Raw genomic sequence first — 472381 nt, 5'->3', positions numbered from 1 at the left:
TTGAATCCAGGAAGGGACCAACGTTCACATTCTGTACTTTATGTAGGTGTGATTTTTGAGTTGTGTATGGCGGGAAGTGCAATATATTCAAACATGTGCAAAAAAAAAAAAAAGACGCAAAGGGAATGTCCAGTGTGTCGAAAGAAACCAGAAACTGAAATATTCATGTAAAAACTAAGGAACATTTAGATAAAGAAACTGGTTTTCTGCATTCCCAGTTCTGTAACTTTCAGCTCAAAGAAACAGACATGGCAAACGGAAGTATTGATGTTCAGTGGGCATTGGTAGGTCAGATGAAATCAGCTGATTGTGTACTTAAAACCACCTGAGTGCCATGCACCGATCAGATCGGCTTTCACTCCTCGCGCAAAAAGTGCTAGATCAACAACATTAAAGGTGTTTTAATTTAATCCACCTATTCAATACTTTCATTTCCACTTATAGTGGTTACATAAACAGACTCACAGTTAAATGGGACATGTTTCGCCCTCATTTAAGGGCATCTTCAGCCTAAAAACAATCATCAAGGGTACAACTAATATTAAAATTGGAAGCTAAAAGTTTAGCCAGTTATTAAAATTTGGGACATAAAAATGTGAAAAATGATACAATACAGTAGAACCTCGATAATTCGAAATCGGTTAATTCAAAATCCCACGTAATTCGAAGAAGCTCTCGTTCCCGGAAACATGAGATACAGTTTTGCATGTTATTTAAATTGTTTAATTCGAAATACGGATAATTCGTAATTCGAAGTACAATGTCGGCCCCATTACCGAAATTCAGACTTTTAATTCGAAACTGCCTTTACATTTTAAAACAATAGTATGTTACAGAGTAATTTCAACTCGAAATTTGTCTGCGTCATAATAGAACGCGTATTCCGGAACTTGGAGGGGTAGCTTTCCGCACTTACACTCACTTCGGTGGGTCTACAGTGCGCTTCATGATTGCCAAGTTGAATGAAATCGGAATTATTTTGTATTCAACCTTTTCAGGAACGCTGTAATATCACGCAACAGGCAGTGTGCGGGAAAACAGAATGCGCGAACGCTGGCGATGCCGACAGTTGACGAAAAAGCGTGGCTCCTATAATAAATTCGTAGGCACCGAACAATACTGTCATTGCCGATGAAACTGCATTGCTTTATTTTAATGCGAGCCCAAACGGTCTTATGGTTTTAAAGGAGAAAGTGCCAGCCGGAGAATCGTACAAGGGTCGGGGATGGGGTCATTGTAGTGCGTTGCAATTGCAATGCACATGGAAGCGAGAAACTTTATCCCCTCGTCATAGAAAAGTTCGATAAGCTACATTTTAAGGGCGTCGGGCATTTTCCATCCCAGTACAAAGCATCTAAAAATGCAAACAGTACAGATATCCAAAAAATAATGCATTTGCACAGGGGAACCAGCATTATTTATCGTCTTTGAATTGTGTGATTTTTTTTCTTTCGTTGCGTGAGGTTATGTTCGTCAGTGATTTATCCAAGTGCATTATTTGAACATTGTAAATGCACCTTGCTGGATACATTTCGGAAATAGTTTTTCTATGGCATTGGAAAGGTTTAAACTGTGAATCGAGGTGACTGCATGTATTAATGGGTCTTAGAATACTTCATGACGCGGCAAGTGTTTATATTTCTGAAGTACGAGAAAAGTGCCATGGCGGGAAATCGTACAAGGATAGAGTCATAGGAAAGTTTGATTTTAAGGGCATCAGGTACCTTCTGTGTAAATACAAGGCATCTAAAATGCATACAGTATAGTACTCCAATGAATAAAGCACTTGCACATGGGAGCCAGCATAGATTTCTCCACGTCTTTGAATTGTGCTTTTTTTTTTTTTTTCTTTCTTTCGTTGCGTGAGGTTATATTTGCCAGTGAGATTTGGAAGTGCATTATTTGAATACTGTAAATGCATCTTTTTGGATACATTTTGGAAATAGTTCTTTTTTCATGGCATTTGAAAGGTATAAACTGTGAATCAAGGTTAACTGCATGCAGTAACGGGCTTAGAATATTACGTAACGCGGCAAGGGTTGGTACTTCTGAATTGCGAATTGGCGGTTAATTCGAAATCACGTAATTCGAAGTCCGATTTTTGAGTCCCAACGACTTCGAATTAACGAGGTTTTACTGTATATTGAACCCATGACCTTTCTGCCCTTAGAACATTATGCATAAATCGACAATCATTTAAAAGTTGGATTCTTGATAGCATGGATTTGACACGTGACGAGGGGGTGATTACCTTCGGTCCCACGCTCTGGGGTACGTGACGTCAGCCACACGTGTCGACGGCGGAAGAATCTCGAGTCATTTTTGTTAACTATTTCAAAGCGTGTGTACATGGCGTGATCCAAGCCAAGTCAAAAAAATATAGTGCCTATCAAAGGAGGTCAATCATCTCGCAAATCGAACCCGTATACATTTTAAATGTCCATGAACACTACCGCCAGAAATGTAGCAAGCATGTAGTCACTTTCGAAACTCTTGAAATTACAGTTTAGTTAAGTCAGAAAATTTATAGAAATTTTCTTGGCGGCAAAGGGAGATATCCGAAGAGAGGGGGTAACTGCTATAAATATGAAGGGACGCCATGACGAAGTCTCCTTCTCCGGCATTTGTGATACAAAGCGGACGAAAAATTGTTAAGCTGCTCTGCGAAATCAAACCAACGAAAGTAGACTGAGTTCAACTGCAGATTTTAGCCATTGTGGCTAGGTCTTGTCTCCATGAGGAGATAGTTTTCTTGAGTGAAATAATTGTACCAGATAGGACGGTCAAACTACTGAATAAATTCTAATGTGATTATGTAATTTGTGTGCGGAAATAATTATAGTCCATCGTGTGCGCTCAGCAAACAAGTGAAGGGTTTGTTTTTTATTATTCCAGGAAACCTGAAGAAACATTATGATCTGTACGGCCATGAATGTAAAAATGGCTAAATAAAATGCCAGGGTCGCAGGTGAGCCCTATTACATAAAATCAGCTTCATGGTCCGTATCGCACTTCAATAGATTCACAATTAAGTATTTATTTATTTTCCACCTAGTCTATACAATGATTGCTTAAGGCAATTTTTAATGGTCAAAAGTGGTACATGTTTCGTATATTATGAACATCTTCAGCCACATAACACTGTTTAGATGAAAAAAATATATAAAATTGACAAAGTAATGCTTTAGAGGAAGTGCCCTATGACGAACAATGGTGTGACTACATGAGGTAGGTGACTTTCCATCTTACTACCTCTTATATCTTGTCTCATGATCTCTAAAAGTGTATTTGAATGGGGATATACGATGCAGTGGTCACCCCTACTAAGTTTTGTAAATGTGAGAGTACGACTAAAAGAGTCATTTGTTTTATTTCCCACTTGGATAAATTTTTGAAGTCTTGCGAGTGCCGTATAATGTTGTAAAAGTTATTGAATAGGGTTTCGAAGTGATATCACGTCCAATGTAGATCGTCATCCGTGTGAGTGTACTGCCTATATTTTGTGATGTCAAATTAAGATGTTCATTCGACGTAAAATTTGTCTGTCTTCAATTTGACGTTAATAATAATAATCCATGGTTACTCATTTTCAATCGAGTGGAAGCGCGCTGTCGGGTGAGAACCTAGGGTGATGAATTTGGTCACGGAGAGAAACGTTTTTCTAGGCCCATTTTTAAACTGTGTCTGTCTGACAATAAAAAGATCTAGTAGAATGTTTCAGTCATTTTGTTCGTAAAAATCAAGTTAATAAATACGATATCATTTATGCGAAGTTATTCATGATTAATGCATTGTGCGATATTAGACGTCGAGATTTCTAGTAAGGATTTTATTCCAGTTCTTTGTCGATGATAATTGTGGAGCTGGGAAACAGAGGTTAGTTTTGTTGATATGAGATGTGCGAATCAGGTTAGAGTCCTGTCATTGAAGCCGGGACGCGATAGCCCGAGGTATATTTTATAATGTTGGGAATGGAAAGAAATACATAGAAATCCATAGCAGTATTAATTGGCGACGCGTATAATTAGTGTGGGCATCTTGAAGCTTAATCTGTGCCTTTTGTTGGTTAGAATATCGTATTTAATTATGTCGGTAGAGTTTAAAGGAGAGCATTTTGAGAAGCCAATCAACTGGAATAAACCAGGTGTTTCATGTAACTGCCAAGCGAACTTGGGGACGAGAGGCCTCAGCTGTGATAACGGGACAGGCGTGGAATTGAGATTGTACTGTATTCTCGGCCGGGGAAAACGTTAAAATGCTGGATTTAGTTGAAATTCATAGCCGGTAATGATCTGAGTATTGTGAAATACTCTAATTGGGGACGTAATGAACATTTGAAATCACGAACTTTGAGTATAAGGAACAGAGTAACCAAATTCAGGGTTGTCCAAAATATAGAGCGATGGTTGTGATGATCGGTTTGTCTGTGAGGGGTGTGCAAAATTCATAATGGTATGACGAGATATGACATCGTAATTATATGGCGTGTTGTTTGGTTTGTACGTAGATTCTTAGGATATCGAAGTGTTAATAACGGTTAGGACTAGATTAGATTTTACAGTGTGAAATCATGAGACAAGATATATAACTGGACATGAATTATGTAACAGTTCTTTTCCAGCCAGACAAACATCAGATCAAAAATTAGATGTATGGCTTTTCCGGCGTTTGCTCTATTAACCAGCGTTTCGTCTTAGGTCTGACACTAGACTCTTCAGAGTGGGATGTGTCAGACCTTACCCACTGACGCTGGGGTGTATGCAGGTGAACTTATCAGAAGCTTATTTATGAAGCACAGTCTGATAACTGCATACGGGAGATAAAACTCCACAATGGAACCAATGCCCGCCTAACAATTCCAAATGGAAATTCTAAGTTCCCATGAAGGGAATTAGATTCTTTTCCACCAATAGAGCATATCAAAGAATCTAATTCCCTTCATGGGAACTTAGAATTTCCATTTGGAATTGTTAGGCGGGCATTGGTTCCATTGTGGAGTTTTATCTCCCGTATGCAGTTATCAGACTGTGCTTCATAAATAAGCTTCTGATAAGTTCACCTGCATACACCCCAGCGTCAGTGGGTAAGGTCTGACACATCCCACTCTGAAGAGTCTAGTGTCAGACCTAAGACGAAACGCTGGTTAATAGAGCAAACGCCGGAAAAGCCATACATCTAATTTTTGATCTGATTTTTGATATGCTCTATTGGTGGAAAAGAATCTAATTCCCTTCATGGGAACTTAGAATTTCCAGCCAGACAAACATCACAAGATTGAATTCACATCACAGCTGCGTAGAAATTTGTGAAGAAACCAGAGTCCGCGGAGATAAAATTTGTTGTTCTTTAACATTTCGTTAAATCATTTAAATTTATTTAATTATTAAATTCAGTGAAACCGCATTTGAAATAACTTTAATCAAGCGAATAACTTGGAGATGCATTCTGGAAATTTTAGTTTGTTTTTCTGGGGGAATATTTAAATATAAAGTAACGATTAAGGAGACATATCCGAAGGAAATGGATTTTACTGCCACAAAGTTTGTGAGCATTGCTATTGTTGTAATTATTGAACTTTGATTGATTGAGCAGTGAATGTGCTGGGGATAATAAAGTGGAAACTTTGGTCATCAACCGATGTAACTTAATTGTGTTTAGCCTTCAGCCTAGAAACTTGGATGGTCAGGGGTCATCAACCTCAGTGACTTGGATTAGGGCCATATGCCATTGTAGCATCATTTCCTTGCGGTCATCATCCACAGTGACTTTAAAGTAACTTAGAAGATTAGATGTCGGTCCATGACATAGACGCAGGTCACATCGATTCAATTAAGGGTCCATGCCGTAGAACCACTGTGTGGCACACATCAATTGGACGGCCTTAATTATACCCAGAGTTCGTGTTACGAGGGCTGGACCATAACGAATTACTATGATGGTACATGTGGTCTCACATGGAAGCCGAATTTAAGGATTTCCAGACTTTCCTTTCTTAAATGATTAATAATTGAGACAATGGTTTCTAGTATGAATGCCCGTCAGGCAGTTACGTTAAAGTCTCACACCAATGTTCTGACGTTTATGTAAAAATTATTGTGGTGTCCAGTGGACACAATTGACTTCTACGATACCGTTGACATATCAGATTGCTTCAGAATTTTCCTGAATAAATAGGAATCTTTTAAACAGACCTTTCATTCCAGTAGATAGATTAGAATTACTGAACCCTACCTTTACCCCAGCAAGTGACGAAGAACCCGATGCGACCCAAGAGACAGATCTCATGAACTTTGCTGATAGGTAAGAGAGGTAGGTATCCCTCAATATGGACCAAAGGGTTCAATATAAAGGTGCTAATGGAAACATTGTCAATGTTTAAACTATAATCTTGTCGGAGACTAAAACTTCTTCCATTAAAATTCCAATTAAAACAGTTCATTTAAAATGTTAGTGGAAAACCAAAGTGGTAATAATATAAAGCTTCCATGGAGTGGTAGTGGTGTGTAATATATCCTTGTAAGGTTTGTCCACTGCCATATTTATCTTATTAATAGATATTTACGGAAATTAATACGTGATTGATTGAAATAACGCAGTTATTGCTGCACGTTCAAATGTATGCTCATTGCTGGTGAAAGTATCTGTTGAAATCGGTGAAAAGTTACAGTAAATCGAAAACATTATTTCAGTATCTACTGACATTTCCTGGCAAGGTTTCAGCCAATAGTATTACCTACCGGTGCTAAGGGCCACTTACAATTTTTCAATTGATGCTTCTGTCTCACTTCATGCTGACGAATTTCATCGGCGGCCTTGGACATATCGTATTTATGACAATCATGTTTATGCTTGTGTTCACGCCCTCATGTCGTTGGCTTTATATTATTACCACTTTGGTTTTCCACTAACATTTTAAATGAACTGTTTTAATGGAAGAAGTTTTAATCTCCAACAAGATTATAGTTTAATCATTGACAGTGTTTCCAATAGAATCTTTATATATTGTATCATTTGTCACATTTTTATGTCCCGAATTTTAATAACTGGCTAAACGTTTAGCTTCCACTCTTAATATTAGTTGTACTCTTGATGATTGTTTTTAGGCTGAAGATGCCCTTAATTGAGGGCGAAACATGTCCCATTTAACTGTGAGTCTATTTATGTAATCACTATAAGTGGAAATAAAAGTATTGAATAGGTGGATTAAATTAAAACCTTCATTGTTGTTGAACCGTAAATTTTCAATACGGACCAAAAATGAGATTTATAACATGTAAAAAGTGCTAGAGCCGACTGAATCAGCGCAATGATTTCCTAGTGTTTTAATGGCTTATGCTAACAGATGTCGCTGGGTGCTTTGTTCCATTAGAAAGCTGAGGATTCGAGCTTTCACAAGAGTGGCATGGTTCTGGCCTTGGAGATCTTTGACACGAATGGAGGGAGTTAATAATCTGCTATGTTGACAAGCTCTGAGTTGTTTACACCATGGCGAGCTGTAGTAGAGATAGTTTTGTTACCGGCGTGGATGACGATAAGCTAATAGTCTATTTAGAGGAAAATGACATAATGGCGGATGAATTAAAATCGGAAAGTGGTTTTGATAGTGACGTTATACCAGGAACACCACCGTTATCACCAGTACCGAAAAGGAAGTGCTATTTTGGCCCCAGTACATCGGGTGTTCAGGTTAGTACTCAATTGCAATCTGCAGAACAGACTAAAAATTCACTGCCAGTTCTGAGTGATTCAGAAAGAGACAGTAGTGACGGAGGTATTGAAGATGCGAGTGATCATGACAATAATAATGACGGCAATTTGAATGCTAATGTTTGTATCCGAGAAAAGTTTTTCCGAACGTGTCCAATAGGCCTACCACTCCCGTCATTTACATGGAACTCGCTGGGCCTAAACAGGCGCCTCCGCGTAATGCCCCTTCAATAGATTAGTTTCAGTTCTTCTGTTTCATTGCTAAATTTGGTGGTAAATGAAACAAATAGGTATGCCCAACAATTCATGTCAACATATACCTTTTCACCCCAATCAAAGGTTAAAGTTTTTTTTTTTTTGCTAGTTGCTTTACGTCGCACCGACACAGCTAGGTCTTATGGCAGGTTAAAGTTTGGCGGGCTACTTCTGTATTGGAAATAAAAGCATTTCTGAATGTAATTTTTAACATGGGGCTTATCAGAAAGCTTTCCATATTTTCATATTGGTCCGTAACTGATAATCTTTCTACACCCTGGTTTGGGAAAACGTTTTCACGAAACAGATTTCAATTGATACTACAATTTTTTTCGCTTGACAGATAATAGTTTCTGATCCTGGTACTGAAAATTATGATCCATGTGCTAGGTTTGATCCCCTATTGCAGCATGCTAACAGTTTATTTTGACATCACTACACACCACATAAACAGTTATCCATCAATGAAAGCCTCGTAGGAACAAAATGCCACACACAGTTACTTCAGTACATGCCCAACAAGCACCACCATAAATAGGGCGTCAAGTTTTGGATGCTGTGTGATTCTGTCATGAAGTACTGTGGGATTTTTCACTTACAGATTTGAAAAATCTGTTGAAGAAAAGACAGCTATCAAGGCCTGGCCTTCAGTGGTTACAAAGTTACTTTCTATAGGAAATTATGTCAGTGAAGGTTTTCATGTATATGTAGGCAATTTCTTTACATCTATTCCTCTGGCCATGCATTTGTATAATGCTGGCACATATATTACTGGCACCGTCAGAAAGCATAGAAAAGGTTTACCAGATTTATTGAGGAAGAAATTCAGTGAAATTGCCAATAAGTATTTCAGGAAAGGGCCTATGCTCTTGGTAGGATCAAAGCAGAAGAAATCTCAGAAGAACCACGTAATACTTCTCAGTACAAATGGTAGGGCAGCAAAAAGAGTAATCCCTCCTCCTCCAAAGAATCGTCAGGAAGCTGTAGTAAAACCTGGGGCCTGTTCCACCAACGAACTTTGCAACTTTTCACTTTGCAGTTTTCAGTTCAGATTTTGTTCCACCATCACTTTTCAGATTTAGCTTGCTAAGTGAAAAGTAGGAATGGTTTCACTTTTCAAGCCTGTTATGTTCCTCCATTGTTACAGAAATGCAAAGTAATGAAGTGAAAAGTTTTCAGAAATTTTGCAAAGAGATGATTCTCTTTTCAGTTGTTAATTAACAAGTATGTACACTAGTTTCTTGGCCTAGAATTTGCTTTTAGTGATATAAACATGTTACGACGAGAGCTTTTGTTATCATCAAGTGAGGACAGTGATGAAGAATCCAACAAGAGAACATACAAAGACAGGATTAATTTTCATAACCTTATTTCGACGGAATTTTGCAAGTGTTTCCGTGGTACCCCAATACAGACTGACTATATTCTTGAAATGAGTGGTCATTTATTGAAACCTGCCACAAAAAGAAGTCAATCCCTTTCCAAAAAAGAACAAATTCTGACATGCTTACATTGGTTGGGAAATGGTGCCCAGCTGCACGGTGTAGCAGCAATGCATGGGACATCAAGATCAACTATTTGCAGAACTGTTACTTAAGTCGTAGATGCTATAGTAAATGTAATATTTCCTAACAGTACGTTGAACTGATAATCCACATAATATAGCGACAGAATTTCTAATGAAGGGTGGCTTTCCTTCTGTGTGTGGGTGTGTTGACGGTACTCTCATTAATATTGATGCTCCTACTGAGCACAAGGTGGTTTATGTTGATAGACATGGGCATCATTCTCTCAATATTATGGTGATTAGTGGTGTAGACTTGACCTTCTACAGTGCTAATGCTAGTTGGCCGAGTAGTGTGCGCGATTCTAGGGTCCTAAGAAACACTGCTGTAAGTAGACGTTTTGACTCGGGTTGGAGGCCATTCCCAAGAGTAGTTATATTAAGTGACGGTGCCTATGGACTAAAAGAGTGACTAATACCCCCTCGTAATAGAAATCCTGATGATGCTGTTGAGCAACAATTTAACAAGGCACATAAATCAACACGGCATATTGTTGAGAACAGTATTGTAATTTTAAAGGAACGTTTTCCCTGCTTAAACCAATTACGATTATGTCCAGCAAACGGAACTGAGCAGTAATATCTGTTTTTATATTAATAACATTCATTTTATTTACTATACTATATTTCTAGTGATCTACATACAATAAACATGTTAACATGAAATTTAAGTTCAAATCAATCACTCAATACTTTCGTTAGCTATGTATTGTATGCATTTGTCTGTAGTGTATACAAAATCCTGCGAAGCAGAAGCTGCAATGCCACTTGTAAATTCTGAAGATGGTATCCCCAATTCCCTTTGCAACTTCCTATGGTAAATGTCCACACGAAGTTCCTGCCTCCGTTTTTTTGTCATCGTATCTTCTTCACTATTAGCAATAGGACATGCGGAATTCGACAGCTTTCTTTTCTTTCTCCTCGGTGTATTTTGGAGGTTTTTTGCCATTGGGAAGTTCAGCAGGAGTCGGTATTGGCTCTACGGTCGATTGATCTTCCATGTAGCTTTCAGAAGACGGCTGAATCTTTCTGTAGGATGTCAAAGATAGCAGCATCCACTTCATCCAATTGCTTAGCCTTCCCTCCTTCACTTCCAGTTTTTTGGCATTATCTCTTTTTGCCTAAAAGAAGAATTTAATGCTTCAGGCGTGATATATAGGTAAGATGAAATCATTACATATACAAAGGGCACTAGGAAATTTTTGCATTACACAAAAATGGTTGGCTGGACACCCCTGTTATGGTGACGGATAAAAAGAGGGCTGAAAACTGGTCTAGAAGACAGCAAGGCGCGACCTTCACACCAGTTATTACCAAGCAGTGGGATTGAAAGCAAGTTAAGATGTCACTGTGGTCTAAAGGTGAATATAGCACAATTATCCGTTACAATTTTGCTCATGGATTAACTGTTGAGCAGTGCCTGGAGGAAATTACTCCTGTGCTGGGGAAAGACTTTCCACGTCGGAAAACAATTTTCCGCTGGTACAAAGAGTTCCAGAGGGGAAATTTTGGGGTTGAAGACGGTCCTCGTTCTGGGTGACTGTCTGAATCAGTGACTGAGAAAAACATTGAAGCTGTGAGGAAAATGTTGCAGCAAGAGAGGCGGTTGACATATCGGCAGGTAGAAGAGACCCTTCACATCCCTGCACCAGCTATTCATTGAATTCTACACGACCATCTCCATGTTAGAAAGGTTTGTTCCCTTTGGGTGCCCTATTCACTTTCAGAGGAACAAAGGGCACATCGAGTGAAATGGTGCAGAAAAATGCTAAAACAGTTTGAAAACGGGACTTCGCATAACGTCGATAGCATCGTTACAGGTGACGAAACTTGGCTTTATTATTACGATGTCCCAACAAAATCCCAGAACAAAGTGTGGCTGTTTGGAGGTGAGGGTACTCCTGTGACTAGGCGAAAGTCAAGGTCAGTGAAGAAAAGAATGATTGCAGTATCCTTAACTAAACGGATCCTGTCTCGGGTTGTGCTAGAAACACAAAGGACAGTTACTGCGAAGTGGTACAGTGAGACTTGTTTGCCTCAGGTCATCCAGGCTTCCAAGCAGCTATATCCAAGGTCACAGCTCAATACTTGGCTCTTGCATCACGACAATGCTCCAGCACATTGTGCTAATGTAACAATGGATTTTCTTGCCAGATCAGTGTTGACTGTGTTTGATCACCCTCCATACAGTCCTGATCTTGCCCCATGTGACTTTCACAGTCTTCTCAGAAGTGAAGATGAAACTGAAAGGTCGGCGTTTTGCTTCTGGCAGCATGGGATCAAGAGTGTGAAAATATAACCGAAGAAAAGTGGCAGAGTAGGTTCAGTGACTGGTTTTGATGTATTGAGTGTGGTGGAAATGATTTTGAAGAAGTCTAAAGCATTCACTCACATTGAAAAACTTTCCTAGTGCCCTTTGTATTCTTCAATCACTACAACACCACAATTTCATGTAACATGCTGCATTGACATATGTACAACCGGAAATTGATTTAAGCGATATATTCTCGATTAATGAATTTAATGGAAACGTAAATATTTACTTACCAGTGCACAACATTTCCATAATCCAAATAGATTACCCATCGCGTACGTCCAAGATTTTTCGGATCGCTTGTCATCATGTGTTAGGTTATTTTTGAAGTTGCCAAAAAGGATGACCTGTTTCTCCTTGACAACTTCTAACACCGCTAGCTTCTTGTAATTTTCTTTCTTTCTTTCTTTCATTCTTTCTTTCTTTCTTTCCCATGTTCAAAACTTCCGGTACCACAATTATCTTGTTGCTTGCTTGCTTGATGATGCTTATGGGCTGTGTCTACGACATTTCACCCAGTCAATACTCACTTACGCATGTAAACACACTAGTATAAATGAAAACACTTCAATTCAATAATTGATGCTTGAACTTGCAAGTAGAAAAACACAAAACACGAAACTTCACTATATCACATAACTACCCCAATTTGCTAGTATAGACTGTTGTCATACGGGAAACTTCCAATCTTGCAATCACACTACGTCTAAAGTTTCACCCACACGAAGAATCCAAAATAGCACTCACAAGTAATACACTAATGATATGAGGAATCACTCAAATGGAACCTAAGAAAGCATGAGTAATTCTCACTGGATGTTATAGACAAAATTATAACACGATCTTGGCTTCATCTAGAAACAAATTTAGCACTCTAATAATCTCTTCTGTAGGATTACAGAGCAAACAAGAAACACTGGTAGGAAAAACCTGCTTAAGTCGCTTGAGGTTAGCCAGAAGTTTTTTACGGGGGTTAGCATACAAAGAACATTCAAAGAAGATGTGGTTAGAATCGCCATTACGGATATCTGTACCACACAAACAGTTGGTATCTTGCGTTAAATGGAACCGTGATCGATATTGTGGTGTAAGGGCATGATTAAACCGTAACCGAATGATGTTAATAATATGTCGTCTAGTATAAGATCCTCGTATAAACCAAGGTTTAACTAAAAGTCCTGGTTGTAAATGATAATAAAATTTACCTTTGACTTGTGCAGTTTGTCGGAAGAAATTCTGCCATTCTGAACGCCCCTCCTGTCGAAAAACAACTACATAATCAGAAGCTGGAACTATATTGTTAGTGTGAGGAACAGGAAGACGAGAAGCTTGTTTTGCAAAACAGTCTGCTTTTTCATTACCGGCGATACCCACGTGACCTGGTACCCAGACTAAAGTTATGGAAATACCGACATTGTCAAGCATATAAAGGATACTCTTGACATTGTAAATATACCAATTATAGGATAACTCATAAGAAACCAAAGATTGTAATGCACTCAGCGAATCCGTATAGATTGTAGCTCGCGTATATCCCTTTCGCTGAACAAAAAGTAAAGCTTGCTGTATGGCAAATAGCTCCGCCGTAAAAATCGAACAGTCACTAGGCAAACCATATTGTTCACTAAAATTTAGAGAAGGTATATAATAAGCGGAACCGACTCCATTGATGTTCTTTGCCCCATCTGTAAAAATGTGTATGCTTCGTGGAATATGAGAAAATTTCACCCGTTTAACAGGACATATCTCGATCCCCTGCAGACAAGGAACGGTAGTAGAGCCATTACGCATAGGCCAAATGATTTGAGGCTTAAAATAAGAAACCGGATAGGGTAAGGTATAGGGTAGTAAAGTAGCACTGTGTATTAATGTACACTGCTTCGACTTCAATGTATTAAATGCATGAAACAATGCAGGCAATCTGCTTAAACCCTGTCGCCTAACTGAATAATACTCCGAGAGTAACTGTAACTTCGGAATCAGAGGATGACTTGTGAAGGAAAACTTTTTAAGTAAATATTTCGCCGCAAGTATTTTTCTACGTACTTGTAAGGGAGCTTCGCAGGCTTCAACTAAGAGGGCATTGGTAGGTGTGGATTTTAAAGCTCCAATACAGGATCGTATTGCCTGATATTGACAAGTGTTAAGAATATGCAAGTTAGTAGAAGATGCTACGTCGAAAATATGTGATCCGTAATCCAATATCGTCCTAATAGTGGTTTTGTACAGAGATAGCACCACAACGGGATCTGCCCCCCATTGCCTACGGGTTACGGCCTGTATGACCTGAATATACCGTTCACTCTTCGAACGCAAATATAAAAAATGATGTTTCCATGTAAGTTTTTGATCGATAAATAACCCAAGATATTTATGGTGGCTAACCACTGGTATTTCATACTGGTCAAAAGCAAGTGGCGATCGGTCATAGGTTCTGCGATGTGTAAATATCATTGCTCGACATTTCGCTATGGACAGATTTAACCCATGGGCCTCTAACCATGTTCTAGCTTCATGAAGCGTGAGACTAATTTGTTGTCTACAGAGCTGTAAATCTTCGTGTGTACAATAAATCAAAAAATCATCAGCATACGCCTGTATTCGAGCATGACGTAAAATGACCGTTTCAAAATCTTTCATAAAAAGAGCGAAAAGAATACCACTCAGAATATCGCCCTGTGGCAACCCATTACTTACCTGCCGGGGCTGGAGTGTACAAGGCGTCGATTTAAATGGTAGTGTTCGATAAGTCAGAAGTTGTCGGAGAATGCTAATAAATCCCTCAGGAATCTTAAGAGTTGCAAGTTTTTCCCATAAGATGTTCAAAGGTACGGAATCATAAGCCCGTTGAATATCAAGAAAAACCGCTATGGTACTATGTTTTCTATGACGAGCTAATAGTAAATCGATAACAAAACTATTAAATGCATCAGATGTACTGCGTCCCTTAAAAAAGGCATATTGATATCGAGGCGTCAAGTTATAGTATTCTAATACCCATAGGATTCTTCGAAGTAAGATCTTTAGAAAAACTTTACGGATGCACGAACCGAGAACTATACCGCGATAATTACTTACCTCTGTGGGTAACTGCTTGTTTTTAAGAATGGGGATTAGGAAAAATTCATTCCAACTAACAGGTGTACTGTGATTGCGAAAAATATCATTATACCTATTTAGTAATACCTTCTTTGCGCGAATAGGTAGTAATTGGAGCATTTGATAGGATACATTATCTGGACCTGGGGAAGAATTTGAGCATGAGTGGAGTACTGCTTCTAATTCCTGACAGTCGCAGGGTTGTAGCAATACGGAAAAACGTGCGTCTAGTGGGTCTTGGGAAGGCACATACTGTGGCACTACAAAATCTGGCGTCTCTCTAACAAGAAAATCTGATAATACTTGACCTGGGATGGTCCTGGCAGGGGAGTGCTGCGTCACTCTTGTGATTGCCCTAATGGCATTCCACAAGTCTGCAATTGGAACCTGGCGCGTGAAGGACGATATAAACTCCCTCCAAGCGTCACGCCGTTTTTGATGGAAAAGTCGGCGGGTTTGTGCCATGTGTCGTTTGAGCCGGAAGTAATGCTCAGGTGTTGCGTTCTGCCTATATTGTCGAAACAGTACTTTACGAGTTTGAATCAGCAAATGACATTCGTCATCCCACCACTTAACATGCACAGGTTTTCTAGAAGATAAAGGAGGTGAAGCGCTGATGGGGTGATGAAGGTTAATATAAGCTGTTAAAATCTGCAGTAAAGTTTGATATGAAAAGGTATTTTCCGGTATTTTTTGTAACGCGTCCTCAATGTAAGCGGTATATATTTGTGGTTTAAAACTCCTTAAAGATCGAATCATGTTATGTGAAACAGTGTGGGGGGTGGAGAAAAAGGTCTGCCTACTCCATAAGAAATAACAATAGGGAAATGATCACTGGAATAAGTATCACTCAAAGTATGCCATGTAGCGATAGACACCATGTTTCGCTTACACAATGTTAAATCTACTGCGCTAGGAGGGGCAGAAGGCGCAGTCAAACGCGTAGGAGAGCCATCATTCAAAATAGCAAAAGCATGGTTATTTACTTCATTAAGGAACTGTGTACCTTGAGGGGTATCCAAATGTCCTCCCCACAGGGTGTGATGAAGATTAAATTCCCCAAAGATAAAAACATATTGTTCGGTAGTAAATTGTTGAAAGAATTGGTTCCATTGTCTCTCAGTAATGGAAAATTCAGGAGGACAGTAGATATTCACAAGTAAAAAATGCATATAATATAATCCTATAACATATGTATGGGGTATGGCCTGAATGTTCGAATGGATGCGATATGTCACGGATGAGTGGACCAAAAAGGCAACCCCACCGTAACCGGGTCCATCATTACGTAAAACTGTGTAATTTGGATACTTGATGCGAGTCTCTAGATGAAACCAAGTTTCTTGTATAGCTACAAAGTGAGGTACTGTTTCCTGTATTAATTTATATAGCTCATGACGCTTGTTCATGAGACTTCTAGCATTCCATTGAGTGATTCTGATCATAGAATTGAATAAAATTACAAATCCTGTCCCTTAACTGGAATACATTATGAGCTAACGCGGGGTGATCACCCAATAATTGTACTAATTGCTGAATAGATTGATAAAGACCACTTTGAAGATGTTCTCTTTGCCTATGAAATGACGAAAGTGGTTGCGCCATGGATGCGCTACTCGTGGCAACAGGATCGTCCAAAGGTGCCTCCATCCGACGGTTTGCGCCGCCGTAAACAGGCGTAAGTCTTGAAGCTGCCATCTCCATGCGGGGAATCTCTCGAACCAAATTTTGGTAACCTTCCTTATCATATCCTGGGGCTGGTACTGGTCTCGGGGATTTTAAAATTACTTGAGTGAATTTTCTCTTACGGGGATTCGACTGTGTAGGAGTCTGCCCCTCCCCATTTAACGGGGGAAAATTTTGAGAAGTGTCCACTAGATTATATTCCCTAGGTTGGACTTTTTGAACAGCGTCCTTGAAAGATAAATTCTGGTGGCTCATTATCTTTTTAATGTGGACCTGCTGTTGGTGCGTTGGACAATCAACATTGCCAGTTGAATGGGAACCGCGACAATGCACACATTGTAAGAAAGTTTCCGTACAGTTCGCCGTAGTATGGTGCAATGCACATTTCCCACACCTGGGACTTGTTGCTCTGCAATGCTTATCAACGTGCCCGTACCGCTGGCATTTTTTGCAGATGATGGGAGCAAAAACATATGGCTCCACCTCTAAATGCACTTGATATAATGACACGTACTGTGGAAGTTTCTGTGCACGAAAAACCACTTTGATAGATCCAGTAGGTACATACTGTGTGCCTTCTTCGTTAACAACTCGACGGTTCAAACGTTTTACAGATTTTATTGTAGCAGGAGACTTTAAGTGCTTTAATATGGCATCCTCAGTCAAGGTCTTCTCTACTCCCCTGATGACTCCTACCCGCAATACATTAGAGCTAGGTATGTATGCCCGTAACTGAAGCTCAACTAATATAGGGTGTTTCAAAAATGAATTTGCCTGTACAGCATAGACAAATTCTATTTGTACCCTATTTCGTCCCTTGCGGGCCACTGATTTTATGCCTGGAATATTGTTCTCATAGAAAGTCCTACCGAGAGTCATAGGATGCATGTTACCGACATTGCCTGTTGCTGTGGACTCCACAAAAATAATGAAAGGTCCATAATGAGTACTAGGATAAAGTTCCTGCGACTCAGTCTTCGAATTCGAAGTAGCAGTCTCTTTATTCACTACCGCATTGGGTGTATTAGGTGTACTCACTGTACTACTACTCTCACTTAGACTATCATCCTCATCCTGTTCCATTTGAACTGTCTCTTCCCGAGCAACTTTGAGGGTTGAAGGATCAGGTGACTCCTCACCACCACTTTGCTCCCCCATAACTTACGTATTACACTCGCAAAAGCACTACTCTATACCGTCCACGCTACCTCTTCACAGCAACTGCCCACTCAACTGCACACGAGCACTGCTAAGAGGGAACTGTAATTATCTTGTTAAATTCACCGCAAAAAAAATAAAGTATTAAAATCATGGAGTATTATACAGTTTGTCCATGGAATAAACATGATTGGATCACTCGTATGCAAAGAATTTCCACTTTGCAAAGAAATTGAAAAGTAAAACCTAGATCATGGTGGAACAGAAAGACTTTGCACTTTGCAAGAAGTGAAAAGTCCAAAGTTGCAAAGTGTGTTCGTGAAACAGGCCCCTGATCTTATTTTGGAGTACAATAATATCATGAGAGGTATTGATGGGAATGACATGATGTTATACTTTTACTTGGATGAACGAAGAACAGTGTTTTGGAAGAAAGTGGCATTTAATATTATTGCAAGAATGATGCTAAATGTTCTATAATGTGAGAATAACGATACCAAGCCGATTAAAAGACTTCAGTTTTACTCGTCCATTATTGAGCCAGTGAGTACAGAAAAGGGAGGAAGCTCTTCAGGTTTTGACAACAAAGCAGAAAAATCAGTGTTTGGCATCAAAAGTCTGCCAGAAAAGAAGGAAAAACAGTGTGTAGTTTGTTCTAATCAACAACGTAGAAGGTCCCGTACCATATGTGTAAATTGCATGAAAAGGTTTCACCCAAGCTCTGGGGAAGAACGTGAGTGTAAATAATGGACAAAGTAATCTGGTGCCCTTGAATATTTTTTATCTTCAGCAGTATAAGGAAACTACAAGATGTACCTATATTGTTGTACTCATTGTCTTGTAGTTTTAATCATTTATAGGCTACATTGTTGTATTTATTGCATTGTAGTTGAAAATTTTGAATGTTAACATCATGACTGCAAAATATAGAGGACATAGTCTGGTGGCATTGACAATTTGTTTTCATCAACTATAGAAAGGGTTTTAAGGGTGTATATTGTTGAAATATATGTTCATTGTTACAGTTTTTACTAATAGTTATTGTGTACTACAAAAGGGTTGTGCATTAAATTACTGTTCAATGCCAGGTACGATTGACAGTGGAACAAAAATTTCAGTGAGGAAAATGGAGAGTGCAGATTTTAAAAAAATACTTTTTGGGGTGGTTGAAGTTAAATTGATCAAATTTTTAATGTTGTTGTTTTGTTTAGAATTGAGTGTGTATTTTACCGGTGTTCTTGGATTTAGGCAATGTCACAAACTATTTCCGAAATTAGACTTAAACTTGAAAATAAAAATTAACAATTGTTAAATTGTTGCCAATTTAAAAATAAGGTGATGTTTTTCTCCTTTATAAGCATTTCTTGGTATAGTTAGAAGTATATTTTATATAATACTGCTAGAATAATGCATATATCTTTCAAAATCAATTTTTAATGAATATTTTTCTGAAAGTCTGAAGAACCACGAAAAATAACTTGGCATTCTTAGCCAGAATTTCAGAAAATGGCTTGGCATTAAGAGGATTAAATATGACAGACTCTGTAAGGTGATCCTTGCTATTTTATCAATTCCACATAGCAATGTAGAATGTGGAAGGATTTTTAGCAGAGTCACAAAGACAAAAACACAGTTCAGATCCTTGCTGTCTGAACAAACTTTGGAGAAGCTTTTAACCTTAAAATCAGTTTAGCAAGGCAAGTGCTCTAAACAAAAGGTTCTGAAGAGGGCTAAATCAACTACGGGTGTTGAACATTAGTCTTAATGTGATCAGCATGTTGAACGATGAGAAATCACATGTTCCTACAGTTCAGGTATGTCCATTATTTAGTATTCACATATAAATAATTAAAAATGTACATACAGTATGTAGACCAAATAGAGTTAATGTATTGAATTATAATGAATTAGTACATGTTTTGCCATCAGTGATGTGTTGTAATACATCGCGATTCACTGCCAAATTTCTCCCGATTTTTTACTTGAAAGTTGTCATGTCTACTATTATGAGGCCAGTGACCTGCATTTTGGACCACTTAGGACAAGCATCATCTCAGAAAAGAAGGCATTGTAAATTGGATCCACTGTTTTTTATTCATGGTCATTTTTTCATCGTTCATTTTAGTCTAGTCAGTGTTGCATCTCGTACCATTAGGGGCCGATGACCTAGCTGTTAGGCCCTTTTATCATCATTTCTTGCCATTACAGTCCTAATATTGTTACATATGTTCAGAAAATGCATTATTTATGCCCTATTTCATGGCATCAAGAGAACCCTAAAATATCTAACCACGTGTGAAGAAGTGAGGCCAAACTAAGTACTCCCGCTCGGTTTAAAATACAAACAAATCACAGATATCCATAATTCCACCTTTAGTCATGACTAGCGCCCGGAAGTTCATGCCCTAAAAATTCTGGAAATATGCATGCACATATGCTCTTCAAAAACATGAAAATATGCACCATTAACCCTATGAGTGCCACGCTCACCTATACACGGGCTGACGCGGCTGGTCCATCACTGCTACGTCCCTCTATATACGGTGCACGAGAACTTTAATTTGTTGTGTTTCCCGGTTCAATCTCGAGCGCCCATTCGATCTCTGGCACCTTCCTCAATCTGCTGGGCATTATGTAGAACTGATTGATCACGCCTTATAGCTTCGGGAAGCAACTTCCAGAGCCTTTTGTAAACGTCTCTGGAACTCATCTGTGATGTAAACAAGCATGGCGGAATAACAAGCTAGTTGCTCTCACACGTATGCTCTATTGGTGGAAAAATATCTAATTCCCTCCATGGGAACTTGGAATTTCCACACTTATGTTATTTCGGATAAAAGAATATTTCAGTTACTAACCACAGAACAAAGTGATGATCTATATATTTTTAAAAAATTAAAACTAAAGTCCGGCCATTCTATCCGGTCAATTTCCTTCATTTTTTAACCGAAAAGTATTCGTGCACAGATTTTGTCATCAAGTACTATAAATCACTTAACTTCCGCCTTCCTCAAATTATTTTTTTGTTTTGTTTTTTCAATTTTTTGTCTCTTTGAAGCAATCATATCTTTGGTTCTAATTGAGGTATGGAGTTTGTTTTGGCCTAAGAACACTCAGTGGATCAAGCTCTTTCATTTCAGCTCTTAACTATACAAATTGGTTGATTCTGAGGAAAATTATGAGTGCACATTCAATTTGACGTCTCATTTCTTCAACATTTTTTCTCATTGAAGCAATCATATCGTTCATTCTAATTGATGTACGCAGTTCGTTTTGGTCTAAAAACACTCAGTGGATCAAGCACTTTCTTTTTGGGTAATAACTACTTAAATTGGTATAATCTGAGAAAATTTATGAGTACATTTGTCTCCATGACGAAGATCTGTGAATGACTTTTAAACAGTTCGGCGCGTAGTGTTGTTCCAAGGAACGTTTAATTCAATTACTTTTGTGTGGTGTATTTTCAAGTGTTTTGTTGACATAATAGCACGTTCTATTACCACAGCAGATCGTGTTTTATTTCATTAACTCGAAACTTTGCAAATACATCCGTGAGGATAGTAACGAACAATGCCATACTTTGTATATTGCGGGCGGAGTCAGCGGGAAACTGCTAGTTTTAATGAATTGTTAAGTGATTTTGAAGTTGAGTGATACAGAGTGCTGAAAATATTGCAACTGAGAAAGAAACAGAGCCTCCTAATCAAGGAAGAAAAACACGATGAGTTCAAAAGCTTTCTCATCACTATTTTCCTGGCGGACGAAAGACTCAAGGAACTGTGACAGACTCTGGGAGCCAAGAAGTGTTTGATGACAACCCCAAAATCATTGATTTTTTAAAACTATTCTGCCGGTGAAGTTGGTGCAACAGGTTGTTGTTAAAACAAATCGGTATCATATTCCAGGTTTAGAAAGTACGGTACTTTAAAATATCAACTTATGTACTTGTAAGCCTTTACATGTATTAGTTGCCTCCAGATTTTAGGAAATAATTTTCTTTGGGCTCTACTTTGTATGCCGGCCCCGTGGTGTAGGGTTAGTATGCCTGCCTCTTACCCGGAGGCCCTGGGTTCGATTCCCAGCCAGGTCAGGGATTTTAACCTCGACCTGAGGGCTGGTTTGAGGTCCGCTCAGCCTACGTGGTTAAAATTGAGGAGCTATCTGACGGTGAGATAGCAGTCCCGGTCTAGAAAGCCAAGAATAACAGCAAGGAAATTCGTCGTGCTGACCACACGACACCTCGTAATCTGCAGACCTTCAGGCTGACCAGCAGTCGCTTGGTAGGCCAAGGCCCTTCAAGGGCTGTAGTGCTATGGGGTTTGGTTTGGCTCTTTACTTTGTGTACAGATGATGTATGTGTGGGCACAAAAAATGTAATTTTGTTTTCTCACAAAATAGTATTGAACATTAGTGTAAGACATTTGCATTTAGATTAATAAAGAACCAACATTTAAAAACATTTTAAGCTAATCATCCCACTGGTAGGTCAAAAATTGAGGCTCCTACAATTTTTTTACATACAAATGAACTCAGCACTGAGGTACTTAACCAAACAAACAGTCAACTGGTAACTCAGCACTTTAAAAGGTTGAATTGAAAGAATGTTTGTCCCTTGGCAGTAGAAAAGACAAAACTGTCTTGAATTAATAAAGCAAAAATGGTTCCGTTCCCAGTATTGGCTTATGAACTGCAGGTCACAATCATCACTTTTGCACAATTGAAGCATACCACCAAACAACGCTGTATGACACTTTTACCACAATGTACAGGAACATGGAAAAAGGTTTATTCATTGCATATATATTCATTTTCAACTTTAAAACAATTAAATGCAATTATTGGTGAAAACAAATGTTCAACTACCAGATGCCATAATACTCCTCCAAGGACTGTGCAACACCTGTTTGAAATCTCAGTATAGTGGAACAATGCTGTATAAGACTGCCCGTACAGCGCTGTTCCATAACAAGCACAACATACATGAACATATCAGAAATCATTTTCTGATGTACTTCATTACTGGGAAAATAAATGTACTACTTTAACATAACACACATTGCACTATATTTATCGGTTAATATTAAATATATCTGGTATAATTATTGACATTACTTTGAAAATAATTGAACATACGACCTGTGACAATAAAGTTAGGTGAATAGTTCTGTACTATCAACATGGATGAACAATGCACGACAGTGACCTTACTGTCTTTCGAAATAGTCCCCTCCCATAACTATGCACTGCTGAGATCGGCGAAACATGTCCTGGAAACTTTGCAAGAAGGCCTCCTTTGGGATGGTGTTCAAAAGCCTCGTCACGTTTCGTTGTATGTCAGGAATATCGTCAAATCTCTCTTCTTTCAAAGCGAGTTTGAGTCATGGAAATAGGAAGAAGTCTGGAGGATTGAGATCTGCCAAGTATGGCGATGTTCAAGTTGCACAACCCTCTTTTTTTCCAATGAACTTTTTGACGATATTGGCTGTGTGTGAGCGAGCATTGTCATGGACAAAAAACCATGAACCTTGTTGTGCGTACTGGGGTTGTACCCTGCGTAGACGTTTCATGAAACAGGTCAAAATTTCAGTGTACCGTGCAGCATTCAACGTCGTTCCCTCAGGTAGAAATTCCTTGTGGATAACGCCTTGACTGTAGAAAAAAGGTGATGAACGTCGTTTTAATGCGTGACTTTTCGGCCCTGACGTTTTTCCGACGAGGGAATCCCGGAGAACGCCATTCTATGCTTTGCCGTTTCGTTTCAGTGTCGTACCTGAGACACCTGGTTTCATCCTCAATGACGATACAGTTCAAGAAATTTGGGGTCGCATTCTCAAGAGATGGCACAAAACGAGAACACGTTTTCCTCTTCCGTAACTTCTGGGTAACAAATTGTCGCACGAATTCACGGTTAATCTGCAGTTCATCCGCTATCATGCGCACAGATTATCTCCGATCATTCGAGATTAATGTCCTCACCTGTTAAGTGTTTTCGTCACTGACAGCGGTCACCGGTCTTCCGCTACGGGGGTTGTCAGAAACACTTTCCCGGCCTCCTCGAAAACGGGTGAACCACTCGTACACACAATTCAAGGACAGTGCTTGAGCTTCATAAACGCCTACCAGCATCGCAGCATCTTTCGGTGTCTTGTCAAGCTTAAAACAAAACTGTACATTGATCTTTTGGTCGTTCCTGTTCGCAGTTCAGAACCCACGCACTGTGTCAAACAGGTCTCACACGGCACACACACGATGCTCAACTGAACAACGTTGGGAGCAGGTGGTCAAAACCTGCTGCACCTGCGTTGCGTGTCGCCAGTGTTAACCGGATCGACCGTTCGGACTTTATTGTCACAGGTTGTATCATCATACTTCAACCAGAGTGTCTGACTAAAATGGAAAAATCAAATAGAGTATTAAAAATTGAAGAAATTGAAAACCAAATAAAAGAATGCAACCATGTTAAGGTAGGTATACAATACTCCACAAAGTCAAAACAGCAATACCATATTTCACCGCATAATCGTTGCATTTTTTACTCCAAAATTGTAAGGTGCGACCATTATGCGAAAAATTCTTATCGATATTTGTATTACTAAGAATGTATAACTAAATTGTATTTTATATAAGTGAAGTGTAAAGTGCACTTAATATGTATATACATCAAAATAATTAAAATAGTCCAGATCAAACATATATAGTGTACCAGTAAAAGAGCCCGACTTTCAGATTAAATTTTAAAGTAGCATCAATATAGTTCTCAGGGCGAAAAACTGGATTAATTGTAGCTAGGGCTCGGTACAGGAGGTAGGGTCCTATCTACAGAAAACTTTGACTCTGATTGCACAAGAGTTTATTCAAATAAGTCATGAATTTGCACATCACCTCTAAGTAGAAATGGATTGTCTTCCTCGTATTCCAATAGTATGGCTCGGGTTCTCCAGCTCACCAAGCCAAGCTGGTTAAAGCACGTTCCAGAAGACTCCAGGGATTCCAGGGAGTCCAGATACTCCAGACAGAGGCAGCTGAACTGTCTGGATTGACGGCAAGTAGAGATGTCTCGAACTCTGAGGCCCGGGTTGAACCCCGGTGATCCAGGCGATGTTGTAGATAGTCATGTACAACCTCAGCCCAATGAGACTGAGAGGATTGATGTACCCAAGGTCACTAGTAGCACTGAGTCCATGAAAACCTTGGATGATCAACTTATAAGCAGAGTTCTTGATAATTGTACATCAAGACTTCCAACACTCCTAAAACGATGTGAGTGGTATTAATAATTTTAGAGTTCATAACTAGGAAAATCCTCGTCCCTGAATAACTTTTGGCAACGAAAAATACAAGTCCCTTCTTGTGAAATTATAGTTAAACTCAAAGTTCATTACTGGCGAAGGTGCAAGTCTTTGCCTAAACTCGAATGAAAAACACAAGTCCATTCACTAGGAAGTTTGAATATATTTAAAGTTAATCACTGGTGAAATTCATGAAGTCTTTGAGTGACCACTGACGAAAACACAAGTCCTTCCACATAAATAAATTCACTGACGAAATTTATAAGTCTTTTAAACCAACACTGGCAAATGTACTAGTCTTTGAGTAAATGCAAGTGAAATCCTAACTTTGTTTAAAGCCGTTGGAAAGATAAAGTTCATCACTAGCAATGTTAATCATTCACTGTTTATTAGAAGGATGAGTTCCTCAACAGTCGCAAATATTCCACGTAAATAATACAAGTCCATTTCACGAACACTTAGAAAAATTCCAATCTCGAATACTCGTAAAAATACAAGTCCATTCAATGATCACGTAGAAAAGTTCTGGTCTCGAACACATGAAAATAATACAAGTCCATTCAGTGAACACTTAGAAAAATTCCAGCTTCGAAGACGCGTAAATAATACAAGTCCATTTAGTGAACACTTAGAAAAGTTTCAGTCTCGAAGGCATGTAAATAATACAAGTCCATTTAATTAACACTTGTAAATATTCTAAGTTCAATTACGAAGACTTAGAAAATTTTCTACAACACTCGAAGTCTTATGAGTCCACTTTATAGTCTTCACACACTTGTAGAATGACAGAGTTTCACGATGATAGTAGCAGCAAGAGTGTCCCCGCTGACTACTCAGCTGAGACTGTGTGAATAGGCTACAGTAGGTCCTCCTTTTATTCAATCCGGGATGTCTACGTCATAATACGGTTTGATTGAATATCACCCGAATCCCTCGATGGATTTGCTTGAAACTCGAGCATTGGGACGTTTAGGTGATCCCAAACAAGATGACATATCGCTCAATTCGCTAGCATCATTATTATAGAAATTTCGAAATTTTCTCCATCGAACTCTCTAGAACAAGTGACGTGGAATCCAGAAAATACCAGTCAAGGCTGGTAACACGTGTTGAGACGAGCGGGCGGTCTAGCTAGCCCCTGTGGCTACGTCACAGCTCACAGTCGTCATACACTCGCTAGCTGGTCCTCGCTGCTGGTAAACAAACCAGGCGCGCTCGGAACATTACGCGTGGTAAATAAACGTAACTTATGCTCAAAAAAAACTTATTTACAGGTCGTAACCGGTACAATGGATAAATTAATAATACCGTTATACGCATGACAATTATATTATTATGGTTCCAGTGTAGGGGACCCTCACCATGATTACTTGATTTGAGAACTGGATAAAAGTCCCAAAATAAAAAAGCAACACGATTTGTTTGACTACATGGTCGTGAGACAATGTACAATTTATTCACCAGTGATATTATAAATTCCCATTTGAAATATGTAAGGATATGTTATTGCTTGTCGCCAACGTCGCTGGCAAATATCGGCACCGCACGCAATTGTCTACTATAGTCCAGCCGCTGGCTGTCCGGCCCTGACAGATTGTGATGAAAAGAAAAAATAAGAGTAGAGAAGAGTATTACCAAACTGCGGCGATTTGAAACTATACATATAACCTTGAAAACACTATTATAAATTTAAATTGTGCCGTTTTATTTTAATTTTAAATCATTGAAACCTACACCCCTCGTCGATTTGATATTATTGTTTTAATTAATGTTACCACAACGAATACTAAGAGTTCTGCTAATGGCAGAATAATAGTCATGGTTTGCAATGACTGACGTCACTGGTGCGCCAGATTTATGATTTAACAGCAATCACCAATCACCGCTCATGTCGCCATGACTCTCTTGTACTGCTAGTGCGGTGATGCCACTTCTTTGAAGAGAAACACGTGGCCTCAGTTGCTCGCTAGCCTGCATGAAGTGTATGCGTTCACTGTGTGTGTAAGCCGTTTGTTTTTGTTATTGTGACATGGCCAGCGGATCATCGAAAACGAGTAAAAAAATCAGTTGTTATAAAAGCCAAAGCCGTGAATTTATATACCGGCTACGTGAATATTTTGAGAAAGCATGATAACGTTGGGCCTCTTCTTCCTGTTACAAAAGTGGTGGATCGAGTTTGTGACGCTTTAAAAGTAGGTAGGACAACCGTGAAAAGTGTTACGAAAGAAAAGTGTCCAGTGGACCTTCTGAAGTGCTGCGTACTCCTGAAAAACGAAGACCAAGACATCACTAGATGCATTTCAAAAGGATGCGATAAGGCAACATATTTATAGTTATTACAAGAGGAGGGAATTTCCCACGCGTGATAAATTACTTGACTCTTTGAAAGAATCTCGCTTACTCAGTGGAGGAAAGACCAGCTTAAGTAAAATACTGAGAGAACTTGGCTTTCGTTGGAAGAAATTTTCAGGGAGAAAAGCTGCGATGGAGAGAAGTGAAATTGTAGCATGGCGAGGTAGATTTTTGAGGGAAATTCTGAAGATTAGTCCTGATAGAGTGGTGTGGTTAGATGAAACGTGGGTAAATGCCGGACATTCTAAAACGGTGGCCTGGACAGATGAAACTGTAGCAGGGACTTTCAAAGCACCTATTGGGAATGGAAGTAGGCTTATTTTGCTTCATGCAGGTGGCATTAATGGATTTGTTCCGGGAGCTATGCTTCTTTTCAGATCAAAGAGCACTCGTGATTATCACGAAGAAATGAATGGGATAACTTTCACAACGTGATTTAAAAATTCTTTGCTACCAAACATGAGTCCCAATTCCGTAATTGTTATGGACAATGCCCCCTATCACTCTGTGCAACTAAACAAAGCACCGACAATGAAAGACAGAAAAGATATCTTTCTTCAGTGGTTGGTGGGAAGTAATGTACCGGGGATATCTGCAGAAATGACAAAGGCGGAGCTGCTACAAAGTGTAAAACTCCGTAAGCCTCAGTAGCGTGCATTGTGGGTATGCAGGCTAAGCCGGGCTTACCCGTTTGACTTGAGAAGCAAAATAAGCAGTAATGCAACTGTAAAGTGCAACAATTAGTTTTATCTTGTCAGTTGGCAATACTTTTTTTTAAATGATACAGTTGCTGTAGTATGGTTTTCTGCAGAATGCACTTGCTGCCATACGAATTTCTGCATTAGCGAGGGTACGCGACATACCTACCGCTTGGCTCGCCCAGCGTTGAGCTCAAGGTGACGCATGCGTAGTAACCGCGCCAGTAAGTGAGCTTGGTAAGCCGACAAAGCAACGCTGCCCGGCTTGATCGCATGGTGTAGCAGGGTGCAGCAACTTTGTGCGGGTTTATGATACGTTTATATATTGTGATTTGGCTTATTGCTGAAACAGCTCTTGCGAGTGATAACTGACAGCAGTGAAGAACGTTTTAAAAGTACGGATATCCAGTTCATTTTAGAATTGAAAATTAGCTTTTTCTTAAATGTAACGGTGTGAGAAAAACTTGCCTACTAGTAGGTATCAGCGTTGTTGTGGAGCATGTGGAGTGTTTGCAGGGGCGTACTTTCTAATCATTTTCATAATAATAACATGCAACGTGGACAGTGCTTTGTCGAGAGTGCGTAATTATGTGTTTACGTAGAAGTATTTAGTGAAATATACGGCAATTTCTTATTAGTTTCAACTATCGTAATATTTGCGATGGCTGACTCTATTTGTGTGATTGAACAACTGTTGGACAAATCGTTTCGTTTTAGGAGGTTATGTGAGAAGCTAGAAATTATTCAATCTGGAAAACCTTCTCCAGATATGCCCAACCTTAAACGGACGCATAAAAACAAACGTCAAGGGTACGTTCGTCATTTCCAAATTTCACAGTACAGTAAAACAATGGATTGCTGGAGGTTCCAAATTTAATAAACTGTTTTGCTGGCCATGTTTACTCTTTGCAAGAGACCGAACTGTTTGGTCTGACTCTGGTTATGATAATCTGAGTAACTTGCACAATGCCATTCAAAAGCATGAGAAATCGCAGTCACACATTTCTGCACTATTACAGCTGAGAACGTTTGGAAAATCTAGAATTGATATTCAGCTTGATGCTCAATTGCTTGCAAGCACTGTACAATATAATGAGACCGTTTGAAAAAACAGAGATGTGCTCAAGCGATTGATTGATGTTGTGTGTTTTTTAGCTACCGCTACTCACGAATTACCATTCCGAGGATATTCTGAGGGTGAAGATTCTTTGAACAGGGGTGCTTATTTGGGTGCATTGAACTTACTCGCCACTTACAATGCGACGTTAAGTACACGCCTAGAAACATCGACCGTGTTTCGCGGAACTTCGAACAGGATAGAAAATGACTTAATAAGGGATGTCAGTGATGTAGTTTTGTGAAAAGTGAAGTCAGAAATAAAACACGCTATTTTTGTTGCCCTTCTTCTTGATGAGACTTCAGACATTATGAATTTGTCTCAACTATCAACCACTTTGAGATACGTTGATTCTGAATGTGGTAAAGTTCACGAAAGGTTCATTTCCTTTTTACTGATGTTAACGCAGATCGAACAGCCAGTGGTTTGTTTGAATATGTGAAAAACATCGTTACTGAGTTTGACTTAAACTACAGGTTTGTTGCACAAACGTTCGACGGAGCAACTGTGATGGCCGGCCACACAAGTGGACTAAGAACCAAAGTACAAGAACTCTTTCTGAAGGCCATATTTATCCATTGCTTTAGTCACAAGCTTAATCTGATTTTTTCACAGTCAGTTTCCTGTATCAAGGAATGTAGAATATTTTTTCAGACCTTAACGGGATTAGGATCATTTTTTCACAAGTCCTCTAAACGATCTCATGGACTGAAAGAATTTACCGCAAAAGGGATGACTAGAAATGCTCCAACACGGTGGAATTTTTCATCTCGTCTTGTTCACACAGTGAAAGAACATCGCACTTCATTCCTTGAATTCTTTCGGAACGTTTTAGATGAAAGCTCAAACTGGGACAGTGAAACAGTAATAGCGGCACAAGGTTTCATGAAACTTCCATTTTGTTACTGATTTTTAGCAACATTTTTACCTTTACTGATATCCTTTTCAATATCCTTCAATCCAAGCATTTAGACGTCCTATATTGCTCCCAGAAAGTTCAGCAAACCAAAAGAGAGATAATAAACCTCAGGAATTAATGCGACGTAATTTGGGCCGAGACTCTGATCTATCATGGTGTCGAAGACTCTCTACCAACTAAACGACAATGTCGGGAAGAAGATACAATAATATCAAGGAAATGCCTTTACCACTCTATTTTTGACAACATTATTGTACAATTAGGCGAACGATTTGGGTCATTAAACCAATTACAGTTTACTTCCTTGTTGGATCCTCTGAAGTATGAAGCGTACAAAGCTACTTTTCCTCAGTCCGCTTTTGGAAATCTTAATCAAATAGTATGAACCAGCATATGGCGTAATAAAAGCGTGAGGTTTGATTTCAAGACACGTAGGTGATACAAAATTTGATTACATCGTCATAATCGAATTCCTAAGCACCAATCACTACAATCTTTGGACATATGTTCCAACACTTCAATTAGGGGAAAGAGAAAAAGAAAGGGGGAGGGGCAACCCATAGATTCTGAAAACAGTTTCTTTGCATTAAATTACACAATACGCTAGAAGGGAGGTACATCAAATAAAGTTTCAGGCTCGTGCCAGTAGAATACAAAGTTAGTAGTGTCATACACTTGCTAGATAAGCTCACAAATTGATGCAATGTTTACAATAGGACATTGTAATGTAACCTCATGCCAAACAATTCAAGAGATTCAGAATTGAAATAAACCAATCTCCATTCCAGGGAGTGATCCTTTTGGTAGATTAGAAAAAAATAGGAATTCTAACAAATGATCCCAGAAGGGATTAAAACACACACGCATGCGCAGAAGCGATAATAAAATTGAAGCTAACCGATGAACATACAAATTAAATTAGCAGACCACATCTTTTTGAGCAAGCACCATTTTTACGCAAAATGAACAGATAGATGGGATAAGAAAAGAAATAAAGATAGGTAGAAGATAAAGGATAGAACAAGGAAATAAGAAACGGAGGAATGGGATAGGATAAGGATCAAGCCGCCAAGTCTCCAGCACTACAGACGCGATGCAAAAGTTCATCTCAGAAGGTAGGAATGTTTATGGACTAGAATTTTAGATCAGCTGTCCAGTACACCATTTACACAACATTTTAGGAATATAAATGTCCAAAAGGCAGAACATTTGCGCTGCACGAATACTCAGATGTGTCCTGAAGGGACCAAAGTTCAATTTTCGTTACTACGGCGAAGCCCAAGTATAGCAAGGTAGGGCACATTAAATGATAGAAAGAAACAGTGTCTGCTCAACCTTGATAGAAGTCCAGCACGAAGTTCACAAGTAAAATGGACACGGTCCAGCCGTGTGCAGAGTACCAGCTCCCACTGTCTTTAACAAGGTTATACCACAACTGACCTGCCGAATGAACGACACAAGGCCATATATATATGCGAGCGGGGTAGATCGAGAATATACTATAGGCGTGACGTCAGAGTGGATGTGCCATGCAGGCGAGCAGTGACAGCAGTAGTACAAGCAGCCGGGAAGCCGACAGTTCGTAACAGCAGACGGAGAAAAGAGCATCAATTCGAAGGGGAGAATTTTATTACGTAAGGTAAGCACAAACAGCTCGCAACACCTGAAAAGCAAACGATTAGACACAGCCCTGCCTGAAGTGTATAAATTGGGTGTACTTATAGTAACTGTTCCAAGCACAACAGCGTCAGTTGAAAGATCGTTTTCAGCTCTCAGGAGGATTAAGACTTAGCAGAGGTCAACACAGAGTCAAGAGCGGCTTTCAAGCTTCGCATTTCTGTCCATAGAAAATGAAGTTTTGCAACAACTGAAAAGCACAGACACATTTTATGATAATGTCATCACAACATTCACAAAACAAGAGAGACGACTAGATTTCACCTTCAAGTAGATTCAAAGCAACCAAAAATCTTGTGGAGGGACTTAATGCCTAGTTTTATTAGTAGTAGAGCATACAGTGGACAATAGAAGAACTTCTCACAAAAACGTAGCAAATAAGTTACTATCATTTTTGATAGGCCTATGTGTACAATGTAATATGCGTGATACTGTTGCAATAGTGTCAGAGGTATTTCAAGTTGGCTTGTATGCTGAAGGGTGAAAAGTGTAACAGGACAGAGAGTTTTCTGATACATACATAAGAGATCAAAAAGTTTTTTAACCGAATGGTGACGGATGATACATGAAATAGAAGTGATTTTTACTAATCTATGCACTTTGATGTAGGAAACTGATTAAAATAAAAAATTTTAGACAAAAACGCAACAATGACACGTTTGTCTTCCTTTTTTTACGGATTATGCACTGTCATTGGGAATAAATAAATTATTTCTATAACTTACATCTCAATAAGTTAATTGCAGCTTTAAAAATTATATCGATTTTTTAAATCTATAGATGTGATGTCACTAGTTATTTTGTGTTTCCTGAAAAGCAAATGATTTGACATGATCCGTACGCTCTGTTTAGAAGTCCTTCAATTTTCATGAGATTACACAGGTAAGTCTATATGGTTACAGCTTAATGTACGTTAAATTGTACTTCCTACGTCCAGACAGCATACCCACTTTTCAAAACCACCGCACGCCTAGATTTTGCACCTACGAAGTGGACTCCATCGCTACGGCTCAGGGTCATAGGGTAAATAGGCTTCCTCCTTACCACTGCCACTTTAATCCAATCGAGTTAATTTAGGCACAAGTTAAAGGATATCTTTCCGTCTGACTGATGTTGAACGCTTAGTGCACGAGGCAGTCAAACTTGTTACAGCGGATAAGTGGAAAAGTGTTGTGAGTCACACCTGGGAAGATTTACACAAGGGAAAAGAAGCTGATGGAATTGTTGAATGTCGAGTGGAAGACATTATTTCCCTGGATGAGGATGATAGCAGTGACTCCAGTAATATTAGTGACAAGGCCGATCACCTTCGATGTTAGACTCCTTAAAACAACAAGCACAAGCAAGACACCGATATTTTCGGAGAGTAGCGTATTCCCTTTGGATTAGTCCCTGTGAGGACATAATTTGTTTCATTTCATTACAATATTTTATTATTTCGACACTACTATTCTATGAGCATGTTGAAGTTTTATTGTAACAGCGACGTTTTTATTGCCACGTTGATACTATTTTCAGGTTTTTAATTCTGACTTATTAAAATTACGGTGATACTATTCACACAGTTCGGTTTTAATGCTGTTATTTTATATTACGTCTATAGCCTACTGTTTTTGAGTTACGGTTATTCTATTCTCTTAGTGTGCTTAATTTTGACTGCAGTGTTTTGTTATTATCTTTACACTGTTCTTGGAATGTGCATAACTTCGACTGGAATGTTTTGTTATATTTACGCTGTTTTGGAGTGCAGTTAATTTTAATTGGATCGTTTTATTATTATGATTACACTAGTGTTGGTTTTAAATATATTAGAGGTAATTTTCGCACATTTCCGTACGCATTTCCGTCGCATTAACACAATCTGATCTACGTATACGTGAAATATTTTTGGTGTGTGTGTTTGTTTATATCGTATGGTTCAAAATCGGCAACACTGTCTGGGAAACGTCAGGGCCGGACAGCCAGCGGCTCGACTGTAGTACGGGATTCAAAGCCTCACAGCCAGGGGTACACTGATATCAGAACGCGCAGGCAAACAGCGACGAAATGAGTCGCTGGTAATTTATTTCACGCAAAAAAAGTGAATAGGGCCTATTCGTTCTTGTCACTGGTAATGAAAATACACCGCCTGTTTCCAGTCATTCAACCTGGTCAGGAATGAAATGAATGAAGCCCCATCTAGCGGCGAGGATAGGAATTGTGCCGGCTGCCGAAGCCTGTCGCACTCTCCCGGGGCAATGATTGATGAAATTAAATGATACTGGAGAGTGTTGCTAGAATGAATTAAGACCGGGAGGACCCGGAGAAAAACCTGTCTCGCCTCCGCTTTGTCCAGCACAAATCTCACATGGAGTGACCGTGATTTGAACCATGGAATCCAGCCGCGAGAGGGTGGTGCGCTGCCGCCTGAGCCACGGAGGCTCTGTCATTGGTAATATCGAAATCCATGTCTTTTTTTTTGCATTAACACTGTCATGTATTCAGCCGCCATAGGCCACATTCTTGTGGTCTGCTGTAGTACATAATCGAACGCTCCAGTACCGTATTGGGAAATTTACGAGTGGGCACACCCCTGCTTGCAACTCTTGTAGTTCACCACAAGTGGGCCTCTCCCTGTCCTGGGAGTATAATGTAGGTTTTCCCCATTAGGTACTCTAGCGGAAGTATCAACTAATCTGGAATGTTCAGGTGCATGTATTTATGAGTGACATGATAACTGTCCTCTATGTGTGTGTGTGTGTGTGTGTGTGTGTGTGTGTGTGTGTGAATTTAAGTTGGTTTTTTTTGGTGTTTTGATACAATCATATTAAACAGTTACCAGTAGTAATTCACACAGAAACACATCAACGTGTGAAGCATGTATTTGTGACCGTGGGTAATTACAGCAAATATAGTAGAGTAGTGATGGGTAGTTCACGAACGAACTAGTTCTCAGGAACTACTTCACTCCCACGAACTGTGAAGTGTTTACTCGTCTCTCGAGAACTACTTCGCGATCTGTTGGACTTCACGAGTGTGGAGGAATGGGAAGGAACTTGTTCGCGAACGAACTACTTCAGCGGTTGCAGAGCGCTCTGGCGGGAAAATTACACATTTTGAAGTAGTTCGTAGTGTAAATTCTTTCTTGGGAACGAGAGTGTTGGAGTCTGACGTTTAGCGCTACCGGCGAGAAAAAGTTCACATTTAGATGTTATAAATTTATGTTTCAGTCAGGAGATGAAATCACCGCCAAGAAAAGGGTTCTCTTGCATTAACAGATCAGTGTTTAAAACATCTCATTTTCAAGTCGACAGTATTTAACAGAAATTGTGATTATCTTTGAAAAGAAATCGATTTTTCCTACACTTAGATTCCTGTGGGTTTGGGGCGGGGGGGGGGGGGGAAGAGTGTGAACTGAACTGACATTACCGGTAATAGGAACGTTCATCTCTGTAGCATCTACGAATGTTATAGAGAAGTGCACCTGCGTACTCTGTTGTCCACATTGTGTACTTCCACGTTCTGGAAAGCTCGCGAAGCGATGAAGCCTTGTGTGAAGGGAATGAGAAGGAACTTGTTCGCGGACCCACTACTTCAGCGGTTGCAGAGTGCTCTGGCGGGAAAGTTGCACATTTTGAAGTAGTTATTTCTTGGGAGTGAGAGCGAATGAACTAGTTCCCAGATATGAACTGCTTCTTCCCATTACTACAGTAGAGACAATACGCAACACTTCCGGACTTAGCCTTGTTAAAATGTGGGAGACAATTCGTAAGTGGCGTGATCTGGAAATTCGCACTAAATTCAAATATCAATGGAAATGCATGTATGGAAATGGAAAAATAAATTACGTCTAGAAAGAGTTATTAAGATAATAACTTCATTGTTGGTCAAGACATTCTGATAAACGAATGAAGAATTATTTAACAGGTTATTATTTAAAGAATGAAATTAGACTTATAATAAAGATGTGAAATGGACTGCTGTGAAGGGCTTGATCATTCACTTATGCATTACTGTTTTTAGCTTTAGCATTCCTGTCTGAACTTTTACGGCTCAATTTGTCTTTTTTTCTCAAGCAGGTGTGTGCCTACTCGTAAATTTCCCAATACGGTACTGGAACGTTCGATTATGTACTATAGCAGACCACTCGTCAATAAAAACACCGGCACATTCCTTACACACATGATTCAATGAATTAACATTTAAGAGCTGGACAATTTTCCTCTTAACATGAAGCCTACTATCAGAAAGAAAATCTATAAATATAGCCTCGAAAACATTCAAAAATTTCCCTATAAGCAATACTTGCCATTACACTAGGGTAAAGCAAATTTTCATCCTCATTTTGTTTCAACAAAGTATGTACATTTTTGAAGTCACCCATATTTTCTTCAGTGCTTGACAATGCATTACGGAATTCCAAATGGGGTAACTTGGAACACAAGCAGCCACACACATATGCGTATGTATTTTCCTGAATTAAATCAAAACCCACAGATCGCACCTACAACAACATATCGGTACTTAATGCACTCCCCACTGAGAACGACGAGGTAACTTCTTTTTTTTTAAATACCGGTACGTTACTTCGAAGGTAAAATGCTATTCACCTGAAACGAGGAGAGGTGTTCAACAGGCCATATTTGCTATTTTGATGAAGGCAGATAGAGGCTTGTATGAGTGGGCACCTGAAAATGCTTTTCAGGGCTACCGAGAGCCAAGGTCATCATATGGTGCAAAAAAAGACCCAGTATTAAAAAGTTGGTGATAAGCAGCAACCCTGTCTTAACACCTTTCCCCATTCTGATTTCTTCTGTTAATTCTCCTCTTATTCTCACTCTTGCTGTTTGGTTGTAATATAATTCCTTGATCAGTCTTCTCTCTCTCCATTCCACTCCATGTTTAAGTATCTCCAAGAGCTTATCCCACCTCACTTTGCCAAATGCCTTCTCTAAGTCTACAAAGACTGTGTATACTTTTCTATTCTTCTCTAATATTTCTCCTATGACTTTCAGCAAACCAATGGCATCCCTTGTGCCTACTCGATCCCTAAATCCATATTGTTCTCACCAATATAATTCTCCATTCTTCTGTGAATCCTTCTGTTTATCGCTCTTAATAGTATTTTAGCTGCATGAGGAATTTAACTTAGTGTCCTGTGTTCTTCACATTTCATACTGTTTTTCCTTTTTCTATTGGTATTATTATATTTTCCAGGGAATCTTCTAGCCGTTTCCCTTTTAACAATATTTCTAGGCAAAATTTTACAAATATATACTTTCCTTTCCCCTACAGTACTTTGAGTAGTTCAACTGGTATTTCATCTACACCAACTGCCTTACCATTCTTCATTTCCCTAATAGTTGCCTCTATTTCCCCTTCTAATATACGTACCGGTACCTGAACCCAATCTTATCTTCATTTGTTTCATTTTCCTTCTCCAAATTTATACTACTGATCTGGTCTGCTGTTCCAATCATATAAACATTCTATGTACTCTTTCCATCGTTCCTTAACTATTTCAGGCTCACTAACTGTCCATCCAATGTTTTAATATCAGTCATTCCTCTTCCATTCCATTTATTCTTGAATGTTAACTCCATGGCTTCTTTGTAAATCATGTCATATTTACCTTCATTTTCCAACCGTTTTCTTCTGCTGCAGGTTTCTCTGATCTCCTTTTCTTTAGCATGTTCAGTCTCCCTTCTTAATACATTATTTAATTTTCTGTACATCTTTCTTCCTTCTTGAGTGTTAACGTTTTTCCATTTTCTCCTTCCATTTTATCCAACATTTCTTCGGTTACAAATTGAAAACATGGATGGAAGAAGGGCTTAAGTCAGGTTGTGGCGTTATTCGGTAAATTGCATATATACGTTCCTTGGAGGCTGTTGTAGATTCTACCTAAATGGCTTATCGGTAGTGTCAAAATATTGCGTGTGATGTGCTATATTGACGTCCGAAACGGGGGAGGAGCTTACCGTCAGCTGGTCCCAATATGGCGGCGAGATAGTGACGGGATGTAAACACGACAGTGATCGGGTGTGTGCGTCTGTAGGATTTATTAAGTGTTCAAAATGTCTTTGGTGTCGTATGCGCGACTGTTGAGAGTTGTCGGAGATTTCATGCGTCCATTAGTGGAAGGGGAAGAAATATTCAAGCGTAATTACTTGATATGTGTAGGTAAAAAGTTTGAAACAGAAGATGAAACTGGTTGTGTTTACAATCATCCCACATCGATTCAAAACAGCACAAGGTTGATGTTGTCTTGAACAAGGGGGTGAAAATGTGAAGTGCAACTGTATATGTAAAGCGGGTTTGTCAGAGAAATGTTACCGCTGACACGCTAATTCACCTTAACAGTTAAGCTACTGTAATTTTCCACTTTTAGAGGTTATGGAGTAATTTCTTAGCCAGGTGACGGGGGAGTTACCTGTTTCGTAAACTGTAATCTTGGGGAAGAAAGAAAATAATAATTGTACTAAGTAAATGTTGTAAAGCAAATAAATCTAGGCTTTATACAGGCTTGTGTTGGAACAGCCCACATAAACTTAAATGTTCTTCCATTTTTACCATCAGCACAAAAGTTAGAACTTAGAACCGACAATAATAAGTATAAAAAAATTATAAGTACCTACAGAACATGCAGAGCAAAGTTGGAAAATTATAATTTAAGAGTACTATAACCTCTACAGTCACAGCTGTTTGGGGTTGAAGAATACTTGCTTTGTCCAATTCTACCAAATAATTAGGTTATGGCTTCTAATTTATGATGACCGGGCGAGTTGGCCGTGCGGTTAGGAGCGTGCAGCTGTGAGCTCGCATCCGGGAGATAGTGGGTTCGAATCCCACTGTCGGCAGCCCTGAAGATGGTTTTCCGTGGTATCCCATTTTCTCACCAGGCAAATGCTGGGGCTGTACCTTAATTAAGGCCACGGCCGCTTCCTTCCCATTCCTAGACCTTTCCCGTCACATCGTCGCCATAAGACCTCTCTGTGTCGGTGTAACGTAAAACAAATAGCAAAAAAAGCTAATTTATGACGGCAAAATACTACATATTTTCTTTCATTGATAGAAGTATTATATAGGCAATTTAAATTCAGTGCTTAATTACTATCAGTTAAAGATATTACTCACATGTAGATAGTTAATTTACTGTCTGCTGTTACACATATGAAGAAGTTTACAAAGAGCGGATAACATTCTATGTGCGGCACAGAAGTATTAGGCTACAAGTTTATCAGTATTTTTGATGTAGCTAAATCTTTGTGAATACAAATTAGAGATAATAACTACCAATGAGTACAATAAACAGTACCGGTACCTACGCTGTGGAAAGAAGTCGTCTTCACGAGAATGCAGACTGCGCACTGTCATGTATCGCGCAACGCGTTTTCCAATTGACAGCGCGGAAACCCATCTTTCTCTCTGAACTTTTTGTACAGGAAAGTAGTGACCAGATTTCGCATCCGTTTTATACGATTTGCAACCTTATACAGAGCAGTACCTCCTCAAATTTGACAATTTTCTTTCTGTTTCCATCACGACGTCAATGCTTCGCCATGTAAATATACCTCACCAGTCACTATGTTGCAGCTTCAACATTCTACCGCGTGGCTGCGCCATCCAACTTTTCTAACGTCAATTGAGTTGCACCGTTGTTACAAATATTGCTCGTGCCCGACTTAAAATACACTCCAATGCTGACTTACGGCGAGCCAGCAATCGTCACTCATCAGAAGCGAAACGGCTGACGCAGGAGTAATGTCGGGAGGAGAAACATCTGATATTTCAACAGATGACAGTGAATATATACCAAGTGAAACCTCAGATGATTCGGATACTAAATCCTTACTATCAGAATGTTCTGCCGTTCTCAGCCCAGTGTCATTTGCAACACCACAAACAAAAGGACTTAAGTTTTCAATTCCACAGTATGTCATATTATGTCACTCTCCTGAAGAAACTGTATAAGGAGGCCAGACATATAATATTACGTTTCATGACAAGTTTCAGTTAATGAAGGATATAAGGTCTGTAGATACTTCGGGTAGCTTTCTAGTCCCTCATGTAGGTACTGATCCCAGGCAATTACAAGATGTTAATGATTTAGTAAGCTTTCTATGCGCAGGTGAACGTGCATGGTTTGAAAATATTTTCCGGGGAGCTGAATGTGTGGGAGTAGGAAGTTCTCGATATAGTGACTCCCCTAATAATACGTTGTGACCTGTCAAATGTTCTAACCTGTAAAATTTGTCTACATGCTTCCAACAATGTACATAACGTTAATTTTCAATTAAAATGTTTCTTGAAAATGGAATAAGGGCGTAACTCCAAAATACAAAATTGACAACAAATCACAAAATTAATAAATATTTTTGATGTACATATTATGAAATAATCAAGAATGTAGTTAAGTATAATATACCAAAATTCTGTATTTCTGAGAAAAGTATTTGATGTTGTAATTCTCTAAACTCACTTATCTCAAAAGAATGTTTTTGGAGTTACGCCCTTCTTCCATCCATGTCTTCAATTCCTTCATTTTGTTCCTAGAACTTTTTTTGCTGTCTCTAAGATTGTTTATAAATCTCTCCCACTGGGCGAGTTGGCCGTGCGGTTAAAGGCGCGTGGCTGTGAGCTTGCATCCGGGAGAAAGTGAATTCGAATCCATTGTCGGCAACCCTGAAGATGGTTTTCCGCACTTTCCCATTTTCACACCAGGCAAATGCTGGGGCTGTACCTTAAGGCCACGGCCGCTTCATTCCAACTCCTAGACATTTCCTATCCCATCGTCGCCATAAGACCTATCTGTGTCGGTGCGACGTAAAGCCACTAGCAATACATACATACATACATACATACATACATACATACATACATACATACATACATACATACATACATACATACATACATACATACATACATACGTTATCATTATAGACTGTTATGCCTTTCAGCGTTCAGTCTGCAAGCCTCAGTGAATTTACTAAACGTCGCCACAATCCTCGATTTGCAACTAGTGTTGTGGCCTCATTTAGTTCTATACCTCTTATCTTTAAATCGTTAGAAACCGAGTCTAACCATCGTCGTATTGGTCTACCTCTACTTCTCTTACCCTCCATAGCAGAGTCCATTATTCTCCTAGGTAACCTATCCTCCTCCATTCGTCTCACATGACCCCACCACCGAAGCCGGTTTATGCGTACAGCTTCATCCATCGGGTTCATTCCTAAATTAGCCTTTATCTCCTCATTCCGAGTACCCTCCTGCCATTGTTCCCACCTGATTGTACCAGCAATCATTCTTGCTACTTTCATGTCTGTTACTTCTAACTTATGAATAAGATATCCTGAGTCCACCCAGCTTTCGCTCCCGTAAACAAAGTTGGTCTGAAAACAGACCGATGTAAAGATAGTTTCGTCTGGGAGCTGACTTCCTTCTTACAGAATACAGTCGATCGCAGCTGCGAGCTCACTGCATTAGCTTTACGGCACCTTGATTCAATCTCACTTACTATATTACCATCCTGGGAGAACACACAACCTAAATACTTGAAATTATCGACCTGTTCTAGCTTTGTATCACCAATCTGACATTCAATTCTGTTGAATTTCTTACCTACTGACATCAATTTAGTCTTCGAGAGGCTAATTTTCATACCATACTCATTGCACCTATTTTCAAGTTCCAAGATGTTAGACTGTAGGCTTTCGGCACAATCTGCCATTAAGACCAAGTCGTCAGCATAGGCCAGACTGCTTACTACATTTCCACCTAATTGAATCCCTCCCTGCCATTTTATACCTTTCAGCAGATGATCCATGTAAACTACAAACAGCAAAGGTGAAAGATTACAGCCTTGTCTAACCCCTGTAAGTACCCTGAACCAAGAACTCATTCTGCCATCAATTCTCACTGAAGCCCAATTGTCAACATAAATGCCTTTGATTGCTTTTAATAATCTGCCTTTAATTCCATAGTCCCCCAGTATGGCGAACATCTTTTCCCTCGGTACCCTGTCATATGCTTTCTCTAGATCTACGAAACATAAACACAACTGCCTATTCCTCTCGTAGCATTTTTCATTTACCTGGCGCATACTGAAAATCTGATCCTGACAGCCTCTCTATGGTCTGAAACCACACTGGTTTTCATCCAACTTCCTCTCAACGACTGATCGCACCCTCCCTTCCAAGATGCCAGTGAATACTTTGCCTGGTATACTAATCAGTGAGATACCTCGATAGTTGTTGCAATCCTTCCTGTTCCCTTGCTTATAGATAGGTGCAATTACTGCTTTTGCCCAATCTGAAGGTACCCTACCAACACTCCATGCTAATTTTACTACTCTACGAAGCCATTTCATCCCTGCCTTCCCACTATACTTCACCATTTCAGGTCTAATTTCATCTATTCCTGCTGCCTTATGACAATGGAGTTTATTTACCATCCTTTCCACTTCCTCAAGCATAATTCCACCAACATCATTTTCCTCCTCCCCTTGAGCTTCGCTGTTCACAACACTACCAGGATGATTTCCTTTTACATTGAGAAGATGTTCAAAATATTCCCTCCACCTCTCCAGTGATTCCCTGGGATCTATTATGAGTTCACCTGAATTACTCAAAACACTGTTCATTTCCTTTTTCCCTCCCTTCCTAAGATTCTTTATTACTGTCCAGAAAGGTTTCCCTGCTGCTTGACCTAGCCTTTCCAGGTTGTTACCAAAATCTTCCCACGACTTCTTTTTGGATTCAACAATTATTTGTTTCGCTCTGTTTCTTTCATCTACATACAACTCCCTATCTGCCTCGGCCCTTGTTTGGAGCCATTTCTTATAAGCCTTCTTTTTACGTTTACAAGCTGCTCTCACTTCATCATTCCACCAAGATGTTCGCCTTTTCCCATCTTTACACACAGTTGTTCCAAGGCATTCCCTGGCTGTTTCTACTACAGCATCCCTGTATGCTACCCATTCACTTTCTATATCCTGAACCTGCTTAATGTCTACTGTTCGAAACTTCTCACTAATCATTTCCATGTAAAAAGTAAATATCTCCCTTTTTCGTTAACACAGACAGCCTGGTGTGAAAATGGGAAACCACGAAAAACCATTTTCAAGGCTGCTGACAGTGGGGTTCGAACCTACTATCTCCCGGATGCAAGCTCACAGCTGCGCGCCCCTCACTGCACGGCCAACTCACTCGGTTTCTCAGTTCGTAATCTTTCAACAAGCCTCTCTTCCAACTCTATAACATTTTCTTTCAAATTTTCGAGGCACATCACTTTTTGCTCTTACTTTTCCTTACTCTTTTTAATTTAATGCACAGTTCTGCAACAACTAGATTGTGATCAGAATATATGTCTGCTCCTGGATAACATTTTGCATTGTTTAAGCCATTCCTATATTATCATAATACAGTCTATTTGGTACCTTTCATTATTAATACTAGGTGCCCAAGTATACTGCCGCCTTTTACGGTTTTCAAACAATGTTGTTTCTTTTACATGAGTCAACTAACACCTGACCTCTTGTCATTTCTAACTCCCAAGCCCATATTTCCCAACTATTTTGTCTTCGTGTCCTCCAACAACGGCATTCCAATCTCCCATGATCACCACACATGCATTCTTCATTTCTCTTGCACTCTATTTGCTCGTAACATTCTTCTACCTCCTCTCCTGGATGTTAACTGGTTGGCATATAAACTTGAATTATAAATCTTTCTGATCGCCTTTCATTCTTAGCATAATAATTCTCATATGTACATATTCTATCTTCAACACTTTAGGCTTTATATCTTTCTTAATTAGTATTCCTACTCCATGTTGTCCACTGCGCTCAGTACCTGAGTAATATAGTGTATATCCTCCACTATCTCTCCATCTTACTTCATTCATGCCTAGAAAGTCAAGGTTGTTTTTAACCATTTTTTGTTTGGCATTTTCTAAAATCCTTGCTGTTATAAAGTTAGTACATTCCATGTACCTACCTCAAAATCTATTTACATTTTCATTTGAATTATCGTCTTGTGCCGCCAACTTCCCTGCTACTGGCATGTCGTCATTCCAAATGACATCTTCACTGCCATTTCGTCAGCCATGCATCGAGAGCATTCAAGATCCCGTCTTTTTTAAACTTTAAAATATAGTTTCGTTCCCGACTATATAGGCCAAACAGTGAGAATCTATTCCCAAATGGTTTCTGAAGATGGTCTCTGATATTCCCAATTGGTGTATTTGTAGCAGAAGCCACTCCTTCCGAATAAAGCCATGCTGTAGAAAGCGTGCCAAACCACCAGTTGATAACTAGCGTACCTATGTTACGAGTTGTACTATCGAATGTAAAACATAGTAACTGGAAGCGTTCTATGGATAACTACGGCTGTAGAAAGCCAAACCCTTATTTTTAAATATATTTCATGCTTGTTCTCCACATTTATAACAGCTGTAAATGAGATAAGAGAGACCGCATTGTTCAGGGACAAATATTTCAGGTTCCCTACGGGAATCAACATCTATATTGTACCAGGAAATGGTTATGGGGCCAGAGCATGGGAAGGATCTCAGGTAGTGTTCGGTTACTTACTGGAGCAGGTACAGAGATGGATAGTGTCGCAGGGCGAATAATAGATGGTAAAATCTTTCTGACAATATATATTAAAAATATTCATGAAAATCACCCTGCAGTTGAATCGTCAAACTCAAATTTTCAGTCAAGATTTCCAAAAATACAAAATAAAATATCGATGCTGTTGTATTCAGAGACATCCACTTGATTAAAAATGTCCAAAATAAATATCATTTTTAGAGATCGTAAACAACCTACAGTTCATCTCAGATCTTTGAAATGGATTTAAGTACCAAAATAACACTTTGCACATAAAATTTCAATAAGTCCATCACTTGTGATGCAAGCCTACAGTTTTTCTAATATTTTTGAATATAATATTAGCACACACTTCCATGAATATGTTGATAGTTCAAATAAAAAGATTTGATCACTTGCTGTATACCCCTACAGTTCATCTACGTGGCCTTAATTAAGGTACAGCCCCAGCATTTTCCTGGTGTGAAAACGGGAAACCACGGAAAACCATCTTCAGGTCTGCCAACAGTGGGGTTCGAACCCACTATCTCCCGGATGCGAGCTCACAGCTGCACGCTCCTAACCGCACGGCCAACTCGCCCGCTATTTTCAAATTTAACTGACTGCTCGACATGAAGATGAGCTTTGCATAGTGATAATATTTATGTGATTTTCCTGTCGTTATTTGGTCGCTACTTCCATTTCTGGTTCTTCTGATCATTGGATATATCATTTGAATAACATATTTTTCAGTTTTATTATAGTGCTGAAATGAAATGTCGTATGGCTTTTAGTGCCGGGATATTCCAGGACGGGTTCGGCTCGCCAGGTGCAGGTCTTTCTATTTGAATCCCGTAGGCGACCTGCGCGTCGTGATGAGGATGACATGATGACGAAGACAACACATAAACCCACCCCCGTGCCTTTGGAATTAACCAATTAAGATTAAAATCCCCGACCCGGCCGGGAATCGAACCCGGGACCCTCTGAACCGAAGGCCAGTACGCTGACCGTTCAGCTAACGAGTCGGACATTATAGTGATATAATACCGGTACTATTTCCAATGGGCGTAGACATGTTTACATACAATACACCATTGGTATGACGGGACCTTCGATATTTAATTTCTATCCATTCAATTTATAATTATTTTGCTGCCGTATATGCTAATTAGGAATAGGGTAAGGAAGGAGAATAGTAATAATAACAAGACAATTTTAACAGAACTGAAGTCCTGAGTCCGATAGGATATAACTGAACTTACAGAATTTTTTAAATTACATCTCAATTCTAGTGGATTAGGCATTAATCATTCAATATATTTCGATATAAACTTAGTTTATTACCACGAACATGCGGTATTTGACATCAAAGAGGAAAGAAGATTGCCACGCAACTGATTTAGTGCAAGGAAATCACTCACAGATGGGGGGTCGTACTCCTGCTCGAGTACTGCTCGACCTACATCGAGCAGTGACGTCATCAGCTCGAGCTGCGCTCAAGCCCATCCCTAGTGTGCATCCAAGGCACGAGCTCTGCACCGGTAGCGTGACAAGTCTGTTCAGTGAAGATACCACCTTAATAACCCTCGTCGACGTCCCTCGATGTGTGCCATGATCGAAGAAACCACGTTAATCCCACGCTGGAAGCGACGTTCGATGCAGCAGAATCTAACAACACTTTGCCAAGATTTCTGATGTTCTTTTAGAAATAATGTTGGAACACGGGAAGTTCAATTGGCACAGTTCGTATTCTCGCGTTTGTTTTACGGTGTTGAATACGTGACTTAAAATGTCACAGTCTATGCTACAGTATGATTTGTAAGTCAGGTTAATGAAGTAAGGACTTACAATCGTTTTCAAGACAGAAAACACAGTTTTTGCACACACACAGTTTATAGAATTAGGATTTATCACTGTTACAGTTCATAATATTTACTGATTATGTCTGAGGTTCGACCGTAGAATAATCATCACAGTCCATAAAACACTTCAAAAATGCCATTATCAACAGTCTCTGGAATAATACTGTTCATAGATTAAGAAAATGTTATGACTGAATTTACATGAGTCCGTACGACTTAATATTGCCATAAAGTTCTTAATATTAATTTATTTTCTTGTAGCGGTAATCGAAAGTTCGAGAGAATACACGAAAAAAGTCACATTTAGCCTTGTTATTGCTTGAATGTTTAGTGGATAAGTATCTCACACAGTTCACAATTGTACTAGTGTAGGAGAAATGTGTCTCAGAATCATTCAAATGGTCACAAATTAGAAGTTAATTTATCACACGCAATATCTTAGAATACTGTCACAGTTCATAATAAAGTTCAGAATTACGTGAAAATGACATACCCATAATATCGTTTACTGATAAATGAAATACTTAAATCTCCAATTATACTTCGACTCACAATTTCTATTGTAACTTCACTCGGTTAACACACTTCTAAATATTATACAATGACGAGTTAGTCGGAGAAAATTTTATAACACTTCATTCGTCACGACGCGGTAGAAACTTTACTTGCGACGTCTTCGCACAATTTCAAAGTGTTCGAGTGTGACTTCTACGTCCTCGCGCATCGCGACGGAGCATAATGTCGTTCTGTCATAATCGTGGAACACACTGGACTGCACACTGGCTATAACCTCAGTTCATTGACCTATTTATACCCGTCTGCGAGCAGCGCTCGAAATCAGGTGATAACACTTCCCAGAATTTAACTTGTTATATCTTTGAAACCACTGGACGGGTTGATCTCAAATTTGCAGGGATGTACTTTTGAAATATGGGCTACAATGTAGTGTTGTCTCATGTTAATTGATCCAGGCGTTGAGAAGTTCAAAAATGGTTGCGGAAGAATTCTAAGGGGAGGGAAGCTACAGGCAGTGCTGACGTCACTTGACCTTGCTCCACTCATGCGGCCTCCCTCACGCAGTGCAGTGAGAACAAGAACCCTCTCTCGCACAGCTGTTCGTGCATCGCAACTTAGCCGTACGCTCATGAATAAAGATATATAACTCGTATGTGCCAGGGCCTATGCCTTCCTGGTACAATATCAATCGTTTAGGTTAGGTATGCTATCAAGTGCCCGCATATTGCCAGAAGTTCCACGACGGGAAGATCAAAAATAAATAACGGGAAAGTTTGCCGCATTTACAGATATCTACAGGTGTGGCGATAATGCGTTTTATTATTGTTACGGAAATATCGTGGAACAGAGAGGTGTAAGAAGGTGCTGGTGTGAATGGGTGGACAGGGAAATGACCAGAGCATAAGTAGAAGCACTCAATTTTGAAATTTTATTTATTTCCTTTTTTATTTTAAAATTGGATAGATAATCTGAATGAACAACAACAATATAAGGATGAGCTTGTCAGCTTCCACAACAACGACAAAAAACAGGTACAAAATTAGAGAGAATTATCCATGTAATAATATACAAGGGATGAACATAATCGCTCTGAATCAGTACACTTCTACAAGAGCAGGTTTGCTCCACTCATTTTCATTCTAGGAGACTTCGCTCCGAAAGGTTACTGTAGTCCAGCCTCTAAGAGGCACAAGCTTCTTACAATATTACATCTTACAAACCCCATTACCATGAGTAGTTGGGCCTTCCGAACTACGGCGGACAGCCCCTACCTCCTAATAACACGCCGCACTCACTAGACCGGAGTGATGAAGATGACAAAACGGGCCTAAAGCGCCCAGCTGTTATAGCATCTCAGAGGGGAAAGTTCCTGAACTCTTGATAGATAGGCTGGATGCCTGCACACCCCCCCAATTTTAATTGGATAGTGAAATATATATATAAAATTTCGGATTGGTTAATAATTAAGGAAGAAGGAAACCGTAGGAGTGTTGACAACTTGACAAATAAAAGAACTACGTTTAACAAATTTTGAAAGGAGAAATTTCTTCAAGAATTAATTTTCTTCAATCCCGCCAGAGGGGGCACATAGGTCGATGGTGGAGACATCTAATGGTTGAAGGTCCATGTATCTTGTATTAAGTTAGTTCAAGATTTATAGCACAGATGGCCTTCTGTAAGGCGCACAGTTCAACGGGACGGGGAAGGTGTACCCCCAGTACAATTATCATAATGTTGAATTTCATACATTTGTTGTCTATGTGTTTTTTAATTAACGCATAGCAAGTTTTGTTTGGTGTCTCTGAAAATCGTTAAGTGGGGACGTAAAATTATTATTATTTGTGAGGTTCGTTGGTGAGTAAAACAATCATTATGATTGGATTTAAACCTGCATTGGCCAGAGTTACGAGATATTAAACAATATATTTGTTAACCCCTTAAGCGGGGAGCTCGGTTCACACTAGCTCACTCCCAGGTGGGGAACGATTTCTCTGCTTGAAGAAAATATTTAATTACTTCATAAAAACAATCTTAGACTAAAATGAACTATTGAAGGGCCAAAAAAGAAATATTTACTTGAATATAATGTATTTAATTGTTAAAAATTCTATTATTTTAATTTTTCAATACTTTGTGCAAAAACTTACTCAGTGCTTTCACATTGTGAAATCGAGATTGCTTCTGCCTAACAGCAAAACTCTGGTTTTTGTTTATACAGTAACTTTCACTTGAAAATTTTAGGCAGTTTACTATCAATCTCTGCCTGTAAATAAATGTTTCTGCATATGTATATTGTACATTTACAAAGTTTACATGTACTTAAAAGATGTACAATGGAATAAATTATAATACTCACGAATTTTTCTGTGATGTTAGTTAGCGCTTTCGAGGGATCAAGTTTATATCGCCTCCCTACAATTCATAGGTGACATAAACGGACTATATTACACTACAATACAGGTAATATTTACAGTATTTACAGTCTTCACAGTGTTATGTCTTTTACAGCTGTTCATTATGATACACACGGAAGCCGGTCGTGTTATATAACCTTTCTCGCCTTCGCATAATTTATATAATTCCATTCCAAAACGCGATCGTTTTCTTGTTATGTAAACTTTCCACCCTAGCCACCCTTTCCATAGCAAGAGGTTCGCATCAATTGACATTTTGCCACCAGGGATATAAGCTTCCGAAAATGATGCTAACAGGTGGTCAAATACTGGATTTAACTCGTATATTTTGGGAGGAAGATGTGCATTATTCACCTCATTGTCAGAGATATGTAAAAAGCTGTGGAGGAAAATCTAATAATAATAATAATAATAATAATAATGTTATTGGCTTCACGTCCCACTAACTACTTTTACGGTTTTCGGAGACACTGAGGTGCCGGAATTTAGTCCCGCAAGAGTTCTGTTGCATGCCAGGAAATCTACTGACAAGAGGTCGACGTATTTGAGCACCTTCAAATACCACCGGTCTGAGCCAGAATCGAACCTGCCAAGTTGGGGTCAGGAGGCTGGCCAGGCCACTCAATCTGGCGAGGAAAAAGTCTCTTCTGTGCCATCAGTTCATAGAAAGTAGGCGTAGTGAACAAGCGATTGAGAGAAATAGTTTCCTAATTTAGGTTTCTCTACAATCCCCTGCGGCAACAGTATGGCCATAAGAAGCTTTATTTCGTCCTTATTTGTCCGGACACGGTCTTGATCTCGATTCCTTCCTTTTGTCTTACTAAACTGGGATTTATGGAATTACAATATTTCGCTCAGTTTTGTTTTCCCTAAAAACACTCTTTTTACACCACGATGGAAATTTGGATCAAAGCGGGAATTTCTTTGTCAATTTTCAGTATAAGGTGACGAAGAACTTGCAATGGTTGGATTGTAATCAGTTTTATCGTCACAACTGTCACTGTCATGATCGCTACTTGAACTAGAATCGAACACGTGTTATCTCTTTTGCGACTGCAGAACATTCGCATCAACTACGCCCAAATCCTGTATATTCGAGCTTGCAGTGCTTTTTCCAGGTAAATTCCTGTCACTTACGAATTCCCCTTCGGCAGAACTTACTTCATAATATCACAGTTCTCCCCACTAAATTCCAACATTTTGTTTATCATGACCCGTAAATCGTCTTCCTTTAACAGTGGGGGCCGGTAATTCATTATAGATACTTTAGCGGAAAAAATGTAAGAAAAAGGATCGAATAGAACCCTGGTCTCAGCAGTTTGGTTGGAAATAATGAAATATGACTGTATTACGTATGCGTACGATAATAAAATGCCGTGTAACTCGCGATAAACACACTCCAGTCGTGAAGGATGAACTCAAGACTGGGGATAATAAATCAGGTCACAGTTCTAAAATGTCATCAGAGAAGTCTGTTCAGTGTCATAATCTCTAGAAATACCTTCTACAGCAATATTATTACATCCAAGGGACGATTAGGCGATGAGCTAAAGCTTCAGCGCGGAGCTATTAGGCCTTAGGTCGTTCTTGCCGGGACACAGCTGCGTTCTTTATGTTGCAACTCGTGGATGACACATTTGTATTGGGAGAACATAATTGAAAAAATTCACATCAGAGGACAGACCCATCCCGAATACGCTGCTAAAAAGGAAATAAACCTCTGCAGGCAGGCAACTGAGAAAAAAATTCGAATCGGCGGATATATCCGCGTTCCCCACCAAACAAGCGACTTGTAGCCGCGGATCTCGCCGCTTCGCCCACCGAAGGGGTTAAAATGGTTCACGACCAAAGAAATAACCAAATAAGGTAAATACAGGCTCAAAATTACACGAGTACTTTAAGCAATAATCACTGAGCGTGTCTCATCAAGCAGACTAATGCCAGCTTCTCAGCGCTCCAAGCGCCTGAACTGGTAACTACGCCGTGTTCGCTCGTTTACATGTGTGATCGGGCGAATGAGAAGGCGTATTAGGGCAGTCGTAGTAGAGGGCGATGCTAAAGATAATGCCAAAATCGTAAGTACAGCTCAGGAGAAAATTTACAGCAAGCTTACCTTTGATCAGCCATCCTTATCAAGTTAGGAAAATGAATAAATAGTTCCTTTCACCAGTTCAAAAATGAATGATACTCATCACTTCTGTGGGTATATTGTTAAACATGCAAGCAAAGTGACAGACTGTACAGCATGTATTGGGTCTCCGCAAAACAATACCGAGGAGGCAAAAGGTAGCCCCTTTCAGCCTTAACAAGTCTACAGGAATATTGTAACTCATCCAACTATCTCATTTCCCCATCAAGTGAATTATTATTGATATTTTCTCATGTAGAGGAAGTTGTTGTGAGAAATATTAGTGTACAAGGAGCATTGTCGGGCGAAATATTTCAAGAATGCCTGGATAGTTTACCTTCAATTACTGTTTCTCATAGACTTGGGTGCTGTACTGAACATGCTCGAGACTTGGTACCAAAATTAATTTTTCATTACATACGATGCCGATTTTATTTCCGAATAAAAGAAGTATCAGCACCGCCTGCTACATTCACTCCTGGAAGCAACAGAACGTGAGGAAACCATCACGAACTTCCTCAAACAGGTAGCCATGAAGGACGTAATGTATTGGACGAACTTCGTATCGACCGAGGGATTGTAGGTTTCGCTCCCGCTCCCCGCGTTGGTGTGTGTGCAGAAAGACGAACTTCGCAGCGAAAGCGGGATTGTAGGTTTCGCACACGTTCCCGCGTTGGTGTGTGCAGAGCTTATAGTTCGCGACGGGATTGTTCCCGCTCCCGCGTTGGTGTGTGCAGACCTTTGTATCTTCACATTCTGCAGCTCCGCACATCGAGTTATGGAGCCGCGCCTGAGCGCGATGTTCATACACTACATAATAGAGATCAGAAAAATCATTTTTTACTTAACATCGCGGTTATTTGAGATACTATTTTGGACTCAGTGTATTTTGAACCATTCACACTGACTTTTTAAATTATTTTGTACAAAAAATAAAAATATTTCCATTACACTTTATTTGAAAATTTCAATGCAATGCCATGAAATCGATCTTTCGAGCTATTTTAAACAAATTTACGTTCCAAGTTTTTCATTTGTCACGTCTATTCTGAAAGTGAAAAAGTTTATTTTATCAAAGTGTAAATTATTTGCAATTAAAATTACACATTAGAAGTTGAAGTTTAGATTTATATGAACCTAGAATTCAGTTTTGTTTTATAAATTTTAAACCATACCAACTTCTTGTTCCAAAGAGTTGCATTATATGTCGTTTCCATTGTTGAATCCTGGCTTTTCATCTAAGACTAACACAGATTTGCAGCTGAGCTTCACTTCTCCAATTATCCCCAAATCTCTTCTTTAGTAAACTGTCAATATCTGCTTTCTTTGCATCATTGACCCTACTTTCCAAGGGTAAGGACTGGATCTCCGCTAAGCTTTCAAACTTATACTCCCCCTTTTTCAAATGAGACAAACATTTCTGAAGGATCATCAAAATTGCAAGTTGGTTTCATTTTAATACCGACAATAGACCTGCTTGTTTTCGTGGCTTTTCTCAAAAAGATAAGTTTCATTTCACTTATACCTGTAACTTTTAGCCAATTACCCAACTGTCTGACGTCTTTCAGATGCCATATAACTCGTACATCACCCACTTGTCTGTACATGATGATGATGCTTGTTGTTTTAAGGGGCCTAACATCAAAGGTCATCGGCCCCTAATGGTACGAAATGAAAGAACAAAAATTGCAAAGGCATCCACTGACCAAATTAAAAATAAAATATGGCATGAAGAATGAATGGATGGACAGGAACTCAACTAAACAAACAAAAACCAGTGGATCGGACTCAATACAGATCGAAAATAACATTATTACCGACCAAGGAACCACTTATAAAGCACAATGATGCTTGGTGTCTAAAGGGGGTGCAAAATCTACGTCTAAGGCCCCACAGAATGGTACATGTCGCGAGTAAAATAGAACCTTGGTATGTGTCATGTTGGGGTATTAATCAGAAGTAGCGAAGACTCACGGTGTTCCACAAAAGATGGTACTACTCACAAGTATTGCAATACGTACAAGTAACGCAGACGTATGGTGTGTCTCATGCAATGGCCCAACTCAGAGTCAACGCAACCCGAGAAGGTTCCTCACCTAGGTGTACTAAACACGGGCGCCGGTATTCCCGTGGTGTTCCTCACATAGTGGGTACTAATCACAGGCAACGCAGACCCACGGTGCTGCTCATATAGTGGTACAACTCACAGGCTACGCCCAGACCCGCAATGTTGCACACATGGGTACGACGCACGGGTACTGGAATCCACCAGGCCAGGCTTTTACTGCTACTAATCACAAACCTATTTCGTACCGAATTTAGTGGTACTACTCGTAAGTACAGGCAACCTATGGTGTTCCCCGCGTGATGGTACGATTCAAAATTAGTTTCATGGTTCTAATTCAGTCATCCCTTGGTCGCCCCTTTTAGTCGCCTCTTACGACAGACAGGGGATACCGCGGGTGTATTCTACATGTGCGTCCCCCACCCGCAGGGGGAAGTGTGTTTGGTCCGCGAGAGGTACTTGTCTGTACATTTCAGCATAAATTAGTGATGGGCAGTCTGAGACGAGGTCTCGAGATTTCCGCAGGCACTATTTCTCGCGAGAAATTTCGAGCGCGTTGTCCCCGCATTGTGCGGCGAGCACCGTGACGTTAGCCTACAGGTAGTCGGAGCTGAATGTTGTGCCGAGTATGTGAATAGCCAACCACGGGCCTTCTCCATTTCATAAATACGTGTCAACAAGCGACTAGGGCGTTCATTTCTACCGAGGTCTCTTTTGACACAGTATAATATAATTATAAAGGATGCACATTCTGGCACTGTATGCACCGGTAGGTACACGAATGAGTGGTTTAAGCACAGAAACTGACGGCTACGGTAGGTACACGTACCTGGATACTAGAGGCGTGCATTATTCGAACTCGAGGCTAGGCAAGATGCGCCTTGCTGCATATGCAACCACCATTACGCCTGAATGCAATGTGCAATCTAAAATGCTTGAGTTTGCTCCAATTCTTTTGATAGGTGGGTGTACATTGTTATCAGACCCCACATTCAGTATCATATTATGACCACTGCTTGTTATCCATATTTTGGTTACGAAAGAAATAATTCCTTACAATGCTATAGAGTATTCGCGTCATATGTCAAGTTAGCATAATTACCCAAGTACAACAAGCAATTCAAGGAAATATTACAAGAAGTACTACTAACTTAACAATCTAAATCCAGCATCATCATACACAAATTCAGTATTTCCAGTGCTTAACACTACCGCTTACAATACTATAGGTTGAGCTTTCTACTAGCTTAACGTTACAAATGATAATGAAGTGAAGTTAAACCATCATTACCTTACAACAATAACGGCAACAGCAATGACAACGAAAGGAAATATGACAAGAAATACTACTGAACATTCCAAATCCAGAAAAAAAAAAAATAGTGTCCGTCGTTTACAGCTTTTACTTTTCACTAGCACTAATCACCTTCTTAAACTATTTGATACCGGAAGAGAATCTATCAAAGACTGCTGCAGGTAATTTATTCCAATCCCTTATGATCCTGTTTACGAAGGAAAACTTGCCCACGTTAGTATGCTGGTTATTGTCACACTACTGTAAGTGACCATTGCGACCGGGATATTTTCCATTTGCGATTTATTTGTTAATAATAATAATAATAATAATAATAATTACAGAGGAATATCATTGCCACCAAACCAAACCAAACCAAACCAAACCCCATGGCACTACAGCCCTTGAAGGGCCTTGGCCCACCAAGCGACCGCTGCTCAGCCCGAAGGCCTGCAGATTACGAGGTGTCGTGTGGTCAGCACGACGAATCCTCTCGGCCGTTATTCTTGGCTTCCTAGACCAGGGCCGCCATCTCACTGTCAGATAGCTCCTCAATTCTAATCACGTAGGCTGAGTGGACCTCGAACCAGCCCTCAGGTCCAGGTAAAAATCCCTGACCTGGCCGGGAATCGAACCCGGGGCCTCCGGGTAAGAGGCAGGCACGCTACCCCTACACTACGGGGCCGGCATCATTGCCACCAGTTGCCTCTAAAATTCTATCCAAGGCACTACAAAACAGGACTGAAGGGATAATAGAAAAAGAACTTGGTGAATACCAGGCAGGATTCCGGAAAGGGAGATCATGCAGCGAGCAAATTTTCAACCTAATCTCCATAATACAACTATGTGCACTCACAGCCAAAAATCTAGTGATTGTATTTGTGGATTTTAAGAAAGCCTATGATTCAGTCGACAGAGCAATCTTGATAAGCACGTTAGAAGAGTTTGGGACAGATAAAAAAAAAACTAGAAATTTAATCAAAGAAACCATCACTGACACTACATCACAGGTTAAGTTTATGGGTATGTTGTCAAAACCATTCAAGATCGAAAGAGGTGTCCGACAAGGGGACGGGATGTCACCACTCCTGTTTAATGTTATACTTGAAAAAGTGGTCAGAGTGTGGAGGAAGAGACTGACGGAATTAGGGGTGGAAAACGGAATATCACTGGGAAGATCTGGAGTCAAAATTGACTGTCTAGCATTCGCAGATGATATGGCAATACTGGCAAAAGACACTGAAACAGCCAAGGTACAAATTGAAACACTTCAAGAGACTGCTGTAAAGACGGGACTTCAGATATCCTTCGAAAAGACGGAACTAATGATTCAGGACAAAAAGGATCCGACACAAAATATTGTCACCAAATATGGAACAATTAAAAGAGTACAGAAGTTTAAATATCTAGGGGAATGGATAACCCCAACAGGACTACCAGTAATAGCATTACAGGAAAGGGCAAGAAAGATGGAAGCAGCTTACCAGTTATGTCGAAATGTCTACAATAAAAAATCAGTTGCATTCACTGCAAAAATCAGACATTACAACACTGTCATCAAACCAGAAAGTTTATATGCGATCGAATGTATTCCACTGAACAGGAAGGGCTTACTAGAAAACATTGAAAAGACAGAAAGGAAGATCTTGAGGAAGATACTAGGGCCCAGGAAAGTGGGTCAAGAATTTAGACTGAGACCAAACGAGGAACTATACAAAAGGACCGAAAAAATCACAGCATCCTTCAAGAAGAGAAGACTCTGCGTCTACGGACACATTAAAAGAATGCCACCAGAGAGAACAGCCAAGCGAATTCTGGAATACATGGAGAACAGGAAGACACAAACTAGCTGGCTTAAAGGGGTCAAGGAGGATATGGAGGAAAATAATATATCACAGCAGGTAGTACACAATAGACAGGAATATAGAAAAATCATCAACAAAATTAAGGGATTCCAAGATCAAAGTAGCAAAAAACGGACCGGCAACAACTGGTCACGAGAACGTAAAGAAGCCCACTCCGAAAGGATGAAGAAGTACTGGGCCGGTCGAAAGAGGAAGAACCGTAAATGAATGATGCTTAACGTGGTCCATAGTAGACCCATTCGAAAACAAGAAAAATTAGGTACTCCGGTATACGACAGTGCAATGCGTTATTGTGTCTAGTTGTACACGAAAACTTGAAGTTGATGTCTGAAACGCAACGTAAATCGTGGATGTCAGTTATTTTTAAGAGATGCGGTGCCACATAGCACAGCCCGCTGTGTTGTTTTTTCAAAAGAAGTAAAATACGTCAGCCGAAATACTCCTGGGATGATCCGACACTTAAAAACACATAATATAAATGAAGAGCAACAGTCACAGAACACCTCCTGCCCGGTCTAAATCACAAGGAGCTACCCTGCCGACAACGATTGAGAGGCATCCCGGTAGGTTTACATCCTAATAACGGTTATTAACAAATTATACGGGTTATTCAGCTAAGAAGTCCACCTGAAATAACTCCTGACAAAATTTATCGTCATACACGTTTACATATGAGAACTGCTGATAACTATCAAGTTTACGCTCGTAGTTACTGGGACATCGCACAGCTTGCAGCACACGAGAATCTGTCTCGAGAGCGTCGCCCATCACCCCTGCTGAAAGAACTGGAGCAAATTCGGGAATTTTAGATTACACGTTCCACTAACGTACAATGGTGGTTGCATATGTAGCAAAGCACGTCTTTCCCAGCCTCAAGTTGGAATAATGCACACCTCTAGTATCCAGGTAGGTGAACATCGTATCTACAGTTTTTCACAAATTATGCAGGGTTAGTCAGCTATGTCCACCCCAAATAAGTCGTAAACAGTTTAAGATACTGACATTCTGTTTTCACTTTCGTTAATGGTATTAAGGGGTTCATTGTGAATATGCAGTAGTTTTCCAGGCTTTTGACAAAATTTATTGGCTCACAAGTTTCCATATGAGAACGTTATTTCACACAATAACTGCTGATATACCATCAGTTTACACTCGCAGTTACTGGGAGGTCGCACAGCTCGCAATGCAGGAGAATCGGTCTCGAGATCTGTGACGTCAGTCTCGAGAGACAGCGTTGCCCATCACTAGCATAAATTTCAGGATTAATAATCTCAGAATGTTTCTGCAAAAGATTCTTCTGGACTCCAAAACATCCTATCAGCAAGGAGGCGAGAATGTCCTCTCACTGGAAACATAATTCAAATGTTCTTGAGAGTTTCTATTTTGGCCTCCCACATCCACCAGAAAAGAACCTAATGATGCAGCCTGTGGAAGCATCAAACTGGTATTTCTTTAAAATTATCTGTAAGAGCAGATGCCACTTCTACAGACCCTCTGCCTGCTTGATTTTCTGTCCAGATGTTAAGAACCAGGAGACTATCTCCCACAATGTGTAGTAAGAAATCATCCTTCACATGTTTATGAAAGGCATGTGCTCTTGTTTGATGAGCAGGAATTTCAGCATTTAACTTGATTTTTTCCCCCTCTCAAAGAAAAATAAATAGCAATTTTTATTTTTTCAGGCATGCTATTTTAAATGAATCAAACAGATTTAGATTAACTTACCTCATTTGTACCTTTTTACGGCTGTTTCTTTCAATTTTAATCTTTTCCTCGCCCCACTACTGATGCCTGCAATAGGTACTTTATTTTCCATACTGTATTAATCTAGTTATCAGTCTAGCAACTCCTCTTCTGTCACACTACGTATAAAATCTCTAACTGAACAGACCGTTTTCAATTCATTCTTGACTGTTGCCTAATGGCTGATAGTAAAACCGTGCAATAATAACAGATGTCGATCCCACCAACTGCAACAAGCTCTCAAGTTTGTATTGTTATCAACATCCAGCTGTCAAAACATGCAAGGCAAAAACTTAATAAATTAGTGGATTTTTATGTTATGTGACAAAGTGCATTTTGTTCCAGTTGTCTTTGTGGACTCAGCTTTTTCTGAATCAAACAATGCACTTCAAAGTTACTTTAAGCTAGGAACGAATGCTTTTTGAAAGAAACCAATTGCATAAATCGATTCAGCGCTACCTAAATTGGGAGAATCATTATCAAACAGCATTTCGTCCAAGGATGGACAGTGTGTTTTGATTCAATGATCCTCAGATGAAGTAGCCACAGAAATAATCAAGGCTGCAGCCCAACGGGACTCCTATGGACTAATAGAATACTCAAATGTGTATGGAGAGAAAAAAAATTTGCCCGAGGGCTGGGAAGAGGGGGTTATCACCAATATTCAAGAAAGGAGGCAAGATGTGCCGGAACTACCGAGGAATCACCATCTCCCATGTTGCCAAGATAATGGAAAGGATATTGGAAAGAAGTATTATAGAAAAGGTGGAAAGCCAGTTACAAGAGAAACAATTTAAATTTAAATTCAGAAGTGGAAGGTCAACAGTGGAACCCATTTTCATTCTGAGACAGATTATAGAAAAGAGCTGGGAATGTAGTAATGACTTTTATAGACTTAAAAAAAGGCATACAACAGCATCCCCAGAACAAAAGTTTGGGAAAGCCTGACACACAGGGGCATTGGCAAGGAGCTAATAACAATGATAAAAGCAATATATGATAACTGTTGTACTGTGTGAGGACAAGAGTGGGTTAATAAGAATGGTTTGGAATTGACAATGGGTTAAAACAAGGGAGTGTGCTGTCGCCTTTATGATTCATAATGGTGATAGATGACATTGTAAAGGTAGCACGGAAAGATTATAGAGGGGAAAGAATGAATGTAGCGATGTTTGCATGGATGATTGTGTGTGATCTGGGGAGATGAGGAGGTAAAAAAGCTGAATGTACTGAATAGAAGGATTGAACAATGAGGATTGAGGATTAACAAGGAAAAGGGCAAGACAATGGTGATGAGTAGATGAAGTAAAAAAAGGAAAAGACTATCAAAATTGGAGACAAGGAACTCAAAATAGTAGAACACTTCAAATACCAGGGAAGTGAACTGACAGAAAATGGAAGGCTGGATATAGAAATTAGTAGGATACAACTAGGGAGTGTCTTTTACCACCAGGTACAAAATGGAATAAAGATGTACCAATGAAGGCTAAAGTAGTAATGTACAAGGGATATTACTTACCTATAATGACATATGCAGCAGAAACTTGGACAATGACTCTGAGGATAGAATAGTTGAAATTAAATTCTTGATGAGTATGATACAGGAGACAAGGAGGGATAGAATGAGAAATGAAGACATACAAAAAGAGCTAAATGTGAAAAACTTAAATGATGAAATGGAACAGAACAGATAGAGATGGTCTGGACATGTCAAGCGAATGAAAGAAAAAAAAGACTACCAAGACAAGTACTGGAAAGATAGGACGCTGAAGACCAAGATTATGGGGGATGGACTCTGAAAAACAGCATAGGACAACGGAATCTGGACTAGAACACAGTGTTGGATGAGGAGTGGTGGAGAGGAACCATATTTGCGCCCACCTGGTGTCAGCTGGAAAAGGGGATTATGATGATGATGGACATGAAATAGATTATGGTGTATTGACTGAAATATGCTAACTACAATCTTTATAGAACACAAAGGAACTTAAAAAGGAGGGTTTTATGGCAAGCCATGGATGAATAAAGGACTTTTATACGAAATGTCCCAAGACAATATCGTTCACATTAAGAGCTCTAAAAGCGTTGCATCAGAACAGGTGATAATGAGAAGTAATTCTGGTTGGTAAAGTTATGCACGTTAGCTGACAGAACCGATCACTATTTGTGGTTCTGAATAGAAAAACACTTCCATAAGGTAACTTATCTTATTTTTCTTCTTCTTGCTTTCGAATTTGGCCAACTGTGGACCGTGTGAAACTTAATGCTTTCTGGACAGCCTTCTTTTCTCTTCCCAGAACTACTTCATTCGTTCACTTCTTATTTTTCTCTGCTCCTCAGATATTACAAATTTGGGCCTGTTCTTCCGCTGCTCTTCATGGAATTTGTGGTCATCTACTCGAGTTCTGAACTTCTTTCTGTTGAGGATCAATTCTGATATTTTAATTTCTTCTGCATCCTTCTTAACCTCCTCCACCCATTTCGTTGTCCTCCTCAATCCAATTATATATTTAAATATCCCTTTAGTCAGGCGGTTGTCATTCGTTCAAACAAAAAATCCATCTGGAAGACCAACAAGCTATTTGAGGACTGGGTGACGTGTGCCTGGAAGCATCACCTAGGAGTTTTATTACAGAACAAGAGCATGCATGTGTTGGAGAGTTATTGTGGGCACACTGCAAAACCTGTAAAGGAAAAAGATTTTGCCATAATTCCAGGAGTGTCCTTGGAGGGTGGATGGTGTTTGCCGGTGATCATGCACTTACACCAACCAGCGGAGTGAAAACGACAAAGAGGAACTTCTATGCAACGAGATAAAGACTACATGGGCTTGCATCTCCAACAGCTCAGTGAGGAAAAAATTTCAATAACTCTGGAATTTCGAATTCGATAGACCATAGTAAAGGAGGTATTGATGGAAGTTCCCAATGACAGTAGCACTGAGGACGTTTAATTGCGACTGATTTGTACATTAAACTAATTTTATTTCTGATTTATGTGGTGTTTTCATAATTTGCAATAGGTCTGAAATTAGCAATTTTGTGAAATTTGAAAAATTGTTATTTTCAAAATTTAACAAAATTTGTAAATAAATCTGCAATTTTTTTTTGAATTTTGCAATCAGAAAACAGGGAGCGAGTATCAGTTGGTGGCAGGTGGTATTTGTGATTATACGGTAAATATCTTAAAGATACGATTTTAGCAGGCATTTAAAACTTGATAACCATCTTTGATAAACTGTACGCATTTTTTTTTTGCTAGTTGCTTTACGTTGCACCGACACAGACAGGTCTTACAATGATGATGGGATAGGAAACGGCAAGGAGTGGGAAGGAAGCGTTCGTGCCCTTAAGGTACAGCCCCAGCATTTGCCTGGTGTGAAAATGGGAAACCATGGAAAACCATCTTCAGGGCTACTGACAGTGGGGTTCGAACCCACTATCTCCCGGATGCAAGCTCACAGCTGCGCGCCCCTAACCATACGGCCAACTCGCCCGGTCTGTGCACATCAATCAATACTCTTAACTTACATTACATTCTCCACATTTCGTGATATAAATAACTTGGCAAGATTTCTTAGTTACAATAATTGGAATTACAACATTTCAACCCTCCTGAACTCCTATATTTGAAACAATTTCTTACACTTTGACAGTATCCTAAATAGCACTTCAGCTGCCAATGTGCAACGTAACAGATTTATTTCAACAGACAGATGCATTCATACACTACTGGACCAATCATCCAGTTCCACAGAATCTTGATACAACAGTAATAAATGTAATGTTCTTTCTCTACTACGATTCCACAGTATCCACATTACTAATAATAATATATTATTCAGTGTGCTGCTTGTTCCTTATCCTTTTCATAACCAAGTTGTTCTTCAGGAGTATGAGGCCAGAAGGTTGGACGATTAATTGGGTCCAGAGCCTGAAACAAACATAATACAGTTTCAGAAAATTATAAAAAATTTACTGAAAATTACCTTTATATGCAAGACCACTATTGGTGCTATCAAGCCGAGGAAATCTGTCCCTATACTTCTATTGCAGGAAATCAATGAAATATCCAATATAGGCTACTCTCAGAGTACTGTTTTGACTGGAATCATGTGGGGCTTCAGGTTAGAATTATAGAGGGTATCCATTAAATATTTCTGGGATTTTGAAGTTAAATATTTTAATGAAATAAAAAATTAACGGTAATGTGTTATACATGAGATGAAAAGTAATATTGTCAATTTTTTAAAAACAATTTCTGAAGATCAATATGTGTATTGAATAGGTGGTTGTAAATAAAAGAAAGTTATGATTTTAATATATCATCTTCAACACGGTTCCATTATGAGATTGATTACATGTAACAGTACTACGCTGCTGATCTAACAGTCCAAGGTTCCAGAGCTGGAATGACTAGGCCACAGACAGCCGTGATCCGTGAACACTCTTAGTCTTTTTCGGGGGGGAGTCGAATAGTAGAGAGTCCCAGGGCAAAAACTATGCCCTTTTACTAACCTGTTTCCTAGGAGTACCCGATGAGTCGGAAAATCTCAATTCACTACACTTTTTTGCTCCAAGCCAGAGGAGAAACCCCCTGTTCACCGCTAATTTTGAATAAAATGATTGTAGAATTAAATAAAAGTGAAGAGGAAGAAGCTCTTTTTAAGAAACGGCTCTTTTCACAGTTGAATTTTGAGTTTAGTGAACTGTGGTGCTATAATTTGGAATATGCCTAAATTGCAATTCTAGACCAGATCATACTACTACTACTAAGTGAGCCTTTGCCTTAAGAATGCACACCATCTTTCTGAGGATGTAAAAAGGCAGGCGGAGAGTGAGTGGCTGCCATTATTATGGAAATTCTCCAACCTGATTGTGAATGATGGTAGGCAAGCGGGCCTACCATTACAATGAAAATTTCCTAACGCAGTCTTCATATGAGAAAAGACGTTTGGCGATTTCTCCATCGCGTTTCTAGAGTAATGTTAAGAGCTATACAATTTAGTACAATCTTGCTCACAGCGTGTACTCTACCTAACCTACAATTCTGTATACAATGTAGAATTCCGTAGCAAAGCACAGGTACATTAGCTAGTACTGGTATATGACAAAATCTAACATTCCTGCTTCATGCAATAACAGCGTATAAAATAACCTTTTAAATAAGTCTGTCTTTCTTATTAGGTAAGTGATGAATCAAATTCTTTGAGAAATGAATTTCCTGACCCCGTTTATATGCCTTACTGTTAACTTGGAATATTTATAAAATTCATGCTTCTATTTCTCAAAATAACAAATCTACTTACACTGTTATTGCATCCAACTCCTCAATTGTTACTGAAAGCATGAGTGAATTCACCGACTCTGTTAATAATTCATATTGTGCCATTCCACTATGTAGGAAATGAAAGTCAGTCCAGTTGGAGTAAACGCGATTACCCACAACGAAATTAAACATAGTGAATAACTTTATAGAATATCACAGAGAAGCTCAGGATAACACAATGTCGAAATATATATAATCATGATAGCAGTGAAAAAGACAAAACAGGGATTCGAATTGTTAAAAAACCAATACTAAAAAAACCCCCACAAATGACTAACTAGCTTAGTGAGCAGATGTATCGCAATTAGGAAGCAAGATGAACCGTAAAAAAAATATCAAGAAAAGAAGATAATTTGAGAAAAGATATCAACAGTGATAAAACGTCGATATAATGCGGAGCATATCAGAATATCATCACAAAGTGTGTTATTTTCATTTAAAATAAAAAACAAGATTTGGAGACCAGCCATATTAAAGACGGTAAGAAGATAGTATTGACCAGAGAAGCAAATAATCAAAATAGTGCGATATATATACAGACACTTTAGAGGTCTCATTGAGATTGGAAATCACACAAAGAAACCTCAAAAGAAACGTAATTGTACAGTATATTAGAAGGCTTTGATATGATTAACAAGCAACAGCTGATTTCACATTTATATTTTATTTTTGTATCTGAGCAAGACAAGATGACAATGGCTTTCTAAAGATGCAAAGCAGGCTACCTGGATAAACACAAGCTGAACCAACATTCCAGATGAAGTCTACATAGCCAGCTATGCAGCAGGACAATCACCCACGATAGCGGATTCCAGAAGCGAAAGGAAAAGAAATGTTTCTTAAATAAAAATATGTAGATTCATAGATATTAATATGAGTTGACAATTTGTAGCTAGAATTTTGATGTGTCGTTATAGCCTTCAAAATAACCTAATTTATGTCAGATTCACGCAAGTGATTTTGTTATTATATCGATATAAAGGACATAGGTAGTCTTCATAAAGAAATGTAACCCAACTCCAGTTAGGAACATGCGACATTCTATCCAAAGAGGTTATGACGTAGCAGATGTAAAGTTCTTACGAGTAGCATACTTTATGATGTTAATAGGAATCCAAGTGATATGTAGATGATACATATGGGTGTTACGTTGTCATAATAAGATAGGGTAACATGAGATATGGAAACGGCAGCACACAGAAGAGATGTTGATATGATGTAAGAAGATATTGGTCCAATGGTTTAAGAATGTACAAGGATAAAATTACTTGTGGATCAAGAGAGATTAATATGTGAAGAGTTTAGAGTAATAAGAAGAGATGCGAGTTAAAGTGAGTAATGAAGGTGTAATGCTGTTATATGTGCTACGATGAAATAAAAGATGGAAATGAAAAATGAGAAGATTGACGCAAATTAGGATTATATATATTCACGATTAAATAACATATGTTGTCGAGAATCCATATACTACGGTAAAGGTGACGTATTTTAAACTTCGTGGAATAGTATGGTAGGATTGAGTCATTAAAAGATATCCTTAAGAGTATTGATTCACTTGGACATGTTAACTTAGGATTTCTTCTGAAAAGTTGCATTCTAATGCAGTAATTATGGCATACTTAGATTAATATGGATGATCATTGCTACTTTATGTAGGAACATAGATCAGTTGATATCACAAAATGTCTAAGAATGGTGTTTCCCAAATGATTTCAACTGATTCGCGCGGTCACATATTCATATTTAAGATCACTTAAGGATCTGATTACCTTGTGAGACTTAATGATTAATTCAGATTATATAGGGAAGTTCATTTTAGACATGACTGAGTAATATGGTAACTTCAATGCTAATGAAAAAAAAAAAAAAAAAAAAAAAAAACCCCACATCACTTTTTCCGGATGCTTATATTGAGATATGTTATATATATCCTGAGATAATTCTACTTAAAATTAATAAACCTTATTTTAACAAAGTGTCTTAAGAACAATGACATGGATAAAATGGATATCTACAAACAAGTGTAATACCTTAACCATACCTGCCAACTTTACAAAACCAAATATCAGGAGATTTTTATATGAAAATCAGGAGATACAATTGGTCAAAACTGCTTATTCTTCATGTCTTGCGCAACACAAGAGTAAAATTCGCCAGAACTGTCTCCAAATGGCTCCTAAAATCTCTAGAAAAGTCTCTAGTCACTACCTTTGAAATTCTGTCACTATATTACTAAAATAGACTCCAAATCTAGCAATTACAGTCTCTAGAATCGACTAGACTGATGTGAATGAACACAAAGACAGCATACAAGAACGAGAGATTTACAATCGATTCACGCGTATATAGCGTACAGGCAGGACGAATAGAAATTAATAGTGTGACGACTCCCTCTGAATCACATGTTAACAGACACAGTGTACATGTTCTGCCACCTGCAGGGCTTCTGTTGATAAAAAGTCCAAGTACGCGCGCCTTTTGTCAGCTTAATGCGGAAGGGCGGAAACAATTTTGGGTCTTTTTCGGTAGTTTTATACGTTCTCCAGTTTTATATGCGCAAAATATCTGGTGTTAACTTTTCGTGAACTAAAAAGTGAAGAAGATTAAGCATTAGGGAAGTAGGACGTACAGTATACTTTAACATATGCTTAAATTTACTACCGCATGTTCATATGCCTACAGCTTGCTATGTCTTGGGTTGCAAGTCAGGTGGCGATAAACAATATTTTCTCCATATTGTGAAACAGATTGTTTTAATTTAATAAATGCACTTCCTTTAACTTTGGGCATCTTACAGTTCTATTAGTCAACAAAAGTCACTGGACTCTTAGAGTGCAGGCGACTGACTTCCTTATTCTTATTTCTTGTAACGTTTTGTCATAGCACCTTCTAACGTAGGTTCCTCTTAACGTTCTGGAATCTGATACAGATTTTACAATCTCCTCTTCTAATAATGTACGCAGAATAATGAAAAACGGCATTTTTTATCCCAAAAGATCCCACGCTGTTCATAATGTGGTCGAAGGCTATCCCATGTCAAGATCTGCCTTTAAGTGAGGGCACCCTTAACATCATTTTTCAGTCAGATTAGAACCATGGCAAAAGCTGTAAGTACAGCTCAGAAAAAAATTTACGGCAAGCTTACCTTTGATCAGCTTTGATCAAGTTGGCAAGACGAACAAATAGCTCCTTTCATCAGTTCAAAAATGAAAGGGTGGGTATATTGTTAAACATTCAAGCAAAGTGACAGACTGAACAGCATGTATTGGTTCTCTACAAAACAATACAGAGGAGGCAAAAGGCAGGCTGTTTTGAGCCCTAACAAGTCTACAAGAAAATAGTAACTCATCCAACTATCTCATTCACCCATCGAATGAATTATTATTTATGTTTTCTCATGTACAGGAAGTTGTTGTGAGAACTCTTGGTGTACAAGAAGCATTATGGGGAGAAATATTTCAAAAATGCCTGGAGAGTTTACCTCCAATTATTGCTTCTCATTGACTTCGGTGCTATACTGAACAAGCTCAGGACTTGGTACCAAAATTAATTTTCCATTACATACGATGTCGATTTTATTTCTGAATAAAAGAAGTAAGGAAAGATATACAAGCTAGTACGACCACAAAACATACCCAGAAAATGTCCAAGGTGTCCAGTTAACTGACTGACGGGATGAAGTGCTAGTAAGATTCCTTAAGCTGTTAACATATAAATTAAGTAGTTATGTAGGAATTACCATATAATCTTGAATACCACCCGCACGTTTTTTTCGAAAAGATCGCTTCCAAAATTGGGGGCGGGTCTTATTTAAAATTTTGGGAAATTTACCTATCCGAATGCGCGTAAATCGGGCATCACAGCCGGCGCGGCTTGGCAACAATGCCCTCTCTGCTCTCAGTATATGGTACTTCCGTGCTTGGCGCAAAGTGTTTGCGATATTTTACTGTGAGTGAGAAACTGAAAGCAGTTCGGGAAGCCGAACTTATTGGAAATCGTGCCGCTGGTAGGAAATATGATATTGACGAGTCGTGTATTCGCGATTGGATTTTGACGGCATGGAATCGTATCCCTGGAGATCTCATACGGAAGAGCTTCAGGAAATGTAGCATGTCTAATGCTATGGATGGCAGCGATGACGACATTTTGTGGGAAGGTGATGGTGATGAAAGTTCCGAAGTTGGTACTGATGGCATACCTGCCAGTATTCCGGTTTTTCCATAAAATGTACGGATGTTGAGTGTGTTTTACGGTTGTACGGATAAACGCTATTGTACGGATTTTGAATATCTGCGCTTGGTTTCGCTTTCTACGGTCAAATCGGATTTGTTTGACTTTCGATAGTAGCTGGTAATACGAGATGCAGTGTTTGAAATTCGACCGATAAATGTATCGATAATCACATTATTGATTATCACCGTGGTTTTGTCACCTGTTCGACTTCAACTGCTACTTCATTCAATGAGATGTTCCCAAACAAGTAGCAGGCTGTGATTTTGAAGAAAAGATATCCGTGAAAAGTAGCAGGCTGTGAATTTATACATAACAACTTTAGTACCTGTGTCATGCTTCGTAGCAGCTGTGAAAATCTTTGTCTGTGTGTGGATGTAAGCAACATTGGCGGCAGTTCTGAAACTTGTGGAATTGCGTGACGAATTTGTAAGCGATTTAGTATTTTTAGTGGTGTTCGTAATGAGTTCAACTAAGAAACTATATGATCAGTCTTTTAGGAAGGCATATTCTGCTTAACCCATTAGTGCATAGTTATTTTTTTTCTTTTATTTCAATTTATCTACACATTTCTACTCTTAATAATTGCAGAAACACATTCCAACAATCATAAAGTTCATACAAGGGATAGTTTTATTCACACAGGCCGTCCGATATATCGGACGCTATGCATTCAGGTCAGTACAACAACACTAGTTATGCAGCATTATATTGAACAATAATGTTGCAAGCTAGGTAGTGTTAGAGAGTTGGATTACCTTATCCAATTTACACTGCAAAGTAGATCTACAATTTCCACTAAAGTATCTATACGCTATTTACGGTTATGTATTTACTGATTATGATATCCACAGGAGCATTTCGGATAAACTCCAAACTGGTCAAGCTTATCCACTCATCAGATGCCACTATAGGACTAACATCTTTCAGTACAGACACTTTGCATTTTTTTTTTACTCTGGACCAACTTGATGCACCAGAAATGACAAAACTGTTGTCATTCCAGTTCACCAGCAACGCACCACCAAAACTTCTGCAGTTGTATGATCTCGTTCTTCTTTTTCCTGTCTGCCTTTCTTTGAAGGGGGCATTTCTCTGTCTGGTTTCCTTGAAATAATAAATTATATAGGATACTTTTGTAACTGTTAATAAATAACAATTATTCCCTTTGAAGCCAGATGTCTCAGCAATTTCAGGAATGTAAAGTAGTTTTAAAAGAATATTGTATGCCCCCTGTCTGATTCAGTTCCACCTGCATCAATGAGAGGTAAAACTACACTTCCTCCAAGTCCAAAATCTTTCAGCCTTCATTTTACATTGCTATATACACTGGAAAGGTATCCTATAGCCACTGGCCCAGTCTTATGTATGACACTCTTTATTTTCGTACGGCACCTTCCTTTTGCATGTTTTTTTTTTCAGTTCCATCTTTATATTTTCAGTAATATTTTGACTACCACTGGGCAAAGCCTCCCCTTTTTCATATTTGGTTGAAGAAGTTTGCCCTTCACATTTACTCAGAAGTAGGTTTCTACCAAGGTAATTTAGATTACCCTCATACTCATCTGTCATTACCATCAACCATTTCACACCCTTCATCAGGATTTTAGGAGGTTTGATGTGCTGCTCCTCTCCAAATGTCGGTTCTTCCGCCACAACTTCCAATATTTCACTCACCATCAAACTAGTAAGGGAATACAAATGTCTGAGACAGTAGGACTTCCTGTGCATAGTATCAGATTTTCAGGACAGCTAACTTTACAATCCTCTGTCATGTCAATAATAAGACAATTGACATATTTGTGTGTCAGTACATTCATAGGAGTCCCAACAATATGGTCCATACCAAAGTTTACAATTATCAGAAATATCTGTTAATTCATAAATAAAAATCTCGACTGTTGCACACAACTCTGTACTATCTTGCCGCCATGCTCGCAATAAGTGTGATTTGACAATGAATAGTAAGGACAAAGAATGATGTATTCTTGGTTATTGTTAGCTACAGCCTTTCTGAAGCACATGCATAAATATCACACAATTTTATTTTTTATCACGTCCGATTTTTCAGACGCTATGCACTTGGAAGATGTATTCAAAACCCTCATTGGGATAATAAAGGAATAAAAATCAACGGGTTGTATTTGAACCACCTGCGTTTTGCCGATGACATTGTGCTCATAAGTGAAAATCTAGATGAGCTAGAAAGCATAATCCAAGAATTAAAAACTGCCTCTGCTAAGATTGGTTTGGAAATGAACATTAATAAAACAAAAATACTAAGTCCAGACAGTCAACCACTTAAAATGGGAAACCAATATATAGAAGCTGTCGATGAGTACATCTATCTTGGACACAAGATAAAACTTGGAAAAGACAACCAACGTGCAGAAATTCCTTGCAGAATAGGTATGAGTTGGACAGCATTCCAAAAACTAAGATTCATTCTCACCAACAAGGATGTTCCAATTAACCTGAAGACCAAGGTTTATAATACGTGCGTGCTGCCAGTTACTACTTACGGTCTGGAAACAAAGACTCTGACGAAGGAAAGTGTTCGCAAGCTTCAGCGAACACAACGAGCCATGGCGCGACAGATGCTAGGGATCAGATCCGTTCAGAGGACATAAGGAGAAGAACTAATTTAACAGACATCCTAGAGAGAGTAGCAAGACTAAAATGGCAATGGGTATGACACGTAGCTCGACAAGACTACAACAGGTGGACCTCTAGGATTGTTCACTGGAGACCATGGGAACATAAGAGAGGCAATGGAAGACCCCAGAAGAGATGGCTCGACGACATATAGCTGCTGGCTGGAACACGCTGGTTGCAAGTGCCTCAAGACCGAAGACGATGGAAGCATATGGAAGAGGCCTATATCCAGCAGTGGACTGAAATAGGCTAGAAAAGAAGAAGAAGGTGCACTAATGGATTAATTTCCTTGTGTTATACGATCACGGAAAGTGTTCCCAGTGTTAAGTGGAAACAGACTAGCACTCGTGAAGATGTAACCTTGTGTAAGTATTTCATTTCAGGGGCGATCATAACATATATTTGACTTGTATTAGTACCGTTTCTAATCTCTCCCCTTGCCGTCCTTTTTCATTATGACTCAAGACTTTGCGACGCACGGGTCTGTTAAAAATTTTCTGCTTTAGGATCTTCCGGATTTCTCTTTTTGAAAGTTGGCAGGTATATGATGATGAATGAACTCGTTGATTATCGTTTTGGAAATGTTTGTTTACTTTTATTTGTATTTTCTAATCATTTGATGTGTGTTAGTAAAGATTGTAAATAATTTTGACTTCACTTTTTTTTTTTTTAATTCTTTCAAAATAAGGGTGCGGATGGTATTCAAGATTATACAGTAAATTACATACCGGTACATAACAATAATGTCGGTGCCTGCAGAGTTTTAATATGTTTATATCACGTAGCGTGTACATAAACAGTTGAACATGTGTTTTTAAGGTTATAATTGACAATTGCAACCGAGTTTGATTTCGTGGTGAATTAATGAAAGATTTCTTAGCTCTATAAACAAATACATGTTTGAGATATTCGTTAAGATACTGACGAACCAATTTCAGAAGTAATGTCATTAAATCATTACCAAATGTAAAACATTTCCTATGTATTTTTCACATATTACTTTCAAAACAAGGAACACAATCACATTAATGAACACATGGTTTCATATCATTTATTTAAACGACAAATTCCGAATTAAGACACATCAGATCTCATTTAGAATCACATGTTCGGAGACAGCTGATCACTACCTACACCAGCGCCACGTAGTGTAGGAACACATCAACCAGCAGAAGTCGTCACACTATGCATTTCTATTCATTCTGGTACAGGTTTCAATAGACATCGCACGTTCGTGTGCATTTCTCGTATTAATAAACATCGATATTTCATTTGAAAGTAGCCAATGAGCGAAGGACTTCCAGCCACTGGCGTACAATGCTGAAATGGCGGGATTTGAAAACACATGTTTGAAGTACACCAAAAAATAATCTAAAATCAGGAGAAATAACAGAATAATCGGGAGGCGGGAAAAACTGTCGAAAATCGGGATCTCCCGCCTAAATCGGGAAAGTTGGCAGGTATGCTTAATGAACCCATAATTTTCCCATGCTGATTTTACATATGTTATAAATTTTATCTATGAATGTTGTAATACGATGAACTATTAGCACATTTCAATTGTGATTAAAAGATGAGAATAAAGACTATGATCACTAACAGATATTTTAAGTGGCCAAATGTTAACTATTCATTTAACTTTGAATTTTAATTTCACAACTGAATTAAAAAAAAAAAAAGATGTCCAATTCTCAACTATTATTTATTAAGATTTCATATGAGGTCTTATTTATGATTTTCTGTAATGATGTAAGGCAACTTAGAGTTATTGTGATAAATTTTGGAGTATACATGCGGTCAACTGGTATGTCGGATGGAGATGTCCACCGAGTTAGCTGGTAAATAAAATATTACTCGACGTATCGGCATTCCCTCCGATCCCATGTAAAACAATTATACATATATATTCAAGAACCCCGAGAGACTAGTTGGGATTTCTTTTACGTGACCCATCCTGGACGCGGGAAGGGCGTAGTATGATCTTGATAATTCTTACAGCTCGGCCATTTCTTAAGCCCTAGCAAAAATGCATTTGGTATTCAGTTAAAACAAGATGAAATTTTAAATAAGATGTGTGGTCTTGTTAACAGTTTGACCAACAAGGGGGGGGGGAGGAGAATTAAGTGTTCCAGAAAGCTATTCTTACTATTTCCTTCTTGAAATATCTGATCTCAAAAGTTCAGAGGTGTCTCCAAAAACTGTATAGTAGTTAATGGGACATAAAACCAAGAAACAATATTATTATTATTATTATAGAAGTTCAGAATCTAGGAACGAAGTACATTTTAACCCACAGACTGAATCAAGATTCTCTCGAGAATTTGTTTTCCCAGATCTGTTCTCAAGGAGGATTTATATCACAAACCTAGCCTGCTAAACACTATCATTTTCAGGTAATTATTTTCTGAAATAATGCCTGTAAAAACAAGAACATGCAGGCGATCCTGTATTGAAAGTCTGTCGTACCATGGTGGTCTTGCAGAGTAACCATCTCAGTAGTCAAAAACTGTACCGAGATATGAAAAAATGTTTCAGTCCTTATCACAAATTTACAGTCCGAAGATGGTTGGGAGTAATGTGGAACCTGATTTCTTTAATATGTGGAAGTGATCCTAATTTAAGTAATGATCTAGAGTCTAAGTTTGTGAAAATGAAGACATAAGCTTGTACAAAATTTTAAAATTAAACAAACATGAGGGAAAAGTAGAAGCAAACATGTCTACATTAATGGGAATAAAGTCAAGAAGATAAATAAACTTAAGGTTACGATTAAATATCATAAAAGAATAGTTTGTTTATTGATTGGACTTTGTTTTATTCAGAATGTCTTATTGAGTTTCATTAGCGCAGTCTCTCTACTAACATCATATTAGCAATAACTACGCCCTTATTACTTGATTAGCTATATTGTTTTGTTCATTGTATTATACATTATTATGAATGTTAACCACTACTTCCAAAGTTTGAGCAGGTACAGGAGACATACAAGCTACGGTATCACCCATGGCAAGCTGTTCCCATTGCATGTATACTGTGACCTTTAATATCGCACAAGTTCTTGACTTGTGTTCTGAGCCAATTTACTACATAGGGTTTACAATTACAGCTAAACCTCATGATGTTTCTGTAGGGAACAAGGAAGGAGAATGTGTTGAGAGAAAAATATACTACTTCTTCTTCTATGACCACATAGGATCACTTTAGTCAGTCCATCGGCAGGTCTCTTTGAAGGGATTGTTCATATATTGTTTGTATATACTAATGTATATACAAATGAAAACTATACAAAAGGGTTATGTTAACACTTGATATGTTTCTTTTCGACATGCATTTTACGTCGTGTATGTACGGTTACAGTGAAAGATACAGATGAGATATGAGAGTATTTAAAGGCGTGAAAAAGACAAAAGAACAAATATAAAAACCTTATTAAAAAACAGCAGTGTACTAAAAAGTGTGTTAAACACCAGACAACATATATGAAAAGCACTGGTGCTCATATAAGTATCAACGTATAATTGCACTTTCCAAAACAAATGTTAGCTGAAGCCTTATATTTCGGACCAGCAGAGGTGCAAACCTTTGATGTGGGTTATCTGTAATCCCTATCTCCAGAAAATGTTAAAAGTCAAATCAAAAGCATGCTCCTTCCTTCTCGATAATGACACCTACTTTGCCCTTCCGGAGAGAAACCTATTCTATATTATATCATACTACATAATCAAATTTGCGCATTACTTGTTAGTTATGTGATCAAACATTCTTTGTAGCTTGTTTCGTACCCAGCAGCTGCTTTTCAGTGTAGGTTTTCTTGAAGCATCATTCCCCCTGTGATGATATTTTAGTCTTCTGAAACATAACGATTCTAACGTACATATGTTTAATGTAGGGCTGATTCGTCGAATTTTTCCTATCAACATTGAAAACTCTTCCTGTCGGAGGGTTACTGTCAGGTTGCAGTGGAGGAGACCAAGCAAGAGGCTGCGTGGTTTGGGTCACGTGGCTGTCAGCTTGCATTCGAGACATAGTGGGTTCGAACCCCACTATTAGCAGCCTTGAAAATGATTTCCTGTGATTTCTCATTTTCACACTGGCCCTTTCCTGTCACTTCGTTGCCGTACCACTAGCGATGTGGGCCGAGTAAATACCCAGTGGTCATTTAAATACCCAAAATGAGGGTATTTTCAGTTTTTGAGCTTTGTACAATACTTTTTGATATATTGATGAAGTGTTGGACAAGCAAGGACTGAAACACAGGTATTTGATGCCTTAAATTGAAATCAGGAACAATATTGATCCTTCAAAACTAAAAAGGAAAATGGACCTCCGGGTATTTTTGGGTATTTATGTTTTGGCACTGTAACCTTGTCTTTCTGTTCTTAAAGTGTGTTTTTTCCTTAAACTAAAGTAAAATATTGGATAAAACCTTTTGGTTGTTTTGTGTTTTAAATTTTTAATAAATACCAAGACATTGAGAAGGTCGAGTTTTATTACGGTACTGGAAATGAGCAACAAAGATGTGGGAGGGAAAAGCTACTTTTGAAGTAAGAGTAGGCTATATACATATTAACTGAAATATGTGTATGCCAAAACTCAAAAGGTAACAAAATATATTCAATAGTGTACCTGTCCAAATGGTATTTTATTGGATTTAGAGAAGTTGGATTAATTTTCGTAATGCAATACAGGTCTACGCATGAGCAAGCACCAGCTGATTACAGTGCCGTTCCGCTGCGGATGAGAAAGAACTGGGTCAGGCGATCAAGGTCACCGCACGTCACAGGGTTTACGTCACCTAGAGAGCCGGAAGCCAAGGGAAGTGACATTCCAGAAAGATCTGCTCCAAATTTGAAGAACGAATCATGTCGCAGAATAGCTGACCAATGAAAATTAATGAAGAGGTTGGATGGTCGGAGAATCATTCTCGAAAGACGTCGAACAGTCCAGGAGAGACAGCGAACAGTAGAGTTTTAGAGGAGATGACGAACAGTACATTTCCAGTGGAGAAAGCGAACAGTGTGGTTTTAACTGACTACAATCTAGTACTGCACGACGACTATGATATTTAAGAGTGCTAATTTAATTTTCCGTGTAGACGATTCAGTCTAGTGCGATATATTATTGCCGCACATTTTCCTGGGTGGAACTTTCCAAACCACGGACAATCAGAACACACATTACGCCAAGAGTTACAGCAGAAATTTGTGGAAAGTTCTAGTATGAATTACGAGGGAAGATTATCACTGAAATAGAATCTTCGAGAAAAAACCTGGCCGAGGAACATTGTTTCTCAGTAATACAGTGGATTATTCGAGATTCTGACAACTCAACGATGTGCTGTTAACTTATAAATGAGCTCAAGATTTGAAGCTTTCTATAGGGTTGAACCAAAGTGTTAAGTACGGTAAGACAAACTGTTAATTTACAACAAGTGTGAATCAAATTTTAATAATAAATTTTAGTTTCAGCAACACCTACGAAGACCAGCTGTCATCATGGACCGACCAAGAAGGAAATCCTGGGGAACCCTAAAACACCGATGGAGTGATTCTACGCTATTTGACTTCACAAGAATCGTGATATGTTAAGCAGACGTGTGTGAGCCAGCACGATGAATTTGTTTCATCTACAATCCACCATAATCCAGGAGGAGGAACCGACATCTACAGCTACATTCAAGACACCGGAGATTTACGTCTGAATAATAAGTACTCTTGTTACAGTTTCTTCTCTTTCAGTAGATTGCTAGTTGGATTGTATTCTTATTTAATGAAATTTAGATTAGTTAGAGATGTAGTATTTAAGTGGTGGTGATGGTATAGTCGTCATGGATTCATTAGTTTCATTTTGTGCATTTTCTTGGAATATTGCTGTGTTGATTCAGTGATTGATAACCCCAGTTGTTAGTGAATTTCACAAGGTTACGAGTAATTATGGTCTTCGAAATGAATTACGGGGGAATGAAGCTTAATAATAATAAGAATAATAATGTGTGACTTCATAAAAATCATGATGATAAGGATGTAATTAATTGGATTATGTTAAAATAATAAATAAATCGAAGTTCTGATAAAGAAATGACTTGTGAAGTAAGACTGATCTTAGAAGGGAAGGTGATAGCTGTGGACAGTAGGCAGCTCATCAAGAAGATGCTTTTAGGAGTAATAATCAGGGATATAATAATGAGTCGGAACAATTTAAAATGGTTGTTGAGAATTAAATGTCAGCAACGATTGTGATGATAAATTTCTATGATGATATTAAACGACATGGGACCGCTAGGGTACATGTCAGTCGTGAGGATATTGTGATTTATGGTGATATAATTAATTATTCAGGGAATAATAATAAACTTTTGCTCAACAACTTATATTATGTAAAAGTATGACTCGATAATTATTTTTCTCTTTCCCTGAGGTTATGAGTGCATTCTTTGATGTATCCCTAACTGATGGTGGTGATGATTAGTTCTTCGATTTTTTTTATTCATCCTATTTTTGTCATTCATCACAGGTCATGGTGAGTCTTTACTATTATATGCCAATAATGCGAGGGTCTTGAACCTAATTCTGAAGGGAGACATAATAATAAAAATAATAATGATAACCTTGGTAATATGATATAATCTGCTGGTAAATAATTGGGGGAGATTGTGTTATTGTGTGACAGCTTATCCATGTGTTTCCAATAAGTGTCAATTATTTTAGTGATTTTTCTTACGTGGTTTATTGTCTAATGGAATTTTAGTTTACGTTGATTGCGTGTTTCGCTACGTGACACTATCTATCCACAGAGTATTAGTCAGTGAAAAATTGTTTAATGTGGTTTATAAAAGGAATACAGTCGAACGTAATCTATGAAGGAGGGGAAATTTGCCAAAGAATTTCCAAAGAAATTTGTCAAAGAATTTCAAATGGTATTGTAAAGAAATTTTCCATGTAAGATCAAGAGGTTTTTCTTACGATAATGTTCAGAGATTTTCCGAGTATTTTGTAAGTGGATTTTCTGAGTATTGGAAAAAAAATTTAAAGGTAAAAATATTACTGAATTCTCTAAAATAAGAAAAGGAAATTTCTAGAAAAATATAAATTATTATTTTCAGAGAAAGGACATGGTAATTTAATGAGAATTAATTGATGAGAATTTACCCAAACTTTTATGAGGAGGTAGAAGTAATTTGTCCAAATTTATCCCACAAGGGAATATTGTAATTTCATGATCTAATGTAGCACTATTGGTCATAACGACATTGTCGCTAACATTATGATTGGTCCAATGTTACAGTTCCATAAAGGGAGGATTTGACCTAGAGTATAACTTCGGATGGTGTTTAATTGAAGATAGGTTGAATCAAAATGGAACCCATGAGCAGGCTGTGAACTTATATTCATGTTGCAAACCAGAATCAATCGATTTGAGTTATATTTATGTAAATAGTTTTTTTCTTTTCCTTATGCACTGTCCAGGCTGTTTTATATTTTAATAAATGTTATCATTATTCTGTTCCGATTTTTTTTTTCATGTTATGTCACCTATGGCCCTGTAAATATAAATTTTCTGAAGGTCTGTCCCGAAACAGTAAAGTTGGCCCTGCGAACGTTCCACCCTTTGGGACTCACGCTCCGCCGACTAAGCGACCCCGGAAAAGGGGGCAATAGAAAGGACATTTTAAAAAAAATGCTTAGTAGAAGTGCTTTATTTTTCATTCAATTTTAAATATATAAAAAATATTAATTTTTAAAATCATACTCTAAATAATATAAATGCATGTCAGGATTTTTTTTTTGTAGTATGTGGGCTCTATAATGGGTGAAGATGTATGCCAGCAAGCATGTGGGTTGGCAACACTGCTCAGCTCATCCTACCCAGAATTCAAACTGACACTGTACTTCCCTCACATTTTCTATTCTTTGTTTGATGCCTACTGTACTTAACCTTTTTCAGTGTAGTGGAGTTGTTAGTTTATAGTGGCAACAGATTTTCATTTCAGTCTTTTATCTGAACTTGTACGAAGAGATCTTCAGCTTAAGTTGATGTTTTATGTCAAAACACTTGATAACATCATTTTTGTGAACTATTAGTGTGAGAAAAATGGGCAAAAACAGGTCCAGTTTGGCAGTTATTTAAAGAATAACAAAGGTGGTGTTGTCTGCAAGTAATGTAATGTTGTTTGCAAACATGCTAATGTTAATAAAATGACCAATCATATCAGAAAATGCTTTAAATGTCCTGAAGAAATGAAGACAATTCTTGTTCAGCCAAACACTGTAAATATAAAAGTAGGCCATTCCATTCATAAATCCAGCACAAAGCAAATGCCTGAATATCTTCAACAACAAGAGGAATTGGAAGCAGATGTGTCTTTGAACCAGAAGAATCAAAATCCATGGTCAAGTTCAAGTAGCAGCCAAATTTTTAATTTAACATCCCTGGGCAATGTGAGTACCCTATCTGGAAGGAGTGACCATTCCTCCTTTAGTCGACCTCGACCATCATCAAGTGCCACCGGAGGAGACTTATTGACCTTTTTGGACCACATGGACAGTCAATTAAATGGAAGTAAAATACATTTTTTTGTTTATACTATATACTGCAGTTCAGTTTCAGTATAAACATTAGATCCGGTGACCGGTAGCCATTTAACTGCAGTATCTTCTTGAACATAATCAATTTGCCTAAGTAACAAATGTGGGTAATTGTTTACAATTACTGTATCACCTTCGATTTTTCATACTTTTATATTTACTTTCTGTAATGAAAATAAGCAAAAACAGCAAAATTAGGTGTCGCAAATGATGCTAACTGCCTGTGGAGGCAGTTGTTTCTGCAAGCGCTACACAACGCTGTAGCAGTTTAGCGATGGACAGTTCAGCGATCAAGGCTCGCGGACAATAACTTCCTTATCGGACTTTCGGGCATGTCAATACACATTTGGGACACCTAATTTTGCTGTTTTTGCTTCTCTTGTTATATCAGAAAGTAAATAGTAACTAGTCTTGTAAAGGGATTGTTTACTCAAGAACATTTGTTTTGTTGTAGGCATGCCTAATATTTTTTGTTTCTTTGCTTCTTCTACGCAACAATTTTTATGTACTGAGTTAGGTGGACTAAAATTATAATAAAAGTTGTAATCTTGGTTCAATACGGACAAACAATGAAGTTTTAACTAGCGGTCTTCATAAGTGGAGCTCAGTTATCTATGGTTGAACATCCACTGTGGTTAGAAATCTTGAAAAAACTTCGTCCATCTTACAAACCACCATCCAGGTATCGTCTAACTTCTTCATATCTCAAAGCTCAGTATGCAGAAATGCAAAATGAAGTCACAAGCCAGCTACACGACTTGAAACACATTTACAGTGTGACGGTTGGAGTAATATCAGAAACGAGTCAATAGTAAACTTTGTCATCTCAAAACCAGAACTGCTTTTTGTGGAGTTTGTAGCAAGATAGGGAAACAGACACAATGCACCTTACTTAGCTGAGTTGATGATCAATGTAACTGAAAGATATGGTTCTGAGAAGTTTCTGGTAGTAATTGGAGATAACTCTTCCAACATGAGAGCTGCTTTGGCCTTGGTTAAGGAGAAATATCCATCAATCATACCACTTGGTTGCCTTGCTCACCTCTTGCATCTTTTATGCAAAGATATTTTTAAATGCAACACCGTAAAATCTTTCATGGCAACTGTTATTAGCATAGTGAAAAGTATCAAGAATAGCCACATCCTGAAAGCATTATTTAACCGACTTCAACTGGACAAAAAGTTTGAAGACAGAATATCTTTGAAACTTCCTGGGCAGACTAGGTGGGGAAGCAACTTCTTTTGTTTACAAAGTTTACTAGCAAATAAATCTGTGCTTCAAAAGCTTGCTGTTAGTGAAGAAGCTGAAATCACACCAAAAATGAAAAGGCAGCTACTTGATGATCGGAGTGCTTTGGGTTAGAGTTCAAAAGCTGGTGAACATTTTTGATCCAATCATTGAACTTATTACTGCCTTTGAGTCCAACACCCCCATAATCCACAATGTTTTCACAAAGTTTCACAAACTACACAACACTCTCAAGCAAGAAATTCCAGAATCCCCTCTTCAAAAATCTGAAGAGAAAACTGTGCTAGCCAAACTGGAGAAACGTGTGAAATTTGGTGTCGGCCAAATTCATCTGGCTGCCGACTTATTGAACCCTTCATCTGAAGGTTGCAATTTGAAACCTGTTGAACTGCTTGATGTTCTTGAGTTTGTATGTGAAGTCTACAGTAGCATGGAAACAAAAGTAGGTGAACTTCGGCAAAACATTGTGGACTACAGAGACAAAGAGGGGCTGTGGCAGCAGCCCTTTCTTTGGGAAAGATTAAAGATACTGAAAAAGAGAAAGCAATTAGCCCTATGTTATGGTGGAGGGGCTTGAAAGGAACGTGTGTGCTAGCTGATGTTGCTGTGAGAATTTTAGGCACTCCAGTAACATCTGCTGCTATTGAAAGGACGTTTAGCACATTCAGCTGGATCCACTGTAAGAAAAGAAACCGACTTACAACTGAAAGGGCTGGAGAGATAGCTTACTTGTCACACAACTGGAATCTGCTAAACAAAACTCCAAAACCAAGAAAAGCGTCCAAGGAAACAAGGCGGGTGCAGCGAAAAAGAAGTTGAAAACACCAATAATGATCAAATGCAAGTTTCCATTTAGCGAAGATAGCGATGATGGCCACATTTAGCTCTCAGATGAAGAGTACATCTCTGAGACTGAGCGTGATGAAAACTCAAGATTAGTTGTACTTGTACTACTCAACTGATATTTTTCATTGTAAATTGGAATATAGGCCCAAGCCTAAAGAGGAAGAGTACATCTCTGAGACTGAGCGTGATGAAAACTCAGATTAGTTGTACTTGTACTACTCAACTGATATTTTTCATTGTAAATTGGAATATAGGCCCAAGCCTAAAGAGATTCAAAATGTATGATTATGAAGTGCCTAACACATTTGTTAAGCTTCATTAAACCTAAATTAAGTAAGGCCTCTATTTTTTTAGAACTTTTTTAGTGTAACTGTTAATCTTCTATTTACTAGTCTTTTTGGTTATTTGATTATTTATTTCATATATGAATTATATTACCAACTGTTCTGAAAAACATTACAGTGTATTGAAAACTGTATATTACAGCTTTTGTAGAACTTGGCCAATGCTATGAATAAATTTCCCCCAACTTTTATCTCAATGTTTGCAAAAGGCCTAGTTCAGAATTCAGGTTATAACTAATGAATTTTATCTCCTGATCTAATTCCCAATTCTAATTCTGTTAAGTCCCAACTCTAATTAAATTTACATTTCTAAAAAGTTAATGCAGAATAGTTTGCATACTGGTACCCTTTTTTTAAGGTTCAACTTACCATGACACAAGATTTTTAATGAAAAATCTAAAATACTCAGGTATTTACCCAAATTTATAAATACCTGAGTATTTTACATCACTGCGTACCACTCAACACAGAATTAATTTTTTACTTCTGAATGAAATGGGAAATACAAGCTGAAACAGGCTTACTGGATTATGCAGTAATATCACTGAAAACCGACAAGTAGAACTGAACTTTCGTAAGGCTAACAGCTTGCTCCTTGAATGTGTAATTTATCCTGTAAATTTTGAGAATTTAAGGCCTTTTCCAGTTTTCACGCAACTTTCCCCGACCTGCCTCCTGTGGCAAGGACTCTGTGTTAGAAACCACATTCCTTCCATAAGGGACGACAATGAACATTTTGATGATGACGTTTGTTGTTGAAAAGGGCCTAACAGCTAGTTCATCGGCTCCTAATAATACGAGGTGCAATGAAACGATAATTAAAACTTCAAAATATATCCACTGGCTAGAATCTTAAATGATGAAAAAATGACCATGAATCCAAAAGAATCAGTGGATCCAATTCACAATGCCGTATTTGCTGGAATGATGCTTGTCAAAAGGGGTCCAAAATCCAGTCACCAGCCTCTCATAACAGTACTAATCACTGGTACAGCAGCGCTGTGATGTTTCTCCTATAGTAGTACTAATCACAGATAATGAAGAATCAAGGTGTTCCTCACATGGTAGTACTAATCACAGGCAATATGTCACACATAAGGGCACTACTCACTGGCAACACAGACCCATGGTGTTCCTTACAAGAAACGCTGACCCATGAGGTTGCTCATGTAAGGGAAGTTACAAGCAACGGAGACCCATAGTGTTCCTCACATAGAGATACTAATTACAGGCACCGGCTAGATCCCTGGAGTAGTACAAATCACAGGCCACGCATACTCATGGTGTTGCTCACATAGTGTTACTAATCATAGGCAATGTAGACCCACTGTGTATCACACATTAACCACCCACAGGCAATACAGACCCATCCTCACATAGTGAAACTCTCTCTCTCTCTCTCTCTCTCTCTTAGTCCAACCCTTCGTAAGGGTGTAGTGGCATCACGCGACAATCCTTTTGGTGATCTTCCTCCAGGAGTCTCTGCTTTGGGCATGGTGACTTGCTTGCTGTAAGCTCATCCTGGTTAAGTTCTTGATCTGGTCCATCCATCGTAATGGCGCACGTCCTCTAATTCTTCGGCCTTCGACTTTTCCCTCTATGATAAGTATTTCCATTGCCTCCTGCCTTCTGGCAATATGACCAAAATATCCGAGTTGTTTTTGGTTGATAAGGGTCGACAGTCTTGTTCTGATGCCGAGCTGTTGCAGGATTGATTCATTAGTACGGTAATACAGACCCATTCTGAACACACTGGAACCAAACCATTCGAGCGCAGGAATTGGCACCTATTCCCGTTAGAAGCTAGTCTCTACAGCCGAGCGCCCGCTTCCCCACCTTGGTGGAATGCACAAGATAGTACGTATCACAGGCAATGCCTACAACTGCTTTGTTCCTCACATAATGGTACTCCTCCTAGGTAACGCAGACCCAGGGTGTTCCTCATGTTATGGAACTAATCACAAGTAGTCTTATGGTTCTAATTTCATCATCCCTTGGTCGCCCCTTATAACAGACAGGGGATACCGTGGGTGTATTCTTCGTCTGCACCCCCACCCACAGGGCAATGAACATTTTCAGGGCTAGGAAAGATGTGATTGTACTAAGAGGTAATAGTGAAAATTTGTGACATGATAAGCGAGGTATTTTTATATAGATTTAATTTAATGTGAAGTGGGACTTCGAATTTACGACGTGCTAAGCAAGAAAAACGTCTTAATGAGGAACGCACTAATGAGGTCTCACTGTATAATACTGACATACCCTAATCGACGGGTTCCGTCTTTAGGTTCAGTATTCTGGAGTAACTCTGTTCTCTTAATTTCCTTGACCACGATCGCTTCGTCACAATATACAGGCGCACACACTGCAGTCGTTGGCCAGAAACTACGATACCAGAGTATATTAATTTCACTAAACAACAGCGCGTGCATGGCTCTATGTGAATGTTATGTAATGCTTCTTTGAAGTAATGTAGATGGTGGAATGAGAGTAGGACGCTATCTTCCTAAACACTTATTAATATATCCTACTGATAAAAAATGCTTATTACAGTATATATTATGGAATGCAACTTAATTCTCTTGATTACTTTCTGATTCATCATCCTAAGATCTTCCGAAGATTTGTCCATACATTTTGGTGTTTGATGAACCAGTAAAAATCTGTAATCTCTTATTGAGAATTATCTACTGAAGATTAACATAATATGCTGCTGGAGACATTTTTTGTACATTTCATTAAGAGCAACAAATGTTGGCAAGAGTTCAGAACAGCTTACATTTTCCAGCGCCCTGCATCCAGGCGCGATTGCACTATCATTTGTTTCTCTCTCGCTCGGTTCTTGCGAAGTACTTGATCGTGCGGTGGACAGAGCTGCCAAGTGTTCATATAAAGAACTAGTCCTAGTGCAGCGGCGCTACTTTTATTTACGAATCTTGTTAACACAGCGGCGCTACTTTTATTTACGAATCTCGTTACAGTAGGTTAGTGACAAAGCCATTGGTCTGGATTGGTTAGGCCATTGGTCTACGATCAAGCCTAGGGGGAATTCCCGAGTTCCCCAAAGCCATTGGTCTGAATTGGTTTGGCCACTGGTCTACGATGAAGCATAGGGGGAATTCCCCAATGGTGACATCTGCCCGCCAATGACTCAATTATTTTGTCATTAACTCCGTAGTTATTGATGTGGCTTAGCGCGGTGGGTGTGTCATTAGTATTCGTGCTTTTGCGTGCAATTATTACGAGAAATTTAGTGATTTACTGGAATTTTATCAGCAGCACGACTTGCTTTCTAGGGAGAGTGTGTGTGAGAAGTGTGGTCATGACGTTAAATTGACTGTACTTAAGAAAAACAATCAGATAGTTTCCAGCTGTCATCAGAAAAACGAAGAAGGTGCCAAGTGCCCTTGGCACGTGAGTGCGCGTAAAAATACGCACTTTGCTGGGTCTAAGTTATCCCTGTTTGAAATAGGTTACTTTTGTGTTCAATGGTGCATATTGCCTAAACCTCTGGGCCCGACTATCAAGGTGGAGTTTTCCCAAGCAAGTTTCGTTGATTGGTGAAACTTCTGTAGAAGTTTGTGTGGCGTGGGTGGACACCAATAAAAAAGAAAAAAAAAGAAAAAAAAAGAAAAGAAAAGGTGGTCCTGACGTTATAGAAATAGACAAAAGCAAATTTGGGAAATTGAAGTACAACAGAGGAAGGCGTACGGAAGGACAGTGGTTATTTGGAGGGGTAGAGAGAGAGAAACACAAAAACTTTTTCGTTGCTCCTGTCGAGAGAAGGGATAAGGAGACATTGCTTGCAGTAATTAAAGAGTGGGTGTTGTCAGGTACTATAATCATTTCGGACTGTTGGAAGTCCTACGATTGTCTGGAACACGAAGGATTCGTGTACCTTCGTGTCAACCATTCAATTCAATTCATTGATAGCAGGAGGAGTGGTCATGTGAACAGGGGTAATAAGAGGGTGATGCCAAGGAATAGACTGCCGGTACACACGCAAAATATCGAGAACAGGTGGAGGCACCTCAAGCACGGGTCGTACTCCATTCCTGGCTTCGGGAGAAGGAAAGCCCACTTTGCCGGCTACTTGGCAGAGTTCCTGTTTAAGACGAACTTTCCTGCTGACACGAGGGTGCACGATTTTTTTAAAGCTGCAAGCGTGCTGTACCCTCCCCTACATTAAGGCGAGTTAAATAGAATTCTTTCTTTACAGATTGCATTCACCTGTGCATTTATTGTGCAGTTGTGTATTTCTTGTGTGCGGGTTGGTAACGGAATTCACTTACTTCATTGCTAGGAGTGACGTCATATCCCATAGTGTTTCACCCAATGGAAATGCTGGTACGTACTTAGGCGATGGACTATGGCGCGTGATAACTTCTATTAGGTTATAAAAGCAAAATTACTTCTGGGGGATGGTGGGTGGGTTCTTAACTGTCGCAGTGAACACATCGCTCCTCCACAAGGTATTCCACTTAAGATTTCCAACATATTACATCCTTATAATGCTATAAAAGTAATGTAAGTCTTACTGAATTTCTACCCAAATGTTAATTTTGATACACCTAGATAGCACATTCACTTCTAACTGTTCCAGGTATGCAATTTTGTCTACTTGCTCCAAATTATTTAAAATTTATTTTAAAATTGCTTGCTCCTCAGAGAGTTAAGCCAAATTATATACAGAAATAATTTTTCTAATGGTGAAAGTATTACTGAAATGAATTGAGTGGTTCTCAAGATTACCTTCCATATACAAACTAACCGACTTTCCCACATAATATAGATTTAATAAGCTGTTTTCTTGTTAATGAAAATTGGGAGAAAATAGCTGAACAGATTTTAATGAGCAACCTCCTATTTTTAAGTGTGCAATCTTAAGGCCCTCCACTACGCAATGCATGGCATCTGGTTTCATTGCTATTAGCACTATAGAGGCAGGGTCATCCCTTTCAAACAGTAGCATGTTGGGATATAGTGATTCCGGGAGAGATGGCGCAGGGTAGGCCAGTGCGGCAATCGCCCGCTAGATTGCTCGACCACGGCTTCTTGTGTGTACGTTAGAACAAAAGCTATCTGATGGATGTCACATGGTGCGAGTGATTTTGCCTGAAAGCCTGGATATTTCAGGCAAGTAGGCCTTCTCTACCTTCAAAGTTTTGCTATGGCATGATATAAAAGCCTACTGACTGAATTGTTCAAGCTAAATTAACTATATGTATTAGCATAGGCGGGTGACTAGGTTAGTCAACGACTATGCTGGTGTGATATACGCCATGTTGGGCCAACGCAGTTCCCGGGGTAGGGGTGCGCCATCTCTCCCCAAATGTCGGGTAAGATGGCGCGGTATTCTTTGAATTTCCATTTAGGTGTAAAATGTGTTTCCATTCTCCGATCAGCTTCTTAATAAAATATATTATATAGCCTATTTGTATTTTGTTTAATTGTGTCAAATTATACTAATTATGGAAAAGAGGAAGCAGCTACAGCCTAATCGAAGTTTGTGGTACATGCCTTTAATGCAACTTTAAAGCTTAATATCTCTAACAAAAGAGAAATTTCAGTGAACGAAAAGAACAAAGTGCAAAGAAAAATTGCAACCACTGCCACAACGGGAAAGAGTAGGAAAGGAGAAAAACCTCACTCCAATGAAGCAGCCAAAATGATTCAAGATGGGCAAAATAATGCAATATCTGATGATTGCAACCAGTGTGTGGAGTGCTGGGAGAAGTATTATTTGACAAAAAAGGAGGACGATTGGATTAAGTGCACCGCCTGCATGAATAGTGTTCAGTGTATAAGAACTTGTGTAATGATTGTGGATGAGAGAGAGTAAGCAAAAACATATCCTAAAAGGGCTGAGGGATAAATATTGAAGTTTAAATAATTGATTTATTAATGACCAAGGAATAATAGACAAGTCAATGTAAATAAGGTAAATAAATGTATTAAACCTGTAATCATAGTTTACTACTTAATTTCTTCCCTCCTTAGCATATCAAGTACATAACACCATCTCACCCAGACACTACGGGAGAGATGGCACAGGTGACACACTTTCAAATAAACTATCTCTTTCTGAAATCTACTTACATTAAGACCATTTCCTTCAAAAGGCAGTGAGGAGAGATATTAGGAATGACGTCTAGCATAAAAATAAGCTAATCGAAATGTTGGCGAAGACTTGCTGGACGATCATTACAAAATGTGCGCCATGTCTCACCGACTTACTCTACTTTTACTACAGTTTTTGCATATTTTAGATTTTGACTCTATATTCGAGTGCTGCAGACTGGTAGAGAAATTGTAAATTAACGAATAGCCAATCCCAAGACAAGCATTCGCGTGTGCAGAGGAGTTCCTTGATCCTAAGTTATGGTGTCACCAGCTGTTGTTTTTATTCACCAACTGTTACTAACTGTATTTATTGTGTTTTTATTGTTGTTTAGTGTACCATAGTATAAGTGCTCAATTTAAATACATGATGCATAGCTTTAAATTAGTATTTATTTCAATGTCTTTAGGCTTTTTTGTGCAATTATAATATTTATTTGATCATGCCAACATCTGATGCTAATAGTGGAATTGACAAGAAAGAAGGCCGCCTGTTGCGGGACTCTTCTCAGGAGCCAAAGACACGAAATACTGTGCAATGCAAGGGAGTGATCTGAGAGGGGAAAGAGATAAAGCAGTGCCCCTCTTACCTTAAGACTTTTCAGTATTATGTACAATTTTAACCACTTAAAATAGTGGATTGAACAGCTGGTTTAATTAATATTGTTGTAAAATTTTGTGATATAAGTGGTATGTTCCGAGCTGTCAGTGAAGAGATGGCATGGAATGACATTAGTAGACAAATACGTTTGAGTGGTGTCTTTAAAAGTAGGAAATATCACAATATGAAGATAAAAGTTGAAATTCAAGAGGACAAATTGGGGCAAATATTTATTTATAAGAAGGGGTGTTAGGAAATGGTATAACTTATTATCGGCATACTTTTTAGCGATAGATTTGTGTAAGGGGTTGAGGAGCAAGGAGAGAGCTCTCCCGGTTCTGGTAGTACTGCCAACTGAAATCTGAACTGAATCGATAATATGATCAATCGATATGAATTTTCTAAACCTTTACTAGCCAATAACTGTGTCATACACATATAACATTTCTCGATGCAAATCTTTTTCCTAGCATGAATTCTAGCAGTTTGACTTTGCTGTGTAAACAACAAAAGTACTAGTACATAAAGTGTGCACCAGATGTCGCACAGCGATGCATAAGCGACTCATAGTTTGCGTTCAAAGGTTGCCAATACAAATCTTGAAGATTGTCGAGGTCTACCGATTCAGCACTAGGGTGTAAATCTATCACTAAACAGTGTGCCGATAATACCAAGGAAGATGTTCAATAGATTTCCAATTTCTTTGCTATCATTTAAGAAAGGGCTAGGAAAATGACAGAATATGCCACCTGAGCAACTGCCCTAAATGCAGATCAGTAGTGAATGATTTGACTGTACACTGCTTATTTTTAGAATTGCAATTATTATGTTGTCTCCTTCGTGTGGTATTTATTCAGTAATAGCAATATTCAGAACTGTAGAATGCTTAATTTTAGTATTAATATCATTCCTACTCTCTCTTGTGTATTTAGTAAGTTAACTGTGATTACAGTAATAAACCTACAATAGTAATTTCACTACTACATTGTACTGATAAAAAATTTCAACAATAGTTGTGCTAGTTTTGCAGTAACAAATTTTCACAAAATACAAGATCATTCCTGGAGCAGATCAGTGCCAAAATTCAGCAAAACCTGAAATATAAGTTGTTTTTATACATGTGTGTGTGTGTGTGTGTGTGTGTGTAATTTATTTACATCAAATTACTATTGTCTGAAATTAACTCTTCGCCCTTGGCCATAATACATTGCCGCCTCTGAAGGATTAACCTTTCAAACTACTGTAATTTATGCTATGGTGCAAATAATGAAGTCTTTACATGTTAGTTCACACAGGAGAGGTTAGAATGCAACATGGCATAGCTCGCACGTCACAGACTGCTACACAGGGGTGCAAACTTAGGAACTTAGGTCTGGTTAGTGACAACACTTTTGGCTAGCGACAAGAAGATGACAGAATACGAGATACATCTGGGTATTGACCATACCATTGGTCTGGATTGGTTAGGTCCGCCTAGTCACAAGACCATCAGTCTGGACTGGTTAGGCCCGGTTAGTGAGAAGACAACTGGGCTGGAGGTAAGTAAAGTACTTGCCCACAGGTTAGAACCTCAAAACAGCCCATACGCCTCTAGTATCTCCTGCGACAGGATATAGGGGGCAGTTTACGTGGTAGTGACAAGACCATTTGTTAGTGTCAAGACAACTGATTCATGACAAGAACATGAGGGAATGTGATGCAACGGTACATCACTTTCACACTCTTGGTTTCATTATTTTTGCAGAATGTGGTAGCAGTGGGCCACAAAATGAGAGCTCCATTGAAGACAATAAGAACACAGGCAATGGCTGCATCTCAGAAACTGACATTGTGTCTGTTTTAATTTTTTCTATATGAGTAAGAATACTTCTAGGGGTGAGTTTGAAGGGGGGGGAGACCCCTGGCAAGCTTAAATGAATAATTTCTGCACGATTTTCACCTTCCTGAAATTGTGGATTACCTAGTAAAGTGTAAGTTCTACCTTCTTTAATTCTAAGGGTATAAGTCCAGGATCCGCCGGCACGGGCAAGCACGGGCTCCGCGGCTGCTGCTCGTGCGTCTATATGACGTCATGTATGACGTGTTTAGCAAACATGGCGGATAATTCGAAGGAACGTGTAGTAGCCGCTAAATGTATGAATTAATGGTCTGGTATATTTAGCTGTTTGAGACTGCGTAACACAATTCACAGCCACTAGATTGGCACTAGATTGGGTTAAAAATTGGCCAGTTGGATAGTGAAATAGATATTAACGGCGCGATATGATGGGGCTGACTTGATTTCGCGAAAACTTTACGAATATTAAATACGTCCGGCAAGTAGGAAAAGCACTGATCTGGTTTGGTTACGTCCGGCTAGTGGCAAAACCATTGGTCTAGAGACAAGCAAAAGGGGGTCGGTGGGCATAAGCCCCCATGTTAGGGCCGCGAAGCGGCCAACAGCCCCTAGCATCCTTTACGAAAGCAATTATGATTCACCGAAAAACACGTAATCGCACTGACACAGATAGGTGGGAATGGGAAGGAAGTGGCCGTGGCCTTAATTAAGGTACAGCCCCAGCATTTGCCGGGTGTGAAAATGGGAAACCACGGAAAACCATCTTCAGGGCTGCCGACAGCATTACTAATTTAGCGCGGTGATCCACCGAAAACCACTGGTAGTGACACGTTAGGTTAGGTTTGGTTAGGTGCGACAGCATTACTAATTTAGCGCGGTGATCCACCAAAATCCACTGATAGTGACAGGTTAGGTTGTGATCCACCGAAAACCACTGACAGTGACAGGTTAGGTTGTGATCCACCAAAAACCACGGGTAGTGACACGTTAGGTTAGGTTTGGTTAGGTGCGACAGCATTACTAATTTAGCGGGGTGATCCACCGAAAACCACTGATAGTGACAGATTAGGTTGTGATCCACTGAAAACCACTGATAGTGACAGGTTAGGTTGCGATCCACCGAAAACCACTGATAGTGACAGGTTAGGTTGTGATCCACCGAAAACCACTGGTAGTGACGTTAGGTTAGGTGCGACAGCATTACTAATTTAGCGGGGTGATCCACCGAAAACCACTGATAGTGACAGGTTAGGTTGTGATCCACCGAAAAGCACTGGTAGTGACACGTAAGGTTAGGTTTGGTTAGGTACGACAGCATTAATAATTTAGCGGGGTGATCCACCGAAAACCAAAGCTAGTGACAGATTAGGTTAGGTTTGGTTAGGTGCGACAGCATTACTAATTTAGCGGGGTGATCCACCGAAAACCACTGATAGTGTCAGGTTAGGTTGTGATTCACCGAAAACCACTGATAGTGACAGGTTAGGTTGTGATCCACCGAAAACCACTGGTAGTGACACGTTAGGTTAGGTTTGGTCAGGTGCGACAGCATTACTAATTTAGCGGGGTGATCCACCGAAAACCACTGATAGTGTCAGGTTAGGTTGTGATCCACCGAAAACCAAAGCTAGTGACAGGTTAGGTTAGGTGCGACAGCATTACTAATTTAGCGGGGTGATCCACCGAAAACCACTGGTAGTGTCAGGTTAGATTGTGATCCACCGAAAACCACTGATAGTGACAGGTTAGGTTGTGATCCACCGAAAACCACTGATAGTGACAGGTTAGGTTGTGATCCACCGAAAACCACTGGTAGTGACACGTTAGGTTAGGTTTGGTTAGGTGCGACAGCATTGCTAATTGAGCGACTGTTGTTGGAAGTACACTTTTGGTGATGACATCACGAATAGGAAAGCAACACTATACACACCAGTATATTGCAACCACTGAAACAGGATATGAATTTATGGGTACTCACCAAAAGTTGGCACAACAGGAGTAGACAGAAGATGGACTTCTTGTGTTTGCGTAGATGTACTCCCTCTTAAAATAATTACTAGTATGGATGCAGCACTGAACGGGAGTTTTAATTGTTTTGGCTAGTTCTACTTCGTCTTAAAACAATCACCACGACTATCACAGAACTGAACACACGACTCGACTGTTTATCTCTAGTTATACTTCCTCTTAAAACTATAATCACGACTATGACAGAGCTGGACACACAACTCAATTGTTTTCGTCTAGTTGTAGGCCTACTTCCTCTTAAGATAGCAATCAAGACTATAACATAGCTGGACACACGACTGGTTTGTTTTCGTCTACTTGTACTCCCTCTTCAAACAATAATCACACTGCTGGTAATGAAACTCGTGATTTGAGTTTGATGTATTTTTGTTCCTCGTAAAAGTTAAGTTGGCGACAGTTCAGAGAGGGACGACAGAGTCATCTTTTGGGGTAAATATTAATTACATTGCAATGCCATCTCTATTACTGGTAATGTACTATATGTATCTATATATACATCGTTTACGCTTCAAATTATCAAGTAACATGTTAGCTGAGTGGATAAGCTGATGGACTACGGAGTTGAAGATCGCTGGTTCAAGACGGCCTGTCGCCAGGAATTTGTAACAGGTAAGTAAAATTAGATTAGTATGCGAATATATAAGTGAAATAACTACGTATAAAATAGGTTAAATGGATGCCGGTGAAATACAGGCGGGGGCTGAAAGAAAGTGAAGGGAGAGGAAATACAAGGTGAAGGTTCTTCAGTATCTTTTAAGTTCTCCCCACCCGAAACCCCTCCTACCCAGGAGGTCCCGTAAGTATGTCGTCATAGCTGTGCCGGCGAATTCTGGCCTTGTTCCATTCTAAGAATTTAATACAGTAGTAAATTATTGTTACCTTCATCAACAATGTGATGAAATTTATGAATTTAGTAGGTAAATATTAATTTAACTTCTTATCATTCTTTACATAAGCAACCGTATGAGATGCAAAGGTGCAACCAAAAAGTCAACATAATTTCACTACTAGAGCATCAAGGAGTAAGTAAGCAGACATTTTATTTGTCCAACAAATTGGAGGTGCATTGCAAAGAATCATACTGGGGAGTGAAGTACTGTATGTAGCATTAGCATGATTCTCAGATTTTGTTTATGGCTTAAACAATTGTCAGTATTTTATTTATAGTAACTGCGTCCAGATGTATTATATGCTGATTCTTTTCATTCCATATTCTAGTTGAAGTGTAGGCCTACTCCTATGGAGTGAACATTCTTTCCATTTGTAAATGGTTACATCACCTCTAAGAACTATGAGTCAACGCTCCATAACATCAGCTGAAGGAAGAATAATAAGAATTTGACACTTTAAAGAACTATATAATCAGACATAGTAAGAAAAGGTCGATAAACGGTATGAAAACACATAAATCACGCTCCCAATTTTACCATAATACAATTCCAGATGTCTTACATCCTCAGAAAGTAAAAGTCGTCCTATATGCTGATGATATGGTCTTGACCTCAAAATCAAAAGAGGATCTTCAAGAAAACTTGAATCAATTAGCAATATGGGTCCAAAACAACAATCTTGAAATAAACCTTAAGAAAACAATGACCTTTAGTAAGGGCGGAAGAACAGCCAAGGATGACATTCTTTATCTCCGAGATGATCCATTCATTGAAGCCTGTCACTTCAAATACTTAGGAATTACTCTTCACACGCAAGGGATAATATTCACATGCTACATGAAAGATAAGGTGATATGTCCTGTCAGGTCAATGAATGACATTAGCCATCTCTGGGACATGTCTCTGAAATAGGCAATGAGACTTTAAAGTGAAAATTACACCTATCGCAACGTATGGGTTGGATATAATATGGGATAATTTAAGCAAAAGTAATCTGAAAGACTTAAAGAGAAAGTGAAAGCTATATTTTTAAAGAAAATGCTTTGCCTATCGAAATACACCCCTTCGAGGTTGACATATGAGCTAGCAGGAGAACTTTTCTTTATCGAAGAACTTTGAATGGATCGCAAACTACCGTCCACAAGACAGTACAATGAGGTACTACAAGAACTACTAGAAAAATAGGAGATCCCAATTGATTTCTACTCCACAACAGCCATTATGTCAACAGAATGGAAGAGCACTGCCTAAGAATTAAGACACACAGTGACCCGTTTTGCAGTGCACGGTTTTCACCTGAGGATTTGTGAAACGGAGGTGTGCCCACACCAGAGTGCATTTGTAAATTATGTAAGAAAGACATGTGATAGATATCACGCTCTTGTGTGTTCTAAGAGGTTGTCATCGACAAAACAATTATGTAAATAGTTTTATGTAATGAATAACGTGCGTACTTATTCCTTAGTAATACAATTCCAGAACCATTACCTGATCTGGGAAAGCATCCCTGAAGTCTTCCATGGTCATCTGTTCGAAAGGTATTAAAGATCTCAGTTTCTTCACTTCTGCCTCAAAGTTAGCAATCCGAAGATTAGATTCCTTGATGAAGTCTGCAATTTCTTTGGCCTTCAACACAGAAGAGTAAATAAATACGCACATCGGTATTAATTAGAACATAATGAACTACGTAACCACAAAACTCACAGTTTGTTTTTCTTGGGCTTCGATCTCAGGAGTAACCTTGTCGGCCGGATATGGGATCTTCAGAGCATCATACTGCTTTTGGAAATCTTCCACCATACCTTTGACGGCAATACGAGATTTGTAGTACTCCCAATCAATTTTTGGGGGAACTTCTGGATTAGCCATCATTCTACAAAGTAACACCATGTAGATGTGAAATATATAACCTTCAAATGTTAATCCAAGATACAGGTAGACCTGCTTACCTTCGTAAGTAAAGATCCGATTTCGTTTTAAATGCTACAAACATAGCCTTTTGACTAGGTGGTACTCTTTCTGCTAGTGCAGCCCAATCAATTGTAACCTGGGTAATTCGTTTCGCTGCCATAATTAATTTAATACTCAGCCGACTCAGCCGTTTTTACTTGCCTATTACAATGCTCCAAAACGGAAAGATAGGATGAGATGGCGCTGCAGGAGCTTCCCGAGTTCCCGAGTGTACGATTTTAGATGTTGAACCATGTGATCCGAGTTAGTCCGATTCCTTCGACCCGGGCTTTTCGATATGCTGCTCGAATACAGCCGATCATACACGATTTTCGAATTTCGCGGTGCTCCCGATGTTAATAGAATCGTCTGCTGCTTGTCGCCCATTCGCCATGTTGCGGATCGATACGTTTAGAGGGCTGGGCATAAAGAGGATAGTATGTTATAGCAAACAGATTCTAAAGTTTTTGTGCAAAATTGGATACATTAGGATGTAGTGATGCCCAAAAAAAGTACTAGAAACAGCAAGGTTATACGAAGAACAAGTTGGAAAACAAATTCAATCGCACGTACCTCGGATGATAAAAGAATTGTGAATAATATCTATATTGGTGCGGGTAACGCTCGGAGATGGATTATTTTGAAGAAGAAACTGCAATACCAGAGTGATATAGATTTTGTTGCGTATTTATTAGATCTCGCCGAGCCACTCTCAGGGTAAAGACACTTTATCAAACACTATAGAATGTAGTATTTGCCTTGTAGTGGTAGTATTAGCTAAAAGTGAATAGTGAAAGTGACGGATCTGTCAGCGCAAATAAGAGGGACGGGGGTGTGGTTGCGAATGGGAGCAGTTGGGATGCTGTGTGTTTCCAACGATCAATAGATTTCCCGCCATTTTATCCAGCGCAACAGTTGCTGTCGACTCCTAGCATAATTTTTCATGAACTTCGGTACTTTCCCCTTTAGTGAGAAAAGTATCTCATGTTTATCTTAAGTTTATGTTTTCATTCTTGTCTGAATAAAAGTTCATTTGAATTATTTCTTATTTCAGGAAAAATAAATCAGTTGTAAGACCAAATGATCAAGATAAAAAAGATGACGACGACGAAGTCTTACCGACGGGAGGTTTTGGGGAAGAAACTAATGACAGGTAATAGTTATTAAAAATGAAGGTCGCGGGTAATTCTCATTTCTGTCAAGACGAAAAAAAAGGGGGAAAAAAAGAAACAAGTTTCATTCGAGTCCTTATTCCCATTCGGAATTCTCGATAAGGAAATCCTTTTGAAATATTTGTCAGATCTTATATTTAGTCAGGTAATCAAGTGAAAATGAATTTTAAAAAATTGCAGTGAATATCTCCAACTCAACTTTTCTCTTTCATTATTATGTACCGGTAGTTTATTTCACGTTTTTGCCTTCATATTTTTTTTTTGCTGTAATAGTAAAACTTTTCCTTTTGGAAATTTATTTCTACTGCAGTTTGGCTATGTGTCTTGTGTGGACCCGTGGACCCGTGGACCCAGTGCGAAGTCCATATTTTTCACACCATTCCTGTCTTGGCTAGACTGTGTTTGCATAGTTATGTCAGATGTTACTTTTATAGGGCCTATCCCACCTCATAGTTGTATCTACTTCATGGGTTTCCATCCCATCCACTAAGTTAGTTCCTTTCATTGTATTTTTCTTTAGCTCTGATGGTCTCAAATTTGTCCTCTCCATTTAGTGATGGGACTACATCACATTTATGGGTATAATTCTTGGTTTCCATTCCTATGCTTTCTTTATATAGGCCTATCTTAAGATACAAAAAATTATTTGGTTCCTGACATACCTGAAAGAGGCTGTTGTTACATCATGAAGTGAGTTTAGAGTAACTCAGTCTTCATAGACAGCCAGTTAAACATCAGAAAACAAAGTGTGATTTCCTGATGAAACTGATATTGTTATTTTAGGGTAAAACTTTGGTTGCCATTTCGCAAAATATAGGTTACAGATATACCGTGGATATTTTTACCTAACGTGGCAGTGGCTCCAATGACTTCATAATGCACTGAACAAGCTTGTCAACATCAGCGCATTATATTTTGGGCTGTGACATACACGTGAGAGCAGTGTGCGCCGTGGCCAGAGTCTCTCGAAAGGAGTGTGTTTCGAGGCAGAGATTGGCCTGTGACAAACATGAAGGATAGATTAGGAGCTACTAAATGACTTTTTTTCTTGTCTTGTGGACAGTATGCGCATTTTGAGACGGAAATTGACCTGGACACTGGACAAATGTGAATGATAAATGACTTATCTTTATTAATGCAGGGGATTCATTATGCTGGCTGTGAGTACAAACAGGTGGAGCCACCATGTCTGTTTCAAACTTGGTACTTTTCTTATTTTCACCGAAGGTGGTAACCTTGTAGTCACATCATGCAAGCTCTACAGGAGACATTATCAACATTGTCTTCATATCAGCTTTTCTCTGGTGACCAATAGGAACAAAGATAATGGTCACATTTTGATCTTTCAGGCTGTTCAGTTTTGATTCTTCTATGTACGTAAGTGGATACTTTTTTTGGGCGGGTTGTCGGGTCCATGTCAATCATCGAAGAAGGATTTCTTATCTCTGCTGCTTCAAGTATTGTAAAACATTATTTTTCTATAATTCCAAGATGCAAACCACTTCCTGAAGTACGACTCATTTCATAAGCAAGGATTCAACATTCTAAATAGAGAATATTGACAATGAAATAAAAGGAAGAGATAGGGAGCATGTAGAAGAAAAACTACTAGCTATTCATTTCAATATTACACATACAAATAAATAAAGGAGACCCTTCTGTAAAACTGTGCACCAATAGCTAAGCCCTGGCAGACCAGAAGTTTGCCACATCCAGTTTACTTGGCAGGACCTGGGATGATATCTGTGTAGTTTTACATTTACATGTCACTAAATCCACTGGGAAACACCACTTCTACAGGTTGGACCAGCTCCTCGTAACACTTAGGCATAGCATGTTCAGTGATTTCAAAGTTGGCCATCCTTCTGTATAATTACTTTCATAATTATCAACATAAAGAATATATTGAAATCCATATTCCTTGAAGAAGAATACGTGAACAAATGACATAAATTCTATTTTCTTGAAATAAATATGACGAATCTCCCAAAACATTTCTCTGTAAACATAATGAAAATACAGTTGAAACTGTTTGTTGCGACATCACTTTTAACGACATATTGGATGTAACGGCCAAATCTAATGATCCCATCTAAATCCTATATTAACACTATATTAAAAAAAAATAGCTTAGTACGACTTCACTTATAACATATCGTATAAAATGATGTATGTCGCCATAAGACCTATCTGTGTCGGTGCGACGTAAAGCCCGTAGCAAAAGAAAAAAAGATGTATGGTATTTTAATCACATTTTCGGAGAAAAGTATCGGCTATGACATCCAGTGTTGATTTTTATTTCGTACCTATTTGGGGGTTGCTTACAACAATGTAATGCTTAATATTGTAGATTTCACATCAGTCTGCCTGAGTGACAGAGTTTCAGTACGTTATCATATTACCAGATAGTCTCTTGAGATACCGTGGTTAAAACTGTTTCAAAAGAAAAGTGATGAACTCTGTGCCATTCAAACAAAATTTGTATCTCGTGTAAGACAGATAACAAGAAAGCACTGAAAGCATTGTATTTAATTAGTCATGACCTGGCTCTTGTTGGTAAACCTCACACCCTTCCTGAAACTCGTATAAAACCTCTAATAGTGAAGGTAGTGAAATACATAGTGAATGAAAAAACTGCAAACTTGATTCTCAATGTGCCCTTATCAGATACCACTGGACTTAATCAAATCCAGGATCTGTGACATGATATTAAAGAAAGTTTTAAAAAACTGCACAAGTAGTCATCGTGTACTACACAGACAGTCCCTTGCAACAAAATAAAATTGCAGAGTTACTAAAGCAGGCACTTGACAGTGCCGTCAAAATTATAAACTTCATTAATGCATGACCTTTGCAGTGTGGGCTGCTTAAAATACTGTGGGAACATATGGGATGTATACACAGTTCATTATTATTACTAGACCTCGGATTTATATGCAAATGTATATTTTGTTTGCCGATATGTAGATCTGTAGAAGCGACAAGGAAGTGCATTGAAGGTGAAATTGGATGACTTATTAAGTTTAATAATGCATATATAATCATATATTGATGCATACATTTCATATTTAGGATTTATTGTGCACGTTTTCAACTTCTATGATGCATATTGTGACATGTTTTACAAGCAGTCTTCCAAAGAATGTAAAGTAATAAATGCCATGAACTCTTCCGTAATGAGTGGCCTTGTTCTAAGTGAACATTACAACTGTGATAAGATTTCAAGGAAAAATCAAGAAGCTAGAAACACGTGGGTTGCATCTTAGTGATTTGCTCGGGATTATGGAGCAGGTGAAGTGGGAACTGGAAGGTATCCGAGGAAATCTTCGACTCCGTCTGCATACAAAATATCGTGCTGTCCTCAAACAAAATCATGGTAACTGTAAACAAATATTTAGCTGGTACTGATAATGTGGATCTACCAGAATATTTAACACCTACACTCACTTCGGAATTCAAGTACTGTCCTGTCACGTCCGTAGATGTGGAGAGATCATTCGTTCTCCGCAATGAAGCTCATTTTTATAGACGAATGCCACAGATTTATACCAGAAAACTTAAAGAAGATTGTTGTAGTGTGCTGCAAAGCAAATTATGGACAGGAAAAGTAAGGTGTGCAGTGTAAAATGAAAGAGGAATGTGTATTTAAGTGTTTCTTCATGTTTTTCCTTTTCCACAATTTTGTCATGTGTATTAATTAACACACTGTGTCTTATCTAGGAGATGTGTGCATGTTGTTTTAACAGAGAACAGTGATAGATTGATAAGTCTTGCAAACTATGCACTATGCGCTAGTTGTTTATTTACGATCATGATTTTATGTATTGGTGTGGGTGAACGGCGAGGGTTTAGTAAAGGAATCTTACATCTGAATTACATAAAAGTGTTTATGCTCGACTATGCGGACATATAAATATTATATGCCAGAAAACTGAATGTTATTGAGGCTCATTATAGTTAAAGTTTCATTGTGATACAGGTTCTCCACCAATCAGAGTTTACATTTTCATTATGATACAACTGTTGACCAATTGGGTAAAAATAGCATCGCACCTGCGCTTAACGTACTAGCTTCGCACTTGTTTCCAAAATCAAACATGTTGGACACACATATTAACATCAATGCACCTTCTACTTCCAATATTCCACAACCACACGGCACATTCCCGCAAATTCACTTCAACTGTACAACAAACAATTTGTATTTGAAATAAAGCTCGGTTATGATAACCTTCTATCAAAGCTTTGAAAACATAGGACATTGTCAAGGTCTTTGATCCACTCACGGAAAATCAATAACCCAGAGCATGCACTCTGTTTAGTAAACTCCACTCTCAAGCGACACCTCGACAGAAATGTATGAATATTTAAAAAATAGAGTTATAATTATCATCGATCATAAACAGTCATATGCAACTCACCTATAACGGTAATTAAGAAACTTGTATGAAAATTATAAAACTATCTTCACTCGTTTTATAAACATACTCGTGTCTTAAAATTATTGCCATTATTGGCTTGTTGCATAATGTACTATTAATAGCATGAAAATTAAGTGCGTACTTAGGTGCATATTTCACCACTTTTTGCAACATACTTGCATGCTTACATTGGTGATTTATACAGCATATAAATCCGATGTCTAGTTATTACACACAGAAGTTGTTACGAGGTAAAGCATTGTCCTGTTTACTTGAACTTCAAAATAAAGTTTCTTCACCTTTGAATGGCAAAAGCAGTTTGCTAGCAGATTTGAATGATGAGGAATAGTTGTACAAATTATGTTACTTGGCAGACAAGTTTTTTTTGAAAAATGAATGAATTCAGCACATTCAAAGAAGGGAAACAGAAGACAATATTCAGTGCTAATAACAAAATTGCTGCACTGAAGAAAAATATAGTGTTCTACATGGAAAGTGTTTCTCATTGACTTCAAACCCTTTAGAAGAAAATAACATAACAATGAATTAATCCAGCAATCATTGCCTGCAATAATAAAAAGATACTTTAACAATTTGCTTCAAAATTTGAATTAATACTTTCCAAGGGACACTCAGGAATTGATCGGATAGAATTCTGAGTTGATTATAGATCCATTTTCGGTAATCTCAAAACCAGCAGCCCTCACTACGGCAGATTATAAGATCATTATAGACGTGGTTTAGGACAGCCACTGCAGGTATCATTTAAAAGCAAACCATTTTTCAAATTTCTACATGCCTGTAAAATGCCCCCTTTGATGTACATGGCTACAAAAAAGTAAATATTGAGCTTGTTCGGATGCAGAAGACGATATGCGTTTTCAACTGACTTCAGTGACACCAGACATTGACAAACTCTGCTGCAAGAAGCAGGCACGTTGTTTACATTAACTTTGGGTGTGTCCAGCCCCGCAGTGTAGGGGGCAACGCATCTGCTTGTCACCCGGCGGCTCTGGGTTTGATTCCCGGCCGGTTCAGGTGTTTTTAATTGTAAATGATTAATATCCCTGGCCTGGGGACTGGGTGTTTGTGTCATCCTTAATGTTCCTTTCCTCACATTCAACACTTTACACTTCTGCTATTTCCAAATACACGCAGGTTCATAACATATGGTGCAAAGTAGGGGCAAAAGATCTTCTTAGGTCGACGCCCCGAATAAATAGCATTTAAAAAAATCTTTGGGTGTACAAGCAACATTGTAACACTTTTCAAATTGTTATATAATTTTGTGGATTTAATTAGTGAATAATAGTCTCTGGTTCATTTTTTACGATTGTTTCCTTTATATATGTACCTTATTGTTTGTACTTCCATATATACGAGAAATGTTTGCTTCAAAAAGGGGTCCATGGCTGAAAAAGTTTGGGAACCTCTGCTCCAGAGGCATTATTTTGCAATAGGTCTTGTTAAGTTCCACGTCCACTTTCTTGGTGTGGCTGGAATTATGTTACACTCGTCGTGTGCACTCAGCTGCAAACTAGCATGTTACAAGGATAGAGGTCCTCGCCTGGCTGTGCTCCCAATGTTCCTGTCAACTTGAAAAACGTTATTCCTATTGGTCACTTTATGCTTGGGGGTTCAGGTTATATGTAAGAATGCAGTCCAGAGGTCACTGCCATATCCTACAGATTTGTAGTGGCTTCCTTGTTTCTGAGGTGGAATGCTAAAGTATGAACTTTTGTTGGATTCGGTTTCTGATGTTTGTCCCTGCAATGGAGGTATATTTTTTCATAGTTTTGGACAACTTAAGTTCTACCTGGTCCTGATCAAAACTGTTGGCTTGTGCAGTGATTGCACAATTGTCTGCATGAATTGGACTGTGGATCCCTTCGGCTAGTCGCTGCTCATTAGTGTAGATGTTGACTAAGGTGGTGGAAGTGCTCTATCCAGGAATAAAACCATTTTTAAAAAATTTCACTTCTTTGTACCTGAAATTCTTTGAAGAATCTCATATTTTAGAGGAAATTTATGTTTAAGTATATGCACTTCTAGCTGATTATATTAGACATGGTTGCAAAATTATTAACTGGTTTGAAAGAAGGCAATTTATGTTTAGGAAAGGTTATTCCACTGAAGCTCAACTTGTAGGATTCCAGGAAGATATAACAGATATCCTGGATTCAGGAGGTCAAATGGACTGCATTGCGATGGACCTGTCTAAGACATTTGATAGGATAGATCATGAGAGACTACTGGCAAAAATAAGTGCAATTGGACTTGACAAAAGAGTGACTATATGGGTGGCTTTCTAGAAAATAGAACTCAGAAAATTAGAGTAGGCGAAGCTTTATCTGTCCCTGTAATAATTAAGAGGGGAATTCCTCAAGGCAGTATTATTGGACCTTTATGTTTTCTTTTATATATATCAGTGATATGTGTAAAGAAGTGGAATCAGAGGTAAGGCTTTTTGCAGATGATGTTATTCTGTACAGAGTAATAAATAAGTTACAAGATTGTGAGGGACTGCAAAATGGCCTTGATAATGTTGTGAGATGGACAGTAGACAATGGTATGATGATAAATGGGGTTAAAAGTCAGGTTGTGAGTTTCACAAATGGGATAAGTCCTCTCAGTTCTAATTACTGCGTTGATGGGGTGAAAGTTCCTTTTGGGATCATTGTAGGTACCTAGGTGTTAATATAAGGAAAGATCTTCATTGGAGTAATCACACAAATATGATTGTAAATAAAGGGAAGAGATCTTTGCACATGGTTATGAGGGTATTTAGGGGTTGTAGTAAGGATGTAAAGGAGAGGGCATATAAGCCTCTGGTAAGACACCAACTAGAGTATGGTTCCAGTGTATGGGACCCTCGCCAGGATTACTTGATTCAAGAACTGGAAAAAATCCAAAGAAAAGCAGCTCGATTTGTTCTGGGTGATTTCCGACAAAAGAGTAGCGTTACAAAAATGTTGCAATGTTTGGGCTGGGAAGACATGGGAGGAAGGAGACGAGCTGCTCGACTAAGTGGTATGTTTGCAAGTAATCAGCTTTATTTTCCGTTTCAAAATCTAATCACAGAGATTTACAATAATTGAAAATCTTCCACCTTTTTGATACTAGACACACCATTACTATACTAGACATAAAGCAGCATCAAACGTTCCCCCTCCAGGGTTACAGTAGAATTGGAGTCTAACAACAGCAAGAAATTGAGACGAAGCTCCCTTCCCAAAAATTGACCAGCAATCAGCTTCAAAGTTCTGCATTAGACTCAATTTAGGGCGCTTTAAGCAAGCTCATAATAAATAACAGCTTACCTGGAAGGAGGAAAGAAATAACATTCAACAACAATTTGAACAGTGTCATGAAATTCACAATTAAGTATTTATTTTCCACCTAGTCGATACAATGATTGCTTAAGGCAATTTTTAATGGTCAAAAGTGGTACATGATTTTATGTAATCAGTGTCATGAAGTCAATCATTTTTAAAACCTTTTAATCGGAAGACAATCAGACATTTTTAAGTAACAAAATGACTTTTAACAACTATTCCAATGAATAGATATAGTTTTTAAGCTGACCAACTATGTAATCATCCAGTCTCATTTCATTAACCCATGAACCCCACATTGTTTTAACATCATTTTAATTTAATTTGTATTCTAGTAGTCTTTAAGAGAATCATTGTACTTGCAAATAACGAGTTCAAAAACTTAGCGATTCACCTAAGCTTAACAACAGCTGAAGATGTTCCCAAGTGAGAACGAAACATGTACTGTTTACGAATAAAAATTTGCTAAAAGGCAAATAAAAAGTATCAATAAGGTGGAAGATTTTCAATTATTGTAACTCTCTGTAAGTGGTATGTTCCGAGCTGTCAGTGGAGAGATGGCGTGGAATGACATCAGTAGGCGAATAAGTTTGAGTGGTGTCTTTAAAAGTAGGAAAGATCACAACATGAAGATAAAGTTGGAATTCAAGAGGACAAATTGGGGCAAATATTCGTTTATAGGAAGGGGAGTTAGGGATTGGAATAACTTACCAAGGGAGATGTTCAATAATTTCCAGTTTCTTTGCTATCATTTAAAAAGGTTAGGATAACAACAGATAGGGAATCTGCCACCTGGGCGACTGCCCTAAATGGAGATCAGTAGTGATTAATTAATTGATTGATTGATTGATTGATTGATTGATTCATTGATTCAGTGATTGACTGACTGAGCTAGAAGTCTGTAGTGATATTTAAAACTTTTGCCTCAAGATGTTTATGGTTGACAATATCGTAAGCTGCCTAGAGGTCTATAAACACAGTTCTTGTGATTGCCAACTTTTGAAACTTTCTTCAATATGCTCCTTCAGTTTCAAAACTTACACAAGTAATAAAAGTGCACCCCAAAATGCATTCAGTTTGAAATTTCATTTTTTTAAAGTCACTAATTGATTTAGTTCTCTTTGTGCGTACTCTTTCTTTTTATGATAAAAGCTGCAATTCTGTTTATATAAGGAGCAAATGTATACATTGTCTGGTTTGTGGTATTTGTTTCTGCAAACCTTGTGGTGGAATCATTTTACTGCTAACTTGTTCATGACTGATCTTTGCTCCTGACACTCTCTAGTCCATTTTCTTTCATGGCACTAGAGTAGAACGCAGCCCGGAAGGCGGTTTCGTTGCGCAGAGAGAGACAGAAGTATGAGGTGCCATGATGCCAATTTGGCTACTCATAACAGCATGAATGTGTAAACATTTTTTCATCCAGTTATATCTTGAATTCCAAAGCGATGACCTATATTTTTCATGGGCTTAAATGTTTCCTGAAAGTCTAAATTAATTTTTAACTTCAAACCCCAAGAAATTGTTGAGGAAAATTTTCGAGATATTAAGGAAGGTAAATGGATGGGACAGTTTCAATGCCGTAGGATATTCGCCGTTTTTATACATATCAAATTTTGTAGTACGCAGAACATTTTTATTGAAATCACCGAGGTCCGTCACTGGCTTAGGGTTCATCCGTGGCGACCTGAACACTGCATTATTTTTATTTCCGAAGCTTGTTTTATCCTCTGTACTGTTTGCAGGCCGATACCACACGCAAGTGCTGTCTTCTTTTGAAGCGTGGCAACATGGCGTTCCTCACCTTCTCCGCCTATGAACGCCTGCTGCTGCATGCTTACCAAGTACAAATACACTTTAAATACTTTTTCCCTCACCTGTCGATGGAATACTTGTCATTTTGCTCTTCCTGGATCTATCGTACACACGCAAATAGTTCCCTAAATTCGTTGATTATGATATTTACAAATAAAACTCGAAACATTCACTCGTGACCCACACAAACAGGCACCTCTTACTGAAATGATTCTATTGGCTCAGCGAAAAACACGTCACACTACAAAGCGCGGGAATGTTACTGCGCAACCCTCTTGAAACTGCCTTGTGTTCTACTCTAGTACCTTGGAAATCAATGTGTATTTCATCCTGCTTCTTACTTCTTCTTACCGAGCAAGTGGCCATGTACTTTAGATCACGTGGCTATCAGCTTGCATTTGCAGCTTGTGTCAGTGCGACGTAAAGCAAAATTTTAAAAAACAAAATCGCCTTCTTTGAGATGGCTTCTTGGTAAGGGCTGGTAGATTGGTAGTAATGTTTTGATCTGATGATGTCTTTGAAAAACAACTTCTTTGTGAGCTTGTAGGCCAGCCTGGAGAGGGTGGTTTTCCCTACTCCCATTACTATTTTTTAAGAAGCTTTGCATTGACTTCTTCTATCCTGTGAGGTTTTCTCATATGCTGTCAATTCAAGTTTCTATCGGTGCAGTTGTGGTGTGAAGTATGGACATAGCCATTCTAGTAGAGATGAGAGTTATGTGCTTGGCTGCTGCTGATATTTCTTGGACATGTATACTGAAAGATGTTGAAGTTGTTTGTAGTGTGATGCCTAAGTATTTCCTTACAGTTTTCAGTGGTTTCCCAGCTAGTTCTGTTATGTCCTCTGAAGCTGATCTCCTCGCTTTCCGAAGAGTCATCTACACAGCCTTGTCTTGATTTATCAACAGTTGTTTTCTGCTGCCCATTTTTCTACTTTCTTTACTGCCATGTTTTGAGATACTGTCTCCATGTCATTGGCATACATTTTTATGGCCATATCTGTGTCTTTGATGACTTTTTTTTCTAGTGTTTTTTACGTCGCACCGACACAGATAGGTCTTACTGTGACGATGGGACAGGAAAGGGCTAGGAGTGGGAACAAGCGGCCGTGGTCTTAATTAAGGTGCAGCCCCAGTGGGGTTCGAACTTACTATCTCCCGAATACTGGATACTGGCCGCACTTAAGCGACTGCTGCTATCGAGCTCGGTTCTTTGATGACTGTGGTGATATCCGCTGTTAGTACCTTGAAGAGTGTAGAGCTGATGGCGTCGCTTCGAAGCACTCCATTGGTTTGCTAGATTTTCATGAGTGTTGATATGTTGTTGTCTGCCTGGATGTAGTTATACTGTAGGCCGATTTTATTACCTTTGTAGTGGGTGGTTCTCTCATATGATTAGCGTGAGTTTATTGATCAGAAGTTCTCTGTTCACTAGATCAAAAGCTTTTTTAAAATGGACAAATATCGTGAAGTATTTCCCTCTGGGATATCCGAGTGCCTCTTCTGTCACGTGGAGTATGCATGATCTCTCTTGAAGGGTACTCCTTTCTTTCCAAAATCGGTTTTGAGGTGAGGTAAACTGTTGTACTGTAGTGACAGTTTTTTCTATCGGTATTCTAGTTAACAGTTCGATGGTAGTGTTCCCCAGTACTACTCTGTATGAATCTTTGTTCTTGGTCTCCTTTTCCTTTGAACAAAATTCACAGGGCTGCATTCCATATGTCCTCTCATTATATATATTTATTCTTTTAGCTGTTCTGTGTCTGCAATATTCAGCTTTTCTCCTCTCTGAAACCAGCTTTCTGTGGAATAATAACTGATTTGCTCTTGTCTAGAAAAGTAATCTTAGACTTCACAAAGATGCTGCAGGAGGAATGTAGGTCTATAGATTTTGGATTTAATATTATGATCTTTACACATTTTGAGAATAACTGTTAACTCTGTGACTGTGGAAGGAAGAATTTTAATGGAAGTGGTTAACCCCTTAAACAGGGAGCTCGGTACACTCCGGCTCATCCAGGTTGGGAGTGATTTCCATGATTGAAGAAAATATTTAAATACTTGCTTAAATTGTAGAAGGACCCTAAGGGTCGATTGAATAAACCGTTTGACCTTAGATCATAGATGAAATTGATCTCAGTTCATGCTAAACTCGGATTTTTTGGTTGTATAAACGTTAATCTGAGATCAGTTTGCACTGAACTAGGATTAACTTTGACTGGTGAAATTTCTCCGATCAAACTCTTTGATCCCAGTTCAAGGAGTTGTTTTCTGTCCGAGATACAAGAACAGCTGATTGTGAACATAATATTACCTGTGTTGTTACGATAAATCATCAGAAAATACACAAAAGACTCGCCTAATACATTTTTTAGCTATAGCTGTTGTCCGTATATAAGCAATATTACGCTTCTAATAATTCAGTGAAACATAATTCTACAACATAACCTCTATTCGTGCTACATATGAAACATGAGCTAGCCATTGACATGCAGATTTGCTATACCTTCTTTTCCTGAAAGCTACGTATTCGCTCTGCTGTGCTCATAAAAGCACTATAACCAAATTTATGGTGCAAAACTTCTTTAATATTGCCGTAGGTAATGAGTACCGTAAAGGAAAAATGGACATGCGACCGGCTGTATGTGATATTTTCATCCTGAGGTGATATTAAACCACACAAGACCGAATGAGCCTAGTGCAACTGGGCAATTACCCCTTCTTAACACTAATCGATTCTTCAGAAAATTAAGAGAAAGAATGGCCACGAAGGTCGTGAAAATAAAAAGACTCACTAGGCTTCGTAAACCTAATACCGTGGGGGATAAACAACAACAAGAAGGGTTGACTGTCTGTCTTTGTCTCTTAACATTCCCTGTCTTTACCTGGTTTTCTTCTTATCCTACACTTCCCACGTCAACACTCTTGATGAATCTGGGAAGCAGAAACAAGCTTGCGGCGGGCTAAGAACTATTGGATGTAGAACGAAGGAGTGAGCTTGTCTATCTGAAGATGTGGAGATTCTCCTCGTCTCCTCTTTTTGTTGCTCCCAGTGTTTATGCTCCCCGTCTAGAAAGCCAAGAATAATGGCTGAGAGGATTCGTTGTGCTGACCACACGACACGTAATCTGCAGGCTTTAGGGCAGGGCAGCGGTTGCTTGGTAGGCCAAGGCCCTTCAAGGGCTGTAGTGCCATGGGGTTAGGTTAGGTTAGTGTTTATTCTATTAATGTCTTTTTCTATGCATACGTGGTGGCCGGATGCAACGTGAACCGAGTATATGAGCATTAGTGCATTGGTTATACTGATAAGTAATTTGAAAAAAAAAATTAGGTCAGTATCTCACCCCGTTGTCATTTTATCAGCTGCTGAAGTTAGCCAATGAGATTGCTTCGTGGATGACTTCAGATGGGCTTTGTGAGCCAGTGTTCCTAAATCTGGACTGGCTTATGAGCTGTTTGCGAGCACCAATAGAAGAAATAAATTTTTCCAGGGGAGGGACTTGAACAAGGACCTCCCTGCTGGTAGGCTCGGCTCTCCCCTGTGAATGCGGGCGGTAGAATAACACCCGCGGTATCCTCTGCCTGTTGCAAGAGGTGATTAAAAAGGGGCCCCAGGGGCTCTAAAATTAAGGAGCGTGGGTTGGTGACCACGGGACCCTTAGCTGAGTCCTGGCATTGCTTCCACTTACTTGTGTCAGGCTCCTCACTTTCATGTATTCTGTGCGACCTCCCTTGATCAATCCTTGTTCTTTTCCGACCCCAACGGTATTAGGGTTGCGAATCTTGGGGAGTCTTTCATTTACACACCGTTTGTGGCCCTTTTTTTTCTTTGGCTGACATCTTCATTTTTTGAAGTGCCGCATCCCTTCCATTTTTTTCTCTCTGGTTAGTGTTATATTGAGGATGGTTGCCTAGTTGTACTTCCTCTTAAGACAATAATCGCTACCACTCGGCCCATAGTAAACACGCTACGGCACTACGGTGACATTGGCTAAAACCCACGGTGTGTTAAGGTTTGACGCTAATTTTTCGGTATGGCTCTCAAACCCCACCAAGCCACGTTCAGATTTAGCAACACCGCCTCGTATAGCCCATTTGAATTCCCCCGCATGGTAATCTGATTGGCTAACTTGAGCAGCAGACAAAATGAAAATTGCATGAGATATCGACATAATTTTTTCACTTTACTGATCAATATGACCAACGCTCTTGGTCACGCTCACGTTTGGTTCATGTTGCTTCTGACCTCCTGTACATATCTTGATTTGTTGCTTGTTCATTCTAGCAGTTCATTACAAAATGTAATTTGATTCACCAGGCAGGTACAAGGTCAAAAGAAGTATGAAATAACTGCTGCTGGTTTTGAGATATATTCATACTTAATATGTGGGTAGATTACACTTTGTTACAAAACAACTCAACATCAAAATGTAAACTTATCATTACATTCACGTAAACCAATCATCTAGAGCACACAACATGCACAGCTAGACTATTGCACACAGAACACACATTACATCCATATTTTTTATGTCAGCGAGAAACAAACAGAGCTTTCGTCACTGATTGTAATATTTAGGAGGAAGGATTGTTTGAATCAGCACATCATAAGGAAATAACTTGTGAGACAGAGATTTTAAATGAAGGACAACAACATAAATTGATGTTTTGTAGATCTGTCTTTTGACTATTCCCCACCCCAATCGAGTATAGCATGTCAGCAATGTTTTTCTCCCTAAATAATTGAACTTCAAATGCTTGCAGTTTATGTGTTTGCTTCATTAAACATCGTAACAGTATCTGGTAAAAAAATACTACACTCCCTACATCTTATGGAAGCTTGCTAGAGTTTTAGTTTTTATAGTTATCTTATAGTATCTAAATCTTCTTTTCAATTTTTTTTTTTTTTTTTACAGTTCAAAAAATATTCATCATCGGTGAATAACATACAGCATCTATACGATACATAAAAAATTACCATACACCACTCATCTAGCTACGAGAGCACTAGCGCAAAGAGGTTTTGCACACAAGCCATGTTACAAATGTATTGTCATTCCTTAGTATAACAAGGGTCAGGTACCGACAGTAAGACAGGCCCATTGAGCAATACAGAACTGAGAATGACAGTGTGGTTTTTCTCTTTCACCCTCTAATTTTTCTCCTCACATCCAGTGAGAAGTGGCAGTACGGAATGAAAGGATTAAGGTAGTGAATTATTATTAAATAATAATAATGAATGCTATGAAAGGACAATCTTGTTGGTATGTTCGCATTGCACTCTTGTATAATATTTTCACATTGAAATAATTCGTAATACTGTAGATTAGTGCAATTAAAAAATTTTTGTAAGCATATTACATTTCAAAACATGATAGCTGCAGTCGCTTAAGTGCGGCCAGTATCCAGTATTCGGGAGATAGTGGGTTCGAATCCCACTGTTGGCAGCCCTGAAGATGGTTTTCTGTAGTTTCCCATTTTCACACCTTAATTTTTTTATTTTTATTTGCTAGTGCTTTTACGTCGCACCGACTCAGATAGGTCTTATGGCGATGATGGAATAGGAAAGGCCTAGGAGTTGGAAGGAAGCGGCTGTGGCCTTAATTAAGGTACAGCCCCAGCATTTGCCTGGTGTGAAAATGGGAAATCACGGAAAACCATCTTCAGGGCTGCCGACAGTGGGATTCAAACCCACTATCTCCCGGATGCAATGTACCTTAATTAAGGCCACAGACACTTCCTTTCCATTCCTAGCCCTTTCTTATCCCATCGTCGCCATAAGACCCATCTGTGTTGATGCAACATAAAGCAGCTTGCTAGGCTTTCTTCGGTTTAACCGTTCAGTGTTCTCCCCAGAAATTTTCGTCAGCCGGGTAGCAAGAGTGAGTAGCCAGACGGGTAATACTACGTAAAAAGCAAATGTGGTAAAATTGTATTTTATTTCCTGTAGATCATTAATATCAGACAGGTAAACATTAACTGCAAAATTGAACTATTTTACTGTTATCACGAACAAGACATAAGAGTATTTTGAACTTCGTGTTCTACTGCTCATTCGTAACCATTTAACTCCGGAGCGTACCACTCGGTTGCTGTGGAGTAGCATACAGGTTTGTTATATCATGTGAAATAGTGTTCGCATGTGATTTCACACTAATCCAAATGCAATTATGCTGACAATGATGATTTATCATTTAAATAAACAGGTTTACAGTATTTACGTTTTAATTTGGAGCGCAAATAATTCAAAAATGCATTAATGTTTTGTAACTATCACATAATATCTACATTATGTTAGTATTTCTTAATATGTAAAACAACAGGTTGTCCAGCAGATTATAGACATAGTAGATATTTTGTACGTGTTGAGGGTGCAAGGATTAAGGTGTGTCAACCACATTCTCATGCTACAAGGGCAACACTAATTCTTACTTTAATTAGAAACATGGAAGATACAGGATTGATTGTTATTTACATATTATCTCTAATATATTCTGTACAATTTTTCAGGTTTGGTACATTGATGACAGCACTCGTTAACACTAGTGACATAAAACTCTGTTTCTACGTATGCACATGTTTAACAAACCATTCCTAATTGTTCCAGTACAGTTTGATACTGAGCTGAGAAGGACTTCAACTGTGCCACAAAAAGTAATGTTTATAGGAGAATCAGTACTTCTCATATATAAAATATGCACTTACATGCGATGAGGTCAATAATTATTAAAATATAGTACTCACGTGTATAGTACTTGATATTCAGTCATATACACAGTAGTTAAAAATAAATAAAAATAGTTATTTACAGAATATAACTTACTTTCTCAGACAGGCTTATTTTGTCTCATATACTGCTAACCACTCTTTCTTTCATTATCCTTCCATTGATGTGTAATACAAGGACATTTATTTTTGTTTGCTCCAACCTAATGAAATTACTGCGTGTCTTAAGCCCACTCCCTCATCCACGTTGTGGGAGGTGGGCGATGGCAGGAAGTAGGGGATTGCCTGTTGGGGTGTTGTACAGCGCAATCTGTGTGTGCCCCATGACCATTATGGTAGCTGTGAAGGCCCTACAGGAACTCTGAAAAGTGAAGGCTAACGGCGCTCTGGTGAAGTTCTCAATGACAGATGCGGCAGAAAAGGACACCTTTGGAATGGCAAAGCTGGAAGATGAGGCAACCCTCTTCCCGTGGGGTTTAAAGAAACAAGGGGAACCTCTGCCTTGTGGTGAAGAGGGATCTTCAGAGGCTAAGGGAGACAACCCCTACAGAAAACAACAAGCTTGGAAGCTCAGGTGGCAGCCCCATCACCAAGCTCGGGTTGCTGCGGCCTAATAACTTGCACAGCCTTAAATATAAATTATTAAAGAAACTGAAGTGAAACACAACCAGGAAGTTACCTCCAAGATGTATGAATATACCTGCTAAAGCTATTTGTTCTCAGCTACGTCAAACCATCTTTCCATCCTGGGAATCGGAGAAGCTAGCTATCCAAACTCCCCAAAAGCTGAGAGCAAAATAAAAAAAAAATAAAAAAAACAAGGGCTGACTGAGGGAAGTCGGATCAGCTGAACACATACTTTTCGAATGTGAGGTGCTGAGTAGAATCAGACTGTCCACCTAGGACTATCAGGTAAAGAGAGAGAAGAAATCCAAGAAGAACCATTAAGAACAGCCTGCAGCTTTGTGAAGGGAGCAGGTATATCTAGGTGGGAATGAAGGAAAAACATGGTAGCTAAAGATCTTAGAGGTCGACGCTAATTAGGAAATAATATTTAGAGGCCCATGAAGAAAAGAAGGAGAAGAGGAAAGTCGGATATCAGTTTTTCCTTAATTTGTGTTCGCTGCAAGAAAAGCATATGAAGAAATTCCAGTACATTCTGCAAACAACGTTCATGAAAGAGAGAACAATGCTTTTAGGATAACAACTATTAATAATGTAATATCTTCCAACAGTATGAAATATTCCCTCTCCTGCACTGCAATAGCTTGTGACTCATCTGAGATAGTGACGGAAATAAAGTCATTGCCACCGTGCAGCTCGGAAACAAAACAGCAAACGACTATATACACACACCTCGTCAACAGGAACTTTCTTTGAAGTGTAACAGCAAAATTATTTCGGTTTAAAAGGCAGGCGATACAATTATTTAGGTCTCTAAGATAGCATCTTACACATTAAAATGCAGCTCACCTGACATAACCTCAGGATGAAAATTGGTGGCGTCATATAGATTGGCTAGGGGGAAAATTGGGCCTGCAGGGCAGCAATCAATTTCTGCCCCGTCTCATCCACGTTTGGTTTATTAAAATTACCACCTCCTGTCTTGTTCAGTTGCATCTTAAAAAATAAAAAACCAAACCCTATGGCACTACAGCCCTTGAAGGGCCCTCTCCTACTAAGCGACCGCTGCTCAGCCCGAAGGTCTGCAGGTCTCGGCCGTTATTCTTGACTTTCTAGACCGGGGCCGCTATCTCACCGTCAGATAGCTCCTCAATTCTAATCACGTAGGCTGAGTGGACCTCGAATCAGTCCTCAGGTCCTTGTAAAAATCCCTGACCTTGCCGGGAATCGAACCCGGGGCCTCCGTATAAGAGGCAAGCACGCTACCCCTACACCACGGGGCCGGCATCTTAAAAAATGCATTAGGTCAATATTTGCGTTGTTTTTGATAACAAAATAACATTGCCATAATATATTTTATATCTTACCTTATCATGGGCAAATGCCTCCTTCATTCTCTTTTTTATATTCTCGTAGCACAACTTTAATGTTTGCCAAGACCGATTAGGCCGATGTTTGTTACAAGAATTGAAATCTGTAGCAACATTTTTCCACGCATTCTGCTTTTGCGTGGATGTTATCGCATCCATCATTTTTGACTCTATAATATCTTCGTATTTCCCCAAAACTATATCAGCTAGGAAGTCCTTATCCTCCTTGGAAAAATTAGGAGAACTGTCCTTTTTCTGCTTAATTTCAGACATTATTTTTCTTCTTTTCACCACAGCACACGTGAATACGAAGGAAAACAGCCTCAAAATGCGCACGGCGACCAGCGATACTCAGCTGTTTCTGCGCTGTTGCCAAGCGCTCACATATGAACTGGGATCAAAATTGAACTTCGATTCATTGATCTTAGATCAGTGTTATACAACACGACACCAGTCTGATCTTAGATCATTTTCTGAACTTAGATTAAAACTGATGTTTATACAATCGGCCCTAAGAGAAATACAGTATTTACTTGAATAAGTTGTATTTAATTGTTGAATAATCCTACTTTAATTTTACAATGCTTTGTACAAGAATGTTCTAAGTGCTTTTGCATTGGATACTGAGCTTCTTTCTTCCTAATAGCAAAATCTGGTTTTTGTTTACACAGTATCTTATACCTAAATATTTTAAGCAGTTTGCTAAAAATCTCTATGTGGAGATAAATATTTTGTACATGTAAATTATAGATTTACAAATTTTGCATGAGCTTAAAAGAATCAGAGTGGAATAAATTATAATACAAAATTTTCTGTTATGTTGACACACACAGACTATATTACACTACACTACAGGTAACATTTAGTCTTCAGTGTTATGTCTTTTACAACTGTTGAGTATGATACACATGGAAGCAGCGAGCAGGACATAGGGGTACTATGCAATCTGGACACACAAAGATTGTGTCTTACCTTTTCTTTTGGGAAGCACACACCACACACCTCTTGCTTTTGTGCCTCTTTTTCCCTGACTTGGAAGGGGGATTCATTTCAGGGAAATGTTTATCCGTGAATCTCACGGCCGGATCTGAAGGATGTATGTGTACGGTTCGCATAAGAAGTGTCTTCTAGTTGATACTTTATAATTGTCCAGAATCTCTTGGATAAGGTGCATTCTGAACTGCAGATTACTGTACTTCCATTCATCCTGTGTGTTATGAAGGAGTTGAGTGCCATGAGATACAGTAAATGGATGGGGATGTGAGTGTAGGTTAGTTTAGGTAGCATTATGCTGCTCCTATCCTAAACCTCAGAAGTCCACACTTACAAAATGGCACTGTTACAGTGGAACTGTAACGGTTATGATAGGCATCTTGCTGAGCTGCGCCGGCACATTAGCGAGTATTCGGCGAGTATAGTCTGTATTCAGAAAACAAATTTCCGACCAGGTCATCATACGGTATTGAGAAATTTTCGACTATACTCGGCAGAACGATGTTATGCTCACCGGGCTTCCGGTGGCGTTGGCATTTTTGTCCGTTCTGATACGTACAGCGAGCAGGTTCCAATAAGAACCACACTGGAGGCAGTAGCTGTTCACGTTCTGCTGCCTGTCATAACAACAGTGTGTAATGTTTATCTTCCACCAGGCCAGGTTCTTAACATCAATGATGTCACTGATCTTATAGATCAGCTTCCACCTCCCTTCTTCTTGTCGGGCGACTTTAACGTCCATCACCCCATTTGGGGCTCTGAGACACCTTGCCCCCGGGGAAGAGAGCTGGAAACATTAGTAACAGAGCTAGATTTGTGTACTTTTAAACACAGGGGAACCAACACACTTCAGTGTACGTTACGGCACATATTCTTGCATAGATGTAAGTCTATGCAGTCGAACGTTGGTTCCGCTGTTTCGGTGGAACACACACAACGATCTTCGTGACAGTGACGATTTTCCCATCATTCTTACTTTGCTGAACCAAAAATCCGTCGAGGCTCCTCCTCGATGGATTTTTAAACATGCTGATTGGCCAAAGTATACATCACTAGCTGTCCTTAACGACGATATCAGGCAGACCGTCGGCGAGGAAATAACTTACATCACCCAAGTTATTCTTGTTGCTGCTGAGGAGTCTATTCCGTTCTTCTCGGGGACTCCTCGCCGAAAACTCGTTCCTTGGTGGAACAAAGAAATAGCAGCAGCTATCAAAGAACGCCGTCGCGCTCACAAACGTTACCATAGACAGCCTAGTGCGGCCAACTTGGTAACATTTAAGAAACTACGCGCTAAGGCACGAGTTCTTATTCGCCAAAGTAAGAAGGCGTCATGGGAGAGATATGTGTCGTCTATGATGTTACATACTCCGTCATCTCAAGTGTGGACTAAGCTTCGACGGATTTCGGGTATTCAAGGATCATCTCCTGTACTGGGAATTTCCATTGCAGGCAGTGTCGCCACTGACCCTCTCACGATAGCTAACCATCTAGCTGGTCATTTCGCGTATGTATCTGGCTCCGGGAATTACCATCCTGATTTCCTCGCTTGAAGCGGGAGGCAGAACGTCATCGCCTTAGTTTTGCCACCCAAGCTTCAGAGGACTACAACGTGCCCTTTACGGAGTGGGAACTCCGCAGCGCCGTAGCGCTTTGCAAGGACACGTCTCCTGGACCGGACAACATCCATAACCAGATGTTGAAACACCTTAGTGATGATAGTCTACTATATCTCCTTCGTGTGTTCAACCGAATCTGGATAGAGGGTGATTTTCCGTCTCAGTGGCGAGAGGGCATAGTCATTCCTGTCCTCAAGCCTGACAAAGATCCTAAGTATGCAGGAAGTTACAGACCGATTTGTCTTACAAACTGTCTGTGTAAGCTATTTGAGAGGATGGTACATCGCCGACTCGTGTGGTGTCTGGAGAAACAAGGACTCTTGTCCGAGTACCAATGTGGTTTTCGAGCCGCTCGCTCAACCACTGACCACTTGGTACGCCTGGAGAGCTCTATCTAGAATGCATTTCTCCGCAAACAGCACTTGGTAGCCTTCTTTAACTTAGAGAAGGCCTACGACACCACATGGTGATATGGTATCCTTTCAGTCCTGCGTATTTGGAGATTCAGAGGTAACTTGCCGGTATTTATTGCGAATTTTTTGTCCCTCCGTCTATTCTGTGTCCGAGTAGGGAGGACATATTTGCGATTCCACGTTCAAGAAAATGGAGTCCCAGAGGGATCGGTCCTTAGTGTCACTCTGTTCGCGATTGCCATAAACTGTATTGTTGCTGCTGCTGGTCCAGCAGTAATACCGTCCCTGTATGTGGACGATTTTGCTCTGCACTATAGCTCGTGCAGTATGGCAGTCACAGAGGGACAATTACAGCAAGCTATTAGGAGGGTGGAGCAGTGGACCTTAAAACATGGCTTTTGGTTTTCTGCTGCAAAGACCTCTGTTGTCCACTTTTGTCATCAACGTACTCTTCACCCCCATCCTGAGCTTTATTTAGGAAATGTCGTTCTTCCAGTTGTTGACACTTACCGATTTCTTGGGCTCCTTTTCGATAGTAAATTATCGTGGGAGCCACACATGCGGCAGCTAAAAGTGTAATGCACCAAGAGGCTTAATCTCTTGAAGTTTCTCAGCAGCACAACTTGGGGAGCTGACCGCACGGTGCTCCTACGATTTTACAGGGCACACATTTTATCCAGGTTAGACTACGGCAGTGCAGCATATGGCTCAGCAAGACCAAGTGTTCTTGCGAAGCTGAACAGCATCCACCACGGTGGGGTTAGGTTGGCGACGGGAGCTTTTCGTACAAGCCCAATCGCCAGCCTGCTTGCTGAGTCTGGTGTGCTGCCTTTACACCTGAGGCGCCAGCAAATGCTGTTTTCGTATGCTGCAAATTTGCGACAGATGCCACTTCATCCAAGCTATCCTTGTGTGTTCAACAATGGCAACCGTTTGCTGTACGCTGCTTGTCCGCGAGCAACGCGGCCGGTTGGAATACGCTTGGATAGCAGTTAGAGATTGTTTGATGTACCTTCAGTTCCTTGCCTTGTCAGACAACCAAGTGGGGTACCTCCGTGGGTCGTACGACGACCTGAAATAATCCTGGATCTGCACACTGGCCCGAAGGAAAACATGGACCCTTCGATTTATCGGATCTTCTTCCTGTCCGTTGTTGACCGCTATCCAGGTTCAGTCGTTGTCTACACGGATGGTTCAAGGACAGATACGAAGGTGGGCTGTGCGTACGTTGTCTGCTGATAGGTCCCTTTTTTCTCTCCCAGGAACCTGTAGTGTGTACACCGCAGAGCTCCATGCTATCTGTGCACTGTACAATGAGCGCCGACACTTTCTTGTGTGTACTGACTCCTTGAGTTCGCTCCAGTCTATTGATACCTGTTTCCCTCGGCTCCCTGTGGTTCAGCGGATCCAGGACTTGCTGGCCGGGTGTTCGGATGCCGGCACCAGAATCACGTTCCTGTGGCTCGCAACCCACATGGTTATAGAGGGAAATGAGTTTGCAAATCAGGCTGCCAAGGAGGCAGTTACACTGCCCCCGTTGCCTTTCAAGGTTCCAGCAAGTGATATTCGCACTCAGCTGAGACATCTGGTTATGTCCCATTGGGAGATGGAGTGGCAGGCCATTTCACTTCCCAATAAGCTGAGAGCGATAAAAGGAAAAACGAAGGTATGGAGGACTTCCCTTCGGGCTTCACGGAGGGAAGCCGTGGTATTATGTCGTCTTCCGATCGGCCATGGTATCTTGACTCACTCGCATCTTTTGAAAGGAGAACCCCCTCCGGTGTGTACCTGCGGCGACCATCTTACCGTGGTACACATCCTTACGGAGTGTGTGGACCTGGTCGATCTGCGCCGTAGTCTTAACCTTCCGAGTACAATCTCCCTTATCTTGCGAGATGGCGAGCAGTCAGCAGACCTCGTCATCCGCTTTATGAGGGATAGTGGTCTGTTTTATCGTGTGTGATGATGTCCTTGTCCTTGTGTTTTTGTGTCAATTGCGCTTCTATCCCATTGACTTCATTTTAGTTTGTGTTGCGTATTTTAATGTGTTATTTTAACGTCTGACGTAAATTATGTGTATATATCTGTACTAGCAAGCAATGCCTTATTTCTTTGTTTCCCGTATTTTCTCTTATTTTATTAGAAAGTAAGGCATTGCGTATTAGGTCAACTGATTGTTTTAATCTCACCCTCATTTTCCTTCATCACCATTTTTTTAAAACTCTAGTCAGTGGATACGTTCTAAAATTTTAACTTCGTATCTCATGTCGTTCATCTTGTTCCATTAGGGGCCGATGACTTTCGATGTTAGACCCCTTAAAACAACAATCATCATCATCAAGATACAGTAAATGTCCAAATATTTTTTGGTAATATTTCTTCAGCCTTTTCCTTGTAGTGGCATATGTAACAATGAAATTAAATGGCGTATGACTTTTAGTGCCGGGAGTGTCTGAGAACAAGTTCGGCTCTCCAGATGCAGGTCTTTTGATTTGATGCCCGTAGGCGACCTGCAGGTCATGATGAGAATGAAATGATGATGAAGACGACACATACACTCAGTCCCCGTGTCAACGAAATGAACCAGTTATGGTTAAAATTCCCGACCCTGCCAGGAAACGAACCCGGGACTCCTGTGACCAAAGGCCAGCACGCTAACCATTTAGCCATGGAGCTGGCATATGTAACAATATATTGATCGGATAGATCGGCACTCCCCCCCCCAATCATTGTAATCAGTGCATACAAGGGAATTTGTTCAGAAAATTGGAGTTCTAGACTGCTATATTAATTGTCCATGCTGCTAAGATACCGCTGATTCAAACTGTTTTCAGACATTGTAACCACAGTTTTTCAGTGCGTGCTGAAGTAGGGTTGTTCTTGCTTGACATGTAACTTAAGTGCGAGAGATGCAGAATGCCGATGGTAGTGATGAGTGATTTTCTTACATTATACTTACATCATTATAGACTGTTGCTCCTTTCATTGTTCAGTCTGCAAGCCTCTGTGAATTTACTATATGCCTCCATAAGCCTACATTTGTAAATAGCTCTGTAGCCTCATTTGCTTCTCTTTGTTGGCGAGGCCTGATGTTTACAGTGCGCTTTGTCTTCTGGTATGGGCTAGAACAATTTTGTTACTTTCATTGATCTATCACAGTCTTATCCTTGGCTTTGACAATATGAAAGTGACTGAGGTACGAGTGATGCTAGTAATGCCATTCCTTATGCAGCCAGTCCCTACTATAAATGGTGTGAAAATGTTGCTCGTAGGGTCTGTTGGTGCGTGCATTTCAGTGGGCTTGGCAAACTGTTATGTAATAGCAAATTCTGGCTCAGTGAGGAAAGCGGCAGAAAACTTCCTCATTTCCCTAGTACACCTCTTCACTGATGCCTAGACCAGGCGAGTTGGCCATGTTCTTAGGGGTGCGCTGCTATGAGCTTGCATCTGGGAGATAGTGGGTTCAAACCCCACTGTTGGCAGTCCTGAAGACTTTTTCCTGTGGTTTCCCATTTTCACACCAGGAAAATGCTGGGGCTGTACCTCAATTAAGCCCACGGCCACTTCCTTTCCACTCCTAGGCCTTTCCTATCCCATCGTCACCATAAGACCTATCTCTGTCGGTGCAACATAAAACAAATTGTAAAAGAAATAATGATCATAATTTGATGCCTAGGCTATCTGTAACAGCTAATGGTGGTGCTGTTGAGGATCCAACCAGCCTTTGGTCTGACGTCTGAACATACATACCTGTCATCTTTAAATCATTAGAAACTGAGCGTAATAATCATCATCATCATCACTAGTCTCCCTCTACTTATCTTACCCTTCATGATTGAGCTATTCTCCTAGGTAACCTATTCTCCTCCATTCAGCTCACATGACCCCACAACTGATACTAGTTTATGTACAGCTTCATTCATCAAGTTTATTTTTAACTTCGCCCACACCTTCTTGTTCCAAGTACCTTCCTGTCATTGTTCCCACCTGTTTGCATCAGCGATCATTCTCACTATTTTCAAATCTGTTACTTCTAGCTTATAAATAAAATTTCCTGTCTTTCACTTTCAAACAGCAAAGTCGATGTGAAAACAGACTGAAGTAAAATCAGTTTCATCCAGGAGAGGACTTCTCTATTAGAGAATACCGTTGATTACAATTGTTAGCTCACTGCATTAGCTTTACTGCTTCTTGATTCAGTTTCACTTACTATACTACCTTAGTATCCACTACCACATATTTAATTTTTAAACTCTTTGTGTAATTATAAATATTTAATAAATAATAATGTTATTGGCTTCACAACCCACTAACTACTTTCATGGTTTTCGGAGGTGCCGGGGTGCTGGAATTTAGTCCCACAAGAGTTCTTTTATGCGCCAGTAAATCTACCAACACGAGGTTGACGTATTTCAGCACCTTCAAATACCACCAGACTGAGCCAGGATCAAACCTGCTAAGTTGGAGTCAGAAAACCAGCGCCTCAACCGTATGAGCCACTATGCCCAGCTATAAATATTTGTAACTTACTAGGGTTCACCTTTGTCTTCATGACAAGCGACTCCTAAGATGGAACCATGACTGTTTACTGAGGCGATATTGCGCAATGCCAAAGTACCAAGGCGATGTACCGACTGCAGTAATATCGTGTTCTCAGGAATCTCACACCATATGGGGGTGGGCTTACATTTACCGCAGCATAATTAGATGTTGACCAAAACTGAATATCATGTCTGTGTATGGGAGCCTTTAGTCTCAAACATTGATTGCATCCTCTTTCAGTAACACCATTTAACACCTTGTCTGTTATACTGGTCAATGAAACACTTCGATAGTTGTTGCAGTCCTTCCTGTTCCCATGCTTATTGATAGATGCAGTTGCTATTTTTGTCCAGTCAGAAAGAACTTGACTGACAATCCACGCTAATTTTATTACTCTTTGAAGCCATTTCATTACTGCCTTACTTTGCCATTTTTGGGTCTAATTTTATCTATTCCTACCACTCTATGACAGTGTAGTTTGTTTACCTCTGTAAACCATGCAAGTAGTTAGTGGAACGTAAAACAAATAACATTATTAGTTTGTTTACCATCGTTTTTATTTTCTCAAGCATAATTTTGCTGCCAGCATTGTTCTCCTCTCCAAGAATTCAGTTGTTTGCAACTTCCACAAAAAAATTACCTTTTACTTTAAGAAGATTTTCAGAATATTCCGTCCATCTGTCCAGTGATTCTCAGGGATCTACTGTGAGTTCACCTGATATACCCAAAACACTATTTATTTCCTTTTTTCCTCTCGTTGTAACATTCTCTGCCACTTGACCAAGACTCATCAGGTTATTACCAAAATCTTTCCATGACTACTGCTTGGATTCAACAATTATTTGTTTCACTGTGCTTTTTTTTTTTTTTCTGTGTGCAACTCCCTGTCTTCATTGGCCCTTATTGGACCCATTTCTGATGCACCTTTGTTTTACATTCACAAGCTGTCTTGACTTCATCTTTTAACCAAGAATTATAATCATTATAAAATATCAAAGCCATTTTGACAGTGCTGATATAATTATTTTATTATTATTATTATTGATATATACAGTCGTATCATCACACATAAAATTGAAAATTTTAACCATCAATGAGGACATTAAGTTCAATCACGAATGCTTAAAGCAAAGCTTAACACCGAATTTTGTTAATCTGAAAAGCAATAACACATCAATATCTTGCCAACGAGCTGTCAAAATAGCACGGACAACATGGTTAAAAAGTGAAATCAAGAGTCTACATGCAAAGAAGGACCAGTTAAATGAAGAAGCGTTTCAACTTCAACTTATGAACACATTCAATAAACTGGAATGGACATGTCTCGCAACACACATTCACGAATACATAAGAATTAGACTTGAGAAAAAACGAAAAACAATTCAGAATAAATTAAATAAACTTAAGAACAAATATACACGTGATGATTCCAATAATTTAACTGAACACGAATTTTGTGAACCTGTTGTCAACATTTCGGACACACCTTTAACCCAAAATGAAACCAACCTATTAAAACTAGGTTACAAACACAGTTTTAAACAAAACATTAACAATGCCGCATTAAAACAACTAATAACAGAAACTGAATCAGCTATCCAAAAAGTCCCTGACAATAAAAAAGAAACTGTAAGACACTTAGTAGCAAATCAAATTGAAAACATCAAAAACAAACCTATTACAGAAAATAAAGAAAGTAGTACACAACAAAAAGTAATAACTAATCTAAAAACTAAAATAAAAAATAATAACTTGATTGTAACTAAAGCAGATAAGGGTAACGTCACAGTTATCATAAATAAAGACGACTACATCCAAAAAACAATTGATTTCATAGAAACAAATGGCATAAAGGAAATAAAGAAGGACCCCACCAAGAACTTAAACACAAAAATAAAAGAAACTCTAAAGGACACACAGTTCATAATAAATGAAAAAGAGAAACAAAAATTAGTCCTGATGAACCCAAGATGCCCAACTTTAAAGTCTCTCCCAAAAATTCACAAAGAGAATTACCCTGTTAGACCTATAATTAATTGTCGTAACAGCCCCACATTTCAATTATCAAAATATTTACTTAAACACTTACAAAACCACATTACACTAGAAAATAGTAATTCAATATCGAATTCTTTGGAAGCTATTTCCAAAATACAATCAACAGAAATAAACGAAGAAACTGTAATGGTATCATATGACGTGACCAACATGTATTCCAATATTCCTATTAAAGAGACCATAAACTTAATAGAAGAAAACTTAAAGAATCAAGATAGACTAAGTCACATAGAAATTAATGAAACGATAAACTTATTAACTCTAATATTAGAAAATAATTACTTTACATTCAACGGGAAGTGCTACCAGCAAAACACAGGTTTACCAATGGGCAGCCCACTATCAGGTTTCTTAGCCAATATTTATTTAAATAATCTTGAGAAAACCATTTTGAACACATATCAGAAAGAAATAAAATTATGGGTCCGTTTTGTTGACGACACGGTAGTATTTTAAAATGGAGACCTCATTACTCCCGAAACATTTCTGGGTTGTTTGAATTTGCTTGACAGCAACATTAAATTCACTATGGAGAAAGAAATCGATAAAAAGTTAAATTTCTTGGACCTCACATTAACAAAAACCAACAATAGGATAGATTTCGATATTTTTAGGAAACCCACACAGGCCATCACTACCATCAATAAAGACTCCAACCATCCAGGAACCCACAAACAATCAGCTTACAACAGCTACATTAGTAGATTACTAAAACTTCCCTTGAGTAATGAAAACAAACTGAAAGAAATTAGAATAATAAAACAAATTGCTAAAGCAAATGGCTACAACCCAGAAATGATAGACAATATTATACGTAAGAAAGAAAATGGAGAAAAAAAGAAAAACCATGTGAAAAGAAAGAAAATCCATGAACAAAATAAATTTGTGACATTTACATATTTTGGAAGTCAAGTTTTTAAAATCGCGAATATATTTAAGAAATTTCAACTAAAAACAGCTTTCCGAACCAGAAATAAAATATCAGAACATATATATAATGCACACAGTGTCAATAAAAAAGATATATATACTAATTCGGGAGTATACAGGCTCACTTGTAACGACTGTAAAAAGTTTTATATAGGTAGAACCGGGCGAACCTTAAATCAAAGATATCAAGAACATTTTAAGGCAATAAAGTACAACAAGTATTCAGCTTTTGCGGAACACATTTATAACAATAACCATAGCTTTTTAGGGATCGAAAAGGACATGAAGTTAATTTTTAAAGGTAATTATGGATTTGAATTAAATACACGTGAAAACATTGAGATATTTTTAGCGCAGACTAGGGAACCAGATAAAATTTTAAATGAAACAGCCGCAAGCAACATCTTGTTTACAATCTTGAGTTGACGTAAACATCAGGTGCTCACTACGTAACCTTGAGGTGACGTAACATCATGTGCTTGCAGTGCGGTTCCGTAGTTAAAGCTGAACGCTCGTTAGTACTCGACCAACAGCCTGAGCACGAAGGAAAGCCAGCCTTAACATGGTATGTCCATAATTTTTACAACAACATTGTAAGTTTACATGTATTGATTTCATAATTTTAACACTTGGTTCCTTTTTTTCTCATTTTACAGTTGATGTCAACAGGGCTACAAATTTAAACTCACTTTTAACTCATTTTGACGACACACTTATGTGAAATTAAATTTAAATATTAACACTGATGATGGACCTTAGTGTCCGAAAACCGGTTATGTTTTAAAAACGGGTGTGCTGATACGACTGTATATATCAATAATAATAATAAAATATTTTAACCAAGATGTTACTTTTTTCCCCTTGTTATACAGAGTTGTTCTTAGGCATCCTTGTATGCCATCCGTTCTCTTTCTATGTCCTGAAACTGCTGACTGTCTATTCTTTGGACCTTTTCCCTGATCATATCCATGTACTTACGTCTAATTTCCTCATTCTGGAGATTCTCTACCCGTATTCACATGCAGACGGATTTCTCTATCCTAGGCTTATAGATACTTGGTTCACTACAGATCAGATAGTGGTCTGTATCATTGAAAAATCCCTAAAATACTTGTACATTCCTAACAGATTTTCTGAATTCAAAGTTGGTTGTGATATAGTCTGTTATGAATCTGGTGCACTTGCCCTTTCATGTGTAATGCTGAGAAATCCTTATGCTCGAAGAATGTATTCATAACTGCTAATCCTATACAAACACAGAAGTCCAAGAAATGCTTCCCATTCCTATTAGTTTCCATATCTTTCCCACATTTACCCATCACCTTCTCATGTCCGTAAGTTCTACAGTATTTCCAATTCTTCCATTGAAATTGCCTATTAACCTATCCTTGTTGTTGACCCTGATTATGGTGTCACTCAGTACTTCATAAAACTTATCAACATCCTCCTCATTTTTGCCGTCACATGGTGAATACCTGAGATGATTTTCATCTTAATTCCCTTCAACTGTTGAATTTACTCACATCATTCACTCATTTAAGGGAAATGGGTAGTGCAAACGTTAGTTCCCAATAAATCTTGAATATCTCCGAAACTACTTGATCTATATTTATGAGATTTTTAATAATTGTTGCAATAACTTAAGGGTATACATCAGTTGAATTTCGTGATGATTGAAAAAACTATGAGCAGTGGCATAAGGTTAAATTTTAAAAAGGGGCTGCTTTGTTTTTGTACCATTTTCTTGTAATCTAGAAGACTCAGAACCTTGAGTATTGGAGTATGTACTTGAAAATGTGTGGTTAATAGCCTGTAGCAGATTTATATTGATCGGCTTGATGGTTTATTTTTAAACAAAAATCAAATTGAACAAACTTTTTGAGCATTTTGTAATGGTTTTTTTTGGTTATACTTCATAACTTATCTCAATAACTACTAATGGTTTCAAAGCAATTCTGCTACAGGCTATGTACTCTTACTTGCACAGTATGTGGTAGAAATTTCAGGATTGTACAGTTTTTAGTTCCCGAGAAAAAGATACATAACTGATCAACAATTGTGTGTTGAGAAAAATGAGGTTGAAGTTTGAATACGAGCACAATCACAATGTAAACATCAGGTTAACATAAACATTAGAAAGGCGGTAAAACGACTGACAATCGTTAATGCATGCTCAGGCTAGCCAATGCGATGAACAGAAGAATCTCCCAAGATAACAAACTTTCCCGATTTCAGTTACACGATGTAGAACAAGAAATATTCCTGGAAAACAAACACGTAATTGACGCATGCATGGTTACATTAAAATATTAATAATGACCTCAAATATGGTTTCTATACCCATGTATTATATATTGTTGTAATTGGGAAATTATGGAGAATATTTTGAACCTAAAAACAAAAAATGCTATTTTTGGTCATTCCACACTACCTGGTTCCCTTCAGTGCCTAACAAGAACTCTTGTGTGTTACAGTGTTCCTGATGAACAGTCCAACACCACACTCTGCTCTTCTTTTTAACACCCGTGAAGAACACCTAATAATCTCCTATCTCTTTCTCGTTACCTCACCTTTTCAGAATATTATTAAATCTTAATACTTCCAGACCCATCCTTTTCTGCTTTCTTCCTTCCATAAGCCCCTGTAATATTGACAGCTCTCATTGAATTCCATTTTGTTTGCCAAGTTGTTTCCAAGAACCAACTCGCCTGTCAAATGGAAGTGGGACTCGTTTACTCCCATCAGTACAAGGCTACAATGTTTTGATTTCAGTAAATTCTGTAAAGCAGGATGCTAACCTAGTTACAAATAGTCCCAGTGAGAATCTCTCCTGTGGAGACCATGAGTCCTAGCCGCCTGAGTCCAAGGAGGGCTACGACTCAGAATATGTGAAAAAAGCCCTCTCCTATTCCATAGCAGCTACTGTAGTATGCCAATTCTCAGGACCAGTTACTAGGCTCTTCAGCTGTCGCTCATTGTTCACAAAATAGGACGTAACTACAGTAACCCACAATATGCACCAGTGACTTTTTTTCCCTACTGACGCTATGTCGACAGTGTAAAAAAAAAAAAGAGAGAGAGACTTCAGTAGGTTGTCACTATGGCTGATGACATTAGTTTTTCATCTCTGTACCCTTCCTTCACCAAAAATGATGTTAATAAATCACTTTCTCTACGTTCTTCTAGTGACACATCAGATTGTGCAAAAGAAACTAATTTAGAATGAGAATTGCGTTATTTGAGAAGCTAGACATACATCAGTGAATATTTAATTTGCATAACTGCATTGTAGTCAACATAAACTTTCAACTTATCCGGTCATGTCCAGTACATGTAGTACATATCCAAGACATGTTAAGTTCAGAACAAAATTGGCCATATTTGTTCTGTTGTAGATGTCCCTGAAAGGGATGAAACATGTACTACAGTTTTAATGTTTTATGTTAACTTAGTGATCTAATGTATTATGAATTGTGATGAATAAGGTGGTTTAATTCATCTCTCAATAAGTGAATAGTTAACGTCAATACAGAATTTAACATGAAATGTGATCATATGCACTTAAAATATCTACATGGCCTAATTGAGGCAGTAATCCCATCTGTGCATAGGAGTGGCAGAACACCTCAACTAACAATAGGCAGTAATGTAATGTTATAGTTGATAAGTTTTACCGGACTTAGGACATTGTAGGCCGTCACATTTTGTTTAGAGCTGTCGAGGTTTAGGCTTCCAACCACATTTATTTATTTATTTACTGGCAAATGTACACGTGCTTCGCTATGGTATTCTATGTTGTATATGGATATCAAAGTAAATTATTGTACACGCAGTTAATAAGATTTTTTTCAAATTACAGGGATCTTAATGTTATCCAAGAAAAAGCACTGGGAGGTCCACGTACGTTGTTTCCAATGTAAACTACAATTTGTGGAGTTGTGATGATAACAGTCTCACTTGCCTACTGCCATTCACAATCGAGTTGGGATGTTTTCATTATAATAGAAGTCCCCCTTGTCTACTGTGTGGTCACAATCAGTTTGGGGAGTTTTTGTTAATGACAGGCCCCTTTCCTACTTCCAGACACAATCGGGTTGGGAAGTTTTGAAGAAAATTGCATGCTCCCTTGCCTTGTGCAGGTCAAATCGTGAATGGAATCATTAATTACAATGGTAGGCCCCCTCCCCTTACTAATGCCAGTTACACAGGAGTTGAAGTACCCCATTCCTACTGCCAATCAAGGTCAATGTGCAGAGTATTTATTATAATAGTAGACGTCCCCCTGCTGACAATCACTATCAATTTGTAAAGTATTAATTAGTATACACACCCTTTCTAGATCGCTACAGATAGATTTAAATGAATATACAGCATATAGCCTATAGATTGGCATACGAAAGTATAATCAACGGCTTGCAATACGAAAGTATATGCATGTTTACAATATTGCAGACCTTCATTTACAGATTAAATGGTGCTAAATGGGACATTATATAAACAAACAGATTGCATCAGGAGACGCCTCTTTTAGTGGTCTAAATGGTTGATCCTATTACATTTTCTCGTATCTTCTCTATTTTTGGTTTAGATTGAGTTAGAAACGTTGAATAGGGCGAAATTTGGGTAAGGTTTTCACACACTGCATTACTTCTCAGATACTTATGTGACAGACAGAAACAGTATTTGGCTCACATATGGCTACTGGGTGGGCCAATACACATGCCGAATTTTATGATTCTGTCTTTCCTATAAGTGTGTCGAACTATGAATTATACGTGTAAAATTGGCAAAATTTACCTACTATTGAGAAATGCAGCCAGATGTAATGCATAAGGAATAGAGATGCGACAAAAGTCGTAGAACTTAGGCTTCGATCACATTGGAGGCACGCTTGTGCAAGTAATTTGGTGGCGCGCGCGTGCGCAAGCTGGCGTGAACAGCCATGTGCTCACACTAAATGCAAGCAGGTGCAAGTTAATTATTATGAACAGGTCAGTTGAAATGGAGATGTCAGACGATGAGGACATTGTTTTGGAAAATGGTGTTTTAAAGTTTTTAATTTTTGGATGAGCAGGAAATCGGGGAAGAGTGGGTGAACGAGTATTTTTTGGACAGAGAGGAAGATGGAGAGTATGCACGAATATTCAACGATTTGCTTAGACAGCCTGATAAGTTTTTTGAATGCTTCAGAATGACACCAGACACTTTCTACTACATACTGGACAAAATCGAACCTAGTATAAGGAGGCAATCTAATTTCCAAAAGTGTGTATCACCTGAAGAGCTCCAAAACACTACTGTGTCACTGCTTCGATGGTCAGAAATCAACTGAGGTCACGCACGCCTGCAACTACAAAACAAATATTTTTTGTTTCGAAGTTGGGTCGGATCAAGCTTGCGCAAGCGTGCAGTTGCTTGTGGCGGACAGTGTGAGCGGCAATGGACAAGTCACCACTTGTTTCTGTCCCTCTCCTGCAGATTTTGTTTATATGTGCACGCTCGCTCCACCAAATTACTTGCATAAGCGTGCCTCCAATGTGATCGAAGCCTTAAGTTGTAGAATGCTCCAAAATGAACTGAGATTGTGCCATGTGTTTTATGATATGACTTACCGTTTAGCCACCAAATACCTCAAAACGAAGGTCTGCACTATCATTACAATTGCCTCCATATTTCAATATTTTCTGGGGGTAAAAAGTGAAAAATGTAAACATCTTGGAATTTTTCCATTGGTTTAAAGATAAAACCTGTACTTTCGCAATAATACCAATTTTCATGGCTGGAACATGTTAAGTTTTTAAGATATTCTGTAGATATGCTCATTTTAACAATTTACCCCGTTTTTCACTTTCCCTTAAGTGGATATTCCAAAAACAAATTATGCATGTTTCTTTACTTTTACAGGAGATTCCAGATACCAGTTTTCACGTTTGTAACATGTTTCATTTTGTAGATATACTCTTGATATACTCTTTTTAAAAATTCACCCCTTTTTCACTCACGTTCACCCCCCTCCCCTGCCCCCATTAAGTAGATTTTCTGAAAACAAATAAATTGTTTATTTTTAAAGGAGATTCCAAGTACTAATTTTCATGTCTATGATATTTTCAGTTTTTGAGGTATTAAGTATCCTCACAAAAGGTATTCAACCCCTTTTTCATAATTTTTCATTCCCCTTATGGGAATTTTCCAAAAACAAAAATATGTGTTTCTTTATTTTTAACGTAGATTCCAAATACCAAGTTTTACGTCTGTAAACCATTAAGTTTTTCTGATATAGATGTACTCATTTGATCAATTCACCCCCCCCCCCCCCTTTTCATCCCCTCAGTGACTGAATATAAAAAAATCTTCCTGGGTATTTATTTATTTATTTATTTATTTATTTATTTATTTATTTATTTATTTATTTATTTATTTATTAGATACAGCCGATGAAGGGCCATTTTACACTAGTAACAAATTTAAATAAATATAATGAGATAAATCCCTTTGCTGGTGGGATGTAATTTATACAGTGCACTATGTCTTCTGGTTTGGGCTAGAATAAATTTGTTCCTTTCATTGACTTCTCTTAGTCTCACCCTTGGCTTTGACAATATGAAAGTGACCGAGGTATGAGCAATGTCCTTCCTTATGCAGCCAGTCCCTGTTATGAATGGTGTGAAAATAATGCTCATGGGGTCAGATGGTGCATGCATTTCAGTGGACTTGGCAGACTGATATATAATAGCAACTTCTGGCTCGGTGAGGAAAGCAATAGGAAACTACCTCGCTACTCGTTTCCTAAGTATGCCACTTGAGTGACACCTAACCTATCTATGACAGCTGTTACCAGAGCTGTGGAAGATCAGAGATCAGCCTTCGGGCTGAATACCCAACATACAATAAGGTAACAGTCGGTATAAACAACAATATTAAGTATCAACAGTAAATTAACAACAATAAAAATGTAACAAGAGTGATAACAATAACTGACAGGGTTAGTTACAGAGTCAGAAAGAACAAAGGTCATGGATTGGGTGGACGGAAGAAAATGGAAACCTGGAGGGGACTTCAAAGGAATCTTCAATTTTGTGTTGATATCAGGTAGTCAGATGCCACGTATAGGGAGACGATGGAAGATAGAGCATTGTTGTAAGGTTAGGTGTGGACGGGGCAATTGATGAATATGCCGGTTGCGTATGGGGGGGAGGGGGGGTGGGCATGTATTGGGAAGTACGTTGGAAGAGTGTTGCATTTGGTATAGCCATTGCTTATTTTATGTAGGTAACAAAGGTCGGGGAACTGTAAACTGCTTCTCAGGTCAAGTATACCCAGGTAGTTCAGGATGTTAGATTTAGGTGTGTTCATAAAAACAGTGAAACAATGAAAGTTTTAAAAATACTGTTTAGTTGAGATATGTTTGTGATAACAGATGAGTACCAAATAGGGAAACAAAAGTCAATAATAGGGAGAACAAAGGAGACAAAGTAAAATTTTAAAGCATTAATATAATTAATTTCAGTGAACCTGTAACAAATGCCTAGGCTACTCATAGTTCGGGATTTTATTGACTCAATATGAGCAGAGAAGATCAGTTTACAGTCAATGATAACACCTAGGTCTCTTACCTGAGAAGCAGATTGCAGTGTATTTCCCTGAATGGTATAGGCAGTGTTCATTCCTTGCCTTAGCAATGAAAAAAGTATTGTGTTACACTTCTTGATATTGGGAGAAAGATTCCATTTCTTAAACCAGTCACTACACTAATTGAGAACTGTCTGCAATTCACAATGATCATGAGATGTAGACACTTGCCTTAAGATTTTCAGGTCGTCAGTGTACAGGAGGAGGGAGTATGACAGTTTCGGGTGCAAAGAATTATGTCATCGATATAGAGAACATGAGTAGGGGTCCAAGGATTCTGCCCTGTGATACACCTGATAACACAGATAACCACGGTGAGGCACATTCAGAGAGTACCACTCTGTGTTTTCTGCTGGAGAGGGATAGTCATCAGTGGCAAGATGGGACCATGGATATTAAATCTCGTAGTGAGCTTATGAAAAAGAAGTGCGTGATCCACAGAGTCAAATGCTTTGGCCAGATCTATATAGATTACATCTACCCAAGATTTATTTTCTATTGTTGAAATGATTTGGTGATTAAGAACTATGAGGTTACTGAGGCATGATTTTCCGGGAATGAATCCATGTTGTTCTTCAGAGAGGTATGGCTGTGTGAAAAAGAGGAGTAGACGGTGGATTATTATTTTATGGACAGAGGATAGTATTGGGATAATAGATATTGGGTGGTATGACTGACTCACACGCAGCAGTAAGTCAGTTACTATCAAACCTCAGTAAACAACCAAGGGACCAATCCACACACGGGATACACCCGATTTAAATTTCACCTACTAGATCAGTAGTTCTCCATTAGGAGACCAATGTCAACACATTACTGCACAAAATAACGTCTGAAGCACAGCGCAAGGAATCCCATAAAGGCTAATTTACGCCGATCTAGACGACGTTTTATCATCAGTGAACTTCGTTTTTCAACCATCATATGTGATTTCAGCATTCCTCATTATGATTACTCTTAAAAAATAGCATCATAGTTTATAATAAGAGCTCACCCTGATATGAAAAACTGTTTTTATCATAAACAGTCTAATGCAATCGAGCTTAGATCTAATGGACAACAATTTTTAAGAACATCTAATCACTACATACTATCTTAACATTTTAAGTCATCCATTCCATTTTACATTTTAAGCAATTTTAATGATCAATTTTTGTTTTAAATGACACACATAATCTTATTGATTATTTTTAAAGTGTTAAATTCATATATTTTTATCAATGTATATTAGACATTCTTTTGTGATATACACCAGGATCAGGGCCCTGACCCACCAATGATTTATGTGATCTATGGCTGATGATGCTCACTAAGATTGAGCGAAACATGTCCAATTTGTAATTAAATGGTTTCATCCTAAATATAAGGATTTTGTGTATTGAAAAGGTGGTTTTTTAAATATAATAATTTAGTAGGACTATACAATTCACCGGTGGTCCATAACCCGTTAGAGGAGAGATCCTCACTTGGACTATATGCAAGTAGGGTAGCATCCTGCTTCATGAATTTACCAAGCTCAGAACATTTTAAGCAAACCTTGGACCTATGGGAGTAATGGCGTCCCACTCCCATTTGACTCCTTGGAAACAACTTGGCGAACGAAGTGGAATTCGATGGGGAGCTATCAATATTAATGGGGCTTATGGAAGAAAGAAGGTAGAACTGGCTGAGTCAGCAAAGAGGATGCATCTGGATGTGCTAGGAGTAAGTTATATTCGGGTAAGGGGAGATAATGAGGAAGAGATAGGAGATTATAAAGTGTACTTGACGGGTGTTAGAAAGGGAAGGGCAGAGTCTGGGGTAGGGCTCTTTATCAGGAATACCATTGCACGCAACATAGTTTCTGTTAGGCACGTAAATGAGCGAATGATGTGGGTAGATTTGTCAGTTGGAGGAATTAGAACAAGAATTGTGTCCGTGTATTCACCATGTGAGGGTGCAGATGAGGATGAAGTTGACAAGTTTTATGAAGCATTGAGTGACATAGTGGTCAGGGTCAACAGCAAGGATAGAATAGTGCTAATGGGCGATTTCAATGCAAGAGTTGGGAATAGAACTGAAGGATACGAAAGGGTGATTGGTAAATGTGGGGAAGATATGGAAGCTAATGGGAATGGGAAGCGTTTGGTGGACTTCTGTGCTAGTATGGGTTCAGCTGTTACGAATACATTCTTCAAGCATAAGGCTATTTACCGCTACACATGGGAGGCTAGAGGTACCAGATCCATAATAGACTATATCTTAACAGGCTTTGAATTCAGGAAATCTGTTAGGAATGTACGAGTTTTTCGCGGATTTTTCGATGATACAGACCACTATCTGATCTGTAGTGAACTAAGTATCTCTAGGCCTAAGGTAGAGAAAGTGAAATCTGTCTGCAAACGAATAAGGGTAGACAATCTCCAGGACGAGGAAATTAGACGGAAGTACATGGATATGATTAGTGAGAATTTTCGAACAGTAGACATTAAGCAGGTTCAGGATATAGAAAGAGAATGGGTGGCATACAGGGGTGCTGTAGTAGAAACAGCAAGGGAATGCCTAGGAACAACTGTGTGTAAAGATGGGAAAAGGCGAACATCTTGGTGGAATGATGAAGTGAGAGCAGCTTGTAAACGTAAAAAGAAGGCTTATCAGAAATGGCTCCAAACAAGGGCCGAGGCAGACAGGGATTGGTACGTAGATGAAAGAAACAGAGCGAAACAAATAGTTGTTGAATCCAAAAAGAAGTCGTGGGAAGATTTTGGTAATAACCTGGAAAGGCTAGGTCAAGCAGCAGGGAAACCTTTCTGGACAGTAATAAAGAATCTTAGGAAGGGAGGGAAAAACGAAATGAACAGTGTTTTGAGTAATTCAGGTGAACTCATAATAGATCACAGGGAATCACTGGAGAGGTGGAGGGAATATTTTGAACATCTTCTCAATGTAAAAAAAAATCATCCTGGTGGTGTTGCAAACAGCCAAGCTCATGGGGAGGAGGAAAATGATGTTGGTGAAATTATGCTTGAGGAAGTGGAAAGGATGGTAAATAAACTCCGTTGTCATAAGGCAGCAGGAATAGATGAAGTTAGACCTGAAATGGTGAAGTATAGTGGGAAGGCAGGGATGAAATGGCTTCATAGAGTAGTAAAATTAGCGTGGAGTGTTAATAAGGTACCTTCAGATTGGACAAAAGCAGTAATTGCACCTATCTATAAACAAGGGAACAGGAAGGATTGCAACAACTATTGAGGTATCTCATTGATTAGTATACCAGGCAAAGTATTCACTGGCATCTTGGAAGGGAGGGTGCAATCAGACGTTGAGAGGAAGTTGGATGAAAACCAGTGTGGTTTCAGACCACAGAGAGGCTGTCAGGATCAGATTTTCAGTATGTGCCAGGTAATTGAAAAATGCTACGAGAAGAATAGGCAGTTGTGTTGTTTCGTAGATCTAGAGAAAGCATATGACAGGGTACCGAGGGAATAGATGTTCGCCATGCTGAGGGTATGAAATTAAAGGTAGATTATTAAAATCAATCAAGGGCATTTATGTTGACAATTGGGCTTCAGTGAGAATTGATGGTAGAATGAGTTCTTGGTTCAGGGTGCTTACAGGGGTTAGACAAGGCTGTAATCTTTCACCTTTGCTGTTCGTAGTTTACATGGATCATCCGCTGAAAGGTATAAAATGGCAGGGAGGGATTCAGTTAGGTGGAAATGTAGTAAGCAGTTTGGCCTATGCTGACGACTTGGTCTTAATGGCAGACTGTGCCGAAAACCTGCAGTCTAATATCTTGGAACTTGAAGATAGGTGCAATGAGTATGGCATGAAAATCAGCCTCTCGAAAACTAAATTGATGTCAGTAGGTAAGAAATTCAACAGAACTGAATGTCAGATTGGTGATACAAAGCTAGAACAGGTTGATAATTTCAAGTATTTAGGTTGTGTGTTCTCCCAGGGTGGTAATATAGTAAGTGAGATTGAATCAAGGTGTAGTAAAGCTAGTGCAGTGAGCTCGCAGTTGCGATCAGCAGTATTCTGTAAGAAGGAAGTCAGCTCCCATTCAAAACTATCTTTACATCGGTCTGTTTTCAGACCAACTTTGCTTTACGGGAGCGAAAGTTGGGTGGACTCAGGATATCTTATTCATAAGTTAGAAGTAACAGACGTAAAAGTAGCATGAATGATTGCTGGTACAAACAGGTGGGAACAATGGCAGGAGGGTACTCGGAATGAGGAGATAAAGGCTAATTTAGGAATGAACTCGATGGATGAAGCAGTACGCGTAAACCGGCTTCGGTGATGGGGTTATGTGAGGCAAATGGAGGAGGATAGGTTACCTAGGAGAATAATGGACTCTGTTATGGAGGGTAAGAGAAGTAGAGGTAGACCAAGACGACAGTGGTTAGACTCGGTTTCTAACGATTTAAAGATAAGAGGTATAGAACTAAATGAGACCACAGCACTAGTTGCAAATCGAGGATTGTGGCGACGTTTAGTAAATTCTCAGAGTCTTGCAGACTGAACGCTGAAAGGCATAACAGTATAAAATTTAAATGTATGTATGTATGTTTAAAAGTATTCTACGTGTGTGGATTGGGAATAGACTTCCAGAGTGACCATGCTCGGGTTTTGTTCTTAAGTAGCAGTCAGGGAAGGATGTTTGTCTGTTCTGGGTTTGAAGAAAAATACATGTTTAATTGTGGTAAATATTAAATCCTCAAAAAGGGAAACCGCACTGTTGATGTCACACTCAGCTGATAACCAGCCCTAAGGGAGAATTGACAAGTTGTGATTGACTGCTAGCCAGTCTACTTTACTTTGCCTCACAGTGGGTGGGGAGCCTTTATGTTGATATGCAGGTAGGCTGAGAGTAGCTTCAATTGAATCATGGTCAGCACTAAGAATATTTCTGCTAACAGACACACTAATACTAGTTACTGTAGGGCTTGGGTTCTCAAACCTTTTTCGTTCACGGCAACCTAACGTACAAGTAACTATGCCTGCTTTAGAGGAATTTTGATTGCTATAGAGCAGTCCTGAGGGATTGAGAAACCTTAGCTGAGGATACACGATCCACTGAAATGTTAGTAGTGGATCATATCTATCATTCTGAACCCTAGTGGAGCATATATAAACCAATCAACGGTCACCTGCAGTCAGTTCAGTACTTCAGTTGGAAACGGAGAGATGTTTAAATGTAGTACACAACTTAGTGCAGTTGATTGTTGAATGTCTCAGTATTTAGTGTTATAGAAAGGAAGTAAATATACAGAAATTGTGTTGTAATATGGAGAATTTTTAATTAAACACCAATGATTAAATAGCAGTGAAGATCACCACAGTGAAAAATAGAATAAGTACCTGGATCAAGTCGGTGAGAAGCTACTTCCGCAGCAGAGCAGTTCATTGTCTGGTGCTGTGTGCAAGTATCAGGATTCTTATTTAAGCTTTGGATTTACTGAATCTGGAAATCATGAACTTGCTAAGTGTATTGTAAAAGTGAGTTACAACCATCAATACTGGCAAAAAATGAAAATTATTGCTTATACTGTGTTGTATGTGGCAAAAAATGGTTCCAAGCAAGAAAAAGAGACACTTGAAAATGAAACAGTCACTTGAAAAATAGAGATAAAGCTTATTTCAGTTATTTACTCTCTTCTCAAAATAAAGGAGGCAAGGCAATGAATAAAATAATTATAACTCAGAAAAAGCAGAAACTTTGATTTTACCTGCTTGTAAAGAAATAGTTAAATCCATGTTAAGAGAGGCTACCAAGAGGGAGATATCCAAAGTACCTTTGTCAAACGATACAATCGCTCGCTGCATCGCAATGTCAGCTTATATTAAAAAACAAGTAGTGGAGAAATTACATGATGGTAAAAAAATTGCACTTCAGTTAAACATAAGTGAAAAAATGTCAATGAGCTACACAATATTTTTAAACAAAGAATCACTTACTGAACAGTTCCTATCCTGCAAAGAATTACCTCTGACGTCAACAGGATCAGACATATATTAATTCTATGACAGCAGTATTGGAAGAAAATGGATTGAGTTGGAACAATTGTATTTTAGTGTGCCCTGATGGAGCCCCAGGAATGACTGGTCGAATGAGAGGTTTTACTTCAAGGTTGAAGCAAGATTTTCCACACATTGTGTTTTACATTGGGAAGCTTTGATGACAAAATCCATTCCTTCAGATCTAAGAAGCGTAATAAACTCGGTTGTTGAAATGATTAAGAGGCGGCCGGAGCTGGAACGGCCGGCCACCAGCTCAATAGTTGTAACATGGGGTCAAAGTTTGTAAGAGTTTTTATAAGGAAACAGAACAAGGTAAAATTATTTTGTTTTTATAGCGCACGGTAGTCTGTGATACACTTTTCATTAGTGTAAAAGCATTTCAAAAAGAAATGCAAATGTAGTTATAAAATGGTAGTTAAGATAAAGAATCTCCATATGAAATTGAGCTCTGAACCGACGTTTTCCTAAACTTGTTTTAAGTCAAGATGGTGTTCAAATTAGAAGCAAACTATACCGTAGGGAAGTTTATTTCTTTCTCTAAGGGGCTACTTTAACACACTTCAAAATTAGGGATTCTTCATATATTTAATCGTGATTTTAATAAAGCTCTGCTTATTGATTTATGAGTGTCGGCCGAATTCTAGTGCTGGTAGTTCAACCAGTTTTTGTCAGATGCCGCAGCGTCACAAAACCTTGTCCTTGAGGAGGGATGATGGCGAATTAGCTCTTACCCATGCAGGGATGTGATGAGCAGATCTTCAGCTGCTATCAGTCGCTTCCTCACCCTTGCTTCATAACAAGCGGCAGTCGACACGCTGGCAATATTTTGTTACTCGCTAGTTGTGGTATGACCTTTCAATAGCACGTTATATTTTGTCGTGTTTTATTATACCGTATCTTTTTACCAAGTGCATTGGAATGGCAAAATGCTTGATTTGTAATAAGACATTAAACTTTATTAAAAATTTTAACACTGGGCGAGTTGGGCATGCGGTTAGAGGCGCGCGGCTATGAGCTTGCATCCGGGAGATAGTGGGTTCGAATCCCACTGTCGGCAGCCCTGAAGATGGTTTTACGTGGTTTCCCATTTTCACACCAGGCAAATGCTGGGGCTGTACCTTAATTAAGGCCACGGCCGCTTCCTTCCAACTCCTAGGCCTTTCCCATCGTCGCCATAAGACCTATCTGTGTCGGTGCGACATAAAAGCACTAGCAAAAAAAAAATTAACATTCATCGACGTTATTCTTTAAAACATGCCGAAGAATATGACAAATGCGTTGGTGAAGAACACCATGAAATTGCGAATGAACTTAAAACAGCTGCCTTATCTGAGGTAGGTGTTATCCAACTTTATTGAATTGTTTTTGTTATATTAGTGACGCAATGATGCTTACTATTCAAACTAGGACAATTAACTTATTTTTATTGGTAATTGTAGGTCGGAGGTGAATCGTCAGTTCGAATAAGCTACAACATATCTCACTAAAAGAATGGCTAAATGGCGTAATGTTACAGAAAGAGATGCAGTAATGGTTGAGAATCCGCATACTGAATAGTAGTTGCTACTAATGTTTCTGTATTATCTCTGTGTGTATACATTTATAAAATTATTTTAAGGTTTAGTAGAATAAGAATAAATTGCTATAAATATATGTTGTTCCTCTTTCAGTTGTAGCCTATTACAATATGGGCAGTGGCGGGTCTAGATACTTAAAAACCAAGCTTGATAGCTGCAGTCGCTTAAGTGCGGCCATTATCCAGTATTCGGGAGATAGTAGGTTCGAACCCCACTGTCGGCAGCCCTGAAGATGGTTTTCCGTGGTTTCCCATTTTCACACCAGGCAAATGCCGAGGCTATACCTTAATTAAGGCCACGGCCGCTTCCTTCCCACTCCTAGCCCTTCCCTGTCCCATCGTTGCCATAAGACCTATCTGTGTCGGTGCGACGTAAAGCAACTAGCAAAAAAAACCACGATACTTAAAATGGGGGGGGGGTAAATAATTATTTCACTATAACTGAGCCCCCCCCCCCGGCCAGGGCTAGAATCGCCTCTGGATATGGGTTTAAATCTACGTTTGTTACCAGTGTGCACGGAAACTCACCGCTGCACTTCTTACCTTGCTCCCGATATGAGGCTTGCAGGCGGACCTCCCCTGTTTCTGCATTACAACCCTCTTTGAGGCTCCGTGAATGTGTCACTGTTTGTAATACCCATTACAGCTGGGACAGATAGAAGGCAACCGTTTCGGGAACACAACCGTTGTTGAATGAAACAGTTACAAGAATACAACCGTTTTTTAGTTGCAGTGCGGTGGTGGTGATTTTTTTTTCTAGGGGCTTTACGTCGCGATTATTGTTTTAAGAGGAAGTACAACTAGGCAACCACCCACTATATAACTCTAATCAGAGAGAAAAAATGGAAGGGATCCAACACTTCGAAAAATGAAGGTATCAGCCAAGGAAAGACAAGGGCCACGAAGGGTGTGAAAATGAAAGACTCCGTAGGCTTCCTTACATAATACCATCGGGGTCGGAAAAGAACAAGAGTTGATAAATTTGTGTTCGGATAGGTTAGATGAGAGAAGAGAATATCGTCTACTGCAGCTGGTTATTCAAGGGAAGATACAAGGCAAAAGAAGACCAGGAAGAAGGCGCATTCCTTGGATTGATAATTTGAAAACTTGGTTCAACTGTTCCACTACTGAGCAACATCCAAAGCAAGAATCTCTATGATGGTAGCTGATCTTCTGAAAGGGGATGAACCGAGCTCGATAGCTGCAGTCGCTTAAGTGCGGCCAGTATCCAGTATTCGGTAGATAGTAGGTTCGAACCCCACTGTCGCCCCCCTGTGGGTGGGGGTGGTAGAATATCACCCACGGTATCCCCTGCCTGTCGTAAGAGGCGACTAAAAGGGGCCCCAGGGGCTCTGTACTTTGGAGCATGGGCTGGCGAACATGGGGCCCTTAGCTAAATCCTGGCATTGCTTCCACTTACTTGTGCCACGCTCCTCACGTTCATCTATCTTATCCGACCTCCCTTGGTCTACTCTTGTTCTCTTCTGACCCCAACGCTATTAGGTTTGCGAGGGCTAGGGAGTCTTTCATTTTCACGCCTTTCGTGGCCCTTGTTTTCCTTTGACCAATATCTTCATTTTACGAAGTGTCGGATCCCTTCAATTTTTTTCTCTGATTAGTGTTAATAGAGGATGGTTGCCTAGTTGTACTTCCTCTTAAAACAATAATCACCACCACCCCACTGTCGGCAGCCCTGAAAATGGTTTTCCGTGCTTTCCCATTTTCACACCAGGCAAATGCTGGGGCTGTACCTTAACTGAATAGATTATTTCAGAAACCAGTCAAGCGCCAAGTCAAAATGTTATGGTAGGGGTTTTAATATTTTAGCTTGAAAGTATTATATCTCTTAATAATTTCTATCCAAGGAAAAATAGTTTGTGCTTATTAACCCATTCCAGTCTGGGCCTTAATATCCCTAACAAACGTTCTGGACTGGACATTTTTAAGAATCTTTAAAACATTATATCTCTGTACCTGTAGTAGATATTGGCATGATTCTTTTTTCTTTGTGCTTGTTTGAGAATCTAATTTTCAAAAGCGCTCTTTCTATCATGTCAACTATCACTTGAGATTTTAAAATTGTTTATATATTAGAGCATGTTTTGCGAATGGAAGAAAAGTTTGACGGATAACTAAGCAAGTACAGTTTTCTGAAATACAGTTATATTTACCCTATTTCGCTAATATAAAATGTGCATTGCAATTACAAAACAACAACAATAATGAGTATGATATAAAAACAATAATTTTTCAATAATAATAATAATTACAATAACGAAAATGGGAGCTCTTACAAAATTTTATTTTAATTGACAAATTTTGTTAAAACTTACTCAAATGTAAAATTATTGTTCCATTTACCACAAAATACTTCTGAGAAGGAGAAAATAGGTCTTCTAAACAGACAACTTTACGAATATGTAGACAATCTTATGTATTCACGCAAATATGAAATACGCGGGAACATGCGCTAGGCCGTAAAACGATCACCAATCATAATGAAATGCAACAAGTTTCGAATTCATATGTCAGTATGTTCATTTGCGCATAAACTTATAATATATCATAAAATATTGAAAATATCACTTTCGTCAAGCACATGTTCGCCGCGAGAAACCATGTCTTACAGCTCACTGAGTGACAACATCTACTGATGCATGCAGTTCAAAAATATCGTAAATTCTCTGACTTTGACATATAGTACTGCCATCTGCTTAAATACTCTCGTAACTAATACATGAAGAAACACGATGTAACCACCAGAATGCGTGCATAGCTCGTTCTAGATTTTTAGCGAATTGTCAAACCTTACAACGGGCTATGCTCGCAGCGCGTCCTGAACGTAATTTCGGCCGCTGCGAGCTACGCTCGCAGTTAGACCGAAAAGAGTTAACTATGTAAAAAAAATCTTAAAAAATTTCTACTTGACTGGTTTCTGAAATAAACGTGTGTTGCAAACATATTTTTATGGGATAATTCTTGAATTTTGAAGGGATTTTGTCATAAACCCCATATTTGTTAAAGAAATAGATATTTTAATAGGTTTAGACTGTATTGCTGATACAAAAGGATGAAATCAGCAATGCCTGCTCTTCATATCAACAGGTAATCAGTCCTCATAAACATACTCCACAGCACATTCTGTCTCTGTAGTAGGCCATTTTAAAATGCCGTCATAAAAGTGTTCATATTCCATCAGGTAATATTTTAAGGCATTTAGTTCACGTATCTTCTTGATATTGATGGGCGTCTAAAACAGACAGTAACAAAGAATAATGTAGGGCTCAGACCAGGTACTTCCTTGTCTGAGTAAGAAATGTAACCTTCTCCTTTTACCCTTGCATTCCGAATAATATTATGCATGTGAGTTTGTCTACCACGCCTCGTTTCCTTTTTAGATACAGGTTCCTCTTCTGATTTTTTTTTTTGCTAGTGGCTTAACGTTGCACCGACACAGATAGTTCTTATGGCGACGATGGGATAGGAAAGGCCTAGGAGTTGGAAGGAAGCGTCCGTGGCCTCAATTAAGTTACAGCCCCAGCATTTGCCTGGTGTGAAAATGGGAAACCACGGAAAACCATCTTCAGGCCTGCCGACAGTGGGATTCGAACCTGCTTCTGAATTTTCAGACATATCACTAAGAATATAAAAAACACTGCACTAAACAAAAGAAACACTTTTTGAATCAGTTGTTCACAAAACTAGGAACATGTGATTCCAGAAACACAACAATGACAACAAAAACAGATGAACAGCTGGTTATTCTGGATTCAGAACAGCAGCGCCAACCGGAAAGGTACCAGTAGTTTACCGCAGAAACCAACCAAGCGGTGTCACTTAAACTGGTTTCTGAACTAAATACAAAATTCAGCGTAATGCCTGACCATTATAGGACGACGTTTCTTGACTGGTTTCAGCACCAAAATGTGCGTATACTCTCTTAGTAACATATTCTGCCATGAACTCATCTTTCCATTTTTTGGCACTTGACTGCTTTCTGAAATAATCGATTCAATTAAGGCCACGGCCGCTTCCTTCCCACTCGTAGCCCTTTCCTTTCCCATCGTCGCCATAAGACCTATCTGTCTCGGTGCAACGTAAAGGAACTAGCAAAAAAAAAAAAAGAAAAAAAAAAAAGAGATGACACTTGAAGAGGGATATATGAAAGTGAGGAGCCCTGCACAAGTAAGTGGAAATAAAGCTTGGACTCAGCTAAGGGCTCCGTGGTCGCCAACCCAGACTCCCAAGTTCAGAGCCCATGGGGCCTGCTTTAGTTGCCTCTTACGACAGGTGTTATTCTATTACCTCCTACCTACAGAGGGAAGTTGCAGTGCCCCGCAGCTGTTGCGTTCTTTACCAGCACCGTTTCAGAGTTCATAACGGGTAGGTATACAAAACCGTCGTTTACAATCCTTGTGTTTCTTGGGAATGGGGTTTTCCACTGTCACTAGAATAACTCGCAAGTCAGATAGGTCATTCCGGTGAGCAGTGTTGCTATTGGCTAAAGTGCCTGACGACACCGAGAGCAAGAATGAACTGGTATTTTTTTTAGCTTTGTAGTTACTCTAATTACACTCCACTCAAGTCATGAAATACAGAACTAATGGATATTTAGATGCTGTAACATTTATTATTTAAAACTTATACGAAAACATACGAAATCTGTCTTTGTAAAGACAAAGAGACTCTCACAATGGCTCGAAGGTTGGAACGCATGCCTTCTGCCCCTTGGTAGGTTCGATCCTGGCTCAGTGCGGTGGTATTGGAAGGTCGACACGTTAAAGAACTTTTGCGGGACAACATTCTGGCACCTCTGCGTCTCCAAAAACAAGTTATTTGATCAAATTCAAATTTTAACACAATATGCAATGGGATGTTTTATACATTGTTTATATATTTCAGAACTGTTTGTTTCCAAGGGGAAAAAAACTGTTATAAATTTGTAAGGCTTTTTTTTTACTCACGGTTGTTGGAAAATTCCGTTCTTGGTCGCATTACAATCTTTATGGTATGTCCAAAGTATCACTGTGTGACTATATATTATGTATCACTGACTGGCCGGTACAGGGAAAGACGTGAGGTGGGGACAGGATTAATGCACTACTTCATTCCAACATCGAGAACAGTGTCTGGCGTGCTGGCCTTAGGTCACAGGGGTGCCGGGTTCAATTCTCAGCAGGGTCGGGAATTTCTGGGTGTATGTGTCGTCTCCATCATCATTTCATCCTCATCACGACGCGCAGGTCACCTACGGGAGTCAAATCAAAAGATTTTCATCTGGCGAGCCGAACTTGTCTTCGGACACTCTCGCTACTAAAAGCAATATGCCATTTCATTTATTTTTGTCGTAAACAGTACCTTATTTTGACTGTTTTGCTCAGCACTAACCCATGCTCAATAATTTCCTGGAATGTTTCACATTCCGTACAAATGCCAACACCATCAGCTCCGTGCAAGTACTGTATCACAACTTCCTGGTGACAGACTGTGTGACGCTGGAGGGTGAGAGGGGAATCGCTTGCTTGGCCTTGGCCTTTCTTACTGACATCTATGTACCCGCAATGTAACTATCAGTGGAGTTAGCTGTCAGCAGCAACGAGACTAGTGGCGATATTTTGAAATAAAATGTGGATTTAGAACTGACTCCGGCCGCCTCTTAATTACATTAAAAGTAAAGCTCTAAACACTAGACTTCTCAAAGTTATGTGTCAGGAAGCAGGAGCTGTTCATGAAACTCTGGTCCTTCACACGGAATTCACTGGTTGTCTAAAGGAAGTGTACTTTCCAGATTTTATGAACTTAGAAATGAGTTATTACAAATATATGCTACAGAAAAACCTGAGTTTGCTGACCTCATTAGTGATGAAACTTGGTGTTTCAAAGTTGCCTATCTAGCTGATATTTTTTGAGATCTGAATAATATCAGTGGCAGTCTGCAGGGAAAGAAAGAGAATATTCTTACATCAACTGACAAGCTGAAAGTGTTCTTCAGAAAAAATTCAACTTTGGAAGTCAAAAGTTAAAAAAGTGATCTTGAAATGTTTCCTCTCACAGCTGATATCAATATCTGTTCCAGTCTGATTTTAAAACGTCTTTCTGTTTTGGAGAATAAACTGCAAGAATATTTTCCTTCCCTCAATGTGAACAAATTTGACTGGGTTCGCAATCCCTTTGCCCTTACTTCTGAGGACACAAAACATCTACCATTAGAAGAGGCAGAAAAATTGTATGAACTTCAAGCTGATTGAACTTTGAAGCTGAAATTTAGGGAAGAAACACTACTTCAATTCTGGATTTCAGTGAAAAGAGAGTTCTCAGTGTTATCAGAGCATGCCATATCTATGTTAAGAGTTTACAACAACATATCTGTGCGAACAGGGTTTTCAGCACTGGGACATGCATTAAAAATAAAAAATGTGAGCGACTTCTTTCTATAGACCAAGAATTACAGGTGTGTTTGTCTGCGATTCCTCCCCGCATCGAACAGTTGTGCAAAAGTAAACAAGCCCACATTTCCCTCTAAACTGCAACAATAGTGTAATATTATTGACAGAGCATCTTATTTTTTGAGTTCTTATTACATGTAGGCTTATGCTGTTCTGTAATATTAATAAATAGTATTACTAAAATATTGAATACACAAGCAGTTTTTTTCTCAGCACATTCCAACAGTTTCACGGCACATCCTTTGAGAACCCCAGTTGTTGAGAGGAGGAGGTCCAACATTGCCAGATTTCAGGTGGGTTTAAGCAAAACTGATGTAGATGAAGACCGTTTATGAAGTTTGTCAAAATAAATTCACTGGGTCAGTTACTGTTCCAGCTGTCATAGATTGCCACATATGTGTGAATTGAAATCACCGATTAGCACTATATCGTTGGATTTATTCCGAGGCAAAACCGTAGAATTAAAGCAATCTTCTAATGCTTTAATATTGCCTGAGGGTGAACAGTAGAAGCAGCCAACTAACAAGGTTTTTCCACTGGAGATTGTAATCTCAACCCAGGTTAACTCACATTCAGTTTCTAGGTCAGGTTTGTAACAGGCTTTTAGTTTATTACTAACTGCAATCATTACACCACCCCCACATGTACCGGTACCTCTGTTTTTACAAAACGCTGAGAAGTTAGGTGAGAATGGAAGTTCACCGTCTGAAACAAAATCAGTTAACTAAGTTTCAATGAAACATAAGATATCAAACGTGCTAAATTCAGGTTCACTTGAGTATACAGTCAGTTAATTTGTTTTTCAGACTCTGGGTATACTGATAATAAATAAAGAGCAGCCCTGGATTTAAGTGAATGTCGCCAGAAAGAAGTAAGAAAACATACACAGCACTTGAGGAAGCATGACAAACTTTTGTCCTTTTACTGGAAGAGACAGGAGTATGGCAAAGCACAGGGAGATCAGACACACACACAAAGCGAAGAAAATAAAACGCCGTTCAGCGCAGCACCATTGTAGTACTGAATCACATGAAACTTTATTTGCTTCAAGGATGGTTGCAGATACAAAAGCACAGCACGTCTGTTGCCAGTTGCAGCCATCTGGCCAATAATAATCCCTTATTCTTTGAGTGATCATGTTTTCCGTTTTCCTTCTCGTTTTGATGGGCATTGTCATTATCTTCCTGAATAACAGTGGCTAATGGCTGAGTGGATTCACAGCTTATTTCAACAATCTTTACAACCATAACCATCATTATTAGCTCGTTCAACACACTGACGACTGAACAGTAGATTCTAACTTCCTCTTAAAAGAATAATCACCACCACCACAACCAATAGATGCTATCCCCATTGGTAATGCTTGCCGTTGGTGGACTTGACAATAGATTCTTCAGTTCGTGAATATCTCCATTAATATAGCTTGTATGGTAAAAATGTATGTGACAAAAAATATATATAACAGATTATAAAATATATCTCAAGAAAATCCTTTAAAAAATATGTCATGTGGAAATTGTTTTGTGTTGTAATAAGCTGAAGAGAGAATTGGGGATAGGTGAGGTTCGAAGGAAAACTTGAGAAAGAGGTGAAGGAAAAAGAGAAACAAAAGGAAAGGAAACGGAAGGAGAAAAGGTGGGGGGAGGGAAGGGGAAAGGGAGAAAGAGGTTATTAAGGCGGGGCTGAGGGATGTGAACAAGAAAAAACTAAATTTATTAGCATTAATCCAAGCCTTCCGACCACTAAAGCCCTTCCTAAGATACACAAACCCGGCATCTCAATTCATTTAAAAGTTTCTAAGAAGATATCATTTTTATCTAAAAAATCTATTAAAATAGTGCAGAATTGATTGAGAATCTAAATAATTTTCATATCCAACCTAATCATTCCCTTCACTCATTCGACATTGTTAATATGTATCCTAGTATTCAAACCTCTAAATTATATCCTATCATTGAAAACAATTTAAGTAAATACAGCCACCTAAGTGCTTTGGAAATACAAGATTTTATGTCTATCCTGAAATTAGTTTTAAATACTAACTATTTCACTTTTGACTGTATTGTTTATCAGCAGTAAGGTTTGACCATGGGATTGCCGGTTTTGGGTATCTTAGCTGAAATTTATTTGGATTTTTTAGAACATACTAAAATTGATGATGATAATAATAATAATAATAATAATAATAATAATAATAACAATAATATTCTTTTTTGGGCTAGATATGTGGATGATACTTTAGTAATCCTAGATTAAAGCATAACAGATGCTGCTTCCACTTTTGTCAACCTTAACAATATTGACCCGCACATAACATTTACGCTCGAATCTGAATATGAACAAAGAATACATTTTTTAGACTTGACCATCATTAGGCAACCAAATTCCTTAAAATTCAATATTTTCAGAAAGCCTACCCAAACATCTTCCACTATTCGTCAAGATTCCTCTCTTCCACAAATCCATAAGAGAGCAGCTTATAATAGTATGGTTCATCGAGCCTTTACTGTCCCAGTGACCAAAAGTGATCTTAAAAAAGAATTGAACAATACCTGTATGATTGCTAAACTCAATGGATACAATAGTTCTTTCATTTAAGATATTATCAATAAACACAACCATCATCCTGTAACCACTCTGAAAAAAGAAAACCAAAAATTTCTTTTATTTTCTACCTTTACGTTCAATAAAGATATTTATAAGGTCACTAGCGTTTTTTAAAAACATGTTAAAATTTCCTTCAGAACCAACAATAATAATACTACAGTCTTACACAACTCATCATCTATTAATAGAACTGATTGCTTTTCAAAATCCGGTGTATATAGGGTAAAATGCAACAGCTGCAATTTTTCTTATATTGGGCAAATAGGAAGAAGCTTTAAAATACGATACTTGGAACATGTCAGTGCCCTAAAACACAATAAATTTTCAGCAGTTGGTCAACACATGAACGATTATAATCGTATATTTTACAGACATTAAACATGACATGGAAATTCTCAAAATTATGAATAAAGGACCCCCTCCTTAACATATCAGAGAACTGTTTTATACATCTAGACCAATATTTTAATCCAAACTTCAATCTTAATGACATTTCCGAAAAAAACAAACATTCTCTTTGACCTGCTCATTCAGCTTTTCAGACAATCAAAATCAAATATTAAAGGTCCGATTTTTCATTCTATTTACAGTACTTTGCTTAAACAATCTTCCATATTTCCACATCCCTCAGCCCAGCCTTAATAACCCCTTTCCCCTCTTCCCCCCCTCCCTTCTCCTCCGTTTCCTTTCATTTCTCTTTTCCCTTCACCTCTTTCTCAAGTTTTCCTTTGAACCTCACCTACCCCCAGTTCTCTCTTCAACTTATTACAACACTAAATCATTCCCATATGACATATTTTTTAAGTATTTTCTTCCACCTGACTTAATTCTTTCTTTCTTTCTTTGCTGTCATTTATTCAGAGTCAAACGTATGGTCGCATTGAACTGCAAATTTTTATCCACCTTTATTTAACTCCATATATGTTAATCCTCCTCACATAACATCCATCGTCCTTCAAGATTCTAGAAACAGAAGAATTTTCTTCTAGCATCATACTTCGCATCCGCATATATGTCAAATTTATAAATATCTTGTGAGGACAAGGTTACTACAATTTCAATTGATCTCTCAATGAACAGCAGCATCGCTTGGAAGCTATGACATATTTTTTAATGCTGTACGGATTAATTTTACAATTTTTTACTTTTATGCAGCGCACTGGACTTGTTTTATGGATTTCTGGATTCTTAAGCCTCCGCGCGCAACAATCACCTTCTTTCAAGTTCCAAAAAACAGAAGAGCCTTTCTAGCACCCATGTGTTTTTACGTCTATGAATATCTTGAAAAACGACGTAACTTCGTCCCAGTTGTTCTTCGTATGTACAACAGCACATTTAATGAGCAAGCCTATATTGAATTCCTTGACCTACAACTGAAAGATTTCCATCCCTAACAACCTTTTTTAATCCTGTACGGCGCACTGGACTTTAATCGTAAATAAACGACGTGACTTCGGCTCAGTTGTTCTTCAGTTGGATAACATCATCGTAAAGGAGCCAGCATATACTAATCTCCTTATCCAGCAACTCAAGGATTCCTATCTTTAACATATTTTTAATGCGCACTGGACTTTTTATGAATCTCTGTCATGGAGTTATTTTTTAACATAGTGCTGCACGTCTCTATAATTCTTTTCTCAATATCTCACATGGTATGTACAGTTACGAGATCTTGTGCGTCTTTACATTGTTTGATTTCTTCAGTATTTATGTTATAATTTTGCTTTAGGCTGATGATGACTTAATATTAGGTCGAAACTAGTCCCTAATCATTTATGTAATTTAAACTCTGTATATTTTGTATTGAAATGTATGTTCAGTCTTCATCCCTAAGGCTGGTTGGATCCTCAACAGCTCTGCCATCAGCTGTCATAGATGGCCTAGGCATCACTGAATAGGCGTACTGGGGAAATGAGGAGTGAGGTAGTTTCCCGTTGCTTTCCTCACTGAGCCAGACGTTGCTATTACATATCAGTCTACCAAACCCACTGAAATGCAAGCACCGACCAACCCTATGAGCGACATTTTCGTACCATTCATAGCAGGGAATGGCTGCAGAAGGAATGGCATTACTAGCATCGCTCAAACCTCAGTCACTTTCATACTGTCAGAGCCAAGGATAAGACAGAGACAGATCAATGAAAGTAACAAAATTGCTCTTGCCCATACCAGAAGACATAGTGCACTGTAAACACTAGGTCCTGCCAGCAAAGGCAGGTGGACCTTAATAATACATTAGAGTAACTCTATTGTAATCACAGTTCAATACGGATTTATCATAATGAAACTTATTTCATTTAATGTACAAGTGAAGGAAAAGACCTTCACCATGTTGCGAGTGTGGCACTGTGACAGACTGTTAGTCACTTATGTCAGCGTTTTCCGGGCTTGTAGGCCGTGGACCAGGAGCGAGTGAATGTCCCGACGTTTCACCGAAGACTGCGTTTGGCATTGTCAAGGGTTCCGACTGACTTCGATAGCAGTGAAGCTCTCAGTGGAATGAAGTGCTGTTGTAATTCCACCGACTTATATAGTGCAGGATACGGTACGCTGCTCGCCTATTGGCTGCTATGGTGGGGGGCGGTCGCTACAGCTGTTTCTACAGCATCTGAATAGTATTAACACCAGTATTCAGTTCACTATGGAGACAGAAAACGAGGGAAAGCTCCCTTTCCTCGATGTTCTGGTAATGAAGACTGCCGATTTAAACTTGGGACACACAGTATACCGCAAGCCGACCCACACAGACCACTATCTTCAGAAGACGTCCAACCACCACCCACGACAAAAATACGGAGTGATTAAGACGCTAGCCGACCATGCTAAGAGAATTTGTCAACCTCAGCGCTTAAACAAAGAACTCAGCCACCTCAATAGGGCCCTACTCACTAACGGTACAGCCCTAAAGATATTCAGCGAGCACTCCATCCGAGACGTCCAACAACCAAGAAAAAGAAGAGGAGTGGACGGCAGCTAAAGCCTTTCTGCCGTATATCGAGAAAGTAACTGACAGAATAGGGAGGCTACTGGAGTCCTTTGGGGTTAAAACCATATATAGGCCGACGAAGAAAATCCAGGAACTGCTGAGGTCTGCCAAAGACAAGCGCCATCCTCTCTCCACAGCAGGTGTCTACAAGATCCCGTGCAGTTGCGGCCAGGTATACATAGGGACTATCAAATGCAGCATCGCCACACGACTGAAGGAGCATAACAGACATAGCTGGCTGGGACAGACAGATAGATCATCAGTCGCTGAACACTCTCTGCTAGCAGGCCATGACATACAGTACAGCAACACCGAAGTACTGTCAACTACTGTGTCTTATCACACCCGGCTACAGAGGGAAGCCATTGAAATCCTAAAGCATCCCAACAGCTTCAACCGTAAGGAGGAATCTGAATGGGTAAACAAAGCCTGGTTTCCAGTCTTGAAAGCTCTAACCCTGAAGGACACAATAGCCACGGCAGACGAGAAGAAAGCAACGGGTGATCAGCTGCCTGTCTCCGCCAAGGCAGGTTAGTGTACACCGGGCTCCCTAACGCTTCAACCATTGGCCGAAGAACAGCCAATCAGCGACCGCCCCTCACCATAGCGGCCAATAGGCGAACAGCGTACCGTATCCTGCACTATATAAGTAGGTGGAATTACAACAGCACTTCATTCCACTGAGAGCTTCACTGCTATTGAAGTCAGTTGGAACCCTTGACAATGCCGAACGCAGTCTTCGGTGAAACGTCAGGACATTCACTCGCTCCTGGACCACGGCCTACAAGCCCGGAAATCGCTGACATGATTTGTAACGCCGGCCGTGAAAGCCTCAATTGCTACATGTTAGTCACTTGGATCAAGAATGCCCACAAACATCTTACATCTTCCTAGGGACACCACAGGCACTTCAATACATTCATAATCTTGATGTATAATTATAAATATTTTTCATTTATGCCATACACCAAATAACTTATTATTATTATTATTATTATTATTATTATTATTATTATTATTATTATTATTATTACCCTCCCCCCCCCCCCCGGTGGCCATGCTCGTTAAGGCATTGAAGTTTAAACGGTCTGACACCGTGGTTAGCCGGTTCGAGTCCCGTTTGTCGAAAAAGTTTTACCATCAGAATGTTGGCTGGCAGGGTAGGGGAGGTGGTGGTATAAATTTCTAATCACTAGATTGCGTGCCAAAAGCCTGGATTAAATTCCAAACCTCTCCACAGTGTTCAAATTGAACAAGAGTGTATGATGCTGTTGATGGTGATTTGTATACAAAAGAACATCGATGGATTCGCATTCTTTTACAGAACACAAAAAGAAAAGTCCAAATAGAGGCAAAAACAAAGTGAGAACAGTCCTTCAGGGTGGATTTTTATGATAGTTGAAGAGTTTCAGTATGGTGAATGTCCTCCACAAGCATTTATCACAGCTTGGCACCTACGTGGCATGCTCCGTATAAATCGACGGAGGTCACATTGCGGTATCAGGTCCTATTCTTCAAAGAGAGCCTGTTTGAGGTCTTGAAAAGTCTGTGGTGGAACACGACGCCCATGAACACTTCTGTCAAGCCTATCCCACACATGCTTGATGGGATTAAGGCCGGGAGTCATTGCTGGTCATTCCATCTCTTGAATGTCCTGTTCTCGCAAGACAGCTCTGGGGGTGTGTGTGCTACATGAGCCCTGGTATTGTCGTGCGTGAATTTGAATTCAGGGCCAACACCGTATGCAGCAACCAGCACACGCTGTAGCAGTATCTGCTCGATGTACTCCTCAACGGTAAGATTGCCACGGACGACAACAAGATCCGTATGGCCATCGATACTGACGCCACCCCACACTATCACAGAACCTTGTCCGAATTGATTGCCTTCCTGGACAACATTTGGTATGTACTGCTCACCATGGCGTCTCCATACACATTGTCGTCCATCATGCTGTGTCAGGGGAAATCTGGACTTGTCTGTGAACAACACAGGTCTCCATTGGCGAAGCTGCCAGTTGACGTGGGTACGGGCAAACAGAAGGCGAGTTGCGCGATGTTGCTGTATTAAACGGGGCCCTCGAACAGGACGTCTGGGTCATAAGGACACTTCTTAACCTATTCCTTACTGTCTAGTCAGACAGCGTGACTCCAGTGACCCTCCTAAGGTCTTGTTGCAGTTCTTTGGTAGTTGCTGAACAATGCCACAACACACAGATGGTCAGATATCAGTCATCCTGTGGGATTGTCATGCGTCCACAAACTTGTCCAACTCTCCTTGTGAACTGGCCTGTCTCATTGTAGAGATTCTACAAGTGTTGAATAACTGAATGGAGAGACATTGAGATCCACAGCAACACAACGAAAAGTCCATCCTTCCTGGATCAAAGTGACGGCCCTTGCGACTTGAAGCTCGTTAAGATATCTCATGCGATATGCTGGTTTACGTACAACGTGCTCAAATGACCACAGTAGTCTGTGTACCTCACGACGACACACGGACGCACCACTATTCACTTCGTTTCGAGGGGTCACCTGACAGTTTAATGTATGGCTACGCCTACAGATGGAGTATAACTTCGCTTTGACATACCCTGAGTAGCTAATGTCTCAAGGTATGATGTACGACCATTGGAACCCCATCTACCAAATTAACGTTCACACAACAGATGGTACAAAACATGTTCCCCTATAGACATGATATAGGTTTTTGTTCTTATGCTGTACGTCTGTTATGCTATGTGACCCTCTCAGACTGACACTAGCGCTGTACCGGGTCCGTGAGCCATCTGGTGATGAATGAATGTACCATCTCCACTTCTATTGGGTAATGTCTAAATTCAAAGCTCATTGTTTTAGAAGCCTTTCTCCAGGACAGTCGAGATTTTCTTCTGATGACGTAGAGCCTAGTTCTCTGAGAAACGTAAAGAATTTCACCTTATTTTCTTTACACGGCATAAGCCCAAAAACCTATATCATGTCTATAAGTATGGGCCATGAAAGCATCAATGGCAACATGTTCCCCTAATTTTTTTGAACTGTGTATTATTATTATTATTATTATTATTATTATTATTATTATTATTATTATTATTATTATTATTAAACTGAAAAGGGTTTTTGTATTTCTTTTGTATTCACTAACTTTGAATATTAGGGATCATTGTTCATGTAGTAGTGAATGAACTGTCTCCGCTCCCATGCAGAAACACCACTGCTCGGCTGTGAACATGGTGCACAGAACAAAACTACCGGCAAGTGGATGATGCCTTGACTCTATTATTGCAGCAGTAATGCTATCTGGTAGCTGCCTCTGTGGATCAATGGTAGACTGTCGGCCTCCGGATCCCAAGATAGCGGGTTCAAACCCGCCAGAGGTAGTCGGATTTTGGAAGGGCATAAAAAAAGTCCATTTGATACTCCATGTCATACGATATCGGCATGTAAAAGATCTCTGGTGACACATTTGGTATTTACTAGACAAAATTAATAAAATTAAATCTCAGCCATAGACGCCCAAGAGAGTTTCGGTTTACTCGGTCTGCCATCTAGTGGGCCTAGAGTAAAACGGAATGTCAATATTGACGAGCAGACAGCCAGATGGCGTCAACTTGAAATGTCTGCAGACGGTAGCTGAGGCCGTACGATTATTATTATTATTATTATTATTATTATTATTATTATTATTATTATTATTATTATTATTCTATCTGATGGGGATGAGTGGCAACATAGTCAGTCGGTGTAATATTATTCTTGATAAAGGTTTTAGGACATTGTTTATCATTGCATTTTTCCTTCTGGGTTATCACTCCATCAATCAATCAATCAATCAATCAATCAGTCACCATTGTTGATTGTTGGACTTGAGGTTATTTTTGAATTTCTGGTTAAGAAGAAGGTGGATACTGCGCGTGGAGATATTAATTCTCAGTTCTTAGCGGAAACCAAATTGAACCTGTTAAAATGGAGAAAAGCCGGTAAAAAACAAAAAGCACGGAGAGAGGAAAAGGTTACCATAAAGTGAAAGGACGCTTACCTCGCACTGCGGTGTGTGTAGTTTAGCTGATGGTGTGCGACTGGTGGCGGGAAGAGAAATGTGGTCCAGACTTTGTACATACTTGTATATATTTTTATATTCTTATATGTGGCATTTTACATTGTATTCTTTAGTAGGAGGACTACTGATATCCATGAGTGTATAATTTTTACAACACTAAGCACCCCATTTATACTTTGTTCCAAACTTCTTAGTATGTATATTCCTCGTATAATTATTAATTATTACTCACCTGTACCATACTAACATTTTTCATTTCTTTACCACACTTCACTTTATAAATTATAAATCCATAAGATTCTTGCCGTTAAAATATCATGTTTTAGGATTCGACAAGAGTTGTTTATGTCTCAAGTATTATTACAATATTATAAGTCCACCTGTTCAATACAATACAATATGATCCACTATTTCATATGGTCAAATATTTTTTTATACATAATACATAAAAGTCAAAGGTTTCACCCTCCTTACGGGCATCATCAGCCTATATCAATCTTAAAAATAATACATATAGAGACATTCTAATCTTATAAATTATAGGTTAAAATATTGAAAAATGATTTCGTAAAACATTATACAATAACATCTAAAACAACGATAATGCACCAAAGTATGTTAAAAGAGAGTGAATTAACAGTTTTGAAGATTAAAACGTGATTAAACAAGAAATTTTGTGAGTTTAAAACTAAAATGGATCCATTTTTTTATAATATCATTAAGACTGTGATGGCCTTGAGTGTAAACACAATAATCAAAGGGGGATGTTTCTTCAATTCCCAAGTTTGAATCCAAGATGGTAAAATCACTGTCAGTTATATAAAACGGAAGTGTGAACGTAATAAACATGTTAAAATGTATATGGTTGGGATATCTGAAAGTCGAAAAGAAAATGGAACTTCTTGTAGAGGCGTTGCTAATGATAAAACGTATGTCAAAGCTAGCGGAGTTCGGAAATTATGTGGTAGTCGAATGGATCTAAAAGATAGTCAAGTTGATGTTATAATTCCGTTGAAACATTTGTTGGAAGAAATGATCAGGATTTTTCGTACGGTGCGTATTAAGTACGTCAGGTTGTTACAGCAACGCTAGCTTGACCCGTCAATCGTTGTTTTAGATGTTATTGTATAATGTTTTACGAAATCATTTTTCAACATTTTAACCTATAATTTATAAGATTAGAATGTCTCTATATGTATTATTTTCAAGATTGATATAGGCTGATAATGCCCGTAAGGAGGGTGAAACATGTACCTTTGACTTTTATGTATTATGTATAAAAAAATATTTGACCATATGAAATAGTGGATCATATTGTATTGTATTGAACAGGTGGACTTATAATATTGTAATAATACTTGAGACATACGTCAACTTCAATACGGAACCAAAATGAAAATAGTTACTTGTAAGAGTTGTTTATGCGTTAATATGGCTGATGATGACCCTTAGGTGGGTCGAAACTAGTTCCATGTAATTTAAAATATTGTAAATACATATTAGTATTGAATAGGTGGAAATCTTTACTGTGTTATTATTCATATGTTATTCTCAGTTCAATACGGACCAACAACATGAAATTCATAACCCTTAATGTCTTTGTTATCATAGATAAAGTTCAATTCTTTGTTAGTCTTCCTGGACATTATGCTTATATCCAATAATCTTTACATACTGCCGACTGAATAAATCTGCCTTCTGTAAATCCTCACCTTTACAATCATTAATGATTCCTGGAATGTCTTCGGAACCTGTTTCTGCCTTAAATTACCTATACACGCCCTTCCATTTTTCAATAACATTATATGACTGCCAATTATGCATGTTATCATGTTATCCTTTTTAGTACATTTCTTCAACTTCTCCTTAATTCCACAACCATTCCTAACTTTATTTCTCTTCAGCCTGCATCTCCTTAAGCCTCTTTTATAATATATTGGGGTCTCTACCATTCCTCACCACCTTTAAAGGTTCATACCTCAACAGTTACTTTAAACCCATCCCATGGGTTGTTTACATTTTTATTTACCATTTTCCACCAATCATAATTACTTTCGAAAATTCCTCATTCCTGTCTTATTAACTATATGGTACTGCCTAATAATCCTACTTTTACAGCCTTCCTTTCTATCACATTAATTTTTAACTACGGCAATAACAGCTTTGTGATCACTTACTCCAATTATTATCACTTCAGTTTTTCTGTAGGGCTCATCTGGTGTTGTGAACATTACATCCAGTATATTCTTCCCTTTAGTTGGTTCCATCACTTCTGATTTGACTGTCGTCTTCAGTTGAATTTTTTTAACCATTTATTGGTCATGTCTCTTGTCATTCGCCTTTTCTTCCCAATTGACTTTTGGTAAATTGAGATTACCCGCTACACACTCCTTCATTTTTGTGTCGTTTTTCACAATGATGAGTATCTTACCAAGTAATTGTGCACCAGCATAAGCGCCACCATTTCCAGCTCTGTACATTCCAAAAACATTAAGCTACTACACCCTTCGTGCATCCAAGATAGGTGATGTAAAGAAACCCCGACCATATCTCAGGGTTCATTATTTCAATCTTCATGAATATTTTTAACGTGAGATCCAGAAATTGCTGATACGCTAAATATTTCTATCTCTCATCATGATTGATGGACGTCTCCATCTGACGTATCATTAAAATCTAAGAGAACCAATAATTCATCAACTTAAATCCAAGTTGACTTTCGTTATACCAAAAAACTTCAAATAACACACATTCTATAAATCTTAATTATTAACATTTATTCAAGAAATAATTACGTAGATTAAAAAAAATAGTGAAACTAGGTTTGGAAATTAATTGATATTTGTTCTTCTGGAATGTACTAATCATCTAGGTTCATATTATTTTGCATTGATCATGTTGTTGTCACAGTTGAAATGAGTTACCGTTCATATTTAATTAAACATTCATAAAGAAAATGATAAAATGCATTGTAGCATGGGAAATTACTGGTTAAATTGATTTGAAAGATCATTCTATACATCAGTTCTCGTTGATTATTGCCTAGGACAAGATTGTTCGTAGAACATTAATATTTTTGGTTTGTTGTCATTTCAAGATAAGCTTCCGGAAAATGATGTGTTTCTTAACCAACAGCACAAATCTGCTTCTATTTAAATTACATTATTACATTAACCATTATCATATTTGATATTAATTCATCTTTAAAATCAAATCATCATTGTATGTAAATAACAAGGTAATAGTATTCTCAAATATGCCCAATTATATCAATAAATGATCTAATGTGCGAGTTATTCTAAGTGTTTACCTAGGGAAGATCATCTTTGAAGACACTTTGTAATATCTACTCTCAATTATATTTGTTATACAATCAAGTATTAATTATCCATGTTAACCTACGTATGTTATAATTGTTATTTTGGGAAAATGTGATTTCAGAGTAGAATTATCAAGTTAAAATATCCAGTGAGTAATCAAATCAACCTTACAATGGATTCCTTTTGATGATCTTAATCTATATAACATTTCATGTATGTGTTACCACGTCACCATTAACATATGATATGGATTCTTGAATACTGCATTATCATTACATAATGAACATATATGATCCTATCGTGTGTCATTACTTCTTTCGTAACATTTCAAGTACATCATTTACATCTCATATTTTGTCGTAGCATTACTTATTCCTTCAATATATTCTCCATTTTCTTCATATAACATCATGATATCTTCATCATAACTCATTTTATCACATTTCTCTTCATATTCTTTCGACATTTCGCATATATATCTTGTTAGACGCTTAAGTAATCTTATTTTCAAATATTCGTTGTATCGGATCAATATCTTCTTAAAGAACATTCGCATGTCTTCAGCCTGCCATTATATCTATATCTAACATTCATACATACATACATTACATACATTATCATAATAATAATAATTTCGTGTGGCTATTTCTAGCCGAGTGCAGCCCTTGTAAGGCAGACCCTCCGATGAGGGTAGGCGGCCTCTGCCATGTGTAGGTAACTGCGTGTTATTGTGGTGGAGGATAGTGTTATGTATGGTGTGTGAGTTGCAGGGATGTTGGGGACAGCACAAACACCCAGCCCCCGGGCCATTGGAATTAACCAATGAAGGTTAAAATCCCCGGCCCGGCCGGGAATCGAACCTGGGACCCTCTGAACCGAAGGCCAGTACGCTGACCATTCAGCCAACGAGTCGGACATACATTATCATTATAGACTGTTATGCCTTTCAGTGTTCAGTCTGCAAGCCTCTGTGAATTTACTAAACATTACCACAATCCTCTATTAGCAACTAGTGCTGTGGCCTCATTTAGTTCTATACCTCTTATCTTTAAATCGTTAGAAACTGAGTCTAACCATCGTCGTTTTGGTCTCCCTTTACTTCTCTCACCCTCCATAACAGAGTCCATTATTCTCCTAGGTAACCTATCCTCCTCCATTTGCCTCACATGACCCCACCACCGAAGCCGGTTTATGCGTACAGCTTCATCCATAGAGTTCGTTTCTAACTTAGCCTTGTATCTCCTCATTCCGAGTACCCTCCTGCCATGGTTCCTACCTGTTTGTACCAGCAGTTATTCTCGCTACTTTCATGCCCGTTGCTTCTAACTTATGAATAAGATATCCTGAGTCCACCTAGCTTTCGCTTTCGTAAAGCAAAGTTGGTCTGAAAACAGACCGATGTAAAGATAGTTTCGTCTGCGAGCTGACTTCCTTCTTACAGAATACTGTTGATTGCAACTGTGACCACACTGCATTAGCTTTACTGCACCTTGATTCAACCTCACTTACTGTATTACCATCGTGGGAGAACACACAACCTACATACTTGGAATTACCACCTGTTCCAGCTTTGTATCACCAATCTGACATTCAGTTCTGTTGAATTTCTTACCTACTGATATCAATTTAGTCTTTGAGAGGCTAATTTTCATACTGTACTCTAACATACACCCTAACTTATTATGGTAACGTATAACCTCTACTTATATTATCACTTGGCATTACGTATCGAAGATCCGAAAATTATTCCTCTTAAACACCTCACATATGATATGGTATAACATGGCTAATTGGGATTCATTGCTCTCATTGAAACATTATTATCATTTTATTACATTGCCTAACTGGGGTTTGTCTTATTTCTGATGAAGACTACCTATTCCCTTATATCATCGGCACACATAAATCACTCGCGGGAATCTAATATCATTTAAATAATTTTTAAGACACTAAATACTTATCTATTACTGTGGGCTTTAACTATAAAATACTAACCTTGTTTCTATTTATCGATATATATACATTTTATTAAAAAACTTATCTTTTTCCTTCGCTTCCCGGAATGATATGTCATTTGGTCATCTTCCGCAGCTCTGGATTCTGGTCATTCTGCTTGGCCGGTCATCATGATGTCATGAGGCACCAGGGGTCATCTCTGCCATGTGGTCCAGCTTGGAATCATCCAGATAGTTGATCTCAAGTCTTCTTAGAGAGCCGTAATCTCCTTCAAAAGCTTGGTTGAAAAGACAAAATACATTGATGAAATCAGCTGTGACACATTAACATTTTCAAAGCCTTCCAACATAATTTAACTGCTTAATTCTGCTTAATATTGTTTCGTATAGTCTCAATTTATTAGATCTCCAATATGTCTGCTAATATTTCAGGTTTATCTCATATCGAATGGCTTTTCTTCTTATTGATCGTTTATTCTGCGGTGTATTGAATATCTGCTTTTATAGTCATGGCCTTGTCTTCGTAATTTTCTTTCTATGCCGTTGCTAATCAATTTATAAGTCTCATATTTCAATATTTTACGTGTGTTATTTAATCTTTTTGTATATTCTATAATATTCTGTTTACAAACGTTATGAATATCTTTCTTTTCTTGAATTCTTTTCTTCTTTTAATATTTTATATGATTTATTCTGTGCCTTTGCTGGCGGGACCTAGTGTTTACAGTGCACTATGTCTTCTGGTATAGGCTAGAGAAATTTTGTTACTTTTGTTGATCTGTCTCTGTCTTATACTTGGCTTTGATAATACGAAAGTGACTGAGGTATGAGCAATGCTAGCAATATCATTCCTTATGCAGCCAGTCCTGCTATGAATGGTGTGAAACTGTTGCTCATAGGGTCGGTTGGTGCATGCATTTCAGTGGGCTTGGCAGACTGATATGTAATAGCAACTTCTGGCTCAGTGAGGAAAGCAATGGGAAACTACCTCACTCATTTCCCTGGTATGCCTCTTCAGTGATGCCTAGGCCATCTATGACAGCTGATGGCAAAGCTGTTGAGGATCCAACCAGCCTTTGGGCTGATGATTAAACATACATACATACATACATACATACATACATACATACATACATGATTTATACAGCTCCTTGCTTGTGACATGTCCAGTCCCTTGATAGCTTTTCATTTGTGATTTTTAAACAGTGTTGGTCTTAATAATTCAAATATCTTTTTTGTCTTGGTCACTTCCATCTCGATCTTCTTCATTCCGACTTTGCGTTACTCTCAACTTCCTTGACATTTTATATAATTTACTGGCTGATGTACCCGTGCTTCGCTACGGAATTCTAAATTTTATACAGAATTCTAGGTTAGGTAGTGTAAACATTGTGAGCAAGATTGTATTAAGTTGCATAGCTTTTAACGTTGCCCCAGAAGCACGACGGGAAAGTCACCAACGTATTTTCTCATATCAAGACTGGGTTAGGGAATTTTCGTTGTAATGGTAGGCTAGCTTGCCTACCGTCACTCACAATCAGGTTGGGGAGTTTTCATTATAATGGCAGACACTCACTCTCCGCCTGCCTTTATAGATTGTCAGAAAGACTCTCTTAGTGGTTTTCCCAACTGAAATGAACATGGGTCATTACAATGATGTCGGTAGGAATGGCGCGATTAAAAGCAACGCCTTCATGTGAAATACTCGATCAAATGAAAAACCACACATTTTTTCACTTTTAACGAACAGTAATATGCTGCCGAACTAACAGTCCAAAGCTACAGAGCTGGAATGACCAACACGTAGACATCCTAGGGGGGAGGGGGGCGTTCAAATAGTGGATAGTCCTAGAGCAAAAACTATGCCCGTTTACTTATCGGCTTCCTGGGAGTACCCGGTGAGTCGGAAAATCTCAATTCACTACACTGGCGGGAAAGAACTATCTGACGTGGAGGCAATTTTTCCTCCAAGCCAGAGAAGAAACCACAACTTCGCTGCTAATTTGGAATAAAATTAATGTAGATTTAATGAAAGTGAAGAGGAAGAAACTTTTCCTAAGAAACGGCTCTTTTCAAGGAAGAATTTCGAGTTATTTAGTGAATTCTGGTACTATAATTTGGAATAGGGCTAAATTGTAATTCCAGACCAGTTCATACTACTCCTACTACTACTAACTGAGCCTTTGACTTAAGTGCGCACACTGCTAATTCAAAACAGCGCGTCAGTGTAGGTATCGAATAGCTGGCATACTAATATGAACCAGTGTGTTACGTACCAGCAGTATCAGAAAATGTATGAACCAGAGGATTGGCATGCTAAAGAAGAAAGTTATCTAACTCCTCAGCTATTTCCCCCAATATTCAGTTAGGCTGTTATACTAGGTACGCAGCAGTAATCCAATTATCGGAGTTGAATGTCAGCATAAGAGACAAAGAACATTACAACAAACAACGGTCAGTGTAATGTTATTGTTGATCTATGTTACGCGCTTTTGATATTGTAGGCCGTCACATTATTAATTATCTCCTGGTTCTGAAATACCACTGTTATCATAGTCGGTACGGTAAAACTGAATAAAACATAAATGATTGGAAATTATATTCACTATAACTTTTGTTATGTAGTACTTTTCCATAGGACCAAGAACATAGGTATTTAAAAATTAAATTTTAGGTGCCTTCCCCTACCATTTCACCCAGGGTGAATAACATTATATCTTAAACTGTAGTTTCTTGTTCCCCGACTCTATATAGCCTACCGATTTTCATTAAATTCTGTTTACCCATTTTGTCGGGGCTCGGCGTTGATATGGACTTAGCAACAAAAATCGAAATTCATGAATATCTCTGTTGTTATAGCCGGTACGGTAAAAATGCATAAGACGTAAATGATCATAAATTTAATTTTACATAAGTTTAGTTATGTAGTATTTATCCATATGACCACTAATAATATAAATATTTGAGAATTGAATTTGAGGCCTTCCCCTAAACTACCATTTCACTCAGCGTGAATAAAATAATTTACAGCCTAGATTGTAGCAGCTCACCCCCCGACTCTACATACCGATTTTTATTAAATTTTCTTCAGCCGTTTTCTCATGATGCGTGTATGTACATACATACGTACAGACAGACAGACAGAAATTACGGAAAAGTAAAAACTGCATTTTCTTGTTACTGTGTACATGGTCGATACAGAAATACCATTCTTTTCAAATTCTGAGCAATGTGCAGACAAAACTCTTATTTTATATATATAGATTTGTTGTGTCTAATTTCATTATTAGTAATCGCGCTCGTCTTAATTCGATTGAGTTGAATTTCTGGAATATTGGAAATGCCACACATCTCCCCCTACTCGGATTAAATATATTGCTTGCGATATATTTATATGAATTTTTTTCCTCTCGAATGGGACTATTCACTATTCGAGACTGATATCTTTACTTTCTGTTATTCCATGTGGATTTTTCTTCTTATTCTTCTTCTTCTTCTTCTTTCCTTTATGGGGCCTCTAAATATTAGCTCCTAATTAGCTAGATCTTTTGCTACCAAGTTTTTCCTTCGTTTCCACTTAGATATACCTGCTTCCTTCACAAAGCTGTAGGTTGTTCTTCTTCTTGAATTTTTTTCTCTCTCTCCACCTGGTAGTCCTAGAGTAGAGAGTTTGATTCTACCCAGCACCTCACATTTGAAAAGTATGTGTTCAGCTGATTTCTCTTCTTCATTGCATTTCCTACATATATTGTCTCTTATTACTCCATTTCTGTGTAGGTGTTTTTTCAGATGGCAGTGTCCTGTCAACAGTCTTACTGCCCATCTTATATTTTCTCTGCTGAGTTTCAACAGTTCTTTAGTATGCTTCTTGTTTGGTCCTTTTATCAGTTCCTTTGCAAGCCTGCATCCTGGAGTATTTTTCCAGTTCTCCATTTGTTTCTTTTGTACCCACTTTCCTATGTAGTGTCGGACTTGTCCATAGGAAATCCCACATACAGGTTCTGGGCCTACAAAATATGTTTCCGCCCCTTTCGTGGCCAGTTTATCTGCCTTTTCATTTCCTTCTACACCTACATGCCCTGGTATCCATCTTATTTCGATAATGTTGTACTTTGAGAGCTTCAGGGGAAGTGAATGGCAATACCAGACAATTTTGGATATTATCCGGACTGCTTCTAGTGCCTTAATGGCCGCTTGGCTGTCCGTAAAAATGAAAATGTTCTTATTCCTATAGTTCATTTTCAGATTTTCTTCAAGACATGTGATAGCTGTCACTTCTGCTTGAAAGACTGTAGTATGTTTGCTCAGGCTCTCTCAGGTCTTCCCCCGTTGATCCCTCCTCTTGTGCCATCCCCATTCTTTGAGCCATCAGTCCACCACACTATATCTTCTTTATCAGTATTCCATTTATTGATAACCCAGTCTTCTTTTTTTATTATCTGGGTCTCAAACGGTTTTTCAAAGTTGTACTTTGGAATCATATGATCAGAATGCATGTGTAGAACTTCCTCTGTTATTACTCTGTTAATTTTACAGTGTCCTAGATTGGGTCTTTGTGCATTCCAGCACTCTGATTGTGCCAATCTATAAGAACTCATTCTAGCCTGTCCTATGAAATTGCATAGTGATGGGAGGTCTAGTAAAGTATTCAAGGCTTCTGTCGGCGTAGTTCTCATAGCCCTAGTTATGGCTATGCATGCCATTCTCTGTAGGCTATCCAATCTACTACTGACTTTTCCTTGGCTTACTTTCTGCCACCAGGTGATTGCAGCATAGGCCAACAACGGTCTAATGATCATTGTATATATCCACATTACAATTGATAGTCTTTGGCCCCATGTCTTCCCGACGACTCTATTACGTGCATACAGCAAGTTCTTGGCCCGAGTTATGTTCCTTTCTATATGTGGATTCCAGGTTAGATTTTTATCTAACACTATACCTAGGTGCAGTGTAAAAGGGACCAGTTATCTTGTTTGGGTTGACTGATAGTTGTTCTTCCTGACACCAGTTCGCGACAAGGGTAAGTGATCTTTGCATGAGGTCCTGGATAACACTCATCATCTTACCTTGTACCACAATCACTACGTCATCTGTGCATCTTTGTGTATAAAAACCTTGTTCGTAGAGCATAGCTGTGATTTTGTTCACCACGATGTTCCACAGCAGAGGAGAAAGAACTCCCTGAGCACAGCCTCGGGTGGCCCTAACCGTCAGCATTCCTTCAAACAGGGTTGCTTTTATCTTCCTTCCATCTAATATGGATTCAATCCATTTCACGATGGTACCTTGCTCTTTTCCAATGCTTTGATCATAGTCGTAGGTTGTATTGCTGAAGGCTCCCTCTATATCTAGAAATGCCGCCAGTGCAATTTCTTTATATTCTAGGCTTTCCTCTAGTTTACAAACCAACTGGTGGAGTGCTACTTCAGTGGATCTGCCAGATCTATATGCAAACTGATTTTCATGTAAGGTTGAGTTCAGTTGCACCGTTCTTCTGATATATTTATCCAGAATTTTCTCCATTGCTTTCAGCATGAAGGAGGTCATACATAATGGTCTGTATGCTTTGGCTTGGGCATAATTTGCCCTTTCAGGCTTAGGTATGAATACTGCTTTAGCTTCAGACCATGATTTTGGCATGTACCCTAAAGATAGACTAGCTCTAAAAAGGTCTGTCAGGGCATTGACAAGAATCTCCCGTCCTTCCTGTGGGAGTATCGGAAGTATCTCATCTGGTCCTGGAGCCTTTATAGGATGAAATAGGTCGATTGCCCATTTTACATGGTTATGTTTTATTATTCTGTTGGCACAGTTCCAGTCTTCTCTTCGAGCTCCGGTCTCTGTTCCAACCGTTTCTTCTTCTGTCATCTCCTCAGCCTCAGGAAAGTGACACGCCATTAGTATCTCCCGCGTGTCCCTCCCTGCCTGAGTAAATTACCCATCTGGTTTCTCCAGTGTCACCACTTGATTTATATGGGTTGCTTTCAGGACCTTCTGGAGCCTTGCTGTTTCAGAGTGTGATTCCACTTTCTTACAGAACAGTTTCCAAGATTTTCTTTTTGCTTTCTGTATCTCTAGGTTATACTCAGTGAGTTTCCTATGATATACGTTCCACATACCATTTCTAGATGATATTCTATACAAAATCCTAACCTTTTCATTTTGGCTAGTTTGTTGTTTCACCACCTTACTTTTTTGGTGTTTTTCTTTTCTTTAAGAGGACAGTTTTCATGGAATGAGTCTATAATGGCCTCTTCTATTAGTTCCACTGCCTCATCCAATTCTTTCTGTCCTCTCAACATTAGTTGGAATTTTTTGTACAGCCTTGCCTAGAACTTCTTTGTATCTGTCCCAGTTAGTTTCTTTTTGGGTCTCTGTACATCTCAATCCCACATAGTCTCTCATCAATTGCAAATTGGATGTGCTGGTGGTCTGCCAATAATGGTTTCTCCAGCACATTCCAGTCTTTAATAAAGTTTGCAATATGCGTAGTGCTTAATGTAATGTCTATTACCTCCCTACAATTTTTATTTATGAATGTAGGCTTGTTTCCTAGGTTTAGTATCGTCAACTCAGTTCCAATAATAAACTAGTGAAGACTCACCTCTTGCAGTTCGTGCTGCCCCATGCCGTGTGGTGTGAATTGCATCTGCTTCAGGGACTAGGTGTTCGCCTTTCCTCTTTGCGTTGCAAATTAGATTCTCAACTTCTTCTGATGGGGGCAGATTAGTTGAGTCATATGGGAGGTATGCAGAGCCTATGGTTATTTCTCTGGGTCCCTCCCAATTTTCAAATTTAATCTTGGCCACAGTTAAGTCCCGTGAACAGTATTCCTGCAACATAAGACATTTTAATATCCTGTTCACAAGAAGACATGTTCTGGGTACATATTTCCGATGTTGTATCGTACATCAGCTTACCTCCAGATTCTGCCAGTCCTGCTACTCTGCCCTTGACTACCCATGGCTCTTGAATAAGGCCCACGTCAATAGCCTCAGGCTTGAACTTCCTGGCGAAATAGGCCACAGCTGCTTTTATATGTTGAAGATTGGCCTGAAGGACCTTCAGCTCCATCTTTATCAACATTGGGTTTCATTTTTCCCCTGATGACTTCAAACTTGATCTGCCCAAGTCCGAGTTTAGCCTTAAGGCTTCTCTTTTTGAGCTCTTCAACGTCTCTTTCACCAAGGGCTAAAACGATTGTCCTTCCTGTCTTGTCGAAGACATTCAGCACTCTCCACTCTTGTGTTAGAAGTTTGATCATATATAAATAATGATAGAAGTTTGGTATCGTGCCGATTGATTCTGACAGCAGTCTGCTCTACTGGAGCTTCCTTGTCTTCCCTTGATGTTAAAGTTTCTGAAATTGGTTCTTTATAAGCATCCATATTTCAATCAATTATAGGGTTTTTGCCCCTTCTAGGTCCCTGAGCATCGTTCTTACCATCCATGGCGAGGCATACAGCCAGGCATTGTCCTCCCGCAATTCAGGCTCTCCGTAGCAGAGACCGCGCCCCTCAGTCATCCATCCAGTGGTCTGCCCCTGGCCCGAACCTAGCCAGGTTTGTTCCCCCTTCAGTAGGCCTACTCACGTGGTCTCCACTTGGCATTATCATGACTGAGTTCACAGCCATGACTTTCACCCTAGGTTGGGATTATCCCTTTCCCAACCCGCAGCTCATCCAGGCTACGTAGAGCAAAGTGATGTGTTGGTTCCAGCACCCTGCAGTGAGCCTTCACCTCAGTCACTAGCCCCACTTCACCTGAACCACCGTATCACCCATGTGGAGGAACCATGGATGCCTCTCTAGCATGTTGGGCGAGGCCTCCACTTCCAAGCTTTGATTTGGGATAGTAACTGTGTGGCTTTTAATTTTATAATAGTTTATGATTTTACTTTATATAAGTGTTTCTTCATATCTGAATCGTGATGTTTATGTTAACACATGCCTTTGTTTACATTTGCTTAACCTGATTCGTTACTACTATCAGTCTCATACTCAAGATCTCAATTATTACTGTCTGTTTCTTCACATATCTCTAGGATGTTATTTTGTATCTGGTCTTGATCCTCTTTATAATATAATTTCAGGTTTGCTGCATTAGGGGTACTTCCATATGTTCCGTTTGTGTTCTCAATTTCATAAGCATACTCTTTTTACAATACAAGGTCTATCATACAATGGTACATATTGGAAAATATTTTTGCAGACACGTTGGAACTTGCAGACTTTCTTATCATTACTAGGTCGTTCTCTTTCAGTGGTGGATGAAATCTTTTATGCTCCATTCTTCTTCTGGATTTTTTTTCCGTCCATTCTCTGACCATTTTATTAATCTGATCCTAATTCCCATGATTCACTCTGTGCTACTATCCAACTTGAAATTTTGTCATTCACATTCTTCTTCTTATTATTATTATTATTATTACTCTCTATCTCATTACTTATTCCAAAATTGACTTTTTTTAATCTTCCCAGAAGTCTCTGGGTTACTATTAAATGACTCAGTGCTAGGATTTAATCCGTGTTCATCACGGTCCTTTCGTTTATGTCTCTGTAACTCAAGGCTTTCCGCGCCTTGTATGTCACCATTCACATCTTAATCTTTGATAGCTTGTTCCCTTTGTTCTTTATTTTGGGTTGCCTCTCTCAGATCTTGGATATGTTTTATATTCATATATTCTTTTTCTTTATAATTTTTCTTGCCTGCCTTCACATGTTTGTCTTCTTCTGCAATTGAATCTATTTCTATTTGCTCTTGAATCTATTACCATGTCTGTAATACGGTAAAAATCTATTATTTACGTATCCTTCATATGGTTGGTTACCTCTTCTACATTGGCACCTTATTTCATCTGTTTTTCTTTCTTCACGTTCGTTCCATTTTTTCGTCCATAATTCCTTGAATTCCTACGTGGCTCAGACGGCAGCGCGTCGGCCTCACACCGCTGGATACCGTGGTTAAAATCCCGGTCATTCCATGTGAGGTTTGTGCTGGACAAAGCGGAGGCGGGACAGGTTTTTCTCCGGGTACTCCGGTTTTCCCTGTCATCTTTCATTCCAGCAACACTCTCCATTCTCATTTCATAGCATCTATCATTCATTAATAAATCACTTTGGGAGTGGCGACCCCATCGTACTAACAGCCTATATCTGATTCATTCATTACATCCCTGACCCGGTCAATGACTGGAAAACAGGTTGTAGGTTTTCATTCATTTTCAATTCCTTGAATTATTTCTCTGTTCAACTGGTGTGTTCCTATCAGAGTTTTCTTGCATTAATACGTTTATTGCTTCTTCATTATTACTTTGGTTACGTATTGTTCTGCTTGAAGGATGTACTGTTGTCATATCTAGTTGTCTTAATGCCTGGCCGAGTGGCTCAGACAGTTAAGGTGCTGGCCTTCTGACCCCAACTTGGCAGGTTCGACCCTGGCTCAATCCGGTGGTATTTGAAGGTGCTCAAATACGTCAGCCTTGTGTCGGTAGATTTACTGGCACGTAAAAGAACTCCTGTGGGACTAAATTCCGGCACCTCGGCGTCTCCGAAAACCGTAAAAGTAGTTAGTGGGACGTAAAGCCAATAACATTAACATTATTATTATTAGTTGTCTTAATATGTTTTCCATATCAGTTGTGGTTTCTGCATTTGCTGCTGCTAGCAATCTTTGTACATCTGGTGGAAATTGTTTTTGTGTTGTTTTTATCACCTCTAATTCACTGGGTGCTGCGTCTAAATCTTGAAATCTATGGAACTCAAAATAAAATAATCACTAAATCTTATTTGGCCCATAGATGTGTACTTCTTTGCGTACAGTTCAAGTTTCAAGTTTTGTTTAACTTCAGAATACCAGAATCTTCTTAGGAAAGAGATTTTGAATTCCTCGTAATCATGAAAACTATATTTGAAAGCCTGGTACCATAAATTAGGATTTGAGTTGAAGTGTTTTTCTATTAATCGTAACTTCTTATCCTCAGGAATCCTGTTTTCTCAAAATATTCTCCCATTTTTCTCAGAAATCTTTTTGGTGATATGCTTGCTATATTATTAAAATGTTTCGGTCTATTAACATTTCTCATCATTAGATTGTTATTGTTCTGATTCAATTCAGTTGTAACTGTAGGTGTTTGTTTCTCTTTCATTTACTTGCATTTCTATTATCCTTTGCCTTTCATTGTAGTTCGATATGACTGATTTCGTTGCCTGATTTTCATTTCTTATTTCCTGAATTTCCTTCTGTATTTGCTTCACGCCCTCTTCTGTTTTATCAGTTCTCTTGTTGGCCTCATTTTTATTTATTTCCATATCTTCTTCCATAATATCTAATTTATCACTAATTTGGTGTCGAGCTACGATAAAAATTACTTGCATTGACCTATTTGTGATCTCTACTTCTTCATTTATTTCCTTTATTCTCTCTTGGCATTCCTCCCATTTATCTTGAGAATTTATCTTCAATGCTTCTATATGCTCAGTTAGTTTCTTAATTTCTTCTTCTTTCAGGCTCTGTATAGAATTCCTATTCTGTGATAATTCTTCTCTAACTTTGTTAACTTCTTCATAAATTTCTTTATTCTTATTTTCCATTATCTCTGTCAGTTTGCTTTGTAGATTTAATCATCATCATCATCATCATTTCCCAACTCCAGTTTCCTGGGTGTGGTGTACAAGCACTCGCCATCTCCCTCTGTCTTCATACATCTTCTGTTCCAGTACATCCTCCCATTTGTGTCCTCTCTCCTCCACATCTGATCGTACAGTCACTGCCCAACATTTTCTTGGTCTTCTCTGTCGTCTTCTTCCTACGAGATTAAGGTCAAAATATTTTCTGGCAGGTCTTTCCCTGTTCATTCTCATTATGTGCTCATACCACTGAAGTCTGCATTTCTTTATGACACTGGTAATAGGAACCTCAATACCAGCTACTTTCCTATTCACTTCATTTCTTATCTTGTCCTTTCTGGTAGTGTGGTTCATGGTTCTAATGAATCTCATTTCAGTTGCTTGGATTCTACTGAAGTGTGTTTAGTAGGGTACATGTCTCTAAACCGTACGTGAAGATTGGTACGAAGTAAGTGTGGTACAGGATTGTTTTTGCTTTTTGTGGTATTTTGCAGTCCCAGAGAAGATTTCTGGCTTGGCTGTAGAAGTTTGATGCTTTCTATGTCCTGCTGAGTATTTCCTGCCTAACAGTGTTGTCTTTCGAGATTGTGCTTCCAAGGTACTTGAAGTGGGAAACTGATTTGATTTTTGCTCCTTCCAGAAACATATTTGAGCTTGTTCCTTCCCAGTTGATGGTCATTTCCTCTGTCTTTGTTTTGCTCATCTTCAGTCCAAAATTTTTGAATGTGTTGTTCCATTCATTAAGTTTCTTCTGAACTTCAGCTTCTGTCTCTCCCCATAAAAGAACATCATCAGCAAATACCAGGGCGTTTGGTTCACTGTCCATTTTCTTGATAGATTTGATGACCTTGTCCATTACTATTACAAACAGGAATGGTGACAGCACTTCCTTGTTGGACACCTCTCTTTGTTTCAAACCATTTTGGTCGTCTGTTGTCTATCTGGACACAGCTGTAGCACTTCTGGTATAGCATCTTGACTTTGTCAATTAAGTGCTTTGGCACCTTTAGGTCTTCCAGACATTCCCATATCTTGTTTCGAGGAACACTATCATATGCTTTTTCAATGTTCACAAATGCAATCACAAGATTTCTTCCGTATTCCCAGTACTTTTCTGTCAGCATCTTTACTGCAAAGATAAGATCCACAGTACTTCGACCTATCCTGAACCCGTGTTGTTCTTCCTCAAGCAAAGGTTCCACTATCTTTCGAAGTCTCATTTTTATGATATTTTCCAGCAGCTTCAGTGAGTGTGACAATAGCGTGATGCCTCTGTAATTTCCACATTTCCGTCGGTTGCCCTTTTTGAACAGTGGGATCATGACTCCTTTACTCCAATCTTCTGGAATTTTGTTTCTTTCCCAAATCACTCTATATAGCCAATTCAAGCCTAGTATTCCACCTGCCTTTATCATGTCTGAGCTGAGATCATCAAAGCCTGGGGACTTCCCATTTCGCTTGCTCATTAGTGCTGTTTCTACCTCAAGCCATGTTAATGGGTATTTGTTGTTTTTGGCTTCATCTACACTACAGTCATTGGTGGTGGTGTTGCCCCCATCTCCATTTAACAGCATGTTGAAGTACTTCATTTCATCCCTGATCCCTTCCTCTGTTTGTATTAAGCTACCATCATCTGTTTCCAGTGCAAGGATATTTATATATTCATTTCTTTTACTGTTTACTATTTTGTATAGTAGTTTCCTACTTCCTTGATAGTCTTCCTCTATCCGTGTAGTAAAGTCATCCCAGCACATTTCCTTTTCTTCCTGGATCAGTCTTTTTACAGCCAGTTTCTTTTGCCGGTATTCCTGTGCTAGATGTTCAATTTCTAATTCATTTCGTCTATCATCTGTTTTCTTTTTTTCGAGGTCTAATTTTCTTTTCAGTATATTTCTGTCTTTTACTGCTGTCTTCACTCAATCATTCCACCAAGGTGTTTCCTTCTCTTTTTGTGTGGCACTTGTTTTTCCACAAATTTTCGTGGCTTCTTTTACAAGGGTTTCTTTGAATAAGGACCATTCTTCTTCTACTCCCCCTTTCTCAGTTTTGGGTAATTTAGCTGTTATCCTCACTTCATATTTTCCTTTCTTCTCCATGTCCTTCAACAGCCATGTCTTAATCTTTGGCATTTTCTTTTGTTTAATTTTGGGCTCATGAACTTCTTTTAGGTCAGTGATTAATAGCCGCTGGTCACTATCTAGGCACTCGCTGGGTATGACTTTAACATGTGTAACATATTGACCCGCTTTTCTATCAGTGATGATGAAATTGATCGTAGTCTTGAGCTTTCCGTCCCAGCTGTATCTCGTTATTTTATGGCTGTCCCTCTTCTGATACCATGTGTTCTGTATGGTTAAGTTATTTCGCACACAGAAATCAATCAGGTCCTCTCCTTCAGAGTTTCTGTTACCATAGCCATGGGGGTCAACGATGTTTCAACAGCCTAGTCTTTCTTTACCAACCTGGTCATTCAGATCACCCATAATGATTGTGTTCTCCTCTGTTATTTGTTCCTCAAGTTCGATAAGGAATTGCTCTTTCTCTTCTGTGGTACATTCTGTCTGCAGTGCATATACTTGCAGGAGAGTATGCTGTGCATTACCAACGCTTAGTCTCAACTGGATGATCCTATCGCTCACATATTTGACATCTGTCTGTGTGTCTATATCTTTATGAAGGAGGCCATTTTTGGATTCATTATTGTTCCCACTCCCGTACAGCACATATCCATTTCTCAAGGGCTTCTTCCCATATCCTTTTCATTTTGTCTCACTCAGTCCCAATATCTTGAGCTTACGCCTCTCCATAAGATCCACATTTCTTCATATTTGTTGGTGAGAGTAAGGATATTGAGTGTACCAATTTCCAGTCGCTCCTTCTTGGGAGGGTTTTGTGTCTTCTGGTATCTCCGATGAGTATCAGGCTTTTGGCCATCATAAATTCGGTCGGTACGAGAAGAACTGTCATGTCCGGTATTTAATTTATTCTTCCACCCGAGGCTTGTGTTAGGTTTGAAAGCAGTATATTCATACTCAACTGTTGACTTGCTAGGCCTAACACAGGTGAGGATTTTCTTTTTGGGTTTACTCCCTTAGCTTTTGAAGATCCCTCTTCTCCAAAAGGCAGTGGTATCCTCTTCTAATTATCCCCAGGGAGGATGGGTTGCCTCATCCGCCATCTCTGCCATTCCGAAGGTCTCCTTCTCTGCCAAAGATGCCGTTAAGGTCTTCGCCCGTAACTCTGGGCATGGGTTTCATGTTATACCCCGTGGTGCTGGGTCTCTATCTGAACTTAGCCATCCTTTCACATCGGCCTACTGATGTGGAGGATGCCCACCCCCGCAGCGTGGATGTGCCAGGCAAGAATTACTCAAGTGGAGAACAGGGAAGGTGACCCTCTCTTCCTTGAGTCGGGTTAATGATTGCGTATGATGATCATGCCTTATTAGGTACTGCATCTCTGAAGACACAAACATAAGTATTCATTCATACATGCTTCGCCTTGATCTTGCAAATTATAAATCCATAAGTTCATATACCAACCTAACAAAACTCCAGATTCCTCGGGTTTGTATAACTGTTTTAATTTCTGTAATCTCTGACCTTTCCCTACTTCTGTTCTCACGGTCTCTTTTTGCCTTTCTTCAATACTTCTTATCATTTCCTCCTGCTTCTGCTGAAATTCTTCTTGCTTCTGCTGGAATTCTGCCGTAGGTAAGTACTTAGAATAACTCGCACATTAGATCATTTATTGATATAATTGGGCATATTGCTATCAAGGTTTCTTTGGTAGCCTTTAAAAGGGCTGTTGGACCTCCCAGGCAAGCCTGGTCAGGCAGGAAAAGATAGGAATAAGGAAAAGGTTAAACTTTAAAGAACAGGGTACAGTTGCCAAATACATTCATTTTTTATTGTGTTTCTTCTGATTTAACATCCATATCAAAAGCTAAGACATGCCCACGCCACAATTTTGCTTTACATCTTGAAAACCATTGAATGTTATTAGCAGAGGTTTCACATTCCTTAGAAGAAAAAGCAGTCATAATATTAGTACCAACAATTTGGTCATCAAAATCAGGTAAAGTTTTTAAAGGAGGTACTGCATCTCTGAAGACACAAACATAAGTATTCATTCATACATGCTTTGCCTTCATCTCGCAAATTATACATAAATGCATAAGTTCATATTCCAACCTAACAAAACTCCAGGTTCCTCGGGTTTGTATAACTCAAGAGCATGATAACCATCCCCCGAAACTAAATTATCAAAATGAACAATAAATTTCTCAACAAAAGGCTGTGGCCCTCTGTAGTTAACAGCACGCCTACGTCTGTACCGTGCTATAGCTCCGCTCGGAATGAGCAAGCCGTGGCGCGCACAAGCTTATATAACTGCCCGGCACGCATGAGCAGTAGCACTGATAAGGGACTTAGAATCTCGCCGACAAGTCTTACAACGGCACCTGTCATGGTCTTATTATTGAAGAGTGCGGTCGCTCATGCCTTATGAGCCGCTCATGACGTTACAGCATTCAAGGTCATTCTGTGGTTTCTGAGTGCGACCTTTGCATACTTGAGAATACTATTACCTTGTTATTTACGTACAGTGATGATTTGCTTTTAAAGATGAATTAATATCATATATGATAATGTTTAATGCAATAATGTAATTTAAATAGAAGCAGATTTGTGCTGTTGGTTAAGAAACACATCATTTTCCGGAAGCTTATCTTGAAATGACAACAAACCAAAAATATTAATGTTCTACGAACAATCTTGTCCTAGGCAATAATCAACGAGAATTGATATATAAAATGATCTTTCAAATCAATTTAACCAGTAACTTCCCATGCTACAATGCATTTTATCATTTTATTTATAATGTTTTATAATGTTTAATTTAATATTTCAATTGTGACAACAACATGATCAATGCAAAATAATATGAACCTAGATGATTAGTACATTCCAGAAGAACAAATATTAATTAATTTCCAAACCTAGTTTCACTATTTTTATTTTTTTTATCTGCGTAATTATTTCTTGGTTATATATAATGTGTTATTTTAAGTTTTCTGGTATAATAGATTTAAGTTGTTGATATATTGGTTCTCTTGCGTTTTAATGATACATCAGATGGAGACGTCCATCAATCATGATAAAACAAATAATAATCATAATAATAGTATGGCCTCAGCTAGTGTGTGCAGACATTTCAATTTGACGCCATATGGCTGTCTGCTCGTCAGTTTTGACGTTCCATTTTACTCTTGGCCTACTAGATGGCAGACCGAGTAAACCGAAACTTTCTTGGGCGTCTATGGCTGAGATTTAATGAATATTGTTGGGTAAACTCCAAATTTGTCACCAGAGATCTTTTACATGCCGACATCATACGACATGGAGTATCGAATGGACTTTTTTCCGCCCTTCAAAAATCCAACTACCTCTGCTGAGTTTGAACCCACTATCTTGGGATCCGGAGGCCGACACTCTACCACTGATCCACAGAGGCAGCTGTCAGTCATAACGTTGAAATTGACTAGCAGACAGCCAAATGTTGTCAAATTGAAATGTCTGCACATGGTAGCTGAGGCCATATGATTATAATAATAATAATAATTATTATTATTAGAGCCTCCGTGGCTCAGACGGCAGCGCATCGGCTTCTCACCGCTGGATACCGTGGTTCAAATCCCAGTCACTCCACGTGAGATTTGTGCTGGACAAAGCGGAGGCGGGACGGGTTTTTCTCTGGGTACTCCGGTTTTCCCTGTCATCTTTCATTCCAGTAACACTCTCCATTCTCATTTCATAGCATCTATCAGTCATTAATAAATCACTTTGAGAGTGGCGACCCCATCGTACTAACAGCCTATATCTGATTCATTCATTACATCCCTGACCCGGTCAATGACTGGAAAACAGGTTGTAGATTTTCATCATCATCATCATCATCATCATCATTATTATTATTATTATTATTATTATTATTATTATTATTATTATTATTATTAAACTGATGTCTCAAACTCAGTATATACATTCCATATGTATTTTTTAATCGCTTCCTATAATTTTAAGAGGAAACATTGAAAGAGAAATCTTAAGTGTGAGCTATCATTAACATTAAGCTAGTCAGACTGAAAGACACCAAAACTACATTTAGATGAAAATTATTTCATCTGGAACAGTCATCAATTAGAAAACTTGTCTCATACTATCAGTATACATACACTCTGAACAGTTTAATTTTTGTAGATGCATAACAAGTTAGGTAAATTGTAGGGTGTAACAGATGTTATAATACTTTCAGATATCCTATAAATTGTAACAAATCAATAATGTATTATTTATTGTAATGTATTGTCAACTCCGTCTTTCTTTATTGTCCCCAGTACCAGTTCATTGCCGCCGGAGATCAGCGACGATGGTGACTGGCAGCCCACTGGCTCACTCTCAGAATGCCCATTACGAAGAAGCCCTCGCAAGCAAACAATTCCTCTCAAGATTCATGTGCGAAGGAGTGCCCGCAATGTTCTTTCAGATAACTCACCTCACAAGGAGAAGAAAGAGAAAAAAGAAACGAATGAGACTCCTGAAGATTGTGCATCAGAAAGTAGTGTTGTTATCAGTGAAGTTACAGGTTTGAAAGATTCTGAGGGCCTAGTTGTAACTTCGTGTGAAGTTCAGAAAGATGATGATGCAGAGTCTATGCTTGTTAAGGCTGAATCAAAGTTGGCTACTCCGACTTGTATTACATTAGACGTTGACTCTAATGAGATAGTTGAAGTTCCGCAGGAAAGGACATGTGTTAACCATACACTAGTTGATTTGAAAAGTGTTACTGTTGAACTTATTCCATTAGAAGTTAGTCAACCGAATACATTGTCTTGGCAGGGTAAAGAGGAGCAGGAGGAAAAGTCTTCCGTCTTAGTTCTTTCTTCAACTGTTGGGATAGAAAACATTGTGCAAAATACCAATAGCAGTACCTCAAATGAAAATAGTACTGAAGGTGTTCACATTGAAGTTGGGGAGAGAGTGAAACTGAAACGCCGAAAGAAGAGGAAAAATCATACTTCCGAAGGAGTTGACTTGGAGGGAAAAGATGAAGAAGTGAAGGAGAGTTCAAAATGTAACAAAGATCATTCACATGGAAACAAACACAAGAAGAAAAAACACAAACATGGAGAACATAGTACAAAAAAGTAACTATCAATTCATCATCATCATCATCATCATCATCTCCTCCAGATGCATGTTTTAAAAAAGATGGCTTTTATGTTAATAGTATAATTTTCCAGATTTCAGTGCTTGATTAATCTATGTTCGGACTTGATGGTCTGATTAGTTATGATTAGTTATGTCTATTTTTTGTTGCATCTGTGGACTGGAATAATACAGGTATTTGTTTGGATATAGCATTACAAGTGAAAATATCTTCCTTTTTAGACTTTTTGTCATTAATTCATCATCATTTATTTGGATGTAGCAAAGTAGGAGTAAATATTATTCTACTCCACTTTGCTTTGTTTTCATTACTTGTCATCCATCACTATGTTCCAGTCCAGGTCACATTGCCTTATGCTGTTCTTAATTAGTTCTCTCTATCTTCCTTGGTTTCCTACTACTTTCATTTGTAAATCCATAGTTTGCTTTAGCATTCCTTCTTCATTCTCTTAACATGAGTAAAATATTCCAGTCTATTTCTCTTTATTTTATCACATAACTTTTCACTTTTGTTTCCTTGTGTTTATCTTCATTTCTAATTCAGACTTTCCTTGTCTTCTGATATGCTGTACTTCTCAAGAAATTTCATTTCTGCTACCTGTATATGATTCTCGTTCTTCTTTGTCACTGCTCAGGCCTCAGGTGCATAAGACATAATGGGCAGGTAATATAGTATAGGTTGTACATCTACATATGTTGGCTCCATAGTACTTAGATAACAAACTGTATGATAGAAATCACTCCCAAGTTGTATCTTTGTACTGATTCCATATTCAGTAATGAATTCTCTGTTAATTCACTTCCTAAGTACTTGAGATTTTCTAAAACTTCATTAACTATGATTTGCATTGTTCCTTTTCCTTCTCTCACTCTTCATGTCATCACCATTGTCTTGCTTTTAATCATTATAATTCTCGTTTCCCACTCTTCTTGTCCAGCTTTCTGCAATAAGCTGCTCTTGGACTTCTGATATTTTTTCTCCATATCTCAAATGATGTAATCAGCAAATATCATTATGTTAATTTTTGTACCTCCATAGACTGCTTATGCTGCTCTTATGATACATCTATTCCAGTTACAAAGAGGAAAGAAAACGGTACACTTCCTTGTCTCAACCGGGTGAGTTGACCATGCAGTGCGCAGCTGTGAGCTTGCATCTGGGAGATAGTGGGTTCGAGCCCCACTGTCAGCAGCTCTAAGATTGTTTTCCCATTTTCACACCGCTGTACCTTAATTAAAGCCACAGCCTCTTCCTTCCCATTCCTAAGCCTTTCCTATCCCATCGTTGCCATAAGACCTATCTGTGTCGGTGCAACATAAAGTAAATTGTAAACTTCCTTGTTTTGTCTACATTTTCACACATTCTGTATTGCCCATTTGTATTTTTCCTTAGCTGTAAAATTTTTTAAAAAATGGTACATTGGTTCTACCATTTTAATTGTTTCCTAGTCAGTACCATTTAGAACTAAACTTCCTCAAACATTTGATCTTGGGACACTATCAAAAGCCTTTTCAGATCAATGTATCATTTATTATAGGAAGGCTATTTTTAACCCTTTCACCCCGGTCGATTGCTGTAGCAGTCGGGTGGTAGCTCTGTCGCGTACCCGGTGGACTGCTGTAGCAGTCATGCTGGAGCCATGCCTCATAGCCGGTGAACTGCTGTAAAAGTCATGTGCCTTTTGGCTGTTTTCCTTTTCACTGGGGAATTCAGCCTTGGAGGTCTCTTGTGACTGTCTTGGGAGTCTTTAGTTATGGTTATGATCACCAGATGATAGGAGTAACCACTTTGAAGACGAAATCAATGTGTCCGGTATGCTACTCACTTCGCGCCTAGTTGCTCCCCTGTGCTGACTGCTTGTGCTTCTTCACTTAGCTTTCAATTGCTTTGAAATTATGAAAGGCCTGATGACGGAGGGAAGATATACTCTGGAGGAAGCTCTTGGCCTCATACTGGTTAGTGACATTGAAGATGACGACGATAGTTATTTGTCATCTGATTCTGGTGACGGAACGACTTCAATCACACCTTCTACTTCAGGACCCTTTCCACCCTGAGATATTTTCTTCGAAATTTGAATTTTTTTCTTACTTCAATGTACGTAATTTTGAGCCTTGATTTCAGGAAAAATAGTAAAATAAGTATTTTCTTCGCCGTTCTCGTGGAAAACCACCCGCACGATCATGCTAAAAGACACATGTTGAGAATATGAAATTCTGTTAGTGGCTGATTTTATTTACAGTGAATCAAATATATGAAGTACAATAGGTTATGAAACATCAATATAGGACTTATATAAAAAGAATATTCTTTGAAAAATAGTCTTCATTTTGGTGCCGGTTGGGGACTCGGTGATTGACGTGTAGGTAAATGATTAGAGAATGATTATCAGTAGAATCATTGTCTGCTGTGTGTTCCAAAGGGACGTTTTCTACTTCAATTACCGCTTTGTCGTCTAAAAGGTCAGCCTACTTCGATGATTCGACTGAATATGAAGATAGTGAGAATGAAGACAAGGTACCTTAACCATCGAGCAGAAAACTAAATTGGAAATAGGAGAACCTGAATCCGAAGGAACATAAATTTGATGCAGCTAGTTCCGGATTGAAAAGTTTAGTGGACAGTGCTAGCATGTTAAGTTTCTTTCAGCTGTTTTTATCACGCGTATCATAACTCTTCTATGCGAATAGAGTGAAGAGTGCTAAAAACATAATCATAAGCATTTCACCGAATGTGCATTACAAATAAAATAAAATAAAATAAAATAAAATAAAATACTTTTAAACTCTGCCTATCCTCTCCTTACATCACGAGCCGACTGCGGACTGGAGAGCGGAGCGAGACAAGTATCCCGTACAGTGGGCTTGGGCTACCCACTGCTCATGTCTAGAGGGTCACACCACCATACTTGCTATGCCGGAGTGAAAGGCTTAAGGACACCGTGGTTAGCCGATTCCAGTCCCATTGCTTTACATAAAAACAATATATATACAATTTTCCACCTTATCAATACGAGTTTATTTTACATTACAAATATTCAAGACTAGTTTCGACCCCTATGGGGTCATCCTCAGTTGACAGTTGTAAATTGTTCATAAAAACATCACATAGTAAAAGTTAGACTAGTTTAGGCTGTTCATTAATATTTGGTGTGTCTAGTACATGACTAGTGTGCATTGTTCATAAAGACACATATTACCTTACTGCTACTACTATCCAATTTTAAGTTATATAGTATGGAACACAGATATGTTTGTGTAACTCAACAGTGACAAGTTCAAATATTTACAGAATTGGCTGTTGATTAGTCACATGATATAATAGAACACAGGCTTGAACATTTTTGATTTAAGTATCAGTGCAACATCTTGCTTTTGTACATACTAGAAGCTGAATTCATTTTGTAAAGTCATTACATTCTGATTGAAACTTAGTGTGAGGTTAAAATTGAATAAAAATATATGCTAATGTGGACATTAAAATATTGTTAAAATGGGCATATAATCAAAAACAGTGGTATGTATGCCACACATGTCTAGTATAAAAACTCATTACACTGGTGCTGTTAGTGTGCAGTACAGCATATACACTGATTTGGAATAAATGGATTTGTATATATATCGTTCCAACAAAGTGGATCCATAAAAATATAAAATGTATACGTAATTAGTATTATAATGATCCACTACAAATTAGGTAATGCTGTTGTTTATCTGAAGATCTGTTGGCAGCTACAGATGTTAAAGTTATTAAAAATGTTAATGGAGCATGTTTTCTTCTGTAGACGCGATGTTTAAGATTGGTGGCATTAGTCAAATATGATGAAAGTTATGCGTCGTGGTGCGTTCTGGAAGCTGGTATGTTATGAGAAACCAAGGTGGAGTGTGTAAAGTGCTGGAGCCGTGCGTTCTTAGTAGCTGCCTGTTGGGATCTGGTGCGCGTAGCTCTGAGATTGTAGTAAACAACAGTCCAGTCCCATTGGTCGAAGGAAAATTTACCATCAGAATGTTGGCCGGCAGGGTAGGGGAGGTGGCGGTATACAGTTTCTAATCACTAGATTGCGTGCTAAAAGCCTGAATTAAATTCCAAACCTCTCCGTAGTGCTCATGTGCAGTGAGGGCATATGACGCTGTTGATGGTGGTTCATCCGTCGGATAGGGACGTTAAGCCTTGAGCAAACCCCTTGGAGCTATTTGGATATGTGCTGGCACCAGGTTTCACCCTCTCGCTTCCTACTATCATTTATCATGTCATTCATTTTATCTCATTAACTCCTCTGATGAGGTTGACGTCAGGGAGGGCATCCGGTCATAAAAACCTGCCTCGACAGATTTATCTCACTTCATACCCGTCCCCGTACAGAAACGGGACAAGGGTTGGACAAACAACTGGATTTACCCAGATCACAGATAATTGCTTGGAATTCTTCTATTAACTTTACTAAATAGAATACATTAAATAAGTAAAGAAAACATAAAAACCTCTAAACTACAAATAGAGAAATCAGGTATATTCTTCAAAAGTCCTTGAAAGTATTTGGTCCAAATTTTATTGTTACATGCAGAGGAAGAGAGAAAATCCAAGAAAGGATAGCTGCCTTTGTATGGCAGTTGCCGTGAAGATGCCTTATAATTAGTCTTTTCAAACAATATTTCAATGACATTTAGAAATTTAAAATGTCTTCTTCTTCTTCTTCTTCTTCTTACATTTTGACTGACTGTGAACCACTCTAATACAATTTCACGTAAAAGAATTTCTGCAGGACAAAATTCTGGCATCTCTGAAAACCTTTAAAATTCAGTTGGCAGGATGTAAAACAAATAACATGAATAATAGTAATGATAATAATTCAATTTGAGCTGCTTCTGGGCTTTGATCCTTGCCCAGTTCTTCTTTCTTTACTCTGCAATCTTCTACTCTCCTTCGTCCTTGGTGCTTGGGATCTAACTTCCACTGCGAACTTCTTTGTGTTCTTGATTCTCGACTTGTGAGATTTCCTGTTGCTGACTTCCATACCTTCTATCCCCATCCCTTTCAGGTTCGTTTTTCAGCTCCTGATGCCACCACACTGTAGATTTTATGGTTACAAAAGACCTTAATACCTTGTTAGTAGCCCGCATGGTGGCCATGATCGTTAAATTTAGTTGTTGAGAACAATGAATTTTTGTACATCATTTGCAACCGAAGTAGACACCTCATTTGCAAACAAGGCATTTGATTTGATTTAGGGAGTCAAGTCTATAGGGTCTGATAGCGTGGATAGTCTGTTCGAGTCACGTTGGTGTCGAAAAGAAATGTTGGCTGGCAGGGTAGGAGAGGTGGTGGTATATAATTTCTAATCACTAGAATGTGTGCCAAAAGCCTTGATTAAATTCCAAACCTCTCCGCAGTGTTCTTATGAAGTGAGGGCATATGATGCTGTTGATGGTGATTTATCTGTCAGATGGCGACATAAAGCTTTAAGCAGTCCCCTTGATGTTATTCGACAGGAGTAGGCTACGTGCCGACACTGGCTTTTACCTTCTCTCTACCTCATTTTCATCGTCGTCCCACATCCAAGCATGCAGGTCGCCCATGGGTGTCAAATAGAAAGACCTCCACCAAGTGAGCCGAACATGTCCTTTGTTAAATCAATGTACGAAATTTATTTCACTTCCACCTATTCAATACAATTCAAAATGTTGACGTTTGAGTTAAAACATTATTAAAATGAGAGTTGGGACATGTTTCGCCTTTTCCTATGGGGCATCATCAGCCGTATCAATACCTCAAATCCTACCAGATACCTGGCTAAATATTGTTCTAAAATCAGCTGCGAAATTGAATACAGTAAAAAACTTACAAACCATATCGTTACCTATGTATAAAATTGATCAAAGATCTACTACACTAATAATACATTGAACAAACATCACTTTAAAAAAGTCATATAAGTAAAATTAACAATATTGATGGCCTGGAGCCATGGTCGATGCTAAATATTAATGATAATTTAAAAAAATATTATTACAAAATAGTGGAAATGAGTATGGAACAATGCAAATATTTATGTACGAAGTGAAGAGGAAAAGCATTCTAATACTGTGCTAATTTCCGTAATGTTTGACCTTGGCACGTCGTACTTGATGCAGTCTGTTAAAAAATAACGAACAAGTTATAATTTTTGTTTTTGTTTTTTAGTTTGTGACTAGCCCAGAAACATTACTTTCACGTCGCAGTTCTACCTGAGCATTTATGTTGAGCAAATCTTTTGTAGACAAACCAACCAAAAGAGTTTGCCGAAATGTCATTAGACTATCCACTTCCATTGAGCACTCTGTGTATTAACCCCTTAAGCGGGGAGCTCGGTACACACCAGCTCACTCCCAGGTGGGGAGCAATTTCCCTGATTGAAGAAAATATTTAATTACTTGATTAAAAACAATCTTAGACTAAAATGAACTATCAAAGGGCCCAAAGGGAAATATTTACTTTAATATAATGTATTTAATTGTTGAAAAATTCTGTTATTTTAATTTTTCAATACTTTGTGCAAAAACGTACTAAGTGCTTTCACACTGTGAAATCGAGATTGCTTCTTCCTAATAGCAAAACTCTGGTTTTCGTTTATACAAGAACTTTCACCTGTATATCTTAGGCGGGTTACTATCAATCTCTGCCTGGAAATAAATGTTTCTGTATATGTAAATTGTAGATTTACAAAGTTTACATGTACTTAAAAGATTTACAGTAGAATAAATTATAATACTCACAAAATTTTCTGTTATATTGGTTAATGCTTCGAAGGATCAAGTTTATATAGCCTACCTACAATTCATAAGTGACACAAACGAACTATATTACACTACAATACAGGTAATATTTACAGTATTTATAGTCTTCGCAGTGTTATGTCTTTTACAGCTGTTCATTATGATACACACGGAAGCAGATCATGTTGTATAACCTGTCTCGGCTTCGCATAATTTACGATTCCATTCCCAAACGTGATCGTTTTCTTGGTATGTAAAATTTCCACCCTAGCCACCCTTTCCATAGCAAGAGGTTCTCATCAATTGACACTTTGCCATCAGGGGTAAAAGCTTCAAAAAATTTTGCTTGCAGGTGGTCAAATACTGGATTATTTTGTATATTTTGGGAGGAAGTTGTCCATTATTCACCTCATTGTCAGAGATATATAAAAAGCTGTGGAGGAAAATCTAATAATAATAATAATAATAATAATAATAATAATAATAATAATAATAATAATAATAATGATGGCTTCACGTTCCACTAAATACTTTTACGGCTTTCGGAGCTGCTGAGCTGCCGGAATTTAGTCTCGCAGGAGTTCTTTTGCATGCTAGTAAATCTACTGACCAGAGGCCTTCACCTTCAAATACCACCGGTCTGAGCCAGAATCGAACCTGCCGAGTTGGGGTCAGAAGGCCGGCCAGCGCCTCAACAGTCTAGGCCACTCAGTCCGGCGAGAAAAATCTCTTCTCTGTCATCAGCTCATAGAAAATAGACATAGTGAACAAGCGATTACGAGAAATAGTGTCCTAATTTAGGTTTATGTACAATCCCATGCGGCAACATCATGGCCATAAGAAAGTTTATTTCGTCCTTATTTGTTCGGACACAGTCTTGATCTCGATTCCTTCCTTTCATCTTACTAAACTGGGTTTTATGTGTGGTTTTCTGCTCGGCATCTTTTGTTTGTTCAGCTATGTTCTGGCATATCTCGTCATGAAAAATAATTCAAATATTTCGCTCAGTTTTGTTTTTCCTAAAAACTCTCCCTTTACATTACGATGGAATTTTAAATCGAGGAGGGACTTTCTTTGTCCATTTTCAGTATAAGTTGATGAAGAACTTGCTATGGTTGGATTGTAATCAGTATTATTGTCACAACTGTCACTGTCATGATTGCTACTTAAACTGGAATCGAACACATGTTGTCTCTTTAGCGACTGCTGAACATTTGCATCAGGTACGTCCGAACGCTGTATATTCAAGCCAGCAGTACTTATTCCACGTAAGTTCCTGTCACTTATAAATTCCCTTCGGCAGAATTTACTTCACTAATATCACTATTCTCCCCACTAAATTCCAACATTTCATTTATCATGACCCATAAATCATCTTCCTCTAACAGTGAGGGCTGGTGATTCGTTATAGATATTTTAGCGGAAAAAATGTAAGAAAAAAGGGTCGAATAGAACTCTGATCTCTGCAGTTTGGACGAAAATCATGAAATAAGCCTGCGTTACGGACACGTGCGATAATAAAATGTTGTGTAACTCGCGGTTAACACACAGTCCATTCGTGAAGGCAGAACTAGACTGAGGATAATAAATCAAGTCACAGTTATAAAATGTCATCATAGAGGTCTTTTCAGTGTCATAATCTCTGGAAATCCCCTCTACAGCAATATTATTACATCCATGGGACGATTAGGCGATGAGCTAAAGCTTCAGCGCGAATCTATTAGGCCATAGGTCGTTCTTGCCTGGACGTCAGCTGCGTTTTTTATGTTGCAATTCATGGATGACACATTGGTATTGGGAGAACATCATTGAAGAAATTCACATCAGAGGGCAGACTCATCCAGAATACACTACTGAAAAGGAAATAAACCTCTGTAGGCAGGGAACTGAGGAAAAAAAAAAAGAAATTTGAATTGGTGGATATACCCGCGTTCCCCACCGAGCAAGCGACTTGTAGCCGCGATCTCGCCGCATTGCCCACCGAACAGGTTAATGATGTGCCTAGTGCAGAAAGACGATGGTTTCATGTCATAATTAAAATCGAACCTACGTTGAATAATTAAATTAATAACTTGATGAGGACTGCTGAAGTGTCATTAATATCTTCTTCTGTTGACTAATATTTTAATGTTGATAGTGTGCTTCTGTTCTTGGAGTATTCGGATATTGGTTTGTTAGTCGAAAGGGGCTGTCGAACTGTGATATGATTTAAGCTTGTATATAAGCTCTTAGTGTTGTTGGGCTGTTATCTTGTTTCTTAAGTGGTTTTTGGAATACTGACAGATTGTTGTTCATCCCCTCTCCCAGATATTTAAATTTCTCCACTGTCTGAATCCTTTCTCCCTCTACCGTCATCCATTTAGGTGTTGTTTCAATGTTGTTGTTGTTTTTTTTATCTCGAAGGAGATAGATATGTCTACATTACTCGCTCGTTCCTGGAACTAGGTAATCTGGTTACATGCCTCCTTTATTGACTGACAGAACTGCAATGTCATCCACAAAGGCTAGCAGTCAACTTCAATTCCTTTTTTGTATACCATTCGTATACTGCCTATTCCTTGCATTTTTTGGTGCCACACACTAATCATTTTGTCAGGAACACAGTCGGATAAAGGGGAGAAAGTTCATCTCCTTGTCCTGCGCCTGTTTTAATCCCAAAGAATTCCGATAATACCCCTCTGAACTTGACCTTGGATGTTGTGTCAGTCACTGTCTGTTTAATGACCTCTCTGATCTTCCAATCTAGACCCATTTCTTCCAGGATATAGATCAATGTTTATCTTCCTAATTGTAGGCCTTCTTGAAGTCCACAAATGTGAGCACAAATTTCTTGTTCCTCAGTTTTCGGTATGCAGTGATCAGTTTTAGTTTCAAGATCTGCTTCTCACATGACCTGTCCTTTCTAAAACCTCATTGATACCAATTTGCAATTCCAATTGTTTTTCCAGACTTTACAATGTCTCTGGTAGTAGTGATATTCCCCTGTAATTGTTGACATCTGTCTTGTCTCCTTTCTTATGAAGTGGGTGTATCAACACTGCTGTCCATCCATCTGGCAGTTTCTCCTCTTCCCAAATTTTGTTCATGGTTCTTGTCAGTTCAATGATCACTCTGTTGGCATATTTCGTAAGTTCTGCAATAATTCCATCGTTCAAGGTGCTTTGTTATCCTTCAAGGTCTTGTTGATGCTTCCGACTTCTTCCACAGTCGGAGGTTCTGCGTCCGGATTTGTTTCTTTGTGATTGTAGTCAAATTTCCAGGATGATGGTTAACAGTTGAGGAGTTTTATGAAGTAGTCTGTTTTCCACATCATTGTGTGCTACTTTTCATTCTTGATTTCTGAAGTTGGAGCTTGGTATATCATACTGTATATATCAAAGGTGTTCTTGAACGTTTCATAAAAGTCCTGGGTGTTATATTTGTGAAAGTCATGTTTGATCTGAATTATTTAAAAATTAAGAATTTCAGAAAATTAAAATTAAAAAGTCCACTTAAGACTCTCAAGATTCTTACTTGAATACAAAGGTTTACATTATAATTTTTTAAAGTGTTGAGTGTTCTTCAAATAGTGGCTGACTAGACTTTTATCTTGGGATTATAAGAAGTTTATCTTTTCTTATGAACATCATAAGCTTAATATCAAGAGTGTTTTAAAAGTGCAATGCTTTAATGAAATATATTTTGATTCATTTATGTACTATTGCCTGTTCTCATTAGTGGCTGAAGATGACTCACATCAGCATCGAAACTAGTCCCAAGTAAATGTTGTAACTTAATTAGTTCAACGATTTTTTGTATTGAAAAGGTGGGCTTTTTAATTTTTATTTTCTGATCTGAATTAAGCATTCTTTTTCATACTTTCTCTTGAGATTCCTGGCGGTCTTGGCAGTTCTTTTCCTTGTTTCTTGGAATTACTTCTGGTTTTTAGATGTTTTCAGGGAACACCAATTCATTCATGCCTTCCGTTGTTATTCAGTTGCCTCATTACCCTCAGGTGACCACCATGCACGTTTCCTCTTTTTCTCTAAAGGAACTGTAATTCTTGCAGTGTCGATCATAGCCTCTTTTAACTGTTCCCATTTCCAGTACAGCCTTTTGTTCAATTCCATTGTAAAATCTTGGTGTATCTATTACTTATTGATTCAAATTTTTCGTTGTTCCCGTAAAGAAGCAGCTATTCTTGAATGGAAGCATTTTATTTGTAGTTTATCATACTCTACAAAAGATTGGAATGGTAGAAATTTATTTAAAAATTAAATAACTATTACTGCTGTGGAGTAACTTCTCAAATGGTAGTAATGACGATACTCAAAATCGTCTTAAGTCTAAACGATGATAAATCAAGGTAATCAGTCACAATACAAGGATCCTAAAATAAGAAGTTCAGAGAGAAATAAACTGAAAATCAAAGATCAGTACAGAATCAATCATAATAACTTACTTGTATAATAACGAATAACAGGTTCCAGCTTGTTGATAAGTATCATTGGGAGAATCATAAGATAATAAGGAATACAGACTATAGATTTACCAATATAAAGGGAATGAGAAAGTGGATTTTAAAGTTAACAAGTTTAATTAATATATAAATAAACTAGCTGATGTACCGGTGCTTCGCTACGGGATTCTCACAAAGACTGTCTTTGTGGTTTTCCTACCCGAAGTCGTCAGAAGGAATGTAGTGATTAAAAGCAATGTTATATAAAATACTCGATCAAATTAATAAACCGCACATTTTCTCACTTTTATCGAACAGTACTACGATGCCGATCTAACAGTCCAAAGTTCCTGTGCTGCAAATACTAGACCGCAGACAGCCGTGAACACTTCTCTGCCATTATTCCTTTAAATATGTACACTGCTCATTCCAATCAGTGCCTCAGAGTAGGAATTGAATAGCTCGAATACTATGATGAACCAGTTTGTTACGTATCAGTAAGATCAGAAATTTATCTAACTCCCCAGCTACTTCCCGCCAATTTTCAGGCAGGCTGTTATACTCGGTACGACCGGGTGAGTTGGCTGTGCGGTTAGGGGCGCATAGCTGTGAGCTTGGATCCGGCAGATAGTGGGTTCGAACTCCACTGGCGACAGCCCTGAAGATGGTTTTCGGTGGTCTCCAATTTTCACACCAAGAAAATGGTGTGGCTGTAACGTAATTAACGTAGGGGCTGCTTCCTTCCCACTCCTAGCCTTCGTATCCCATCGTGAGTCCTATCTGTGTCGGCGCGACGTAGAGCAAATAAAAAACGAAACTCGGTATACAGCAGTAACCCCATCTATCGGAGATAAATGGCAACAGAGACACAAAGCAAATCACAACAAACAATGGTCAATCTAATGTTATTGTTGATCAATGTTATGAGCTTTCTGTATTGTAGGCCTTCACATTCAGTTTTCTTTCGACTCTGTAATATAAGGCCGTCTTATAAAATTAATTATGGCGTAGACTGTAGTTCCTTATTCCCCGACTTTACATACCTATTTTCATTAAATTCTGTTTACCCATTTTCTCGTGACGGCGCTGATATGATCTTAGCAGCATAAATCCACATTCATCAATATCTCTGTTACCATAGCCGGTACGGTCAAAATGTATAAGCCATAAATGATCGGAAATTTAATACTATGTAACTTTATTTATGTAGTAATTGTCACTAAGACCACTAATAACACAAATATTCGAGAATTAAATTTTGGGCCTTCCCCTAAACTACCATTTTGCTCAGCGTGTATAAAGTTATTTATGGCCTAGATTGTAGCGACTTATTCCGCGACTTTGCATACCGATTTTATTTACGATGGGACAGCTAATAACAAATATTTGAGAAATAAATTTTAGGTCTTTCCCTAAACTACCATTTCTCTCCGTGTGAATAAGTTTATTTAGGGCGTAGATTGTAGCGACTTATTTGCCGACTTTGCATACCTATTTCAATTATGATAGGGCCACTAATAACATAAATATTTGCGAATAAAATTTTAGGCCTTCCCCTAAACTACCATTTCGTTCAGAGTGAATATCGATTATTTATAGTTTATATTGTAGAGACTTATTTTAGAACTTCACATATCGGTTTTCATTAAGATAGGACCACTAATAACATAAATATTTGAGAATGAAATTTTAGGCCTTCCCCTAAACTACCATTTCTCTCAGCGTGAAAAAGATTATTTATGGCCTAGATTGTAGCGACTTATTCCCGGACTTCACATACCAATTTTCATTAAATTCTCTCCAGCCGTTTTCTCGTGATGCGTGTACATACAGACAGATAGACAGACAGAAATTACGGAAAATTAAAAAATGCATTTCCTTGTTACTGTGGACATGACTGATACAGAAATACCATCCTTTTTAAATTTTGATCAATGTACAGACAAAACTCTTATTTTATAATATATAGATGAACACACAAATACGAGAACAATTTTAAACCTGAAAATTGTGAACAAGCATTTAATTACATACGCATTCTCAAGCTATGCTTATTTAACTTATTTGTGGTCATACTGATTTAAATGGATCATATGAGGTTATAGTTATCAATACTTTTATATCAGTTGGAGTGATAGTATTTAGAGTTGAAGTAGAATTACTTAAATGAAAATTAGCAAACTAGTGAGATGAAGAAAGCTCGTCTTTCATTCACATAATTATACTGGCCCCCAAGTAATAAAATCTGGACAAATTGATAGATTAAAAAAAAAATGATGAGCATAAAACTGAAGCGAGAGCATTTTTTATTAAAATATAGAAGTCTATGTCCACTATTGTTACATGCTGACCCAAACAAAATTAATTCTAGGAGCCATAAGGTTATGTTACATTATCTTTATAATCAATACATCCCTAAAGGGATGTTGAAAAGGGATAAATCTCCAAATATAAATCCTTACATTTTTAAGACATACGTATAACATAATGACCAGATAAAAGCTGTAGCAATGGCTGAATACAAACTACAAGGCCACCTAGACTACAATGAAGATGGAGGGGGAAAAATACAATAGAATTGTGCAGTACTACAGAAAATTATAATGCATGAACACATAACAGATGGAGAGAGAATTTTTTCTCTCTCCCCTTTTGCTCACATAGGCATATGACAATTTTTATCTACTTACCTTGAAATAGGGAAATAATTTATAAATGGCGATAGACAATTTGGAGAGAGTCCGTAGAGTCCCTAGGAATACTGGCAACAATTTCTTCTAGTTCTAAAACATTAAGGCCAAAACTCCTAAAGAATTTCATGCTGTATTTAGATACTACTCCTTGAGTCCCAACAGCAGTCCTCATTTCGGGAGGAGGTTAGCATGTATTTTGAGATCATTGATTTAACTTAACTGCATTTTATTTTATTGCTTGAAGTATGTGCTTTGAGAGCTTGCTATTCAAAGATTATTAGTAGGGTGTGATTTTGTGGTGATTATGTAACCTATGTGGATTTTGTGAAGATTTCTGTGAATATTTCACGAATGGAAGGGGTTTTGGTATACATATTTAGCGGAAATATCAGGTGGTATAACTTATAGCATACAAAATGATATTGATATACTTTTATATAAAAACATGTCTCTGGAACCTAGTTACTTATGTTAATGTACATCATTTTACCCATATTACACAGGAAAAAATATTTTAAAATACCCCAGTCAAGCCAAAAAACGAAAGAAAAATCCATCTGAACCCAAACAGCAAACCCTAAGGTGTTATGCATGGTCTTTGACTACATTTACACAGGGATTCCTGTGGTTTGCCGATTGTTATAACACTATGTAAAACCTTTTTAGGTGCGACTTGTTTCTTGATACCAACATTACAAAGTTAAATATTACTTGATGTACAGGTTCAGTGAGTGTACATTGTAGGTTAAATTTGCTCCTGTTCAGGTTTTTTTTTTTTTCCTTCAGATGATATGGTCACATTCTGCCTGCTGTCATTTCTTGATGGATACAGTACTTTTGCATCCATCTCTTGGCACAGGCCAGAGCAAAGTGTAGCTTCCACTGAAGTCCCAGTCTCATCCATGGCTATGACAATATGGAAGCTGCTGGGGTATGGGTGGTGCTGATTAATGACATTCAGAGCACAACCAGTGTGTCTGAGTGTCATGAAAGGTGTTGTTCATAGGGTTAGTTGTGCTACAATAGCACTGTCTGGCCCAGTGAGGAAAGCAATGGCAAACTACCTCGCTCCTCATCTTGCCTAGTACGCCTCATTTTGGTACTGCCATTGGTTTTTGTGGTTTCCCTATAACTGCATAGGCTTTGGTGATGCTATTTGAGGATCCAACCAGCCTCTGGGCTGATGACCTAACAGACAGACAGATGGTCACATTTGGCCTCATTTGCTAATTGTCAAATAAAAACTGAATTTTAGGTTAACTTTAGCACTAATTTTCACTACTTTATGGTGAGTAAATCAATTTATATTTCCCTATAAAACCCTCACTGTTCACAGAATCATACATTAAAAGAAAACAGAGATAAAATGTCACCAAGGAAGACTATTTAAAGGTCTAATACAATGCCACATCATACGTCAGTTTAGAGTAGGTACTGATCTTGATTATTAAGATTCATCATGTGGATATGAAAAACTAATTTGTCAGTCTCTGAACTTAGAAAATCCTCTCTTGTAATCAACAGTTGAGAACAAAAACATTAAAAACCGAAGACACATTAAAGCTTAATTGCTGAGATCCTTGTGATCCTTGAACATACTCGTTAGCTCTCTGTTCACAGAATCAAGCTTTCCTTTTTTCCCTCCACGTAATGCCTGCAGTACATTTTGAAGAATCTGTTTGCCTCTGAAGCATTCTGATTTGGGAATATTTTGAACATGTTTTTTTTTTTTTTACTTGATCTGGAAGTTGTCATCTGTCAAGTTTCCAAGAACTGAAAGAAGATAAAAAGATCAGCAGTAGCTTTGGGGGATATTTTTGCAGGATCATTTCTCAACCGTCTTTCTGCCAGTTTAAAAAAATACAACTCAAAATCGCATACTTTTTTGTAACTACTTCTGTTTCAGCTCACAATATGTATGGATGTCTATCGCTATACCATTTAAATGAGACATTTTGAGGAGTTGCCACCCACTCAAAAGTTCATTCAACTAAGGATATAATTTGTAACCCAGCGTATGTCACTTGCTCCAATGTTGTGACGAGATCAACCACCGGAGTACGCTGTTCCAGGAGTTCAGTCCCCGAAATATATGAGTTATACTGAATCTGAATTTATTTCTAACTCTTTGAAATAACTAGTAATGTCCTCAAAATAATCTTATATTCATGACAGATGTCATCCAGGATCCCACTGTGTTACAACTGGAATGGGAAACAGCTGATTTTATCATCTTTATATTTACTCTTTAATATCCAAAGATAACCATGCTTACATTTCCATTTATTAAGGAAAGCATTTTTTGTTTGGATGGCTCATTCATATAAGCTTTTTATTTTTGCCAGTGCAACTAGTTTATATGCTCAATAATAGATAAGATTTCCTGACACAAGTCCTTTCAATGCATGAACACAACTTGTTATGTATCTAGCACCATTGGGTCATAAATGTTTTTGTATATTACTGGAGTCTACTGAAAACTTTGAGTAAAACCTGGAAGCATGAAACTGTATTTACATTTTCAAGAATTCTTATGCTAGGTGAAACTACTGTTGAAGGGTACCATTCTCCTGCTTTGTATTATGATTTCTCCATCCCTCTCCCTATTTGTTGTCTCATCACTAGACTGAATATTTATATGCAGTAAAAATGACCAAAATATGTATGCAACTATTTAGTAAAAATCTTTTAAGTATACACTTAAAACCTTATGCATTAGAATTAGAAGCAGTTGATGAAACTCTTCATCACAGTTTCTAATGATGATTGTCGTACAAAGGTCTGGGAGATGGAGAATGAAATACCATACTGTGAAAAGAAAACCCTTCTGTTTATTAATAATTTTACAACAATATTTTTAAGAGCCATAGTTCTAGTGATAGTAATCCACAGGAGTTTTTCCTAAATTTTCAGTAGTGAAGGAATGGTGTCTATCAGTAAAGACAAGCATTTATGCTGAAAACAAACATTTAACATTACAGCTTGTCATTCATGCAAACGTAAAAAAGAACCCCTTGAAAGTTCTGCAGTGTTTAATCCTGAGTCCTTCTCCCTCTTCTGTATAGATGTCTCTTTCTGCGTAATCATCAGCCCTGAATTTTTCTGACGCTTTATTCTCACCTTTTCACAAAATATTTTAGTGGGTGCTGCGTTTAATACAAAATCATTCAATTGTGCTATACATTACAACTGACACAAGCCATGAATTCCTTGAGCATGATTTCATAAACTTATTTCTCACTTTAAGAAATTTTCCCATTGTAAATTTGTATGAAAATTGGTAAAATAGAATGTTACATTCTTTCTTTCTTAATCTGCTTACCCTTCTGGGTTGGTTTTTCCCTCGGACTCAGCAAGGGATCCCACCTCTACCGCCTCAAGGGCAGCGTCCTGGAGTTCCAGACTCTGGGTCGGGGATGCTACTGGGGAGGATGACCAGTACCTCGCCCAGGCGGCCTCATCTGCTATACTGAACAGGAGCCTTGGAGGGGGATGGGAGGATTGGAAGGGATACACAAACAAGAGGGAAGGAAGCGCCTGTGGCCTTAAGTTAAGTAGCATCCCGGCATTTGCCTGGAGGAGAAGTGGGAAACCACGGAAAACCACTTCCAGGATGGCTGAAATGGGAATTGAACCCACCTCTACTCATTTGACTTTCCGAGGCTGAGTGGACCCCGTTCCAGCCCTCGTACCACTTTTCAAGTTTCGTGGCAGAGCCGGGAATCGAACCCAGGCCTCCGGGGGTGGCAGCTAATCACGCTAACCACTACACCACAGAGGTGGACAGGATATTACATACAAAATAAAATGATTGTATGCATTCTTGTCTAAAGCTCGTAAGATATACAAAACGAAATTGTTCTTATTTGGTTATATTTCTTTTGAAACAGAGATATATGCTGTATTGGGCCAAATATATGATTTTGAATTTTTAGAAGCCATTTACATGAAGAAATGAACAATGAACGTAATGACAACATATTCAGGCTCTCTTATAATCAACACGGGCTGTTGAACCTGTCGTTTATGGGTTAGCTTTTGTACAATTGCAGTAATTTTGTTGTCTAGTGAAGATGAGTTATAGCCGAAGTGACAGAGTGCAACTCATTTAACAGCAATCATCATAAAGTTACTCTTGGGGGGTGGGGGAGTGTCTGGTTAGCTCAGTGGCTTAGCTGCTGACTTCCCACCTAGAAGGTTGATGTTCAAATCCTCGTCAATCCTGGGTTGAGATTTTCATCTAAAAAATAATGTGGCATCATGAAGGGTATCTGGCCTTAAACCTGTGGCCAAGACCAAAACCTGTGTGTCTCCTGCTGAATGATCAGTGTACTGGCCTTCATTTCAGAGGGCTCCATGTTTGATTCCCAGCTGTGTGGAGGATTTTAACTGTGTATGGTTAATTTCTCTAGCTCAGGGATTGGGTGTTTTTGTTTGTCCTAATGCATATCTCTTCATCTGCATACATCACACCATACTACCAACCACCATAGAAACATGCAGGGTTGTGTCAGGAAGAGCATCCATCCATAAAATAGGACAAAATCCATATCAAATGCTGACCCAGGTAAATGAGGAAATTTTTTTTTTTTGCCAGGGGCTTTACGTCGCACTGACACAGATAGGTCTTATGGCGACGATGGGATAGGAAAGGGCTAGGAATTGGAAGGAAGCGGCCATGGCCTTAATTAAGGTAAAGCCCCAGCATTTGCCTGGTGTGAAAATGGGAAACCACAGAAAACCATCTTCAGGTCTGCCGATAGTGGGATTCGAACCTACTATCTCCCGGATGCAAGCTCACAGCCGCGCGCCTCTACGCGCACGGCCAACTCGCCCGGTAATGAGGAAAATGACTGGAAAGAAGAAGTGTAATGTTACATTTTTATGAGACATCAGGTTTTCTTCCATTTCGGCAATATTAGGGCATCAGGGTCATAGGAATCCCTCTTTTTGTGACTCTCTTCTTCTTCTTCTTCTTCTTCTTCTTCTTCTTCTTCTTCTTCTTCTTCTTCTTCTTCTTCTTCTTCTTCTTCTTCTTCTTCTTCTTCTTCCTCTTCCTCTTCTTCACATTTTCTCATTCCAGCGATCATCTTCATATTCTGGATCGGTATGGGCTGATGACTAGATGGTTTTTTCACCTAATGAAAGCCGTCACGACAATAACCATAATCGCCATTTAACTTGTTGGAAAATTCTAAGTTCCCATGGAGGGAATTGGATATTTTTCACCAATAGAGCATGTCAAAAACAGATCATATGTCGATAGTCCTATAGGACTCAGTATACTCTCAAAATATATTTATTTTTACAATGTGCAAATTTTCATTTATGTAGGTGATGGACTAACATTTGGCATGATTTCTTCAGTACCACGGTGACAATTTCATCTCGTAAAGATTGTGGTAATCCAAATTTCTTCAGAAACGTCAAAGAATTTCAAAACACAAAATGTCAAATTTCTCTTTAATATTAGCTATATCAAAAACTTTACATAATAAAAGTTATGTAAAATTCAATTTCTCATCTATTATATTCTGTGCACTTTTACCTTATGAATAATAATAATAAGAGAGATATTTATAATGAGTGATGGTCATAAAGTTCTGAACATCTCAGGAAACATTAGCTATACCTTAAAAGTGTATGTAACAACATTTGCAGAAAATCTATTTTTCAATCTTTTATCTCTGATACATTCTTATAATTCGAGATATAATAATGGAGATATTAACGAATTTAGTTACTTTTCTTTTGCGAAGTCTGTCAGTGGCGAGTATCACTAATGAGGGAATATTTTTCAGTCATCATAGTTAACAAACTAGCTATTGACGGTGGTGGTGGTGGTGTTGGTGTTGTGACTGCGTTTTACAAGCTAAAATTCTGTGTGGTCATTTCCCCTTACTGATCAGGAACATAATGAAGAAGACTATTGAAATGAGAAGAAACACATGAAGGATTAATCAAAGAATGAAAATAAACAGAAATCATAAAAAAGGGAGTTGGAAGCCTGAACCTCAAATACTTTAATATCACTGAGACAGAAGAAAACAAAATGTGATTGCCTCCTAAGTCATTAGTACCTAAAACTTATCAACATTACGGTGACAGACTACTGTTATTAGTTGGGGTGTGCTTTGTTCTTCTGCTGCCACAAATCTTCACTAAATGGCATAACTGCTGTATTTATACTACCCTATCAATGACAAGTATGACAGCTATCTTCTACACTTGTAAGTACTAAACATTTTTGCCTCATACTTCGTTTTTACCTCAGCTTAGGTATACAAAAGTCGGAAGTGGGTCTGCCTGTACAAACTGTGTGAACATCAAAGGAAAATTGCTAGACAGAATTTCTTGATAATTGGTACTTATGTTGAGGGATATCTGAAGAGTACACTGGGCTATTTAATTTGATTCAGCAGCATAGCAATTTTAGGAAGTTAAAATAGGTAAGCAGAAGTTTCTCTGCGACTATTAGCTGTAACATAAAATATCTCCAAAAATATTTCTTCCATGAAAATCCTCTACATAACAAAAGTTTTAGAAACTAAAATTTCTAATCATTTGTGTCTCATATGTTCAATTTTTACCACCTGGGATATGATAAGAGAGCTGTTCATGAATTTAGATTTTTAGAGCTAAGACCATCAGCATGAAACATCACTGATATGGAAATATTGTTTAGTCATCATGATAACAAGTTAAATATAGATCAGATGCAAGGCTTTTCAGGCGTTTGCTCTATTAACCAGCGTTTCGTCTTAGGTCTGACACTAGACTGATCAGAGTGGGATGTGTCAGACCCTACCCACTGACGCTGGGGTGTATGCAGGTGAACTTATCAGAAGCCCATTATAAGAGGCACAGTCTGATAACCGCATATGGTAGATAAATCTCCACAATGGAATTATTGTCCGCCTAGCAATTCCGAATGGAAAATAAATTCTAAGTTGATTACCTCCATGGGAACTCCATGGGAGTTTTTCAGATAAATAAATAAATAAATAAATAAATAAATAAATAAATAAATAAATAAATAAATAAATAAATAAATAAATAAATCAGAACATGTATAGACCATACGAATGCCATGCTAAAAAATAAAGTTATCTAACTCCCAGCTACTTCCTGCCAGTATTCAGGCTGGCGGTTCTAGTTGGCACGCAACAGTGATACCATCTATCGGAGATCACTGGCAGCAAAAGAGACAAAGCACATTACAACAAGTAATAGACAGTGTTAAGGTTATTGTTGATCAATTTTATGGACTTTCGATATTGTAGGCTTCCCATCTAGTTTTCTTCTGACTATGATATTAGGGCATCCGATGTAAAGGGAGTCTTTCCTTCCTCTTTTCATGACATTCCTTAATGACGTTTTCTCATTTCGATAGTCATCTTTGCAATTTTCCTTGCTCGTATGGGCTGATGCGCATGTGGTTTTTCACCTTAAGACAATCATGACAAAAACACCACCATTGCCAATTAACACAACTGAACAATATTTTCATGTTAGTGATGCTCAGCATTGACATGGACTACGCAACAAAAGTCTAAATTATGAATATCTCTGTTATCATAGCTGGTACGGTAAAACTAAGACTTAAATGATTGAAAATTGTATTATCTACAACTTTTGTCATCTATACATAGTATTAGTATGTTTGAAATCACTAATTTCTGGAAGTACTGAATGGATTTTATTCAAGTTTTCACCAATAGATACAGAGTGTCTGTCGAGGAACATTTATGTGTACAATTAATTAATACATGTTGTATACATGAAACTACCTCACTCCTCATTTCCCTAGTATGCTTCTTCAGTGACACCTGGGCTATCTATGACAACTTTTGGTGGAGCTGTGGAGGATCAAAACCAGCCTTCAGGCTGAATACCATACATACATACATACATACATACATACATACATACATACATACATACATACATACATACATACATACATACATACATACATACATGTGTTGTATATATTTCCTTAAAATCTTTGCTCTAGCTGTCACCCACTTTGTTTGTATTGCCATCACTACCATGGAAACCACAAAGAAGATAAGCACTCTACTTTGTATTCATGACATTGCCTAGGTCACAGAGCCGTCCCTTACTGTCAGCCATCTGTAAGACAGGAAATGTGCTTTTTCTGCATGGCGTTGCCTAGGATACTTCTGCTGGTGTTGCCTATAAGATTGAAAGTCATGGTTTATGTCAAGCAAGCAAGTCGTATAGTTTAGAATTTGACCATTGGCGCTGCCTATAAGACGAGATCGCATCATAGGAATTTTTGTATTTACGGTGAATGGTCACGCTGAGCAATAATGGGGTTGTGATAAAATGATTGGATTCATTTCCATTTAAGTATGCTAATACTAATACAGGAATGAAAGTTATGAAGAAAGAGAAGACCGTTTAGAGACTGAAAGTTATGCTTTATGTCAAGTAAGTCATATAGTTTTGTCTCTTACTGTGAATGGTCGTGCTGAGCAATAATATAGATAGATTGTGATAAAGTCGTTGGTTTTGTTTCCTTTGCAAATTCATCATGCCTTGAAGACGTGCTAATATAGGGTACAACACGGGAAATGCTAAGACACCATGCGTACTGTGCAATAATCGTAATATTCTTTAAATGTATAAGGATAATCACGATAACCCACGGATAAACTTTCAATGTTCCATCGCTGTCATGAGAATGTAACACGTGGTTAGGAAAACCTATAATTCCATGTGACTCAAATATCTGAATAGAGATCCACATTTCAACACATTTCGCCTAGAGAGTAATTAAGAAAAGAAATATAGGAAATCGAGCAAATGATAGGCTACAAGACCACACTACAAGAATAATAAGAAATAAACAACTGCATAGAACAGACAATTATTATTAGACATAATCGACTAAGTTAAACTGTAGGCTCCAGTTTGAGTTATGGGAAGTCATCCTCAATTGGCAAGTTTAAGGTGGATGTCCCTGCATTTCTCTTCCGCTGGCGGCGGTCTTATGATTTACTAGCTCTTGGTAGAATACATGTTGAACACGGCGACGAACTCCATCCTTGTACAATGTTGGTTGTAGAGGTCGTCTTCACAGCCGCAGTTCCGGAGTAATTAACTGAAACTTGCACAGAATAATTAGCAGTAATCCTAGGCACAGTTCCTTTCAATATTATTGAAGGATACATACTTTTTTTTTTACTGATAATTTAATCACATTCGACATCTGTTGGTTAAGTAGTTTATGTTTGAGTTGTGGAAGCAGGCACACTTTCATAAGTCTGGCAGTCGAACAGGTCGCCTCACTGCCCACTGCGACTGTCAGGATCGGAATGAGGTCTCGTAGTAACATTAAAAAAATGAAGTGAGGATAAGCAGCGATGTTTTAAATCAGAATGAGAATGAACATGTATGCTGCTTCATTTAAATAGAGCACTTTTCCCCACTAGTCGTCGGTAATACAGGTCCAGTTCAGATACTGAATTCTTGTAGACTCATTGGATTTAATCAGCACTAGTCACACATGCGTTGTCAGAGATTTAGGTATAAATTAAATTCTTAATATCGTAATTTAGATATAACGTCGTTATTATTGTCTGACCTAGTTTCATATCACACGTACATTTGTAATTACCGTAGATCGTGCTGTTAACGCTTCCCGGTGGTATCTCCTTTGATTTATTAGATGAGAGACAGCTGTGAGGGTGCATGATTCATTTATTTCTTCCCAATTTTTTCTTTTTTGTGTCGAACTAGTCCGTTTCCGCTTTATTGATAACATTTTGCCGCTCCACTAAGACAAATAAGACACGTGTCATGTCGACAAAAGAGAGGCCATGTGTTTTTCGTCATATAAAGCAATATTTGGTCATTTGGAAGGAAGCATACTGTTACAGTATATAAACTCCATTCGACATCTACAGAAACCAATGGATAATATCTTGCCAACACTCGTAAAGGCAGTTCAGTCAATGTTGCAAAGGTTTCCACACCTGGATTGTTATTCAAATTTTTAATTTCAATTTGTCTTTAGCAAATCCAGCAGGGTTGTCCCTAACACTCATCAATTTTTCACACTGTTACATTTTTTCAATTTCTTTTTCTTCTTCTTCTTCTTCCAAAATCTAATGAATCACATCAGGCAAATACTTGTGGCTGTGCAGGTTGAGCCTGCTTGGTGGCTGCTGCGTCCGTTGAATCTAGGTCACACGTGATTTGATTTTATCATAGTTTTTGCACATGAAAACTGTGCGTCTTTTCCAAGTACTCCACGTTGTGGTGACAGAGAACAAAGGAAAGTGGATCCCGGTTACTTCCTAGTACAGAAGATGACTGGGAGCCTTTACGAGAATCTTCTTCAGAGCAACAATGAAGTCATTGGCCCTACTGTAATTCTCCCTACTGTAATTCTCCCTGATACTTTCACAAACATAGTGTAGTCCTTATTCAATATATGTCACATGGCTGAGTTTGGGGTACATGACCTTCAGTTTTAGGAAAGCTGAAAGCATGTAGCGTGCTTGATCAGTCACCACAAGCCTGGCTGTTTTGTATTGTATGCCCCCTGGCCACAGGTTCATACACAAGTCATTGAATGATTGCATTTTTGTGCAGGCGTCTTTTTGAGTTGGTACATTTCAAAAAGCATAGGTTTCACCCATTCACCCGATATCGGAAATGCAAACACATTCAAAATATATCTTTGCAGCTCATCAGTAGCTTCATCTAAAATGAATCCCACTTCATGTTCGTTAATTGCCTGTATTGTTTTCTCGAAGACCTCATTAAATGGCTGTGCGTAATTTTTTCTCAGAGTGCTCTTATCCGGTATTGACCTTTGCATGTACAGTACTTCTCAAGGAATGATTTGAATGCAAGATTTGTGGATTGGAATTCCTGACTGGATTAATGCTATGGCAAGATTCACATTGAACTCGTGCAATGACAGCTGCTTTTTGCATTCTGAAGCAAAGGCGTGTATACAGAGTAGTTTGTTTGGTTTTGACTTGCAAAGTACATTGTTCTTTACATGTTTGCTGTACTGGATGTTCTGGTGTATTGTTTCTTTAATGCTGCCAGACTGAGTGGCTCAGATGGTTGAGGCGCTGCCCTTCTGACCCCAGCTTGGCTCAGTCCAGTGGTATTTGAAGATGCTCATATACGTCAGCCTCGTGTCGGTAGATTTACTGTCACATAAAAGAACTCCCGTGGAACTAAATTCCGGCATTTCGGCGTCTCTGAAAACTGTAAAAGTAGTTAGTGGGACATAAAGCAAATAACATTATTATTTATACTGCATACTGTTAACCTTTATCATTTAGATGACATGAAAGCTGAAGAAGTAATCTATAGTTAGCAAACTCCGAGACTACCTGAAATTAAAATAAAGCCAAAATGTTAAGACAGTTTACTCTTTGCAAATATCATTAAGATCTAATTGTCATAACACGCTAGCAACCATGCTCATATATTCTGCAGGCTTCCATTCTTTCAAAATCATTCAAGCCTGTAATTTCTACGGGCTCCAGAATAAAATTTAATTTAAAATACCTGCCAGCATGTTTTACGGGTATAGCATTTCCTCCACTGGGGTACCACCACTCACTAAAAGAGCTCTTCGGCCGTACCCAATGGCCCCTTTAGAGAGTCGAGTTATTTACCACCGGCTAACACTTGGCATTCAGTCACCTGCTGTACAGTCTACTCCATCCTGTAGTAACCTTGGCGAGACTTTAATCTTTTACGAATTATACAAGAAAAATTAACTGTGGGTTCTGGAATTTGTTTCTTTGCTATCTTGGTGCACAGAGATTCCAACTACTATGGATTTTCCATAGTTTCTGTGAATTTCCCAAGTACTACAGCAGTACGGGAGTGGTATGGATTATTATGGATTTCAGGAATTTGATGTGTTAAAATTTCATTATAGGCCTAACTCATTTTATCATGTCCAAATGTAAAGTTCCGTACCCTAACTCTTTAAGAGGCAAATGTATTCATTCCGAAAGCCAGTGACCCTCCAGTCCAACCCTAGTTTTATGTTTATAAGAATTGTGCAACATTTTCCATCATCGCAAACATAAAGACACCAAAGACTCCAACTCCTGAACAGTCCTGAACGAATAAAACAGAAAAATAAGCAATAGTAATCCAATACAAGCAATAAGATTTTGAATGTACATACCTTATTGCAGAAGACGATACAGTTCACTGGCTGCCTCGAAGAAATTGTGCTCTCTTGCCTTAATGAGAAACATTCTCAAAAAAAGAAATTCCATCACATCGACGTGCTGCTGTCATGGACGAAGAGTAATTCAAAGTGCTGTTTTCAAATTTTCCATTTTTCCCTACGAATATGAAAGGCTCAAGTTTTGTATAGTATATCGCATAGGAGGCTTGCTATTAAAAGATAGTCTGTGAAAAAATACGAGATGGGGACATTTGTTTACAACGTTTGACTGTGTGACATCTTTGCCGAACGCATTCCCTGCTTACGTGTTGTTCAATTCTTGTTCTGTTACCTCTGGTTTAGTAATCAGTTTCTGTTTTTTTTTTTTTTTTTTTTAAATACAAAAAACAAAATGTTACTAAGTGATGCAAGTCTATTTCTGAGTTTTTTTTTTTACAACTTGCTTTGTCGTACCGGCACAGATAGGTCTTGTGGCCTTAATTAAAGTACAGCCCCAGCATTTGCCTGGTGCAAAAATGGGAAACCATGGGCAACCATCTTCAGGGCTGCTGACAGTTGGATTTGAATCCACTATCTCCCGGATGCAAGCTGACAGCTGTGTGCCCCCAACCTCAGTGAACAGCGTGTTTTGTAAAACATGCAAGTATGATTTTACAGTTAAACATGGAGGCGCAATGACTGCCGACCCCATGCGAAATCTAAAAAATGCAAAGAGTACTAGAAATGGGAGTTACATATCATAACATGATAATGCATCGTATTCCATCAGAGTAGGCTGTTCCAGAAATATTATGTTCCACCGGAGACCCTAATACAAAAGTAACTCCTGAGTGAAATCAATGGAAAGGTAGGGAGTTTTTGTTTGGCTAAGAGATATTAGGAAGCATAGCAGGTCGCTTTAAGCGTGCCTCCTGCGCAGGCGCGAGAGATAATTTTGTAACAGTTTAGAAGCAGTACTGATATTCCTACTCTGTTACTTGCTGGCCGGTTACAGCTATTCTTAAGTTATTAGAAATGCTTTGTATTAGGCTTACTGCTGGTAATACATACAGAAGCGTATTTCCTCGAAACTGTTATGCATGGTCTACCCACTTTGTACCTCGTGTTTCAAGCTGTGTTATGGACAATGAGCAAAAGACCTGGTATGATTTATGTGGATAAAATCTCAATTACAGGGAAAAGCTTTCTTAGAAACGCATTGTAAGAAGATACCAAATAATAATGATAATGTAATTTAAAAAATTCAACCGGTTCATGTAGTTCTCATTAATGTACATGGTACTCAACTATCGGGTTCTGAAAAGGCATCGCAAGTGCCATCACAGGTATGTATCCTTCCTGAAACTTTGTCATCGACTGCAGCTTGCTGCTATCATCATTTTTACCAGTACAAAGGAAAAGGAATTATATAGAGAAAAAGACGCTGGACAAGTCACACAGTTGTTTACCACATATTCCCAACGTCCTTCCTATTGCAGAAGACGAAGATTTTGCAGACTTTTATAGTGGATTTTCAGAGCGAATTGGCTACATAGTTCGGGTCACATAGCTGTTAGCTTGTATTGGGGAGATGGTGGATTCTAGCCCCACAGTCGGCAGCCTTGAACACAGCTTTCAGTAGTTTCCTATGTACACACCAAGCAAATGCTGGGACTGTTCCTCAGTCGCTTGCGTTCTAGTCCTATCCTATCCTATCCTATCCTATCCTATCCTATCCTATCCTATCCTATCATCACCATAATATCAGTCTGTGTCGGAGAGACCTAAAAGACAAAAATAAAAATAAAGAAAATAGTTCTGGATTACACTCTGCTTATATCTATCTTCCCTGATAGGACTGTTTCCTCATCTCATTCCCACAGCATTTGAAGGGTATATGACTCGTTCAACATATTTTATAATATTGGATCCAAGTGTGTGTTTAGGAACAGATCCTTGGACATCTAGGAATACGTAGAACTATCTAACAATCAAAGCAATTTTTATAAATGAGGGTTTCGAAGTATTAGTTCTTGGAGTGTATATGTGTCACCGCAAACATTTTCTAGGAATAGTAAAGAATGTGAGTGACGCTGGCGAAAGGGAGAATGAGAGAGAAGAATGTGAGATGAACATAATAGTATTGCTGTTTATAAGTACTTAACTAAGAAATGGTTAGGGGCTGCAGGAGGCAGTAGAGATGGGAGTTACATATTGTAACATGATAATGTATCCTGTTCCACCAGAGTAAGCTGTTCCAGAAATATTATGTTCCACCGGAGAACCTAATACAAAAGTAACTGTCTCAGCATAACCAAGGGAAGGTGGGCAGTTTGTGATTGGCTAGCGGATATTGGGAAGCATAGCAGCTTGCTTAAGCGCACACTCCTGCGCAAGCGCCAGCAATAATTTTGTAACAGTTTAGAGGCAGTACTGGCATTCCTACTCGATTACTTGTTGGCCGGTTACAGATATTCTTTAGTTATTTGAAGTGCTTTATATTAGGCTTGCTGGTTCTAGTACATACAATAGCGTAGTTCCTCAAAACTGTTATGCATGGTCTTCCCACTTTGCACCCCATGTTTCATGCTGTGTTGTGGACTATGAGCAAAATACCTGATACTATTTGTGTGGATAAAAACTCAATTACAGGGAACCTGATTCTAATTTGAAGAAACACGTTGAAGGAAGGTACCCAATAATAATAATAATAATAGGAGATAATTTTGAAAGATCTACAATTTCTACCGGCTCATATAACTCGGATAATGTGCATGGTACTCAAATATCAGGTCCTAGAAAGCCATCGCAAGTACCATCACATGTATCTGTCCCTCCAGCAATTGCAACCTGTCGGCCAGTACAGCAACAGTTGCTATTATAATTTTTCCCAGTACAAAAGAAAAGAGGTGGTATACAGAAAAAGACGATAGACAAGCCACTTCCACAGTTGTTTATCGCATATTTCCAACCTTTTTCTATGGCACAAGACAAAGGTTTTTGAGCCTTTTATACTGGATTTTCTGAGCAACTTGGCTACCTGGTTTTGGTTACGTAGCTGTTAGCTTGTATTTGGGAGATGGTGGGTTTGAACCTCACTGTCGACAGCTCTGAAGATGGTTTTTGATGGTTTCCCTTTTTCACACCAAACAAATGCCGGGGCTGCTTCTTAGTTAAGGCCAAGGTCACTTCATTCATAGTCCTGACCTGTCCTATCCCATCATCACTATAAGATCAGTCTGTGTCGGTGCGACATTAAAAAAAAAAAGTAGCAAAAAGGAGTACTGGATTAAACTCTGCTTACTTTCTTCCTGATAGAAGGACGGGCTACTTCCTCATCCCACATTCCGACAGTATATGAAGAGTGTATGCCACTTGTTCGTCAACATATGTTATAATGTCGCGGTACACTATATGTTTAACTACAGATCCTTGAAAATCTAGGAATACACAGAGCTACCTAGCAGTCATGACACATTGTATAAATGAACATTTTGAAGTAATAGTTGTTGGAGTGTAAATGGGTCGTTGCAAACATTTTATAGGAAATAGTTAAGATTGTGAGTGACATGCTGGTGAAAGGGACAGTGGGAGAGGAGATGGAGAGATGAAGTACTGCTATTTGCGTACTTGTTAAGGTGTGGCTAAGGGCTGCAAGAGCCAGCAGGGGATAAATGACTGTTCCTTCCAAAAGCTGACCTGCAAATTGTATTATGTTACTTTTATATCCTAATATTCCAACCTAATACTACAGTGTTACAGATACACAGGAACTTGATATTGGAAAGTTACCATATGTCCCATCCCTAAAGAGTATGGGTCCATCAAGGGGTGCTGCAATACGCTTTCTTCTTTTTTCTACTACAAAAAGTGACATTAACCCTCAAACACACGCGTATGGGGTGGAATCCACCCCAGGTCATTTTATTTCCTAGTGAAATGTACAAATAACTTTCCTGTGTTCTCCCCGCTCTTGTACCTTTCTGGCTGGATCCCCGCAGAAAGAGTCATTCTTACATAATCTATCTTAAAATCTCCAATTAATATAGTAATTCATATTTTACAGTACAATGATATGTGGGGTTGAAAGCACCCACATGCGTGTGTCTGCGTCCTAAGATCTGGCACGTGTGCTTGAGGGTTAATAGTGTTCCATGGGCTGGATGTTATTTTTCAGGTTTTTTTGGTTGAACATAACCTTTCCTTATCTGCAGCAGACCATGCTAGACCATTATTCAAGGCCATGTTTCCTGACACAGAAATTGCTAAAAGGTATATAAGTGGCAGAACCAAGGCAAGTGAAACATTGAAAAACATGTCTTGAGTCAACAGTATCTGAAATAGTCAACAGTCTTCAAAATGCACCGTCACCGAGCTACATAGCTGCAGTCGCTTAAATGCGGTCAGTATCCAGTATTCGGGAGATAGTAGGTTCGAACTCCACTGTCGGCAGCCCTGAAGATGGTTTTCCTTGGTTTCCCATTTTCACACCAGGCAAATGCTGGGGCTGTACCTTAAGGCCACGGCCGCTTTCTTCCCACTCCCAGCCCTTCTCTGTCCGATCGTCGCCATAAGACCTATCTGTGTCGGTGCGACGTAAAAGTAACTAGCAAAAAAAAAAATTGCGCAGTACTCGTCTGCTCATGGTAGTATTTCTTTATTTATTTGTTTATTTATTTATTTATTTATTTATTTATTCATTCATTCATTCATTCACAAAGCACAAGATACAGCTGCACTGAGCGCATTTAACTTGTACTGTCAACAGACTAATTAACAAATGTAAACTTTCATAATAAAATATAACAAACATAACAAAATATAATAAGGTCAGGTACACAGCCTACTAATAACAACTTTCCAAGTCAAAAACGATCAGAATGTTCATGTTCTTAGCCACGTTTTCGTGGTTAAGATAGCGGTATAACTACTTCACATCAACTTATTCTTAAGAGGTTATCAATCAATATCAATCACTACTGATCTGCATTTAGGGCAGTTGCCCAGGTGGCAGATTGCCTATCTGTTGTTTTCCTAGCGTTTCCTTAAATGATTGCAAAGAAATTGGAAATTTATTGAACATCTCCCTTAGTAAGTTATTCCAATCCCCAACTCCCCTTCCTATAAACAAATATTTGCCCCAATTTGTCCTCTTGAATTCCAGCTTTATCTTCATATTGTGATCTTTACTACTTCTAAAGACACCACTCAAACTTACTCGTCTACTAATGTCATTCCATGCCATCTCTCCACTGACAGTTCGGAACATACCACTTAAATAAAACTAGTATGTTTGTATTATTTACCCATCTATTCAATACAACAAAATCTTAAAAATTAGGACTTTGTCCTTGTCAAATTATCAACATAACAAATTATTAAATTAGATTGTACATGTTTCGCCTCTTATTGTAGGCATCATTAGCCATAGTTTCACTTCAAGAATAAATCAGGTACCTGATTAGAATTGACTTAAGAAATACTGTTGATTTATAACTATGTTTTGTGAAACAGATGAGAGGTCATTATACAACAGTTAAAATATAAGATGTATATTATTGGATTAACAATGATTTAGCAATAGCTGAGTCAAAAAACATAACAATTATTTGGGAAATTATGACATAAGGTGGTTGATTCTTAACATTAAAATTTGTTGCAATATGGTTAAAAAAAAATCAGAAAGCACATTCGAATTAATTATCAACAGGTGTGTTGTTAAACACTTGAACAATGTTGAACATTAAAATTTCATCTGGTAATAGTCCTTGGTTCAAGGAGTTAATATGTACTGATTTTGCTTTTTGTATGTATAAAGTTGAAGAATTCACATATGGCGTTGATTTTTAAGATAGTATTAGTGTGAACACTGTATGTCGTTGGCCATTATTAAAGTGTGTTGTAGACGTCATTGGGCCATCTTCTTTAATGTAATATTTGGAGGAAAAGTTAGTAATTGGTGTAGCTCTTTGTTGTTGGACGTGTTGATGTAAGCGTGCTGGTCTGAAGGGAACAATGTTTATTGTAATAGTTGTTGTCGAACAGTGGATAGCCAAGTGTGTGATGAAAGTCTGTAATTCAAGAAGTTTTTTTGAAATTTTATTGAAGGACTAGAATTGAAAAGAGGGGGCTAGCAGTGGAAGTTAAATAAAAAGTATTGACACTTACCCTTTCGACCACTGAGATGTTAACGTATTATGTTGAGATCTTTAGAGCTACTGGCAGCCGCTGGGGTCTTACTTCGCGTGTTGTAGCTGTGGGGTCTAGGTGGAGGGGTTGAGCTTGAGAAAGCGTGGCTAATAGCTTCTTCGTTGTGCGTGAGGGGGAGTTACTGGTAACGGGAGGGGAAGAGAGAAGTAGTGTGTGTGTGTTGAATTAATGGGAGTGTTTACTGATTTAGTACTAAAGATTTTATGGAAATTACTATTCTGAAGAATTGATTTTTTCAATAACATTGAGATCTGTTCGTAGAGAGTGTTTTTTTAAAATCTATTACATCGTTTAAATTTTTGTCTTTGTTAAATTGTTGATCCAGAAAGATGTATAAGTTTTCATATTCCATCATGAGCTTACCTTTTTCAATTCCTTTTAAGATTTGTAAATCCCGTTCTATTGTAGTAAATTGGCGACCTGGATCTTTCATGTGGTTACTCATTGCAGAGAACTTATTGTGTTTTTTGGCTTTGAAATGTTCTACATATCTAGTTAAAAAAACTGCAGCCAGTTTGAACAACATAAGAAAAATAGCATACTGAGCATTTGAGTCTGTATATAGCTGAGCCTCAATATTGATTATTGGTTAAATTGATTGAGTTATGATTTAAAAAATAAATAAGCGATTTTTACCTCATGTTTTTTTAAAGAATTGGTAATTTGATGGATACTTGGGTTGGTAAATGTGAATTTTGCGTACTTTGGTTTGTTGGGTTTGAATGGAGAAAGGTTTGTGGCTAATTTTAGTTTTAATTTATTAATGACTAGCAAGATACCCGTGCTTCGCTACGGTATTATACGGAAATTTATAATTGAATGCTTATTGTTTTAGATATATAATCCGCCGAAATTCGCGATCTGACTCGTTTTCTGCGAGAATCCTCCAAAATTCCCGATCTGACTCGTTTTCTATTATTTTACAGCACGTTTCCTCCCATTTTTCAATATTCCTTTCCAACAATCGATTTCGTACTTCCCGGGCTAGGCTCAGGTATTCCTCCTGGTCAGTTGGGTCCGTAAATCTTTGCCATCTTTTCCGTTAATCATTTTTTATATGGATAAAATCCTTCAGGAGATCCGGCGTGGTGTCATATTGGGTGATTTGGCGGCATTGAACCCGCGGCCGGACTGCATTCTTAGTCATTACCCGTCCAGGAGCCGTTGCCAGCGCGGTCCGCACATTTGACGACGGTCCGGAACATTATTATTATTATTATTATTATTATTATTATTATTATTATTATTATCATTATTATTATTATTATGTGTTGCTGGAATGGCTGATGACAGGGAAAACCGGAGTATCCGGAGAAAAACCTATCCCGCCTCCGTTTTGTCCAGCACGAATGTCACATGGAGTGACCGGGATTTGAACCACGGAACCCAGCTTTGAGAGGCCGGAGCGGTGCCGCCTGAGCAACGGAGGATCCTTATAAGTACATTAATAACAGTAAAATCAATTTGTCTCACCTCCTTCTACACCCCACCGCCGTTAAGTTTATTTACAGCCACCACCCCCCCCCCAAAAAAAAATTAAAAGAAGGCTTGTTTCTTTATGTTTAAGGGAGATTCCAAACACCAATGTTCACGTCTATTACCTTCAGTTTTGAGATATAAGTATCCCCTTAAAAGTAATTTACTTTTTTCACTTCATTTCACACTACTCCCCCCCCCCCCCCTAAGTGAACTTTCCCGAAAAAAATACTTGTTTCTTTAATAGTAAAGGATCTTCTAAATACCAACTATCACGACTCTAACTTCTTCAGTTTTTGATTTATGTGTCCTCATGAAAGGAATTCAACTCCTTTACACTCCCGCCCTCCAAGATGGTTTCCCGCCCAAAACGCGTTTTTCTTTGTTTTTAAAGGAGATTCAAATACGAATTTTCACATCTGTAATAACTTTAGTTTTTATTAGATGCATGTATTCTCATACAATTAAGCCAATTAATTTTTCAATTCTTTCTCACCCCCCCATCCCCGCTTCATTGGATTTTTAGAGAATACGTGTATTTTTTCTTTTAAAGCAGATTGAAAATATCAAATTTCACGTCTGTAAAATCTGCATTTTTGATATATCAGTAGCCTAATTAAAAGAATTCAACACCATTTTCAGTCACTTTTACCCCCCCCCCTCCACCCAGGTGATATTTCCGAAAACTAAAAATACACGTTTCTTTAATAGAGAAAAAAATACCATTTTTCACTTCTGTAACATGTTAAGTTTTTTAGATATACTGTAAAAATTCTCATTTCAAAATTTCACCCCTTTTGAGTTCCCCTTAAGTGGAGCTTCCAAAAACAAATCACCTATGTTTCTTTACATTTACAGGAGATTACAAACACCCACTTTTTACGTCTGTAACATTTTACGATTCCAAGATTTTCTGTAGATATAGTCTTTCAAAAAATTCACACCAAATTGTCACTCCTGTTTAACCGCCATTAATTGGATTTCCCAAAAACTAAAAAAATACGTGTTTCTTTATTTTTTAAAGGAGATCCCATATACAAATTTTCAGTTCTGTAATATCTTTCGTTTCTGAGATATATGTATCCTCATTAAAGGCATTCAACCCATTTTTATCCCTTTTACACTCCTCCTATTGGGATTTAGAGGAAACAAAAAATATGTGTTCCTTTATTTTTAGAGGAGATTCTAACTACCAATTTTTACATCTGTAAATTTTAAAGTTTTAAGATGTAGACACACTCATTTTAAAAAAATTCACCCCCCCTTTTCACCCCCAATATTTGGATTTTCCAAAAACTAAAAAATACATGTTTCCTTACTTTTAAAGTAGATCCCAAATACCAATTTTCAAGTCTGTAATATCTTCAGGTTCTGAAATATAAGTAGACTCATGAAAAGCATTCGACCCCTTCTTCAACCTTTTCTTCCCTTCTTATTAGGATTTTCCGAAAACAAAATATACGTGTTTCTTTATTTTTAAAGGAGATTCTAAATACCAATTTTCACATCTATAACCTTTAAAAGTTTTGAGATATAGATACACTCATTTTAAAATATTACCCCCTTTTCACCCCCTCCCTTAATTGGATTTTCCAGAAACAAAAAAAATACGTGTTTCTTTATTTCTAAAGGAGATCCCAAACACCGATTTTCAGGTCTGTAATATCTTCAGTTTCTGAGATATAAGTAGCCTCATTAAAGGCATTCAACCCTATTTCCACCCCTTTTCACTCCTCCTATTGCGATTTTCCGAAAACAAAAAAATATGTGTTTCTTTATTTTTAATGAAGATTCTAAATACCAATTTTTACATCTGCAAACTTTAAAAGTTTGGAGATATAGATTCACTCATTTTAAAAATTCACCCCCTTTTCACCCTCCCATTAATTGGATTTTCCAAAAACAAAAAAATACGTGTTTCTTTATTTTTAAAAGAGATCAAAAGTACCAATTTTCAGGTCTGTAATATCTTCAGTTTCTGAGATATAAGTACCGGTATCCTGATTGAAGGCATTCAACCCATTTTTCCCCATTTTCACCCTTTTTCACCCCTCCTATTGGGGTTTTCAGAAAACAAAAAAATACGTGTATCCTTATTTTAAAAGAAGATTCTAAATACCAATTTTTACATCTGTAAACTTTTAAAGTTTTGAGATATAGATACACTCTTTTTAAAATTTCACCCCCCCCTTTTCACCCCCTTAGCGAAGGAATACCAAAAAATCCTCTCTTAGCGAGCACCTACATCTTAATATGAATATATCCCCAAAATTTCATTTCTTTATGTCCAGTAGTTTTGGCTCGGCGATGATGAATCAGTCAGTCAGTCAGTCAGTCAGTCAGTCAGGACAAGTTATTTTATATATATAGATTATATTGATCATGTCTGAATTAAACCTGTTGAATCTGGCTGTTTCTTTTATGAAATCTAATTAATTTTAAAAATTAGTTTCTTTTTCTTATGTTGGTCAAACTGACCGCAGTTTTTTTACTAGATACGCAGAACATTTCTACGCCCAAAAACACAAAAGTCCTCTGCGATGAGTAACCACATGAAGGATACAGGTCACCAATTTACTACAATAGAACGGGATTTACAAATCTTAAAAAGAATTGAAAAAGGTAAGCTCATGATGGAATATGAAAACTTATACCTCTTTCTGGATCAACAATTTAACAAAGACAAAAATTTAAACGATGTAATAGATTTAAAAAAAAAAGCCCTCTCTATGAACAGATCTCAATGCTTATTGCAAAAATCAATTCTTCAGAATAATAATTTCCATAAAATCTTTAGTACTAAATCAGTAAACGCTCCCATCAATTCAACACACACACTACTTCCCTCCTCACCTCCCATTGCCAGTAACTCCCCCTCACACGCAACGAATAAGCCCTTAGCCATGCCATCTCAAGCTCAACCCCTTCATCCCAACCCCACAGCTACAACACACGAAGTAAAACTTCAGCGGCTGCCAGTAGCTCTAAAGATCTCAACATAATAAGTTAACATCTCAGCGGTCAAAGAGGTAAGTGTCAATACTTTTTATTTAACTTCCACTGCTAGCCCCCTCTTTTCAATTCTAGTCCTTCAATAAAATTTCACAAAAACTTCTTGAATTACAGACTTTCATCACACACTTGGCTATCCACTGTTTGACCACAACTATTACAACAACATCGTTCCTTTTAGACCAGCACGCTTACTTCAACATGTCCAACAACGAAGAGCTACACCAATTACAAACTTTTCCTCCAAATACTACATCAAAGAAGATGGCCCAATGATGTCCACAACACACTTTAATAATGGTCAATGGCATCCAGTGTTCACACTAATACTATCTTAAAAATCAACGCCATATGTGAATTCTTCAACTTTATACATACAAAAAGCAAAATCAGTACATATTAACTCCTTGAACCAAGGACTATTACCAGATGAAATTTTAATGTTCAACATTGTTCAAGTGTTAACAACACACCATTTGATAATTAATTTGAATGTGCTTTCCGATTTTTTAACCATATTGTAACAACTGTAAATGTTAAGAATCAACCACCTTATGTCATAATTTCTCAAATAATTATGTTTTTCGATTCGGCTATTGCTACAATCATTGTTAATCCAATAATATACTACATCCTATATTTTAATTGTTGTATAATGACCTCTCATCTGTTTCACAAAACATAGTTATAAATCAACAGTATTTCTTAAGTCAATTCTAATCGGGTACCTGATTTAATCTTAACACATTCACGCCCATCATCTGAGCGGCTATTTAAAGGGCTGGCCCAGCTATTCCACCTGTTAGTGGCAGAGCAAACAACAACGAATTCTTTTCACAATAAGTTCTAAACTAAACAAGATATGGAAACAAAATTTTGCACATACCTTAATGAAGTCCTCTAGTATCTCTGTAGGATGTGGTAGGTAATGTCACACATTCCTGGGTGAATGGGAACACCACACTTTCTACAAAAATAGCGTGTTTCACTAATAATTTTATTTTCGAAGCACTCTTTGCACCTTCTTCAGGGGAACTTTACTATATTTGATGGTGGAAACTTCAAGAGAACATGCTCTTTTCTCTTTGCATCTAACCTAAATGATGGATCCTTGGCCGGTGCCCTTTTTGGCGGCAAAATCGCGGGACGTTGCCTTGGAGCTGATGAAGTAGTTGGAGCTGAGATTTTGGAGGGAGGTGACTGTACTTGTATGTCGGGTTCACTTTTTCCCCGTTTGAGAAATGCCTGGTGTTTCTTTAGATCTTTTGGTACACCCCTATTTGACCATATTGTTTCACATACGGCAGTCTTCTGTTCCCGTAATTGTTTCTCGAGTCCAACACCATTTGTAATAATTGTCCATATAGACTGTATACCCCTGGCCAAGATAATTTTCAAGCAGCTGAAAAACTGTGCTTTGTAAATTTGCATCACTTGCATCATTTATATTGTCCCTACACGCCATGGTTACACTTCAGAACACGATTATACACGCTTGTGCAATCACAATCCAACTACGCAGCTAGTTGTGCCAGCGCTAGGCTTCCTATGGTTACACTTCAGAACACGATTATACACGCTTGTGCAATCACAATCCAACTACGCAGCTAGTTGTGCCAGCGCTAGGCTTCCTTCAGAAAAAAACAAAGTGCTTTGGGAGGGAAAATCGCCGTGGCCATGTGGTTTCTGGTGAGTAGAAGCATTCATAAGGGTATTACTTTAATCTCTCTCGCACATATTTGTGACCAAAATAGATCCCAGCTGCGTAGGAACGGCTCCAGTTCAAGGTTGCGCTTATCCGGGCTAATGCTTGTGACATACGTCAACTTCAATACGGAACCAAAACGAGAATAGTTACTTGTAACTATCCGGGCTAACTCGGATACGGTCCACAGCATGGTCACGCGCTATAAGCAATAACTCGGATACGGGCGTGAATGTGTTAAGGTGAAACTATGGCTGACGATGCCTAGAATGAGAGGCGAAACATGTATCATCTAATTTAATAATTTGTTATGTTGATAATTTGATAAGGACAAAGTACTAATTTTTAAGATTTTATTGTATTGAATAGGTGGGGAAAAAAAAAAAACATACTAGATTTATTTAATAAAAGTAATTTCAATACTGATCCAAGAATGATTTTTATCACATGTAATACATACCACTTAGTCAAGCAGCTCATCTCCTTTCTCCCAAGTCTTCCCAGCCCAAACTTTGCAACATTTTTGTAACACTACTCTTTTGTAGGAAATCACCCAGAACAAATCAAGTTCCTTTTCTTTGGATTTTTTCCAATTCTTGAATTAAGTAATCTCCATAAGTGTTCCATACACTGGAACCATACTCTAGTTGGGGTCACACCAGAGATGCCCTCTCCTTTACATCCCTACTACAACCCCTAAATACACTCATACCATGTGCAGATATCTGTACCCTTTATTGAGAATCATATTTATGTGATTACCCAAACAAAGATCTTTCCTTATATTGACACCTAGATACTTACAATGATCCCCAAAAGGAACTTTCACCCCATCAACGCAGTCATTAAAACTGAGAGGACTTTTCCTATTTGTGAAACTCACAACCTGTCTTTTAACCCCGTTTATCATCACACCATTGCCTACTGTCCATCTCACAACATTATCGAGGTCATTTTGCAGTTGCTCACAATCTAGTAACTTCTTTATTACTCTGTACAGAATAACATCATCTGCAAAAAGCCTTATCTCCAATTCCACTTCTTTACACATGTCATTGATATATATAAGGGAACCTAAAGGTCCAGTAATACTGCCTTAGAAATTCCCCTCTTAATTATTACGGGGTCAGATAAAGCTTCGCCTACTCTAATTCTCTGAGTTCTGTTTTCTAGAAATGTAGCCACCCATTCAGTCACTCTTTTTTTCTAGTCCAATTGCACTTATTTTTGCCAGTAATCTCTTATGATCTACCCTATCAAATGCCTTAGATAGGTAAGTCGCAATACAGTCCATTTGGCCTCCTGAATGAATCCAGGATATTTGCTATATCTTGCTGGAATCCTACAAGTTGAGCTTCAGTGGAATAACCTTTCCTAAACCCTAACTGCCTTCTATCAAACCAGTTATTAATGTTGCAAGCATGTCTAATATAATCAGAAAGAATGCTTTCCCAAAGCTTGCATGCAATGCATGTCAAACTGACTGGCCTGTAATTTTCATCCCTCTGGAATGTACTTTAACTTGGTACTTTATCAAGCTCTTGTCTCCTATTAATAGTGTTAGGGAGAGTTGGGAGGCAGATTAGATAAGATCATTGAAGTATTCAGTGCTAAGTGTGGGGAATGCCTTTGACTCTCGTGGAGCAGGAAGGAACGCAGAGGGAGAAAAGTGAGACAAGGTGTTCGGAGCAGTAATGCCCATTTAAGATTCCATGGAGGAAACTTAGGTCAGCTACCTGTCACCTGATGTGCAGCGGTGACACATGACACATGTATTGTCCTTAATAACTGCTGTGTAGACAGATTGCTGAGCTTGGGGTTTCTGTTCCTCACAATTGCAGCAAAGAAGGGCATTGTTCTGTCTAGCTGGTTAATATTGGAGGGAGGTTGTTGTCCAAATCAGAGAGCAGTAGTTCAAGAGAGGTTGAATGATTGTAAGGAAGAAGTGGTGAAGAGCAGTCAGATCAGAAATTTCTGTGAAACGGTAGAGAATGTCTAGTAATTTCATAGCCTTGGTTGTGTATGTTTCTATGTGGTTCTTGAATAGTAATTTCGTATTGTACATTTACACGTACACAGTATTGCATAACTGCGGCGGTGGCCTTGTCGAGTAGTTCAAATGATGTAGAGAAGATTTACGTAGGGTTATGATCATGTGGCTGTTTTTTATGGGTTGGGGATAACTTTCCAAGTACGGCACCAGTTCGAGGGGACGTTAAGTGAGGATTCCTTATCTCCCTAAATATCTTGCAGTCGTCAGCAAAGAGTATTTGTTGAGTATTTCATTGTGTATTTGTTGTTCTGTTAAGTTTGGATGACAGATTGTCCATAAGCAAGGAAAACAACAAAGGGCAAAGAGGACTGCATTGTGGGACACCCAAGGTGACACTGGTAACCACTAGGATGATGTGCCTGAAATTACTACTCTCCGCCTATGGTTATAAAGGAAGACAGCAAGAAGAGTCAGAAGACTGCCATATATATTAAATTATTCAGAGAGTTTATGGAGCAGCAGAGTGTGGTCTGCAGAATTGTAGCAGATATCCAGCTGTGATTTAGATGCAATGGCGTGTGATACAAAACTATTCAGAGTGACCATTACTGTTAGGCAAGAGCCACCTGGTAGGAAACAATGCTGATTGGTTGAGATATAGGGTGAGGTGAATGTGAGGAGATGCTGGTGTATCCTTTTTTTCGAAGATAAACGATAGTGTGGGGAGAATAGAAATTGGTCGATAAGATGAAACATTCAATTTGTTGCCTGATTTGAGTAGTGGGACAATATTTGCGTTTTTCCAGGTCTTAGGAAAATAGCTTGTGGCAAAACATCTGTTAAATAATTTAGAGAGATGGACGCAGAGGCTGCTGGCAGTACTTTTCAAGAAAAGAGGACCTATAGTGTTAGGACCAGAAGCTTTATTGGTACAAAGAGTTTGAAGAAGGTTATGAACTTCACTTTGTGTGGCAGTTAGGCTCAATAGGGTTCTATTTGAAACTGTACCTATGGGAGGGAGCGGTTGTTTTTGTGAAGGAAGGGAGAAGTTAGAGGAGAAATACTTGTTGAACAGTGGTCTCTGCTGTTGTATCCTGCGGTAGTTAGGCTCAATAGGATTCTATTTGAAACTGTACCTATGGGAGGGAGCGGTTGTTTTTGTGAAGGAAGGGAGAAGTTAGAGGAGAAATACTTGTTGAACAGTGGTCTCTGCTGTTGTATCCTGCTTCATTCTAACAGGAATCCACTCCGTCCTCCTTGTTTTGATGAGACTCCAGTAACAGTTGGGATTGCTCCAGATGTTTTCCATGACTGTGGCTGCATGTGTCTTGTAGTCTCTTCTGACCATAAACCTCGTGTGGTTGTGGATATTAATGAAGATATTGTGAAGGAAGTCTTTCTTGAGGCACCAAGCTCTCTTATTATATTTAGTATCAGTCTGGTCTCTTGTGTTATCCAGTGTTGACTGCTGTTAGTTGCCCATTGTGCATGTACAAAGTTTTTAATTGTAGCTTTCAGCCAGTCGTACAGCAGGTCAAGAGCTGATTCAACATCAGCTATTCCGAGAAGGCTCCAGGGAAGGCATTCCAGGGCATTACAAAGCAGATCAGTCGACACAGCACCAGATGTAGGTAGGGCAGGAGGATGTCCTGCTATGAGGCTTTTAAAAGGGGTAGGGTATTGTATCCTGGGTGTTAACTTAAGTACAGCTTGCTTTGGTGGAATGTGATAACCCTGGGAAAGCAATATTTCGGGTGTTGGATAGAGAAGTTAAGGTCAAGATGCTGAAATGGGAAAACTGTTCATCATTTGGTTGCAACAATGCAAATACAATGGTAGGTAAATTTAAAGGAGTGTCAGCATTTTTGAAACAGCAGAATCCTTCATTGGTTATACGAGGCAGTATGCATCACCTAAAACACTGAGCTACCCAGAAGGCTACTAAAACAATGGAAACAAGAGCAGATGTAGGGACATTGTTAGTACATTTGTATTTATTTCTTGAAAGAAGCTCCAAGAAAAGAGTACGTACCATTGGCTTGATGTCGCACCGACATAGATAGGTCTTATGGTGATGATGGGATAGGAAAGGCCTAGGAGTTGGAAGGAAGCAGCCGTGGCCTTAATTAAGGTACAACTCCAGCATTTGCCTGGTGTGAAAATGGAGAAACCACGGAAAACCATCTTCAGAGCTGCCGATAGTGGGGTTCGAACGCACTATCTCCCAGATGCAAGCCTTAACCGCATGGCCAACTCGCCTGGTACCAAAAAAGAAAGAAGAAGAAAACCAGTTGAAGATGTATTAAGAAACAAGTGGACCTGAACTAAAATAGCAAAATCTTGAAGCAGGTTAGCACAAGATGGTTAACACTCACTGATTCTATAAACAGGTTATTCAAACTGATGGGTATTTCCAAAGAACACAGTCCCTGTTCTCACCATTATGTTGCAAGTTGAAGTTCCCTCCATATATTAGGTGGCCAGATACATAAATGGATTGTTGATTGATTTAATGGTGAGGTTTGTGAAAGCAGAAAAGTTTGGAAAGCAGTTAGAAGTTAAGTTTGAAATGCATTAGCTATATAAAGTTCAATAGCAGGAGTAGTCAGAAAGATGACCTTTTAACTGGAGTTACAACACGACGTGAAGTGAGACTGGAGATGACATGGGACAGTTCTTCAAATTGATAAGACATTTTTTCACTACAGTATGCATCTACATTTTGGACAAACTCCCTTTTCATGATTCTGTGATGAAGCATGCAGAAGAGTGGGTGTTTCATTGAGTGCAACTACAGTACTTAGTTTTCATCACTGCCTTTTTTTTTTTAATTGTTGTGAAACATAATTGAGAACACTGACCAAGACAAATAGGAAGTCGAATTTACTTCTTACCAGGCAGATCCCTTAAATTGAGATATTTCAAACTGTAAATCAATGGATGTAGCATGGGCCAAAATTTTAAAGCTAAAAGATACTTCCTCAAGTGATGATTGCTGTTTTGGTGATATCTTGCAGCAATGCTTCAAATGAGTGAATATCCAGAATTGTTTGCAAAAATCATTCTAATTTTTGACCAAATATAAGTACAAGGACTCTTAGTGCTCTCCTAGTTTTAAAAACAAGAATGTTATCATGCTTGAGATCTGCTATAAAATGCAGTTTTCTGAGATGGATATCTGTGAGGCAAAAGAAGCAACTGTGAAGATGCTGCAAAAAAAGTAAATTATGCTTGTGAGTGTAATACTTTCGTTTTATAACTTGTAGGAATAAAAAAACATGTTGAAATTGCATGTTATAATTTTCCTGAGATGTCCCATTTTCTACAATCTCTTCTGAGATTTATTCTACTATGACCACCTTTGAAGGTTGGCATCTCGGGGTGCAAGAACCATTGATCTAACCACCTTTGCTGTCCGGCTCCATGGCTAAATGGTTAGCGTGCTGGCCTTTGATGCAGAGGGTCCTGGGTTCGATTCCTGGCCAGGTCAGATCTTAACCTTAAATGGTTAATTCCCTTGGTTCGGGGACTGGGTCTTTGTGCTGTCCCCAACATCCCTGCAACTCACACACCACACATAACACTATCCTCCATCACAATAACACGCAGTTACCTACACATGGCAGATGCCGCCCACCCTCATCGGAGGATCTGCCTTAGAAGGGCTGCCCACGGCTATAAATAGCCACCAAAATTATTATACCAATTTTGCCACTCAGTCACTTCAAAGGGGGAAAAAGGAAATGAATTGCCCACTTAAAGAGATATTTGGGACATCAAAGAAGTTGGGGATTATTATTGTTAGGAAAAACATGAAATGCTGGGTTAGCTATTCTTGCTCATTGAAAGGTGAATTTCTTCAAAAATGTCTTGTGGCAGTATGGCAGTGGAATGGATTAAGAACTTTCAACCCATACTTGAATTTTTGTGTGGTTAAATCATTACTCAGTTGTTTGGCATTTAAGAGGGCTTAAATACACGAGACCTGAGTCGAATTATTTACTGACAGGTTAAAGGATGTTATTTTTTAAGGCAAAATTCTTGTTGGGTAACAATTTCAATGTTTCTTCAGTGAAAACTCTATTGATGAACAACCTAGAACTTTTACATCCAGAATCTTTCTTGAAATCTTGTTTTTGACTTGAGAGGCTGACTGTGCTAACACACATGAATAATAAATAAGCATACATGCACGTGCTGTAATACACAAAACAGAATGGCGCACAACTCACAAATGCGTCTTTCGATGGGCACATAGTCACTGACGGGCTTGACTTGCATCCAAGGCTAGAAATGATGTGCGTACGCCTCTCGTACATGGGAACTTGGCAGAGAGCTGTTGTGTCACTGATAGGGAAGATATAACGTGGCAGGTTCTTAATTCTAATTCTCTCCCTGTAGTTCTCAGTTAGTGGCATTATTTATTTTATAAATTTGATAGTTGTATGAAAATTAACAAGAGATGTGCCTTTTAACTAAGAAATTGTTTTCAACTTATTGACAATTCCTGAAGAATGCTCCATAATATCTACTACAGAATGACGACTGCTTGATAATTTCCTATTAAAAGTTGTGTTAAATGTTTTAAGATAATAACTTGAGAATTATGATTGTTTTAAGATGAAATGCAATCAGATAATCTCCCCTTCTTAACTCTAACCAGAGGAAAAAAAGAACTTATTAAAATAGATAACAATTCTTGCAGATGCTCCATATAATGCTAGCATTCCAGACTCAGATTAGGGCCCCATGGTTACCTCTCCACACTCTCAAACTGTGGGAAAGGGTATGACTACACTAGGCATTAATAATACTACTCTCTTGTTTGATGCTGAAGGTTACAAGTTGAATGAAGGTATTGTTGAAGGAAAAGGGAGGACCATGAAAGCCACCCTAAAACTTATAAACCTGTATGTATATTAGAAAAAAAAAAGAGAGACAAGTTTGACTCGCTAGGTGCAGGTCTTTTGATTTGACACCTGTAGGCGACCTGCATGTCGTGATGAGGATGAAATGATGATGAAGACAACACATACACCCAGTCTCCATACCAGCAGAATGAACCAATTATAGTTAAAATTCCCAGCCCTGCCAGGAATTGAACCTGGGACCCCTGTGACCGAAGACCAGCACTCTAACCATTTAGCCATGGAGCCAGACAACTAGGGGAGGTCAGATAGGAAAAACGAAAGTGAAGAACCCAGCACAAGTAATTGGAAGCAATTCCACTCAGGTAAGGGCACCATAGTTGCTTCTCCATGCTCTCAAACAGGGAAAGAATATGACTAAACCAGGCATTTATGATACTACTCTCTTGTTTAATGCTAATGTTGTAAGTTGGGATTATGAGGAGGTACTTCCTTGTAATTTAGCAACCTGATAAGTTCGTCCTGTTAATCTAACAAGCCCGACCGAGTGGTTCCGACAGTTGACGTGCTGGCCTTCTGACCTCAACTTGGCAGGTTCGATCCTGGCTCAGACTGGTGGTATTTGAAGATGTTCAAATACGTCAGCCTTGTGTCGGTAGATTTACTGGCACGTATGGTTAATTTCCTTGTTCCTGACCCCTTACATTTTTGTTAACATCAGGGATTTCAAAGGAGCTGGTGTTTTAACATGACTGAGTTATTATTTAACTGAATCAAGTAACTTTGAAAGTAGTATAATTGAATATTAGGTACTGTTCAACAAAATCTATCTGTTGAACCATCTTCTAAATATTATTCTACCTGTATTATTAATTTTCTTACTCCTGTTGTGCTGTTGTAACTGAATTATGATTTAGGATTATTTTCCTCAACATTAGTCAAATATTTGGTTGACAGAACTGTTCTTTGCAGTATTTTAATTTTATCTTGTTCAAATTTCCACCATCTTCAGATGTTCACATCATCTCTTGATTTTTCCCATGGGAACGTTTAAGCTAAGTTAGTTTATTCTTACCCTAGATATGCATGCTTATGTTGAAAGATAATATAAAAGTCAGTCAGTTTAAATAATCATTGACCAAGTTAATTTAATCTCAGACTGACTTGATGATTGGTATTGTTCTCTGTTTATTGAATTATCTATTTCAGAAAACATCATGATATTCGAAAGGCACCTCAGGATGGAATTCCTCAAGAAGTAACTGGAAAAGTTCCTGAAAGACTTGTGGAAGCAAATGGACAGCAGTGCAAGGAAGAGGAGGCAGAAGAGTGGGGAGCAAGTTCCGAGGGACCAAAGAGCATCCCTGATGCTGACCAGTCGCAGTTTCCTCCTCAGCAGCGAGTGGCCATTAAGATAAAGTTGTGTTGTGATTGTAACTCAAGACATGTACAAGATGCATGCCCACTGCGTAGTCCACAAGCTGTCATTTGTGATGCTGTGATATATAAACAATGGTACGACAAGTGCCAAAATGATAGGACGAATAATCGGACTACAGTTGTTGTTGAGTGTAAAGGGGATAAAATTCTTGGCGACATGGTGAATGGAAATTTCGATCCAAGTAGTGGCAACTCAAATATGGAATTAGAGTGTGTTCAATCAAGATTTACTGATGTAAATAGGAATGAACATTCTAATACGTGCAGTGCAGATGGTGATAATTTAGTAGTAAACTTATCTGAAGAAACAGCGCAGGGTAGGGATGGAGGCTATTCTGAGACCAGCTCAGTTAATGATGATAAGCGAGAACCTTATGTTGCCGACAGTGGAGACAAAACCGTGTGCAGTATCTCTCATAATGAAGAAAGTAATATGAATTTGGGTGAGTTAGATGTGAAGGTGTTTCCTCAAAATAATAACTTTGCAGAAGCATCTCTGCCTGCAAATTTAGAATTGCGAATTTGTGAACCAGACCATGGACTGAGTGTTGTGACTCGGGAACCTGTTTGTCAGTACACACAGTTTGGGCCTCTCGTAGGTCAGCCCATCAAAGAAATGGATATTCCTGATGACTTCAACATGAAAGATATTTGGGAGGTAAGAAATCTTTATATTACTTTTAATGGTTACAGTTGTAATACTTTTCTTTTTTAATACAAAGTCACAGGTGTGCTCAAAGACACAAGTCTTAGTGTTAGGGCAGAAGAATTTATAGTAGGTGGTGCAAGTTTCAGATTTAGTGTTAAATGATATATTTTTAATAATTGCATAAAATAAATTTAATTCTACAGTGGAACCTTGGATTGCGAGCATAATTCGTTCCGGCAACATGCTTGTAATCCAAAGCGCTCGTATATCAAAGCAAGTTTTCCCATAAGAAACTATTGAAACGCGGATGATTCGTCCACAACACAAAAAATATGTATTCGCATACCATTTCTAAAACAAAATATAACGTAAAACAAATTAAAGTGCACTTTTCCTTACAATAGAATCATTGTTGGTGTGAGGGAGACGAGAGATGACATGAAAAGAGTTACTGTGTAGCACGAATTTCACTAACGGAATCACTGCTATCTGTTGGCTCACTGGAATTGTATTTTCATGCAACTTAAATGAGGAACCTGTCCAATGTCTGTTGCTTTTGCCTCTTTTTGAGGATTTCACAAAAATGTGACATTACATTGTCATTGAACTGATTCATCGCTCGCACTGCTACAGCCTTATTCAGGTGGTGTTTTTCTACAAAATTTTGCACCATTTCCCACATTTTGCACTTCTCATGAATCTCAGTCGAGGTGAGAGATTCCATTGACTTTTCCTCCTCCTCTTCCCCGGATGAGATCTCCATAACCTCCTCCTGTTGTTCGCGATGCAGTTCCATCAATTCGTTGGTGGCCAGTTCCTGGCTATGTTCTTCCACCAGCTCTTGAATGTCCACGTCATTCACCTCCAGCCCCATAGTCTTCCCTAAGGACACAATTTCATTGACAATCGGTGGCTCATTGTCACCAAAGTCACGTCCAAGAACACAGTCAGGCCACAGCTTTCCCCAAGCGGAAGTGAGAGTTCCCTTGGTGACTCCATCCCAGGCTTTATCGGTGATCTTCAGGCAGTTCACGATGGGGATATGATTTCTCCCAAACTCTCCGAGGGTAAGGTTTGTTTCTTCGGTCACTTCGAAGCATCGCTGAAATAGTGCTTTGGTGTATAGCTTCTTGAAGTTCGAAATGACTTGCTGATCCATAGGCTGGAGTAGTGTTGGGAGGAAGGAACTTAACCTTAATGAATTTGAATTCCTCAAGTAAGTTGTTCTCAAGGTCTGGAGGATGAGCAGGAGCATTGTCCATAACCAGCAAGACTTAAAGCAGCAGATTATTTTCTGAAAGGTCACAGCTTTCCCCAAGCGGAAGTGAGAGTTCCCTTGGTGACTCCATCCCAGGCTTTATCAGTGATCTTCAGGCAGGACCTAAGACCTCGTTCATCTATTCATCAAACGAACATGGGAGGGGAAAACGTAGGCACACGTGATGCTCGTATTGCAGAACCTCACTTGCTTATCAAGTTACAATTTATTTAAAATGTTTGCCCATCTTGCAAAACACTTGTAGACCAAGTTACGTGCATTCCAAGGTTCCACTGTAAAAATCGTATTGTCGTTCATATAATTTTTCAAAAGGTATAGTCAAAGGTTTACAATACTAATACTTTACAATACTTTTAATATTGTAAAGGTGGAACATTTGACTACACCTTTTGAAAAAGTATATTTTTAAAATACTGGATGAATTTGGAAAAAGTTTGACTGTTAGGAAGTAATTGAAAATACTATTCACTATATTGTACTTATTATGTAGTTTTTGAGTTCTTTCTTGAACATTCTCATTGCAGAAAACAGTATGTTTATCATACTTTGTTAATACAGTTAATGCAAATAAAATAATCTCATACAGTGTTCTCAGTAAAATAAATGTCCGACTCGCTGGCTGAATGGTCAGCGTACTGGCCTTCGGTTCAGAGGGTTCCGGGTTCGATTCCTGGCCGGGTCGGGGATTTTAACCTTCATTAGTTAATTCCAGTGGCCCGGGGGCTGGGTGTTTTTGCTGTCCCCAACATCCCTGCAACTCACACACCACACATAACACTATCCTCCACCTCAATAACATGCAGTCACCTACACATGGCAGATGCCGCCCACCCTCATCAGAGGGTCTGCCTTACAAGGGCTGCACTCGGCTAGTATTAGCCACACAAAATTAAATTAAATTAAAAGTAAAATAAGTAAGCTTTTTGTAAAATGAAGCAAGAAACCCTGCCACATCCTCCTTTGAAGGTGAACTTAATACAGCCTTGACATACCTTGCTTCATTTCTTAAACAGTATTCATTTTATCATGGACTCCATAGACATTACTTTATTGGCTATTTAAATTCTCTGTATTGGCACAGAGGTCATTTTCAGAATAAGGAGGATCAAGTATAAGGTCCATTTGAATTTTTCTCCCAAAAACTAGCTACTCCACTCACCTCCTAAACTGTCCAGGCTCCTTTTGAGTTCATCATATATATACAGGGTGTTTCTGTAAGAGCATGCAAAAATTTAACAGGACATAGAGGATGCTCCACTGAACAATTTGAGGTAGGGAACCTGGGGTTGGAGAAGCCAGCTTAAATAGATAGTAGGAATCCAGTCACATACCTGTGTACTATTTAAATTTACATTAGTTAGAGTTTGACACAATGAACGTACCATTTGCACTGTATCTTACAAAATATGCTGCAACTGACAGCCATCAACCTCAGTGCATGCATGACATCAGCGAACAAGATTCTAACGTACCTGAACAAATGTCCCCGGTGTGTTTCAAATCACATCACATGCAGCTACAATTGTGGCAACTAATTCCATCTCCTTATCCACTGGGGTCTTATACCCAAGTGACTTTAAATATCCCCATAGGAAATAATCAAAGGGATTCAGGTCAGGTGACCTCGCAGGCCATGGAATAGGACCTTATCTTCCAATCCAGTGACCAGGAAATACAGCACTGAGATGGTTGCGGACATCCACACCGAAGTGGGGTGGTGCATCGTCATGTTGTATCCACATTCATTGCACAAATAGCCAAGGTTACGTCCTCCAACAACTCAGGTAGAACTCTTTGCAAGAAGCTCAAGTACAGGTGACCATTCAGATGGCCAGGTAGAAGATGTGGCCCAATGAGATTGTCGCCTACAATGCTGGCCCAGATATTCACAGCAAAACGTACTTGATGGTGTTACTCTACTACAGCGTGAGGGTTTTTCACAGCCCACGCATGGCTATTCTTGCTGTTCGAAATACCATCATGATCAAATGAGGCCTCGTCAGTAAACAGCACGATTTGGAGGAAATCTGGTCGCTCAATCCATTGTTGGAGCAACCACTGACTCAACGCGACCCTTGGTGCAAAATCAGTCATAAGCATTGCATGGACGCATTGTGGGTGATACGGGTGTAATTGTTGTTCATGGAGTACTCGCCACATGCTAGTATGTGCAGCGCCCGTTTGACATGCAATACGATGAGTACTAGTAGTGGGGTCTGCTGCAGCACGTTCCAGCACCTCCTCTTCAAAATCGAGTGCGCAAGTGGTCCTCTTGTTGCCAGATACCTCATTTCTTCTTTTCAGTGAACCAGTCTCCCACATTCGTCGATCAAGATAAATAACCACTCGCTGTGACGGATGATGCCTGTTAGGAAATAGTTCCCTGTACAGACTTTCAGCAGCGAGAACATTGCAATGTATTTCCCCATACACAAGGTGCACGTCAGTGAGTTCTGCGAAACTGTACCGGTACCACTTCATCGTACTGTACTGTACTCTGAACAGCACTGAGTAATGATTGGGTCTGTCGGTGATTCATAGCACGTTCTGTCATGGGACAATGTATATATGATACAACAGAGCCACTTTCTGGACAGGTAAATAAACAAAACCTGCATCATGACTTCCTAGTGATAAGGCTCGTCCTCTTTGTTTCCTTGCAGGAAATTAAGAATGTACATGTAAATAAGAGCACAGTACGTGTAAACTTGTACGCATGTTAGTTGTAAATAAGCTGGAAAACAGTAATGTGAGACAAAGCGGTAGACAAGTTTACTTCCATATCTCCTTAAGCCGGCTTCTCCGACCCGAGGTTCCCTACCTCAAATCGTTCAGTGGACCATTCTCTATGTTCTGTTAAATTTTTGTGCGCTCTTACAGAAACACCCTATATATTGCCTCAAATAGCTCTTCATACCTAAGTGGGAATATTTCTTCTGTAATTATTATTAAAGAATCATCGTCATCTTTATCATTGTACAGTTCCAGTTTCCCGGGTACTGTTAATGAGCCTCTTCCACTTCTTCCTGTCCATATACAACTTGTCATGGAGAATATCATCCACTGTCCATCCTTTGGTAACTAGATCAACCTTGATCATGTCCATTCATTGGGAATTAGGTCTTCCTGCAGGTCTTTTCCCCTCCACCTGTCTTTCCAAATTTATTCTGGCTGTTCTTGTAGGCTCCATCCTCATCACATGCCCGTACCACCGTAGTCTGGATGTGCCGATTTGGTCTAATAGGGATGTCTTTATTCCGGCTTCTTTCCTCACCTTCTCATTTCTTAACTTGTCCATCTTGGCCTTCTGGATGGTGGATCTAAGAAATTTCATCTTTGATGCTTGCAGTCTTGGATGAATCTCTCTTTGTGAGGGTGCACACTTCAATACCATACATCAATATTGGTATGAAATAGCTGTTAAACATAATCAGTTTGGCCGGTTTTGGAATCATTTCATCCCATAAAAGTGTTCTTACTTGTTGGTAGAATTCTGATCCCTTTTGCACTCTGTTTGTAATTTCCTTTCTTACCAAATGATCACTGGAGATTACACTTCCAAGGTAAGGAAAACTATCCACACACTCTAGCTGGTGGTCTCCTAGTTTTACACTTGCTGGACGCCCTTCTCTGTTGACTGCCATCACCACTATCTTGGTCTCGCTGATGTTGAGATTATATTCCTGGAACTGGGCTTTCCATACGTTGAGTCTGGTCTGTACTTCCTCTTCTGTTTCACCCCAAATCATGGTATCATCAGCAAAGGCCACTGCATTCATTTCACCTAACTTTACCTTGACGTTCTTCATTATATCGTCCATAACAGTGATGAACAGTAGTGGGGACAGTGCACTTACTTGCTGATCTCCACTCTTGGTCTCAAACCATGATGATTGACCTTCCACAATTTGCACACAGCTAGTACAGTCTTTGTACAGCACCTGAGTTTTCCTTACCAGTTCTTCAGGCACATTTCTTTTCCTCAGGCACTCCCAGATCTTATTTCTTATAACACTATCATAGGCCTTTTCTATATCCAGGGATACAATGACCAGGTTCTTGCCTTTCTCCCAATACTTTTCCATTAGCATGCAGGTGCTAAAAATTAGATCCATTGTTGATCTGTTACTTCTGAATCCATATTGCTCCTCCTCTAACTGTGATTCACTGATGGTTCTCAATCTTCTTTCTATGATCTTCTCTAGAATTTTTAGCCCATGGGACACAAGAGTTATTCCTCTGAAGTTGGTGGGTTTTCGTCTGCTGCCTTTCTTAAACAGGGGAATTATAACGCCCTTGCTCCAATCTGCAGGTATTTTGTTGCCTGTCCATTCAGTACTCTGTGCAGCCATTGTATACCCTGGATGCCTGCTGCCTTTATCATTTCCACATTCACTTCATTTGCATCTGAAGATTTTCATTTAAACATAGATTTTAAGGCTGTCTCAGTTTCTGTCCAGGTGATAGGAGCTTCCTCATTACTATCATCCACAATACTTTGTAACATCCAATTACAAAACTTGCGTGTGGTTAGGGTCGCGCAGCTGTGAGCTTGCACCCGGGAGATAGTGGGTTCGAACCCCACTGTCAGCAGCGCTGAAGATGGTTTTCCGTGGTTTCCCATTTTCACACCAGGCAAATGCTGGGGCTGTACCTTAATTAAGGCCATGGCCGCTTCCTTCCCACTTCTAGGCCTTTCCTATCCCATCATCTCCATAAGATCTATCTGTGTCGGTGCGATGTAAAGCAAATAGCAAAAATAAAAAAATAAAAAAAGATTCAATCTCGATTTCTCGATATGCACTCTATATGGTTTTAATTTTAGAAGTCTAGTAGCATTAAAAACAGATGTTTTTGAAACTCTAACTTTCTGTGAAACACGTCTTAGAGTTTTATTCGGAGGTTGCAAAAATTTTGTCCTCCATCAATACTCTTTGTTTTCGCTTATGAATTGAAGCATTTAGTGATCCTCTTGTCCTTAGTTTGCTGAAAAGTCATCTAAGAGTTTCTCTACCTGTAATAATTGGAGCACATGGATATTTCACTGCAAATTGTCTCCACACCTCTCTACATACGTATCGTACATAAAAACTTTCTGTTCAAGCAGATATTTAGCCTGTTGCATTTCCAACCACTACGTTACACATGCATTGCACAGCTGGCTGGCTTAGAACTGTCACCTTCTCGACCTTGACTGGAGTTCTTAAGCCCGCCCGTGGCTAGCAAGGTTTCTCTCGGCCCCACCTGTAAGCAAATGCACTGTACATCAATCATGACAGCATCGAAATAGACTGTTTTAGAGCTTGTATTGCATTTCATAAAGGATATTTTAAGTATAACACCTCACAATCTCACAACATTATATGTTTTAACACCAACCACAACAACATCAAAATAGTCTGTTTTAGAAACTCGTATTGCATTTTATTATGATATTTTAAGAGTACATAATTTTAACAATATTTCTTTGTAATTTTATTGATAACCCATTGAAGATAGCTCAAAATGAGCTGAAACATGTTTTGGGTGAAATAATTCCATCTTAATAGAAGGTAATATGTATTGAATAGATGGATTGTTAATAAAGTAATTTTGTTGTAAGGGTTTACCTGTCAATGCGGAATGAAATTCATTACCTGTAATTTGATAAAGTTTACTGTACTTATCTTAAATGCTAACTGTCCATTACCTCCAACAACTACGTTTAAACTGAAGCCAGTTCCCTTGCGCTGGTCATGGCTTGCTATGTAGGCGGGTGGGGAGAAGACTGTAAGCAATAACTCTGTTTAGCAGAGAAGGTAGAGGAAGTCCTGCTTCTTTATACCTTACATTTGTCTTGATGTGTATTAGAGAGTAAATGTATGATGATTTTGAAATCAAGCGAGTTGGCCGTGCGATTAGGATAACGAAGTTGTGAGCTTGCATTCAGAAAATAGTGGGTTCGAATACCACTGTCGGTAGCCGTGAAGATGGTTTTCCGTGGTTTCCCATTTTCACACCAGGCAAATGCTAGGGATGTACCTTAATTAAGACCATGACCACTACCTTCCCACTCCTAGCCTTCTCCTATCCCATTGTTGCCATAAGCCATATCTGTGTCAGTGTGACGTAAAGAGTATTTTGTAAGACATTGTTTTTAGTGATAAATAATAACCTACTAAAACTTCTCGAGTGGCAAGTACTCTGCCTGAAGTCAAGGAATTTTACAGATAAAAATAGACGTTAAGCATCAGAGTAATCTCCTGTGGAATTCATTAAGTGCTAAAGAAAAACGGTGTGAAATGTTGTTTTGGTCTTGGTTTGCTATATAGAGGGTTAGAGAAAGGCAGAAGGCAAGAGGGAGGGTAGAGGAAGTACTACATGTATCAGAGAGTGAATGCATGATAATGATTTTGACTGAAATGAAAAAGTAGTAAAATAAAAAATTGAAGAGTGACATTAATTTCATTGATTAATAATAACCTATAGGAAAATATTTCAAAGTTCTTTCCTTTGACTGTGTTTCCAACTTTGTTGCTGGACGAAGTTCGAAGCTGCAACCTGTGCATAATCCCAGAAATTTATTATTGCTGTTTCCTTTAACCAATTGTAAACAATCACATTTTTTGCCAAGTAGCTTTGAATTTGTTTCTTTATCTTCAAAAAGATGTCTCCCATCGTGTCAGTTGCTTTCAAAGCCACAAAACCGAAACACTTATTCAAGTGCTCATGGTATTTTGTTCTTCATTTTAGTAGCGGCCAGACAGTATATCTGTATGGGTTAACATAGTAGTGCTGCCGAATGCTGCTATTGGCCAGTGTTGTATAGATGGGTGTGCATCATATCACAATGTTTGAACTCTAGTGTAGGTGACAATGTGATAGGAAAAGGCTGAGAGTGGGTAAGAAGCAGCCATAACCTCAGTTAAAGTACAGCCCTAGCATTTGCCTGATGTGAAAATGGGAAACCATGGAAGCACCATCATCAGGGCTCATAATGGAGTTAGAATGTACCATCTCCCAAACTGTGTGTCCAACTCGCTCAGTCTCGAATAGTGTTTTCAGCAGATGATGTAATTACTTTTGATAAGCATGCTGTTAGTTGTAACTTGATTATATTCAGACTAGTGTAGAAGTGTATTTCTATAAGTTTGGAACAATCTAGTTCAGAATTAAATGTTACCAGAACAGTGTTCAGAGGAGGGACATGATCTTCAAGAAGAACGAGTGGATAAGATAAATTATTTGAAATGTAAGTATGATATATATACTATCAACTAAAATTGATACGATGGGTCTAGAAGCCAAAGTGAATTTCTGCAGTAACCCAGTTTTATTGAGGAGGTCAGTCTCTGAATAAGATAACACTACAAATTGCTTTTTTGTTTTTCCAAATAATATAAAATGCATTATTATACATTTCCAGTATTTGCATCTAACAAATGAACATTTTGCTATCATTGCTGATTTTTGTAAGATAAGCAGCTTTCTTTCCTTCGAACTTCATCGCCATCATCTGTTTTGGAATTCTTTCCTCCTCCATCCTCTTTACGTGTCCAGACCATCTTGGTTTACTCCTATCAGTTCTCTCATTTAGGTTTTCAATTCTGATCTCCTTTCTCACATCTTTGTTTCTTATTCTGTCTTTCCTTGTCTTTCCGGTCGTACTTCTTAGGTATTTCATTTCACGGGCTTAAATTCTGCTCTCCTCCCTACTTTTCTTTGTCCAGGTCTCAGCTGCAAAGGTTAATATAGGTTCATAACACATTTTGTAGATAATCACTTTACACTTCACCAAGCAAGTGGCTGTGCGGTTCGGGAGTTAATGGGTTTTGAACCCCACTGTCGGCAGCTCTGAAGATGGTTTTCCATAGTTTCCTATTTTCATACCTTAATTAAGGCTACATTCCCTTCCATTCCACTCCTAGCCTTTTCCTATCCCACCATTGCCGTAAGACCTATATGTGTCGGTACGATGTAAAGCAGATTATAAACAAAAATCTTTACACTTTTTTATTCCAGACAAGGTTTCTTACACTCTGGTAGAATACATGTCCTGTTGCACCCTGTTGCTTATCTCCATATCCAGCCTTGTATTCTGCATGAATTCACTCCTCAAGGAGTTGAAAATGTCAACAGTTTCAAGGTTTTGACCACTAATTTTCATAATGCCTTTCCTTTGTCTTTCTTCTCTTGATATGGCCATGGTCTTGCTTTCCTCTCCACTGATTTTCATACCATACTTTTCATTTATCTTGTTCAGTGCATCTGGTATGCTTGGGTACTTCTTTGCTGTTTGTTTCCCAGACCACAATATCATCTGCAAATAGTAATACTGTAACTTAATTTCCCTATTTCCATATGCTTTCTTTGTCTCCTTTACAATTTCGTCCATTGTCAGGGATTGTGAATCAGGGTTCGACATGGGCTTTCTGAAGTTCAGTCTTTCTTTTGGAAGATCACAGTTTAGGAGGTCTCAATAGAAGGCAGCTAGAATTGTGCAGTTCTCTTTGGTGTTTGTTTCTAATGTTCCATCTGCTCAATGGAAACATAAAGATGGTAGTTGATAGTTGGATAAATTCTCACAGAAGGTCTTGTAGAAATTCCTAGGATTGTTTTGGAAGAATTGGTGCTCATTTTCTCTGAGTCTTTTGTAATATGCTCGTTTCTCCCTGCGGACTATTTGAGGTAATTTTCTGCACCTTTAAGAAGGCCTCCTATTTTTCAGTTGTTTGATGTCCATTCCACTGATTCCATGCTTTCATCTCATCATCAATTGCTTTATCACAGGTCATGTTCCACCATCTATGTTTTCATTTCCTCGGAGGCTGTCCTAACTTCAGGGCTGATGTTTGAAGTGTTTTACATAGGTCTGGCCAGCCCTTGGGATCCTGTTCTCATATGTCTTGTCAGAAGGTACTGATGTTCTGGTTAAGGCCTTCTGGGTCAACTCTTTGAGATTTATTGTGTTTAGGTCTGGATCGGATGGGTTGGAATCTCACTTTGATTTGTGATAGATGGTCGTCTGAGTCGACAACTCCCTTCTGTGCTCTGATATTTTGGATCTCGCACGTATTTTTTTCAGTAGTCTGCAGTGTGATTAATCTGGAATTCCCCTAATAACGGGTTCGGTGATTTCCACCTTTTCTTTTTGTGTGGAGGTTTCACAAATTACATAAACATGAGTTTCAAAGTGAAAGTTTTACAAAAGTCTATAAGTCGTTCTCCGTTCTTATTCATCCTCCAATGTGCCGAGTGATGGCCTACAATCCATTTGTGTTTCCTCTCTCTGCCAATCTACATGTTAATATCACTTAATAAAATTTTCACGTGATGTTTTGTAATCTTGCTAGTGATTTCTTCTAAGAGTTCCCAGAAGGCTTCAACTTTCTGTGGATTTTTCTTGTCATTGTTTGTGGTAGCATGGGCAATGACCAAGGAGTAAGTTCTGTTGCTCAATTTCACAGTAAGTACTGAGATTCTTTCAGATGGAAATGTAAAGTAAAGTACTGAATTGATGATTGTTTTTCGTACCTCAAAGTCTGTTCCTATTTGTGGTAGCTAGCCATGGATTCTGATGGCAGGTTTACCTTCAATTATCCTGTACACTTCAAAATCAAAATGGTTTTCATCTCCGAAATGTGTTTCTTGGAGTGCGACTATTTGAATGTCAAACTTGTGCAGGGTGTCCGTGAGCTGTTTAACACTTTCCTGTTTTCAGCAGGGTGTTGACATTAACTGTACCTAAGAAGGTCCTTTTCTTGGGATGAAGTGATTTTGAGAAGCTCTGATCCTTCTCTGAATGATGCTCCCGATGCCCCCAGAATCTAATGATCGGGAAAAACCGGACTAGGTGTGTCCGGAGCCTGGGGTAGTTGGTGTAATAACGTGTTATCCAACATGCCCATGTTGCAAGTTGAAGATACATGCACGGGTGATCATAATGGTATGATCACAAGATTACAACTCGATTGTTGAGATCGAGAGGTGACTCTTGGTGTCTTCTGCCTAAATTCTCTTTTACGGTTGACCTAATGTGTAGTCAAAACCAACCCGCCTATACCCGGCCTTGGGACCAGCAACAGCAACCACTGAACTATTCAGTCCATCCAGTAACTGCTGTAGGCGGAGTTTTTTATTATTATTATTATTATTATTATTATTATTTTTTTTTTTTTTTTTTTTTTTTTACAAGCGAATGGACCACTAAGGATCACGGTACAACTTCATTTCTTTCTCTTCATGCGGAGTTTTCTCTGTGTCCAATACTCCTTCATGCGTTCGCTGGCCTGCTTCCGTTGTTCATCTGTCCAGGCTCTTCCGGTCTTCCTAGTTCTTCCTGCGACTTGAATACCTTCCAAATTCTTCAGTGTGTTCCTAAACGTATTCCTTTCTAACAGCTGGTCTTCCAAGATGCTTAACCTTTCCATATCCTTCTTTTTTCCTTAATCCATGTTGTAGTGGTCTTTTTTCTCCAGAAGTAATCAAATATCTGTTTGGTAAGTCTGTTTGCGTTCATTCTGTATAGATGTCCAAGAAACGCCAGCCTCCTTTTCTTCATGGTCTCTTAGATTCTTTCCACTTTCTGGTAAACTTCTTTGTTACTCCAAAGTTTCCATCCGCTTTCAGTTTGGACAGCTCCCATAATTTTTCTGAGGAATCTTCTTTCCAGGACCTCTAGCTTCTCCAGCTTGTAATTCATGGATAGGCATTCACTGGCATATTATTATTATTATTATTATTATTATTATTATTATTATTATTTCCGTGGTTTCCCATTTTCACACCAGGCAAATGCTGGGGCTGTACCTTAATTAAGGCCATGGCCGCTTCCTTCCAACTCTTAGGCCTTTCCCATCCCATCGTCGCCATAAGACCTATCTGTGTCGGTGCGACGTAAAGCCCCTAGCAAAAAAAAAAATATATTATTATTATTATTATTATTATTATTATTATTATTAATGTAGTGCATTTCTTAAAACATCTAACTGAACAGAAAACTTCTATCTTCTGTATGTACTACCCAATAATTCAAAGAACAACGTAGTGACTGGATTAAGAGAGGCTCTACGAGGAAAATATATGTAATCCGTAAGTTTTGTCGTTGCCTACATGATTGTTCTGCATACACCACTAACCCAAATTTCTAATTTAAAACAGAAACAAAAGTCAGCTTCCATCTACCAGTAATTCAAAGAAAAATGTGGTGACTGGATGTAGCGCTGTGCAAAGTCCAAGAAAATACAAGGAAGAACAAAAAGTGCCTATGTGAAAAACCTACAAAGAGAGGGGGTGAGAGAGAGAGAGAGAGAGAGAGAGATGCGCCAGCTATCACTTTCGTGTTGCATCATAGCTCAAACCAGGTCTACACTGTCAAAAACTATCGGAGAATGGGAAGCAACCTCACATCGTGTTTTCCAGATGCCAAATTTTGTATTTATGTCATGAAATATGGAAGGAAAAAAAAAAGCCCCGGTTCTGTAACAAATAGTACAACGAAATTTTGATCATCGTAAGCGTTAATAGGAAACGTATTAACAGGATATATTAACATGGACCGGTACTTCAGAAAATCGTGTTAAACAGGAAAATGTGGTACCCGATAACATGCTAAGGAGATTACATTATATACCTTTTGTGCTTTATATCTCAATAATCATGATGTGGTCAATAGTTGAATCTAGCACGATTTATAAGTGATGACCAGATTAGCTTTTGTAGATTTGGCAGCTACATACAGTATGATCAACTTCTGACTTGTCCAAATAAAATTGCTCAATGTTTTTACAAGTTGCTTTACGTTGCACTGACATAGATAGATCTTATGGCGACGTTGGAATAGGAAAGGGCTAGGATTGGGAAGGAAGTGGCCGTGGGCTTAATTAAGGTCCAGCACCAGCATTTCCCTGGTGTGGAAGTGGGAAAGCACAGAAAACCATTTCAGGGCTGCTGGCAGGGATTCAAACCCACTATCTCCTGAATGGAAGATGAAAGCTGCACAGCCCTAACCGCACAGCCAACTCGCTTGGTAAAATTGTTCAACTTGGCCAAGGATCACAGATCGACTTGTCTTATCAGTAGCCTACTGTTGACTTTCAGGGGAAGGACACTCACTGGAGAACACAGAAACGAAAGCTTTTTGGCCTTAATTCTTGTTAATAAATTCACTACTGACAGTCGGTGATACCTAAAACTTAGTTTCTTGTATGCTGATGACTTGGCACTTGCCACCCGAAGGAAAGAGAGTCAGTAGAAAGAAATCTATCAGTCATCATTGAGGAAGTGGCAAGTTAATAATACATGAACTAGCTGAGGTCTAGCTTTTCGAAGACACAAGTGTGTGCATTCCTTCTAAGAAATTGACAGATCAGTCATAAACTGTAACTGGGGTGGTCAGGTACTGAATTATAACATTTTAGAAATATTTGGTATTGAATGAATGAATAAGCCTGTAGTGTCCCATGAAGGGCAAAGGCCTCATTTTATATTTGTAAGTATGATGTTTTGATTTCTCATTGTCTAGTTGTTGTTGAAATTTACTTGTACTGGGTGTTAATGAATGAAAGTCATTGAAGATTTCCTTACAGGTTTTCACAGACTCAGAGCGTTTGTATTTAAGTACAGCAGATCCCAGTCGCTCCAACTGGCTTCGCTACTTGCGACCTGCTCCAACTCGTGAGCAGCGCAACCTAGCACCAGTTGCCCGTGCGGGCCAGCTGTTCTTTGTCACAATGCTGGATCTTGGCAAAGGAGAAGAACTCATGTATTGGGCTGATGATACCACTACAACATGGTCCAAAAAGAAGATGGAGAAGACCAGTAAGTTGCAGATTACTAATCTCTGCACTCTGGCTCTGCACGTTTTGTTTTCAAGGTAGTGCATCCATATTAGCAGTACATACAGTTGTTTCAAAATAGATGAGAACAGGAAGTAGTACACTTTCTTTTTATGAAAGCCAAGTATGATTTATGTTCTCTTTTGTTGTATTGGTTTATTAACAGTTTTGACATCAATTGAAAAACAAACTATTCATTAGTAAGAACTGCTGACGGATGATGTAAAGAATATTCTGCCACATTTGAATAACTCTATGATGACCTGTGTCTTCTTCACTTGAAGTTAATTTTTTTTTCATAAGCTGTGCATAACGAGTCAGATTCTACTGCAGAACTGAGAAGCTGCATCATTTAGACATCTGAGATTTTAATGGCAACATTAATAGCAGCTTTCATGAGTGTAGGTTTGTTTTCTAATTCACAGAGGGAGCTAATCTGAAGGATGATACACAGAGTAGCCTAATGAGCAATTTCACCACTTTTTGAAAATCATACTTTAATTTATCCCCCTCTTACATGTAAGTGTATACAGAAATGGGCACATATGAAGGAAGTTATTCCAATTGTTAAGAATATAAGACCAATAGCCTCATTGACAGGTACCTGAAATCAGATTAGGAATTTCTGGAGAATGTAAACAAATGATAAATCGTGCAAATATATTGACTGTGAATGGGGGGGGGGGGTGAATAATTAAGAAGTGGACATTTTAGATTGGTCAGTTTGTTCCCTATTTAGACCTTTAGGCATGAACTTTTTGTAGCATAGACCTTTCTGTTAGGATTGTTTGTTCCATTGGACATTATTTATCAGGCCTTATGTCTTTGATGAATGAATTTTCAATTAAAATTTTTTCCTAGTACTTGCACTTCCCCACAACTTCAAATTCTTTGTGCTCATCCGTTCTCCAAATTGTATTGTTCTACTATTATTATTGTCTACATTAACATTCTGGCCAGACGTACTTGAACTTCAGCTTTGGGGATATCATTGCTGACCTTTTCTGAATCAATAAATGTATGCATGTTGTTCCTGATTTGGCATCCGGGAGATAGTGGGTTCGAATCCCACTGTCGGCAGCCCTGAAGATGGTTTTCCATGATTTTCCATTTTCACACCAGGCAGATGCTGGGGCTGTACCTTAATTAAGGCCATGGCTGCTTCCTTCCAGCTCCTAGGCCTTTCCTATCCCATCGCCACCATAAGACCTATCTATGTCGGTGCGACGTAAAGCCACTAGCAAAAAATATAAAAATGTTCCTGATATGGGGTCAAGGATGAGGTGACATTAAACATGGCATGTTTTTATGGTTGGATGCCCTTACTGACACATTCCTCAGTTGAGGACCTATTGAAGATGAAATGAATGAGAGTGAATGAAATTGGGTAAGGAGGATGGGAAACCAACCACAGAAAATCAGCCAATGTTAGGCTTTGAACCTACTCATCTCCTGAATGCAGAGCTTGGCTCCATGGCTGTAGCACTTAAATATGCATGACCACTGCACTCAGTATTTTGAATCAAGAAATATAATTACTATAACCTTCCTTTACTCCCAACTTTACATTTATTTCTCAATAAACTGGGCTCCATTGTTGATCTACAATTCTTATAAAACAAAACTTCTTTGTTTACTTTTGCTTCTACCTTTTATTTTATTTCCTCTCTCTGTCTGTTATTCCTTCTAGTACATTTGCAACTGAAATATTGCGATTCCTGTTATTATTATTTCATTGAAATTCTTCTTCTTTAGTGCAACTCCTTTTCCTCCTATCTTCAGTCTTCTTTATTATTCATCATCATCATCTAGGTATTCTGCCTTATGGCAGGTCTTGTCATGGGATGAACCTCTTCCACTGTTGCCTGTCCTGCGCCAAGTTTTTCATGTCCGAATATTTATTTCCTTGGATATTGTCCAACATTTGATATTTTTTCCTTCTTCTTCCTCGTTTGCCTTTCACCATTCCTTCTATTCCTTCTTTCAGTAAACAGTCCCTCCTCAAACAATGTCTGATCCAGTTCATTTTCCTCCTTCTAATGATTTGTAACATACTTCGTTCTTCTCCAACTCTTCGTAATACATCCTCATTCCTTACCTGGTCTTCCCATTTCACTTGTTCTATTCTCCTCCATACCCACATCTCTAGTGCCTCCAATCTTCTCTCATCTTTCTTTCTCAATGTCCAAGTCTCTGTGCCATACAGTGTTATGCTCCAAATGTAACACTTAGCAAGTCTTTTCCTCAAATCTTTGTTTAGTGGTCTACAAAGTAAATTTGCTTTTTTTCTTAAAGCCTTCTTTTGCTATGGCAATTCTTTTCTTAATTTCTGTCGTGCAATGCATATCATCTCTGATCATACTTCCCAAACACTTCAAGTTACTGACTTGCTCTATTTCTTCTTCCCCTATACCTGTTGTACATCGCGCTATCCAGGGGCTGGAATTCGGCCATCCAACTCGATCAAGCCACCGGCGACAAGATCGCCGAACTACCAGCCGGATTCCAGTTCCAGCCTCAACCTACCAGGTCGGTCAACCGCCCCTTACCAGTCAGGGGGAGAGGGCGCGGTACACGCCAGGGAAGAGGTCGAGGAGCAGCAACAGCAGCAGCACCAGCAGCAGCCGCTCCACAATAGACAGGTCTACCTTTCTGACTCCTACTCCTCCACTCCCTCAGAGGACACGGAGCCCATTGCCACAGCCCACAGCCCACGGACCAAGACCGCCAGTACCCTGTGAAACGACTCAAGCGGATGTTCTGGATTCCAGTGCGATGCAGCCCCAGGAAGAAGAAGCCTCCGGACAGATTTCAGTAATATATACCTGTTGTTTCATTCTATTCTTACTTCTCGCTTTATTCATGTTTTCAGTGTTTGTAATTTTCGTATATAAGGCTTGTAGACCGTCTGTTGTACCTAAATTTATAAATAAATAGCATGGGTGGGATCACCTACGGTTTTATAGCCGATTGGCTTGACACGTGTACAGGGGAAGTGAGCACTGGCGCAGCCCGAGCCAGGACAAGAGGCTAGAACCGTGGGAACCCTTCAACCGAAGGTGATCCCACCCATGCTATTTATTTATAAATTTAGGTACAATAGACAGTCTACAAGCCTTATATACAAAAATTACAAACATTGAAAACATAAATAAAGCGAGAAGTAAGAATAGAATGAAACAACAGGTATATATTACTGAAATCTGTCCGGAGGCTTCTTCTTCCTGGGGCTGCATCGCACTGGAATCCGGAACATCCGCTTGAGTCGTTTCACAGGGTACTGGCGGTCCTGGTCCGTGGGCTGTGGCAATGGGTTCCGTGTCCTCCGAGGGAGTGGAGGAGTAGGAGTCAGAAAGGTAGACCTGTCTATTGTGGAGCGGCTGCTGCTGGTGCTGCTGCTGCTCCTCGACCTCTTCCCCGGCGTGTACCGCGCCCTCTCCCCCTGACTGGTAAGGGGCGGTTGACCGACCTGGTAGGTTAAGGCTGGAACTGGAATCCGGCTGGTAGTTCGACGATCTCGTCGCCGGTGGCTTGATCGAGTTGGATGGCCGAATTCCAGCCCCTGGATAGCGCGATGTACAACAGGTTCGCCCTGTTGAAGGCATACTTCTTTTGGGCCGCGTCGAGGTTGTACCATGCTGATAGAAGCCACAGGGTAGTTACCACATCGTTTCTCAATGAAAAAAGATCCATTATACTACTGTTATATTTACTTTTTCATGATCTGTCAAATTGGGTCAATGATATGAAGACATTAGTCCTTATGTGATGTTTTTGAAACTGATTTAATGTATAACAGCTGAGGATGACCCCATAGGGGTCGAAACTGGTACTGAATTTACTGCATCTTGTAAATAAACATTGTATTGATAAGGTGGAGGCTTCTATATTATTTTTATATTGTAGTAGAAATCAATACGGAAATGAAGCTCATAGATTATAATCACCTCTCTTCAACCGTTCGTTTACAACTTCTGCTGGGTTACCCTTCCTCTTTGCTTGCAGAGTTCCAGTACAGTAAGCCTGCTTTTGGAGAAGCTCTTCTGTAAAGCTAACAGAGTTGAAGAAATTATCCATAAAGAGAGCATGGCCTTTCCCTCACATCCCTGTCAGCAACTTGTTAACTACTTTGCAGCATGCACCTGACCACTAACCGCGGGATCTTCATCCCCACTATGTATATGAATTGCGTGGATAAGGCCATTTGGTTGAGCCAAAACATATAATTTCTTAACACATTTATGGCATTTTCTGTGAATATAATGTTTCCATCTTAGCTAACCTCTCCACAACACCAAGTTCTCGTCTATTGATAGCTCGCAGCATGGATGACACAATTCATTCATTTCATTATTGAAATAATCCATCATAGGCAAATTTTGTAAATTGGATCACTTGACGTTCATTCTCTTTGGAAATGCCAACATCACGAAACATGAAAAAAACCTATCTCTTGACATGAATTTGGGAACAGCAGATTAAATAAATAATGTTTCTTCCTACAGTCATTTATACGGTTCACTCGAGTCATCCCCATAAGAAACACTGTGCCTCCAAAAGTTTTCATTTCCTCAGCAGTGATGTCCTTCCAGTCACTCATTCTCAGCCTTTTCCCCGTGCTTTCAAACAGAACATACTTTGAATAATCGTTGCATTCTTCAGCAAGAAATTCAAAATATTGGAGAGTGAAAGGAAGTATAAAATAGCTATAGGTAGTCGACTATGGTGGGATCACTTTGAGTCCTCTATTGCCCAAAAACTGAATTTTTTGTAATTCAGAGGGTCGAGTAGGAAGCCACTTACGTGCAGTAGCAGCTGCCGATACCTGTAGCAATTGTGGAGATTCTTTGCCTGGAAGTGTGAATTGTTTTTCTTCATGTGAAGGAACGTTAGCACTATCTTCAAGATTCCCAATTGTTTCATTCTCATCCAAACTTTCAGACTCTATTTCTGAGTCGAAAAACTCCATCTCATCATCCGACTCATCTCCGAGATCATCAAGTAATGTCACAATGTCTTTATCATTGCAAAACTGCTGAGGCAGTATTTCTTCTGTTGAAGTGCGCATTTTATTGTGTGGATCTCGAGATGTTGAAGGAACTGCATTGTCGGCCATCTGAAGAAAATATAAAGAAAATTATAACATAAGCATCATGACACAGTCAAAAATGATTACTACAAGTTCTTTCACCTCACTCATAAATATGATCCAAGAATAAATGACAGTTACAAGTTCAAATTCAATCCTTTCACTGAACTTATTGCAGTAGTGGAATTTATTTATTTAAAAAGTGGAATTACTCATAATTTTCTTGGGGTAATAATGAACAGAAAATACAGTGTCTTACCTCTCATTGAAGTTGTCTTGTTGCTCAAGATCCCAAAAAGGAATGATGACGTATGACAAAACCTGTGGGGAGGAAATACACGGGAAATGGAATATGCATGCGCAAATCTGGCTACGAATGAACCCACTAATGGATTGGACTTACACGATGTGCAGGATGACAAAGCAAGTCTTTCTTACCATGGAGGAAACCTGTGATTCACATTTCCAAGTACCTGTCCCATGATGCGCTAGGCGTATGTTTCGCACATGCTTGTAAACTAGTGTCACGTGCCCAGAGTGTGATCCGCACTGAACGTGTTAAACGAAGGCAGTGAATACTGAGTGGGCTTTCAAGCTCTATGTTACGTGGTATAGTACATTCACGTCCCTCATAGGAATTCCAAGTATTACACATTCGGGATCACTAAATAGGATGCAAAACACATGTACAAGAAGCAGGGATAGAGTCCCATGCTATGAAAGTGTCCCCAAAATCAGTCACATTACTCCCAGGGAAGAAAAGGTAAATTTAGAAAAGGCCAAAATAATCATAGGGAATCCCATAATTGAATGACATCAAAGAACAACCTACTGGGCTTGAGTGCCCAATTCATACAGAGCTTAGGCCCAAACTGCACTGTGACTAGGAGGAAAGAAAGCTAAAATCCTAAATGATCAACGACGACTTAAATTTAAAAAATGCCTAGTCACAGTAACGGAAAAAAAAAAAAAGTGGAGGATTCCAAGGGTTAATCAATTCTACATCCTTGTGACTTTTACAATTTTATGTTAGCCCTGCATGAGGGAAAAGTCATAAGGTGAACCTACACTTGCCCAGTTACTCACAGAATGGCAGGAATAATCACTAAATCACTTAATAAGAAAACTATAAGGTCCTACCTGAACAGTTACACGTTAAAATATCTCGCTCAACTAGGAGAGGAGTCATGAAGATGATAATAATCTTCACATTTCGAAGATCCCATTACCTTGCCGGCAGTTGCACACAAAGTTCACATGTCCAGTTGCATACATAAAAACTAAGGAAATAATTTGCTTTTTTTATAGTTAGCTTTGCAGCTGCTGATTGGATAGAGTTAGGGCCTCTTTAACAATCTAGAAAGCGGTACTAACTCGAAAAATGAAATTTGCCATGTTTAAATCAAGTTGCAAGAGGTAGGGCTAGATGACGCACGGTATAGTTGTAAGAGGGTTGGACAAATTTTGGGGGAGACCGTAGACAATGTCACAGTAATTGCATAATGTTATGCAGTGTATAACTGCGTCTGACACCAATGAAAAACTTGCTTGTCACATCTATGAGGATGCTTTCCTCTATTAATTCCGGTCAGTAGGACCAATGTTTATCTTCTTGTTGGACAGTATATTAAATAATGGTTGATGAGACTGCTCATTCTGATAAATGTAGGTTTAATGAATAGGGAATCACCATGCACACGTTGCATGATCAACACTTTGAAACACAAGGACCGAGCAAGTGGCCGTGCAAATTGGGTCACGTAGCTGTCAGCTTGTATTCAGTAGATAGTGGGTTCAAACCCCACTGTCAGCAGCCCTGAAGATGGTTTTCCATGGTTTCCCATGTTCGCACCAAGCAGATGTTGTGGCTGTACCTTAATTAAGGCCAAGGTCGCTTCCTTCCCATTCCTAGCTCTTCCCTATCTTATCTTGTCGCCATAAGACCTGTCTGTATTGGTACAGTGGAAAGCAAAATTGTAAAAGAAGGAAACACAGAGGATACAATATGAACTCCCAACAAGTGTAATACCGGGCGAGTTGGCTGTGCAGTTAGGAGCGCGTAGCTGTGAGCTCGCATCTGGGAGATAGTGGGTTCGAATCCCACTGTCGGCAGCCCTGAAGATGGTTTTCCGTGGTTTCCCATTTTCACACCAGGTAAATGTTGGGGCTGTGCCTTAATTAAGGCCACGGCCGCTTCCTTCCCATTCCTAGGCCTTTCCCATCCCATCATCGCCATAAGACCTATCTGTATCGGTGTGACATAAAGCAAAGTAGCAAAAAAAAAAAAAAAAAAAAAAAAAAGTGTAATATAGAGTGTGTCTGTGCCATAGCATTGCATATGCTTAGCCCGGGTGAGAAGTTTGAATTTCAAACTGTACACACATTAAGTGCCTTTGCTGGCAGGACCTAGTGTTTACAGTGCACTATGTCTTCTGGTATAGGCTAGAGCAATTTTGTTACTTTCATTGATCTGTCTCTGTCTTATCCTTGGCTTTGACTATATGAAAGTGACTGAGGTATGAGCGATGCTAGTAATGCCATTCCTTCTGCAGCCAGTCCCTGCTATGAATGGTGTGAAAATGTTGCTCGTAGGGTCGGTTGGTGCATGCATTTCAGTGGGCTTGGCAGACTGATATGTAATAGCAACTTCTGGCTCGGTGAGGAAAGCAACGGAAAACTACCTCACTCCTCATTTCCCTAGTACGCCTCTTCAGTGATGCCTAGGCCATCTATGACAGCTGATGGCAGAGCTGTTGAGGATCCAACCAGCCTTAGAGCTGAAGACTGAACATACATACACACACATTAAAGAACATAAGGCATTGTGAATCAGATATACTGATTATTTTTAATTCATTTTCATTTTCATCCTAGTTAGTGGATACATTTTAAATTATCATTTCAGCTTGTGCTATCAGGGGCTGATGGCCTACAGTTTAAGCCCCTTGAAATGACAATTATCATAATCTTCCAGTAAAGATATTGATTTTTCCAGGGTTGTCGAGATCTTTTTCCATTTACCACAAAATATTTTTTTCTCCTTTCATCTATATATAGCTCCTCTCTCTACATATGATCTCCTACTTAGTTTATCTTTAAATAACTTTTTAGATAAGGAGAATTAAGTAGGCAAATTTAAACAATAATTAGTTAATTGTTTTCGTATTTAAAAGGTAATTAGATTCCTGCTCATTAAAATTAAAAATATACTGTAGATTACAGATGCATCATAGACAGAGAGTGAAGAACATGATACATACAACTTGTATATTATACAGTACTTTGCTGTAGTGCTCCAAAATCTGGGGTAGACTTCTCATTATATTTGTTGTCCTTTGGGTGATCAGTCCATAAACTAGTTTGCAGCCCTCAATGCCAGCCTATCCTGTGCTAAGCTTTTCATTTCCACGTAACTGCTACATCTACTGAAATCTGTTTATTCATGCCTTGGTCCACTCCCATTGTTCTTTCTGCCTGCACTTACCTCAGAAACTAACTGAACAAGTGCTGGATGTTGAAAGATGTTTCTTATCAATCTGTTCATTCATCTGATCAAATGTTACCAGATTATTCTCCTCTCACCAATTCCTTTCAGTATTTTGTCATTTGTGATCCCATCTAACCATTTGACCTTCAGCATTTTTCTGTAACTCCCTATTTCAATAGCTTCCATTCTCCTCATTTCTGTCCTAGTTATTGTCCATTTTTCACTTCCATACAAAGTCACACTCCATACAAAAGTTTTCAATAACATGTTTCTAATATGTATTGCTGTCTTTGATGTGAACAAATGTACTTTTTAAAGAAAGGTCTCCTGTGCTTGCGCTAGTCTTCATTTTATGATATCCTTACTCCTGCCATTGCTAGTTATTGTACTTCACAATTCATCTAGATATGTGTTACAATTTTGAAACTGTTGGATACTAAACTAACAATGCAGTAGTTTTTACACTCGTCCTGTTTTCTTAGGAATAGGGATGACAACATTCTTTTTAAAATCAAATTGTACTTCATCTTTTGAATAGCTTCACCATACCAGTTTCTCCCAAGGCAGTCAGTAATTCATTTCCAGATGCATTGTTCCTAGTTAGGTAGGTTTGCAATATTGTCAGATTCTGAAATGAGGACATATCTCTCTCTCTCTCTCTCTCTCTCTCTCTCTCTCTCTCTCTCTCTACAGTGAATGAGTCACTACTCATTGTATATAATTGCAATAGAAGTTGGTTATAACAACACACGAGAGGTCTGATAAATTATATCATTATAAACCAGTGTTATTATAACTGGGATTTATGCAGTCATGTGAGGTAGAAAATGAAATATTGAACAAATCTTCATTAGGCTTTTTTTAGACTATTTACTTTTAAGCCTGACATTAAAGTGGAAAATTGAAATGTACAACATAATAATACTGTATGAAATTTCATAAAAGGATGTGTGTGCAGACAGAGGGAGGGAGGGAGGGATGGGTTGGCCAGCTTCTTTTAGGCTTTTTATAAGTATTCAGAATGGAAAAATCCCTGGAAACTAAGATATTGAGGGAATCATATATTATTATCTTAATATTATGTGCATTATAGTTACATATACGAAGGTCGATCAAATATAAATAGGATTTTTGTTTCTGAACATCAACAGTCGATAGGACTGCTGCGCTTATAGGCGGGACCGTTAGGAGTGGGGAGAGCAGGCTGTTAGATATTTCCCTCCGTTTCGCCAGTAACGCTCACTATGTCGGAGCAACTGGTGTACCCCTCCACTGCGCAACGCATTATTATAAAATTTCTTGCTCATGAAGGAGTTACAGCAGCGGAAATTGGCCAGAGATTGACTGCACAGTTCGGTGATCAAAGATTGTCAAGGATGCGTGTGTTTGCCTGGCATAAAATGTTTAAGGAAGGACACGAGAACTTTTGGGAAATCAGCAACACGATCGCCGTCCTTGGACCAGATTTACAGACGTAAACATTTGTGCGGTTCAAGACATTATTGACGACGATCAACAGGCAAGAGTGTCAGATTTTGCAGAACAAGTCGGATTCAGTTAAGGGAGCTGTCAAGCAATCATCACAAATGACCTACAGTTCCGTAAAGTGTGTTCCAGATGGGTCCCCAAACTGCAGCTCTAACTGTCTCCAGGCTACAGGAAATGCATTGGACTACACTTGATCATCTTCCTTACAGCCCGGACTTATCGCCCTGTGATTTCCATTCATTCCTACTGCTTAAAGAAGCTCTAGGAGGGCAACGATTTGAAGATGACGAGAGTGAGGAAGACTTCGTGTGCAACTGGCTGGTGACAAAACCCTGTTCTTTATATGATGAGGGAATCAAAATGCTGCCCATACGCTGGGACAAATGCATTTCCAAAGCAGGAAACTATGTGGAAAAATAAATTGTAATTGCCTTGTGTTTTTCAATAAATGAATTGAAATAAAAAATAAAATCACGTTTATATTTGATCCCCTCTTGCATGAAATAAGTTAGAAAAGAATGGATGATCAGTCTGTTCATTTTTGCTGTGGATTATTGTCTCATACAACCACTTTATAATTGATTTATTACAGACTAATTGAATATCCAATCCAATTCTGTGTATTCATCACTTTCTTGTTTGTTATTCATATACTGTATGATCGTCAGTTAAGTTCTAACTGTGGCTGATTTCAGATTGCGGTGGCTGTAATCTTCGCTTTGCTCATCCACTGTATTACCGTATGCACTGCACGCTGTTTCATGATCCAAACTTTAGTCTGACTATTCGCAAATACCATTGTAAAGTTTGTGGAACTGCTGTACTGGGCAAAGAGAATATTATGAAACATGCTGCAGAAATGCATGATGGTAAAGGTGCTTACCAGTGTCAATACTGCAAGAAGGTGGGTGAAAAATTTGCTTCATTTTTCTTACTGATTGCATGTTCACTCCAGGTTTATCATCTTCCTCTTGTTCCCTATCCTCCGCTCTTTAAACTAATAAAGAATATGGTGCTGTAGTCTACATCAATATTTAAAGGAGCGGGCAACTTGCCATCTTAAGTTTCGGCATTATTGGTAGATCAACATTTTCTATCATAATTTGAAATTGTCCCAAACTGATTGCATTGATACTTCTGAAATTAAAAAACGTTTTGAGGACTGCTCAGAAAATGAACAAAGGAGAAGTATTTTAAGCTTTTTCAGTTGTGAAATTACCAGTGTTTCTCCCCAATGTGACATTGGGTTCATCAGTTGGAAAGCACAGTGCTTGTACTATGATTCCCCCTCTAAAAAAAAAAAATCTTTGTACATCCCATCTTGAAATATGACTGAAATCTGAGAAAAAGGGTATGATTGTTGAGGAGTGTTAGGAGGATGATGGTGGTGATTGTTGTTTTAAGACTAAATACAACTGGGCAACCATCCTCTATTAAAACTAATCAGAAGGAAAATGGAAGTAGTCCAACACTTTGAAGAATGAAGGTGTCGATTTGTTAGGAATAAGGTTGACGTTGCAGTATGTGATTACATCTCAGATATGTACCTAAGAAAGCTATCTCATATTGGATGGCTGCAGGATAAAATTGAAATGGTATAGGCACAAGCAACAGACGGACACTGGAAAAATGTATGAAATACACTTTCGCTTTAAGTCTTTGGCCATGTAGATGGTTAGATCATCAAATAGCACCATCAAAAGTTGTGCACTTGTAATAAAATGCAACCAATATTGATGCTATAATGAAGCTAGACAAGACGAGGATTGAAGTAGTTTGCTATTGCCTTTCCTCACTGATTCAGGAAGAGCTATTGCAGCTTGTCTGACTGTAATGGCTACTTTACACGAGGACACTAGGTTTTGCAACTAATTTTATGAAGCAGGTACAGGGCGAGTTACCGTGTGGATAGGGGCGCATGGATTTAAGCTTGCATCCGGGAGATAGTGGGTTCGAATTCCACTGTCCGCAACCCTGAAGATGGTTTTCCGTGGTTTCCCATTTTCACACCAGGCAAATGCTGGGGCTATACCTTTATTAAGGCCATGGCCACTTCCTTCCAACTCCTAGGCCTTTCCTATCCCATCGTCACCATAGGACCTATCTGTGTCGGTGCAACGGAAAGCCACTAGCAAAAAAATATGAAGCAGATTTCATGAAAGTAATTGCATGAATGGTTGTTCATGTGGAGACTTACTGTAGTTTCATGATCTGTCCTTTAGGTCATCGGCCCAGAGGCTGGTAGGATCCTCAAATAGTGCCATCAAAGGCTATGCCTTTATTGGAAAACCACAAAAACCAATAGCAGCACCAAAATCAGGCATACTAGGCAAGATGAGGAGTGAGGTAGTTTGCCATTGCTTTCATCACTGGGCCAGACAGTGCTATTGTAGCACAACTAACCCTATGAGCAACACCTTTCATAATACTCGGACTCACTAGTTGTGCTCCAAATGTCATTACTCAGCACCACCCATACCCCAGCAGCTTCAATATTGTCACAGCCATGAATGAGTCTGGCACTTCGGTGGAAGCTACACTTTGCTCCGGACTGTGCCAAGAGATGGATGTAAAAGTATTGTATCCATTAAGAAATGACAGCACGCCGGAGTTTTGTAATATATTCTGCATTTTACTTCAGTATTATCTTATAGATGCTCATATCCTTGCAGCAACTACAGTCATGGCGGAGATGTTCTTAATGATTCTAAAGGCTGAAAAGAGAAACATATGAGTATGGAATAGGGAATGTTTAAATAGAAGATAGTATTTAGGATCTCCTGCAACCTTAGTGAAAAGGATAATTGTAGAAGATGGAATCTAAAAAGTAAATATCTAACTCTATATCTTAATGTGATATTTATTAAACATTAATAAATCATGTGTAACAAATATAAATAACTTATTTTTGAAAGCATTATCGTCTAGATGGAATCAGCAGTGTTGAACTAGCAAATTCTCGGCTTATAAATGTATTATTACAAGTAATGAATTTCATCGTGGTCCATGGTGGAATTATTTTATATAATAAATTCCAACTTGTAAATTTGAGAAGTTCCATCTTTCCACCATTTTAAAATCTTACATTTTGTGTTAGATTAAAATAACATTAATTTATTTTAAAATTAGTTTGTACGTTTCGTTTTTCAAAGAAAACATCTTCAGCCGTGATCTTGATTTACAGTTGAAATATGCAAAAAAAAACACAGGTTACATAAGTAAAATACAATTAACCACTCATATTAAAAACAACTTCTCCTTCACAAGATGAAAGGTCTAAATATCTAAAGAGGTTTTACTGAAGAAAATAGCTGAGAGGTATGCTAAATATAATTCACGGTTAAGGAAATGTTTCTTTTCCTACATAAATTTAATTTCTCTTTTTATTATAAATCTGATTTTTTTTTTTTTTTGAGTTGCAGATTGAAATTCTGTACATGCATTATTCCTCTCAGCCTCAACAGCCTTATTACCCTTAGAATGGGATTCTTTTTTAAAACATAGTAGGGAAAAGAAACAAATAACTCTTAATAAACTAGAGAACCTTAAAGGTCCAAAATAAGAAAACAAGCCACAGTTTAAGTTAACTCTTAACCAAGAAACATGCCCACCCTCGGTAAAAACTTGTCGGGAAGGGTCTTCGCAAAACAGGAATTACAATATTAGGAAAGGGCCCTAATTTTAATTGACATAGCACTAATAAAGACAAAGATTTAATCCTAACTTTTGCTGAAACTAAAGCAGCTATATAGACTCTCAATTGAAGTCCAAAACGATTTGAGGTTCGAAGCAAAGACAAAATTTCTTTCCTTAATCAACGGATTAAAGATGACCCATGATAACACTAAGGTAAATAAAGAACTGCAACATAGAATTAAACAAGGTAATGTAATTGTAACAAAAGCACATAAAGGAGGAACAGTTGTCATATTAAACAAAACTGATTACGTTGAAAAGACTGAAGCATTTTTCAATAATAATAATAATAATAATAATAATAATAATAATAATAATAATAATAATAATAATAATAATAAGTTCAAGGTCATTGATGAAGATCCTGCTACACATATACAGAGAAGTTTAAAGGGAACACTTAAGCAAATGTCTTTTGTTTTAAGTGATCAGGAAGCATAGAAACTTGTGAATATGAACCCGGGACTCCCGAGGGCAAGGGCCATGCCCAAGCTTCATAAAAAGGACGTACCTATTAGACCTGTAATCAGGTTTTGTAACAGCCCTACATATAAAACTTCTCAGTTAATTATAGGTTTTTAATACAAAATTATGTTTTTCTGGACATCAATACAACTCAGAAGGAAAACCATTTCTACTTTGGAATACATAGAAAACCCACCTTCACACCAACCACGATTAAAAACAATTCTTTTTATCCTGATATACAGAAGTAGTCCGCATATTACAGTTTCATTAACAGAGCCCTCAAAGTACCGTTGACTGAAAACTGAAGGAAAAAAGGAGCTTGGAAACATCCACAAACAGGCCCTGTTTAACAGTTTTTGTCTCAAAGTCATTTAATAAGATAATTGCTAAATACAAATATAGACAACAGATAAATTTGGTAGAACAACTGGAAAAAGCTAAAAAGTATATGAAGTTCTCATACAATAATCCTAACATTTGTGCACTTACAAATTTAGTTAAGAAACACAATATTACGGTAGCTTTTTCAATGAACAATAACACTAAACATAGGTTTTTCAACCATAACATAGTCAACAAATCCAAAGAAGAGGAATATCAGGATTCAGGAATTTGTAAGTTGACAAGCTCCCAATGGAGGATTTCCTTTATCGGACTGTCTGGACAGAATTTTTTCAATAAGGTATCAGGAGCATGTCAACGCTGAAAAATATAGAAGGTTCTCTGTAATGGGGTCTCACATGAAGGAAACAGGACATACATTCACCAACATTAAACAAGACCTTGAAATTAATAATAACATAAATGAGGGAAGACTTACGAATAATTTTGAAAACATTGATATCCTTGATAAGTTGACGAATAAGGATCGGAATTTAAATTATATGAATGAACAAAGAAACCCTCTATATGAACATATACTAGATACATAGAATTATTGAAAAGGAAGCAAACATGCTTAGCAAATAACATGAACAGGCACAACGTTTCTGATTCCCAGTTAGCACCTCCCTCCTCTCGAGAAACAACAACAGGTGACGACAAGGTCGACGCACCCTCGTCCTCCCTCTCCTTGCCGAACCGTGCTAGCAAGCAGACTACAATACACAACTACTATACCAGATTGAGGTCAAAGAACACAGGCACAGACCCACACCCAAAATAGTGGGAGGACGGCAGGCAGGGGTAAGTGAGGACCATCTGTAATACCCCCCCCCCCCCTTTTTTTCGTAAAGGGTGCTAAATGCCAACACATTTGAAAAAACTTTTTTTTTTAATTTTTCGTATTTCGCTAAGGGTAGCAGATTGTGTTACAAACTATCCATTTGCCTAGTTCATGGACAAGTGACAAACAGACTTCTAAGCACATCACAAGAGCATTTTAAATTTGACAATAAGGAATCCACCTTAAGTAATAACATTGTAACATCGTCACCATAAGACCTATCTGTGTCGGTGCGGCGTAAAGCAACTAGCAAAAAAAAAAAAAAAAAAAAAAAAAAAAATTGTAACAAGTCAACCAGTGTTTTTTCAAACACACTTCGAGCAGAAGCATGAAAGAGACTTTAAAAGACTTTTTATCTTTTTAATTGGAAGCTGAACAAGTGTTTTAATAGTATTTTGATTAAGGGTAAGTTTTTAATTACACATTTTAAGTATTCCTCCACTCTAATCCACCCCACCCCACCACTACTATCGTCCTTCCCCCATTAGATAAAGTTATAAGGCTGTTATAAGAACAATATATTGTGTTTCATCTTTTTTGTACCTAGGCATAAGTGAATGTAGCTGATGATATCTGTGAAGCAGACGAAACATGTACTATGAATGATTTTATAAAATTGCTAAAGGCAAGTAAAATTATTGATTAGGTGGTAAACAATTATTTGATTCTTAGTTTGTCATATTGATACGGACATGAAGTGGATAGTTTGTATTACTTTATGGTGCCAAGACTTGGACCCTAACAGAGAACACCACAAAATAACTTTGATCCTTTGAGATGTGGTGCTATCGACGCTTGTTTAGAATATCATGGATTGACAGAATACGTAACATTGAAATACTCCAGCACCTGAACAAAGAACTAGAGGTCATGCATAACATCAAAAAGAAGAAACTTTGGCCATATCATTCAAAATGATAAATACACTCCTTCAGCTTATCTTACAAGGTAAAATTGAAGGAAGGGGAAGTTGGGGAAGAATGCTATGGAATCTATGAGAATGGCATGGACTCAGTACCCCCACTCCTTTCCGAGTTACTGAAAACAAGAGCCAGATCGCCCTGATGACAGCCAACATCCAATGAAGATATGGTAGAAGAAGAAGAAGAAGAAGAAGAAGAAGAAGAAGAAGAAGAAGAAGAAGAAGAAGAAGAAGAAGCAGCTTAGTTGCAAAACCTAGTTTCATCCTGCAAACTAGCCTTTTTCATCTAGATGCACTAGTCATGCTCTGAATTCCATTACTCAGCAATACCCATACCTCAGCAAGTTCAGTAGAAGCTACATTGTGTTCTGGCCTGTGTCAAAAGATAGATGTAAAAATACTGCATCCATCAAGAAATAGGAACAGATGGGAATTACATTTTCAAGACAGAATACCGAACACTTCAAGAACAAGTATAAAGATGTAATAGAGACTGGAATTCAACAGAGCTGATAGAATTGGAGACCTGTATTGGTGAGAAATAATAGTTCAGACAGTTATTAGGAGGAGGTCCTTATTCACTGTCCTATTGAGATATGAAGGCTGAGTGGCTCAGACAGTAGATACTTGGCCTTCTGACCCATATTGACAAGTTTATCCTGGCTCAGTCTGGTATTATTTGAAGTTGCTCAGTATATCTGCCTCATGTTGGTAGATTTACTGGCATTTAGGGGCAAAGATCTCAAAGAAGATGCCAGTTGCGATGAATATAACAGGTGAAAAGGAGAACTGACAGAAAACTGCATCAATTAAGCCATGAAACAGAAGATTGGGTGCAAGAGAGGGAATTATTCAAAACATGTTATATAATAGGTCGTCAACTTTCATCCCTGAAAAGCACCATTAATGATGATGAACCTCGTAAGTCATCACAGCAGATTTTAGAGGATTTATATGCCAAAGACAATACTGCAGTAGAATTATTGAGAATTTAAATAACTTATACTAAAATGTGAGTGGTGGTGGCGGCTGTGATTATTGGTTTTGTTTACAATCTGCTTTACATCACACCGACACAAATAGGTCGTATGGCGACGATGGGATAGGAGAGAGCTAGTAGTGGGAAGGAAGCGACCGTGGCCTTAATTAAGCATTTCTTCTTCTTCATGTGCCATGTCCTCGCAGAACGTTGGCGATCAGTAGCATGATCTGTTGTTTGTTCATAGCTGTTCTGAACAGAGTAAGCTTTGTCACCCCAAACCACTGGCTCAAGTTGCTGAGCCATGATGTCCTACTTCTCCCCGGACCACGTTTTCCATTAATTATTGAATTGTCTACCCCTTTGAAGATTAATGGTACTGGGTAGAGAAAGATATGGGCATTTTTGCTCTAAGTGTTGGAGTATTACTTGCAGAAGGTGGTATTTCGAGTTCTGCATCATATGACCAAAGTATTCTAGTTTCCTTCTCTTGATGGTAGTGAGAATTTCTGGTTCTTTGTTCATACGGCGCAAAACGTCTATATTAGTCATTTTAGCTGTCCAAGGTATCTTCAGCATCCTTCGGTACGTCCACATTTCAAATGCTTGCAATCTCTTGCACATGGTCTCAGTTAGTGTCCATGCCCCAACGCCGCATAACAGAATGCTGAAAACGTAGCACCGGAGTAGTCGTGTCCGTAGTGAAATGGAAAGGTCACGGCTTGTCAAAAGTTTTCTAAGTCTCTGAAAAGAAGTTCTGGCCTGCTCAATTCTGCATCGGATCTCGTGAGTAAGGTCCCAGTCATCAATGATGTGACATCCCAGGTATTTAAATGTTGTTACTCTCGCGATCTGTTCCTTCGCTGTTGTGAGATTACCTCGAATGCCATCTTCTTTCCTGCTTATAACCATCCACTTGGTCTTCTTTACATTAAGCTTCAAGCCCATTGCGCTGCTGGCTTCAGTGACAGCATTAAGTAGTTCCTGTAGATCCTGGAGATTGGTTGCAAGTAGCACAGTGTCATCGGCGTACCTGATGTTATTTATGATGAAACCATTAACCACAATTCCTTGAGTCTTTCCGTAAAGAGCATCTTGAAAAATCTTTTCTGAATAGATGTTGAAAAGCATGGGGGAAAGAATACAGCCTTGGCGAACTCCTTTCATAATTGAGACTTCTTCCGAGACACGACCATCAACTCTTATGCCAGCACACTGGTTCCAGTAGAGATTACCGATAATACGAATGTCCCGTCCATCAAGTCCTAATTCCCAAAGAATGGCGGACTGTATCGAAAGCCTTTTCGTAATCGATGAAACAAGCAAAAACATCGACATTGACATCTCGGCACCGTTGGACTAATACATGCAGACTGAATAATGCCTCTCTAGTACCAAAACCATGTCTGAAGCCAAACTGCGAGGTTCCGATATTCTCCTCACATTTATGATAAATTCTCGCATGCAAGACTTTTAGGAATACTTTCAGAACGTGGCTTATCAAACTAATTGTTCTATATTCATTGCAGAATTTTGCATTGGCTCTCTTAGGCAATATTACGAAAGTTGATTTGAGCCAGTCTCAAGGAATGGTTCCACTGCGGTGAATACTGTTGAATAGGTCAACTAATAATGAAAGGGATTTTTCTTTCTCAAGGAGTTTCAGTATCTCAGCATACATTTCATCAGGGCCTGGAGTCTTCCCATTCTTCGCTGTTCTTTGCCTAGTGTGAAAATGGGAAGCCATGGAAAACCATCTTCAGGGCTGCCGACAGTGGGGCTCAAACCGACTATCTTCCAAATGCAAGCTGATAGCTACATAACTCAAACCGCACAGCCACTTGCTCGGTAATTATTGTTTTAAGAGGAAATACAACTGGACAGCTATCTTCTTTAAACATTAATCAGGTAAAATGGAAGAGGTCTACCCCTTTGAAGATTAATGGTACTGGGTAGAGAAAGATATGGGCATTTTTGCTCTAAGTGTTAGCCCATTGGAAGTTCAATAAATTATTCACATGCAGACCCAGAGAACTTCTATTAATTTCTTGGAAAATGAAAGCCTTTCATGGCTGCAGATCAAAAATTCACTGCAATAGCACATGTCCTAACAACCTAAAAGCTTGCTGTTAATTATGTAAATTATCTGTTGTTCAGTGCTTCATGCAAGGCATGAAGATTTTTGGTTGCCCAAATTCTGGTGTTCTGAGAGTTAATGTTGCCGCTGAGGTGGAACCATGCTTCGTCTGGGAAGAAAGTATTGTTCAGAATGGCTACATTTTGTGTGAAGGTACAGAACCATTGGCAATAACGGCGACGTTTCTCTAAGTCAGGCAGCTTCAGCTCCTGGACGGTGTTGACTCTATACGAGCATAACTTTGCCACTTTCAGTGCTTTATGTCTGGACCCAGTTGATGCTCCCAAGTTCTTGTGACAAACGTCTTATGGATTTCTGTAGTTATCTCTCAGTGTGCTGATGAACATCGTGAAGGAAAGTGTCAGTAATTAATTTAGGTCTCCCACATTGTTCTCTATCATCCACTAAGCCCATGTCATGAAACCTGCATACAAAATCATACAAAGATGGTTTACCTGGTGAGGCTTCATCAGTAAATCGATGTCTCTATTTTTCCATACATCTCTCATAACTTTTGCACTCAAAATAAGCCTCCAATAAAGCAAGCCATTGAGCGTGCGTAAAATGCATTGTCGACCACTTGACCTTGTATATCTCACTCTGCTCAAGGCAAAAGCTGCACTGTTCTGACAACACTACAATCAGTTCTACCATGTCTGATAACATCTCATAACCAAGCTTGCCAACTTATTCCATCAGATACGTCAGCTGTAATTTTCCAAATTTAGAGACCAGTGGCTTTACGAACACCCTGTATTGGATCCTTTGTAAATGTTTGTATATTTCCCATTTGAGATTATTGTTGTAAATTTTGTACATAAGTGATTTATTGCAGATCTTTGTACTTCAGCACTATGCTGTTTTGATTCAGAGTAAATAAATAAAAGATATTTTGATTTCTGCTTGTATTGTTTTCAGTTTTTCCTTCGCCTGAACTACCTAGAAATGCATCGAACGTATGGATGTGCAGCCAATCCCCAGCGAGCACGCCCTTTGTGCGACTTTTGTGGAAGAAAATTCTGTCAGCCTCAGAAACTGAAAGTGCATATCAAGAGAATGCATAGTGGTAAGCAAATGTGTTTTTTGCACAGATCTTCTAATACATGCTAATTTAGTAGTGTTATTTATCATTGAGGGTGTAATTATTTCCAGTTATATAGTATTTCTGTTTCCTTTGAATTAAATCAGTAAAACATAATTAAGGAGAGGTTGTTTTACTTCGTTTTATATGATTAGAATGGTTAATCCACAAAAGGGTTGCTTTGGTTGAAATGTTGAGACTTTTTTCATTGTATTTAGCACTTTAAAAAATGTGTATCCTTCCATGTAGCTATTTGTTTCTCAAAAAGCCATCCATCAACATGAGCTAAAATGAGGAAATGGAATAAGTAGCCATATTACACAAACTTCTAGTCAAGAAAACTTTGGTTGGCCAACCGTGGTCATACTGTTCATTAATTGTTGAACATCTGTTCCCATGATAAGTGAATCTGATTGCTACTAAGGTTGTTGGCAATTGAGGTTGTGGTAACTCTATACCATTGTCTTCTGGCATCCTCCTTTGGAGTCAATCTGTGACTGCCCGCTTAGGACTCTAACAGTTAAAACAAACGTTGAACAAGAAAAAAATCTAAGAAAAAATAAATTATTTTCTACTTATTGCTGTACTCATTGCTAATGGGATTATGTTGGTGTGTTGGAAATCGATTATTTCAGCAAATTCCTTCATGTGGAGATGATCATTGGTATTTTCTCAGGAAGTCGGTATATCAGTCATGTTCTGGGAAGAATATAAGTACTAGTTTTAATGAATAATGTGGTTTGAGAAAATTAGCTAGAAGCAGGATCGCTGTTATCATTCTTCATACAAAAACTAGTAAAAGATATGAAAAATATATATTACTTTTAATATTTCGATATTTCAGTTGTAGCCTATCCTCTTGACTAACGAGGCTCTTGGATATGGTAGCTGCTGGCTTCCCACTGAGAGGCCATTGTTTACAGATTTTTAAAAGGAAAAGTCATATCCCTGCAGTTCAAATTGCATGTTAAATTGAAGTTTCTATGGTTACGATCACTACATGAACAGTTATCTACAGCTACAAGTCTGCTGAAGAACAGTACGATGGGTTTATCTTCGTATGCTTAACAAAAAGTGCTTCATACTTGTACTGTGTTTTAGTCATTCCATATTGGCTATTAGTGTCTGATATCATGTGATATCAAAATAATCTGGTCAAATCTGTTGGTGGGGTGTAAAAATAGTTGTAGAAATGCTTGCTTTACATCTCCTATTAAGGCATATGGGAACAATCTGAACCTGAGTATTACAGTTAGTGTTTCAGGAAGGAGGTTCAGTCCTATTTCCAATATATCATTTAAAGATAGACACATATTTGTATGAGAAGATGCATCAAACACAACTGTCCATTTTGTGTAATCTCCATTCTTCTTCTTGACAGCATGCTGAGGTAGATAGTAGGATAACTCTGGTATGATATCTGTGTCAACTGCCTCAGCTTGACTCTGCAGAATGTAAGTAAGCATTTCATTGTAGTACATATTTTTGTAGCTGACGTTGTTCTTGAATTTTCTTGTCAATGCTTGGAAGCGTTTTTCTGCATTCATCTGATTGTCCTTAAGAAGTGAATTGTGTTTCTTGGGAAGTGAAACAACTCGCCTACCGTCATCTTCACAGAGAGAATCGTGGAATTCATGGAGTATCTCTGCGTTTGTAGTACGTAAGGTTTTTGATCCTAATTCAGTATCCTTGATGCCCATGCTTTCAAGATTCCAAAACTGACGTATTTGGTTATCAAGTTTTGTAAAATCTTCGAGTAGCTCTACCTTATTTACGCTTTGTTAATGACGATTCCTGATCCGTAGCCATTAAGTATCCATCCAAAAATCAATGGAAGTAAGACAAATGACAAAGAGATTCTGATCGGAGGAGTGTCTTTTATTAGTTTCCAATAGTGATCAGTTCCGGTTAGTATCTCAATGGGCAAGTCTGGCGAATTATCTCTGGGGTCTGCCAACAATAGTTTATGATCGTGTGCAAGTGAAGTGATGTCTGGATGAGCAGAATACACATTGTTACTTTTGAGAGCAGTGATAAATGTTTGTGTTTTTGTCGTAAGCCCTTGAATGTGAAGACGAACTTGACGACGTTTCTCTGAAGTTGATTGAGTCGTTTCAAATTCAGTGATGGTGACAGCTCGTTCAGTGACAATTTCAAGTTTGAGCGAGTTGATAAGTGATGTAGAAATGAAGCTAGATTGACTGCCTGAATCCAAAACGCAACGTGTTACTTTACTCAATCCTGTTGGTCCAGTTCACCGAACCCGTGCCGTAAGTGCGTGTAGTCAAGTAAGTGGGTGGTAATTTGGTTGATTGTGAATCTTCAATTGGGTAAATTGAATGATGATGTGATTGCTTGCATTTAGAGCAGAGAGCTTTTCCACGTTTGCTGCAGCTTTTAACTGAGTGACCACGATTAAGGCACAGAAAGTATTGTGGTGTATTTTAAGTTTCTCAGTACAGTCCTTGTTCGTTATTTGCTTACAGTCTTGGGCCCAGTGTCCTCATTTATCGCAGAATGCACGGAATGTCTTCGGTGTCTCTTTTTTATCTGATACATTTTTTGTTGATTTTGTGTGTACGTGGAACGGAGCGGTAGTAGGAAGAAATGTTTCTTCATTGGGTGAATCACCTTGAATTTTCTTCAACCTCATCATTCAATAATTCCATCAACTTGGAGATATCGCCTTCAGAGAGTTTCTCTTTCTTCGTGAAAATTATTCAACGGTGGCAAATGTCTTCCAAAAATGCCCGGAGAATTTTGAGTGTAAGAATTTGTCCGTAGTTTTCTACATTCTCCCCCAGAGCCCTCAGAGCTTGTATGCGACGATTGCATTCCATGTATATGTAATTTAAGGAATCAAGAGTGATAGATCAAATGGGTTTTAAGATTATCTAAGAAATCTAAATGTGTCTGTATAATTCTATTTTTATCACCATATTTGTATTGCAAAATTTGTTTGGTTTCTTCATAATTTTCTGCATTGACGGTGATACCATCACCGAGACGTTTAGCTTCTCCCTCCATATAACCTCTCAAGAAAACAATATTTGAGGCGGAGATGTCCTGAGGTGAAACCTCCCGACCAGAATTAGTCTACCTGTTCAGAACACTTTTTAAGAGGGTACCTCCGTGTCTGACATACGGTGTAGTCTGATCGCTGGACACTGTTGGAGTGCCTTCAGTGGAGAAGACGTCGCCCAATTTATATCCGCTGACTGACGTCACACACGATTACGTCAGCGCGCTGCAGTCTACACCTCGTGGTATCTAGAAGCGTCGATGCTGGGCGGGTTGCGGAGCTTGCACGCGGCGGAGGACACACACAACACTCCCTGCTAAGTTTCTCTACCCATCACACTACTAGTTACAATGATTCATTCATCTCCATTACTATCCGCCTATGGAATTCTCTGCCAGCTGAAATTAGAGACATTCCTAGTACTCAGCTCTTCAAAAGAAGGTGTTGCAAACATTAATTACATGTAAGAACATAATCTATAGCACATATCTAAGATAATTTACTTTCTTCACATTAATATTAACCATAGGAAAGGACGATAAGCTTTTCCATTTAGTCTATAAGTATATAATTTTAGTATTGGGACCATACGCCATATTGCTATAGTGTATGGGACCTTCTTGGTCAAGAGTCAAATACCTCATCTGAAGAAAAAAAATTCCAAACTGATGGGTGAACAAATGCCCTTCAGACCATGCGAGGTTCAACCGCACATCTCTCCATTCCTGTGGTAACAACATCCAACCTCACAGAGCCATGGTACGTTCACGGCAAAAATAAAATAAAATTCTAATACTAACTTATAGGCATAACAGAGCGGAGGAAAATAAGGATGCATCAGGACTACAGCAAATGAGAATAGCAAAAGAAATATCTTTTTGAACATATTTACTGTAATTACTCTCATTAAAACACACACAAAATAGTAGCCCTGAATAATAATACTATACACGTCGGCCCAAAATTAACCCGATGAGTGCTTCGCCCGCCTATAGACGGGCTGACGCGGCCGGTCCACCAGTGCTACACCACCCGTCTATAGACGGTGCGCGGGAATTTTAATTTTTTTGAATTTCCTGGTTCACTTTCGAGTGCGAATTTGATCTCTGACATGTTTTGCCATCTGTTGGACATTATGTAGAACTAACTGATCAGAGATTATAGCTTCGGGAAGTAACTTACAGAGCTTTTTGTAGACATTTGTGGAGTTCATCTGTGATGTAAACAAACATGGTGCAACAACAATTTTTTGCTCTTGCAGCGATGTTATTTTGGATCACAGAATCTTTCAGTTATTAACCACAGTGGAAAGTGATGAAGGAGATCATCATTTTAAGAAATTGTTAAGCGATTTTGAAAGTGAGATTGATAGAGAGAGTGCCGAAAATATTGTATGTGAGAGAGAAACAGAGCCTCCTTTTAAACGAAAGAAGAAAAACATGGTGAGTACAACAGCTATTTTATCGCTAATTTTGTGGCGGATGGATTACTTTTTTTCATCAGAGTTTCAGGTAACTGTGACAGGCTCTGAGGGCCAAGAAGTGTTTGATGACAACTCAAAAATCATTGATTTTTTATTAACTTTTGTGCCAGTGGAGTTGGTGCAGATAATTGAACAAATCAGCATCACAAACAACCAGTAGAAAACATTTAACTGTCACCACATTCCAGGTTTGGAAAGTACTGTATTTTAAAATATCAACTTATATACTTCTAAGAAGTTACATGTATTAGTTGCCTACAGATTTTAGGAAATAATATTATTTTGGGCTCTTTACTTTGTATAAAGATAATGCATGCATGGGCACGTAAGTGTAATTTTGTTTTCTCTCAAAATAATATTGAACATAAGTGTAGGATTTTCCATTTGCATTTATATTTATAAACAAACAACATTTATAAACATTTTAAGCTAATCACCCTACTGATAAGTTAAAAATTGAGGCTTCTACAATTTCTTTTTACATACGAATGAAAAAACTCAGCACTAAGGTACCCAACAGTCAACTGGTAACTCAGCACTTATAAGGTTAACTAAAATCGGAGGTATGCCTCTGGTTAATTTTTAATTCCACGTTCGATGAATTATCTTTCTTTCATTTCTGGACCCCATGATAAGTGCATCGATTCCTTGAAAACTAATTTGAAATATTCGTTAATACATGTTTTTATTTTTAAATGCGATGATTTATCGTTAACCCATTTCTTCTACATTTGATGAAAATATATTATACCCCCGAATTCTGGAACCAACTTTGAGTGATCGCCTAACAGGCTGATAAAAATCCTAAATAACGCCATATAAAACAAATACATATGCATACGACACAACAGACAACACAAAAATAAAGCATTCGAACCCACATCACACAGAGCCAAAAAAGCAAACAACAGTGCAGAACCCGCTTTCGTAGTCTGACACATACACAATAACAAAATAACTATTAAAGAACAACGTAAAATAAAACATCTATACACAATGCACAACTCCTCTGGTAACAGAAAATGTGAATGGTGTATTTCATGGAAAAACTGTGTGACAAAATTCCTGGGTTTGCCTTGGAACTTGAACCGATGTTCTTCTGCACATCACCGGGGTCGGCTCACTGAAATCCCTACCTATTCATTGTATAGAAGAATTTAAAAAATTTATCTGGCATTCAAATAAATCGTATTCTCATACCGAATCGAACATAATGTAGTTTTGAATACAAATACAAATCTCATTCTGTTAACAACGGGCTTCTTTCTCTCCATAGTAAGGTTTGACATATTTATTCTTTTCTGTAGAGCTTGTCCTAAACGGCACAGGTGGAGAGATCTCCCTCTTCCTGGCATAAATCACCTGTCACTGAGTACCTGCCCCTTCTTGAAAGGCTAGCCATACATCCTTTTAAATAACCCAAAACCCTATTTAAAAGCGCAGCATTCTAAAGTCTCTTAAAACATTCAACCACAATTGATACAAATATTCTTACGTACGCTACACGTATGCCTACCTTATATCAAATCAAACCCTCATTTATCCTTACAGTCCACAGAATTTAATCGCCAAGGACCCGAGTTCAAACTTACCGATCGCACAGAAAATAAACACACTTTTTTTTTTCCAAACCTATACACAACACATCATTAAGATTATTACCTTGGCCATTATTAATGATATATGGAGAGATAAAACTTTAGAAACATTCCCTATCTAATTTGGGAGGACATGTAATCGAGCCCCAAGCATGTCACAAATCACACAGTATTCATACAGCCAATTATAGTATTCTACGAACATGCAAAATTTCTTTAAAATCAGAGTGCATTGCTATCCCCTTTATTAACACATCGGCGAAGGCATATAGATGACCCTATGTTCATGCATTAAGGATTTGAAATAAAATCCCCCAAATACAGAGGGGGGGGGGGGGGGGGAATGTTTGAAATCCTAAACAAAATAATAATTTATCCTCTTTACCTAAAGCACTCTAAAACTTTAAGATTGTCTCATTCTCTAATCCATGCTCTTGCATTACTATCAATTGGAATTACATATACCTGAAAATAATATCATGCTCCAAAATTTCTTCCCCCATCTAAATTATTTCTGTACAAGAAATACAATGACCGACTCAAAGTACTCCCTAGTTTCAAAAATCCATATTTATGTATTACAACTCTATCCTACATTATTTACATTTTTACAAGAAATTAAATCCTGCATTTATAACACTAAATAACACTTCATATCAGTGTACTTATCATAATATTAGGATGTCCATGGTTCGAGCCTCGAAGAGGCCCCTGGTGGATGGTTTAAGACACATGACAGATTATCACATGCGGAGAGTAATTCGTTCAGTGATTAGATTACTATATTAAAGTAGGGATGCCTCTTCTGGAATTTCCCTTTCTGAGTCTGGGTCCACAGCTAGCTTGGCTACTCTACTGACACCTACCTTATCTTCTGCGATGCAATTTGACTAATGCTGAATTTTTATATTCCTTTATAATTTTGTCAAACGTCTAAAATGCTCACATATGACTTGCTGACCTTTTCTTAGTAAGTAATGCAATCCTCTCAAAATAGCAAGTTAGCACTATTGTATTTCGGCCATTTTTAGTGAGCGGGGTGATTAGAATTTTGCCTTCCCTCTTTGTTCTTTCCTTAGGTAGCTTTCTCTCTCCAGGGATTTTTCACGCCACAAAGTATTTGAGACGGCGCCACCAGGTCGGGGGTCTTGTGCAATCGGATGCAACACAACTTCCCATATGGACAACGAAAGCTGGAAAACGCCTTAATTCCCTCAGTCAGTTGCCGATATGGTTACATTTATTACCGATACGGTTACAGTATGTTGTAGAATTTAACACAAATTAAACAGTGTATTATGGTTGGGCCTAATAGTAGGCTCTATAGCCTGAGCCATGCCATAGGAAACAAGACTATAATTAATAAATAAATAAATAAACAAATAAAACAAAAATACTATGACATGACTTTTATATTATGATTTATGTGGTAAATTTGCCTGCTCCCAAATTAAAATGTGTCACAGCATTGAAGAGTGCTATTTAGACTAAATTAAATCATCAAAGATGCGAGACTGTCCCATAGAATTCCTTCAAGAGAAACAAGTTAATTTAAGATATTTTTTTTTTTTTTAAATTACCTTATCTCCATCAGGTCGGTTTCCCCTTTGGAGTGAGAGCTGAAATAAATAGTCTTTTCTGACTGAGAACCCAGGTGAGAATCCAAAGCTAACTTCTCCTCTTAGGACATAAACCTCCCCGTTTGCACAAGACACCCTTCCAAAACAAGGGAGCAAATCAACCAATAACGTACCAAATTTTGCCAGGGCAGCGTTGGTGTCTTCAGGGTGGAACATCACACCCTCTGACATAGATCAGCAACAAGGGTTCTTTCTGGTGTCATTCCCACAATCTCTGATACTGACCAGAACACCAGCAAGTCATGCAAACAAAATAACCAGGCTTGCCATAGGGTGTTCAGGCAGTCTTTTTCACCATTTTACTGCACAGAACTGAGATTCTCTTTTCTTTATAATAATAATAATAATAATAATAATAATAATAATTTCAAGAAACATACCCCAGGGGGTAAATCTTCAGATAAATCCCTCGTCGTGAACGCCACGGCGCACGAGTTTCGTTCGAATTCTGGGCGAGATTATAAGTAATAAATCTCATTATTGTTCCGTATTGAAGATGACGTTAGGCATAGATATCAAGGATAATTTAATAAAAAACCACCTATTCAATACTTTCCACGTTTAATGTGGTTATTATCTACATGATTTTATGTAGACTTATTTAGGTCAGGTACATGTCTGGGGGAGACTCGACATCATGCAAGAGACGAGTCCAAGCGTCTCAGTGTACCCCGAAGAGTCAAAAACTCAGGCCAAAATCTAAAACCTTTCTAGCAACTTTCAACATAAATTCACTTACACAAACTGGCAAGCTGTAAACCCTCACCAAAGCTCTTCACGAAAATCAGATATCCATAATGGCCCTACAGGAAACAAGGTACCCAGATGAAGAGATTTTTGAATCCGAAGGCTACCGATTTTTCAAGAGCAAAGCGCAAAGAGGAATCCTCAATGGAGCTGTGATGCTTGGAACCGCGTTTGCTGTTAGAACCAAGATCCTTAAATTGGTTGCAAATTTCAAACCTGTGAATGACAGATTGTCTATACTCACAACTAAATGCGCGAACAAAACCTACGCCCTAGTTAACGCACATGCTCGTACAAACGATAAGAACAAGTCTGATCCAGATGAAGTTGATAATTTCTGGGACGTACTGGATGAAAAATTAAACAAAATCCCCAAACACCCTGTTAAGTTTCTTTTGGGTGACTTCAATGCCCAACTAGGTCGTGAACAGAAGTACAAGAAAGTTTTAGGAAATTATCCTGCTCACAAAAGAACCAATCCCAACGGCAAAAGACTGGTGTCCATTTGCGAAAATCACAACCTGCAGGTCATGTCGACCCACTTTCGCCATCTACCCAGAAAGCAAATGACTTGGCGTTCTCCCGTCCAAGCTCTCGGAGAGTTCCAAATTGATCATGTTGCAATCTCCAGGAGAAACAGTCCTGAGATTATGAATGTCAAGGTAAAGAAAGGCATCAAGGCATCAATGTGGCCTCAGATCATTGTATGTCTCTTATCAAATTCAAACCAATTCCCGCAAACACAAGGAAGACAACCAAACAGATCACACGCTTCGACAATGATAAACTTCAGCAAAGGGTCGAGGAGTTCCAGGAGAAGGCTAGACCAAATGACTGTGACTTTAACAACGCCAAAAGTCTCCTTGTTGAGGCCGCCAAAGACGTTGCAGAAATCAAGAGAAGCAAAAAGCATGCCTGGTGGAATAGTACCTGCGAATCAGTCCTCCAAGAAAGACTCAATGCGTGCAAACAGTACTACTCTACGAAATCAGAAAATGATTGGGAAACCTACAAAACCCAATGTGCCCAAGCAGCTAGGGTGTTCAGAACTGAGAAACGTAAATACAAAATTCTCTCATTGAAAAGATAGAACAAAACTTTAGGAAGAATGAAAGCAGAGAGTACTACAGAGCCTTCAAACGCAAACTCACTGGCTATAAACCACCATCTCTATGCTTTGAGCGAAAAGACGGCACACTGGCGACGTCAAATGAAGAAAATTGCAGCATTCTGGCAGATTATTTCAAGAATTTACTTAATTGCTCTAAACCGCAAAGCGCCATTGAGACCAAGGAACCCTTACTCAGGTACCCAGATTCCAGACCACCCGACAGAGATGAAATCAAGCGCCACATTGCCCGTCTCAAAAATAACAAAACGCCGGGGGAAGACTCAATAGTAGCAGAACTATGGAAATATGCCCCAGAGGAATCACTTGATATCTTGCAAAAGCAAATAGAAGAAATTTGGAACAAGGAGACCCTACCCGAAGATTGGAAAATAGCTTTGATCCATCCATTACACAAAAAAGGCAGCACGAAGAACATCAACAACTACAGAGGAATATCTTTGCTACCCGTGACTTACAAAATTCTATCACTTGCCATCCTGGAGCGTTTGGAAGCACAAGTCGAACATCAAATAGGTGAATACCAAGGAGGGTTCAGAAAAGGTCGCTGAACAGCTGAACAGATCCAAAATCTCAAAACGATCATCAGATATTGTACACTAAGGTCCAAGCAGTATGTGTCTGTCTTTGTGGACTTTAAGAAAGCGTACGACTCCATTGACCGGGAAGTCCTGCTAAACATCTTAAATGAATTTGGAGTTGATTTGAAACTGCTGGCATTAATCAGAGCCACCCTGACCGATACAAAATCCAAGGTGAAGTTCCACGGATGTCTCTCGCATTCCTTTGACATCAAAACAGGAGTCCGACAAGGTGATGGGCTATCCCCGATACTCTTCAACTGTGTTCTTGAAAAGATCATCAGAACCTGGCGGGTGAGATTACAGGAAACCAACTACAGTCCATTGAGAATAGGAACCAAATCCAAGAGGATTGCAACAGACTGCGTAGCATTTGAAAAATTAGATGGATGGCTTTTCCGGCGTTTGCTCTATTAACCAGCGTTTCGTCTTAGGTCTGACACCAGACTCTTCAGAGTGGGATGTGTCAGACCCCACCCACTGACGCTGGGGTGTATGCAGGTGAACTTATCAGAAGCTTATTTATGAAGCACAGTCTGATAACTGCATACGGGAGACAAAACTCCACAATGGAATTAATGCCCGCCTAGCAATTCCAAATGGAAATTCTAAGTTCCCATGAAGGGAATTAGATTTAATAGACCAAACGCCGGAAAAGCCATCCATCTAATTTTTGATCTGATTTTTGATATGCTCTATTGGTGGAAAAGAATCTAATTCCCTTCATGGGAACTTAGAATTTCCATTTGCTTAGCATTTGCCAATGATATTGCTGTTCTCTCAAACGACATAGAAACCGCTAGAGCTCAAGTTGAAATTTTAAAGGAAATTGCTGAACAAACTGGTTTGCAGATATCGTTCGAGAAAACAGAAGTAATGACTAACATCAAAGAGGCTCCACCAAAATTCCATACAAAATACGGGGACATCACCCGAGTAGACAAATTCAAATTCCTGGGCGAGATCATCATGAAAAATGGACTGGACAAAGAAGCACTTCAGGAGCGAGTACGCAAACTGGAAATAGCCTACCAAACATCCCGCACAATCTACAACAAAAAATGCCTTTCCCAAAACACCAAGATACGTCACTATGAAACAGTTCTGAAGCCAGTAGTTCTATATGCAGCCGAAACCCTGTCTCTAAATGCCAACAAAGGACTCCTTGAAGAACTGGAGAAAAGAGAACGCAAAATTGTGAGAGGAATCTTGGGATCCAAGTACAGAAATGGAATCCATCAAAAGAGATCCAACAAGGAAGTCTACAGCAAAATAGAGAAAATTACCGACACAATCAGAAAAATTATTATTTATAAGTTTCATATTCCGTATTGATTGGATTCAATGTAATAGACAAGAAAAATGTTCCACCGATCAATACATTTATTGTGAATGAATTATTGCACTAGTACCGGTTTTGACCGATCTTGGCCATCATCAGCTAGCACACAAATTTACAGTCATAGGACAAAATTACAAAAATGTTACGTAAGAGCATCCGGATATCTAATGAAAAATGGACGTAAAATATATTGCAGTATGTTGCGTTAAAATATCTCTGATTAAAACTTTTGCATTAAAATATCTCTGATTAAAAGTTTTAATCAGAGATATTTTAACGCAACATACTGCAATATATTTTACTTCCATTTTTCATTAGACATCCGGATGCTCTTACGTAACATTTTTGTAATTTTGTCCTATGACTGTAAATTTGTGTGCTAGCTGATGATGGCCAAGATAGGTCGAAACCGGTACTAGTGCAATAATTCATTCACAATAAATGTACTGATCGGTGGAACATTTTTCTTGTCTATTACACCATCAGAAAAAGACAGGCACGATTTTACGGTCATCTGAAAAATGGACGGAAGAAAGTTAACTAAAGAAATCTTTCACTTTTTTTATTCAAAACCCAAAACCACAATTCCCTGGTTTAGAAATACCAAAGAAGACCTGAAAATGCTACATATCTCAGCTGAAGACGCCCTTAACAGAGATCTCTTCCACAAGAAAATATTGACAAACGGGCTAAACCGAGACGAGCAACCGAAGAGAAGACACGGTGCCCCTTGGACAGAGGAGCGTAAGCAGGCCCACTCACATAGAATGAGGGAAATTTGGGCTCTAAAGAAGGCCAAGTTCAGTGTCATATGCAACAAGACTTAACGTGGTCCTTGATGGCCCCAGCGAATTATATATAATAATAATAATAATAATAATAATAATAATAATAATAATAATAATAATAATAATAATAATTTTCTAACTTACCAATATTTTAAAAAAACTTTAACATAGCTTTCAAAATAAATAACAACAATTCTAAAATATTTTACAGCATCCACACCATTAACACCAATAAAAATATAATAATAATTATTATTATTTTAAAAAACTGCAGAACAAAGATTGCCCCTTTACACATGCAACTTCAAAGATAATTTTATATGCATTTTATATACTGGTACAAATAGATTTTTGTAATAGAACTAAGAGCATAAAATTACAACCTAAATATTCAGTTTGTTCTTAAGACAACAAATATGTATTCAAACATTCCTCTAAAAGATACTGTTCATTTAATTCATAATAATCTAAATAGATACAGCAAACTTCGTAAAGTAGAAATAAATAATATTTTAATTTACCAAAATTTGTTTAGGAATTTTTTTTTTTTTTTTTTTTTTTTTTTTTTTTTTTTTTTTTTCTTCACTTTCAACAATATTATTTATTCACAGAATTGTGTACCAGTGGGCTCGCCTGTTTAAGGTATTTTGATGACATTTTCACTATAATAGACCACCCTGTAACTAATCGTGACACTTTATTCATTGCCCTATATTTAATTCACTTTAGATTCAGAGATGAACAGATTCTTTAATTATTTAGATCTTACAGTTACCAGAAACAACAATCATTTTACTTAGAATATTTTCAGGAAACCCACCCTAACTTCAAAGGCAGTAAGACAGGATTTTCAACACCCAGGTATCCATAAAAAAAAAAAGATGTTTCTTAAATTCACAAAGCTTTAAATATACATTTATCCGCTAGTAATTAAGTAGAAATGTTGTCGATAAAATACTTAACAAATTATAAAAAATAAACCATCCATTAAACTAGTCAAAGATTCAAAAGAAGGAAAGAAATTTCTTACATTTGTACAACAATAATAAAATTTTGCCACTTATCAATATTTTTTTTTAAACAAAACTTTACCATAGCTTTCAAAATAAATAACACTAATTCTAAAATATTTTACAACACCCACACCATTAACAATGACAGATATTCAGATTGAGGTATTTATAAATTCAAATGAACATATTGTACCTCCAGCTACATACACCAACCAGGAAGGAATTGTTACATAAATAATCAAGAGCAGATAAATGTCAAAAAATACAACAGAACAAAGAAACATGAACGAACATAAGATTGGTTGCAATCATAGTTTTACTTCCATCAATCAAGTTATAGAAATTTACTGAATATGTACAAAAACATGCATACATTACTACAAATTGCTTTACATCCCACGAACACAGATAGGTCTTATGGCAACAATGGTATGGGAAAGGGCTAGGAGTGGAAAGGAAGCGGTCGTGGCTTTAATTGTGGTAAAGCCCTAGCATCTGCTCGGTGTGAAAATGGAAAAACCAAGGAAAACCTTGTTGAGGGCTATCGACAGTGAGGTTCGAACCTACTATCTCCCGAAAGCAAGCTTACAGCTGTGCGACCCTAACTGCACAGCCAACTTGCTCAGTCATATATTTCTAGATCAAAGAAATAATCACAGTAGTAGATCAAATGAAATTCCCAAATGAACCAATGTCCTATTTTGAAGAACTACTTAATATATTTAAAAAGTCTAATGAATAACTACCAACGGGTGTAATGCTCAACAGAATGCAGCTCCTCCTACTTCATTCCTTGCACCCCTCTTAACACTTCCCCTCAACCAGCTGCACGCTTGCTTAGCAGTCAGTCAACCTTTGACAGGCCAGACGAGTGGCACGTTTTCCTTTCAATGGGAGTCTCAGGTCAACCAGAAGAGAGTACACAACCATCACCACCTTAGCCTTTTTCATAATATTATTCCTCTTTTCATTTATGTCAATTTGTTTTTAACTTTCAATTTTTTAGATGTCGTCATCTGGAACCACATAAAAACCATTTTAACGACATTTCTGTTCCATATTAACATACAACTCTACTAGATAAAATAGCGTAAATTTCAATAGGACATTCCACTCCAACAACATACGGCAGTTTTAATAGTGATTAGATAGCAGAATATGCTGATTTAAAATGGAACTATTTGACATGCAATATCGACTTAAAATCAAGAGAGAGGTCAGTAATCCATTAACAGCTAATAACTATGCCTGGATTTCTACAAATGTTTCTTTAGGTTGACGAAATTCATTTTTAATAAGATTTACACAATGATAAATTGTTGTACAACACATTCTAGTCCATCACAATTATTATTATTATTATTATTATTATTATTATTATTATTATTGTTATTGTTGTTGTTGTTGTTGTTGTTGTTGTTGTTGTTGTTGTTGTTGTTGTTGTTGTTGTTGTTGTTGTTGTTGTTGTTGTTGTTGTTGTTGTTGTTGTTGTTGTTGTTGTTGTTGTTGTTGTTGTTGTTGTTGTTGTTGTTGTTGTTGTTGTTGTTGTTGTTGTTGTTAACTTTACTGGCCACATGGGACCACTTGAGTCATTTCAAGTTCACTTTCTCTGTGTAGGTTGTACTGTTTGGTTCTTGTGATCTGCCCAGTACTTTTTCATTTGTTCCAATTAGAATTTTCTCAGTTCATCTGAAATTATTATAGCCCTTCCAGATGTCATTTCTGCTGAAAATTTGTGGGTCCTAAGAAGAATGTTAATTTTATTTTTGTTCTCTGCATCTGCTATCTCGAAACCAACTGCTTTGAGATCTTGCTGAATATATTCCAATAACAGACATACCAAATTTATACACAGTTGTTTAGGTGTGCAAATTGAATTAATCTCTATAATACCTTGTTATGCAGCCAAGATTTTGCAAGGATTTTTAAAAATATTTGTTCAATATGATAATTGAAGTTCAAAAATCTATAAAACCGTAACTCTCCCACAAGCCACTTACACTTGTGAAACCCTGTTCCAAATTTTAAAAAAATTAAAGAACTGATCAGCTCCTCAAAACTGAAAGAAGAATTATCAGAACTTGCGTAAATAAAAAAATACTGAGTCGAAGGAGCCTGGAGTATCCTTCCTAAAGAAACTGTCTATCGAGATATCGACCCAATCACCAGCACAATGAAGAAGAAAATAATCTTGTATTTCTTTCACATCTTTCAACTGCCAGGAAACAGGATTTTATGACAATTAGTGATAAGAAATCTTGGAAAGAAGGCAGGACAGTTGATTCACGAAATTCAGCACATCTGCAATCGAGTCTGCAAAACATAAATTTTTACATATTTATTCTTACAGAATTGTTATATCATATGACTACATTAATTATAAAGAATCGTCGCCATAAGACCTATCTGTGTCAGTGCGACGTAAAAACAACTAGCCAAAAAGAAAAAAATTATAAAGAATTAGAAAGCTCTGTAGGAAAGATGTGAAAACTTTTATATTAGTTGCATTCAAAAATTACTTAACGCAAATAGAATGCTCTGAATTATTGCCGAAAGTCACTATTTATGTTCCTCCTAGATGTATGAGATTTAATCAGTTGTTTGGAACTACCTTACATAGAAACAATTATACCTACCACAGTCCAATAGGGAGAATGATGAGAAGTGTGAATAAGTTAGATACTGATATTTTCAATCGTTTACACTCTCTACTAACAAAAATTGCCAGAAAATATAACAGAAACTTTGTTTATTTGACATACTGTACTATACTAATAATATCCTTTCATATTTCAGCACCAATTTCTCCCATATACCGTACGTAATGTCTTCTTAGTTAAAAGAACATCTAATATAACATGGTTTCATGCCATCAATAAATTATTATTATTATTATTATTATTATTATTATTATTATTATTATTATTATTATTATTATTATTATTCAATAAATTATTATTATTATTATTATTATTATTATTATTATTATTATTATTATTATTATTATTGTGGTGGTGGTGGTGGTGGTGGTGGTGGTGGTAATAGCGGCAGCAGCAATCTTTCCTTTCTCAGCACCGTTTCTATTTCAGACCATTTAGGTACCAGTACCTAGTTAAGTCTTGAAGTCCGACTCATTGGCCGAGTGGTCAGCATTGAGGCCTACGATTCAAAGGATCTCGGGTTTAATTCCCGGCCGGGTTGGGGATTGTCACTGCATCACATTAATTCTTCTGACCTGGGGACTGGGTGTTTGTGTATATCCCAACGCTTTCCTTTGCATATTCATACTACACACTACACCACCAACTACCATAGAAACATGCAATAGTGATTACATTCCTCCATACAGGGTTGGAGTTAGGAAGGGCATCTGGCCGTGACCCAATTTGCACCTGTGACCCCACAGATGTGGGAAAAGCTGTAGAAAAAGAAGACGATCTAGTTAGGTCTTGAAATTAGTGCGGACGTTTAAAATTCCTTCTGCCATTTTTACTGTTTAGCAGTTATTTTTGTTGTTGCTTGTCTACCTATTCTCTGATTCTCCATTGTTCATTTTTTACAGTTAGGGAGTTCTAAGTGTTATATATCATGTTCGATAGATTGAAAATCTTGTAAGTTATTTTATCTGAGTTAACACTGCAAAAAAATGGCTTCATTCTTATATTTCCGTGAATTTGGTAGCATGGGATGTCATTTTTGTTAACGTAGAATGCATGTTTGTGGAGGACCTACTTCAACAAAAGCAACACAAGAGCAGCATTATCAACAGCCATATACTGTAGCATTTACTATGCAGTTACCATAAACCATTGTTTGGTATAACTTCAGAGTGTGAAAAATAAGACTATTGATATATTACATGTTTTGTTTAACTATTTATGCATTTTGTACACCGTTCAGGCAAGTAATAATTGTCTATTACAACAAAACAGTAATGGTAGTAATAATAATTCTAAACACATTGTAAATAGTTATGTAATATTACTGAAACAGATAAAAATTATTATAAATAAAATTTCCCATCATCGTTGACCATCTCCAGTTGTGCAGATATGGTGTATGAGCCCCATCCATTTTTGGCTGTCTATGAACTACTGTTCTCTAATAACCTTCTACCAATCTTCTCCTCTCTGCTTGACATCTGTCTTTACTAGATCAGTCCATTTTTCCTCTGGGTCTCCCCACTGGTCTTTTGCCGTTTACTTCTCTCTCATATTCCCTTCTCGTAGTCCTTCTTGCTCTCATCCTCTTTACATGGCCAAACCACTTCAGTCTTGCCTTCTGGATCCTTTGTAGTAGAGAGTCTCTTCTTCCCACCTCCTCTCGTACTGTTTTGTTCTTGATCTTGTCCTTGCTGGTGTTTTGTATGATGGTGCATAGGAACTTAATTTCTGCAGCTATGAGTTTTGATTTGTTTTGTTTCTTTAACATGGTAGTTTCCAGGCTATACATGAGGATGGGTGTATAATAGGATTTATACAATGTCTTCTTAGCTTTCAATGGTACTTGTTTATTCCACATCTGTTGTCTTACCTTGTGGTAAAATTGAGTTGCATTGCTAATTAGATTTTCCACCTCGTATTTTGCAAGGTTGTTTTTTGATACTATACTACCCAAGTACTTCTCATTTACATATTCGTATTGACTTGTTCTTTAAAAAATGTATTCTACACATGATGCTTTCATGAAAACTTTTTTTTTTAAACAGCCATTCTGTTCTCATATTATAATATCATTGTCACATAGTACTGTTTTAGCATATCCTCATGGTTGGATATCTTCCGTAGTTTGATTACTGCATGCTCATACATTTAAGTAGTTATGAAAATGGTCATCTGATAATGTACATAATGTAAAAGATTTTTTTTAAGTAGCATATATAATCATAATTTACTATTTGATAACATTTTGATTATTCAATTTGGTTAATCAATGGCAGACATGGCTGAAGTCTTACGCGAGTTCCAGTGTAAGATATGTTTGAAACTGCTGGGTTCACGGGCTGCACTTCAGCGCCACATGAAGGAGGTCCATCACAAAGACATCGTAGGAGCTTGTACCTGTGACCGCTGTGGAAAAATGTTTCAGAATAAATCTAATCTCAAGATACACATGCTGACTCATTCTGGAGTGAAACCATTCAGGTATTTACAAATATTATTTTTTTCTCTCATTTATATGTTGAATTGTTCTCATTATTTTATTTTTGTCTCACCTACACTTGGATTCACATTTCCATTGTCAGCAAATTTATTACCTACTGAAGACTAGAACTGATGCTTTTAAAAAATGTACAGATGCTACATGTACCTTTTTAACCACTCCTGCCCTCCTGCCAATCTTAAATTTCTAGCAGTATCAGGAATCAAACTTGGCTCTCTGAAGACGGCAGCTAATGACGATAATGTTCACACTACAGAGGCGGACTGCTTATCAGTATATTGTTCTATGGACACACAGCAATTTCTGTTCTATATGAAGGACCTTTGTATACTATGGAAATGCCTCAAAAACATGCATACCTACATCCTTTTTATGTGTTTGTGTGATTGTATTGGGGTAGTGTGTGGATTTCAGTTTATGTCTGCAATGTCAAGAAGATGACAGCAAACACTTATCATGTAATTAAGTGCCTTTGAGTGTGGACATACAGTGAGACTGGGTTTTCTACAGAATTGGAACATAGCAGATCATCAGTGGTGGATACAATAGGAAGCAAAGGTTTCCCTCTGCAGACATGCTCCACCATTGCTACCCAGAAACACTGGTGAGTGTCTGTACAGAAGAAGTATTACGGCCACCCTGACTGACAAGATGGCCATCAGATGATATAGACGTTGATTCCCATAGGGAATGGCCGAGCAGGCATCAATTTTTGGTAGTGAGACAAAGTCTCTCATAGTGCATTGGCACTGCCGGTGGCTTCAATTAGCATACGCAGTGGCCTCCACGGTATGCACCAGCCATGTGTCTTGGTAGGTGTGCTAGGTACCAACTGACGAACCCAACCTAGCACATGGGGGCGAGGCGCTGGCAACCAGAAATGAGTTAGCTGAAAAATTTATAATGTCCAATAACAGACCATTTATATTGGTATTAAGATGGTGATCACTGTTACAATGAATGCCTGTGCGGTTTCGCATGAACAATAAACAATCCATTGGTGGTGGTGGTAGTAATTTTTGTTTTAAGTACAACTGGGCAACTATCCTTTCTAACCCTTTGGGATCCAATTAATTTCTGCCTGCATCCTGTACAGGTCCAATTTAATATTAAGCAATTATTATGGGAAGCAAATGCTCACATGAGAAGAAAACTGAATTCTTACATTAAAGATATGAACTGCACATTTCTTTTATTAACTATTGCGACCGTTCGTGGGATGCCTAATTCGGAGATGATAATAAATTTCATGATACGCTCGACTAGAATTCAGTGGTTTACATGATCCTCCACTCAGGGCATGGCCCTTCGGAAAGAAAGCGGTCACATCCTATCAATAATTAGTCTGATGATAATCTAACATCAGTTTCAAGATAATAAGTTCACTTAAATTAAGCATAAATGAAAATTTGCAGTGAGAAATTGGAAGTATAATAATTTTAATAAAATGAAATTAACTGACTACAATTGAACAACTGTATATGCAACAAAAAAAATAAATTATCTTTGTGCATCTCTATCGCACTGTATTAAAAGAATCAAGTCCATCTTGAAAAATAATTGTCAGTCATTAAGTTAAAATCTCATCGTTACACAACACTGATTCATTTAAATAAATATAAATTAATATAATGGAAAATCAGCAATTTCAGTCTCTATTCGTTCATCTTGTTTGTTCATTTCTGACGTATTACTAGACGAACCTGTCCTCCCTGCTCTACTTTTCTTATTACTTCATTATAATTACCTAACTAACTGAATAATAACTTGAATTTTCTAACAGCGCATGATAAACACCGAAAATCCATCAAATACATAATAATATTAGTGTTCCATAATCAATTAACTGCATGTCTCCATCCAACCAATGGCATCATGTGGCTGCACCTGAAATACACTACTAACTACTGACATATATAAGAAAACTATCAAATGCCAGACGATGTGCGTTGCACCGGCTCCACTCCATCCTGCTGAAAATACTTCTACAGCGCTAACTTACTACATCTAGCAATACCACAAGTTGATCTACAGTACAGGTGACAATAATCTCACAATCTAATTATCGTTCGAGTAGCTTGTCGAAGATCCTACTCGTATATTCGTAAATACATTCCGCTACCCATGATACCAAATTAACCTCGAGTCAGCTCGTATGCCTAACCAAACTCTTTGAAAAGTATTCAACAAACGCTACGAAACACGCTCATCCAATAAACTCAAATATACGCGGCGGAAATACCTCTCAATAATACTATCCTAACCATTGGCCATCTCAAAGAATTAAATTACTACCGCAATTCACCACTCAATAAATCATTCTCTACTTATACCGTCAACTATACCTTTAGATGACCCTACATATTTTACGCCACACAATGTCCACCACATAATGAGAACAATCATCATTCCCTACATAAATGAGCTAAATATCTTTGAAGAGCTTCACTATTATTCATACAACCATCACTGAATCGATCCACTAAACATATCACAACACTCCGCGGAATTATACATTATTATAAGATCACCACTTCAAATATCTCACACATCAGCACATCAAAACTTACCTGTGGCATTCAAGATCACACACGCTTCATAGCTGTTCCACTAACACGGAAAACAACGCAGGAAAGATCGCCTAACCCTAGTATTCACCAACGGAAAACGATATTCTAATATACGCAGTAGCATTACATGACGTTACCAACACCGTTAGCACGTTAGAGCATTCAAGTTATTTCACTTTACATCACCTGTGTGACATTTAAAAAAAAATCTACTTCTACTATAAGCATCTACAAGTAAACAAGAAGGGCAAGGTTCGACTACTCATCTGACTTCTTCGCTTCTCCATAGGTATTGGTAGTCAGGTTATTTTTTCAGCCATCTCGTCCATTTCGGCAGAGTGTGGATCCACCAGGATCCTACTGGTTTACTCGGACATCTCTTCTATACGGACTTTCTTATTCACAAATATAGGCAACATCTTGAGTTCAACCTGAAACTTGAACAGAATAGTTAGAGCGAATTCGTACAGATTTATTAATCCACTGTTATAGATTAATACTGGCCTGTGTAAATTTGTATCGCTCAATGCTATACTTAGTTTGTTAACGTTATTTCGGCCTCAACTTCTTAAATTTTTAAGAGCTTTAATTCGCATACAAGAGCTGAGCTCGCTATTTGTTCACGATCCTTTTTGTACTACTCAAGAATTGACATTAAAACAAATTCAAACTTCATTATTTCAATAATAATAACGAGGCTGCTTTCCATAAACTACATAACTACGATCCTGACTTCTTTACATATGGTTTTGACATTGAGGAAACGTTATCACAGAGATTCACAAAGGAACACATGCTACCATTGTTTATTCTTCTCCACTTGAAATACGTCACACCACACGCCTGTTAGATAATTAACTGTATATAATTCCGGCTCAAATCATGGCCTCCTTGACGTCTGTTATACTAGATGTAATGTCTGGCCTATCTTCTTCTCAGCTGTTACTGCAAATATTTACTGATACACGCTTGTGACTACACTGTTTTTCACGCGGTCCGATGTATACCACGGGGTTCTGAGCTTGATCTATCGATTCTCTTCCATAAGATCTACTATCAATTCGCGAGTTGTGTCGGCTCATATCTTACGAATATATAAATTCGCCGTGCATCAACAGTTTATTTTACCTCCATGCCGTCCATATGCATTTATCATACGTATGACCTTCAATGACTCCCTGACATGTAATTACACGTCATTGGAAGGTCATATTCCCCCCTTACTTGGAGAGGAAATTTTGAACATAGGGAGAAATTTCTTATCATGTAATTCTGAATAAAAAAAAATTCCTTTTTCTTTTTCCTCTAATGTTACCAAATTCTAACTTAATGACCGAACAACTCGCACTTATCTTCCAGATCAGAACTTATCCATTCTTCTATTAGCTCGTCATCCTTATCTTAGCGGTATCCATTGCAAAACTTAACAGGTGTCTTCTTCTCCGTCCATAGGATTGTCTTCACTCAGTTCGTCGTCCGTCGTACCATCTTCAAAAACGAGATTAGTTTCCTCTTCTTCTCTGGTGATAGGAAAGTAATACTGTCGCAAATTGGCAGAATTGTATATTGACATGTTCTTTGAGTCCATACTTTGAATCCTATAGGCGTTATTGCCTAAATCTTCTACGATCTTAAATGGTCCAATGTATAGGTGGGCAAACTTCGAGAAAAATCTTGCTTTGGGATCGGAAACAGCAGGCTTTTTAATTAAATCATAGGTCCCAATCTCCAGTGGTTTCCGGAACTTCCTATATCTCATTTTCTTCGCTCTTTTCTCCACTTGTATTACCATGCGTAACTTTGCTCGTCGAACGTTATCTTCAGCTTCAGGCACTTCATCTACAGGTCTTGGGATAATATCATTCCAAGGACGCCGAGGATGACGATTTAGATGAAGTATGCTGGGAATGTTGTCAATTGACTCATGCCAAGTATTATTCATGTATTCTGCGATCGTTGTTAAGTATGTCGCCCATGTCCAATGACGTTCCGGGCAGAAAATTCTGCAGTGCTTGGAGATTTCCCGCATAATCCTCTCTGCAGCGTTCGACTCTGGATGCCTAATCGAACTAAACCTGTGTTGAATGTTCATCCTTGCAAGCGCCTCAGCAAACTCTTTAGATGTAAATTGAGTCCCGTGATCAGTGATTACGCAACTCGGCTTTCCCATTTCCGGTATAACCTGTCTTTCTAACGCTCTGATGATGGATTTCGAGTTAGCCTTCCTGATTGGTTGTAACGATACAAACTTCGACATGAGATCTAGGGTCACCAAGATGAACCGGTTACCTCGTTTACTGACTGGTAACACACCATATAAATCCATTGCGAAAATTTCTCTGGGGTTATCTGGTATTATAGGAATTGGCTGTTGGTACAATAATATTGAGCTGTGCTTCACACGCTGACAGATGTCACATGTTCTAATTATTTTCCTAACATGTCTTCTCAATCCAACCCACGTGAACGTCTCACCAATTGTAGCTGTCAATTTATCAACTCCACCGTGAGCAATCATACGGTGTACGTACCATATTACCGTAATTTGCATCTCAGTTTATGTGGGACGACTACCCTTAATTTCTTCTTCTCCTTATCTATAAATTTATATAGCAAATTGTTATTGTAGACGTACTCGGCCGTTAGCGTATTCACTCCATGATTATCTGGCCTATCATCGACTCTTTGACACTTCAATTATTGATCTTAAACATCGGTCATTCATCTGGAACTCTGATAAACGTTTCAGATCTTGGAGGCATTCCTCGTCCTCAGCTGTTATTTCTATGACATTCATTTCTCGTACACCTTCCGGAGGATTCCTGCTCAAACTATCGGCTAATACATTTGACTTCCCAGGGCAATACTCTATTTTAGGTCAAACTGTTGTGCATATAATGCCCATCTAGAGACCCTTTCACTAGATAAAGATGATTTTAGTACAAACGTCAGAGCCTTATGATCAGTTCTCAGAATGATTGGGTACCCATAAATAATCTTCTTCCATGATTGTAAAGCATAAATGATTGCTAACATCTCTAATTCACCGGGCGAGTTAGCCGTGCGCGTAGAGGCGTGCGGCTGTGAGCTTGCATCCGGGAGATAGTAGGTTCGAATCCCACTATCGGCAGCTCTGAAAATGGTTTTCCGTGGTTTCCCATTTTCACACCAGGCAAATGCTGGGGCTGTACCTTAATTAAGGCCACGGCCGCTTCCTTCCAACTCCTAGGCCTTTCCTATCCCATCGTCGCCATAAGACCTGTCTGTGTCGGTGCGACGTAAAGCCCCTAGCAAAAAAAAAAATCTCTAATTCTGTTGCGGTTTATTTTGTCTCATGGGAGCGCAGCTTTCGACTCACGAATGCTAGGTATGTCTTCTCACTATTCCCGCCTTCATCTTCCTGGAATAAAGCTGCTCCCACTCCAACAACCGTTCCACTGGTGTAGCGACATTCACCGATGGCTCTACGTGTCTTATTATTCGGTTTCCAACCTGCGTATTCGTACTGTCAAGTTGTCTTAGTACTGCTTCAGCATGTACTGCAGATTGTACATTTGCTGCAGTTAACAATCGCTGAACGTCAGGCGGAAATTGTTTAATTATAGCTCGTACCATTTCTAGTTCTGTTGGCGGTGAATCTAACTCTTTTAGACGGTGGAATTGCATAGTAAAGTAATCTGAAAAGCAGCTTGGTCCACCGAGAGAGTATTTTTTTGAGTATAACTCCAACCTAACATTCTGTTGAACGTCAATTCCCCAAAATCTCTCTAAAAACGCCTGTTTAAAACCAGTATAATTCTCGAAAACATATCTGAATGCCTTAAACCATATCAGCGGCGCTCCGTCCAGGTGACGTTCTACCGCTTTGAGTTGTCTTTCAGGCATTATCTTCGCCTCACGGAAATACTCTTCAATTTCTCGGATAAAACCTCGAGGAGTCATTCCAGACTTAATGTTCCCAGTAAACTTCTTCGGTCTATCCTCATTAGTGCGAATCACATTAATTATCTGGGTACCATTCCCGGTATGCATGACGCTGTTCTCGCTACCATCAGTATTGCATATTGGAATCTCAAATTGGCAATCTATTTCGGTCTTCCTTTCGTTATCCGTTGACGATGATTTCTCTAAAGTGGTCAGTACAAGCCTCTTCGTTGTTTCGCTGTCAATTTTCATGTTTTGAATGTCCTTTCGTACGTTCTCAAGCTCATCGCTCAATTTCTTTATTTGCTGACCAGTCAGTGTTCGGTTTTTATCTGATTCGTCGATGATCAACTGGAACTTGCTACTGATGTCTTCTTTTGGTGTGTTCATCTCCTCATGAACACCTCTGTTAACTTCCTCAACATCTTCAGATATCTTTTTGAACTTGTCTTCCCAGCTGGTGCTCCATTCAACGATCTTTCCTTGTATAATTACTACTTCCTCCTTTAACTCATTTAGATCGCGGTCAACCTGTGCTTGGATATCGTTCACGTTCACCTTAAGTTCGGCGAACATTTCATTGACTTCTTTCCTGTTTTCGTTTATGACCGTTGTAACTTCATTCCTCAAATTTTTCATGTCCTCTAGTATGTCAGCCTGTATCTCGGACATTCGTGACCCCAGTGCTAGCATTTCTTCTTGCATTACGTTCGAATTCTGCTGGACTATTTCACAAACGATCCGTTGGTTCTCCCTGATTTCTCTGTTGGTCGCCTCCTGCCTTTCCTGGTTCTCTTTTCTCATTTCCATTGCCATTGTTTCCTGTGCTTCTCTTATTTCTTTTGCCGTTGTCTCTTGCAATTCTCTCATTTCTTTCGCCGATGTTTCTTGCGATTCTCTCATTTCTTTTAGAGCGACTTCCTGTGATTCTTGCGCTTTCGTTACCCTTCCTGCCAGTTCTTCTAACAGTGCCAACGACGCCATTATTAATGTTATGGTAACCGAACAGTAAATTCTCCTACCGTTCCTCAAATGTCACCTACCTAACTCTACTCGCTATCCGATAAGTATATCAGTTGACTATTTAGGCCCTGATGGACCCGAACCCGTACCGAAATGACTGATAGCTACCGCAATAAACATGAATGAACAAACAATCTGATCTTTGATTAACCGACACAACCTTCCAATTTCTCATTTCCCTAACTGAACATTTGCTATCATATCCCGTTGCTTCCTTTTCAGGCCCCGCTGTTGGGTAGCCAAAAACTATAAATATTAAACTATGTGACCGTTCGTGGGACGCCTAATTCGGAGATGATAATAAATTTCATGATACGCTCGACTAGAATTCAGTGGTTTACATGATCCTCCACTCAGGGCACGGCCCTTCGGAAAGAAAGCCGTCACATCCTATCAATAATTAGTCTGATGATGATCTAACATTAGTTTCAAGATAATAAGTTCACTTAAATTAAACATAAATGAAAATTTGCAATGAGAAATTGGAAGTATAATAATTTTAATAAAATGAAATTAACTGACTACAATTGAACAACTGTATATGCAACAAAAAAAAAAAAATTATCTTTGTGCATCTCTATCGCACTGTATTAAAAGAATCAAGTCCATCTTGAAAAATAATTGTCAGTCATTAAGTTAAAATCTCATCGTTACACAACACTGATTCATTTAAATAAATATAAATTAATATAATGAAAAATCAGCAATTTCAGTCTCTATTTGTTCATCTTGTTTGTTCATTTCTGACGTATTACTAGACGAACCTGTCCTCTCTGCTCTACTTTTCTTATTACTTCATTATAATTACCTAACTAACTGAATAATAACTTGAATTTTCTAACAGCGCATGATAAACACCGAAAATCCATCAAATACATAATAATATTAGTGTTCCATAATCAATTAACTGCATGTCTCCATCCAACCAATGGCATCATGTGGCTGCACCTGAAATACACTACTAACTACTGACATATATAAGAAAACTATCAAATGCCAGACGATGTGCGTTGCACCGGCTCCACTCCATCCTGCTGAAAATACTTCTACAGCGCTAACTTACTACATCTAGCAATACCACAAGTTGATCTACAGTACAGGTGACAATAATCTCACAATCTAATTATCGTTCGAGTAGCTTGTCGAAGATCCTACTCGTATATTCGTAAATACATTCCGCTACCCATGATACCAAATTAACCTCGAGTCAACTCGTATGCCTAACCAAACTCTTTGAAAAGTATTCAACAAACGCTACGAAACACGCTCATCCAATAAACTCAAATATACGCGGCGGAAATACCTCTCAATAATACTATCCTAACCATTGGCCATCTCAAAGAATTAAATTACTACCGCAATTCACCACTCAATAAATCATTCTCTACTTATACCGTCAACTATACCTTTAGATGACCCTACATATTTTACGCCACACAATGTCCACCACATAATGAGAACAATCATCATTCCCTACATAAATGAGCTAAATATCTTTGAAGAGCTTCACTATTATTCATACAACCATCACTGAATCGATCCACTAAACATATCACAACACTCCGCGGAATTATACATTATTATAAGATCACCACTTCAAATATCTCACACATCAGCACATCAAAACTTACTTGTGGCATTCAAGATCACACACGCTTCATAGCTGTTCCACTAACACGGAAAACAACGCAGGAAAGATCGCCTAACCCTAGTATTCACCAACGGAAAACGATATTCTAATATACGCAGTAGCATTACATGACGTTACCAACACCGTTAGCACGTTAGAGCATTCAAGTTATTTCACTTTACATCACCTGTGTGACATTTAAAAAAAAATCTACTTCTACTATAAGCATCTACATGTAAACAAGAAGGGCAAGGTTCGACTACTCATCTGACTTCTTCGCTTCTCCATAGGTATTGGTAGTCAGGTTATTTTTTCAGCCATCTCGTCCATTTCGGCAGAGTGTGGATCCACCAGGATCCTACTGGTTTACTCGGACATCTCTTCTATACGGACTTTCTTATTCACAAATATAGGCAACATCTTGAGTTCAACCTGAAACTTGAACAGAATAGTTAGAGCGAATTCGTACAGATTTATTAATCCACTGTTATAGATTAATACTGGCCTGTGTAAATTTGTATCGCTCAATGCTATACTTAGTTTGTTAACGTTATTTCGGCCTCAACTTCTTAAATTTTTAAGAGCTTTAATTCGCATACAAGAGCTGAGCTCTCTATTTGTTCACGATCCTTTTTGTACTACTCAAGAATTGACATTAAAACAAATTCAAACTTCATTATTTCAATAATAATAACGAGGCTGCTTTCCATAAACTACATAACTACGATCCTGACTTCTTTACATATGGTTTTGACATTGAGGAAACGTTATCACAGAGATTCACAAAGGAACACATGCTACCATTGTTTATTCTTCTCCACTTGAAATACGTCACACCACACGCCTGTTAGATAATTAACTGTATATAATTCCGGCTCAAATCATGGCCTCCTTGACGTCTGTTATACTAGATGTAATGTCTGGCCTATCTTCTTCTCAGCTGTTACTGCAAATATTTATTGATACACGCTTGTGACTACACTGTTTTTCACGCGGTCCGATGTATACCACGGGGTTCTGAGCTTGATCTATCGATTCTCTTCCATAAGATCTACTATCAATTCGCGAGTTGTGTCGGCTCATATCTTACGAATATATAAATTCGCCATGCATCAACAGTTTATTTTACCTCCATGCCGTCCATATGCATTTATCATACTTATGACCTTCAATGACTCCGACATGTAATTACATGTCATTGGAAGGTCATACTATCAACTTAACAAAACTATCAGCGGTGAGGTACTTTCAGAAGCATTTGTTTGGATGCAGTCCTGGGTTCCCTTGACAGGTCTCACAATAAATTAGTGTCATATATTGACATTTCCTTTCTGCCTTCTTTTACCTTGTTGTCGTAACACATGGCACAATCCTTATTTGTTTTTGTCCTCCCAAGTATCTGATATGTAGCTTCTCATTCAGTCTAAATTCTTTGTCACAGCTGCTCTGCTGGCCCCGCTTACAGGCATTTTGGTTCCTAACTCATAAGCCCCATAATAATTTGATCCCTGAAAGACTTGTGACTCATTTCAGACTAATTTTCTGCCTTTTGCTGCAAATTATATAAGGGAAAATTGTTCATCAAAGCTACTGGCTTCTTTCCTGTAGTAGGACTACCTCAATTTTCTCAGAAAATAGATTTCGGATTCGAGAACACTAATGGCACTTCAAGAATCCATCAACAAATCAACATCAATATCACCACTGTCACACAACTGTTTATAAATATCACCAGGTTCTATGCTGTGACTGGTGGACACCATGTTCATCAAAAATATAAATACCACAGTAACAGCAACAAGCCCAGTCCTTATGCTGCATAAAACTCTGTGCCATTTTAGCTCCAGTATATGAAATATATAGCCTTAAGGTTGTGTTGAACTACGTACGACATAGGACCAGAACGGAAAGTTAACAATATTGGCTTGCGTCTGGTATTGGACCACAAAGGATTAACACTAATTGGGGGGGGGGGGGCGTAAAAAAGAAGAAGTCTGACACGTCAAAAAATGAATCTATCATCAAGAGAAAGGGAAGGGCCTTGAAGGGCTTGAAAATGAAATACACCCTAGGCCTTACTGCAGTCTGAAAAGCAGATGATTAACGTAAGGTGAAATTGTCTGTTTTTTCCAATTAGTTGTTGAATGTTTAGTAGTTGTCCTCTAGTGCCTTTTCCTTTGATAAATCCAGTTCGCTCTGGGTTAATTTCCTAAGCAAGTAAACAATTGTGAAGCCTCTCTTTCAAAATATGCAGCATGAACTTCCTAGCTTACAAGATAAGGGCTAGAGTCCTACAATTGACACACTTACACTATGTAGCCAAATGTCTGCAGACATACCATGTTTTTAATTCTAAAGACATCATCATTGTAACTAATTGTGTTAGGACCTCCTTTCCCTACGCTCATGGAAGGCTTTCCTCTAAGTTCTGATACATTGAAGGTGGAATTTGCTTCTTGAAGCATGGTGAATAATGTTGGGTGGATTGATCTGGCATGCAACCAACATCCTATTTAATCCTAAATATATTTGACAGGGTTCAGATCAGGGATTTAAGCAGGGCATTCCTTATTACCCACTTGATTTTCTTTTAACCATAATGTAGTGGTTGTTGCTTTCTGGACAGGAGCATTATTATGCTGATACAGAAAAGGTCCATTTCCAAACTTCTGTCATAGTGTGGGAAGCATACTATTGTCTAACATGTTGTCATAAACGCCTGAATTCATTGTGCCATTGAGCAGAAATAATGATCTGAGCCTAAACCAGGAAAAACAGCCACAGACCATCACACCATTCACCGAATTTCACTTTTGTCACAACACACTGGTAAATACCATTCGCTAGTCATTTGCCAGGTCCAGATGTTCCTATCTGAGTGCCACAGCATACACTGTTATTTATAAGTTTCATTTCCGTATTGATGGATATTACTTTACAGAAAAACAATATATATACAAATCTCCACCTTATCAATACAAATTTATTTTACATTAAGCAGGTAAATATAGTAAAATAGTCAAGACTAGTTTCGACCCCTAGGGGGTCATCCTCAGTTGACATGCATTAAAAATTGTATTGTTCATAAAAACATCACATATAGTGGTAAAAGTTTAGACTAATTTAGACTGATCATTAATGTTGGTATGTCTAATGCATGACTAGTGTGCATCGTTCATGAAGACACATATCACCTTACTGCTACTACCATCCAATTTTAGGTTATATAATATGGAACACACATATGTTTGTGTAACTCAACAGTGGCAAGTTCAACTATGTACACAATTAGCTATTGATTAGTCACATGAAAGTACAGAACACTGGCTTGAACATTTCTGATTGAGGTATCAATGCAACACCTTACTTGCATACATCCTAGATGCTAAATTCAGTTTGTAAGGCCCATTACTTCTGATTGAAACTTAGTATGAAGTTAAAATTTGAATAAAAATATTTGCTAATGTAGACATTAAAATGTTGTTAAAATGGGCATATAGTCAAAAACAGTGGTATGTATGCCACACATGTCTAGTTAAAAATACATTACATTGATGTTGTTTATGTGCGGTACAACATGTACACTGATTTGGAATAAATGAGGTTTGTATATATAGTGTTCCAACAAAATGGATCCATAAAAATATTATATGTAGAGACAATTGGTATTATAATGATCCGCTGCAGATCAGGTAATGCTGTTTATTTATCTGGAGATATTATTGGCGGCTACAGATGTTGGAGTTATTAGAAATGTTAATGGAGCATGTTTTCTTCCGTAGTCGCGATGTTTATAGTTGGTGGCATTAGTCAAATATGTTGAAAGTTATGCGTCTTGGTGCACGTTGATTTGTTCTGGAAGCTTATATGTTGTAAAAAACAAGGTGGAGTGTCTGGAAATAGAAATAATAGTGTGATAATGTTGTGGATAGAAAGTGTAATAGTGAATCGTATGTCGTTTTACTTACGTAAAGTGTTGGAACCGTGCGTTCTTTGTAGCTGCCTGTTGGGATCTGATACGTGTAGCTCTGAGATTGTAGTTAGCGGCGGTAGAGGGGAGGTTTGGGGGGATGGGTGGAGTGTTAGTGATGGGAGTAGGGTTGGAGGGGAGAGGGTTTTGGGGCGGTTGATTTGAACATATCGATTTTTGTTTGCTTATTCTTTTGATATAGAAATCTTTTAATAAGGGAATTACTGCATGAAAAAGAATATTGTTTCTGTCTATACTTTCATTTAGGTTGGAGTTTGGATTCACGTATTTGTCTAAATTTATGTAAAATTCTTCTATTATACTGAGCAAGGGACTTTTTGGATTCATATTAAGGATTTGCATGTCGTTCTTAATGTCCGTGAAATTATGTTTTTGATCGTCAATATGCTGACCCATAGCTGAGAAATGTCTGTGTTTGACGGCGTTTACATGTTCATTATATCGTATTAAAAAACTTCTACCGGTAAGTCCTATATAGCTGGCTCGGCAGTCGTTGCATTTTAGGCGATAGACTCCTGAGTGATTATATTTATTTATGTTATTAACTGATTTGGAATTGTATAGTATGTTGGTGTTATTGCGTGCCATTTTATATGCTATTTTTAGGCCTTGTTTTTTGAAGATATTTGTTATGGGATGTATATGGTTATTGTTGTAAGTAAACAGTGCATATTCTTTTTTATTTTTAGTGATTCTGGTTAGCTTGGTTTTAGGTTGGTTTTTGACTTTATTGATGATCCGGTTTATCATTTCTCTTTTATATCCGTTTTGTTTTGCTATTTCATGGATTGTGTTTAGTTCTTTATTTAGATTTTCCTTTGAAAGTGGAATGTTGTATGCTCTATGAATCATACTATAGTATGCAGCTCTTTTATGGGCTTGTGGGTGGGTGGAGTCTATCTTTATTGTATTAGATGTGTGGGTAGGTTTTCTATATATATTGTATGTTAGGTGGTTGTTATGTCTGGTTATGGATATGTCTAAGTAGTTTATGGTATTGTTGTGTTCAGTGTCCATGGTAAATTTAATGTGGGGATCTATTCTATTTAGTTGTTCTAGGATTATGTTTTCATTAGTATGTCTATTGTCCATTATTATAAATGCATCATCGACAAACCTGCACCAATAGATGATATTTTCTATTTTTTTAATTTCTTGGTGTTCTAAGTAATCCATATATATATCAGCTATTATGCCTGATATTGGTGATCCCATGGGTAATCCTTTTTGTTGATAGATAGTGTCATGGAACTTGAAATAATTGTTATTGATAGCGAATTGTAAAAGTTTAATAAATTCATCTATTTCCAATTTGCTTAGCTTACTGTGGTTATAAAGGTTGGATTCTATGATAGTGATAGTTTTTTGTGTGGGTATATTGGGATACATGTTTGTTATATCATATGTTGCTAACTTGTAGAAGTGTTCTATTCTTATATTCTTAGTAATGTTGCAGAAATCTATTGAGTTTTTTATGGTTTTGTTTGCTTGAAAAACGTAATGTTTTTTAAGGAATTTTTGTATGTATTTGGATAATTTATAAATAGGGCTTGGTCTATAATTTATTATGGGTCTCATAGGAATGTTGTTTTTATGGATCTTAGGATAAGCTTTAGCTGTAGGTATCCCTGGATTCATGGTGGTTAATTTTGCAGTTTCCTGTTCGTTCAAAAGAAAATTGGTGTTTTTTAGGAGAATTTTTAAGTTTTTCTGGATACTGTTAGTAGGATCTTTAGTCTTGATTTGAAAAGTTTCATCTTGAAAGCAGGTTTTTGTTTTTGTTATATATTCCTCTTTATCCATAATAACTGTAGTGTTTCCTTTATCTGCCTTTGTTACTATTAGGTTATTTTGCTGGATTTTATTTTTGAGTACCTTAATTTGTGTTTGGTTTGTGATATCTTGTATTGATAAGGTGGAGATTTGTATATATATTGTTTTTCTGTAAAGAAACAGCATACACTGTGCGTCATCACTCCATAAAACTGCATTCCACTGCTTATCATGGCATTGTTTCCATCACTCTGAGCGATGTTGTGCGTTCATGTGATCAGTGGCTTCTGGGCAGTAACACAAATCTCAAAAGACGGTCTTATCACCTCTGGACAGATTGTTCTGTCACTGACCTCTTTCCCTGACCTGCAACGGAAGTCCTGTGTAATAGTTCACAAGGATGTCTGATGATTGGTTCGTATAGGATGTTTGAGAGTTTGGTGGTCCCTATCAGTTAATTTCTGAGACCTACCAGAGTGATGATTGGGTTCAGCGCTTCCCTGATCCACTTCACAATAACATCACTGACAATACACTTGGACACATGTAACTCCCATGAAACATGTTTGACGGAATGGCCTAACTTGTTGGTCCCTACAATCATGCCCCCTTCAAACTCGCCCATTACTCTATGTTGTTGCATTCTTACAGAAAACACATCTGTGATGTTGATGCATTGTGCCTGCACTCATATGCCCTGAAAAGCTGGATGTTACTCAGATCACATTCAGTGGAGTGTCCGAAGACTCTTGGCTGCATAGTGTAGTTGTTCAACCTTTTTTCTTTCGTGCAAAGGGGCGAAGATAGATGTGACCCACTCCGCTGGCCATTTACCACTGTTCCAAATTTCATTTCAGATATCAATGATAATTTTGATGCCAATATTGCCTATCTCCTTCAGTAATTTAGCATGTTATCATAGCCTAGTGTTTAATGTGCCTTTAATATTGTTATTGCTTGTTCTTGGGGCAATATGTCTGATTTCCGTTTGGTGTTTTGCCACTGCACTTTGTTGTGCTGTTTCATCATTATACAAATTCCCACAATACACTTTCCATCTATGCAAAAAACAAGGTAGGAACATTGATAATGATGTAGGTGCAGCAATGTAATAATGAAAATAATTACTATTGCTGACTGCTCATATATATTTTCATGAAGCGCACATTTACATATATTCAAAACACACAGGAATTAGCAATTGATCCATCACGCGGTAACGATACTAAACTTGCACAACTCAGCTTTGTAGCACAACAACACACTTAACTTACTACAGCTTGACTCAAGACTCTTTATGTTTATGTTCTGGCTGCAATTCTAGCTAATTCTGGTTTCTCACAACCTTGTACTAGTACAAGATACCTGGAAGGTTCTATAATTAGCATCCAGATGTCCTTGGTAAGTTCATGATCCAGAATTATCGTGAAATAGTACCAATATATCTAGAAGTTTATCGTTATGGTGTATTACATCAGTATGTATGTTTAGTCCTCAGCCCGAAGGCTGGTTGGATCCTCAACAGTTCCGCCATCAGCTGTCATAAATGGCCTAGGCATAACTGAAGAGGCATACTAGGGAAATGAGGAGTGAGATAGTTTCCCGTTGCTTTCCTCGCCGAGCCAGAAGTTGCTATTACATATCAGTCTGCCAAGCCCACTGAAATGCATGCACTAACTGACCCTGTGAGCAATATTTTCACACCATTCATAGCAGGGACTGGCTGCAAAAGGATTGGCATTACGAGCATCACTCATACCTCAGTCACTTTCATTTTGTCAAAGCCAAGGATAAAGCTGAGACAGATCAATGAAAGTAACAAAATTGCTCTAGCCCATACCAGAAGACATAGTGTACTGTAAACACTAGGTCCTGCCAGCAAAGGCACACCAGCCAAAGTCCAGGCAGTGGAGCTATGGCTGGTGAAACAACCTTGACTCCAGGCCAAGCCAAATCAGGCACAGTCATCCTTGGAACTTCAATGATCCAGACTTTTCTTGAATCAACGTACATCCAAACAGAAGTTTCCTGAACAACTTGGAACACGTAAAATATTAAGTTATAAACTTAATCTAACCTGTAACATTATGAAAAATTGCTTTCAAGTTGTATACACAACCCAACTTCGGTCAATATCACTTCTAAACCTTAAAACAATTTTTCACTTCTCGTTTATACTTCTTTAGATGCAAATTGTATCTTGGCTCACAGTCATCCATCGTAGCTCTCTTGTCCATCAAAGCTTCTCTATCTGAAAATTGTCATGGTATATGCATGCAGTCAACCAGGTACCTAACATGTTAAAACTTACATTGAGGGGCAAAATTACATTAGGGGCATTGTCATTGTTATAGTTTGGTATGGTTCCATGAGTTTGGCTTCCTCCTTGTTATTACCACATTGCACCCTGTCTGGGGTTATCGATGCTACAACGTCGTGAAGCTCCCTTCCAGCTGGAACTGATTTGGCTTGGCCTGGAGTCAAGGTTGTTTCACCAGCCATAGCTCCACTGCCTGGACTTTGACTGGAGAGGTGGTCTTCAGTATGAACACCCTATGTCCTAGCTGTTTGTCCACTTGATGGCCAAATACACTTCAGTGTGAGGGCTGTATGGAATCTGCCAATTTTGCGACTGACTGAGTGGTTGGCCTGGTCTCCTTTGGCATCTCTTGCCTTGGCCTGGATAACTGTTATCTTCTCGGCCAACACACACTTTCTCTGGATCTACTACCACTGATTGTGTATTACCTCCCAAGGTCATTGACCCTACCCCTGTCAGTTAGTCTACCTTCTAGTAGTTCATCTGGTTGCAAGCACAACTGTAATACTCCTGGACATATTTCACGATGTCCTTCCACATGTTGACCCAAAACAACTGTCGACAGATGGCTTAGTATGTTTCTTCACCTCCTGGATGGTTGGCTTCAGTGCTGTCGTGGAACTTCTCCAGGATGATCGTGGAATGTAACCTGGAAATAATCACTATAATCACTACCACAGGCATGTCTAGAGATGCGATCTTTATATTAAAAGACCTCTTTGAACTGGAAAGTTCTTATAGCACATTCGTAATTCCTTCAGAATGAGGCAGCTCGTGGAACTGTGCCCACGAACCCAACGAGCCATGGTCTGGCAGTGTTTGTCTTGCTCTTGCTGCCATTTATTGAATGTTTCCAAATTAAGCGTATTTTACTGCATAATCGTTGCCACTGTGGAATCATCACATCCTTTATTTTCAGTACAAAAATCAGATTTTAAAATACCGTTGCATAATCCTCACATGTTCAAATTTTGTTCATCAAGCTGCTTAAAAGGTAAATGAGACTAATATAAATTGCATATGGATGCACAGTATAAATACGTATATGGCTTATGGGCACTTTAGCAACACAGTCACGTGTGCGAGATATCGCACAATGTATAAATAAATAAATAATACTGGCATATGTACAGTGCATGGCTTATCGGCAGTTTGACAATGGGATTGCGAGACTGTACAATTTATTCACCAGTGACATATGAGTTCTCATTTGAAATACATAAGGCTGTATGTTTTTGCTTGTCAACATCATCGCCAGGAAATACAGGCATCGCACACAGTTGTTTTCTAGTACAGCTTTCAAAGCCTTGCAACCAGGGGTGCACTGGTATCAGAATGTGCAGGCAAATAGTGATAAAATGAGTCACTGATAATCTAATTCATAAAAAAAAAGAAGAAAAAAAGAGTTAATATTTGTTCTTATCCATGGTAAACATTGAAATGAATACGTTCTTTTTCTTCATAACATTGTCATGTAACCAGCTATCTGTGGCCATGGCCACATTCTTGTGGTCTGCTATAATACATAATCGAACATTCCGATATTGATAAAATTATGAGTAGGTACACCCTTTCTTGCAACCCTTGTACTTAACCTCAAGTGGGCCTCTCCATGTCCTCTGGGTATTTAGGTATTTCACGTTTTGTGTTTATTAGGTACTCTTGAGGACTACTCCAGAATGTACAGATGCATGTGTGTGTTTGTGGGTGACGTTATTACTGTAGACTTGTGTGCTTGAGATTTTTTTTTTTTAGCATGTTTGTAGAAATATTTTGTTTTTTAAATACAATAGTACTGAACAGTTATGGACAATAATTTACTTTGCATCACATTAATGTGTCAACAATTTATTTGTGGTTATGGGTAATTATAGAAACTATTCTCTGGACTTCAAGCTTAAGGTATTCTTTTTTTTCGCTCAACGGCACGGAAACAGAGCTATGGACATATTTTCATTGAGCAAAAAGTTGGTGCTTAACTGGCAGAAATTAAAAGACAAGCTAAAAAACAAACTATTCTAGATGCATGTTTAAAGTCATCTCCATACAGGCATGAAGGCCTTTGAAGAGGTGGAAAGCTTCCACTATCCGTAACCTTGATGGGGTAGAGTGGTTGGCTCTACACCCGGTTGCGTTTGCCGCCAGGAATTAACCTGGTACTCATTTTTTGTGTAGGCTGAGTGAACCTCAGGGCCATAGACGTGTGTTTATAGGTCCTAAAACATAAGTTTTCAAAAATGGACTAAAAAGTATTTGTGTACGTCAATGAAATATGTAATAAGGGCTGCACTGTATCACATGAAATGTTATAAATGAAGGCATGAGAGGTAGCGCGCAAACACAGCATTCCCATAACTTAGTTTAAGACGAGTCATGGTCTTGTTAAGAGGTTCATGCAACGACACAATCTGTAGGGGCGAAGAAGAAAAACACTATGTCAAAGGTTGCCTGCTGATTACATGGACAAGATTGTAAATTTTCACTGATTTGTCTTATATTTGCACAAGGAAGCTTCATACCGGTATTTACTTTCTTAAATCGGTAATGCTGATCAGATTCCAGACCTTTTTGATGTACCTCGCAACAGCACTATTGTGCTATAAGGATCACAGAGTGTATATATGAAAACCAGGAGTAGTGAGAAATTATGATGCACGACAATGCTTGCCATTACAGCTGATGGAAGTAAGTTGCTAATCTACATACTTTTCAAGAGGAAAACAATGCCTAGGCAAATATAGTCCCCATGGAATTCATGTACGAGGGCAACCAAATGGTTGGGTGGACGTGGAAATCATTCTGAACTGGATTAAAACTGTGTGGAATAGGTGACCCGGTGCACTACTGAAACACCCGGCTCTGCTTATTTTAGATAGTTTCCAAGGTCGCCTTGTGAACAAAGTCAGGAAACTCTTTGTGAAAATAAAACACGACTGGTAGTCATTAGGGTGTCCCTTATTTTCTTACTTTGAATGCTCACCCTCCAATTTTGTTTGAATGACTTTAAAATATGCCTATACAAAATTTTGTTGAGATCGGAGCATTCTAACCCATGCCGAATTGAGCGCAAAGTCTCATGAAGAACAAGTTCAGCCTTGCCACTCAATGCTGAATCAGGCCTGAGCGTATCAGTACATTCATTGTCCATCGTATCACACAGGTTTTGGGTTGCTAATCTAACATAATACGCAGTACCAGGAAATATGTGTTTTTAATAGGAGATATAAAACACCACATAACTGAATACTAACTACAGTCATTTAGACAAGTGCTTGAAGTTATATTGTATAACATATTAATATATTGGTTTTCCGTGTCAAAATAGTTTTAAAGGATACGTATGTTGTTCTCATTTACAATTATAACATGATTATAGCCAGATTTTCTAGGTACAAATTATAGTAAGTGCTTTGTTTCAAATAATCTTCATCGAATGGTCTCAAACTGGAATGAAGTTTTAGACATTTTAGACACTTAAGCTTAGAAGAATCCAACATAATTGTCACTAAATTGTAAAATAATTTTATTCATTGTACTTAGAATTAGTTAGGTCACTGTCACAGCCAAGCTGTTAGTTTTATATGCTTTATACCATAGCTGTTCTCAAACAAAACTAGAATTTGTAAATCAGATTTTAAGACTGTAATTATAGAATCCAGTAGTACATTGTGAACATAATCAGGATCCTGATTTTATCTTGAGGTGCAAAGATGGCTGATGATGCCCAACAAACTGCCGAAACATGTCCCAATTAGACAATTGAAACAAGGACTAAGTCCTAATTATAAGTAATTACATTTATTGAATAGGTGGTTTGTTCAAATAAACATTTGTATTTTAAGAATTATATTGAATTTCAATACGGACACACAATGAAAATGATTACTTGTAAGGAAGCCTTAGCCGTGGTGTGGGCCATGGCCAAATTCAGAGGCAACTTTGGAGGGAAGGAAGTTTCAGCTCTATACCAATAACACAGCTCTCAAATGGTTGAACTCGATCTCTGGCTCGAAGTCTAAACTGATGTAATGGGCTCTGTTACCACAAATATAAGGATAGGAATCTTCCACCTAATCAATACTTTATTTAGTCTAATAAACGTACAGGACCGGTTTTGACCTCCTTAGAGGTCAACCTCAGCTGGTCATATATTCTAAAGTTAACGTAACTTATAATTAAAACATCACTAAAGTCAATGAAGTGTGTCACATGATATGAATAAATGTGTTATAGTATCAATATTACAGTTTCTTCCTCATAGCTATAAAACAATCGTCGAATTAAATGACTTGCAGTACACACTAAAACTTTAGAGTGGAGTTGGTAAAACATATGTGATTGCACAGGTGAGTTCATACGACGTTCTTGTATTTTTTACTTATGCTACTAAATTACACTTATATAACCAACCATATTATCTACAGTTAACATGGCTATGAATATAAAACATTGCTGGATTCAGTGGTAAATGTTATGTGATATGATTGTTAGTGTTCACACTTATGCTTAAATGTTTGTGAAGTTCATTGTCTGCATATGTGATATGAAACTTCGTCAATATACATATGAATAAATCTATCAGGTACAATATTCTTCAGTTTGAAATTGTTACATGGCATTCATGCGATTCACATTCAAGCTTATATCTGTGCTGGGAAGCGTTATGTAGATATACTCAGTTAAATTTGTAAAATTATAGTGTGGGTTGTTGATCTTGCGACATGCTCTCCTGAGTTTTGTGCTAACTATTTTTGTTAAAAATATCGAAACATGTCGTCATATACCATTTTTGTGAGACACTGTGCGGCATTTAATTAGTGTGAAAGCTCCCTCTTCACAGTTATATTGTTGGACATGTCAGTTAAACAATGGCGTATGGCTTTTAGTGTCGGAGTGTCCGAGGACATGTTCGGCTCACCAGGTGCAGGTCTTTTGATTTGACACTTGTACGCAACCTGCATGTCGTGATGATGAAATGGTGATGAAGACGACACACACACCCAGTCCCCGTGCCAGAGAAATTTACCAATTAAGGTTAAAATTCCCAACCCCGCCGGGAATTGAAATCGGGACCCCTGTGGCCAAAGGCCAGCGCGCTAACCATTTAGCCATGGAGCTGGACGAACATGTCAATGATCTGTAAGAATAAAAAGAAAGGTGAAGTGTGAAAAATTTTCGTCTGCTAATTTGGAATGTCTGTTGAACGTGGAATGCATGTATGTGTACTTACTGCCACTGTTGACTTCTCGATGTGTGCTACTCGGCAGCACGTTGTGTACTGCTTCATGTACGTCTGGGGCTGGTGCTTGTGGCTATGGAGGGGAGGGTTGGAGGCGTGGCTGTTAAGAGGATTTGGGTAGAGGGAGGGCATGTCTACTGGCGGTTCCTTATGTGTATCGGGTTCTGCTATTTAACTCTTTTTAGATATCTGTTTTTAGGTTGAAATCTGGATTGGGGTATTGATCTAAGCTGATATAAAATTCTTCCATTATATTGAGTAACGGACCCTTGGGGTTTACAATTAGAATCTGCATGTCATTTTCAATACTTGTGAATTTATGTTTGAAATTTTCAATATGTTGACCTATGGCTGAAAAATGATTATGTTTTTTGGCATTAATGTGCTCATTATAGCAGATTTGAAAGTTTCTTCCAGTACGTCCGATTTAACTGGCTTCACAACTGTCACACTTTATACGATACACTCCTGAATGATTGTATTTTTTGTTGTTATTGATAGATTTGGTATTATGTAAATTGTTGGCGTTGTTATGTGTGGTTCTGTAGGCTATTTTTAGGTTTCGTCTATTAAAAATGTTAGTTATGGGGTATATATGGGAGTTATTAAAAGTGAAAAGTACGTAATCTTTCTTGGATTTGTTGGCACTGGTCAGTTTTGATTTCGGTTGATGTTTTACCTTTTGATCATTTCTTTCTTGTATCCATTTTGTTTGGCTATTTCGTGGATCAGATTTAGTTCTTTGTTTTGTTATTCTTGTGTTATTGGTATGTTGAATGCTCTGTATATCATACTATGATATGCTGCTTTTCTTGTGTGTGTTAGGGTGGATAGAATCTATTTTTATTACATTAGAGGTATTTGTAGGTTTTCTATATATTATTTTGTATGTTAGGTGACTTATGCCTGGTTATGGATATGTCTAGGTAATTTATGGTATGATTATTTTCTGTCTCCGTTGTGAATTTTATGTGTGGGTCTGTTTTGTTTAGTTGTTCTAATAAATTGATTTCATTGGTGAATCTATTGTCTATTATAACGAAAGTGTTGTCTACGAATCTGCACCAGAAGATGATGTCTATTCTGCTGATTTCTTGATGCTCTAGGTGATCTATGTAAATCCCTGCTAATTGTAACCGTTACTTCAGCGGCTACACTAAACACTGAAAGGGAAGAAAGAAAGTGCAATTACATGGTACCAAAAACCACTACACACTCGGTGAAACCTCAGCTGAAACTACGCGGATCTCCGGCAATAATGACACTAGTAAATATCAGTAAGGCCAACTAGATGACAATAAACCAGGAAGGTGGGAAGGAGCTGGGAACCTGTCAAGGGCATGGAGATGGCTTAGGTTGCAGTTTCCGAAATAATCAACCGTGATCCTTAATTTTCAAAATATTATTTACCAAAGGACTTTACAAATGAATTCCGAACAAATTCAGCCATGCAGAAGGTACCGACACATAACTATAGTAAAATACAACTTACATGTTCTGCTGAGACACACCAATTATTAATACACGTTCCTTGACAATAGCTTCCTATAAGTTCAAAGAGTCAAGCAAATACCATACATCGAATTACAACCCAAGTCGTACAATACAATTTAGAAGGTAGGAATAAACGTAATATGCAATTACAATTTACAGTGAAGTTAAACGTACCTTTCAAAACTCTGGCGTACATCAAGTGACACGGAACTACTAGAGGCCAAACCCCAAGGTGAATATATAAAACTACCATTTACATGTTTAGCGAAACAAGGAACGGGAAATGCCTCGAAAACAAACAGGCAAGCCCAGCTGAAAAGCTAAGGCATCTGAAATAATTGAGTGGCAAATCTAGGTGAGGTTAGGGCAGACTCCTATATGAAAAGGAAAGTGAACATTATAGGAAATTCAAGGTGGAACCGAAATCAAGAGTACTTACTCCTAAATGGCCCATCCCGGTAGCGAGGTGTCGCTGACAGCATCAAAACTACTGATGGTCAAGAGATCGAAGAATGACAGACAGACCGCTCGCAGACCACAGACAGACCACGAAATGCTGCCTCGTTCTCTATAGATAGGGAACTCTGGCCTTGGAGTAGCCAATCAGAACGCAAGGGCTTGCCTATCGTCACCCCGATTCACCAATCACAACTCATACTTCAGTCGCGATGTTAAAGTACTTTCTCGAATACATACGATCGCGAATCTTCCATTTCCAGAATAGTCAGAAAATACTTTCTAGAATACATAACCAACAAAAGGCAACACACCCTGTTCAAAAATTCATGTGACAACTTTCTGGACATTTCCAGTAAATATAGAAATGAAATCTACTATTTACAAATACCATATGTTACCAAAATATTACACTGTACAGGTTAGGTCGTTACATGGAATACAAATAAAACATTATATCACCTCACTTCAGATCATACAGTAAGTACTACGGAAGGTTTACAAATAAAGTCTTCAATAAACACTTTCCACTTCCAATACATTCTACACCTGTGACTCTAATATACCTGATGCTGGGGTTCCCATTGGTAAACCTTGTTGTTGGTAGATGGTATCATGAAATTTGAAAAAATTATTGTTAATAGCAAATTCCAGTAATTTTATGAATTCTTCTTTTTCAAGAGTGCTTTATTTACTGTGATTTTTTAAAAGTTGGTTTATGTTAATTTTATTGTTTTTTGTGTAGGTATATTTGTTATATCATATGATGACCACCCAGACACGTAATATACAGAAAAAGACAAACATAATTTGGCTAAGAGAAGAAATAAAGTTCCTCTATAGAAAAAAAAAAAAACCTTAACACTAAACTTTATGAAACACATTTCAGACCTTCTCATGATCTACAACATAGTTACTGAGACAACTTCCAACAAATGACCAAAGCAAAACTGACAGACCCTCCCCCCCCCCCCCCACGGCACATAACACCCTTGAAAGGACTGTGGCCTGCCCAGCGACTGCTGCTCAGCCCAAAGGCCTGCAGATTACGAGGGGCCATGTGGTCAGCACGACGCATCCTCTCGGTCGTTATTCTGGGCTTTCGAGACCGGGGCCGCCATCTCACCGTCAGATAGCTCCTCAATTCTAATCACGTAGGCTGAGTGGACCTCGAACCAGCCCTCAGGTCGAGAGAAAAATCCCTGACCTGGCCGGAAATCGAACCCAGGGCCTCCGGGCGAGAGGCAGGCACACTACCCCTACGCCACAGGGCCAGCAAAACTGACAGACATAGCTATTAAAAAACAGAATACACTAAATAGGAAATTAAATGCACTTAGACAGTCACAAAACCATAGTACACAAGACAAAACTGCCAACAGTAACTTCCCCATTAGACCTAGTGAAAGCAACAAACACATTTCATCCGCCCATGAAAAATCTAACGGACACAAATTTTGACCAAACAGAATTCATTATACTGAGTAAGGGACCCAAACATAATTGGGGAAATACTTCAGCCTTCCAGAACATTACTACTATTATTACGGAAACTGAAAACGCCCTAAACACAATTCCTTACGAACAATGCAATGAAGTCAGACACGAAATTAAAAAAAGACTACCACAATACATTAACAGAATCAGCAGCAATAGTAACAATGAAAGCTTCATTAACAAAACAATTAAAAAACCTCAAAGATAAGATCGAGCAGAACAATTTACTAATAACAAAAGCAGATAAAGGCAATACCACTGTTATCATTGACAAAAACGAATATATAGCAAAAACTAAACAATGTTTCCTAGACAGTACCTTCCAAATTAAACATAAAGACCCAACTACCAACATCCAAAAAAATCTCAAAATGTTTTATTTAAAAACACTCACTTTCTTCTGAATGAACAAGAAACTGTAAAACTCATCATAATGAACCCCAAATTACCAACCGTGAAAGCTTATTCAAAAATTCATAAAGAAAACGTACCGGTGAGACCCATCATAAACTACAGATCGAGTCCAACTTACAAATTGTCACAATTCATTCAAACATTTCTTAAAAAACATTATGTATTTTTAGCCAAAAAGACAGTATGGAACTCAATAGATTACAAAAGAACTAAAGATCGAGCAACACCATAACTTAGCATCATACGATATAACTAGGGCCCGGATTTTTAGGTTTTAACCTATTTTTTTCCTCGCTATTTAATTCACAAATTTAGATATATTTGTTCGTTTCACACTTTCTGGAGCAGAATATGTGAATTTCATTGCACCTAAAAAAAACTAAATGAGGGGTTGACACCTGAAATATCCTAAATAGCTGTTTTACCTTCTTCAAATAAAGAATGTTATTTTCCCTGCATTGTAAAATTATTTCCACCGTAATTGCAAGCAGCTGGACAGCGATAGTTCATGTTACTACCGTTAAATGCAGCACATACCATGCTTCCCACTACATATGTGACATCTGGTGGCTCCTTGATGCATCTGATAGAAGGTCAGGAGGAACGTAAACAGTTTCTCCTCCAGTCGTCCATAGAGAGTACAGCCAGCAGAGTGTGTGGTGACTGGTTCCTGCAGTATTTTCTAACCGTAATTGCTGTATAGCGAAACAATGCCTAAATCGCACTTATTGAGAAAATGGATTGCTACAGATGGATACTTTACTACAGACGGTCGAGTAGTCTTCTGTCAGGCATGCTCCAAAGAAGTAAATTTCTTGTAACTGATCTAAAACCTGCATTGCAATACCCTAGCTTGCTTCCTGAAGAGTGCTTAGCATTTGGATTCTTCATTTCAGGTTAAATGTTAGCAGAAATCCCATCTTTAGCAGCAGAAATCTGCAGCTGCTCACATGGCTAGCGTAGTGAGGAGAAATAAGTCCAGCAGCAACAGTAAGCAAACGTTTATTTCTTCCACAGTTGGCAAGCCTGAAGATAACTTTAACTTTCGCCTATGTCAGGCGTTGGTGTCTGCAAACGTCCCATGGAACGTGCTAAGTAACCTGACCATTCTTAGGAGACATCAGCGGTCGCAGTATACCTAATGAATCCACTTTAAGGAAGAATTATTTGCATCCTGTTTACCAGAAAACGTTAGATAAAATAAGAGAAGATATAGGCGATCACTATATTTGGTGTTCTGCCGATGAAACATCTGACAGTTGCGGTCGCTTCATTGTGAATGTGGTAGTAGGTAAGCTGGATCAAAATGAACCAAGTAATGCTCATCTAATTCTTTGTAAAGAAATAGAACAAACTAACAGCAGCACAATAGCCTTGCGCTGTGAGGGATGCTTTATGCATATTGTGGCCAGCAGAGAATCAAGATAGTAAGTTCCTTTTGTTAGAGACAGACAGTGCTGCCTACATGTTGAAGGCAGGGCAGGTTCTACAGTCCTTCTACCCGAGCATGCTACACGTTACGTGCTTGGCCCACGGCCTGCACTGCCTTGCGGAGGAGATTAGAAGCAACTTCAGTGACGTAAACAGCGTGGTTTCGTCAGTCAAGAAAGTTTTCCTCAAAACCCCAACACGTATACAGTTGTTCAAAGAGAAACTACCAACAACACCTCTTCCACCTGAGCCGATACTTACCCGCTGGGGAACTTGGCTGTCTGCTGCTATTTACTATGCTGAGCACGTAGAAGGAATTAAAAATGTTGTCAATGACTTGGATGAAACAGAAGCTTCCTGCATCGCAAAGGCCACGAAATCGGTCGAGTGCCCGACCCTCGTCGCTTCCCTAGCATATATAAAGACACATTTTTGTTTTATACCAGAAGCTATTCTCCAGTTGGAAGGTGCAACCTTGCCACTCAAAGATTCCCTGGATATCATTGGCAGTTTCCAGAAGAGAAATACCTGGGCCATTGGGAGTGGCATGTTCTTCTTCGAAGCTGCAGAAGATTCTTCAACGCATTCCTGGTTTTGAAGATATGAAAGTCATCAATTCAGTATTACAGGGAGAAAAGTATTCAGGAAAATTACCCCTACAACCTAATGCATTACCATCTATGTACTACGCTCCAGTGACGTCATGTTCCGTTGAAAGAATTTTTTCATCATAAGAATGTGTTACGTGACAACAGGAAATCATTTACGCCAGACAATTTGGGTATGTACGTTGCTATTTACTGCAATGCCAAAAAATAACTTACAAAGGAAATAGTAGCCTACAGTATATTCTCTGTGTATTTTTATGAATATGACAATGTAAACTTTTGTGAAATAAGTACATAAATAAATTTTACAGAGCTACGAAAACCAAAAAATATTGCTGCCTGGAGGCAAAACCTCAAATAACCTATTTTAAGAATACAAAAAACCTAAAGTGAAGGTTTATGCCACCTAAAAATCCGGGCCCTAGGTATAACAAATATGTACCCTAATATACCTACACAAAAAACAATAAAATTAATAGAAACCAACTTAAAAAATCACAGTAAATTAAGCACCCTTGAAATAGAAGAATTCATAAAATTACTGGAATTTGCTATTCACAATAATTTTTTTCAAATTTCATGACACCATCTCCCAACAACAAGGTTTACCAATGGGAACCCCAGCATAAGGTATATTAGCCGAGATTTACATAGATCACCTAGAGCATCAAGAAATCAGCAGAATAGACATCTTCTTCTGGTGCAGATTCGTAGACAACATTTTCGTTATAATAGACAATAGATTCACCAACGAAATCAATTTATTAGAACAACTAAACAAAATAGACCCACACATAAAATTTGCAATGGAAACAGAAAATAATCATACCATAAATTACCTAGACATATCCATAACCAGGCATAAAAGTCATCTAATATACAAAATATATAGAAAAACATACACATACCTCTAATGCAATATAAATAGATTCTATCCACCCTAGCGCACACAAAAAAGCAGCATATCATAGTATGATACACAGAGCGTTCAACATACCACTAACACAAGAATAACAAAACAAAGAACTAAATCTGATCCACGAAATAGCCAAACAAAATGGATGCAAGAAATAAATGATCAACAAAATTATTCAAAAGATAAAACATCAAACAAATCAAAACTGACCAAAGCCAACAAATCCAAGAAAGATTACATACTTTTCACTTTTAATAACTCCCATATATACCCCATAACTAACATTTTAAAAAGACGAAACCTAAAAATAGCCTACAGAACCACACATAACAACGCCAACATTTTACATAATAGCAAATCTGTCAATCACAACAAAAAATACAATCATTCAGGAATGTATCGTATAAAGTGTGACAGTTGTGAAGCCAGTTATATCGGACGTACTGGAAGAAACTTTCAGATCGCTATAATGAGCACATTAATGCCATAAAACATAATCATTTTTCATCATAGGTCAACATATTGAAGATTGCAAACATAAATTCATAAGTATCGAAAATGACATGCAGATTCTAATTGTAAACCCCAAGAACAGCTGCTCCTCCCGGTCCTCAAACCCTCCCCTCCAAAGCCACAAGACCCGCTCCAGACATACACGAAGCAGTACACAACGTGCTCCGAGTAGCACACATTGAGAAGTCAACAGTGGCAGTAAGTACACGTACACTCATTCCACGTTCAACAGACATTCTGAATTAGCAGACGAAAATTTCTCACATTTCACCTTTCTTTTTAATTCTTACAGATCATTGACATCCCCAACAACATAATTGTGAAGAGGGAGCTTTCACACTAATTAAATGCCGCACAGTGTGTCACAAAAATGGAATATGAAAACATGTTATGATATTTTTAACAAAAATAGTTAGCACAAAACTCAGGAAAGCACATCGCAAGATCAACAACCCACACTATAATTTTATAAATTTATTTGAGTATCTACATAACGCTTCCCAGCACAGATATAAGCTTTAATGTGAATCGCATGAATGCTATGTAACAATTTCAAACTGAAGAATATTGTACCTGATGGATTAAGATTTATTCATATGTATGTTGATGAAGTTTCATATCACATATGCAGACAATGAACTTCACAACCATTTAAGCATAAGTGTAAACACTAACAATCATATCACATAACATTTACCATTGGATCCAGCAATGTTTTATATTCATAGCCATGTTAATTGTAGATAATGCGGTTGGTTATATAAGTGTAATTTAGTAGCATAAGTATAAAATACAAGAACGTCGTATGAACTCACCTGTGCAATCACATATGTTTTACCAACACAACTCTAAAGTTTTAGTGTGTACTACAAGTACACAGTGAACATTCTAAGCTCAGGAACATTATATTTTAATTAAATATATTTTATCCATGTACAGAATATTAGAATTTAAGTCTCATATTCGGGTCATTTAACTCAACGATTGTTTTACAGCTATGAGGAAGAAACTGTAATATTGATACTGTAACATTCATATTATGTGACACTCTTCATTGAATTTAGTGATGTTTTAATTATATGTTACATTAAATTTAGAATATATGACCAGCTGAGGATGATCTCTAAAAAGGTCAAAACGGTCCTGTACAATTATTAGACTGAATAAAGTATTGATTAGGTGGAAGATTCCTATCCTTATATTTGTGAGCATCAAATATCAATACAGACATGAAACTAATAGATTATGATGGGCTCTGTTAATCGCAGAATTTGACTTGGATGCGTGTCACGTCCCAGGACCTACGAACATACTAGCAGACTATTTATCTAGGCACCTGGCAATAGAACCTGAAGTTAGGAGCACCATTGTCGAGAGGGAGTTTCCACAAAATCACCAGAGCGAACCCAGTGAACCTGTCTTTATGATCATCAAGAAGGAACTTGATCTGCGAGTAATCAAGCAATGGCAAGAACAAGATAAGCCCTGTAGAACCATGTTGCAGTGGATTAGGAGACAGAACACCGATAGTCGACTCGTCCCGAGAGAATTCGAAATGTGCTACAAGAACTTTGGGGTTGACGGAGGACTCTTAATGTACAGATCGCACCTCTCCGACATGCCTGCAGTAGTGGTGATCCCTAGACAACACACGATGAACATCCTCGAAGTTCCACGACAGCACTGAAGCCGGACATCCAGGAGGTGAAGAGATATACCAGTCTATCTAACAAAGATTCTTCTGGGTCAACATGCGGAAAGATATCCTTGAATATGTGAAAGGGTGCTACATCTGCGCCTGCACCAGCGTGAGCAACAGGAAGGCAGATTCCAGTCAGGGAGGAAGACGGCCGCAATGCCCTTGGGAGGTCATAGCCCTAGCCATAGTCCTAGAACACCGCGGGGTAAAACAGGACTCCTAGTAATCACTGACCTCTTCACAAGATGGATGGAGATCTTTCCAATACCAGAAGCCACGACGGGACGCATCACCAGTCTTCTACAAGATGAGGTATTCAGCCGCTACAGTTATCTACAGTGCATTCTGTCAGACAACGGGAGTCAGTTCACGTCAAGGAAGTGGCAGCAAATGATGACTGAATGGGGTGAGGAGCACTCCAACTCCCCTATCTACAACCCAAGGGCCAATCCAACAGAACGACAGAACCAGGAGCTAAAAAGGATGCTACAGGTCCACGTAATAGACAGGGAACATCGACTGTGAGGCCATCAGATACCGCAGTCACTCTTTGCCCTGTGACAACGCATCAACCATGTCATTCGTTATTCCCCAGCAGAGCTGTTCCTTGGTCGACAGCTATACGGTACCGGGGATTGGGAGATTCGTCCACCACCCACTTCCGGTCAAGATGATGCAGCTGTTTCTCTAGCAGATTGGCAGCGTAAGCAGCAGCAGGACATCAAAGAAAAGCAAGCTTTGGCCGAGAAGAGATCTCTTACCCAGGCCAAGCCTCAAAATGTCGAAATGACCCAGATCTTCCTACCAGGTCAACAAGTACTGCGACATAACCACCCAGTCAGTAATAAGATTGGAGAGTTTCGCACAGGTCTCGCACCTAAGTGAATTGGTCCCGTCGAGGTCGATAAGCAGTTGGGCCATGATGTCTACTTACTAAAGACCAACCCTCATATCAAGGTCCACGCATCGGAGTTGCGGCGAGTCACCCAACCACTGCATATACAGAGTAAGCCTGGTGCTGCCACGGGTCCACCTGGAGGAGAGGCTACTAATGACACAGCACAATCTGGTCATGAGGAGGAGAACGCATCGATTACCACAGAGGAAGAGGCTGGCGGCGAGGCAACACCAACCCTGACACGGCACGATCTGGTCAAGAGGAGGAGAACACATCAAGGGATGTCGAGAAAGAGAGAAGATGCATCTACGACCAAGGCAAAGTCGATGAGTGCGATAGACTGTTGAAATTGTTTCATGTTATGGGGGGATATTGATGCAAGTGTAATAGACTAATATAACTTGGAAACAATGTTCTCTAACCCATGGGTAAATAATGGAAATATCGAGCTTGATATTATTATTATTATTATTATTATTATTATTATTATTATTATTATTATTATTATTATTCAAGTGCCATATCCAGTTGCCCAGATGTCGGCGATTACTCTGGAGAAAGTTTTTCTGTCTTCTGCTAGTCGGAAGAGTCTCTCAGTTGTCTCAATACCGGTCCACTTTTTGATGTTGTGTAACCATGTTATCTCTGGTCTGCCAACTCGCCGTTTTCCCTCTATTTTACCTTGGAGAATGAGTTTTATGAGGCCATATTTGTTTCCTCTTAATATGTGGCCTAGATAAGCTGTTTTGCGAACTTTTGTAGTTGTTATTAGTTCTTGCTTTGTCCTAGCTCTCCTTAGGACTTCTTCGTTTGTTATCATATCTGTCCAGGGTATTCTAAGCATTCTTCTGTGCAACCACATTTCAAAGGCGGCAAGTCATTTGATACTTGCGGCTTTTAAGGTCCATGTTTCTGCTCCATATAACAGTACTGACCAGATGTAGCACTTCATTAATCTCTGTCTGAGCTTCAGATTTAGATGATTATTACAGAACAAAGAGCTCATCCTGCGAAATGCAGCTCTAGCGTTCTCAATTCTGCATCTGATTTCCTTATCTGGATCCATACTGTCTGTTATTATGCTGCCGAGGTACTTGAACTGGTGGACTTGTTCTATTTTACGGTTGTTTAATGACAAGGTGACATTTGCATTACTATTTCTGCTAAATATCATTAACTTAGTTTTTTCTACATTTATATTGAGACCATAATGTAAACCTCTGACATGGATTCTGTTCAGGAGTTCTTGAACGCCTTCTATAGTGTTGCACAGAATCAGAGTGTCATCTGCATATCTAATATTATTGATCAAAACACCATTTACTTTCACCCCCAGTTCAACATTATGCAAAGCTTCTTTAAAAATGATGTCAGAATACATATTAAAAAGGAGCGGCGAGAGAATACAACCTTGGCGTACCCCTCTTCTGATTTTCACATCTGATGTTTTGGTTTGGTTGATTTTGACTGTTGCTTGTTGGCCCCAGTAGAGATTCTGTATGATGCGTATGTCTTTCCCATCGAGATGTTTTCGTTGGAGAATCTCTATCAATTTTTCATGTTTCACTCTATCAAAAGCTTTCTCATAGTCAATGAAACATGCAAATACATATTATTATTATTATGACTTGTGAGGTATGGCTATGAAGTTTTTTACATCTATTAGTATTATTATTTACGTAGTTGTGTATGAACTTTATTTGGTATAAATCTTGATCTATTATTTGTGAGGTGATGTCATGAAACATCTGCTATATGTATATTAATATGAGTTTATTTAATGTAAAAACACGTAATTAATTGTATATAATTGTATATATGAGGTGTATATCCATTGCAATATTGTGCATCTCACTATAATAGTCTAGAACAATGCAATGTGCGACTGGAATTGTGTAGAAAATTTCTTACATGGTAAATAGGCTATTGCAGACTCGAAATTACGAGAAAACATGTTGTCATAATCTTCTAGAAGCCTGGCCATGCAAAAGAGGCAGTTTTGAAGGTAGAGATGAGTTGTTGTTTAACAAGAGTTGTGAGTACAAGTCGTTAATTGAGTATGTGAATTCATGTTGTGATTGGTAGTATGTTGACATGCTATTGTGGCATTCTTCTTCTTCTTCTTCTTCTTCTTCTTCTTCTTCTTCTTCTTCTTCTTCTTCTTCTTAGAAGTGTTTTATTTCAAGATGGCAGTTTATTAGCATGTGTGTAGAATATGTGTAAATAACTTGTTAATAAAACAGTGTACATAATTGTCAACATTAAGGGTGCGTCTTTGTGGATACAACATGGCTTTACATGCCTTTACCAGTTCTTTAATTTTGGCATCCATGACCTTTCATATGAACAGTTCCCTTATTTTTTCTCTGGTTTTGAAAATGCTCAGATATCCCCATAATGGGGTCTCATGGTAGTATTTGAAGATCATTGGCACTAAAATGGATGGAATTACAATTTTCATCTTTTGGTCATGCCATGAAGGACCCCATTCCTCAGCACATAAGGGATAGCATGTTCCCCAGAAGAAAGTGTTTCAGTGATGGGAGGAAGCACAGGATCTTCAAGTTATTACTTAGCAGTATCATGATTTAAAAAATTAAGAGCATCAGTTAGAATAGCATTGGCACCAGAATGTGTAGGTACCCCCCTGTGGATGGGGAACGCAGACGAAGAATACACCCACTGTATCCCCTGCCCGTCGTAAAAAGCAACTAAAAGAGGCGACCAAAGGATGATCGAATTAGAACCATAAGACTATTTGTAATTAGTACCACCACGTGGGAACACCATGGGTCGCTTTTACTTGCGCGTATTAGCCCTATGTTAGGTTCCAAATAGGTTTGTGATTAGTACCACTATTTGAGCGACACCATGGATCTGGCTTGCCTATTATTAGTATCCACTATATGAGGAACATCACGGGATAGTACAGGTCCCTGTGGTTAGTACCCTTATGTGATGAACACCATAGGTTTGTTTTGCCTGTAAATGGCGCTGCAATGTGTGAAACACCATAGGTCTGTGTTACATGTGTGAATTTCATTACCTATGAGTAGTACCATAATGTGTGGAATACCGATAGTCTACGCTACTTTTGATTAGTTCCGCAACATGACAAATACCATGGTTCTACTTTCCTAGCAATAAGTACCATTATGAGGGGCCAATGACTCGGAATTTGGGCTCTTTTAGAATACAGGCATTATCGATTCAGTATTGTGCTATAGAAGCAGTCCCTTGGTCAGTCATACTATTGTTTTACGTCAGTTTCTGTGAATGTGAGGCATTGCGGGTCGGATCCACTGATTGTTTTAAATTCATATCCATCCATCCATTCATTCTTTGCCCTCACGTTTTGAATTCTGGTGAGTGGAGGATTTTGGACTTTTAATTTGTCATTACATTTTTTCTCATTTCGTACCATTAGGGACCGATGACCTGGATGTTAGGTCTCTTTAAACAACAAGCATCATCATCATCAGAATGTGTAGGAAGAGAATGTGGAGGACCTTCCTCAGAATCGGAAGAAATAATGGGATTCCCAGAAAACATCCTATTTAGCCCATCCGCGACCATATTCTCTGAACCTCGAATGTGTCGCACTTCAAATTAGAAAGCAGAGATTCAGCATTTCAACCAGTATGTCGAGGTCTAGCAAGGACCTAACTTAAAGCTTGGTAGTTGGTCTTGAGCTCGAACTTCACGTGTTCTAAATACAGACGGAATTCTTCCAAGGCAAAAAGCATGGCAAGTCCCTCTAATTCATACGCAGAATATTTAACTTCCTGAGGTGACAAGGTTTGAGACACACAGGCAATGCGACACCTTCTGAGTTCGGATTCTTGTTGAAGAACCACTGTGACAGCAGATGAAGAAGCGTTGGTCTGAAATATATCACTGATGGCAAAATCTGGCATAGCCAAAACAGGCATTGCAGAAGGCTAATTTGAGATCCTCGAAAGCGGCTTGTTGGGAAGGACCTCATTCAAACTTGACACTTTCATACAAAGCAGATTCAGAGGTGCTGCCTGGTGTAAAGTTTGAAATGAACTTCCTAAAAAGCTTACCATACTGATGAACCTCGCAACCCTTTCAACTTCTTTAGGAGGCTTAAAATCACGGATCACTTGAGTTCTGGACTGATACACAGAAATTCCATCGAGGGGAGACTGTATGCCCCAAGAAAGACATCGATGGTTTAGCAAAAGATACTTTCGATAACTTGAAGTCGAGTCTGCTTTTCAAAGACATTGGAGTTCTTCCTCTAGATGAGCTAGATGTTCTTCGATAGTCTCTGAGAAAACAACATCATCTAAATAGTGGTAAAGATAGTCGAATTTAATATTGGAAAAGACCCTATCTGGCAATTTAGTAAGAACAGCCACTCCCGTGGGGTGCCCGAAGGGCACGCTGTTGTATTTGTATAGATTACAGTCCTTACCAAAAGCAGTTAAATGTTTCAATTCCTCTGCAAAAGGTACCTGATTATAGGTTTGAACGAGATCCAAGATCGTGAAGAATTTAGCCTTACAAAACCAGGAAAAGCATGAGTGTCAGTCAGAAAGGTGTACTGACTGGAGAACTATCTTATGGTTCAATGCCCTATAATCAACTACTGGCCTGAAGCCACCCTGTGGTTTTGGCACAAGAAAAATGGGTGATGAAAATGCCCAAGCAGAGGGATGAATGTTACTATCACTCGACATCTTATCAGTGATTTCCTTGGGGGCCTTCATCTTAGGAGGTGACAGTCTATATGGAGGAAATCTGACAGGGATCAAATCCGTAACCTTAATCTTGTATTCGATCATGTCGGTCACACCTAGCTTTTCCGAAACTACATCGGAAAATTACTGACATAATGTACGTATGTTGGTGGACTGATCCTCATGTACGTATATTGGTGGACTGATCCTCATATAAATGACTAAGATCTAATGTCATTTCACTCTGAGGTAGCAAAACACAAGAACATGACACAGAATTACAAGGTAAAATAGAAACATGGAACTTATTATCAAACTTGAAAGTGTATGATTTCCTTTGAAGACCAAGCACAAGACCCAAAATCATAGGGCATGACAAATGCTTAGCAACATACAACTTAAATTTCCATGTAAAATGGGCAATACGTATCTTTCCAAAGATGAATCCTAAAATTTCTAAAGGAGAAGAGTTGGCCAAAACACATTTTAAACTAGAGGAAACATATTAAGCAAATTTACAACAGGTCATTAACTTAGAATACCACTCTTCTGATATAATGGATACTATACTTCTGGAATCTAAGAGGGCAGTGACAGGTCCATTGTTTATTTCAATTTTGAGGAATGGCAAAAATCCTGGAACATCAGAAGCAATTTTCACACATTCTCTAGGACATTCAACGATAACCTTAGACGGTATTTCTTCTTCAACACAAAAAACCGGATAATCTGATTTAACCTTGGCTGAGCCTGGAGACACTGACTGGGAAGAGGACTCAGCTGGGCAGTCTAGTCAAATTTTATTACTATTATTGCTGGAAGTTGAACAAGAAGGCTTATTATTCAGAGAGTTACAGTTCTTAGCCAAATGCGTAAATTACCCACATTGAAAACAGCCCGAAGAGGCAGAAAATCCATTTTCAGAACCTTTGGAATTTAACACGGGGCACTTATTCCTTAAGTGACCCGCAGACCTGCAAGCATAACATTTACAAGGAGAGAAAGTTAGTAGGGTGTCGGCATATTTCACTCCCTGTGCAGAAACGGACATAGCCTCAAGTTACCCAAATGTTTGAGGGCAAGAAGCAAAGCACAAATAAGAGTGTTAAGATGGAGAAATGCCTATTATTATGGTCTGCACTATGTGACCTTCGGAATGGTGCAAGGCAAAAACTCTGGCGTAGGATTTAATGTCCTGAACAAAATCAGCTAGATTTTCATGTAGCCTCTGAACTCTGAAGTAGTATTTATAAATTAAAGAAGACAAGGCTCTAGAAGGAATGAAGTTCACCAAAAGGTGTGCATGGAATGTCTCATTGGAGCTCCTTTAAGATATTGCTTTAACAATTTTATCTGACAAGACACCGACGGTTAAAGGGTATATGATTAGCAAAATTTGAGAGTGTGAAAGAGCAAACACCAAAGCATGATCTTAGAATTCTACTAGAATCTTAAGAAGGAAATGACTTCTTTCATGGAGTTGACCGAAAATCTGGAAATCCCTTTAAGAACATGGCTAGAGGATGTGGCAAACTACTAAAGCCTGGGGATAATACAGGTGCAGTAACTGGTGGGTTAGGTGGTTCAAACGTGGCATTGGTAATGAAAAATGGGGGAAGTTGTTGTTGATTACCTACGTTATTAGCTATCTGTTCAGATGGGGCAGACACACGCTGTGGTTCAATAGATTCCCCACTATCCGAAGACTTATTATGGTCTGTAATGAGTGGTACTGCTATCATACTGTCGTGGGAGGTGTACTATCTTACAATAGTGATAAGTGATCTGAAGTTCGTACAGCAGAGTATAATATGATATTAGCAATACCGTAGAAAGCTCAGTGTACCAAAGTATAGTAGCGAAATAGATAATGTGAATAATAATAATAATAATAATAATAATAATAATAATGAATGATTTAAACCAAGGAAACACGCAGTAAGAAGGGGGCTAGGCCAATAGGAAAACCAAAAAAAAATAACAATGTGAATAGAATATATTTAACAATAAAACATAACAAGATAAATAAATGGAAGATAAATTTTTAACAAATGCTGAGAGAGAAAAATATACCAGAGTAGAGAAAAATCCGAAAAGTGTGCCACATTTACAAATTGAATATCCAAAAATGCATAAAAGGAAAACCTATTAAATAAATTTTAAGCGTACAATATATATAGAAACCGAGTAAAAAAGTGGGAGTAAAGCCCTGAAAGAGAAGAAGCACGAAAGGGAGGAGGAAGGGAAGTGGGATAAGGATTAGGATGGGGAAAGGATTTTCTTCACTGGGTATTGCAGAATTTACCAATTGCATTAGGTCTAGGAAGACATCTGAAATGATTATAAGTATTTCATAATCGTCCATAGCGCAGTTCGCGTAGAGATGCAGTCTATGTTATGATCTTTTAAAAATGCAGCATACCAACTCGACGGAAGAAAATTTCAGCAGGCAATAGCCCGAATGAAAATTTAAAGTCCAAATGAAGATAAATTACAATAAGTCTTGCTCACCAAATAGCTTGAAGATAGAGTCCAGATGGAATTGACATTATTACAAGAGGCACAGGATTCTTGGTACTCCACCACTCCGCCACGAAACCCGACTCAAATGTAGAGCAGCGGAGTGGGCAGTATATATTGGTGTAGAATATTCCAGAAAAGGAGAGAAGGCGACAAGCTAGTGTGTTCGAGAAACATGACATCACATGTTCACACAGCGCACAAGCAACGGCGAAGTGCAACGAGGATGACGTAATCACGCTGGTAGAGCACAGGTGAGCGGAATGCTTGATGCGGCGAGGACGAGGTCGAGGCGAACAGCAGTAAGTAAGGTAGGGAAATGTGCTGTAGATATGGCAATCGTAATAGGTCCTCGTCCACACTCATAGTTAATGTAGGCAACATAATCACTCTTCACAGTGACAATCCCAGGCAATAATTGATTCACCTTATTAGACATAGATTGACATAATGAGTTAGCCATACAAGAATGTTCATCACTCAGCTTACAAGACAACAGATCCCCCACTCTGTTATAAAAATGAAACAAGCCTGGCCCCTGGCCTGAACATGTTACTGTGTGTTACTGGACGGTTTGCCCCTTAAAAAAAAAACAATATAAGCAAGATCTGCAATGTTGGTGGTGATCGTGGACAATGACTCGCCAACATCCTTCTCCCCATAAACAGGAATATAAATAGGTAATTCTTAAGGATCCTTTAATTGTGTGATGCGTGTGTTGCACCCATGCCACCAGACTGTACCTTTCTAATTGCCAGCTCGTAAATGAGCTCCTCCGTACGTAAATACCAAGGAGCAAGAACGTCTCTGGGGCCAGGCATGATAGATAGTAACTTCATCGTAATCACAAAGACAAGCATATGAGATGCTGTCAATTGTGTACGCTGTTTTATTTACAGATGATATACACACACTAATGAACCTCCATCTTGACTGAGTAGTAGTAGTAGTAGTAGTAGTAGTAGTAGTAGTAGTAGTAGTAGTAGTAGTAGTAGTAGTAGTAGAAGAAGAAGAAGAAGAAGACTACCGCATTAGCATGTCAACCAACTACCAACGCAACAAAATAACAATATGAATTCGCTCACTTGATTTACGACTTTCACTAGCAATAACTCTTGCTAACTCAAGTCAACAACCGAAGACTGTCTCTTTATATTTTCCTGGCCAGGCTTCTAGAGAATTACCCTGTGCTGCACAACATTACATCGGATTTATACATCATATTTACAGGTAATAATAAATTATATACCATACTATTAAGTACATGTTCTTACATTAAATAAATTTGTATTAATATATATATAGCTGATGTATCATAACATATCCTCTCATGTTTTGTTATACAAGACAGGTCATGCAACACACAATAAAATATACAACCACAATTTATGCCAAATAAAGTCCGTACTGACAACCTGTAGTACATAGCTACGTAGATGATGATGATGATGATGATAATAATAATATAATAATACACGTGTGGGGATTTACCGGTTACCTCCATCGGGTGCGTCCCATTGGAACTGGGGAAGCTCGCTGGCTCTGCCGCTAGCAGAATCAGAGGGTAGTAGGGAAATAAAATACCACCGTGAAAAAAAAAAAAACTAGTCCCTTGCAAGGGTTACGGCGAAGACTGGTAAATGACCAGAAGCCAGAAAACATCTTGAGGCAACCTCTAGGGCTAACAACCCTAGTTGTAAAAGGATGGGTACCCGTCCAAAGCTAAGTCAAGTCAAAAAGCATGATGGCACAACATTTCAAGAAACATACCCCAGGGGGTAAATCTTCGGATAAATCCCTCGTCGTGAATGCCACGGCGCACGAGTCTCGTTCGGATTCTGGGGGAGACTCGACATCATGCAAGAGACGAGTCGGAGCTTCTCGGTGTACCCCGAAGAGTAAAAAAACTCAGGCCTAAATCTAAAACCTTTCTAGCAACTTTCAACATAAATTCACTTACACAAACTGGCAAGCTGAAAACCCTCACCAAAGCTCTTTATGAAAATCATATATCCATAATGGCCCTACAGGAAACAAGGTACCCAGATGAAGAGATTTTTGAATCCGAAGGCTACCGATTTTTCAAGAGCAAAGCGCAAAGAGGAATCCTCAATGGAGCTGTGATGCTTGGAACCGCGTTTGCTGTTAGAACCAAGATCCTTAAATCGGTTGCAAATTTCGAACCTGTGAATGACAGATTGTCTATACTCACAATTAAATGCGCGAACAAAACCTACGCCCTAGTTAACGCACATGCTCGTACAAACGATAAGAACAAGTCTGATCCAGACGAAGTTGATAATTTCTGGGACCTACTGGATGAAAAATTAAACAAAATCCCCAAACACCATGTCAAGCTTCTTTTGGGTGACTTCATTGCCCAACTAGGTTGTGAACAGAAGTACAAGAAAGTTATAGGAAATTACCCTGCTCACAAAAGAACCAATCCCAACGGCAAAAGACTGGTGTCCATTTGCGAAAATCACAACCTGCAGGTCATGTCGACCCACTTTCGCCATCTACCCAGAAAGCAAATGACTTGGCGTTCTCCTGTCCAAGCTCTCGGAGAGTTCCAAATTGATCACGTTGCAATCTCCAGGAGAAACAGCCCTGAGATTATGAATGTGAAGGTAAAGAAAGGCATCAATGTGGCCTCAGATCATTATATGTCTCTTATCAAATTCAAACCAATTCCCGCGAACACAAGGAAGACAACCAAACAGATCACACGCTTCGACAATGATAAACTTTGCCAAAGGGTCGAGGAATTCCAGGAGAAGGCTAGACCAAATGACTGTGACTTTAACAACGCCAAAAGTCTCCTTGTTGAGGCTGCCAAAGACGTTGCAGAAATCAAGAGAAGCAAAAAGCATGCCTGGTGGAATGGTACCTGTGAATCAGTCCTCCAAGAAAGACTCGATGCATGGAAACAGTACTACTCTACGAAATCAGAAAATGATTGGGAAACCTACAAAACCCAACGTGCCCAAGCAGCTAGGGTGTTCAGAACTGAGAAACGTAAATACGAAAAATCTCTCATTGAAAAGATAGAACAAAACTTTAGGAAGAATGAAAGCAGAGAGTACTACAGAGCCTTCAAACGCAAACTCACTGGCTATAAACCACCATCTCTATGCTTTGAGCGAAAGGACGGCACACTGGCGACGTCAAATGAAGAAAATTGCAGCATTCTGGCAGATTACTTCAAGAATTTACTTAATTGCTCTAAACCGCAAAGCGCCATTGAGACCAAGGAACCCTTACTCAGGTACCCAGATTCCAGACCACCCGACAGAGATGAAATCAAGCGCCACATTGCCCGTCTCAAAAATAACAAAGCGCCGGGTGAAGACTCAATAGTAGCAGAACTATGGAAATATGCCCCAGAGGAATCACTTGATATCTTGCAAAAGCAAATAGAAGAAATTTGGAACAAGGAGACCCTACCCGAAGATTGGAAAATAGCTTTGATCCATCCACTACACAAAAAAGGCAGCATGAAGAACATCAACAACTACAGAGGAATATCTTTGCTACCCGTGACTTACAAAATTCTATCACTTGCCATCCTGGAGCGTTTGGAAGCACAAGTTGAGCATCAAATAGGTGAATACCAAGGAGGGTTCAGAAAAGGTCGCTCAACAGCTGAACAGATTCAAAATCTCAAAACGATCATCAGATATTGTACACTAAGTTCCAAGCAGTATGTGTCTGTCTTTGTGGACTTTCAGAAAGCGTTCGACTCCATTGACCGGGAAGTCCTGCTAAACATCTTAAATGAATTTGGAGTTGATTTGAAACTGCTGGCATTAATTAGAGCCACCCTGACCGATACAAAATCCAAGGTGAAGTTCCACGGATGTCTCTCGCATTCCTTTGACATCAAAACAGGAGTCCGACAAGGTGATGGGCTATCCCCGCTACTCTTCAACTGTGTTCTTGAAAAGATCATCAGAACCTGGCGGGTGAGATTACAGGAAACCAACTACAGTCCATTGAGAATAGGAACCAAATCCAAGGGGATCGCAACAGACTGCTTAGCATTTGCCGATGATATTGCTGTTCTCTCAAACGACATAGAAACCGCTAGAGCTCAAGTTGAAATTTTAAAGGAAATTGCCGAACAAACTGGTTTGCAGATATCGTTTGAGAAAACAGAAGTAATGACTAACATCAAAGAGGCTCCACCAAAACTCCATACAAAATACGGGGACATCACCCGAGTAGACAAATTCAAATACCTGGGTGAGATCATCATGAAAAATGGACTGGACAAAGAAGCACTTCAGGAGCGAGTACGCAAACTGGAAATAGCCTACCAAACATCCCGCACAATCTACAACAAAAAATGCCTTTCCCTAAACACCAAGATACGTCACTATGAAACAGTTCTGAAGCCAGTAGTTCTATATGCAGCCGAAACCCTGTCTCTAAATGCCAACAAAGGACTCCTTGAAGAACTGGAGAAAAGAGAACGCAAAATTGTGAGAGGAATCTTGGGATCAAAGTACAGAAATGGAATCTATCAAAAGAGATCCAACAAGGAAATCTACAGCAAAATAGGGAAAATTACCGACACAATCAGAAAAGGACGGGCACGATTTTACGGTCATCTGAAAAGAATGGACAGAAGAAAGTTAACTAAAGAAATCTTTCACTTTTTTGATTCAAACCCCAAAACTACAATTCCCTGGTTTAGAAATACCAAAGAAGACCTGCAAATGCTACATATCTCGGCTGAAGACGCCCTTAACAGAGATCTCTTCCGCAAGAAAATATTGACGAACGGGTTAAACTGAAACGAGCAACCGAAGAGAAGACACGGTGCCCCTTGGACAGAGGAGCGTGAGCAGGCCCACTCACAAAGAATGAGGGACATTTGGGCTCTAAAGAAGGCCAAGTTCAGTGTCAAATGCAGCAAGACTTAACGTGGTCCTTGATGGCCCCAGCGAATTATATATAATAATAATAATAATAATAATAATAATAATAATAATAATAATAATTGTACCGGAGGTACACCTCCGTGCATTTGAACTGAGCGCTATTTAGAAGGCCATATGTGTTATCAATCTGAAACTATGTATTGGGAGAAGTTTGGACCTTTAATTTTCAGGTGTTGCTACTATCGACTTATTTGCCCTCTCTGGCGGGAGGATGGACAATTAATTTTTTTAAGGGAATGAACCTGAAATGTTTATGGATTGCTTTTTGTGCAGTAAGGTTACTAGCACTTCTATCACTTCCTTCTTCCTTACGTTAAGGACCAATCAGAAGTTTTTGTATATATTTTTGTAACCAATTAAAATGGGGCGTGTGTACAGGCATTCTGTCTAGAGAGTTCTGGAACTTTCCCCTCTGCTATATAAGCTGGGTGTTTTGGGGCCATTGTGTCTTCTTCATCGCTCCAGTCTAGAGTACATACTGTGTAAGTGGAGGCAGGGGCAGCCTCGCCCGTCGTTGGAAGGCCCACCACTCAAGGTAATGGCAGACATCTTTTAAAAATGTGATAGCTCCAGAGAGTGAACTTGAGGGGAAGGTTTCATAATTCTTTCTCAATGTAAATTTCTAAAGCTTAACATCAGGCAAGGCTAGGGACTCTCTTTAAATCCCTGCTAGGAAATATGTAACTTAGGGAATAAAGAGTGTTCACCCTCTATTAATTCAACTTGGTATGGGGGTGACTATGATTTTCTAAATCTCTACATTCTTCAAACGTTTTTGGAACTTAATATTTTCGCCATCTAGTAACCCTCTGTAGGATAGGCTTAGCCTCTGTGACTTCGGGCCATAAGCCCAGATAGGATTTTAGGTGTTTTTTCAAAGTATATTTCAAAGGAGTGCAAGTGTTTCACCTCCTAGCATTTTGTTCATGGCCGATTTTCTTAAACCTTTTCTTTCTGGATATTTAGGCCATTTAGTATGGGCACATATTTCCCCTGTTTAAATTCTAGTTAATTAAAGACAATTGTGGATCAGACTGTCGAGCAGATATGACAGTAAATACTGTTTTCGAAGTGATCTAGTGTACAAGTTGGATAAGAAACTCGTTCCTTTGAGAGACAGGACTGTAGTAAATTTTGGAACTCAGTCTCCTAAAGTGTAATTGAGTGGAGCAATTATGCTCTTTGATATAGTGTACCTTTAGAGCAATAACGCTCATTCCTTGTAAATTGTTGTGCCTGATGTGGACTTATAGTCCAACCTTGTTATACAGGCTGACAAGGTCCTGAACTGTTATTATTGTTACTTACTCAGATTATCTATCAAATTTTAAAATCAGTAAGAAAAAAAGGGGGGGGGAAATAAAATTTCAGAATTCAGTGTTTTAAATTATGCTTTGATCTTTGCACAACGGGAAACTACCTCGCTCGTCATTTCCCTAGTACGCCTCTTAAGTGACACCTAGGCCATCTATGACAGCTAATGGTGAACCTGTTGAGGATCCAACCACCCTTCGGGCTGAATACCCAACATACATACATACATACATACATACATACTAACATACATTTGATCTTCGCTCTGTCTACCCATTCACCCTGGCACCTTCTTACACCTCTGCAAACTACAGTATTCCCGTAACAATAATAATAATAATAATAATAATAATAATAATAATAATAATAACAACAACAACACCTACTAATCAAGCTTGATATTTTCACAATTTAACCATGGGTTTAGAGAATTGTTTCCAAGTTGAACTAGTCCATTACACTTGCATCAACTTTGACAAAATTTAGAAATTTTAGAAAAATGAAAAATTTCTAGTGTTCAAATAACAAATTTAGTGAAAAATTGTCAAAGGGCCTTTGTCCAGGCCCATTCAATCATGCTCTACCACCACTTGTTACAGGGACTTATCGTGGAACGCAGGGGTAAGGAAGCCTGTGGGGCGAATGGCTGGACAGGGGGCTATTTAGAGTAACAATTTACTTTAATAAAAATTGAAAATTTTATTTCTTTCCTTCCTTAAAATTCAGATAGACTAATTTAATGATTTAACAAGAATCAGTTGAAAAATTAACTTGAGAATATTCACATTTATCAAAGACCTCATCAGCTCCAACAATACATTGGACTTAGAAGTGCTAAATGAGGTACAAGTTTAATTGGGAGAAACTCCCATTCGTTAGCCCATATGTGAAAGAGCATAATTGCTCCTAACAGTTACAACATTATGAAATAGCATAATTACTCCTAACAGGAACAACATTATGGAGTCTGAGCTCCAAATACATAGAGGCTAGTTTCAATAAAGCAAACTGTCACTTGTTACTTCACCAAATTGCGTGACCCCACTTCATCTTGTTCCTACACAGGTTGCCCATGGTGGGTTATCAATTACAACATTTCAGGAATGGGAAGTACTGTTTCCCAAGGGAACCTGAATGTAGACACTGTTACTTGCAAACCATTAATGAATATACAGGGGCACATTGTCCATCCTACTAGGCCTTAAGAGTGGAAAGAAAAAAGGTTTCAGCAAATGTAGACCATTAACAAAAGGAAAGGAGGCGAAACACCAGCACTCCTTAAAAGAACCTTCGGGAAAGACGAGAACCTAAGTGGGCTTACAGCCCAATGACACAGAAGCTAAAAAGTATGACTAAAAGGGGAATGTTTAAAGGTCGGAAAAAATGTCCAAAATTTAGAGGCTAAAAATCTTTAGTCACCAAGCTCAAAAGTAGAAGGGAAGAGTTTCAAGGGTCACCACTTGTGCTCCCTTACATTAACCCTTTCCCGCCCATAGCACCCGAATGTTCACTTTGCCTTCCGGTCCTTAGCGCCCGAAAGCGCCCGGCTGCATTATCTGCACACACCTGCAATCTGTGCGATAGTTTTGTACTTTTTTTGGCAGTGAAGTGTTTATAAGGCATTTATGAACATGCAGTACAATATACAAGTCTTAGGAAATAAAAGAAAGGTGATTCTGTCCTGATGTTTTCTAGGCAACGGTCTTGAACTTCCACGAGGACGGGTCAGCTGTTTCGTTCGTAAACATGGCGGGATTGAATACTGCGGATTTTGAATCTGAGCTGAATACAGGTGGAACAAATGACACAGAATCATTGAGTAAGGTTGGAGGTAAATTTTTAGTGAGTAAATAACATATCAGTGCAGATAATTTTAGTGATAACAGTGATACAAGTGAAAACGGATAGAAAAATCAGACCTAATGGTGATGCGACAGCAGTTCAGGTAACACAAACATTTTGTTTCGTTACTCCAAATGATTATATGGATGATGTTGAACCTGCCCATAATTTCGAAAGAGTACTATAAGAAATAGATTATTTTTTTACATATGTTAGGAGGAGACAAACTAATCAGTGACATAACCAATTGCGTATATATCAATGCAGCATTCAAACAAGTGCATTCCAGTAAAATACATACAAAATGGCAAGACACTTGCTCAAACGAAATAAAAGCTGATATACATGGGCACCATTTCACTTCCAGAATCACCTGATTATTGGTTTAGAGGGATTCAGACAACATGAGAATGTGACAAATACAGCCTACCTCTGTGTCAAGTATAACCTGCACGGGGTGGAGGTTTGAACCAACAACCTTATGACTCAGTGAACAGAGAAAGGGATGCGATGGTATGTTTTCTAATATTATTGAAAATGTGAATACATTGTGATCAATAGTTATTATAATATTTAACTTGTTCTGAAACAATGTGCTCTGCTTCAATGTTTCCTTAAATAATACGTTGAATCCTGGGGATAAGTGGAGTGAAAATGTGGGCAGAAAAGGGTTAAATATTTTCCCAATAAGGAATATGAATTGAGTCCGAAGACTGCACAGAAGGACCTACATTCCTGCGAAAAGTGAAAAGATTACATATAATATTTTAAGGAAAACTGTTTAAATCTTCCCCTCAAAACACATGCTGGAACAATCACATATTTAGATAAATTGTGCCATTACCTGTCAGCACTGGATCTTCTTCAAGCCGGCCACCCTCTAGCCTCCATCAAGTCGCACTCTCGATCACGGAGCAAATCAGACGAGACGGCCCGAAAGTGCTCTCCTGAAATAGATCCGCAGACCAAATTAGAATCCAGAGCGCTGATAGGCTAAATTTCCTTATACTAAGCTGAGTTCTGATTGGTTAGAGAACTTAGTTACAGGCATGAGATAGGCAGATTACAGTGGAGGAGGAACCAGATAAAGTGTTGACGACTTTGGTACATTTAAAAAAACAGAAATAGGTTTACCAACTATAACAAATAAAATTTCTCTGGCAATAAACTAGGACTTAGCCCACATGAGATCGCTAGAAAATAGATGCTAGAGCCATCTAACCATCAGAGAAGAAAGTTTTAAGTCATAAAGTTCTTAATCAAAGATGGCCATAGTGGAGAAGGTGCACAGTTTAAATAGCCAGGAAAGGTGTACCGCTGGTACAATAAACATAAGTGGAGACTATACACTTCACTATCTCAGTCCAGTTTGGTTTCTAAACCTATCTGTTCTCCCCACTGAAGTCTGGACACAACTGGAACAATTCTTATAAATTGCTTTCACTAGTTCCCTTGATTGCCTTCCACATCCTTTTCTTTGCCAGGTACCCCGTGTGGGTGGGGGATGCAGACGAAGAATACACACATGGTATCCCCTGCCTGTCGTAAGAGGAGACTAAAAGGGGCAACCAAGGGATGATTGCATCAGAACCATGAAACTACTTCTGTTTAGTACCATCATGCGGGGAACACCATGGGTCGCCTTTACTTGCGAGTAGTACCACTCTGTTAGATACTCAATAGTTTTGTGATTCGTAGCAGTAGAGCAGGGTTCACTGTGGTTTCCAGTACCTATGATTAGTACCACTAAATGCGGAACACCACGGTCTTGCGTTGCCCGTGATTAGTACCATTAAATGAGAAGTACCACGGGTCTGGGCATTGCCTGTGGTTAGTAACACAATATGAGCGACACCGTGGGTCTTCGTTGCCTGTGATTAGTATCCACTATATGCGGAACACCACAGGAATGCCGGTGCCCGTGATTAGTACACCTAGATGAGGAACACTATGGGTTTGCGTTGCCTATGAGATTTGCTATTATATGAGAAAAACCAGAGGTCTGCGTTACCTGTACGACGTACAATACTTTTGAATAGTACCATAATGTTTGGAACACCGTGAGTTTACGCTACCTTTGATTAGTATCGCAACCTGAGAAATACCATGGTTCTTCTTTACTAGCAATAAGTGCCATTATGAGGGACCATTGACATGGATATTGAACTCCTTTAGACAACAAGCATCACCGATTCAGGATTTTGCTTTAGAAATAGTCCCTTGGTCCGTAATATTGTTTCTGGTCAGGTGAGGCATTGCGGGTCGGATCCACTGATTGTTTTAAATTCATATTAATTCCTTCATTCTTCATCATCACGTTTTGAATTCTAGTCAGTGGATGAATTTTGTACTTTTAAATTGTCATTGCATTTTATCTCATTTCGTACCATTAGGGGCTGATCTAGATGTTAGGCCCCTCTAAACAACAAGCATCATCATCATCATCATCATCTTTGCAGGTTTTCCCACACTTTTTCTTTATTAACACTTTCTCTGGATCAAGGGATATCATCACCAGATCTTTTCCATATTCCCACTGTTTTTCCTCAGTAATCTCATGGTAAATATAGGGTCTATCATCGAGCTGCCCTGTCGAAATCCATACTGCTCTTCTTCTAAATTTCTTTTCACCCTTCCTCTCATCATCTTTTCTATTATTCTCTCCAATATTTTGGCTACTTGTGTCAGCAGTGAAATTCCTCAATAGTTGTCACATACCTTTGTTACCTTTCTTAAATACTGGTATTATGCACCTTTACACCACTCATCAGGTACTTGCATTTTCCTTCATAATCACCTTAGCAGCCTATATAACCAATGTAGACCAATAGGTCCTGCTGCCTTTATCATTTCTACACATATTTCAATATATGGATGAATATTATCGTAAAGCTCATTGCTCTATTAAGTGGGGAGTTCTTATGAATTTCATCCCTTGAAAGAAGGAAGATAGTTCTAGGATGACTTAGTTTCTGTGGTATACAGAAAGAGATAGACTGCAACATACTAGAGTCATGTATTCTTCTCACCAATCCTGATCAATGTATGTGGGATTTTTAAAATGAAAAGTCTTGTCCTTGTGATTCAGAATTCCCATAAAACTGGAGATGTCATGGCTATGATCACGGTATCATCAGTACAAGCTTGCTCTTGCTTCTTGAACTCTACAAGAATTTGATTTGCTCTCTTTCATCTACATACAGCTTATGTAAGCACTGTGTTATTAAAATTAGATTAAAATTAAGTTAAATTTAAAATGAAATTACCTGAAGAGTAAATTGCTTGAGGCTCCCCCCTACCACATTAAGGCCCGGTTTCACAGTATACGCTTAAGCCTTGGATCGGGCTTAAGCGGGAGCTTAAACTCTGGACGAGTTTCACAGTGGGGAGTGCAAGTGGTAAGCCGAGCTTATCTGTGACTGGCTTAAGCTGTATGAAACTGAGGTTTAAGCTAAGGATTCAGTTCAGAAGGTAGAGCGCTGGCCTTCTTATAGCCCAACTTGGCAGGTTCGATTCTGTCTCAGTCCTGTGGTGAAGGTGCTCAAATTCATAGTTAGTGGGACGTAAAACCAATAACATTAACATTAAATAACTTATATTTCTGAATATATTTCGAGGCTCGTGAAATAATACAGTTTCCGTGTTCCGATATACAGTAAAAGAGACAAAAATGTTGGTCGGTCACTTGCTTTCTTGGCTTACGCTGCGTGAACCATCAACGATAGACCCCAAGTGTAAGTGTACGAATTGTAGAGCATAGAAACCTCTACAAAAAAGTCCGGGATGGTATATACCTATTTCCAACCGTTTGCCCTCTAGAAGCGATTTTATGCTATACTCAGCGGTAAAAAAATATAACTTCTTAACATTAAATAAATATTTCGATATTATCCTCGAATTCCTCATCGAAATAAATTGTTTGACCTCCTCCAGTATTTTATAAGGATTACAATAACCTTGTCAGGACATTATTTGCATGAATGGTTCAGAAGTTATGGCCATTTTAGGCTGTAGTGGTAATACGTGTCGGCAGGAAGGGCGAGTGACCTTTTTTAAACTTTATTTTTGTTACTATTATTGGAATCACATTTTCCGTTCATTTTTCTAAATTATCTTGGCTGATAAACGATGTATAACCTACAAGTCAATCAATCATAGGCTACGGATGTAAACAAAGATGAAAATTGAATCATTGCGCATGCGCAAGCATTACCACCTTCGGAGATGTTCAGCTTAGTAAAGCTGCACATGGTCCCCCTACTGTGAAACTCTTAGTGTTTAAGCCAAAGAGTAAGCCTTGCTTAAGCGGCGTGCGTGGCTTACTAAAGCTTCGGCTTAAACTCAAACTGTGAAACCGGGCCTAAGACTGAAGATCTGTTGAGAGGAAGAATGTTGAAGCTTTCTCTCCTGATGAATCTGAGAAGCGAAGACAAGCTTGTTAATAAATAATGGTTGTAGAAGAACTGGGATTGATGAAAGAGAGCATTTCTATTTGAAAACGGTGGTGCATAAAGATGAGGAGATATTCCTTGTCATTTTGTGTTTGCATGTTTGTCTTTGCCCCCTATTCTATTGTTCACTGTTCAGTGCTGACCTGCCAGTTTGATCCTATTATATTTTCTTATTCATGTTCCTGTCTCTAATTATACAGTTGTTGTGACTCATCTGTTCCTTTCCAGTACTTAAATTAATAATTTTCTGTTCAGGTGTAAGGAAGGATCGTGTACTGCTGCCTTCACTACCAAGCAGTGTTTGCAGTTCCACTATAAAAAGGTACATAACTTCTCTGAAACAAACATGCCGCCCATCGAACGTTCAGTGGCATATACTTTTGATGCATATTCTGGGGGTGCTGTCAGTGATCCAGGTCGAGGCAAGTCACCAAGATTTCAGCATGAAAGGCGGAACTCAACTGACAACAATAGCAGCAGTTTGTTGTCACTTGACGACAGCAGCTCAGCTTCAAGTGCCAAAGCAGATATCTCAGGAACGAGCTCAGCTACTGATGGCAATACTGGTGAGTTCTGTTGCTGTCTATTTGGTAACTTTGCATTATTTGTTCATTCATGTAGATTCACACACACATTCACCACTGATAAGAATAATGTCCAGGTAGAGAAGATAACTAATACTAGTGAATTACTGAAAATACACCCTTTATGATGGACATATTTACAAAAATTGAAGGTTAGAAAAGCAGCTGGAATTGATAAGATTTCTGCGGATATAGTGAAGGCATTGGGTTGGGATATTAACCGCTTGACTACTTTGACGGATCTCTCCGTCCTGGCTCTCGACTGCACTCCGGTACAAAGACGGATCTCTCCATCCACACGTAGTGTTTATTTCCAGACCCGCTCCTAGCTGGTTTTCTTTGTGAAAGGATTTGAAATTAGTAAGGTAACCTCTTGACAGATAGAATCACTGTTTTATTTCATTGATATATTCGATAAACACTTCTGTGCAGTTATTCCGTGGAAAGAATAACCTGTATCTTAGCAACCTCATTGTAAGCGAAATCATGGCTGCCTCCAAGTTGAGTGACACAGCGATTATAAAGGAATTTTTAGAAGACAGTGACATTGATATTTAAATAAGCAACGAAGAATTTAGTGGAAATGAAAGTAGTTCGTGTGACAGTGATGTGAGCACTGGTAGGGGTGAACAAAGTGCTGTTTTGCCATCAAATATGCCACTGAATTTTAGGCTTACAACTGATGCCACACCAACGGCTTCTAATCATATTTTACACAATAGGGAATGGAACTGGGAGCATGTAAGTAATACTCCAGAGTATCATTCATGCATCACAACTGGTGAAATAAATAGTGTTGTTCAAAGGCACCTAGGACAATGCCCGAACGAACTGCAAGTTGTGAACAAATTTCTAACAGCAGACTTTTGGGAACATCTAACCAATGAGACAAATGCTTATGCAAGTAAATGTCTTGCATCAGCTGCCAAGGATATAAATAGGGTAATGTCATATGAAAATGAACACTGGTTTCCTGTATATGTGGATGAAATGAAGGCCAGATTACCTTGAAGTGGTAAAGTATGATGGCAAGTAGTTCAGATCCAATCTTGTTGTTGACTACAACTGTCAAATGGGTGGTGTTGATTCCCATGACCAGAGACTCACATCATTCCGCTTGTTGAGGAAGTATATCAAAGGATACAAAAAAGTATACTTCTACATGCTAGACATGACACTTCTGAATTCCAACATCATTCATCGCCTCCTCAACTCTGACAAGAAGCGAATAGGTTTTACCAGCTTCCGGATCAATTTGGCCAAACAGCTGTTGGCAATCAATCAATTAGTCAGTCACTACTGATCTGCTTTTAGGGCAGTCGCCCAGGTGGCAGATTCCCTATCTGTTGTTTTCCTAGTCTTTTCTTAAATGATCGCAAAGAAATTGGAAAATTATTGAACATTTCCTTTGGTAAGTTATTCCAATCCCTAACTCCCCTTCCTATAAACGAATATTTGCCCCAATGTGTCCTCTTGAATTCCAACTTTATCTTCATATTGTGATCTTACCTACTTTTAAAGACACCACTCAAACTTATTCGTCTACTGATGACCTTACAAACCATTATTCTCGTCATTATTCCACCTATAGGTGGTATTAAAATTACTCCCTGTATAAACTTTGTGCTTACTGATGACCTCCCACGCCATCTCTCCACTGACAGCTTGGAACATACCACTTAATTGAGCAGCTCATCTCCTTTCTCCCAAGTCTTCCCAGTCCAAACTTTGCAATATTTTTGTCGGAAATCACCCAGAACAAATCGAGCTGCTTTTCTTTGGATTTTTTCCAGTTCTTGAATCAAGTAATCCTGGTGAAGGTCCTATACACTGGAACCATGCTCTAGTTGGGGTCTTACCAGAGACTTATATGCCCTCTCCTTTACATCCTTACTACAACCCCTAAATACCCTCATAACCATGTGCAGAGATCTGTACCCTTTATTAATAATCATATTTATGTGATTACCCCAATGAAGGTCTTTTCTTATATTAACACCTAGGTACTCACAGTGATCCCCAAAAGAAACTTTCACCCCATCAACGCAGTAATTAAAACTGAGAGGACTTTTCCTATTTGTGAAACTCACAACCTGACTTTGAACCCCGTTTATCATCATACCATTGCCCACCGTCCATCTCACAACACTATCGAGGTCACCCTGCAGCCGCTTACAGTCTTGTAACTTCTTTATTACTCTGTACAGAATAACATCATCTGCAAACAACCTTATCTCTGATTCCACTTCTTTACACATATCATTGATACATATAAGAAAACATAAAGGTCCAATAATACTGCCTGGAGGAATTTCCCTCTTAATTATTACAGGGTCAGATAAAGCTTCTCCTACTCTAATTCTCTGAGTTCTTTCTAGAAATATAGCCATCCATTCAGTCACTCTTTTTTTCTAGTCCAGTAGCACTCATTTTTGCCAGTAGTCTTCCATGATCTACCCTATCAAATGCCTTAGATAGGTCAATCGCAATACAGTCCATTTGGCCTCCTGAATCCAGGATATCTGCTATATCTTGCTGAAATCCTACAAGCTGGCGAATAACCTTTCCTAAACTGCCTTCTGTCAAACCAGTTATTAATTTTGCAAACATGTCTAATATAATCAGAAAGAATGTTTTCCCAAAGCTTACATGTAATGTATGCCAAACTGACTGACCTGTAATTTTTTAGCTTTATGTCTATCACCCTTTCCTTTATACACAGGGGCTACTATAGCAACTCTCCATTCATTTGGTATAGCTCCTTCAACCAAATAATAATTAAATAAGTATTTCAGATATGGCATTATATCCCAACCCATTGCCTTTAGTATATCCCCAGAAATCTTATCAATTCCAGCTGCTTTTCTAGTTTTCAACTTTTGTACCTTACTGTAAATGTCATTGTTATCATAGGTAAATTTTAATACTTCTTTAGTATTACTCACCTCCCCTATCTGGACATTATCCTTGTAACCAATAATCTTTATATACTGCTGACTGAATACTTCTGCCTTTTGAAGATCCTCGCATACACGCTCCCCTTGTTCATTAATGATTCCTGGAATGTCCTCCTTCGAACGTGTTTCTGCCTTAACGTACCTATACATACCCTTCAATTGTTCACTAAAATTTGTATGACCACCAATAATGCTTGCCATCATGTTATCCTTAGCTGACTTCTTTGCTAGATTCAATTTCCTAGTAAGTTCCTTCAATTTCTCCGTACTTCCACAGCCATTTCTAACTCTGTCTTTCCTTCTTAGTCTCTTTACTTCTCTGTTATAATATAGTGGATCTTTACCATTCCTTACCACCTTTAAAGGTACAAACCTATTTTCACATTCCTCAACAATTGCTTTAAACACATCCCAGTCTGTTTACATTTTTATTTACCCTTTTCCATTAATCATAGTTACTTTTTTTAAACTCTCTCATGCCTGTTTTAGCAGCCATATGGTACTGCCTAATAGTCCTAATTTTAATACCTTCCTTTCTTTCACATTTATTTTTAACTACGACAAAAACAGCTTTGTGATCATTAATATCACCTATTACTTCGGTTTCTCTATAGAGCACGCCTGGTTTTATCAGCACCACATCCAAAATATTCTTCCCTCTAGTTGGTTCCATCACTTTCTGAATCAGCTGCCCTTCCCATATTAACTTATTTGCCATTTGTTGTTCATGCTTCCTGTCGTTCGCATTTCCTTCCCAATTGACAACTGGCAAATTCAGATCTCCCGCTACAGTCACATTCCTTTCCATATCATTTCCAACATAGCTGATTATCTTATCAAATAATTCTGAATCCGTGTCAGCGCTACCCTTTCCTGGTCTATACAAGCCAAAGACATCAAGTTGCCTATTATCTTTAGAGATTAGCGTTACTTCCAGAATTTCATGTTTTTCATCCTTAACCTTTTCGTAGCTTGAAAATTCTTCTTTCACCAGAATGAATACTCCCCCTACTACCATTCCTATCCTATCTCTACGATACACTCTCCAGTTCCATGAGAATATTTCTGCATCCATTATATCATTTCTCAGCCATGATTCAATTCCTATTACAATATCTGGTAAGTATATATATCTATTAAATTACTTAATTCGATTCCTTTGTTTACAATGCTTCTCTAGTTGAACACTAACATTTTTATGTCATCCCTACTTGATTTTCAGTTCCCTGTTCGCTTAACACCGCTCCCTAGGCCACCCCGTTTCCCTGAATGTACCTGCCTATAACCCTTCTAAAGAAGTTTCCTAACTTATATGTACCACTGCGGTTTAAGTGAAGGCCATCTGAGCACAGATCCCTGTCTCCTACCCACCCATTAGGATCTAGAAATCACACTCCCAGTTTCCCACATACCCACTCCATAGTCTCATTTAAATCTCCAATCACCTTCCAGTCAGTATCCCTCCTACACAGTATTCCACGGTTAACAATCTCCGCTTCCTTAAACTTCATCCGTGCTGCATTTACCAGATCCCATACATCCCCAACTATGTTGGTACATATACCTGCTTGCCTTACGTTGTTAGTACCAACGTGAAACATTACCACCTTCTCCTTTCCCTCTTCCTTCTCTTCTACTTTCCTCAACATCTGCCTCAACCTAATTCCTGGATAACACTCTACCCTGGTTCTCTTTCCTCCACACACTTTCCCCACTTGTCTAACGATGGAATCCCCCATGACCAGAGCCTCAACCCTACCCACCTCATTTGATCCCCTCCCCTCCTAGTCAGCCCTATCTTCTCTCACTGCTGCAGAAGCTACTTCCTCCTCCTTTTTCTCCCTCCCATGACCCTGTTCCACCTGTCTTTTCCTTTCCACTACATTACATTTCCCTTTCCTACCTTTTCCCTTCCTCCTACTTCCATTCATCTCGGCAACAGTTCCCTGTTCCTCATCTTCCCTCGGTTGTTCTACCTGCAGTGACTCGTACCAATTTCTCACGGACACCTGTCCTGAATTCTGATCCTGAACAGAGCCCTTAGCCTGCAATCTTCCCCTTAAAACATTAGACCACCTGTCTTCTGCAATTCCCCCATTTCCTTCCCATCCCTCCTTTATACCTACTGTATCCTGTACATTATTTGAGGGAGGCCCACTTTCCTTCCTGTCCTCTGAGAGAATCCTAATTATCTCCCTCAAACTCTCCAACTCCTCCCTCATACTCCTTAATGCCTGGCCACACCCACAGTTCCTACACTTGCACTGCGTAGCCATTATTTACGGAATAATGAGAAGAAAAGGAAAAATAAAATAACTTATTCTGTGCAAATAAAAATGAAAGGAAAGAAATATTGCCTATAAAAATGAAAGGAAAGAAATATTGTCTAGGATAGTTCACAAAGATCACACAACAACAAGGTAATTAATATAAGCTACTACTACACTAAAATACTACTTAGTTGTATGATTTTTTTTTTTTTTCTCCTACAACTCCCTAACAGAATGAAAATTGCTGTTAATTACTGATAACCGAAAGTAATACACAATAATTAGGTCTACACAATTCTTGACTGCAGTTAAGTCTACCCTTATTACTGCAACAGAATTCTAGTAAGAGAGTTAATATTTCACAGTAATAGAATAAACACACTAATTTATAATAAGATACCTAATATAATACACTACAATGATTTTTATATTTTTTATACTAGTTGCTTTACGTCGCACCGACACAGATAGGTCTTATGGTGACGATGGAACAGGAAAAGCCTAGGAATGGAAAGGAAACAGCCGTGGCCCCAGCATTTGCCTGGTGTGAAAATGGGAAACCACGGAAAACCATCTTCAGGACTGCCGACAGTGGGGTTCGAACCCACTATCTCCTGGATGTGAGTTCACAGCTGCGCGCTCCTAACCGCACAGCCAACTCACCCGGTTACAATGATTTTAAACTACGTTCAGACGTATCCTAATTACAATAGGTTATTATTAAGCACAAATAGAAATAAAAATTGCAATTAGGCCTAAAGTTTGAAATTCGCAAGAACTACCATACTCTAGGATTACCAACAAAGTTAAACATGTAGACAGAAGATTATTTCTTTAGTATTACTTTATCCTACTATGCTCTAATAGAAATGTAACCTTGCGTTTGGTTAAATGCTTAAGTATCGAAAGGATAGCCGTACACAAAGAAAAACGCTAATATAAGAGGCAAGATATTATCTAATATACCTTATCTTCACTACAATTCTCAACTGAAATGTGGTGTGACCTTGCCTGACTATCCTAAACGAGGACATCCAAGCCCTGGGGATACACCACTGAGACTTCTGGGTAGGCACTGGGGACACTTTCCAACCAAAATACCCCCAACAACGAAGAAGGTTATCCCATCACAGAGATGCAAAGTCTGTGTGACACGGGGTCTGAGGAAGGAATCTTCATTTGAATACCACCGGTGCAAGGTGGCGCTGCACACATATATGACTGTTTTATGATCTGCCATACACATAAAGACTTTACAAAGTACATCTGACGGTAGTTTGAATATTTCATCTCATTAGGTTGCTGCAAAGCATGCTTTTTCAGTGTCGGTGATATAATGTAAAGTATTGAAAATAAATGGTACACCAAGGCATAAATAAGTTCAATTAAACGGTATGTGAATGGGTTAACTTCATTTTTCTCCTGCCTATTCTTTCCTGACCTTCTATTATTTATCTCTTCTGTAGTATTTACATTAATTTTTCTTTACTGTCTTTCTGTTGCCTATGTGAATAGGTAAAAGATAGGGTTTTCGTTGCATCAGGCTTGTACAGTTTAATGTGTGTATATTTGTGCTCTTGGTATAAATGTAACCGGTTTCCAGTGGTTACACGACATATAGTAAAAAAAGGAAAACGTAAAATTACACGGCATTTTAACATCAGGTGAACTGCATCAAGTATAAACAAATAAACATCAGGTTGGGCAACGTGGCTTCTATAAGAAAGGGTGTAGAGCGGCATGGAAACCCTACCAGGGCCATTGGGATACGTAGGTTGTGGGTTTCTAGAAAAATCAACGGTGATCTCTTGATCTGCGATATTATTTTCCAAAATAAACATTACAAAGAAAATTCGAAACAAAATCCATGAATTCAAAAATCCAGGTACGATATCTCAAAACAACAAATTAGATGTAAATTACCAAGGGCTTTTACAAATACAATATTGAGTGAATGTTAACACGCTTTCAGACAATTGCGCCACATAATGGAAACAAGAGAAAAATCAGAAATACTTAAACTTGACACAGAGGCCAGTTCAACTTGCTGCCACACCAAAAACACTTCTGATGAGGGGCAGAGGAAAAAGTAGCATGCGTCAAGTGATACAAAGTTACTGGAGGCAAACCCCGAGGGAAATGAAATTAATCTACTGATTACACGGATTAAAAAAACTAAAAGAAAAGGGAAATGCCTCCAAAGTCAAACAGGCAGGCCCAGCTGAAAAGCTAAGGCATCTGAATAATTGAGTGGCGAGTCTGGGCAAGTAGGGGTAAACTCCTTTGTGAAAATACAATCAAACATTAAATATAGATTAAGATGGAAATGAAACCAACAGTGCTTACCCCAAGGTACCCCTGGGAGGGAGGATCGCCAACGTGCGTCTGATCACTGGACTGATGAGGAACAAAAAGACCATGAAATTTTGCCTCGCTCTCTTAAGAAGGCAAAGCTGGCCCCGGTGCAATCACCAAGTAACCAATCAGACCACAGGAGCTTCTCTCTCGTCACCTACATCCACCAATCAAAACCTCCTACCAAGTCGCGATGTTTTCACAATATTCCAGAACATCACCTAACCTTAATTGCGAACTTTCCATCTTCCAAAATTAGTAAAAACATGCTTCTAGAATCGACAGGAGCAGACACACCCTGTTCCGAAAGTCAGCATCACGAAAATTTCCAGGACATAAAAATATCACTCAGCAATAATAATAATTTACAATTTAGTAGTTACATTTCCAAATTGAGATAGATAAAAGGAATACAATGCCTTTGCTGGCGGGACCTAGTGTTTACAGTGCACTGTGTCTTCTCTGGTATGGGCTAGAGCAATCTTGTTACTTTCATTGATCTGTCTCAGGTTTATCCTTGGCTTTGACAAAATGAAAGTGACTGAGGTATGAGTGATGCTAGTAATGCCATTCCTTCTGCAACCAGTCCCTGCTATGAATGGTGTGAAAAGATTGCTCATAGAGTCAGTGGGTGCATGCATTTCAGTGGGCTTGGCTGACTGATATGTAATAGCAACTTCTGGCTCGGTGAGGAAAGCAACGGGAAACTATCCCGCTCCTCATTTCCCTAGTACGCCTCTTCAGTGATGCCTAGGCCATCTGTGACAGCTGATGGCAGAGCTGTTGAGGATCCAACCAGCCTTCGGGCTGAGGACTAAACACACATACAAAAGGAATACAAATAAAATATTCTGCAATAATATTTTACACCACATAGTAAACGTTTGTTTGAAAGGGACATATTCCATAGGTCATATCCAAGATGATATTTTACACAACATAGTAAACGTTTCTTTGAATGAGACATATTTCACAGGTCTCAATAAATATTTGTATATTTCTCAGTTTAGAATAATTGTTGTATCTGTTGTACATAAGAGATGTAAATGAATCTTTGTAATTCAGTGTTATGCTATTTCTGATTCTCAGTACATAAATATACAACCCAGCAATTTTAACTTTTTCCTCTGCGGCAAGAGGTGTGATAGGTGATCTTTACTCATTTTGGGTCGCTGAACATGAATCTGTTGTCCAATGGTGTGTATCACGCCACGTTTGCTCGCAATAGGTGTATCAAAATTGGAGATGTACTTGAATATTAAATATAAAAAGTACTGACAAATGTTGATAATTTTGGAATATTTATAATTTTTTATAACATTTATATTTTGAAATAGTTGAATATTGTCTTGAATTATTCTATACCCTGAATAATTGTTGAGTATAAAATGAAATATTTAGCATTTATTGTAATATAATACTGATTTACACATAAACACATGAACGAACAACTCTGAGGCAAAGACACTTCAACAATTTATTTTGACAATTCAGTGCAATCTGCAAGCAAAAAATATAACTTTTATTCGGTATCTTTTATGAATTAATAAATATTTTTAAAAAATTAACAGTCCTAGATGTCCCCTTGGAATGAACACTTGGCTGCCCAGCGTCTGACTGCATCATGTTTTTCTTCTCTTTTTAAACACCAACAGTAGTCGACCATCATTGGTACATCCCACCTCCTCTGGTATCTTGCCTCCCTGATGTCCTGGTGTAACCTCTCTCCCATTTCTTCACTAACAGCCCCAAGATTTTCCAGAAAGTGATTGAGAAGAGAATGAAGGAAGTGCACTTTCAGACTCATTATACACCCCAACTCTTTCATGTGATCCAACATCGTTTTCACTATTGTTTCGTATTGTTAATCCTTTACATTTCCTAGGAACTTCATCATGACGTCCCTTATTGAAATCTATGCAGTACGTTCCTCATCATCTGTTTGAAGTTTCTGTCTTTCAGAAGCTTTCTAATTTGTGGTTCATTAACAATGCCTACCTTGACCTTTGCGTCAGATTAATTTGGAAAATGTATTTAAAAAGGGGCTGCTTTTGTCCAAGGCCTTAACAAACTGCATCATGATTCCCAGTTTGATGTGTAGCAGTGGCAAAATAATTGTTTGTGGGTCAACTAAGCAGCATTTGTAACATTTTTTACACCAGGTATCAAAACTTCTCTCTTGGGCCAGCAAGGTGTAGACCAGTGTTTATCCCTGCCTCCGCTGTCCCATTCACATAAATAACAAGGGAATTTAATGAAACCTGCTTATTGTCCTAACTGAATACCACACACCGTCAAGTCACTACACACATCCCACCGGTGCTCCTGATATTTGATTTTATCTAAATAACTTTGATTTGTGATATAATTTTATTTTAGTGAAATGGAATGAGCCACAGGAATCGGAGCTATAATGTTTCCATTGTGAAGTAGTAGAGCCTTTAAGGTCCGACTCCATGGCTAAATGTTAGTGTGCTGGCCTTTGGTCACAGGGGTCCTGGGTTCGATTCCCGGCAGGGTCGGGAATTTTAACCATCATTGATTAATTTCACTGGCATGGGGGCTAGATGTATGATGTTGTCTTCATCATCATTTCATCCTCATCACGACGCGCAGTTTGCCTACGGGCGTCAAATCAAAAGACCTGCACCTGACGAGCCGAACATGTCTTCGGACACTCCCGGCACTAAAAGAAATACGCCATTTCAATTTATTTACAGCCTTTAAGCACCTCTTAGATGAATCCACAAACAATCTCCATTCTTCAGGATTGTAATACCTCCCTTGCTGTTCTATCAGTCCTGGAATGTCGCAGCAGTAGGTCAGATCATCGTCCTTCTTGAAATACTTCCTGAACTCCTTTTTTCTATGTCTGTACCAAGAAAAGGTAGTTCCAGTCGCACAAAGAATTTTTTCTTTCAGTCGTGACCCTAGCAGTTCACTTTTTCCTTCGTGAGACAAAGGTCAAAAAAATCAAAATCACTTTATTTGCAAATGAGGTGTCTACCTCAGTGGCAAGTGGTACACTAAAATACATTATTATCAAGCACTAAATTTTAAATTAACAAGAGAAGAAGTCATTTTCCTGAAATACAGTATTATACAATTTACACCAACAATATGTTTTCAATTAAATACACAGCTCATCGGTTAATAAATTTATATTGCTTACAAAATTCTACTTATAATAATCTCCTGTACTTACAAACATAGTCAACTGCCATAAGATTAAAATTTGCTTTTTTTACCATTTTGGAACCTAAGTAGCATAACGACCTGCTGCGTCTTAACCAGATCCCCTGTTGCCACCGCTTTTCAGAGTTCCTGAAGGGCCTTCAGAGCTACCGTAGCGGTCCCAGGGTCTTCGAAGTCCCCACTATACTTTACCCCTACAGGCAGTTCCCTACTTTGGCTGTCCAATCTCCATAGACCAGGGGATGGAGTTAATTTATTCACAAACATTTTTTATTGACAATAACTTGCACTGGTCGAATGCTCTCTAACATTTAATTTCTTTTCTCTGTTCCTGTTTATTCTCTTCTTGAATATCTGTACAGATTTTGGAAAAGGATCAAACACTACCCCTGGTAAACTGTTCCACTCCTTCACGCTCTTCCCAATGAATGAAAATTTACCCCAGTTGCTTGTGCTAAAATCCCTTCTAATTTTGTACTTGTGGTCAGTCCTGCCAATATAATAATTTTCCAACTGAAGCCTCTCACGGATTTCTCCCCATGCTTCCTCTCCTGTATAGGCTCTATATAATCCTATAAGTCTAGTTTTCTCCCTTCTCTTACTTAAAGTTTCCCACCCAAGTTTCTCTTAACATTTCTGTTACACTACTTTTTCTCCTGAAATCCTCTGTTACAAATCTTGCTGCTTTCCTCTGCACACCATTAGGTATTCCTGCTGAGGAACCCAAACACTGCATATATTCCAATAACAGATGAACCATACTTAAGTAACTTTTCTCTTTTAATTATTTGTTGCCTGCTTTTTAAGTAGCCTCATTATGACTTATAACAATCTGTATGCTTTCCCAACAATGTCATCAACATGACTCTTCCAGTGCAAATCACTTTCTAATCTCACACCTAAGGATTTGCACTTGCCATCTTTTGGGAGAATGACCTCATCCAAAGTATATTGAAATTCAGTTTTAAAGCTCCTGTTTGTAAATGTTGTAACAGTATTTTTGCCTCCATTAACCTTCATATTATTCTCTTCAACCTATTGTTGGATACTGTCAAGGTCCCTTTGTAATTCTGAACAATCCTCAGTGTTATTTATTTCCCTATAAACAATTATGTCATCTGCATACAATATTATTTTTGATGTTATGTTGTTCCCTAAATTGTTTGCATATATTAAGAAAAGTAATGGACAGATTATACTATCTTGTGCAATTCCCTTCCAAACTTTCTCTTCCTGTAATACATTATTTCCCACTTTTACTTTCTGAACCCTTGAATTTATAAATGCTCTTATCCAACGTATAACCCTTATGTCCAATCCTACTCCCTCCAATTTCTTTAATAATATTCCATGTTCCACTCTATCAAAAAGCTTTAGAAAGGTTTATGGCTATGCAATCTAACTGGCCTCCTGAATCCAGCTGATCTGTTATGTCCTGCTGAAATCCCACCAGTTGTGCCTCACAAGAAAATTTCTTTCTAAATTCATACTGGCTCCTCATGAACCAATTTTATCATCACATACCCCTTCGATGTACTTTGCTATTAAACTCTCCAGTATTTTACAAACTACACTGGTCAGGCTGAATGGTCAGTAGTTCTCAGGTTTCCTTTTATCACCCGTTCCTTTATAAATCGGTATTATTATAGATTCCTTCCATTCCTTTGGTATTACACTATTATTTATGACATAGTCAAAGAGAAATTTTAAATAAGTCATTATATACCACCCCATTGTTTTTAATACCTCCCCAGTAATTTGATCACTCCCTGCTGCTTTTCATTGCTGAAGCAGTTGGATTTCTCTGAAAATATCCTCATTTGTGAATGAGAAGCTTCTTGTTTCCTTATGTGTCTCTCCCTCTCTATCTTCTGTTTCGGTTTTCATCTCCTGACAATCTTCTACTGAATCTCTGAATTCTCTACTAAATAGATTTGCTTTCTCAATATCTGTTAAAAAGTGTTCACCCCCTTCTCCCACCATTGTGGGAATTTGGATTCCTTTTCCTTTTTGATTCCTAATATATGAATACAAAATTTTCCATTTCCCTCTTGAAGTATGCCATTCATATAATGAATTAATAAATAGCTCGATGTTAAATCTTATAATAGTATGCTTGGTATATTACGATCCAAATAGCTAGTTGTCTCGTTATGCAGAAAAGTTGAAATTAAACACCATTGTGAAGAGAAATAAGTAACACAGAGTGCAATATTAGAACAATTGAGAATCACAGTTGACAAACGAACGTATCTTTAAGATAAATGGTCGAGTAGTTCCCGAGGTGGTGAAGAGATAGTGTTATTGTATTGAATAGGTGGAACCATAATATATTATTAATTTAATTGTAATCTCAGTTCAATACGGACCAAAAATGAAATGAAATTCTTATCTTCCAGTTCAAGTTTACTTGCGATAAGTAGCATTATGCAGGGCCATTGACCTGGATTTTGGCCTCCTTTAGACATCAAGCATCATCATTTCAAGAATGTGCTTGAGAAGCAGTCCCTTGGTCAGTAATACTATTGTTTTAAGATAGTTTCTGCGAAGGTGGGGCAGGTTGGATCCACTGATTGTATTAAATTCATTTTCATCCATGAATTCTTCGTCATGTGTTTTGAATTCTGGTCAGTGGATGATTTTGGACTTTCAAATTGTCATTACATTTCGTCTCATTGTGTTCCATTAGGGGCCGATGACCTAGGTGTTAGGCCTCTTTAAACAACAAGCATCATCATCAATTTACCAAGTGAGATGGTTGATAAATTTCAAACTTCTTTGAAATCATTTCAATAGAGGACTTGCTATACAATTGATATTGTGTCTGCCACCTGTACTACAGCCTTAAATGCAGATCATGGATGATGATGATGATGGTAAACAGTTTATATGTTATGAGTTTCAGAGTTTTCTGCAGAGCAGAGTAGAGGTGAATGGATATTTCTTAGGTATCTATGATCCACCCTAATATTTTCTTTCAATTATTGCTCACAAATCACTCTACATAACCCCTAGACAATTACAATTTGCTTTATGTCACACCAGCATGGTATGTCTTACGGTGATGATGGGATAGGAAAGGTCTAGGAGTGGTATTCCCCTGTGGGTGGGGGTGGTAGAATAACACCCATGGTATCTCCTGCCTGTTGTAAGAGGCGAATAAAAGGGGTCCCAGGGGTTCTTAACTTGGGAGTGTGAGTTTGTGACCACGGGGCCCTCAGCTGAGTCCTGTCATTGCTTCCACTTGTGCCTGGCTCCTCACTTTCATCTATCCTATCTGACTTTCCTTGTTCAACTCCTGTTCTTTTCCGACCCCGACGGTATTAGAGCACTTGAGGCCTAGGGAGTATTTAATTTTCACACCCTTAGTGGCCTTTGTCTTCCTTTGGCCGATACCTTTATTTTTCAAAGTGTCGGAGCCCTTGCATTTTTTCCCTCTGATTAGTGTTATATAAAGAATGGTTGCCAAGTTGTACTTCCTCTTAAAACAATAATCACCACCACCACCTCTAGGAGCGGGAAGGAAGTGGCTGTGGCTTCAGTTAAGGTACAGCCCCAGCTTTTGCCTGATGTGAAAATGGGAAATGACGGAAAAATATATTCAGGACTGTCGACAGTGGGTTTTGAACCCATTATCTCCCAGGTGCAAGTTCACAGCTGCGTGCCCCTAACCGCACGGCCAACTCGCCTGGTATAACCCTTAGATATTTGCAACAAATATGCTAGGTTGCATATTCCAATATTATGTTCAGAATAGTTTCAATGACGGATTATAAGGTATGGGTCGGATGCATTGTTTCACTTCCAAAGCAACAGAAATGAAAAGAAATTGGTTGACATTGTAATTAAAGACAGCTATGCACTTCTTATCCCCAGATTTACCTCATGCTACTACTACTATCTGCGTCTCACGAGAAGTCGGAGCAGCTTGTAGGTACAGAACAAGTAACATACCACACTAAGCTACAAACATTAGTCATGGTAAACAGTGCGAGCTCTCTGAAAGAGATGCGTGTTCATTATGCAGTACGTACAGTGGATGTGTAACTAAAGCGCAATTGCACTACCAATTTGAAAATTCACAGCAGCCCCTTAGTTCACAAGAATCACCGCTGACAGAACTGATGTTTCTTATCAGGCCTTGGGACTTGAGATTGGTGCATGCAGAGCACCCATTACCCTGCATGCACGCAACTTCTCGTCAGATGACCATATTACTAACAGGCTGAGTAGTTTGGATGGTGGAGCGCTCTCCTTCCGAGCCCTACTTGGGAGGTTTGATCCTGGCTCAGTCCGGTGGTATTTGAAGGTGCTCAGATACATCAGCCTCATGTCGGTAAATTTGCTGGCACATAACAAGAACTCCTGCAGAACAAAATTCTGGCATCTCAGTGTCTCCAAAACACTGTAAAAGTAGTTAGTGGGACATAAAATAAATAAATAATTACATCAGGATATGTGGGAACTACAGAGGCGTCAAACTAACTTCAATGTGTCTTCGCAAATCGTACGAGAGTGTAGTTCACAGGTGGTATGTTGATCAGTGATGCGTATCAAACTCTCCAGATCTTGATCTATTATACAAGGAACTCCACATTGTGTTCAGTGATTTGGAGAAAGACTTTGACCACCTTTCGAGAAAGATTGTCTGTGTGGCATTGCGACACAAAACATCTTTCATGGGTGTCTAAGGCTGATTCAGGTTATGTATGCTCATCCCTCGACCAGAGTGAAAGCTGGTTCAAGTGTATGTGAAGGGTTTTCTGTAGAAGTTGGTGTGCATCATTGTCATTAACTACTTGATAGAGCATGTGATACCAGAACTACCAGGAACCCTACTGTTGTTGAAACATGTGATGAAATTGAGGCAACCTTAAATGAATGGAGAACATTACTAGTTAGAAGTGGGCTTTGGATTAGTTGTTAGAAAACAGAATACATGTTCTTCAGCGTCTCTGAGCCAAAGCTGTTTTTTGTGCATAATACTGTTCTCCTAGTTGGCGAACCACTGATGGTAGATAATTTGAAATATCCCTGCTCTGTCATTACACTGATGTCATAATGGATGACAATGTCAGGCAACACATCATTTTTGGCTGGATGTCTTGTGCAGTTGAAGGATGCCCATAAAACTTAAAGGGGGGAAGTCTTCAGGACAGTCATCAAAACTGCCCTTGTGTATGACTCAGAATGCTGGTCAACACAGAAAAAACAGGGTCATAAGGAGCATGCCACAGATGGAAATGCTGCAGTGGTCTGCGGGCATTACTCTGTCCAAACAATTGTGTAGTGACCATGTGCAAGGATCCTTCAGTATCATCACTATCAGTGAGAAATTGGAGATGTATGGTATGGGCATTTCAAACGACATGATGAAGATCATCCTGTAGAGCAGCGGTGCAGAAATTTTCTCTGAATTGAGGAGCCAGCAAGAATCCCACCAACCTGATACCAATAAAAATCGAGTTGTGCTACTTACCATTGACCTTGGTATTACATTTTCTAATCTTAACATTTAAACTGTCCAGAAATATTAAATTAAAGAGTTATAGTAGGACTATTAGCTGTAAATGCTAGTGTTTTACAAAATTCAAAAGATACTGAACATAGGCATACAATGCTACAGAATAGTAACCTAATTCTTTCATCATTGTTTGTGACCATGGATGTGCTTTGTGGACTTGCTATTAAAGATATACAGGTCCACAGCCCTTGCAGATCAGATTCATTTACTGCAGTTATATTCATATTATACATCATCAAATCAAATCACACAGGCTGTTTCTTTCTAATGATGATCTGAATCTGTCTCGTATAAGTCCTCACTTACATGATGTTGTAGAGACTAGAAGAACACACACAATAGATAATAGCTGTCCCAGAATAGAAAATCCATCACTGCTTGCTAACTCCAAAAGTTCAAACAAGTTTTTTCGTCTTCCAAGAACTTTGAACTCAAACCACTAATTTTGTATGCATTGTATGTAGTTCTCACTGTTTTCACATTTTGCAGATCAGTTCCAGTTGGCCATGCAAAGGTATCAGATAATATTGTGGTCTTTTCTACAGTTTCATGAAACAAAAATCTTTCCTTCCTGCAAATCGACAGCAGAACTAACAAATGGTCCAACTTCCTTCAGTTGTATGTCTTGGAAAATGCCACTAATGGAGATATTTGTAACAAATTTATCATCATTTGGGCCAGGGGTAGTTTTGTGAAATTCAAGTGATGCTATTGTACTTTTCATATGTAGTTCATTAGTGCTGAGAATTAGCTACTCCCTCTGAATCCAGAAAAATGCACAGCATTTGAACAAATTTAAAATCAGTGAGTTTTCTCAGTAGAACTTTTGCCACTGGAGTTGTTTTATCGTCACTTGCAATTACATTTTCCAAGTGCACAATGATACATTTTCTGTTTCCCACAGGCACCTCCAGACATTTCAAGGTAACGTGAAAGACTGTGTCATCGCTCCAAAAGACAAGTGTGACAAACACAAAAATTTACATGACAAAAATAAAAATCAGCGTGTCAATGACGTGGCAAGGAGAGGTGCATGACGTGGCAAAAGTAGGTTAACGGACTAAAGCCATTGGACCCATGCTAATGACAGAGCAACAGTTATCCAAAACCTCACAGTAAATGCTGGAGTAGAGACAAAAGAGGACATCATAAAAATAAGTTTCAGATTTTCAGTTCCTAAGTATTAATCAGAAATAAACATAAATATTATTTCTAAATATTTGAGTGTGACTTGATAGAGAACAAATAAGAATGGAGAAAGGCTTGCAAACTTGTGCAAAAGACACAAGATGAGAATCATGACCACACAATGTAAAGCCAAGGCGCGTAAAAAGACAACCTGGGTAAGTCCGGCTAATAGAATTGGTGAAAGGCAGATAGACCCCGTAGCGATCTGAGACAAAAACCATGCGGAGATCATGAACACCAAAGTCAGGAAAAACAGCAGAATGGAGTAGTGACCACTATCTCACTGAAATCAAATGTAGATGGATACCAAACAGAACTAGGAGAAACACGAAAACAAACTCACACCAGATCGACAGAGAACTGCTGAACAAAAACAGAGGTCAATACATGAAGAACCTGACAGTGGAGAGTAAATGGGAAAACTTAAAGAACAAGGTTAGAGAAGAATCCAAACAATTGGCTACTAATAACAAGAGAAGGAAGCATGAGTGGTGGACAGAAGAATGTGAAGAGGTGGTAGAGTAAAGGAGGAAGATGTGGGTAAGGTGGCAGACTACCAAGAAGGAAGAGGACCTGTCAACAATTGAGACAGCGAGAAGGATGGCTGCCAAGACGATCAGGAATTCCAGAAGGAAAAGGTGGAATGAGAGGCTGGAAGAAGCTGATCATACATTTAAGAAGAACAAATCACGATCCTTCTTTAAGGAGATGAAGAGCAGGCTAAAGGGTTATGAGGCGAAAGAACCTTTTGTGAAAGGACAAGATGGCAAGTTGAAATAGGTGAAAAAGACGTATGCGAGGAAATGGCAAGATATTTCAAATATCTACTGAACACAGAAGAACCCACAGGAAGTCGGACTCTACAATACAGCAGAGACATCAACCTTGAACGAGCACTCACCAGAACAGAAGTTGTGAAGGCAATCAAGGATCTCAAGAACAACAAAGTGGCAGGTAATGATGGTATATGCGGCGAGGAGATCAAATGGGGTCGTCCTACAATGGAAGAAAGCATGTACAGAATAATAATAGACATCTGGATAAATAAGAAGATACCTAGCGACTGGAAAGTAGCCATAATTATACCAGTACCTAAGAAAGGAAACAAAAGAATACTGGATAACTACAGAGGTATCTCACTGCTAAACATTGGGTACAAGATACTCTCGAAATTATTGCTGAATAGAATGGAAGCACAGCTTGAATCGACCATAGGAGAATACCAGAGTGGTTTCCGGAAAGGGAGAAACTGCGTAGAACAGATCTTTGGACTCAAGAGAATCATAGAACACAGACACAGGAAAGGAAAGAACACAATAGTGACATTTGTAGACTTCACAAAAGCCTATGACTCGATAGACAGGAACACACTACTGAACATCCTACGTGACAGAGGATTGGATTCTATGACACATGCATTGGTGGGGGAAACATTGAAGGCTACAACTGCTAGAGTATGTTGTCAGACAGCTTCGAAATTAAGACAGGAGTCCGACGAGGGAATGGTCTGTCACCAATAATATTTAACCTAGTTTTGGATGAAGTGGTGAAGCAGTGGAGACAGTTGAGTAGAACCATGGGAATTGAACGTGTACAGGTTGGATATAAGATCAAAAAGAATGTCATAGTAGATTACCTTGCCTTCGCAGATGATATGGTGTTGTTACATCAGAAGGAAGAAGACGCGAAGTTGGCACTAGCAAATCTAGGCGAGACTGCAGCAAAGGTTGGTCTAAAAGTAGCCTACAACAAGACAAAGGTACTGAATATGAAGACCGACTGGAATGTAAAAGGACAAGTGGTAGAGAGAGTTGACAGATTCCGGTACCTAGGTAAGAACATCATGGGTAAAGTACAAAGCAACAAAAGTACCATAGACAGAGCTCAACTGCTGCTGAAACTACAATATGCAGCCATTACTACATGTGGAAAGAAGAACCTCTCGAGGAACGCCAAACTGCGACACTACATGATAACCATCAGGAATGCTGCATTATATGCAACTGAAATGCTGACATTAGGCAAAAGAGCATGCGTACAATTGGAGAAGGAGGAAAGAAGAATCTTGAGACATATATGGGGCACCAAAAAGCAAGGTGAAATCTGGGTACACAGATCAAGCCAGGAACTATATGAGAGTCTAGAACCAATCTCAAGTGCGATAAGAAGGAGAAGGTTAGGGTTTGTTCGACATCTCATGAGGATGGACGACAGTAGGCTGACGAAGAAATGGAATGCAACCTGCTTAACTGGAAATAAGTGGATGAATGAAGTCAGAGAAGATTGGGAGACTATTGGCATAAAGGAAAAATATCCACTGATGACAGTACAGGATAGGTCCAAATTCAGAAAGCTCACGGAAGGTTACAGATGGACGGACACCAGGATCCAGATTCAGATCACGGAAGCAGAAAGAAAGAGGAGGAATGAGAGAATGAAGAGGTATTGGGAAGTGCGAAGACGTGCTGAACAAGTCACTCATGATCCTCAGGGCTCGTAAGGAACTGAATAGAATAGAATCTGACGATGCCCTTTCAAGAATGAAATATGTCATTCTTTGTTTAATAGTGTGTATTTTTATCCCTTGTTTAACAACGTGGGTTTTTTACAGGTATTGTGCGTTCCACAGACTGAAGAGCTTTAACTAAGTCAACACTGGAAAGTATGGCTTCCTTCTTAACAAAATAAAACATATTCAGTTCAAAAGTTATAAAAGTCCCAGATTTTACAGAAAGAAGTCGGTATGGGAGTGTAGACTGAACTTTTACACTCATTGTACAACCCAACTTCCTGAAGTTTTTCAACATTGTTTTAACAGTGTTCTTATGATTTTGATCTCTTTAATTCCCTAGAAAGTTTTCAGTAACAGATCTGAAGAACTTGAATGTGTCCTTTCTTCTGTCATTCATAGTCTTCTCAAACTCCTTGTCCTCCATCTATATTCATCAGTAAAGAGGACCAGAAAAAATGCCAGAGTTCAATTTTTCTTGGATGTGACGAAGGGAAATTTTGTTAGATACTTGAAGCAGGGCCCTATTTTGGTAGAGCTCTTATAAACTTTGTCATTAAACCCAGTCTGATATATAGTAGCAGAAACAAGACCTTTTGAGGGTTGACAAGCAGTTCATGTTGGATGTGTTTAGTTCCACACACAAAATGTCTACGCTCTCCCCATATGTTCACACTTCAATGCGTTGACTTTATTCAGTTGTTCCATTCACATAAAAATTGAACATTTTCATGTGCCCATCTTGTCCTATAAACATTATGAATTTTCAATTATGTTCTGTAGTTAACAGTACCTTCATATTCTAATACCTCTTTCATTTTAACTGAATGGGTCGCAGCATTGAATCCATATACATTTCTATTATGCAGTAATGTTCCTTTGAGGCTCTCGTTGGATGAGGCAAAAAATGTCTCCACAAACTAGGATCATGATCAGTTCCATTGAAGTGCATTAACTTGTTTATTTTATTGCAGTAAACCAAGGAATCATTCTGTGAAAATAAAGGAACTACAGTCATTCCTTTTCCCTGTGTGTCTACCTTGAAAAATTTGTTCTTGGTGCCAGAAGATCCTTACATTTAAGCCAAAAGCCTAGTAGTTCGGCAGATTAGTTTGGCAAAATCAAATCTTATACAACATTAATTTTTACTCTGAGGGAACCATTGTGCAGTAAAGTCATCTTCAGGTTTGTAAGCACAGTCATCATCATCATCATCAATGAATGACTTCAGAGATTTCACAACTTTCAATATCATCATCTATTATGTTCTCTAAATCAGCACAAGAAAGAGGGGTAGGTAGGTTTTCTCTATGTGAATCTGGCTTAATGACTGAACAAATAGATAGAGAATTTGTTTCTTTAATGTCTACTAATTGACCGTAACTCATAAGTAGTGTAAAGGAACAAATAAGTGCAAATCAAATCATATATAGAAATAGAAACATTGAAAGGAAATGCGTAATGGGATAGTATGTGTTCCTTTCAATGTTCCTATCCTTCTGTGTATGACTTGAACATCATTAATTTGGTCATTAGACCTCCTCCAAATTGCACCTCCCAACACAGTTCTTTGGTATCTATGCCTTATTCTAATGTCCAGGTTTCACCTTCAAGTAAGCTTAGTAAGCTTTTTCACCTAGTGTCATTGTAATCCTTCAGAGAGGTTCCATGAGGTTTTATGCCAGAGCAGAGTTCACTGTAAGAGATTTGGCAAGGAAACTTGGGACCTGTTTCACCAAACTCTAATGAAATGTTCTGGTAATATTTCCTGGTTGAGAAACCTGCATCACTGATCCAAGTCATCATCAGCTGGCTTATTTAAAGCAGCTGTTAGTAGGGAGGCCTGGACCAGATTGTCTGCCTGTGTCCATTGAGGACTTGGCACTTCCAGAAGGAGCAGCTTACTATATGACAATCATATTTCCACTGGAGTTCATTTTTGTGTTTCATAAATATTTTTCTACCTCAGTAAACAATTTTACTTTACTAGATTTGCATATAAGACAGCAAGCTAATATTATCACATGCCATGCTCATAGTATAAACTTCAGAAATGGCTGCCAAGAATAACAAAAGTGTTAAGCAAATGAGTTTCTTACAAAAATTGCTTGAAAATATGAATACCCTATTTGGAAAGTACTATGCTTCTCTGAATAGAAACACCAAGCAGAAGAAATGGGTAGACAAATGGGTAAAGAGAGTGTCCACATTCTGGAAAGTCAGGGGAAAAAATTTTGGTCAGCAAAAGTCAGGGAAATAGACAAAAAGTCTGGAAAGTCAGGGAAGTCTTCCCCATTGATGGATTTGAGGGGATATTTTTAGGCTCTAGTCTGCTGTAACTCAGGCTATTGTAGCATTTATTTTTCAGGTATGTTTTCACAAGAAGTGCACAACAATTCTGCAATTTTTGTTGTGCCCTTGAGTCATTTCTTTCAAACATTTTTATGTTATTCTTTTTTATTTCAGTTCTAAGATGTTTTCTTGAAACTCATGACAATGGCTAACAAGCAGTGTTGTACATTTAATCAATTTTGACCAGACAGTAAAGTGTTCCCCAAACTGAGTGGTTGGTTGGACATATTATTACAAGATATTAGAATCATTCCATATTGACGGTTTTTATTTTACAAAGGTGAAAAAATGAGTGTATCCTCCTAATTCAGTACATCATATGGACAATATATTGGACATGTTGGTAAATGATGCAACATCAGCATATTGTAAAATGTGTTGTAAATTGTTCAAACTTAGTAATATGGGTAAACAAGCAGTCACTTCTCATGCTAAACGACCTACTCCTATAAAATACATGAAAGCTATATCTTCCCAACCAACAATTTCTTTTCTTGCAAAGAATACCTCTACTCCATCTCCACTTGAAGATACACAGCCACTGCTACAAAGTAATTAGCAGTGCCAGGAACAAATCAAAGAAGTTTAAATACTTTCAGTGTGAATGAAGATGATGATACATTGGCTGAAGCCATATGGGCTCTCCAGGTTGTCACTGGGAAGATGTCTCTCAACTCTTGTGATGAAACCTCCACAGCTTTCAAAACAATGTTCCCAGACAGTAAAATTGCTCAAAACTTCATTATGGATTAGCCCCATATTTTAAAGAAAGTGTGCAAAATGACTTAAATCAGTGCTCTGACTATGTTGTTTGTTTTGATGAATCGTTACACAAATTTGTCCAAAGAGGACAAATGTACTTGTGTGGAAGGTTTTGGGATGTGCAGTAAATCTTCAGAAAGTTTCAATAAGGTATTGGAATAGTGTATTTTTAGGCAGGGCAACTGTGGATCACTTATTAGATGGGTTTATGCCCAGTTGCAGAAAAGCCAATCAAAGTTTGACTGGAGTTTGTTTGGCAATCAGTGTGGGTTTGATTGGCAATCATCCCATGTGAGTTGCAGAAACGCCGATCAGTGTTTGATCGACGATCAATCTTCCATCAGATTTGACTAGCAAATTCATGCTGACCAAGCACTGATTCTCCAATCAGTGCTTGTAGTCTTTAAACTCAAGGATACTTTTCTTTCATTAAATACATCTGATTAAACGATTCAGTGATAAATAAATTCAAGTTCATGTAGAAAGTGCGATTTGAGTGACGTACTATTTTGTTTTCCGCAGACATTATTCTAACATATAACCTCTATCTTCAACATGGAACTTGTTAAGTTATATCAATCAAATTTTGAAATAAATACTTATATCTGGCATATTAATATCCATGTAAAGCCAGACTTTTTATAATTAATAAGCCAACGTACCAAAACTTCAACCTACCCGCAGCATGGTTGTTTATTCTTTTGTAATTTTGCCCACACCAGTTTTTAAAAATTTTAAATTATGTGCTAGTATTCCTGAACTATATTAAGTAAGCAGACTCTATCATTCCATGAAAAATTTGGCCCTCTCCCTTTCTTAGTGTCGATAACACTCATATTGTCGAAAATTAATTAAATCAAATGAAAGCCTCAAAATCAGCTCTTTTCTCACTTTTCTCAAACACGATCAGGATCAGCTGTTCCTTTATTCACTGCCACTTTGATGTCTTTGCTAGACACCAAAGAGGATAAAATAGACATCATCCTTAACTAATCAACACGACAGTGGTCGCTAGTTGTGCTGTTGCAGATTGCTTTCTTTCTCGGATTTTCAATCAGTAAATTGGAGAAAGTTGATCAGGGTTTAGGTTTTCTTCAACGCACACTGGAATCAAAGTTGTTGGCAATCAGCTGATCTGCCATTAAGGACTGATTTGATGGACCTTTTTGCAACCGGGCATTATACTTGGACTTTCCTTACCTTTTGGAAATATTTTGCAAGTCTCATTGTTAACCTCAGTTTTATTTAAAAACTTGAAAATCATTTGCAAGTCCTAAACCCCATGGGCAAATCTCTTCTTGATATAGGCATATGCAGTTCGCAATAGAGAATAGAGCCATTAAAGCTGGGATCTCCAAAATTGACTGGGACCTTTTTTCAGGTCTCTGTACAGTCTTTTTAAAGATAGCCCTGCTCGACATGCTAAATATACAGACATACCAAGCACTGCATTTCCTTACAAGTTCACTGCAATAAGATGGTTGGAAAATGTATGCTGTGTTGATCAAGCACTTAAAATATACAATCATATGGACAAATTTGTGAAAGAGTACACTGAGAAAAACAACAAAAACCTTCAATACCTTAGAGAAGCTGTGAAGAATCCACTACTTATGGCAAAATTAAGTGCTTCTAGCAGTATTTTGTCAGACGTTTAACCTTTCCTCAGAAGATTTCAAAGTCAGAAACCTATGGTGCCTTACCTTTTTACGTTGCTTGAAGAACTTATGAAAAACATAATGATGAGATTTGTTCAGTCTGAAAAGATAGCTGAAGCAAGTACTTCCCAAAAGTTAAATTTAGACTTACAAGATAGTGCCAATCTGCTTTCAGTAGGAAAAGTTGATATGGTTATGTTCTGAAAAGGAAAAAGTTACTTTTATGAATGAGTTCAAAAATCTCTTGATCACCATTACACCCTTCCACCTATCAATAATTCCATGAATATTCATAAAGCGGGGGTTTACTGCGTATTTCATGACGGTGGTTGGAAGTATATGTTCAGCTAGCTACTCAGGGCAAAATATTTCAATTCTGTTCTCCAATCATATAAACAAATCGCAGGTTCCGTTGAAGAGTGATAATATACGCAATTAATCATTCAGTTCCCCCCCAAAACCTAGTAATGTTCCGTGAAAATGCTCCTAACTTAACATAAATATATATTATTAGCTCTTATACTACTTTATGGCTACGTATTTTAAGTTACACTCAGAAAGAAAACGTATAAATAGTCCTATATCTAATTTATTAGCATGCTAATATCATATTAATGAAATAAAAATTAAGTTCTGGGCAATAGCGAAAAGAAAATGAAGTTACATTACTATCCTTGCATTCAAAAATCAACACCATAAACATAATTGAAATTTGTTAAATTACAATCTTTGAATTCATTATTTATCATTATCGTCTTGTTGTATGACTACAGTTCATCATTTCAACATATATCATGGGGTAAGAGAGGGTTAAATCTGTATTTATAAGGAGGGAGTGGTATTTCTTCCTGTTTGGTTTATTTGGATTTTCGTTGGATTTTCGTAATGACTTGTTCGTGACATGAGATAAGCAATATGTTTCCCAAGTAATCTTATCAAAACATCAATGCGTTTTAAATAATTCTATCTATACTAATACCAAGTATATCATTATTATATTCTTTCATATGTGCCAGAAGAAATCAAATATTCTCAGTAGTGAGTGCCACAACTAAGATAATCAATCAGTTCAAACAACGAAACTCGCGCCATTCGATCATAATAAACTCATAGTGTGCCGTAGCCCTGTATGTTCTCAACTAGCTCTCAAAATGACAGACTTTCATGAACATTACTTAAAATGTTGCTATCATTTTAACGTGGAATTTATCGGTCCTGGGAAGTCAAAAGAAGTTTTGCTTAACTTGGTATTTTTTTATATAATTACTGTTTTCATAAGCATACCTATACATTGCTTTTATATATAAATTTTATTTAAAAAAGAATAAGAAGTGCTTAATACTGCATGAGGTGTGACTGCAGAGTTGTTGCCACTTACACCCATTGTTCCCTATAAGGCCTGATTCAGTGCAGAATTTTTCATAAGCAGATGAAACAGTGGCTGTCTCATAGTAATGTGTGTTGTTCTCACTCACTGTCAAGATGCAGCAGGGGATTGCTAAAGGCTACGGGAGTTAACCCTAACAGAAAATCTTCTGTAACGTTAGGTCTAGCAAGTCTGTCGGAGAGTAACTGCAATCGCTTTCAACACTTATACGAGCCTCGGATGCAAACAAAGAACTCTGAGTAGACAACAGCATCCGCAGACCCCTACCAGGTATGATGGCTCACAGCCTGATGATAGGCCAAGCCTTGCGACTGTGCAACAACCCCGGAGAAGACAACACACTCGAATAGGAACAATCAGTGTACTGAGTTTGACTGGGAAATGTGAAGAGTTAGTGGAAATGATGGAGAGAAGGAAAATATCAATTCTAGGACTGAGTGAAACTAAATGGAAAGGTAAAGGGAAGAAAGAGTTGAGGAAAAACTATACCCTCTACTGGAATGGTAACAACAGACATATGAGAAATGGAGTAGGACTGATATTGTCTAAAGAGTTAGATGGTATTACAGAGATCCGGTACATTAATGAGAGGATTATAAAGGCAACAGTTCACCTTGGAAAAGAGAAGCTGACACAGGTGCAAGTGTATACCCTTTAGACGGGTGCTATCAAAATGAAAAGAACAAGTTTCTCAAAGACCTAGAAGAGACCATCAGTGAAGAGAGGGCAATCATCATCAGGGACCTCAATACACAGCTCGAGACAGACAGGAATGGCTATAGAAGGTGATGGGACCACATGGCTATGGGAGAAGAAATTCAGAAGAGGAAGATCTCCTAAAGTTCTGCATAAGAAACGATTCGGTAGTAAAAAACAGTTGATTCAACAAGAGTCAGTCACAAGATTACCCGTTACAGCTGGGATGGTAAGAGCAAGACAGTCATTGACTATGTCATTACAGATAAAGAAAGGAGTAGACTTGTTACTGATGTCAAGGTAATACCACGTGAGAACCTCAATAGCGACCACCGGTTATTAGTAGCAGATCTGAAAGACATTAATGTACCAAAGATAACAACCAGGAAATTATCTAAGATTAAGATGTGGGAACTACAGCAGACTGGAGAAAGGACCGACTATCAGGACAGTATAACAGGACAACTGCCTACAGAAGAAGTGGAGAGTGGTGAGGTAGAGTGGACAAGATTTAAAACACCTTGATAAAAGAAGCAATAGAGGTTTGTGGGAAGACAAGTGTCAGAGTAAGGGAAAAAGAGATGCGCTGGTGGAATGAAAGAGTAAGATCCTCAATAAAGTACGAACACTGGGATCCCAAAGTACCAACAAAATCAAAGCTGGTGATGCTCAATCAGTATTTTATATCAATCTCAATCTATGGTATTGAAACCTGTACCCTCACTAAGAAAGAGTCATAAAGGAAAGGAACATGGCACAAAATAACGATATAGAGAGAAATCCAAGCCAGAACAGGTAAAGGATGAGGGGAAGATCATAGGCCTTGAGCAAATTTACCGGGGTAAGAAACTGAGAGTTAAAAGAGTAGTAGAAGTGGAAAAGATAAAGTGCTGGGAGAAATTTACTCAAAAACTGAAGGAAGACAGCAGAGGCAATATGAAACTATTGTTCAGAGTGATCAAAAACAAAAGTATTCAGTTGAAACCATCAAAGCAATTGAGTATCCTAATGGAAATCTTGCCAGGAAAGAGGAGGACATTAAGAGAGGTTTTGAGGAATCATTTTGATCACCTATTCAACAGGAGAGAAGTAGATCAGAGAATAAAAGAACCAGCTGTTGAAATCCCCATGAATCGATGAAATCAGCATGAACATGATTAAAGCAGCAGGAGTCCAGGGTTTACAGTGGCTACACAGAGTGCTCAATGCATTTTGGGTAGATGGCAAGATACCTACTGACTGGAGCAAGGGTGTCATTATCCCCCTGTTTAAGAAAGGAAATCGCTGAAAATGCTCCAGATACCAGGGAATAACACTCGTTTCTCATGGGCTTAAGATTCTTGAGAAAATCTTGGCAGATTGCGAGCCATCTTAGAGCCACAGTTTGAAGAAGAACAGTATGGCTTCAGGTCCACAACAGACCTAATCTTCAATGTCCGTATGTTAATGGAAAAATATTGGGAAAAAGGCAAAGATCTGTTTATGGTTTTCCTTGATATTGAGAAGGCATGTGACAGCATTGCAAGAGAGAAGATATGGGAATGCCTGAGAAAAAGGAATGTGCCAGAGGGACCGGTGAGGAAAGTTCAGATGCTGTATGAAAACTGTACCAGCTGTGTGCAATTGGGTGACGAACATTCATCCTGGTTGTACTTACTGGTAATAGTGAAAGCTCTTCAGCACTCGATATTTGCCACCCCCTCTGTGGCTACTGTATCTCGAGATATTACATTGCCAAGGTATGTAAAGCTTTCCACACTTTCTAGTGGATGGTTTCCTATCATGATGTTCGCTGTCATCCCTCTCTGTTTATTGCCATCACTACTGTTTTGAGTTTGCTTATCTTGAGATTGAACCTTCCATCCATTGAGTCTTGACTGTACTTGTTCCTCAGTTTCTCTTCGGATCATAACATCATCAGCAAAGGCCACTGCATTTAGTTTACTAGAGGTTTTCTTGATGTTCTTCATTATGTCATCCGTGATGGTGATAAACAATAATGGGGATAGTGCACTGCCTTGCTGGACTCCACTTTCGGTCTTTAACCAGGATATATCTTTCCGCAATAGGGACAGGGAGATCGGTTATTATCAGTACATAAAATGCTAATAGGCCTACCGATGTCGCTGATCTTCATGGATCCTACGGTAGTTTGTGTTGAGAATTGGGTCGTGGTGGTTATAGACGGTTATGGTGCGTAGTATTGAATGATCGTAAGTAATAAGATTAGTCGTCTTATAAAACTGGATATTCTTAACATTAACAGAGATTAAATAAGAGTCCAAAAGTCTCTAAATAAATTCAATAGTAGCAGTTTATGACTAACCGAGTGATTAAAATTATATTAACATGAAGGAACTGCACAGCATAGGTTGAGTAGATAAGCTCTGGACACGGCACACATATATAAGGTATAGAAAGAGGAAAATGGCTGAAATGTCATAGTTGATGCCGCTGAGGTGTCATTGTTTGACATTTTTTCTCTCTGACAAACCATTTAGTAAAGGTATAATTAATAGTTAACAATACAAAAAGAAAATGGCTGGTGCATAGGGCACAATATGAACTTCATCTACAGACCAAGAATCTCAAAAACAACATCTGGCCCTGGCCCTGGAGAAAACACCATCCAACTTTTAAAACACTATATCAAATCACAAAATTACTCCACAAGCCTCTAAATATGTGTTATTTGGAAGATCACAAGGTAAACGCTCAGGCAACCAAGCAAAGGACAACCATTTCAAGCAAAGCCACTTATAGTCCAAAAAATACGGTATTTGAACCAAACCCATTCTTATGTAGACCCCGTATCTGCCATTTAGGCCACTTGGCTCAGAATAACACTGATTCATCTGCATGATAGTCGGACACTGTTCACTGATCTTCTTTCAGTGAAGTCTGATGCAGACTTTGGGAGTTCATATTAATTATATGTTGACAGAAAAAAATCTTGTAATCAGGAATAGTTATATGAAGTGCATTGTGCAGACTCAGAAGCAGGTTCCCCCAAGGGACTTTTGGAATAATAGGAGAAAATTAACAATTAAAATTGAGTATAGAACACTAGAAACAAATTATGAAAGCTATCCTCATTTCTACATTAATTACAAGAATGGCAATTATGATGAGAGTTATGAGACAAATCAGTTAAGTGCTGGTACCTATTGTAACTATATAAAATTTTGTGAGATCTAATTAGTCTAATTAATATTCATTAAAAAACATGTACACCCCACATATATTACAAATTTTTACAAGAATATATTGGTATAAATTAAATTTAAAGATGAACCCTTGAAAAAAAAAATGCAAATGTAGAAATTTTTTTTTTTTTGTTAGTTGCTTTACGTCGCACCGGCACAGATAGGTCTTATGGCGACGATGGGGCAGGAAAAGGCTAGGAGTGGGAAGGAAGCGGCCGTGGCCTTAATTAAGGTACAGCCCCAGCATTCGCCTGGTGTGAAAATGGGAAACCACGGAAAACCATCTTCAGGGCTGCCGATAGTGGGGTTCGAACCTACTATCTCCCGAATACTGGATACTGGCCGCACTTAAGCGACTGCAGCTATCGAGCTCGGTCAAATGTAGAAATTAGAATTACTTGAATATTCTTGATATTACAAAATCTTTGAACATTTTCATAACAAAAGGTTATGTTTAGGAGTGAATTTCCTATTCTGCAAACTTGGGTACATGTTACTAACAGGATCAGTATGTTTAGAATCTTCAGTTCTGTTGTTAATACATACCTTTCACATGTAGGTTAAGTTAATGAATACAGCCATTCACCCACATAAATTTGGGCCACTCGGCTCAGAATAACACAGATTCATCTGCATGATAGTCGGACACTGTTCACTGATCTTCTTTCAGTGAAGTCTGATGCAGACTTTGGGAGTTCATATTCATTATATGTTGACAGAAAAAAATCTTGTAATCAGGAATAGTCATATGAAGTGCATTGTGCAGACTCAGAAGCAGGTACTGTCACTGATAGTTGTCAAGTGAGAAATGATAATATTGTCATATTATCTGGTGAAATTTTATGTTATTCTTCCCTGTTTTTTGTGCTAAGGACATCTGCTTGTTGGTGGTAAAGAAACACTTTCCTACTTTTTATAGTATTGTGTTTCTTTTTTTCTTCCAAGTCTAGAAAATATAATAGAGTATTTTACAATAAAATTGACAGATGAAAGGTCCATGATATTTTTTCCCATATTTTTCTCATATGTTCTGAATGTTATAAATGTGCTTTTTGAATGCTAAATATCTGATCTTACTAATCTATATTTTCTAGGTCTCGAAGAGAGAGGACCTCCAGATGATCCTCCAACTCTCTCACCACCTCCACCACCTAGTATTGGGGAGTCTCATGTTCCAATGGAGGCTTATATGCCCCCTACCACCTTCACCCATACTCCAAGCAAGGTAGTGTTAAGTAAAGGTAGTAAAAAGTGGCTAGGTGATGACATTAGTTCCATTGATACTTCAAGAATTGCTCCTAAAGAACATATTTCTACCAAAGATCTATATGAGTTTGAAGATGACAGAGGTGAAGTCGGTGAAGACAATGTTAGTATTATAGATGGTAATAGCCATAAAGTAGCAGTGTCTTTGTATCAAAGACCTGAGTCCTGTAATGCCAGTCTTCTTGTGGAGGCTGCTCTCAATGCCGCTGAGAGAGATATAGATATATCTGGCTCTTGCGTTGTGTCCACGTCAGTTGAATCTCCTTCTGTTATCAGTGCTGCTAAACCAAATGCAGAGGATCTATATCCTCTTACATCTTCATCAGCTCATCCCTTAATAAACGGACACCACCATGGTATGTCAAATACTTCTCCTTTGCATCATCCTAGAACACCACCTGAGAGTCACGAACAACATATGGACAGTTATTCATTGCACCCTAGTCAGGAGTTAGTTTCACCAGCAACAACACCAGATCCCTCTCTTCATCGATCTGAAACCCCTCAATCAAGTCATCTTCAACATATGGACAGCTATACTTTACAGCGTGGGGATATGGGCTCTCCTCAGCACAGCAGTAATGTGAATGCTCAGAACCACCACCTTCATCGTCCACAAGTTATTGACCCATACAACCTCCACCATCAAGAGGACTTGGTATCTCCAGCTGAGACGCCAAACCCACCCTCATCACGTCCTCATTTGATGGATGGTTATAATCTGCACCATCAAGAAGAAATGATGTCACCTGCAGGAACTCCTGATGACCATCGAAACCATGTTGATAGTTATAATCTACATCACCAAGAGGAGCTGGTCTCTCCTGCTGGTACTCCAACGCCACGCTATGAACTGCATCACCACCACCAAGTACCAACTGATAATTTATCTAGTGATGAAGGGGAGGGTGTAGTTGTGGCTCAGAATTTAAGTTTGGGCTTGAAGGAGAAGGCCCTTCACTTAGACTTGGCAGCAACTACTGCCGGTTACAAACAATATGAATCTTTGGAAGTGGCTCAAGACTTTGGTCGATCATCAAGTGAACGATCTGGCTTTGAACCTCTTCTTGTTGGTACTACAGCTGAGCTTCAAGGTCTCGATATGTCTGCTAGATCTGGAGGTTATCATCATGGATTTGTGTCTTCTGGTTCACAACCAATGACACGATACCACCATTTGTATGACATGGCCACAGAACGTCAGACTGTGGATTTGAGCATGTCAGGTCGTGGTGGTACTTACTCGACTTCCCCTCCTCCTCCTTATTCACATTCTGATGTGCTAAGAGTGGTAAGCCTAGACTTGACACCTGGTGGTCGACACAGTGTAGACCTCTCCCTCCCACGTTCTTCCTCCCATCACCATTCACATCATCCTCATTCGCATCACCACCATCAACTCACACCAGCAGGTAGAGTTGTAACATCTTCATCTCCTATCCCTCCTGGTACTCCCAATCACGTGGTGCCTGAATTAGGCCGGGGTCCCAACCTTATGTCCCCACTGCCTGCTGTTGGTAACCAAGCTCTAGTCGACCCTGGACGTATGATGTCTCCACCACCTCATCCTGGATACCAGAACTATCCTCTTTCACCGTCACCCTATCATCCTTCATCGCGAACTCCTCATATTACCTCTACCTCCCCTTCGACTTACCATCATTACTCAGGATATTACTAGTGCAAAAGAAACAAAATCAAAATTCTATTTTTAAACTCTTACTCAGGAGATAAATTCTCCATAAAATTAAAGGAAATCTTGACTGTATTTAGATTATATAACTCAGTAAAGAATATATGTAGGTGATAGAATTTTGAAAGGTTTGTTGCTCTGCCATGGCATCTTTTTTACATGTGTGCAGATAGACTGCAATAATCCTTTTGGCATTGGAAAAATAGCCTATTTTTCTTTGTGTTCCTTTTTGTATATTGTTTATTGTTCCCTTGAATCTATGATGATTGGTTAATATTGTTTTTATAATATGATTCTCACGTTGTTAAAATAAAAAGAAGGCATATGCGAGGCTCAGGCAGTAAATGCTTGTCTGTGGGCTAAATTCTAGCATAAAATGTGAAAATATGTGCCATGTAATGGATATTTTAGAGACGTATGTGTATAGTCTATGTATATTCTTTATTTGTTTAGCAGAACAGATTAGTGACTGATTAAACACGGTCCTTGGTTCAAGCTTTAATATATGCCTCCAGTTGTGATTTACTTCTGGCTTTCAAAATTCTGAACAATTCTTGTGGCTTAATATCGTGTGTCATTCTCTTCTGTTTTTAAAGAAAATTCAATGGATTCTTTTGGTATATTGAAGGAGAAGATTGACATTTTGTTTGTCTGTTATCTTGCTTTCAAATATCAATGACCCTACTGTGCAGCTTCAGGAGATTCAGCGAAGCCCCATGACACTTCTGCTTGTATTTCAGTACCTGCCTGCTTTAACGATGCTTATGAGTATCGATAACAAAATGTCGATGTATACATTATATAATATGAAAAGCCAAAAGGATATTCTACAAATGTTTGTTCTTGTATAATTTAATTGTATTTTTATTTATTTATTTATTTATTTATTTATTTATTTATTTATTTATTTATTTATTTATTTATTTATTTATTTATTTATTTATTTATTTATTTATCATTGTATTTTGATTGCCATAATATGTTAATTATTTTCTATGTTAAACAGAATTGGAAGAAGGTGAACACTGGTATTGTTGAATCTATCAAATAGGTAAACAAAATAGAATTCTATCATTCATTCATTCATTCATAGAGAAAGAAAACTGAATGTAAGGGAATTGTGTGTGTAATAGGAGAGCATTTAATAGTCTTTCTTTTCCAGGATACTTTTAAATATGCCTGTTCTAAACTCATAGGTCATTTTATCTTTGTATCCTATTCTCTTCAATTATCAAAATGCTATTCAGTTATACTTTACAACTCAATTGGTTTTACCTTGGCAGCTGCAGGGATATTCAAGAGCTGAAAAAATGTGAAATTTGAAATTGATAGAGTTATTGATTCTCCTGGAAGGATGCAGATAGATTGCAGGAAGTGCTAAAAATTTCAAAATGTGACACTGAAGAAGAAATGCCCTGGAGCATATCCAGTCTACAACAGTAAATATTACCTGGTTAATTTCTGGGGGCAAAGATGATCAGGATGTACCTAACTACTTTCTCCCACTTTGTACCAAAGTTACCAATAGCAGAAACCTTTCATCTTCTCCTTTCTCTAGGGGCCTTCAAGACCTAAATGCAAATGGTGGTGGTTGTTTTTTTTTTTTGCTTTGTATTTTACATTGAACATCTTTCTTAAATACTGTATATCGACCCGTTTTCACCTGTCGACTTGCATATCCACCAAATGTGTTTCAGGTAACAAAAGTCTGTTGACACTCATTAGTCAGCTGTCAATAATAACTCTATTACCTTTAAAATCCTCTTTCTCATCACCAATTATTTTCGTATTTTATGCTTTTCTCCCCTGTGCATTTCACATATTTTATAAGAAAGTTTAGAACTTGTTCTTTTTATCCTCTCACCTTAATATATTTTTTATTCTATCTATCTATCTGTTTCTTCATTCATCCACTCTGAATCCAACTTGAGCCATAAGACCACTCATAAAATTGTTGTCATGATGTTCATTGGCTCTTAGCTGAATTCCTGCTGTGTGAGGGCATAGACTAGTGAATCGGGAAGGAAACCACATTTTCTGACATTTTCAGATTGCTTAGCCACTGAAATTCATCACATGTGACCCTGTCTGAGGGCTTTCTTTCATTCTTTCTTTCTTTCTTTCTTTCCTTCCTTGCTCTATGTCACTTGAGGATCCCATGCTGCAGCTCCACACAAGGCACAGAATTAATGTGGTAATGTAATAACTAGACATCGGATATATGAGGGCTGTTTTTTTTTTTTTCAATCTCCTATGGGCTATAAAAAGTACGCATTGACATAGCAAAATGATTTTATTACTAAAAATTTAGTAGTTTCATACTTATATTCCTACATAATCGCCAAAATGATTTAGGCATTTGTCGTATTGTGACACCAGTTTTCCTATGCTCTCTGCAAAGAAGTCTGCCACCAGTGAGGTAAGGTGCATCTGGACAGCCTCCTGAAGTTCTTCATTAGTGGCGAAGCGTTGTCCACCCAACCATGCCTTCAATTCTTGAAAGAGGTGAAAAGCACTAGATGCGAGGTATAAATTATATGGTGGATGGTCAAGAACTTCCCACTTGAATTGTTTGAGGTCTATCATAATTTTGGCACAGTGCAGTCGAGCATTGTCATGGATCAGAACCGCACCGGTTGAGAGCATGCCTCGTCATATGTTTTGAATCGCTCTGCGGATGCAACATAAAGTTTCGCAATAAACTTCCTTTGTTATTGATGTCCCCTCCTCCGTAAAGTCCACCAACAAGACTCCTTTATGGTCCCAAAAACCAGTAGCCATTGTTTTCCTGTTGTCCAGTGTCAGTTTAAACTTTTTGGATTGTTAGTCTGTTAGACTGCTCTTTGGTTTCTAAAGTGTCATACAGGACCCAAGTTTCATCGCCAGTAATGATAGACTTTAAAAGCTCTTACCACTTACTATGGTAACGCGTGAGAAACATTACGGCTGACGCCATTTGCTGAGTTTTGTGATAGTCAGTCAACATTCTGGGGACCCTAGGAGAACAAAGTTTCTGGTATTCTAAGTGGTGAATCACAATTGTTTACAGAGGAGACCTTGAAAAGTCTGGGATTGCTGTAGAAAGTTCACTGATTGTAACCCTCCGTTTGTCACGGACAAACTCATCAACATGCTCAACCTTGGGTATGGTAGCGACAGACTGGCGTCCTTGCTCACCTTTGTCATGGATGCCTGTTCACCCTTCTTATGTTATGTTTGCTTAGTGTTTATCCTGCAAGAATTACAAAAAAGAAATTAATGCTATTTACAATATTGCAGAACACAACGGTTTCAGTAGAACCTTCATCAGCAGAATCAGTAGATAGAAGAGCAGACCCAAGACTACCCTAGAAAAAGATTCTGCTCCTGAAGAAAAGTTTTCCACATTTACTTTCAATAATATTAGCATTTACTAAATTTCTAATATTTTTAAAAGCACAACATCAAAATAGCATTTAGAACCTCCCACACCATCTCCAAACTCATTTTCAATCCACATTGTTTCGTTTCCGTCTGTATCATCTATTTTCTTTTCTTAGGTTTAGCACACTTTTTGGATTCAGTTATGTTTCATATTAACATTTTTTCACTGAATTTGTCTCAGCCAGTTATTTATTGCTCCATCTCATCATCATCATCACTGGGGTGACAGTCCTTTGTAGGCCTTGGCGTTCTGAAGAAGTTATCTCCATTCTTTCCTGTTAAGTGCAAAGCTCCTCCAATTCTTGATTCCAGTTATCTTTACATCCTCTCTCACCTCTTCTTCCCACCTTAACTTTGGTCTGCCAACTTTCCTGATTCCTTAACACTGCATTAAAGATCTTTATCATTCTGTCATTAGCACGCAGCACATGTCCTGCCCAATCCAACCTTCTGATCTTTATGCAGTTAACAATGGTTTGTTATATAAATTATACAATTCATGGTTATATCTTCTTCTCCAGACACCTTTTTCTTCACTGGACCAAAATTTTGCCTCAGAATCCTTCTTTCAAATATACCGAGCTGTCTTTCATCAGATTTTGAGAGTGTGCAGGTCTCAGCACCATATATTAATACAGGCTTTACTAAAACTTCATACATCAGGACTTTAGTTTTCCTGAACAGCAGCTTAGACTTCAGATCCAAGGTAGGTGAAGCTACGCACAACATCGAACTTATACAAGCCAATTTCTATGAATATAGACCCACTAGGGTAGTCTTTCTTGGTTCGGGCATGTACTTAGTTTTTCCTTCATTAATCTGTAAATTCATCTTTCTTGCTGCTTTATCGAGGCTAGTGAAAGCTTCTTTCCATGCTCTTGGTGTTCTTGCGATTAAATCAGTATCATCTGCATATGCCAAAATTTGAACTGATTTATATACATCTCTAACCACTTTCTCCAAAGCTATATTGAACAAAAGGCATGATAATGAATCTCCTTGCCAAACTCCGTTCTTGGTCATTACAGCACTTGATAACATATTCTGGATCTTAATTTGATTCTGAGTATTTTCCATAGTAGCTTCCACAAGGGCAATCGGTTTCTTAGGGATCTCAGACTCTTTCATTGCTGCATAGAGATTACTTCTATCAATGCTGTCATAGGCTGATCCGAAGTCCATGAAGAGATGGTGTGTATCAATTCCAAATTCTTTACATTTTTCAAGTATCTGGCGGTTTGTGAAGATCTGATCAATAGTAGATCTTCCTTGGTGAAATCTGCATTGATAGTCACCAACCGCATTTTCAATGTAAGGTACCAATCTGCTAAAGAGAATATTGGAAAATATTTTATAAACAATGGGTAATAAGCAGATACCTCTATAGTTAGAACACTTCTTTATGTCACCTTTCTTATGTATCAGGCAGATGATACCTACCCATATCTTGGCCACTAGTTTGTGAAAGTGTTTAACAAATTCTTTTCCAGCATTTTTCACAAGCTCTGATTGTATTAAATCCATTCCTAGGGCTTTGTTATTCTTTAACTTCTTAATGGCAAGCTCAACTTCTTCAGTAGTAGGTATCGGTACTTCTGTGTCTGATTTTCTTGTATTTACAGGAAGTAAGGTTTCTTGGTCATCACCTGGAATTTCATTCAGCATTTCATTAAAATATTGGGCCCATCTTTCTAGTATTGCTTCCTCACTGCCCAGTATTATGCCATCTTTATCTCTACACAAACTTGTTCTAGGCTGGAAATCCTTACGACTTTTATTCAACTTCTGATAGAAAGCTCCCACATCATTCATCCCTTTCAACCATTCCATTTCCTCTAATTCTTTCCTCTCATACTGTCTCTTTTTCTTCTTGTGCAATCTCTTTTCTTCTCTTCTGGAAGTTCTGTACTCTTCCACTGCTTTTCGGGTGTGGTTCCTGTGTTGCATTCTCTTGTATGCTTCATTTTTTAAGGTTGTTGCTCGTGCACACACTTCATCAAACCAATTTTTGTGCCAGACTTTCTCTTCCCTTCCAGAACTTCATTTGCAGTTTTTAATAGTGCTTCTTTAAGATTCTTCAGATTTCATCAATACTATTAGGCAAATCGGTTAGGGCCTCATTAAGCAAGCCAGCATGTTTGAAAGCAGTTTCGGGCTCCTTCAGCCGAGCACTGTTGAACTTTCTTGCATTGGATCCATGTACCTTTCTTGCATTAGATATTCGGCTTCTAATAGTTGCTACCACAATGTAGTGGTCAGAGTCAATATTGCCCCCCCCCCCTAACTTCTAACATCCATCAAGTTAGAGAATTGTCTTGCATCTGTTACGAGGTGGTCAATTTTGTTAAAAGTACTTCCATCTGGAGACTTCCATATCATTTTATGTATCTCCTTGAGATTAAAAGTCGTACTTCCCACTACCATATTTCTCGAGGATGCAAAATGTATAAGCCTGATTCCATTATCATTAGAAATATCATGCAAGGTCTGTATTCGTCTTCATTTCCTATCTTCGCTTTCAAATCCCCGAAGATTATTTTCCAGTGTGCTCTTGGGCACTCATAAATTTCATCCCAATTCATCATAAAATGAATATTTTCATCACTCTTCTCTTCAGTTGGAGCCTGTGCACATATAAGACTGTAATTGAAGAACTTCCCTCTAATTCTAAGTCTGCACAATCTATGCGGTTTTGCCCGAAAATCCATGATAAGTTTTATCTGCTTATTGACAGTAAAACCAGTACCAAGCATGTGATCCTTCCTGTGGCAACTATAGAATACCATGTGATTTTTTCCTCTGTATCACTCCTTCACCAATCCATCTCCCTTCTTGAATAGCAGTAATATCTAGCCGATACTATCCAGCTGATGAGCAACTTTCTTAGGTTTCCAGCTTGGTAAAGAGTTAAAACATTCCACGAACCAATTCTCAAGTCCTTTACACGTTTGAGAGGCCGTCGTAAAGAGGTCAGGCCGGCTATTTCTTTTTCAGATTTCGTAAGGAGAGTTTTTTACAGATTGGGTTGTCAGCCCAACGCCAACCCCCAGCAATCCTGGTGGGCCAATGTTTTCTTTCGGGGTTGTCTCCCTTAGCTGGTGGGTCCCAATTTTGAAGCGTCGGGAACTCGCATTTTTGCCTTTACATGACTTAGCCATGTACACGCAGTGTACCCGTTGCCCAGGGGCCACGGCGTGGACGTGCATGTATCAGACTTGGTAGGAATAAATGGCATTTCCTGTGCTTTATTAGTACACTTCCACCAGCAAGAAGTGAACCCACAGGACCACATACTACCCTTCCGACCCCCTGTTGCTCCATCTAGTGATGTAAATATTGTATATTGTTTTTATTTCCGTCATGTCTCGTTTGTTTTTCTTTTGTTACTTCATTATTACTTTAACCCCCCACTTATTTCATTGAAGATGGCTCAAACGAGTCGAAACATATTTGAATTTTATTGCTCTATCTAACGATGAATTTATGTTTTATTCACGAGTTGTATTTTTGGGCTTATGCCGTGTAAATAATTATAAACACACTCAATGTTTCAAAAGGAACCTTGCCTTTCTTCATTAGGAGACAAAAGAGAAAAGAAACGACGTATTGATGGTTGCTAGGAGAAAGCAACAAGGAAGCTTCAAATGGTGCCCAAAGATGTAAAGGGGGTGCCATTTTAGCCCAATGCTAGAGACAACCTGGAGGACCAGGGACCCTTCTGTCTGGGTTACCGTACCATAGCTGAGGGTATCCTGTTTTAAGGCTCCGGATATGTATGTATATGCATAGGAACAAATGGAGTGCAGCAACTCACCATGTAAGCATATGTGGAGAGAATACACATAAAAGAAAGACATGGATCCAAAATTTTCAGCTGCAGCCTTTTTTAGTGGAGGATAGAATAAGAATGGTAATGATCTTTGTTGACAGGTTGACCTTGTTATCAGGTTGACCTTGTTATGAGGTAAAGGGAGGGGAAGCTAGGCAAGGCTAGAAAATGGAAGAAAGGAACAGTTATCTAATGTTAAAGCCAGATGTTTCCATAGATCTGAGCACCAATTGATGTCCAATATCCGAGAGCAAGAAGATGGGAACATAGGGTAGTTGTTTAAAGGTAACTGTGAAACAATCATCAAATGAGATTTGATAGTTCCAGGTATGAATGGGGAGAGCAAGATCCATGTTACAGATTTTGCAGGTACTGTGGTGGCAGCATATTTGTTTGATTAGAGATAGTTAAGCCAATGAACAAAGCTGAAGGTGTTTGCATTGAAGCTGGTAGATGATGTCGGATGAAATGCAGTCATGCTGACCATATAGAAAAGTTAATTTTAACAACTAAAAATTCACTGATAGACATACCCAAGATTGATGCTATCAAATAGTACTTCCCTGTAAAATTTTATAGATGTGCAAATTAATATCTCAGTGTGTTTGCTAGAAAACCTAGTACAATACCAGATTGCTGAATTTATATATTCTTTTATTCGTGCAAGACTTCCACAAGTACTAGAACTGCCCTGATGGACTGAGTATACCAAAAAGTCCTAGATACATGCTCTAGTGTTAATGTACACACGCTAAATAATAATTAGTAATTTTTAAAAGCGCCTAGCAGGGTCTGAAGCTTGTAAATTAATTTTGAGTGCATCTCTTTTACGCATGAAGAATTCAATGGGATTATCTACAAACTTGGAATATTTGATGGTCAAATGTCTGGTTAGTCGTGATGGTTTCATGGCTTCATTACCAAGAACAGTAATACTAATTACACACTGAGGCTTTGGAAGTTGTTCAGAGTTAAAGCATTGTTTAAAACAAAATTTTAAACAGCTGCTGCTGTACTTAGGAATAAATGCTAATTTTTTCTTCAATCTGTCATTACATTTTACCCTAGCCTGTGCATCCTGGAGATCACTACTGCTTTTAGTCTGGTCTGAAGAGGTTAAAACACACAGTGCTGTATCGCTGTCACCTACATTATTAATCTTTGCAAAGGGCTGTTAGAGATTCATGCCGACAAGTACAAATCATAGCATGGTATCTTTCACAGATCTTGCCACAACATTCACAAAAAACAGTCAGTGACTGGTTGATAGAACTTCTTGGTTTTACACAACTTATAATGAAAGCCATGTATAGCGAAGTGTGTAACCAAGTGTCTGAGCTCGTATCCTCTTCCTTTCCAGTCTTTGCAGATCATGATTTTTAAAACAGAATGTTATGCAAGAACTATAAACAGTAACAGAACACTGTCACAATCACAATATGTACATGCTGCTAGCGACTATCTGTTATATTTGGTGAGAAATATGAAATGAAATACTTTCTGATTTGTTCATTGACCCACAGCACTAATAACGAAATACTTATCTTAAGGCCTGTCCGTTCTATCCCTCACCCAATGACATCAAATGTCTACTTCCATCCTCTCAGCAGGTGCATATGATCCCTCATTTGTGTTCTTGGAAATTTTGGTCTGGCAAGTCTTAAGTGTACTGCAGGCTTTCTACCTGCGCTGTGTGAAGTTAAACCACTAAAAACCCACAAATTTACGAGGTAGAAGGGGGGGCTATTGACAGCTGTCTTGAATCTCCATTGTCATAAGAAAAGCTTTACAACTGAGCTTGAATTAAGTTCAGTTCTGGACTTCTCTTCAAATATCCCTCTATTCATAAACTGAATTTGCAAACTATGAAGTCTTGTATGTCTTGGCTAAATTCACTTCCATGTCCTCACCTTACACCTGCCAGTATGAATTTCAGACAAATAGACATTCTTAATTATTTTTTTAAATGCCAGTATCACTGTAACTAATATTTATTGTGAGATGATCCCATGGCCCAGTAGAATATTGTACATTCCACAGCCCGGTGGTTGAGAAACACGGTCCTAGAACACCTGCTCCACTCATAGGTTCTTGTAAATTATAGTTATACAAAGAGGCTACAATAGTATAACTTATCCATAGGTTCTGGACTTCTCTTCAAATATCCTTCTATTCATAAATGGAATTTACAAAACTATGAAGTCTTGTATGTCTCAGCTAAATTCACTTCTATCTCTTTACCTTACACCTGCCACTTTCCTCAATCATTGTACCCTTCTCTCTCTCTTCTTTTCTTTCCTTTTTACACACTTTTTAAAAATTATTTTTATCTATGTTTTTATGTTTAAGTACTGTAACCTATGAATAGATTGTGTGTCTGCAAAACAAGTAGTTCTTAGTGAAGATGACCATCTTTTGTACTGAAATATTGGCGTGAGCTTTCTGCAAACAACTCCATATATTTTTAAATACGGTAATGTGAGTCATATAAGTATATTTAAACTGTAGTTGAAAAAAATCTGTGAAGTTCTGCTAGTGTTTGCTTCCCTGATTTTCAGTATTCTTTGAAATCTGTTAACTTTAAATTACTGTTATAGTTTATGAAAAGACTTAGTTTACTTGCTAAAATAACTGACAACAGTATTTGAAGTCCTTGCTTTGATAGTGTTGATCTTCTTCCAAGATAAAACTTACATATGTGCCATAATGTTTAAAGTGGATTGTGAAGTCATATTGAGCTGTTTTGTATGTTGTAATTCAGTGAATTCCTTGCTGGAATCTATGGATTCATCAGTAATGTATTATAATTAAACTTATACCTTTTAAAGTACTAACTTATATATTGCCTGTGCAGAAAAGTTCAATCATACCCTTAATCCGTAAGTTATGATTCTTAACTTTTATTTATTTTAGTTTTACTTTTATATCATTGTACTAAAATTAGGATGTTGATGGTTTTAAGAAATATATTTTAAATAATAACCACATGGAGGAGCGATCTGTATAAATAAAGAACTCTTATTATTTATTCTTCCTGTGATTGTGAAGCATTAAGTTTTTTAAAAGACAGTAAAGGTACCTTATTTAGGTAAAGCATTTAACTATTTTATTTAAAATCAGGTAATAGAATTAGAAGATTTAGCACTGAAATGCTTCAAAATTGTAGGAGGCTCAAGAACAAATCTCTACAAAATTGTACATCCAGCATAACATTTTAAAAAGTGCATTTGTATAAACTGTCTTTAGTATCTTTCTGTCTTTATTCTATTTGAAGTTACACACTTACCAGGCATTGAATTCAGTCATCTTGCATCAGAATTATAAAGAAGGGATAATGAAATTGTAAAAAATTCCATTTTCCATTTGTTCTCTTTAAAAAATGTATCTTACCACACTTGAAAGTTGCAAAGCATGTCAATTTTGTGACAGTCACTTTTAATATCTTATATAGAGAACTTGTTATAAAACTGCACAATTCTCTCTAAAGTTGGCAAAGAAGTAAGATTGTTTATATAGGGTACAAACGATAAACACAAATCAGTCAATAAGATGCTTTAAGAAAGAGGATGATAAAAGCATAGGATTAATTCAGTGGATCTCTTTTAAGAGAGAGTCATATCAAATGATTGATGCTTAAAGCTTTGAAATATGCTCTTAATTATATGTAAGAAAGTAGCTGTATGTCAATACATAACTGCATCTCTTATACTGTGTTGTAAATAGTATGACAGATGATGTTAGTCAGCTGCAGTACCTTCTTACAATTTGTCATTATGCTGGATAGAAACCCATTAGTGCATAAAGTTAATTTTTTGTGTTTCATTTCAATTTATCTACACATTACATAATTACATAAAAACATTCCAACAATCAGAATGTTCATACATGTGATAATTTTATTTACACAGGCCATCCGATATATCAGATGCTATGCACTCAGGTCAGTACAACAACACTAGTTACTGAGCATTATATTGTACAATAATGTTGCAAGCTAGGTAATGTGTGCATCATCTGATGGGGGGTAAGAGAGACAGGAAAACAGTCAGTTACTAAATGAGATGTATATTGTGATGTTGTCCACCTTGGGGTTGCTTCTTTTGTGTTACAATTTGACCTATTAATGCTTTTGAAATCTCTATCAGGGATATCGGAAACAGGGGTACTGGTCCAATCTTATGTATGACTATTTTCGTATGAGAGTTTCCTTTTGCACGATTTTCTGGTTTTTCAGTTCTATCTGTAAACTTTCAGTAATACTTTGACTACCACTGGGCCTAGCCTCCCTTTTTCATATTTTGTTGAAGCAGTTTGCCCTTCACATTTACTCAGAAGTAGGTTTCTACTAAGGTAATTTATATTACTCTCATACTCATCTGTCATTATTATCAAATGTTTCACACCCATCATCAGGAGGTTTGATGTGCTGCTCCTCTCCAAATGTCGGTTCTTCCTCCAAAATTTCCAATATTTCAATCACCATCAAACTGTATGCGTCCATGTAGTAAGGGACTACAAATGTCTGAGGCAGTAGGACTCCAGGTTCATAGCGTCCGATTTTCAGGACAGCTATATTTACAAGCCTCTGTCACGTCAATAATAAGACATAGTTGGCATCTTTGCGTGTTGGTAGATTCATCGGAGTGTCAACAATACAGTCCATACCAATGTTTACACTTATTGGAAATATTTCTTAATTCATAAATAAAAATCTTGACTGTTGCACAAAACTCCGTACTGTCTTGCTGCCATGCTGGCAATAAGTGTGATTCAACGATAAATGGTAAGGATAAAGATTTATGTATTCTTGGTTCTTGTTAACTACAGCCTTTCTGAAGCCCAAGAAAGTATCGCTAGCTTAAAACCATGCATAAATCTCATACAATTTTATTTTTTGTGACGTCCGATTTTTCGGACGCTATGCACTAATGGGTTAACCAATTGGGTATTTTTAATGATCATTTGGGAAGTATAAACACTAAAACTTACTTGTACTGGGCAAATACATTACTAAATCCTACTCCAGCATGAAATCCACTTGTTATTAGTCTTTTTACTGTCTTGGTTTCAATACTAGTCATTACATGAACATAGCATACAAATTGATTTTTCAAGCAGTCACTGTGTACAGTATTAATAATATTATTGATAACTATTATTTAATAGCTTTGTAACAGCCAAATAATTTTAGTCGTTAAGTTGTTAATATAAAAATATTTGGTACCTGATTGTTCAGGTAAAAGTGAATGCATAGCTGAATTCAAACCTTTGGCAAAACAATTAGTTTTACCATGTTGGGTTTTGGAAAATGAGTGATACTATGCAAGGAAACAAACATACTACCATAAAATACAGACAAATCATTTCTGAAAGTAGTAATAAGTAAAACAGTTCATTAGTTGATTGCCATGTAAGTATGTCTTCTAGGATTCTATAGACTTCCATTCTTTTTTAAAGATGAAGGTTTTTCAGAAAAGTCTGAGATGAATATGCATTTTTATTAAGGAAATGTTTTGAATCAAATTACGATGAGAATACGTGTTTAATCTGATTATATATATATATATATAAATAAATGAATAAATAATATAGCAATGTTGTTAGATTAAGTAGCATTTTACATACATTTTAATCACAATTTAAAATACCATAATTAACTGATGTAAATGTTACCAAAAATGTAAAAATGAATTATGAGTGAATCTATTATTCTTTATTATGCCATGTAGACATATATTAATCGTTTCTCAGATTTCCTTGATATTACTATTATGAGTAAATATGATTGCAAATGAAAACCAGAAAAAGATTCAAGTTGTATGCTTCCAAACTTTTATGTGTTCATATACAATTCAGGAAACACAAGTCTTTGTAATAAGATGCATGTTAATGTTATTATAGATAACCTATGCTTAATGCCAAAGATTTTTAGAGTGCTATGTTGCTAGTGAAGAAATTATTAAGTTGAGAAATTTAGTGAATACTGTGCCAGTAATGAATATATTATCCAAGTTATGTTGATTCCTCTATACTAATTTTGTAAAATTTTATATTTGATTCAGGGAATCAAGCCACCTCAGAAAGCTCAATCCTTGCATTAATTTAATACAAATGTTTGTACCTATATTAATTATACATACATACATACATTATCATTATAGACTATTATGCCTTTCAGCGTTCAGTCTGCAAGCCTCTGAGAATTTACTAAACGTCGCCACAATCCTCGATTTGCAACTAGTGTTGTGGCCTCATTTAGTTCTATACCTCTTATCTTTAAATCGTTAGAAACAGAGTCTAACCATCGTCGTCTTGGTCTCCCTCTACTTCTCTTACCCTCCATAACAGAGTCCATTATTCTCATAGGTAACCTATCCTCCTCCATTCGCCTCACATGACCCCACCACCGATGCCGGTTTATGCGTACAGCTTTATCCATCGAGTTCATTCCTAAATTAGCCTTTATCTCCTCATTCCGAGTTCCCTCCTGCCATTGTTCCCACCGGTTTGTACCAGCAATCATTCTTGCTACTTTCATGTCTGTTACTTCTAACTTATGAATAAGATATCCTGAGTCCACCCAGCTTTCGCTCCCGTAAAGCAAAGTTGGTCTGAAAACAGACCGATGTAAAGATAGTTTCGTCTGGGAGCTGACTTCCTTCTTACAGAATACTGCTGATCGCAACTGCGAGCTCACTGCATTAGCTTTACTACACCTTGATTCAACCTCTCTTACTATATTACCATCCTGGGAAAACACACAACCTAAATACTTGAAATTATCGACCTGTTCTAGCTTTGTATCACCAATCTGACATTCAGTTCTGTTGAATTTCTTACCTACTGACATCAATTTAGTCTTCGAGAGGCTAATTTTCATACCATACTCATTGCACGTATTTTCAAGTTCCAAGATGTTATACTGCAGGCTTTCGGCACAGTCTGCCATTAAGACCAAGTCGTCAGCATAGGCCAAACTGCTTGCTACATTTCCACCTAACTGAATCCCTGCCTATTCCTCTCGTAGCATTTTTCAATTACTTGGCGCATACTGAAAATCTGATTCTGACAGCCTCTCTGTGGTCTGAAACCACACTGGTTTTCATCCAACTTCCTCTCAACGACTGATCACATCCTCCCTTCCAAGATGCCAGTGAATACTTTGCCTGGTATACTAATCAATGAGATACCTCGATAGTTATTGCAATCCTTCCTGTTCCCTTGCTTATAGATAGGTGCAGTTACTGCTTTTGTCCAATCTGAAGGTACCTTACCAACACTCCACGCTAATTTTACTACTCTATGAAGCCATTTCATCCTTGCCTTCCCACTATACTTCACCATTTCAGGTCTAATTTCATCTATTCCTGCTGCCTTATGACAATGGAGTTTATTTACTATCCTTTCCACTTCCTCAAGCATAATTTCACCAACATCATTTTCCTCCTCCCCATGAGCTTGGCTGTTTGCAACACCACCATGATGATTTCCTTTTACATTGAGAAGATGTTCAAAATATTCCCTCCACCTCTCCAGTGATTCCCTGGGGTCTATTATGAGTTCACCTGAATTACTCAAAACACTGTTCATTTCCTTTTTCCCTCCCTTCCTAAGATTCTTTATTACTGTCCAGAAAGGTTTCCCTGCTGCTTGACCTAGCCTTTCCAGGTTATTACCAAAATCTTCCCATGACTTCTTTTTGGATTCAACAACTATTTGTTTCGCTCTGTTTCTTTCATCTACGTACCAATCCCTGTCTGCCTCAGCCCTTGTTTGGAGCCATTTCTGATAAGCCTTCTTTTTACGTTTACAGGCTGCTCTCACTTCATCATTCCACCAAGATGTTCGCCTTTTCCCATCTTTACACACAGTTGTTCCTAGGCATTCCCTTGCTGTTTCTACTACAGCATCCCTGTATGCCACCCATTCACTTTCTATATCCTGAACCTGCTTACTGTCTACTGTTCGAAATTTCTCACTAATCGTATCCATGTACTTCTGTCTAATTTCCTCGTCCTGGAGATTTTCTACCCTTATTCGTTTGCAGACAGATTTCACTTTCTCTACCCTAGGCCTAGAGATACTTAGTTCACTACAGATCAGTTAGTGGTCTGTATCATCGAAAAATCCCCGAAAAACTCGTACATTCCTAAATGATTTCCTGAATTCAAAGTCTGTTAAGATATAGTCTATTATGGATCTGGTACCCCTAGCCTCCCATGTGTAGTGGTGAATAGCCTTATGCTTGAAGAATGTATTCGTAACAGCTAAACCCATACTAGCACAGAAGTCCAGCAAACGCTTCCCATTCCCATTAGCTTCCATATCTTCCCCACATTTACCAATCACCCTTTCGTATCCTTCGGTTCTATTCCCAACTCTCGCATTGAAATCGCCCATTAGCACTATTCTATCCTTGCTGTTGACCCTGACCACGATGTCACTCAATGCTTCATATAACTTGTCAACTTCATTCTCATCTGCGCCCTCACATGGTGAATACACGGACACAATTCTTGTCCTAATTCCTCCCACTGACAAATCTACCCACATCATTCGCTCATTTACGTGCCTAACCGAAACTATGTTACGTGCAATGGTATTCCTGATAAAGAGCCCTACCCCAGACTCTGCCCTTCCCTTTCTAACACCCGTCAAGTACACTTTATAATCTCCTATCTCTTCCTCCTTATCTCCCCTTACCCGAATATCACTTACTCCTAGCACATCCAGATGCATCCTCTTTGCTGACTCAGCCAGTTCTACCTTCTTTCTTCCATAAGCCCCATTAATATTGATGGCTCCCCATCGAATTCCATTTCGTTCGCCAAGTTGTTTCCAAGGAGTCCCTCGCCTGTCAAATGGGAGTGGGACTCCACTACTCCCATAGGTCCGAGGCTTGCTTAAAGTGTTCTGAGCTCGGTAAATTCATGAAGCAGGATGCTGCCCTACTTGCACATAGTCCAAGTGAGGATCTCTCCTCTAACGGGTTATGGACCACCGGTGAATTGTATAGTCCTAGCCGCCTGAGCACAAGGAGGGCCACGATTCAGAATATGTCCAAGATGCCCACTCCCATTCCATAGCAACTGGTATCCCGACTCTCAGGACCACTTACTAGGCCACTCAGCCGTTGCCCATGGTTCATGAACTAGGACGTGACTACAGTAGCCCACAAACATGAACCATTATATATTAATTATATATTGTGTACCGGGCGGTACACCTCTACACCGTTTATTTAAAAATTGCGCCAGTTGAAACTCCTCTTCTGGAGGAAGGTTGAACTTTATCTATTCTATTAATTCTCTACTTCCTCAGAAGATGTCACCACTTGGAAAATTTTGAGTTTTTGAACTGTGTCCCTTTTGATGCGTTTTTGTTTCGCTTGAAGTAAGAAGTGTGAACTTTCTCTTCTAGAGGACACTACTGAAGAATTACAATAGTGCAACCTAGTGCGAAATCAAAGAACTATTTTGTTGGAGAAATTTTTATTTCAAGAGTTTGTTCTTTGTTAAATTTCTTTCTGTCATGATTTAAGTTGGCTGTATACCCCTCTTTTTCCCCTTATTTTGGATCTAGCCAATCCCGAATTTCTTTAATTAATTTTCCACCAATAATGTGTTTCTTTTTCCTCTATGTAGGGGTTTCTTTTTCCGAACCAATAAAGTCTTTGTGGGAGGGTGTTTTCTTTCCCCTAACGCCTAGAATCTTCCGCGAGAGGATATAAACTGCTGATTTTGGGGTCTCCGGGCCACTTCTGTTCCATCTTTCAGTGTATTAAGTACATAGCAGGAGGCGGGTAGCGCCTCTTTCCTCGGCAGCGATCTACTAACAGGTAATGGCCTATTAATATCTTCTTTTCTTGCTAGGTCGGCAGTTTAACTCTCGCGGCGGGTTCGAAGCATTTCCATCATGTAACCTTTTCCTAAAATGTAATTACTCTTTTCATCTTTTCTTGTAAAGCTACATATTGGGATAGAAAGTGCTAACCCTCTCGAGCTCCCACTCACATTTGTTTTGAGGTGAACTTATTTTCTCAAACTATTCTTCGTTTATGTAATGTAAAGTGTTCTTCTCTAAGTCACCTCTGTAGTATGGGATTAGCCCTTGCGTTAGCGGCCCAGAGCCAGATTAGGTTTTAAAAAACAAAGTGTATTAGGAGTGCAAGATCGCCTCCTCTCAAATTGTTATTTTAGAGGTCATGTAATTAACCTTCTTTTCATGTAATAGACCTCTGTAGGTTGGGTATTTTACCCCTGTGAATACGTCCTTAGAGGACAGCTTGAAGGTAGAGTTTGGTGTGGCCTTTGAGAGGCTTAAATTTTAAGAGCGGATCGCTCTTTTGAAATGGAGTGTCATATGCCTCGTGGAGGCTTTTCTGTGTAATTCGGAGCCAGGGGCTCCTAGGGATGAATGGGGCTTTCTGCCCCTCTGTTAAAACTTGTGTTTGTGGTAAAACTGAGCTGATCGCTGAAGTCAGGGCGTGAAGCCCAAAACCTGTAAATATTGTAACTCCCCTTGTTTTGCTACATTGTACCTGCCAGGTCTGTTATTGCTTTGTTTTTGAAAAGGAAATATAACCTTGTTAAATTTTAAATTACTTTTACATTAACTTTGATTCCGTAGTTTGAAACCCATTCACGCCCGCACCTTCTTACGCCTCTACCTACCGCTAAAACACGGTAACAAGTGGTAGCAGAGCGTGGTTGAATGGGTCTCAATTTAGCCCCTTTTGACGGCTAAACATTGCTTTGATTCGAACTCTAACAATTGTCTCAGTTGCTGGAATTTTTGAGTTTTTCAAAATTGTTCTGTCATCATGCCCGGCCCTCGCGATGTTCTCCTCCTTAACTATTTGCGCAAAGAGGAGTTGATATACGAGTTAACTATCAGAAATGTGCAATCTGGAGGCACGGTTGCAATCGACACCAACAAGCTTAGAGAATCCCTTGATTTGCCCATTTCCATCCCCAATTTGGGAGAGAAAGAAATTGATGACTCTCTTTCCACGATTGTCGAGAATATTACTGGGCTAGCATCGGTAGTCAGCTTTTTTGATGAAAACGATCCATCTCCTAATCAAATTAAGCGTGTGCAAGGCAGGCTGTATCACTTTGCAAATAGAGTTAATGATCTGTTGTCTCTAAAGGTGAATGACGTTCAGAGGAAGCAAGCTAATACGCTCCTTGAAACTATTTCTGAATTGTCTAGTAAAGTCACTCAATTGTTAACTGGGGAAGTTCCTCCCAAATCTGATCAGCCCACCGTTGTGAATGTAAGTAGTGAGGGAGAACCTGCTAAGGGAGAAGGCAATAGGATAACCGTTGCTGCTCAAACTATCTCTGCCCCATTGGACAACGAGTCTGAACGCCGCACATCGTTGAACAATGTACGTGCTGAATTAACTTCTTTGCCATTGAAACCTCTAACGACTATGTCACCTGGGTTCAGCAGCTTGCCTCATCCATTGGCAATGTTGCTTAGAGGTATCTCTAAGTTTTCCGTCAACACCACCAGTGACGTAATTTCATTTTTAAGATTTCTAGTGGAATTTCAGGATCATGCCCTTGTGTTTTCTCTTTCCCCATGTCAAATTTTGCAAATTATCTATCCTTATGCTATTGGTGTTCTATCTGACAAAATAGTTAGAGCCATCGCTGAGCAATCTTCTATTGAGGATTTCCATGCCCATTTGCTAGCTAACTTCATCCCGGCTAGGGCCAGGTCCTCCCTTATTCAGAAATACTATTATCGGGTACAGCGCTTGGATGAAAACCTGGCAGACTTCATCCAAGATATTAAGTTTTATACTAGGGTGTTTGCTCTCCACTTCCCTGAGGATCAGATCGTGCAAGCTATTGTCGAAGGGATTTCACCACCCTACAGGTCATATTTGTGTTTCGCGGCGTGCCCGCAAACCTTCTCTGAACTGGAAGCATTAGCCGTCTCTGCGGAAGGAGTTAGGTATGCCGATTCCTTGCGTGTGGCGAAAGAACCCCCGCCTTCCTTTAGTAACACTCGGCCTCCACCTCGCCGACCAGTCAATCCCCGTAAATGTTATGCTTGTGGGTCGCCTGACCATCTGCGGAATAAGTGTCCTCTCATCAAGTCAAGTGGGACAAGGAATGGAGCAGGGTCATCACAAGGCTGTTTTAAGTGTGGGGCCTTCTCACATATCGCCAAGAATTGCCCAAACTCAAATAGCACCCCCTCCTGCTCAACTTCTGGTGCAAATTCCAGCTATGCCAATAATAAAAAGTGACTAGTGGCGTCGGCTGAGCCGACTAATCCATCTTCCCGAGACTCAGCCCCGGGTAAACAAGTTGTAAATTCAGGGAACGTGCAATTTTCAAATTCATCTTTTGAAGGTCCCAAAGAGTGTCTTAGGATTGCGGCGGATACCCCCGCACCTGTTCCTTTTCTTAAGATTGAGTTAAATAACGAGCCTATAACAGCTCTCTTAGATTCAGGCAGTGTTTGTTCGATTATTTCGGCTGAATGGTATTCTAAATTGAAAACGGTTTGTAAACTTCCTGACTATGTTTCTTCTCCTGTTCAATACGTTTCGGCTAATTCATCTCCATTAGAAATTCTAGGTTCCTTACTGGTCAAAATTCGTGTTTTTAAGTTTACATGGAAAGTTAAATTGTTTGTGGCCAAGCAATTGTCTAGCCCCATTATATTGGGAGCGGACTTTATTTCTCACACTGGTCTTGTGCTCGATCTCCAGTCTAGGTCGTGCACATTCAAATTTGCTTCTAATTGTAAAATACCACTATTAAAGTGTAATTCTGTGTCATGTTCTTCTATTTCGCCTACCCAGGATGAGATGTTGTTAGACCTTAGACATCTACCTGAGGAGCAGGCTAATAGTATTCGCAAACTGTGTCAGTCGTTTCCCGAGGTGTTCTCTAATACTCTTGGTGTTACTGACCTTATTGAATACAAAATTGAGGTCACGGATTCGATTCCTGTCCGTTTTCCACCTTATAGGCTATCTCCACCTAAAATGAAGGCTCTGAAAGAAATTATCGACCAGATGTTGAAGGATGGTATTATTAGGCCCTCTAAGTCGGCGTATTCATCGCCTATTTTTCTAGTCCCGAAACCCCAAGGAGGCTTCAGGCCTGTCATTGATTACAGGGCTCTCAATCGGAAGGTGGTGTTGCAATCTGTGCCCCTTCCTGACCTTCATTCTTGTTTTTCATGGTTTCGTAAGGCCAAGTTCTTCACCATCTTGGACTTGAATCAGGCCTATAATCAAATTCCCCTTGCCGAGGAGTCTAAACATCTTACAGCGTTTGCCACGGACTGGAATTTATACGAATACAACCGCGTGCCTTTCGGGCTCCCCACGGGGGCAGCTGTGCTCACTAGACTACTAGATAGGGTCTTTTCCGACATCAAATTTGAGTACTTATATCACTACTTGGATGATGTCGTCGTATTTTCCGAGACTTTTGAAGAACATCTAGATCATCTGCGAGAAGTTCTCGATCGCCTTCGTAAGGCTGGGTTAACTGTTAAGTTGTCCAAGGTTGCCTTTGCTAAGCCCTCAATGTCATTCCTGGGGCATATTGTGTCACCCGATGGGGTAGCTGTCGATCATTCTAGAACACAGGCCATCCGTGATTTTAAACCTCCCAAGGACATTAAAGGCATCGCCAGGTTTATTGGTATGGTGAATTTCTTCAGAAAGTTCATTCCTAACTTTGCTAATAGAGCGGCGCCCTTAAACCTTCTTCGTAGGAAAGGCATCAAATTCGAGTGGGGACCTTCTCAACAAGCCGCTTTCGAAGATCTTAAATTAGCTCTCTGTAATGCCCCTGTACTTGCTATGCCTGATTTCTCGAAGAAATTCATCGTCCAAACGGACGCGTCGTCGTCAGCTGTAGCTGCAGTCCTTCTTCAAGAGACTGAACTAGGGAGGCGTCCCATCGCCTATGCATCTAGGACTCTATCGGCTCAAGAAGCCAAGTATTCCATCTATGAGCTCGAAGGGTTGGCAGTCTTATTCGCCTTAGAAAAGTTCCGTCTCTATCTGGAACATGTCAAATTCGACCTGGAGACAGATAATCAAGCCTTAAGCTGGGTCTTAGGTAGGCCGCGTCGTACTGGTCGTATAGCCCGTTGGGCCATCCGTATTTCTGCCTTCCAATTCGATGTCAGGCATATCAGAGGTACCGAAAATGTTGTTGCTGATGGACTCAGCCGTATGTTTCATAACGACGTCGAGACCCACGAACCGGTCGATAGTTCATCACCTTCCGAGTCCATACTATCTGGCGTTAATGCCATCTTAACAGATGCTCCCATGCTTTTTAGGGATATTGAGAAATACCAACGTGAAGATCCGACGCTGGCTCCTATAATGGAAACCCTTTCTTCTGGGGAACATGCTGTCCCTTATGTTCTAAGGAATGGTGTTCTATGTTGCCCTTCGAGGCATGATAAGTTGATGAAAGTTGTTGTTCCAGCGGTTCTTGTACCTATGATCTTCAAGTATTATCATGAGACCCCATTAGGAGGGCATCTGGGTATCTTTAAAACTCGTGAAAAGATTCGTGAAATGTTCATCTGGAAAGGTATGGACGGTGAAATCCGTGAACTTGTAAAAGCTTGTAAATCTTGTTTGCTCAGTAAACCAACCATGTCCACCAAGGTAGGCCTCTTGTCTTCGCATCAAGCATCGCGCCCCATGGAACGCCTGTATATTGATTATGTAGGACCCTTCCCCCAGTCAAAGGGGAATGCCAACAAATTCATCTTTGTGTGTGTAGATGGTTTTACAAGATTTTCCTGGTTATTTCCGACTAAGCTGGCTACCGCTCAGTCCACCATTACTTGCCTAAATTCTATTTTTGCTTCTTTTGGTCCGTGCCAATACATTGTATCTGATAATGCTAAAGCTTTTACATCAAATCTGTTTCGTAAATTCTGTTTTGACTTGTCCATCTCTCATGTAACCACTTCTGCTTATTACCCTCAACCATCTCTGGCTGAACGGGTTAACCGTAATCTCAGGTCCGCACTCATTGCCTATCATCATGAAGATCCTTCCAGGTGGGACACGTCCCTGCATTGGATAGCTTTTGCTTTGAATTCGGCGGTTCATGAATCTCACAAGTTCACTCCAGCTTCTTTAATGTTCAAGTTTGTTCCCAACTCGCCGCTCTCTAACCTCTGGTCTCTGAATGACATTCTACCCGAGATAATAGATCCGGACAACATTAAAGATCTTTGGAAGAAGGCTAAAGCCAATCTTAAAGTGTCTCATGAAAAGGTTAGGGAAAGGTATGATCGTGGACGGAGACCCACCACTTTGAAGGTAGGTGACCAGGTTATGGTCAAAAATTTTGTTCCCGCGGGCAAGCTTGCCCCCAGATTTCATGGACCTTGTATCATTCTCGATTTTCTTACGCCGGTTACCTTATTGCTAAGTAATCCAGCCACCGAGAGGATATTTAGAGTTCACCTGTCCCAGGTGAAACCGGTGTAATTTCTGTGTTAACTTGCTTCATATTATTTTGAAAGGATATGAAGGTTATATTTTTTTTGAGTTTCACTTTTAAGGCATTCTGCCCCTTCTGTAATATTTTGGTTTCTTATGTAAGCATGTTTGTGAAACCTGCCCCGACCCATTAAACTGCCATCCTGTCTTTGCCACGGCCATTACAACGCTCCCGTCTCCTGCTCCACTCTACACAGTGGCTTAATGAATACCATGAATATCTGCACGCCGCTGGCCCCTCACTCTCTCTACAAGCCTGTACCCTCAAAGAAAATGATTGTCCAACACAATTCTGCCGCCTAGCTTTAATGTTTCAGCGCCCCCGCAGCCGCGCAGCGCCGTGCAGCGACTGGGGAGGGGGATGGGCCCCCTCCTCTCCAGCGAGGACAGCATGTGCACGGCGAGCCGGAGCTCACCTCCCGGCCAAGGCTGATGTGCGGCGCACGACCTGCTACATGCCCGCAGCCTGTATCTGTTCACCGCGGGCGCGGCGTACTTCAACACCTCTGCTCCCCTCATAGTGCGGGCGAGCGGTATCTCAGGGTACTTGAGGGGTCCGAGCGGCCTCCGTTGGACGCAAGCTGCAACGGCCGGTCCGGCCATTCGACTCAATCTACATCAACTACATGGACAGTCACCATAAGCAATAACTACACTGGGGAAGTCAACAACAATATTTGGTGGACATTGCAAAATTTTCTTCACCTTTAAGTATTAAAAGTTTATCTTCAGAAATTCAAATTTTACAAACATAAAGACTTTCATTCACCTGCAACAACAACATTTTGAAACTGAATTAAGAAATCTTGTAAACGCTTCTGCTATCTATCTTCGTATCAACATCATTACTTGGACTTTGTTTCAAACTGATTTCATGTGTCACCCCTGGAGGAACTTTTGGGGGGGGAGGTCTGTACCGGGCGGTACACCTCTACACCGTTTATTTAAAAATTGCGCCAGTTGAAACTCCTCTTCTGGAGGAAGGTTGAACTTTATCTATTCTATTAATTCTCTACTTCCTCAGAAGATGTCACCACTTGGAAAATTTTGAGTTTTTGAACTGTGTCCCTTTTGATGCGTTTTTGTTTCGCTTGAAGTAAGAAGTGTGAACTTTCTCTTCTAGAGGACACTACTGAAGAATTACAATAGTGCAACCTAGTGCGAAATCAAAGAACTATTTTGTTGGAGAAATTTTTATTTCAAGAGTTTGTTCTTTGTTAAATTTCTTTCTGTCATGATTTAAGTTGGCTGTATACCCCTCTTTTTCCCCTTATTTTGGATCTAGCCAATCCCGAATTTCTTTAATTAATTTTCCACCAATAATGTGTTTCTTTTTCCTCTATGTAGGGGTTTCTTTTTCCGAACCAATAAAGTCTTTGTGGGAGGGTGTTTTCTTTCCCCTAACGCCTAGAATCTTCCGCGAGAGGATATAAACTGCTGATTTTGGGGTCTCCGGGCCACTTCTGTTCCATCTTTCAGTGTATTAAGTACATAGCAGGAGGCGGGTAGCGCCTCTTTCCTCGGCAGCGATCTACTAACAGGTAATGGCCTATTAATATCTTCTTTTCTTGCTAGGTCGGCAGTTTAACTCTCGCGGCGGGTTCGAAGCATTTCCATCATGTAACCTTTTCCTAAAATGTAATTACTCTTTTCATCTTTTCTTGTAAAGCTACATATTGGGATAGAGAGTGCTAACCCTCTCGAGCTCCCACTCACATTTGTTTTGAGGTGAACTTATTTTCTCAAACTATTCTTCGTTTATGTAATGTAAAGTGTTCTTCTCTAAGTCACCTCTGTAGTATGGGATTAGCCCTTGCGTTAGCGGCCCAGAGCCAGATTAGGTTTTAAAAAACAAAGTGTATTAGGAGTGCAAGATCGCCTCCTCTCAAATTGTTATTTTAGAGGTCATGTAATTAACCTTCTTTTCATGTAATAGACCTCTGTAGGTTGGGTATTTTACCCCTGTGAATACGTCCTTAGAGGACAGCTTGAAGGTAGAGTTTGGTGTGGCCTTTGAGAGGCTTAAATTTTAAGAGCGGATCGCTCTTTTGAAATGGAGTGTCATATGCCTCGTGGAGGCTTTTCTGTGTAATTCGGAGCCAGGGGCTCCTAGGGATGAATGGGGCTTTCTGCCCCTCTGTTAAAACTTGTGTTTGTGGTAAAACTGAGCTGATCGCTGAAGTCAGGGCGTGAAGCCCAAAACCTGTAAATATTGTAACTCCCCTTGTTTTGCTACATTGTACCTGCCAGGTCTGTTATTGCTTTGTTTTTGAAAAGGAAATATAACCTTGTTAAATTTTAAATTACTTTTACATTAACTTTGATTCCGTAGTTTGAAACCCATTCACGCCCGCACCTTCTTACGCCTCTACCTACCGCTAAAACACGGTAACAAGTGGTAGCAGAGCGTGGTTGAATGGGTCTCAATTTAGCCCCTTTTGACGGCTAAACATTGCTTTGATTCGAACTCTAACAATTGTCTCAGTTGCTGGAATTTTTGAGTTTTTCAAAATTGTTCTGTCATCATGCCCGGCCCTCGCGATGTTCTCCTCCTTAACTATTTGCGCAAAGAGGAGTTGATATACGAGTTAACTATCAGAAATGTGCAATCTGGAGGCACGGTTGCAATCGACACCAACAAGCTTAGAGAATCCCTTGATTTGCCCATTTCCATCCCCAATTTGGGAGAGAAAGAAATTGATGACTCTCTTTCCACGATTGTCGAGAATATTACTGGGCTAGCATCGGTAGTCAGCTTTTTTGATGAAAACGATCCATCTCCTAATCAAATTAAGCGTGTGCAAGGCAGGCTGTATCACTTTGCAAATAGAGTTAATGATCTGTTGTCTCTAAAGGTGAATGACGTTCAGAGGAAGCAAGCTAATACGCTCCTTGAAACTATTTCTGAATTGTCTAGTAAAGTCACTCAATTGTTAACTGGGGAAGTTCCTCCCAAATCTGATCAGCCCACCGTTGTGAATGTAAGTAGTGAGGGAGAACCTGCTAAGGGAGAAGGCAATAGGATAACCGTTGCTGCTCAAACTATCTCTGCCCCATTGGACAACGAGTCTGAACGCCGCACATCGTTGAACAATGTACGTGCTGAATTAACTTCTTTGCCATTGAAACCTCTAACGACTATGTCACCTGGGTTCAGCAGCTTGCCTCATCCATTGGCAATGTTGCTTAGAGGTATCTCTAAGTTTTCCGTCAACACCACCAGTGACGTAATTTCATTTTTAAGATTTCTAGTGGAATTTCAGGATCATGCCCTTGTGTTTTCTCTTTCCCCATGTCAAATTTTGCAAATTATCTATCCTTATGCTATTGGTGTTCTATCTGACAAAATAGTTAGAGCCATCGCTGAGCAATCTTCTATTGAGGATTTCCATGCCCATTTGCTAGCTAACTTCATCCCGGCTAGGGCCAGGTCCTCCCTTATTCAGAAATACTATTATCGGGTACAGCGCTTGGATGAAAACCTGGCAGACTTCATCCAAGATATTAAGTTTTATACTAGGGTGTTTGCTCTCCACTTCCCTGAGGATCAGATCGTGCAAGCTATTGTCGAAGGGATTTCACCACCCTACAGGTCATATTTGTGTTTCGCGGCGTGCCCGCAAACCTTCTCTGAACTGGAAGCATTAGCCGTCTCTGCGGAAGGAGTTAGGTATGCCGATTCCTTGCGTGTGGCGAAAGAACCCCCGCCTTCCTTTAGTAACACTCGGCCTCCACCTCGCCGACCAGTCAATCCCCGTAAATGTTATGCTTGTGGGTCGCCTGACCATCTGCGGAATAAGTGTCCTCTCATCAAGTCAAGTGGGACAAGGAATGGAGCAGGGTCATCACAAGGCTGTTTTAAGTGTGGGGCCTTCTCACATATCGCCAAGAATTGCCCAAACTCAAATAGCACCCCCTCCTGCTCAACTTCTGGTGCAAATTCCAGCTATGCCAATAATAAAAAGTGACTAGTGGCGTCGGCTGAGCCGACTAATCCATCTTCCCGAGACTCAGCCCCGGGTAAACAAGTTGTAAATTCAGGGAACGTGCAATTTTCAAATTCATCTTTTGAAGGTCCCAAAGAGTGTCTTAGGATTGCGGCGGATACCCCCGCACCTGTTCCTTTTCTTAAGATTGAGTTAAATAACGAGCCTATAACAGCTCTCTTAGATTCAGGCAGTGTTTGTTCGATTATTTCAGCTGAATGGTATTCTAAATTGAAAACGGTTTGTAAACTTCCTGACTATGTTTCTTCTCCTGTTCAATACGTTTCGGCTAATTCATCTCCATTAGAAATTCTAGGTTCCTTACTGGTCAAAATTCGTGTTTTTAAGTTTACATGGAAAGTTAAATTGTTTGTGGCCAAGCAATTGTCTAGCCCCATTATATTGGGAGCGGACTTTATTTCTCACACTGGTCTTGTGCTCGATCTCCAGTCTAGGTCGTGCACATTCAAATTTGCTTCTAATTGTAAAATACCACTATTAAAGTGTAATTCTGTGTCATGTTCTTCTATTTCGCCTACCCAGGATGAGATGTTGTTAGACCTTAGACATCTACCTGAGGAGCAGGCTAATAGTATTCGCAAACTGTGTCAGTCGTTTCCCGAGGTGTTCTCTAATACTCTTGGTGTTACTGACCTTATTGAATACAAAATTGAGGTCACGGATTCGATTCCTGTCCGTTTTCCACCTTATAGGCTATCTCCACCTAAAATGAAGGCTCTGAAAGAAATTATCGACCAGATGTTGAAGGATGGTATTATTAGGCCCTCTAAGTCGGCGTATTCATCGCCTATTTTTCTAGTCCCGAAACCCCAAGGAGGCTTCAGGCCTGTCATTGATTACAGGGCTCTCAATCGGAAGGTGGTGTTGCAATCTGTGCCCCTTCCTGACCTTCATTCTTGTTTTTCATGGTTTCGTAAGGCCAAGTTCTTCACCATCTTGGACTTGAATCAGGCCTATAATCAAATTCCCCTTGCCGAGGAGTCTAAACATCTTACAGCGTTTGCCACGGACTGGAATTTATACGAATACAACCGCGTGCCTTTCGGGCTCCCCACGGGGGCAGCTGTGCTCACTAGACTACTAGATAGGGTCTTTTCCGACATCAAATTTGAGTACTTATATCACTACTTGGATGATGTCGTCGTATTTTCCGAGACTTTTGAAGAACATCTAGATCATCTGCGAGAAGTTCTCGATCGCCTTCGTAAGGCTGGGTTAACTGTTAAGTTGTCCAAGGTTGCCTTTGCTAAGCCCTCAATGTCATTCCTGGGGCATATTGTGTCACCCGATGGGGTAGCTGTCGATCATTCTAGAACACAGGCCATCCGTGATTTTAAACCTCCCAAGGACATTAAAGGCATCGCCAGGTTTATTGGTATGGTGAATTTCTTCAGAAAGTTCATTCCTAACTTTGCTAATAGAGCGGCGCCCTTAAACCTTCTTCGTAGGAAAGGCATCAAATTCGAGTGGGGACCTTCTCAACAAGCCGCTTTCGAAGATCTTAAATTAGCTCTCTGTAATGCCCCTGTACTTGCTATGCCTGATTTCTCGAAGAAATTCATCGTCCAAACGGACGCGTCGTCGTCAGCTGTAGCTGCAGTCCTTCTTCAAGAGACTGAACTAGGGAGGCGTCCCATCGCCTATGCATCTAGGACTCTATCGGCTCAAGAAGCCAAGTATTCCATCTATGAGCTCGAAGGGTTGGCAGTCTTATTCGCCTTAGAAAAGTTCCGTCTCTATCTGGAACATGTCAAATTCGACCTGGAGACAGATAATCAAGCCTTAAGCTGGGTCTTAGGTAGGCCGCGTCGTACTGGTCGTATAGCCCGTTGGGCCATCCGTATTTCTGCCTTCCAATTCGATGTCAGGCATATCAGAGGTACCGAAAATGTTGTTGCTGATGGACTCAGCCGTATGTTTCATAACGACGTCGAGACCCACGAACCGGTCGATAGTTCATCACCTTCCGAGTCCATACTATCTGGCGTTAATGCCATCTTAACAGATGCTCCCATGCTTTTTAGGGATATTGAGAAATACCAACGTGAAGATCCGACGCTGGCTCCTATAATGGAAACCCTTTCTTCTGGGGAACATGCTGTCCCTTATGTTCTAAGGAATGGTGTTCTATGTTGCCCTTCGAGGCATGATAAGTTGATGAAAGTTGTTGTTCCAGCGGTTCTTGTACCTATGATCTTCAAGTATTATCATGAGACCCCATTAGGAGGGCATCTGGGTATCTTTAAAACTCGTGAAAAGATTCGTGAAATGTTCATCTGGAAAGGTATGGACGGTGAAATCCGTGAACTTGTAAAAGCTTGTAAATCTTGTTTGCTCAGTAAACCAACCATGTCCACCAAGGTAGGCCTCTTGTCTTCGCATCAAGCATCGCGCCCCATGGAACGCCTGTATATTGATTATGTAGGACCCTTCCCCCAGTCAAAGGGGAATGCCAACAAATTCATCTTTGTGTGTGTAGATGGTTTTACAAGATTTTCCTGGTTATTTCCGACTAAGCTGGCTACCGCTCAGTCCACCATTACTTGCCTAAATTCTATTTTTGCTTCTTTTGGTCCGTGCCAATACATTGTATCTGATAATGCTAAAGCTTTTACATCAAATCTGTTTCGTAAATTCTGTTTTGACTTGTCCATCTCTCATGTAACCACTTCTGCTTATTACCCTCAACCATCTCTGGCTGAACGGGTTAACCGTAATCTCAGGTCCGCACTCATTGCCTATCATCATGAAGATCCTTCCAGGTGGGACACGTCCCTGCATTGGATAGCTTTTGCTTTGAATTCGGCGGTTCATGAATCTCACAAGTTCACTCCAGCTTCTTTAATGTTCAAGTTTGTTCCCAACTCGCCGCTCTCTAACCTCTGGTCTCTGAATGACATTCTACCCGAGATAATAGATCCGGACAACATTAAAGATCTTTGGAAGAAGGCTAAAGCCAATCTTAAAGTGTCTCATGAAAAGGTTAGGGAAAGGTATGATCGTGGACGGAGACCCACCACTTTGAAGGTAGGTGACCAGGTTATGGTCAAAAATTTTGTTCCCGCGGGCAAGCTTGCCCCCAGATTTCATGGACCTTGTATCATTCTCGATTTTCTTACGCCGGTTACCTTATTGCTAAGTAATCCAGCCACCGAGAGGATATTTAGAGTTCACCTGTCCCAGGTGAAACCGGTGTAATTTCTGTGTTAACTTGCTTCATATTATTTTGAAAGGATATGAAGGTTATATTTTTTTTGAGTTTCACTTTTAAGGCATTCTGCCCCTTCTGTAATATTTTGGTTTCTTATGTAAGCATGTTTGTGAAACCTGCCCCGACCCATTAAACTGCCATCCTGTCTTTGCCACGGCCATTACAACGCTCCCGTCTCCTGCTCCACTCTACACAGTGGCTTAATGAATACCATGAATATCTGCACGCCGCTGGCCCCTCACTCTCTCTACAAGCCTGTACCCTCAAAGAAAATGATTGTCCAACACAATTCTGCCGCCTAGCTTTAATGTTTCAGCGCCCCCGCAGCCGCGCAGCGCCGTGCAGCGACTGGGGAGGGGGATGGGCCCCCTCCTCTCCAGCGAGGACAGCATGTGCACGGCGAGCCGGAGCTCACCTCCCGGCCAAGGCTGATGTGCGGCGCACGACCTGCTACATGCCCGCAGCCTGTATCTGTTCACCGCGGGCGCGGCGTACTTCAACACCTCTGCTCCCCTCATAGTGCGGGCGAGCGGTATCTCAGGGTACTTGAGGGGTCCGAGCGGCCTCCGTTGGACGCAAGCTGCAACGGCCGGTCCGGCCATTCGACTCAATCTACATCAACTACATGGACAGTCACCATAAGCAATAACTACACTGGGGAAGTCAACAACAATATTTGGTGGACATTGCAAAATTTTCTTCACCTTTAAGTATTAAAAGTTTATCTTCAGAAATTCAAATTTTACAAACATAAAGACTTTCATTCACCTGCAACAACAACATTTTGAAACTGAATTAAGAAATCTTGTAAACGCTTCTGCTATCTATCTTCGTATCAACATCATTACTTGGACTTTGTTTCAAACTGATTTCATGTGTCACCCCTGGAGGAACTTTTGGGGGGGGAGGTCTGTACCGGGCGGTACACCTCTACACCGTTTATTTAAAAATTGCGCCAGTTGAAACTCCTCTTCTGGAGGAAGGTTGAACTTTATCTATTCTATTAATTCTCTACTTCCTCAGAAGATGTCACCACTTGGAAAATTTTGAGTTTTTGAACTGTGTCCCTTTTGATGCGTTTTTGTTTCGCTTGAAGTAAGAAGTGTGAACTTTCTCTTCTAGAGGACACTACTGAAGAATTACAATAGTGCAACCTAGTGCGAAATCAAAGAACTATTTTGTTGGAGAAATTTTTATTTCAAGAGTTTGTTCTTTGTTAAATTTCTTTCTGTCATGATTTAAGTTGGCTGTATACCCCTCTTTTTCCCCTTATTTTGGATCTAGCCAATCCCGAATTTCTTTAATTAATTTTCCACCAATAATGTGTTTCTTTTTCCTCTATGTAGGGGTTTCTTTTTCCGAACCAATAAAGTCTTTGTGGGAGGGTGTTTTCTTTCCCCTAACGCCTAGAATCTTCCGCGAGAGGATATAAACTGCTGATTTTGGGGTCTCCGGGCCACTTCTGTTCCATCTTTCAGTGTATTAAGTACATAGCAGGAGGCGGGTAGCGCCTCTTTCCTCGGCAGCGATCTACTAACAGGTAATGGCCTATTAATATCTTCTTTTCTTGCTAGGTCGGCAGTTTAACTCTCGCGGCGGGTTCGAAGCATTTCCATCATGTAACCTTTTCCTAAAATGTAATTACTCTTTTCATCTTTTCTTGTAAAGCTACATATTGGGATAGAGAGTGCTAACCCTCTCGAGCTCCCACTCACATTTGTTTTGAGGTGAACTTATTTTCTCAAACTATTCTTCGTTTATGTAATGTAAAGTGTTCTTCTCTAAGTCACCTCTGTAGTATGGGATTAGCCCTTGCGTTAGCGGCCCAGAGCCAGATTAGGTTTTAAAAAACAAAGTGTATTAGGAGTGCAAGATCGCCTCCTCTCAAATTGTTATTTTAGAGGTCATGTAATTAACCTTCTTTTCATGTAATAGACCTCTGTAGGTTGGGTATTTTACCCCTGTGAATACGTCCTTAGAGGACAGCTTGAAGGTAGAGTTTGGTGTGGCCTTTGAGAGGCTTAAATTTTAAGAGCGGATCGCTCTTTTGAAATGGAGTGTCATATGCCTCGTGGAGGCTTTTCTGTGTAATTCGGAGCCAGGGGCTCCTAGGGATGAATGGGGCTTTCTGCCCCTCTGTTAAAACTTGTGTTTGTGGTAAAACTGAGCTGATCGCTGAAGTCAGGGCGTGAAGCCCAAAACCTGTAAATATTGTAACTCCCCTTGTTTTGCTACATTGTACCTGCCAGGTCTGTTATTGCTTTGTTTTTGAAAAGGAAATATAACCTTGTTAAATTTTAAATTACTTTTACATTAACTTTGATTCCGTAGTTTGAAACCCATTCACGCCCGCACCTTCTTACGCCTCTACCTACCGCTAAAACACGGTAACATATTGTATTATTATTTCACAAGAATTTATTACAGTAATAGCTATCTTATGGGGATTCAAGTAAATAGAGAAAGGTACGTGCATGACGTTTGTGTGAATAAGCTTCAGTCAACAATCATAAGTATATTCAGTGAATTTTACACTGCATCCGCTCTCGCCCTACCTGTCAGTGTCTGATGGAATTCTCCCGTGAAAAGCATCTCTACACCCCATAACCTTGTTCGTCTTCCTTATGTCCTTCAATGTCCGATCTAATGCTTTTTACTGCCTTGGTAATCTCATCCCAAGCAATCTAATTGCATTCTCTCATACCCTGACCCATTCTGTTGTTTATTGAAATAGAATACACAGACATTTTCATCCGGTCAGAATCAGGAATTTTGAACATATTAGCTCAAATGCTATGATAGACCAGTTTGTCAAATACATGTAATTATCAGAATATGTATGATCCAAAAGAATGTCAAGATAAAAAGAATATTACTTAACTCTCGAACTTTTCCTCACCAATATTCAGACTGGCAATGTACCTCTCCTGTATGCAGACATCCACTTACACTACGTTCAGGAAAAGACCATACATTCAAGTACCAGGACCAGATTTTCCTCTATGATAGAATTGTATGACCCTTGGAAGATCACAATTTATTATTCTTTCTTTGTTATAAAGTATTTTTTGGTAAGACTCATATTAACAGTGGTAGCATGAAAGAACTTATATTGTATACATTTTCCTTTATCTTTCATCATAGAATCAATTTGTCATACACATGAGATATTTTATCTTTTACAACTTTCCTTATGTAACATTTATCCATTAGACCAGTATGAATGGAGATATTTGAAAATGTATATTTAGACATACCCAAATTGAATAAAAGAATGTATAGCTTAGATTTTAGTACCTACCCTGATCGAAAATACCAATTTTCATTAAATTCTGTTAAGCTGTTTTCTCATGATGCAAATATGTACATACATACGACAGACAGACATGACAGAAATTTAGAAATTATATTTTCTTATTCTGGACATGACTGACACAGAAACTGATTTTCTAAAAATTCGGACTGAAGTACAATCAAAACTCTTATTATATTTATATACATAACACCTACCATTGTAGTGGAGCACAGTGAGTCTTCATGTATATTAAGACTGGGAAGCTGTACTGCCCAGAGATTATTATTTGTGTCAGAAGCACTTACAGTGATTGAAGTTAATTGGTAATAATACATAATATGTACATGATACAATATAACATTGAATTGACAGTTCTTTTACACTTTTGCCACCCAGAAGTTAGCAACATTGATTGCATTTGGTGTAGCACTAATCAGGTCCTCCAGAGTACACGATGCTGGACACCGACTAACTGGAGCAGGTGGGAGGATGTCTGCACCTTGCCACACTCACATAGTGGCGACTCTGTACGGAAACCCCACTTCACCAAGTCATTCCTGTATTTAGTAACACCTGAACTTAATCTATTGAGTAATATTCATGTGGTCCATTTTTCTGTGTATCCAGCGGGAAGTTTTTCACAGGGTGTGAGCCATCCCTCAGGGCTGTTAAACCTTGCATGCCAGAGATCAGTTCGGGAATGCTGTGGTATCCCGATAAGAGCATCTGTTGTTCTGAGGAAGCTGTTTCTTGATTTTAGTCATGGGGTTTCTGGTTGATATCCATGTAAAGGATATGCTTGAGAAGTTTGCACCTTGTACTTCTCACGTTTTGCTGCTACCTCTCTACGGATGTTAGGAGGTGCAATACCAGCAAGGCAATAAAGCTTGTCAAGCAGAGTGGGCTTTAGGCACGCGGTGATGATCCGACAAGTATCGTTAAGAGAAGCATCTACTAATTTGGCATGACTGGATCGAGACCACACTGGGCTTGCATATTCCCCGGCAGAGTAACAGACCGCAAGGGAAGATGTTCTTACAGTGGTAGGGTTAGCTCCCCATGTTGTGCCTGTTAATTTCCTTATAATTTTGTTTCTGGCTACCACTTTTTTTGTTTGGTATTCAGGCAATGACCCCTGTAAGTTAGAGCACGATCAAGGGTGATTCCTAGATATTTTGGAGTTGTGCAGTGATCTAGTGTAATTCCTTCCCAGGTAATATTAAGGGTTCTTGCTGCCTGCCTGTTTTTAAGATGGAAAGTGCAAGTCTGAGTTTTACTGGGATTTGGTCTCAGGTGGTTCTCCCTATAATAGTCGGACAATGCCTCAGTAAGTGTCTGTTCAATATTTTCAAAATAATGAGCTTGGGCAAATATGGCACAATCATCTGCATAGATGAAACTCTGCATTCCCTCAGGTAATGGTTGTTAAACAGCGCTGGAGCAAGCACGCTACCCTGGGATAATCCGTTCCTCTGCAATCTCCATCTGCTTCTTTGTCCTTGAAATTCAACAAAGAATCTTCCATTTTCAAGGATATTCCTTATGAAGCAAGTTAGTTGATAATCTTTGGTAGCATTATAAAGTTTCATAAGACATAGACTGTAATTTTCTGTATCATAAGCCGCTGTTAGATCTATAAATACAGCTCCTGTAATCTGCCCAGAGATGAGAAGTTTGAATTCTAATATGCTGACTGCAGTTATTGTGCTTGTGTTGGTTTTTATTTTTATTTTTTTATTTCAAGGAGCACCTAGACTCTGATTGCAGTTACACATTCTACAATAGACCCCATATTAATACATACTTTTGTAATACACACAAATGAGACTGTGAAGAATTGCATCCTGAACCTATAAATAATTCTGATCTAGGACAGTCGGGCCCCAATATTCCGTCCTTTGACAATTAGGTCCAGGAAAGTGGTTCCCAGACCTTTCAGTCCCACTTGAATTTGGTTCCAATGACAGTGTGAACCCAGGGTTATTTATTCCCAAGTACATAATTTTAATAACTTATTTAATTCGGTATTTTACATAATTTCAAGTTTGCCAGCCCTTTGTTACCATTTATTTGTTTACATACTTCAAAGGTTGCCAGCAGTAGTGTGTCCAATGACCCACAAGTAGGACAGTATATCGTCATCTTGTTTATAAGAGGTATATCATCCAACCACCCTGCCTGTGCATGCATCCATAAACATATACTTTCTTCTTTTTGGGGAATGAATGGCAGCCCTCTGCCCAGTCAATTTTAATGTTAATTTCCACAGCTTCGCTTACAAAATTGTGTCCATCCAGTGAGGGACACCTGCAGATTCCTGGGTCTACATTTTGATAAGTGATTAACTTGACAGTCCCATATCCATCAGCTGAAGGTTGCCTGCATGAAGAAACTTAAAATGCATAATTTTCTCAGCGGCACTTCGTGTGGTGCTGCCACATTTTTACGCAGGTACAGTCTTTTCCCGGATTGACTATGGTAGGGTGGCTTATGGTTCAGCATCAAGATCTACACTGAACCTTTTAGATAATATTTACTATAGTGTTTAACTGGACCTTTCTGTACTAGCCCGATTCCCAGCCTACTCGCCGAACGGGAGTTCTACCTTTATGAATTAGGCGGCAGCAGATAATCCTCACATATGCTGCCAAAATTCATGAAATGCCGCAACATCCAAGCTATCAATTCATCTATAGTACCCAATACCATTAGAGGTACCAAAACCAGCCAAATGCTACACAACCAGTGGGGATTCAAATTTATAGCTAGTGTTATGAGTTAGATGTGGCTATCGGTGGTTGTTTTGAGCATACCTCTAGCGATGTACCTCCGTGGCTAGTTCCTCAACTGGATATACAGCTGGATTTACTCAGGATCCAAGGTAAACACAGATGTCTCTGTTCATCGGAGGCATTTCCAGGACTTTGTTCACCGATATCCAGCCGCGCATATCTAGGTGGTGAAAGTACCACTTCTTCTGCAGCTTCATCCACAAGTTAATTTCCCGCAATCAATGTAGTTTGGGAGCCACATGAAAATGATTTTGGTGCCAGCATCACACAACCTGGCTAGAAGGTCATGAATCTTCTGTACCAGTGGGTATTGTCAGAAACCAAATACAGCCAGAAATGAGTAGTGAGTATTATCAATAAGACTATCAAAATCCTCCTAACACATCCTCTTCCAGTACAAATGCGACCACAATCTGAATGTGAAAGTTGGTTTGGATGTCTTCATTTCCTGCCTGAGAATATTCATCCCTCAGGTTTTCTGCCTACAACCTTCACAAGAGAGCTTGTCCAATGTGGATAAGACAGCCTAAAATTATGCTATCTGCAAATGCATGTCTTATAGTAGCGGAGATAGCTGCCTTCGGCAAAATAAAAAAATATCGATTAGCTGGAACAATTTTCTCTGCTTGATTTATTGATTAATTATCGATGTGAACCATGAAGTGGATGGTATGCGATAGCTGCTTTCTTGTAATCAGTGGATATTCAGTTAGAGGCAAGTGTCTGCTCAAACCTCTCCCGCACTCCCGACTTCAGTACTTCTGAGAGAACCCTGTAGGTCACCGCTGTTTTGCATCTAAATAATGCAATAACCAGTCTCAGCCATTTCCTATGCACACTTGTGTGTATTGCGTAAATTTGGCATATTACGTTAGGTGTGCTTTTAAAAGTCCCATCTATCACCCAAAATTGTCCGTGCAAGAACAGCTTTACATGTGTGTTGCTTTTATATTTTCTTTGTCTTTCAAATCGTAATAAAGAACCCACATCTCATCCCTGAGTGTAGTCTTGAATTTGTCTGGCAAATTGTGGAGATCTCCGAGAGAGTTTGGTTCTGTGGAAAGTGCTGCTGCATCACTCTTCTCACTGTTCGCTTCAAGCTATCATCATTCAGCAGTTTCAGTGCCAAGTGCTACTGCATAACATCCGGAAGGGAGGAACGGGGTGTGTCTGCTGGCCGCTTAATTTGGATTAGTGTCTCCATGACCTTACAACAGCCACAGTCAGGGCCTTATGTGTGTTCCTGTCTCTTGACAACTTCATCATTGTCATTAACCACCAACCAACCCTCTTCCCACACTGATCACATTGCCATGTTGTACCTTTTTTTAATTTCCTATGTTTAGTATGCATATATTCGTTAAAAATTAATTTTCTAGCTCCTCGCTCTGTGTTCATGTACCGAATCTCGCCGTCCATGGCTTAACATATTTTAACTGAACTGCAAATTTTTCTTAATATATTAAAATGACTTTGTCAGTGTAAATTGTGTGCTGCACTGCAGTTATTTGGAACACTTCTTTGCCATGTATACAGTCCCATTTTGAGAGTTGTGAAGCCGGGACCGACCGCAGGAACCTCTTCGATAGCTAGGTGGATAGTCCAGGGATAAATTTGTTATGGGATTGAGTTGGTTGTGGTGGAACAGATTTTCAGGGAGAAATTGTCTGGATCCCAAATGATTCAACCGTAACATAAAAAATGAAGTACTCATTGTTGCTGTATCCAGGTTTTCCTTTTTTTTTTCTTTTTCCCCCAGTTGAAACAGTCCTGAACTTGTTCTGGTAAAGGTTTAGGACTTCAATGGTCCCTAAACACAATATTTCAAAACTAGGACTGTCTTAATTTTGAATTCTCATTTGTGGTCATAAACAATCTAAACTAAGAGTATTGGTCCAATCTGGTGCTGCCTTCTTGTGTTCTTGATGCTGAACCTCGAAGATCAAAGTATTATTATGCTCGGTAGTTGGTCGGAAGTTATGTTTATTACCAGGAGCAGAACTTCAATATTCTCTATGAAGAGTAAGGAACAAACTCATGAAGATGACAACATCAGTGTGATGAGCGCAATTTGGAAGCCATCCTGAAAATTACGGCATTTTAAAATTATTTTCACCTTAGCATTACTGTTTTATTTCCAGTCATATATACTGTATGTAATATCTATTTGTGAAAAGCAAAACAACTAGAGGTTCAGATGTTTAGTGCAGTATATATTGATTTTCTTGTGTTATGAAATGGATTAGTAGAATTCCAGTTAATTTACTTTTATATATCAATTTGCTGGTCATGTTGAATTTGTATTTATATTCTGCCAGTTACTCTGATTGTGGTTATCAAATTTGGCAAAGGTAGTCTTTTCTAAGATAGGAGAGGATTTGAAATCTTGATCTCCCATCATTTTATACTTTTTATTTTTATATCACAATTGTATACAAATAAACGTCAAAAATAAAACATCTCAGTAAGTTAACTATGTTCAGCTAATGTAGGAACCAGCTTGGGAGATGGTCACAAAATGTTGATATATCACTGCATTGTTCAAGGGTAAGTCAGTAAATAGATCAAAAACTGGTGACCCTTAAAAATTAATTGTACCTTTTGTTAGGAAATTCCATATTTGTTAACTCTCAAATACGGTATAGTAGTTCTGTAAAATTAACCTTATCTCCATATTTTATAAATAATTTTGTATTGAGTTAAGATGTGGTTTGAATCCCTTAATCGTACTTTAATCCTTATTATGGTATAGTTATTGTTGTTGCTGTCTTCATAATAAGTTTCAGAATAATAGCTTTTTACTGTAAATTGTTTTTCAGATAAGGAAATTAGAATAATGCAGTTGTTTCCTCTGTATGGATTTTAGTACATTGTTACTGTAATATTTTACTTTGAATGTTATTGTAAGGTTGTTTAAATAATTTTATGTTGTTAATTTTCTTTTTTTATGCTTATTCTTAAATAAAATAAACTTTCGTTCTTCCATAGTAACACATCTAAAGCAGCCTCCTGAAAAACAGATCTCAAAATCTGTATCATCTTTGAAGCTTCACATGACACCTTCCTAATCCACTCTTTCTGGGGAAGCTTGAAAGGTATTACTATGTCAGGAATTTCCACTTGACCTTAAATTAGTGGAGACTTCATAGACAATATTTTACTTAAATTGTGTCTTAATATGGGCTGATCTTGACCCCCCATGCAGCACCAGCATCACCTGCCTGGGTGTTGACCTGTCCCTCGACTATTGTTCCGTTGAAACTTATCCACATTAAATCCACCAATCATCAGTGATACCTTGCACCCATTTTACCAAGTTTCCCCTACATTTTAGCCTTGTGGAATAAATGTATTTCTTCTTCACTCATAGCCTTGTCCCCGTGCCAGCAGACTCTCACTTTGCCACAGGAGTCTACCCAGCGTAACTCTGTCACTGAATTGCCAGTACTGTCCACAAACAATCTATTCAGTGCATCAACAACTTTGCCCAATCTGCAGACCAGTGCCATCTCAAACTGCTCTAGATCAATAAATTTCATGCTTGTATGTATGCATATTGGACTTGCTTTCATATTGCTGTAACTGAGCTCGATAGCTGCAGTCGCTTAAGTGCGGCTAGTATCCAGTATTCGGGAGATAGTAGGTTCGAACCCCACTGTCAGCCCTGAAGATGGTTTTCCATGGTTTCCCATTTTCACACCAGGCAAATGCTGGGACTGTACCTTAATTGAGGCCACGGCCGCTTCCTTCCCAGTCCTAGCTCTTTCCTGTCCCATCGTCGCCATAAGACATATCTGTGTCGGTGCGATGTAAAGCCAATAGCATATTCCTGTATGCTCAGGTAATTTTTCATGGTCTCAAAAAAAAAAAAAATGATCCTCTTACATACATACCAAAAATAAAATTAATGCTTGACATAGATGAGACTGAAGTATTCAGAGTAAGTTTAATGTCCTTAAAATTAAATGAAAATCAGAAACAAAAGTTTTAATTTAGAAATTGTTATAGAAGAAATGGGTAATGGTTATAGGATTCACACAAATGCTTCAAAATGTTATTGCACAAAGACCACATATCATAACACTTTCAAATGCATGTCGCTCTTAACAAATTTGTTATGAAGGAAGCCATACTTTTCAGTGTTGACTCAGATAATGTAACTTTAAAGCTTTTCAGTTGGTTGAAAACTAATTATAATACCTACAACACTATAACATACCTGTAAAGAGAAAACACTGTTAAACAAAGAATGAGACTTTTGTTCTTGATAGAACATCATCAGATTCAACTACTGTTTAAAAGAAAAGTTTTCAGAGTTTGCTATGTTATAGAAAGGTGTAAACATCCTTACCTGTGTTCAGAATCTCATACGCTTGGTTACTTTGTGGACTGTCCTGAGTACAAAGCCGATTCAGCAAAACAACAAACGCAAGTGCTGCATATGGTGGATGGACCAACAAAAACAAACCTACACACCATTACGGCCAGAATTAGAAACATTGTTGTCATCTTACATATAGCCCAGTGATGCTCTCTGGTCATGAATCATACTTGTTACAACAAAGCATGAACTTCTGAGGTATTTTCAAGCAACAACTTCACGTTACTATTACTCGGGATTGAATGAATTGATTTCATTATAACAAACACCATTATTAATCTCTCTCTTTTTTTTCTGCTTTCAATTGTGCTGAAAATAACTAAATATATTAAGGGGTTACCTTCAAAGTATGTAAGTTTGTGTTGAAAGTCATACTTGCATACATTTTTGAATGAATTGTACTTACTAATTTCATGACCCCTCTCCTGACGTTCTGTCTGTGAAAGTTATGTTTTGAAATTCCTTTGTTGTTTTAAGAAATATTGCCGGTTGTCATGTTACGTAATGTACCCTATATATCTCTGTAAGAAGAAGTCGCACTCAGTTTTATCAAGCAGTCTTGTTGACCTGTGCATTAGACAGCTGATCAGACATCAGCTAAATGAACATTGTTTTAAAAATGGGGCGAGGCCTCATTCTGCTTGAAGGAAAAGATATCAGAATCGTGCTGCATTCAGCGCATCTATCACAAGAAAAAGGAGGGCTTGTAAAGTTTCTGACTTGACAGTGCACTGAAACATTCACCTCTTAAGCAAATCATACCGATTTTAAATGATTTCAACATAGACATGTTTTTCAGCTGGGGGTCTGTCTGGAATTAGCATCTTCAGTTTAGCATAGACATTATTTTGAGTGGACAGAAAACAGACACCATGGTAACCAGTGTTCATCATTTGTATATACGAAGTCTTTGTCATCTTCTTCTTCTTCAAGTTATGATCATGTGCCAGATACATACGGTAGGTACAAATGGTGCCATGTTTCAAACGAGTTTCCACTCTCTTTGACTGGCATTTCATCTAGGTCACTGAAGGCATCAGAATTGTTCTCATAATTTGTATCTTGCTAATATTTATGGTCATAAGATTATGTGCTAATTCAGCTATCATTTTGTTAGACATAGACCATGATGCTACATTATTTCTTTCAATTTATTGGAACTCTTTATCTCCTGCGTGGATGGAGTGAAAGGATGCATAACTGCACCCTGTTCATGTTTTAAGAGGCTACTAAGAGGGGAACAACCAAAGAATCTGTATCAGCTTCTAAGTCCAAAACATTATCCATGATTCAATGCTTTTCCGTGTAGCGGAGAAATTTATATATATATCTTCTTTTCTTGTTTTTTCTGGATATCCTAAATGCAATATTAATGCTCATTATTTTTGTGTGAAATGTAGCTTCATATGATACCTGAAGTTTTCATCCTCTTTTGCATGGAAGCACTTCTCTTTTTCAGTTTTCTTAGCGTATATTGTAGCTGCTTCTTTCATAACATCATAGTTAATTATTTCTTTGATCACCTTGGTAATGTATGTCTGACTAATTGCATATTCACTTCACTCGTACATGGCCACAGTCATCCCTCTTTTGAGGGCAGATCAGCTTATGGTTGCAAATTTCTCATACTGATGGTCAAGTGCATTTCTGCTTGGTATCTAATTGCCATAATTAGTCTGAAATTTCTGTTTAACATCTGTAGGGCCCTTTCTTTTTATGTAGTTCTAACTTGCAGAAAGCTTTCTCTGAACTAAAGTAAGCCTTTTTTTATTACTAATTCCAACTGTGTTCATTATTGAACTATGAGCTTTGGTGGTATTTATAATACAAACTTCCAGAGTTTCTCCTCAAAATGTTATCCATATGAGTGTGGCGTCATCACTTGTAGACTCTGAGCAATATAATTTTCAAAGTGTTATCAAATTTAGTGTAAAGCCTGTAGTTAATCTAATTTGGGTATGATGGTGAAGATTATTGGTCTTGTTAATCGTCCCATGATTTGGACATACAGTTATCGAAAATTCCTGCATTTACAAAACTCGAAAGTAACAAGACTTGAATGCTAGATACATCCACGTTGGTCACCTTTTATCTACTATCACTTATTTCTACCCCCCCCCCCCTTCCCCGCCACAAGTTTCACTCTGCATTCAATATCCTGTCTGTCCCTATAGCGTTAGTCTATAACTTTTCCTTGTAAAAAATTATTTTTCCTGTGCCTGTATTCTGTCTGTTTGAATAGTAAAACTGTTGTTCTTATTTTCATCAGAATGCAAAGAGTTCCCCTCAACCAGTACACGAGTTGAAGCAAAGTTTCCTCAGTTAGCATCTCATTAACCCAGTGGTGCTCAAGACATTGTAGATTTTATTTTTGATTATAGCTCTACTGGTTCTGTATAATATGTAAAATTATTTTAAATATTTCCTTAATATAAACAAAGGAATTTCATGGCAACCATAGTAGCCAGTCAGCACTACGGGTATCACTGGAAATGAAGATACATAAACAAGTTTCCAGAGCAGTTTTCTCTGTTATTCTGTTTGTTTTTTTGTGTATGTCTATATATTTGGAATTTATTATATATTTATATAATTTCATATATTATATCTGGATGGAAATTCTGTTGACCATTTACATGTTCAGAAAAGGGAAAAATCATAGAGGAATGACATGAAACGATAGCTGAAGTAGTGCAGAGGACAGATTCTTCATTTCATTTTTGCCAGGAGCCTACCCTTAAAAGTATTCTTACTTATATAGAAGAATTACTTGTAAAATAGACTGTATAAATCTGGGAAAGGCGAACAGTTTCTTTGTTGCTATTTCCCAGCTGTGATGAAGATCAGTTTACTATTGTTTCCAATAGAGCTCGCATCATGTCTGGCCATAGGCCTGTCACATTCAGTGAAAATTAGAAAACCACGCAGTTTGAAGTTGTCTTTGCATGTACCGGATGTGACTGCTCCATAACTTTACTGTTTGTCACATTTTAGCAGGATTCCAGGGAATACTAGAAGCCTGTAGGCTGCGAAGCATCCTTAACGTTGGGGCTAATATATCCAGACCAATGGTCTCGTCCAGAATAATATTCTAAACAAGGTCTTCTCCTGACCAGTGCTCTTGTCACTGTCACGTTTTGTCACTTCAAGAACATGCAAGCAATAATGTCCAGTTTTGTCCACTCTCAAACATGTTGCCCCTTAATTCACTGACATGGGTAAGCCTTGTTCATTACTTGTGACGTCGCCTGAGCCACACGTTGTTGAATCTCTAACCTATCTAGTGCGAAGCAGAAGTTTTACCTATATTTTTTCTTTTACTTGTGTAAAAACACCCAATTTATATATTATTATAATCAAAATTACATAAAAGTAGTATTATACTTCAAAGCATAGGTAGGCAGTGAAAGAGCCATGCTCCTTGAGCTAATGGCATGAGCACTGTAAGAGATTTTTATTTTACTTTTAGAATTGGCTTTACGTTGCACCGACACGATGGATAGGAAAGGCTGAGGAATGGAAAGAAAGCGGCAATGGGACTCAAATCCACTATCTCCCGGATGCAAGCTCACAGCTGCGCGCCCCTAACCACACGGCCAACTCGCCCGGTGCACTGTAAGAGCGGAGAGCACTGACTTCTAATAGTTTATACAGTAAAGACTAGATAGCGATATGTAGGACAGTTCATTCGTCGTTCGTTATTTCTCTAATCCCTCATTAAATATAAAATTCCTCTTAAACGCATGATAATCGTGATAAATGGCAAAGTGCAGTATTTTATTCACAATTCAGTTTTTCGTTTCTCCTGAAAAGTTAGAAAAAATGACTTAGTTCCTTTCTCCACTGACCAATTCAATTAAAATATAAGACTGATAAAATATTAGAGCCTCCGTGGCTCAGGCGGCAGCGCGCTGGCCTCTCACCGCTGGGTTCCATGGTTCAAATTCCGGTCACTCCACGTGAGATTTGTGTTGGACAAAGTGGAGACGGGACAGGTTTTTCTCCGGGTACTCCGGTTTTCCCTGTCATATTTCATTCCAGCAACACTCTCCAATATCATTTCATTTGTCAGTCATTAATCATTGCCCCAGAGGAGTGCGAAAGGCTTCGGCAGCCGGCACAATTCCTATCCTTGCCGCCAGATGGGGGCTTCATTCATTCCATTCCTGACCCGGTTGATTGACTGGAAACAGGCTGTGGATTTTAATTTTCACTGATAAAATATTAAATCCGAAGAACATACAGTACCATGCACTCATTCTGTTTTTTAAGCTACAACACATCCATTCCTTCTCGGCCCCCAGCAAGTTTATTTCTGCTTCCCATCCTCATCAGAAGGGCAGATATCAACACTCATTGAAGCGCCATCTTGACAGTTCATCCTTCTTGATTCTGTAAGTGTAGGATAAGGAGAAATGGATAGACAAGACAGGGTAAAAGACAGAGAAGGCGAAAAAGATTTCAAAAGGTTGATATAAGTAACGTTTCTTTCCATTAGGCTGGCTTAAATTCTACGCAATTCTGACCCCAACTTAGCAGGTTTGATCCTGGCTCAGTCCGGTGGTATTTGAAGGTGCTCAAATACGTCAGCCTCGTGTCGGTAGATTTACTGGCACGTAAAAGAACTGTGGGACTAAATTCCAGCACCTCGGCATCTCCAAAAACCGCAAAAGTAGTTAGTGGGACGTAAAGCAAATAACATTAATTCTACGTAACTATATAGCAATAGTCATCTTTATGCAAGGCAGTCTCCCTATTATCATCTTTAAGATGTTTGTCTCTTGATATGAAAACTGGATTATGTTTATTCCAATAAGAACTTTTTTTTTCACATCCTTCACTCCTGGAAAACTAAACTTTTGTGCACAGCAGACCTTAATTTATAGTTCTGGGGTAGAATAAGTCTTTTGTCTTGTTCGTGTGCTGTGCCCCATGTATTTAATGTATGTATTTAAGTTCAGCTCCATAACTTTACATCAATAAGTGATATCTATTGTAAATGGTTAATACTAAGAAGGCGAAGGATGAAAATAATCTTTGATATTAATTTCTGTAATTGCTGATGTCATGACAAGTGGTGGGCGTGCCTACCATTTTGTGTTGAAATTGAGATTGTTACGATGCAGTTAAATTAGTGCAGCTTGTGATTCCTTGGTACTAGAGTGCTGCAAGTAGTATTGCTACATTTATCTCATAGAACTCCATAACTTCCGTACTTTGTGACCAGATCAGTTGAAAATTATGCTAAATGTATCAGAAAGTCTAAATGTATTGCAAACTACCATAAACACATTCAGGAGGATAGAGGGAAGTCTGAGGAATCGAGTAAACATAAGTGGTCTGCAGCAGATAGTGCCAGAGATTACTGGCAACACAGGAAGTTCAGGCATCTCTGCAGTAGGAAATATAGTCTAGCACTTTTACTGCATCTGTGGAGCCTGTGGACTGGGAGTCAATTGTAGATGATGAAGCAGTCACAGATCATCTCTGACCACCAGCAGTTTGTGGAGTATTACTAGGCTCAAGTGAAGAAGGTGCATTGGGTGCTGAGTTTAACAAGATTTGGCAAGTAGATCAAAATAGATATAAAACTTTGATCTAATTCATTTCTGTCAGAAAGACATATTTTACACCTTAAACCTTGTGGCCCATGCCTCTGTCACAACCCATCCATTTTTTATTACTTACGTGAAACTAATCATCAAATATGATTGATTTCTATGTCTTTTCAGTGTCATTTCCAGAAAATGCATGTATAATAATTTAAAAAACAAACGAGTGCATGTTATTGTATGTTCCTTGCATTAATATTTTATCAGACTTAATTTTAATTGTTATCAAATATAATTCACCTCCAATGAAGATACAAACTCTCTGGATATCCACAACAAATGTTATAGATTCAATTGTTTCAGAGAAAAGTATTCTTGTGAGGAACTTATAGCATACCCTGCACTTTTTGTTTATTTTTTAGACTTTTTTTTTTTTAGTCTAGTAAGTTCCATAGGTCTTACGGCGCCGATGGGATAGGAAAGGCTTAGGAGTTGGAAGGAAGCGGCCGTGGCCTTAATTAAGGTACAGCCCCAACATTTACCTGGTGTGAAAATGGGAAACCACAGAAAACCATCTTCAGGGCTGCCGACAATGGGATTCGAACCCGCTATCTCCCAGATGCAAGCTCACAGCCGCACACCCCTAACAGCGCGACGAACTCGCCCGGTTTTTGAGACTGCACAATTTTAGAGAAAGTAATTCCAATGTCAAAAGTAGTAATATAAAATTTGGAAGAGGTGGAACCTCTATCTGAAAAAGTCAATTCAAAAGATAATGAAAATGAAATGACATATGGCTTTTAGTGCTGGGAGTGTCCGAGGATATGTTCAGCTTGCCAGGTGCAGGTCTTTCGATTTGACGCCCGTAGGCTACCTGCGCGTCGTGATGAGGGTAAAATGATGATGAAGACAACCCATACACCCAGTCCCTGTGCCAGAGAAATTAACCAATGATGGTTAAAATTCCTGACCCTGCCGGGAATTGAATCCAGGACCCTTGTCTCCAAAGGCCAGCACGCTAACCATTTATGTCTGGAAAAAGCTTTCACTCTGTACACAAATAAAAATAATCACATCATTTATAGCCAGAGAGATGTGGGATGTCAATAATTTTGCTTGTATAAACTGCAGTTGTAGGGAAAATGAAGATGATTTAATGGGCTGAAAAGTAGTTGTATAATTACTCACTTGACAAGGACAAAACATAATATCACTGCTGACAGTTGCAAACTAAGACTAACATAGGTGAAAGAAACATGGTAGCAGTGGCAGATCTAAGTTATTTTGGAGGATGGGACCTAGATGATAAAAAGCGAAAACAGGACATCATAAACTTGTATCACAAAAACCTGAGAAAAACTTATTTACATAGTCCTGCTATCACCTTTTCACACAAAGTAAGACAACTATAACATTATTATCTGACAAACATACAATGTAAATTCTAGAAAATATCAAACCTGGTACCAAAATCCGACATGTACTGGTATACTCAGTAACCATATTCCTGGAGGTTCAAAATTGGACCTCTATTCTCAAAATATATTTTTAACATGCTACCATGCAATTGCAACTACAATATTTAACTTTACTCAACAACATTAAATTATGCTCCCACCTTCAACACTATCAAGTAAGTTAAATATACTCAATATTATTTTTCTCAATATCAAACAACATTGTTAAATTAAAAAATATCTCTCTCACTCTCACACACACTCTCACTCTCTCTCCCTCTCCCTCTCTCTCTCTCCGAAGCTATTATGTCACCTAAAAATAAGAAGGCCATAGGACCCCATGGCCTATACATCGCACACATAACAGACTCATCAGAAACACTATTACTGGCTATTTCGAACCTAATGAACCTTTGTCTACAAGTAAGCAACATCCCAACATCTTGGAGAACCTCGACTATGAAAATGTTGTACAAGGGAAAAGGCGACCAGTCAGACTCTAACTCATATAGAGGAATAGCCATAAAAAAATGCATGCTGAAAATAATGACAAAGCTTCTAACAAAAAGAGTTGCAGACGCAGTAGAACACAAACTCCCAGAGGAACAGTTTGGATTCCGTAAAGGAAGAAGCGCCCTCCATGCCATTAACAACCTCATCAATGACATTGAAGAAGCCCTCAGACATCCAAGAGGCAAATTCCATGCAGTATTTGTTGATTATGCAAAAGCTTTGGACACGTTAAGCAGACCACTAATAATCGTGAAGCTGGAAGCAATAATGGGGAAAGACAATCTCACAACTCTGATAAGTAACATACTGACGATAAATTACATATAAATTGATGACCAAGTCGCGACTTCGAAATTGATCATGCAGACCGACGGAGTACTCCAAGGAGACCCACTAAGCCCCTTGCTGTTTAATATTGCGACGTACGATGTGGTAAAGGTTACTCAGCAAGGAATAGAGGATTTGAAAATATACTTAAATGCAGACGATATGGTCATTGGATCAAGTTCCCTACATGATGTGCAAAAAGCTGTAGACAATCTAGACAGGTGGGCAAAAGATAACAAGATGAAAATTAACACAGAGAAAACAGTGAAAATGACATTTCGGAAAGGTGGCCGAGAGGCCGCAAGTGACAGGATATACCTAGGATCTACAGTCCTCAAGACTGTCAATACATTTAAGTATCTAGGACTGACCATGCAAACAACAGCAACAACCTATAGGATTCACATAAAGTCTAGAGCAACGGCGGCCACCAAAACTATATATGATATTAAAACAATTACCAAGCTTTCACTAGAAACTGCTATGAAACTATTCGATGCGAAAATTGCGGCAATTGCCACATATGGACTGGACATTATATGGAATAAATTGGGTCTGGCTGAGCTGAAGACAATTGAAGCAGTCAAGTCGCGCTTCCTGAAAGCTACACTGGGAATATCAAAATACACAAAATCAAGGCTTGCATATGAGCTTGCAAAGGAAACCTTTTTCATCGAGGACCTCCGAATGAAGCGAGGGTTTCCATCCACAGATGCTTGGGAAAAAAATTAATGCAGGACAGAGTGAAGAAGAGGGAAAAAATCTGGCTCGATTTCTACTCAGCGGAGGCGATGATGAATAGAACATGGACAAAGACCAATCAAGACATGTGACATTTCGTTAACTCGATGGCGGTCCATGAGTATCACCATAAACTTTGCAACACTGAGTACTTCCATGACCCCGACGAAACCTGTGTTTGCAAGCTGTGCAATGAGCATTGCAGTCGATATCACGTAATCACATGCAAAAACCGGGGATTATCTATTGTGAACTTTTGTAATAGTGAGAAGTGACAGTACATATGACAAACTTTGTTTATACAATGCACAATTTGTGTGCTGTATCTTTATTAATTATGATAATTAATAAAGTGTTTATTATTAAAGAGAAGGTTGACGATTTTTTTATAATGTTTATTCCCATCTGAAGTTGAAGCATAGGGCCATGGCACTGTGTGGTAATTTATTGATTTTTTAAAAATGTATCACCTTTCTTGACAAAACTTATTTCAGTCTGTATGCAAGTTATTTATGGAGCACAAGAACTTATGAATGAAAGTGTCCTGTAGTTCAGTACTGAACTTCCACATCATAGAAGTAATACCTTCAAAACTGTGGAAGTTTTGAGAAGGGGAAGGGGTGTATCCAAGAGTAACAGTTTCTTTAACATACAAAGTGTAGGAAATTGACAGGATTTTCATTGTGCAGTTGCACTGAAAAATTGCTGAGAAATTGTGTAAATAATAGGACAAAATAAATTCAACTAAGATTTTCTTTTTTTTTTTATTAATTGTTTAATGTCATGTTGAGAAGTAAGTGACCTTGGCCTTAATATCAGTACAGCCCTGAAAACTAAGGAAATAATTGTCTATAAATAATTAAAGTACATCAGACACGGCACAACTTTATGTACATATAGGAAACTGATGGAAAACACTGATGTACTATATAAGCACATGTGAATACAGTCCAACATTTTCGTCTGCAGCCTTTATCAGTGGAATATATTGTTGACAGGTAGATATTTGTGTGGTAAAGGGAGGTGGAGGTGGGCAAGACAAAGACCAGTTGATGATCAACTTCAGAATCTCTAAAACCAAGATGGTGGAAATATGGGAGTAAATGGTCAAGGACTTAAACTGTAAAACAACCATCAAATGTGATTTGATGATGCTGGGTGGGAATGGAGACAGGTAGATCTATGGCACAGGTTTTGCAGGTACTGTGGTGAGATATTTTAATTTGACTAGAGTGTTGGTTGTTAAACCAGTGTAGAAAGCTGGGCAGAGTCTGCATTACTCAGCAAGTTGGCTGTGTGATTAGGGTAGCACAGCTGTGCGCTTGCATTCGGGATATAGTGGGTTCGAACCTCACTTTCGGTGGTTCTGAAGATGGTTTTCTGTGGTTTCCCATTTTCACATCAGGCAATTAATTAAGGCCATAGTCGCTTCCTTCCCACTCCTAGCCCTTTCCTATCCCATTGTTGCCAAAGAAACCTATCTGCGTTGGTGCGACATAAAGCCAATTGTAAATATATGTATATTGTACCAGGATATTATTTTATATATCATGCTTGGCTAGTTCCTTTGATAAAGTTTGATTATTATCGCAGGGCACACTGGGTGGTGACCTGGAGCTAGGTACAGAAAGAGGTCCTGTCTAGAATGAGTTTAAAGTCCTCTTTTGAATTGAATTGTTTTCAGTAAATGACATTGTCAATGATGGTTTCAGTGGTGCTGTCTCCTAAAGTGATCCTTCAGACAGCTCCCAGACCATGCACCACGTTTCCCCAAAGGCAGCAATGAACCATGGCACCACGATCCCCAATAGGCAGTAGCAAACCATGGTATCACGTTCCATCGTTGACAGCAACCGGTTGTCATACCACGTTCCTAGGGGTCGACTAGAAGATCTTGAAGAGGGTTATCAATCATTAATAGTATGATGCGAGTGTCCACTTTAACAGTTCCCCTAACATCAATCTTGTGTACATTTATTGGTAACACCACTGCACTTGTGAATTGTAACACAGTATCACCGGTTTGATTCTTAAAACCAGAATATTAGTTCAGAAAGTAAAGTTACACTTGTGGTTGTTCTCCACATGGAAAAAAAGAAGAAGAAAAAAAGAAAACTAAGTTTGAATCCTTTCGAATGTGTGGTGGCTTTTCACATAGTTCAAATAAATTACTGAGAATTAGCACTGTCTTTGCTCTGACTAATGCATTGTTTGTTCATTCTTACAACAGCACTAAAGTGAAGGTGTCTGAGGGAACTACTTCATGTTAATGTTTGTTTCAGAATATTTCATAACTTACGATGAAATCGAACTGTCGAAAAACTGCTCAATCTTCTACTAACTTAAGTGTGACTAGAGTGACCAAATCTCGCCTGGAAGCGATGGAAGGAAAGGATTGGATTGAGCATCACAATCAACAACACATGCCTCATTCTCGAGCTGCTATTCAAGCTAAAGCCAAGAGCTTGTAGGCAGAGTTTAGTAAACTATTATGTGTTTCAGTGTTACATTTTTTAACTGTATAAAGTTTGCATTAAAATACGTTTCAGAAACATAATAATGGTTATTTTTGTAAAAATACTATGAATCTCTGCTATTTTAAACATAATACGTGAGTAAACGGAAACCTAACCCTATATTTTACATATAAAATTACTCTCGATTTACGCAAATTCGATATGCGTGGCAATGCCGCGGAACGTAACTATCACGTATAACGCGGTCTACCTGTACAACAAATACTGTATTTCAGAAACTGAAGAGAATCTACAAGGCAGAGTTTTAAGACATGGGACAAAAATTTTTGACTGCAGGTTTCATCATTGGAGAACAGAATGACAGTGGTAATGGTCATTGTTGACAAGTGGATGCTGTTGTGCAGTAAGGCAAGGGGGGAGGGGGGGTGGATAGGCAAGACAAGAGAATTGGAAAAAACGAAAAAAGCAGTTATCCAAAGTTAAGGCCAAATGCAGCCCAGTGTTTTAATATAGTATTTCTAGTCATGCATGAAGCCCGCCTTGTGGCCATGATCGTTAGGGCGTGAAATCTATATTGTCGGACACCGTACTTAGCTGGTTCAAGTCCCGTTGGTTGAAAAAAATTTCGCCATCGGAATATTGGCCGGCAGGGTAGGGGATGTGGTAGTGTACAATTTCTAATCACTAGATTGCGTGCCAAACGCTGGGATTAAATTCCAAACCTCTCCGCAGTGCTCATATGGAGTGAAGGAATATGACACTGTTGATGGTGATTCCTCCATCAGATGGAGGCGTAAAGCCTGGAGCAGCCCGTTGGTGCTATTTGACAGGAGTAGGCTATGTGCTGGCATCAGGTTTCACCCTTTTCCTCCCTATATCATGTCACGTCATTCATTTCATCTCATTAACTCGTCTGATGGAAGTTGACATCAGAAAGGGCATCCGATCGTAAAAACTGGCTATGAACATTCATCTCAGTTCAATACCCTACCCCATAGAGAAATCGGACAAGAGTTGAACATATATTTCCGGTCATGCATGATTTGAAACAAGACTGTGCACTTGCTCCATCATTCTTTGCTCTGTTCTTGAATTGCAAATGATAAACTTCATCTTAGATTTTATATTGACTCTGATATAACTTTTATTCCTTAACAGAATAAAAATATTACTGGTCCACCTGTTCAATACTTCATTAGACCAATTACATTTTAAACAGTCATGATATATACTAGAAAATCTTTTGACTCACTTGAGCCATCCTCAGCGAAAAAAGTACAATTAAACTTGAAATATTAAAAAAAAATTGCACTTAAATTGGCATGTTAAATCTGAAAATGAATACCTACAACCTGTTTTCCAGTCATTAACCAGGTCAGGGATGGAATAAATGAAGCCCCCATCTTGCAGCGAGGATAGGAAGTGTGCCGGCTGCTGAGGCCTGACACACTCCTCTGGGGCAATGATGAATGACTGACAGATGAAATGAAATGATATTGGAGAGTGTTGCTGGAATGAAAGATGACAGGGAAAACCGGAGTACCCCGAGAAAAACCTGTCATGCCACCGCTTTGTCCAGCACAAATCTCACATGGAGTGACCAGTATTTGAACCACGGAACTCAGCGGTGACAGGCCGACGCGCTGCCGCCTGAGCCACAGGGGCTTCCATGTGAAATCTATATATATTTATATAAAATAAGAGTTTTGTCTGTACATTGCTCAGAATTTAAAAATAATGGTATTTCTGCATTGGTCATATCCACGGTAATAAGGAAATGTACTTTTTAATTTTCTGTTATGTATGTATGTATGTATGTATGTAGGCCTATGTATGGGCATCTCAAGAAAATGGCTGAAGAGAATATAATTAAAATCAGTATGTAAAGTTGGGGAATGAGGCCCTACAATCTAGGGCAGGGCCTCTCAGGGTGCATGCACTGTGCACGGTATAAAAGACGACTTCGCTTGGTTGACCAGAGTGCAGACCCCTACTCCTCGATTTGGAACAATAGTGCTGTCTCTCTTTTCCCACGCCTGTCTCACTCGCTCCTCCTGTCTCCCTCTTCCTCACTTGCTCCGTAGTGCTCCAAATCCGAGCCGAATAGCCCAGAGACGAATCGTTGGTCCGAGCCGAGCTGGACCGATGCACTGTGCCCAGGAAGTCTGCGCCACTGTTTGCATGCATGAGATTTTGGGCGTTGGAGAGGCTCTGATCTAGGGTATATATAATTTTATTCACGCTGAGTGAAATGGTAGTTTAGGAGAAGGCCTTAAATGTAATTCCCTAATATTTATGTTATCGGTATTAGTGATCCTATGTATAAATACTACATAACTACTGTTATATAGAATTCAATTTCCGATCATTTATGTTTTATACATTTTTACCATATTGATCATGATAACAGAGAGATTCATGAATTTCAATTTTTGTTACCAAGTCTACATCAACGCCGAACCACAAGAAAATGGGTGAACAAAATTTGTATTTAAAGTCTGGGAGTGAGGTACTACAGTCTAGACTATAAATAATTTTTATTTATGCTGGATGAAATGGTAGTTTAGGGACGGCGCCTAAAATTTAATTTTTTAAATACCAATGTTATTGGTTCTATCAAAAAGTATTACATAACAAAAGTTATAGAGAATCAATGTTCCAATCGTTTATTGTCTTATATAGTTTTATCATACTGACTATGATAATAGAATTGATGAATTTAGTCTTTGTTGCTTAGTCTATATCAGCACCGAGCATTGCTAACATGTTAACTGGCAATGGTTTTTATCATGATTGTCTTACGGTGTAAAACCGTGTGGTCATTGATCCGTATTGACAAGGAAAATTGTGAAGATAATTATAAAAAAAGAGAAAAAATCATAGATGAACGATAGCTAGAAGAATAAGACAAGAGGGAGTCATGATAAAGGAAGGACTGCCTCTACATTAGATGCTTTAATAACCCAGAGTTGGAAGAAGATTAATCGTGAAGGCCTACAATATTGAAAGCTCATAAAACTGATCAACAATAACATTTTATTGTCCATTGTTGTGATGTGATTTGTCTCTTCTGCTGCCACTCATCAAAACAGCATATTGGTGGAAAGAAGCTGGGGAATTAGATAACTTTGCACATGCTTGTGATTGTCCCGTTAACGACGGGTCTACAGCCAATTATACAATATATTAAAAATATATGTTGATGAGTAAAGTGATGTAAATTCTTTGGGAAGTTCTTCCATTATTGGATGCATGTTGAAGATTGACACGCTTCATTAGAATGATTATATTTCAATAATAATAATAATGTTATTTGCTTTATGTCCCACTAACTACTTTTACAGTTTTTGGAGGTGCCGGAATTTAGTCCTGCAGGAGTTAATTTACATGCCACTAAATTTACCGACACGAGGCTGACGTGTATGAGCACCTTCTAATACGACTGGACTGAGCCAGGATCGAACCTGCCAAGTTGGGGCCAAGAAGGCCAGCCACCTCAACCAACTGAACCACTCAACCCAGCGATTATGTTTCACATTTCTCATAAAATAATACTTGAAGATAATATGAGTAAATTTTCCATTTAAATATTTGGGTGTTGAAAGTCACGAGTTGTAGAATGATGTACAGATATCTTAGAACTGGAAGCTTTCTTCAGTGTGGAAGCTTGTGAAGTTTATGTTGTTGATGGAGAAGTAAAGTACAAATCCAAAGGTCATAAGAATCTGGAATGAAAAATGGGAAACAGAATATGAGTGGGATATACAGTGAGAGAATTAAGAGGAAAGTAGAAATGAAAAGTTTGAAACTTACATTCTGTCTTCCAGCTCCCATTACGATAGTGATCAAGTGAAGTGGTCGTCTGACTGAGTGCATGTTGTTGTCTGTTCGGGGTTGTTAGTGTGTGGAAATGAAGTTGGAGGGACAGTTGTGTAGGCTGGCAGAGAGCTTGTCACTTGTTTTGCGTGTGCCGCAGGAAGTTTGAGGGTACTGATGTTCAAAAATTTGTCATGTAGTATATTAGGTTTTTCTGTAATTTCATTGAAATTGTATGCGGAGTTAAGGCTTTGATCAATGTATATACATGTCAATGCATCAAAAACTAAATCAAATTTTTATACAAGAAGAAGTCGGTTCTTAACTCTAAGCTATATGACATTCATCTTGAAACTTCACTGCTTCTAGCTCCATTAGAGTGGGATTCATTTCAGAGCCACACACAACAGAAATTTTTCCAGATTCTTTCCAAGAAACTTGAAAATTTAAATATAAACTCAACAACCTAGAAATAAACCAAACAACCAATAAAGCTAACATTGATTTTGAAACACCACATGACATTGCTACCCACACTTTCCACCCATCCATTAAGAACCTAACGAATTTATCTCTCACCAATGTAGAAAATTACATTTTAAGCAATGGTCCAAACACAATTGGCACAACACTCCCAATTTAAATGACATCAAAACATCAACTGAAACTGAATTAGTGATCAACAAACTAGTTACAGACAAACAAGAAATAAGATTTGTAATAAAGAAAAAATTTCAAAACGCTGGACAACAACTTGTAGATTCTACCAATTTACAAAAACATTTTAAACAAAAGATCAAATATAATAATAACAACCACTGCAGACAAAGGTAATACAACTGTCTTGAGGACAAAGGATGACTCTGTAAACAAAACTGAGCAATTACAGTGACTCGCGTAATTATTCGGACAGTCATGATTTATTACATTTGCTTTTGTATTAGTCATTTCAGTAATAATAAAGCACTGATAAAAATTAAATACATTTTTCTGTAAGGAATATAAAAACTAAACGTCCATCATTCTTCTAATGAACACTGTCAATGAAAATATAATCATTAAAAAACAAAACCAACATTGCACAAAATTATTCGGACACTTTCCTTTTTACTTATGATCCTAAAGACTCAGAGTCTGGTGGGCTTTCCTTTAATTTTAATTACTTCCCTGAACCGACTTGGCATGCTCTCCACTAATTTCCGGGTGTAATCGGGAGATATCTTCTGCCACTCTTCTTGAAGCCGGTTTTTCAGCTGTTCTCTAGATGTGATTGTTGTTTTTCTTATTTCTTTATCAAGTTTGTCCCAAAGATCCTCAATCACATTCAAGTCTGGTGATTAAGGGGGAGGATGAAGCACCTTAAACAATAACCACATCCTTACATTCCAGGCCATAGGCTGTGGGTCGTTATATTTATAAAACTTAAAATGTTCACCAACCCCCATACTTTTAGCACTCTTTTTCATATAGTCCCTCAGTATTCTAAGGTATTTAAAGTAGTCCATTTTACTCTCAGTAAAAACCAATTCACCCACTCCATTCATCGACATGCACCCCCCACACTATTACACGTGCACCGCCATCCTTCACATTTGCTTTCAGATTTTTCTCTCAAAGATCAGTATTAGGACGCCACCAAACTGTTATCCTCTCATCAGGCTGAAATATGTTATTTACTCTCATTAGCAAATATAACGTCATTCCACCATTCATTGTCTTCTCTAACATGCTATTTCGCAAACAGCGTTCATTCTCTTTCTTCGATTTATTTGATTTATGAAAGGCTTCCTTCTTGCAATACGTCCATGAAAGTTACCTCTTTTGAGCACTCTCCGTATTGTTTCAGGATGCACTTTCTTTTCGGTGTCTGCGGCAATCTCCGTAACGAGTTTTGGAGCACTAAACTTGGATTCCTTTTTTGTTTTTCTGATGATATAACACTCTTCCCTCACAGAAAATGTTCTTGGACGTCCTGTATGCGGTAGATGGTCAATTCTATCTTCCTCCCGGAATCTTGTGATGATATCGGAGACTGTACTTTTCTTCATTTGTAACATTTCAGCAATTTTACGACATCTTTTACTTTAGCATGGGGAAAAATTACTAGGTGCCACTGTTTGATCGTGCTCTCTCTTCCTCTGCGGCTCATTTTCTTGTAAGTTGTACACAGTACTCTAACTCGCTGAATGTTTACGTTCATACTATCCATGGCTCTTCTATACACGACCTCTGCATGGCAACTGACTTGTGTCCGAATAATTTTGTCGAAGCATGTGAACTCCTGTTTCTCTCCTGTTTTCTAAAAGTAAGCATTTCAATGCCGTGTTGAATCTGTCAAACTGGGTTCTGTCACAAACTAGTTTGCGTGTACAGTATTTTCTCTGAAACATAGGGCCAGTGTGTAGCAAAGGCTATAATTAACGTGTCCGAATAATTATGTGAGTCACTGTATTTCCAGATAACAACTTTTTTTTAAATCAATAGAATCAAAGCATTCAAAAAATCCTAAAAATCTTTTTGAATAACTCAGCCACACTTTTCAACAAATATGAATAAACCAAAAACATCAATATGAATTTATGTTTAATAACAGCCAGAGCATTTCCCAAAATGCATAGCAATATGTTCCCATTAGATCAATCATTAACTACAAAAAGAATCCAACTTACAAAATATCTCAATTCATCCAAAAATTTCTTGCAAAAAACTACAATTTTTCCAACAAAACAATAATTGAATTCTATAGAATTTTGTAATGCTATTAAGAATACTAAACCCCCATTTTTCCATGCACTCATATGATACTACAGACATGTATACCAACATCCCAACATATGAGACCATAAATCTTATTAAAATAATTTGAATAAACATAACAACTTAAGTAAACTTGAGATAGAAGACTTCCTAAACTTACTAAAGTTCATATTAGACAACAATTAATTTACCTTTAATTACAACATTTACCAACAAAAATGTTTGGTATCACATTGATGAAGGTCTCTAACTTGGGTAGACTTCACTCCCTAAGGCTAACCAATATTACCTGGATAACTGAAATACAGTATGCTGATGACAGTGCTTTGCTTGCTCCTATGATGAGCTGCAATTATCACTCAACTCTTTCATGAGTTTATATGATTGTTTTGGTCTCACTGTCATCATTTGAACCACCTGGATACTCGCACAATCTCTCTTGGGTACAACCCCCCCACCATTTTGAATAAAATAGTAGAATAGACTTTTTATATCTTGGAAGCATTTTTTTCTAAGCAATATAGCTGCAACAGGACATAGAGAACAGGTTCTGTACTGCTCATATGGCATTTGGACGAGTATTATTGTTGGTCTTCATGAGCAGGGATCTAAAAATGCCAACTTAACTTATAGTGTACCAAGCCATTATCACCCAAGTGCTAATTTAGCTGTGAAATGTGAACCTCATGTGCAGTAGCTGAAAATGAGATTCATTGTGAATATTAAGTGGGAGGACTACGTCAGCAACCTTGCAGTTCATGGGAAAGCAGCACAGGTTAATACTATAAAAGCCAGACCATCCAGTAGTCATGACCATTAAGGTGTCAGTTCTTTATAGTCTGACACCAAGGTTAACCAGTTCGAGTCCCGTTTGTGGAGAAACGTTTCACCATCAGAATGTTTGCTGGCAGGTTGGGAGAAGTTGTGATATACAATTCCTAATCACTAGATTGTATGCAAAAGCTTGGGGTCAGTTCCAAACCTCTCCCAAAATGGAGTGAAGGCATGTGAGGCTGTTGATGGCGATTCATCCTTTGAATGGGGACATTAAGGCATAAACTGACAATTTGCTGGTTTGTGACAGAGTAGCCTATTTGCTGACACTGGGTTTCACCCTCTTCCTACCTCAGTCATTATTGTACACATCAGACAGGACACAGAAACACTTACATTTGCATATCAATCTTTGTCTCTGAGGCAAGGAGCGACTAACTCCTTGACCAAACGTGGTTCACACAAATAAATTATGATCCCAAACCACCCACCATCATGGCTATTAGACTTGTATCTAAGTGCCTGGGCATTGTACTAAAGATATTATAGAAGTCTACGCCATCGGTCATAAACTTCAATGAATTTATATTGACAGCTAAACTAATCAATTGTTGATTTGTTTCTTTCTTAACCATCACACTTATCGACAGAACTCCATGATTTTTTCGTTTGTGGTTATATGAAGAGTTCTGTATTTCAGCAAGGAGGTGGTGCATTTAACCTTCAAATGTTCACATCATTTTTCTTAACAGTTACCAGTGGAATATCACTAAAAGCAAAAAAATTGTCATGAACGATCACTTGATGACAAGTGTGATGCCAGTAAGTGAACAGGAGTCTGAGGGGATGGCAAGTGATAGGGACAAGTACAGTGCATGCAGCTTTGCCATGCTCTACTTTTGCTCTCTTTTGTGTCATTAATAACAACTGTCTTTTCACCCTTTTTTTAGATTCAGAATAATTATTCCCTAGCTGATTGTTTTAACACAGGAAGAATACTAATGAAAACAGTAGTCTCAACATATTTTACTCTTATGTCACTATGTGAATAATGTCGGTCATAATCCAGCAACTAACAGGTCTTTAAGGCCTGGACTTATATATTGCATTGGTTTGTGCAAGATGTGTAAATAGTTCATAGTTTTTCTTTTGAGTGTAGAATGTTTTAAGGTAAAGACAGTATGTGGTGCAAAATATGATGACATTAACAACAACAACAACAACAACAATTTTTAACTTCATTTTTCTTTAGCCATATTATTCTTTGATTGTGTAGTTTATTATAGCGCTGTGAAGAGGAGGCGGACCTCCTGTTGATTGAATCGGATAATACGATTACAGCGCTCCTCCGGAGACCTCCGGTAGTCCTCCGATTGAATTCACTGGCGGAAAATTCAAATGCTTAGATGTGGGCAATGTTGCAACGGTGATCTTAGGAGGAATTACAATTTAGATTTTAGTACTAATTCCACAGATGCATGTGTTCCCCTACGTTTGTCATTCAAATGATGTAGTCGTTTCAAGATCGCCGCATTATTTGTTACGTTATGAATAACAGATTTTGATCTGCTGACGTTCAGTTTGCAATAGGTGCAGGTGGATAGAATACTGTAGATTGAATATTGGCATATATTATACTGTTGCAAATGCGTTAACAATATTATTAATACTGGTAGTAAAATAGTTTAAGTGGTAATTATATTCCATTGCATGTAAACATGTATTATATACGACGTTCTTACATTAATTATACTCGTAGCTCATTTATTACGGAACAGTACATCCGGCTCTATGGCTAAATGGTTAACGTGCTGGCCTTTGGTCACAGGGGTCCCGAGTTCGATTCCCGGCAGGTTCGGGAATTTTGACCTTAATTGGCTAATTTCGCTGGCGCTGGAACTGGGTGTATGTGTCGTCTTTATCATCATTTCATCCACATCACAACGCGCAGATCGCCTAAAGACGTCAAATCAAAGGACCTGCATCTAGTGAGCCGAACTTGTCCTCAGACACTCTCGGCACTAAAAGTCATACGCCATTTCAGTTTTTACTGCAAAGTACGAACTGATTGAAACTGGTTATATGCTGTACCGGGCTGAGTAGTTCAGACGGTAAAGCGCTGGCCTTCTGAGCTCAAGCTTGCGGTTTCAATTCCGACTTTGCTCGGCGGTACCTGAAGGTGGTCAGGTGTACCGGCAGTAGCGGCGATTGGGAATTAGAAGTAGGGGGGAAAATGTAAAGACAACAAAGTACCCTAGTTTGTGGGATATAGCGGGGGGAGGGGGTATATACGTTATACATTAAAACTTAAAAAAAAGCTACTAAATGGAATTTCGACAGAGAGGTAAAGATTCTCAGCCTACCAACTTACCTGTGTTGATAATATTTATTTGAGATTTTGATTCAATACTATACAATAAAACTTTCACGAGAGGAACAATATTACACATGTATTACAATTAAATAGACGTACGGCGTGATTATATAATTAAAATCATTTAGTATTTGACTACAAACTAAAAAAAAACTGACACTAAATAGACTGCCAGACTAACGAATGCACGCGTACCCTTCCTCACAGCACATACAAAGTCTCCACTACAGTACTCGCTGTGGCGCTATAAAAAAATCGGTTAACCGCATGAACGACTTTGTTGCGTATTTCCGCTAATAATTTCGTTATTAATTAAAGCAAATAATTAGCTGATAAGACAACAGGGCTTGTACAAATTGCTTGTTTTAATAATTCCTATAATACCTTGTTTCATCCAGCTAAAATGGAATACAAATGCAAAGTTTTCTCCACAAAGTAGGGGGGCGATTGTCCCCTCTCGCCCCCCCTAATCGCCACTACTGTACCGGCACATGAAAGAACTCCTGTGGGACAAAGTGTCGGCACCTTAACGTCACAGAAAACCACAGAAGTGGTTATGGGAGTACAATAATAATGATGATAATAATAATAATAATAATAATAATAATAATAATAATAATAATAATAATAATAATAATAATAATAATAATAATAATAATAATAATCCTTCCATCAATTTACCCTCCCGGGTTGGGTGTTCCTTCGGACCTATACCGCCTCAAGGACAGTGTCCTGGAGCGTGAGACTTTGGGTTTTGTTTTATGTCGCACCGACACAGATAAGTCTTATGGAGACGATGGGATAGGGAAGGTTTGGGAGTGGGAACGAAGCGGCCGTGGCCTTCAGTTAGGTACCATCCCGGCATTTTCCTGGAGGGGAAGTGGGAAACCACGGAAAACCATCTTCAAGGCTGCCGACAGTGGGATTCGATCCCACTATCTTCCGGGTGAAAATGGGTTCGAACCCCACTGTCGGCAGCTCTGAAGATGGTTTTACGTCGTTTTCCATTTTCACGCCTAGAAATTACTCTCCTTAGCCGTTCCTATCACATCGTCGTCATAAGACGGCATGACGTAAAGCAAATTTTTACAAAAGTAATCGACAAATGAAACACGAACGATAAATGAGAATGTATATATTTCCTATATTCTCCTTCGTCATACTTATAAAGCAGTATTTACTATGTCGCTAGCACATCCGTTGCGCACCACGGATGGAACGGCAAGCGAGGCACACATTCAGTACTGTTGCTCCGTCCTCCGCTCGCCCTCCGCTCGCGTGCCGAAGCACCGATTGGTTTCCCAGCAACAGTTTACTACCGGAGAATACCGGAGGGAGCGCTCACTCGCACTACCGATTGCAATCATAGGAGCAACTGCTCCGTTCCCAGCTCTATTCGCAACAGTAGCTCCGAGTGTAAGGACTTAGTGGGCTGTAATTTCAAACTTACGTCCATGAATGTAGGCACCCTATAAAAATCGTTACCTACATAAACAAAAATTGATCTATATCACCGATATTTCATACAATACCCCTTAACAAAGAACGTATAGTCATTCAGAATAATTAATGCATCCTCTCATTTGTTATCAAGAAAATGCAATTATATCGACATATAATACATACCCCATATACCTGTAGGTATAAACCCTGTAGATACAACAAACAATATATCTTAATAGGTTGAGTTGTTCCTCAGAAAAGTACAGGCCCCACCTGTGCAGAACTTACACAGTGGTTCGTTCATTATTATTATTATGGAAATATGGAAGAATTTAATAAAAATTGGTGTGTAAAGTCTGAAAATGAGGTATTGCAGTCTAGGCTATAACGCTAGAATACAGTAATTTCAAGTTAAATTTGAATTCGTTTTTAATTTCTGGACATATGTAAAACACGTGAAAGACGTCGCAGAAGTAAGGGATGATTATTTACAAGCGGAGGGAGGAGTTCAAGTGGTTCAAATCTGTAAATGCTGCTGTGTAAAACATGGCACAAACGACTGCTAACCATTGGTCTTGCGGTGTAGGTGGCAACGCGTCCGCCTGTCACCCGGCGGCCCCGGGTTCGATTCCCGGCCAGGTTAGTTTTTTTAATTGTAAATTATTAATATCCCTGGCCTGGGGACTGGGTGTTTGTGTCATCCTTAACGTTCCTTTCCTCGCATTCAACACTTTACCCTACCGCCATTTACATAATACACGCAGGTTTCCTCATATATGGTGCAAATAGGGGCAAAGGATCTTCATAGGTCGACGCCCCGAACAAATAGCATTAAAAAAAAGTTAAAGAAGGAGTGTAGTTTCGCGCAAAAACAGCGACGTCATGAATTCCTGTGAAAATGCTCGTTCATTCCTCCCGTATGAAGTTCACACTACGCGCTTGTCATTCAATGTTTTTTTCTTTGCTAGTTGTTTTACGTCGCACCGACACAGATAGGTCTTATGCGACGATGGGATAGGAAAGGTCTAGGAAGTGGAAGGAAGCGGCCGTGGCTTTAATTAAGGTACAGTCGCGGCATTTGCCTGGTGCGAAAATGGGAAACCACGGAGAACCATTGTCAGGGCTGCCGACAGTGGGGCTCGAACCCATCATCTCCCGAATACCATCTTCAGGGTTGCAGGCAGTGGGGTTCGAATTCACTATCTCCCGGATGCAATCTCACAGCTGCGCGCCGCTAACCACACGGCCAACTCGCTTGGTCGTACCGACTATAACAGCCTGCCTGTATATTGGTGGGAAGTAGCTGGGGTGTAAGATAACTTTCTTCTTTAGCATGCCATTCCTCTGGTTCATACATTTTCTGATATATCTGGTACGTAACACACTGGTTCATCATTGTATTCGAGCTATAAAATCCCTACTCTGAGCCACTGATTGGAATGAGTAGTGTGCATATTTAACGAAATAATGACAGAGGAGTGGTCACGGCAGTCTGCGACCTGGTTATTCCAGTTCTGGAACTTTGGACTCTTAGATCGGCACCGTAGTACTGTTCGTTGAAAGTGAGAAAGTTTGCGGTTTTTCATTTGATCGAGTTTTTTATATGATAACATTGCTTTCAATCGCTACATTCCTACTGACGTTTTTGTAATGACCTATGTTGAATTCAGTTAGGAAAACCACCAAGTCAGTCTTTCTGAGAATCCCGTAGCGAAGCACGGGTACAGCAGCTAATAATAATAATAATAATAATAATAATAATAATAATAATAATAATAATATTGGCTTTACGTCCCACTAACTACTTATAAGGTTTTCGGGGACGCCGTGATGCCAGAATTTGGTTACGCAGGAGTTCTTTTACGTGTAATTAAATCTACCAACACGAGGCAGACGAATTTGAGCATCTTCAAATATCACCGGACTGAGCCAGAATCGAACCTGCGAAGTTGGGGTCAGAAAGCCAATGCCTCAAACGTCCGAGCCACTCAGCCCGGCATGCAATGATAATAGTATTATTTCATAACGAAGTAATTTACAGTCACGGACAAGGCCTAAATTATAACATGTTTATATTTAAGAAAATACATAATTATCATTGTACGTAAGAATGCTATGTGTAATATCGATAAATAGTTAAGGTATTAACTGAGGGGCCTAGTTTCGCACAATAGTAGCGACAAGTTTTAAATTCCTGAGAAAATGCTCTTCCATTTCTCCCGTACCAAGTTCACACTACGCGCTTGTCATTCAATCGGAGGTTCTGTTACACAATTATTATGTCTGTACGTAAGAATGCTAGGCCTATTTGTAATATCGCCAAATAATTGAAGTATTAACGGAGGGGCGTAGTTTTTCACATTAATAGCGACAAGTTATAAATTCCTGTACAAATGCTCGTTCATTTCTCCCGTGCCAAGTTCAAACTACGCGCTTGCAATTCAATCGGAGGTTCTCCGGAGGCAAACGATTGAAAGCGCCCGGAGCCTCCGCTCCGTAAACAACCGCTCCGTTAACAGCGCTAGTTTATTATAGCATTTAACATATTTATTATTGGACAGCAAATTATCATCTTTTTTATATTTAATACTGAAATATGATTTTTTGTGCCAAACTGTTATTGCTTAAATTGATGTGAAAATAATTTATTTTTTAATCTGTATTTGATCAGCTTATCTTGTTGGACTGAATATATTCTCAAGATATATGTTGATGGAATTTATAGTTTTAGAGTTATATATAGATATATATTGATCCAATATAGTTAATGTTTATTCATTAAATTATAGATTTTTATGATTTAATCTTACACTTTTTAACTTTTGTAATTTATTTGAGAAATTCTTGTACCACAAATCATTCTATCATAATAATATAAAATTGAAACAGTATATATAATTGTATTTTATCTCCTTTCCTTTTGTAAGGGTTATTCCAAAACTATAGACATCATAAAATATCAAAGCCATTGTGATAAAACAGTGCTGATGATTGTATTATTATTTTTATTAGTTCATAACCTTCTTTCAGACACTAAGGTGATTAAGAAAATATTTAAAACATGTGAATCCACATGGGTTTGTTGTCAAGATAACATGCAATCCAGATGAAATAAAGTGTTTTTTATAAATAAAAAAAAGAAGAAGAAGAAGGGGCCGATAAACTAGATGTTAGGCCCATTTAAACATCAAGCAGCAGCATCATCATCAAAGAAGAAGAAGAAGGAACCAATGACAGAGTGTATGAACCTAAACGCTAGACCTTAGAAAATGTTGTCTTCTGATATAACATATCATTAAAAGGGCTGGCTGGACATGCTGTTAAAGCTGTTAGGTAGGTATTAAACATATGTTCAGCTTCAATCACTGAGTGTGCTAGTAGCATAAAAATAAAACAAATTGCAAAAGGTAATGGTTACAGCCCCAAAATGGTAGACAGAAATATACGTAAAAAAAGGAAAGGGGTAATGAAAAGTAATCAAAACAAGAAAACTTAGATTGTAACCATTATGTAACATTTACACATTTCAGAAGTGAAATTTTTAAAAATTGCAAATATCTCCAAGAAATTTAAGTTAAAAACAGCTTTTAGAACTAAAAACAAAAGATCAGAACAAATCTACAAATCGACAAATACTGTCAACAAAAAAGATGTTTATACCAATTTGGGAGTATATAGGTTCACTTGGTACTGACTGTAAAATGATACATATAGGAAGGATCGGGCTGACACTAACTCTGCGATACCAAGAAAATCTTAAGGCTATAAAATACAACCGGTATTCAGCTTTTGTAGAACATGTTTATAATAGTAATCTTCAAGGAATTGAGGATCAATAAATTACCACTGATCTGCATTTAGGGCAGTCGCCCAAGTGGCAGATTCCCTATCTGTTGTTTACCTAGTCTTTTCTTGAATAATTTCAAAGAATTTGGAAATTTATTGATCATCTCCCTTGGTAAAGAATTCCAATCCCTAACTCCCCTTCCTATATATGAATATTTGCTCCAATTTGCCCTCTTGAATTCTAGCTTTATCTTCATACTGTGATCTTTCCTACTTTTAAAAACCCCACTCAGACATATTTGTCTACTAATGTCATGCCATCTCTCCGTTGACACCTTGGAACATACCACTTAGTCGAACAGCTCATCTCCTTTCTCCCAAATCTTCCCAGCCCAAACTTTGCAACATTTTAATAACGCTACTATTTTGTCGGAAATCACCCAGAACAAATCAAGCTACTTTTCTTTGGATTTTTTCCAGTTCTCGAATCAAGTAATCCTGGTGAGGGTCCCATACGCTGGAACCATACTATAGTTGGGGTCTTACCAGAAACTTATATGCCCTCTCCTTTACATCCAACCCCTAAATACCCTCATATGCAGAGATCTGTACCCTTTATTTACAATGCCATTCATGTGATCACCCCACTGAAAATCTTTTCTTATGTTAACACTTAGTTACTTACAGTGATCCTCATCAATGCAGTAATTAAAACTGAGAGGACTTTTCGTATTTGTGAAACTCACAACCTGACTTTTAACCCCATTTATCATCATTCCATTGCCTACTGCCCATCTCACAACATTGTTGAGGTCTTTTTGCAGTTGCTCACAATCTTGTAACTTATTTATTACTCTATATGGAATAACATAATCCGCAAAATGCCTTATGTCTGATTCCACTTCTTTACTCAAATATATAAGAAAATATAAAGGTCCATTAATATTGCCTTGAGGAATTCCCCTCTTAATGATTACAGGATCAGATAATGCTTTACCTACTCTAATTACCTGAGTTATGTTTTCTAGAAATATAGCCATCCATTCAGTCACTGTTTTGTCTAGTGCAATTGTACTCATTTTTGCCATTAGTCTTCCATGATCTACCCTATCAAATACTTTAGATAGGTTAATCGTGATACAGTTGATTTGACCTGAATCCAAGATATCTGCTATATTTTGCTGGAATCCTACAAGTTGAGCTTCAGTGGAATAACCTTTCTTAAACCCAAACTGTCTTCTATCAAGCCAGCTATTAGTTTTACAAACATGTATAATATAATCAGAAAGACTGATTTCCCAAAGCTTGAATGCAACACATGTCAAACTGTCTGATCTGTAATTCTTGGCTTTTTCTATCACCCTTTCCTTTATACACAAGTGATACTACAGCAACTCTCCATTCATTTTAGTATAGCTCCTTCATGCAAGCAGTAATCAAATAAAAACATGAAATTAATTTTTAAAGGTATTACAGGTATTACCTGTGAAAATATTGAAATATTTATGGCACAAGAAAAAGAACCTGAAAAGATTTTAAATGAAACTGCTGTCAGCAACATATTGTATACAACCTTGAGATGATGCAACGTCACATGCTACTAACACACTCCTTGATCGAAGCTGAAGGTCTGTTTAGTACCTGCCTAACAGCTTTAACATCATTATAAAATATTTTTTTTTAAAGGTCTAGTGTTTAAGTTCATATACTCTTGCAATTCGTTTCTTCTTATTTTTCTTTTTACAGTTTATTTCACCTGGGCTCCATATTATCTTGGCGACACACCCATGTGGATTAACATGTTTTACATTCATTTTTAATCACTGATGATGGACCTTAGTGTCTGAAAACCAGTTATGAATAAAACACTTGGGTGCTGATACTGCTGTTTGATTTTAATAATAATTATTATTATGTCTGACTCATTGGCTGAATGGTCAGTGTACTGGCCTTCTGTTCAGAGGATCCCGGGTTCGATTCCCGGACGGGTTGGGATTTTAACCTTCATTGGTTAATTCCAATGGGTCGGGGGCTGAGTTTTGTGCTGTCCCTAACATCCTTGCAACTCACACACCACACATAACACTATCCTCCACCGCAATAACATGCAGTTACCTGCACATGGCAGATACCGCCCATCCTCATCGGAGGGTCTGCCTTACAAGGGCTGCACCCGGCTAGAAATAGCCACATGAAATTATTATTAAATTATTACATTTATAATATAATTATTATAATTAATATATTATTATATTTTTTTTTTGAAACTGTCCGCCTCCATAGCGTAACGGTTAGTGTTATTAGCTGCCGTCCTTGGGGGCCCGGGTTCGATTCCCGGTACTGCCAGAAATTTAAGAATGGCAGGAGGGCTGGTAAGTGGTTAAAATGGTACATGCAGCTCGCCTCCAATGGGGGTGTGCCTGAAAAGAGCTGCACCACCTCGGGATGAGGACACGAGTTTACATTTTACATTTTGAAACTAAAGATGATGATGCTCAGAAACTACTGGAAGCAGGAAGAATTAAGATAGGATGGCTATACTGCAGAGGACGTGCTAGGACCATGTTACCTCGCTGCTTTCGATGCCTATCATATGGACACCTGGCAAGAAACTGCACAGGCCCTGACAGAAGTAAGCTCTGTTTTAAGTGTGGAGAATCTGGTCTTAAGGCAGTAGACTGCAAAAATAATAATCCGCGATGCATGCTTTGTACAGACAAGGGTGTCAATGAAGCTAAATGAAATCATGTTCCTGGATCGGGTGCATGCACAATATTTAGTGAAGCTTTTGAAAAGGCCAAAAATCACAGCAAATGATATGAATCCTTCAAGCAAACATGCACAGGAGTCAAACAGCTAATGATCTTATGACACAGCTGATCTATGAGATGGAAGCAGACAATGTTATTATTAGCAAACGATATCAAGAGAGGAATCATCCAGGGTGGTTTGTGGATAATCTTGGAATAGCTGCAAGTTGGATACCAGATCTAGGAACATTTTCAGTAACAGAGCATGGATCTGAAGATGGTTTTGTTTGGGTACAGATTGGGGGAATCACTATTGTAAACTGTTATTTTATGCCAAATGAATCTGTTCTCAACTTTCAGATGAAACTTGATGGCCTTGAGGATGATTTACGCGGTATGGAAAACGGACTAGTGTTTGCTGGTGATTATAATGCTCAAGCATCAGAAAGGGGCATGCCACAAACCGACTCCAGAGGATGACATATAATGGAGATGCCAGCCAGAATGGGTTTGGTGTTCAGCAACATTAGAAATGTGCCAACATTTCGACGGCCAGGATGTCCGGGAACAATACTGGATGTAACCTTCTCATTGGAGGATATTGCGCCAAAGATTACTGAATGTCAAGTGATCGAGAATTATACAGGGAGTGATCACCAATATATCATCTTTCGACTGCTCAAGGAATCTTCTCAAGTAAGAAACAACTTGCGCAGGCCAGCACGGTAGAACATAGCCGGTATCAACAAGGAAAAGTTTCTTGATCTAATACGAAATGGAATGGAGAACATAGCAGAAAAATGTTTTGGCTCCAGAGGAAAAGAAGCAGCTGGTGTATGTGTTGAACTCACCATGCAGCTAATCCAGCAAGCATGCAATGTCTCAATGTCCTGATGGAGACCACGAAATAGCAAGCGCCTAGTGTACTGGTGGACCGAAGAAATTGCTGAACTGAGAAGGAATTGACTTCAATACAGGGCTCAGAGGATGATAGGCAGTCCAGAGAATATCTCAGTCACAGCGGAGTACAAGTCAGCGAAGAAGGAACTCCGTAACACAGTTAAAAAGAGTAAAGCCAATAAATGGTGGGCATTAGCTAAAGAAGTAGAAGATGATCCATGGGGACTAGGTTACAAGATTGTAGTGAAGAAACTCGGGACATTTTCAACCCCAAGTATGGATCCACAAACCATTAATGAAATTGTGGACACACTATTCCCTGACCATCCAGAGAGGGTTGACTGTGACGATGAAAAAGAACTGGATGATATACCCCTCTTCACAGTAGAAGAGCTATTTGCTCTCTTAGAAACAAGAAGACTCCAGGACCAGATGGTATACCTGCAGAAGTGCTAAAGATAATATCAGAACTCTGTCCAGAACTGCTGCTGAATATGTACAATCACTGCCTGCAAGCAGGTGATTTTAGTCCCCGGTGGAAAATGGCCCAATTGGTTTTGATCAGCAAGGGTAAACTTGGTGGTTATAGACCTTTATGTATGTTGGACACAGCTGGAAAAGGCCTGGAGAAATTTCTGCAGCCCAAAATTCTCTCAGCAGTTCAGCTAGCAGGGGATTTATCTGTTCACCAGCATGGATTTTGGAGAGGACATTCGACATTGGATGCAGTGTGGGAGGTGGTGAATAAAGCAGAAAGAGCACAAACGGGCAATCATCTTTCCCGTAAATTGGCACGTCTTGTGACCCTGGATGTGCAGAATGCTTTCAATTTGGCGAGGTGGAGCGATATGTTGGAAGCTCTTGAAGAAACTTTCAAGCTACCACAATATCTCATGTACATAATGAGAGACTACTTCAAGGATCGCACTCTGCTGTATGATACGGAAGATGGGCAGAGGACAAAATGACTGACAGCTGGTGCAGCATAGGGATCGATCCTTGGCTCAGATCTTTGGAACATCATGTACGATGGCTTGTTACGTTTGGAGATGCCAGAGGACACGAAGCTACGCTGTGAGCTGCGCTATAGGCTACGCTGATGATGTGACCGCCTTGATAGTGGCTCGTAATGTTGAGATGGCTCAGATCAAACTGAACCGGGTGATGCGGTGCATAAAAGAATGGATGACGAGTCACAGGCTAACACTAGCAGAACACAAAACGGAGATAGTTCTTCTGACGAGTAAAAGGATTGAGACTCTTGTGCCAATGACTGTTGGAGAGTTAGTGATTGAAATATCTACGAGCACAAAATATCTAGGAGTGACACTTGACTCCAAGCTCACATTCTGGAATCATATTCAGAGAGTGCCAGATAAGGCAGTAAAATACATGACTGCTCTTAGACTGATGGGAAATAATAAAGGTCCAAAATCCAGTAAAGGCTCTGAAATCTGGACTGAATTCTTGAGATTTGCTTGGTGTCAGAGAAGGATAGCTGCCATACAACGGAGAGCAGCTTTACGTATTGCATGTGCATACCGCACGGTTTCTGTATCTGCAATCCTCACGGTGGCAGCAATAGCCTCAATAGATCTACTTGCATTGGAGTGACAAGAAATCTGGCGTACCCAAGGAGAGCTGGGAAAGAAATGTGCAAAGAAGCATGCCTTCACTCAACGGATGAGGCAATGGCAACTCAGATGGGAAAGTGACCCTCGCGGTAAATGGACCATGCGACGGATACCACGTTTGGATATCTGGGTTGAAAGGGTTCATGGTGAAGTCAACTAGAACCTCACGCAGCTTCTAACAGGACATGGATATTTTCGTAAATTCCTGCATAGAGTGGGCCGAGGGAGTGTTGCAGCATGCATATACTGTGAGGGCATCAATGATGTACTCCACACCTTTATGTGTGGCCACTGGACGATAAAGAGAAGATGTGTGGAAACTGAATATGGAGAACTGACACCAGATAATATTATTTCTGTGATGCTACGAAACCAGGAATCTTGGGATCGTGTGGCAGTGTATGTGGAGGATGTCCTTCATCATCATCATCAGAAGAAGAAGAAGAAGAAGAATTTGAAGTGTACAAACACCTGTAAAGGAGAAATGAAGAAAGAAGAAGTCTGAAAGACTAAGCACGATATCACCCTGAAGTAATGCAAGAGCAGTTCTGGGGTGATGATACACATCGTGGGAAAAGGGTATGTGGTTTTTAGTGGATAAGAATCCCACGCACTTGTGGAGTGCAGAAACTTCAAAAGAGTCTTTTAAAGATTTTCCATAGTCCCTCCTAAAAAAATATTATTATTCCGGGGTATTCTGTGGAACGCAGAGGTGAAAGAAGGTGCTGGTGGGAATGAGACTATCTACGATAGTCAAAGATTAATTTAAAACTTCAAAATAAAGGTTATATTTCTTTTCAGATATTAAATTTCAACAAACAACAAGATTTCAGGTACAGAGATAGTTTTTTACAAAGTAGAAGAGCAGAAAAACCCAGAATAAGTAAGTTTCGATTTGAGCTTCAAGCTCATAATTTACAAAGGTCCCAACATCACTAATGTTGCATTTAGTTAGATAGGCAAGGAGAAGAATCTCCCAATTTGTTTCATAGGAAATTCTAAATTACAATTCTGAAGAGCACTTTGCTCCAGCGGTTACAAGATACAGCCTTCCAAAGGCACTACCCAATATTACATAAATATCCATTACATTACAAGAAAGGAGCCTCAACGCTCCACAATTCTACCCAGGAGACTATGCTCCCAAACTCTTACAGCCTACTCAAGGCAACCATGAACTTTTACAATTCAGAAAAGAGCGTCTTTGCTCGATAACTTTTACACTTTCAGGCCTCTCTAGGCACAATCTACATTTGACAAGATTGTAGCAGTTGTATTTTAAGGAATAATACACGGGTATCGAGTACCCATATAACCGGGTCTTATTGAAAAAGAACAGGTTAAATTACTGGCCCAAACTCAAAAATGTATGGAGGCGTACACTTGCACTCCTAGAAATCAAGAGGTTAAAAACCCTACTCGCAGAGGCTAATCCCATAGTACTGAGGTGACTAGATGGATAAGTTAAGTTACAATTTACAAGTGAAAACGGTTACAAAATCATAGTCACCTTAAGATTAATTGAAGGGGAATTCGATAGGGTAACGCATAGTCTATTAGCTTCATCTCCGTATTGATTGCTACTACAACATAAAGATAATTGAGAAGTCTCCACCTTATCAATACATTAATTTATTTACTTTAAAGTAGTAAATTCAGTCAGTACCGGTTTCGATCCCTATGGGATCATCCTCAGCTGACACACAAAGAAATAGTTATAAAAACATCACATATGAAAGATTACACCTTGTAAAACTAGTCCAATTAAATCAGACGTTAAAAGTTGTTTGTTAAAATATTAGTGAGTATATCTTTGGTTAAAAGCACCTGCTGTGTGAGGCATATGACCCCACTATGTCTAGACCATTATACATTAAATGGATTTTACATTTGTTTACATTAGTGTTTAGGAAATTACACTTAATATAATTGATCCATTTGATTCAAACATTCAAAGTTGCTTATTAAAATGATAAATATGTCTATCTTTGGCTTAAAAAGTACATTGTTGTTAAGGCATATCGCCACACTGTGCCTATATTATTGAACATGGAATGAAGTTTGCACTTATACACACTAGTAATTGTAAATTTGTTGTAATGTCTTGAAAATATTTGTTATTTGAGGCTTATCACTTCATTGTATCTGATCTATGAAATGTCATTAGGATTATTTACACTTTTTGCATTGATATTTAGGATATTTCACTTTTGTGTAACTAGTCCAATTGGAACAAACATGAAATGCTTATTGAAATGGAACTTTCTTGGCTAAAAAAAAATGCTTGTTATATGATATGTGTTACCTCATGCATCTATTTTATTGTGCATAAAATGAGGTTTACACTTGTTAACATTAGTACTATGAGATTTTTATCGTCTATAGTATATACATGAAAAACACACTCTCTATCCCCGGTTTTTAGTTAAATACTTTTGACTTACTTGAACTTTTATATGAGAAGAAAGAGAAGTTTACATTTTAGGAAATGGACCGTTACATAGTAAAAGATTGGAACTTTCCCCTCGAGTCGGCTTGCGGAGATAACTACAGAGTTAGAAACTGGTGGCCATTACCTTATCTGATGTTCTGCCTGCTGAAGAATGAGGCCCCCGCCTCCTCTCTTAGCACACATACTCAATACCACGATGATCAATAAGACAAGTTAGCTTGAAAAGGCTTCAGCTTTTATATCCGAGAGGAAGGTTCGAGCAGGCTCTGGACTGAATCCAGACACACCCTCTCGTTTTTATTGGACAGTCGAAAAGTTACAAGAAGCCCATGACTGGCTGAAAAATAAATACACAAGATTTCTTATTGGCCAGACTCCAAAGCTGGTGGGATGAGTAAGAAGTATCGCAAACCTTGAAGTGTAAAATATAAGGAAAGTCAATTCAGTTCAGAAAACCTATGAACACAAAATTTCTTTAAATTTCTAGTTATTCCATCATTTTGCACCAGAGTGCATGACATAAGTTCTTTCATAGAGACATCCATGGAGAAAAGTCCAAACTTCTTGAAATCGCTGTTGTAAACTTTGATACACTTTAAAAAAAAAATCCAGTCAGTGTAGAAAACCTTAAAATAACACATTACTCTATCACTTTAGTGGTGATATCTTTTGGACTTCTTGCACTAATTGTTTCAATTTTTATGTGCTAGATAGCGTTCTTGAAGGTGCTTCATTTAAATAAATGGGGTTGAGGTGTACCTTCCGGTAGAGACCTCCCCTGCTCCCCCAAAAGTCTCTCCTCACAGTTAAGGTTGAAATTTACTTGTTAGGAAAAAAACCTAAATTGTGACGGACATTTTCTTGAAAAGGTTCATTGTTAAGAAATTACCTTGCAAACTTGTAGTCGTAGAAGTCTGGGATATATAGTTCAAGTTCGACGGCAAAACCATCCGCCGCTGCCGATACCCGTGTAGGGTTCCCCGGTCCCCCCAAGTACCCTCAGATACACCTCTCCTGCTATCATGAGAGGAGTAGTCATGGTGATGGTCGCCGCAGACCAGATGTAGAGGTACTGTTCCAAGATGGGTTGGCGGTTGGGTTACCATACCTCAGCTCTTGCCGGAAAGGATGCAGCTCTGGCGCGCCGTTCAGATGGAGACTGGACCAAAGTGGAGTGGGCCCTTACCCCCGGCATTGCTCGCCCGATGTTGAGACACAGCTGCCAATGGCTGAAGGGGCACTGAAAGAGTAATTTACTCTGTGACAGAGATTGTTTGATGGAGATTGAGAGCACTATTTTTATATTGCAGGTTGTGATGAGGTGGGCAGCATTGAGGATGAGTGTGTGTTTAATTGCCATGGTTTTGGGAGACGGGGGCTAGGTAATGGCTACCAGGCCATGGACAAGTGGTAAATCTTTCTAGAGGGGAAGGTTGTACAAGATAATCCCCTTATGGTCAGGGCAGAAGGCCTCAGTATTACAAACACTCTTCATCTAATTAATTTTAAATGCAGGACCATTACTGTAAGGAATATAACCTTTTCTTACTACCAAGATTTAGTAGCCTATCTACTAAAGTAAGGCATTTATGCTGGTTTTACCTGAGAAAGGTAAACCCTAAATATCCTCTCAGTGGGTAGGTTGCTGACCAATAAAGTGACAGGGGCTAAGAAATCCAAAATAATACATGGCCCATGAAATCTAGGGGCAAGCTTGCCTGCAGGTACAAAATTTTGAACCATAACCTGATCTCTGACTTTTAAATTGGTGGGCCTCTGTTCACAATCATGTCTTTCTCTAACCTTTTCATGAGAAGCTTTAAGGTTACTTTTAGCCTTTTTCCATAGATCTCTAATATTATCGGGATCTATTGTCTCTGGCAATAAGTGACCATAGATTAGACAGCGGCGTATTGGGAACAAATTTGAACATGAGAGATGCTGGAGTGAACTTGTGAGACTCATGAACAGCCAAATTTATGACAAAATATAACCAATGCAACGAAGTATCCCACCCGGAATGATCTTCATGATGAAAAACGATCAATGCCAATCGAAGATTACGATTAACCCGCTCAGCCAGAGATGGTTGAGGGTAATAAGCAAAAGTTGTTACATTCGAAACAGAATTTTCGGAATTATCGGAAACTATGTATTGACAAGGACCAAAAGAAGCAAAGATAGTATTAAGACAAGAAATTGTAGACTGAGCGGTGGCTATCTTAGTTGGAAATAACCATGAAAATGTAGTGAAGCGATCTACACACACCAGAATGAATTTATTTCCATTCCCCTTTGATTGAGGGAAGGGTCTGACGTAATCTATATATAGACACTCCATGGGGACAAAGTGGGACTAAGCAAGCAAGATTTACAAGTTTTAACCATTTCTCTGATTTCACCATCCATACTTCTCCAAATAAACATCTCCCTGATCTTTTCCCAAGTTTTGAAGATACCTAAATGCCTCCCTAATGGGGTCTCATGATAGTATTTGAAGATCATGGGTACAAGCACAGGTGGAACCACTACCTTCATCTTCTGATCGTGCCTCGAAGGGCAACACAAAACCCCATTCCTCAATACATAAGGGACAACATGTTCCCCAGAAGAGAGGGTTTCCATAATGGGAGCCAGCACTGGATCTTCACATTGATATTTCTCAATATCCCAAAATAACATAGGGGCATCAATCAGAATAGCATTAATACACAAAGGTATGGGCGTGGGAAGAGAAGAACTATCTTCCTGTGCACTGGTCTCAACCTCATTGGAAAACATGTGGCTTAGTCCATCAGTAACTGCATTTTCTAATCCTCTAATGTGTCGCACATCAAATTGGAATGTTGAGATCCTGATAGCTCAACGGGCGATAGTCCAGTATGATGAGGCCTAGCTAAGACCCAACTTAAGGCTTGATTGTCAGTCTCTAATTGAAATTTGACATGTTTCAGATAAAGGCAAAACTTCTCTAGGACAAACAATACTGTCAAACCCTCAAGTTCATAGATAGAATATTTGGCTTCTTGAGCTGATAAGGGCATGGAAGCATAGGCGATGGGCTGCCTCCCAAGTTCCATTTCCCTGAAGAAGGACAGCGGCGACAACCGATGAAGAGGCATCTGTTTGGACTATGAATTTCTTAGGGAAATCAGGCATGGCTAAGACAGGGGCATTACAGAGAGCTAATTTCAGGTCTTCAAAAGCGGCTTGCTGAGATGGCTCCCATTCAAATTTGACGCCCTTGTATGCAGTAAGCTCAGGGGCGCTGTCCTGTTAGCGAAGTTAGGAATACATTTCCTGAAGAAATTCACCATGCCTATGATCCTGGCAATGCCTTTGATGTCCTTAGGAGGCTTGAAGTCACGAATAGCCTGAGTTCTTGAATTGTCTATGGAAACACCATCGGGCGACACAATATGCCCTAAGAACGACATAGAAGGCTTAGCAAAAGCTACCTTAGATAGTTTGACAGTCAACCCAGCCTTCCGAAGGTGATTGAGGACTTCCTTCAGATGATCTAAGTGTTCTTCAAAGGTCTCAGAAAACACGACGACATCATCGAGGTAGTGATATAGATATCGAATTTGATATCAGAGAAGACCCTATCTAGCAGTCTAGTAAGAACAGCTGCAGCTGTGGGGAGCCCATAAGGCACGCAGTTGTATTCATGTAAGTTCCATTCCGTGGCGAAAGCCGTTAGATATTTTCATTCTTCTGCTAGAGGTATCTGGTTATATGCCTGATTAAGATCAAGGATGGTAAAGAACTTGACCTTTCAAAACCATGAAAAGCAAGAGTGAAGATCAGGAAGGGGCACTGATTGTAACACCACCTTATGGTTCAAAGCCCTGTAATCAATCACAGGTCTGAAGCCACCTTGGGGTTTTGGCTCAAGAAAAATGGGCGATAAATACGCCGACTTAGAAGGTCGAATGATACCATCCCTTAACATCTGATCAATGATTTCCTTAAGCGCCTTCATTTTAGATGGGGACAGCCTATAAGGCGGAAACCTAACTGGAATAGAATCTGTTAACTCAGCCTTATATTCAATAAGGTCAGTAACACCAAGGGTATCTGAAAAAAACATGAAGAAAGGACTGACACAACCTTCTAATACTTTCAACCTGTTTTTCAGGTAGATCTTGATTCTTTCATTTATGACTTATTTCAGGTAGATGCCTAAAATCTAACATCTCACTCTGGATGGGCGAAATACATGAACATGATACATAATTACATTTCAAAAGGGTAATATTACAGTTACTAGCAAACTTAAAGGTGCACGACTTGCTCTGAATGTCGAGCACAAGACCAATATTAGACATGAAATCGGCCCCCAATATTACAGGGCAAGACAATTGTTTAGCAACAAACAACTTCACTTTCCAAGTAAACTTTGAAATGCAAATTTTAGCAAAAATGAAACCTAAAATTTCTAATGGAGAGGAGTTAGCTGAAACACATTTCATAGAGGAGATACAATAGTCCAGAAATTTATAAGAAGTTTTTAATCTAGAATACCATTCCTCAGAAATAATGGAACTCGCACATCCTGAGTCTAATAGAGCCGTGACTGGTTCGTTATTTACTTCAATTTTCAGAAATGGCACGAATCTTGGGGTCTCTGCCGCAATCTGAGGCATTCCCTAGGGCCTTCAAATGACAAGCTAGAAGAAATTTCACCCTTAACAGAATTCTTACTTGGTTTAACGGGGGCTGAGCCTTGGGAAGGTGAACATGCTGACTCAGCTGATGATACTAGTCATTTCCTATTATCAGGGTTAGCGGAGATAGCACCAGACGTTGAGTAGGTGTGCTGTTCAGATTAGTGAAATTCTTGGCAAAGTGAGCAAAGGAGCCACATTTAAAGCAACCTTGAGAGGGACCAGCTCCATTCCTATTTCTGCTCGATTTTATCAAGAAGCATTTGTTTCGAAGATGTTCTGTTGATCCACATGCATAAAATTTGCGAGTGGAAAAGGTTCAAAGTATAGATAAGAACTGTGTTTTTCCACCATTCAATACACAATTTATTTTAATAGATTAAACTAGTACCGGTTTCGGCTCTTTAACGGCCATCATCAGCTAGTACATGATTTGTTTTAGCCATTAGACAATTCACAAGTTGTTATTGTATTAGGCATCCGGATGTCTAATGGGGGATGGAAATGTATACAATAGCATATAATTAAAATATCAGGGTAAAAAGTTACAAATTAGAACATGAGTATGTAAAACATATTAAAAACACACAGGCCACAATATATGACATTTAAAAAGTTTCAACACATTAAAATGGTACGTATAGGTAGACACTTGTTAAAAAATTTTCAATTCATGCTACATAGATTCCATTCCTCTGTCCTCTGTGCAGTTCCTTTGCTTCTAAGTTATGTTGATTTTAGTTGCGTAAGGTAATCTTCGAGAACATTCTGAAACTGGTGTACGTCTTATTGATATGGGCCTTTGTCATGAAGAAATTTTGTTGTGTTATATATCCCAACTTGTGATATACTATGGCAAGTTTCAATATAGCAAACAGCAGGTCTCGAGCTTGTGTTTAGAAGTAGTTGGTGGCAACACCTCTCTCGTCTACGTTTGTTCTTGTAGTCTGTAAAGATAAGGTGATATAAGTATGCCGGTAGTGTGTGTATGAAGGAATGCCTAGTGTGTGTATGGAAAGAGTACTTACTATAGTTGTTATGGAAGTCTTGTGCCGATGTGTTTGAAGGCTTGTTGTGTTCTACTGCGAGTGCGTCTGGGGCTCATATTAGCTGTGGAGGGGAATGTAGGTGGAGGGGAAGAAGGAGTGGCCGTTGGAGAAGTAGGGGCGGGGTCAGGCTTGTGATTCGTTGGTTTGTTAGAGCGTGTGTTTACTATTTTGAGGTAATCATTCTTTAATGTCGGAATGGCTTTGTCAAAAATAATGCTGGTTTTTTCAGTAATATCATTAATGTTATGATTGGGGTTGGCGTATTGGTCTAAAGAAATGTAGAAATCTTCGGTTATGTTGAGCAGGGGGCCCTTGGAGTTTATATTTAGTATCGTCATGTCGTTATTGATGTTTGTGAAACTATGCTTGGATTCTTCTACATGTTGGCCTATTGATGAGAAATGGTTATGTTTTACTGCATTTATATGTTCATTGTAGCGGATGGTGAAGTTCTGCCTGTACGTCCTATGTAACATATGTCACAGTTGTTACATTTGATACGGTAGACACCTGATTGGTTGTATTTATTGTTATTATTGACTGTTTTAGTGTTATGTATAATGTTGGTACTATTGTGTGTGGTTTTGAATGCTGTTTTTATGTTGTGCTTCTTGAAAATATTAGTTATAGTATATATGTGGGTGTTGTTAAAGGTAAATAGGGCATAGTCTTTTTTGGGTTTGGCTGTTTTAGCTAATTTAGTTTTAGGTTGTGATTTTATTTTGTGAATGATTTTGTTGACCATTTCTTTGCTGTATCCGTTGTGTTTAGCTATGTCGTGGATTAACTTCAATTCATTATTTTGGTCTTCTGTTGTCATTGGGATGTTAAAGGCTCTATAAATCATACTATAATAGGCTGCTCTTTTTTGTGTATTGGGATGAATGGAGTCATTTTTTATGGTATTTGAGGTGTGTGTAGGTTTCCTGTAGATCTTGTAAGATAAGTGGTTGTCGTGTCTGGATATTGTTAAGTCTAGGTAATTTAGTGTACGGTTATTTTCGGTTTCTTTGGTGAATTTAATTTGGGGATCTAGAGTGTTAAGCTTGTCTAGTATAGTTTGTGCGTCAGTGGATCCATTATCTAAAACTACGAAGACATCGTCAACAAATCTGCACCAAAAATGTATATTATCTATTTCTTTGATTGACGTGTGTTCTAAGTTATCTATATATATTTCCGCTGATATTCCGGAGGCAGGAGACCCCATATGTAGGCCTTGTTGCTGATAAATGGTATCGTGAAATCTGAAATAGTTATTGTTTATGGCGAATTCAAGTAAGTTTATGAATCCGTTTATTTCTAAGGTGCTCAAGTTGCTATTGTTTTTAGGTTAGATTCTATTATTTTGATTGTTTGTTTAACAGGAATGTTAGGGTACATATTTATTATGTCAAATGAAGCAAGGGTATGGTGTTGTTTGATCTTTAGCTCTTTGGTTCTGTTGCAGAAATCTATTGAGTTTAGTATTGTTTTGTTTGCTAAAAATGTATAGTGCTTTTTTAAAATTTTTTGGATGAATTGCGATAATTTGTAGGTTGGACTGGCTCTATAGTTTATAATTGGTCTCATAGGTACGTCTTCTTTATGTATTTTTGGATAGGCTTTCGCAGTCGGTAATTGGGGGTTCATTGTTATGCGTTTAGCAGATTCAGTTTCGGTGAAAAGAAAGCGTGTGTTTTTAAGTAAAATTTTTTAATTCCTTTGTATGTTGTTGGTTGGATCTCGGCGTTTAATAGAAAAAGTATTGTCTTGGAAACATTTTTTAGTCTTTGTTATATACCGGTATTCATTTTTATCCATAATGACCGTAGTGTTGCCTTTGTCGGCCTTCGTTACTAGTAGATTGTTCTGTTTTATTATATTTTTAAGTTTGTTTAAGTTCGATCTATTGGTGATACTCATGTTTGGGTTATTATTGTGGATGCTATTGATGTATTGCGGGATCTTTCTACTGATTTCGTGTCTTACTTCGTCTCGTATGTCATATGGGATCTTTTGTAAAGCAAGTTCTGTTTCGGTAATGGTAGTTATAATATTCTGGTAGGATGATGCATTACCCCAGTTGTGTTTGGGACCCCTGTTCAATATATCCGTTTCTACGTCGTCAAATACGGTTTGCGTAAGATTTTTTATAGGCGGATGGAATTTATGTTGGGAATCCTTGTTAGGAATAGAGGGATCTTTGTTTTGGATTATGGTTAGTGGCATTGGTTTACTTTGTTGTTTCAGTGTTTCCAGTTTTTTGTTTAGTGTGTTTTGTTTCTTTATGGCTAAGTCTTCTATTTTTTCTCTGGAAATTCGTTGAAAATAATTCCAATAGCTGTGTGGGAGTTCATGGGATGCTTTCAGGTGTGTTGAGTAAAGTTCATTATTAAGGTGTTGTTTCTTACGATATAGGAATTTTATTTCTTCTTTTAACCAAATTTCATTAGTCCTGTTTTGTGTTTTGCGTGTCTGAGCAGTTCGTCTGTGTTTATTATTGTATTTCTGGAGAAATTTCGGTGTTAAGTTGTTTGAAAGGCATTCCTTCAAAAAGGCAATGCTTTTGGTTGTGGTCATTAGTTTAATTTTCAAGTTCTGATATTTAAATGCCTTACGTTTTGCCTGGTTGGCTTCCGTATTATTATTTATAAATTTCATTTTCCGTATTGACAGATTCAAAGTATAGATAAGAAATGTGTTTTTCCACCATTCAATACACAATTTATTTTAATAGATTAAACTAGTACCGGTTTCGGCTCTTTAACGGCCATCATCAGCTAGTACATGATTTTGTTTTAGCCATTAGACAATTCACAAGTTGTTATTTGCTGTTTGCTATATTGAAACTTGCCATAGTATATCACAAGTTGGGATATATAACACAACAAAATTTCTTCATGACAAAGGCCCATATCAATAAGACGTACACCAGTTTCAGAATGTTCTCGAAGATTACCTTACGCAACTAAAATCAACATAACTTAGAAGCAAAGGAACTGCACAGAGGACAGAGGAATGGAATCTATGTAGCATGAATTGAAAATTTTTTAACAAGTGTCTACTTATACGTACCATTTTAATGTGTTGAAACTTTTTAAATGTCATATATTGTGGCCTGTGTGTTTTTAATATGTTTTACATACTCATGTTCTAATTTGTAACTTTTTACCCTGACTACTGATATTTTAATTATATGCTATTGTATACATTTCCATCCCCCATTAGACATCCGGATGCCTAATACAATAACAACTTGTGAATTGTCTAATGGCTAAAACAAATCATGTACTAGCTGATGATGGCCGTTAAAGAGCCGAAACCGGTACTAGTTTAATCTATTAAAATAAATTGTGTATTGAATGGTGGAAAAACACATTTCTTATCTATACTTTGAATCTGTCAATACGGAAAATGAAATTTATAAATAATAATAAAAATGGAAAAGGTTCGGCGAGGTGGTGGCCGAGAACTGTTAGAAGACGGAGGGGGCTCCTTGGCGACTCGTAATGTGACAGCGTACCTTACTCCTTCGGCTGACACAGCCATTGCCTCTAATTCTGAGAAGGTTCGAGGTCGAGATGCAAAACATAGATACGACCTGTAGGGTGGAGAAATACCTTCAACAATCGTTTGTACAAACTGGTCTCCAGGGAAATGAAGAGTGAATACCCTGGTGTAAAACTTAATATCTTGAATAAAGTCTGCATGGTTTTCGTCCAACCGCTGTATTCTAAAATAGTACTTCTGGATTAATGACGATATGGCTCTAGCTGGAATGAAGTTAGCCAGTAGGTGGTCATGAAAGTCTTTCTAAATAAAATGTTCACAATTCTGAGATTTATAGTGCCTTCGTTTTCTTTCTTCTATATAAGTAAGAATACTGCTAGGGGCAGCTTGGTGGGTCCTTGGCAAGCATAGAGGACAGATCTCTCCTCTACACTACCCCAGTATAATTTCACATCTTTCTATTATATTTTTCACCCAGTGAACTCGACACGATACTGCTAAATTATAACTGAAAATCCTTGAGGACATATTTCCATGTAAATAAATTATGAATTCCCTTGCTCCTACTTTAAAGTTTAGTACTTCTAGAAACAACATCTCTAATAGTCTTTTTTATGAAACAAATGCATGATATATGTTCCGGGATTATCCATGGAGCAGAAAGAGGTGAAAGAAGGTGCCGAGTTTGAATGGATCTAACTAAGATAATTATCAAAATTGAATTAAAACTTTAAAAGGTTATATTTCTTTAAAAAATAAAAGTTAACAATCTTTTTCACTGAGTGAAGATAACAACATGACAGGTACAAATAGCAATCTTGAAATAAGACTTGGAAAATCCAAGATTAGTGAATTTTTACAGATTTGGGGCTTCAAGCCCTTAGTTTACAATTCTGTGATACCGGATCCAGTTTACAAAACTTGCAAAATCTCAATGTTTAGACAAGGATGTAAATATCTCAATTTAAGAGCACTTGTTCCAAAAGTTACAATATTTAGCCTTCCAGAGGCACCCCTCACTATAACTAAAAACTTAGAAAAGAGCTTACATACTCTCACTTTCTTACAGCATATTCAAGATAACATTACACAAAATTTTTAGATCTCTGGCCTCTCTGGGTGCAATTTACAGCTGATAAAAGTTAACTTACAGGGGTATCTAGTACCCAACCTACTGGGTCTTTGTGGAAAATGAATAGCAGGATAAATTAATGGCCCGTGCACAAAATGAATGGAGGCATACACTTGCACTCCTAAAGGAAGAATAAAATCCTAACGGGCTCTAGGCCTAGTGATACAGGGGCTAATCCCAAGCTACTGAGGTGACTCGAATGAAAGATAATTTAATGCATTACGGAAAAGAAGGAAACCAGTTACAAAATCGTAGTCACCTCAAATAAAGTTAAGGGGGAACTCGAGAGGGTAACGCACTCTCTATCCCTGAATTAAAGTTAAAGATTTTATGAAATATTACATTAGCTGAACGAAAATTTACATTTTAGAAAATGTTGGTTACATAGTTAGAAATTCGGGCCTTCCCCTCAGATAAATTTGCGGAGACAGCAAGAAAGATTGAATGTACGTGGCCATTACCTGGCTGTTGTTCTGCCTGCTGATGAATAAGGTGCTCCGCCTCCTGCCTTAACACACACACTCAGAAAGATGACGATCAATGAGACAAGGTAGCCAGAAAAGCCTCAGCTTATATACCCGAAGGGAAGGTTCGAGAGGATTCTGGACTAGTCTGGACACACCCTCTCATTTTTATTGGTAAATTCATAAGTTACACCCAGGAAGCCTGTGATAGGCTGAAAAATAATTACAGAAAATTCCTAATTGGTTAGACTCAAAACTGGCAGAAAAAGAGAGAAGCGTTGCAAACCTAGAATTGAATAAAAACAAATGAAAGTAGATTTACTAGAAAAAACCTATAAACACAAAATTTCTTTCAATAACAAATAGTTCTTTCTTGCACCAAAGTGCGTGACCTTAGTTTTTGTACTGCCATCTATGGAGAAAAGTTCAAACTTCTTGATGTAAACAAACACAAAGCAAATGAATTCTGTCAGTTTAGTCAACTTCATAATAACACAATTACTCAATACTTCAATGGTGACATCTTCTGATTAATGTCCCAACTTCCTGTAGTAGCAATTCCACCTTTCTGTCGAAAGAGGAGTTCATTAAGGTGCTTCTTTTGAATGAGCAGGGTTGAGGTGTACCTCCCGGTACAATATATACTAAGCATTATTGCTAATTAGCCCAACTGTAGAAATTTAAGATATAGGGACAATGTAATTTATGTCAATTTTATTATTTTTCAGATCAAATGTGAGAAAAATACCACACAGATCAACTTAGAAATGCTGTGATGCATCTGTTATGAGTACAGAAATCTGTATCAATGCAGCCTTTCTGCCAATCCACTTTGGGCAGCGACCAACAACCATTTTCTTCAGACCTATGCACTGCAATGTTGGTAGCTAATATGCCCCAGCAGAAACCAGAGCATCTTCAAATTTCAACAAGCAGCTGGGAGCAATCACCAAGTTGGAGAAGAGTAGCATGCCCCTGGTGGAGTCATTTAGGACTGTGGAAGAAGTCAGGGGAAGTTTTGACCGAACCTCTGGGAAGGCAGCCACTGTCAGCGAAATAAAACGAGATGAAGTGACTTAATTGAAGTTTTGTCCAATCACTTCATGTGATGTTGAGAGATATTTCTCTCAGTACAAAAACATATGCATCACAGGAGAACAAGGCTGTTATCGGAAAACATTGAAACGTTGCTTGTAAATTCCTTTCATAGTAATTGAGTATGTTATTAAATTATAAGTAATTTTTCATGCCTATTTTACATGTTAGTGCTTATTTAAATGCCTATTTTGCCTAATTTAAGAGCTTATATGCCTGCACTATTTTAAATGTTTTTAGTTCCTATAATTCTCGTCTCTACTGATAAAACTAACCGTTACACTACGGAGGTGGACATTGGAGGTATTGAAAGGTGGGAGGTTCGATCCAGGTGCAGGCTGTGAGAGTACTTTGGTTTTCTGAACATTAATGGAGAGACCAAAACGTATAAGTGAAACGGCCTACCAGGCAAAGAGAAAGGCCTATCAATATATGGGCCTAAAAATCAAAGTTGCCAAATTAGGCAAAGATATCAATTTCCTGAAGCAATGTATTACACATGATTTAACACCCAATTTTTTGAAAGGAACAATTTAAAAACATCGTTACGCACCACATTTGATCAAATCTCAACAAAAAACGAACAAGATTTGGCTGAAAACGAAATTTGTTTTTTACATAAGAAAAAATCCTTCTTAAATAACAAATTGTATGAAACTCACCTTGAAGCAGCTCATCTGCTTTCTATAGCACAATGGAACATATTTCAAAGTCAAATTGACAATAAATTGTTTGATATTCTTTCGCAACAACAGCTTACTTTAGATAGAAAATTAAACATTTAAAAAAAAGAAGAAACAAACGTTTTCACTTGTAAATCAACCTAAAGAAATCAATTTGACAAAAAATATCATTGAGAAATTTCATCCCCCTGTAGTTAACCTTTCCTCCCGATGGTATCACCACCTTGACGAAGGCAAAATACATTTTGCCGGGTGTTTTGGAGGCTTGCGTGTTCAAATGATCCTTAGAGCTATGCCGGCGGGAGCATATGCTCCTGGTAGGGCCACCCAAGCTGGACAGGTCTAAGGTGATGATCCAGACTAAGAGTGATACCCTGGTCCTCCAGGTTGGGGGTTGGTACGTGGGGCTAACAACTCCACTACCACAAAACTACATATTGTTCAGAAACCAAATCAAGATAACCGGACGGTCCCAAACTTACGACGACTAAAGCGCGCTAAATGGCAACGATACGGATATACTGGAACATGGAATGTGAGAAGTATCTTTCAGGCCGGGGCTGGTAGAAAATTGGAGGAGGAATTACTTAAATATCAGATAGATGTGGCAGCATTACAGGAGATAAGATGGAGAACAATCGAGTTGACAGATCTACAGCACTACATTTTGTTCAATAGTGGGGAGGAAGAAAATAGAATAGGAACAGGGTTTATGGTCAAGAAATCGGTCAGTCATAATGTGATTGAATATGAAGCAATAAGCCCCAGACTATGCCGGTTAAGATTGAGAGGGAGATTTGCCAACATATCACTAGTTAGTGTCCATGCACCAACAGAGGATGCCGATGAGGAAGAGAAAGAACATTTCTATGAAAAAATGGAGCAAGTATATGACAAGTTGCCCAAGTATGATGTTAAAGTTGTCCTAGGGGATTATAATGCCAAAGTAGGCAAAGAGAAAGAAAACCACCCAGTGGCAGGATATCATAGTAAACACCAAGAATCAAATGAAAACGGGTGGAAATTGATTGACTTTGCCTTTAGCAAGGAGCTGGTGATTAAGAGCACATGTTTTCCCCATAAGGAGATCCATAAAGAGACATGGATATCACCGGATGGTCTGACAAAGAACCAGATAGACCATGTGCTGATAGATGCGCGACATGCCTCCAATATAATGGATGTGAGAAGCATGCGTGGTGCAGACAGTGATTCAGATCACATACTGGTGTGGATCAAGTTCCGAGAAAGACTGGCAATTAAACCCAGGGACAGAGCTGAGCATAGCAAGATCTATAATGTAGAACTGTTAAGGGATGAGAAGAAGGAGGAAGAGTATAGAGACCGGCTGCAAAGAAAGCTACAGATGGGCAGAAACGGAGATGTGGACATCAACACAATGTGGGAGGAAACCAAGATAGTAATAAATACAACGGCGCAGGAAGTACTTGGAGAGAGATGGAAACAGAGTAGAAATAAATGGTATGACGAGGAAGGTTCTGGCAGAGAGAAATCTTGCCCGACAAAGAATGCTACAGAGACCCACTCGAAATAATATTGCAGTTTTTAAAGAGAAACGGAGAATAGCAAAGACATTGATAAGGAACAAGAAAAGAATAGAAGAAAAGGAGAGAGTGGATGAAATGCAGAAGAATTTTGAAAACAAACAAGGCAGAAAATTCTTCCATGGGGTTGGACAAGTAAAGAAGGGATATCAACCCAGAGTGAATATGCTTAAGGATGAAACTGATAGACTCATTGTTGGGAAAGAACGAATTCTGGAAAAATTGGCAAAACATTTCGAAACACTACTTTCTGTCAGACCAATAAATGAAGAAAAAGAAGGATCAGACCGTATGGAAACTTCAGAGAGAGATGAGGAGGGTGAATATGGAGATGAGTGTGAGGAGGAAGAGATGGATGAGCAGAATGGAGATGAGGATGAAGACGATATGGGATCACCATCGATTGAAGAAATAAGAGATATTATAAAACAATTGAAGAGCAGTAAAGCCCCAGGGAATGACCTCATAACAGCAGAAATGTTAAAACATGGAGGAGAAGTGTTGGTGAAGAAAATACACGAGATAATTAAAAAGGTATGGGAAACAGGTACAATGCCGGAGGACTGGACACTAGCAAATATATGTCCTATACATAAGAAGGGGTCACGCATGCAATGCAAGAATTATCGAGGTATATCCTTACTGAGTATAGTATACAAAATCCTCTCTACAGCCATAACAAAGAGAGTTAGTAGTAGAGCGGAAAGAATTATAGGGGAGTACCAAGCTGGTTTCAGACCTGGAAGATCGACGATGGACCATATTTTCACCATGAGAATGACTCTGGAAAAGACATATGAATACAACGTTCGACTAGGGCATCTTTTTATAGATTTTAAACAAGCCTATGACAAAGTTAAGAGATCGACATTGTGGGAAACAATGAAGGAGTTTAAATTCCCACAGAAGTTAATAAAATTGACTAAGATGACCCTGGAGAACAGTAGAAGTCAGGTAAAAGTGCAGGGAAGTCTGTCAAGATCTTTCAGAACCGAAGAAGGCCTAAGGCAGGGAGACCCCTTATCACCAGTGTTATTTAATCTAGTGTTGGAGAAAGCTGTAAGATCAGTGACTACTAATCCGGGTGGTAATATTTACAATAGACTGATCCAAATTTTGGCTTATGCAGATGATGTGGTGATATCTGCTAGAAGTAACGAGGCACTTACAACTGCCTTGAGGGAGCTGAAAGATGCGGCTGTGTCCTTGGGCTTGGAGATAAGTGACTCTAAATCTAAATATATGGTAACAGAGAGAAATGGAAGGAACACTGAAAAACTCCAAGTGGATGGTTACACCTTTGAAGCAGTAGATAGCTTCACATATCTTGGCTCAGTAATAACATCAGAAAATAAAGTTGAGACAGATATTGTAAATCGAATTAAGGCTGCCAACAGATCCTACAGGGCACTGAATCCCCTTCTGAGAAGTAAAAACTTAAGCAGGAAATTAAAACTGACTCTCTACAAAACAATAATTAAACCAGTGCTTATGTATGGGAGTGAGGCATGGGTATTGACTGAGGCCACAGAGAGGAGATTAAATGTGTGGGAAAGGAACGTACTGAGGAAGATATTCGGACCGGTGAAGGAGGGAGATTTATGGAGAATCAGAACAAATGAAGAAATAAGATTATTGTATAAGGAGCCGGACTTGGTGACATCAATCAAAATGAGACGAATTGGATGGCTGGGGCATGTACAACGGATGGAGGAGGGAAGACTTCCAAGGAAAGCACTGACAGGACACCCTGGGGGCAGGAGAAGGAGAGGTCGGCCCCGGATGAGATGGCTGGAGGATGTGGAGACTGATCTGAGGACCGTTGGAGTCAGGAGGTGGCGTAGGCGTGCTGAAGACCGGGATGACTGGAGAGCTGTGGTCAAGGAGGCCAAGGTCCTTAAAGGACCGTAGAGCCATGGAGTAAGTAAGTAAGAAAGTAAGTAAGTAAGTAGTTAACCTTTCCAATGTAAACTTTAATAAAGAAGAAATCGCCATTTTATCAAAAGGCCCTAACCAAAACTGGCCTAACATGAATAAAATAAACATAATGACTAACATGATTATAGAATCAGAAGCTACAATAAACAAAATGCCTTTGGAGAAACAAGACGAAATTAGATTCGAAATAAAAAGAAATCTAGATAAGATAGGCACAGCTGAAAACGTAAGTAGGAAAACTATTTCCATTTACTCTAATGACGACAAATTTACCTCTGAACACAAACAAATCACAGAACTTAAAAGTAAAATAAAACATAATGACTTAATAATTACAAAGGCAGATAAAGGTAAAGCTACTGTCTTAATGAATAAAACTGATTATGTATCCGAAACTAAAGAAGTTTTCAACAACAACACATTTACAATAATCAAGAAAGATCCTACCCAAAAAATCCAGAGGCAAATAAAGCAAACTTTAAAGAACTTAACATTTCTTTTTACAGACCATGAAAAATCTAAACTGATAACCATGAATCCAGGCCTTCCTACAGTTAAAGCCCTTCCGAAAAATCACAAACCTAATATTCCTATCCGACCCATTATCAACTACAGACCCAGTCCACTCTACAAAGCATCCCAATTCATTCAAGATTTTCCAACAAAAAATTATCACTTTCTCTCCAACAAATCCATTAAAACACTACTGAACTGATTGAGAAATTAAAGGTATTAAACCTACAACCTAACCACTCCCTCCACTCCTTTGACATAGAAAATATGTACCCGAGCAAACCAATTTCTAAACTTCCAAAAATCATTGAAAATAATCTAAATATAGTTCTCTTAGCAAACTAGAAATACAAGATTTCATTCAGCTTCTAAACCTGGTCATCAACAATAATTTCTTTGTTTTCGACAAAATTATATATCAACAGAATGGACTGGCGATGGGATCACCTTCATCAGGAATTTTGGCTAAAATTTATTTAGATAACTTAGAACATACAAAAATCAATAATAACAACTTTCCAAATATTCTCATGTGGGCTAGATATGTGGACGACACATTCGTCATTATGGATGAATCAATCAAGAACGCGGAATTCAGTCTTCAAGACTTGAATAATATTGACCCATACATTAAATTCACACTAGAGTCAGAAACCAATAAAGCAATCAATTTTCTAGATATAACTATTATTAGAAATACATCTGGCCTGTCTTACAAAATATACAGGTAACCTAGACAAACTGCTAACACTATACACAAAGATTCCATACATCCCACAATGCACAAACGTGCAGCATAAATAGCATGGTATATCGAGCCTTCGCCATACCCATGGCAAAGAAAGATCTTAATAATGAACTTAATACCATAAGGGCAATTGCTAAGTTCAATGGGTACAACTGGCAGTTTATAGAACAAATAATAAACAAATATAGGTACCGGCCTAAAACCAAACTCATAAAAGAAAAAGAAAAAACTCATATTTCAACCACCTTCACTTATAATAATGACGTCCACAAAATCACCAACCTTTTCCGAAAACACAACGTAAGAATTTTATTCAAAACTAACAATAGAACTTCCGAAATTTTACACAACTCTGCATCAATCAATACCCCCAGTATCTACTCCAAATCTGGAATATATAGACTAAAATGCAATGAATGCAGTAGCTCCTACATAGGTCAAACAGGACGCAACTTTGTGATTAGATATTCGGAACACGTCAACGCGATGAGACACAATAAGTTCTGCGCCATGGGTGTACATATGCACGACACTAATCACAAATTTACCGACATTGAACAAGATATGGAAGTTCTTCAAACAGTAAACAAGGAACCCACAATGAATATCATTGAAAGTTGTTACATCAACTGCGACCAATATTTTAACCCCAATTATAATTTAAATGAGATTTACGAGAAACCCAATATCCTTTTTGATCTTTTAATCGATTGGCTTAAAATACCAAACTATCGAAAAACAGTTCGATTTTTCCAAGTAATCCGGAATACACACTCCCGTCAATTACCCCCACTACCCCATCCTTCCGCCCCACCTTAGTTCCATTCCCCCGCAAGTGCTCCGCCTCTTTCCTTCCCCTCGCCTTCCCCTAGCCTCCTTTACCGTTGCTCACACACTTCGTCCGGCTCCGTCTGTGTAACAACACGTTCACATGCTGCTCAAGGTGAGTCAATCATCATTTAACGATTCTAATGTTTCTAGTAACTTCCAAACATTGCTTCCAACATCTAACTTAGCTATTTTCTCCTTCAGGTTCAAATTGAAGTGGGAATTCATCTCTAAATACATCACGATCTTACATGATCAAAGTAAACTTCCCTGGAACCACCTAATATCTAAAGGAACAAATGTCATTCACATAGACAGCATACAACTGTAAAAATTCACTTATCCCGGATGCACACAGACTGAATTATGTAACGAACAGCCGGAACTTTAAGAATTTTATACCACACCAATTGTATCATAATTTTACACTGACTGACAGAGCAAATGCAACACCAAGAAGGAGTGGTCAGAACTTTATGCCAATTGCAGCGTAGACTGACGTCACTGAGGTATGCTCATGATGTGAAATGCGCCGCTGTGCTGCGCACGTAGCGAACGATAAATGGGACACGGCGTTGGCGAATGGCCCACTTCGTACCGTGATTTCTCAGCCGACAGTCATTGTAGAACGTGTTGTCGTGTGCCACAGGACACGTGTATAGCTAAGAATGCCAGGCCGCCGTCAACGGAGGCATTTTCAGCAGACAGACGACTTTACGAGGGGTATGGTGATCGGGCTGAGAAGGGCAGGTTGGTCGCTTCGTCAAATCGCAGCCGATACCCATAGGGATGTGTCCACGGTGCAGCGCCTGTGGCGAAGATGGTTGGCGCAGGGACATGTGGCACGTGCGAGGGGTCCAGGCGCAGCCCGAGTGACGTCAGCACGCGAGGACCGGCGCATCCGCCGCCAAACGGTGGCAGCCCCGCACGCCACGTCAACCGCCATTCTTCAGCATGTGCAAGACACCCTGGCTGTTCCAATATCGACCAGAACAATCTCCCGTCGATTGGTTGAAGGAGGCCTGCACTCCCGGCGTCCGCTCAGAAGACTACCATTGACTCCACAGCATAGACGTGCACGCCTGGCATGGTGCCGGGCTAGAGCGACTTGGATGAGGGAATGGCGGAACGTCGTGTTCTCCGATGAGTCACGCTTCTGTTCTGTCAGTGATAGTCACCGCAGACGAGTGTGGCGTCGGCGTGGAGAAAGGTCAAATCCGGCAGTAACTGTGGAGCGCCCTACCGCTAGACAACGCGGCATCATGGTTTGGGGCGCTATTGCGTATGATTCCACGTCACCTCTAGTGCGTATTCAAGGCACGTTAAATGCCCACCGCTACGTGCAGCATGTGCTGCGGCCGGTGGCACTCCCGTACCTTCAGGGGCTGCCCAATGCTCTGTTTCAGCAGGATAATGCCCGCCCACACACTGCTCGCATCTCCCAACAGGCTCTACGAGGTGTACAGATGCTTCCGTGGCCAGCGTACTCTCCGGATCTCTCACCAATCGAACACGTGTGGGATCTCATTGGACGCCGTTTGCAAACTCTGCCCCAGCCTCGTACGGACGACCAACTGTGGCAAATGGTTGACAGAGAATGGAGAACCATCCCTCAGGACACCATCCGCACTCTTATTGACTCTGTACCTCGACGTGTTTCTGCGTGCATCGCCGCTCGCGGTGGTCCTACATCCTACTGAGTCGATGCCGTGCGCATTGTGTAACCTGCATATCGGTTTGAAATAAACATCAATTATTCATCCGTGCCGTCTCTGTTTTTTCCCCAACTTTCATCCCTTTCGAACCACTCCTTCTTGGTGTTGCATTTGCTCTGTCAGTCAGTGTATTGTATTTCATGTATCACCACATTAATTGTATGTTATTTTATAATGTGTTAAAATGTGTTTTAGATGTTTTAGGAATATATATCTTGTTTTAATTTGTACTCAAGGCTGATGATGGCACATAGATGCCGAAACTAGTACCATTTGACTATTTGACATGTGATTAAATCACAATAAAACATCATTGTATTGAATAGGTGGACCTTGAAAGAATTTAATTTTGTTGAGACCAAAACAATCACAAGCACTCTTGAAACAACTGACTGACTGTTGCAGCTACTCAGGTGTGAGAGTAGGTTCGCCAGCATCATCTGAAATCTTAGTAAACTTTTGGGAGCGAAGTCTAGTCAGATTGAACTGTCCCCCATTGAAGCGATATGGGACCCTCACACCAGTTTTGTCTGTAGATGTTCCATATAGCATGGCAGGTAGGTAAAGAGTGAAGAGTGTTGGAGCAAGCACACATCCCTGTTTCAATCCATGAGTGATTGGAAATGGATCATGGATAATATTTTGAAGAACAACTTGTCCAGATGTGTTATATTAAGAGCCTTGACTAGATCTACAAAATGCTGTGGACAGCCAAAGTGTTTCAGTACTGTCCACATAGCTAGTCTCGGGACTGAGTTGAAAATAGTGATGTAAAATACCCAGGTATTTATCAGTCGGGGTAAATACCCAGGGTATATGCTCGGGCAAATACCCAATTTGGGTAAATACCTGGGTATTTTAGATTTTTCATAAAAAATCCTATGTCATGGTAAGTTGAACCTTAAAAAAGGGTAGGCCTACCAGTATGCAAACTATTCTACATTAACTTTTTAGAAATGTAACAACATTAGATAGTTAATAAAATTAAATTTAATTAGAATTGGGACTTAAAAAGAGAATTAGAATTAGGAATTAGATCAGGATATAAAATTCATTAGTTATAACCTGAAAAACTTAGAACTGAACTAGGCCTTTTGCAAACATTGAGATAAAAGTTGGGGGAAATTTTTCAGAGCATTGGCCAAGTTCTACAAAAGCTGTAATACACAGTTTTCAACACACTGTATATGTTTTTCAGAACAGTTGGTAATATAATTCATATATAAAATAAATAATCAAATAACCAAAAAGACTAGTAAATAGAAAATTAACAGTTACACACACTTCATAATCATACATAATGAATCTTTTTAGGCTTGGGCCTATATTCCAATTTACAATGAAAAATATCAATTGAGTAGTACAAGTACAACTAATCTGAGTTTTCATCAAGCTCAGTCTCAGAGATGTACTCTTCATCTGAGAGCTAAATGTGGCCATCATCACTGTCCTCGCTATCTTCGTTACAGGAAACTTGCGTTTGATCATTATTGGTGTTTTCAACTTCTTTTTCCCTGCACCCGCTTTGTTTACTTGGACGCTTTTCTTTTCTTGGTTTTGGAGTTTTGTTTAGCAGATTCCAGTTGTGTGACAAGTAAGCTATCTCTCCAGCCATTTCAGTTGTAAGTCGGTTTCTTTTCTTACAGTGGATCCAGCTGAATGTGCTAAACATTCTTTCAATAGCAGCAGATGTTACTGGAGTGCCTAAAATTCTCACAGCAACATCAGCTAGCACACATGTTCCTTTCAAGCCCCTCCACCATAACATAGGGCTAATTGCTTTCTCTTTTTCAATATCTTTAATCTTTCCCAAAGAAAGGGCCGCTGCCACAGCCCCTCTTTGTCTCTGTAGTCTGCAATGTTTTGCCGAAGTTCAACTACTTTTGTTTCCATGCTACTGCCGACTTCACAGACAAACTCAATAACATCAAGCAATTCAGCAGGTTTCAAATTGCAACCTTGAGATGAAGGGTTCAATAAGTCGGCAGCCAGATGAATTTGGCCGACACCAAATTTCACACGTTTCTCCAGTTTGCCTAGCACAGTTTTCTTTTCAGGTTTTTAAAGAGGGGATTCTGGAATTTCTTGCTTGAGAGTGTTGTGTAGTTTGTGAAACTTTATGAAAACATTGTGGATTATGGGGGTGTTGGACTCAAAGGCAGTAATAAGTTCAATGATTGGATCAAAAATGTTCACCAGCTTTTGAACTCAAACCCAAAACACTCCATCATCAAGTAGCTGCCTTTTCATTTCTGGTGTGATTTCATCTTCCTCACTAACAGCAAGTTTTGAAGCACAGATTTATTTGCTAGTAAACTTTGTAAACAAAACAAGTTGCTTCCCCATCTAGTCTGCCCAGGAAGTTTCAAAGATATTCTGTCTTCAAACTTTTTGTTCAATTGAAGTCGGTCAAATAATGCTTTGAGGATGTGGCTATTCTTGATACTTTTCACTATGCTACTAACAGTTGCCAACCCACATGCTTGCTGGCATACATCTTCACCCATTATAGAGCCCACATACTACAAAAACTTCCTGACATGCATTTATATTGTTTAGAGTAAGATTTTAAAAATTAATATTTTTTTAAAATATTTAAAATTGAATGAAAAATAACTTAAAGCACTTTAACTAACATTTTTTTAAATGTCCTTTCTATTGAATATATTTTGTTACCTTTTGAGTTTTGGCATACACATATTTCAATGAATATGCATATAGCCTACTCTTACTACAAAAGTAGCTTTTCCCTCCCACATCTTTGTTGCACATTACCAGTACCATAATAAAACTTGACCTTCTCAATATCTTGGTATTTATTAAAAATTTAAAACACAAAACAACCAAAAGGTTTTTATCCAATATTTTACTTTAGTTTATGAAAAATTGCACTTTAAGAACTAAGAAAGACAAGGTTACAGTGCCAAAACAAGTGGTAGCAGAGCGTGGTTGAATGGGTCTAGATAAAGCCCCTTTTGATGGCTAAACATAGAATTCACTCCGAACTCTAAAGATTTTCTCGGCTGCTGGAAATTTTCTAAATTGTTTCATTTTCTGTAAACATGTCAGGTCCTTGCGAAGTCCTCGCTCCCGGGTACTTGCGCAAGGAGGAATTAATCTATGAGCTCCTCATTAGAAAGGTCCAATCTGGAGGCACGGTTGTGGCAGATATTGCCAAACTTAAAGAGTCGTTAGAACTTCCTATTTGGGGAGAAAGAAATTGATGAGGCTCTATCCACTATCATGGACAATACCACCGAGCTAGCGTCTGTAGTTAGTTTCTTTGAGGTGCAATCCACGGAGCTGCAGTCATCACTGTATCTACTATTTGTAGACTTTGAAAAGGCATTTGATAGTGTAGTGAGGAAGAAGATCTGGAAAGCCATAGAAGAGTTTTGGGAATCCAAAGAAAATTATAAAGATAACTCAAGAAAGTACGAGAACAACACATCTCAAGTTTTACACCTGGGGATGTTGTCTGAGCCCATCCTATTAAATATAGGAGTTAAGCAAGGATGTTTGCTGTCACCTATACTATTTCTTATGGTGCTGGATTTTATGATGAAGAAGGCAATGAATTGCCGAAGAGGAATTCTGTGTGAACTGACAGACAGGTTGGAGGACTTGGACTTCGCAGATGACTTGTGTTTGCTAGCCAGCAGTTTTAAGGATATGGAAGCAAAGCTAAATGATTTAAAAACTGAAGCATCAGAGGTGGGGTTGAAAATTAATAGTAAGAAAACCAAAGAGATGCACTATAATAACTGAAATAAGGCACTATTACTTTTAGAAAACCAAGAGATTGAACAAGTCAAGCAGTTTTGCTACCTGGGAAGTATGGTCACCTCTGAGGGAGGAACTATAGAGGATATAGGAAATAGAATAAAGACTAAAGGAGCATTTGCAATGCTGAGACCAATCTGGAAATCAAGGGAACTTAACACCTATACCAAACTACGCATCTTCAATACAAATATCAAGTCTGTACTTCTCTATGCGTGTGAAACTTGGAAGACTAACAACCTACTACTTATTTATGTTGAAGGTTAAGTGAACCCCAGAGCAAGTGGCGATGATAAGGACCCCAGAGACCCCATGGGGCGGGGGGGAAGGTCAGTGGCTTGTGAGCGGCCCATGACTATTTCTTAATTCAGTAACTGAAGAGTGATTTTACATATTGATAACACTACAGCACACAACATAGTATTATTTGTATTGTAGAGGGTTATTCTAAACTCAGACCGTTGTAGTGCAGAGCTTCTTTCATCAGTAGGCGTACGCTAGTTATTTGTGAAAGAATGTGGGTTTCCCAGCCTGTTCCAATAATAACCATCCCTCGCTGCCACTCACAACAATCACCAAGGATTTTGAAGTAATTAAGCAAGTTCTGAGAACCCAGTAGTCACCGAAGATGCGATAATAAAAACATCCTCCTTATCTAAACTATAAATCCTGAAGTTTTGAGCCTGTTTATAACTCCTAGCAGTCAGTGTAACTAAGTAGGCCTATGATGGATGGTTGAGTTGTAAATAGTAGTAAATTATTTGGTCTTTAGAACAAGATTATTTCTTAATATTGTGATGGTCAGCGTGTTTTGGTTACTATAATTGGCATATCATTTCCCACGTGCATGCGCATGTGTCTGTGTCTGCGTGTGTGTGTGTGTGTGTGTGTGTGTGTGTGTGTGTGTGTGTGCGCGTGTGTGTGAGAGAGAGAGAAACTGCAGCTAAAGAGGCGAATACTCCTCATGATGCTTGGCTATGGAACACAGCTTCACTTATTGTGAAGAATGCACTCTGGATAAAGGCAAGTGGCCTCCCTCCCACTTCCCCCGGAACTTCCTTGTGAATTATATGTGTGCAACAGCTGATTGATACTGTATATATTTAGTGTTAACTATGTGTTAAAGACAGTTAACCTTATATTTTGCATTCCATTCCTTGTATGACTCACTATTTTCTCTATGTTGAAGGAATTTTGCAAGCCACATTTTGTGCTGTTATTTCTAAACATTTCTCGAATAAGTGTGTGTTGAAACTTTACAGTTTTCATGATTTATTACTCCTTTTGCTTAACATAAACAAAATAGACAATGTTCTCAATGAATTTAGCAGATTTTTTCTGTAATTAGTGTACAGTGCTTCGTACTGTTGTCCATTGATCAACTGTGTAAAAAAGTAGTGATAGAAGATTAGCCAAAAAGTTGTGTCAATAAATTACAGAAATCCAAATCACTATCATAATTTTTGAAATATGTTGTTTTAAATGCTGGGGTGTTTAAGACCCCGTGCTTGTGTTTGAGTCCTAAAATTTGGCACGTGTGCTTAAGGGTTAATGAAGTCCCCGTATATTCTCACATTACACCTTTGAATCTGCACACCTACTCATAATTTCTATCCATATGATGACATCTATTCCTCGAATGATTTCTGTTGCTCCAATACAATATTCTACTCATATCCAGCATCATTAAAAATAATGTCAGTCTCGTTAAATTCTTTTGATGATCCTTGTAATAAAATAATTAGGCTAATTTCAATACCAATTTCCCCTTCATTATATCCAAACTTGACATTTCTATGAAGACACAATACACAATACACAATTTCAATGCCCGGCATGTATTACTTCCTATTTTCACATATTTCCTCTCTCTAGCATCGAACTAATGACATCTTAAATCCGGACGGCATCTTTCTACACGTATGTAGGATGTTAAAAGGTTTTTTTTTTTTCACCTATTCAATACATATCTTTCTACACAACATTAACTTTTGCTAGAATCCAGTAATAATAACATCAATCAATCATCAACACTTTCACACCAGAATAACTATCTCTGAGATTAGCTTCATTCATGCTTGCTACCCCAAAGCATGCACCTAAATTCATTTATCCCAAGACTTGACATTACATTCACCGAGCAAGTTGGCGGTGGAGTTAAGGGCATGCAGCTGTGACCTTACATTCAGGAGACAGCGGGTTCAAACCCCACTATCAGCAGCCCTGAAGATGGATTTCCGTGGTTTCCAATTTTCGCACCAGGTAAATGCTGGGGCGGTACCTTAATTAAGGCCACAGCCACTTCCTTCCCGATCCTAGCCTTTTCCTATCCCATCATCGCCATAAGATCTATCTGCGTTGGTGCAACATAAAGCCAATTGAAATAAAAAAGACATTATATTCCGACCTATAAACATCTTTGATTTAATTATTACACAAGTATTAGACATTCATTCCCTTATTTATATTTACTCAATACAAGTGGTTCCCATGCACTAACACTGAAACCTCCCACAAAATATAAATGAAATGAGATGGAAATGATTGTGAATACACTCAATTAATCTTTAATTCTTTCTCTATATTTACATCACCACAATCAACAGCTGTGTCAAGTCTACACTGATCAGCCAGAACATTATGACCACCTACCTAATAGCTGCTATGATCACCTTTGGTACGGCTAACAGCGGCAACGCATTATACCATCGAAGCAGTGAGGCCTTGGTAGGTCGCTGGAGGGAGTTGGCACCACATCTGCTCATATAAGTCAACTAATTCCCGTAAGTTCCGGGGAGGGAGACGATGACCTCTGATGCCACGTTCAATCACAACCCAGATGTGTTCGATCGGGTTAAGATATGGCCTTGTTGAAAAATGCCACTGCCATTGGGAAACATGATCATCATGAAGGGATGTACATGGTCAGCAACCAGTGTACGATACTTATTGACCATCATGGTGCATTGCACGAGCTTCACTGGACCCATGGATGCCCACGTGAATGTTCCCCAGAGCTCAAGTGAGCCGCCGCCAGCTTGTCTCCGTCCCGCAGTACAGGTGTCAAGGAGCTGTTCCCCTGGGAGACGACAGATTTGCACCCTCCCATTGGCATGATGAAGAAGGTATTGGGATTCATCAGACCTTGCAATGCTCTGCCACTGTGCCAATGTCCAGTGACAATGGCCACATGCCCATTTCAGTTGTATTTGCTGATGTCGTGTTGTTACCATTGGCACATGCATGAGTCATCGGCTGCAGAGGTTCATCCTTAGGAGTGTTCAGACACACTTGTACTCTGCCCAGCATTAAAATCTGCTGTTAGTTCCGCCACAATTCGCCGCCTGTCCTATTTTATCAGGAAGCCAGCCTACGATGTCCGACATCTGTAATGAGGGGTGGCTGCCCAACCCCTCAATGTTTGGACATGGTTTCACCTTGATTTCTCCACTTGTTGAAGACACACACTACAGCACTCCCCGAACACCTGACAAGTCGTGCACTTGTAAGTCGTGCAGTTTCCAAAATGCTCGTGCCGAGCCTCCAGATCATCACAATCTGCCCTCGGTCAAACTCAGATAGATCACACGCCTTCCCATTCTAACACAGACAGCATGCTCAGTGATACTACCGTGTGTATGTGTGACTAGCAGTCATTCCTCGTTAGGTGACGCTGTTGTCGCCTGGATGGGTTAATATCGATAGTGGGTAGATGGTCATAATGTCCTGGCTGATCAGTGTATCTTTCAATTGAAATCTACTAACTACTATTTACATTTGTGTCAAGTCTATCTTACAGTCAAAATCTATTGACTACCATTTATATTTCCCACTAAAACATCTACGCAAGTTTCTACATTATAAACATTGTTTATGTACTCATCCTACTATGGTGACACCAAACCACAAAGCCAGAGTTACACCCTGCAATTTACTCCTCCATGATGTCGTTGGTTGCCTCAGCCATAACACTGCCTCCCATCATGCTGGATTGATCCTGCAGTCCGCTGTTCGTCTCCTGGGTCTGGTACTGCTGTCTTCCTGTCCCTCATTACTTATCAGGTCTCTCATACTTCCTATATGTATAGCCCGGTAACAAGGGACAGAGTATGGGATCACTTGCACCGTATGCAATTGTTTAATTTAATAAATTGATTAATTGTCTATCATTTTCTAATGGCTGTCATGAGGTTTCCCTGTGGTGTATTGATTGCCAGTACTCTCCCCAAAGTCTATACAACCGGGCAAGCTGGTCATGCGGGTAGGGCCACGCAGCTGTGAGCTTGCATCCGGGAGATAGTGCATTCGAATCCCACTGTCAGCAGCCCTGAAGATGGTTTTCCATTTTCACACTAGGCAAATGCTGGGGCTCTACCTTAATTAAGGCCACGGTCATTTTCTTCCCAATCCTAGGCCATTCAAATCCCATCATCGCCATAAGACCTATCTGTGTCAGTGCGACATAAAGCAAATTACAAAAAAATATTCTCAATTCTGGCCAAGGATGTCTGACGAAAACTCCTGCACTTTTGGCTTCAGTCTTGTTTCTGTATAACATGGTTCTCAGCACTTGGGCGCACACGTCATGTACTCTACTTAGATCACTCTTACTAATACCATGTCCTCACAACCTATCTATTCCTTCAGATACCTCATGTCCCTTCTGATGGCCGTTTTTTACACATTTGCTGCTTGTTACTTTTGAACAATAATTATTAGTCTGACCTAGACTCATCTCTTAGTAACTGCATGATTATGCTGACTGGCATATTACAAATATAAATCAACTAGCGGATAACAAATGACTAAGTCTCTACACCAGTGATAGAATAAATATTTCACTTTGACTGTGTTGACATGAACCGTGCAAATGAATATAAAAATTTTAATGAAAATCTGAACCAGAATGACTTGCCGTCACCATCATCATAGGCATTTAGTCGTCAATGAATATATAAAACCAAATTAAAAATAATAAGTGATTTAATTACACCTTTTCAATACAAATTAAATAGTGTTTATTAAATTAAATTAACTCACTTATTATTTTTAATTTGGTTTAATCAAAGTTCAATACAGACCCATAAAATGAAATTTTCTCTTAACGAATATATAGTAAATAAATACAATGTCATTTGTACGTATTAATTGTGTCATCTCAGATGGTTGAACAGTCTGATTCTGGATGCACAGATTTTTATTGCAGTGACAGCACACACTAGTTGTTGTAGCAGATGGTTGTGCAAGAACACCATCCCTCACATTCATTTGTTCTTTCCTGCAGTTCCTCCTCTCAGCTTCTAACCTTCTCCTATCTTGTTCTAGATGTTCAACTCCATTGTATACAATGCTACACCATTTGGGCCTATCCTCGGCTGTAGTTTCCCAGTTGACCGTATCAATATGACACCTTTTCGGATTACACTTTAGAACATCCTTATATCATTTAAGCTGCCCTCCAGTCACTAGACTACCTCTATTTAACAGCTCTTCAATCTCCACCAAAAGCACTTTTCCTCTTGTCATTTCCAATCACTCCTTGAATCGTATCTTGGCTTTTCTCATGACGCTACCCACGATTGGTTTATCAATTTCTGTGGGGGACTCCTTCGTTGTGAGCATTATGACTCTTAACATTCATCATGCTGTCCATATTTCTAGCTGTCCACTGTTTTGTTAGTTTCGCCCCTTTCTCTGGTCTACTTACATATCGAATGGCTTAACTATCTACTTAATATAGTTTATATAGTTGTTCAGGATTATTGTATTTTTTTTATAGTTCTTCCCAAAGTCTTGACTTTTTTAGAATTGCTGACAGCTGCAGGGATTTTATGAGATCATTTCTAAGCTCTTTTTGCCTTGAAAATGTACCCTGTCTCCTAGTGTTTTCACACTTCTAAAGGATTCAGTGTCCAAATGACTCTATTGACGGCTATCTCACAATGAACTGACCCTTCTCTTGTCATAACAACCTGTCAGCCCCTTCTGGCGACTTTCTCTTTGAAAAACAATTTGATCCTGACTTAACTGGGCAATTACATAGTTTCAATTATATTCAGTATTTTCAACTTGAGCACGCTTGGATGGGCTCAACATGTCACAGTGATGTTGTGTGTGCTTGCTGATGGAAGGAAGATGTCACCATATGTCATTCTTGACGGCAAAAATATGCCAGAGGAACAGTTGCCACCAGGAATAATTTCTTGATGCCAAGAAAAAGGCTGGATATTAAATGAATTTATAGTTGATTGCGTGCAAACAGTGGGGAACTGACAGCCTGGAGCTCTCTTAAAACAGTGTGTGATGTTGGTTCTCATTTCACTCCCAATGTGAAAGAGGAAATAAAAAATTTGACCTTGTTGTTACCCCAGGAGGCATGACATCACAACTGCAAGTGCTAAATGTGGTGTTAAATAAGACATTCAAGGACCACTTGAAGGAGCAGTACACTGACTGGTTACTTAATGGGGGTCATGCCTTGACTCCTACAGGGAAGCTAAAGAAGTCATTGGGCCGATGACCTCAATGTTAGGCCTCTTTAAACAACAAGCATCATCATCATCATCATCATCATCATCATCGTAATCAAAGAAGCCATCTGTAGCGTTAGTTGGGGAGCAGATCGTCACAGCTTGGGGTCGCATCTCCAGTGATTCAAGTGTGGAGTGTCTTAACAAGTGTTGTATCTCCACTGCACTAGATGGGATGAGGATGACATTCTGTAGATGAATGTCCACAACATATGTGTATGTACATGCATGCCTGCATGCATGTGGCATTGAATCAGATATCTTCATTGAAAGTTATTCGGAACCAGGCAGAATTTACATATTAGTGTGTGGTTTTCTTTATTTTCTCCTATTAGATTTGTCAATCATTATTATACCAGTACTATACTTCATACAAGTGTATACACCACAGACAAGGAACAAAGAGGAGGATTTATAATAATATAAGAAATTTATTTTAACTCAACCTTTTCAATACGGTACAAGATGTTAACATATTAGTTAAACATCATTAAAAATCATTAACATATTAGTTAAACATCGTTAAAAATCGTTTAACTAATATGTTAACATCTTGTACTGTATTGAATATGTTGAGTTAAAATAAATTTCTTATATTATTATAAATTATAATTAAGATTCTTTCAATATGGAGAAAATGATTTTCATTACTTGTAATAAAAGAGGAGGATATCGAAGAATTCCTGAAGAAACTAGAAATTTTTTTTTTTTGCTAGTTGTTTTACGTCGCACCGACACAGATAGGTCTTACGGCGACGATGGGACAGGAAAGGGCTAGGAGTGGGAAGGAAGCGGCCGTGGCCTTAATTAAGGTACAGCCCCAGCATTTGCCTGGTGTGAAAATGGGAAACCACGGAAAACCATTTTCAGGGCTGCCGACAGTGGGGTTCGAACCTACTATCTCCCGAATACTGGATACTGGCCGCACTTAAGCGGCTGCAGCTATCGAGCTCGGTAAGAAACTAGAAAAGAAGATAACTGATGTGGAAGTGGTTATAATGGAAGATTTAAATGCTCAGGTGGGAAACAAATGGCAAAGAAAGGAAGATGTATTGGACCATATGGATATAGGAAAAAGAATGAAGGAGAGAAATTAGTTGAGTTTTTTTCTGAGGAATGGAATGATTGTGGGTAAAATATGATTTTGGAAGAAAAGTAGCAGGAAAGTTACAAGATATGATTGGGGTGCCATAAGAATAAAATCAGTAATTGATTACTTTCTGGTGGAAAGAATAAATCACAGACAGTTAATGGATGTAAAAACAATTTAAAATTTGCTTTATATCGCACCAACACAGATAGGTCTTATGGCGACGATGGGGTAGGAGAGGCCTAGGAGTGAGAAAGAAAGCGGCTGTATCCATATTAAGGTACAACCCCAGCATTTGACTGGTGTGAAAATTGGAAACCATGGAAAACAATCTTCATGGCTGCTGATGGTGGGGTTTGAACCCTCTAACTCTTGCATGCAAACTCACAGCTGTGCACCCTCCACCCACAAGGCCAACTCACCTGGTGTAACAACTCTACCAGGAGAAGCATTCAGTGGTGATCATAGAGTTGTGATAGCGAAGATGAGAATGAAGAAAATGGAAAAATTAAAGGAGATAGTAAAATAAAAGTGTCAAAATTAAAAGATAAGAAAGTACAGGAAGAATTTCTGGAAAGAGTGAAACTGCAAATTCCAGTTACTGAAGTAGGAAATATGGAAGATGAATGATCCAACTTTACAAGGCTATTTGTGACAGGGGCAGAGAATGCCGGTAGTAGAACATCAACAAGACTGAAAGATAAGGAAACACTGTGGTGGAATGAGAAGGTGAGAGAAGCAATGAAAGACAAGAAGAAAGCATGGTAAGAATGGAAGAGAGATAAAAAGAAAGAAGAAAGCAAAAGGAAGTATCTTGATAATAAAAGGAAATGTAAGAAACTGGTAAGAGAACAAAAAGAATTTACATAAAGATGGAAATGGATAGAGCTGGCAGTAAAAGGAAGCTGTGTGGAATTATATGTAGTAATAGACGGTAGTCGTGTTCACAAAGCCGTTTTTATAGTAGTTAAAAATGAGTGTGATAGAGAGGAAGGTCTTAAAAGTAGGGCTATTAAGCAGTATCATATGGCTGATAAAAGAGGCATAAGGGAGTTATAAAAAAGTAACTATGATTGGTGGAAAATGGTAAAT

The 472381-nt window shown here is 38.7% G+C and overlaps 2 protein-coding genes across 2 annotated transcripts; one reads left to right on the top strand and one right to left on the bottom strand.

Moving 5' to 3' along the window:
* Positions 1–61983: 61983 nt before the first annotated feature.
* Positions 61984–95169, bottom strand: ATPsynD (ATP synthase, subunit D). Its single transcript, XM_067135298.2, has 4 exons — positions 94962–95169; positions 94717–94885; positions 94501–94638; positions 61984–62232 (listed from the first exon to the last, which is right to left on the bottom strand). The coding sequence occupies exons 1-4, from the start codon at positions 95081–95083 to the stop codon at positions 62140–62142; spliced, it is 522 nt and encodes a 173-aa protein (XP_066991399.1). The 5' UTR covers positions 95084–95169; the 3' UTR covers positions 61984–62139.
* Positions 95170–95300: 131 nt separating this feature from the next.
* LOC136873995 (uncharacterized) lies at positions 95301–365777 on the top strand. The gene is made up of 13 exons (XM_068227561.1): positions 95301–95679; positions 96017–96115; positions 178591–179390; positions 222167–222173; positions 225961–226042; positions 226130–226849; positions 240686–240917; positions 251694–251902; positions 261344–261491; positions 279789–279993; positions 332443–332753; positions 363925–365454; positions 365602–365777. Exons 1-13 carry the CDS (start codon positions 95462–95464, stop codon positions 365775–365777), a joined length of 4737 nt encoding a protein of 1578 aa, XP_068083662.1. The 5' UTR covers positions 95301–95461.
* Positions 365778–472381: the final 106604 nt, after the last annotated feature.

Source organism: Anabrus simplex, chromosome 1, assembly GCF_040414725.1.
Source record: "Anabrus simplex isolate iqAnaSimp1 chromosome 1, ASM4041472v1, whole genome shotgun sequence".
Classification (NCBI taxonomy): Eukaryota; Metazoa; Arthropoda; class Insecta; order Orthoptera; family Tettigoniidae; genus Anabrus; species Anabrus simplex.
Note: the sequence above shows the minus strand (reverse complement) of the source record. Positions and strands in the feature narration are given on the sequence as shown.

Excerpts from the sequence above, each read along its gene's own strand:
- ATPsynD (XM_067135298.2), bottom strand. The coding sequence starts at position 95,083 with ATGGCAGCGAAACGAATTACCCAGGTTACAATTGATTGGGCTGCACTA. Across the intron at positions 94,886-94,961 it reads TCGGATCTTTACTTACGAAG|AATGATGGCTAATCCAGAAG; the intron begins GTAAGCAGGTCT and ends GTTACTTTGTAG. Across the intron at positions 94,639-94,716 it reads AAGCCCAAGAAAAACAAACT|GCCAAAGAAATTGCAGACTT; the intron begins GTGAGTTTTGTG and ends TCTGTGTTGAAG.
- LOC136873995 (XM_068227561.1), top strand. The coding sequence starts at position 95,462 with ATGCCCAAAAAAAGTACTAGAAACAGCAAGGTTATACGAAGAACAAGT. Across the intron at positions 251,903-261,343 it reads AGTGTCAATACTGCAAGAAG|TTTTTCCTTCGCCTGAACTA; the intron begins GTGGGTGAAAAA and ends TATTGTTTTCAG. Across the intron at positions 261,492-279,788 it reads TATCAAGAGAATGCATAGTG|ACATGGCTGAAGTCTTACGC; the intron begins GTAAGCAAATGT and ends AATCAATGGCAG.